General features: G+C 33.9%; 2 protein-coding genes and 1 non-coding gene across 4 annotated transcripts; 1 reads left to right on the top strand and 2 right to left on the bottom strand.

Annotated features, from left to right (window-relative positions):
* Positions 1-88,548: 88,548 nt before the first annotated feature.
* Positions 88,549-163,550, bottom strand: LOC118195507 (presequence protease, mitochondrial). 2 transcript variants are annotated; one of them, XM_035366834.2, is made up of 27 exons: positions 163,414-163,550; positions 159,958-160,060; positions 158,673-158,779; positions 154,384-154,535; positions 152,061-152,175; positions 149,128-149,224; positions 144,594-144,754; positions 141,407-141,533; positions 137,643-137,731; positions 135,092-135,220; positions 132,653-132,766; positions 130,298-130,394; positions 122,794-122,928; positions 120,074-120,212; positions 117,554-117,679; positions 115,855-115,984; positions 113,349-113,469; positions 109,020-109,096; positions 107,880-108,045; positions 105,291-105,391; positions 102,650-102,755; positions 95,083-95,198; positions 93,874-93,927; positions 93,677-93,748; positions 92,591-92,705; positions 89,830-89,963; positions 88,549-89,107 (listed from the first exon to the last, which is right to left on the bottom strand). In XM_035366834.2, exons 1-27 carry the CDS (start codon positions 163,461-163,463, stop codon positions 89,008-89,010), a joined length of 3,033 nt encoding a protein of 1,010 aa, XP_035222725.1. In that variant the 5' UTR covers positions 163,464-163,550; the 3' UTR covers positions 88,549-89,007. The 2 variants fall into 2 exon arrangements, with proteins under 2 accessions (XP_035222725.1, XP_035222726.1); XM_035366835.2 differs by having other exon boundaries at positions 117,566-117,679.
* A 12,846-nt stretch (positions 163,551-176,396) lies between these two features.
* LOC118195508 (soluble guanylate cyclase 88E-like) lies at positions 176,397-416,622 on the bottom strand. The gene is made up of 12 exons (XM_085826934.1): positions 413,558-416,622; positions 303,975-304,253; positions 290,437-290,775; positions 278,188-278,311; positions 218,387-218,471; positions 216,041-216,170; positions 214,537-214,683; positions 211,199-211,345; positions 206,024-206,180; positions 186,587-186,696; positions 183,785-183,874; positions 176,397-180,867 (listed from the first exon to the last, which is right to left on the bottom strand). The coding sequence occupies exons 1-12, from the start codon at positions 413,723-413,725 to the stop codon at positions 180,295-180,297; spliced, it is 2,349 nt and encodes a 782-aa protein (XP_085683060.1). The 5' UTR covers positions 413,726-416,622; the 3' UTR covers positions 176,397-180,294.
* A 59,231-nt stretch (positions 416,623-475,853) lies between these two features.
* Positions 475,854-475,925, top strand: TRNAC-GCA (transfer RNA cysteine (anticodon GCA)). The gene has a single exon. It is a non-coding gene; the product is annotated as a tRNA-Cys (tRNA).
* The last annotated feature ends 31,948 nt before the right edge of the window (positions 475,926-507,873 follow it).

The following is a 507,873-nucleotide window of genomic DNA, read 5'->3' as shown; positions in this document are numbered from 1 at the left end:
TAATAAAGCACCTAATTATATATTAAAATTTCAAAAGATTTACACAATTGATATTCAACTAAGTCCTGCATATCTATTATTTGGCTTCATAAAGTAATATGTTGTCTAAAATGAAGTAGTCATATAAAAACATATTAAAAACAATATATTTTTCTTAATGATGGTTATATAAAATTTCTTAATAGAATGGTTTTTCTGAGTAAATGAATTAGAGTTTAAAACAATAAATATAATAGTGCTATAATAAAGCTTCGTAGGACTAAGGCTGGATTTCCTGCTAATTTGTACTTAGATTTTTTTTCTGCTTTGTGGAACTTTTCTCTTCTTCGTAACATCATGCTTTTAATGTACCTTTAAAAGCTAATTAATTAATTTTGACAAGTATTTTTCTTGAGAGATGCTCTCATGGAAGCTACTAAATGATATTTGTCTCATACCTGCTTTTCCGATTAGAAAATACATGAAAGACCAAGCCAGCCATGACCTGCCTGAGATCAGCGTACAAATGTTTTGATTCTTTAAATATGAAGCTAGGTTAAGTGATGTATGTTTAGTAAAACTCTTAATCTTTATAATAAAATATATCATAAATATATTATACCTACATAAATATGTATCACAGAACATTTGCTTAGATCCATCTAGGATAACTTCTCTTGTTAATGTTATTTTGCACAGATTTTTTAATCAAAATTGTCTCTAAAGTAATGTGCTATAGATTTGTTTTGAGATTTAGAATGATGTCAGACAAAACTGGACAAACTTTATATTTTCCTAGATCCAAATTTTCCAACTTAATGGAAATAATGCTTATTCATTACATGAAGTAAAATTCTGAGAAGGAAAAAAAAAACTTATGAAAGCATTTTAATGAAAAATTAATAACAAACAGCAATACCAGTTTCTAGGAAATGATGATTTAAGTGAAAGAAATATTAATTAGAAAATATGTAAACTGACGTTTAACATGTATGTTACAAAAGTGCAAAAAAGATAAGTTAAGTAAAATGTGTTTCATCAAAGAGTAAAATCTTCTATTAATGATTTACTATGAATAAATTATTAGTAGTTATGTGTACATTTGAGAAAGAGTATGAAAATCATCAGTACAGCGAATATGTTCTACTGATATTATGACTTAACGCAGTTACCATTTGACTGTTAATAGACAAAAATATAAAAATTTTCTAATTTATTTGCAGAATGAGTGTGGATGAATCTAAACAACATAGGAACATTTCTTTAGATCAGGGGTTCTCAACCGGTGGTATACAAAGAAGCAAAGTATTTTTAACTATTAAATTAAAAAATTAAAACCCAACATCCTGATTGAGTTTTTTTCTAACACTCGTAAAGTTATGTGATTTGAGCTTTGTTCAAGAGTGGTGGTGGTATTAAAGGTTTTCAATTTTTGTTTAGATGGTACGCGTTTGTCAAAATGTTGAGAACCGTTGCTTTAGATTAAATATTAGAAGAAAATGATAATTGCAGTTTGTCTAATTTGTAGATTTCCACAATGATTTAATATTTTGGGAGGTTAACATTAATATAAATAACTGTTGTAATCATAAAACACTGATGGCCATTAAAAGCATAACATTATTGAAGACAGGAGATAAAGCCATATTTATTATACAAATAAATTTTAATACATAGTTTAACTGTACATGTGTAAGCAAATCAGTTAGACTTAAAGTACATGGTTTAAAAAACAGTTAAAGTATACCACCTCGTACAGCCATTGCATGTAGATAAACAGATAACGGATGTGCACCTAGAATATGTGAGAAAAGTAGATTTCAGTTATTACCAGTGTTCAGCTGATGTAGCCATGGGTAGACTGTGGTACGTTAGTTTTTTTTATAATCATAGGCCTGATATATTCAGTGGATAACAGATCTGATGAAATCATAGATCAAGGGATTAATAGATCAATAAAAAAAATGGTGGGAACTTAGGAGTTGCTCTCTGTTATGTGCCAGCCATTCCTTGTTGATCACTAGTTCTAGACAACCTCTAAAGATAGACAGCAGTGAGCTTCAAAAACCTCAGAGTAATAATAAATGATTCATCAGATTTTAAAAACACTGCCTTTTCATAAATAGTATACATACAATAATCAATTTATGGAAATGAACTAGAAACTAAAAAATTACCTCGCATGCTACATACATTTTATGAACATTGATCACATAGCACACTTCCAAATGGCTATTGATTTCACATTTTTTGTACGAGTTTCCATACTGCATCATCTATCACATTTGAAGTCTTCCATTCGGAAAACATTAAGGAGTGCATTTTTGTACATAATGTACTGTTAATACATTATGTACAAAATGCACCTGGTGCTCACATGGTATTTTTGTACATAATGTAGCTGGTGCTCACATAACATACACAGCAAAACATTTGTTGTACGTAAAGAAAATTTGGATAATTTCTCATTCTTTACTTAAATTCAGTCATTATAATATGCATAATATTTTCGATATTAGAATTTTTAAATCTGATAAATCATTTACAGTAGCCCTAAACAATGGCGCCTGTTCAACTGCACATTAAACATGGAGGCTGTTTTTTTTGGGGGGGGGTGTTTAATTTATTCGGAAATTGGTTTGAGGGAAGCACAGCTTATTAATTTTTGTTCATCATAGTTCACAAAGTGTATAACTTACTCAAAATAATTCTAAAATGATGAATTTTGGTACTTTCTAATTTTCTGAACCTCACCAGAATGCTGTGAAAAAGTATTGATGGTCTAAACCATGATGCGAAGAAAAATTTATGTGGCTACACATGTCACTAAAAATTATTTATATGGCAACCCAAGTATACACATAGCATTCTCCCAGACAGCACTTCCCCAGATATTTTCACCAGTCTGGTTGCAGATTATGATCCCTCCTATGGGAATTTCAGTACTTCAGCATAAGGGTGGACCACATACTGCAGTTTCTGTTGTCTCTGGTAAAATCTTTGGCGATGTTGCTTTCTGCATGCATACAACATAAAAGGCATCACATGCCTCTCTTTCCTTTCTCATTTTAGGATTCTGGTGCCAACATTTTGCAATTTTCTGATTTTTTTTTTATTAAAAAGATTTATAGGGAAAACAACGCTGAAAAAAAGCCTAGCATTGTGCGTGTCTTGTTTTGAAGAAGAAGTATGTAAAACAATAGGTGGTGGTGGATGCATCATTGAAATAAATTTAAAGATATGCAAACAAACATCCCTCTCCTAACTCACCAACAAGTTTGCAAATACTCTTCAAAGTTGCCAATGAGTTCATGACTTTTCAGTGCCAATGAGTTCATGACTTACCACATCTGTAGTAAGAATGTAAATTCCATATATTTTATGGCTCTTGTTAAAGATGGAATTAAACACAGGAATTTTAATTTAAATATAGGAATTTTAATTTAAATATAGGAATTTTAATTTAATAACTTATATTATTATATTTGTTTCCCTTAATGGTAGAGCAAACAAATATTGGTACAAAATGTAGTTTAAAACATTAATGGTACATTTAAAATACATTCAAAATGCAATTTGTCACACAAGATCATCCCCATCTTAAAAAAAAAAAAAAAAAAAAAAAAAAAGGTAATGAAGTAGAAATAGATAATGGAAATGACACTGTGTATTTAAAAATATAAATGAAAATTTAGGATAATCCAAGCAATGTTTATGTATCTAAAAAGTATATTCCTTACTACCTAATGCATACTAAAGGTTACTGATAGAATTAACTGACAATAGTAGTTACTTTTAAAACAAGAATAATATTAAGAGCGATTCAAAGGTTACATTTAATTTAATGGACATTAGGCAATGTAGGCATATATATTTTGCTGTAAATTGACTGGCAAATGTTATTCAGTAAAGGAAAAGATCCCACGTGTGCTTTCTCTATATAACTACTTTGATCTAGTCCATCATTAACAATATTTTTCCTGGGATTCCATCTCAGAGTGAAAACTGAGATAAATTTAGGTGTATAATTGTAAACTTTGTAATATTGTTCTTAAAAATGTGGTTGTATCACGATAAAAGATAATAAACTATGTTATAGATAAATATATACTATAGATAAATAAACTATGTTACATATTGTTTTTCCAACATTCCATTAGCAAAATGCAATATGGATATAACCCTCTCAAGCAAATAACCCATTTTCCTTCCTTTGTAATGATCCGGTATTTCTCAAGTGTGTATTGCATAAAGTGAAAATATATATTAACATATGAATTAATTCAGTTGTACATAAAATCACCTCTGACTTCTTAACTGATTTTTGTAAAGGATTAAAACATAACCGCTGTATGCGATCCGATCCGAACAAGTATGGCTGGAGTACGAGAAGCTTTACCACGTGACAAAACAAATGACGTCGAAAGCTCTATGTTACGTCTAAATTCTTCTAACCAATAGCAGCGAAGCAGCTCTCACAGCAGGAGGTACAGCGAGTACGTTTTAGGAACATGCGATCGGGTGGGAGGAAAAAGAGAAGGGTGAAAGGAGTGTGGGAGGCGGATGAAAGTGAGGTCCGCACTAGCGGGGGGTGTCAAGTTCAGTGTCGTTAAAAGATGTAGCCGCGGGTGGTAAAACCGCAGAGTCAGTTTGGCGTGAATGAGTCGATTAAGGTTGTAATTCTTATGTGGGAAGGACGTCACAAAGGTAACGATGTTTTTCTCTGGGACGCGGGGAGTGTCTGAGAGTGCTAATAAGGCTATTACTGTGGGTTTGTACTGAATAAAAGAAGTTGACCGCTAATCGTTTAATATACTCTTGAATAAGTTCGATTCGAAGGTCTCTGTGAATATAGATGTTGGGAATATACCAAGGAGCATTGATAATTTCTCGTAGAATTTTATTTTGTAGAATTTGTAATTGTTTAATATTGGTTTTAGCTGCATGTCCCCAGATCGGTGCTGCATAATAAGAGCTGGGCGCAGTTGTTTGTAGTAGATAAGTTGCTTTTTCTACCAAGAAGAGGTCGCATAGTAGCTGTGGTGATTTTAAATTTTTGTACTACGGACCGGAAATGGGTTCTGAAGGTAAGTTTTTGGTCAAGGGTGACTTCAAGGTATTTGGTTTCATTAATCCAGTCTATTTCTTCGTCAAATATTTCAGGGGGTGGAGGATAGTATTTCATGTTTCCTTTATGGAAAATTATTGCCTTAGTTTTATCAGTGTTAATTTTAATCCTCCAAAGGGTAAGCCATTTTTCCAGTTTTATCAGATAGCTTTGGAGTTGGTTTCTTGCGGAGATAACAGTGCGGGCTTTAGTAAGTATGGCGGTGTCATCGGCAAAGAGTGCAAGATGAACAGAAGGGTCTTTAGGGATGTCTTGTGTATAAATATTAAAATGGCACGGCGAAAGTGCCGACCCCTGTGGGACACCAGCATTGATTACTCTGGTGGTAGAGTAAGCAGTACCAATTTTGATTCTGAATGTTCTGTTGCTGAGAAAAGAGGCTATTAAGCGAATAAAATGATCTGGGAAATTGAGAGTGATTAGTTTCTGGGAGAAAATTCATGGAAGGGTGAATTTTTTGGATATGGAAAAGTAGGATTTTCTCAGTAACTTTAGACAGGTGGTTAAGTAAACTGATAGGGCGATAGTTCTGTGGGAGAGTTGGATTTTGTTGCGGTTTAGCAAAAACAATAATTATAGCTTGCTTCCATGAGTTAGGAAAATGAGCGAATTTGATAATGTTGATTATCTTAGTTAGGCAGGTAAGAGCGTTGATCGGAAGATGCTTCAGTGCTTTGGTCGAGATGCCATCATGCCCTGGTGCTTTCTTCGTTTGTAAGGCGCTGATGGTGTTGGCAACGATTGTCGGGGTAGTCAGGAAAGTGAAGTTGTACGAAGCGGGGGTATTAAGGAAGTTATTGACCACCTGGTTGACCCGTTCAATATGGTTATTGTCGTACAGTCGGTCACAAAAGTATTCGAACACCGGTACCCATTCAGAAAATTTACTTTTCCGTTGAGAAACAAAATTGTCTCCAGAGTCCATCTTGGTTCGATAGGAAAAAAAAACAAAAGGATGGCTCATGTCCAAAATTGGCTAGGTGCATGAAACAAAATACAACATGACCTATCTGGGTGAGATGGGAAAAAAATGGCTGCTCACGTGATCCATTATTGCGCTCATAGAAAACGCAAAGTGTGGCTGCGGCTCGTCTTGGTTCGCGAAGAGTGAAAACCCAAAACGGTCTGTAGTGTCTATCTTTGTTGGATGAGAAAACAAAAGGATGGCTCATGTCCAATTTATTTAGGTGTGGGAAAAAATATAACGTGACCTATCTGGATGAGATGTCTCCAGCGATCCAGTATAGACTTTTTCCCCATCTGCAATAGGTGACATCTATAAACAATTTTATTGAAATCTCCTCGAAATATAAGAAACAGCTAGCTCGTGAAATTGTAAGGTATTCCCAAAAAATTCCACTTCTTGAAGAAGAAAAAACATCCTAGATGCAGATGAGGCAGAGAGAGAAAAGGTATGTTGCACTATGGAGAGCCCGCACGGTTCTGAACAGAAAACGTGGAATACTTTTATAGAAAAGAGTTGAAAGTGAAAGTAAAAGCCGATTGCAAATTTTTCACTTGGTTGCCGACTGGGAAAAAATTTTCAGAGCTCAGAAAAAAAATTCTGAGATGTTAAAAAAAAAAAAAAAAAAAAAAACCTTTTCGTTAATTTTTATCATGTCTTCTAGACATGATAAAATTTAACCCTACCCCCTTTTGTGTGGGAATGTTGTCTCACTGTTTCTAAAAATAGACCATAACTCATTCTAGGAATTATATGTTTTAGAAAGGATGAGTCATAGTCTTTGGGTTTTTCCATTCCAAAGTAAACAAAGTGAAGACATCAAATTAAAAGAAAAAAAGGAAGAGTTTTTTTTTTTTTTTTTTTCAGCTCTGGAAATATTTTTCCCATTCGACAGCCAAGAAATATTTCCAGCCAATACAATTTCATTTTTACTTTCACTTTCAGTTCATTTCTTATATCTATAAAAACATTTCATATTTCTGTTCAGATCAGTGTGGGTTGTTCAAGATGCAGCAACTCTACTCCATCCCACAACCAGGAAAAAACAAGATGTTCTTTCATGAGGAATTCTTTTGGCTTTCGAAAACAACGATGACATGATGATTGTAATATATTTCTGTTCTCATGTCCGATGCTTGAACTCAGAATTATTTCCAGAGATCTGAGAATTTTTTCTAGTCACTCGATGACCCAAATTTCGTATATTTATTTAAGCCACGCGAGTTTCGACTTCCCATCTGTGTGTGCTGTGCATTCAACCTGCAGACACATTCCCTGAGCTCTAAGAAAATTTTCCGAGCCCACTCAATCGCTGAAATGGATTAAAAATAAATTGTTTCATACATTTTTAAAGCTCAAGCGTGTTAGGTGTCATGGAAAGAGCCTTTTTCCCCTGAGCTCTAAGAAAATGTTTCCCAGCCCACTCAATCGCTGAAATGGATTAAAAATAAATTCGTTCCTATATTTTTAAAGCTCAAGAGTGTTAGGTGTAATGGAAAGAGCTTTTTCTTTTCACAGCCCACTCAATCACTGAAATCGATTAAAAACAAATTCTTTCATACATTTTTAAAGCTCAAGAGTGTTAGGTGTAATGGAAAGAGCTTTTTCTTTTCACAGCCCACTCAATCGCTGAAATCGATTAAAAACAAATTCTTTCGTACATTTTTAAAGCTCAAGCGTGTTAACTGTTATGGAAAGAGCCTTTTTTTTCCCCAGCCCACTCAATCGTGTTAGCTGTTATGGAAAGAGCCTTTTTTTTTCCCCCAGCCCACTCAATCGCTGAAATGGATTAAGAAAAATTCTTTCATACATATTTAAAGCTCAAGCGTGTTAGCTGTCATGGAAAGAGCCTTTTTTTCCCAGCCCACTCAATCGCTGAAACGGATCAAAAATAAATTCTTTCATACATTTGTTTAAACCTCAAGACTCTTAGCTCTCATGGAAACTGAAATTTATGTCACGGTTTGTGTGTCACACGTCGTCAACGGTATGATTTGAGGTGAAAATTGAAAACCCGGTATGAAAAATCTCTTTAACTTCACTTTAGAAGAAGGTGTGGAATAGAGAGATTTCGTCATGGGAAAATATCTTTCATGTCCGTCGATGAAATCCAAACGAGGGGTCCTAGCTTTTCAAATGGGAAACATTTTCCCCTAAACGGAGGAATGATTTCTATTTTGTGAGACGTCAAAAATTGGAAAAAAGCTTGTGTTCACAGAAGCTCTTTCTAGAAGAGTGGTCCTGGGTCCAGATGAGGTACAGAGAGAAAAAGCATGCTGCACCTTGGACAGCCCGCAGAGTTCTGAACAGAAAACGTAGAATACTTTTATAGAAAAGTGTTGAAAGTGAAAGTAAAAGGCCAATCGTCTGGGCTGGAGAATTTTCACTTGGTTGCCGGCTGGGAAAAATTTTTCAGAGCTCAGAAAAAAAAATTTGAGATGTAAAAAAAAAAAAAAAAACAAAAAAAAAAAAAAAACTTTTTGTTAATTTTTATCATGTCTACTAGACATGATAAAAATTAACCCTACCCCCTTTTGTGTGGGAATGTTGTCTCACTGTTTCTAAAAATAGACCATGACTCATTCTAGGAATTATATGTGTAAGAAAGGATGAGTCATGGTCTTTGGGTTTCTCCATTCCAAAGTAAACAAAGTGAAGTCATCAAATTAATAGAAAAAAAGGAAGAGTTTTTTTTTTTTTTTTTTTTTTTCAGCTCTAGAAAATTTTTTCCCATTCGACAGCCAAGAAATATTTCCAGCCAATATGATTTCATTTTTACTTTCACTTTCAGTTAATTTCTTATATCTATAAAAACATTCCACATTTCTGTTCAGATCAGTGTGGGTTGTTGACGATGCAACATCTCTACCTCATCTCACAACCAGGAAGAAAAGATGTTGTTTCATGAGGAATTGTTTTGTCTTTCGAAAACCACGATGGCGTGATGATTGTAATATATTTCTGTTCTAATCCGTGGGGTTTGTGGAAAATACATTCTCGGTACGCAATCCCCCACCCAGGAAGAACAGAAAATGTTTTAAAAGGAATACTTTGGCCTGACTTTTGAAAAAAACAATGATCACAGGGCTGTTGGGATAAGATTGAGAACCCATGATGATGTTGTGCGATGGGGCTAATCTTTTTTACTTAAACGGATCTTCTTCTAAACATCCAAGGTATGATTGTTTCCCTAGATGAAAGAAAACAATACTTTTTTTTCTTTTTTAGAAGAAAAGTATCCTCAATAATGTTACTGAAAAGATTAAAGCGATATTTTGTCATAGAACTATTGGACCGCTCGTCTATAGTCATGTTGCACCTTGGACAGCCCGCACGGTTCTGAACAGAAAACGTGGAATACTTATATAGAAAAGAGTTGAAAGTGAAAGTAAATCGCGTTGGCTGGAAACATTTCTGTTGGCTGTCGACTGGGAAAAAAATTCTCAGATCTCAGAAAAAAATTCTGAGATGAAAAAAAAAAAAAAAATCTTTTTGTTAATTTTTATCATGTCTTCTAGACATACATGATAAAAATTAACTCTACCCCCTTTCGTCTGGGAATGTTGTCTCACCCTTTCTAAAAATAGACCATGTATACCAATATACTACAAACGGACTTGAACACGTGTTCTCAGTATGTAGCTATACAAATTTGAAGGTAAAATTAAAAAAAAAAGACATCTTTTTGGGGAAAAGGGAGTAAATTTGTATAGGAATATACTACAAACGGAATTTAAGGCCTGTTTTCAGTATATAGCTATACAAATTGGAAGGTAAAAAAAATAAAAAAAAGACATCTTTTTTTTTCGGAGGAGGGAAGGCAGTGAATTTGTATAGGAATATACTACAAACGGACTTTAAAGCCTGTTTTCAGCATATAGCTATACAAATTGGAAGGTAAAAAAAAATAAAAAAAAGACATCTTTTTTTTTCGGGGGGGGGGAAGGCAGTGAATTTGTATAGGAATATACTACAAACGGACTTTAAAGCCTGTTTTCAGCATATAGCTATACAAATTGGAAGGTAAAAAAAATTAAAAAAAAGACATCTTTTTTTTTCAGGAAATTAAGTGAATTTGTATAGGAATATACTACAAACTGACTTTAATGCCTGTTTTCAGTATATAGCTATACAAATTGGAAGGTAAAAAAAATAAAAAAAAGATATCTTTTTTGGGGAAAAGGAGTGAATTTGTATAGAAATATACTACAAGAACATCAATAAAAGAACATCATCGGTCCAAGAATTGAAACTGAAAGTCCAAAAACGAAAGGTTAACGACTGGGAAGAAAATTTTCAAAGCTGAAAAAAGATTTAAAAAAAAAATACTTCCTTTTTCTTTCTTAATTTGATGTCTTCATTCTTTTGACCTTGTAGAAATAAAAAAAGTGAAGACATCAAATTAAGAAAGAAAAAAAGAAAGTTTTTTTTTTTTTTTTTTTTTTTTTTTTTTTTTTTTAATGTGTTAAAATTTTTCCAGAGCTCTGAGAATTTTTCACAGTCGGTTTCTAGAAGCAACTCGTTAATGTATTTAAACCACTTGCGTTTCAGTTTCAGATCAGTCTGTGCTGTGCACTCAACGTGGATACACGCTTCTCACTCTCCTGGGAAGAGCTTCTGTGAAGGTATGTGAACATTTTTTTCTTACTCTTTTGTATTTCATAGACTACAAATATTTATTCAGTCACCCATTTTATAGAAATGTATTCTTATTTCCTTTCAATACTTTGAGGTAGGGTAATATTTTTCCCCGTGCTACTGTTTTTGCTTTTCAAGGCTAGAAATGTTTTACTCAATAGCTGTTTTTATAGAAAACATGCTATTATTTCGTATACTGATATATTTTGTGAAACTTTAACAAATCCTTTTCAACAAAGCAAGATCATGTGATCCACAGCTGGCTAGATACGTCAGTGTAATCGGATCACGATTGTTCCATCCTATACTGATATATTTTGTGAAACTTTAACAAATTCCTTTCAAGAAGCCAAGATCTCGTAATCCACAGCTGGCTAGACCCGTCAGTGTAATCGGATCACGATTGTTCCATCCTATACTGATATATTTTGTGAAACTTTAACAAATTCCTTTCACGAAGCCAAGATCTCGTGATCCACAGCTGGCTAGACTCGTCAGTGTAATTGGATCACGATTGTTCCATCCTATACTGATATATTTTGTGAAACTTTAACAAATTTCTTTCAAGAAGCCAAGATCTCGTGATCCAAAGCTGACTCCATTAGTCAGGAAAAACGGATCACGATTTTATCAATCGTATACTGATATATTTTGTGAAACTTTAACAAATCCCTTTCAACAGGCCAAGATCTCGTGATCCATAGCTGGCTAGAGCAGTCAGGATCAACGGATCACGATAGTTCCCTCGTATACTGATATATTTTGTGAAACTTTAACAAGGCAAGATCTCGTGATCCACAGCTGGCTAGACTAGTCAGGATTAACGGATCACGATTTTATCAATCGTATACTGATATATTTTGTGAAATGTTAACAAATGACTTTCAAGAAGGCAAGATCTCGTGATCCAGAACTGACTCAATCAGTCAGGATTAACGGATCACGATTGTTCCATTCTATACTGATATATTTTGTGAAACTTCTTTAACAAATGACTTTCAAGAAGGCAAGATCTCGTGATCCAGAGCTGACTCAATTAGTCAGGATTAACGGATCACGATTGTTCCATTGTATACTGCTATATTTTGTGAAACTTCTTTAAAAAATGACTTTCAAGAAGGCAAGATCTCGTGATCCAGAGCTGACTCAATCAGTCAGGATTAACGGATCACGATTGTTCCATTGTATACTGCTATATTTTGTGAAATTTCTTTAACAAATGACTTTCAAGAAGGCATAATTTCGTGATCCACAGCTGACTAGACTTGTCAGAATTAACGGATCACGATAGTTCCATTGTATACTGATATATTTTGTGGAACTTTAACAAATTGTTTTCAACAAGGCAAGATCCTGTGATCCACAGCTGACTCCATCAGTCAGAATAACGGATCATGATGGTTCCATCGTATACTGATATATATTTTTGTGAAACGTTAAAAATGACTTTCAAGAAGGCAAGATCATGTGATCCAATAGAATTGTTCAATCGTATACCTGGCATATTCTGATAAAACAACAGAATGATCCAATTTTGAATACGATCCGAATATGTTTTTATAAAATCCATTTCATATTTTGTTAAACGTGAACGTCTGACTTTCAAGCTGGCTGCATGGGTGTTTTTTCTCGTGGTTTTTACCCATGTGTAACGTGAATAGGAGCCAGTTTCCCTTCCAAAGTCCTCCACGAAGGCATTTCTTAAGGCAAATAGCCCTCAAATGCTTTACCGTCCTCCGAATCGACTTGACCTCTCTCCAACTTCCACGGTGTCATTTGAACGATCGACTCGGCTGTTGGAAAAAAATGTCTGACAGCTGAAAACAATATCTCCACACACCTTCACAAAACCTATTTCCAGGAGGAAGAAGCGTGTATTCAGCTCCAGTGCACAGCACAGACTGATTTAAAGCTGAAACGCGAGTGGTTTAAATAGATGAGAACACTCTATAGAAATAATTTGAATATATCTGGTTTTGTGAATCAAGCCGACTGGGAAAAAAATTCTCAGAGCTCAGAAAAAAATTCTGAGATGTAAAAAAAAAAAAAAAAATCTTTTTGTTAATTTTTATCATGTCTTCTAGACATGATAAAAATTAACTCCCTTCTCTTTTTGTCTGGGAATGTTGTCTCACTCTTTCTAAAAATAGACTATGACTCATTCTTGTGGAATTCTGTTGGGATTTTACTTTCGATTGGCTTTTGACTTTGTTTCAATCCCCAGTTATCTATAAAAGCATTCCGCGTTTCACTTCAGATCCGTGTGGGCTGTGGAAGAGGCAACACTTCTCTCTCTTTACCCAATCTCATGATATTCTTTAAGAATTTCTTAGCCATTTGTCAAAGAAGGGGACTATAATTGAAGAATTTATGAATTTGGGAACATGTCACCCATGGCAAATCTAAAATCTTGGAAGTGGATACTGGAAAGCCCCGCTCTGATTATAATTCTGAGTTCTAGCATGGGACATTTTTTAAATCAATAAGCTAAACTATTTTTCTAGTCTCATATTCTCTCGTGACTAGGGTTCCAGATTTGGGTAGAGAGAGACATGTTGCCTCATCAACAGCCCGCACTGTTCTGAACAGAAACGTGGAATGCTTTTATAGAAAAGTGAAGAGTTGAAAGTGAAAGTCGAAAAACGAAATGGGATCGGCTAGGAAAAATTTCTCAGAGCTCAGAAAAAAATTCTAAAAAAAAAAAAAAAAACAATCTTTTTGTTAATTTTTATCATGTCTTCTAGACATGATTCAGAATTTTTTTCTAAGCTCTGAAAATATTTTCCCAGCCGATCTCATTTCGTTTTTCGACTTTCACTTTCAAATCTTCTCTTTTCTATAAAAGTATTTCGAATTTCTGTTCAAAACATTGTGGGCTGTTGAAAAGGTAACACGTCTCCCTCTCTACATTAATGGGGAATCCAAGATGTTCTAAAGAAGAATTGTTTGAGAATCACTTAACCTTTCTGAACTTTAGAAGAGCTAGCTGGATATTTCTTCATTTCTTTTTCAAGTATGGTTTCAAAGGATTCTTTTAAATAGTTGCAAGTAAGACGTTGTATCATTTTCTGTTGATCATGAATCTATTAAAAAAATTTCAATGCCTAGTGTTAGGGCTACCTATACCCAACATGATTCATATGTTTTACTCTACGTTTTAGATGAGACCCTCTCTTAAAAACATGATTTTCCTATTCAAAGTTGAAATGATTTTCCAAAAGCTTGATCCTTTTAAAAAAACATGTGTGTTTGTGTAGGTGTGGTGGGACGGTTAGCTTTCTTTCTTACGAGATAGTCATCTTCACGAGATGTGTTTTGGATATCTTCTCCACCCTCTCGTGGTCACTGAAATCTCGTGATGGCTCAAGTGAAAAGGGTTCGTTTATTTTGACTCACAACCACGTTATATTTTTTCTGGATATCTCCTCCAACGACTCGTGGAACTCTTTTCCCTGAAATGAGGTATGTTTAGCAGCGCACGCCCTCTGAAGTGAAGCTCGGAATACTTTGACAAATCCTGTCGAGTGGATTCTGAAACCATTTTTAAAGGATCTCAGAGAAACACCCATGAAGACGATACCAAAGTGTCGTTTTTCAGAAAGCATGAAGGTGGCTCATGGTGAGAGATGAGGTGGTAAAATAGTTTTTTTTTCTTAGAAAGTTGAAAAAAATGGAGAGTAGTAAGACACTGTCTCTTTTTTCGAAACTGAGTAGGAGGGTCATTTTGAGATGAGCTGGAAAATATTTTCTGAGAGATTTGAAAAAAAAATTAAAAATAAAAAAATATATATATTATATAATATATATATAATATAATATATATTATAAATACTTTTTGTTCATTTTTATCATGTCTTCAGACATGATAAAAATGAACGACATCTCTCTTTTTTTCTTTGAAACCTCTCTCAACCTATCTCGTCCTGTTTCTCAAGTAACATTCCTTTCCTAAAAAGCTAATTTCTTTAGAAACCTAAGACAACTCCTTTCCTGAAAAGCTAATTTCTTTAGACACCTAAGACAAAAGCTAGAGACATACTTCGAACCAAAAAGAGAGTAGAGATCCTTTTGAATAATGTCGAATAGACAAAACACGAGTAGCCATTTCAGTTCTATGCTTTTTCCTAGGGACGATCCACGAAAGGGTCTTCTTTTGTTCACGAAGCGTGGTTCACCCATGAATTAAACACGTAGGCTCGAAACTTTCTAACATCTCTACCTCCACGGTGCAGTTTGAAAGGAAGGTGACCCACCCATCACCCCAGCTATGAAATGAAATGTCAAAACAGTGCACACGTTCTAGAATGAGAACTCTTGTAGAAATTTGGGGGCTCTACAGCACAGACTCAACAGAAACAAAACGATAAAAACTTTCATAGATCCCAGAGAGTGGATGCTTAAAAATAAGGTGATGTCTCGTCGATCAAATCAGCTGTAAATAAATGTCTAAGAGCTGTGAAGAATGGATGGCCTACTTTCACAAAAGCTCTTTCTAGGAGGGAAAAGTATGTATCCAAGCAGAATACACAGCACAGACTGATGTTAAGTCGAAACTGGAGTGATTTCAATACACAAGTATGAATTCGTTCTAATAACACTTTAGATAAGTCTCGTTTGACTCATCGAGTCGAGGGGGAAAACATTGACGTGTTGCCTTTCCAACAGCCCACACTGTTCTGAACAGAAACGTAGAATGCTTTTATAGATAAGGGAAGAATTGAAAATGAAAGTAAAAAAACGAAATCAGATCGGCTGGGAAAATTTCTGAGCCGAGAAAAAATTCTGAGATTGAAAAAAAAATAATAAAAATAATAACCCTTCCTTTTTTCTTTTTTAATTTGATGTCTTCACTTTTTGACATTCTACAAGGTCAAAAGAGTGAAGACATCAAATTAATAAAGAAAAAGGAAGAGGGTTTTTTTTTTTTTTCAATCTCAGAATTTTTCCTGAGCTCTGAAAAATTCTTTCCCAGCCGATCCCATTTCGTTTTTTGACTTTCACTTTCAATTCTTCTCTTTTCTATAAAAGTATTCCACGTTTTTGTTCAGAACACTGTGGGCTGTTGAAAAGGTAACATGTCTCCCTCTCTACCCAAATCTGGAACCCATGATGATCTTAAGAAGAATTCTTTAAGAATCTCTTACGATTCCTGAATCTTAGACAAGCTGAATGTTTCTTTTTCGTATTTCGAAGCTATTGATGGATCAAAGAAGAAGATTTCAATGGACTAACTTCATCGTTCTAGGATAGAATATTTTTTCGAAATCTCTTCCTACTTTCGTCTACACAGAAATGCTTTCAACGAAAGTTAGGTCCTCTTTTACATTTCCTTTTTAAATAGTTGTTCAAAGGGATTTTCGTTCTGCTGATTCAGGTTTCCCGCGCTTCACGCTACCCATCCTCACCCATTCCTAAAGGATCTAAGAGAAAATTGAAAGGGAGATCGCGAAAAAGAAATACCCTCTAGTGAACACAGTTCCAACGACAGTGGATAGATTTTTTCGGTCCTTCTAGAGATATCCTCGGTGACCGATAGGTTGTTCAGCCACATGGGTGTCACGAAAAGGCACACCATGTCTATTTCCCTCCCTAAAATGTTTCTTCGGAAAAGGGAAAGTTTTTTCCCACCCCTTTGGAGATTCCTTTTCCGAATCGATACCCAAACCCATCGGCCAGAAAAATAAATTTTTTTTAAGAACTTGCCGTTTCTGAAATATATTACAAATATACGTATTCATTCTAATATTGTTAACAAATTGGATGAACTAGTCTGTAAACTCTAAATTTCTTAACTGATTCCAACAACATGAGACTTTAGTGTTATTTCATCAATCTTTTAAATACTATTTGTGTCTTGTCAAATCCTTTTTATTTGAGATGGATCATTGCTAAACAAAATGGTTGAAATAGCATGATAAGAAGGAAACGAAACACGTGTTAGCAAATATTTACGTGACATAAATATTATCTAATTATTTCCACGGATCCAGCTAACTCAAACTGCCTATATATTAATTGTTTTGGGGAGTTAAACTCATCTTGTCATAGGCTTTAGCTAAATACACAATGTATTAGAAATTCCTTAGAAACTTTAAACAATATAGTTGTAAGAGGTTAGAAGAAAGAAATAATAATACGGTTCTTCCAAGCTACTTTACGTAACATTCACGAAGCATTGTAAGAAGCAATAAATAACCTCTTAAAATACATGTATGCATAATTTATTAAAAATATTACAATGAATACGTATCTTATATTGGGTTTCAAGAGTAGAAAGGTTCTCAAAAATATTTATTTTTCTGGCCGATGGGTTTGGGTATCGATTCGGAAAAGGAATCTCCAAAGGGGTGGGGAAAAAACTTTCCCTTTTCCGAAGAAACATTTTAGGGAGGGAAACAGGCATGGTGTGCCTTTTCGTGACACCCATGTGGCTGAACAACTTATCGGTCACCAAGGATATCTCTGGAAGGACCGAAAAAATCTATCCACTGTCGTTGGAACTGTGTTCACTGGAGGGTATTTCTTTTTCGCGATCTCCCTTTCAATTTTCTCTTAGATCCTTTAGGAATGGGTGAGGATGGGTAGCGTGAAGCGCGGGAAACCTGAATCAGCAGAACGAAAATCCCTTTGAACAACTATTTAAAAAGGAAATGTAAAAGAGGACCTAACTTTCGTTGAAAGCATTTCTGTGTAGACGAAAGTAGGAAGAGATTTCGAAAAAATATTCTATCCTAGAACGATGAAGTTAGTCCATTGAAATCTTCTTCTTTGATCCATCAATAGCTTCGAAATACGAAAAAGAAACATTCAGCTTGTCTAAGATTCAGGAATCGTAAGAGATTCTTAAAGAATTCTTCTTAAGATCATCATGGGTTCCAGATTTGGGTAAAGAGAGAGGGAGACATGTTACCTTTTCAACAGCCCACACTGTTCTGAACAAAAACGTGGAATACTTTTATAGAAAAGAGAAGAATTGAAAGTGAAACTCAAAAAACGAAATGGGATCAGCTGGGAAAAAATTTTTCAGAGCTCAGGAAAAATTCTGAGATTGGAAAAAAAAAAAAAAAAAAAACCTCTTCCTTTTTCTTTATTAATTTGATGTCTTCACTCTTTTGACCTTGTAGAATGTCAAAAAGTGAAGACATCAAATTAAAAAAGAAAAAAGGAAGGGTTATTATTATTATTATTTTTTTTTTCAATCTCAGAATTTTTTCTCGGCTCAGAAATTTTCCCAGCCGATCTGATTTCGTTTTTTTACTTTCATTTTCAATTCTTCCCTTATCTATAAAAGCATTCTACGTTTCTGTTCAGAACAGTGTGGGCTGTTGGAAAGGCAACACGTCAATGTTTTCCCTCTCGACTCGATGAGTCAAACGAGACCTATCTAAAGTGTTATTAGAACGAATTCATACTTGTGTATTGAAACCACTCCAGTTTCGACTTAACATCAGTCTGTGCTGTGTATTCTGCTTGGATACACACTTTTCCCTCCTAGAAAGAGCTTTTGTGAAGGTAGGCCATCCATTCTTCACAGCTCTTAGACATTTATTTACAGCTGATTTGATCGACGAGACATCACCTTATTTTTAAGCATCCACTCTCTGTGATCTATGAAAGTTTTTATCGTTTTGTTTCTGTTGAGTCTGTGCTGTAGAGCCCCCAAATGTCTACACGGGTTCTCATTCTAGAACGTGTGCACTGTTTTGACATTTCATTTCATAGCTGGGGTGATGGGTGGGTCACCTTCCTTTCAAACTGCACCGTGGAGGTAGAGATGTTAGAAAGTTTCGAGCCTACGTGTTTAATTCATGGGTGAACCACGCTTCGTGAACAAAAGAGGACCCTTTCGTGGATCGTCCCTAGGAAAAAGCATAGAACTGAAATGGCTACTCGTGTTTTGTCTATTCGACATTATTCAAAAGGATCTCTACTCTCTTTTTGGTTCGAAGTATGTCTCTACCTGTTGTCTTAGGTGTCTAAAGAAATTAGCTTTTCAGGAAAGGAGTTGTCTTAGGTTTCTAAAGAAATTAGCTTTTTAGGAAAGGAATGTTACTTGAGAAACAGGACGAGATAGGTTGAGAGAGGTTTCAAAGAAAAAAAGAGAGATGTCGTTCATTTTTATCATGTCTGAAGACATGATAAAAATGAACAAAAAGTATTTATAATATATATTATATAATATATATATTATATAATATATATATATTTTATTTTGAAAATTTTTTTTTCAGATCTCTCAGAAAATATTTTCCAGCTCATCTCAAAATGACCCTCCTACTCAGTTTCCAAAAAAGAGACAGTGTCTTACTACTCTCCATTTTTTTCAACTTTCTAAGAAAAAAAAACTATTTTACCACCTCATCTCTCACCATGAGCCACCTTCATGCTTTCTGAAAAACGACACGTTGGTATCGTCTTCATGGGTGTTTCTCTGAGATCCTTTAAAAATGGTTTCAGAATCCACTCGACAGGATTTGTCAAAGTATTCCGAGCTTCACTTCAGAGGGCGTGCGCTGCTAAACATACCTCATTTCAGGGAAAAGAGTTCCACGAGTCGTTGGAGGAGATATCCAAAAAAAATATAACGTGGTTGTGAGTCAAAATAAACGAACCCTTTTCATTTGAGCCATCACGAGATTTCAGTGACCACGAGAGGGTGGAGAAGATATCCAAAACACATCTCGTGGAGATGACTATCTCGTAAGAAAGAAAGCTAACCGTCCCACCACACCTACAAAAACACACATGTTTTTTTAAAAGGATCAAGCTTTTGGAAAATCATTTCAACTTTGAATAGGAAAATCATGTTTTTAAGAGAGGGTCTCATCTAAAACGTACAGTAAAACATATGAATCATGTTGGGTATAGGTAGCCCTAAAACTAGGCATTGAAATTTTTTTAATAGTTTCATGATCAACAGAAAATGATACAACGTCTTACTTGCAACTATTTAAAAGAATCCTTTGAACCCATACTTGAAAAAGAAATGAAGAAATATCCAGCTAGCTCTTCTAAAGTTCAGAAAGGTTAAGAGATTCTCAAACAATTCTTCTTTAGAACATCTTGGATTCCCCATTAATGTAGAGAGGGAGACGTGTTACCTTTTCAACAGCCCACAGTGTTTTGAAGAGAAACTCGAAATACTTTTATAGAAAAGAGAAGATTTGAAAGTGAAAGTCGAAAAACGAAATGAGATCGGCTGGGAAAATATTTTCAGAGCTCAGAAAAAAATTCTGAGATGTAAAAAAAAAAAAAAAACTTTTTGTTAATTTTTATCATGTCTTCTAAACATGATAAAAATTAACTCATCCCCCTTTTATCTGGGAATGTTCTCTCCCACTTTCTAAAAATAGACCATGACTCATCCAATCTTTTCTTGGAATTCTATTCTTTAGAAAGAATGAGTCATGGTCTATTTTTAGAAAGAGTGAGACAACATTCCCAGACAAAAAGAGAAGGGAGTTAATTTTTATCATGTCCAGAAGACATGATAAAAATTAACAAAAAGATTGTTTTTTTTTTTTTTTTTTTTTTTTTTTTTTTTTTTTTTTTTTTTTTACATTTCAGAATTTTTTTCTGAGCTCTGAGAAAATTTTCCTAGCCGATCCCATTTCGTTTTTCGACTTTCACTTTCAACTCTTCACTTTTCTATAAAAGCATTCCACGTTTCTGTTCAGAACAGTGCGGGCTGTTGATGAGGCAACATGTCTCTCTCTACCCAAATCTGGAACCCTAGTCACGAGAGAATATGAGACTAGAAAAATAGTTTAGCTTATTGATTTAAAAAATGTCCCATGCTAGAACTCAGAATTATAATCAGAGCGGGGCTTTCCAGTATCCACTTCCAAGATTTTAGATTTGCCATGGGTGACATGTTCCCAAATTCATAAATTCTTCAATTATAGTCCCCTTCTTTGACAAATGGCTAAGAAATTCTCAAAGAATATCATGAGATTGGGTAAAGAGAGAGACGTGTTGCCTCATCCACAGCCCACACGGATCTGAAGTGAAACGCGGAATGCTTTTATAGATAACTGGGGATTGAAACAAAGTCAAAAGCCAATCGAAAGTAAAATCTCAACAGAATTCCACAAGAATGAGTCATAGTCTATTTTTAGAAAGAGTGAGACAACATTCCCAGACAAAAAGAGAAGGGAGTTAATTTTTATCATGTCTAGAAGACATGATAAAAATTAAGAAAAAGATTTTTTTTTTTTTTTTTTTTTTTTTTTTTTACATCTCAGAATTTTTTTCTCAGATCTGAGAATTTTTTTCCCAGTCGGCTTGATTCACAAAACCAGATATATTCAAATTATTTCTATAGAGTGTTCTCATCTATTTAAACCACTCGCGTTTCAGCTTTAAATCAGTCTGTGCTGTGCACTGGAGCTGAATACACGCTTCTTCCTCCTGGAAATAGGTTTTGTGAAGGTGTGTGGAGATATTGTTTTCAGCTGTCAGACATTTTTTTCCAACAGCCGACTCGATCGTTCAAATGACACCGTGGAAGTTGGAGAGAGGTCAAGTCGATTCGGAGGACGGTAAAGCATTTGAGGGCTATTTGCCTTAAGAAATGCCTTCGTGGAGGACTTTGGAAGGGAAACTGGCTCGTATTCACGTTACACATGGGGAAAAACCACGAAAAAAAACACCCATGCAGCCAGCTTGAAAGTCAGTCGTTCACGTTTAACAAAATATGAAATGGATTTTATAAAAACATATTCGGATCGTATTCAAAATTGGATCATTCTGTTGTTTTATCAGAATATGCCAGGTATACGATTGAACAATTCTATTGGATCACATGATCTTGCCTTCTTGAAAGTCATTTTTAACGTTTCACAAAAATATATATCAGTATACGATGGAACCATCATGATCCGTTATTCTGACTGATGGAGTCAGCTGTGGATCATGGGATCTTTTGCCTTGTTGAAAAGGATTTGTTAAAGTTTCACAAAATATACAAAATATATATCAGTATACGATTGAAAAAAATCATGACCCGTTATCCTGACTGATGGAGTCAGCTGTGGATCACAGGATCTTGCCTTGTTGAAAACAATTTGTTAAAGTTCCACAAAATATATCAGTATACAATGGAACTATCGTGATCCGTTAATTCTGACAAGACTAGTCAGCTGTGGATCACGAAATCTTGCCTTCTTGAAAGTCATTTGTTAAAGAAATTTCACAAAATATAGCAGTATACAATGAAACAATCGTGATCCGTTAATCCTGACTGATTGAGTCAGCTCTGGATCACGAGATCTTGCCTTCTTGAAAGTCATTTGTTAAAGAAGTTTCACAAAATATAGCAGTATACAATGGAACAATCGTGATCCGTTAATCCTGACTGATTGAGTCAGCTCTGGACCACGAGATCTTCCCTTCTTGAAAGTCATTTGTTAAAGAAGTTTCACAAAATATATCAGTATAGAATGGAACAATCGTGATCCGTTAATCCTGACTGATTGAGTCAGTTCTGGATCACGAGATCTTGCCTTCTTGAAAGTCATTTGTTAAAATTTCACAAAATATATCAGTATACGATTGATAAAATCGTGATCCGTTAATCCTGACTACTCTAGCCAGCTGTGGATCACGAGATCTTGCCTTGTTAAAGTTTCACAAAATATATCAGTATACGAGGGAACCATAGTGATCCGTTGATCCTGACTGCTCTAGCCAGCTATGGATCACGAGATCTTGCCCTGTTGAAAGGGATTTGTTAAAGTTTCACAAAATATATCAGTATACGATTGATAAAATCGTGATCCGTTTTTCCTGACTAATGGAGTCAGCTTTGGATCACGAGATCTTGGCTTCTTGAAAGAAATTTGTTAAAGTTTCACAAAATATATCAGTATACGATTGATAAAATAGTGATCCGTTTTTTCTGACTAATGGAGTCAGCTGTGGATCACGAGAGCTTGGCTTCTTGAAAGAAATTTGTAAAGGTTCACAAAATATATCAGTATAGGATGGAACAATCGTGATCCGATTACACTGACGGGTCTAGCCAGCTGTGGATCACGAGATCTTGGCTTCTAGAAAGGAATTTGTTAAAGTTTCACAAAATATATCAGTATAGGATGGAACAATCGTGATCCGATTACACTGACGTATCTAGCCAGCTGTGGATCACATGATCTTGCTTTGTTGAAAAGGATTTGTTAAAGTTTCACAAAATATATCAGTATACGAAATAATAGCATGTTTTCTATAAAAACAGCTATTGAGTAAAACATTTCTAGCCTTGAAAAGCAAAACAGTAGCACGGGGAAAAATATTACCCTACCTCAAAGTATTGAAAGGAAATAAGAATACATTTCTATAAAATGGGTGACTCAATAAATATTTGCAGTCTACGAAATACAAAAGAGTAAGAAAAAATGTTCACATACCTTCACAGAAGCTCTTCCCAGGAGAGTGAGAAGCGTGTATCCACGTTGAGTGCACAGCACAGACTGATCTGAAACTAAAACGCAAGTGGTTTAAATACATTAACGAGTTGCTTCTAGAAACCGACTGGGAAAAATTCTCAGAGCTCTGGAAAAATTTTAACACATTTTAAAAAAAAAAAAAAAAAAAAAAAAAAAAAACCTTTCTTTTTTTTCTTTCTTAATTTGATGTCTTCACTTTTTTTATTTCTACAAGGTCAAAAGAATGAAGACATCAAATTAAGAAAGAAAAAGGAAGTATTTTTTTTTTAAATCTTTTTTCAGCTTTGTTTTCAAACAAATTCACTTAATTTCCTGAAAAAAAAAATGTCTTTTTTTTATTTTTTTTTACCTTCCAATTTGTATAGCTATATGCTGAAAACAGGCTTTAAAGTCCGTTTGTAGTATATTCCTATACAAATTCACTGCCTTCCCCCCCGAAAAAAAAAGATGTCTTTTTTTTTTTTTACCTTCCAATTTGTATAGCTATATGCTGAAAACAGGCTTTAAAGTCCGTTTGTAGTATATTCCTATACAAATTCACTGCCTTCCCCCCCGAAAAAAAAAGATGTCTTTTTTTTTATTTTTTTTTTACCTTCCAATTTGTATAGCTACATGCTGAAAACAGGCTTTAAAGTCCGTTTGTAGTATATTCCTATACAAATTCACTGCCTTCCCTCCTCCTTTTTTTTTACCTTCCAATTTGTATAGCTATATACTGAAAACAGGCCTTAAATTCCGTTTGTAGTATATTCCTATACAAATTTACTCCCTTTTCCCCAAAAAGATGTCTTTTTTTTTATTTTACCTTCAAATTTGTATAGCTACATACTGAGAACACGCGTTCAAGTCCGTTTGTAGTATATTGGTATACATGGTCTATTTTTAGAAAGGGTGAGACAACATTCCCAGACAAAAGGGGGGTAGAGTTAATTTTTATCATGTCTAGAAGACATGATAAAAATTAACAAAAAGATTTTTTTTTTTTTTCCATCTCAGAATTTTTTTCTGAGCTCTGAGAATTTTTTTCCCAGTCGACAGCCAACAGAAATGTTTCCAGCCAACGCGATTTACTTTCACTTTCAACTCTTTTCTATATAAGTATTCCACGTTTTCTGTTCAGAACCGTGCGGGCTGTCCAAGGTGCAACATTACTATAGACGAGCGGTCCAATAGTTCTATGACAAAATATCGCTTTAATCTTTTCAGTAACATTATTGAGGATACTTTTCTTGTAAAAAAGAAAAAAAGTATTGTTTTCTTTCATCTAGGGAAACAATCATACCTTGGATATTTAGAAGAAGATCCGTTTAAGTAAAAAAGATTATCCCCATCGCACAACATCATCATGGGTTCTCAATCTTATCCCAACAGCCCTGTGATCATTGTTTTTTTCAAAAGTCAGGCCAAAGTATTCCTTTTAAAACATTTTCTGTTCTTCCTGTGTGGGGGATTGCGTACCGAGAATGTATTTTCCACAAACCCCACGGATTAGAACAGAAATATATTACAATCATCACGCCATCGTGGTTTTCGAAAGAAAAAACAATTCCTCATGAAACAACATCTTTTCTTCCTGGTTGTGACATGAGGTAGAGATGTTGCATCGTCAACAACCCACACTGATCTGAACAGAAATGTGGAATGTTTTTATAGATATAAGAAATTAACTGAAAGTGAAAGTAAAAATGAAATTATATTGGCTGGAAATATTCCTTGGCTGTCGAATGGGAAAAAATTTTCCAGAGCTGGAAAAAAAAAACTCTTCCTTTTTTTCTATTAATTTGATGTCTTCACTTTGTTTACTTTGGAATGGAGAAACCCAAAGACCATGACTCATCCTTTCTTACACATATAATTCCTAGAATGAGTCATGGTCTATTTTTAGAAACAGTGAGACAACATTCCCACACAAAAGGGGGTAGGGTTAATTTTTATCAGGTCTAGAAAACATGATAAAAATTAACAAAAAGTTTTTTTTTTTTTTTTTTTTTTTTTACATCTCAAATTTTTTTTTCTGAGCTCTGAAAAATTTTTCCCAGCCGGCAACCAAGTGAAAATTCTCCAGCCAAGACGATTGGCCTTTTACTTTCACTTTCAACACTTTTCTATAAAAGTATTCTACGTTTTCTGTTCAGAACTGTGCGGGCTGTCCAAGGTGCAGCATGCTTTTTCTCTCTCTACCTCACCTGGACCCAGGACCACTCTTCTAGAAAGAGCTTCTGTGAACACAAGCTTTTTTCCAATTTTTGACGTCTCACAGTATAGAAATCATTCCTCCGTTTAGGGAAAATGTTTCCCATTTGAAAAGCTAGGACCCCTCGTTTGGATTTCATCGACGGACATGAAAGATATTTTCCCATGACGAAATCTCTCTATCCCACACCTTCTTCTAAAGTGAAGTTAAAGAGATTTTTCATACCGGGTTTTCAATTTTCACCTCAAATCATACCGTTGACGACGTGTGACACACAAACCGTGACATAAATTTCAGTTTCCATGACAGCTAAGAGTCTCGAGGTTTAAACAAATGTATGAAAGAATTTATTTTTGATCCGTTTCAGCGATTGAGTGGGCTGGGAAAAAAAGGCTCTTTCCATGACAGCTAACACGCTTGAGCTTTAAACATGTATGAAAGAATTTATTTTTAATCTATTTCAGCGATTGAGTGGGCTGGGGGAAAAAAAGGCTCTTTCCATAACAGCTAACACGCTTGAGCTTTAAAAATGTATGAAAGAATTTGTTTTTAATCGATTTCAGCGATTGAGTGGGCTGTGAAAAGAAAAAGCTCTTTCCATTACACCTAACACTCTTGAGCTTTAAAAATGTATGAAAGAATTTGTTTTTAATCGATTTCAGTGATTGAGTGGGCTGTGAAAAGAAAAAGCTCTTTCCATTACACCTAACACTCTTGAGCTTTAAAAATATAGGAACGAATTTATTTTTAATCCATTTCAGCGATTGAGTGGGCTGGGAAACATTTTCTTAGAGCTCAGGGGAAAAAAGGCTCTTTCCATGACACCTAACACGCTTGAGCTATAAAAATGTATGAAACAATTTATTTTTAATCCATTTCAGCGATTGAGTGGGCTGTGAAAAGAAAAAGCTCTTTCCATGATACCTAACACTCTTGAGCTTTACAAATGTATGAACGAATTTATTTTTAATCCATTTCAGCGATTGAGGGGGCTGGGAAACATTTTCTTAGAGCTCAGGGGAAAGAAAGGCTCTTTCCATGACAGCTAACACGCTTAAGCTTTAAAAATGTATGAAAGAATTTATTTTTAATCCATTTCAGCGATTGAGTCTGCTGGGAAACATTTTCTTAGAGCTCAGGGAAAAAAAAGGCTCTTTCCATGACAGCTAACACTCTTGAGGTTTAAAAATGTATGAAAGAATTTATTTTTCATCCATTTCAGCGATTGAGTCTGCTGGGAAACATTTTCTTAGAGCTCAGGGGAAAAAAAGGCTCTTTCCATGACAGCTAACACTCTTGAGGTTTAAAAATGTATGAAAGAATTTATTTTTAATCCATTTCAGCGATTGAGTGGGCTGTTTTTTTCCTGGTTGTGGGATGGAGTAGATTTGCTGCGTCTTGAACAACCCACACTGATCTGAACAGAAACATGAAATGTTCTTATAGATATAAGAAATGAATTGAAAGTGAAAGTAAAAATGAAATTGTATTGGCTGGAAATATTTCTTGGCTGTTGAATTGGAAAAATATTTCCCGAACTGGAAAAAAAAAAAAAAAAAACTTCTTTTTTTATTAATTTGATGTCTTCACTTTGTTTACTTTGGAATGGAGAAACCCAAAGACCATGACTCATCTTTTCTAAAACATATAATTCTTAGAATGAGTCATGGTCTATTTTTAGAAACAGTGAGACAACATTCCCACACAAAAAGGGGGTAGGGTTAATTTTTATCATGTCTAGAAGACATGATAAAAATTAACAAAAAGTTTTTTTTTTTTTTTTTCATCTCAGAATTTTTTTTCTGAGCTCTGAAAATTTTTTCCCAGTCGGCAACCAAGTGAAAAATTTGCAATCGGCTTTTACTTTCACTTTCAACTCTTTTCTATAAAAGCATTCCACGTTTTCTGTTCAGAATCGTGCGGGCTCTCCATAGTGCAACATGCTTTTTCTCTCTCTACCTCATCTGCATCTAGGTTGTTTTTCCTTCTTCAAGAAGTGGAATTTTTTGGGAATACCTTACAATTTCACGAGCTAGCTGTTTCTTATATTTCGAGGAGATTTCAATAAAATTTTTTATAGATGTCACCTATTGCAGATGGGGAAAAAGTCTATACTGGATCGCTGGAGACATCTCATCCAGATAGGTCACGTTATATTTTTTCCCACACCTAAATAAATTGGACATGAGCCATCCTTTTGTTTCCTCATCCAACAAAGATAGACACTACAGACCGTTTTGGGTTTTCACTCTTCGCGAACCAAGACGAGCCGCAGCCACACTTTGCGTTTTCTATGAGCGCAATAATGGATCACGTGAGCAGCCATTTTGTTTCCCATCTCACCCAGATAGGTCATGTTGTATTTTGTTTCATGCACCTAGCCAATTTTGGACATGAGCCATCCTTTTGTTTTTTTTTCTATCGAACCAAGATGGACTCTGGAGACAATTTTGTTTCTCAACGGAAAAGTAAATTTTCTGAATGGGTACCGGTGTTCGAATACTTTTGTGACCGACTGTCTGATTATACTGTTACAACCACGAAATCTCGAAATGTATGGGTTTTACAGTTGACTACGGTAAGACGCAGGGAGACCTGTCATCCCTAGCTCCTCCTAGGAATTCTGAAGATACTATTACAACCCCAAAATCTCAAAAATGATAGGATTTACAATTGACATCGAGTCCCGAAACCAATCCAGCTGACCCTAGAGAGATTGGAAAATAAGATGGATTCGATGGGAGGGAGATTATTCTTCTTTCGGGATGGAAACAATATTTGTACTGCTTTTCCTTCAAGAGGGAAAGGTGCATCCAATCCCACAACCTGTCGAGCGGACCCTAGAGAGGTTGAAAAGGCAGACAGATTCGACTAGGGTCGGTTTCGGGTTAAAAAAGAAGAGCTGTTCCGCTTTTCTTCCAACATGGAAAAGGGTATCTAGTCTCACAACCTACAAACGCATGTTCTTTCAAAAAGTTAGAAAGGATTTTAAAATAGGTTGGAAACTATTTTCTTCTTCAAAATTCGGGAAAACAACAACATACGCTTGGGTTCCAAAAAACAGTTAAAGAAGGCTAAATGAACAGCCCGTCTAAAGTGAAATTCCGAAGAGAATAAATGGGTAAGGACTCATCCATCGAGTCGGCTGGGCAATCGGTTTCTTAGAAATTGAAACGGTCCACAAATAAACAACGTGGTAAACAATATCAACAAAATGGTAAAGCAAATCTATTGAGCTGGTCTCTCAAACCTCACCCCGCAAAATATTTTTAAACGTAAACAAGTCAACAACATAGTAAATACCATCAATAGAATAGGATAATAACATCGGCTAGAAGGGGAAAAACCTGTCAGAGAAGCAAAAACACAAAAGAGTGGAAGAAAAAATGTTAACATACCTTCACAGAAGCTTTTTCCAGGAGAGATAGAAGCGTGTATCCACGTTGAGTGCCCCGCACAGACTGATTGGAAGCTGAAACACGAGTGGTTTAAATAGCTAAGTGAGAGTTCTTTCTAGAAACAATTTGGAAGTCTTATTTTGATCATCGAGTCGACTGGGAAAAAATTCTCAGAGCTCAAAAAAAAAATTTTAAGATTAAAAAAAAAAAAAAAAAACTTTTTGTTAATTTTTATCATGTCTTCTAGACATGATAAAAATTAACTCCCTTCTCTTTTTGTCTGGGAATGTTGTCTCCCACTTTCTAAAAATAGACCATGACTCATCCTTTCTTAAGAATACAATTCCAAGAAAAGAATGGGTTGGGATCTATTTTTAGAAACGGTGAGACAACATTCCCAGACAAAAAAGGGGGGTAGTTAATTTTTATCATGTCTAGAAGACATTATAAGAATTAACAAAAAGTTTTTTTTTTTTTTTACATCTCAGAATTTTTTTTCTGAGCTCTGAGAATTTTTTCCCAGTCCACTCGATGATCAAAACAAGACTTCCAAATTGTTTCTAGAAAGAACTCTCACTTAGCTATTTAAACCACTCCAGTTTCAGCTTCAGATCAGTCTGTGCTGGGCAGTTCACCTGGATATAGGCTTTTGGATACAAGAATGGTTTTTCTCAACTCGCAGAAATTTGTTTCCAGCCGACTCGTTTTCACTTTCCCATTCAACTCGTCTCTTATCTATAAAAACATTCCGAGTTTCAGTTCAGTTCGGAACGGGCTGTTGGACACGCAATACAACAAGATGCTTCTCCTCCAGACCTGGAAAATACTTCCCTATTAGGAAGATAGAGATACGTAAAAGAATAAGCTGTTACGTTATTATTGATTCCATCTCCTTTTTAGCTTCTTCTCGTATGTGTTTACGATACTTTGTAATTTTCATAGAACGTTTAATGATGGTATAAGAAGGATTAAAAGATCGATACGGGAAATACTTTCGAAAGAATCGTTTTAACCTTCTCGAGCAACTATCTAATCTTCGAGGGAAAAGGGGGCCGGCAATAACCGAAGCAAGAAATTCATACAAAAATCGATTACGTTGATCCCATATATTGGACGAAGCCAATTTCTTTTCTGCATAATGTCGTCGAAGATCTGTTTCGTTCAGAAGTTTTAAAATTTCAGTTGCTTTTAAGTCAGTTTCAAGAATGACAAGAATAAATAAAGCCATCTCTTCATATTCATAGCAATCTATAACTATTTTTCTAAGTTTTTTGAGGTCATCTAATGTAAGCAGAGGACCTTGACATCTTTTAATATTGGATTGTTTTGGATGTTCCCATTTCTCACTTAACAAGCGATACAAAAACCAGAGTTTATTCTTCACTTGATTGCGCGATTTCTTCTTTACTTCAGTCAGATACTTTTCATATTCCTCTAATGCTCTCTTATAATGATATTTAATGCCATCACCATGTTTTCGATACCAGTCATAGAATTCATTAAAATAAAATTCATAGTTAGTTCTTGTTGCTTCCGAAATATTCATACGTTTAATAATAATTTGACATTCCTCCATTGTCGGATTTGGTATGAATACTGTACTGTCATGCTTGTGTCTATGTTTAGGAAGAGAGTTTTCCCAACATTTCCACCGTCTCATTCGTTGGTATTCCCTCTCTTTGAATCGAACATTTGGATCTCTTCTCCTTTCTCGTAATCTCCATCGATTTGCTTCTTTTACTCTTTCCAATGACCAATAATGTTTCATGTAGGCCTTCTTTTTCCTTTTCCTTTCAGATAAAATTGTGGATTCCTCATTATTCATCTTGATTCGAACCCTTCATTATTCATTATTATCTATGTTATTTTTGATTCCGTCTTATATTTTTTTTAATCTAGTTCTTTTTTGGTACCTAAAAATTAAATTGATTAAAAAAATATAGGGTTTCTATAAACCTTTTGAATATCCTTTAACCGTAAAATAGAAAAGAGAATAAAAACCTAACCCCTTTCATATTACCCCATTTCTCGCTCAAGGCACCTTGATCAAGTAATGGGATAATGATAGAAGGGTTAGGACTTTAGGATCCTTTTTATTTCACTATAAATTGATAAAAAAGATTTATACTAAAGGATTTCAAAATTTTATTAATGATATTAAATTATTATTAATGATTTTTTGAATGGGTGTCAGGATCTGACGATATTGAAAAAGAAATAACTTTATCAATAATATATATGTTTGAAAAATAAATATCATGAAGGGAGGAAAAAAAACATAATTTTTCCTAATATCTAGCTTGTTGTGTTTGATAAATCATGTAAATGGTCAAACAAATCACTAATGTAATGACAAATAAACAGTAAAGCTGGACAGTATGAATGAAAGACATAAACTTACCCCTTTTCAATTTGAAGATTTGAAAAGGATAGAATATGTTATCTTCTTTAAGTGGAAGAGATTCCGGCTATTATATTTCACCTTGAACTGTAGATTGGAAATCTAAATACTTCTATCGATAACAATGAATCCACTGTTTTTTTTTTTTTTTTTTTTTTTTTTTTTTGAAAAAAAACTAGTAGTGACACACGTCGGCTGGAAACATTTAGCCTTCTCCATATAAACTCCTTGCATGTTTAGAAGTGATTTTTCTTTCTCCCATTTCAAAAGCAAAACAAAATTGTTGATGATAACGTTCTCCTTTTTCCAATGTCACTTTAAAGAATATCTTTTGAGATCTTTTATGCATCTCTATCTTCCTAATAGGGAAGTATTTTCCAGGTCTGGAGGAGAAGCATCTTGTTGTATTGCGTGTCCAACAGCCCGTTCCGAACTGAACTGAAACTCGGAATGTTTTTATAGATCAGAGACGAGTTGAATGGGAAAGTGAAAACGAGTCGGCTGGAAACAAATTTCTGCGAGTTGAGAAAAACCATTCTTGTATCCAAAAGCCTATATCCAGGTGAACTGCCCAGCACAGACTGATCTGAAGCTGAAACTGGAGTGGTTTAAATAGCTAAGTGAGAGTTCTTTCTAGAAACAATTTGGAAGTCTTGTTTTGATCATCGAGTGGACTGGGAAAAAATTCTCAGAGCTCAGAAAAAAAATTCTGAGATGTAAAAAAAAAAAAAAAACTTTTTGTTAATTCTTATAATGTCTTCTAGACATGATAAAAATTAACTACCCCCCTTTTTTGTCTGGGAATGTTGTCTCACCGTTTCTAAAAATAGATCCCAACCCATTCTTTTCTTGGAATTGTATTCTTAAGAAAGGATGAGTCATGGTCTATTTTTAGAAAGTGGGAGACAACATTCCCAGACAAAAAGAGAAGGGAGTTAATTTTTATCATGTCTAGAAGACATGATAAAAATTAACAAAAAGTTTTTTTTTTTTTTTTTTTTAATCTTAAAATTTTTTTTTTGAGCTCTGAGAATTTTTTCCCAGTCGACTCGATGATCAAAATAAGACTTCCAAATTGTTTCTAGAAAGAACTCTCACTTAGCTATTTAAACCACTCGTGTTTCAGCTTCCAATCAGTCTGTGCGGGGCACTCAACGTGGATACACGCTTCTATCTCTCCTGGAAAAAGCTTCTGTGAAGGTATGTTAACATTTTTTCTTCCACTCTTTTGTGTTTTTGCTTCTCTGACAGGTTTTTCCCCTTCTAGCCGATGTTATTATCCTATTCTATTGATGGTATTTACTATGTTGTTGACTTGTTTACGTTTAAAAATATTTTGCGGGGTGAGATTTGAGAGACCAGCTCAATAGATTTGCTTTACCATTTTGTTGATATTGTTTACCACGTTGTTTATTTGTGGACCGTTTCAATTTCTAAGAAACCCATTGCCCAGCCGACTCGATGGATGAGTCCTTACCCATTTATTCTCTTCGGAATTTCACTTTAGACGGGCTGTTCATTTAGCCTTCTTTAACTGTTTTTTGGAACCCAAGCGTATGTTGTTGTTTTCCCGAATTTTGAAGAAGAAAATAGTTTCCAACCTATTTTAAAATCCTTTCTAACTTTTTGAAAGAACATGCGTTTGTAGGTTGTGAGACTAGATACCCTTTTCCATGTTGGAAGAAAAGCGGAACAGCTCTTCTTTTTTAACCCGAAACCGACCCTAGTCGAATCTGTCTGCCTTTTCAACCTCTCTAGGGTCCGCTCGACAGGTTGTGGGATTGGATGCACCTTTCCCTCTTGAAGGAAAAGCAGTACAAATATTGTTTCCATCCCGAAAGAAGAATAATCTCCCTCCCATCGAATCCATCTTATTTTCCAATCTCTCTAGGGTCAGCTGGATTGGTTTCGGGACTCGATGTCAATTGTAAATCCTATCATTTTTGAGATTTTGGGGTTGTAATAGTATCTTCAGAATTCCTAGGAGGAGCTAGGGATGACAGGTCTCCCTGTGTCTTACCGTAGGCAACTGTAAAACCCATACATTTCGAGATTTCGTGGTTGTAACAGTATAATCAGACAGTCGGTCACAAAAGTATTCGAACACCGGTACCCATTCAGAAAATTTACTTTCCGTTGAGAAACAAAATTGTCTCCAGAGTCCATCTTGGTTCGATAGAAAAAAAAACAAAAGGATGGCTCATGTCCAAAATTGGCTAGGTGCATGAAACAAAATACAACATGACCTATCTGGGTGAGATGGGAAACAAAATGGCTGCTCACGTGATCCATTATTGCGCTCATAGAAAACGCAAAGTGTGGCTGCGGCTCGTCTTGGTTCGCGAAGAGTGAAAACCCAAAACGGTCTGTAGTGTCTATCTTTGTTGGATGAGAAAACAAAAGGATGGCTCATGTCCAATTTATTTAGGTGTGGGAAAAAATATAACGTGACCTATCAGGATGAGATGTCTCCAGCGATCCAGTATAGACTTTTTCCCCATCTGCAATAGGTGACATCTATAAACAATTTTATTGAAATCTCCTCGAAATATAAGAAACAGCTAGCTCGTGAAATTGTAAGGTATTCCCAAAAAATTCCACTTCTTGAAGAAGGAAAAACATCCTAGATGCAGATGAGGTAGAGAGAGAAAAAGCATGTTGCACTATGGAGAGCCCGCACGGTTCTGAACAGAAAACGTGGAATGCTTTTATAGAAAAGAGTTGAAAGTGAAAGTAAAAGCCGATTGCAAATTTTTCACTTGGTTGCCGACTGGGAAAAAATTTTCAGAGCTCAGAAAAAAAATTCTGAGATGAAAAAAAAAAACTTTTTGTTAATTTTTATCATGTCTTCTAGACATGATAAAAATTAACCCTACCCCCTTTTTGTGTGGGAATGTTGTCTCACTGTTTCTAAAAATAGACCATGACTCATTCTAAGAATTATATGTTTTAGAAAAGATGAGTCATGGTCTTTGGGTTTCTCCATTCCAAAGTAAACAAAGTGAAGACATCAAATTAATAAAAAAAGAAGTTTTTTTTTTTTTTTTTTTTTTTTTTTTTCCAGTTCGGGAAATATTTTTCCCATTCAACAGCCAAGAAATATTTCCAGCCAATACAATTTCATTTTTACTTTCACTTTCAATTCATTTCTTATATCTATAAGAACATTTCATGTTTCTGTTCAGATCAGTGTGGGTTGTTCAAGACGCAGGAAATCTACTCCATCCCACAACCAGGAAAAAAACAGCCCACTCAATCGCTGAAGTGGATTAAAAATAAATTCTTTCATACATTTTTAAACCTCAAGAGTGTTAGCTGTCATGGAAAGAGCCTTTTTTTCCCCTGAGCTCTAAGAAAATGTTTCCCAGCAGACTCAATCGCTGAAATGGATGAAAAATAAATTCTTTCATACATTTTTAAAGCTTAAGCGTGTTAGCTGTCATGGAAAGAGCCTTTTTTTCCCCTGAGCTCTAAGAAAATGTTTCCCAGCAGGCTCAATCGCTGAAATGGATTAAAAATAAATTCTTTCATACATTTTTAAAGCTTAAGCGTGTTAGCTGTCATGGAAAGAGCCTTTTTTTCCCCTGAGCTCTAAGAAAATGTTTCCCAGCAGACTCAATCGCTGAAATGGATTAAAAATAAATTCTTTCATACATTTTTAAAGCTTAAGCGTGTTAGCTGTCATGGAAAGAGCCTTTTTTCCCCTGAGCTCTGAGAAAATGTTTCCCAGCAGACTCAATCGCTGAAATGGATTAAAAATAAATTCTTTCATACATTTTTAAAGCTTAAGCGTGTTAGCTGTCATGGAAAGAGCCTTTTTTCCCCTGAGATCTGAGAAAATGTTTCCCAGTCCACTCAATCGCTGAAATGGATTAAAAATAAATTCTTTCATACATTTTTAAAGCTTAAGCGTGTTAGCTGTCATGGAAAGAGCCTTTTTTCCCCTGAGCTCTGAGAAAATGTTTCCCAGCAGACTCAATCGCTGAAGGGGTCTCACGACCTTTAAATCTTCAAAAATATCGATTTTTTGAAAAACATATATGTTTTAGTTTGTACATTTCTGCGCACTTTAAAAAAACCGTGTTAAAATATTCCGTGTGGTTTAGGAGATATCATTAAAAACGTAAAGGTCACTGACACGAGAATCCTTCATCACGTATGTAAATAAACATTTAAAGAGACACGTCATTTGCTCACAGCTGTGCTAGCCTTATATAACTGAGTGTTGCTACATTCTAGCCTACAAGTCTTATTTTTATTTCGTCAGCAATCAGTAGCAATGATTCTACTCAACTTAATACTTATTCTGAATGTTTACATCGTGTTTCCGTAAGGTATTACTACGTTGTTTGATTCTGCAAAGTTGTATTGACGTTTGCAGCATTTATTTGGTGTATATTGAATTTTTGATGCGTTAGTCTTTTTGCTGCAATAATAAGTATATTTATATATTATATTTGTGATGGCAAATAATAAAAGAGCTTCTGGGAAGCGAGCTAAAAAACGTCGCTTCCACGGCAACCGCTACACGAATATCAGATCTGAACTTTCTGATAAAAGCTTGGTTTCATCAGGTGATGACCATAATACTCAAATTGAACATGTAGAAAGTGCATCCGAGAAAAAGGTTAACAATGCATTATTTAATGAAAGTGATACTGACATTATGAATCGTTTTTATGGCTATATAATTATGGATAAAGACATATTGTTTGCATTTTTGAAAGAGAATGTAATGTGCAAATTGTGCTATAATTCTGTCAATATTTCTGAGAGAAAACCCTTTGGATTATTTTCAACAATTTCTGTGAAATGTGAAAAGTGTAGTTTTAAAACAGAATTCAATAATTCAAAGTTGATTGGTGAACACAAAAATGTTCCTGAATTAAACAGACGAATTGTTTATGCTATGCGATGCATTGGTCAAGGTCTGGAACCTCTGGAAACATTTTGTGGTGTAATGGATCTAGGTAAACCTGTGACACAGAATGCTTATGACAAAATCTGCAAACATATAAATGCAGCTTCAAAAACTGTCGCCATTCAAAGTATGAAAATTGCTGCAGAAGAAGAGGCATGCAAAACTGCATCAAATTATGTCACCGTAAGTGGTGATGGAACATGGAAAACGAGAGGACATACTTCCCATATTGGAGTATGTTCTGTAATAGGTGCTGAAACAGGGAAGGTTTTAGATGTTGAAGTTCTCTCGTCCACTTGTAAAGGATGTGATCTATGGAAAGCAAAAAAATCTGGGAAAGCTTTCGAAGAGTGGCAAATGAAACATTTGCCAAATTGTCAGAAAAATCATATCGGTTCTTCAGGAAAAATGGAAGTCGATGGTATGATAAAAATTTTTCACAGAACAGAAGCTGAAAGAGGTCTCAAATATATTAATTATATTGGTGATGGTGATTCTAGAACATTCCCTGCTATACGTGACAGCAAACCATATGATGATGAAACTGTTTCAAAACTTGAATGTGTTGGTCACGTACAAAAAAGAATGGGAACTCGACTGAAAAAGCTAAAACAAGACTATAGATGTAAAAAGCTGGAGGACGGTAAACCTTTATCAGGCAAAGGACGACTGACAGACACCATGATAAATAGGCTGACTCAGTATTATGGAAATGCAATTCGCTCAAATGCTTTGTCAGTTGATGAAATGCGTAAGGGTATTTGGGCAGTTTATTTTCATACGAGATCAACTGATGCTGAACCGTTACATACATTTTGTCCTGCTGGTGCAGACTCATGGTGTAAATATCAACAAGCAGTTTCAAATGGCTCAGTGGGTAAATTTCATCATAAAGTGACTTTGCCATCTTCAGTCATGGATGTTATAAAACCTGTTTTTAAAGCTTTATCAAGTCCAGATCTTTTGAAACGATGCCTTGGTAGCTTCACTCAGAATCCAAATGAATCTTTTAATTCCCTCATATGGCAGATGTGTCCGAAAACTTCTGGATCTGGGAAACGAATTGCAGAAATTGCTGTATATGAAGCAGCAATTTTATTTAACATGGGCAAAAAGGGTAGGCTATCTGTCATGAGGCAAATGGGTATCCATCCAGGTATAAATGCAATAAAATCTCAACTTCGCAGTGATATGAAACGTGTAAATACTGCTAAGAAGAGAGCAATGCAAAACACTGTAGAAGCACGAAAAGCAAGGAAAAGATGCAAAACAAGTTTAGAACATCAGCAAATTGATCAAGAAGGAATAATGTATGAACCTGGAGGTTTTTAATTAGTGTATATAAATATTATGAATAGTAACAGTATTTTGTGATAAGTTATGTGTGTCGAGAAAAATTTAAACATCTTGTTCAAGAAACTGATTATTAATTATATTTTTATTCTCAGAAATATTTATAGGTTTATAACACAGTTTGCACATTGCATTCTCTTTCATGTATATGAAAAATATATCTTTAACTGCAATAATGTATCCTTGATAACGGTTGACTGTGTCATCACTTTCATTAAAGAATGCATTGTTAATTGTTTTTCAGATGCAGTTTCCTTATTATAAATATATATTCTGTCATTAACTTTATTCAAAACACAAACAAAAAGCATTAAATACAAATTAGGTACCAAATACTACGAGTTAAGTCACAATGTTACTCATTTTTATAGCGATGCAAACTTTACAGGTCTTTATCTCAAAACGTGTTTTTTTAATGCGTCGCGCATGATATTTCAAAAACTTTTTAATGTATCTTTATGAAATTTGTACCATAGTATTATCATGTTACACTAAATTAATTAAACTAAAATTTTGGTATTTTAATGAAATGTTTCAATTTTATAAGGTATGTAAAAATCAAAATATAGCAAAAAAATTATATTTAATATATATATCATAAAAAAATTAAAAATGCAAGAATTGTGTAATATTTTTAGTTCAGTTATATTCTCAAACATTCTTCTGCATAAAAAAAGAAAAATTAAACATTTTGGTACAAAACATTTCTTGTACATGTGCGTGCAGTGTGCGTACAGATTAATTAGATGTGAAAAATGTCTTATAATTTAACATTTGTTTTTACCATTTTTATTATAATTTTCAAATTTCAAGTACATTTAATTAAAGAATAGACATTAAATTAATAATGAACAAAATATTGAGTATTTTTGATAAGAATTAAAAAAGTTGCACGAGATTGAAAAAAGGTAAAAAAATTCATCTTTCGACTCATTCAAGGGTCCTGTGACCCCTGAAGTGGATTAAAAATAAATTCTTTCATACATTTCTAAACCTTAAGAGTGTTAGTTCTCATGGAAAGAGCCTTTTTTTCCCCTTAGCTCTAAGAAAATGTTTCCCAGTCCACTCAATCGCTGAAATGGATTAAAAACAAATTCTTTCATATATTTTTAAAGCTCAAGCGTGTTAGCTGTCATGGAAAGGGCCTTTTTTTTCCCAGCCCACTCAATCGCTGAAATGGATTAAAAATAACTTCTTTCATACATTTTTAAAGCTCAAGCGTGTTAGCTGTCATAGAGCTGCAGATGAGGTAGAGAGAGAAAAAGCATGTTGCACCATGGAGAGCCCGCACGGTTCTGAACAGAAAACGTGGAATGCTTTTATAGAAAAGAGTTGAAAGTGAAAGTAAAAGCCGATTGGAAATTTTTCACTTGGTTGCCGACTGGGAAAAACTTTTCAGAGCTCAGAAAAAAAATTCTGAGATGTAAATTCCAAAGTAAACAAAGTGAAGACATCAAATTAATAGAAAAAAAAAGAAAAGGGTTTTTTTTTTTTTTTTTTCCCAGCTCTGGAAATATTTTTCCCATTCGACAGCCAAGAAATATTTCCAGCCAATACAATTTCATATTTACTTTCACTATCAGTTCATTTCTTATATCTATAAAAACATTTCATATTTCTGTTCAGATCAGTGTGGGTTGTTCAAGATGCAGGAACTCTACTCCATCCCACAACCAGGAAAAAAAAAAAGATGTTCTTTCATGAGGAATTCTTTTGGCTTTCGAAAACAACGATGACATGATGATTGTAATATATTTCTGTTCTCATGTCCGATGCTTGAACTCAGAATTATTTCCAGAGATCTGAGAATTTTTTCTAGTCACTCGATGACCCAAATTTCGTATATTTATTTAAGCCACTCGAGTTTCGACTTCCCATCTGTGTGTGCTGTGCATTCAACCTGCAGACACATTCCCTGAGCTCTAAGAAAATTTTCCGAGCCCACTCAATCGCTGAAATGGATTAAAAATAAATTCGTTCCTATATTTTTAAAGCTCAAGAGTGTTAGGTGTAATGGAAAGAGCTTTTTCTTTTCAGCCCACTCAATCACTGAAATCGATTAAAAACAAATTCTTTCATACATTTTTAAAGCTCAAGAGTGTTAGGTGTAATGGAAAGAGCTTTTTCTTTTCACAGCCTACTCAATCGATTAAAAACAAATTCTTTCATACATTTTTAAAGCTCAAGCGTGTTAGCTGTTATGGAAAGAGTCTTTTTTTTCCCCAGCCCACTCAATCGTGTTAGCTGTTATGGAAAGAGCCTTTTTTTCCCCCAGCCCACACAATCGCTGAAATGGATTAAAAATAAATTCTTTCATACATGTTTAAAGCTCAAGCGTGTTAGCTGTCATGGAAAGAGCCTTTTTTTCCCAGCCCACTCAATCGCTGAAACGGATCAAAAATAAATTCTTTCATACATTTGTTTAAACCTCAAGACTCTTAGCTGTCATGGAAACTGAAATTTATGTCACGGTTTGTGTGTCACACGTCGTCAACGGTATGATTTGAGGTGAAAATTGAAAACCCGGTATGAAAAATCTCTTTAACTTCACTCTAGAAGAAGGTGTGGGATAGAGAGATTTCGTCATGGGAAAATATCTTTCATGTCCGTCGATGAAATCCAAACGAGGGGTCCTAGCTTTTCAAATGGGAAACATTTTCCCCTAAACGGAGGAATGATTTCTATTCTGTGAGACGTCAAAAATTGGAAAAAAGCTTGTGTTCACAGAAGCTCTTTCTAGAAGAGTGGTCCTGGGTCCAGGTGAGGTAGAGAGAGAAAGAGCATGCTGCACCTTGGACAGCCCGCACAGTTCTGAACAGAAAACGTAGAATACTTTTATAGAAAAGTGTTGAAAGTGAAAGTAAAAGGCCAATCGTCTTGGCTGGAGAATTTTCACTTGGTTGCCGGCTGGGAAAAATTTTTCAGAGCTCAGAAAAAAAAATTTGAGATGTAAAAAAAAAAAAAAAAAAAAAAAAAAAAACCTTTTGGTTAATTTTTATTATGTCTTCTAGTCATGATAAAAATTAACCCTACCCCCTTTTGTGTGGGAATGTTGTCTCACTGTTTCTAAAAATAGACCATGACTCATTCTAGGAATTATATGTGTAAGAAAGGATGAGTCATGGTCTTTGGGTTTCTCCATTCCAAAGTAAACAAAGTGAAGACATCAAATTAATAGAAAAAAAGGAAGAGTTTTTTTTTTTTCTTTTTTTTTTCTTTTTTTTTTTTCAGCTCTGGAAAATTTTTTCCCATTCGACAGCCAAGAAATATTTCCAGCCAATATGATTTCATTTTTGCTTTCACTTTCAGTTAATTTCTTATATGTATAAAAACATTCCACATTTCTGCTCAGATCAGTGTGGGTTGTTGACGATGCAACATCTCTACCTCATCTCACAACCAGGAAGAAAAGATGTTGTTTCATGAGAAATTGTTTTGTCTTTCGAAAACCACGATCGCGTGATGATTGTAATATATTTCTGTTCTAATCCATGGGGTTTGTGGAAAATACATTCTCGGTACGCAATCCCCCACCCAGGAAGAACAGAAAATGTTTTAAAAGGAATACTTTGGCCTGACTTTTGAAAAAAAGAATGATCACAGGGCTGTTGGGATAAGATTGAGAACCCATGATGATGTTGTGCGATGGGGATAATCTTTTTTACTTAAACGGATCTTCTTCTAAACATCCAAGGTATGATTGTTTCCCTAGATGAAAGAAAACAATACTTTTTTTCTTTTTTACAAGAAAAGTATCCTCAATAATGTTACTGAAAAGATTAAAGCGATATTTTGTCATAGAACTATTGGACCGCTCGTCTATAGTAATGTTGCACCTTGGACAGCCCGCACGGTTCTGAACAGAAAACGTGGAATACTTATATAGAAAAGAGTTGAAAGTGAAAGTAAATCGCGTTGGCTGGAAACATTTCTGTTGGCTGTCGACTGGGAAAAAAATTCTCAGAGCTCAGAAAAAAATTCTGAGATGAAAAAAAAAAAAAAAATCTTTTTGTTAATTTTTATCATGTCTTCTAGACATGATAAAAATTAACTCTACCCCCTTTTGTCTGGGAATGTTGTCTCACCCTTTCTAAAAATAGACCATGTATACCAATATACTACAAACGGACTTGAACGCGTGTTCTCAGTATGTAGCTATACAAATTTGAAGGTAAAATTAAAAAAAAAAGACATCTTTTTGGGGAAAAGGGAGTAAATTTGTATAGGAATATACTACAAACGGAATTTAAGGCCTATTTTCAGTATATAGCTATACAAATTGGAAGGTAAAAAAAATTAAAAAAAAAAGACATCTTTTTTTTTTGGAGGAGGGAAGGCAGTGAATTTGTATAGGAATATACTACAAACGGACTTTAAAGCCTGTTTTCAGCATATAGCTATACAAATTGGAAGGTAAAAAAAAATAAAAAAAAGACATCTTTTTTTTTTCGGGGGGGAAGGCAGTGAATTTGTATAGGAATATACTACAAACGGACTTTAAAGCCTGTTTTCAGCATATAGCTATACAAATTGGAAGGTAAAAAAAATAAAAAAAAGACATCTTTTTTTTTTCGGGGGGGATGGCAGTGAATTTGTATAGGAATATACTACAAACGGACTTTAAAGCCTGTTTTCTGCATATAGCTATACAAATTGGAAGGTAAAAAAAAAATAAAAAAAGACATCTTTTTTTTTTTCGGGAAATTAAGTGAATTTGTATAGGAATATACTACAAACTGACTTTAATGCCTGTTTTCAGTATATAGCTATACAAATTTGAAGGTAAAAAAAATAAAAAAAAGATATCTTTTTTGGGGAAAAGGAGTGAATTTGTATAGAAATATACTACAAGAACATCAAAGAAGAACATCATGGGTCGAAGAATTGAAACTGAAAGTCCAAAAACGAAATGTTAACGACTGGAAAGAAAATTTTCAAAGCTGAAAAAAGATTTAAAAAAAAAAATACCTCCTTTTTCTTTCTTAATTTGATGTCTTCATTCTTTTGACCTTGTAGAAATAAAAAAAGTGAAGACATCAAATTAAGAAAGAAAAAAGGAAGTTTTTTTTTTTTTTTTTTTTTTTTTTTTTTTAATGTGTTAAAATTTTTGCAGAGCTCTGAGAATTTTTCCCAGTCGGTTTCTAGAAGCAACTCGTTAATGTATTTAAACCACTTGCGTTTCAGTTTCAGATCAGTCTGTGCTGTGCACTCAACGTGGATACACGCTTCTCACTCTCCTGGGAAGAGCTTCTGTGAAGGTATGTGAACATTTTTTTCTTACTCTTTTGTATTTCATAGACTACAAATATTTATTCAGTCACCCATTTTATAGAAATGTATTCTTATTTCCTTTCAATACTTTGAGGTAGGGTAATATTTTTCCCCGTGCTACTGTTTTTGCTTTTCAAGGCTAGAAATGTTTTACTCAATAGCTGTTTTTATAGAAAACATGCTATTATTTCGTATACTGATATATTTTGTGAAACTTTAACAAATCCTTTTCAACAAAGCAAGATCATGTGATCCACAGCTGGCTAGATACGTCAGTGTAATCGGATCACGATTGTTCCATCCTATACTGATATATTTTGTGAAACTTTAACAAATTTCTTTCAAGAAGCCAAGATCTCGTGATCCACAGCTGACTCCATTAGTCAGGAAAAACGGATCACGATTTTATCAATCGTATACTGATATATTTTGTGAAACTTTAACAAATCCCTTTCAACAGGGCAAGATCTCGTGGTCCATAGCTGGCTAGAGCAGTCAGGATCAACGGATCACGATGGTTCCCTCGTATACTGATATATTTTGTGAAACTTTAACAAGGCAAGATCTCGTGATCCACAGCTGGCTAGACTAGTCAGGATTAACGGATCACGATTTTATCAATCGTATACTGATATATTTTGTGAAACTTCTTTAACAAATGACTTTCAAGAAGGCAAGATCTCGTGATCCAGAGCTGACTCAATCAGTCAGGATTAACGGATCACGATTGTTCCATTCTATACTGCTATATTTTGTGAAACTTCTTTAACAAATGACTTTCAAGAAGGCAAGATCTTGTGATCCAGAGCTGACTCAATCAGTCAGGATTAACGGATCACGATTGTTCCATTGTATACTGCTATATTTTGTGAAATTTCTTTAACAAATAACTTTCAAGAAGGCAAGATTTCGTGATCCACAGCTGACTAGACTTGTCAGAATTAACGGATCACGATAGTTCCATTGTATACTGATATATTTTGTGGAACTTCAACAAATTGTTTTCAACAAGGCAAGATCCTGTGATCCACAGCTGACTCCATCAGTCAGGATAACGGATCATGATTTTTTTCAATCGTATACTGATATATATTTTGTATATTTTGTGAAACTTTAACAAATCCTTTTCAACAAGGCAAAAGATCCCATGATCCACAGCTGACTCCATCAGTCAGAATAACGGATCATGATGGTTCCATCGTATACTGATATATATTTTTGTGAAACGTTAAAAATGACTTTCAAGAAGGCAAGATCATGTAATTCAATAGAATTGTTCAATCGTATACCTGTCATATTCTGATAAAACAACAGAATGATCCAATTTTGAATACGATCCGAATATGTTTTTATAAAATCCATTTCATATTTTGTTAAACGTGAACGACTGACTTTCAAGCTGGCTGCATGGGTGTTTTTTTTCCTGATTTTTCCCCATGTGTAACGTGAATACGAGCCAGTTTCCGTTCCAAAGTCCTCCACGAAGGCATTTCTTAAGGCAAATAGCCCTCAAATGCTTTACCGTCCTCCGAATCGACTTAACCTCTCTCCAACTTCCACGGTGTCATTTGAACGATCGAGTCGGCTGTTGGAAAAAAATGTCTGACAGCTGAAAACAATATCTCCACACACATTCACAAAACCTATTTCCAGGAGGAAGAAGCGTGTATTCAGCTCCAGTGCACAGCACAGACTGATTTAAAGCTGAAACGCGAGTGGTTTAAATAGATGAGAACACTCTATAGAAATAATTTGAATATATCTGGTTTTGTGAATCAAGCCGACTGGGAAAAAAATTCTCAGAGCTCAGAAAAAAATTCTGAGATGTAAAAAAAAAAAAAAAAAAAAATCTTTTTGTTAATTTTTATCATGTCTTCTAGACATGATAAAAATTAACTCCCTTCTCTTTTTGTCTGGGAATGTTGTCTCACTCTTTCTAAAAATAGACTATGACTCATTCTTGTGGAATTCTGTTGGGATTTTACTTTCGATTGGCTTTTGACTTTGTTTCAATCCCCAGTTATCTATAAAAGCATTCCGCGTTTCACTTCAGATCCGTGTGGGCTGTGGAAGAGGCAACACGTCTCTCTCTTTACCCAATCTCATGATATTCTTTAAGAATTTCTTAGCCATTTGTCAAAGAAGGGGACTATAATTGAAGAATTTATGAATTTGGGAACATGTCACCCATGGCAAATCTAAAATCTTGGAAGTGGATACTGGAAAGCCCCGCTCTGATTATAATTCTGAGTTCTAGCATGGGACATTTTTTAAATCAATAAGCTAAACTATTTTTCTAGTCTCATATTCTCTCGTGACTAGGGTTCCAGATTTGGGTAGAGAGAGACATGTTGCCTCATCAACAGCCCGCCCTGTTCTGAACAGAAACGTGGAATGCTTTTATAGAAAAGTGAAGAGTTGAAAGTGAAAGTCGAAAAACGAAATGGGATCGGCTAGGAAAAATTTCTCAGAGCTCAGAAAAAAAAATTTTTGAGATCTAAAAAAAAAAAAAAAAAACTTTTTGTTAATTTTTATCATGTCTAGAAGACATGATAAAAATTAACTCCCTTCTCTTTTTGTCTGGGAATGTTGTCTCACTCTTTCTAAAAATAGACAATGACTCATTCTTTCTAAAGAATAAAATTCCAAGAAAAGATTGGATGAGTCATGGTCTATTTTTAGAAAGTGGGAGACAACATTCCCATACAAAAGGGGGGTGAGTTAATTTTTTATCATGTCTAGAAAACATGATAAAAATTAACAAAAAGTTTTTTTTTTTTTTTTTACATCTCAGAATTTTTTTTCTGAGCTCTGAAAATATTTTCCCAGCCGATCTCATTTCGTTTTTCGACTTTCACTTTCAACTCTTCTCTTTTCTATAAAAGTATTTCGAGTTTCTGTTCAGAACACTGTGGGCTGTTGAAAAGGCAACACGTCTCCCTCTCTACATTAATTGGGAATCCAAGATGTTCTAAAGAAGAATTCTTTGAGAATCTCTTAACCTTTCTGAACTTTAGAAGAGCTAGCTGGATATTTCTTCATTTCTTTTTCAAGTATGGGTTCAAAGGATTCTTTTAAATAGTTGCAAGTAAGACGTTGTATTATTTTCTGTTGATCATGAATCTATTAAAAAATTTCAATGCCTAATTTTAGGGCTACCTATACCCGGCATGATTCATATGTTTTACTCTACGTTTTAGATAGGACCCTCTCTTAAAAACACGATTTCCCTATTAAAAGTTGAAATGAGTTTCCAAAAGCATGATCCTTTTAAAAAAAACATGTGTGTTTGTGTAGGTGTGGTGGGACGGTTAGCTTTCTTTCTTACGAGATAGTCATCTCCACGAGATGTGTTTTGGATATCTTCTTCAGTCTCTCTCTTTACCCAATCTCATGATATTCTTTAAGAATTTCTTAGCCATTTGTCATATAAGGGGACTATAATTGAAGAATTTATGAATTTGGGAACATGTCACCATGGCAAATCTAAAATCTTGGCACTGGATACTGGAAAGCCCCGCTCTGATTATAATTCTGAGTTCTAGCATGGGACATTTTTTAAATCAATAAGCTAAACTATTTTTCTAGTCTCATATTCTCTCGTGACTAGGGTTCCAGATTTGGGTAGAGAGAGACATGTTGCCTCATCAACAGCCCGCACTGTTCTGAACAGAAACGTGGAATGCTTTTATAGAAAAGTGAAGAGTTGAAAGTGAAAGTCGAAAAACGAAATGGGATCGGCTAGGAAAAATTTCTCAGAGCTCAGAAAAAAATTCTGAAACGTAAAAAAAAAAAAAAAAATCTTTTTGTTAATTTTTATCATGTCTTCTAGACATAAAAATTTATTTTTCTGGCCGATGGGTTTGGGTATCGATTCGGAAAAGGAATCTCCAAAGGGGTGGGAAAAAACTTTCCCTTTTCCGAAGAAACATTTTAGGGAGGGAAACAGGCATGGTGTGCCTTTTTCGTGACACCCATGTGGCTGAACAACCTATCGGTCACCGAGGATATCTCTGGAAGGACCGAAAAAATCTATCCACTGTCGTTGGAACTGTGTTCACTGGAGGGTATTTCTTTTTCGCGATCTCCCTTTCAATTTTCTCTTAGATCCTTTAGGAATGGGTGAGGATGGGTAGCGTGAAGCGCGGGAAACCTGAATCAGCAGAACGAAAATCCCTTTGAACAACTATTTAAAAAGGAAATGTAAAAGAGGACCTAACTTTCGTTGAAAGTATTTCTGTGTAGACGAAAGTAGGAAGAGATTTCGAAAAAATATTCTATCCTAGAACGATGAAGTTAGTCCATTGAAATCTTCTTCTTTGATTCATCAATAGCTTCGAAATACGAAAAAGAAACATTCAGCTTGTCTAAGATTCAGGAATCGTAAGAGATTCTTAAAGAATTCTTCTTAAGATCATCATGGGTTCCAGATTTGGGTAAAGAGAGAGGGAGACATGTTACCTTTTCAACAGCCCACACTGTTCTGAACAAAAACGTGGAATTCTTTTATAGAAAAGAGAAGAATTGAAAGTGAAAATCAAAAAACGAAATGGGATCGGCTGGGAAAAAATTTTTCAGAGCTCAGGAAAAATTCTGAGATTTAAAATAAAAAAAAAAATAAAAATAAAAATAAAAATAAAAAAAAAAATTCTTCCCTTTTTCTTTATTAATTTGATGTCTTCACTCTTTTGACCTTGTAGAATGTCAAAAAGTGAAGACATCAAATTAAAAAAGAAAAAAGGAAGGGTTATTATTATTATTATTATTATTATTATTATTTTCAATCTCAGAATTTTTTCTCGGCTCAGAAATTTTCCCAGTCGATCTGATTTCGTTTTTTTACTTTCATTTTCAATTCTTCTCTTATCTATAAAAGCATTCTCTGTTTCTGTTCAGAACAGTGTGTGCTGTTGGAAAGGCAACACGTCAATGTTTTCCCCCTCGACTCGATGAGTCAAACGAGACCTATCTAAAGTGTTATTAGAACGAATTCATACTTGTGTATTGAAATCACTCCAGTTTCGACTTAACATCAGTCTGTGCTGTGTATTCTGCTTGGATACACACTTTTCCCTCCTAGAAAGAGCTTTTGTGAAGGTAGGCCATCCATTCTTCACAGCTCTTAGACATTTATTTACAGCTGATTTGATCGACGAGACATCACCTTATTTTTAAGCATCCACTCTCTGGGATCTATGAAAGTTTTTATCGTTTTGTTTCTGTTTAGTCTGTGCTGTAGAGCCCCCAAATGTCTACAAGGGTTTTCATTCTAGAACGTGTGCACTGTTTTGACATTTCATTTCATAGCTGGGGTGATGGGTGGGTCACCTTCCTTTCAAACTGCACCGTGGAGGTAGAGATGTTAGAAAGTTTCGAGCCTACGTGTTTAATTCATGGGTGAACCACGCTTCGTGAACAAAAGAGGACCCTTTCGTGGATCGTCCCTAGGAAAAAGCATAGAACTGAAATGGCTACTCGTGTTTTGTCTATTCGACATTATTCAAAAGGATCTCTACTCTCTTTTTGGTTCGAAGTATGTCTCTACCTGTTGTCTTAGGTGTCTAAAGAAATTAGCTTTTCAGGAAATGAGTTGTCTTAGGTTTCTAAAGAAATTAGCTTTTTAGGAAATGAATGTTACTTGAGAAACAGGACGAGATAGGTTGAGAGAGGTTTCAAAGAAAAAAAGAGAGATGTCGTTCATTTTTATCATGTCTGAAGACATGATAAAAATGAACAAAAAGTATTTATAATATATATTATATAATATATATATTATATAATATATATATTATATAATATATATATTATATAATATATATATTATATAATATATATATTTTTTATTTTTAAAATTCTTTTTTCAAATCTCTCAGAAAATATTTTCCAGCTCATCTCAAAATGACCCTCCTACTCAGTTTCCAAAAAAGAGACAGTGTCTTACTACTCTCCATTTTTTTCAACTTTCTAAGACAAAAAAACTATTTTACCACCTCATCTCTCACCATGAGCCACCTTCATGCTTTCTGAAAAACGACACGTTGGTATCGTCTTCATGGGTGTTTCTCTGAGATCCTTTAAAAATGGTTTCAGAATCCACTCGACAGGATTTGTCAAAGTATTCCGAGCTTCACTTCAGAGGGCGTGCGCTGCTAAACATACCTCATTTCAGGGAAAAGTGTTCCACGAGTCGTTGGAGGAGATATCCAAAAAAAATATAACGTGGTTGTGAGTCAAAATAAACGAACCCTTTTCACTTGAGCCATCACGAGATTTCAGTGACCACGAGAGGGTGGAGAAGATATCCAAAACACATCTCGTGGAGATGACTATCTCGTAAGAAAGAAAGCTAACCGTCCCACCACACCTACACAAACACACATGTTTTTTTAAAAGGATCAAGCTTTTGGAAAATCATTTCAACTTTGAATAGGAAAATCATGTTTTTAAGAGAGGGTCTCATCTAAAACGTAGAGTAAAACATATGAATCATGTTGGGTATAGGTAGCCCTAAAACTAGGTATTGAAATTTTTTTAATAGATTCATGATCAACAGAAAATTATACAACGTCTTACTTGCAACTATTTAAAAGAATCCTTTGAACCCATACTTGAAAAAGAAATGAAGAAATATCCAGCTAGCTCTTCTAAAGTTCAGAAAGATTAAGAGATTCTCAAACAATTCTTCTTTAGAACATCTTGGATTCCCCATTAATGTAGAGAGGGAGACGTGTTACCTTTTCAACAGCCCACAGTGTTTTGAACAGAAACTCGAAATACTTTTATAGAAAGGAGAAGATTTGAAAGTGAAAGTCGAAAAACGAAATGAGATCGGCTGGGAAAATATTTTCAGAGCTCAGAAAAAAATTCTGAGATGTAAAAAAAAAAAAAAAAAAAAAAAAAAAAAAAAAAAAAAAAAAAACAACTTTTTGTTAATTTTTATCATGTCTTCTAGACATGATAAAAATTAACTCATCGCCCTTTTATCTGGGAATGTTGTCTCCCACTTTCTAAAAATAGACCATGACTCATCCAATCTTTTCTTGGAATTCTATTCTTTAGAAAGAATGAGTCATGGTCTATTTTTAGAAAGAGTGAGACAACATTCCCAGACAAAAAGAGAAGGGAGTTAATTTTATCATGTCTAGAAGACATGATAAAAATTAACAAAAAGATTTTTTTTTTTTTTTTTTTTACATTTCAGAATTTTTTTCTGAGCTCTGAGAAATTTTTCCTAGCCGATCCCATTTCGTTTTTCGACTTTCACTTTTAACTCTTCACTTTTCTATAAAAGCATTCCACGTTTCTGTTCAGAACAGTGCGGGCTGTTGATGAGGCAACATGTCTCTCTCTACCCAAATCTGGAACCCTAGTCACGAGAGAATATGAGACTAGAAAAATAGTTTAGCTTATTGATTTAAAAAATGTCCCATGCTAGAACTCAGAATTATAATCAGAGCGGGGCTTTCCAGTATCCAGTGCCAAAATTTTAGATTTGCCATGGTGACATGTTCCCAAATTCATAAATTCTTCAATTATAGTCCCCTTCTATGACATATGGCTAAGAAATTCTTAAAGAATATCATGAGATTGGGTAAAGAGAGAGACTGGAGAAGATATCCAAAAAACATCTCGTGGAGATGACTATCTCGTAAGAAAGAAAGCTAACCGTCCCACCACACCTACACAAACACACATGTTTTTTTAAAAGGATCATGCTTTTGGAAACTCATTTCAACTTTTAATAGGAAAATCGTGTTTTTAAGAGAGGGTCTTATCTAAAACGTAGAGTAAAACATATGAATCATGCCGGGTATAGGTAGCCCTAAAATTAGGCATTGAAATTTTTTAATAGATTCATGATCAACAGAAAATAATACAACGTCTTACTTGCAACTATTTAAAAGAATCCTTTGAACCCATACTTGAAAAAGAAATGAAGAAATATCCAGCTAGCTCGTCTAAAGTTCAGAAAGGTTAAGAGATTCTCAAAGAATTCTTCTTTAGAACATCTTGGATTCCCAATTAATGTAGAGAGGGAGACGTGTTGCCTTTTCAACAGCCCACAGTGTTCTGAACAGAAACTCGAAATACTTTTATAGAAAAGAGAAGAGTTGAAAGTGAAAGTCGAAAAACGAAATGAGATCGGCTGGGAAAATATTTTCAGAGCTCAGAAAAAAAATTCTGAGATGTAAAAAAAAAAAAAAAAAAACTTTTTGTTAATTTTTATCATGTCTTCTAAACATGATAAAAATTAACTCATCCCCCTTTTATCTGGGAATGTTGTCTCCCACTTTCTAAAAATAGACCATGACTCATCCAATCTTTTCTTGGAATTCTATTCTTTAGAAAGAATGAGTCATTGTCTATTTTTAGAAAGAGTGAGACAACATTCCCAGACAAAAAGAGAAGGGAGTTAATTTTTATCATGTCCAGAAGACATGATAAAAATTAACAAAAAGATTGTTTTTTTTTTTTTTTTTTTTTTTTTTTTTTTTTTTTTTTTTTACATTTCAGAATTTTTTTCTGAGCTCTGAGAAAATTTTCCTAGCCGATCCCATTTCGTTTTTCGACTTTCACTTTCAACTCTTCACTTTTCTATAAAAGCATTCCACGTTTCTGTTCAGAACAGTGCGGGCTGTTGATGAGGCAACATGTCTCTCTCTACCCAAATCTGGAACCCTAGTCACGAGAGAATATGAGACTAGAAAAATAGTTTAGCTTATTGATTTAAAAAATGTCCCATGCTAGAACTCAGAATTATAATCAGAGCGGGGCTTTCCAGTATCCACTTCCAAGATTTTAGATTTGCCATGGGTGACATGTTCCCAAATTCATAAATTCTTCAATTATAGTCCCCTTCTTTGACAAATGGCTAAGAAATTCTTAAAGAATATCATGAGATTGGGTAAAGAAAGAGACGTGTTGCCTCTTCCACAGCCCACACGGATCTGAAGTGAAACGCGGAATGCTTTTATAGATAACTGGGGATTGAAACAAAGTCAAAAGCCAATCGAAAGTAAAATCCCAACAGAATTCCACAAGAATGAGTCATAGTCTATTTTTAGAAAGAGTGAGACAACATTCCCAGACAAAAAGAGAAGGGAGTTAATTTTTATCATGTCTAGAAGACATGATAAACATAAATCTTTTTGTTAATTTTTATAATTTTTGTTAATTTTTGTTAATTTGTTATTTAAAAAAAAAATCTTTTTGTTAATTTTTATCATGTCTAGAAGACATGATAAAAATTAACAAAAAGATTTTTTTTTTTTTTTTTTTTTACATCTCAGAATTTTTTTCTGAGCTCTGAGAATTTTTTTCCCAGTCGGCTTGATTCACAAAACCAGATATATTCAAATTATTTCTATAGAGTGTTCTCATCTATTTAAACCACTCGCGTTTCAGCTTTAAATCAGTCTGTGCTGTGCACTGGAGCTGAATACACGCTTCTTCCTCCTGGAAATAGGTTTTGTGAAGGTGTGTGGAGATATTGTTTTCAGCTGTCAGACATTTTTTTCCAACAGCCGACTCGATCGTTCAAATGACACCGTGGAAGTTGGAGAGAGGTCAAGTCGATTTGGAGGACGGTAAAGCATTTGAGGGCCATTTGCCTTAAGAAATGTCTTCGTGGAGGACTTTGGAACGGAAACTGGCTCGTATTCACGTTACACATGGGGAAAAACCACGAAAAAAAACACCCATGCAGCCAGCTTGAAAGTCAGTCGTTCACGTTTAACAAAATATGAAATGGATTTTATAAAAACATATTCGGATCGTATTCAAAATTGGATCATTCTGTTGTTTTATCAGAATATGCCAGGTATACGATTGAACAATTCTATTGAATCACATGATCTTGCCTTCTTGAAAGTCATTTTTAACGTTTCACAAAAATATATATCAGTATACGATGGAACCATCATGATCCGTTATTCTGACTGATGGAGTCAGCTGTGGATCATGGGATCTTTTGCCTTGTTGAAAAGGATTTGTTAAAGTTTCACAAAATATACAAAATATATATCAGTATACGATTGAAAAAAATCATGATCCGTTATCCTGACTGATGGAGTCAGCTGTGGATCACAGGATCTTGCCTTGTTGAAAACAATTTGTTAAAGTTCCACAAAATATATCAGTATACAATGGAACTATCGTGATCCGTTAATTCTGACAAGTCTAGTCAGCTGTGGATCACGAAATCTTGCCTTCTTGAAAGTCATTTGTTAAAGAAATTTCACAAAATATAGCAGTATACAATGGAACAATCGTGATCCGTTAATCCTGACTGATTGAGTCAGCTCTGGATCACGAGATCTTGCCTTCTTGAAAGTCATTTGTTAAAGAAGTTTCACAAAATATAGTAGTATACAATTCATAAAATCGTGATCCGTTAATCCTGACTGATTGAGTCAGCTCTGGATCACGAGATCTTGCCTTCTTGAAAGTCATTTGTTAAAGAAGTTTCACAAAATATATCAGTATAGAATGGAACAATCGTGATCCGTTAATCCTGACTGATTGAGTCAGTTCTGGATCACGAGATCTTGCCTTCTTCAAAGTCATTTGTTAAAATTTCACAAAATATATCAGTATACGATTGATAAAATCGTGATCCGTTAATCCTGACTAGTCTAGCCAGCTGTGGATCACGAGATCTTGCCTTGTTAAAGTTTCACAAAATATATCAGTGTACGAGGGAACCATCGTGATCCGTTGATCCTGACTGCTCTAGCCAGCTACGGATAACGAGATCTTGCCCTGTTGAAAGGGATTTGTTAAAGTTTCACAAAATATATCAGTATACGATTGATAAAATCGTGATCCGTTTTACCTGACTAATGGAGTCAGCTGTGGATCACGAGATCTTGGCTTCTTGAAAGGAATTTGTTAAAGTTTCACAAAATATATCAGTATAGGATGGAACAATCGTGATCCGATTACACTGACGGGTCTAGCCAGCTGTGGATCACGAGATCTTGGCTTCTTGAAAGGAATTTGTTAAAGTTTCACAAAATATATCAGTATAGGATGGAACAATCGTGATCCGATTACACTGACGTATCTAACCAGCTGTGGATCACATGATCTTGCTTTGTTGAAAAGGATTTGTTAAAGTTTCACAAAATATATCAGTATACGAAATAATAGCATGTTTTCTATAAAAACAGCTATTGAGTAAAACATTTCTAGCCTTGAAAAGCAAAAACAGTAGCACGGGGGAAAATATTACCCTACCTCAAAGTATATGAAAGGAAATAAGAATACATTTCTATAAAATGGGTGACTGAATAAATATTTGTAGTCTATGAAATACAAAAGAGTAAGAAAAAAATGTTCACATACCTTCACAGAAGCTCTTCCCAGGACAGTGAGAAGCGTGTATCCACGTTGAGTGCACAGCACAGACTGATCTGAAACTGAAACGCAAGTGGTTTAAATACATTAACGAGTTGCTTCTAGAAACCGACTGGGAAAAATTCTCAGAGCTCTGGAAAAATTTTAACACATTAAAAAAAAAAAAAAAAAAAAAAAAAAAAAATCCCAATCTTTACCCAATCTCATGATATTCTTTAAGAATTTCTTAGCCATTTGTCAAAGAAGGGGACTTTCTTTTTTTCTTTCTTAATTTGATGTCTTCACTTTTTTTATTTCTACAAGGTCAAAAGAATGAAGACATCAAATTAAGAAAGAAAAAGGAAGTGTTTTTTTTTTTTTTTTTTTAAATCTTTTTTCAGCTTTGAAAATTTTCTTCCCAGTCGTTAACATTTCGTTTTTGGACTTTCAGTTTCAATTCTTGGACCCATGATGTTCTTTTAGTATATTTCTATACAAATTCACTCCTTTTCCCCAAAAAAGATATCTTTTTTTTATTTTTTTTACCTTCCAATTTGTATAGCTATATACTGAAAACAGGCATTAAAGTCAGTTTGTAGTATATTCCTATACAAATTCACTTAATTTCCCGAAAAAAAAAAAAGATGTCTTTTTTTTTATTTCTTTTTACCTTCCAATTTGTATAGCTATACGCTGAAAACAGGCTTTAAAGTCCGTTTGTAGTATATTCCTATACAAATTCAATGCCTTCCCTCCTCCGAAAAAAAAGATGTCTTTTTTTTATTTTTTTTTTACCTTCCAATTTGTATAGCTATATACTGAAAATAGGCCTTAAATTCCGTTTGTAGTATATTCCTATACAAATTTACTCCCTTTTCCCCAAAAAGATGTCTTTTTTTTTAATTTTACCTTCAAATTTGTATAGCTACATACTGAGAACACGCGTTCAAATCCGTTTGTAGTATATTGGTATACATGGTCTATTTTTAGAAAGGGTGAGACAACATTCCCAGACAAAAGGGGGTAGAGTTAATTTTTATCATGTCTAGAAGACATGATAAAAATTAACAAAAAGATTTTTTTTTTTTTTTTCATCTCAGAATTTTTTTCTGAGATCTGAGGATTTTTTTCCCAGTCGACAGCCAACAGAAATGTTTCCAGCCAACGCGATTTACTTTCACTTTCAACTCTTTTCTATATAAGTATTCCACGTTTTCTGTTCAGAACCGTGCGGGCTGTCCAAGGTGCAACATTACTATAGACGAGCGGTCCAATAGTTCTATGACAAAATATCGCTTTAATCTTTTCAGTAACATTATTGAGGATACTTTTCTTGTAAAAAAGAAAAAAAGTATTGTTTTCTTTCATCTAGGGAAACAATCATACCTTGGATGTTTAGAAGAAGATCCGTTTAAGTAAAAAAGATTATCCCCATCGCACAACATCATCATGGGTTCTCAATCTTATCCCAACAGCCCTGTGATCATTGTTTTTTTCAAAAGTCGGGCGAAAGTATTCCTTTTAAAACATTTTCTGTTCTTCCTGGGTGGGGGATTGCGTACCGAGAATGTATTTTCCACAAACCCCATGGATTAGAACAGAAATATATTACAATCATCACGCCATCGTGGTTTCCGAAAGTCAAAACAATTCCTCATGAAACAACATCTTTTCTTCCTGGTTGTGAGATGAGGTAGAGATGTTGCATCGTCAACAACCCACACTGATCTGAGCAGAAATGTGGAATGTTTTTATAGATATAAGAAATTAACTGAAAGTGAAAGTAAAAATGAAATCATATTGGCTGGAAATATTTCTTGGCTGTCGAATGGGAAAAAATTTTCCAGAGCTGAAAAAAAAAAAAAAAAAATCTTCCTTTTTTCTATTTCTTCACTTTGTTTACTTTGGAATGGAGAAACCCAAAGACCATGACTCATCCTTTCTTACACATATAATTCTTAGAATGAGTCATGGTCTATTTTTAGAAACAGTGAGACAACATTCCCACACAAAAGGGGGTAGGGTTAATTTTTATCATGTCTAGAAGACATGATAAAAATTAACAAAAAGTTTTTTTTTTTTTTTTTTTTTTTTTTTTACATCTCAATTTTTTTTTTCTGAGCTCTGAAAAATTTTTCCCAGCCGGCAACCAAGTGAAAATTCTCCAGCCAAGACGATTGGCCTTTTACTTTCACTTTCAACACTTTTCTATAAAAGTATTCTACGTTTTCTGTTCAGAACTCTGCGGGCTGTCCAAGGTGCAGCATGCTTTTTCTCTCTCTACCTCACCTGGACCCAGGACCACTCTTCTAGAAAGAGCTTCTGTGAACACAAGCTTTTTTCCAATTTTTGACGTCTCACAGTATAGAAATCATTCCTCCGTTTAGGGAAAATGTTTCCCATTTGAAAAGCTAGGACCCCTCGTTTGGATTTCATCGACGGACATGAAAGATATTTTCCCATGACGAAATCTCTCTATCCCACACCTTCTTCTAAAGTGAAGTTAAAGAGATTTTTCATACCGGGTTTTCAATTTTCACCTCAAATCATACCGTTGACGACGTGTGACACACAAACCGTGACATAAATTTCAGTTTCCATGACAGCTAAGAGTCTTGAGGTTTAAACAAATGTATGAAAGAATTTATTTTTGATCCGTTTCAGCGATTGAGTGGGCTGGGAAAAAAAGGCTCTTTCCATGACAGCTAACACGCTTGAGATTTAAACATGTATGAAAGAATTTATTTTTAATCCATTTCAGCGATTGAGTGGGCTGGGGGAAAAAAGGCCCTTTCCATAACAGCTAACACGATTGAGTGGGCTGGGGAAAAAAAAGGCTCTTTCCATAACAGCTAACACGCTTGAGTTTTAAAAATGTATGAAAGAATTTGTTTTTAATCGATTTCAGCGATTGAGTGGGCTGTGAAAAGAAAAAGCTCTTTCCATTACACCTAACACTCTTGAGCTTTAAAAATGTATGAAAGAATTTGTTTTTAATCGATTTCAGTGATTGAGTGAGCTGTGAAAAGAAAAAGCTCTTTCCATTACACCTAACACTCTTGAGCTTTAAAAATATAGGAACGAATTTATTTTTAATCCATTTCAGCGATTGAGTGGGCTGGGAAACATTTTCTTAGAGCTCAGGGGAAAAAAGGCTCTTTCCATGACACCTAACACGCTTGAGATTTAAAAATGTATGAAACAATTTATTTTTAATCCATTTCAGCGATTGAGTGGGCTCGGAAATTTTTCTTAGAGCTCAGGGAATGTGTCTGCAGGTTGAATGCACAGCACACACAGATGGGAAGTCGAAACTCGAGTGGCTTAAATAAATATACGAAATTTGGGTCATCGAGTGGCTAGAAAAAATTCTCAGATCTCTGGAAATAATTCTGAGTTCAACCATCGGACATGAGAACAGAAATATATTACAATCATCATGTCATCGTTGTTTTCGAAAGCCAAAAGAATTCCTCATGAAAGAACATCTTTTTTTTTTCCTGGTTGTGGGATGGAGTAGAGTTCCTGCATCTTGAACAACCCACACTGATCTGATGATCTGAACAGAAATATGAAATGTTTTCATAGATATAAGAAATGAACTGAAAGTGAAAGTAAAAATGAAATTGTATTGGCTGGAAATATTTCTTGGCTGTCGAATGGGAAAAATATTTCCAGAGCTGAAAAAAAAAACTCTTCCTTTTTTTTCTATTAATTTGATGTCTTCACTTTGTTTACTTTGGAATGGAGAAACCCAAAGACTATGACTCATCCTTTCTAAAACATATAATTTCTAGAATGAGTTATGGTCTATTTTTAGAAACAGTGAGACAACATTCCCACACAAAAGGGGGTAGGGTTAATTTTTATCATGTCTAGAACACATGATAAAAATTAACAAAAAGTGTTTTTTTTTTTTTTTTTTTTTTTTTTTTTTTTTTTTTTTACATCTCAGAATTATTTTTCTGAGCTCTGAAAATTTTTCCCCAGTCGGCAACCAAGTGAAAAATTTCCAATCGGCTTTTACTTTCACTTTCAACTCTTTTCTATAAAAGCATTCCACGTTTTCTGTTCAGAACCGTGCGGGCTCTGCATGGTGCAACATGCTTTTTCTCTCTCTACCTCATCTGCAGCTCTATGACAGCTAACACGCTTGAGCTTTAAAAATGTATGAAAGAAGTTATTTTTAATCCATTTCAGCGATTGAGTGGGCTGGGGAAAAAAAAGGCCCTTTCCATGACAGCTAACACGCTTGAGCTTTAAAAATATATCAAAGAATTTGTTTTTAATCCATTTCAGCGATTGAGTAGACTGGGAAACATTTTCTTAGAGCTCAGGGGAAAAAAGGCTCTTTCCATGAGAACTAACACTCTTGAGGTTTAAAAATGTATGAAAGAATTTATTTTTAATCGATTTCAGCGATTGAGTCTGCTGGGAAACATTTTCTCAGAGCTCAGGGGAAAAAAGGCTCTTTCCATGACAGCTAACACGCTTAAGCTTTAAAAATGTATGAAAGAATTTATTTTTAATCCATTTCAGCGATTGAGTGGACTGGGAAACACTTTCTTAGAGCTCAGGGGAAAAAAGGCTCTTTCCATGACAGCTAACACGCTTAAGCTTTAAAAATGTATGAAAGAATTTATTTTTAATCCATTTCAGCGATTGAGTCTACTGGGAAACATTTTCTCAGAGCTCGGGGGAAAAAAGGCTCTTTCCATGACAGCTAACACGCTTAAGCTTTAAAAATGTATGAAAGAATTTATTTTGAATCCATTTCAGCGATTGAGTCTGCTGGGGAACATTTTCTTAGAGCTCAGGGGAAAAAAAGCCTCTTTCCATGACAGCTAACACGCTTAAGCTTTAAAAATGTATGAAAGAATTTATTTTTAATCCATTTCAGCGATTGAGTCTGCTGGGAAACATTTTCTTAGAGCTCAGGGGAAAAAAAGGCTCTTTCCATGACAGCTAACACGCTTAAGCTTTAAAAATGTATGAAAGAATTTATTTTTAATCCATTTCAGCGATTGAATCTGCTGGGAAACATTTTCTTAGAGCTCAGGGGAAAAAAAGGCTCTTTCCATGACAGCTAACACTCTTGAGGTTTAAAAATGTATGAAAGAATTTATTTTTAATCCATTTCAGCGATTGAGTCTGCTGGGAAACATTTTCTTAGAGCTCAGGGGAAAAAAAGGCTCTTTCCATGACAGCTAACACTCTTGAGGTTTAAAAATGTATGAAAGAATTTATTTTTAATCCATTTCAGCGATTGAGTGGGCTGTTTTTTTCCTGGTTGTGGGATGGAGTAGAGTTGCTGCGTCTTGAACAACCCACACTGATCTGAACAGAAACATGAAATGTTCTTATAGATATAAGAAATGAATTGAAAGTGAAAGTAAAAATGAAATTGTATTGGCTGGAAATATTTCTTGGCTGTTGAATGGGAAAAATATTTCCTGAACTGGAAAAAAAAAAAAAAAAAAAAAAGACTCTTCCTTTTTTTTATTAATTTGATGTCTTCACTTTGTTTACTTTGGAATGGAGAAACCCAAAGACCATGACTCATCCTTTCTAAAACATATAATTCCTAGAATGAGTCATGGTCTATTTTTAGAAACAGTGAGAACATTCCCACACAAAAAGGGGGTAGGGTTAATTTTTATCATGTCTAGAAAACATGATAAAAATTAACAAATTTTTTTTTTTTTTTTTTTTTTTTTTTTTACATCTCAGAATTATTTTTCTGAGCTCTGAAAATTTTTTCCCAGTCGGCAACCAAGTGAAAAATTTGCAATCGGCTTTTACTTTCACTTTCAACTCTTTTCTATAAAAGCATTCCACGTTTTCTGTTCAGAACCGTGCGGGCTCTCCATAGTGCAACATGCTTTTTCTCTCTCTACCTCATCTGCATCTAGGATGTTTTTCCTTCTTCAAGAAGTGGAATTTTTTGGGAATACCTTACAATTTCACGAGCTAGCTGTTTCTTATATTTCAAGGAGATTTCAATAAAATTGTTTATAGATGTCACCTATTGCAGATGGGGAAAAAGTCTATACTGGATCGCTGGAGACATCTCATCCAGATAGGTCACGTTATATTTTTTCCCACACCTAAATAAATTGGACATGAGCCATCCTTTTGTTTTCTCATCCAACAAAGATAGACACTACAGACCGTTTTGGGTTTTCACTCTTCGCGAACCAAGACGAGCCGCAGCCACACTTTGCGTTTTCTATGAGCGCAATAATGGATCACGTGAGCAGCCATTTTGTTTCCCATCTCACCCAGATAGGTCATGTTGTATTTTGTTTCATGCACCTAGCCAATTTTTGACATGAGCCATCCTTTTGTTTTTTTTTTCTATCGAACCAAGATGGACTCTGGAGACAATTTTGTTTCTCAACGGAAAAGTAAATTTTCTGAATGGGTACCGGTGTTCGAATACTTTTGTGACCGACTGTGCGGAGTGGGATTAAGAGTGAATGTATCTTCCATTTAGCTTATCTTCATATCTTATCAGATTTAGCTTTATCTTCTTCTGTATATGAAGTTCCACTAGGTCCATGGATAGGTGGAATAGGTTTATAAGGTTTCTTGAATTTGCGGGAAATGTCAATTAGGGAATTGTCCTCTATAGCTAGGCTATTTAGGAAATTGGTCCATTTTTGTTTTTGAAGTTCTTGATTCTTCTGTTGATTTCTTTTCGAATAGAGTTTAGTTCGTGTATGAGTTGTGGATCCCTCGTGGTTTGCCATCTTTTACGGATCCGGTTTTTCTCTTTAATCCTATTTCTTATATCGGAAGGCAGGGGAAGGAAAGGCTTGTTCACATAAAAAGTATTGGTGGCTTCTTTTAAAGCAGAATTGATGCTGTTGGTAAATTTTGAGACTTCGTGTTCTAAATCTTCTGTATTGTTGATGCATGGGTTACCTTGTATGGAGTTATTCAGAATTTCAGAGTATTTGATCCAATTTGTAACTCCTATACTTCTGTCAAGTGAGGGGAGGTATTTATTAATGGGGATTTCAAATACAATGGAGTTGTGGTCGGAAGACAGGGCTGAAATTACAGAGATATTGCATCTGTTAGTAATGTTATTTGAGATGAAGAAGTCAATTGCGGTGGCGCTATTGTACCCGTAATGGGTGGGCTCGTCTGGAGCATGAATGTTATAATTATTTGATTGAATGAGTTTAAATATGTCATTTCCTTTTTTGTTAGCAGGGCCTCGGTTCCAGCAGGGGTGTTTGGCGTTGAAGTCCCCTCCGACAATGGTAGAAGTATTAGAATTAAGGAGGTGAATCAATTCCTGTGCGCTGGGATTATTATTTGGTGGGATGTATATATTCGAAATTTTGAATTTTTTATGTTCTATTACAATTTCTATTGTGTTACTTTCGAAAGTGGTGCTGGGATTAGGAATTTGAGCGTGTTTTATGCTCCTTTTAACAAATGTGATGATGCCACCGCCTCTTCCTGTCTCACGATCCGTACGGTAGGTGTTATAATTAGCATAAAGTACTTTGAGTGCTGGTTTAAGGTGAGTCTCTTGTATGAGTATTACTACGCCAGGTTCAATTTCAATAATGAGGTTGGATAATTCATCTTTTTTACGGTAAAGACCATTAGCGTTCCAAGAGAGGATTTTTATGTTGCATCTGTTCTTGAATTTATTAGCATTAAAGATGATTTCCTATTTTTTCAATGAGTTCGACTACTGCGATTATTTTATCAAGAGGTGATTTCTTGGTTTTAATGTTTTTGAGTCCTTGTATCACTATTGTCCAGATTGTTTTTAGCGAAGAGAAGTCAAAGAGGTCTGACAGGGAGGATTCTGCGGTGCTGGTAGTTTCTTCTCTTAGAATTTCGTTTTGAATGGAGGTTTGAGAGATATTTTCGTTACTGTTTGATGTCAGCGGAAGTCTTGTTTTCTCTTAGTCCAAGGATTGGTTGCTGGTGGAGGACTGGGTTGGAACTGAACTTGTTTGTTTTTTTTTTTTTTTTTGGTCTGGCCGGGCAATTTGAGAAGTTGGCTGGGTGAGGACCTTTGCAGTGATAGCATATAGTTGGCTGGTGGTGGCTACGGGTGCATTCTATAGGTTTGTGATTGCCTCCGCAACGGACGCATACCCAGTCTCTGGTGCAGAGCAGGGAACTGTGAAAAAATCCCTGGCATCTATAGCGTTGTGGAGGGCCAGGTTTCTTGCGTAATGATTCTATTGTTACGTTCATATAACTTATGCGTTTGATTTTGAATATTTCCTTATTTTCTTCTGATTTTGGTATATGTACTAAGAAAAGCGGAATTGGTTTATTTTCTTTTCTGTTTCTTAATAGTGTAATAAAGTTAACCTTAAATCCTTTGTCAAGAAGTTCTTGAGTGATGGTTTGGGGATCTGTGGTGATGGGTAAGCCTCTTATTATGACTTTTAAAACTTTATCTTCGGGCAATAAGTAGGTGTGGACTTTAAGCTTTATTTCTTCGACTATTTTGCGAATGAATCGATGTGAATCCGAGTCTGCAGGCTGTATTTCAAGGCGGCGTCCTTTTAAGGTGCCAGTTAACTCTTTTTCGGTTTGCTTATTTAAGTTTTTTAAGAATTCATCCGCTTTTGGTACGTCATCTATGACAATAATTGGCACTTTATCAATTCTGCTTGTTTTGGGGCTGGAGTTTTGTTTTCTAATTGCGGGAATGGTGTCACTTTTGTTTGGCTGGTCTTTTGGGGTGGCAGTGAGCTGAGTGGCTGATTCATCTTCGTTGTCCAAATGCATGTCGTCTATTTGGTTCTCTAATTGTTTATATCGATTGCTGGTTTTGAGGGAAGGCTCCTCATCGGAGTCAGAATCCGTTTGTCTATGGCGCAATTTTCTTTTTCTTTGTTCTTTGAAATCACTAGTGGATTGAAGTATGTCGCAGAAGTTTTTGATCTCTTCAAATTGTTTAGCGAACTTTTCGTTAGAGGTTTGTAATTCGTTAATTTTTGCATTGGCCATCTCGTTTTTCTGCATACGCAGTTGATCGATGGCTTTTACAAGGAGAAAGTTTAGTTCTTTTTGATCACTAGCGGACATAATCACATTTGGGTTGTTACGGATATCTTGGATATCTTCCACCAAGGATCTGGTAGTTTCGACGTCATTGGATAAAGTAATTTTGTGACTTAATATTTGGAGAACGTTGGGTTCATTATTGAGATGTCTCATGTGAGGCAAAAAAGTTGGAAAAAGGCCTTACTAAAGGCCGTACCCGAAGGTACCTTTATCAACACGGTGAATAAAGAAAATCAGAAGAAAGAATAAAATACGACCTGTTTTATCCAGCGAAGAGTGCAGCAGTGCAGTTAAGGTGACGCTTTTGCGAGGCGAAAGCCAAAGAAGAAACAACCCAGAGCCCGTGAGGCGAGGTCGATGAACTTGGTACAGTAGCGGGGGTGGTAGCAACGCAAGGAAACGGAGAGCAAAGCGATAAGACATCTATCTCGAACGCTGTCCCACCTCGGAATGTGTTTCTACTTAATCGGAGATCGGAGATCATGCTTTGTTAAGCAATGTTCAACCCGAAGAAATAAGCAATGTTCAACCCGAAGGCCTTTACTACTACATGTTTATCACTCCCCTAAGGACCCGTAAAAGTTCGGACTTGAAGAGAAGCAAACACTAAAATTACACTTGAGACAAACCTTATGCAATTTTGTGTAATTTTTACATTTATCTAATTTTCATTCGTTATTCGTTCAAGGATTACAGTTTATCTCCATATTTTTCATTCCTCTTTTTCACTCTATTTTGTGTAACATGGTGGTATGATTAAATAAACTTTCAATTATTAAATTCCATCCACTGCGGAGCGTACAGAATGAAAATAACGTAGGATTTGAACTCTGAAATCCTTTTCCACTTTTATATACTCCCTTTATTATCGAATTGCAACCAGCGATTGCTGTTGGAGGCCCTCGAGTGTGCTTTGTAGTACTTGCAGTGTTCTGGATCTGCCACTGTGGACCACTTTGGACTTTTGAGCTGATATGATTGTCTTAGTACCTATTTATTTCAATTTTAACTGAATAATTCTCCTGAATAAGTGATGTATGACTTCAGAAAAGGCGTGAATGATCCTTATCTGGGCGAGTGTTATGCACTAAATAATTTTTATTGCATTGTTAAAAGTACTGGGGAGCTCATCGCCTAATGGCCTGATGGTCAATGGCCTGGCATTTATTTAATAATTAAAACAATTCTCAAGACCCGTTCGCGGCCAAATGTTAAAATAGCTGAAAATTGCTAGATCGACCATTGTTCAAATCTCCAAAGAAGTTCCTGCATGGGAATTTTCGTGATTTTTCCTACGCGTAATGTGGATACGAGTAAGTTCCACTTAGAAAGCTTCTCATTAAGACATTCCTTTCTTTAGGCAAACTGCTTTCGAATGCTTTGCCATAACCAAAATAATCCAGTCCAAAGCAATGTGCAATGTTTAAAAGCTACAAACAGAACAAGAAAGAGTTTCAATTAAAAATGCCAGGGTTTTAATTGGAATAACATTAATGGAGTTTAAAGAATTATTCTAAAACTATTACAAATTGCTCCTTTTAGCTTTTTGTTATTATGCAACCATATATTGTACATATGTTTTTCATCATTCATCACGTGATCATCAATTACTCCAAATATACGAAGCCGTAAAACGCAACAATATCTTAAAAAATTCATGATAACGTATGAAAATCCTGTTCACATCTATTTACATCTAATACGTACAGCGAGAAGCCGAAATGATCATTGAAATTTAGGTAAGCATGCCTACGTAGGTAAAGATTTTTCATCTGCTTTACCATTAATTGTTATTTGATGATTTACAATCAAAGAGCTGACAAAGCCGACAAAATACCTGCAAAGTAAAGTTGTTATCCATCGTTTGAATTCTTCCGCAAGACCCACTTTTTTACGTAGCGAATTTCCACAAATTTTACGTATTTTTAGTAATTTTGACACATAATAAATTTAAAAAATCACAAATTTTTCTGATTTATATTGAAGTTTCGAGATGGTTTCCAATGTTTAAATGCTTTTAATATTTGCCGGCATCCTTGAACAATCCATTTTCGAATACAAACCACGTTACATGATAGCAGATTAGGTCACCGACGTCCGAGCGGTGTTCGAAAAGTAGCGAATGGTCTAGTTGCATGTGTGATTTCGTGATTATTCCCATGTATAGCATGTTACAAGCCAGTTTCACTTAGAAAAGTCCTCAACGAAGGCATTCATCCATTTGTGCAGATAGCCTTTGTGTGCTTTGGCGTAATGAAATACTAAATAACCAAACCAATGATGATAACAGATACTACTCGTAAATAAAAAAAATTGTGGGGTGTATAACTTATTGCATTATACTATCAGCTTAAATCAAGATCTTGATCTCTTGTAATGATTCTATTAACACTGGCAAAGCTTGATTGTTTGAAAATAAATATAACCTAATGCGTCGTTATGTAACGGAGTCTTTGAAAGAAAGTGTAAGTGAAAATCCTCGGCTGCGAAATATTCGCCGAATTTCACGATTTATTTCTCGAGATGTTCCTTAATTTCCAATTATGCCACCTTCCGGCAATGAAATAACTTATACTACATGATGCAAGAAAAAATATTGAAATATTGAAGCGGCAAAATTTACTTTAACTAATCTTTATATAAAATAACACACTATACCTAATACTTGAAGACTATTTTAAATCTGTTTTAGTTATACTTAATTTCAATGTATTCAATGAAGTGCTGACCTAATATGTAATGAGATTATTAAAAAAATATGAGTGTAATTTGAACGCATTCTTTTTCTATGATTAAGTTGTATAAATTACTCCATGTAAATATCAGTTCAGCATTCAAGATTTTACGTATAAAGGTTCAAAATTGGTAACTGAGGCAGTTTAAAAATATCCCTAATGCTCTATGAAAAAATATCGAATGATCTTTCCACGTTCTCGTATAACCCTTAGCTGAATATTTATTAATAGTATTAGTCAAATCACTAATCATTTGAATTAAATTTCGCATAGAGCCAAACATTACTGTTGAGAAATTTTTCGTTGAATGCACTGACTCGTTATGATTTCAAACTCTGCAGATGCCTATTGAAAGCGTTCAACGTTTTGTTATCTTGATTAGCTAATGAAAGCTTTCAAAGTTTCATCCTCCTAAATTGCTTTTTGCAGGGGAGTATATACGTCCGAAACCTGTTCAACTCTGCAGACGATCTACAACACAGGCGTGGAAAAATTTTCCTACTTGGCGAAAGATGCAATGACGTTCTCGAAACCTCTAGGTTTGCAAAGTATTTGAATTTAATCTATGTGTACACATTTTGTGCTGTAGAAATAACATTTTGATTAATGAAACGTGTCATGGTGACTCTGTAAATGTTACTTCGTTTCCTAAGATAAAAATATTAACCATTTTAATGCAGAAAAATTAAATATTACCCCAAAATGGAAATTGACTATCCACCGAAAAGGAATTGTGGCGCCCTCTATTTTTCAATATTGATACTAATCGAAAAAACGCTAAAGAAATAAAAGTGATATTCGGCAAATATTTATTTATAACATGATAAAGTATGCTATTTTTTAATTCAGCAGAATTTCGATGATGTATTCTATGCAGCAGCAGACTTTTTCAGTACGGCACTGCATTTTTTATGAGATAATACAGGGCTAAATTTGCTTATGTTGAACGAATAGGCAGACATTTGTCAACAAACCTCCTTAAATTCCATAAAAATGGAAAAAATCCTGTGCACAGAAGTGCAGTCTTCAGTAGTGAAATTGATCAGGCGTGGTGCCATCCATCGGCCTCGGATGAAGTCTTCTTTGGATAAGCAATAATAGCAATTAGATATCGTCACCACATAAGAATTATAATCTTAATTGACTCGTTCCCGCTTAACTGACTCTGCGGTCTGTCACCTGCTGCTATATCTTGTAACGACACTGAACTTACCCCTCCTTTTCGCCGCCGCTAGTGCGGACCTGACAAAGAAAGTACATATTCTTTGGACCTGACTCTCTTTTTCCGCCTCCCACATCTCCTGCTACACTACTCCTTTTATTCCTCCTTCCAGATTATTATCAGAAGTCGAGTAAAAAGATGTTTCTACATCTTGACACTCGAGAATAAAAGACTATCTATGTGTGTGTGTTAGATATCGTCAGGCATAAGCAAGGATGTTAGAATAGGCCCAAGGAGTTAGTTATGCGCAAGGAGGCTATTCTCCAAGGAGTTTATGCCAAAATTATGCCCCAGGAGGCTATTTAAACCTCCTTGGACATATCGTTTCGCAATGGCATATCTTTAACACATTATCGTAGATTTGACACAGTATAGTAAAGTAAAATTCTACTTAGTTTGGCATAAAACCCTGTATATAAATAAATTTCTGGTATAAAATCTGTTAACTATTTTTGACAGAAATATTTCATGTTTAATCTTTTCTGTTACTGCCATAGTCAAAACTGAATTTTTCTAATTTTAAATTATTTCAGGAAAGGAATTCTATTATAATCAGTTCGCCTATCTCTTTCGTGGCTGAAATAATTTGTATATTTCATTATTAAAACGGATTACATTTTAGTTATGCAGATAAATAATGGTTTTATATTTGCTCAAAAATATGAATGTGTATTGACGTTTGCACATTTTAATATAGTATCAACCTGGGAATAAATAGTCCAAGCCTATTTAGAACTCCAAAGAAGAGCAACATTTATATTATGCCTGATCACAAATAAACGAATTTATCTAACATGTCAGAACGCCTGGATTGTTAGTAAATTAAACAGGATATTTACTGTATGCTTATAAAAAAATAGTATGTTGGAAATTAATTAAATATTAGGTATAACTTGTGGGAATTTAATGTGTATGAATGCAGGCAATCTTTAAATCCTTATATACAAAATATCCTTATATATATATCATATGTAATATCTAAAACTCTTACATTTATCATTTGATACAAAATTCTTGCATAAAGTTAATTAGTTCTTATAAGCTTTCTTAGACAGCAAGAGTGATTAATAAAATGCATGCTGCCATAATGGCCCGAGCACAAAGTCGATTTTTAATATTTCTATACATACATCTTTATTAATGTAATTTAATTCTTGCCGATTCGGGGAATGATGAATTATTCAAAATGATTTATTTCATTAATGTTTCCTTTTGAATCTTCTAATTGTAACGCTGATTAAAAACAATAAGCTGGAGAGTACCAAATTAAATTTTAAAAAAATTGTATAGAAGTTTGATTGCAACTTCCGATTTTTTTCTCAACATTACGCTTCAGAACAAATTTCAATCAAGTGATTTTTTACATAATTTTCAGGAGATCCATGTGAGTTTGAACTATTAATAATACAAGCATGTATATATTTAGCAGCATCATTTTCTAGGTACAAGCAAAAAGAACAAGGGGTTTGGTTTATTTGAATACGGTAAAGCACTCTAGCGCTTTCTACCTGAGGGGAAGGATACATTTATAGAGGACTTTCAAGGGAAATTGAATTGTATACACTTTACACAAGGGGAAAACGAAGAAAATGCCCATGCAGCCAGCCCGCTGTCTGGGATACGAAACCCAGACTAAACTACCAGTGTTCAGCAACTTTTACTGCTAGGTCACTAGTGGGCCAAATACCAAGGGGCTTGCAAATTGAACACAAGTTTAACAAAGGGGTAACTTCAGCAGACTGGTATAACAGTAGCTCACCACAGTAGCTAGATTATACACAATTATTGTCAGATTTTTTATTAAATTTTTGCAAAAAAAATAAAATTTTTGTTGTTTAATTGAACTTGTTCCTTTCATTGCAAGTCTTTAAAGTTGAAAAAGAGATATTAAACTGAAAATAAAAAAGTAAATAATTACTGCAAGAAAAAAAAATGGACTTAGTTTTACGTAGGTAATAATATTTTTTAAATAAAGCAACAAGCATGTATTAGGTATGCTGAAATTAAGCTGGCAGTTTCGCAACAAATGTAATTAGCCTATCAGTAAATAATCAGTTCAATAAATGAAAATAAAAAATACAAGATCTTTTTCAGTAAAAGATAATACATACAAAACATTTTTTATTTTTTTGAAAAACATGCGCGTCTCAGTTTAAAACTTAACAGCGAGAAAATATCAACTCATTATATGTGTGATAAATTTTTCTAAACATACGGAATACATCTTTTAGATTATTGAATGAAATACACTGCCCTCCAAAAGTTCAGGAAAACATGTTTTTGGTGTCTAAGTTTAGAATGAAGCAACATAGAAACAAGAAATTTAGCAGATATGTTCACAAAACAGTTTTTTCATTAATGTGACATAGAATGCTTCTTAAGATCAACACAAACTTTAATTACAACAAAAAATTGCACTCTTGGCACAGAAATCCAGTCTTGGAGAAACAGCTATAAGGTATTTCTCCCGCCTTCTTAGCGAGTCTTCGTGATGTAGTGGTCTGCACAATCCGAGCGTAATTGGGAGGTCCGCGGCTCGATTCCCGGCGAAGGCGTTGCTAATTTTTCATCTTGCCTGCTTCTTCTTATTACCTAATGATTCTACACGGTATATCACAGTTTTTCGAGGAAAAGTGTGGTTGTAACATTACAAAAATGGGTTCTAATAAGGAATGAGTTCACCCCTAGCTGCAATAGATTGGAGGCAGCGACATTCCCTGCTGTCAATTAAGTTTGTCAGTCAGTGAAATGGGAAGCAAAGACCAGACACGGAGTAATCCTTGTTCAAGCGCATCTAACACCTTGAAGGAGGATTTAAAGCAGCAACCTGTCTCTCAAAGATAGTCCCAAAGACGCTGTACTGGATTTAATAGTCTGGGGAATAAGTCTGGGAATTGAGCCAGTCATTCCACTCGCTCCATACCGTGACCCTCAAGATATTCTTCAACAACCCGAGCTCGATACGGTCGCGCATTACTGTCCATATCAGAAGAATGCCAAGAACAATAGAAGCGGATATATTGATCAAGGATTTCGTTTCGATATCTTACGCCGGTCAAAGTTCCTTCACGGAACACATGTAGGTCAGTGTGACCACCGAGAGAGATCCCATCTCAAACCATTATTCCACCAGCTCTGTAACTGTGTCATTTCACAATGTGGAATTGGTTGTATCTGGTGTGTTGTTCCCTCCAGATCAGCTGACGACTTGAATTACTCTCTCATGTGAACCAGGAGAAGTGTTCTTCTGCCCAACATAAACGAGCAGTTCTGTATCCTCGGGGCAAAGGGACGCAAACAACTGCTCGTCTAAGATACAGGCCTCTATTGTGTAGGCGTTTGTGCACTGTAGTAGCTAAGATTCTTTTTCTTGTGACCGCTAAATGATCTGCCATGAGCTCAGGCACAGTAATGTCGCTCCTCATGCGGGCGGAAAGAGCTAAATAACGGTCTCCCGCAGGTTTGTAACTCTTGGTCTGCCTAGAACATGTCTTCTAGACACAGATTCCTTGGATTCAAACTGATTCCATCATCGCTGGACTACACTGCGAGAGACATTGAGACATCTAGGAGTATCAGCTTGTGACATCTCATTTCCATCCATCCGATCGCCCGCTACCTCAGCAAATAGGGAAAATGACTTCTCTTGGACACTGATACACTCTCCAGGATATTGTCAACGAAATTACTAATAAGAATTAAATATCAACACTCGTTAAAAAAACTTACAATTTTTCATTTTTTCTCCAAATCTTACATAAGTATTCATTTCTATAAAATAAAAGTGACCCTCAAGACAAATTATCTTTTTATATATTTTCTTAAACTTGTTACTATAATGCAAATAAATTGTGAATTTAAATGTTACTTACATTTTTGTTTGATGAGATTTGAAAAACATGCTGTTTCTTAACTTTTGGAGAGCAATGTAGAATGATTTACTTTGAAAATTTATTAACTACACTTAATTTGGGGGAGGGGGAGAGCATTGTTGTAAGTAATACGAGTAATATACAGGGTGTTCGGTAAATTTTGCGACAAACTTCTGGAAGAGGTTAAGCACATAAGGATTAAGAATTGCATTGAAACCCATGTCCAGAAATGTCAAGGGTAAGTGGTAGCAGAGGTAGAAGATAGGAATTGGAAACAAGAGAGTGATTAATTTGAAACATTTATTGGATATGAATACAAATAGTTTGAGCCACTGAGCTGGCTTCCGTCCCGGGTATAACGGGTATACCCATGCGGAATTGGATGCCAACCCCACGGATATTTATTGTACTATATAAAAGATGTACATGGGCACGGTTACAGGGCCTTTCATGACTTGGTTACATTTTATTGTCAACAGAGAATAAGGGATTATTAATATAAGAGACAGATTATACAATGATTTAAAGCTATTAAGACTGTACATGAGGGTACATGGAAGCTATTTTTGCATGAAGATGTTTGAGTGCGAATATAAATTTGTCCGTCGCATGACAATACCCATGCGTACATTGTATCATTGGTACTTTTAATGCTGTACATGTGACTTACATTATGCTATTAGATGAGACTTTAGGAGCAATACATGGGGGAGCATGGATAAACAGACACTATAGTACCATACAGGATACTAGGATAAACAGACACTATTAGTATCATACGTGAGACATACATTGAACGCTAGAATTGTACTTAAAATACTACATATAACAAGCATTATGCTAAGCATTGAAACAATGAAGACTGTACATGGTGCTGGTAATGCATAAGGATACCGATGCGAGCCAATTGGTGCTGATTAACATTGTTAATGCCGAACAGGATACATACATTATGCTGTAGGAATGCACAATAATACTTATAACATACCTTAACCTGAATATTAGTACATATGAAACCATACAAGAGAATGCGTGATAAACATGAGTGCTGAGAGAACATGATGGCACATGAGAACGGGAAAGAAAAAAAAAAAAAAACACATACATTATGCTGAAAAATTTAACAATCATACAAGTAATATACATTAAACTGATTAATAGTACTTTAGAAGCCATACAGGAGAATGTGTGAATGTACATAAATGCTAACGATAATGACCAAACTTGTTACATACATTATGCTGTAGAATTGTACATAAATACATATAACTTACATTGAGCTGAATATAAGCACTTATGAAACTATATAAGAGGATGCGTGAATGTACATGAATGCTGAAAGAAAAATAAAGGCACAAGTGTACGAAAAAAAAAAAAACATGTGACAGTTATATGACCAGGCATGATACATACATTATGCTGTAGATTTTACAATAATACATATAACGTGCATTATACTGAACTTAGAGGCTATACAGGAGAATGTGTGAGTATACATGAGTGCTGAAGAAACTGACCAAACTTGAAACATACATTATGCTGTAGAAGATATTACATACATTAAGCTGAATTCATGATATAACATACATTAAGCTGAAGCTGAGTGCAAGATATACAAATATACTGAAAGAAACATGGAGGCACATGAGTACGGTCCAAATATGATACATACGTACATACATTATGTTGGAGAAGTTATGCTATAGAATTTACAATAGTACACATAGCATACTTCAAACTGAATATTAGTACTTTAGAAGCTATGCAGGAGAATGCTTGAATATACTTGAATGCTGAAGATACTGACCAAGCTTGATACATACATTATGCTGTAGAAGTGTACAAGAATAAATATAACATGCATCAAACTGAATATAAAAAAAGAACAATGTGACAGCCATTTGACCAAATTTGATACATATATTATGTTGTAGAGATTTACAATAATACATTTACAATAATACATACACATTAAAATGAATGTACAGGAGAATGTGTGAATATACATGAATGCTGAGGATACTGACTTAACTTGAAACATACATTATGCTGTAGAAGTGTACAAGAGTACATATAACATACATTAAACTGAATATTAGTACTTATGAAACTATACAGGAGAATGCGTGAGTATACATCAAGACTAAAAGAAACATGAAAACACATGAGTACGGAAAAAGAACAGCGTGGCAGCCATTTGGCCAAACGTGATATATACATTATGCTGTAGAGATGTACAGTATAACATTTAACATACATTAGGCTGAATATTAGTACTTTTGAAAATATACTAGACATGTAGCGGCGCTAAGTGTGGCTACCGACGGTGTGCACCCTTCTGTTGGCGTGCCCCTCCTATACATTATGAGACACTCGTCTATTACAGCCTTGATCTTTAGCTGATCCTGCTTGAGTTTTTTAGTGGTCTTTAGTCAGTGAGACTAGTAGCTGTCATCATTCGGCTTTTTAGCTGCATTGTTCTCTGAGGCTGCTTGAGAATAAGAGGTGGTCTGGGTAGCCAACCTCACCACATTCGCAGGTGTCATTGTGTACGAAGCTGAAGCGATATTTGTAAGCGAGGAATGGACCATGTCCCGTAAGAAATTGTGTCATAGATTAAGAGGCAGACTGGGCATCTGTCCTCACTTTCGGTATGAACTTGTAAGCTCGACGACCCTTGGTGCCCTGGTCCCATCTTCTTTTGCCACTCTGTTTATTAACAGCTCTAGAGAGTGCCGCTTCATAAAGGTGATCGGCTTTAACGTGGCATGAGACGTGGGGCTTTTTCTTGGCTAAGATGGAAAATTTGCCTCCTTATGTCTTGGACTATGGGGCTTCGCGCTCTTTCATTAGCTATGGCAGCTAGGCTTGAAGCTGAGTCGGTGTAAATTTCTATGGGAGCATGCAGGGCATCCGCATTTTATTTCAGGGCTGCGTTGATTGCCAGTAACTCAGCCTGAATACAAATGGTAACCATCAAGTTCGTAACAAGACTCGCCTGCGCAGCTGCTACAATCATTGATTGCCAGACATGTTCAAACACACGGGGAGTTTCTTCGATTGTAGCAGCTGCGCAGGCGAGTCTTGCCACGAGATCCACTTCAGAAACAACAGGATCGTAAGACACGACATTTTTGAAGGCTCCCCACAAAAAGAAATCAAGGCTTGATAAATCCGGTGAGAGCGGGGCCAGAGAACCGGTCCACCAAGCCCAATCCATCAATCCGGGAATGATCTGATCAAATGGCTATGAACATCTAGTTCAAAATGAACAGGCGCCCCATCATGTTGGACCCACGTGTTCACAAGCTCTCCGTTCGTATGGCGTCCCATGCTCTTCGTATGGTGCCTACCTCTCGAACGAGGCAATCATCGTTTTCCACTAGCACTCTTCTGTGCAGCACCCTCTGACGGCATACGAAGACGTTTCTGGGCAGGGGTTCCTATGCAATTCTTAATCTTTATGATGTGCTCTACCTCTGCCAGAAGTTTGTCGCTACATTTACGGAACACTCTGTATAATTTAACCGTGTGCCTACATATCTTTTGGAAGAAAAAAAGTGTGGCACATGTAGTTTAAAACACAAAAGATCGACAGTATTTTTTTAGTTAAAATGTTATTTATTCGTTAGAAGTTAGTTCAAAGCAAAAGCAGGAAAATAATTAAAGAGATATTGAATTAGTTCGAACATGTTTTTTTACTGCCTCTGTTCGTTATACTTAATTATGAACGATATAAAGAGACTTCAGAGTAACCAAGTATTCAGAATGCTAAATTGAAATCTGAAATACTATTTAATAACCTTGTCATAGCAAATTGAATCATAATTCAGTGTTTCTAAAATAACAAAGATGTGGAAATTTTTAATGGAAAACAATAAAACTATCAAAATCAAACTTGACATTTGATTCATAATAAGAATAACTCATTACGACAGAAAAGAAAATTAGCTGACTGAAACACAAAATTCTATAATGTTAATTAAACTTCGCCGCAGTTTATACCGAGCTATGTTAAGATATAAGCGTTTTACAGAATGAGAGAAGGTGGGGGGAACCTAATTAAATTTAACATATTGTTACGAATTTGGTATTTAAAAAGCTAATGTTAGTTCAATTATAAATTAAATGGTTTTATTTCTCGCGCAGTGCAGCGCGTGACGAATATTAAAAGAAAGCTAAGCCGGAAAAAATTAAAAATACAAGAGCGCGTGCGTTAAATAAATAAATATCTCTTTTTGATTTCGAGAAAGTGCTGGAAAATTCTAGGGCGTGATTTTAAAATCTTATAAAAGGAGGAAAACATCTCAGTTTGTAGCAGTTGTTTAGTTTGTTGTTTAGAAAACTACTGTTGTTGATTGTAGCGAATTCGCGGATTAGCGTTCTTGAGCTGTTTTGAATTACGTTCTATTGGACATTTGAGTAGTTAAAAGATAACTACTGTGAGATATTGTAATACTGCATGATAATTTGAGAAAATTTAAGCATTTTTGTTGTGATAATAATAAATTTTTGTTCATTTTTCATTGGACTTGTGCATTCATTTCATAACGAACCCGTACGCACGCAACAATTTTTGGTGTCAGAAGTGGGGTTTGAATGCCAATAACAAGAGCAATGGAAGAACAATTCAGGCAAATGATGACTGCATTTGCTGCTTTCCAAGAAAAGATGGAAGGAGCCGTCAACTCCGTTAAGGAAGATATAAAAGCTGTACAAGAGAAAATGGATGCTGGTCAAATATCCGTTAAGGAAGAAATGAAATTGGGCCAGGAATGCGTTAAGGAAGAGATGAAATCCTTTAAAGACGAGATGAAAGCAGGTCAGGACGAAATGAAAAGAGAAATTACCTGCGTAATAGAAAATAAATTTGAGGCTATGGAAGGCAGAATAGACGCGGTTGAAACTAAAGTTGGAGAAATAGAAGAAAGAGTTTCTTCGGTAAAAGAACAAGTAGAAGAAAGAATTTCTTCTGTAAAAGAACATATAGAAGAGAGAGTTTCTGCCGTCGAACAACAAATTGATGATAGGGTTTCTGCTGCCGTCGCCAAAGAAGTTGACAGCCTAAAGAAGTGCATAGCGACGGTAGGAAACAATTCTGAAGGTTTTAAATTTTTATCGATGCCTGCTCGTTCCGTTCTGAAGCTATCTACATATGATGGGAAGACCTCCTGGCAGGTGTATAGGACACAATTTTCTATCGTTGCGGATGCGAATGGATGGGATTCCCAAGCTAAGGCCTGTCATCTCGCCGCTTCTCTGAGAGCAGACGCAGCGGATATCCTGCAGACGCTTCCCGAAAATCAAAGGCTAGATTTCGAAGCTCTATCCGGCGCTTTGGAGCTGCGCTTCGGCGAGAAATGTTTAAAAGACTACAGCAAGCTCCAATTAAAATCTCGTCAACAGAAGCTCACCGAAACGCTTCAGGAGCTCGCCACGGATGTTGAAAGGCTGTCACATCACGCCTTTTCGGAGTGCCCGACAGAAACAAGGGAAATCCTGTCCCTGCAATATTTCATCGATGGCATCCGGGACCCTGAAATACAGAAAGCACTGCGAATGGCGGATGTTAAAGATCTGAAAAACGCTTTAGTGTATGCCATGAAATTTGAGGCAGACCAGCAAGCCACCCGTCGAGACCGCCATCCAGTCAGAGCTGCTCAAGTCCAGGAGCCAGGGGATCAAGTCACTGCTCGTCTAGACGATTTAACTAGACAACTGAACGCCTTGAGACAGAATATTGGTGACAAGAAACCGACCGTAAAGTGCTGGAACTGCGGTGCTGAAGGACACATCCGACGAAACTGCAGAACACCCCAGGGCACGGATGCTAAGACCGCTCCTAACAAACAGCAGGGAAACTAATTAGTGGCCATCTCGCGGGGCGGAGGTTGCCAGATCATGAAAAGCCCCAGTTTAAAGCGCTTCAGATTTCTGCAGTGAGAGGCGGCAGTAAGGGACTTTTCATAATAGGACATATTAATGGAGTTCCCTGCAATATGACGATAGATACAGGAGCCAACGTTACCATCATCCGAAAAGATTTGGCTCAACAACTGGGAAGCAAACTTATCTGGACGCCGCCCTGCGTTACCCTACAGACTGTGTCCGGTGAGAAGATCAACATCGATGGAAAAGTAAATGCTAACATTACGTTTGGAAGTGCCGCTTACCATCACACGGCATATGTAGCAGAGATCACTGATTCTTGCATACTCGGATTGGACTTTCTAAGGAAATACAATTTTTCCTTGGATTTTAAAAATAACGAATTGCATTCTACATCTGAGGACATAGCGTTATTTGGAGTCAATGATGAAGTTAAATCTGTCCATAAAATCATAGCACAAGACAATATCACAATACCGGCAAGAACAGAAATTTTACTTCCTGGATCCATAGCCGAAAACAGAAATTTCCGCTACGGCATCATAGAATATCCCAATAACTGTAATAGCCCAAAAGGAGTACTAGTAGCCTCAACACTCGTCGACCTATCCAGAACGGTTATCCCGGTGAGAGTCGCCAATGTAACTGAGAAGGGGAGAATTATTAAGAAAGGTGAAGTGGTTGCAGCATGTACTCCAGTAACCACTGTTGAAAGAAAGAGTAACATCCAAGAATCCGTGTCCTCAGAGAGAATTACATCGGAGTTATTGCAGAATGCGCAATTAAACGATAAAGAGAGGAATGCTGCCGATCGCGTCATTAAAGATCTTCAAGTTGTTTTCTCCCGCTCATCTTCTGACGTGGGTCGAACTAGTTTGACACAACATAGAATAGATACCGGCGATCATCCCCCGATCAAGCAACATCCAAGACGTCTACCGTTTGCTAAACAGGAAGAGGTGAGAACACTGTTAAAAGATATGGAAGAAAGCGATGTCATCGAGCCTTCAGTAAGTCCATGGGCATCTCCCATCGTCCTAGTCAGAAAGAAAGACGGCTCAACAAGATTTTGCGTCGACTATCGCCGGTTGAATGAGGTTACGAAGAAAGACAGTTACCCTCTTCCTAGAATTGACGACATTCTAGACACTCTTTCTGGCAGCAAGTGGTTCTCAACACTTGATTTAAAGAGTGGGTATTGGCAGGTAGAAATACAGCCTGAAGACCGAGAAAAGACGGCATTTACTACGGGACAAGGGCTTTGGCAATTCAAGGTGATGCCGTTTGGACTATGTAATGCGCCGGCAACATTCGAACGTCTTATGGAAACTGTTTTGAAAGGCCTTTCCTACGAAGCCTGCCTCATATACCTGGACGACATCATCATCGTCGGAAAGAGTTTTGAAGAACATTTAAAAAATCTTAGGAAGGTGCTTCAGAAACTGAAAGAAGCCAATCTGAAGCTGAGTCCCACTAAATGCAAATTGTTCCGAAAGGAAGTGACTTACCTGGGACATGTCATTTCTGCAGAAGGTGTGCGCACGGATCCTGAAAAGGTATCAGCCGTTAAATCCTGGAAACGTCCCGAAAATGTCCATCAGATGAGAAGCTTCCTAGGGCTTTGCACCTACTATAGGAAATTCGTGAAGGACTTTTCTTTCATCGCAAGACCCCTACACAAGCTGACAGAGAGCAACCAAAAGTTCTTGGGGACAAAAGAATGCGAGGATGCATTTAACAACTTAAAGGAGGCTTTAACATCTGCTCCAATCCTGACGTATCCTCAGCTTGACCGACCATTTATTCTGGACACCGATGCGAGTAATGAAAGTGTTGGTGCTGTTTTGTCCCAAGAAATAGACGGCCAAGAACGTGTAGTGGCGTACTGGAGCAAGTGCCTGTCTAAACCGGAGAGGAATTATTGTGTCACCAGGAAAGAGTTGCTCGCCATAGTCAAAGCTGTAGAACAGTTCCATCACTATCTATACGGCAGAAAATTCCTGCTCCGCACCGATCATGCATCATTGACCTGGCTTTTAAATTTCAAGAATCCTAAGGGTCAAATAGCCAGGTGGATACAGAGACTCCAAGAATATGACATCACTATCCGTCATCGTAAGGGATCATCACACGGAAACGCCGACGCCCTGTCTAGAAGACCTTGCCAAGAAAACTGTCGATATTGTTCCAGGGTGGAAGCGAAATACGAGCTGCTGACTCCGGTCGCAAGACAAATTACAACATCAACATCTGCTGATCGAGAACCGTGGAGTGATGATGAAGTCAGGAAAGACCAGCTGGAAGACCGCGACATTAAACCCATAATTGATCTAATGGAGTCGTCAAACAGAAAACCTACTTGGCAGGACATTTCTATCTGTAGTCCTACAACCAAACAATATTGGGCACTCTGGGATTCACTTCACATTCGAAACGGCGTCTTATACCGGAAATTCGAATCGGATGATGGGAAGACGTTCCGATGGCAGCTGATATTTCCAAGATCCCGCATTCCTGATGTCCTTAAAGAACTACATAACAGCCCTACGGGAGGTCACTTTGGAATAATGAAGACCTTACAGAGAGTTCGTGAGCGCTTTTACTGGAATAATGCAAAGGATGACGTGCAAAAGTGGTGCCGATCTTGCGATGCCTGTGCAGGTAGGAAAGGACCTAAGAGACGCAGCCGAGGCAAGCTGCAACGTTACAACGTAGAGGCGCCTTTTGAACGAATCGCCTTTGACATCCTGGGACCTCTGCCACGAACTGCTGATGGCAACAAATACATACTCGTTGTCGTTGATTACTTCACCAAGTGGCCTGAAGCTTATCCTATTCCTGATCAAGAGGCTGTCACTGTAGCTGAGGTAATGATACAGCACTGGATTTCCAGGTTCGGAGTGCCTCTTCAGTTACATTCCGATCAGGGAAGGAATTTTACCTCGGTAGTAATCAAAGAACTATGCAAACTACTCGGCATTGACAAGACCCAAACGACGCCATTACATCCCCAGTCGGACGGCATGGTAGAGAGGTTCAATCGAACCATCCTTAATAACCTCTCATTAATGGTTTCCAGAAACCAGCAGGACTGGGACAAGAAATTATCGCTGTTTTTACTGGCTTACCGCAGTGCTGTCCACGAGACTACCGGCTATTCTCCATCACAGATGCTATTCGGTCGTGACCTTCGTCTGCCTTGTGATCTATTGTTTGGCCGCCCTCCAGATGCTCCTTCATCGTCTGAGGAATATATTCAAGATCTCCAGGCCCGGTTTGAAGTGATGCACAACTTTGCACGAGAGCGAGTCAACTTGGCGACGGAGAAGATGAAGACCCGCTACGACACAAGAGCTACTGAACATCAGGAGACAAGGTGTGGTTGTGGAATCCGACTCGACGGAAAGGACTTTGTCCGAAATTACAGTCACCTTGGGATGGCCCGTATACAGTCCTAAAAAGGCTGAATGACGTCGTGGTTCGGATTCGTAAGTCTTCGAACTCTAAACCTAAAGTCGTTCATTATGACAGGTTAGCTCATTACTATGGCCATAGTACGTAATGTAAATAATTGTAAATAGTATCAGACCATGGTCCTTTTTGTTTATAAATGTGTATTTGATTTGTATTTAGTATTTGATTTGCATTCAGTATTTGATTTGTATTTAGTATTTGATTTGTATTTAGTATTTGTTTTGTATTTAGTATTTGATAGCATTTGATTTGTTTAAGTTAGTTATTGCATTTATTGTTTATATTGTTTGATATTGTAATGTAATGTTTATGCCACAGTTGTAAGTTTAGCTTCCTGTCCAGGGATTGTACTGCCCGGGACGTGCACTCCTTGGGAAGGGGGCAGTGTTACGAATTTGGTATTTAAAAAGCTAATGTTAGTTCAATTATAAATTAAATGGTTTTATTTCTCGCGCAGTGCAGCGCGTGACGAATATTAAAAGAAAGCTAAGCCGGAAAAAATTAAAAATAGAAGAGCGCGTGCGTTAAATAAATAAATATCTCTTTTTGATTTCGAGAAAGTGCTGGAAAATTCTAGCGCGTGATTTTAAAATCTTATAAAAGGAGGAAAACATCTCAGTTTGTAGCAGTTGTTTAGTTTGTTGTTTAGAAAACTACTGTTGTTGATTGTAGCGAATTCGCGGATTAGCGTTCTTTAGCTGTTTTGAATTACGTTCTATTGGACATTTGAGTAGTTAAAAGATAACTACTGTGAGATATTGTAATACTGCATGATAATTTGAGAAAATTTAAGCATTTTTGTTGTGATAATAATAAATTTTTGTTCATTTTTCATCGGACTTGTGCATTCATTTCATAACGAACCCGTACGCACGCAACAATATATACATTAAGTATTATTAGGAGTAAAATGATTATTTTTTCCAAGGGGAAACGAAAAAGATCTTCAAATTAATCATTCATAAAATGTACTACAATCCTTTAGCCATGAAAACCGTAAGTTATACTTTATAGTCTGAAGAATAAGATATAATCATTAATGAACAGAATTCAAACTGTTGTTAATAGAATATTATCCCAAACTTAAAAATTTATGCATGGAGTTATAAACGTAAAAGCATAAACATTTCCTCTTCTGTTACGAATCTTAGCCTCCTGAAAATGCATATAAATGTTTACATTTGGAATAGCCAGTGCCATCTAAAGATCGCGACATTTTTGGGCCCCGGTTTTTTCTATGCAGTTTCACCTCCTTCTTTATATTACGTGAGCTAGGTTCAAGAGACACCACTGTGGCTATCAGTCATGCCCTGAAACCGGGCTTCTCGTATCGCATCAGAAATGTTCTGAAAGGAAATGCGTAGCGATCTTGAGAGCCCCTCAATGCTCACAAATTTGAAATAGTCGGAATTCATGAACGTAACACACGGGAGCTCTTTTCGCTAGTTGTAAAGAATTCCACTTCCGTGAAACAGATCTAGGATAGAATCTCAAGGTCATTATCATTTTCAAAGGCAAGCGAAACTCGTGAGCTGCTGCACTTCCCATTGATTGTAAAAGACGACGACACAAGCGAGCATACCCCCACGTGATACAACACTGACTTTTCTCATTTCATTTCTTAAATAATCTGTTTTCTTATTGATATGGCTAGAAAACATTTTTTGTCTTTGTAGTACCAATATTTTGTGTGTTTAGTAATTAGATATAATGATCTTGGCGTTTACGCCATATAAAATTGGATCCAACAGCAAAATCACAAAATATCGGGTTTTAACGAAAGTTTCCCGTCACCACAAATATCGTGTGCGCAAACAGTTCCCGTTGGCGTGTTAAATCTTATTTTGTCAAACGATTTTCGGCATTTGGAAGAAAAACACTTGCTTTGGAACACTGTGTTATGAAATGTGTAAAAAATATCGTTATCATTAAGTGCAAAGTGTCTGAAATGGAACTACCACGCTACCAGATTAAAACCATCATTTACTTTCCACATCTGTTGCGAAGAGTCAGCTACAGAATGTCACCAAATCATGTATACAGCTTTAGGTTCTAATATCATATCATAACAGTTCCCGTTGGCGTGTTTAATCCTATTTTGTCAAACGATTTTTGGCATTTGAAAGAAAAAGACTTGCTTTGGAACACTGTGTTATGAAATGTGTAAAAAATATCTTTATCATTAAGTGCAAAGTGTCTGAAATGGAACTACCACGCTACCAGATTAAAACCATCATTTACTTTCCACATCTGTTGCGAAGAGTCAGCTACACAATGTCACCAAATCATGTATACAGCTTTAGGTTCTAATATCATATCATATGACACTGAAAATTTAGTACCGAAAGTTCAATAACAAGACTATCATATTCAGGAAGCGGAGCGCTCTGGCGGGCCTACTGATGTTGATGAGGCCTGCCTGCGAGAACTTGTGGAAGATCAGTATGCAAACACTCCAGAGCTTCCTAAGAAGTTAAAAGTTAGTGCCATGTCCATTAGTCGCGCAGTGCATCGCATAAACTTGACGCACAAGTTCAATCGCTGAGTGTCGACTGAAGCATATAAGGACAGACTTGTTCGGGCGGGCACTAATCTGTTCGAATATGAATGCAAGGACAAAATTCTGGACCGGATCTTCACTTGTGATGAAAAGTGAATTTACTTCAACTACAAAGGCCGAAAATAGCGTTGGTCTGCGCCCGGTGTGCCCGTCGGCAGCATCGCAAAGCACAATTTGACTAACAAAAAGATCATGCTTTGTATCTGGTGGGATTTCCGTGGTATTATTCCCAAAGAGTATCTGGAAATAGGTTAAACCCTCGACAGTAAGGTGTAGAGTGAGATGCTACTCCGTGCTGACGGAAGGAAAAAACGTCGAACTGAGTTCAGACGCAAAAAGGTAATATTCCATTAAGATAATGGAGGACCACACGTGTTTACTCTGTACAGACTCGGATGGGATCTTTTTTCACACTCACCATATGGCCTCGACAACGCTCCTTCGGACTTCTACATTCTTCAACACCTGCAGTTACATCTTGCTGGTGCTATCTCTCATTTTGCACAGGACGTCCGAAAAGAATTTGATCTGTTTTTGGAGATTAAGTTTCTGAGCCGAAGACTTTGAAAAACTACCAGAACAGGAAATCACAGATTTGGGTGGTGACTGCTACCCGTAGTAAAGATACTGCTTTTCATATTTTTTTTTCTAACTTTATTACGAACGTTTTTTCGTGGAAAACTTTCGTTACAACCAGATATTTTAAAACAGGGTATCTTTAGAATTTCCGATAGACACATTTCGCGCTGGAGATAAATGGATAATAATGTTTTATTCCGCATAGTGTTGCACTGCTCGGTTTGAAATCGTCATAAGAAATTCGTTAAAGGTTTACAAAGTATAAAATAGATAAAATTCGAAATTCAAAATTAAGGCTTGCAATTTCCGACAGTTTGTTTCGGTTTATGTGATAATGGCAAAGCCGTGGGACCTATCTGCCTATGAGGGGGTACGCCTTCGTGTAAGACTTTCTAGGTAAAACTGGCTCATATATACGTTACACATGGGGAAAACGACGAAAACGCCTAGGTAGCCAGCCCGTTTGCGGGATTTGAACATCGGACCGAATTATTAACGTTCAGCGATTTTACCGCTCGGCCGCTGGTGGGCCCCCATGTTACGGTGCAGGACTACGTTATTCAAAATTTCATGGCCCTAGGTACAGTCGTTTTTTCCCAGGGCGAGAAACAAACATACATACATTCATGCAGCTTCTTCATTATTCAATTTCTTTAAAAATAATACACAGCGATAATATTTGGTGGCAACAGTTTAAAAAGCGATACAGCTTTTTATAGTGATTCAACGCAAAATCCAGCTTCTAGACTAATATCCCGTTTGGACTAAAAACGTTTAAAGAGTAAATAAAGCATAAAAATGAAAAAAAGAAAAAAGAATTTGAATAGCTAATCATATTTCGATAAGATAAAAAGCAGACGAAGTTTAATCATGGTATGAAAAAAGGGGACAAAAAATACTAGATATAAATCAAGGCCAACTAGATCTCGATATTTAGTTGACTTTTGATAAAAATACGTTAATCTTAGCATTCATTTACAGTAACAGAATCCATATAAAAATTTAGATATGCTTCGAAAATTAACTATTTTTCGCCCCGATTGTGTTATGAATATTGAATGAAGGAATTTATCTTTTCTAGTGATAGATATAGTAATACTAATATTCGGTAATATTCCGAGAAAAGCCTTGGTAGCGCCCATTTGTCCCCTCGCGATCTAAAGATCTGGCGGTTATAGATGTTTGTCGACATTTTATTCTGTTAATATCGTGTAAGGAATAGCAGCTAGGGAGAAGAGGAAATTCTTTGGTCACCAAAATTAAAGGACAATGTCAGAAATAAAACGTAGCTGATACTTAATGAAAAATTATTCACAGAAATTTGTACAAAAACACTCGTTAACATAAATTAAAATTCTTGGGAGTCGTGTAAGGTTTATCTTAAGTTTTAAACAGTTGTTTTTAAGTTAAAGCTCTTTTCCTATCCATCCTGATTTCAGCTTATAATTTTCTACCAGAACGTGTTTTTAGAATCGCGTTTAATGTAAATGAATAGGAATATTATGTAAGTCGACGTTCCACCGACTTTGAGAGAGAATCAGAGTTTCTGACTAGAGAGTGGCCTTTTGACCACATCTCTCTAAGCTGTTACTACGCTCGGCCGTATTACGGGAAGTTGATAGCTAATCCGATATTTAGGTGAGCAGTTAGTTAGATTTATGTTAGCTTCGGCTATATCTCCTTAGTTAAGTTCTCATTTCTTTCACGCTTGAGTTTTAGCCTAAGTGAAGGCTTTGTTGTACCCCGGAGAAAGGGGCCGACTGTTATTCTTTATTTTGAGCAATGAAGAGTAATTAACCCTCCTTGAGCTTTATGTTTCTGTTACTGAACTTAAGCGATTATTCGCTTAGCTGTTCACTAGGTTCCCCCATGTTTAAGTTTTCGATAGAAGGAAGGAACCCCATAGCTGATTATTCGCAAAATATTGAAATTAAAACCAAATTCATGGAAATTGAGAAATGATGAAAAAACTAAGTCTCCTCTTGTGGAAAATTTTTCATTAGCATGATGTTTGGTGAACTCGGAGAGGCATGCATACCTCACATTTTGATTTCAGACTTCACCAGTGTTGATCAAGTCTTGTGGAATTGCATGCCACTCTACTGAAAGTGCACTTTTCAGCTCCTAAAGGGTTCCGGGAGAAATTTGGTGCCCTAAGGCATCCCACACATGCTCAATCGGATGAGTAAGATGGCCAGTCTATTCAAGTGATATCTAGTATTTGCAAGTATTCTGACACCACATATGATCGATGAGGCCGAGCACTGTCATCCACTAGCAAAAACTCTGGGCAACAGTATCCCTAAACAGTCTAACTCGAGGTTCCAGAATTTGCTTTAAATATACGGAGCTCGGAGCGGCGATTTGTCATGATTCCACCAAAACCATTAAACTGCGGTCGCAGAAGCAGGATATTTCATAGACAAGAGAAGGCAAGTTGCATGTTTCTTCATCTCTCTCCATTACAAAACATGTCTAGAATCACTGTTCAGACTACATCTGGACTTGTCAGTAAACAATAATCGGGCCCAGTCCTCTTGGCTCTATTGAACATGATGAAGGCAGCAGTTTAAACAGGCCCCCTCTGGAAGCTGGAGTGAATGGGACACAAACCATTGTTTTCTCGCATACAGTCCAACCTCGATAAGCCTTCATGCAGCAGTAGAACAGCTAATTCGAGTTCCTGTAGCAGACTGAAGGTCTAAAACCAAACCTCTTGTAGTCGCTTTCCGGTTTCTTCGAGCCAACGCTGACAGAGAAAGGTTTTCTAATGCAGTTGTTGCTCTTGCTCGCCCTTAATCAGGCTGTCTATCAACTGATCGAGTGCTTAAAAAGCGAATGCAGACTGTATGACACTTTGAGGGATATTCAAATCTTGAGCGACCTCAATTTGTGTTTGACCTCCCTCGATTGTACCAATTATTCGCCACTTTTGAACTTCTTAAATAATGCCCTTGAGTCATAACTACTGAATACTGATCACTCACAGAAATCACACTCACTTTAAACAACATGTGTCCATTGGGCACCACATAGTCAATGACCGAATTTATATATTTCCGTCGGTAACATCTGCGTTGAAGTGCAATTTTGTATTCAGTTGTATTTAATTAACATAAATAATTATATTAATTTTTTAATAATTACATTAATTCAAGAAGCAAAATTGTTCAAAATACATATCCAAAGAAAAAATAGAATGTTTCAAATGCTGCAAAAGTAAGAACTTTAAAAGAAACTCCACCAAGTCAAAAGACAGTAGCAAAACCATTCAAATGCTCAGTGTCAACTCTATAGAAAGTGATTAACAACGATATGAACCTCAAAAAGGCGAAAAAACATAATGTGCATCGTTTTTCTCCACGACATATCGCCAAACTTGGAATGCAGAATTCCATATGACAAGCATTTATCCAGATAAAAACGGGAACATGTTGTCACAATAGATGAATCCTGAATATATTTAAATTACTGCAATAAAAGAGACATATTTATTACTATCAAAGAAAAGGAAAAAAATCTTAGAACATGGTTTAAAGCATGTGAAGAAAGTTTTTCATAAGGATTTATTACTGTTGCTGGCTTTTGATATAACGATAAATAAAAATTAAAGAGAATACAAAAAACTATTAAGGTCAACTTCACATATTACCAGGAAAATATTTTATACCCAATTTTCAAATATGAAATCCTTTTCTTTACCCACAGCGCAATCAATCAGTAGAACTGCATTAAGACAAAGTGTTAATTTCCAGGGAAAACAAAACAAGAAATGACTATCAATGCCATACACTTCATTCATATCTCTACTAAATTTCCTGGCTTACCATCCACGGATGTTTGAGCTTCTGGACTTTTAAAAAGCAAATTGCATAAACACATCAACTCTCCTTGGAAAGCTGTTCAAGAAGAATGGGATAAAATATCTCTTTCGATACTAAAAAAGGCTTTGTCTTGGAAATTACAGTGTAGAAAGATAGTGAAGATTAAGGATTACCAAATGGAATATTTAAAGCACAAAATGTGCTTTAAATATTCCATTTGGTAATCCTTAATAATCCTTAAAATATTTCTGTAAATACAATGAAAATCATCTAAATGTGCAAACAGCATCTGTATGGCTGGAACTGTGCACATTTCCAGAACACAGAGTACACTGAATTTAGAATTCGCATGATGTATTGATTTTGTGGGGCTTTGTAAAAACGTTTCACGAATTTTTTAAACCACTTTGGTTTTGGCTGCTGTTTGTCCTGGGCTGGTTTTACATAAGTAGCGCATGTCCTGAAGCTGCAACCCACGGTTTGATGTTATGATGATGTAAAGGTCTTTACCAAATTTCATGGAAAAACATCTTTGGCTGATGACAAACCACAATGTTTTGGCTAATTCCAAAACACAGTATACTTTCTCCTGCAAGGATGGCACCATTTTGATTAACAGTGCGTCTATCAGTGATTTCATAACTGGAAGATTTTTTTGCTGTTGCCAGATAAAACTTGTATAATTGTAGTTTGAGAATTAATTTATTTTGGCTTAAGAATTAATAAATCAGTTACAGAATTTGTACTATGCTATTCGTTTTGTTCCATGCAATATGAAACACCTGTATATATATACATATATATATGGCAGAACAAAAAACCTAATTTAAGAGCAAAGTTCATTCAATAATTTTTTTTTTTTTTTTTTTTTTTTTTTTTTTAGAGTTAGAAAAACAGCGAGCTCAGTTCCTCAAGTTATTCTTTAATGTATTTTGGGATTAAATCTCCCAGTGGTATTCATGCCTGCTTTGATTTTTACAGTACCCAGGCTGCTTCAAAGTTTCATTTTCTCCGAGATATACTTTTCAATTTAGTCTTCCTCAGTTGGCCTCATTTCAGTTCCTTTGGGTTGGATCCTTCAGACAATGTTTCCTACTTGTTTTTCCCATTTTATTACAGTGGAAGGTTTTTAAAATTTCTTTCTTTTCCCTGAAATACTGCTTGGTGAATCTGAAACCTTGATAACTTTTGTTTAGACTGTATTATTGCATTTCAACATTCAGTTCATTTAGTTATACATTGTTTTTTATACAGAAATTAAAAGCATAGATATTATTTCTCACCAGTTAAAACAACGTAAAATGTGAACATATTAAAAAGGGAAGAATTTTTATTCCATAAAATATGATCATACAAACTCAGATTCTCTACATATATAAAATATCATGGATACACTTTTTTTTTCCCATGAAGTCTTGATTTAGTTCAATTATATTGCATCATTACAAGTTCTTATATATATATATATATAAAAGGGATGCTATAAAATTATGTCATTAAATTCTTATTTATTCCAGAAAGTCCAACAAATGTAGCATAATTGATGATATATTTACTCATGAAAACATGCAAAAACTTATACTTCATAAGATTTAAACTGATTACTAGTAATAAATTAAATACATTTACAATTCTTTTTATATGAGAAGGGTTGACAATGAAAAAAACTTCAAATGGCTTGATTCTATGATTATATACAACTTAATTAGTATCTACAATATAGGTACACTTGAAGATGGAAGTTAAAAAAAATTCTCAATAACATTGCAGTTCACTCAGCTAATACTTTCCAGTCAGAGGTTTCTGATTTTGTTATGTGATTTTCTGGTCCAATTAGTGCTGTTCCTGTTAGCGTTGGATTCTGCAAGTACCTGAAATATCAAAAAAGAAAGATAACAAAAACTGCACAATACTGAAAACATTAGTTTTATGTGAATTTTATGTTCACAAACATTTTAACGAAATTTATACTGTCAACTAAATTTACAGTTTGCTAATTCAAAAAAAAAAAAAAAAAAAAAAAAAAACATAATTTAGAATCTTCTATTCAGCCTTTTATATTTTTAAGCACTTTTGTAAAAAATTCGAAAAACTGTATCTTTCCTAAAAACAAAATGATAATTTGAGCAACTGTGCTGAACTGAATTAAATGCAAGTTCTAACTGTGTTTTAAATTGTAGTTTGGCAAGTTTCTATTTAAAATTGTTTACAGTAATGGGGGAAAAATTGCATTTGACATTGTGTTTTATGCATATCAACAATCAAAATAAAAGAAGGATACGTGCAAAATTTTTGTAAGCAAAGTCCTTTGAAATGTTGCATGTGACAAAGTGATTAGAAAAGTCGAATGCATTTTCAAAAGTATAAGACATTATAAATCTTATCACAGGCAATATGTGCTTTTGGTAATTGTGATATAAAACCGCAGAAGAATAGTGTAAAGAGAATTATTTAATCCATTGTTCTTAAACTATATGATAAATGATTTTTCTCTATCTAGTCCATTAGTTATTTTATGAACTTTAAATAAAAGCTTATTTTATAAACACTAATTTTTATCAATTTTTTAAAAATTAAAATAAAAAGTTCATACTTTTGTGCAGCTTCTACTAAATCTCCTTTAGTACAGCTGAAAACACGATCTCTGAGTTCTTGTTTCATTTCATGAGATATTCCTTCTTTGAAAAACAAGGAACCTTTAGATCCAGGAGGCACAGGTGCATCTACCTAATATTTAAATACACTTTGAGTTAATATGAGTTTCACTAACCAAAGGATAATCAAACAGAAGAAAATTTAATTTCATAAATACTTGGAGCTTTCTGTATTATGCTTTGCATGCATATAAATTATAAGTTCCTACATGAAAACTTTAAATAATAGTTTAACATCTAAAAGAAAAGTTTGTTGTTACAGAGTTTAAAAATTAAAAATATGAAAACATTGCTTACCTCTTTATAAAAAAATAAAATAACATTTATTGCTGCCAATTCATAAAACTAAATTTTAATTCATTAAACTATAAAAAGAATTTCGATTTTAAAAGCTCCACTAACCTTTTTAATTTCTTTTTATGAGTATACAATGGTATGGTATAAATAGAAAAATATCAAAACATTAAAAAAGTTCACTTATTAAAAACAAAAATATTTAGAGAAAAGTCTGCAATCTATATTTTACTAAAAAAATTTCATTACAGCTTTTAGAGTCTATTCTCAATACAGATGATAGCACATAGAAGAAGCAGAAAATTCGCAACTGGCTCATAATTAGAGGGTTAAACAGATTTTATTTGTGATACGATATAATAACATATAGCTCAAAATACTGATATTAAATCCAGGCGAAATGACTTTTTATATGATGAACATATGCTGCATTATACAGTGCAGTTTTTATAGCAAGAAAACAGACAAAATGATTTATGAATTTTAAAAATTACACAAAGTAATTTTTAAATATTATATCTGTGGATTTCTCATCAAATTAGATTTTATGCATCATTTGATTCACAACAGCATCTATTTACTGCTGATGTAGTTTTATTAACTGAAAACAATGAACATCTTAACAGGATTTTTAGGAGGTTATTAATAATTGATCATATTATTTTATTTATCTGCAATACAATTAAAAAAAAAATCTACAAACTTCACTGTAGGAGACAGATATATTTTGAAACGTCTGCAGTGTTAAAAATAAAAACTTATATAAGGAATATACTTCTGTCCTTTATTTATGCTGAAATGACCATCTAGGACATAAAGTTTTTACAGTATGCAATACTTTTGAAGAACTTATTTGTACTACTGAGAAACACTTGAAAATTTGATTTTGTGCAAGTGGCTATGATGAAGGGCAATTAGTAAGACGTGCTAAAATGAGAGCTATTATAAGCACGTAACCTGCAGTATATCTTGGTTGAATAACTGGTCAAGTACCCTGTCTATTTTAACAACATGAAAGCAATATATAGTTAATATACAAATACAAAAATTTCTTCATTATCATAAACACAGCTTAATTTAATACACAACATATAAATATCCTTTATAAGATTTTTACAACAGAAGAATTATGAAAGATTTCATAAAATTTTCCTACAAAGTAAATGCTTGCAATCTGAATGCTCCATCATAAGTATATATGCTTAGTATTTAGTCTGTTTGATTATGAGAAAGCACGTAAGGTCTATCTATTAAAGGCATGAATGCACTCATGAAGGTCTTTCTAAGGAAGACTGGCCCATATCCAGGTTACAAATGAATCATGATTAACCATAAAAAAATCCATGCAGCCAATCTGTCTTCGAGGATTTGAATCAGGGTTGAACTACCAGCGTACATTGACTTTAGGCCACTGGCCAACCATAAACATGTTTATTACTTTATTATACATGTTTATTATAAAAAGCACTTTTTATTTTTACTTTAAAAAGCAAAGGAACTGGATGGAATGGGCTATATCTTTTAACAGGTTCATGTGCACAGAAAGGCATAACTTTGATTATTGCAAAATATAAGAGGATTCGCTTTAGAATAGTTGTTGATATGAATAAATGAGTAGCAGCTCATATCTCATATGTTTAAACTATGAAAACAATATAGCTGACCACTTGCTTTCATAGAAATTAAACTAAGATGAAAATAGTAACATTCAGATGCTTTATTCATTCAGCTACTATTGCAATACTCATATGCAATGTTAATATAAATCAGGTTGTTTTGAGAAAAATTCTCATTAAAAAGACCCTTCTGTCAAAAATAATACATAGTTTTATGTTTCATGATATTAATGTTCATAACATTATTCAAATAAATATTTGTCCTTCCACTGAAACACTGAATTAGGCATTTTTCTAATAACAGTCAAATTTACTTTGTAATTTTGATATAAAAATATAGAGGTGTTAAGAACAATTATGATGAAAGAATATATATAGAATCAGTCTTTCCATGAATTTTGGAAAAATAATGCTCCTTAGTTTCTTTAGAAAATTTCACCAATAATATTCTTATAAAAATATTTTGAATTTATTTGAGCCAATTAAGATAGAATTGGATTATTCATTAAGGCAATGCATAAGAGAATATTCCATTCAATTCTGATCAAAAGAACTTTTTTCAACTTTTTTTTTTTTTTTCAATCAGAAGAACCAAGAGTTTTGTATTCTTTTTTCTTACAACCACTCTCATAAAAGCAGTTTTAGATCAACAGTTTTATATACTCTCATTCTGCACACACACTATATACATGAGTGCTACACTTTGTAAAGAATTCAAACCCAATCTTAGATGCTAAAAACTTTGAATGACAGCTTGAAACTAAGAACTGACTGCCAATTTTTCACTTACTTCCCGAAAAACTCCAAGTTTAGCCTCATTTATATCTTGATCAGAGTGATTAGTTTGTATCAACCATTCTATTCCAGCAACAAAAGAATCTAGTGTCTTTGAAACATTAGGATCTCTAAAATAAGCATGGTAATAACATTAGGATATATATAATACAATTTATTTAGAGTTTTTATGTAATGATTAACTTTGAGAAACAGAAAAAAATTATAATTTAAAACTTTAACATGACATTTGGATTATCAAAACACACACATTTATTTATTACAACTGAAAGTAAGTATTGATGCAACAATTCTGAATTGTTAACAGTTTAAAAAATGCCTAATTGCCTGATTAAATTGGAGGATCAACAGTTAATTTTTATTTATAGCAACATTGAACCATCTTCAGAGACAGACTCATTAATTTGAAAAGTGTTGTCAGCAACTTTGAATGATAGTATTTATACATTTATTTATTAGTACATATGAGGAGTCTATTAATTCTATTCTATGTAATAGATGTAATATGGAGTCTATTTTATGTAATATGGAGTCTATTCTATGTAAACACCTGACAATAAGTCACTGTTCATAGCAGTAACAGATAATATAAAATACATTGCTTGTTGATTAATTTTCAGCTGAAATTTCTATACTGGCAATTAGTTCAAGCATCTAAAATGATTTTTAAACAGTAATAAAGCTAACAAAGACATTTATATAAAAAATAAACACATATAAATAATTTTCCAATATGCAACTTGAATTGAGTTCATAATACAATTCTTTCCAATAAATATGTTGGAGAAAATAGAAAACTCTCTAAAAGTTCTGACACTTTCTAATTTTCTAATTGCAACATTTCTACTGTAACAATTTCAGTCACATTTTTGCCATCTGATAATCAATAATAATACTAAAAAGATACATAAGTCAATAAATAAGTTAAAAAGGTAAAAACGTATTCAAATTTTTAATTTATAATCAAGTTCAATATGATGAATTTCACAATTTTAGCTAATAACTTATTAACTTAGCACTTTTAAGCAAATGTTCAAAATAAAACAAATAATAAACACTGCATAAACAAAATCAATCATACCTATATGAATAGAACATAAATTGACCTCCTTTTCCTAATTTTGCTCCTCCACCATATGCACCTCCTTTCTCTCTGTAATACAGAATGGAAAAAAAAAAAAAAATTCAGATTTAATTATAAATTAATAACTTGAATCAATTTAAAATTACTAAACAGCCACCAGAATCAGGTAGGAAATAAAAATGTCAAAGTCTTACCGTATCTGGTGATGAAGATATTTACGTGACAGCAGTTCAGAGGCCACTTTTAAGCTGAAATGAAATATAAATATATTATACTCAACAAGACAATTTGATTTAATCAAAATATGCTTAAAACATAATAATTATTCCAAGGTTAATGATAAGAGTATCATAGCTAGATAGGGCAAGATAGTATTGGCGAAATCTAAGATTTTTAATGTGCAGAGAGATTTGAGAATAAACAAAAAATAAATCAATGAATTCCAAAAAAAATTTAAGAAATTGAATTTGAGTCAATACACAGAATAGAATACACAGATACTTTTAGATAAAATATATTATTTTTTTTAATTATTCATCTCGAACCTTTTGAATACTTTTATATTACATATAAAAAAAAAAAAAAAAAAAAAAGGCTTATTCTCAAATATATAAGAAGAAATATAATAAGAATTTCGTATATTTCTTCTTATATATATAAGAAGAAATATATATAAGAAGAAATATACGAAATTCTTATATATTACTAATATATAAGAAGAAAGGCTTATTCTCAAATCTTTTTCACATTCATACAAATCAACAGTAATTTATCTCACATCAATACAAATCAAATTAATTGTGGCAAAAAAATGTGTTATGCAAAAAATATATGAGGCTACCTGCTTCTGAAAGAACTGGCTTATATTTATATTATGCACGGGGATGAAATGAAAATCTAAGCCACCCCATTTAGTCATGTGCAAACAAATTCAAATGAATATCTAGATTTCTCTTACTTAATATACTTGACCACTGGACGACTATCTTAAAAGAAAAAATAACACTCCCCCCCTCAAAAAAAGGAAACATTTTGGAAAGTAAAATTATTTCAGATCTTGCTTTAAAATTATTATTAATGAAAGAAATTTGAAAAAAAATTTATCATATCAAAATATCCAAATATCAAAAAGATCTTAGAACAGATTCTAAAGAAGCTACAAGGAAATTTTTAATTTAAAAGACCTTATGATATATTTAACTTTTGCAATCGTTCACTGCATCTAAAGAGATTTTCGTAATATTTAGAGCAAAACTTACATAATTATGTAATGCATTAAAAATATGATGATCAAAAACTGAAAATCCAGCTGTCAACATATATTGCAAAGGACAGGATGAAAAGAAAAGAATAAGGTACATTAACAACAAAGATAAAAATAAGTCAAAACAATGAATATATACCTGGCAAAATCCCTATGGCAATAAGGAATGGTTAAAATGCTTTGACCAACATAATTAACAGAAAAGGGCAAGACAAAATGAATTTTCTTATCAGTCAGCTGGCAGGAGGATTCGATCTAAAAAAAGAAGAAACACAATTTCTATCTACATTCACACAATGGAAAGTTTCAAATAACTCTGAAATATCAAAAGTGCATATTTCCAAAATAATTATCATATGAAAAAAATTCTTTAATTAGTATAAAGGTATATACCACATTTTAGCTGCATGTCATCCCTGTCCTGAACATACTTAGTACATAAACCCTATGGGTGCCATGACTGCCTTTATCTGGTCATGACATTTTTTGTCACTTGGTATATATTAGCTTATAATTTAAAATATTTTGCTTTCTTTTTATAATAATATAAATGTCATCTCAATAAATGTTAGTTTATGAAAATAGGAACATACAAAGTAAGCATACAAATTTAGCTAATAAAGGCTCTTTATATACAGGTCTTCATTAAGGAAGCAAAAACCTGTGTGGCTCAGAGCATTAATTAGAGGCTTTTTTTAGTATATTAATTAGAAGCTTAAAATTAACTTTTTTTTTGGTAATTTTCACTTTAAATGCTCAATTAAAGAAGTGAATTATCTACAACAAAGTCTAACTTTTGGAATTTTTTAGAGTGCTATTCTTTTGCACATGCATTTCAAGGTCATTCAATCAACTCTTTAAACTAAAAACCTAACTAAAAGCATTTTTCGTTTTCTTTCATGAAGATAAATGGGAGAATTACAGTGAAAATTATACTGAAAAGATATAAAACACATTGGTCTTTAAGACCTGTTGACAAAGAACTTCTAAGACAATATACCTCAGAAAATATCAAACAGTGTGACTGAAAAAGCTATTAGAAATTATTTGATGTTAAAAAAGATTGAAGTATCAGGCATATTTCTTTCTCAAAACAGCAAAAAATTTTTGTAACAGTCCAGTATCACTATCCTACAGTAAACATCGACCAATTAGTTGCAATAAGAGAATATGTCAACTGAAGATCTGTAATAGTCTTTTGTTTCCTAATTCCTTTAAATATTTACTATTATCCTACTGTTCCGGATCCATGGGTAATTTGTTCCACGACTTATCACAGATACACAAACGAAATGAAAAAGCAAATACTACATAAAACAGCATGTTTGTGCATCATATGTAGGACTGACAAGTTTCTTCAGCAGTGGGAAAAAAAAACATGAAAAAATTGCAGAAAAATAGGTTTTGTCCACTAATTTTAGAACTTATTTCATATTTATATTATTTTCATTTTTAAATATAATTTAACAGACTTCATTTCTTATACCTCCAGTAACCTTTTAGTTTATGGTAATTAACATATACGTATGTACGTATGCATGTATTTTCTATGGTATTTCTTGCATATCTGTGAATTTAGACCGATTCTAAAATTGAATTTCTATTCATAGCAATAATAAAAAAAAAAGCAAAATTATTATTTAGGAAGAATAGGAAACAAAACTGAAATAGAAAATTGAATTAAATTAAACCATCATAAAACAATGTAACAACACAGTTTTTTTCCTTTGTTCATTATATGCAATAACCTATTTCAATGGATAAATTTAAAAAAGAAATATTTTGCTCTTTAATCTCAACTATAGTACACATTTAATGTGAAATTTCAAAAATGACATGTTCCTTTCTCTTTTATAAGATTTTATGTGTTGCAAATAGTATCAGGGTACAGTGAATTTTTAGAAACTGTATACTCTCAGCTCATCTGATCTTTTTACTCACTTAATATATTTACATTTTTTCATATATAATGCTACAATATTACCCATTAATTTATAAATATTTTCACATGTGTAAATTCAGTTGTACTTGTATGCCTGCAATAACTTTCATTGGTAATATATATATGCATATATGTAGTTACGTTTTTGTACTACTATGAGATTTTTTTCATATCCGTCAATTTTTGATGGTTTTTAAACTGAATTTCGGTTTATATTAGCAGAAAAATAGAAAATCAACATATTTATTCAGAAAGAACAGAAGAAAACACAATTGAATTAATTATTAAAAATTGAATTCAGAAAGAACCGAAAACACAAATGAATTTATTATTAAAAATTAAATCTATTGCACCATCAATATAGTGTAACATATTATAAATGAATAAGAATTCTACTGTATTTTTCACTAGATTTTTTAAAGAAAGTTATTTAATAACTTTACATTTTATTGCAGAAATAATAAAACAGTTATTTTTAAATAAGTCAACTGTTATTAAAGAAATAAGTTAACTGTTATTAATGAAAATCCTTTGGCAGTTTTGTAGATGCATCTTTGTTAATTTCTTCTAGTAATTTTTTTTTTTCTTCTGTTTCTTCCACTGTACTGAAAGAAATGTTTTTTCCAGAAGAATCCCAACTTGGATCACATGTAAATACAGTTTATTCTAATTGACAAATTATGCATTGAAACACATTACCAAAATTAACAATGTATACTACATTGCATATTGTTTTTATTATAATAGTATTATATAAAGCTATGCAATATTTACTGCACCCTTTAGTATATATTCTCTGTTGTATATGTAACAGAAAGAGATTTTGAGATTTTACCCTTATCTGTAAAAGAGAGTGAAAAATAAAATATAATTTCTAAGCTGTATACTATTACTGTATACATACTACACTGTACTGTTTAAAAGAATGGTAGACATCACAAAAATCTCTTCCTCTCACAACAAAGTAAGAAGAAAAATAATAGGTTAATGCAGTATTCATTAGAATATGGGACACACAAAAGGCAAAGTATAGGTAAATTTTAATACAAAAGTGTGGGTACAAAAATGTAGATTAAGTACTCAATTTTACCTTCCAGTCACAGAGAGCAGCAATATTCAGCCAACAAATTTATAACCAATAAAGAGGATTTGATGGAAGGAAATTATACAAATGTAAGGAATGACTTGTATGCTGAGAACACACATAAGGGTTCACACTGTCTACTTTCATCCTCCAAAATTTGGTTCCATGGTCTGACAGTAGAATGCTGCTGTTCATTATCATAATTACTGAACAATGAACAATGGACTGATAATATTAGATGTGTCTGAACTTCAATATTTTATTATGTCAAGGACTTATATGTCTCATTTGACATACATCTAAGGAAAAAAAAAAAATATTTTTTCATCCTACAGTAAACTGTGGATACAAAATCAGTGGATCAGAAGTATGATAGTAAAAATCTTTACCACTACTAAGAATATTCAAATTCTAACTGCATGACTTAATATAAAATTCTGCTTTTGCCTGTAGCTCAAGGATGAGTTGCAATTAAAAACAGTATTGAAGATAATAACTATAATTTTTCATATCTTATTCATATATGGCTCTCATTGCTCCATTTCTTCCTCAATACTTTTTCCAAAAATGATTAACACCATAATGTCACATCTTGATCTTCAGATGCAGAAAATTTAAACTGAAGTGACAAAAGTCATGGGATAGCAATATGCAAACATACAGATGGCAGTAGTATCGCGTAGAAAATGTATAAATGCAAAGTGCTTTGGCAGGGCTTTCATTTGTGTTCAAGTTATTCATGTGAAGAGGCTTTGACATGATTATGGCCGCACGACGAGAATTAACAGAGTTTGAACGCGGAATGGTAGTTGGAGCTAGACGCATGGGTCATTCCATTTCGGATATCGTTAGAGAATTCAACATTCCGAGATCCACAGTGTCAAGAGTGTGCCGAGAATATCTAATTTCAGGCATAACATCCCACCATGGACAGCGCAGTGGCCGACCAACTGCACTTAATGACCGAGACCAGCGACGACTGCGTAGAGTTGTCAACGTTCACAGACAAGCAACACTGCGTCAAATAACCACAGAAATCAATGTGGAATGTACGAGGGACATGTCCGATAGAACAGTGCGGTGAAATTTGTCTTCCTTGGGCTATGCCAGCAGAATGCCGACTCGAGTGCCTTTACTGAAAACATGACATCGCCTGCAGCTACTCTTGTGGGCTCGTGAGCATATCGGTTGGTCCCTAAACGAAAGGAAAACTGTGGCTTGGTGAGATGAGTCACGATTTCAGTTGGTAAGAGCTGATGGTAGAGTTCGAGTGTGGCGCAGACCCCTTGAAGCCATGGACCCAAGTTGTCAACAAGGCACTGTTCAAGCTGGTGGTGGTTCCATAATGGTCTAGGCTGTTTTTACATGGCATGGACTTGGTCCTCTGGTGCAACTGAACCGATCATTGACTGGAAATGGATACCTTCAGCTACTTGGAGATCACTTACAGCCATTCATGAACTTCACATACTCAAACAACGATGGGGTTTTTATGGATGACAATGCGCCATGTCAACGGACCACAACTGTTCGCGATTGGTTAGAACATTCTGGACAATTCCAGCGAATGATCTGGCCACCTAGATCGCCCAACATGAATCCCATCGAACATTTATGGGACATCATCGAGAGGTCAGTTCGTGCCCCAAACCCTGCATTGTCAACACTTTCACAATTATGGACGTCTATAGAGGCAGCGTGGCTCAATATTCCTGCAGGGGACTTCCAACGACTTGTTGAGTCCATACCACGTCGAGTTGCTGCACTTCGCCGGGCAAAAGGAGGACCGACAAAATATTAGGAGGTATCCCATGACTTTTGTCCCTTCAGTGTAAAAAAATAAATAAGAGTATGGCTAATTATTATAATTATTTGAATTCCTTCTTATACATTAAAATCTTTTGAATTAAATAAACGATTCAAACAATAATCTATTTTTGATTATTATAAATACAAGTTATAAACTACTTTTGCTGAGTAATAATTTAACATTCCTAATTTCATTATTCAAAATGCTTACATATTCCGTAGCAAAATAATCTACACACTCTGAAAATGAAACCGAATGTAATGATGCTTTAGAAAAAAGTGCCCCAAACCCACCTATCTACATCATTAAATCATTAGAGACCAAATTACATTTTTTTCTGGAAACAGATAAAAATCTTGATTTTGAGATATTTTACCTTCATTGAAATTTATGCAAACTTCCAATAGCTAAAAAAAAATTAACGTAATAAAAATGGATTGCTGGGCATTTGCCAGATATTTTTTAACATATAGCAGACCAAGTAGCACTTAAAAAAATATTTAAAGAGGGAAAAACAGATAAAAGCCAAAAAAATTTACATTTTTAAAACATACATATATTTCAAAACACTTAGAAATGTGTAAAAAATAATTTGCAAAATAATAATAAAATACAATATACTAAGCACTTTAAATATGACGTTCAATTTCTAAAGCTTTAAAAAAAATAAAATTGGAGAAAACACAAATAAAGTACTCAAATATATGTACATTATGAAAACTGAAAAATACAATATTAATAAAAAGTAGTTTTTACAATTTTATGTGAAATTTTGTAAAACAATTTTACAAAAAGACACTTTATACAAACTTTATGCACTAATGTGAGGGGTCTTGATCGATAACCTGCAAAGTGGCAAAGTCTTTGTACATTTTGCCAACCTATATTATAATCTATCTTGTAATAATAGATATCATCACTGACGTTGCTTGAAGAAAGGCTTTTTAAAATTTCTCCTTCTGATCCCCAACTTCAAATATTTTACATCTACAATTCTTCAGAAATCTTTTATTGTCAATGAATTAGTTCCATGGATATTTCTGTAACTGCTTGCATTCATTAATGTCATGTCAATAATTTGTGTGAACACACACTAAAACCATTTTAACCACTAATCTTGATGGTCTACCCATCCCATATACACTGCTGGCCAATAAAATTGCAACACCAGGAAAGAATGATCTGATGAATGCCAAAATCTCATGAAAGGAAAAAGAGGTTGGGATATGCAAATGATTAGTATTTCAGCACATTTAGATGATGCAGGAGACAGAAAGGACATCTGAAATGCTGCATAAAGGAAAAGTTGCATAGTGGATTTCTCATTCGGAAAGCACTTTGTGAAAAAAGGGGCTAAAAACACATTACGAAAACTTTGAACCAACTTTCTTTTCTCACTACTAGATAACACCTGCAGCATTTGAGGGAAACATGTGATATTTGAACGCATAATTCCCTTAACCTAAGTGCAGTTTCATCACTCTGGAATGCACAGAAGATCATTTAAAAGTGCTTTACTGCCACTTAATCTAGCCATCTAAAACTGTAGAGAGACATACAGAGCCCCTAAATATGTAAGTCTGCCATACCAAAATGAAGCAAACTGGCAGAAACAAAAGGCCCAGTGCTCTTCGTTGATGTGAATTTAAAGTGATTTCTATAGAAGTGTAGTTGGTCACAGCCAAATAGAATGCCTCAGAGTTATACCTGACAAAGTTACATGTAATTAAGCCAGTTTCAAAAAGAATGAATTGTTGTTTTTCAAGAAGCACAGAAAAATCACCAGACACAAGGGTCACAGAAATGAAATAGTAAGAAGATGATGTTATTAGCATTGATTCCACAGGCTGCAGAAGATGGCTCACGGTGCTTCAGATTACCAGTTACATTTTCAACCACTCAGCAGAACCTACCCACATCCCTGGAAAGTTTAGTGTCATGTAGAATCAGTAGAGAATTACTGAATGGTTGGTCTAACAAAGTCAAATATTTATACAACACATACAGTTTATCAGTAATATTTTCTGTGATTTGTGGCCATGCTCAGTGAAATATAGAAGACTGGAGTTTCATTTCACTAGTGAAACCATATTCTTGTTTGACCCAGATGACCATAACATATATGTGTGGAGGTGACTAAGCAAACACTGCTTACTTCATATCACTGTAGATGGCACACTTCCATCATTTCTGCCAATATGATGCACTGGCACACCGACAGTCCAGTGTTATGCCAATCACATCATGTGGACTGACGTAGCATGCAAAGTTACTTTTCAAACACTTATTCACATACAGAACATAGGAACAGACTTTTACTGAAACATGGTAATCCCCTTATGGTCGTCATGACAATGTCTTCTCAATTGAATATGTTTGGGACATGGTTGACTGCTAGCTCAAGTTATACAAAACATGTTTAATGTGGCTGTGCGTTACACTGCATCTGGTGTTTTCAGAACAGCATTAGACATTTGTTAGTAGACAATGCAAAGCACATCTTTGCATGCATTCAAACCAAAGTGGTCCTATGGCATATTAATCTGTAATGGTTCTGGACCACTCTTGCTGCAATATATGAAGTTTTAAATTCTCCAGTTGTTCTATACTTTCCTCCTTCTCTCCCCGTGTCCTTGATCAGTTTCATTATGGTTCACCATTCTTTTATGTGCATGATTTTTTTTTTTTTTTTTTTTTTTTTTTTTTTTTTTTTTTTTTTTTTTTAACAACAGAGTATAAATATACTCATAAAAAATGGGATCAGAAACATAACTTTATCATTAGGTTTTATAATTTCCTAATTTCTATGATATATTTTTTCAAATTACAAACATTTCATTAATAGACTAGTTCTAAGAAAGAATATTTACCTGTTTTGCACTACTGACAACTGGATACTGAGGGACATCATTTACAAATGAGTCAAGGTTTACAAAAGCAGGAGATAATGCACCAGGTGTAGCATTTATTGCACATCTAAAATGAAAAATGAAGAACTATGTATAAGAAATTGAAAAAACACCAGCAAATGCAGAAACTGAAATAGATAAGTTAAACATGAAGTGTAACCTTTAAATTTGCTATCAATCAATTTGTGGTAGTGCAATCCTCAATGTAATCCCCTGTGCCTCTATAATGACTCGAGAACCCTAGTGATATTTTCTGACATTTTATTCCTTTTTAAACAAGACACATGCATTCAGATTATGGTTCTGCTGGCAGATATAGAAGCTAATTCTTACTTATGCATCAGTCAGAACCTGTTGCAGAAGTTCTGATTGCATGATAAAGGATTTCTTCCCTTCCAAAAACTATAAACAAGCAAATTTAAATGTAATTATTATCATGCAGTTTTTTACATATTTACCCATATGAAATAATTTAAATGATTTTGGTATGGAAGTAAAATTTAGAATTCCTGGAAATAAAAATAACTGAAAAACTTAGAATTTGAATTTTGTCTCCTCTTGAGCAAAAAAACAAATATGTATGTATTTAAATTTTGGTTTTATTTGCACAAAAATTGTATACAAAGATGAGAAATTTCTGTGAGTAGTGGCTTAATTACAGCTGTGTTTTGATGCTATTATTTCCCTCATTTCAAAACTTCTTTCTTCAAATTTCATGTAAATAAATTATTTTGAGTTTAAAAAAAATCACAAGAATAATTCTTATAAGTTTTTTCCTAACATTTATTTTGAAGAATTTTGAGTTTCAATGCAGCTTTACAATCAGTTAAATTGGGTAATAAATATTCTCAACTTTTTTTAACAACAACAACAAAATCATAGAATTTTTTAATGCAGTTGGCGGCTGGGTGCTTTATAGTTTTTATTAACTCCTAACTTTTTTCAGCAGTATGATACTCTTCCTAATGCAAAAATTGCTTAAGTTCTAACAAAGGAAATATACAGCATATAGAATTGTTGGCAGAAATTCAACTTTTATGCAAAGAATTGATTTCACAATAGCAGCAGATGAGTTATTGTTGCTGCTTCAAAATAATGCTTATTAAATACCAGAAAAAAGAGTTTGATATGCCACCAGAAATGACAGTTGATTGGTGTAATACCTACACAAAACTGTTTACATTCTACTGGATAAGAAAAAAAAAAAAAAATACAATTGCAGAAATCAATGAGAATTTATTTACTAGCAAAGAAATATGCTGTAAGATTGTTACTAGTGTAATGTTTGAGACTGTATTCATTCTGAAACAAATGACTCTTTCTTAAAGATTGTTAAAAACTGAATAATAAAAACTTTATTGTGAGTGAAAATTATACTCTATAGTGACAGTACAGATAATATAGCAAACAGCTCAATAATATTTATGAACTACTGAAAGGTTACTGAATGAAGTAGAAGCACTCATCAGACAATTTAGTTTTGTTGATCACACTTACAAAGATAAACATCCAAAAGAGTGAATGATTATACAACAAAATGTTTATATAATGACAAAATGTTTAAAAAACAAAACAGCAACAACACCCCCCCCCCCAATAAAAAAAGTCTGGAAGGTTTCAGATTTCAAATTACATCCAAAGGGGCATTTTTTTAGCATTTTGTGAGTTACCTTCATTTATTAAATAGCATGTTATTCACATTTAAATTACAAAATTCAGTTCAAGAGCAATATCGCAAAATAATTTTAAGATGAGCATATCTTTAATAAAATTTCCGATACACAGTCTTGCACGCTGTAGAAAAAAATGTTTTTTCTGTACAACGTTGCCTTTGCTCGTTTTGAAATTCTTGACTTTGTTAATCAAAAATTGTTAAAGTTTTACAAAATTTGAAATCAATAATAAAATTAATTTCAGATTTGGGCTTCCAGATGCCTATATTCACAGCAGGATTACGTTATTCAAAATTAGATGGCTCTAGGTACAGTTGTTTTATCACAATGCAAGAAACATATATACATTCATGCAGATTCTTCATTATTTAATTTCTTTAAATATAATACAGGGCAATAATATTTGGTGGCAACAATTTGAAAAATAAAACAACGCTTGTCGTGATGTTTGCAAAATACCAAAACAAAATTAATAGTCCTTCTCGGCAAATTGCCCCTTTGAACTAGAAAAACTACATGACATTACTAGACACCACTTCAATACAATTGGGTAACTGGAAAATAAATTTCCCAGGAAATCCTTTTGATGCAGTTATGATCATAACAGGATTGTATTTCTCATTGGAAACAATTGTATCATTTTTTTTTTTTTTTTAATTTAGCCTCCTCTTTTTTATTACTTATTTACAACATTGAAAAAGTGTGGAAAACAGAAATAAGCACAAACAATTATAAGCATGATTCCTTCATCACCAAAAATATGACTGGAAATAACTAAATGCTACTAATATGTTTTAAGTAAGTAATTAAAAAAGTACATGAAAATTATAAAAAAAGAACTATCTCACACTAGAACATTTTGCATAAAAAAAGCTTTTATAAAAAATTATATTTAAAAAATTCAAAAATTGCACATTAAAGTGTCATACCTCATGGTACTTCGTTGCAAGAGCATACTGGACAATTGTTTCAGTTTTTCCAACACCTCATCATAGTTTTCCAACTCAGCTAGTTTTTTCATGTATAATATCTTTAAAAGAAAACAGTTTTAAATGAACTAAACATTAAAATCTTACAAAATAAATACTGGATTGTCAGAAATACTATGAAACATTTTTACAACAGATGGCACTAGCTCATTTTCAGAAGCACTAGAGTCACCTGCATTTATGTTACTACTATGTCATTTGACAACTGACTGTTTTAGCTTCATAAAAAACGTGGCTTGGAAGATGTGACAACGGACTTTAGGTGGAAGACCAAACTTCATTTTATCAGTATTTCACTCTTTTACTTTTGTAAAGGGAAGAACTTGCACGTTTATGTTAACAGCTTTCTGCAAAAATGTCAGTGCCAATGATAATTCCTGAAATTCCATGCTGGTTGTTTTGATCTCAACTATGTTCCTCATTCACAGAACCAACTGAGAATGTTGATAATAAAATAAAGGCATTAAGTTAGTTACGCCCATATTACACAAGATGAGAAATTGCAAAAACGTCATTCCAGACCACATGAAGAAGTTAGGACACATACAAAAAACTCAATGTTTCTACTCCTCACAAACTCAGAATTTTATTTGATGATGCGTACAAGCATGAGAGTGGCTGATAACTGGTAGTAAAAATCATATTGTTTACACTCACGTGGTGCACAAAATGATGTTAGTACAAATTTAATGATTCACCGCAAATAAAAGCATTCATCAGAAAAAGGTCTTAGTGTGGTGGGATTTTACAGGTATGCTTTTTAGCCCTTTCAAGGAATCAAATAATCGATTCAAAAGTGTACTGTCGGTAGCTGGACAGTCTGAACAAATCCATCATTGAGAACTGTCCAGAGTTCACTAAGCACAAAAGAGTAGTGTTCCATTATGACATTGTGGGACCACACATAAGTATGATCACCCATAAAAAAATATTACAGCCTGGATGGGATGCATTGCCAAACTTGCTTTGCTTTCTTCAGAACATCTCATGTGGTATAACATTCAATTCAGATTATGCTATAAAGAGTATTTTGTTTAGTTTTTCACTGACAAAGACAAGTCGAATGAATATGGAATTATGTAGCCGACTGATAGATGACAAAATGTGATCGAACAAAATGGGCAACATATCAATTTATCTTTAATCTTTATATACCTCTGAATATCTGAATATACCTGTTTATATACCTCTGAATCTCTGAAAAATACAGAAAAAATAGTTTATGATTCCTCTGGCAACCCAGGTTAAAAATTTCAAGAATTAAGCCCATTTTATATGAAAAAAAGGCTTAAAAAATTCAGACATTGGAATGAAAGGTACAAGGATGCCTTGCACAAAATTATTTAAAAATGACTGATTTTATTTAAGAACATGACAACATACAATTTATAAAAAATAAAAGTGCAATGTTTGTGACAGTTTTAACAATATAACGTATGGAAAAAGTGGACTAGTTACATAACATGTCATTAGAAATAGCTTTTAATTAAAATACAGTTGCATATTTTCGTAAAAATTATCAGTTAGACATAATATAAATTAAATGAATTTTAATTTATATTAATAAGATGCATTATAAAAAGTAAAATAAAAATTTTAATTATTAATTGGGTTAATTTGTTGATCAATAGCAGATTTATTAAATTAGGGGAGGATACCTGAAGCATTGTTGAATAGAAACAACTTTAGAATCAGCACATATCACAGCAGGACGAAAATAAAGATCTTAATTTCTTGCAGTAGCAACACTTGCTCAAGTTGCTAAATCATTTATTCCTAGGGTTCTTTTGATTTGAAAACTTTACAATAATGGGATTTTTCATGTTAAAAGAAAACAATACACATCCTTGGGAAAGTTTACATATAAGAAGAGAGGGAAAAATTTAAAAAAAAAAAAAAAAAAAAAAAAAAAAAAAAAACTCATAACAGCTTATATCGTACAATAAAATATAACTGAGCTAAAATACTATTTGAAAAAATACAGTATTATATTATCAGATAAAACTATACACAAAGAAATTTTTCATTAAAACTTGAGAGTGCAAATTTAATAATTATAACACATCAGATGTTTATGAACACTTATATTACAAGTTGTTAAACTTTATGTACCAACATATGAAAATTCACCATAAAATTATATCAGTGTATCAAATAAAACTGAATTAAAGTGGTACAAATAAGTTAGGTTAGAGATATTTGATGCTTATGATGGCCTAATTCTTCAGATTTATTTTATATATTATATTTTTAAGTATTTAATAGAAAGCAAGCTAAACTGTAGCACAAGAACTATTTTCAATTCAAATTTTTATTTCTGTTCTTTATTTTGCTCTTGTTTTATAATATGATACAAAAAACAGATCTTTATTATACTCACATATCTGATGTGGAAAGATTTGCACAGTTTATCTCTTTTAAGACTAGCAAATAATCAAAATTCTACTGCTTTTAACAAAAAATAAAATGGATTTATTTATGTAGATTGGGATAAAGGGAATAAAAAATAGAAATTAAAAAAAATTATACCTGTGATAAACCAGATGCTTTTTCCTTTATATTAGATGCAATATTTAAAGAACTATTAGCTTTTGTCATTGAGTAGATATGACCTCGATAAGCAATACCTTGTGCCAGTTCTGCTGCTGTCATTTTAATCAACTGAGACAGCCTTTCCTTATCCTTCAATTGAACACTTAAAAAAATAACAATAATAAGATTGAATTGCATATTAATAGATGGAAAAAGAAAGTCCATAAGAAACAAAGTCAGAAATATTTCACAGTTTAAGATTTAAATTTATAATTATTTCTAGAGTTACTCAGATTTAAAAGGGAAAAAATTAAGAGCATAATATGATACAAAAGGTATGATATTACAAGCAGAAAAAGATTACATATTTTACCACAATATAATACATTAGATCAAACAGTATATAATACAAAGAAAATTCAAATACCAATAGCTTTTAAAATGAAAATTTATAAACATAATTGCAGATAAATAGCAAGAATAACATAACTAGAAAACCTATGTTTGAATACAGAAATTTAATACTTTCCACAGGTTTTCACAGTTGTTTTTTTTTTTTTTTTTTTTTTTTTTTTTAAATCTTTGTTGCATTTTATATTGTTTAAAGTTGTGCTTTTTCATATTATTTGTTTTTGTTAAAAACCATTTTTTTTTTTTTTTACCTACAGTTAGCTATAAAAACAAGTTTTTGAATTGTGTTGGGTTGAAAACTGTACTTTATATACAATTATGAATTAAATATGAAAAAAATTTACAGCATTAAATAAAAAAGTATTTATTTTGTGTTCTTGCTATAACTAATATTTGAGGAAACTGTCAGAAAAATATGCAGCTGTTCAATTATTTCTCATTATTAAATATTAAACTTTCTAAAACATGATGCCATCAAATGCGACTTGAATTTTGAATAATATACACAGGAAAAGGAGCTAAAACTTAACTTTTTAAAAACAGATGGTATGCATTTTATTTGGATCAAAATATAAATTCAAGCAATTTATAAAACATATTTCGTTTAAGTGGTTCAAACTTCCTATTGCTTTAACTATTACAATAACCCAAACAAAGGGTATTGTAAATCTAATGCTTTAGTTAATTATTTTAGGCAAATTGATTCCAAAAATGTGTCGTACTTACTCGCAGAAAACATCCTTCCACAAAGAAAACATGTCACTTACATTCTTCTCGAGGCAGTAAGATGAAAAAAGTATTCCCTAATGGAAAGAGGAAAAAAAATTAAAAAACAGAAGACAAAATTATAATTTCCATTAACTTTAGGTTTTTAAGAAATATATGTTTAACTGATTGGCACAGTTCTAGCATTGTTACTTATGTCTTAGAAACAGCATTGATCATAACCTAAAGACAAAAATAAATAAAAAGAAGGAAATAAGGAAATTTACTTTCTAAATTAAATACAAAACATTGGATGCAATAAGACTAAAAATAAATAAGCAGAAACTTTAAAATAGAGTAATAAACAATAATGCTAAAGAATGTATTTTGCATAAGATTATAATATATATATACATATACATATGCATACATACAGGGTCCATCAGAAAAATGGATACACCTTTTAAAGACAAAGTACTTTTATTTTGACTTAATGATAGCAATGAACTTAATAATTGGTTAATATAAGCATATATAATATGTTAGATTAGGTTTAATAAAATCTTCCTGCACCTGTAGTTGTACAGTAACTTAAAGTGGTGGTCATTAATTGCCAGCAACATAGCACAAGCAGTTGCTTGAACAATGTTGGTCAATACGTCCACAAGGACTGCTGGACATGCTGCTGTAATTTCTTGACAAAAGACTTCCTGCTCTACATGACATCATTCAAGGACCCTTAAGGCCATTTTGATTCACTATCATACATCATATGCCACATACTACACTCTTGAGAGTATCAATATGTGTTGAGCAAACACAATACTACATATATATTGTAAAGATAATTCAATTCACCTTCAAAACTAATACATAGATAATATTTGTTTTTAAGTGTGTAAATGTGGAACCTGTATGTGTGTTTGTATATATGAGGCATATTCGGAAACTAAGTACCGTTTTGAAAAAAAAAATAGTAAAACAATTTTTTCGAATCCAATTTTATTTTTACATGAAAATACATGTCTTAAACTGTTTTTTAACATAGTTTCCACCAATGATCAAACACTTGTCATAGCGGGTGACCAGTTTTTGTATACCATCGTCAAAGAAACTTCCCGCCAGTTTCGATAACCACGACTCCACAGCATTGTGTCATCGTCAGATCCAAAGCGCTTGCCACCAAGTTTGCGCTTCATGTGCAGGAACAAGTGATAGTCGGATGGCACCAAGTCCGGGCTGTACGGCGGGTGATTGAACTGCTCCCAATGAAACTGTCGAATTAACAATTGAGTGACACCAGCAGTATGGGGCCGAGCATTGTCATGGAGCAACACAATTCCTTTACTGAGCATTCCTCTTCGTTTGCTTTGAATGACACACCTTAGTTTTGTTAAAGTCTCACAAGATCGTGCCGCATTAATGGTTTCACCTCTGGGAAGAAATTCAGTAAGCAAAACGCCTTTCCTATCCCAGAAGATAGTGCAGATGATTTTTTGTGATGACATTGTCACTTGAACTTTTGTTTTTTCGGAGAATGAGTGTGTCTCCACTCCATCGATTGTTGTTTCGATTCTGGTGTGAAATGACACACCCAAGTTTCATCACCTGTCACAATTTGGTTTAAAAAGTTTCCTCCCTCATCACTGTACCGCGTGAGAAATGTCAAGGCACTACCAAGTCGCTTTGTTTTGTGAACATCAGTGAGCATTTTTGGAACCCATCGGGAACACAGTTTGCGATAATTCAAGCGGTCAGACACAATTTCGAACAAAACGGTACGTGAAATTTGTGGAAATGCCTCTGAAAGAGTTGTCATTGTGAAGCGTCTATTCTCATGAATTGCTTCATCAACTTTCCTTACCAAATCATCGGTGACAACAGAAGGCCGATCACTCCGAGCCTCGGCGTGGACATTTGTTCGACCTGCATTAAACATTCTTACCCACTTTCTCACCATTTCATCACTTATCGCGTATTCACCATAAACTTCTGTCACCTGACGATAAATTTCGGCCGGTTTAACATTCCTCGCGTTCAAAAATATTAATCACGGCACGAATCTCACAGTAAGCGGGAGAACTAATTGTCTTAAACATTTTGAATGTGCACAGCAAAACACAGCAAACTGAAAACACAACATAGAGCAACAAAAATGGCGACAATTGAAAGTCAGTGAACTAGAAAGACTAGTGCGCATGCACGGGATGCCTACCACAGCACTGCGACGGCGCTAGAACGAAACGGTACTTAGTTTCCGAATACGCTACGTATATACATATTTATTTAAAAAGCAAAATAAAATATAGATTATCATAGAGTTTACAATGAGTATACAATGATGGCAACTACTCTTATTTATAATACAGGAAGTAAATATATAAAAATTTTACAGCATCATACATAAATACTTATTTTATTTCTCACAAGAATTAATATTTCAGATAAATATGTAGCTACTCAAGATGTTAATTACAACTTCTTCAAAGTTATATTTTCCATTTATTATTTAAAAACTGCGTCAATGTTTTAGAGGATGTGAGATCAAAGAACTAAAAGTATTCTTTTCAAAATGTTCTTTTATACTCAAATAAAAATTATTATTCTGTTCTTAAGCAATTTTTAGAAACAATGCTGAACTATCTTACACACAGAAGATGAGTAATACATGTTTCCAGGAATTTAATGTACCCCTAAATCATACAGAAAAGGGACAGCATAATAGGGCTAGTAATGGAAAGAAAAACATCTAAAAGTTCTTATAGAAGTTCAATAAAAAATTCTTGCTGCATTCTTCTATCATTCATGACACATCAAATGCCTATTCAAGTCAGATTTAAGTTCAACTCAGATTGACTAGTTCAAGTCAGATTTGCTCCAGCTTTGTCTATTTACTTATGTTGTTCAGTTTCATTAAATTTTGAAACAGTAGGAACACAAATACCTCCTTGCAGCTTTAAAGAAAAAGAATCAGACAACATTAAGTTTGGTGTTTAAGATGACTAGGAAGCCCACGGAAAATCCATCTGTTAGGCTGATCTGAACAAGTGTGGGTTAAACTGGATTACAAGACAGATATCTGACACACTAAAATGTGTGAGCACATAGGAAATCAGTTCTTCATGTTTATAAAACTTAAACTAGTCCTCCTTTAATCATCATACACTGAATTATCTTGTCACTTTTGTTTATGAAGACATGGCACATTAAAATTCCAGACACCATTATGATACACACTGTACTTTAAAATAATAAAATTTTTGGTATAAATAAAAACATGCTAGTTTAACATTTATCAAAATGAACAATGGTGTTTCGATACCTTCTTAAAACTATGCTAGCAATGATGATGGCCAGTTATTTGAAACCATTTTTACTTCTCCATGCCATTTGTTCAAATCTCTTCTTTGTGTGAATTTGGATTTCAACTGCCTGTACAAAATTGTCAGATTACAGACAGATGATCAGTGTAAGATTTGTTACAAACATTCTTGAACAATCTCACCCACTTCTGCATTTTATTGTCTGTATACATTTCATACACCTGGCTATGAATATCCACAGTTTTCACACTTATTACCATTAATCATTATTTGACAGTCAAAAGGGCATTCGATTTTCTGAAGCACTTTAATCTCACACTATGAAGTCTCCAGATGAACTTGTGAATGCAAGGGACATCTGATTATGTGCAAGAAATGCAGTGCCGGATTTAGACTTGATAAGGCCCTAAGCTATTTGCGATATGGGGCCTTTTATACTATATTTTAACACTATATTTATACTCTATTTAAATTTTTTAGGGCCCCCTAACAAAGTGGGGTCCCTAAGTTATAGCTTGTGTAGTTTATATGAAATAGCTGCACTGAAGAAATGCCAGGAATTTGTACATGCATTTATTCTTGTGCACATGTGAAATTTCGAATGGTATTTACAAATGGACCTACCTTACTTAAAAAATTCCCTCAGGTGTTCTCAATCAATTTTATCAGTTACATCAGATATTACAAGTCTCTGTTTTGGGCAATTCTGAACACTTAAAATGCAATTTTCGAATTATATATTTTATTATGCTAAAACTCATAAAAGTAATTTCAAAAATATATCAATCAGAAAAGATTTTTTTTTTTTTTTTTTTTTTTTTTTTTTTTTTTTTTTGTGCAGAATTAGCATTTTATTATCTAGTAAAAACTAAATTTAAGAATTATGGTAATATAATCATATATATACTGCACACACATATTTCAGTGGTTAAATGATAATATTTATAATAATATTTGAATTAAATATCATGAAATTAACTACAATTAAATTTTAAAAAAACTCTTTGTAGAAATACAAAATTTATACCATGTCGAACTTATCTTGAACTGATGGATTATCAGACACATGAAAAGATACATCGAGTCCACCAGTTTTTAAATTAACTTCTTGATCAAATTCTTTATAATTCCTTTTACCAGCACCCATCCTAAGAAGAAACACAAAAATACACAATGCAGACTTAGGCACAGAAACTTCTAATTATTAATCCAATAACTATTTGCATATAAAAGGCATGGTCATAAAGTAAGAATACTCTATACTAGCTGTTAGAGGAGACTGCCATGCACAGAATGATTATACTGTCAGTGATCTTAAACTTGCCTTTCCTATTATATTGATTAGCAACATTGTTTCGACTCTTATCTGAATATCAAACACGAGGTACAGACCATCAAATCATACTAACTGGCATAATAGTTAGTGATGCTGGTTGCCATAGCATTGGGACCAGGATTGATTTCTGGGGAGAGGGTTCGGATATTTCTATGTGTATAGTCTCTATGTAGCAAAGGGACAACTGGTGAACCTCTCAAGTGGTTTGTTGGTAGGAGACCTTTAGATCTATCACCTGGGATTTTCTCCATCAAAATTCAGACAGAAATTGAAAATAACAAAACTATATTTATAAAACAGGTGAAGGTCAAGTTCTGGTGTCTTATCCACTTCTTCCTGTTTTGTTACTCAATGCAAGAAGTGATCGAAATTCTGAAACCAGTCTGGATTAACTGCATAGAGTCTCCATCATTTAATAAAATCAGTGGTTAACCCCTTTGCGTCGGGTAGCGCAAACGCACGCGTATCGCGGAGGCCGGCAGTGTCTTATGTGAGCATCAGGATAGGGCCAGGGGCTTTTTTGCTATTAAGCTTAAATCCATGAAATTTCCGAAGTATCAACGCATTGTTTAATAATGCTCTACAGAGTATTTAAACGGCTTATGCTTTATAGATATTTTCATATATACTTTAATTACCTTAGTTTAAATGTTACACATTTTACTTTCATTACTCACCATTTTACGACTTTTAACATTATACATCTGAAAACTAAATATATTACTTAAAATTCTCTTTTCGTATGAAAAATTTGAAAACAGGGATCTATAAACTGTTGTACACACAGTCCTATGTTACACTCCTTGCACTCGTAATAACTCATTTGTCGTTTTGGAGGATTTTTCCGGGAATGTGAACAAACGAAGCATCGTCGTATCACTATCACTACTATCAGAATCTGTTTCAGAATCAATATCTGAAATATTTGCATCATTTCTGCTATTTCATGCTCTGTTAAACATTTTTGACGCTTTGACATTGCAACAGTAAAAACAGAAAGAATTCACGTCTAACAAGATCTAATTATTTTCTAAATACTGAACTGCAAACTGAAATACCCAAAGCTTTAGCGAAAATAAAACTTCTCTACTTACAATAAACAACTACCACGTGCGAATTTAAAGAGACATCATAAAGTACGCCATTCGGAAAGATTTATTTCCCCTTTTGTTTACATGTGAGTGTATGTGACACGTGTATGTGAGTCATGCTTCTCTCATTTCGAGTAGAAGGTCTAATGTACATGTATCTGAAACCATATGGACATACAGTGCCATCTTGTGGCAGAAATTATAGTTTTTAAAACATTCCATGACACTGGCACAAATACGTGACAGTCGGGGCTGAACGGGAAAATGCTCTGGCATGCCTGCGTGTCGGCTGGGAAGTGAGTGTGTTTGTTGCTGGCACGTAGACGTGACAGTCAGCGCGAAGGGGTTAATGCAACCAGTCTGATAAATATTTAACTTTGTGAGAAAATATTTTTATAAAGGAGTTATCAAATAAATAGTTAATGAAATGTTCTACTTAAAAATATGCTTAACAGCTGATTAATTACCAATTACTCAAGTATAAAACTGGAATCAAAAACTAAATGGACCAAAGTTTGCTAGTAATAAAATGTAATACTGTTAAACTATGCAAATTAAAAAAAAAAGAGAGAGCTAGAGAGGGAAATAATGTACCGTTATTTCACAGCAAATGCCCAATTTTTGATTAAAAAGAAAAGGATGGAGACTTATTTGCACTCCTGATACATTAATTGTTTAGTTTAAAATAATATTATGTTTTAGTTTCTTTAAGATGTCAAATATATTGTCCCACATTAGCTTTTGAACACAGACAGAAGAAATTACTCGAAGAAAATCTAACAGATTTGTAGACAGTACCAGCTGTCTAATTACACAATGGAAGCAGAAATAAACAACATTGTATTATAAACAATATATGAGCTATAAAACTTAAAATAAGTAAGGAAGGAAGATGTAATAAATTACAGGTTTTTTAAAAAGTGAAAAAACATAAGTGTAACACAAAATACCAATAACTAATGTAATGTAAATAACAAAAAAAAAAAAAAAAAAAAAAAAGAAGAAGAAGAAGAAGAAAAGAAAGGAAAAAAGATGACTAATTTACTTGAATGCACAATGAAAACAGATTCAAAATTTCAAAATAAGAAATAATTAGCAACACTCACTGAGTTATTATAGAGCAAAACAGAGGTAACAACATGATATCTTCCTCTGCTATAGAAGCAATATCCACTAAAGCTTTAAAATACACAACTTCATTTGTAGGTTGTTCACATAACTGGACTTTCACACTATCTGTTTAAAAAATAAAAAAATAAAAATTCTTAATCAGAAAAAGGATAAAAACTGGCTTTCACTGTAAAACATTTCCAGCCAAATTCTACAAAATTTATATCAATTTATTTGAAGAATTTTCCTAATTTTAACCAATCCTTTTTTTTTTTTTTTTTCCTTTTTCTTTAAAGCAATAGCACATTTAGTGCAAAATCTGCTTTCAATCACTAGCATGAAGATGTACTCCTCCCTCAAAAAATCTCTTTCCAAACAAATATGCAACCAAAGACTAAAATTTCAGTTAACATTCAACATTCAGATTGTACTTAATTTTCTATTTCAGGGTTTTAATTTCACATATGATTTTAAGCGAAACGCACTACAAATCTGAAATAACAAAATAAGCCATTTGAAGGATTCATGTAAAAGAAATATGTTTAGTCTCCAAATTTTGAAGTAACAGGAAAATCAATGAAAAGTAAATATAAAACTACGATTAACTCCCAATTAACTGGATAACATAAAGGGTGAAGCCTATTGTTACTCAAAATCATGATATGATGACGCTAAAAAAATCTGATGGTTAATCTGATGATGCTAAAAAAACACAGGCAAGAGGAATAACTCGTTTTATAATTAACAGAAAAATTCTATTAAAAATGTATATGTATTTTCAGAATTTTAATCTGGAGAATAAGTTCATTTAGTTACATAAATCAAATCGGTAGTCAAAACAAAAAGAAAGCATAACTAAGTTACAAAAGGCATTTAAAGAACAATATTTACAAAAGAGTTCGAATGACAGTGAATTCAAATTTGCATAAAAAGAGAAAGCCTTTTGCTTTTTCCAGAAGAATTCATCTGGTACATAACATCTGCTATTATTGGTGCTTTAAATTTATTTTTTTTTTCCCTTTTGTATTTTCCATAGAAAACTTTGTTTTATGTAGACAGTTAGTGACAGTAATTTTTTCATCATTTTGCAATAGCAAACAACTTTTTTTTCAGAACAGGGTTCGGCTAATTAGAAGTTGACTACAGATCCTATGGTGAATGGAAAATATAAACGGGTTAATAATAAGTCACTTAAAACCTGTAGTAAAACGGTAATGTTTTCGGAGTAACCGATTTATTATTGAACAAAGCAAGTCTCCAGTTCTGATACTAAACAGACTTCTGAAGATAAGACTAATTTTGAAGATGAGAATAAGAATTAAAATCATTATTATGATCTTATATTATTTAATTAATACACAACTGTTTCGGATAAAAACCCTTTGGGCCTTGGGCCCTTAAGGCAAAAATTAAACGCTTTTAATATTCTTTTGAAGAATTTTTTCCCTTTAAATCTAAAATCTAATGATTTTATATTTAAGGTCCGAACTCTAAATTCCACACAATTTCAAGTCCCAAGCTGTGCACATTTGAGGCTTTCTTAGTAGAAGGGATAGAATTATGAATGGAACTAAAATTGGAAACACAATTTCAACACTGTTATATTTTAATATCCTGATTTTCTCAGTATAAACAACATCTGATATTTTAATTTATAACAAAGTAATAAAATTTAAAAATAAGATAAGCATATACTCATGTAATGACCAAGTGAGGTAAATTTTAATGGAGTCTCTTCAGCAATCTTTACAACATCATCTATCTGAAGACTTGGAAGGCATGATGCATCATTGCTTTCTTGATGTTTTGCTAGCTCTAAACCTACAACAAAATCAAAATCATTCAAATTAATCAGATTAAATCATCAAAGAATTATATTACCATTATTTCAAAAGAGCTAATGAAATACCACGAAATTGTATACAAGTTAAATTTTAACCACTATAAGCAATTCAATAAAATATGATATAATTGCTGAAATTATTTCCAAAAAATTAGTAGTACAAGATTCACAGCCGAATTTTAAATTGTGTACCTTAAAAGACAATACAATTTAATACAGCAGACTTAAGAAACTGTCTTATGTACTAACCCATCAGCATAAAGTGCATCAGCATAAAGATGTGCTGGCCTCAGAGTATTGTTTGTTTCAGCTGATCCCTCTTTGCACATCCAGATCGCATGAATACACAAACATTCCTTCTTTTCCTTTTTTACAGAATTTTTTTATGGGAAATCAAAATAATATAAATAGTAAACAGTAGATTTTTTCTGCTTATAAGCATACATTTCCTGCTTCAATAAACTTCTTAATATACAGTGCATCAGCATAAAGATTTGGCTTCAGAGAATTGTTTGTTTCAGTTGATCCTTTTTTGTGCATCCAGATCGCATGAATACACAGAGTTCTTTTTTTTTTTTTTTTTTCTTTTTTTTTAAACAGAATTTTTCTCTCTGCTTTTAAAACCCAAATACAGACATTTTAGTTCATTCCAGGGTAAAAAAAAAGGCCACCTCTGAATGCCCAGTATTTACTGTTGCTAGTACACCAGCAAAACAAATAAATAAATAAACTCTCCCTCAGAGATACTATTTTTTTACTTTAAAGATCTTCTCGTCCATCTTTCCAAGTATGTAAAACAGACATTAGAGGAATTACATGGTATTTATTGCCTTTTATCCTCTTGCCACTTAAAAAAATGTACAGCTTAAAAAAAAAAGCCCCCCGCCCCCCCCCAAAAAAAATGCCTATCACCGATAGCCTATTAATTGCTTTTTTCTCAGGGCTACCTAAAAATAGCCTATCAATCGGTAGCCATGGCGATAAACAATTGCCATTTGCTTTATCATCTACATTTTATTATTAGGGAGAATCTGCAGCTGGTCGGTCATGCATATTCTGTTGAACCACTAGCAGTTGGTAAAGTGTTAAGTATATAACATCATACTTTTGAGTTCTTTTATTTGCCTTATGATCCCATTATAAATTTTTGTGACCAGAAACGGAGTTTTGAATAGTTTGAATACCACTGTCAGTAAATTTCAGACGATGAGTGGTGTCTCCAGTTACAAATACTCAAGTTGGCAACAATTGATTTTTCAAGGTGATTTGAGACAACCTGTGGCAAAAAATTAACATTCAGAAACATCTGGAAACTTATTAATACTGTCCATTATTCCTTAATTCTTCTCACTGACAAAGCATGACAGCAAATGAATCATCTGACCCTTAATTTGGATTGCAAGAAACTATAGTCAGACTGTTTTGCAAGAAATGATTTTCAGCACTTTGACATAAGAACTTTCTTGTTGCGTATGACTCTGCATCTCTAGGCAAAATCAAGGGTTTTGAAAATAACAATGAAGAATAAAAAGCAGTTACTAGAGGGGGGAAAATGAGCTTATCATGAACTATGTTTTAAAAAAAAAGCCTGCAACAAAAGAAGAAATGTCGTCAGACTTCAGTCTTGTGGAAGAAATGTCTTCAGAAGAACATGAAAGATGCTGTTAGTTCTGTGATCCACAAAATTCATGAAAAATACGATAAGATGAAAAGATTTAATCCAACAATATCACACTGATATAGTAAGAAGCTATGCCATAATTCTAACAATGCTATGTCTCATTTTAGAAAGATTTAAAAAGTAAATAACAACAACTCTTAGTGGATAAATTTTGAATAAAATGGATGCTGAGTCTCAACCAGAGTTGCAAGGTGCTAAAAAACGATACAACACATTCCAGAAAGTGCATTGCCTAATGTTTTTACAGAACAGGACACCAACCAGATAATAATGCCTCATCTTTCTCTTGCTCATATTTTTTCACTTATGTTGACCACAGTCTTTTGGACAATGTAGTAAAATTAAATCAAGTTTTTAACTTATTTCATGTTTTATGTGTTTGTGTTTTTATGCCTTAGATTTAATTATTCCATTGGTTTTGTGTTATGAATGTGTGCACAAAACATCACTAGAAGTTTAAATAAACAATTATCCATAGTTCGGAAATGGATCGATTAATTTTGTATTAATTGTTATGGGGAAAATATTTTTTGTTTATGAACATTTTGGATGCCAAACAACCTTCAGGAATAAATTACATTCAAGAACTAAGATTTCTTTTTGCATTCAAATTTTGAATTTTAGGAAGTACTGAATATGCATCAAAGTTTTCAATTTACTTATTAAGTATATATTGTGGAAAGAACATTACCATCATTATATATCTTGACCTTTTCATCATCACTTAAATTTGCTATAGTTGATTCTAATAATTGCTTTTCTTTTGCTTGTTGCTCAGCCTCAAAATTATCAACAGGTGACATTATAAGAGTGAGTTTATGATTATTGTTCTGCAAAACAAAATAACAAAATTATGAAATTTCATCTATTCACTGATACATTAAAACTTAAATACACTGATGAGCCAAATCATTACAACCATCCCCACATTTTTCAATGAACGTGTCTGGACGATATGGAGGTCACATGATTAAGTAGGAATGGTATTTAATTGCTGCTGAAGAAGGTAAGGAATCACCCCAGACTCTCGTCACTGTCCCACGGACACAATACCCTTAACGTAGATTACAATCTCAATTGCTGCTCTCACGGCATTATTTCAGCTGAGCTGGTAACGTCGTTCATTATTGGTATTGGTAAGGAATCACTTCTGTGAGTGATGGGAAAGCGTGCTGATTTAAGCGAAGTTGATAAAGGGCAGATTGTAATTGCCCGAAAACTCAGAACAAATATCTCCAAAACTGCACGACTGGTAGGCTGTTCACAATCTATTAGTATTTATGCAAAGTGGATAAATGACAGTGAAATCAGCAGTAGACACCAAGGTATTGGATGTTCACACATCATCAAAGAAAAAAAAAAGATGTCTGAGACTATCCTGCTTGGTACAAGAAAATTAGCACTAGACAAAGCCTCAGCTGACAGTCCAATACAATGCAGGTCTAAGTGCAAGTGTTTCAGAACATACAGTTCAGCAGACACTGTTGGATATCAGACTGCACAACAGACGTCCCATTTGTGTGCCTCTGTTGACCAAGCATCATTGTCAACTACACCTACAGGGGCCTGGGAACATCGAGACTAGATTATAAATAAGTGGAAGACAGTTGCCTGGTAGGATTAATCACAATTTCTCATTCACCACATCGGTGGTTGTGTCAGGGCATGCCACCTTCGAGGCAAACAGTTGCCCTCCCCCATAGAGCAGATGATACACAGGCTGGTGGTGGCGGTAGTATTATGATTTGGGGGATTTTTTCATAGGTGACTATGGGAGCCTTAGTTGTGAGCTGCAGATTATTTGAACATAATTGCAGAGCAGTTGCATGCTTACATGATGTCAGTTTTCCCAACTGCAAATAGAATCTTCCAGCAGGACAACGTCCCATGCCACAGGCTCAAATTTTGTTGAAGTGGTTCGAGGAGCATAAGGATGAATTTCATTTAAAGTCAGAACACTTAATGGATCTTGCTCCAATAGAGCACATTTGGAATGTCATGGTGTGGCAGCTTACAGCTCAAATGCCACCAAGTTGGAATATCTTGAATTTGCATGACTGCTGCTTAGTTAATCGGTATAAACTGTCTCCAGTTACCTACCCAAAAACTTGTGGCATCCATGTCAAGGCGAGTTGCAACTGTTTGCAGGCCAAAGTTCGTGCAACACATTATTGAGTAGGTGGTTATAATGTTTTGGCTCTTCAGTGTATATCTGAATTATTTTGATGTCATAACTTCTAAAAACTGAGAATAAAAAGAAAGAAATTCATTAATAGGACTTACTGTTTATTAAAGATAATAATAGGACTCCTCCTTTTCAAAATTGGTTTAGCTTTTTTAACACCAGTTTTAATGTTAATATGTTTATTTTACAACTATTTTTTTCTAGTGTTTATTCTAATGTTAACATAATCTGATAATTCTGATACTGATTTATATCATATAAAGGCTGGTGAAAAATTAAATCCACAGTCCAAATTGTACTGAAATAACACAAGGCAAATAAATAGTTTAGATTAAAAAAACACTAAAATAGATCAAATTAAAAAAGATATGTAAATCAAACTTGTTCAATAATTACTTCATGTGGTATAAATGTAATCAAAATGTGAGTTCAATTTCTGCTCTTCTATAATACTATAACCTAAGTAAAAGCGATTTCTAAACCACACTTATATTAACTAGGAATGTAATTTAGATTACATGCATTATGTATGTAATATGATGACTTGCAGTAAGTTGCAATGGACTGATGATGGTTCTCTGCATTATAACTTAAAGAAACTTTACTGTGCATTTAGAAAGGTGACACTCGAAGAAGAGATCTGCAGACAGACATGGCCGAATTGAATGCAATTTTTGTTGCTGAACATGAACTAATTATTGAAAATATATTTTTCATCACACATCATGGGTACAATACATATGCCACAATTTTACACAGAGTACCACATTTTAGATAATGACACAGTTAACAGCATAACAAAGCAATGGGAGTGAAGCACCATCTTGACTGCAAGAGACCCAAAGTCAAAGGTGTACAATTGTCCAATATGGAGAGTTACCAATCGAAGGTTTTGGTTTAGGTTAGTAAAGCTTCAGTTCCTGAAATTTTTATTTCAGATTCTGAATTGGCTATGTCATCAGCATAATGCAAGCCTTACAAGATGGATTGATCTAGAAATGATGCAGTCCAGAAAAGTTATTATGATTTTTCGATTTTTAGAATAGAGAGGATGAATTAAGGAACAATTGCTAATTTATAATTTTGATTTAAATATTTTTATCTTACACAAACATACACACATATGTATACAGAAAGTACATATTCAAGTATGATTCAACTTATTTTCATACGTTATATTTCCCATAGCATTTAATTCAATTCAACTCTTCTTAACAAATACTTACTTTAAAATATTGCACAACTTTATCTTGTAGAAAAAGAGGATTTTCTTCCAGTTGCTTAAGAAACCAATTCACATGATCATTGACCTTAAAAGCAACTACAGGATTACCTTTGTGATTCCACATCGAATCAACAGCCTATTATTTACAAAATAACAGTTGTTAGTGTTTTCATAGGGTAAAGAAAAATTAATATATTAAATAAACATAAGATTTCAAAAATTTATGGCATAATTTTTCAAATGTTATATAAAGAATAGAATAAGAACTGGATATAAATAAAACCTTAAAAATTCCTTTACCTATTATTACAGAAATTGGTATTATATCCAAAGGATTAAATGGATAATAAAAAAAGGTTGCAACTTCCTTTCTCTTAAACATTAAAAAAATTACTTTATCTTTTGATGAAATGATTGGCTTGCAATGTATTTATCAAAACAACAACATTTAAAAAATAATACTTTTAAATTGCATTCACCAGAAGCCTCTAATGAACATTTAATCATCAGAAGCATAGGTTTTTACATCGTGTGTTATGCTCATGATCCCATGCAACATTACTCAATTCATTATGGCTAAACAAAGTTTGAAAGCCAGGGAATATACCAGAAATATATGTTTGGTAAGTAATATATTCCTCAAGTATATATTAATAAAAAAAACTTTAGTAAAAAAAATGAATTTACAGACTAGGTTAGATGAATAACTAAGTCCTCTGCAGCTTTCATGAGCAACCTGCCAAATTCAACTGAATGTTCAGCATTAAGGAAGTGAATATCCATTTGAAGAATTAATGGAATCTTGTAGTAATAAACTTTTCACTTTCTGTTTACTCTCTCAAATGAAACTAACACAGTTGTTAATTTTATGGAATTTCTTTTTAATCCAAAAGGGCATCAGCACAGAAGGGTCATTAGTCTCGAAACGGCATTTTGAATTGTATCACTAAAAGCGTTGCATCACTTTCCAAATTGCTGCTATCAAATATTACCACCCTGTATTATATTTAAAGAAATTAAATAATGAAGAATCTGCATGAATATATGTAAGTTTCTCGCATTGCAAAAAAACAATGTTACCTAGAGCCATTAAATTTAAAAACATAATTTTCCACCCGAATACACGCACCTGGAAGCCTGAATTTAGAATTTGTTTTATTGTCTATCTCCTATTTTGTAAAACTTTAATGACTTTTGATTAGCAAACTCAATGATTTCAAAATGAGCAATGGCAACACAGTATGGGGAGAAAAGTATTTTTATCTCCAGTGTGCAAGATTGTCTATTGGAAATTCTAAAGATATGCTGTTTTTAAACATCTTTAGCCCAAAGGATTGTCTGCTGAAATGCTCTTGAATGTGTATATATGAAAAAAAGCCCCTTTGGACGTAATATAAAATTTGAAAGTTTTCAGATATTTCTTCTTTTTGGGGGGTGGGGGGTGTTGATCAAAATGCATACATACAGAAATGAAACAAAATCAAGGCAGGTACTAGATAATATTAATTCACCTTAAAGTACACAGATAAAATATATTACTTCTCATCATAGAACTAAAAGTATAGATGAATGCCCAAAGTTATTCATATATATATATATATATATATATATATATATATATATATATATATATATATATCAAAATATTCAAATATCACATACTTTTAGTTTAAAAAAAACTGCAGTGGTTAGTTACTTTTAACTCTAGTACAATTATCAACATTATTCTACATCACCATATTTAACTCTTTCATTGCTACAAATGAAATATCATCTTCCAAGAATAATCGCTGAGTGCTGATGAGATACCTCCTCCTATAAACAAGGTTTTTCTCTATTAACGCAGCACATTCAGTGACTTATTTATTAACTTTTCAGTGCATCTCAGTTTATATTTTGTAAAGTTTATATTTGTATTATTTTGTTTTCATAGAATTTCTACAAGATTGCATCAATAGCATAAATTTTACAGCTTTGGTCAAATTTTCGTACTTGTGCAATTGGCTTTTTTACAAATAATACAAATTTTTAACTTTTTTTAAAACAAAAATGATAAACAGAAAGCTTTCTTTGATTGATGAGACAAAATTATTTGACAGAGAGTTTGCTGATGACATCGACTCATCAGAAAAGCAGTTGTGAAATTAGCGATCATGTTTCCGATTCAATCACCAAAGATGAAAGTCATGACACTGAACTGAAGAAAGTGCAGAAGGAGATGAGAGCATATATGAATTCACTTCTGTGTGCTTCAGGCTTGAATAACAAAGTAATAAAAAAAATTCAGAAAGTAGTAAAACTGATTATTCTCATGTGGCTTTAACATTATATTATGAAAGGCGTAAAACTGATAGGAATTACATGTCGACAAATGATATTTTTCATTAGTGGCATAATGCATCCTAGATGTGCAGATCCAGAACATTTTTTCATTCATTTGTCACTAAAGAAATTATGCAAATTATTGTATCAGAAACCAACAAGTATGCAGAGCAAAGTATACATGAATCAACAGCCAAACCAAAAAGCTGCATATGTTTTTGGAAACCCACTGAAGCTGTAGATACTGAAAAATATTTAACTTTTTTTAAAAAAAATGATAAACAGAAAGCTTTCTTTGATTGATGAGACAATATTATTTGACAGAGAGTTTGCTGATGACATCGACTCATCAGAAAAGCAGTTGTGAAATTAGCGATCATGTTTCCGATTCAATCACCAAAGATGAAAGTCATGACACTGAACTGAAGAAAGTGCAGAAGGAGATGAGAGCATATATGAATTCACTTCTGTGTGCTTCAGGCTTGAATAACAAAGTAATAAAAAAAATTCAGAAAGTAATAAAACCGATTATTCTCATGTGGCTTTAACATTATATTATGAAAGGCGTAAAACTGATAGGAATTACATGCTGACTAATGATATTTTTCATTAGTGGCATAATGCATCCTAGATGTGCAGACCCATAACAATTTTTCATTCATTTGTCACTAAAGAAATTATGCAAATTATTGTGTCAGAAACCAACAAGTATGCAGAGCAATGTATACATGAATCAACAGCCAAACCAAAAAGCTGCATATGTTTTTGGAAACCCACTGAAGCTGTAGATACTGAAAAAATATTGGGACTTATTTTTGCAGCAGAAATTTATCAAGAAATTTCATCCTGAAGACTACTGGTCAAGTAATTCAATATTAGAAACACACAATGGCAGAAGACTGATTCAAACTATTATTAAGGTTTTGGCACTTCAGCAATGATCAATAAACCAATGGTTATAGGATGTACAAGTTGTAAAAGATTTGTACTTTCTCCTGGATAATTTTAAAAATATTTATAAACAAAGTAAAGAATTTTCAGTAGATGAGATGATAATTTTGTGGCAAGGATGTCTTCTTTTTCATTACTATATTCTGGACAAACAGCACAAGTGCAGTGTAAAATTTTACATGCTTTGTGATCCAAGTGGTTACATATAGAATGCATTTGTACTTGTGTATTGTGGTATGATGGATCCTATGTTTGGATTAGGTGATGCAGAAAGTTTAAGTATAGTAAATCCTTTCCAAACATGGAGATTATGTCAAAACTGCATTCCACAAAGTTAACTTTCTATGAAGAAAATGAACTGGTATAATTCAAATTAAGAAAGTATAGATAATTGAATATTATTGCAATTAAAAGGGGAAAATGAAACAAATGCAATTTAAAGGAATTTCTATTGCTGCTTAATACGTAGATACACGATAGAATTATTTTCTTAAATAGCTAGGTGATTTTTGCTTGGGATAATATCTGATGCAACTCACTAAACATTTCACAACAAGCAGCACAAAGCTTTTCAATACCTCTCATAAAGTAATTCCTTCTTTCTTCATTTGGATAAAATTCCATTACAAAATCAGACAGTTTCTATGCTTTTTTTAGCAGGTCATTTAACTTGCTATGTTATATGTTAAAGGCTCTTCATCGTCTTCACTATTGCTGCTTTCTTAGTTAGCTCTTGTTATAAGATCATCCAGTTCTTCAGTTGTCATTTCATGATTGTCAATCTCTAACTAAAGCTTTAATCTCTCCTTCTCCCATATCTGAAAATCTTTTGCCATCTGTTGCTTTTGCAATTTGCATGATTTCCCAAGCTTTATTTTCTGCTGATGAAAATCTTTTAAAATTGTTGACAACTTTGGGCCAGCAAGCATTCACTGTTCATGAATTCACATGCAAGTATAATCATTTTAATGGTGTCTTATGTTGAAATGCTATCAAAACACCATTAGTGCGTCTTGCTTTCCTTTATTTAGTGTGAGGGGTTCTCAGTCATGGGGGAATTCCTCTCTGGAGAGGAATTTCATAGCTTCAGGAAGGGGGGGGAATATAGTCAACCTTTTATTTAACTGCTCAGTATTTAGTTTTAGTTTGTGAATACATAACAACAACAAAAAAAAAGCTACTTTTATTCAAGTTTGGGTATTTATCAACATTTTCCATACTTTCTGCAATTTAATTAATAAAATACATTAAAAAATTATCTAAATAATAGTATGCTTCAAGTTTTGGAAGGGAAGGCATGAATTTCTAGCAGAGGGGGGGGAGAGGTGCATGGGTGATAAAAGGTAGACAACCCCTGTATATAACAGGCTATAAATGCTTTTATGATTCCTTGATCTATTTGTTGGATTAAAGAAGTGGACTTTGGTGAAAGGAATAAAACCTCTACATTTGGATGCAATGTTGTGAGGGCTTAAGCACAGTAAGTAACCATACTAGAGCATTCTAAAGAATTCAGATAACTTTTTAAAGCTCATGTTTTGCTGTTGTATGTAATATATGACTTCTTTAATGAATGAATTTTCAAACCAGTCATTAAAAAGGGCTAACTCAATGCTGCTGACGCTCTGCGGAGTGCGGCATATAATCAAAATTCTTGTATTTGACAAATTAAATGGCAACAATTAAGAAAATGTGCATGCAAAATAATGTTCCACAAGTCCATTTCATGTTTGCCAAGGATTTGTATTTCTGTAATGGCTTTGATGGACAAAATTCTAATCAAAAGACACATGCCTTACACAGAGTTACTACACTAGTATTCCTATGGCAAATAAGCTCCTTGAAAACAAGACAATGTTATGTGAAATACTGGAAACAAAACAAAAACAAAAACAAAAAAACACCTCCCTAAAGAAGATGTAAACGAAAAGCTAAAACAAGGTGAAACAACAGACAGCATCATATGGTTACAATGAAATAGAAAGACAAATGAGATGTCCTTATACTTAAACTGAACATTCTGGTAAAATGAAGATCTCAGGTGATAAGAATTGAAAAGTGGAAACTGTCACCAAACCAGACTCTGGTCTAGATTACAACAAACACATACGCAGGATTGATAGAATTGGTTAGCTACTTTTCTATTACTCAATGTTGCAGAAATCATCAAAACGACACAGAAAAATTGTGCTTCAACATTAGGACATGATAGTTTTTAAACTCTTATGTTTTGTACATTAAAAGCAGCAGAAGGCAAATTCAGAAGTGATTCTAGTGAATGCAGGTGTACATCATTTTGTTAGAAATTATTTCATGCACCATAAGCCTTCAGATATGCTGCAAATGGAAGACCAATATTATGACACAATATCCCCCACATCAATTAAAGCTCAACCAACATGGAAGCATGCCATGTGTATTCCCACTAAATTCAATGAGAAACATAACATCTATGCAAACCATGCACATCAAAGCATGTATTATGTGTAGTGCCTTGCTTTGAAAAATGTCATAGTTTAGACTAATTCTAACTTTATGCAAAATTAACGATTATTATTATTTTATGTCCATATACAAAAATAAGTTTTGATATAATTATAGATATTCTTACTGATTACAACTGATTATTATTTTTTAGAGTAAAATAAAAAAAATTAAAAGGAATTTAGGACTACAGGGGGACTCTCAGCACATGGAGGACGAAGGTGTACCACTGCCATGATGAATGTGTTAATAAACTCAAATGTCTAATGTGCTAAAGACAATTTTTTTAATAATCTTTCTTAAAGTATTCAATAAATTATATATACACAAATCCAAACGTTATATATTGCAAGTGCAGAAAATATTTGTTTTATTTTTGTGTGCTTACTGGAGATTTCATCATCAAGTGCTATCAAACTGTGATCAGTGTTGTGGAATTAAATATAGCGCATAGAAAAACAATTGATGTGGCCCTCTAAAAATACACGATAAGGACATTCTGCCCCATCTAACCGCTTTTTCAGCTAAAAAAAAATTACTTCCTCTTCCTCCCCTCCAAAACATACTCAAAATTGGTAATGATTTTGTAGCACATTCAACGATATATATATATTTTCAATATATATATGAAGTATTACAACATTTATAAAAATTTCCAGGTGATTTCTTTTGGGAATATGTGCATCATAATACTCTTCATCTCATAACAACAACATTTAAGAAAAACAATGCAGTCAAAAGTCTTTAATCCGGACTCGTTGGGACTTCACAGATTCTGGATTATCGATTTTTCCGGATTATAGATCATCAGTTTGGTAAGATGGCATACAGAAATTATAAATTAAAAATATGAAACCGTAATTTATGAAATAAAGAGCAATTATGATCTAAAGGGTAACAAAATTTACAAAAAAAAAGCTTTACATTTATTTGTTTACTTTATTAAACATTTCTTTCAACGCGCGCATGCGTAAAGCATACATTACGCATAGTCGAAATTAGAAAATTGCAACTAGAACACTATTTGATGCGTATTCGTGATATTTATAATGGCGAGAAATTTGATTTAAATCATATCAAAGACGAAGTACATCGTGATGAAATACTACATTTAGTAAGGAATTATAGGCTGAATAAAATAAAAACATCTGCCCTGAAGATAAGGATAGTGCTGACAGATCAACTTCTAGTTCATTGCGGTCGTCGTTTCCATCCCCCCCCCCAGAGCAGCGTGAAATTGATAAACATATTTCGGAATGATTAGAGAATCAAAGGATATGCCTTTATCTATTTTTTGCAGCAATTCCATTTTTGTTCGATGGACATCGGAACATGCTTTCACTTTGTAGATCCTTTGGTAGCTCCAGAATCAGAAATTCTTTTTGACATAATCGAAAGTTCAAGCTTACTTTTATAAAATTGCTCTAACAGTCTGCAAAAAATAATAAGCCGGATCCAATTAGAAGATTAAGGGACAACGCAATCTGCAACATTAGCCGAAATAGATAATTAGATAATTTTAGCTTAGCATATACCGTTCGCATGCGTAGACACATATGTGCATGCGTAAAGGTATTATGCACATGCGTTAACGCATTATGTGTTGATGCATGCGCAGAAAGTTTGTAGATTTGAGGTTCGAATTATAGATCATTCCGGATTAAAGACTTTTGACTGTATTAAACAAATAAATATATGCATTTTATAATAGATAAAAAAATAAACTGGAATAAAATATAATCACTCACCATAGCACAATGTATGCCAAAATTTGATGTGCGATGTTTCGTAGATAGTTCAACATTATGTAATACACTTTTTATTCTCTCTTCAGGAAAGCCATTTCTGAAAGTATACATTACAGGTACAATGATACACCTTGTTTACAACACAGTAAAAATATTTTAGTTGTCATTCATAAATAAATACTGAATTTTAAAATAGACCAGTGATTTTTTACTTCTATAACAAAAAACATACAAAAAATCAAAGACATATTAATTTCTAATTTTAACCTTCTGAGAAACATGATATTTTTAGTGGGTCATGGTGTTTGTTGTCACTTGATGCATATTTATTATTTAAAATACTGTGTTATCCTATTTTCTTTAATGATCTTGAAATATTATGAAAGCAAAAGATAAAAATAAGTAATTAACCAAATTTCGTGAGAGATACTGTCTAATCACAGATTTTTAGTGAGCAAATTCAAAAATCCACTCAAAGAGGTTAATCAAAATTATATATACTGGATCACATTAAAATCAAGTTGATATTCCTAATAATAATAAAAACAAGCAACATCTTAAATAAAAGTTATTCATTTTAACTCAAATAGATGATGTAAACTAAAATATACAAATAGATGATGTAAACTAAAATATAAGAAAACAAAATCTCAGCAGAATACCTGCTATCAATAGCAGGCAGTTTCTTTATCAATAATTTAATGTTTATATTGTGAATTTATGTATAGATTAATTTTTAAATAATTACAAATATAAGTTTAGCTTCTAAATGACTGCTTTAATAGATTCGATTTTTATTAGCTTTCCTAATATTTTTTAAAAGTTTAAGGAAAGAATGTTAATGTACAATTAATATATCCTCTTTTAAAATATTCTTTTGAAGCCATTATAAAAATTAAATTCTTTTTCAGTCTGATGCATCTGATAAATGTTAAACTACAAATGACTAAAAATTAAAAAAAAAAAAAAAAATCAAACATAACACAAAACTTTATTCATAGAAATAAATCTATACTAAGTAGTCAAATGATTTTTGTGGTACATTAGCTTTTAAAAATTTGGCTAAATATGCATTCTCACAAAATCTTCTCAGACTGATACTTTAAGACTCCCAGCAAGTCTTAAAATAAATAAAGGGGCTATGGAATTTAAGACATTAAGATTTAAATAAATCAGGAGCTATTTTCTTCTTTCTCTTTCCATTTGTAACAAATTCAGAAAATAAAAAAAAGTTTAAAATCTTCAGCTAAAAGATAGAAATAGTAAAACAATTTTTATTTTAAGCGTAACAATTATGACTTACTAATGTCCAATAATATGACATAATCAATTCTAATGGCCTTTACAACTTTGTACAATTTTTTGTTTTATTGCATAAACTTAAAAAGAATTACTTATATTAAACACAAAAACTTACAAATGTTCAAAAGTCAAAAGGACAGAAATAAAATTTACTTTTATGATCATTACATGCATAAAGAATTACCTATCAAATATTAAAATCACATCAACATAAATGACAGAGAAAAAAGATGTTATAATGAGAGGTTACAGTAGCAAAAACAGATTTTAAATATTCTCGTCAATCCAGGATTTTCTGTACCAGTTGTTTTAATGGAATAGTAGCTGTAGCTAGTGATTATCAGGACAAATATCAACAGTATTAATATTATTATGATGAATATGAGTAATCAATTGAGTATCGCTGTGGCTTATCTCACTTGCCCGACCAAATTAGAATAAGTCCACAAATTTTATCATGACAAGAAGCACAAGACTGCGACTGTTGTTGGTATGAGTTTTGGGTATCACATAGCTGACAAAACTTTGTCCAGCTCGGCCTCAATTTTTTTGAACAGCATCCCTGGGGACAGTCCAAAAATCTCCCAACCTCTTTCCTACCACCAAACCACTTCTGAGAAATTTCGGTTTCCTTTGTATTTTGAGTGCCCCATGCTGCACACATACAATACACTTACAAATATCCATACCTTCTCCAGAATTTTAACCCAAGTCCAGTGACCCAGAAGCACTAACCACTATACTAATCAGGGTAGCCAATATCAAAATGTATCCTTTTTTAAAAATTTAACAATGTACCAGGCATTTAAGAACAGAAATTCCAATTCCTATAAAATTTAATCATATTCTTCAAGTGTATTCTTTACTTTCAATTTAAAAGCAATAAGATTTCGTATTAGATATCATAAATGCAGAACTTCTTTCCAAAACTTTAAAAAAAAAAAAAAAAAAAAAAAAAAAAAACCACTTCGGATTTTATAAAGAAGACACACATACTACTGATGCAATGTTTCATTTTTACCTAGAACATTTGAACTAAGTAAAAATACTTACTTTATAACATTATCAAATGTTGATTCAATCACTTCCTTTACTAATCCAATATCTTTCTCAGCAATTTCTCTCAAGCCAACAGAAAATATACTCTGCTTCAGAGATCCATCATAACTATTTGGGTATTAAAACAGAAAACATACTAAATAATGAAACATCATTACACACAATATACTAAGGAATTATTTAAAGTTGAATTCATGCTTTCAGTTAGGGTACTGGCTAGAATAAAAATGCACTCATTTAGATTTAAATGTATACACATACATGAAATTTTATAATTATTCCCTATATGATAATAAGTATATAATTTTATTATTAAAGAATGGGAAGTTAATAATTATTAAAATGAAGATAACTGTTTTAGTACTAATATATAATTAATATTAGCTAATTAATAATAGAAGGATATTTAATTTCAAATTATATTCTTACATGGACAACGGATATAGGATATTTTTGTAGTTTCAAATCAAAGAACACAAAGGGAGGATTTATAGCACAAATATTTTTAATATTGCACTTTTTTATTTAACTAAAAACCACAATAAGTTACTGTTTCTATTATTTTATTTATTTTGAAATGTTTTCACTTTGCCTTACACTGGTTGACAATATTCATCTTAGTTACACCTCTTGCTGATCGTAAAGCATGCTACTTAATTTTCCATAGAGCTACATGTTGAAGCAACAAAATTTGAAAATTAAGTGTCAATAGTAGATATCTTCAGATCAATTACACAATAAAACAAAAGAGGAGGAAAATCTTTATGTATAATTTGCACTATAAATACAGCAAAATATTTTTAAAAAGGATTTTTAGGGTGTATATAAAAAACAGATAAGTATATAATGATGAGTTTTAAAAAATTAAAGTACCTATAGAGGCTATTCGCATATTTTTTAGATGACTTTCATTGTATTTACAGAAATATTTTTTGTTTTAAATGTCCCATTTGATACCTCTTATCCTTCATTATTTTTCTACACTGTAATTTCCAAGAAAATAAAGCCTTTCTTAGTACCAAAAGAGGTATTTTAATCCATTCCTCTTGAACAGCTTTCCAGAGTCTAAGGAGGACTGTAAGTCGACGTTTGGACAATTCACTTTTTAAGAGCACAAAAGTACAGAAATCCGTAGGTTATACGTCAGGAGATTTAGTAGGAATATGAGTAAAGGCTATGGCCTTGATACTCGATTGTTGTTCCATTTTTTCCAGGAAATTAACAGTGGAATTTGAAGTGTGGCTGCTTGCTTTGTCTTGATAGAGTTCTATTGATTGATGTCACTGTAGGTAAAAAGAAAATATTTTATATTTGAAAATTGGGTATAAAATATGTTCTTTTTAATATATGGATTTGATCTTAACAGTTTTCTGCACTTTGTTTAATTTTTATATCAAAAATTTTTTATATCATTGTATCAAAAATCAGCAACAACCATAAATCATTTTTAAAAACTTCCTTAGATTCTTTAAATTATGGTCTAAGATTTTTTTCCCTTCTTTTTGATGATAATAAATGGATCTCTTTCTATTGTAGTCATTTGAATATACCCAAGATTCAATTACTGTGACAACATTTTCCCATTTTTGTCTGAATAATTGTTTCTCATAGAGAATTCTGCAGTGTGTTCTGCTTTCGGTTGTATGTTGGGGAGAAAGACAATGCACATTATATTTCTTTTTCCTTTTAAGATTGAAATCAGTATTAATCCCTTTATTTACAGTTGACACTAAGCATTTTAATGATTATGCAACTTTACTTTGATTTCACAGATTCTCTTTTAACATTAAAGTTCTTAACTTTGCAACATTCGAAACATTCTGTTTTTCCCTTCAAATATGCAATTTGTACAATTTATCTCTTTGAACCAAAAGACATTCTGTTTTTTCTTATTGATAGTATCATGCATCGCTACTTTAGATATAGAAAATGATGGCTTTCACAACATTTTTGATTAACTAAATATGAATAATTTTCTTTGGAAAGAGCAAATATAGTTGTCCCATCCATGGCTTCTTTAAAAGTGATATTTCGCATGAAAACAAAATTGTCAAGTAGCAGATGATAATTTACACTTCCAAAAATTTAGTTGCAGTTAAAAAATGAGCAAACAGCCTCTGTACATGCAATTCATTAGCTTCATATTAGCAATAAAAAACTGGGATAGCAATTTATATAAACTATTTTAGTAAATCAAAATACCTTATAGTACAATCATGTATTATTACTCTTGTACTTCAGAAACCATAAAGATTTAGACTGTAGAATATTTTGGCTTCAAAATTTTATTATCGGTAACATTTTAATATATTTATATTATTGCATCATATCATATATGGTATTGCTTTCTTAAATACAAACATCTATAGTATTTAAACCTTTTTAAAATATTTTTTAATTTAAGTTAAGAGTGTGAGAAAAACTATCATTTACCCAGTACCAGGGCTATAGTCTGGCCCAATCCCAGACTCCAATAAGCTTTGATAAAATGGTGAATTAGGACCATCAGTGAGCAAATTTCCAAGTATACTTAGAGCAAAATTTTCACGTGTGTTGGTCACTCTGTAATTAAAATATAAGAAAACTCATACATTAAAATATTTGCAAATACTGAATTTTTAAATAGTATAAAAACAAATAGTTTAAGATACAAAAATTGAATATATAATAAGTTTTATGCAAAAATAATTGATAGAAAATTAAGAATTACATATGAATGCTAAAGGATACTGTTCTCATTAAATGATGTTGCAATAAAATATTAAGTTCTCCCCCCCTTCCAAAGAAGTTTAGTCAAAAGAAGTCTAAAGAAATTTAATTTTTTCAAATGGCTCTCACCACAATCATATGGAAATAATAGCTTTTCAGAACTATCAACTGTTTTCCATTTCCAGATTTTTTAAATTGGCATTCTAACGTGAAAATTTATAAGAAATCTGAAGTACTAGATAAACTGTTAGCAAATGTTACAAGACAGTTAAATTGAACAACTTGTGCAAAAGTAATTACAGCAATAAACAACGTTTTAGCATGTAAATTTAATTAAAAAACGCTTAAGAACATAGTTTACTTAAAGAAAAAAAAATTAATGTTGATGATAACGAAAAAATAATACATAATAAAAATCAGAATATAGTATGTTTTATTTAAGGTTAGTTACATGCTATTTAAAAGTCAAAACTATACAACACTTTGCTTTATAAAATGCACGATATTCAAATCTATCTTATAATTTAATATATAATATTAAAACTTAAAAAAATTATTTATACATATATTATAACTTACAGACATTCTTTTATAGGGTGCACATAAAAGTTTTTGAAAGTTTTTATTGGTAAAATTTGACTTTATGAACATTTTGTTCATATTCATTAGTTGACCGAGTAGCATATGGCTGCAGAGAACTCTTTAGTAAAAGGTTGTGATATGTGTGCTGCATTCTAAGCAAGAGAGGGAGAAAAAATGAAGATCCAAAGGAAGCAAATTAGGCAATCAATACATTGGCTTTCATACAAGTACAATGTAGTGTACTTGTATGAAATCTTTTATCTACAGTGTGATAAAAGCTTGTTAAATAATATATAGACACTTAAATGTGAAATAATGCTATATTTGAATGCATGAGTGAACATCAAATATAGATCTTTAATCATGGTGAAAGGCAGCTGGAAAATTTTAAAAAAAAGTAAGATCTCAGGAATTGAAAGATGAGGATCTACTGGATGCCAATGATAGTTATTAGATTACTATAGCAGAACTGATACAAAAGTTTCAGGCTCATAGGATGACAATAGAAAAGGAGATTCATATCCAGTAAGTCGGGGTGTGAACTGATATGTTTCAAACTTTGTTCAACAAAATGCATCTGGATTTTGGCATCAGATGCTAGCCGATGACAAGAAAAAAAAAAAAAAAAAAAACCACCTCTCTACTGAAATGTCAAAAGCACCAAACGGTTTTAAAAACTAGGCAAATCTCCAAGACTCACATAAAAACAAAGAATAACCCACAAAAGATTCTGTGAAGTATTTGGTGAGTTTTGATGCATGATTTATTATGATCAATCATCAAACCAAATATTAAATGGAAATATGGGAAGGTTTCACATTTACATTAGCTAATAGACAAGTTTAATTTTCTTAAAACACAGATTTAAAATAGGAAGATGTTGATAGTTTTGAGATAACCAATAAAAGACACAGAATATCAACAAAAAAAGAAGGGTACTTTTAATTAATTTCTTAATGCTAAGTTCATTAAAAAATAAAATACAAAATCATACCTTCATGGAAGAAGATGACTTAACACCTGGCTAGCAATGTTTTTAAATAAAGCTAATTATCGTCAAATAATAGTTGCTTAGTTTCTTTACAAATTTTGTTATCCAAAAAAATATAAAATATGGCATAGTGTCATACTGTTTGACAATGAAAGAAATCAGCAGGAGAAAAAAGAAATAAAAAGGGAAAAAAAGAGAGATTAAGCAAAAATTGAAACTGTAAAAGAAAAGACAAGGAGAGGGGCTTACTGAAAGTTGAAAACTAATAGACAATTGTATGTTTGAGACTAATTATATGACAATAATGTAAATAAATTATTACAAAACCATTTGGTTCTCTTTAATTCATGAATTAAAATTTCAATTCATAATACATCTATAAATTACATTTTTCACCTTTCAACTAATATGATTTTGTTAGCCAACAATTATTATGTATGATACTTAGAGAACTGGAATTATATTTCATAATACCTTGTTTATATTGTCAGTCGATATACATATTGTTTAATAGTAAAAAATAACAGCCAATATGCTACAAAATGATCACTTTCAATATCTTAAGACAAGTAATGTGTTTAAACTGAATTAAATACAGTAATTTCATATAAAAGCAATCTTTACTTATTGCATAATCTCAAATATTTCAGCAAAAGCTGCTATTAAATTATGAATTCATTATAAAGATTAACAAAATCTAACCTTTCAAGAAGATAACTATTACTAATCAGGGTTTGTTTCTCAGGTACAGCTGCCATAGGATCAAACCTGTTGTGAACAACAATTTCCTTCTACAAAAGCAACAAACATGTTTATTATTTTATAATTCCAAAAATAAAATTATGATACACATACAATCAACTCCTGCATAACTGAAGTAATACTGGGGATGATGTTTACCAAACTCAAAAATCAGTTAAGATGACAGCAATTAAAAAATAAATAAATAAAAAAAAAAAAAAAAAAAAGGAGGAGAATACTCCATATTATAATTAACAGAAAACTACTGTACTTTACCAATTTACCTGTATGTTCAAGCAGTTTAATATGGAGAATAAATTGATGTCATTAAGTAAATTAAAGCACTGTCTAAAACAAAAGGAACAAATTGTAAATAGAGGATGAATAAAATTCATTAGAAATGAAGAAATTAAATATTAAATGACCATGAAATTATCTATTATTGCAGCTACCCCATACAACTTATATATTGTTGTATTTTGCATAACAACAGTTAACAAAAAATTTTCCATCACTTTATAATAAATAAACATTTGTTTTTCAGACAGGGCCTGGTTAATTGGAAATTGACTGTACAATTATAATGAATAAATAATACAAAAAATTGAATAAAATCTGCAACAATATAAAGGATCATGCTTATGAATAATGGGAAAAAAACTTTTAAAAATAGCCAACTTGAAAGAGAGCTATACATTATTTTACTTAAAAGTTGAATAATAAAGTCTAGCTTCCATGCAGAAATGAAAGAAAAATAACTGAAAGGACAAAAATGGTTTAAAAATTTAGAATAAAATTTTTTTATATATGCAGTAGAAAGAAAAGCAAAATATATATAATAATAATTATAATTTTTTATATAAGCAGTACAAAGAAGCAAAAAAAGAAAGATAAGGAATATTGTCTGATTAAACTTCTTTCAGCATATTAAACTATCAAACAATTCAAGATCGAGAGAAAGATTCCTTATTGAATGGTAAGTTCCCAAGCACATTTACATAATTTCACATAAAATATTGTTGGTAATATTATTAGTGACTTATTATTAGCAAGGAACCCTCTCACTGGTCCTACATTTCTTCTGTGTTTAGTTGTTCATTTTTCAATTTTGTTTAAAAGCATAAGATTCATAAGTACAAATTTCAAGACAGATGAATGCACCAGCATTATATTAAAAATAAAATTTTGTATTGAACTTAGGAAACAGAAATGGGTATTCACGTATCATCCCATTTTTTGGAATAATAAGTGAATACCCATTACTGTTTCCTAAGTTCAATGCAAAATTTTATCCTTATTGATTACTGGCTTTTATTAACCATGAAAGTTGGCTATTTTCAAACCAGGTGAAGATCCTGCCAAAGTTGCACTATTGTTCCTATGGAATTCTGAATGAAGCCTGTTTATTAATAAACAACAATAATTAATTACTTAAAAAACAATCAGTATTCAACTTGCTTTGTTTTTTTTTTGCACTTTGTAAAAAGCCTTCTTCAATTTCTACTATTTTGTTGGACCCCCCGATTTTACTAAAAGTTCTGTTTAGAACATTATGAGTACAAATTTTCTGCAATTAGCTGTTCTAAGCTTTCACTGATTTGATGGCTTTATTCAGCTGACCATATCATATCCATTAATAAACACTTTTTTTGTGGTAGGGTGCAATAACCTTAAATATAATCCACTGCTTGCTGTTTGGTAGAAGGCAAGTCTCAAATTTTATTCATGTTTTCAAAATGCACAAAAAAACTCAGCAACAATAGGTAATTTAAATCCTTGCTCACAAAAACAAGAAGTGGCTTATGAAGAACCAATTGGCTTCATATGTATTATTACATCATGCTTATTTATAACTGATCCTAAACCAGGCTGCTTGGCAATGGTTTCATGGTCAACAAAATAATATCTAAGCACCCAGAAATGATTAAATAAGTTTATGATAATCAGGTTTATGCACAGTTATAAGAAGTTTACATGATTCAAAGATGGTCAACAATAAACCAGAGATGATGTCTATTCTGCCTTTTGTATCAACTACCTACCACTAATGTCATCTAATTTGGTAAAATCATTTATTTAAATCGCTGATAAACTGAAGCTGAGAAACACAAAAACACAGCTTAAGTACAATCTGTCAGAAACTTTTGGATTACTCGAATCCATGACAATGAAAATTAAGAATTAACATTATGGACACGGAAATAAAATTTTCATAGTAAATTTGAAGATATTTCTAATCATCTCGCCTAACCTTTTTTTTCTTTTGCCATGAATAGACATTAAAGACTTTTAACTGCAGGGGCATGTATTAAATTAGTTGAATCAGCTTGAAGTAAGAAGAAAATATCCTGCTGCCATGACTTATTATATCTAAGCCAATACTGAACCTTCAGAAAATACTACTACTTGAGGAGAAATATATCTCAATTTCTCAAACATCATGATGCTCTTATATATCATTGTTTATTTCTGACTTTTATGTTAAAACAGGAAAATATAGCTGAAGACAAATCTTCTTCTCCAGCCTCCTTATTTCCCTGATATGGTCCTTATATAAGCTTTGGAAATTTATGAAGATAACTATATATTTCAAAACTACTGAATTTTTCAAAGCTATTAAATTAATTATTACTACTTCTCAAAAACTACATTCACAGATTCAAGATTGATACTAATCATTGCATGTTTCTCTGGTACAGTTAGGTATCAGATATTCACTGATTTTTCTTGATATTATTCATTATGTTGAATTTGCATCCTTTAAAAATTGGATCAAGCTAAAATTCGCTTTGAAAGAGCAAAAGTTAGAAACCTTAGTCAATGGTAATGAGTGAACAGCTAAACTTCCAAAATCCATATTTGCAATCAAGGGAAAAAACAGTTGTAGCTATGTCAATAACTGGAAATTTTGTTAGGAATGGTTCATCAACGAATATGACAACTGAATTGTCTCAAAACATCATAACATCCCCTTTTAAAATTATCACAAATTAAAAAGTTTAGCATTTTTTTTTAATTATAGGATTAGGATAATTATGATCTAGTATAATCTAGTATAGAATTTTAGAAATAAGATAATTATGATAAAGTGTTTCCAGATTATTTAGTTCCTTACCATATCCAAGCCAATTCTTACAAACAATGAAACACAATATACAGTTTTATTATTTATTATTCATTATTTAAGACAATAAATTAAAACTTTTGCAAATAAGAAATTGAAATAATAAAGTAAATAAGAGGTAAAAAAACAGGTATTGTGAAGTAAATAATAAAATTGAAGTAAAACAAATTGAGATGATATTCATTGCCTTAATTTATATAAAGTATAACAATAACAGCAGTACATAAAGAAAAAAACAAAAAAATCCGAAATTTAATTCATATCTTTTAGATGCTTATTATTCCTCCTTCAAAAAATATAAAATTAGACTAAAAATTTTTTTTACATATTAAATACTAAACAATTTTGATATTGTCTTGGCTTTTTAATTTACTGTTAAGTAAATGTTATGCACTAAAAGTCCATTCAATACCATTTGCAACAATAAATATTTTTTAATAGAAGGAATAATTTATGAATTAGCTATTTAACATTACTTGCAAATTCCATACCTTTAGAGTGAATATTTAATAGTCAAAATATTTTAATTTAAATTGTGTTCTACTTTTATTTTAAATTACAAGATTATTAATATATTTTAATAAAAAGCACGAGGACATACAGGCTTATCCCACACTTTTTCATCAGGAACTTCATTTTCAACATTTAGTTTCTCATATTTTTGCAAAACATTAATTATGATGTTTTCAAGATGAGATTCAAGTGGCAAATTTCCATATGTGATAAATCTGAAAAGAAAAATGGTTGAATTTATAAGCCACATCTTCTATAATTCAAAATCTTTAATCATTAAAATATTTCATACTTGTATCTCATATTTACAACTGGGAAGTTCAGGTAATGCCAAAGCAACACTGGCAAGAATCTGGATATAGATTTCAATTCCTTATTTTAGTAATGCAAATGGCTAGAAGATAACTGTTTCACTCTGCACAGTTTTATCAACCTGTTTCTGTAAGGTACTGTTGTGTTCTGTACAGGTTTGTGGATTTGGAGAGATTTACGACAACACTTGATGAAGAATGAAAACACAATTATTAGGAAGTATTACTCAGGACAGCTCCAAAAACACGTTTACAGTCATTGGAAAACTACGGCAAGTATACTGAAACAATCAGCAACACAACCATTAAGCTATAAAGGTGCAGACAGCTTTACGGCAAAGCGCTAGAGTACAGCTCCAGATTCGGTTCACTTGCTCTCGTAACTCAATGTACTCTTGAGACACTCCACGCTATGATTCACAATGAACTCGATAGCCTCAATGATGCACACTTTTGATGCACCAACTCGCAATACTACGAGACACTCGATATCAATTAAAAGACTCTGACGAGACACACGATAGACTGCTACTCCTTGCTTCAGCCTGCGTTTGAGAACATTCTGGGCCAAACCAGTAAGAATTCATTCTAGAAGATTCTCCATCAGTCTATGGCATATCACAAATTTTGTCGCCAAATGGGCAGGGCAATTTCGTTCCAAATCTGGCAACCCTGCCTTCCTTTGCCATTTTCTGGTAACCTTAAACCTGCTTTGCGGGAAAGTTATCTTACTGCAACTGGACATTTTGTAACAGTATGATTGACATTAATGATTGGCAACAACAGTAAAGAAACTGTATATTCTGTAAACTATATATTCTATAAACTGTACTGGTTGTGCAATCCCACTGTCTTCAAATGGTTTGGTTTGGTTTATTTAATAACACACTAGGCTATCTGCCTACGGGGAGGGATGCCTTTGTGGAGAACTTTCTAAGGGAAACTGGCTCGGATGCACGTTACACATGGGAAAAACCACGAAAACTCCCATGCAGCCAGCCCTTTCGCAGGATTTGAACCTCGGACTGAACTACCAGTGTTCAGCGACTTTACCGCTCGGCCGCTGGTGCGCCACTGTCTTCAAATGAATTTCCAAATTGTCTATCTGCACTTTCCAACGTCACTTTTATACTATATGGGTTTTTAGTGATATACAGTTTTAATGTAAGGGAATTAGAACAGTCCAGATTTTATGGCAATATTCAGCAATTCCACTGAATATTAACTGCTTCTGTTTCATTTCTCAAAGCTCAGAGGTACATGAAGAAAACAGCAAATGCAAAACATATTGAAGCTAGTATTAAAAAAAAAAGTCACTATGTACTTTACAAAAGGACACAGCTATAACAAGTTAGAAGATAAGTTATTGCATATTAGTGTACAATAACTTTCTCAGTGGGATACAAGACCAAATATCCATGCAATTCTTTATTACTTTCACTTACCAAGCATGAAACATAAATGAAATTCACATAAAAATAACAAATGAAATTTATATAATTTTTATAAGAGATACAAATTAATTCATCTTTTGACTTTTTGAAAAATGTGTCATCAAAATGTGATAGATAATCTTTACCATAGATAGCATAAAGATTAATGTTTACTTGATTCATGTGTTCATAGCATTCTTTTCAGAATGAAGACTATGTATGTAGATGATAAATAACAATGTTAAGAACCATGATGCCTTCCACAGCCTACACAGTGGAAAAATAAATGTTGTGTTGTGTAAATGTTTATAAGACGGTAAAGAAAAAAATGAGACAGGAAATAAAAGGTACAAATATATTAAAAAAATTCTAAGAACTTAAAAGCATTTAATCTTAACATCATCATTTATTTGCAAAAATATAATAACAAAATAAAACAAAGAGATATTTTATATTAAAAATTATATTTATAAATATTTTGATATATATATGAACTGCATTTATTTTAACTAAAAATTTGAATAGTAAATGAAAATATTAAATCAAATTTAGATTTTTTATATTCAAATTAATTTCAAATAAAACTATTTCAATAAATACTTAATTTGGTATGAATTATTTGATAATTTGCATTTAGTTAAAAAAATCATATGGCTACAAAGCAATGCATAATTCCATAAGAATTATTTATACATTGCTCAACTGCAGTATAAATGAGATTTTTACAAAGAACATAACATACAACGATGGATGTTTCAGGTAATGTAGTTATAGTAACAGGAATAACTAAGTCCTTACTACCTAACTTGGTTCTGTGTATAATTTAAAACAAGGGTTCCGAACCGTAACATAATGAACTCAACTACAATACATCCAGTTTCTTAATACTCTACTAAGAACTTTTCTTAGAAGCTTTTTCTTATGTGTTTTTTCCCATAATAACAACTAAATGTGATTATATTTTAATTTATTACTAAACAATCAAAATGAGTATGAGGCTCAACACTTGAAGAATCAAAAGTCTTATCATACATGATATATACCATTAGCAAGCAAGCAAATTGAACAAAAATATGCAAATTGGACGATAACCATGCAACTAATAGGATTATGGTAACCTTTTAGTTTAAAACTATTTCAGGTGCTAAGCTGAAATTTGACTATGAAATTTTGATTCTAATATACCCCCTCCCCCAAAAAAAGTACTTTTAAAATTTGTAACACTAAATTCCTTAGGCTATTAAGACTGTAATTTGAAGTTTTCAGATTGTTTAAAAAAATAATGACCTACATAAAGTCCTAAAACAATACATTACAGCCATAAAACAACATGGATGAAATATAAATATTTAGGTTTGTATCTGATATTGCCAATAACCATAACAATCATTATCAAAGTAACAGATATTTATATGTAATAAATATAAAGAGAATATCACTAATTACATAACACTGAAGCAAATGCTGAACTATTTCTTCTGAAAACTGATATTGCATTTAAAAAGCATTCTACATCATAATTTCTACTCACCTGCTATTGCTAGGATGATAATGCTTTGCATAAAACTGCTTAAGTTCTTTCCATGTAAGGGAAGGAATAGCTAACGGATCACCTCCAGATACATAAGAATAAGTGTTACTAGGAAATAGTGAGTTTTGCAGCTTAGAGACATAGTACTGATTTGGGTCAGACTGAAATTAAAACATATATACAATAAGTTAATGAAACAGTATCTACAGTATAGCGGGATAAAAACATCCCGCTATACTGTAGATAATAAGTGCATGAACTTTTACAAGGTGATAAACAGATATCAGATGCTGTATGCTAAAAAATACATGGTTATTCAGAGACACTCATCCTCTTTAAAATTTTTGCAATAGTAATAATAAAGTTAATATGCACCAAGATAAAGAAAAAATGCCCGAGTTTTATTTACACACATTTAATCAGATTTCATTTAATTATACATATGATATCTAAATAATATAAGAAAATTCCTACTGAACATGTTCCAGCTCCTCAATGGTAATTGTTTCTAAAGCAGCAAAAATTCATTTTTTAAGTTATCTTAGACCCATGGGCATAAGTGGCAAACATTTGATCACTTGCACATCTTCAAAGGAAGAAGTCACATGAAATAATATCCGAAGACCTAAAAGGCCAGCTGTTTAAAATCACAGCTTCCTAGACAGGGTGTCGCTAACTGCCAGACTGGAGGGCCTGGATTCGAATCACAGAGAAGGCATGGATATTTGTAAGCATATAGTGTCTGTGTGGCAAGAGGCACTCAGAATACACATTAAGATGAAATCATCTCAAGATATTAGTGAGTAGCAGAAAGGGTGAGAGACACTTGGACCACCTTCCCCTGGAGTATTCTTTCTTGAATTTCATCCAAAGCAGAAGCTTAACCAGTTGCCAAAGCCTGGCAGTACCTAATATGTGTAGATGCGTTATCATACATGCATAGATGTCAGCCTTGCTTCAACCTGTATCTGATTAAAAATAATATAATTTATTCCTCTAAGTCCATTTGACATTGTGTAAACAATATGCAAAAAGCTTTTTGTTGTTTAAATGTCATTTTAACTTTTTACCATTACAGAACTTTTTAAAATAAAATCTAGCAATTTCTGTTCTTTGTATACAAAAGCCTAGACATTTTCTTTTTACACATTCATGTAATACACATCATTCTATTTTGTTAATTTGAAAAACTGTAGAAATTTAAACTACATGATTTTTTTCCTGCACCTTGCACAGTTAATATTTTCACCAAGATCTTTTAACGTAAGTTTTTCTTCATGTTCATAACTGGTCACAGACACTTACTTAGCCAACAGAGCATTAAACTAACAATGCAGTTTAAATTTAGACAAAAAGATGCAATTCATGGCAGTATTTCACTCAAACTTCTCTAGGATTATCTGATTAAAGGCTGTTTCTAAAATACACTATAAGAAGGTTTATCAACAAGATCCACACTTTTGTCTTTATTTTTAATGTGAGATAATTATAGAGTATTGATTTTAAAATTAGATGAAGGCAACCTTAGGTTGGCATGGATTTTGAAATCAATTTCAAGAGCCACCAGACATATGTCCCTATATTTCAGGAGGGAGGAAGAAAATTTTTTCAGAGGAAGCACTGAAATGATTTTATATGAAAAGCAATGGGAGAGCAAAATGAAATGAATGTAGCATAATCCCTCTAGGAAAATAGTAATGCTACAAATTAAAAAACAAAAATGCTAAGAAATTAGAATTTTAAAAGCATTAGGGAAATTAACGTACTGAAGAAGAAACATTTTTACTAGAGTGAAAGATTTAAAAAAAATCCAATTTACTAACTAAAGAAGCTTTATGGAAATTAGAATTTTAAAAGCATTAGGGAAATTAACGTACTGAAGAAGAAACATTTTTACTAGAGTGAAAGATTTAAAAAAAATCCAATTTACTAACTAAAGAAGCTTTATGGAAATCTTTGCAGATCCAAAGTCAAAAATTATGATCAAGTGTTAAAATGCTGATTAATTGTGAAAAAGCTTCTCCTTTTCAACCATATGACTCATGTTCTCTGATGAGAAATTCCAATGCTCTTTCAATTTGTCCTATCAGTATCAAACCACATTTACATGCGTTAAAATTCAAAAAAAAATAAAATCAGAGATGATATCTTTAAGAATCTAATGATGAATTTCATAAATATAGGAAAAAATGATTTGAAAATTGAACTTATGAAGAATTACAGCAATTTTGTAATTGATAGAAAAATTAACAATTAAATACAGATAAGTTTCATTAAAACATTTTAAAATGTTTTTGTCTAAAATGCACTGTCAGCGAAAGATTTCGTTATCTAACTAGACATGCAGACTAAATGGACATGTTGCCTAAATGCCCTGTCTGCTAACAGCTGTCAATTAAGTGCCATGGACACATTTATAATAGCTACTGATGAAGGTATTAGAGAAACTTGCTAACATAGTCTTGCTTAGGTATATAGCTACAATGTTGCTTCAAAGCATGTAATTTAAAATGCTTTCAAACATAACTGCTGTGAGTATATTCTAATTATATTATTTTCAAATACCTAAGATTTCAATTTAGAAAAATGAAACAATCATATAAGAAAGATGAAATACTTTTAGCTTTGGAGTGCTTATCATAATTGGAATAATTTAAAAGCAAAATTCCCAATGAAACTGTAAATTTTAACCTGTTTACAAAAGAAGGCAATAAATGAAAATCTGACTCTCAGAAGTAGCACTGATTAAAATCAACAATTAAAAATAATGGAATATCACTGCACATTTTAGGTCTAAATTTAACAGTTAATTTTAAGAAACATTTAAAAAAAAAAGATTTTTATTTGGATATAAATTTTTCTCTTCTCCCCGATTTTGCAGAAATTTTTTTAGATGATATGAATTGTAAGTCTCACGCATAATACTCTTGATATATATATTACTGCATGTATATTGCTTCATATCACTAATGCTTTTTCAAAATTAATTTCTTATTTATATTTTACTTACATTGGGTAGTCTATATTTTAGGGTACCTCTTGGATTATTGCTAAGTTGTTGTTTCATTTATCGCCAATATATGGAAACCCTATTATGACATGATTGGTTGTAACGTCTGATTGTGATAATTTTGATTGTTGGGAAAATACTTCAGGGCTTATTTATGTGTTGGATGTTGGTTAGGAAATACCTTGCTTATTTTGTGCTTTATACCATAAAATGCCTGCTGGTGGTACTTTTAACCTGAAGTTTCTGTATGCTTTGGAACAAATGGAAAAGAAAACATTGATTGACTGGTGTGTAAATGACGATTTAAATGGCTTCATTCATCTCTCTGTTAAATTACGCAATGAGATTTTTATTGATTTGGTAACTGGAGCTCATGGAAGGTATGTGGGGTGTAATAAAAAGGAAATTTCAAAAGAAATGCCACAGACAGTCCAGCAGTATGGAGGAGATTTTTTTGTGAATTTATGTGGCGATGGCAGTATATATATTCGATTTATATAATTTTAAATAGTTTTTGAATTCTGTGTGCTACACACCAAAGACACAGAAATTTCTAAATAAGGTAAGTCAATATTTCGTTTTGTATTGTGTAGATTAGGTAACATGCATTTCCACTTTTATGTTACTCCCTAGTTTTTTTTTTTTTTTTTTTTTACTTAAAGTGCAGTTTATCGAGATTATAATTTTTTATGTATTAATTATGTTTTATTGCATTATACTTTGGATGTTATTTTACTTGGGAGGGTATTGCACGTAAACAAGAATGCCGTGAAACAAATCGCCAAGGGATACCATGAAATGTATCTTCCACCTTATATTTAATAGCTGTGAATTTATCAAAATGAGAAATTATATGCTGCAAATGGGCATCATATTAGTATACTTTCATACATGTATAACTACAAATTTTTTATTTTCACTTCATAAAAATATTTCAAAACTATATACAATCAATGCTAAAATACTGTTAATTTCAGCTTAGCACAGCTATAAAACATGCAATATGAGTGCAAAACCTATTTTGTCGATGAAGAATTCATGAATATTACTTTATAACATAATCTTGAAATTAAAAATTTTAATGTAAAGATTTTTCAAAATTTTATTGGACTTGAATGATCCAAATTCATATGTACTTAGATACTTTGCTGCCAAACATTACCACATTCTCACTCTCCTGTATCATGTTAAATGAAATAAGTAATGCTGAAAGCATAGCACCAAAGTTAAGATTTCAACTTATTACTTTCAATTTGTTAAACAGAAACATTCTCAAGCTTCATAAGTATAAACTAGAACAGACAGCAAGATACATTTTTAAACATCTGATAAAAACTATTACAGACTAAAATATTTTTAAACAGAAAAGGATTACATTTTGAAACAACAATTAAATAAAACAGAGAAGGATTAAATTTTAAGAATGCAAAAATATACCAATGCAATTTCTTTTCAGAGTTAAAAAATTTTGTATGCAAATAAATGTTTTAAAGTGAAAGATAAATAACTGATTTTTTTACTCACAAAGACTCCTTTCATTTCATTGAAGACAACACCTTTAAAGATAATAGGAGAATTTTTATCATTAATGTCTTCATGTTCTAATCTCCAACCTTCTTGTCTAGAAAAACAGAAAAGGCCTAGATAATTAAATTAAACATAAATCTCTTTAAATAAGGTATTAAGAATTCAAATTTCTTTATTTCACTGACATGACACGTAAATGAACGTATATATTTCTTATTTTTGAAATTTAAAAAACAGCATCAGTTTACCATTTCCAAAGAAGGCTTCAAAGGAAGAACTTAATATGAATAGGTACTAGAATATTACCAAAAAAAAAAAAAAAAAAGTAAATATATTTGAAAAAAATCAGTTAATAATTATTTTTTACAATTTTTACTTTCACATGTTATGCGACAACTCATATGTTTGACTAAATGAAACATCTTGTTCTATATAATTTAAATATAGAGATTATTACTGTAAGAGAGTATAAAAATAAATTTTGAGTGGATCTACAGAAGATGAAAGAATGAATCTGTTTTAAGAATTCATAAAGGAAGCTGTAAATTATGTGAGTACGACATAGTTTCCTGAATTATGTTAAAAAACCAAGGAAAAGATGGGAAAGGACTATGCAAACAAATATGGTACAGTCAAAAGTCGTTAATTTGGACACCCATAATCCGGAATGATCTATAATCCGGACCTCAAAGCTACAAACTTTCTGCGCATGCATCGCACGGCTGTGAATTTGCGTGTGCGCATGCACATAATACGTTTACGCATGCGCGTTTAATGTATAACGGACAGTATAAGCTAAGCTAAAATTATCTAATTCAGTTAATGTTGCAGATTGCGTTGTTCCTTAATCTTCGAATTGGATCCAGCTTATTATTTTTTGCAGACTGTTACAGCAATTTTATAAAAGTAAGTTTGAACTTTCGATTATGTCAAATAGAATTTCTGATATATATTTACTAATATGTAAAGGATCTACAAAGCGAAAGTATGTTTCGAAGTCCATTAAACAAAAAGTGGAATTGCTGCAAAAAATGGATAAAGGCATAATCCTTTGTTTATCTAACCATTCCGAAATCTGTTTATCAATTTCACGCTCCTCTGCGGATCGGAGGGGTGGGGGAACGCTGCGGTGTGCAATCAATTGAAAGTTGATCTGTCAGCACTATCCTTATCTTCAGGGCAGATGTTTTTATTTTATTTGGCTTATAATTCCTTACTAAATGTAGTACTTCATCTCGATGTACTCAGTCTTTGATATGATTTAAATCAAATTCCTCGTCATTAAAATTTGCTTCCGATAGTGAAGAAAGTGACACGGAGGTTATCGAAAATGAAAAAATTGCGATTAACAAATTAGTCGGTATTCTCAACAGAGCAATTATAGGACATCAACAGCAGAACTTTGTAACTGAAGAAATATGTGTGTGTTTATGGCAAAGCCTCAAGGGCTATCTGCCTAAGAGGAGGGATGCCTTCGTGGAGGACTTTCTAAGGGAAACTGAGTCGTATACATGTTACACATGGGGAAAACCACGAAAACGCCCATGCAGCCAGTCCGTTCATGGGATTCGAACCTTGGACTGAACTACCAGTGTTCAGCGACTTTACCGCTCGGCCGCTGGTGGGCCCTGTAACTGAAGAAGAAATTATGTCTGTTTATAGAATTAAAGAGAAAGTATCACATAAAACGAAGCAACTTAAACAACTTACATTGAAAGAAATGTTTAATAAAGTAAACAAATAAATATTAAGCTTTTTTTTTGTAAATTTTGATACCCTTTAGATCATAATTGTTCTTTATTTCATAAATTATGATTTCATATTTTTAATTTTATAATTTCTGCATGCCATCTTACCAGATTTAAAATGATGATCTATAAGCCGGAAAAATCAATAATACAGAATCGCTGAAGTCTCGACGAGTCCGGATTAACGACTTTTGACAGTATTAATATTCCCAAGATAAAAGTCAAACAGTTGTCTTTAAAAAATTGATTGTTTCCGTAAGACTTTTTTTTATCAAATTTTGAATAGTAATTAAGTGCTGTTGACAGCAAAAACGAATCAAAGAAGTAGAAATATGTTGTATTCCCTCATGCATTCCCCCCCCCCATTAACGGACAGTATAACGGACTAGCATTCCAGTGTCTAGTCTAGTGTAAAATATTTACTTAATTTCCCCTATCTCAATGCATTCCCAGAACAAGTTCCCCTAAACTTAAAATGGATTTGCCCATGCATTGATTGCTTTCATGTGTTTAACAAAGACGAACCCGGGCAAAGAGTTCAGAGTACAGTACCAAGATCACCCAACCTTGAACCTTCTCCTTCTAACTGTTTATCACTACCTTTATGACAACCTACCTAATACAAGAACTGACCAATCACAGCAACACAAATCCAAACTGACATTCAATCTATTTCAAAGAATCAGCATCATATTCACCTTCTCTAATTATTAATGGACAATTTGAGGCCTAAAGAACAGCAGAAACACCATGAATGGACTAAATTCAAATTACAGGAAAGCAGAAATGAAGATATCATAATATATATTATAATGTTAATATTACTATGCATTTTTATTTGGAATGTAGGTTTCTTTTAAATAAATTATATTGTGATAGTTACCTGTAGTTTATCCATGACTACTTCATTTGCTATGTTTTTACTGTAGTCACATCCTTCGAAATTTAATTATTCATATAATTTTCCCCTCTCAATTTTCAGAAGATAAAAAATAATAAAAAAGGTTAAAAATATGCAAAAGAAATATGGTAACTGCTTTCTATGCAATTACATATTTTAGTTCATATGCATAAATTGCCAACACACACAACTAACATCACTACTTACTTCTACTACTCATACACTTTTTTTTTTTTTTTTTTTCTCTTCAGTATTCAGTTAGCTTTAAAACAAAAACTTACCTAAAGTCTCTTTCTCTCAAGCATGGGAAAAAAACAGCATCTAAATACACTGAAAGAAGATTTTGAAAATCTTTCCCATTCTGGGATGAGAATACATACATTGTGCTATCACTACCTAAAAAGATAGGAAAAAGATAAGCTCAAAATTACAGAAAATAAAATGTCCGTTAAAGTCAGGTACATTTTGATGAATTCTTTGCACTAAATTCAAACAGGATACATTTATATAGCATGTTCATTTTATTTATTGCTCATTATTCTGAATATTTTTTAAAATTTTAAATTAGGAACACTATTTTAAATTTCACACAGCTGTGTTTCTTTTTCAATTTGATTTTCTTGAATCTTTTTTACGTTTCCATATTTGTAACTTACAAACTTTTTAATTACGACATGTTTTTGTTTATTAGCTCAACAATTTTAAACACTTTTTTTTTTTCCAATTCTCAGATGTTGCTTTTATTTTAATACTATTAACAGATAAAATTATTTTGATTTTAGGTATAAATTACAATACACAAAAAAAAAAATGCTGCTATATATTTAGAAAATAGTTTTGAAATAACTTACTTTAGTTTATTTAACAAAGAGTATAGCTAATTTAGAAGTCAAATAACAAAAATCAGCATTATATTTACAAATACAATGCTGACATTTCTTGTTTGACTTCTAAATTAATATTTGTTCAGCATGTTATTTTAACCTAAATTTAAGAGTATAGTTATTTAAATTAATAGTTAGAAAAATTTATTATTTTGGAATAATTAGTAATTCAGAAAAATCTGCACTTTTAAAATGCACCATATTTTTTGCACAAAATTTATATGAATAGAAAGGTGGGTCTAAAAATCAAAGAAATTTAGTAAATATTTGAAAATTAGAATAAATAGAGTTTTAACCTATAAATACAGTGTACAGAACTTTAAAAATTGATCAACTCCTTAAAAATAACTTTTTTATAAAAAACCGAAATAAGTGCAACTGATTAATTTACAATAAATACCAACTTTGTAAAAACATAATTTAGCAAAGAGATATTGTTTTTTGGAAATTATTTCATAAAGAAGTAGCAATAAAAATGGTAAAATTCCTTCTTCTTTTCCAAATTATTTCAATAATACAAAAATTCAGTGTGAAAGGAAAAACAAAAGAATGGATACCTCTTCCCGTGAAATGCACTCCCCCCCCCAAAAAAAAATGTAATGAAAATCAAGGACCTCTGTTATCAGAGATATGCCCTCTTTTGAAATCCATAAGTCACAGTTATTTAAATGAATTGCACAGAAACTATGATACCTTCTGATTATTTTCATCCCCCATTTCATTGTCTGGTAGAACTGCTGTATTTTTTAATATACATATGTCAGTAAACAACACATGTATGTGTTTAATACACACATATTTGAGTACTGTGGATTTATATGTTTATATTCCACCATTTGTGTAAACAGTGTTCGTCCCTCAAATGCATATTTAAAGTATCCTGCAGTTGTAAAAAATGTAAATATCAGCCATACAGATTTCCTTTTTCCTTAAAAAATTTCTTGTTTCTAATACTGTGCTTCTTTTTATTATTATTTATTACCACAGCAGTACCTAAGAACGATAAAGTTGCCAAGCAAATGCTTTTTCTACCAATTCACAAAATCGTTAAGAAGTTAGCAACATTACTGTGTTGGGAATTTACATTTTCTCCCTTGCGGCTGCACTGAGCAGAAGAAGAAAAGTATATAATCTCGGAGTTGAAAGCTTTCAATGTTAGTGAGCGTGTTCTTCCGACGGTGGTGAAGACTGTGTGTCCTCCCGATGTGTCTTATTGATGTGGCCAACAGCTACGAATGATTCTGGTATTTCAAGGCATGGAAACTTGCTGCAGAAGACTAGATTGGAAAAGGAATCTAGCATCATATCCTGGATAATTTACTAAGCCATCAAGTACCTGACTAAATGATCTGTCAAGGAGACTTAACTCATGTTGTATTAGTCGAGTATATTTCATCCGTTATCCATCCTATGGTTTTACTAACATGTCATAGCCTGACATGATATGTTCATCAATTTTTTTAAGCTCTAAGAAAGCACTCATTCAAATCTTATGTTTTCAACTTATGACAATTGTATACCTTTGATAGAGAACTACATTTTTATACTATTGCATATTACTCTCGTGAACCTTCATGAATTTAAAACAACAACTTGGAGGAGTGGATAATCAAAAAATATTATTTTTCTTTGGCCTATGGCTAATGAAAGACAACATAAAAAAATTTCAAAGATAGAAATATAAGAATTTATAGCTATTTTTAATAAATTTTTTACTAACCTGTGAAAGCATTCATGAAAGTAGCCAAAGATCTATTTAACATGTTCATGAAAGGATCTCTGCATGGATATTTCTGAGATCCACAGAGGGCAAGATGCTCCAATATATGAGGAACTCCAGTACTGTTTTCGGGAATGGTTTTAAGCGCAACACTAAAAGAAAAAATTATTTACATACTATCATTCCACAGAAAAAAAACACATTAGAAAATCTGTTCATTGCAACTTCTTCAAAAAATTCTTTACGCTTAATAAAATGTACAAGTAATGAAACATATCAAATAATAACTGTGTATCTCTAAGAACAACAAAAATTTTATGAATTATTGTTAATACCACTAACCACAACTGCAATTGTTAAAAGGCCACACTGTTAGCAATTTTCAAAATATGCCTTATTTAAATTAATACATAAAAGTGCTATTAAAGAATAAGCCAGCAGACATGCATTTAAAATGAAGTAAAAAATGAAAAAATACTCTAGGTCGACAGGCTGGAATCAGATTTAAATATAAATAAAAGCAGAATAGCTTTAACTGACAATCCATCTGCTACATCAGTTGGAGGTGGAATGGATGGTTTGATAATGTTCATCATCTTTTATTGATTTCCGCAGGGTTGCAGTAGTCAGAATTGACATCCAGATGTATAGAAGTTTGAAGTGAAGGTATCTTTGCAACATGGTTTACTGGTGATTTCAGGCATTTCTCTAATATTTAAGCTGATTTTATGCCCGGCTTTGGCAATGATTTTAGCCTTGTCCCATTCAATTACTGAGTGTGAATCACCAAAGAAGTGTTTAACTAAAAATGTGCTACTTTCACTGATGAACTGGTTGGCAGAGTGTTATAGAAAACTTTTTTATGCTTCACAATTCTTACTTATAATTTTCTAGACGTTGAATTAATGTACGTCTAGTAAGCAAAGTTTCTGTGCTTATATCTTCATTGCGGATCAAGACAGTATATACATATATCTTAAATACTTGTGGGTGACATACGATTTAAGCGATCTTAACAATTTCCAGATGGATGGGCTGGAGTAATGGCAAATTTATAACTTAATTTTTTCAATATGCAGAAGATGTGTGTGGTGATCAAATAGTAAGAGAATCTCATCTATTGATTTTCTAGGTAAGTTTGTTCACGAAAACAAAAAGGTATATTTGTTGTTTTCTGCAATTTGTAGCACATAATTATATTCATAAAAAAGACAACCTTGATCAAACCATCCATTCCTACAAATGACTAAGCAGATGAGTTGTCAGTAAGTTCTTTTTACTTTCCCTTACCTAATTTTAAAAATGGTTTGATTTATACCTCATTTTAAATCAGTTTCCTAAGATGAAACTCAATAATGAAAATTGAAGAAATAAAACTGAAAATTTTCCGAAAACGAATATTTTGCAGAACCAGAAGCAAGAAAATTTTTTTTCACGACTGTGAGGCTTTGAATCATCTTTAGTGTTATACAAAATATATGCTTTCTCCTCTCTTTCTCTTTTATACATACAGTATAAAGTCTCTAATCCGGATGTGCATTAACCGGAATGATCTATAATCCGGACCTCAAAGCCACAAACTTACGTATGCGCATTTGATGCGCGCTTCCACTACGCATGCGCATAAAGCCAGTAAAGCGTTTACTCATGCGCACTTTCAATAGTGAAGAAAGTAACAGAGAACGTTATTGAAAATGAAAAAATTTCTATTGACAAGTTAGTCGGTATTCTCGACACAGCAATTAAAGGACTTGAACAGTAGAACTTTGTAACTGAACAAGAAATTATGTCTGCTTATAGAATTAAAGAGAAAGTAGTCAAAAGTCTTTAATTCGGACTCGTCGGGACTTCGGCGATTCCGGATTATCAGTTTTTCTGGATTATAGATCATCAGATAAATCTGGTAAGATGACATGCAGAAATTATAAAATTAAAACTATGAAACCGTAATTTATGAAATAAAGAGCAATTATGATCTAAAGGGTATCAAAATTTACAAAAAAAAGCTTAATATTTATTTGTTTACTTTATTAAACATTTCTTTCAACGCGCGCATGCATAAAGCGTACATTACGCATAGTCGAAATTAGAAAATTGCAACCAGAAAACTATTTGATGCGTATTCATGATATTTATAATGACGAGGAATTTGATTTAAATCATATCAAAGACGGAGTACATCGAGATGAAATACCACATTTAGTAAGGAATTATAAGCCGAATAAAATAAAAACATCTGCCCTGAAAATAAGGATAGTGCTGACAGATCAACTCTCAGTTCATTGTGCGCCGCGACATTCCCTCCCCCGCAGAGTAGCGTGAAATTGATAAACAGATTTCGGAATGGTTAGAGAAACAAAGGATATGCCTTTATCCATTTTTTGTTTGATGAACATCGAAACATGCTTTCGCTCTGTAGATCCTTTGGCAGCTCCAGAATCGGAAATTCTTTCTGATCTTTTCATAACCGAAAGTTCAAGCTTACTTTTATAAAATTGCTCTAACAGTCTGCAAAAAATAATAAGGCGGATCCAATTAGCAGATTAAGGAACAATGCAATATGCAACATTAACTGAAATAGATAATTAGATAATTTTAGCTAAGCTTATACCGTCCGTTATACATTAAACACGCATGCGTAAATGTATTATGTGGATGCGTAAACACATAATGCATTTACGCTCGAACAGTCTGCAAAAAATAATAAGGCGGATCCAATTAGCAGATTAAGGAACAACACAATATGCAACATTAACTGAAATAGATAATTAGATAATTTTAGCTTAGCTTATACTGTCCGTTATACATTAAACGCGCATGCGTAAATGTATTATGTGGATGCGTAAACGCATAATGCATTTACGCATGCGCAGAAAGTTTGCAGCTTTGAGGTCTGGATTATTCCAATGGACGTCCATTAACCCCTTTGCGCCAACTGTCACGTCTACGTGCCAGCAACAAACACACTCACCTACCGGCCGACACGCAGGCGTGCCAGGGCATTTTCCCGTTTACTGCCGATTGTAATGTATTTGTGCCAGTACCCTGGAACGTTTTTCAAACTATAATTTCTGCCACAAGATGGCACTGTATGTCCATATGGTTTCAGATACATATACATTAGACCTTCTACTCGAAATGAGAGAAGCATGACTCACATATACGTGTTTTTGATTATATAAACAAATGGGGAAGAACTAATGTTTCCGAATGGCGTGATTTATGACGTCTCTTTAAATCGCACTTTATTCGCACGTGGTAGTTGTTTATCGTAAGTAGAAGATTTATATGCACTAAAGCGTTGAGTATTTCGGTTTGCAGTTCAGTTTTTAGAAAATAATTAGATCTTGTTAGACATGAATTCTTTCTGTTTTTACCGTTGCAATGTCGAAGCGTCGAAAATGTTTAACAGAGCATGAAATAGAAATGATGCAAAATATTTCAGATATTGATTCTGAAAGATTAACTGAAAGACGTTTTCCAAAACTTTGTTCAGAAGAGACTGATAAGAAAATGAGACGATGATGCTTCGTTTGTTGACATTCCCGGAAAAATCCTCCAAAATGGCAAATCAGTTATTACGAGTGAAAGGAATGTAATGTAGGACTGTGTGTAGATCCCTGTTTTCAAATTTTTCATACGAAAAGAGAATTTTAAGTAATATATTTAGTTTTCAGATGTATAATGTTAAAAGTCATAAAATGGTGAGTATTTAAATAAAATGTGTAAAATATGCATTTAAACAAGAAATAAGGTAATTAAAGTATATATATATAAATATCTATAAAGCATAAGCCGTTTAAATACTCTATACAGCATTATTAAACAATGCGTTGATACTTCGGAATTTCATGGATTTAGGCTTAGTAGCAAAGAAGCCCCCGGCCCTGGAGAGACGCTCGCGTAAGACACTGCCGGCCTCCGCGATAAATGCGCGTTTTCGCTACCCGGCTCGAAGGAGTTAAAGACTTTTGACTGTATTAGCACAAGAAATGAAGCAACTTAAACAACTTACACTGATAGAAATGTTTACTAAAACAAATATTAAGCTTTTTTTTTTTTTTTTTTTTTTGTAAATTTTGATTTAGATCATGATTGCTCTTTATTTCATAAATTACGGTTTCATATTTTTAATTGTATTATTTCTGCATGCCATCTTACCAGATTTATTTTGATGATCTATAATCCGGAATCGCCGATGTCCCTACGAATCCGGATTACGGACTTTGTACTGTACTATCATGTACATCAAAATTATTTGATTCTATACAATAATTCAGTAAAATTACCTAAACAGATTATTTGTATCATCACAAGCAAGATGTAAATGATCTGCTCCAGTTTCATCGTGCTCCAAACGAATAGCAGTAAGATTGAGTTCTGATATTTTTTCTACCTGTAAGTAAAACATAATTAATAAATTTATACTTTCATTCAAAGTAATAATTTGGGTAGTCTGTATTTTGGGGTACCCCTTGGATTATCACCTTGTATTTAAGTTTCATTTATGGTCACCTGAGTATTTTATGGTGTATGTTTTGGAAACTCTATGATGATGTGATTGATTGCAATGCATGATTGCGCTGATTTAGCTTGTTGGGAGAACACTTATCTCGGCTTATTTCTGCACTGGATGTCGATTAGGAAATACGATGCTTATTTTGTGCTTTACATCACCAAATGGTTGTTGGTGGTAAACTGGGAGTTTAGCAGTATAGAATGAGGGAGCAGAAGAGATATTTTTAAAGTGGTTGAGGACAGAAGAAAAACTTTGTTGGATGTAATTTAACGGAATATCTTACCTAGAACAATGATCATATCCAATTAATGGAAAATTTACTGTTGCCTTTCTGATAATGGCCTTGCTCACCTCTCAGTAAATCATACACTGACATTTAAGGATTTTGACTGGAAACAGAGCTCATATCAACACTATCGAAGATATGTCGGGGTGTAATAAAAAGGGATTTTCTAAAGAAATGCCACCGACAGTCCAGCACTATGGAGTATATTTTTGATTCTTACTTTTGTGAATTTATGTGGTGACATCATTATACAGATTCTAGTTCAGATAATTTTAAATAGTTTTTGGATGCTGCTTAAAAATTCTGTGTGCCTCACATCAAAGTCACAGAAATTTCTAATAAGGTAGGTCAGTATGGTTTAATCGTTGTACATTGGCGACATTATGATGAGTAGTAAACACAGTATTTATGATGAGCCATTTTGGTGTTGGGGATAATTTTGAAATGTGTGCCAAGTCGATACCATATACTAGGATTTTACTGTCAAAATTTCCTTTTTGTGCTGTGCAGATTAGATAACAAGTATTTCCATTTTTATGTTATTTCCTGGTTTTATTTTCATTTAAAATGCAGTTTATTGAGATTATAATTTTGTTACATTTTAATTATGTTTTATTGCATTATATTTCAGACGCCATTTAACTTGGGAGGGTATTGCACGTAAATAGGAATGGCGCCAAAAAAGTTTTTGCCAAGGGGGACACTGAAATATATTATTCCCAATAATTTTTATGTCAGAATCAAACTAACTGAAAAATGAAAAGATTACCTCTTTCACAGAGTAACCTAAAATTTTACTGCCTACAGCATACTTTGCATCATGACTTGGGGAAGTGCTTGAATAATATCGACATCTTTGAAAGTGGTTCCACCTGATGGAAGGAAAAAAAGTTTATGTATTAACCAAAGATATTTACATAATAACAAACACTTTAGTTTTATATTTCTGCAATTCACATTTGTACATAAACTACTACAAGTTAAATATGGGAGTAAAAAATCAGAACAGAGGTTTTTTTCAGGCTTGTTAAGGAAAATGTTTGATGTGAGTCATTTCTTATCAAGAATTTTGTTTCAGATCTCAGTTTCTTTCAGTAATCTGTTTCAGTTTCTCCTTAGTTTCAGATCTATTTTACACAGGAGCAGAAAATTTATTCCTAGTGAAAAAAAGTTGCTTTAAAAATTGTTATAAAAATACAGGCAAGCAGCTTAAGGAAAGGAATATCTTTTGAACTAAAATGTATTTAACTTACATGTGTTAAACAAATGACTAGGAAAATCGATACTTGCGTATTAATGCAACCACTCTGGCACAATTCATGATTTTTTACAGATGAAAAGCAAAAATTAATTATCAGTTGCAAGCTAAAGATTTTTTAGACTTTTTAAAAAAATATTTTCATACAACTGATATTTACTGTAAGTCAACAAATTTTATCAACATGTCAAAAGAAAATACACTTTAAAAATTCTAAATACAAATTTGAATTATTAAATAAGAATAAAAGGAAGCATTAAAAAATAATAAAACATGTTTTTTGAAAAATCTTTCTATAATTTTTTACTGGTGTTCTCGCCATGTACACAACAATCAAGTTTTGCTTAAAAAACACAAAATTTTCTTAAATTCAATATTGGCTTTTAGCTGTTTACCGAATGCATTTGATCATTGTTCCCTTTAGCAATTTTACGGCAAAAAAGCTCTTCCAGCAGAAATTTTACCATAGATTCCCGACAAATTCCATAAACAACAGTTTATAATTGACTTAAAGGGGGAAAAAACTTTGCAGTTTGTCTTAAAAAGTGATAGAACTTGGAGTACAACAAAAAGAATGCATACAAAAATTGTGACATTGTCTGACTGAAGGATTTTACAAGCATGGTTGCTAGAAGAATTTTTATGTGTAGGGTTACCAGAGTTTGGCCCATTCTGAAAATTCAACAACTTCTACCACGATGGTTGCAATAATATATAAGTAATAGAAAATCCTTGTTATGATACACGAAAATCATATCATCATGTTAAATATGAAAACTTGTATGCAACCAGTAAAGTTCACGGAATCTGTAATGAATGACCAGTGTTTCATAGCACTAGACAGCTGGTGAGATCCACAAATGACCGACTGAAAGCTACTTTCATTTTCTAAAAAGAAGTTCATAATCTACAAATCTCTTTGAACCAGAGTAGAACATTTGCTCAGGATAAAGAATTGTTTCTTAAAATAAATCCACCTTCTTGTTTGATATCAAACTCAAGGCTGAATTTTGCAATTTTTTTTAATTGCTGTCTTCCTCTTGTAAATAAAGAGATACTAATTTTAACAAAATGTGGTAATTCTTATATTATGGTATATTTTTATTAAATGTTGCCAGATCAATTATAAATGATAAAATAGGTACTTCACTCGATTTTCTTCATCTCTTTTCAGCATATTCCCCTTTTTTATTAGTGAAAAAAGGGGGGTGAAAGTAGGGGCCTTAGTGGAAGAAAGGAATTGCTGCATTTCTCTTTTAATGAGACAAAAATCACTACTAATTAGATTGTGCACATGATTTACTTTTCTTCAGCAGGTGAAAATTGTCTTTTAAAATACATACTTTTCATTGTTAAATATTTAATATGTACATTTCCACTTTAGTGAGAAACAAATGGTTACCAATTGGTGTGCATGCACATAATTTGTTTCTTTAGCTTTCTCTTTTAAATATTGTCTCTTTTAAAATATAACAGTTTTTCATTATTAAACACTTAATATGCTTACTATTTTCAATCTTTCCACCTTTGACAGAACTAGATGCTTTACCCAAAAAGTAGAACCTTATGAAGACCAGTGAAAGACCAGGGATACAGTGTTATGTTTTGTCAGTCATCACCTACAGCCATAACTAGCAGAATTCATATTCAGGCATGATAATATGTTTGATATATTAAAAATAACAATACCTGAACTGTTACCACCAAAATTTTCCATTAAAAATTACTTTTTGAATGTTTGTTTTAAATAAATTGCAAACTAAATTCTGATGAAAATCTTCCGTTTCGTTTGTCTCTTTGGATTGCCTTGTGAGTTATGTTGCCATGTGTTAAAACAGAGCTTTTGATAAAAGTAAAGTTAAGGTACAGTACAACTCCAATTATCAAAACTCCCGACTATCCGAATCACTTTCAGAATTACCTGAAGAAGGCAAAGGAGAAAAAGAAAAAAGTAGCTCAAGAAAAGGAAAGGGAAGATACATGAGAAGATGAGGATGACATGTCACTTGAGGAATAAAGAAACATTCTCCTGAAAATTACTGGATGTTCAGAAGTTACTGCTGAAGATACAGCAGAATGGTTTGTGTGTGATTCCTCAGACCCTGGGTTTCAAATTCTAAATTATAATGAATTTATTGGAAGTATGGGAAAAGAAAGTTGTTGAGGAAGATGATCTTAATGTCGAAGTTGAACCAGACATGAAAACATCAGCTAGTGAAGGGTTTGCTGACATTGAAACTACAGTGAAGTGGATGGAGCGTCAGCCCAAGTGTAACCATATGCAGCTTCTGATTCTCAAGTGGATAAGCAATTTGGCTGCCTGAAAATGGATGAAGACAGTGAAGCAGCTTACTTTGGCCGAGATCTTCAACAAGCAATGACATTCAGAACTTGTAAGTACTTCACAGTACACTATATAACATGTACGTAAAAGTGTTGCATTTTCATTTAAGTTAATTGAAACATCTTTTTCTTTAAAAATAGTTTTTTCTCCTATTTTCAACATACAGTAATTAATTAGTGTCCCCTTTCTTCAGAAAAAAATCCAATTACTGAACTTTTTATTATTCGAATGGGGTCCGGTCCCAACTGATTCGGATAATTGGAGATCTCCTGTATTTTGCAAAAGAATTTGGGACAGACACATTTACATCTGATGGATCAGTGCTTTGTAAAGTTTTCATAAGATTAAATTTTCGTAAAGTTGGCGAAAAACTTATTTGTACTCAAAAGCATTGTTATGTAGCAAAGTGTACCATAAATGTGCAAATTTCTTTTATTTAAAATCTGTACGCAAAAAGAAATTTCTGTTTCATTCAGTCATATGCAATTTTGCATCACGTGTAAAACCATAACTTCTTGCATCATAAAACATTTTTTATAGTATATCAAAAGACATAAGAATGTACGGAAAATAATATTTAAATATTATTTAGATTACAAGTAATTCACAAAATATGCCATTACCTTCGATAATTACGTTGAAAATTTTTGAGAAATGTAAAACGCAATGCCATCGTCTCCGTTCGCTGTCTGCTACAATGTTGACCGGTGCAACGAGCAGTGTTGCCAGACCGTTAAAACTGAACAAAACAGGAAAATAAATTAAATTAGGAGTTGAATGACGGATAATAGTTACATCATCGAGGCTTGATCATTGCACACAGTTCCTTCAAAAATATCAAAGAAACGCCGTAATAGGCAATATAAAAAAGTTCTGGTTACAACTCTGAAATACAGTCCAGTGACTTCAGAGATTACGTGACGTATGCTCTTCACTACTGAAGACTACATTTTTATTACAAGTGCACAGAACTGTTCCATTTTTATGGAATTTTTCGAACTTTTACAGCTCCTTAGGGGATTGATAAACATGGAGTGGTAAAGACCTTCGGGTCGAACACCACTTCATGAATGGTGATCTCCGATCTCCGAGAGTATAAAGATATCCTTCTTATTAAGCGACGAAGTCACGCATTCGGGTTCCTAGGCCTCGCCTTACCCTGTGTGTATCAAATCGATGTTTTACATATCTTTTAATAAGCATAGCATAAAAATTGGGGAAAAGATTTACAGCAATATAGGTATGAAGATGTTACGAACATAGTTCTGATAGCAATTAAAAATTTTGAGACGAAATTGGAGAAAATACTTAGCTGCAAATAGTTGCTGAGATGAAAATTTCAATTGGCATTTACGAGAGTTAGTTAACTCTTTCACTAACCATAACGGCCGAGACGGCCTTTCATTCAAACGACCACAACAGCCCCAAACGGACAAAATTCCAATGTTGTTTTCTTCCCTCCCATAAGGTATGCAGTAGCAGTAGCAGGTTCCCCAAATACATTGTATCAGTTTATTGCAGACAGCTTTCCCTAAAAGGATTTATCTTTGGTTTCTTATCTTTACTTGTTTGAAGTAGAAAGGATGTCATTTGAAATCTTCACTCTTCTTTGTGCGTTAAAGGATGGGGAGGGGAGGAAATTGCTGTGTCTCTCGAAAATCATTTCGGGCGGTTAGGTATTTTAACATACAAGTTAGAGAAGGCTTAGGTTTTCAAAGAGCTAAAAGCAGCAGCAGTGGAACTATCACATCCATCAGTTAGGGAGGCAACTCATTTACTACAAAATAAAACTGTGGAGAATAGCAGGAGGAGGAGAGAAAGTGTAGCATAAAAGCTGACAGGCATATTCGAGGAGGAGGGTTTTTAGAGCCATACGATTTAGGATTGGCGAGCCGAAAAAGGTGGAGGGAGGACTAACTTTGCGTTAAACATTAACTACGGAGTATGATCTAATTAAGTGGATATTATTTAAATTTTTACAAGTAATTGCAGCCCAGCTGTGAAACAACGTGTCTAGTGATAGGAAAAATTTACATACAAGCATGCCAAAACGTATCATAAATTAACATTATTAGTACAGGTGTTAACTGTTGCCGAATAAAACTGGGATACTTCCTAGGTTTAGCATGACATGAGAAAATTAATATATTTAAAATTTTTTATTTTAAAATATACTTATTTAAAAACGTATCTGGGACTATTTTAGCTGAAGCTCGCTTAAGAAGGACTATTTCTACCCATTTTGAAAAATGGTCTACAATCGTTAACAAATATCTATTTTTGTTTATTTTTGTTCTCAGGTAGTGTACGAGCAAATCGATGCCAGCCATTTCATCTGGGAAAGTGATCTTTATGTTTTTTAAATACCCGGCGGGCTGTAATTAACATCATTTATTAATTGGCACAAATGGCACGACTTAACATACGCCGTAACTGCGGAAAATAAACCGCTTCGCATACTCTCTGTACGGTCTTTCGAATTTCGAAATGACCAGCCGTCAGCAAATCATGCAATTCTTTTAATTCTTTAAATGTAGACTCGCTGGGATCACTGGCCGGTATTACTGATTATCATTTGTTACTTTCGTGTAGAATAGCAGTTTGTCGATTATTTCGTAATGCTCCGCCCTATTGCGAATAGCTGTTAAATCTATATGTTCAAACTTTTCGGGGTCTTGAAGATATGCGTAAATATCTTTAAATTCCGGATCCTTTCTTAATTCTTCAACTATGGATTCACGGGACTCAATAACTTTTGAAGTGAGCATAGCACTATTAACTGCATTCCCCTCCTCGTCGATTTTTATTCTTGAAAGGGCATCGGCAACTAAATTTTCTTTTCCGGGCATGTGTTTTATAATTGAATTAAATTCTTGCAGTTTTATGCCCACCGTATCAGGCGAGGCGATAAATTTTCCCCCGAATATAAGCGACTGACTGCCGCATGGTCCGAGTATATTCTTATCGGAGAACTTCCGAAGTACACGCGAAATTTCTGAATCGTTAATAAAACAGCTAGCGTTTCTCGCTCTGTTGCCGAATAGTTCCTTTGGGTTGAATTCAGCGTTTTCGAAAAGAAAGCTATCGGTTGTCCTTTCTAGGAAAGCACAGCTCCAATTGCATAATCGGACGCAACGCATCTGCGGAAATCTCTACATCTTGTTCGCCTTCTGGGAATTCGAGGACTGGGGCATTAATTAGGGCATCTTTTAGTAGTTCAAAAGTGGTGTTCGCCTCGGCAGTCCAAGAAAATCTAGTTTTCTTTCTTTTCAGCACTGGAAGAGGTTCAACAATTTTGGCAAAGTCTTTAATAAACATTCCGTAATAGGAATATAAACCCCAAAACGAAGATAATAGCTTCACAGTGTTTCGGGGTGGGTAACTTTTAATCGCTAATATTTTAGAATTATCGGGCTCCATGCCCTTATTCGAAATCTTGTACCCAAGATACCTTGGTAGCGAACTTGTTGCGCGAAGATACTTGGCGCAACTCCTTGGCAGCGAACTTGCACTTTCTTGCACTTATTTTGAAACCAGCCTCGTTAAGCAATGCAAAAACTTTCACATATTCTTCTATTGTTTCGCTGGTGACTAATATATCATCGAGATAAATGATTGTACTTTTACCCAAAATTGGCCAAAAAAAATATAGTTTTAACTATATCCATTGCTTTTTAAAACAAACGGCATTCTTAAGAAGACATAGACGGGTGACTTTGTAATGAACGCAGTCTTTTCAACATCTTCAAGTTCTACGGCGATTTTAAAATAACCAGACGTTAAGTCTAAGGTTGTCATAAACTTAGTAGAACGAATTTTTCTGATGCTTTGATCAATTTTTGGTAAGGGATACGTGAGATGCTTCGTTACACTGCTATGTTTGCGATAATCAACTGCAAACTTGTAGGCGTCCGCGTGCTCGGGTGGTAGCTTATTTTTCTTTCTGCAAAGGACCATCGGACTTGCGTATGGGCTAGTGCTTGGCACAATGATTTTATTTTCTAACATTGTTTTTATATGATGTTCCAGAATCTGTTCTTTGATTCTATCATATCGATAAGGTTTCGACCAGACTGGAGGGGTGTTGCCTGTATCAATAGCATGATTCACTATCTGGCAGAAGCAAATAATTAACTTTCAAATTCTTCCTTTCAAAAACTTCATTGAACAAATAATTAACTTTTCAATCTTTCCTTTTTCTTCAGGTTGTCTAAGCCCATCTCCGGCATAGACTCTTCCTCTTCTTCCACGAAGTCCATGTCGACCTGAAACGTTGAATTCTGGAAATTAAGATTCGCGCTAGCTGCGTGTAAGTAATTGACCCCTAATATTACGGATATGAGTAAATTTTTTACGTTTAAAAAGTTAACTTTTAACACCTCATTTTTAATTTGTACATACAGTGCGGTTTTCTCCAAACATACGCTCTTTTTGGCTTGGGTGGCAGTTACCTTTTGTCCGGTGGTTTTAAATAATCTATAACGACGAAAATGTTTCTTAAAGAAATCTTCTGAGAGAAATGAACACTGAGCCCCTATGTCCAGGAGCGCAGTGGTTGGTACATTATTTACAAGAATATGCATCTCCGGCATGGCTAGACCTTGCACCACTACTGTATTTAGAAGAATTTCTAAGGGGACTTTTCTTCCCACTCGGTGACCGTGCCCCATTCTCGATCACCGGTTTTCGTTTAAATTTTGGTTCCCTGCCTCCTCTTTTCGCTAATTTTTGTATCCGCCACCCTTAGATTTATCCGCGCTTTTCTTATCGGACTTTCCACCTTTTCCTGTCTGCCGATACGCACTCTGCTGAACTTGCGGTTTCTTCTGCGGAGTAGACCTTGAATGTTGGCCAAACTGGTTCCTGCTTTCTTAGAATCCCGCTTTCTCCGAGTTCCTTCTGCTTTGGAACTTCACCGCGAGCTGGAATAGATTTTCTAATGTCTTCGGGTTATGGACTTGAGCTGACGGTAAAGCTTGACTTGAGCTGACGGGAGGAAATCGGTAGTAGGACGCGGTAGGATTACCTCGATAAGTTCACTATCGGGCCTCTTCCCGTATAATAAACTGAAGATTTGAATTTTTTCGTAGAATAAACTCCTTCAACACATCGAAATTGCATGGATATTTACTAAATAATTCTGATTCTAACTTTGGCCCACCAGCGGCCGAGCGGTAAAGTCGCTGAACACTGGTAGTTCGGTCCGAGGTTCGAATCCCGCGAACGGGCTGGCTGCATGGGCGTTTTCGTGGTTTTCCCCATGTGTAACGTGTATACGAGCCAGTTTCCCTTAGAAAGTCCTCCACGAAGGCATCCCTCCCCTTAGGCAGATAGCCCTCGAGGCTTTGCCATAATCACACAAACACAAACTGATTTTAACTTCAGCAATGCAGACTTAAAATTTTCCCAGCTGTACTATTCCGAACCTGGGTCCTCCCAACAAAAACTTTACAATTCCTGCAGCTGTTCACTGGTATAAAGTAAAATGCTGGTACAGTTGCTCCAGGAAGGTTATGACTGAACCTTTGCCATCAAACGTTGCAGCTGGCTTCATAGCTGCATGCATCGTTTTCACGATGAATCCGAATCCTTCCATTGGATTCGCGGCCGTCTGAGGGACCAGAAAGGTCGGAGGGGTCAACGTAAACTTCCCGGTCTCTAACGACATGGTCCATTGAAAACTTTTCGGGCGCCAATTGTAGGATTTTCCACTGTGTAATTCTAAGTTACAGTTGAATATGAAGAATTTTAAGAACTAGTAAGTGAATAATCGCTTGAGTTCGTGAGACAGTAAATAAATTTGGAAAGGGTTAAAAGACCCTTTATTATTCAAATAAGATTTAACAGAACTCTGTTTTGGAGAAGTACAATGAAGCCGACACTCGGGCTTGAACTTAAGAGACTAAGAATTAAAACTTAACTAAACTTAACTAAAGACATATAGCCGAAGCTATCAAATTTCTAACAGAGTTCACCCCTTATCGCTAATTGACTGCGAAGCTATCAAGGGCCTAAAGTACGGCCGAGCGTAACAATAGCTTACGAGAGAGTAGCCTAAAAAGGCGGACGCGTGTTATCCAGAATATCTGGTATCTCTCTCGCTATGACAGTAGAACTTCGCGGTTAAATACCGCTCTTCCTCGTTAGCTTTCAGACGTGATTCTAAAACTACGTTCTGGCCGGAAGGGGTAAGTTAAAATAAAGAAGCGTTAGGAAAGGAAGTTTAACTCAAAATTTAATTGTTAATAAAATTATCAGAATCCTTACAAAGTAAAGAAGAATCTGCATGAATGTATGAATGTTTCTCTCACTGTGAGAAAACAACGCTAAAATTTGCTGGTGCTTTAAGTCCCACCCTTTTATAGCATGTTCGAATATATGAAAGATGTTGGATTTTTTTTTACCTTAAAAACTGTTATTATTGAATAATAAAGCTATTTAATTTTCAATTTAATGGAATTAATAATTTAGTAGGCGATCAAATTAATTAATGGAATAATTTCCTATTACATTGTAAGATTCCTAAGTGTTTTAATCTATAGCTTAAGTTCGTGAGACAGAGAACACAAGCAACACGTAAGAAGGGTGAAATTACACTTTATTATTCCAACAAAGTTTTAAAAAACAACTCCATCCTTGGAGTTAAAAAAAGACTCCACTCGGGCTTGAACTTAGGAAACTAAGAACTAAACTTAACTAAAAAGATATAGCCGAAGTTATCAAGATTCTAACAGAGTTGGTCCCTTAACGCTAATTAATGGCGAAGCTATCAAGAGCCTAAGTTACGGCCGAGAGTAGTAATAGCTTAAGAGAGAGAGAGAGTAGCCTGAAAAGCCGAACGCGTGCTAGTCAGAATCACTGGCTCTCTAACGAAGTCAGTAGAACTTCCCAGTTAAATACTTCTTCTCATTTGCATTCAAACGCGGTTCTAAAAATACGTTATGGTCGGAAATTGTAAGCTTGAAATTAAGAAGAGATAGGAAAGTAACTTAACTCAAAATTTAACTGTTAGATAAATTAACATAATCCTTACAACATATTAATTATTTGTATTTATTTCCAAGGGCAATAAATACAAATCGATACAAATAAATACAGATAATAATAAAAACGGCCCTTTTAAGGCCTACTCCTTCTTCTATTTTGAAAAGTTACAAAAGACGTGAAATTTGATGGAATTAAAAATTTAATTTAAAATCAATTATCGGAAACATTTTCATTTATATCATCATAATTATTAGGCCAAATGCGCTATTAGCTTCAAAGCACAATTTTAAGGCGAATCACTTTTAAAATTGTTGCCACCAAATTTTAGCGTTCCGTATTATATTTAAAGAAATTAAATTATAGATGACATGCATGAATATAGGCATGTTTCTCGCATTGCGGAAAAACAGCAGCGCTTAGAGCCATCAAATTTTGAATACGATAGTCTTCCACCCGAAGACAGGCACCTAGAATCCCGTATTTCATATTTTGTAAAACTTGAACGAATTTTCGATTGAAAAACTGAACGATTTCAAAGCAAGCAATGGCAACACTGTACTGGAAAAAATAGTTTTTCCCCAGCGCACACTAGTCTCTATCGGAGACTAAAGATATGATTCATTTAAAAATATTTTTAACCTAAAGGAACATTAGCCCAAACGTATGTATGCATGTAAATGAATGTATTTTATAAGGAGCCATATCACGAAAATTTTCGGGTACCATATTTGAACGAAATACCGTATTTGACGGCATATAAAACGCACTGGCATATAAGACGCACCCTTATTTAGAAGGCCACGCACAAGGGAAAAAAGTTTCAATAGTCCGCGCCACAGCGCGGTACCACAATAACTTAAAATGTGGTTTCTTTTAGTTCTCCCGTTTCGTAAAAGCCAAATAAACAATCATTGAATGCAATTACCAAACATATTTTTATTAAGGAAAATTAACCAACGGCGAGCTATTTTGAACATGATATCTAAATTTCAATAATGAATAAATGAATGAACGGCAAGCAATCAAACATAATACAAAATAAAGCAGAAACAACAAAAAACACAGATTCAAGGAAAACGTTGCCTATCATGAAATTAGTCTTTAATCACTTTCAAAACCATAAAAATCCTTTTCACTTTAACGAGAATATCGTCATCACTACTGTTTCCGTCATCGCTAGTATCACCTTCGAATAATGCGTCGTCTTCTGTTCCGTCAAGAGCATTACTGATTCCGCACTTTTTAAAGGATTTAACAATGACTTCAGCCTTTACGTCCTTCCAAGATCTTTTTACTCACTCTCACACTTGTGAAATAGAGGGCCGCTTCATTCTACCTGAGGGTGTGTGGGCGTGATGTGGCTCTCCTATCCACTTGTTCTATCGTTCTCGCACTTTCTCCTTCAATGGCTTATTCACTGATACATCTGAGGGCTGCAATTGGCTAGTCAGTCCACCAGAAATGACAACTATCTGGGTTTTTAATTCTCCCGCCTTATTCTTTATGGTTTCAGTTCTATGGTCGCTAAACTGATCCAAAACCAAAAGAGAGGGTTTCTTAAGAGTCCACAAGGTCGCCTCGCCCATACGTTTTGTAACCACAGTTTCATTACAGCTTCGTCCGTCCAGCCTTTTGGATGAACATGAACAATTACACCCGTTGGAAGTTTTTCTTTTGGATGAGTTTTTCTTTTGAATATGAAAAACGGCGGTAGTTTTGTGCCATCAGCACAACATGTTAGAACTACCGTATATCGGGTTTTTCCATGACCTGTGTATGGTTATTGATTTAGACCCTTTAATACTCACAGTCTTGTTGGATGGTACATCAAATGTGAGTGGAATTTCATCCATATTTTCTACTTGACCAAGCTCAAAAGAAGTTTTCTTTGTATTTATAACAAACTTATGAAATGCTAGTATTTTTTTTTTTCATAATCTGCTGGCATTTTCTGTTCAATAGTTGTTTTTGTGCGCATTGATAAGCCTTCCCTTTTCATGAACCTGTAGCGCCAGCCCTCAGACCCTGAAAAGTTCTGATTCCCACGTTTTTCTGCAAATCCTTTGGCCTCATTGATTATCATTTTAGTTGAAACACTTATCGCGGATTTCCTCTTATCTATCACCCACATTTTTACGGCATTTTCAAGTTCAGCCCAAGATTTAGCTGGGCATCGAAGGTTATGTTTTTGTTTTTTAGCAGTCTTCAGTTGATCTTCCTGCGGTCGCCAAGTACGTATCATTTTTTTCCGTAGGTGCTGCACCGAAATGCCTTGCTGCTGCTCTGTTTCCATGCACTTTGGTGTAGTTTAACACTTTTAGTTTATACTGAATTGCATAACTTAATCTCTTGTTATAATTTACAGGGTATTTTTTTTAAACAAATAGTTTTAAGCACTGATACCGACACGTGTGTCGGCTGAGTCAAAGAAAGTCTATGTAAACAAGGAAAGGCTCCATAGACGTAATGTGACCGACGAACCTGTTCGAACTTCGACATCAGCTTCGAGCTTTGGCGCTTTTTGGCGACAGATAGTTCATGCATGCGAAAAATAATTATGGCAAATGTAGAAAAAGTTATGTGTGTCTAGACCTTTATCCGGGCTAAAAATAGCACTCAGTATTGAAAGTTAACCTGTGTCCTTCCCGTATAAGACGCAAATAACTTTTTTCAGACCAAATTTAGGAAAAAAAAGTGCGTCTTATATGCCATCAAATACGGTAAATATCCATTTTGACCGCTATAGAATGCAATTTAACGCTGTTTTTGCTTGACATTTGTACGTAAGGACAGAATAAAGAACGCTTTTCCCCTGAAATTAAAAAAAAAACTGATTTAAAATGGATTCAGGAGAGATTTTCGGAATTGCGTCGGAATTTTGTATATAGGACTGCTATAATGCATATGTAGTTGTTCACCTCCCTTTTTGGTTGCAATCGGTAGCACCAAACGTGGATCTGCATGAATGTATGAATGCTTTTCGCAATGTGGAAAAACAACCGTAAAGCATTCAAATTTTGAATACCGTAGTCCTCTACCCGAACATGTACACCTAGAAGGCCGAAATTTTGAATTCCTAATTTTCTTTATCTATTTCATATTTTCTAAAACATTAATGAATTTTTGATTAACAAATTCAAATATTTAAAAGCGATCACATTACGGAATAAAACATTTTTATCTCCAGTGCGCATGGATTTTCTATCGAAAATTCTAAAGATATGCTGTTTTTAAATATTTGGTGATTTTTAGTTTTGAACTGAATTTTTGCAGCTTAAACGCGAAGATCGTGATACACAATAAATAATAATGTTAACACACAAAACGTTAATAATAAAAAGACAAAAGCATTTTTTCTTGCGATCTTGCTAAGAAAATTGAACATATGACGTAAGCGTGAAGAAAATGCTGATTAATAAGGAAGTTTAAAAGGCGAAATAATTGGGTTAGCAGGTGTGAGTGAAACAGAAGATTAGGTTCAACGAGGGCGTAAAAAAACTTTAACGAACTCCTTTGGGCGATAGTTAAATCATTCAGATTTTTTTAATTATTTATTAGCCGAAAGAAGCGTTAGCTCAGAAGGGCTTTTAGTCTCAAATCACTACAAAAGTCTGAATAACTTTTCAAATTGTTGCCACCAAATATAATCGCCCTGTATTATATTTAAAGAAATTAAATAATGGATGATAATCATGAATATAGGCGCCCACCAGCGGCCGAGCGGTAAAGACGCTGAACACTGGTAGTTCGGTCTGAGGTTCGAATCCCGCGAACGGGCTGGCTGCATGGGCGTTTTCGTGGTTTTCCCCATGTGTAACGTGTATACGAGCCAGTTTCCCTTAGAAAGTCCTCCACGAAATGCATCCCTCCCTTTAGGCAGATAGCCCTCGTGTGCTTTGCCATAATTAAATACACCAACACCAACATGAATATAGGCATGTTTTTCGCATTGAGGAAAAACAACGGTACTTAGAGCCATTAAATTTTGAATAACATAGTCTTCCACCAAAAGATAGACATCTAGAAGCCCGAATTTTGAATTTGTTTTATTGTGTATTTCATATTTTGTAAAATTTAAATGAATTTTAGATTATAAAGCTAAACGATTTCAAAGCGAGCAATGGCAACATTGTACGGGAAAAAATATTTTTTCTTCAGCGCACAATAGTGTCTATCGAAAATTCTAAAGCTAGGCCGTTTTTAAATATTTTTAACCCAAAGGAACATTAGCCCAAATGCTCTCGAAGCATGTATGTGTATGTAAATGAAAACAACGCCCCTTTGAGGATAACATAAAATCTGAACATTTTCGGTTTTTTTTTTTAAATTTAAAAGCAGAATTTCTGTTGCAGCATTTAGAAAATAAATAATTAACGAAAGTGTACGTGGGGGGAGACACTTCTGTATCTCCCGTTCTACTGGGTCGATTGACGAAATTAAAATTGCGTTTTTCATGTCTCGAAAGCGCGAGGTAGTATATATATTAGATTTATATATATAGCGTTGTTCTAATATAGGTATTTTGACAGAAAATCGGACTTTTTTTAGAAATGACATGCCAAGTTTATTTTGATTCTACGACTGAAATTATGCCTAAATATTATATTTTATAAAATTTGGTGCGAAATTTACGAAGAAATTCAAAAATTTATCTTGGCGCATTTTTTTGAGTTTGCGTCAAAAATAATTCGCTCTGCGAACTTCTTAACATATGGCACCAATTTCCTTTCCCTTTTTACATTGTGCATGAGAGGGAAAATAGTCACATCGTTCCTACTTCCAAATAATTTTAACAAAGTGCCTAAACCACATTTGATGTTGTTATCGCTTTCAACAAATATGCCAATTTTCAAAACGCGCCTGTATATAAGTTCACGTACATCTTCGGAAATTTCGAATAAAAAACTCTGATTTTTTGCAGGTGTACTTAGAAATACATCTACTTTAAGAGTATGGTAAGAATGTTATGGATTATAATTCAAAAAGTTTTTCGAAAAATTTATAAAAATTATTTAAAAAAAATCATAAAAAATGGGCGATTTTTATTTGGAATGAACCTAAATTTCGAAATGTGAAAGGAAGAATGCAATAAATTTAATAAAAAAAGAGATATTAATAAATACATACCAAATTGAATTCACATGGAGGAGCTAAAATTTTGAGAGCTAATTGTTTAAAAACTACTCGTGCTATTTTAACAAAATTTGGCAGTTTGGCATAATGTGAGCCGTAGAATCGAAATACGGGAAAATTGTGTTGCGTAATTTTTCTCTCCTCTTCACGTTCGTTACGGGTTAGTGCGGATTTGGAGTGAATAATGACAAAACTACTTGCTGACGTATCGAAACACACTTTATTGGCTAGTATTAATTAGGACAGCTCCAAAGTCACGTTTTACAGTTGTCGAAGATCTACTATACACTCGCTGGAACAATCAGCGACACATCCTTCAGGTTATCAGGCTGTAACGGTGGAGACAGCTTCACTGCAAAGTACCAAAGTACAGCTCCCGACTCTGCTTGGTCATTCTCGGAACTCCCCGTACTCTCGAGCATCTGCACGCTACAACTCGCGATGCACTCGACGACACACAGAGCACAGCTCCAGACTCTTCAGTTCAGTCGTTCCCGGAGCTTAACACACTCTCTCGACGACCCACTCGGCACTCGCTGACCAGCTGTCAACTCGATCGTCTCCGCACGTACTAACTAGATGAGACATACTAACTAGCACTCTACGAGGCACTCTGTCAATGACTGTCTATCAGCTCCCTAAACGAGGCACACACTCGATACTAACTAACTCTACGCGTACCAGCAGAGTTTATATAGCTTTTGGCTGGGATTCGAGAACATTCTGGGCTAAACTGGTAAGAATTCGTTCCAGAAGGTTCTCCATCCGTCCATGGCATATCGCCAATTTTGTCGCCAAATGTTGCAACTCTGCCTTCCTTGCAATTTTATGTTAACCCTAAAATTGCTTTGCGGGGAAACCATCTTACCACGCCTGTACATTTCGTAACAATTGGTATGTTTCAGAAAAAGTTCGATTTTCTGTCAAAATTCCTACCTTAGAACAATGCTATATATATATGTAACACATATCCAAAGTCGCGCTTTCGAGACATGGAACACGCAAGTTGAATTTCGTCAATCGGCCCAGTAGAACGAGAGATAACAGCTTTAAATAATATTAAAATCTTGTAGATTAAATAATTTAAATAGATGAACATTAAGGTATTTATGAATGGCAATATTTGAAACCAGACTCGAGTGCCTCGTGCGACTCTCGCACGAAGAATGTAATTTATTTTTAATTGATAGAATATGTTTTCTCTTCTTGTTTGTATGTCGCCATTTTTTTGAGTGTTAAATAAAAGTTATTGCTGTGTTCCCTCATTGGAGTTGCTTCATATTGCCAAAGAAGCATCACAGAGGCTTTGTTCCTGAGGGACTATTCCACCCTCCCCCACCGCAGTGTTCATAATACAACATTAGACGTATTTTTTGTGACCCCAGTCTTAGTTAAAACTAAAAAAAAACGGACTAAGAATAATTACAAACAATTTTCAAAAATGCATTTAGTAAGGAGCCACATTCAAAAGAAATCTCACTCTCAATAAACATAAATATATTTTATTTTTTAGCCCTCAGGTTCGTCAACAACAGAATAAGAAAATCTGCTGCATTTATCAGAAAGAGAAATTTACATACTTAAAATGCCAGGCGTCACACAAATATTCTGTACATGAAAATAATGACAAATTATGAATATAAACAAATCATGACTTGGGAAACGTATGTATAAAAAACAGTAAAGTAACATTTTCATTGACGGAAGAAATGACAATTCAACATTTTTCTCTTAATTATTGAATACGGTAGCTTTATCCAGAAAGTTCAGTTTAATCATAAAAGACGATATATTAAAATGAGAATTGAAGTATAAAAATATATATTTTCCTATCACATAAAATGAGCTTTTAAAAATTTGCCTCCAAAATTTTTCTTCTTTCGAAATACTGAAATTACTTCCTGTGTGAATAAAAATATTTGATTATAAGTTTAAATACAGTAATCTAAACCAGATAAAATTTGATTATCAAATATGCGTTACGTTAGCATAATGTTAGCGTGGTTGTCAAGAACACACTCTGCGATTTTAGTGAAATATCCTTTTATAAAAATTAACCGTAATCATATAGTGTAACCGCTGTGGACTGTGCATCAGAAATTCTAAAGATATGGTCTTTTAAAATTATTTTGTGATATTTCTGTTGAATTGAATGTTATGGTTTAAGTGCGAAGAACGCGATAATTAATAAATAAAATTAACACACAAAATGTTATAAAACGCTCCTTTGGGTGTAATATAAAATCTGAAAGCTTTCAGATTTTTTTTTTTTTAAATTTTATATTTCGTAAAACATTAACGAATTTTTGATTTAAAACTCAACAAATTCTAAGCGAGTAGTGGCAACGCTGTAAGCAATAGAACATATTTATCGCCAGCACGCGAGACTATCTATCGCAAATTTCGTGTTGTTTTTTTAATATGTTTCGCCCAATGTGGCCTTAATCCAAATGTTCTAGAAACGTGTTTCATATAAAATTTGAAAGCCTTCAGGTTTTTTTATTGTATTTTTTAAAGAATCGTTTGGAAGGAATAGTCCGCTTTGAAACTCGTGCTTGGTTTTTCTTTGTTTCCAGCATTCTTTTATGTGTAACTATGTATATGAAGTATCGAAATTAAATTTATTGAGATAGCTTATTGTCGACTGCTTCCGGGAATGCTTAAAAATATAAAAAGTGTAAACATATAAAACGAACTGGTAAGTTCTCTTGCTACTTTTAGATGTGAATTTTTATACGTTTAATTTAAATTTAAGACGACATTCCTTGCCGGAATTAGCAATCGATAATTAATGAGCTCTGAATAATTAGAACATATTTTGGATATAAGAAAACATATTTATTGAAAAATTAGAAAAAATAAAAAATAAAACGAGCATTGGTCGCAGAGCGAACGATTACTTCCAAATGATTCTATAAAAATATACAATATAAGCCAGAGTGAAAAGTTCCACTACATGGTTACAGTTAATTTATATAAAACGATATTTCACAGAAGTCACTGAATATATTCTTGACAGCCTTCATATCTTTTCTTTCAATGAAGATAAATTTATATGTTACATTACATTTCGTGAAACAAGGATGGTTTAAGAAAATCAATTTTATCATAAGCTTTCTCTAAAACAATAAATTTACCGTATTCAAAAGTCTATATACAAACATCAGAGAGGTTTTTTTGAATTATTAAATATAAATATGCTATAAATATTAAACACATAGCGGTTAAATTTTTTTTTCTAAAAACGAACATTGAAAGATCAAGGAGAATACTGAAGACTTATTAATTAATTACATCTTCAGTAATTTTTTAAAAGAACATTGTCAGCAAGAACTGCTTGAATTAAAAAAAATATAATACTTTAATTGAGCCTCTAATGTATTTTAAAATATAATTCTGAAAAACTAAATCATTAAAGACACTTTTTCCAATGTCTTACATATTAAATTATCAACAGCAATAACATAATTATTAACTGTAGTGGGAAAATTTTCAATTTCAAATTCGATTTGTAAAGAAAACTTGGTGCATTCAATAAATATACGTATGTAAATAAGTTAATAATTTAAAAAAAAAATTTGAAAATTTCAGCAATTTATAGCAAAGACTCAGATAAAACTAAGAAATATTTTACACTGTTTTAAAACCAAATGTAAAAATTATTAGCACACGTGAAATTAAATACAGTTATTTGAATATACAACTGTGTATTTTTCTACCAAACTCAAATCGAATTTATAATGCATTGAGAGTTTCATGCTAATTCCTTAAAAATGAATACAATTATTATTAAAAAGTTTAAAAAATTATCTGTGAAGTGCCAAACTGGACTTCATTCATTTCGTTTTGGGCACTTTCAGAACAAAAATTTAAAAAAATTCTTTTCCGAATTCTGAAATATTTTTAGTTTTTAAAATAAAATTAATGCTAATACGATAACATGTATATTTAATAATTTATTTTTGCATTTAGAGTAAACAGTTTAGAGTAAATATTAACATTTGCTTTACTCTAATATCATTTTTTAGATAAATTGTTTTACAAATTTCTCTAATTTCGCAAAATAAGATGCTATCTCAGAATTCGAGAGTGTTTTCGTAGTTTATAAATCATCATCAACACAGAATAGCACTGTCACTTGAAAAGAAAGTAGTTACATCATCATAATTTTTTCTAATATTAAGCAAAATGTGCAACTAATCTAATAGTTGTATCGTCCTTATGTGGATTCATGATAATTGTTTTTATCACAAAACATACAAATCTGAAGCTATACATAATTAAAATTAAATAAATGATAAGAGTTCAATGACATGGAATACTCTGTAGCCAATAATTCATAAACAGAAAGTCTTACTTCATACTGTTCTCACGCTTTAAAAATACTTATACATCTACTCAACAAAAACAGAAGTACTTAATAAAAGAAGCTGTATCTCACAATCAAAGTATTCATCTCAAATGATTTCAAAAGTAGCATCTGGATTTAAATACATGAAATAACTTATCTTAGTTCTCGTACGATTAGTTTTAATTGTATTCTCTCCGTGTCCCACCATATAAAGCCAAACATGCTTCTGTGAATTCACTTTTGTGTACGTATTGCAGTTTTAATAAGTCATTTATTGGCATTGGTCTTAGCGGTGATATAATTTTAATGCCCATGCAATACAATGGAAACATTATCTGCATTGGCATACATTACCAGATAATGAACGGTTCTTGTGCTAATTCAGATGCACAACAAAAGTCACTTGAAAACTGCCCTTACGAAAACATAGAGACAAGCAAAAGTCACTTGAATGGAACAATATTAGCGTAATTTAATGTACTAATTATAAAGCAGTGACAGAATATATTTAATAATCTTAATAGCCTCAATGTCTAAGGTGATATTGTGTATTGATCTAAAGATGTCCAGCATCTTGATTTACCAATCTTTTTGGAAACCTTTAAAGATAATATACCAAATTTCCATTGGATTTACTAATTGAATTTTAACTCGAGGCTTAACGGAAACTGCTCAGCAAAATCATGCATCAATTCTCCTTAACCTCATAAGTGATAACATGTAACATGCACAAATCAGTAACATCTATATTCTGAACAGTAGGTATACGATTTCGAAAGACATAAGCGAAAGCAGGCGCATTTCATATTCACCGCATTTTATCCCGTTTAGCTGTGGGTCTTCAACAAGTTTCATTTTTCTCGGCTAACTTCGGAACAGTCTGTAACATGGCAATGCACTGAATGCGACATTGGATGCTTTTGGAACTTACGTGCGTGAATGTTCTAAAAAAAGCACAGAAAGCGATTTAATTCGGCTTTCGCTGTGGTGCAGTTGGCAAAAATAAATCACAAACCACATTTCATAAATTACTTTACAGAATGCTACAGGAATATGTCTTAGGTGCTGCTACCACTTGATTGCTGGCAGGTCTTTCCTCATTATTCTTTGGAATGACAAGTATTTTTTTAACCGCATTCTTTAAGGAACGCCTCGTTTTAACAATTTTCAATGGCTTCAGTGGTACTCTTGCGTGGCATTGATGCTGACAGCAAGAGCATTGATAACTGTTCGAAATCTGTCCATTGTCATCCCATGCTGTGGAAGGTTGTACGGATACGTTCTGCGTAGAGAACCAGGACGCGCTGCTGGCAAACCGAACCCTGCTAGCTTTTGTTTCGTGCCCAGTTTGTATCCCCACATTTTGGGAGGTGCTTGTGGAAGGATTGACTGTACCACCACCACTAGAAGATCCATAAAGTAGAGAAGGGGCTACTGAAAATGCCCTGGCCCTGTTGGCACCCAAAGTGACTGGAGAATAATATTGATGAGAGTCTCCAAAAGGATGAGATGGCTCAGGAATGGCTGGAACAATATCCAAAGAGGCCTTTTTACGTGGTGTTCCTTTGTATCCGTTCAGCCAGTAGGTTTTCATCAGTCCTTTGCCCTTAAAGATTAAATAAATTTACTCTATATACATAATAAGCTACACTAAATCTACATTACATAGACTAAATCTACATTACTTACACTAAATCTAAATTCAATGAACACTATTCAATTCAATTATTAAGTACTATTCACACTATTAAATTAAATGAACACTATTGCCCTACACTGAATCTAAATTCAATGAACACTTCATTGAATTTAGATTCAATGAACACTTCATTGAATTTAGATTTAGAGTATGTAGCGATACACTACACTACATACACTAAATCTAAATTCAATGAAGCTAATTTCTAAAGAAGTAAAAGTTTTGATATATTAATTTGGAACATTTGTAATTGCTGGAAGGTGAATCTCAGGGAACAGTGAACGCTAAATGATTCTTGTGACGACGTTTGAATATTAATCCAAAAAGACATTACAGGACATAGATTTAAAGGACACATTGATCTCTTATAAACATTGATCTCTTATAGTAATATCATCACTGCGAATGAAACGTACTAATTTTATTTTAGACAATAAAACTGTCACATAAATTAATATAATGTGTTGAAATAGGATAGTTTTGTTAAGTTATTTGAATTCTAAAGTCAGACTAAAAGGGCGATTGATCCGATTTTTTCATCATTATTACTCTTAATATCATTCAGTATTCATTACGATTCATCAATATTACTATTACTATTAATATCTTTGTCATTATACTAATATATAAATGTTAGATAAGTAAAAATGAGACAAATAGCAAGCTTTTTTACATTTTTCTGTGGATATTCTTTTCCCAATTTTGAAAACACATTTTAATATCCCAACCCATAAACAGTTAAAAAAAAAGAGCATGTTGGACATGTTGGAAAAGAATGTCTAATGGGCGGTATTGCGCACAACTTTAGCTGTGAAATGATAGTTTTCGTGTTTAAAGAATCTCAGTGTGATGGCAAGACCGCACGTTTTTCTCACTCCGAATTCCATTTCGACAATGGAAACGGAAGTTGGCTAAAGAGAATATAAAGAGACCAGTTTGAAGTTCACTCCATCCTTTTACCCCTTGCTTTACCTTGAGGTTTATTCTACGGAAGCGAGTGCGAAGGCTGCAAAATACGTCGGGTAATTTTTTCACCAAGGCTTTTCGTCACCGCCATGTCCGCTGACAAGTCCTCGTACTTCTTCTTGTGATTATTTATACTTCATACCTGTGAACAGCAATGGCAGTTCTGAAAAAGTAGCTGGACATTTTTCATTCTTATAATGTCCTATAGCTTTCTGTAAGCAGGGCGCTGAATTTTTACGCGATTTTTGCGATATTGCGAAATTGTCTTCCGATCAAAATTATTCTTTCAAGGTCATTCAGCACCGCCATGTTCGCTGACAATTCCTCGTCTTCTTCATGCGATTTTTATCTTTCATATCTGTGAACGAAAATGGCAATTATGCAAAAAATAGGCAGACTTTTTTATTCTTATCATGTTTTATAGTTTCTTGCTAGGGAAGCTTCGAAATTTATCAAGATTTCCCTTTTTCCTTTTTGTGAAAGTCTATGATGAATTCGCGAAAGTGATTGTAACTGGAGTTATCAATATTTCTGCTACGGTTTTAGGATTGAAATAAACAGATTTTACAGGTTAAATATGTGTTGAGTGTATTTTGGTACAATACATGGGTAGGTCAATGTCATTATTCTTAATCTTAGGTTATCAGGCATAACAGAACACTATCGTAGTTTCCTCTCATTCGGGTTATTGCGGCAGCAGCGCAGGTAATTAATTGGATTATCTATCCTTAAATATTTCACGAGAAGTTTGATACCATGGCACTCATCTTTTAAGCATTTTTGATAATCTCTGCGTTTTGGCTGATTAAAAGCTTAAAATCTTAGCATTTACTATACTACATACGAGGTGTGACACACACACACACACAGACACACACACCAAAAAAAAAAAAAAAAAAAAGACTAAGCTTGAAAACAGAGCGGAATTGGCAACAACTGTTTTGGTGACGTCATGTCACACATCTTCTCCATCCATGCGGCCAGTTTCGACTTAACCGACCACGCCAGTGGGGAGAACTGCGTCATTGAATGAGCATGTGCAACTGCATTCTGCCAGAAAAATGTCTAATGTAAACACTGAACAGCGAATCAACATCATATTTCTTGTGAAACTTAAGAAATCAGCCACGGAGGAAACTTTTCAAATGTTAACCGAGGCTTAATGGAGATGAAACTTTGTCTCATGCACGTGTGTGAATGGTATAAGCGGTTTTCACGAGGAATGAACAGTGTGGAAGATGATGCCCACTGGTCAGACTGTTAATCAACACTACTACATTGAAGTAATAAAGATACTTAAATAATTAGGAAAAAAAGGCCACAGTTGTGGAGTGATGGATGACTGTTGCACCAGGGCAATGCAACCGCTCACACTACCCTGTCTGTCAAGCAGTTTCTAACCAGCAAAAATATTACTGTGATGGGGCATCCTCCTTATTCACCTGATTTGGCTCCCTACGACTTTTTTTTTATTTCCTAAAGTTAAATCTTACTTAAAGGGAACCTATTGTACCTCTGCTGAAGAGGTTCAAGCAAAAACGGAGAATTTCCATTAGGGCCTTCCAAAAACCTTGCTCCAGAACTATTACCAGCAATGGCAGCACCGAATGCTGAAGGGAACTACTTTGAAGGTGATAATGTCACAGAGAACTGTTTCTTGTAAGTATAATGATTTATTGGACCAGTTCCTTTTTTTTTTTTTTTTTTTTTTGTGTGTGTGTGTGTGTGTGTGTGTGTTACACCTTGCATCATCCCTAAACTCAGCGATAAAACAGATTAATTTAATGTTCTCTATTATAAGTTTCTTTTATACTATTATACTTTATTTTGTTCTGCTTTATGAAAAGAGTTTACTCACTTTTACGCTGATCGTTCCTCTTTCTGAAATATCCCACTGATCAGGTGAAAGTCTTTGCGCTGTTTCTTCACTAATATGAATCTTCAAAGCCTAAAAAATACAAATATTATTGCAAATTTGAAACTTAAAAGCAGGTACAAAAGGGACAGAGAATTAACATGTTTATGGATATCACCATTTGCTTAATTCTTATCATTTGACTGCACACGCCGAAATTATGTAATATATTTTGCCAGAGATTTCTTTTCTTTTGTTTCATAGAGCAGTTTCATGTTCATAGCATCCGTGTTTGGAAGGTCAAGCTAAAACTATGAAGAGTACCATATTCGACATTGCTTATTATTCGAGTTTCGAAAAGGAGTTGATGCAACATGAATTACTAGAATGTTTGGGGTGTTTAGACAGCCTTATTAGATGTCCCCATAGACGATTTGTGTAATTTTTTTCTGGCAGACTCATCTCATTCAGGATGACCAGTATATTTTAACAATGATGTTTTACAGGAAAGGAAACAAATCTTTGTCAAACGTTCGACGTATTATCGAATAACGTTAACAAACATTTAATAATAAGCTGTTGTTTACGAAAATTCCAGCACCATGAAGATGAACATAATGTCTTACACATACGACCTACAGTGATGCAAAGAAACGAATAAAATTACAAAGCAGTATAAGACTATTAAACATCAAACATCAGTTATTTGGCTGAACCACCATGTAGTACAGTAAGAGCTTGTACTTTTCGTGGCATTGAATCAAACAAATTTTGAAAGTGTACCTCAGAAATAACATTCCATATTGCTTCTATCTGAAATTTTGTATATCTTGTACTTAAAAAATCAACGTGTAATTGTGTATTCAATGTGAAAATGTTTAAAATTGATGCAAAGACTATTTGTTAATCTCTTCTTGGCCGGTTCTGGCGCGGGCCGTCTGTGCATCCAGTAGACATAATAGTGAAACGTAGCAATACCTGTAAAATCACCGATGAAGTTTTAGTGCACCGTCCACGTTTTCCTGTTCCTGCTTCTATCCGAATCCACTACCCGTAATGGTTGCGGCTTACCAACAAGTTGCCTGACCACAAAATCTCCAGACCTGCTCAACAGACGACATGTGAATAGAGAGGCGAAAAAAGAAGCGTTATCTAACATGTTGGACATTTCTAGTAAGCTGTGGGAAAACATTGTGCTGTTGAGATCCATCTCAAGAAATGTACTGAACGAAGAATTTTACTCAAGACCCCACAATCTCTCTGATGTAGCATTTGCTGGTGAAAATAATTTTAATTTTTAGCAGACAGAATCTTCATCATATTCAATGGCGTCCTAGATCATCATTCTTAAAGATCGTCAAGAATGCGCTGGTTAACGATGGAAGATGGTTAGTTCTCTATAGTATTTAACTCTTTGAGGAGCAGGAAAAGGCAATTAACTTTTTCAGCAAAACTCTTGTTTTATTTACTATATCAGGTGTTACAATGAAATTATTTGCGACAATTACACATTTTTGTCCAAGACATGTGAAAAAAAATGACCACGTTTAGTGGCTAGTGTCAGTGACCACCGCCTACAGAACACATCCCTACAAATCAGTCTCTATGGTACTCGTGGAAACAGCTTTTCTTTTTCAAGAAGAGTGCAACTTTGCATGTGCTGCATTCCCACTCTGTTCTTACAGGCTTTTCTTGGTACTGCAGAGTGCACATCATCGTGATGTTGTCTTTGATGGCTGATGCATTTTTTTTTTTTTTTTTTTTTTTTTTGAAGACGAATTACTGTACCAGCTACTGGCTTATGTTTCTTGATTGCAATCTAGTGAGCTACAAGGGAACTTCAGAAACGGCCAGTCTTGAAAATCATTCACACGAATGAGTAAGACGTTCAATAGAAAAGGTGGTTACTGTAGGTAACCACCGCCTTTCAAAGAGTTAACGTATATTAGATAAGCGCTGCTCTCCAACTTGAATGTAACGGAAAAGTTACCAATTGTCCACGCCAGCGGCTGTGTCGATGAGCCCATTGTAGCCGCATGTGCCGATGGGTTTGCGTCTGGGAATCCTGTGTGAAGGAATCTATGCATGCAATCCTCAACACAGCAATCATCGGCGAACTGCTGAAGCACTTGTAGCAGCAGTCCAACATTGCGCTGACTGTCGAGACGAAGTTGCATGGTCCATCACTATAATTAGATATCTGTCATCTCGTTCTGACGTAACATTTCGTGATCCACTGTCAGGTTTATGATTCGTCCGGTTTTTTACGCACAGGCTTCCCTAACGAGGCATTATGTCGCATAAGAGCGGAGATTCCACGACTGGGAAATCCTTACTCTCGCAGATCGATCATTCAGCCTCGTTCAAACAGCGTAATTTGCTTGTGCAGTGCTTTTTTGTCATCGAAAAGGAATAGTGACTTCTCATGAAACATTTACAACTGGCTGATAATGAAGTATTGCCTTTACAGATGTTTATTGTCATAGCTAACATAACAGATCAGAGAAAGTTGCTCAACCCATGTATGCGCTACGACACTAAAATTCTAAAGGATTTGCGTACTATTTAATAGACACATCAGATTGCAATGTTGTCTTTTATTCTGTTTGGAAAAGAACTCCTTGTTAGTGTCTCCTACATATGTGAGCCTGTCATTGTGAAGCGGTGGTGCATGTACTTCTAAACCCAACCTTCCCATCAAGTTCTTTCGGAAAGAAACCAGTATAATGTGTTTTTCATCTCCTGTAAGTTTCAACTATATTTTGTTATCTAAATATTAAGGGTGATAAAGAGTTTTGAACTTACCTCACTAGTACTTTCCATTCGGGAAGCTGTATTCACCGTGTCGCCGAATAAGCAGTACCTGGGCATCTTGAGGCCCACAACACCGGCCACTACTGCGCCAGAATGAATACCTGAAAAAGTAAAAGAAGTTCAGCTACTGAAAAAGACGAAATAATAAATATTTAATTAATAGTTATAGGAACCTTTTCTTCATATACAGGCATGAGCACTTAATTCATATTAGTAAATCACTTAACGTTCTCTCTTACGTAAATATTATCTATATTTTAAAAATTGCATCCAATGTTTGAAATCAAATATAACTTCTGTTATATCAGAAGTTTAACCCCAGTTCTCTTTGATGCTGACAAAATTCTCCAACTGACTGTGTGTAATTTCTTGGTATCTTGTAAATAACTATATATGGTGCAAACAACCTTTATTAAGTATACAAAATGTAAACAGAATTATTAAACTAAATAAATTTAATACGAGTATAATACGGCAAGATATAATACAGTCATATATAGAAAAATATGTCTTGACGGGGAAACTTCCCGACGGCGAAAATTCCTAGACACTATGGTAGGCGGTTTTATGTAGGAACTGAGTAGCTGTGATAGTCTGAATACATACACGTTTTCTGAAGAAAATATCCCGTATATAGTCCTCTACCAATGCAATTTCTCTAGGAAATATCTGATGTGGATAACACATTACTTCTTTGTACAGTCTACTGAATTATACACATTTTTTGCTGCATTTCATTTAAACGTATTTCGTCGAATTTCATTGGAGGTGTATTTCTCATTCAATTAATTCAGTTTTCACTTTGCGACAAGGCAAAAATACATAAAAACTCAAAATATCTTCATTAAAAATTGAAAAATATGGAAAAACATAACAACCACTAAATACAGTTAAATTTAAAAAAAGTTTTTAAATTAAAAATAGAGTTTCCATGCACAAACAAGCTATTCGGCCAACGGGCAAGAAGGCCAATTTTTCGACGCACCAAACTGAAAGATTACGTTTGGTCCCGCTCCGCAAAAAGACACTGAAGGTGCAGAAACTGATTTAATTCACTATTCTACTAAGTTTCAAATATAAACAAATATGGTCGCTATGGTAAAGAATAAGGCTTAGCCGCACTTAAATAACACTTAATTGTTGATAATTCTACAACTATTGGCAGCATAAAAAACCTTGCCCGAACGTAAGAATAACATAATTCAATCATTTTTATAGCTTGCCACCAAGATCATCGGATCTCTCCTGTGTGGGCTTTTTTCTGTGGGACACATAAAAAGCATAATCTTCGAGTGCCCCATTGAAACCAACATGGATCTAGTGACCAGGATCGCGGTTGCTAACGGCAATATTCGGGAAATGCCTGGTGTCTTCGCAAATGTGCGTCAGTTCCTATTCCGCAGGTGCGAAACCCGCATTACAGTTGGCGGAAGGTCTTTTGAGCCTTTTCTATGAGCATGTTCCCTTAATAAAATGTTTTCTGAAGTATCTCCTCTCATTCTTGTGTTGAATCTTTAAATGTGAAAGAGAGCGAGACCACGCAGTTATTAGCTATTTATACAAGATAGGTGCACAAAGTTACATCTAATCTGTGATTGGTTAATTTTGGGTTTTAGTTCCATTTTTCAAGGAGTGTTATGTAATTTGGAATGATCTTGAATTTGGGAGAAAGGATAACAGGGGAGAGTACCAAATCTAGAATGTTAATTTTTGAGGTCGCTAATTATTCTTAGAGAGCTATCGTATTTTTGTTATATCTTACACACACACACACACATATATATATATTCACACTGTGCTCAGGTTTTTTTATTGTTATATATTGGTAAATAGTGAATTTTTTGTTTAAAAAGTGATTGAATTATGTTGTCCTTATGTTCCGGCTAAGGGTTTTATGCCTTGAGTTAATCTGCATGCAATTGTTGTAAAATTATCAACAATTTAAAAGTTGTTTAAGTGCGACTAAGCTTAACATACCAGTCATTTGTTTACATTAGAAACTTAGCAGAACAGTGAATTAAGCCAGTTTCTGCACCTTCAGAGTGTTTCTTGCCGAGTGGAACCAAGCGTTAGCTTTAAAAATTTTTTCCGCACCGAAAATTTTGTCTTTCTGCCCGTTGGCCAAACTACTTGTTTTTGCCTCGAAACTCTAATTTTAATTGTTTTCAGCTGTATTTGGCGTTTTACATTTTGCTGTATTTTACAATTTTTAATGAAGATCTTTTTGAGTTTTTAGTTTTTATGTATTTTTGCCTTGGCTCGAAAGGAGAAACAAATTATTTGAATGAGAAATATATCTCTGATGAAATTGTAGGATATAAGTTTAAATGAAATACAGCAAAAACGTGTATAATTGAATATGCCGTACAAGGAAATCACGTGGTGTCCTCCTCAGATATTTTAATTTTACATAAAGCTAAGATTATTAATAAATAACTGTGCGATTTCAGAAGGATTATATTGATTGCTCTACTTATGTCAATCGCACAAGATTTCAAACTACCGCGTGTAAAGTCTGACACGTAAAACCTGACTTTACCGAACTTTGATTGATTATTCCCCATTAGATCTTTATATTCCGATTTTTGACTTTGCTTTGAAAACACGACATGAATACTTTTTCCGAACGTCTGCAGATATATAAAATACAGCCAGACATTTTTTCTCATGTTACATACAAGGTTAAGTCTCATAAGAAAAAGAATGATGTATGAAGCAAATCAGAAAAAAATTTAAAAATGAAAAAAGAATGCGACAAATGGTAGAATCTGAAAAAACTTACAAAACTGGATTCAAGAAAGTAGAATGCACCTTTTTGTTTTCAATCGCAAAAACGATAATTACCAGTCACTAATTGAAAAACTGATGCCAAGCTAAAGAATGAAGTTCAGACGAAATGTTGCTGCTGTTTTTATCAGACTTGCAAAAACTGATGGAATAATTTCCGAAAGAATTGGTTAAGTTAACGAATTTTTTTTCTTATGTTGATGAGTTCAGTAATTATTTTTCGTGACTTTATCTTAATTAAGAAGGAGATATTTGATTTAAAAGATAAAAACATGACACTTCTTCTTTCAAAACAAAAGGTATTTGGAAGTTCCTGGAAGTAAATACTTCTATTTCGTTGTAGGTAATGAGAATCAAAACATGAACCAAATAAAATACCTTTATAGATTGAAAATTTAGAAGTATGCTAAACTGCTTCTGTAGTCTGAAGCTAAATATTTCAAGCAGAATCATATTTGAATAAGAGAAAATAACAGAAATGCAATTAAAGATAATTTATTAGCTTTAGAGATAAATAAGAAGTGCGAAGAATATTGTATTCTACATACTACCTGAAAAGCTAGAATTATGCATGTTGCCACAAGGTCCGAAATAAAAGTTCGTGAAATAAAAATAGATATAAATGAGATTGCCAGATGTAAAAGTAAAATTACTTTTATCAGAAAATATTAATGCCAGTAGAAAAGCTTACTGCAGTCTAATCAGCAATGTAAGAGCTAACTGCTATAAATTTAATGTTTTTATATTAGTCCAAAAGGGATATTAGCGAAACGACATTTTGCGTTGAATCGGTATAAAACGCTGTATCACTTTTGAAACTCTTGCCCCCAATATTATCGCCCTGTATTACATTTAAAGAAATTAAATAATAAAGAATCTTCACAAATGTATGCACGTTTCTCGCACTGTGAAAAAACAACTATACGAGAGTAATAAAATTTTGAATAACGCAGTGTTGGCACCCAAATATGAGCACCTGGAAGCTCGAATCTTAAATTTTGAATATGTTTTATTATTTACTTCATATTTTTTAAACTTTCACGAATTTTAGATTAAGGAACTCAATGATTTCAAAAGAGCAACGGTAAAACACTGTGCGATATAAAATATTTTGGTGTCTAACGCGCAAGACTGTCTATCAATTTCTGAAGATATGCTGTTTTTAAATATTTTGAGCCTAAAGGGACGTCTGCATAAATGCTCTCGAAACGTGTATGCCTGTGGGTGAAAAAAACCCGCCCCTTTGGGCGTAATATAAAATCTGAAACTTGTTGTTTGTTGTTTCTCATCCCCGTGACCAGCAGAGCTAGATCAGGTCCATAAGCCCATTCACCCTGAAAAAGGGAGTCATGAGCCAGATCCTGTCTGGTAAAACCCAGATATGATAAGATGTGATCAGGAGAGGCCTTTGCGGTAGAACACTTAGTACATATTTTAAAGTCTTTATTACCACCGGCAAAAGTCATTGATAAGAGATGGCCATTAAGAAATCTAGTAAGTGCAGTTTGATCTCGTCTATTGCTGCTCTGAACCAAGGAACCACCAGGGCACTTAATCTGATACCATGGGTGCACTGAAGGGACCATCCAAACGGCCTTATTCCTTGCCTTACATTTAAAAGTAGTTCCATATAAGTAAGAGGAGCGGCAGACGCTGTGGTCTCGCTAGCACCAGCTCTAGCCAAGCTGTCAGCAGTTTCATTTCTAGCAACGTCGACACGGGACAGAATCCACTGAAAGTGGATCCAACGAGAAAGGGAAAGTCGTTTTAGTTTCCTAAGGATATCTGTACTTGTATTATCCCTCACATTATGCCAATCAGCCAAGTGCTGGACGGCACTTCTACTATCGAAGAGATCCAGATATCTTTTAACTGAGGAAGCCACATGATGGAGATCAGACCCTCCAGAATTGCAATAAGCTCGTCTCGAATCTTCTTTGAATTCTTTTTTCTTGATCCCGAAATCTAATATAAATGCCACTGCCAGAACTGTCATTAGCAAGTTTATTGCCGTCCGTATACATGTGGACAGCGTCCATAGGGACATTATTAATTATTTCAAGAGCTAACTGTGTCAAGTAACACGGCAATTCTATCTGTTTGCTAACTTGGATAGAATGAAAGTAAACCCCATTGAGACCTTCAGAGGGGTCGATAATCTGAGATAAAGTGTGATGTTCTATAAAACCGGCGATAAGGTGGTCAGAAATAACCTGCCCAAAGGGACTACTAAGTTTGAGCCTCTGGTTATTGCTCTATGATCCTAGAAATTTCGAGGTACGATTCTGGAGGCCAAGACTGGAGAGCTTATTGTAGTACTTCACTAAACATGCATTTCTCCTAAGACTTAAAAGGCTTCAGATTGGCTTCATAAAGTACAATATCTTTCGGGCATGAATTGCGAAGGCAGGTTATAATCCTTGCAGCACTAAGCTGTACACATTCAAGTTTCTGTAGGTTTGAATCAGAGGCACAGCAGAAGATGGGGAGGCCGTACTCCAAAATGCGTCGAATAAGGGAAACATAGATGTTTGTGAGGGTACTAAGCATGGGCACCCCAATCACGGCCCGAGTTGTACTTAAGGATATTAATGCGTTTCCTAGCTCTCAAAGCAAGATATTTCAAGTAACTATTACCCCAAATCTCAGGATCCAATAAATGGAGCCTAAATACTTTGGGTGTTTCTCTACATCCAAAGGCTGACTGTTCAACAGGATTCTTGGTCAAAAATTATATAATTTTCTATTGGTTGTTAAAAAACTCACAGTAGACTTTAAAGGGTTAAAAACTGAGATTGTGGTCTACAGCAAAGCTCCACATGTCAGTTAGAGCCAGATTCATACTCTCCTCCATCTTTCCAATATCAGAGCCGGAACTCCAAAGAACAATGTCATCTGCAAATAGTCTAATTTCATAGTTCCCAGGCATGACTCTTTCAATTCCTGCAATAAAAAGCGTAAACAAGGCAGGGCTAAAAACCGAGCCTTGAGGAAATCGTTGGCGTATTTTAAAACCATTTGAGGTCGAACTATTGAACCTCACCCTAATTTGTCTATTTCTCAAAAAATCCTAAATCCAAGACAGTGCTTTACCACGCATGCCGATCTTATTATATAATTTGGCAATCAGCCTCTGCGTCCAAACTCTCTCGAAGGCCTTAGAAAGGTCCAGGAATACAGCTATAGTGTGATGTGTAGGTTTCTTGTTAAGATCATCTCTGACTCTTTGGCTAAAATAAAGCACCTGATTGAATAGCTCATCCATGAATAATTCATGAATAGTTCTGAAAACTTTCATATTTGTATTTATTTATTAATTTATTATTTACACTTATTTATTATTTTTTTTTGTTTTAAACTGAAACTGCTTTTAACAGTATACTTTTTACTTTTAACTGTAACAGTTTTCAGATGGATTTAATTTGTTCGGTTTTCAAGGGACTTAAAGACCGTATTTGCTCCTTAGAAATGGTAATGTCACCTTTCTATGATCAGCTAATAAAGGGAAAACTGGAAAATTTTACCATAAGTATACAAGCTATAAATAGGAAAAAAGTGGCAGAGAGGCGGAATAGCTATTGACAGGCTACAGGCATACCAGGTCAGATTTTATAAAAATATCTTTTAAAATTAACTATTAAAAATGTCACAGAAGTCTGAAAGGTTTCAGATTTTAAATTACGTCCAAAGGGGAGTTTTTTTAACGTTTTGTGTGCTACTTTTATTTATTAAATATTGTGTTTTACGTACTCAAACCGTAAAATTCAGTTCAACAGCAGTATCGCAAAATAATTTTAAAATGAGCATATCTTTAGAATATCCGATACACTCTCGCGCGCTGGAGATAAAAAGGTTTTTTCTCCCCGTATAGTGTTGCCATTGTTCGGTTTGAAATCGTTTAGTTTGTTAATCAAAAATTCGTTGAAGTGTTACTAAAAATGAAATCTGTAATGAAACAAATTTCAAATTCAAATTAGGACTTCCACATGCTCATATTCTATGGAATATTACGTTGTTCAAATTTTGATGGCTCTAAGTATCGTTGTTTCTTCACAAGCGAGAAACATACCTACATTCATGCAGATTCTTCATTATTTAATTTCTTTAAATATAATATAGGGCTCTAATATTTGGTGGCAACAATTTGAAAAGTGATTCGCCGTTTATAGTTTTCAACGCAAAATGCCAAGACGAAATTAATAGTCCTTCAGGGCAAATTGCCCCTTTGGACTAATAAAAGCTAATAAATAAAAGACTTAAAGCAAAACTACTGGTCATTTTCAATTACTAAACAACTTTCCTGGACATTTCATATTGTAATTGTGTTTCTAGTGCAATAAACCCATTGTTACTCTTAATAACATTTTGATACATATAAATGGCAACAAGAACATTAAAAAATATCACCATTTGAAAACGCTCCCTTGCATTAGTTTTACAAGGGACTGCCTTTTACAACTTCAAAATATTTTTACAAATTTTGAATATACGTAAATAATTTTATAGAAATTATATGTAAATTGTAGTATCTCTTGTATAATATAACAATGAAAGGTCTCAAAAGTGCGAATCCTTGTCGCCAGAAAAACACGGTTACAGGGCTAAGTCCACTTAACACTGAGGTGAATGGCTATCTCGCCAAATTGGCGAAATATTGTCAAAGCTGGCGATGGTTTTAACTAAAAATTTTTGTCACGAATTTGTGGAGAAATCGCTGAAAATCTATAAACCTGGCAACCATTTGGCGATATTTTGGTCCGATATCTGCGTAAGTGGTCCGATCCTTATGTAAAAAACTGCAATTGTATCCGGCTTGTAGAGTACCTCACTTTGGAATTCTAAGTTAATGTTGGAAGTGAGGAATCTAAGAACTGATAAGCGAATAATCGCTTGCGTTCGGTCACAAGAAACAACAAGATAGAAGGGTAACTAACCCTTTATTATTCTAATAAGATTTAACAAACTCCGCCTGGGAGTGTACAAGCAAAGCCCGCATTTGGACTTGAACTAAAAAGACTAAGAATTAAACTAAAACTAAGATTAACTAAAGAAGTATAGCCGAAGCTATCAAGGTTCAATTTGAGTTGGCCCCTTGACTTATTTTACTACGAAGCTTAGCAAGGGCCTGAGTACGGCCGAGCGAAATAACAGCTTTGAGAGAGAGAGTGGCCAAAAAGGCAGACGCGCGTAAATCAAATACTCTGATTCTCTCTCTAACTCAGTAAGTAACTTCGTGGTTTAAACACCGCTCCTCCTCATTAAATATTCAGCAAATTCCAAAAAGTACGTTCTGGCCGGAAGTAGTAAGTTGAAGTTAAGAATTTGACAGGAAAGGAACTTTAACTTAAAATTTAACTGTTAATAAAATTAACATAATTCTTACAGGCTCTATGTAACTGCGTATGCCTTCTACCACTTTCGAGAAATCGGGCATACTCGGAATTTCTCAGCGGCAAGAAGAAAAGTATATAAGATTGGAAACAGCACCAATTTTCAGTTTAGTTGAGAGTATTGAAAAGTAAAGAGAGATAGATGATTGTGCGTGCTTACGCCTTTGAGGCATTTTGTATTGTGTTCAACAGACTTAGTAGTTTGTGTTCAATAGACTTAGCGAAAACTACTGTATGTGCTACGTCACACTGAGAAGATCTGTAAGAATACTTTTACATGAAAAGTTGCAGAATTGTAAATTGTTTTTGGAAAAATAAAATTCACCAAGCTATCACCGTTCTGTGTGCCTTCAAGCCAGCACGAAACCATACGCAAGTTACAATACCATATATTTCTGCACGTGGATTGCTTTCATTCTTATTTATAAATGGTGATGCGTGCGTACGCTTTCGTAATAGACTGAATGCACAAAGTTTATTTTTACCAAAAACAAACACTTAACAGTTCTGGAACTTTCCACCAAAATACTCGTACAGCTTTTCTCAGAGCCCAATGACTAACTACACTTCAAATTGCTGAGAACGTTAAACATAACGCCATGCAAAGCGCATATAAAGAGCGAAGATCACACGGAAATATCTCAGTTCTCCGAACCCATGCTGAACTAAACAACTACTGAGAAACGAATGCTCTCTCGGGTGTTATATAGTTTTGCCCCGTAGCTCAGAAATCTCTAGTACCTTCTACTTCTCGAAATTATTGGAAAATATATAAGGGCCGGATGTGGTTAGAGTTACACATAGGGATCAATGTCATTTATTCATTCACAATACCAATTACAGTTATACAGAGGCTGGATCAAAATGTCGCCTAATTTGGCGGCGTTTTCACAAAATTTGGCGACACAAATTAGTGGCCCAAACCGTCGCCAGCTAAGCGATATCTCGCCAATTTAGCAAGACAGCCATTTACTTCAACGTTAAATAGACTTGCCTATGTAATCACATTTTTCCGGCGGAGCATCATCTATTCCAAGAATTTCATTATACAAAAATACTAGAGTTTCACATATAATTTCACTAAACTTATAAATATACAAAATCCGTAAACAAAAGCAACACTGTAGGCAATTATATTCCTTAGATGATTTCGCATAAAAATTTACGGGTGGGGGGGAGAGGGAAAAAAGAGTGAGAGTGAGGTTATTAGCACAAAACCAAAGATGATTATAATGCGCCAAACACAAGGTAGAATGATCTAATTTGATAAAATCAAAAGAATTTATTAGTAAATAAAAAATGTGGACAAATGTACCAAATCCAGAGGATGAAGTCATATAAAAACAAGGTAAAAGCACACATTAAAATACAATACACGATCTTCAAAACCAATTACATTAGGTAATAAGAGCCAGTCTCTTTTAATTACGAGTACAATTGACCTCTCTTCCTTTACATTTCTCAACTTGTTATGAAGTTGAACGTCCCAAAGTTGCTGCCATTTTTTTCGGGTCTTCTCTTTGACGGCACAATAGATGTCCATAAATGGGAAGAGGCGACTGGACATTTCGCTGCGATATGTGCCACCTCATTTCCCTTTATTCTCGTATTCTCGGGAACCCAGCAGTACAGGATTTCATATCCACGACTCGTTAAGTTTACATGAATTTTGAGAACATCCACTGTTACAGGATTTTGAGTATTGGGAAAAGCTTCTAACGATTTAAGCGCACTATACGTGTCTGTATAAACTATGTACATTTTGTGGCAGAGCTTTGAGATGCACAAAAGAGTATAATATATTGCAGTTAGTTCAATGTTAAGACTGATGGTGAAAGCGTCTGCCCTGTATGTGATCTTCAATTACAAATGCCATCTCGACATGATCATCGGACTTGGATCCATCTGTACATATCGGATGATAACTGCTATATTTGTGCCTGTGCTCAGCAAAGATTTGTCAGTAAACTATCTCATTAGTGCTTCCCTTCACGTGATGGTTGAAGACATCAAGAAGCTGGATTCGTGCACTTTCCCAAGGTGGAATTTCAAAATTCTGCATTGCTTGGGGACACATATCAGAGAGGGAGAGATCCTCAATGACAGGTCGAACTCTTAAAGGAAAAAATCTGATGTGTACACCACATGACTTCCTTGTACATAATATTAAATTATACGCATTTTTTCTTGCATTTTATTTAAACTTATTGGATTGAATTAAACCTACTTCGCCGACAGTGCATAAACCACAATAGAATAAATGCATTCTTTAAAATTCACTTTGTTTACCATAGCGACACTCTGGCGCTAGGTTTACTTAACAGTATTATATTTCATTCATATTATAATTCAGAATGCACAAAATATATATCATTTAAAGAATATCTAATCGTTGCCACATGTTCCATTCAAATACTATAATAAAGCTAGAACTATGTATAAAAGAAATGAAGCAAACAAAGCAAAAAAGAAACAGTTTTTCACAGACGATTGAGTATTTCTCATTGAATTAATTCAGTTCTCACTTCGCGAGAAGGCAAAAATACATAAAAACTCAAAATATCTGTATTAAAAATTACGAAGTAAATCTCAAACGCTTATTTCAACGAAAAAATTCCAGAAAGAATTAAGCATGATTTAATTGGCAATAATAAATGAATGCGTTATCTTTGTTGTTGCGAAGCTAAGTTTCTCTAGATTGGCAACAAATCCGCTACTCAGCTGTTTCAAATGTAAACATCAATGGCCGCCATTAAAAACAGGCTTAGCGGCAATTAAACAACTTTGAAATTGCTGATAATTCTAAAAATATTGCACACAGATTTACTAAAGGCATAAAATCCTTAACCGGAAGATAAAAACTTGTACAGAATATTAAATTATATTAAATTATACATAATTCAATCATTTTTAAAGCAAAAAATGTACAAATTACAAAGATATAAGAGTAAAGAAACTGAGATCACTAAGCCGGGTAACAGAGTGGATATATTTATAAATATATTTATATACGTTTGGTGCGGCCGATTGCAACCAAAATACGAGGTGCACATCTACATGTGATAGCAGTCCTACATACAAAATTTCAACGTTCTGAGGCTACTATTTTTTTTAGTTATGCGAGATACGTACGTACGTACGTTCGTACAGACGCCATGAAAAATTCTCTTCAGAATTAATTTTAAAGCAGTTTTATAATTTTTTTTGAGGAAAAGAGTCTTTTATTCTGTCCTTACGTACAGATATCACGCAAAAACATCGTTAAATTTCATTCGAAAGCGGTCAAAATGGATATTTTCGTTGAAATATGTTGCCTGAAACTTTTCGCGATTACAATACTTCCTTTTTACTTCGTACAAGGAAGTAAAAAAGGCACGCAGGATGGACGTGCTTCAAAATAAAGTGTTATACACATTATCAAGTAAGCAAAGCTTATTGGGATGCTCAGGTTGCGACAAAATATTAAAATACGGGAAATTACAAACATCCGTGCCTTCTCCGCGACTCGAACCCGGGATCTTCGGCACAGCAGTCAGCGACGCTAACCATTTTACAGGTTGAGCGACAAGGGAAGCCCCCCCCCCCCGAAGAAAAAAAAAAAATATTTATTTACGACAATGACAAAACTACCGCAGAAAAACGCCCGTCTTGTATTTTACATGTATAATATTATATTTTGCCTTAAAATTATGTATTCAAACTTCTTACGGCAATAAAGAACATAATTCATTAACTTTACATCAACAGCCATGTTGTTTGAAACGACCACTTTTCCAAATAATCATTTGGAACCGTGATCGGTTGTTTTAGGTTTCCGTATAAAGATTTGTATTTTGCATCATTAATCAGGCATTAACATTATTATGAAACATGATTATGAAGCCTGGATTATGAAGCCTGGATTATGAAACATGACTGATATAAAAACTGTGGCACAAAGCGCTTCTTTCTTAGAGAAGAATTAGTTTACAATACTGAAGCTTCTTAACGTTATGCTCATAATAAACGACTTTCTACCGACTCAGCTGGAATTATACTGATCGTATGAAAGGAAATAAAAGGAATGAATACGGATACTCCTTTAATAAAAGACAGCGTAGGAAGAAGCTGAAGTGGCGCCGGTGAGCCTCAGATAAAATCCTGTTACAGAAAAGTCTGCATCGTGCTAGCCTTTTTGGGCCATCAAACACGATTTATGTCTTACTCTAATTCTCCGGAAATGACGTTCGTAAATACCCACCTTTATAAGGAAAATGACAGCACAGGAAGAATTTAATATACGTCGGTATCTAAATATAATGTACCTGAGATAAAATTTGTTTAAATATCCAGCCAGTTATGTGATTCCAAACAAAAGGATTTTAATGTAAATACTCATTAATAATATTTTTTAAGAATTTAAACAAATCTACGGGATTTTAGTATTCTTTCCTTTTATTTAAACATTTAAATAATATCACCAAGAATTTATACTTCACCGTTTCGAGAAGAACAGCAATATACTATTTTTCAAAAATAAAAAATCGTTTTCTTTTTCTTTTTACAAACAATGTTGCTATTATTAAATATCCAGCCAGTTATGTGATTGCAAACAAAAGGATTTTAATGTAAATACTCATTAATAATATTTTTTAAGAATTTAAACAAATCTACGGGATTTTAGTATTCTTTCCTTTTATTTAAACATTTAAATAATATCACCAAGAATTTATACTTCACCGTTTCGAGAAGAACAGCAATATACTATTTTTCAAAAATAAAAAATCGTTTTCTTTTTCTTTTTACAAACAATGTTGCTATTAAAAATTATACAAATCATAACTTGAAACATAAAATCTAAATAGTATCCGTGGAGTTGTAAATATACATATATCGATTTCCGACAATAAAAACATTTCCAAAATGCAAAAAGAAACTCTCAAAGGTTTCAGGTTATAATTACGTCCAAAGGGGTGTTCTTTAACATTTTGTGTGTTACCTTTATTTATTAAATATCCTGTCCTTCGCACTTCAAACATAAAATTCAGTTCAACAGCAATATCGCAAAATAATTTTAAATTGACCATATCTTTAGAATTTCCGATACACAGTCTCACGCGCTGGTGATAAAAATGTTTTTTCTGTACCACGTTCCCATTGCTAGCTTTGAAATCCTTGAATTTGTTAATCAAAAATTCGTCAAAGTTTTACAAAATATGAAATCGATCATAAAACAAATTCCAAATTTGAAATTGGGTCTTCCACATGCCCATATTCGTAGGAGGATGACGTCATTCAAAATTCGATAGCTCTATGTACCGTTGTTTTATCACAATGCGAGATATAGACATATATTTATGCAGATTTTTCATTATTTAATTTCTTCAAATATAATGCATGACTCTAACATTCGGTGGCAACAGTTTGAAAAGTGAAACGGAGATTTATAGTAATTCAAGGCAAAAAAGACAATAGTCCTTCAGGGACAAAGTCCCTTTGCACTAATAAGAATAAAGAACTGCCTTTATTATTTTTTTAATAGCTCAGATTTAATGAATAACAGACGGATTAAATTCAAGCGAAAAATAAAATTTCACTCATTGGCATTTACTTTGTAGAAACATTAAGTATCTTTTTTTTGGGGGGGGAGGGGAAGCAGGAAAGATGAAGAATTAACAACGCCTTCGCCGGGAATCGAAACGCAGACCTCTAGAATACGCGCCCAGCGTGCAGACCACCACACCACGAAGACATGCCAAAAAGGCGGGAGAAATACTTTATATAACCCCCCTTTTAAAGGGCGATTGGGGGTTTTAGAGGACCAATCGCCGAATCCTGGGTGTGGAGAGTCATCATCCAACACCCTTTTAGTTCGGGCGTCACTTGTAGAGACATTAGGTATTTTTTTTTTTTTTTTTTTTTTTGGAAACAGGAAAGATGAAAAATTAGCAACGTCTTCGCCGGGAATCGAACCGCGGATCTCTGGAATACGCGCCCAGCGTGCAGAGCACCACACCACGAAGGCATGTCAAGTAGGCGGGATAAATACCTTGTAACTTCTACAAGGAAGTAAAAAGGACAAGCTAATATTATCATGTCAATTTTTTAATAAGCAACTTGAATGCATTAATAGAATTAAGAGAAAAAAAGATAAATAATGTAATATATATATATATATATATATATATATAAACTTCATCTTCTATAACAGCTGTTCTCAACCTTTTGACTAACGCGTACCATCTAAATAAACACTGAAGAATTTTACTACCACCACCACATTTTTTACAATGATTATTTTTCAAGCAACTTGAATGCGTTAGCAGAATTAAGAGGAAACAAAAGAATAAAATAAATATATATATAAAAAACGTCATCTTCTATAGCAGCGGTTCTCAACCTTTTGACTAGCGCGTACCATCTAAATAAACATTGAAAAACTTTAGTACCACCACCACATTTTACAATGATTATTTTTTAGTTTCTCAATAGAAATATTTAAAAAAAATATTTTGCCATTTGTACAACCTGTTGGCTATTTGCATTAAATATGCAAACATAAAAAATATTAGATTAAAAATTGGTTACTTTTTTAATTATCAAAATTTAATTTATAATATTTTAATTTGAAATTTCGGTTGTTTAAGATAGATCAATTTCTTTAGGTCTGGTCTTATTTTACTTAACTTTAACCGTAAATTAGGATCCAGTTTTAATTTTGTTCTGTATTTATATTTCAAATAAAGCGTGGAATTAAAATCCTTGTTCATACAAATAGGTTGTGCAAAAACGCAATAAACATTTAAGAGCTTTATTTGAAAAGCCTTTAAGTTCCTTTTTTTTTTTTTTTTTTTTTTTTTTTTTTTTTTTTTTTAATTCAGCCAAAAGCGTTTGTTATTTTTGAAATCTTCTGTTAGAGTTACAGAAATTTTTACCAATTGTTCTTTTTCTTCACTAGATTTTTGAATTTAATAGTTAAAAATACTTTGTTTCTTTGCGTATCACCTATTTTTCTCTTGCGTACCACCGGTTGAGAATCGCTGTTGTATAGCACTTATTTACAAAGCTCTATAAAGCTAGTTCTATAAATTCTCTGTTTGTTAGACTTTCGCGACACTATTAATAGCATTGTTCTGAACCACACCCTAAACTGGAAAAGAAATGATAAAAGATGGTAAGAGATTACTATATTTATGATCCACCCTATCTTAGGAAAATAAATGACTACACGTGCTGTCTGAGTTAAAATAGTGCATTAGATGATATAATGTTTACATCTAAGCAGGGCGTTTCAAAAATACCAACTGCGACTAACTTTCTAGCCAATCGAGCTAGACCCATATTTCCAACGGCAAAGAACTGTATACAAAATGCTGGAATAGGTCATGATAGACAATTCTGGTGAATTATATGATGCAAAACGGGACATTTAAATTGTTATAGAATCATTTGGAATAAAATTTATCTAATAATCTATAAAAAGGTCTATAAAACTAATGGTATCAATAAAACAATGACGTAAATGAAGAGATTTCCCGATTTCGTTGCAAAAGCTCATTCAATGATTTTCTTTTTGGCAATTTGGTTTCGAGAAAGTGGAAGCGTTGATTATAAGAAACGAAACGGCCTTGCATCTCGGACAAAATAAGGCATAAAATACGATCACTAACATAAGGTGTGGGAAAGAGGGTAACGCAGTCAAATTTCATAGCTGCGAATTAATTTTCAGTTGTAAAAATACTCATCTACATTTTGCATCAAACAAACGGTTTTTAAAGCTAACAGCATAAACTGAAACTTAAACTTCAAGTGCCATATTTTTATAACAGTATAGGGGTGTCAACATTAAGCTTATTTCTAAGCAGAAGACTTAAAAAAATGAGCAACCCTTTCGCCGGGACTCAAACCACGGATCTCTCGAATACGCGTCGAGCGTGCTGACCACTGCAAAACGAAGGCATGCTAAGAAGGTGGGAGAAATACCTTATTACTCACCCTTTTAAAAGGCGACTGGGGATTAGAGGAAACAATCGCCAAATCCTGGGGGTGGAGAATCATCATCCAACTTCCTTTTAGTTCGGACGCCACTGGAGAGATATTAGGTTATTTCGAAGCAAAAGAGATGAAAAAGGAACAATGCCTTCGCCGGGAATCGGATCACGAACCTCTCGAATATGCGTTGAGCGTGCAGACCACTACACTACGAAGGCAGGAGAAATACCTTATAGACTCTATTACGGGTTTGGTATTTAAATGGGTAAAATTAGTTGAATTATAAATTAAATTGTTTTAAATCCCCATGCAGTGTAGCACGTGACGAATACTAAAGGAAAGCTAAGCCGGAAAATTAAAAAAATACAAGAGCACGTGCATTTAACATTTAATAAATAAATAAATATTTCTTTTTGATTTCGAGAAAGTTCTAGAAAGTTCTCGCGCGTGGTTTAAAAATCTTATAAAAAGGAGGAAAACCTCTCAATTCGATGATTTTAGTTAGTTTGTTGTTGTTTTAAGAGTTTGCTTAGAAAACTGCTCTTGTTGACTGTAGCGAATTCGCGGATTAGCTTTCTTTAGCTGTTTTAGTAATTAAGTTCTCTTGAACGTTTGCGTAGTTAAAAGGTAACTACTGTGAGATATTGTAATACTGCACGAATATCTGAGGAGATTTAAGCACTTTTGTTGTGATAATAATAAATTTTGTTCATTTTTCATCGGACTTGTGCATTCATTTCGTAACGAACCCGTACGCACGCAACAACACATTAGGTTATTTTGAAGCAGAAGACATGAAAATAAGCAATGCCTTTGCCGGGACTCGAACCTTGGATCTTTCAAATACGCGTCGGGTGTAGTTTCAGTTACGCCAGAAAGGTATGTGGAATGGAGAAAGATAATACCCTATATACTTGCCCTTTTGACGACAGGGGATGAGGGGACACAATCGCCAAATCCTGGTGCTGACGAATTATCGTCTACCACTTTTTAGTTCGGGCGCCACTCGTAGAGTCGTTAGGTTTGTTTGATGCTGGAGACGTGAAATATGTGAAATGCCCTCGCCGAGACTCGAACTCTGGACTTCGGAACACGTGTCAAATGTGCTTCCAGTTACACCACGAAGGCATGCGAAAAGAAGGGAGAAAATAAAGTGTAAGACCTTAATTTTTTTTTTTTTTTTTTGGAATACCTTATACATCAGATACAAGACGATGAAAAATGTAAGCTATGTGGTTTGGTTGGTGATGCCAATAGCACTTCCTCGAGGTCTGTCCCTACTTTAATAGCTTAAAAAACAATATAAAAATTTGATTTTGAAAATCCCTTTTTATGCTGTAAAGTTTTCTCACAATCATGCAAAGAAAATTATCAGTGGAGAGCGTCCAGCAGTGGGAATGAGTGGATGATTTTGGCTTTTTATCGCCATCACTATTTGGTGTATTTCTTTTCACTAATTTTGATTATAACCATTGTTTGTGTTTGTTTTTCGCGTTTTTTTGTCTTTAATGTTTATTTTTGTTGAAACGTTTGTATTTGTTCTTTTCTTTCACTTTTACGTCTTTAATTAGTATTAACACACGACTATTTAGTTATTTTATGTTTTACTTACTTTCTTTTGTTGAAATGGGTGTGGCCATTTCATAAGGGCATAATTTCATTCATAATTCATTTCATAAGGGCGTGGCCATTTCATAATTGTTGAAATGGGCGTGGCCATTTCCATAAGACCGACCAACATGTGTGGTCAGATGGGTCGGGCTCCGCCCATTTCTAATACCTTATAACCCACTAAAACCAATTGTCATGAATATCTCATTAGTCCAAAGGGGCAATTTGCCCTGAAGGATTATTAATTTCGTTTTGGCACTTTGAGTTGGTTCACTATAAATGTCCGATTCACTTTTCAAATTGTTGCCACCAAATATTAGAGCCCTGTATTATATTTAAAGAAATTAAATCATGAAGAATCTGCATGAGTGTAGGTATGGTTCTCGCTTGTGAAAAAACAACGATACTTAGAGCGATCAAAATTTGAACAGCGTAATATTCCATAGAATATGAGCATGTGGAAGCCCTAATTTGAATTCGAAATTTGTTTCATTACAGATTTCATTTTTAGTAACATTTCAACGAATTTTTGATTAACAAACTAAACAATTTCAAACCGAACAATGGCAACACTATACGGGGAGAAAAAAACCTTTTTATCTCCAGCGCGCGAGACAGTCTATCTGATATTCTAAAGATATGCTCATTTTAAAATTATTTTGCGATATTGTTATTGAACTGAATTTTATGGTTTAAGTGCAAATAACATGATATTTAATAAATAAAGGCAATACACAAAATGCTAAAAAAACGCTCCTTTAGACGTAATTTAAAATTTAAAACGTTTCAGATTTTTTTTTTTTTTTTTTTTCCAGTTTACTTTTTTTCTTTCCTTTTCTGTTTAGTCCAAAGGTGCTTTGTTCCTGAAAGACTATTGTTTCCGTTTCGCGATTTTACGTCGAATCACTATAAACGGCGTATCACTTTCCAAATTGTTGCCACCCAATGTTAGAGTCCTGCATTATATTTGAAGAAATTAAATAATGAAGAATCTGCATAAATGTATGTATGTTTCCCGCATGGTGATAAAACAACGGTATCTAGAGCCATCCAATTTTGAATGACGTAATCGGACTGCGAATATGGGCATCTGAAAGCCCAAATTTGAAATTTGGAATTCGTTTTATGATAGATTTCATATTTGTAAAACTCCAACGAATTTTTGATTAACAAACTAAATGATTTCATAGCGAGTGATGGCAACACTGTACGAGAAAAAAAATCTTTTCATCACCAGAAAGTGAGACTCTGTATTGGAACTTCTAAAGATATACTCATTTTAAAATTATTTGGCAATATTGCTGTTGAACGTTTTGGGTACGCAGGACCCGATATTTAATAAATAAAGGCAGCACATAAAATGCTAAAAAAACGCCCCTTTGGATGTAATTGATTTTTTCCTTTTCTTTTCTTTCTTTCTTTCTTTCTTTCTTTCTTTTTTTTTTTTTTTAAATTGGATCACTCGCTACTTTCCATGCAAAAAATACTCGAACATCTTTTGTCCCTTGCCTAAAAAATATTTCATATCAAAGTGACAGTGAACAAAAATATGCCGAAATCGACGAAGTTGAAATTTTTTAATAAATTTTAAATTCAGAAATCATCAATTTCGTCAATTTTCCCCAAGCATTTACCTTTGGTTAAGTGATATCAAGGAAATTACACCTACCAACTCGGATTCTAAGACTTTCACCGTTAGACGGATCCTTAAGACCTCCGATGACATCCACCATGTCCAGTGCCATGTGGCACACCTTCTCCGCATGACAAGGTTCCTGATCCGGTGCTCCAGAAACCACCATATAAGCGTCGCCAATTGTTTCCACCTACAAAACAAGAAGATCACATATTCAAGTACCATTATAATCACACATTCAAGTACCATTATAATCACACAGAACTTGGCAATAATATTACTTAATAACTAAGTTACTGCACGTGAAACCTATCTCCGGAAGTTGAAAAAGATGGCCTAGTGTTCAGCAAGTATATTAACCTTCCCTTCTTCCATTCACAAAATGAGTTTTAGCGTAGGCGGTGTTATCTTTCTCCCAGTCTAATTAAAATTAAAACGTACAGTCGTTCCGGTCGTTTAAGAAGAAAAGCGAAGTAGTGTCTCTTCTAATACAACCACGACAACTTTGAAATCAAATACAGCATCTACCTCCCAAGATTAATTGCCAAAATCAACAAGACAGTTATATTTATGATTAGCTGGCTTGTTTGTATAATGCTATCGATACCTCTTTTCCCAAAATGTTTTTGACGGACTTGCTTCTTTTCAGATGTGGTTTGGCTCTTAAATCTTCTTTTACCTGCTTTAGATAAATGAGAGTTGTAGAAAAATTTGGAGGCGTTCGTAAAGAAGCCATATTTAACCTTTTCTGATAAAAATGCAAACACTTAAAGGGATACAAAATTTTATAAATTACATTCTTACGAATGTTTTACATACGTAAAGAGTTTTGGTAAAATTATATGTGAAAGGTGACGTAAATTGCGTCATTGTTTTATATATCAATTATATGTAAACAGTAACGTAAATGACGTTTTCAGATTCCATACTGCGCAGTATATTTTATGGTAATAAACCTATTATCTTATGATTTGGAGTTATACTGTCATTTCACCTTTTCATTAATTCTCACCAGGATATAAATCGTATACGAGTATAAATCATGAGTTCATGAAAGTTTAGACAAAGAGCTTTGGGCAGCGGCGCTCGCTGTACTACATTTCTCTCACCAGCTCTGCGAATTAACTCTACGGCATTAGCCATTCTACTAGTCGAAGTAAATCGTATAGGTAGTATTTTGAGTTTATGTTCCCCATTTCTCGAAGGTGCTAGCAAGGGCGTTAAATTTTCCGTATTCAAGGTAGAATAATTTAGGTATCCAAGTACCTTCCTTCAGTCAAGTTACCTAGAAACATCGCGATTATTTAATTCATCGCAATTTCTTAAGCCTAACGTCGGGATAATGTAAGACTTGTTACAATTTTAGGTTCTAGAAACTACAGAAGCAGGATTGAAAAGTGGCAACGCATCACTAGCCTTGAAACGACTTTATTACCATAGGTACACCTTGGAAAAAAAAAAAAAAAGTGACAGTTCTATATCTCCATTTCTACTGTACCGATTGTCAAAATTTAACTTGCGTTTTCCATGCCTCGAAAGCACGACTTGGGATATATATTAGATTAATATATAGTATTGTTCTAACATAAGTACTTTGACACAAAATCGGACTTTTTCTGAAAAAACATATTCAACGTTTTTCCATATTTCGATTCTACGTCTCAAATTATGCTAGAGGGCCAAGTTTTGTAAAAATCGCACCAGTAGTTTTTAAAAAGTTAGCTCTCAAAATTTTAGCTCCTACATTTTATTGACTTTAATATGTATTTATTAATATCTATTTTTTATTAAACTTATTTGATTCTTCCTTTCATATTTCGAAATTTATATTCATTCCAAATAAAATTCGTCCATTTTCATGATTTATTTTTTAAATTTGTGTTTTTAAATAATTTTTATAAATATTTCAAAAAATAATCTATAAAATGTGTACCATCCTCTTAAAGTATATGTATTTCTAAGCATACCTGCAAAAAACTACATTTTTTTTATTCAAAATTTCCCAAGATATATGTGAATTTACATTTTGACACGTTTTGAAATTTGGCGTATTTATTATAAGCGATAACAACAAAAATGTGATTTACGCACTGTTATTTTAAAATTATTCGAAAATATGAACGATGACATAATGATTCCTCTCGTGTATTGTGAAAAAAGGGAAATGAAGAAAAGTTGCTATAAATTAAGAAGTTCGCCAAGGGAATTAATCTTACTTTAAGATGATGAAAAAAATGCGCCAAGATAATATTTTCAATTTCTCCATCAATTTCTTACCAAATATTATAACATTCAATTATCTAGGCATAATTTAAGTCAGAATCGAAATACGGCAAAAAATGGTATGTTATTTTAGAAAAAAGTCCCATTTTGTGTCAAAATATCTATATTAAAACAATGCTATATATAAATCTAATATATATCCTAAATCGCGCTTTCGAAACATGGAAACCGCAAGTTAAATTTCAACAGTCGGTCCAGTAGAAAAGGAGATATAGAACTTTCCGCCTTTTTTGTGTGCAAGGTGTATAATCCCTTTTAATAGAATCGTTTGTCATGTCTCCCACCTTCTGCCAAATTACTGGAAAACTGGTACGTCATCAGCCCATGGGGGTAGGAAAGGGAGGAGGGGCCATTCCGCGCTAGAAGTGAAGCACTGCTTTGAAGCTTGGGTCACCAGACGGGGTGTATTTTTGTTTACATTCAGAAGCTCGCTTGACAAAATTCTGATAGTATTTCGACACGCGACAGTTCCATAGAAATCGAAAAAGGGACACTCTCACATGAAAGAAACATTCATAGTGTGATGGATAATAGCAATTTGTATAGTTTACTGACATTTACGCAAAAATCACATCTTGGTTATTTTTCGATAACTAACAACAGCGATTTTGATTATGAATTTGTTTTATAAAATTCTAAGCTGTTGCACTACAAAAATATAGATTTTAAGAAAATTGCTAAAAGAGATCTGCCAAAATTTATTTTCTAGAAGATTTGAAAAGTTTGAAACTTGATGGCTAAATGTAAATATAAAATTATGTATGTTAAAATATTTGTAATTAGGCACATAGGTCAGATTAAGTTTTTATTAAATAGAGTAACGCATGCAAGGGCTATCTGCCTAAAGAGAGAGATGCCATCGCGGGGGAATTTTGAAGAAAAACTGACCTTTGAGTGGGTATTAAAAATAATACTTATAATTTTCATTCAAATTATATTCATATATATTTTTATGTAAAACTTTCGGATGTACGCTAAATTAGTGTAAATTACTTTACACGAAAAATATAGTGAATGCACAGAAATTAAAGATTTGCACATGCCGGAAATGATAAATAGGAAATATGTATGGGTATTTATGCATGTGCTTGAAAAAAGCATGTATCTGCCTTTGACAAAATACTTAAATATTCATTAAATTATTTATAAATGTATTTGAAATGAAGAATTTATTCACTTATAAACAACTGTGAAAGTACTGTGAAGAAATCTAATGATTAAATGTATCTAATTTATAATGATTATAAATGTTATCTAAATATATAATAACCTTAATATTAAATTGTAAACATAAATTGAAATCCTGTTGACAAATACGTTATAAAACTATTTAAGCAAGAATTGTTCGTATTGGAAAGCAATCTGTTAAAAGGTATTGTAAAGCAAATGCTATGAGATGCGCACTTAAGAACGTAATTCTTTTTTTTGGAATATGTATTGGAGTTTTGGAATATGTATTGTTGAAATGAAGGGTAAAAAAAAATCTGATAAGTATAATTAAAAGAATTATTCCCTTTACATTTTATAATAACTCAGTTACAAGTTTTAAATAATACTTTAAAAAAAAAAAAAAAAAAAAAAAAAAAAACTTATTTTATTCTCTTTCAGAAATGTTCAGAGAAAGTCAAATACTATTTTCCTAATAATTCTCTAATTTAAAATGAACCGAATAGAGCATTAATTATAAATTGACTTATATTTTTCGATTTAAAAGAAGCCAAAAAATCATGTCATATTTAAGGAAGTATTTTAGGAAGAAGCTCTATAAATAGAAAAGAAATAATGCATAATTTTAATATTAATAATACAATAAACTTTGATCTTAATTTTTGTACCTTAACCGAATAAAATCGAATTACCTTAATTTTTTTTTCTAATGTAATTAACGAAAACTTGTGAAAATATTTCATTCAAATTAAACCATTCTGAGAAAACTGTCCTGTGAAAAGTATAGCATTTAATTCCGTTCAGAATGAAATGTTGTTTAAAAATATGTTGTTTTCACATACTTAGGACTCTGACGTGTTGTAGAAAAAGAAAATATATACATTTATATGTATATTTGCGACGTAATTACAAAATATTTACACCCGAGCGCGTCAAATCCCATAGAACTCAATGGTAAATGACCCAATGTTTTGGTCACCACGTAGGGATCGCCGGTGCTTCAGAGCAGGGTACGGAGAAACTTGTTTAGGGCGACTCCTTCTTACTTCCTACCTCCATGCATCAGCCAGTCTACCAGCTGATGCACCCAGCCACCGCTCTTAAACAGAGGTAACCTCCTCTAACCGTAGTAATGGATCCCTCATACGGATTTTTCGCTTTGGCGAAGAGATCACAGTGACACAGATTTATATCGAATAAATATAGCGATAGTTTCAGACCTTCTATTCTTACGTTCATAAGAAATCCGCATTAGCATTATAGTGCCCGCATTATGACATATTATTATTATTTACAAAACTTGTCGCTTTGGCGTAATATGAATCGTAGAAACGAAAGGTGGAAAAAAACAGGTATGTCGTTTCAGAGAAAGTCCGATTTTGTGTCATAATACCTACGGAAAAACAATGCTATATATAAATCTAATATATATCCTAAGTCGCACTTTCCAGACATGAAAAACGCAAATCAAATTTCGCCAAATGGGTCAGTAGAACGGGAGATATAGAACAGTCCTTTTTTTTAATGCAAGATATACATGCTTTGTGTATGACAAACTGTTCTTAATAAATCTTCTTTATATTGGCAGTTTGCATAAAAACTGTTTTGTTACAAAATTTAACTGATAAAAGAGACAAGATAAAATACAATATAAACTTTTAATAGCTTTCTTATTTAACTTCTCAACTTTATGACTATATTTACATAGTTTTATCTTATCTTTTTTAATGGTTTCAACAAATATCACCTTTCACTCACCTTGTAAACGTCGTGTTTTTCTGTAAGTTGGTCAAATAGGCTGTACATGCAGTTAAGCATGGATACGACTTCCATGGGGGCGATGCGGCTACAGATTTCCGTGAAGGTCACAACATCACTGAATAAAACCGTTACGCAGTCGAAATACTGAAAATAAAGAAAGACTGAAACATAAGCTTATATGAGCAGCCTTTGCAGTATCAACATTTTAAATACGGATGCCTATCTTCTAACATTCATCCTACTGAGGTACGTATACTATGCGATTTTTGTTTGCTGTACACGCGCGCACACACACATACCAATATAATATGAAATTTAGACAATAAAATATGAAACATGCAATCTTTTACAAAATTGTACATAAACTTAAGAGTGAAGTAAACTGGCTATTAATTCGCTATTAATTCAGATTAAGTGAATATGTTGTATCTCTGGCCAAGAATATAATCACTGCTCTTCAAGCGGCTGGTAGTCTTAGTAAGCTAAGTGAATACGTGGAATCACTGGCCAAGAATATAGTTGCTGCTCTTCAAGCAGCTGGTAGTCTTAGTAAGCTAAGTGAATCCGTCGAATCACTGGCCAAGAAAATAGTTGCTGCTCTTCATGCGGCTGGTAGTCTTAATATGCTAAGTGAGTAAATCGAATCACTGTCCAAGAATATAGTTACTGCTCTTCAAGCGGCTAGTAGTCTTAGTAAGCTAAGTGAATACGTGGAATCACTGGCCAAGAATATAGTTGCTGTTCTTCGAGCGGCTGGTAGTCTTAGTAAGCTAAGTGAATCCGTCTAATCACTGGCTAAGAATATACTTGTTGCTCTTCAAGCGGCTGGTAGTCTTAATAAGCTAATTGAATACGTGGAATTACTTGCCAAGAATATAGTTGCTGCTCTTCAAGCGGTTGGTAGTCTTATTAAGCTAAGTGAATACGTCGAACCAGGTAGTCTTAATAAGCTAAGTGAATACGTCCAGTCACTGGCCAAGAATATAGTTGCTACTTTTCAAGCGGCTTGTAGACTTAGTAAGCCACTAAGTTTTATTCTTCAATGAGTATCATTATTAACTAAGTTTTACATAATAAATTGTTCATTGAGTATACAATGGTCCTTAGGTACTACTGCGAATACTACTGCTTTAAAATAAGTGCAGCCTTGATGTAAAAGTCTTACTTGAGAGCGAAAATTTTGTTTTGTACATGATATTTGGAATATGACTCGAGTTTCGTGAGTCACAACTCCGTGCATTACCTTTGTTTACTTCTTCCCAAAAAATGCTACAGCTGTCCATGAGATTAAGCATTTCTTTTGCTACGATTCAGTAAACAATGAGATCTATGACTCTGAATTTTCCTGTGATTTCTTTTCACACAGAACGTTTGAAAATTCATTGATAATAAGTTTTAAGACGGTTAACCTGAAGAACCAAGCAGCAAAGAAACAAGGATTAATATCATCATGGAGGTGTAAAAACAGACTGTTAAAAGTATGAAGATAGCTATTGCATTCCGAATGTCATTAACAACTGTATGAATTATTGTATTACTAACAATGACGAAAGAATAAAAACAAAAAGAGAAAAATAAATTTGGTAAATTTCGGTTATGCACAGTACATACACTGGTATGCAAAATTAAGAGAAAATGCAAATTATGGCAATTTTTTACGAAAAGAATTGGAACAAAAGTACTAATTATGCCGCAGAAGAATTATGCAAATAGTCAGAGTCGAATGCAAAATCCAATACGTGCGTGTCTGCGGAGCTGGGTGATTGTGGAGGGGATATAAGCGCAACATGGGTTTTCGGCGGTTTGTGTGCTCGTACTCAAACATTCGCAGTATTCTCGCAATAACTAGGTAAATTTTACGAGGTATCAGGTAAATGAGCAGCCACGAACATATCGATGATGGGATGAGATATGGATAATTGCCAGTAGGGAGGCAAATCAGTCACAAACTCAGGTGACTGCATAGTTCAGTCTGTAATTTGTGGAAAAAGTTTCAGGATGCTGGATCCATATCGAGAAGACCTAAACTAGTTCCATCAAGATCCACACGAACGAGGATTGTTATCTGGAATTTGCAGCGCAGTGACACAGAACTGCTACATATTCACAGCTCTCGCGGACCTGTATGCTGACACTGGAACACGAGTTTTAAGGACTAGAGTTGCCCGAAGGCTTCGTGAGATAGAGCTGTATGCAAGAAGACCAGCTGTTTACCTTCCGCTTAGTACAGCATTCAAAACAGCGTATTTAGCATGATGGAAACAACATGCGACTTGGATCAAACTTTAGTCGAGGCCCGTGCTTACCGGTATCTGGACAGAACCTGGAACACGATACCATCTCTCCCTCATCAAGGGAAAGGATTATAACGGCGGTGGAAGTATAATATTTGGCTAAGAAATTACATCGGACGTCCACACACACCTGCATATTCTGACTGCTTTAGACAGCCTTTGTCAAAAACATGCCGGGTACAGAGAGGTACAGAAAGGGTATCTTATAGCTCTATATTAGGCTTTTACGGTGCAATTGGTCCTGGGTTCCTGTTAATGGACAACAACCATCGTCCACATAGGACTCAGCTACCTACGATTACCTGATAGGTGAGAATATTCGGCGCATGGAAAGGACACCAGATGTCCTGATTATAACCGTATACAGCATGTAAGGGACACTACTGGGAGGGCAGTTTCATCTCGCTATTCCCCTCCGAGAATCATTCCTGAGCTGAAAACTGCTTTGCTGCAGGAGTGAGATTGACTGCCAAAGGGACTCCTTAACTGCCTCCTTTAGAGTATGCCGTCATACTGCACGATCTGTCTTGGTGTGAGAGTTGGCCATATTCAATATTAGACTCGTTTTCAAGTCACTATCACAACGTGGATTTTAGATGTCCCTGCAATATACGTTTTGCTGATAATCATGAGTATCTAAACGAATTCTTAATGGTACATCTCTTTATCTGTTATAAATGTATATTCATACCAAATTTCATTAAAATCTGCCCGTTAGGTTTTCAGAAATTCGACATAATAGGCAAATTCTCTTAATTTTTCACAAGAGTTTATTATTTCCGCAGCCCTCAATTCTCTCATATATTTCACCCACCACATTTGTATTTTAATATTAAACAGTGTCATAATAATAAAAATAAGATTTTTTTATAAGAACGGATTAATTAATTTCACTTTTTTGTTGGAATTAGACGTATTGATTGCTATATGTCCACTTTGGTATAAATCTAAGGATCTGAAAAGGATTAATGACGTATATTGGTATGAAGTGTCACAGCATTCTAAAAAGACATAGTTAATAATAATTAATAATTCATTTACCTGACACGTGTCTACCGCCGCTTCGCCCCTCCTCAACCTATCTGCCACTTGTTTTGGAATCATCTGGTAGAGTAGTTCGTCTGTTCTTTTCATCTCGATGTCTAATTTTCGCATGGATTCTTCTAGCTGCCGACTTTTTTGGAGTTCCTAGATGAAGGGAAGAAACATTTCCTTATAATTTCACACTCCCTGATCAAATATTATGAAGTGTTAGATAAGATGGTATAAGACTCTATCAGCATCCTAGACCATGTGATTAAGATAATGATGTTATGAGGTTTGAGATATTAGATTCTCTCAACATCCTAGATCAGTGATGGCGAACCTACGGCACGCGTGCCACAGTCGGCACGCAGAGCCTCATTAGCCGGTACGCGACTAAAATATTACTTCCTTAATAAATAATCACAATAAAATGATACTATGTAATTTAAATGTTTTAGTGTGTTCCTGAACGTTTCACTTTCATACTTATCGCATAATGCGACTGGCATAGAGCTTAAGCCTAGATATCAGATTTTCATATATCACCATAAAAATGATATGCATATTTATTGATTCAATTTATGACGTTTCAATGGTTTGGGTCAATCATATGACTTGTTACATGGCAAAGAATACAAAGTTGAAGCAGCTAATGTTTCCTAAACGAATTCAAATTTATTTCAGACTGCCGGTGAGTTTTAATATTTTCATTGTGAAATAAATTCCAGTTTTCAGATCTAAGCATTTTGAGGTAATTTATGAATAATTCTAATTTAATATCTTAAACGGAATGGCACGCGGCCCCAAAAACGTTCGCCTAGACCGTCCTCGTCCTAGACCATGTGATTAAGATAATGATATTATGTGGTCTGAGATATTAGATTCTCCCAAAATTCTAGACCCTGTGATTAAGATAACGATGTTATGAAGATTGAGGTATTAGATTCTTTCAGTATCCTAGATTAGTGGTCTCCGAAGTGGGGGGGGTACGCGTACTCCAGCGGAATGTCAGAGAAGTAGGTTCACGATCACTTGAGAGTGTATGATCGTGATCTGATGCATAATAGAAGTCCCAGGTTTTCTCATAGCATTCTTAAGCACATACCACATTAAAATATCGGGTAAAATTTATTATTATTTCCGTCTTAGGGGTACACAACTGAAAAAGTCTGGAGATAACTGTCCTAGACTACTTGATGAAGATCATTACTTCCAAGGCCAGTGGACTAACAAGGTTATGCACTTCTTAACACACGTCAGTTTCTTATAGGAAGGAGCAGAAACGAAGACACAACTACATTTGCTTACCCGAGGAAGCAATGACGTCACGCGCTCGAAAATTTATTGTCGAGAAGAGCAAATCTTTTAGTACAGTAACCTTGATTTTTAATGCATTAGAAGTTATTCAAATCATGTGATGCTCTTGATCCTTGGCATTCAGAATTCAATTAATTGAGTCTCTTGACAGTCTATCATTGAGTCTCTAGTTCAGACATTTTATTTACTAATGCAAACTTACTTGATCTAAGGCGAGTTTCAATTCTGCAGATTGTTGCTGGCCTGCCAAAACCATATCTCTGCTAAAGTCATGCATGCTCAGATCGTTGATATATAAACCAGTATGTAGCATGGCATCTAGATCCCTCATGCTGAAATATAACGTAGTAAACATAAGGAAAAAATAATGTAAAATTTTTAAATCAACTAGGAGCATATTTTAGTTGTAATAGATGATGGTTTACAAATAAATTTCGAAAACACAACTGTACAAAAACAGATTAGAGCTCCTAGGAATTCTTTTTCTGACTTCTTTTTTATATCATCCCCTTTTAATAATGGAATTGCTCCTAGAGGTGGAGTACCTTCATCATTCAGAAGCATTGACTTGAACTTGTTACTTAATTTTGATTACCCTACACGCTAACTTAAGCATAGAACTGTAATTAGAAATCTTAGACATTAATTTAACATTTTGAAAATAATTTTTTTTTGCCCACAGAATTAGTTATAATAGTTATCTCATTAATAGTTAGATAATTCTTCTTTTGCAAATAAATGATGATGCACGAATTTTCACAATAATAATACATTATTTATTTGATTTATTTGCGTTAAAGAGTCTTCGCTCTATGTACAACAAGATATTCAAAACTTTGGAGTTTACAGACATCGCAAAGAAAATATTATGCAAATTTTTTTATTAAAAGAATTCGAGATGCTTGAAATCGTTTGGGACAAAATTTGGACTGGCTCTAAATAATTTTATAGACTAAGTGCATCATAAATTACACGCATTGCCACATATTTACATAATAACACGTAACAGCCTAATAATAGATTCTTTGTTATCCATAATGAACTACACTGTAAGTTACTGTACATTAGAATTTTATATTTTAAATTATATACTAATTTACCTTTGTGTTTTGTTGCAAATGAAAGTCAAATTCAAATCAACGTATCTGAAAGTTCAGTTTAATAATCTTTTATAATTTATTGTATTTAAAAAGATTTTCGTTATTAATGAATGACATTCTGTTGCTGAATTTGCTATCAAATTCTGAATACTTTGTTATTCTTAGTTTATAGCAGAACTTTTATAAGCATTGTACAGGGTGTTCGGGATAAATTTGACATATTTATAATTGATTATATTTTTCCGTAGGTTGGAGGTATTGACACGCACTACTCGTCATTTAAAAGTTTGGACCCTTCTTCATTCATATACAAGATATCAGAAAGGATGGATGACTGAACCTCACCTGAATCATGGAAGAGAATAACTTGCATCATGATGTTTCGTGCCAGTCATCAAAATAAGGATATTATGACTGCTGCCGAATGCTCCCTGAACACAGTAAAAACAATCAGGCATGAACTAGAGACTTGCAATGGTGACTACTAGGATGTAGCAAGAAGAAAGATCCCTAGCAGACGATCTGATAGCGTTCGTACAGCAGAATTCCTCTCAAATCTGCAGGAACAGGTGTTGAAGAACCCTGGCATTGGAATTCGGGCTTTGTCATTTGAAATGAATGTTGCAGCCTCTATTATGAAGCTTGCACTCAATGAAGACCTTCGCTACTACTGTATGTCTATGATAAGTACTCATACAAGTATTGTTTTTTAGTACTCATACAAGCGGATTTTCTTTTTCCTTACGAAACTGTCAAATTTATGCCGAACACCCTCTAAGTGTTTTCTTTTTAAAAACTAATTTACTAGATAATTTTATATTCTCGGTTGGCAACAGATGAAGTTGTTGTTAGAAGAAGGTATGTACGAATCGGACGACCAAAATTACAGTTTTATGTAGTAAATACAGCTTTTATTAAACACTAACGGGAAAGCTCGCTAGATGAGAGGGCTTTTCAAGCAAAAAAAATAATTCATCAATAAATTTTTTGCTGTTGTTAAAATTAGAGTTTTAAGAGTTTTAATTAATATCTCGCAATAATCAATATTAATATCTTGTGCAACCCGCAGCCGCATATTCGAAAATAAGTTTTTTGTTACCAGTGTAGCGTTTTCAGAGTTTTTGATTAATGCCTTGGCTGATTAAAGCCGTACGAAGAAGAGAATTGGCGAAATGGTTTCTCAGGAATCCGGGATGTGTCTCTGCCGTTACGGAGGCGATAATGTCACAAACAGACAGACAGACAAACGCGGACAGATTTTTAATAGTTTAGATTCTTTTTCTTAAGTTCTTATCGATTTATTTTTTGAAGTATTACTTGATTTAAGAGGACTGAAGTAAGAGAACACAGATTTAAACTTAAGCATTTTCCCAGAAATATTAAAATAATTAGATACCTATACATCATAATGATGCATGAAAATTAGAATAAAAGAAAACGAAACTTACACGGGTGTTCCTAAATAAGCCATGCTTTTCCATTCTTCCATGTACAACATTTGTCCCTTCAAATGAAGTAGCCTATCTTCTAAATCTGCAATTAAAATAAAACAGTTAACATATAAAAATTTATATTGGCATTCGGCTGTAAAATCACACATTCACACAGTTATAAGCAGCCCCAAAGTACAGTTTTTGTCGTTGGTTAATCTGCGAAATGCGGTTAATATATATGCTGTAAAAATAATATGCTACATTTATGCAGTGAATTATAGTGATTTAGACACTGATATCAACAAATGAGACTTTGTAAAGTCTTGTGAACTCCTGTGCATCCATTTACACCGCGTAAAGACATCAGGCACGATTTGAATGCAAGAGTTTCTTGCTTTGCTTAAGGCCCGCTGATGTAGTCACAAAGATGATCTGCCAACCTTGAAATCTTAATATTTTAGAATAATATGAATATATCTACAGGGTGATTCTAAATTGTTTTTACAAATTAAGAGGGATGATAGCACTCAACCAGATGAGCAATAATTACCATAGGTCGCATTCCACTCTGAGAGGAAGAAAAGAAGAATATTAGAATTCCAACCTGAACCTACAGCAGTGTTGGGAAAGCGAATGAACGAGACTAAAAGTTGCACAATCAGTTTAGTAAGAAAAGACTTTGATGGAAAACACTCAAATGCACATCTTTGGTTGGCAAGGTCTCAACCTTGCAAAAGATTGCAACAAGTTAATTATCTAATCAAGGGCTGAATATTATCAACTAACTCCAATTTCCGCTGTATGCCGCTATTAGCATGAAAAGTTCATGCTGCATTCTGGCTGTCAGAACATCGTCTCCCATACAAGGGCGTTTCAAGTAGAATAAGCGCAGCACAGTAAGTCCAGGAGAACAGGATAGAAGATGGAGAAGGGGAAAAAGTCAGATACATTGGTAACTTGATATCAAGGTAGCAGTTTTTCACCCTAATAGATAATTTTTCCCTAAAAATTTAGATAATTGTTGCAATCGTTTGCGAAGCTGCGAACCAAAGATGTGCATTTAAGTGTTTGCCATCAAAGTCTGAGCTCGAATTAACACTCGAAAGCCAGGTTTTCGGCTTTATCCGTTTCGTGCACTCTCTGTCAGTTTTTCATTAAACTGATCGTGCAACTTTTGGTTTCCTTCATTCGCTCTCCCAACACTGTTTAAGTCAGTGAAATTATAATATCCCTCTGTGAGTACTATCACCCCTCTTAACTTGTAAAAGCAATTTATCTGTATATATGTATGAGTTAGCTAATTTAGATGTAGATAGTGATAAAAAATTGGCTACTAAAATGCTGTAGATCAGCAAACAAACATCTGTGAAGTATGTTGATATTTATGTGCACTGGTATTTCTTGATTATCCAGAAACTTGAAAGCTATTTCGAGTTCCCCTTTTGTTAAATAACGATAAACCTGTATGTATGCATGCACGTATGGACTTACGTATGTATGCACGTATGGATATTTATGTGCACTGGTATTTCTTGATTATCCAGAAACTCAAAAGCTATTACGAGTTCCCCTTTTGTTAAATAACAATAAACCTGTCTGTATGCATGCACGTATGGACTTCATATTTTAGGAAAACGATGGGACTTGAGGCCACTAAATTTTGAAAACTTTCAAAATCTTATAACATTTTCTCCTTCCTTTCTGCATGTCTGCGTGTTGTAACTGGAAGCACACTCGACGCGGATTCGGGAAGTCCCGAATTCGAATCCCGGTGAGGGTAATTTGGATGTCTTCGATTTCGTTGCTCTAAAACATTCTAAAAGACTCACCAAGTGGCGCCCAAACTAAAAAGTGGGCTGAGTCCACTGATTCCCAGTTGCCCTTTAAAAGGGAAGTACCTAAAGTATTTTCTCTTTCATTTCCGCAAACCTTCGTGGTGTAACTAGAAGCATGTTCTATGCGAATTCGGAAGGGTCTGGCGTTCGGTGAGGGCAAAGCAGATTTCTTCAGTTTCCTGACTTCGAAAAATTCTAAAATTTTAACAATTGGCGCCCGAACTAAAAGGTGGTGGATGATAATTCGTCACCAACAGGATTCGGCGACTGGGTTCTCTTTTCTCTTCTGGAAGCACATTCGACGTGTATTCGGAAGGGCCGCTGTTCGAATCCCGAGTTCGAACTACGCATTTTTTACTTTTCCTACTTTAAATCCTAATGATTCTACAGTCTCTCAGCTGAAGTCCAAATTTTGAATTTCGAATGTTTTTTATTTACTTCTTACTTCGTAAGAATTTAATTTTGATTAAAAAATTCAGCCAGTAAAAAGAGTGTTGCCACTCGCCAAGAGCGTAAGAGAGTTTTTCAAATTTAATCAGAAAACTCAACGATTCAAAAGAAACGTATTGCTTGCTACTTGAGAATGCGTAAAATATTTTTTTTCCGTTATAATCATTATATATATATATATATATATATGTTTTTTTGTAACAAGTATTTTAAATGGCTGACTGCGCTAGGGCTAGCATAATAAAAGAGTGAAAATGTGCAAATTTTATTTCACATGCATTGATTTAAATGCGAGTTTCATTCATTTATACTTCATTTGCTAATCAAGGTTAGAAACATACTATATGTTTCAAAATCTAAGTTTTGACACCCCCTTCATCTCCAACATAAAGAAAAAAATAGGTTCGAAGAATATACGGCCGGATATTAAAAGTAATGAAAGGAAAAGTAATAAAAGATTTTCGACGTCGGATGTGAAAAGTAATCATGACTTCTATCTACATTTACAAAACACGTTAATGGTTATATTGATTAAATATGCACTTATCTCCAACTAAAACCTGAAGTAAAAGCAAGTATTATTTAATTATAAAATAAAATAATTATTCCATGGAAATTTTATAAAAGGAAAAAAGTAATGTTGGTGACCTATGTGCTGCCAAAATATGTTAAAAAATAAACTCATTCAAATAAAATAAAATCTCCAACATAAAGAAAAAAATAGGTTCGAAGAATATACGGCCGGATATTAAAAGTAATGAAAGGAAAAGTAATAAAAGTAATTCGACGTCGGATGTGAAAAGTAATCATGACTTCTATCTACATTTACAAAACACGTTAATGGTTATATTGATTAAATATGCACTTATCTCCAACTAAAACCTGAAGTAAAAGCAAGTATTATTTAATTATAAAATAAAATAATTATTCCATGGAAATTTTATAAAAGGAAAAAAGTAATGTTGGTGACCTATGTGCTGCCAAAATATGTTAAAAAATAAACTCATTCAAATAAAATAAAATCTCCAACATAAAGAAAAAAATAGGTTCGAAGAATATACGGCCGGATATTAAAAGTAATGAAAGGAAAAGTAATAAAAGATTTTCGACGTCGGATGTGAAAAGTAATCATGACTTCTATCTACATTTACAAAACACGTTAATGGTTATATTGATTAAATATGCACTTATCTCCAACTAAAACCTGAAGTAAAAGCAAGTATTATTTAATTATAAAATAAAATAATTATTCCATGGAAATTTTATAAAAGGAAAAAAGTAATGTTGGTGACCTATGTGCTGCCAAAATATGTTAAAAAATAAACTCATTCAAATAAAATCGTGTTTGTTTTAATTGCCTTATTTTTAAGGCTCCAAAAAATCTTCATTTCTCGTATTGTACAATAAAATGATTTATTCATTTAATATCTGTCTTCTACTTCTGGTATTGTATCATTGTTTCAATCTCAGTTATTACCTGAATTATTGGATGAGTCATTTTCGGAAATAATTATCATCTCTCCCAAATAATTATCATCTTCTGTATTTAAAGAATTGGACATGGCACACATTTTGACTAATTTTATAGTAGTGGCTTTCCAGGCCAAGATGTATTGCTACAAATAAATGAAAAATCAACATACACGACGAAAATACTTCAAATTATTGATAATTTCAATAGAACACCAGAGTCGATTTATTTGTATTTATTTTCAAGTCACTGTTTACTCAGAGTTTTACAACTGTTTCTGCAGGAAGGTAGATATATGTTCTTTTGCCAGTACGAAATAATTTATAATAAAATTAAAAGAAGTCATCTACTGGTTACAAAATCTGATTTGGACACCAAATTACTTACGGCCCATTGAATTACACACATTTTTTTTTTGCTGCACTTCATTTAAACTTATTTTCCAGAATTTCATTCATGATATATTTCTCGCTCAATCAATTTAGTTCTGACTTCGCGCCAAGGCTAAAATATTTAAGAACTCATCACATCTTCATTAAAAACTGTAAATTAAACATTCAGCTAAAATATCTTGTAACATTTCCTCTTTTGTAATCCTTATTAAACGAAAGTTTGCGTAGTTTACAATCGATATTTACACTATATGTAATGAAGCAACTTACAACCTAACAAATTTTAAAACCCCGAACTGTTTACACCCAGAAAACACAATATCAAAAATATATCGTATTTATCTTCTTTTAAAATGCGCCAAAGTTGTAATTGCGCTAAATTCTATTCTGGGCATGCGCAGTAAGCAAAATTCGTTTAACATTGATGAACTCAATGTGCGGTTTGCCATTACGCGTCCGATACCGCAGCTGTCCAGAAAAACAATATTACCAAACAGGGGCTGATGTTGGAAGACAGCCGTATTGCGGATTCTTACAATACTAGTGCTTATTGAACAATATAAAGATATTTTACATCAAGAAGTACGGTCCAGTTGGGCAAAAACACACTGAAGTTGATGCACCATCTGACTTAATTCACTATACTAGAGATTCAAATGTAAACAAACAGCTAAAACATTAGGCCTAGGGCCACTTACACATTTATATTGTTGATATTTCTACAACTATTGCATCAAATTAAATAAAAGCATAAAAACTTTAACTGGAACATAAGAACAACAAAAATTAGAGTTTATAAGCAAACACAAGCAATTTGGCCTGAGGGAAGGAAGACAAAATTTTCCGTGCACGGAATTGAAAGCTAACTTTTGGTCACACTGGGCAAATGGACTTTGAAACTGGTGCACCAACTGACTTAATTCACTCTTCTACTAAGAGTGCTAAATGTACACAAACGGCGGCGTTGTTATGCTTAGCAGAACTTAAACATTTAAGTTGTTGATAATCTAAACTATTGCATGCAGATTAACCATATGTCTTCTTATGTTGCGGTTAAGGCATAAAAGCCTTAACCGCAACATAAGAAGAACATAATTCAATCACTTTGTAGAAACATAAGTATTTTGAAGCAGGAGTCGTTAAAAATGAGCAATGCCCTCGCCGGAACTCGAACCACGGACCTCTCGAATACGCGCCGAGCGTGTTGGCCATTACACAACGAAGGCATGCTAAGAAGACGTGAGAAATACCTTATAACTTTTAAAGTAAAAAAAAGCACAATTTACCAGCATATAAGAATAAAAAAGAAGACCTCACTTAGCCGGGTAACAGAGTGGCAATATATATTTATATATATAATTTATTATTAGAAAATGTTTTTAAATATCATCATCTCCAAGGAGTAGAAGTTTAATAAAAACTATGAATTATTAGAAAAAAATTAGTAAATAGTTTAAGCAGTATATACGTTTGGTGCGGCCGATTGCAAAAAACAAAGGGAGATGCACAACTGCATGTTATAGCAGTCCCGTATTCAAAATTTCAAAGTTCTACGGCTACTCGTTTTTGAGTTTATGCGAACGTATGTAACGTCACGAAAAAAATCTCTTCTGAATCCATTTTACCGTCCGTTTTAGGAAAAGAGCGTTTTATTTTGTCCGTACGTAGAGATGTAACATCTTTCAAACTGAACAACATCGTTCAATTGGATCTCGAGGTATTTTAGTTAAGGGGAGTTAGAACCCCAAAATCTTCAAAAAATTGTGATTTCGGATTTTTGCATTTTCAAATTCTCTAAAAATACCATTCTTTAATCTCAATGAAAATTAGAACTGTAAAAAAATCTAGTTTTAATTTGTCATCTACTGCTTTGATCAATGAGGATTTTTACATAAAAACGCGTTCTCCTCCAAACGTGATTTTTTTATACTCGATGTACCTTTTCTCAGGAACTACTCCTCAGAAGTATCTAAACTTTTTATGGTTTATTTATTAGGTTTCCTAATATTTACTGAAATGAGCTTTTTGTAATAAACTTAGAAAAAAAAATTTAATTTTTTTGTGTGAGAAAAGTGCTAAATTTTACTATGCCTAACAAAATATCTTGTAATTTACTCTAAAATTGAAAATGTTTCAAAAGCTCATTTCAGTATAATCAGATAGGTATACTTTAATTACAGAAAAAATTTCAAGCTTGTATCTACAGCAGATGTTGAGAAAAGGTACATTGAAAATGTCTAATTTAACATTGTCGGTATTTCTGATACCCCTTAAAATAGGGTCACCGAAATTTTTCGCGATTGCAATACTTTCTTTATGTTCTACAAGGAAGTAATAAATAAATAAATGCATCTGTGCATAAATAAGGCGAAAACCAGAAGATACTGAAGAGTTGATATATTTATTAATCATATATTACAACTGAAGATTTTCAAACTCTCCTTAAGCAGAAACAAAACAAAAAAAAAAAAAAAAAAAAAGGATTTCTTTTAAGGAGCAGGAAAACAAAAAAGTAAACAAACAAAACAAAACTGTGGAAGAAGTGGGGGAAAAGTGCAAGCCACATCCATACGGTGGCATCAAAATCATACTAAGGAGAAGAGAGTGCAGGATCTGTTCCGTAACAACGCCATGTTCTACTTGAGAATTCTGAAGAAGAGATAAAGCATCCTGAAGGGGAGGGGGAACAAGCTACTTTCATCCACTTCTTAGAAATCTTCCTTTGCACCTGAGAAAACGGAAAGAAGTTCGAGAAGGTCAAGAACAGTTGAGGCTTGCCTTTCCGGTGGAAGGCTCTAAGACTCAGGCTGAATTGAATTGAAATTTATAAAACTATTACACACATTGTGCATTTACATACACTACGTTTATAAATGTTTTACAAGCATAATTTTATACTGTGTATGTAGAATGTTCATATGCATAATGTATGCAAATATTTTGTATATGAAATAAATTAGCGAGTCCTTTAAAAGATTTAAAAACTGGAGATTGCTTCAATATCCGGAGAATTTTTTACGATGTTTTTGATAGGGTTCAGGAACTGATTAAAATGATTCCTGCGACTTATGGGGAACACCATCTTGCATGATGAACGTTCTACTGGAATGGACTGCATTCCTTATGCAAAGCAATTGTTAAACATTTATTGCATGGTTATATTCGCCTATCTGTATTCTAGAATCTTATACTATATATATATAAGAATAAATTGAATTTAATTAAAAAAATTAAATTTAAATTTAAATACATATTTAATTAAATATTCTTTGCGCAAAGTATGTTCTTTAATATATAATAATTCTTTGCGCAATGTATGTGTCTTTAATATTCTACCAAATGACTTACTTGTAAAGTTAGCAATATGCCTTTTAATATCACAGCCACTAAACAACTCCCCTTTTGAAAAACTTATAATTGCATTTATCTCATCACTTGTAACACATGAAATCTTAAATATGTTGGACAAACCAAAAATAGTCTTAATATTAGAATTAACAACCACAGAGCACACATTAAAAAATTTGCAACTACTAAATTTAGCACACTTAATACAGCTGAATTAGAACATTTTCAAATACATGATTTCAAAAAAATTAATATATATATATATACACTTTATGATAATAACAAAGTTCTTCATGAACCCATGAATATATTTTGTGTGACAAACAGGGAGCCTGAAATTCTTAAAAAAATATCTGACTTAATAGATGGACGATTTTGATTTTACCTTAAAAAATCTAATGTAGGTATCACATGACTTCCTTGTGTGGCCTATTAAATTATACACATTTTTTGTTGCATTTCATTTAAACTTATATCTTAGATTTTCATAAGAGATATATTTCTCATTCAATTAATTCAGTTCTCACTTCGAGGCAATACACAAAACTCAAAATATCTTCATTAAATATTGTAAAATGCAGAAAAACTTTAAACATCAAATACAGTTAAAAACAGTTACAATTTTTTTTACAGTTAAAATTAGAGTTTCTGGGCAAAAAGAAGCAATTCGGTCAACGGCTAGGAACATGTATCTTTCGATGCATAAAAACTAAAAGTTTACTTTTGGTCTTTCTTGACAGAAAGACACTGAAGTTGGTGCACAAACTGACTAAATTCACAATTCTACTAATTTTCAAATGTAAACAAATAGTGGTTTCGTTAGGCTTTTAATGGCACCACTTTTAAATGTTGATAATTCTACATCCATTGCATGCAGAATGACTAATAACCGTAATAAAAACCTTAAACGGAACATAAGATCAACCTAATTCAATGACTTTTAAAACAAAAACGCGGAATTTGCCAATACGTTAGAATAAAATAAAACTGTAAAATACAGAAAAATATAAAACAAGAAATACACTAAGCAGTTAAAAAACAATTTTTACAGCTAAAATTAAGAGTTTGCACGCAAAAAACAAGCAATTCAACCCAGTAGGCGAAATTCGGTCCACGAAATTGAAAGTTTACTTTTCGTCCCACTACCCAAAAAAGACACTAAAGTTGGCGCAGAAACTGACATAATTCGTTCTCCTACTTAGAGCAATAATCCAGATGTAAACAAACGGCGGCTTCGTTAAGCTTAGAAAAAAACAACTTTTAAATTGTTGATAATTCTGCAAATATTACATGCACATTAACTAAAGCCGTAAAAATCTTAATCGGAGCATAAGAACAACATAATTTAATCGCTTTTAAAGCAAAAAATGCCCAATTTAGCAATATATAAGAATAAAAAAACTAAAGTAGGAATATATATAAATTTGAATTTAACAAACATTTTCTATTCGTAAAAAGCAAATTTAAAGTTAATTTAAATGAAATTTAATGCAAACAAATAAATGTTTAATTATTGTTGCGAACTAATCTACAATATCATTTAAATTCTGAGAGTGCAAGTATCAAAATTCATGAATAAATATAAAATTCCAAAAATGATTTAATCTTAAAAAATTTATTTAGAAAAATGCATAAGTGAATGATTGTTGAGCAGGCAGGAGACAGATTTATCAAGGGGAAGATGTCCCCAAACCTAACTCTTCAATCATTCAATTCGAGTTTCGTCATCCATGTAGACAAGGATAAAAGTCAAAACCAAAAGTAATACCAAATGTGGTGAATTACTAAAATATATGTAAGATGAAAAATATGAAAGCAAACTTCTAAATTTAACTGGCTATAACCTCTTCTAAATTTTATTTAATTCGGGGACTTCATATATCTGTCCTAAAAATAGCGCTGAGTCATTCAAATTACTCATGCGATTTTACGTAACACTTAATGTAGATGCCTCTTAACCAATCACTAAATTGTTAACCAAAACTTAAAACTGAAACTGTTTGATTCCTTCCCTTCTTCCTCTCCATTACTACTGCGACACACGCTCTCTTCTCGCTGATGCTCTCGTTCTCTTAAGACGCTTTTGCTATCATCTATGCTCGCTTCCATTGCCCTACTATTAAAAATGTTCTCGAAATAGGCACAATTGGAGTACCAAGTGAATTGTGGCTACATAGTATGTGAATTCAAATAGATATGGAATTTCATCCGGCTCGACTGCTGCTTCTTCAAAACGGATGGACGTTCTAAACATCAAGTATCTTCGAAATCAGCATTTCTGCGCATCTAGATCTCACTGTTCTTACATCAGTGCCTCCAAATTTGTGTTTTTATTACATTTTTAGTCGGACAGGATTGGACTACGTGCTACTAACCTCAATGGAACATTTATCCCTCAGTTGAATTTCTGTGAAATACAGGGGTTGGACAAAAATATGGAAACACCTTTAAAAAAACATGTTTCTTTGCTTTATATGGTGTAGGAAACCCGTTGGCATCCAAAACAGCTTGCAGTCTTCTCGGAATGGATAAATACAGTTCCTGTATGTTTGTTTGCCAAGGGAATATTATACCATTCTTCCTGCAAAACGGTGCTAAGTTCAAATAACGATGTTGGCGGTGGATAACGAGAACGCAATTTCCGTTCCAATGTAGACCACAAAGGTTCGATAATATTCAGGTCTGGTGACTGTGGTGGCCAGAGAAGATGGGACAACTCATCCTCGTGCTCAGAAAACCAGTCCTGGGCAATGTGAGCTGTGTGAACAAGGCCTTTGTCGTCTTGGAAGACACCATCACCATCGGGAACAAAGTTTGTACCATGGGATGAACTTGATCGGCCAAAATGTTCACATAAGTCTTGGCAGTCATGTGCCCTGACACAGTTATCATGGGGCTAGCAGAGAACCACGATATGGCTGCCCAAACCATAACAGAACCCCCGCCATGTTTCACTCTTGGCAACAAGCAGTCTGTATTATAGGCTTGAGATGGCGTTCTCCAGACGTAAACTCGGCCAGAAGTGGGAAACAATGTGAAAGAAGACTCGTCAGACCATATTACTCGCTTCCACTGCTCTATAGTCCAGGCTTTATGACTTAAACACCAACTTTTCCTGTTACGGGCATTAGCATCACTGATGAGTGGCTTCTCAATTTCAGCACGGCCAGCAATTCCCTGTTTATGAAGCTCCCTTCTAATTGTTTTGGTACTCACAGGGTTCGGTAATACAACATTCATTTCAGCAGTAACTTTTGCAGCTGTGGTCTTCTTATTTTTCGTCACAATTGCCCTTAATGATCGTCTGTCACGATCACTCAGGACACACTTTCGTCCGCGCTGTGATTTAGCAGATGATGTTTTTCCGCTTTTCAAATATGCGGAATAAATCTTCGATACAGTACCTTTTGAAACACTAACCTCGGCTACCTTGCTTACGGAAGCACCTATCATACGTGCTCCAACAATTTGCCCACGTTCGAAGTCTGTTAACTCTGACATAATGCAATGACAACCTCACATAACAGTACTCCGACAACATCTGAACTGTTTAGCACATTTACGAAGTTGTATAGGTGGCGTCAGTAGTCAAAAACGCCAGCGCCACCTACATATTTCGTTAAAATCAATCTTTCTTTTCAAACATGTATTTCACAAGGTGTTTCCATATTTTTGTCCATCCACTGTATTATCTTAAAAGTTAGTTATCATAGAGTATTCAACTATGGTGTGCTATCTTTGCGTATATTATATATTTAAATTTAACAAATATTCTCTATTTGTATAAAACTAATTTAAATTTAAAATTATGAAAATTTAATTGTATACAAATAAAAGAGGATTATTGCTGCGAACTAATTTACAATATCATTTAAATTCAGAGAGCATATGTAAGTTAAATGCAAGTATCTAAAAACATGAAAAAATATTTAATAATTAATTTATTAAAGTATCTAAAACCATGAAAAATATTTAATAATTAATTTATTAAAAGTATTTAAAATAATTTTCATGTTTTTAGATACTTGCAAATATGCTCTCTGAATTTAAATGATATTGTAAATTAGTTCGCAGCAATAATCCTCTTTTATTTGTATACAATTAAATTTTCATAATTTTAAATTTAAATTAGCTTTATGCAAATAGAGAATATTTGTTAAATTCAAATTTCCTTCCTTGCAGCAATGACGCAAGAGAATTATTTAAATTTAACTTTACTATTTATTCTTATGAAACAATATATATATATGTGATGTACCAGCTTTTGTCCGGAATAAATAGATTGGTGAAGAAATATAGCTTAAATATATATAGCTTAAATATATAGTCGTAGCTTAAATTATCAGACGATAAGTTTAAAAAACAGGATCCATTTATTATTGGTCAGGAGAAATAGCAGTTACTAAAATCGTATTTCCGGAGTAAATAATAAAAAAGAATTACTAATAACTTTTTGTATGAAGTTTACAACTTTTTGTATGAAGTTTACTGCATCTTTACATTAAAGAAAAAGACTCCGATATTCCTTTGCGAGACCTTTTATTGCCTCTGGAAAGGCGGAGCTTCCAACAAATGACGTCAGCCAATTCAATTCGCTTTAAATATCTCCAGAACATTCTATAACTATACGTGGATTACAGCGATGGCTGCTAACAGTGACGGACGTACGAGCTCTGAGCTCCGTAATGTCAATGCGAATGGTATCCTGAATACGGCGCCGCCAGCGGGCAATCAACCTTCTTCTCCTCCACCTTTACTGATACAAACCGAAATGGAAATAACTGCAACTACTCCACCTGCCTCTCCTTCAGCGCTAGAGCTATCCAAGAGCGCAATCCAGATATACTCACTCAAGAATCGGCACACAGACCTCCTTTTCGATATCCAGCGTCTCCAACGAACAGAGACTCCGAATAAGGAACAGATGATCAAACAGTTACAGGATGAGGGTGAGAAAGTTTTATTTTCCTTACATACCCTCTGCTCTAAACTCGGCATAAATTTATTTACCCTCCCTGCCACTGAAGAGGAATTCTTCAAAGAATGCAAAAAGACTTCTAAAACCCCTGATTCGGACTCCAAAACTCAAAATTCTAACGCTAAAACTCAAAATACAAATCCACCCTCATCCTCTGCCAATCAAAATCCTCCAAAAGAAAATCCCAAAAATGATTCTAAAAAACGAACCAGACCCACAGACAATGAAGGATTTGTAGTTCCTCCAAAACATTTAATTGCCAAAAAACCACTTCCCAACACTAATAATAATGAAAACATTACAACATCCAATTCTTTCACAAACATACAAAACTCTGATAACACTGAACACTCGACGCAGCAGCCGGCTGTCACTCAAACACCAAAAATTCAAGCACTACCTCCAATTTTCATAAAACCGCGAGCTGATTGGTTCTTTCTCTTCAATCAGCTACGCCGACATGCACCAACTGTTCTTTCCAAACAAAACATAGATTTTCTTAAACTCACAACCACTAATGAAACCGACTATAGAACAGTTGTTAGATTCCTCACAGACAATAATATTGAATTCAAGTCTCACACACTCAAATCAGATAGACCACTTAAAGTGGTCATTAGGGGATTACCCTCAAATACACCTCTCAACGTTGTGCAGACTGCGGTTGAAGTGCTTGGCTTCAAAATTCACAAAATCTCTCAACTAAAGAAATGGAAGACCAAAATGCCAATGCCTCTCTTTTATTTACAAATCTTCAATAGCCTCAAAGCCGAAGAAATCTATTCTATAACTGAACTCATTGGAACTGAAGTATCCATGGAACACTTCAAAGGACAGAAGGGTCCCTCCCAATGCTGGCGTTGTCAGGGATTTTTTCATTCATCTGAAGTTTGCACCTTACCAAGACGATGCGTCAGATGCGCTGGGCCGCATCAAGCCAAGGAATGCACTAAACCCTTTGAAGAGCCGAACAAATGTGCAAATTGTTCGGAAACCATGCTGCTAACTGGCGTTCCTGCCCGAAGTTCCCAGGCTCCAAAAACAGACAACCTCCAAAGCCAAGTACCAAACCCAGTCAGACCGTTGACAACACAAACAAATTTAACTTACAACATAATACATTTCCAGTTCTGCCGGCTGCACACACTCCCAGTGCAAATAATACTCGCCCTGGAGTATCATACTCTGCTGCCCTTACGGGTATGCAACAGACTGCACCCCAAATTCTTCCAAATTTATCGGTCCCCTTAGGAGCAAATTCGACTCTAAATTGTACCGAGATCCTTTTGGCTATAATCCAAATTTCAAATCAGCCTGGCATTGACCAGAGCAAATTACTTCGGCTCAGGCAAACTCGATGAGTTTATCGCAAAGTGGGTGCCCGCGTAACAACGCTATCCCGGGATAATATGTGCGATTTTCGATTCCGTTAAGCTTCGAACAGTTGGCAATTAGATCCGAATACAATGTTCATAAACGAACCGATGAGAGAGTCCCGAAGAAACGCCCAGTGGTAGGCCTTTTGACGAAGGTAAGTGGCAATGTCATGAAAAGAAATTCCCTTTAGTCCGAACAAGCGTCCGTGTGACCACTCATAATATATAATACAACATAAATACAAAGATACTTAAGTATTACATGGAAAACATATATCAAATATAAAATGGGAGATATGTACATTATTTACAAAGATAAAGTGCCAGGCGGCAGTACAAAACTATTCATAGGATCAAAGAGAAAACAAAAACAAAACTGAAGTAGGGGAGGGTGTTTACATAAATAGGTTATAAAAATGAATTAATTTAGATGTCTTAGAATCGCAAGCGGCCGCTTGCTATTAATATCCAGTGAGTAGTCATAATGGGGTACTATAATTGAGCTATTATTAACATTAGGAATGTTTTGGTAAAATTTTTCTGCAAGGAGTGCAAAGTAATTTGAAATAGTTGGTATTTCCAACTCCTCGTGAATGGCCGTATTTCTAATAAACCAACGGCTTCTAGATAATTGTCTAAGCGTAACATTCTGCAAGACTTGCAGTTTATTAATATTGGTTTGGCTGGTATATCCCCAAACAGGGCAGGCATAAGAAAGTATGGGACGCAAAAGGGTCTTGTAAATGAGCAACTTGTTATCAATAGAGAGAACGGAGGCAAATTACTTCTGGCATTCAAAAACGCCTTACCGCAGCTCAGAGTGGCTCCATCTGGTGCTGACGCGGCCTACTACATCTTTGAGAGTTATATTACTCTCCAATTCTCTGATTCCCACATTCATTAAAATTCAATACTTTGAAAGGGTTGAAAAATCTTAAACTATGCACCTGGAATGCAAATGGCATTCTTTCCAAATTCCATGAGTTTAGAGACTATGTAGAAGAAAAGGATTTTGATATCATTTTTGTCCAAGAGACCAAACTCCAGCCAGGGAGAGCTCCCAAGCTTGTAGATTATGCACTATATAAAAATGACAGACAAGCTTCCAATACACGTGATGTTTATCATGGTGGCACTTGTATTTACATAAAAAATTCCATCCCGCATCGTAGAATTGACACACCTAATATGAGCAAACTTGAAGCAACAATCATCGAAATTTTTATTCAAAATTCACCATCCCTAGTTATGATCTCTGCCTATCTCCCACCAGGTGGAAATTTTCCTGTGGTAGATTTCAATAAACTGCTCAATTTTTCAAATAATCTTATCATAGCTGGTGATTTAAATTGTCACCATCAGCATTGGCGTTGTCATAGATCAAACCATGCTGGTCGTGGCCTTCTAAAATGGGCTCAGTGCGCCCAAATTAAAATTATTGCGCCGGATTCCCCTACTAGATATGGTTCACGGGGTGCCCCTTCATTCATTGATTTGGCACTCTTTCGAAACATCCCTTTTGGATATCACGTGACTGTTGAAAACTGTTTATCTTCAGATCACAACCCCGTAATCATAGACCTTAATTGTACTACTTTTAATCAAAATTCTCCGGCACTCGTCTCTACAAACTGGGACAATTTTGGTTTCAAACTTAAAAGTAAAAATTTGCCCTCCCTTGAAATTAAATCCAGCCATGATATAGACTCGGCAGTTGATCACTTAACGACCATCCTAACAGATACTTATAAGGAAGTATCAAAACCCACCCTTAGACCCAATTTTCGTAAATTACCTCAAGAAATTAAACTCAAAATTAAAGAAAAGAATAAAGTACGGAGACTTTGGCAAAGAAATAGAAATCCAGGTTTAAAAATTCAACTCCGTGCTCTCCAAAATGAGATCAAGGCATCATGTGATCAGTTCTTCCAATCACAATACACGAATTACATTCAGTCCCTAACGACCAATGATAACAGTCTTTGGCGCGCATCAGCCCGCCTACGCAAACACAAATCTAACATTCCGTCCTTAGCTACGGACGCAGTGGTGGCTCACACAGACGCTGAGAAATCCGAACTAATTGCGGATTCTCTTCAAACCCAATTTACACCACATAATGAAGGAATTTTTGCGAACAGCGCAAGTTCTTTCCCACATGATGTTGAACGTTTCCTCTCCTCGCCTTTTGCGAGAGATATACACTATACATCCATGAGCGAGGTAAGTGAATACATTACCAAGCTCAAACCCAAAAAAGCCCCTGGTATGGACTCTATTTCTAATCGTATGATTAAAAATTTACCCACCAACTATCTATTTTTCTTAGTAATGCTTATAAATTTTATGATACAGCATTGCTATTTTCCTCAAAGCTGGAAACAAGCACTTATTGTGCCTATTCCAAAACCAGGCCAAAGCCTTTCTAATCCTCAAAATTATAGACCTATCAGCCTCCTATCCTTGTTATCTAAGATATACGAGTTTGTGTTACTTAAACGCCTGAATGATTTTCTCCGAAATCACAACGTTCTGATTGATGAACAATTTGGATTTCGAGCAAAACACTGCACCACGCACCAGCTGCTGAGGACAGTGGAGTTCATTCACGAAGGGTTTCGTAACAAAATGCTTACTGGCGCTTTATTTCTTGACATAGCCAAAGCATTTGATAGGACTTGGCATATAGGAATTATTATCAAGCTCATACGACTTGACGTTTCGGCCCATTTAATTCATATAATTAATTCGTACCTCACTAATAGATCTTTTTCTGTACGAGTTAATTCTTTCATTTCGGCACCCCGTCCTATACTCAGCGGCGTCCCCCAAGGGTCACTTTTAGGCCCAATTTTGTTCAACATTTTTATAAATGACATACCAAAATCACCTAGTATCACTCTTGCACTTTATGCAGATGATACGGCCATCCTAGCTCAACACAAACTCCTTGAAAACTTGGTCCAAACCATTCAGAGTTATCTCTCTAGCCTTGAGCACTGGCTCATCACTTGGAAAATCAAAATTAATGTTGCTAAATGTGCTGCAATGATATTCAAACGTAGCCCCCTCCCGTACCCTTCCATTAATATTAAATTCTTTGATGACTATGTTCCCTGGTCAAATTCTTACAAGTACCTAGGAGTTGTACTTGATTCAAAATTAACCTGGCGCCTTCACATTGAAAATGTTCTCAACAAAGCGAAAGGTGCTAGGGCCCAACTTTACCCATTTTTAGCTCGAAAGAGCAATCTGTCAATTAAAAACAAAATCCTTCTCTATACATCCATTATAAGACCTGTCTTTATGTATGCATGTACAATCTGGAGTACTGCTGCAAAAACTCATGTGAAAAAACTTCAATCTTTTCAAAGTAAAACCTTACGTATGGCCCTGAATGCAGCCTGGTACGTCCGTACAGATGTGATTCATTCGGACCTAAATATTAAACCTGTAGATTATCATATTAAAAAGCTTAGTCAAAATTTATTCCTCAAAATTGAACAGATTGATAACCGAGCACTTCAGCAGATTCCAGCATACGATCCTGCTATTCGCAGCTCACAGAAGAGACCGAGAGCCGTGATTGGCCGAGAGTTCGGCATCTACCCTCCATCCAAAAGGGCAAGACACGCCCTCTCAACATCAGGATTTCGAGTTTTGACTATCGTACATGTAAGACGTGCATCTGCTCGCTCCTGATTTTGTGATATTAGAACTCTTCTTTTATTATACCTGATCAGAGTGCATGCCGCTGTAACAGTAGGCCGGCATTGCAATAGACTCTGATTGCTTTCTCCGTTGCTATATTCTCTGCCATCCGCTCCACCATGGATCGAATGATTGATTTTATTGCCGCTGAGATTACCAACTTAGAATGCGTTGAAGAAGCTGATGGATCTCTCTCATCTAAAGATGCACGAGACCTTAAATTCCTTCGTCGTCTCAAACTTTTCATCGACAGAGAATTGAATGCTGACCGTTCTTCTACTTCTCTTCCCAAACCAAACATAGCTCCTAAGGTTAATGACAACGATTCTTCAATAACTGGAATCAAGAAAACTAATGCCAGACGAGCCAGCAGCCCTGCGCGCTCAGATGAAGAGCAATCGAAAAAATATAAAGCATTGGATGAAGACAGCTCCGATACGGACTCAGGTCCTAAAGGAGATATTACTAGAAGACCAAGAAAACCCTCTTGAAAGCCTACCCTGACGAATTCCTCTGATTCGACAGCTGAGCCGACCACGGAAACAACTTCTGATAATATGGATACAGCCCCAGAAGTACAGGTCGCAGATCCGGCTACTGAAACACCAAAAAATAACGTCATGGACACTTCTCCCAGTCCGCAACCAATGCTGACGCTACCATCGACCAATCCTAACACGAGCTCAAGAAAACCACCGCCTATCATGGTTAAAGATGAAAGATTCAAATTTTCAGAAGTTAAAGCACTCCTCATAGGTTATAATCTGCAGGCTGAAAAGGATTACTTTGGTCAATTAATTCAGAGTGGATTTAAAATCCAATCCAAATCCCCTGCGCTTTATAAACAAATCGTACAGGTCTTCAAAGACAAAGGTATTTGATATCACTGCTTCGAATTGCCTGAAAACAAATATGTTAAGGCTGTTATTAGACATCTCCCCAATGACACGGACGAAAGCGAAATTGCTGAGTATTTAACTCAAAAAGGTTATAGCATCATCAGAGTGAATCAACTCAAACGAAGACGAGACGGAAAAGTCATAAATATGCCTCTCTTCTTGATCACCCTGGATCGTAAGGAAAAAAGTAAAAATATCTTCGACGAAGAATTCATCCTAGGAATGAGGATTAAAGTAGAAAGATACCGAGGTAGAGCTGGACCCCTGCAGTGTTTTCGCTGCCAGGGATTTCACCATGCTCAGACACATTGCCACCATGAACCTCGGTGCGTTAAGTGTGGAGACGCTCATCAATCGTTTTTATGTAAAAAAGACAAGAATACTCCCCCTACGTGTGCGAATTGTAAGATGACTGGACACACTGCGAACTTTCGTGGTTGTGAAAAGTTTCCAAAGCCTAAAGCTCAGGTTCAGCCATCATTTTATGCAGATCGGGTAATTAGTAACAAATCCTACTCGCAAGCCTTAGCCAGTGGACTTGCCCCTGAAGCGGTAAGCGAAGCTAAAACCATTCTACATGAACTTAAAAGCTTTGTCGCAATTATTCAAAATTCTGGACTTCCCCTGCTCTTCAAGCAACTAACCCAAGAAAAAAACGCTCTACCTCAAGAAAATGTGATCTCAGATAATGGGCCAACACACTAATAAGGCAAATTTAATCCGCTTCATGGTGTGGAATTCAAATAGTCTCCGCAATAAAATCTCAGAACTGCAAGAATTTCTGTACGAGCACGATATTGACTTCGCGCTCATTACTGAGACACATGCTCAAAGATGTTACAGTCTGAATATCTCCAACTACAGAATCTATCGCTGTGATAGAACTAGCCATCGAGGCGGAGGTGTCGCCATCTATGTGAAGAGAAATTTACCATCTTGCCTAGTTAAAGAGTGTAAAGACTTTGGTTGCGAGCTGATTACAGTGTGCATTACCCTTCCGGTGTAAAAAAATATTTATTTCAGTGCTTTTTATAATCCACCGCATAATGTGTTAACTTATAACCTACTAGACTCAATCCTTCCTCCTGATACTCCTACGATCCTGGCAGGAGACCTAAATGCCAAGAGCATCGCATGGAATTGCCGTAAAGGAAATACAAACGGTAAAACTCTACAAAATTACATTTTAAGCCCTCCTGTTGTTATTTACACACCGGACGAATACACTTATCGCCCGGACAGAATAGAATATTCCGACATTCTGGATATTGTTTTGTCCACCACAACTATCCCTATCACGCTTGAAGTATTGCAGGAACTATCCTCGGATGACTTACCGATCATTGCTACTTTAGGAGTGAACAAAAGTAATACTGCTTCCACTAGGAAAATTACTGACTGGCAGCGCTATGAACTCTTCATGAAAGACAGTGTTCTTGATGTCAGAAATCTGATCTGTGTTGATAACATCGACTCTGCAGTATCCTCATTTACCTCAAAAATTCAAAGGGCTATTGAAAATGCTAGTGATACAGTTGTAAATACAAACACGCTCTTCCGACTGCCGCCTAAAATACGTCAAATGATGAGGCATAGAAATCGCCTCAGAAAAATTTACAACCTTACCTGGGATCCTGTCGCCAAAAGGGCGATAAATCGCCTAAACCGGGACATCAAAACTGCTGTGAAGCAACACAAGGACGAACTCTGGTGTGAAAAAATGTGCAACTTAGATTTCCGTGACGGATCTCTTTGGACTTTAATAAAAAACCTCAAAGCAAATTTTGTTACCAATCGTCCCATCTTCCATAACGGAGTTGTTGCCCTTTCAAATGAAGATAAAGCAAATGTTTTCGCCTCGCATTTGGAACTACAATTTACGCCAAATGATTGGCCTGTGGACAGAAACTTTGAACTTTTCACCCTTACTCATGTGAAAGATTGGCTAAATGCCCCCACAGCACGAAATATTCCCAAATTTGCTACCCCTGTAGAAGTGTCTCAAATTATTAAAAAACTCAAATCACGCAAAGCTCCCGGAAATGATGGCATTTCAAATACTGCAGTTAAAATGTTACCTCCCTGTGCAGTAGCGAATTTCACTAGCATTTTAAATGCGTGTTTATTTAACTCCTACTTTCCACAGCAGTGGAAAAGTGCAAAAATTATTTTAATTCCTAAACCTGGAAAGGACCACACGAAACCAGATGGCTATCGACCTATTAGTCTCCTGCCTGTGCTCGGAAAAATTTATGAGCGCATTATTCTCTCACGTATGCAATCCTATCTAAACATGTTGCCTCCGGAACAATTTGGTTTCCGCCAGCACCTTTCTACTACGAAGCAGTTGTTACGCATTACTGACTTTTGTGGCTCTGCTTTGCATAACAAACAAAGTGTTGCTCTCCTCATGTTGGACGTGGCGAAAGCCTTCGACCGCGTCTGGCATGAGGGGCTCATATCCAAATTAGTTACTGCTAACGTGGACCGAGAAATGATCTTGACAATTCACTCCTTCATTACAAACCGGACTTTTTGTGTTTGTGTGAACGGTGCTATCTCCTCGTCTAGAAATATCCATAGCGGTATTCCGCAAGGGTCAGTTCTAGGACCTTATATGTATCTATTTTATGCTGCTGACTTTCCTCAAGCATCTCAAAATAACGCTATTTTGGCCTGTTATGCAGACGACACTGCCCTGGCAGTAAAGTCTGTTAATATGAATCACGCCATCAAAAAACTACAAGATGTCATTCCTAGCATCGAACGATGGTGCGCGCAATGGAAAGTCCAAATAAACGCAGCCAAATCTCAACTTCTCCTCATACGCAGAAATAAAAGGAACACACCTGTCAAAAGAGGACTTTATCTATTTAACGAAATTGTTCCAATTGTTCCCCATGCCAAGTACCTCGGAGTGATTATAAATGATCGCTTAACGTGGACTAACCATATAAATTACGTCAGGGATAAGGCCTTACAAATTATCAAATGTCTCTTCCCAATTATTGGTAAATACTCCACTCTCGACCTGGGAAAAAAGCGGCTCATCTACATGTCTGCGATCAGACCGATCATGACTTACGCCTCCCCAGCGTGGGCCGCCCTGACCAAAACTGACCTCAATAAATTATGTGTTGTGCAGAACCGCTATCTCAGGATTATTACGAATGCTCATTATTTCGTGACAAATAAGTGTCTACAAGATGACCTCAAGATCGACCCCTTAGATAAGTTCATCGCAAAGCAAAATCGGAATTTCTTCAGAGAAGCCCAGGACTGCAATCATATGCGTCAATTTAACCTCTTTGAATATGAAATATTGCACGAAGACAGGCACCTTAGACCATTTACTGCATTTATCCTCAATGAAAATCAGAACTTTCCAACCTAAGTTTTTACCCTGTGTTTACTTGGAAAACTGAAATGCTTAAAGTTAAGCAGCCACTATCGGGGTCAAGGCACGGGAGGGTGACCTCCCACGGGACTACGAACTAAAGTCTTCTACTGCTTACTGTAGATCTCTCACTGCTCCTATTGGTTTCAAATTTCTTTTATTTTATTTAATTTAACTTTTAGTTTACTGGAAAGTATGTTTTTATGTCTCTGCAATTGAATATTTTGTAAATAGCAAATTCTCATGATTTTCGCATACACGTCTCAACAGCCAATCAAAAGACCTCTACTAAGAGATATCTTTGACTGCTTCTGCTGGACTCCCTGCGGAATTTTACTTTTGTATATAGTCTTTCTAGTTGTGAGAAAAATGCACTTTGATGAGTTTATGCACTGAATATTTGTAAAAATGCACACTGTACCTGAAACTCGGACCAGCATCTCTCCAGCCTACCAGACACCGCTATAGCCTCACGTGACAAAGTAGTCACACCTTCTTTCATTTTGCATCCTGTCCTCCGGACACACTCAAGCATTTGCTATACCTGCAATGTACTTTTTAATTCATGACAGCCGGTATACAGCTTGCTATCAGCAAGCTACACACGGCAATAGTGGGAAAAGGAAATCTCAACATCAGTTCCAGCTCCCGCGCCATGAAGGAAGGACGTCTCTTCAGCGAGCTGCCATATAATTGCTTATTTCATCCTCTGCTACTACTCTCAAGATCTTCAAGCAAAGTTATCAATCTGTTTACTTAAGAATCACATCTCCCGCAGATTTCAAATCTGCCTAAGAATATTTTCATCGCGATCTCAATAATTATTTGCACTCCCCAACACAAGCCACATGCCAATGAGCCTACTAATCGTAAAATCTTTCCTATCCACTTTTTGCTTTAGTGTTTGTACTGTGTATAAAAAATTATAAAAAACCAAAAAAAGTATAAAATATAAAATACAAAAAAAATTTTAAAAACCTAAAAACTTATAAAAAAATTATGAAACTTAAGTTTTTATTTCTCATCTCTATCCCTAAACTTTCTCGAGCCTGTGGCTCCCTCTAGTGTGCATCAAGTAAATCACTTATGCCAAATTTTTCTTATTTCTGCTCGCTTTTAGTAATTCTGATGTGGAGGTAGATGGTTTTGAACCATAGGAACTCCGAAATTTTTAAATCATTGGCATTGGCATAACTATACGTGTAGAAAAGGCGGGAAAAACAACTTGACTACGGCGCTGTGGATTTAATTCCACGTACTTTCAAATAAGAGACCGTCGCCATTAAAAATGAAAAGAACATATAGTTAGAATTTTAAGTGTATTCTTGACTATGGAATTTTATTATTACATATATATATATATATATATATATATACAGCAGTTCTATGAGAAACAAGAAATACTTTGTATAAAGTCACTCTAAATACGGTACTATTATGGAATATAAACGACACATAATACCATCTATAGAAGAAAAAAAGTATGAGTAAAATTCGTGAGATAAGATTTGTGAAAAGAATAAGGTAGTTCGAGTAAGATTTATTAAAGAAAACCCGCTCCTTTGTAATTATTCTTCTTCCAGTAACTTATTTAATTGTGCCCCTTATATGTATTTAATTGGCATTTAAGGAATTTCACGTTTTTGGATAGCTCAGCGTTACTTTGACAGCCATAATATAATTTGACACACAACAGACAGAACTCATTATTCCGAAAGAATAGGCATTAATAATATCGTTTGCTAAAGTAAAGAGGATTAAGAGCTTAAGGCTATGACAAACTTTCTTTTTTAATACTTTCAGAGGAACTTAATGCGTAATGAAAAGGAAGAAGATTAAAAAGAAAAGAAAGAAGTAATTAGATCGCGAAGAAAGTAAATAATAATTACAAAGTTAAAAAAAAAAAAAAAAAAATAGAGTAGTGTGTGTGAAATTGGAGTAGAGCAAGAAGATGGTTTGAGCCGACTTTTCCGCAGGGGGAAATTCCCAGAAATTCATGAGCTCTCTATTGACAGTTATCACCGCTAGATGTCGCTCTCCTGCAGAATTTATCGACGATTACATTGTCTCGCAGCAATTTTTCTTATCTATGGGTTTACTTTTACATTCTTTGAGTTCTGTTTTCTTAAGAGGACTTTTTTAAACAGTTGCCCATTTATGTGAGATTTCTTTTCACTTCATATCAATATATTTTTTGAATGTCGATAAGAAGAATGAAAAGAATATTAATTTGCCTAAAGCAATGACGGCCAAACTTGACGAGAGAATGAGCATATAAGCTAGAAACTTTAACTGAAACAACTAGAAATTTTAAGAAAAGTAACTAAATGGTTAAAACGTTTAAAAAATAGAGAAGCATTTTTAATTTTTGAAAGAAAGAAATTTTTCATCAATATTAAAAACAATTTTGCATTTTTTATTAATTGGTTCATTCATAAATTTCTATAGTATTAAAATATGTGCGCCACTGTCTGTTTTGTATATTTGTGGCATTATGCCCTTGGAAACGACGGGGAGTTGAGTTTCAAGACAGGTGACCCCGTCCCGGATTTCAAAAATTTGAGGATGCCTTTTCGACCATTCTCATCTTTAACCAGCCCAGATATTATTTAAAAACACTAAGACGATAATTTTCTGAATGGCAACAGTATCGCACGCTAAAGATGAAAATTTGCTTTACTTCGAAAAAGTTGCACGTAAAACATTTGTACGTTTAGGAGAATTTTCGCTACATAATGGAACATTACATCCGATTCTATAAAACTACAATTCTATAATTCCATTCACTTTAAAAATCCTTTGAACTTTGTCTTATTGTTGCCACTTATTTTTGTTAAATATTTAAATCCCATTTATCACAGTCATGTACTGTTATTAGTCCAAAGGGATTTGAATCCCGAAGGACTATTAGTTTCGTTTTGGCATTTTGCGTCGGACTCATAAATGTCGGTTCACTTTTCAAACTGTTGCCACAAAATGTTAGAGTCCTGCATTATATTTGAAGAAATTAAATAATGAAAAATCTGCATAAATGTATGTATATTTCTCGTATTGTGATAAAACAACGGTACATAGAGTCATCGAATTTTGAATAACGTAATCCTCCAACGAATATGAGCATGTGGAAGACCAAATTTGAAATTTGAAATTTGTTTTATGATCGATTTCCTATTTTTTAAAACTTTGACGAATTTTTGATTAACAAACTCAAGGATTTCAAAGCGAGCAATGGCAACGTTGTGCAGAAAAAACATTTTTATCTCCAGCGCGAGTCTCTGTATCGGAAATTCTAAAGATATGCTCGTTTTAAAACTATTTTGCGATATTGCTGTTGCACTGGATCTTATGGTTTAAGTGCGAGGAACATGATATTTAATAAAGAAAGGTAACACACAAAATGTTAAAAAACGCCCTTTTGGACGTTTTAAATTAATTTAAAATAAATTAATTTAAAAATAAATTAATTAATTTAAAAATAAATTAATTTAAAATCTGAAACATTTCAGATTTTGTTTTTTTTTATAAGTTGTTATAAAATTAATTTTTACAGGAAGTGAGAATTCCTAATGAACGGTTATTATTTGAAAGTCTAAATATGTGAAATATTAAATTTTAATTATCTTTAATATGTGAAAAAACTGTATTAACCTCAAGTGTTAGCCACTACAAGTTTAAAAAAATGTATTTGAACTTGATTGAATGAATAAGAAGTATTTTATTAAAGATTGAAAATTTGAACAAGAAATAGGGAGAGTGTGAGCTAATAGTAGCAATTTAATAATAAAAATAGTATTACCAAACATTAAATATGGTTAATGTCAGCATTTTAAATAAATAACTGCTGTTGGTAACTTTTTTGTTTGAGGTTAGGATAATTGACAGGGTATATTATTTCCACATTTATTCTTTTATTGATATTGATACATAAAATTTAAATTATGATGTCGAACTTATACGTATTAACCTTAAGCGTTATAAGTTTTTGCTACCTGGTTTGGCAACAAAAAATTATTTACGAATTTGTTGTTGCTTGGAAAGAATGAACTGATTTCATTCATATTAGAATGTTTTAATGCATTTTATTTTCAGGTGTAAACAGAACTTAAAATATTGCTTTGTCCTCAGCGAGCTAGTAAGCAAATAATTCTTGTTGTTTGTATTCTTATTCAGGGAAGTATAGTCCCTACCGTACACAAATTTTAATCTTTCCTATGCTGATCAGAATTTTTTCCGAGAAATGAGAAAACAATATTTCTTCTGATCATAACTGTTGACTAGCATAAATTAAAATGAGTAACTACAAATGGAAAGAAAACGCAATGTTGTCTATAACAAAACAAAAAGATTTTTCATTTGAAGAAAAAATAAAGCTGTAATTTAAAAAACAAATTCAACAGTTTTTGTATAAGCTTTTATTAGTTCATTTATGGTGTTTGTTTTTAATGGTCAAAAGTTTGTTATCTATTTTTCACACCTACTTCTACTTCTACTAAATTCGGCATCCATTATTTGTAGATGACAATGAATTGTGACGAAGTGAGTTTCAAAATTCGATTTTTTTTTTTTTATTTTTTTATTTATTTATTTATTTATTTATTTTTTTTGAATTTAAAGTTTAAAAGATTTTTCGCACATATCTTCGTTTAACAAACAATCTAAAAATCTCAGAATTTTACTGTTTACACCAACGAGAAGGGAAAATCTTTTAAATAAAGTTTATATGATATTTTAATTGAAAAATCTAATATTCTGGCAAAACTGCTGGATGCTTTTCGATCTTTTGACGCAGTAAAAGAGGAATGTTTCCTTATTCAAAAATGATTTTTTTTTTACTTAAATAATTTGATTCATAACGTATTATTGAGTTTTTATTAAATAGATGAAAATATAAAAAAGGCCTTATAAAATAAGCTGTTATAAAAATATTTAATGAACTACTGAAAGAAGAAATGTAATTTATCATAAAATTTAACGCAGACAAGAGATTATCTTTACAAAATGCATCTGAAAATTTATATTACGAATAAAAAAAGCGTGGGATCTTAAATAACGAAACCGAATAAAAGTATAAGCCATTACTTTTATAAATTTCTCAAGGGTGCCCCACGCTTTTATTATTCTTGATAAAAATTATAGATGAATTTTGTAAAGAGAATTATGTATTCTCTGGTTCTCATTATATTATACGATAAATTATTTTTCATTATTATTTTTCGTTTTTCGTTCATTAATGATTTTGTAAGTTTTAAATAAAAGCTTATTTTATAAAACCCTTTTTTTACTTCTTAACTCATGCACATTCCTTTGAAGAGGATATGCGTGACGGAAATTATCTGATAATAAACTGTCAACTTGCTGGAATTTGGCATATAAATTATAGTTAATAAATTCACTACTATTCCAATTTATGCCCCCCATATGCAAACTTACGTCGCGTTACCCAGACTACAGCAAAAGTAGTTTTATGTAGTGAAATTTTCACGCGAAAATAAAAACGGTTAAAAATGAATTCTCCGATTCATTTTTTTTTCCCGATTTTTTTTTTAATTTTGAAACCAAAGCAGTTTGAAGGAATCTTGAAGGAACTCAAGATGTTAACCTTAAAATAAAAATAATGGTTAATAACAAGAACACAATAAAAAAATCTGATGTGTACACCACTGACTCGTTTTAGCTTACACGGAATATTAAATTATACGCATTTTCCCCCCTGCATTTCATTTAAACTTATTGAATTGAATTACACCTACTTCGTCCATAGTGCATAAGCCACAATAAAATAAATGCACTCATTAAAATTCACTATATTTATTTACCATAGCGACACTCAGGCGCTAGGTTCACTTAACAGCGTTACATCTCTTTCATTTTATAAATTAGAATGCGCAAAAATTATATCATCTGAAGAATTAGCTAATCGTTGCCACATGTTCTATTCAAATACTATAATAAAGCTAAAACGATGTATAAAAGAAATTAAACTAATAAGAAAGAAACAGTTGTTGCGAAGCTTAGTTTCTTAAGATTGGCAACAAATCCACTATTCTGCTAAGTTTCGAATATAAACAAATATGGCTGCTATCGTACAAAAATTAGTCTTAGCGGCACTTAAATAACTTTTAAATTGTTGATAATTTTACAAATATTGCATGCAGATTAACTAAAGCATAAAAACCTTAACCGGAAGATAAGAACAAGTTACAGAGTTGGTACATATATTTATATATTTTTGGTGAGGCCGATTGCCACCAAAAAGGGAGATGAACAACTACATCTTATAGCTGTCCTATGTACAAAATTTTAACTTTCTGAGGCTACTCATTTTCGAGTTATACGACATATATACATACGCACGCACGTACGTACGTACGTACAGACGTCATCAGAAAAAATCTCTTCTGGATCCATTTTAATTCAGTTTTATAATTTTTTTGGGGGAAAAAGAGTCCTTTATTCTGTCCGTATGTACAGATGTCACGAAAAAATATCGTTAAATTGCATTCGATAGCCGTGAAAATGGATATTTTCGTTGAAACACGATACCTGGAATTTTTCGTGATTACAATACTTCCTTTACTTCGTACAAGGAAGTAAAAATGTATAAAAAAACTGAAAGTTTTCAGATTTTATATTCTGGTGAAAACGGCGTTTTTTTTCTTTCATTTATACACACATACACCTTTCCAGACAGAGCATTTGAACTAATGTCCCTTTGGGCTAAATATATTTACAAGCAGCATATCTTTAAAATTTCAGACAGTTTCGCGTCGAAATACACCTTTCTGGGGGTAATAAGAGAAATTGTACCAGATATATGGCTTTTTATTGATTACAATAATGCTGCAACTATTCAGAAAATTTATAAGTTGGGTATATTATATATTAAATCTATATTGATTTGTACTATTATATGAATTTTGAACATATGTATTTGTTTAGCAAAACTGTATTTTTCCCTATTTTATGTAATGTAACATGAAAAGTTAAAGAAGCGAAGCTTTGCCGGGAAAGCAAGAATGCAAGGGCAAATCTATTTATCATTAAATAAATGGCTATTTCGCTAAATTGGCGAGAAATCGCCCAAAGTCGCCAAACATGGCGACCATTTGGCAACATTTTTATCAGGTCCATGTATAACTGCAATTGGTATTGTGATTAAATAACTATAATTAATCTAAATATGTAACTGTAACCATATCTTGTCCTCATATGTCTTCCAGTAATTTCGAGAAGTGGAAGATACTCGAAGATAGAGATTTCTCGGCGGCCGGGGAAAAATTATATAAGACAGGAGATATCATCGGTTTTCGGAGTTGTTTAATTCAGTGTGAACTCGGACTATTAACACATCTCCGCGTGAGCTACGCTCTTTAGATGCGCTTTGCACTGCGTTGTGTTTAACGTTCTTAGTAGTTTGAAGTGTAGCTGCTGATTGTGCTCTGTGACACTGTAAAGAGCTGTACGAGTATTTTTGTGGAAAGTTCCAGAACTGTAACGTGTTCCTTTCTTTAAAATAGATTTTATCAAGATATCATCAATTCCGTGTGCATTCCATCTACTACGCTCTCGCACGCATGCAACAGTATATATGTGTAAGTTTATAGATGCCGTAAGTTCACTTTTTAAATCTTAAAAATATGATTCGAAAAGTTTTCTATTTTCATTCTAAAGATCAAGCAAAATCTTCGTTATTTTAATTAGAAGCGTCGATCTAACTAGTTCTAATCACGCTACTTCGCTCACCGTAGTTGCCAGAGGATTGTGATTTGGGCAGTCTTAATCGAATGGGAAGAAATAATTGTTTATGATCTCGGACAGAAATTCATTAACACACGAATAGTAAAGAGTTTATTAGCATTTCACAATTTTTCCCCAACATATTATTTTTTAAAACAATATGATAAAGAGTAATTCCATAATATTGTTGCATTTTTTTTTTTATTCTTGGACACCAGTTGTTACGTTATATCATTCCTTCATGTTCGTACGGGGTTCGTAGATTTGGAGTGAATAACGGCGACACTTGATGAAGTATCGAAACACACTTTATTAGTCAGTATTGTCAGGACAGCTCCAAAACACGTTTTACAGTCGTCGATGAACTATTATAAACACGCTGACACGATCAGCGACACAGCCTTCAGGTTATCAGGCTATCACAGTGGAGACAGCTTCACTGCAAAGCACCAGAGTACAGCTTCCGACTCGGAACTCCACATACTCTCGAGACTCTCCGCGCTACAACTCGCGATACACTCGATGAGACACAGAGCACAGCTCCCGACTTTTCGGTTCAGTCATTCCCAGAGCTCAACACGCTCTCTCGACGATGCACTAACCGCGATACACTACGAGACTCTTTCGGTGCACTCGACGACCCACTCGGCTCTCGCTTCCCGGCTGTCAACTCGATCGACTTCGCAGGGATTGACTCGCTAGACGAGACACCAACTCGATACTAACTAACTCGCACTCTAGACGAGGCACACACATTAACTGACTGCGGACCAGCAGGGTTTATATAGCTTTCGGCTTCTGTTCGAGAACATTCTGGTCTAAACCGGTAAGAATTCGTTCCAGAAGGTTCTCCATCCGTCCATGGTATATCGCAAATTTTGTCCCCAAGTGTCGCCATACGAGCGATTTCTCGCCAAATGAGGCAACCCTGCTTTCTTTTGCCATTTTATGGTAACCCTAAAACTGCTTTGTGGGGAAGCCATCTTACCGCGCCTGTACATTTCGTAACAATATGATAAAATAACTCAATTTTAGCTATTTGCTACTCAAAAATAAGCAAACATTAGAATTGCATTGTTTAACCATATTGTTACTGAAATAATTTATAATTAATTCTGGAAATACGCTTGAGGGTACTAGACTGCCTAAAAAAATTGAACAAAGTCAACCGCATATTAAAAATCTACATAAATTGAGTCCAATTTTCGCCATTCTTTTAAACACTATATTTTTCTTCATTTGTGGTCTGGAATATTCACAGGAAGTCTGTTAAATGAAGTATGTCTACAAAAAGCTTTCTGCAATTTGACTTAAATATGTCTGAAATCGGTACTTTAGTTTGATTCATAAATACGATTTTGAGACGCAACAATTTCAAAAGGCTTCAAAAGACCCTTAAGATTGAAGACGGCAAGGCCAAAAGGTAAAACAAAGCAAGCATCTATAATGATTTTGGACATCAAGGGGGAACTGTTCTCCAAGAATTTATTTCTTCAGATTAGATAACCACTGACACATTTTCATTGGGATATTCTGGGTTTGAGGCCCGGTCGCGCAGTGGCTAGCGCATCGCGCAGCAGCACGACAGGGACGGGGTTCGATTCTTGAGGCTGGGCAAGGTCGATTCAGCCTTTCATTCCTTGTTTTGCATCACTTGGTCGATAAAATGAGTACCAAGTTCGTTTAGGGACTAAACACTGGGGGTTCAGCGACAAGATGATCACTTGTTCAGGGCATATGCTTACGCACCCCGGGGCCCACGGTTAAGAAAGCAGATTTCGGGCACAGCAGGCCTTGGCCCATTAGGGCTGTTACGCCACTGAGTTATTCTGGGGTTATTGAGTAGCTTACCTGAAACGATTTCACTTGTGCAATGACGTGCTTGCTTTCTTACGACAAGGTACAAAGCCACTGTACTCCGAATAAGTAATAATATTTACTGAAAACGGAACTTGCTATTGTTCTTCTTCACTCCGCTCATCAGAATTGCCATTCCGAGGCATTTTATTTATTTCCAAAGTGAATATGTTGTCAATTTGATTTCCAAGGCTGAGATCCGAAGTGAAAATGTTGTCAATTTGATTTCCAAGGCTGGAATCCAAAGTGTATCGCACTCATTTCTATTTCCAAGACTGGAATCTAAAGTGAAGCGTTATCATTTTGAATTCCAAGACTGGAATCTATTAATGAAGCGTTATCATTTTGATTTCCAAGACTGAAATCTATAAATGAAGCGTTATCATTTTGAATTCCAAGACTGGCATCTATAGTGAAGCGTTATCATTTTGAATTACAAGACTGGAATCTATAGTGAAGCGTTATCATTTTGAATTCCAAGACAGGAATCTATAAATGAAGCGTTATCATTTTGATTTCCAAGACTGGAATCTATACTGAATCGTTATCATTTTGAATTCCAAGACTGGAATCTATAGTGCAGCGTTATCATTTTGAATTCCAAGACTGGAATCTATAAATAAAGCGTTATCATTTTGAATTCCAAGACTGGAATCTGTAGTGAAGTATTATCATTTTGATTTACAAGGCTGGAATCTATAGAGAAGCGTTATCATTTTGAATTCCAAGGCCGGAATCTATAGTAAAGCATTATCATTTTGAATTTCAAGGCAGGAATTTAAAGGTAACAATTTTAATTTCAGAAAAGGTATTTTCAAGTGGAACAGCAGAGGATTCAGCCTTACTTCTGTTAAAGACCTTACTTCTGTTAAAGTTTAAGGGGGAAGCCAGATTTAAGTGACACAAGTTTTCAAAATTTGACTCTGTTAGGATAGTTTCATTTTGATTAGCTTGGTATATAGTTAAAATTTAAGAGCCAGCACAGCTACGTGTTTCTTACTCATAGCAAAGAAAGTAAAGAGTATTTATTAACAATTTTTGGTATTTCGTTTCCCGAGATATATATCATATTTCTAGTAGAAGTCATGAATAGAGTGTTTTGCTTTTAATATTTTACATAGATTTTTAACTTTAGCATTTTTGCTTAATACTAGTCTCTACATATTGTTGCGTGCGTACGGGTTCGTTACGAAATGAATGCTCAACTTCGATGAAAAATGAACAAAAATTTATTATTATCTCAACAAAAATGTTTAAATTTCCTCAAATTATCATGCAGAATTACAAAATCTCACAGTAGTTATCTTTAAACTACTCAAATGTCCAATAGAACGTAATTCAAAACAGCTAAAGAAAGCTAATCCGCGAATTCGCTACAATCAACAAGAGCAGTTTTCTAAACAACAACAAACTAAGCAACTAACTACGAACTGAAATCGAAATCGAAATCGAGTGAATGGTTAGGCGGCATTTAGTAGCCTCTGCTACTTTAACCGTCTCTGTTGGAGATATGCCCTAAGGCGTTGGGAAGAATTAAAAATTAAGGTGATTTACACCGCACCGACAAAGGTGAAGCAGGGACATGTGCTAATGCACGTGAGTTGGTCAAGTAGACTTTGGAGAAGGAGCATCTGGCCGCCGTTACAAGCTGTGATGTATCTTCACTAGTAGAAGAAAGATGATACGTCGAGGCCAGTCACATGGGTGGTCACCCACCCAAGTATTGACCCCGAGCTCTGCTGCTGTAAACAGGGGAACCTGTGTGTTGAAAAAGTGAAAGAAATCGTAAACATAGTGAAATTCCCTCAAATGCTTCTAAGCTGGTGATTACTCTTCACTTTCAGCAAATCTCATCAGTGTCATGGCTGCTTTGAACCCGGCAGTAAACTTCTCAGCCGTGGTTTTTGCAGCGCGGATCTTCTCAACGTGCTCAACCATACTGTTCAGAAATTTTTTTGATTTTAGGATCTTGGATCCAGTTTATGATATCCTTGTACTCTGTGGGTGGGTTTTCCAATTTTTTCTTTACTCTATCACTGTAGAGAGGTTTCATCTGGGTTTTAGTGCTGTCTTCCTCTGTTTCGATGAATTTCGGAAAATCTGCCGGCGTAGGGATCTTAGCTGCTGGCTTCGCCTGCTGCTTCTTTGCTTCATATCGCTTCTTGTACACGGGGCAACCTCTGTATGAACTTACATGCGGTAGTGAGCAGAAGATGCACTTAGGTTTTTCTTCTGGCTTTAGAGGGCATTCTTTACTTCTATGGTGCTGTCCACGCTTGCAGCATCGCTCAGGATTTGAGCAAAGATGTTGCGAATGTCCATATTCTTGACATCTATAGCATTGAATTACGCGTTTTTTCGGGGCAAACTTCTCGATCTTGACATTAACACTTAATAAATTGTTGAGTCCATGAATTGCACGTCCTTCCTTCGTTTTCTTCAGTTCCAACAGGAAAATCGGAAGTTTCTCGATAGCGTCTCCTCTTCGTCTGGAAAACTGCTCGACTTTACTTATCGGGAATTTCCTTCTCTCCAGATCTGCCTGGATTATTTCTTCCTTCATCGTCGATGGGAGGCCCTTAAGAACAACCATAATAGGTTTTTCGCTGAGTAACTGGAAAGTATGAAATGGTATATTTCTTTTCTGCAAAACCAGAGTTGCTTTACTGTAATTGTCTACTGACTTTAAATTAACATATAGTAGTTTCATTTTCATATCGGCTTCGAATTGTCCACTGCAGGTATTGATAAGGATTTCAGGAATTTTAAGCCAATCCACTTCGCTTTGTTGGAAAACTATTGGGGGTGGAGTTTCCTCTTTTTCGGCTCCTCCTTCTTCTTCCATACCTTCTACTTCACTTAGCTGCTCAAATCGATTTTCCATCGTAACTTCCACTGGAGCTTCGTTTTCTGATACTTTCACGGTTTTCTTAGGAGAAATCCATTCTTGTTCCCTGCTGTCTGTTCCTCTTTCAGTTATCTGCCCTGGATAAAATTTTTTCGTGAATGTCTCTACATCCATCTCACCCTTAGTTCTTTTATGAAAATAATTGTAAATTACGTCAAATCCAAATTTCGCAATCTGGTCCCGGATTTCTTCTTCAGAACATGACTTGAATTTTGGGATGTCCTCATCATTTCCCATTGATAAATCTTCTGGTGTCTGTTCATCAGTAGCTTCTCCATTCGGTGTTTGAATGTCTCTTTTTAACATCTTTCTTCTTACTTGGTTGTTCGCTTTCCGTATCTGACATAGTTTTCGCCTTTTTTGCTTTACTTTTCTTTACTTTGGCCATAAGTATGAAATCCTCTTTCTTCAATGGATAGGTCTTGTTGGATTTGGACGAACGCTCGCTTCGGTAGTCCTCTTCATCAGAACTATCGAGTGGTGTCCTATAAAAGGACATTTTCTACCCGAAGGTAATTAATCAGTCAAATAAACGTTTTCAAAAATCAAATTCTGATTATTCTTGATCAAATTCTTCAGAAAAAATCGTAACAACGAACTGAAAAGAACAACCTCAAAACGTAAATATCTCATCGAATTCTGATATTAACTATTTAAAAACTACGAACTGAGATGTTTTCCTCCTTTTATAAGATTTTAAAATCACGCGCTAGAATTCTCTAGTACTTTCTCGAAATCAAAAAGTGATATTTATTTATTTATTTAATGTACGCGCTCTTGTATTTTCAATTTTCCGGCTTAGCTTTCTTTTAATATTCGTCACGCGCTTCACTGCGCGAGAAATAAAACCATAATTGAACTAACATTAGCTTTTTAAATGCCAAATTCGTAACAATATAATAAAAGAAAGAGTCTGTGTGTGTGTGTGTGTCTTTCGTTCGCGCTGCGCGTAAGCTAATAGACCCACGGCTACGAAATTTGGTGCATAGGTGCACCTAGACAAGAGCCAGTGCACCTCAAAGCGATTTTTTCGAAATTATAATTATAATTTTTTTTTTTATTTTATGTTTTGTGACGAAATCCCGTCAATTTGAGACATAATGGGCTATAGGAACGAGAGATTTTACTCTGCACACTCCATTTTCACATCGTCATGAAATGTAGGCACTTAGCTATTTTACAAACTTAAAATAAATTTCGTGTTTCAATAAATCGATTAAATACGAATTTATTTAACAAAGGGAGCTTAACACCTTTTCAAGGGAATTTTTTCTAAAAACGTTTATTTTTAAAAATGTACAATTTATTTTTCTTTCATTTTTGGACACGTTAAACTTTCATTCTTGCGACTGCTTTTACAAAAAGAATTTTGGAAAAATGATAATATTTTGTATTTAAAAAAATTTTTTAAATGAAGCTTCCGGGTACACTTCTCACATCTCCCATCTTTAAAAATGTGATTTTGGCAACAATTTTTCTGTCTTATTGTTGTTGATAGATTTTTGATGAAATCGCATCATTTTGAATAGTTTCATTCTTTTAGAAATATGGGTTTGGCAACAATTTTTCATGGCATTTCTTATGTCACTGTTTTTAAGAGATTGGCATATTTCATTGTCATTTAAATATATATATAATACACTTTTATTGATTTTTTTTTCGGTAAAGTTGTTCTGCAGAGTAAAATTCTGCGCGGAATTTTTTTGTTTTTGAGTTTTTTTTCATGTTATTTTTTGCTTATTTCACTGTTTGTAAGATATTGAAAAGTTTTGCATGATTTTTTTTATTCAACGGAAAGTTGGCTAATTTTTTTATTAGGATAATTAATATTTGTATTAAGGGATATAGTTTATTTCATTGTAATTTTTGTCTCTTGAAAACGCAAGATAAAATATCATTAATTATACTTTGCTTTTCAGAATTTTTTGTTTTTTGTACTCTTTTATGTTATTTATTGCTCATTTCACTGTTTTAAAGATATAGAAAAGTTTTGAGTGATTTCTTTTAGGAAACAAAGTTTTTAACTCCCTTTGTACCATTTGAGTTCTAAAGAGTTTCCAAAGGGAAGTTGGTTAATTTATTGAGTAGGATAATTAATATTTGTATTAAGGGATATTGCTTATTTCATTGTAATTTTGTTATACGTAATAACTTTTTTAATGAAGTTGTTCTGCAGAGTAAAATTCTACGCATTTTTTAAATTTAACTTTTCGTGTTCCCTTCAGCCATTTTCCCGGTACGTTTAAAAGCCAGACGAAGGCTGGCAGAGAAGCTGCCAGTGGGTTTATAATTAGCGTCAACGAAGAGCCATCTGCTTTAAATCAACGGTACTTCAAAGGAATTGGCGCTTCTAATTAAAATAATGATGATTCTTCTTAGAATGAAACTGGAAAATTTTCTAATCGAAAATCTCCAAGAATTAAAAAGTGAACTTACACGTATATACAGGCATATAAACATTTATACATCATCTTCTTTACTGGCTCGACAGACCACGGTGGGCTCTGGTCTTCTTCAGGCATCTCTGCTTTTGGCAACGGTTTTCCAGTTTTTGACCTTTAGAATGTTTTGTGCTGCTTTGCTGTGGCTTATCTCACTTGTCTGATAGTAACATCAGAACAAGCCCACGAAATTCTTCGTAGCAAAAAATGCAAGATTACGCTTGTCGTTGGCAACCTTTGAGCACTTTGAACCATTCAGGTGAGAGTACGACTTTGCTCAGTTCCGCCCCCAATCTGGAAGGTGAACAATCCGGGGGAGACGAGTCCGAGAGTCTCCCGGTCCACTTCTCCTACCACCAAACTCTCGAGAGGACTTTCGGCTTACCGCATATTTAGAGTGCCTCCAGACTGCATAGACACGATACATTTACAAAGATCAATGTCTTCTTCGTGATTCGTACCCGGGTCCTTCGGTACGGCAGTTAAGAGTGACTAACCACTGTCCCAGTAGGGCTGCCTTATAGGTCATTTTCAGCACAATCAATCCAAATCACCGGGCATCTACCCCGAGGTCTGGTTCCCATGAGCTTTGCCAGAAACGGTATTCTTACGGTTACAGCCGAAAACATCGCGGCAAAAACATCGCAGACGAAAACGTCCGGAGAAAACAACGTAAAGGGAAAAGGTCGGGGTACAAAACATCGCGGGAGAAAAGAAAGCAAAGAGAAAATATCGCAGTTCTAAAACATCGCGGTACAAAAAATCGTGGTTGAAAATAAAGTGGTTCAAAAGCTTCTCAGTTCAAAAACATCGTAGTCAAAAATATCGTGGCAAAAAACAAAGTACCTACAAATCATCGCATGAAGATAACACCGCACACATGCGTTTATCAAAGCCCATAACTGACTTTCGTCATAACTAAGAAATCGACATTGGAAAAAACTGATTGCACGTTATTAATGTTAACGACACTTTAAGAATTAATGGAAACAAAACAAAATATAATTTTCACTAAAACAATATCAAATTTACAAATGTGAAAGAATGTAATTTGATAATTAACTAAGCAATTTTTATGAAGGTAACCAACCTCATGCAGTTACTTATCTTCCTTCTTCTAGGCACTTTTAGACTGTATTTTTCATGAAAAATTATCAGTAAAACTTTATAAAAAAAGGTTAATTTATGAATGATGTTTGTTAATTAACTATGAAAATTTTAAATTCTTATAGAGTTCTATAAGTTCCATTAACTTTCTACTCATTTTCAATTTTTAAGTGCTTAAGTTTCCTTCTTAATTTTTTCAGCAAAAATGTGTAGTGAGTGTACTATTAAGTGTCTGTAGTTTCGAGAATTTTACTACCTCAGGTTGTCTTTAGATCTTGTATACCTTTAAATTAGATCTTCTCCAGGATCCATTCACACGGACCTCACGAAGTATGCAACGCAATACACGTACATACATATTACTTATTATTTTATAATACAGTGTAACTTCAGTTCACGAATGCATTTCTTTCCTGAAATCCGAAATGTCCATAAACCAAAACTGGTTTTCTCATAGGAATTAATATAAAATATATTAATCCCTTCCTGGTCCATAGATGATCGTTTATTTAAACTTTACAACAGTGCTTTGCGCCATATTCGTAACACAAACCTAGGACAAAAAATCTAGGACAAAAAACATAGAGCAAGATAAAATAAGACAAAAACGTTACCGTACTGTGAAAAAGAGAATGGATGAACTAAATGGAAAGTTATGAGAGGAGAAAAGAAAAAGACTATTTTTTAGTTACGGAATCCCCTTCCATAGAAACATTAGGTAACTAACTGCCTGTCTGGGGAATTTTCTTTTATCTTTTCGCTTAGCACCTTTAGACTCTGTTTGAGGCTGGCTCACCAGGCGTCCGTTTCACTCAAAACTTATCCAGCAAGATTAGTTGTTATCTAAGTTTCAAAATGTTTCTAAAAATGAGACACGACTTTGCTACTGAAAAGGCGTATGCTGTAGCTTTTTATTGCTTTAACAGATTGGTGTTATTACATCGAAACTTATTGAAATTATAAATAACTGCTTAATATTAATAATAACTTTATACAGTATAGACTCTCGTTCTCTTTGGTAACATAAACTACAAGAACTGTACCTAAGACTTAAGTCACTTAATGCTATGTCTTAAAAATTACCACACAGACAGTGAAGGGCGTAAATGACCCTTTTGCTTAACTCAGACAAAGTTTAACAGAAGGCACGTGCTTGTGCTTACAAAACCACGCAGCGTAAATCAAAAAGTAAGAGAAATGGAATTAAAACTAAGTTTATCGTAAGTCATTGGAAAAGGCTACACAGACAGGAAGCGTGCAAATTTAAAATCGGAGTGTCCAGCGTAATGGCCAGAATAACATAACGCCGCAGATAAACTACTCTCAAGAAAATCAAATAACAAACGTTAGCCTTCAGCAGATGGAACACGCTCTAATTCTACCATCTAAAACCTTCCTTTAAATACTATCTTTTTCCACCTAATCTGAATACGCGCGAACTAGAAATTAATATTCTGGCTGAGAAATGGAAAACGAGAAAGACAGGAAAGTTTAATTGACATCAAATAACTGGTTAATCAAGCTAATGCATGCTCTACAACAGTAACAGTAGATAACTAGAACAGTTACACGCTTAACTCCTCGAAATTTACTCGTATTACTAACTTAAAATGCAATTATTGCATATATTCATGTCTTGAAATCCATCTGATGTTATTATTAATCCAAAGTGGCAATTTGTCCAGAAGGACTATTAATTTCGTTTGCGTCGATTCACTTTCTGCGTTGTTTCACTTTTCCGATTGTTGCCACCACCGACCTGTATTATATATTTAAAGAAATTAAATAATGAAGAATCTGCATCAATGTATGTATGTTTCTCGCATTGTGATAAAACAACGGTACCTAGAGCCATCCAATTTTGAATAATGTAATCTTGCACCGAATATGGGCATCTAGTAGCCCTAATATGGAATTTGGAACTTGTTTCATTATCGATTTCATATTTTGTAAAACTTTAACGAATTTTTTATTAAGGGGTGTTGGAAACCCCAAAATCTTCAAAAAATTGTGATTTCAGATTTTTACATTTTCAAATTCTCTACACTTGTATCTTTTTAAAAATACCATTCTTTAATCTCAATGAAAATTAGAACTGTAAAAAATCCAGTTTTAATTTGTCATCGACTGCTTTGATCAATGAGGATTTTTACATAAAAACGCGTGTTCTCCAAAAGTAATTTTTTTTATACTTGATATACCTTTTCTCAGGAACTACAGCTCACAGGTATCTAAATTTTATGGCTTATTTATTAGGTTTTCTAATATTTACTAAAATGAGCTTTTTGTAATAAACTTAGGAAAAAAAAATTTTTAATTTTTGTGTGAGAAAACTGCTAAATTTTACTATGCCTAACAAAATATACTGTAAATTACTCTAAAATTCAAAATGTTTCAAAAGCTCATTGTAGTATAATTGAATAGGTATACTTTAATTACACAAAAAAATTTCAAGCGTGTTATCTACAGTAGATTTTGAGAAAAGGTGCATCGAAAATGGCCAATTTAACATTGTTGGTATAGGTGTTTCTGATACTCCTTAACAAAGTCAACGATTGAACTATGGCAACGTTGTACAGAAAAAGCATTTTTATCTCCAGCGCGTGAGACTGTGTATCGGAAATTCTAAAGCTATGCCCAATTTAAAATTATTTTGCGGTATTACCGTTGAATTGAATTTTATGGTTTAAATGCGAAGAACATATTTTACAGATAAAGGTAACACACAAAACGTTAAAAAAAAAAAAAAAAAAAAAAAAAAAAAAAAAAACCGCCTCTTTGGACGTAATTGAAAATCTGAAACATTTCAGATTTTTGTTCAAGTGATTTGAAATTTAAAATACATTTCAATTAAAAATACATTTCAATGAAAAAGCTTAATTACAAACCGAAGATTTAATCTTTACGCTCTTATTAAGGGTCTTTGACGAAATACGTTAAACCAGATAATAAAACTGGAAGAAAAGCCTAAATTGTTGAGAAATACTTAGCTTAGCCGGAAAAAATATGAAAGGCTTTTATAAATCACTGAAATTAACTAAGAAGACATAGATACGGGCGTTCTTGTTGATATAACTCAAGGCTATGTAGGCTAAGAAATACATGGACTGTGCGACGTATGAATCAGCAAATTGGATATTAAAATTCATTACGAGTAAACGAGCAATCAGTGTAGACAGTAAGGTAATAAATAAAACAGCCATGTGATTTGTATATAATTATGGAAATATTTTTGAAGGCTTAATGAATGATATGCACTCTGAAAAAGAAAAGTGATGGTGATGAAGATATAAAAGGATGTTTTCAAAATGATATACCGTGTACCTAAGATTGCGGCAATTAAAAATTTGTTAAGTTTTTCCGAATTAGCTTTCATGTAAGAAAGATTTACACAAGAAAAAAGGCAACTCGCATATTACCTTTTAATATTTTTTTGCGCATAAGTAATTTTCGAAATTATCAATGGTAATTTCTGATAATAATTCTTTTTCAGTGTTAAAGATGCTGTTAATAAAAGTATGAATTAGAATTCATTAGAGTGAGATTTTTAGTTTTTGAATATTTCTTAGTATAAATAAGTTATAGTCCTAGAAAATGTGACTGTTGGCCTTGTAATTTATATTTAAATTGAAAAGGAAAAAAAAAAAAAAAAATGACAGTTACAGGCGGGACATAATTTGTTCCCGAAAACGTGTGCGTATGTTGAATGTTCAGAAGTGGAAGTATTAAAAATAATCTGAAAGATAGATTTCGACGATCGCCCGGAAGGGTTTGCTTAGGTTTTTACGCTCTCGTTAAGCTCGCAGTCTACCAGTCTGCTGTTACATTCACTCCTGCTAACCCCGCTTTTTTTTGTATTTTTAGCTTTATTAGTAAGCATTATTTCCTTCGCATTGCATCATCTTCATTTCTTACCCCACATACAATTCAAAAGTAAAATTGCAAAAAATTTTAAAATCAGCGTAGAAGTATTTGTTTAGAATTCTTGATGCAGCGATAAACGTTGCCATGCATTTTTCTGTTTCTTTTCCCAGTCTTTTCTCTGTTCATCAATCATATCAGCGTTCAGTTTTCCTACTAAGATGGCTTTATAAGGTATTTCTTCCTCCTTCTTAGCATGCCTTCGTGGTGTAGAGCTCTGCACGCTCGGCGCGAATTCGAGAGGTCCGTGGTTCCGAGTCTAGGCGAGGGCATTCCTCATTTTTCATCTCTCCTGCTTCGAAATAACCTAATGTTTATACAGTTTTACAAAACTATTTTTTTTGTCTTTTTATTATTACCGTTTTGTGTGCTTACGTTATTTATTATATATCACTTTCTTGGAGATTACGCGACATAAAATTCGATTCAAGAGCAAAATCACAAAATATTTAAAAACAGCATATCTTTAGAATGTCTGACAGACAGTCTGATGCGCTGTAGATTTATCCCCCATCCCCTTACAGTGTTGTCATTGCTCGCTTTGAGATCGTTGAGTTTTTTAATCAAAAATTCGCTAATGTTTTACAAATAACCCAAGTTCGGTCATTTGTTTATTTTATGTTTGAGTGAAGGGACTTATATACCTTTCTTCTGATTTCTGTTGAATTTGTTTTGTTATCTTGTAAGGATTATGTTAATTTTATTAACAGTTAAATTTTAAGTTCCTTTTCTGTCAGATTCTTAATTTTAACTTACTACTTCCGGCCAGAACGTAGTTTGGGAATCTTTCTGAATATTTAATGAGGAGGAGCGGTATTTAAACCGCGAAGTCTACTTGCAGAGTTAGAGAGAATCAGAGTTTCTGATTTGTGCGCGTCTGCCTTTTGGCTACACTCTCTCTCAAAGCTGTTATTACGCTCGGCCGTACTCAGGCCGTTGATAAGCTTCGTAGTGAAATAGATTTAAGGGGCCAACTCGTTTAGAATCTTGATAGCTTCGGCTATATCTCTTTAGTTAATCTGAGTTTTAGTTTATTTCTTAGTCTCTTAAGTTCAAGCCCAAGTGTCAGCTTTTATTGTACACTCCAAGACGGAGTTTTGTTAAATCTTATTGGAATAATAAAAGGTTAGTTACCCTTTCATCGTGTTGTTTCCTGTCACACGAACTTAAGCGAATATTCGCTAACTAGTTCTTAAACTTCGTCACTTTCTACAGTAACTGAGAATTACACTAGTGAAAATCTTACAATCTGTTTCAAATTTTTTAAATTTTAACACAAACTCAACGATTTCAAAAGGAGCAAAATTTCAAGACAAATAATTCCCATTTCCGGTTTTCCTATGGAATGACATAAGTATGTAAGGATCCTAAGTTTTACTAACGTTTATTTTATTTTAAATCTTTACTGTCACTTCTTATTTTCTACTTCCGGCCAGAATTAAACGCTTTAACTTATTTATGCAAATTGTCTTGCTAACGCCAAGTACTTAAGGTGTGGCTTTTTGCCAAGCAAGAGAGAGGAAGGAATTATTGGAAGCAAGCCGCTTGCCAATGTAGTTTTACGAGTTTTCGCTCTGTTGCTGGTTGCCTTCAAGGCCAGAGGTTTAGCCCTCTTAATAATTGCAGACGTATCGTAGTTTTAGCAGCTCGGCGTACTACATACGTACTTTTGTTAAATAAAGGCCAATCTTAATGCTAGGCACTTGTATACTAATTCAAAGTTAGTTTTAGTTAGTAGTTTTTATATTCTTATGTTCAGACCACAAGTGGTTGGTCTCTGTATCCCGAAGTTCGGGAATACCTGTAAAGATAGAAAATAAAGGGTTTCGTATACCCTTCCTGCTTGTGTTGTCTATTTCACACCTTCCTGAATATAGCTTGAGTAAGCTCCCTGTTCTTATTCAGGACCATTCATGTTTCCAAAGCAAATCAAGAGGAATACAAGTCCTGATAAGTATGAAACAGATAAGAAAAGTAATTCGAAATTCTAAATTTGGGCTTCCAGGTACGCATGTTCGGGTGACGGACTACCTTATTCAAAATTCGATGGCTGTAGGTACCGTTGTTTTTCCACAATGCGAGAAACATGCATACATTCAGGCATATTCTTCATTATTTAATTTCTTTAAATAAAATACAGGACGATAATGTTTGGTGGCAACAGTTTGGAAAGTGATACTCAATTAGAAGCGATTCAAAGGAAAATGCTGTTTTGAGACTAATATCCCATTCGAGACTGACATCCAATTTGGAGTAATTAGAAACTAAAGATTTATTCCATAAACGTAGAATCTTTTATCAAAACGTTACCAAACGAATTCTTCTCTAACTTCAGATTGAAATTCTGTTTTGGTTTAATATTGTACGAGAGACAATGTTCCACTATAATTTAGTCTTTAAAATATTCGAAGATTCAATTACAAAGGCGTCTTCTTCAAACGAATAAACACGGGATGTATTTATACCGCTCCACGGAAAAGAAATTAAGATCTAGTTGTCGGCATTTCTATTGCTATATCTGAAGGTCATCTGTGTAATGTGAACTCACTATGAGACAGTCGCTGTGAGATGGGAAACGCTGTGAGTAATTTTGAAAGAAGGAGGTGGTCGAGGAGGAAATAGCGAAACGCGTAACGCCGTGAGATTGAGGTTCATTCAAAAAAGATTGGCATTCTTCAAATACTCTTTTTATGCTTTTGATGGACTGGCGTACCAGCGAATTAATATGTAATGTAATCGTAATAGCGTCATATGTATTATAATATAGTATAATATAATCGTAATATTGTCATATATATCAGAATATATAATGTAATATGTAATGTAATCGTAATAGTGTCATATGTATCATAATATATAATGTAATCGTAATAGTGTCATATTTATCATAATATATAATGTGATATGTAATGTAATCGTAATATTGTCATATGTATCATAATATATAATGTATGTAATATGCAATGCAATCGTAATAGTGTCATATGTATCATAATATGTAATGTAGTATGTACTGATTAATAAGCAACATAACACACAATGCAAAGCCCAACTGAAACAATGTGAATACAAACTGTATAATAGTATTATGCATAACGATGTAGGCAGTGTATCGAGTCACGGGTACAATTGGCATGGTCCAGATGACAATTCAATATGCATCCAGTGTATAAAGCCTATCATGTGTACAATGTATCCTGTTTAATGCAATGCCTGTGTATAACTAATTTTCTGTGAATAATTTAACCCGTATCGTGCTTATAACCCACTACTGCGTATAATGTTCCTATGTATCATTAATTTCCCCGTATATAATGTAATGCGTACCCAGTGTATAATGATAATATAACGCGAATCCTGTGTCTAATGCGAATCCTGTGCAAAATAACCCTTTTATAATGTACCAATATAGGGTTTATTAGGAAAGAATTTTATTGTAATAAGGTGATGTGAAGTTAATGTAATGTTAGGGTAAGGTATTAATTTGATATGTAGTATATAATGCAATGTGTAAATCATGTATCGTAATATATAATGTAATATAAAATGTAAGATAAAGGTGGACGTGGTGCTGTACTGATTAACCCAAATGGTAAAGGGACAGTGCCCACGTCCTCCGTCGCTTATCGCTTATCACTTATCTGTTGTAAAGAAACTATGAAATAGGTGATTTCTTTGACATTAATGCTTTGAGGAATATTATATTTTTGGCACCCATCTCAAATTTTATTATTATTTAAGCGGTTGTAACGTTCCAACTTAGAATGTACAGCTTAATGTATGGAAGAATGTACAGCTTAATGTATGGAACCTTAAGAACTGGCAAGCGAATAATCCCTTAGTTCAGAAGCATAGAAACGTAAACGTACGAAGGGTTAATTACCCTTTATTATTCAAAATAAATTTAAAAGTTGACTCCTTCTCGGAGTTTACAGTGAAGCCTTCACTGGGGCTTGAACTCATGAATGCTAAGAATAAAACTTAACTAAAGAGATATAGCTGAAGTTATCAAGATTCCACAAGAGTTGGCCCCTTAACGTTAACTAAACGGCAAAGCTATCAAGGGCCTAAAGTACGGCCGAGCGTAATGATAGCTTAAGAGAACGCGGCTGCTCAGAATCTCCGGCTGTCTAACGAAGTCAGTTGAACTTCAACTTTAAATACTTCCACTTCCTTCATTTGCATTTAACCGCGATTTGTTGCGTAGAGAATTTGTCTGATAGCGTTATAAAAACTAGGTGAATGATTTTCTGATTTATGGAAATCTTAATTTTATTTGATTCTGAATTATTTATTTTGATGCTTTAATTTTGGGGAAAAACAGATGCTTCTGGGAATATTATTTAGTTTAAAAGAATATTATTTATTTTTCTTTTATTTGCAATTTTTGTACAAGCTTTGATTCATTGTGAAAAGAAGCAGGGAAAGGGAAGCAATTTTGCTAAGTCATGATTTCGCGCGCTTTGTCCTTTAGAATGTTCTAGAAGGAATTTCATTGTGCAGTTGACCTTAGGACAGGAAGTACGTGACAGAAGGGCCAGAGGTTGCCACTTGACTTTCGATGTAAGTCATTCAGGTTTTGGCGAGTGAGGGTCCGGTTGTTGGCTAAGTGAAGAAGGGCGCGCATGCGCGATCACCCTTATTTCCGCATTCAGGGGTTGAAAACGCAAATTTTGCCAAAATTAAGGGGGCGATAATTGAAGCCATAGTGGGAGCCTGCGTTTGTGAAGGAGACGAAGAAAATTCGAGTTTGAATCACTTTTTCGTGCGAGACTTGGCGAGACTTGCTTGCGGAGCTTACTTTCTAGGGTTGAGCTTTCTAAACGATGTAATTTACGAAGAGATATGCTCCCCGGCCGCGTTTTGACTAAGAGGCGAGAGACTTTACTCACTTACTCTTCTTACTCTTGGAATCACTTACTGGGTGGACTTGCTTACTTTTGGCCTAAGACTGTAACTTCGAGCTTGCTCTTGGGATGAGCAAGAAAGGCGAGCCGTAATTGCCTAGAGAGACGTTTCCGGCCGGGAGCTGCAAACATGCTCCCCTGCCGCGTTCTGGTTAAAAGGCGAAATTGAACCGGGCGAGTGACTTAAGACTTTCAAGACCAGGCGGAAAGCCGTGCTCCTGTTTCTGTTTTCCAGAGTGAAAATAGCTTCGTCGTTTATGAAAACCAGTTACCTGCGTGTGTGTTTCACCAATAGTGCCAGGACAGGACGATGTCCTCTGAAACTTCCATTTGTGACCGTAAAAATCAGCCCCGCCGACGTCAACGCTTATTAGGATACGAGTCCTCCACTTCAAAACGTCGTTACAAGATAAGTATTATTTTTTTGTGTTTGAACTTTAAGTAAGATTTCAACAACTTCCTTGGAATGTAAAAACAACGTCGAATCTTAAATTAATTCTCAGGCTTTCAATTGTTTCCTTTTCCCCTTCTTAATTGACCGAGACAAACCTTAAGGTCTTTATATGAATTAGGATGTAATAATTTAAGTTGTTTGTGTAATCTTCCTTAGAACAGATGTGAATTGCAAATAATATGTTTTCTTTAACCTCTTAGAAATTATAGAACGGATACCCGTTAAATTAAAAGAGTCATGTAATAGATTTGCAAATATGAATTTAAATGTAACAAAAAAAAAATGATAATTTGAAGAATTCACCTGTGTCTAAAATAAGTAAATTGAAACTAACAAAAATAAGAAGTTTGACTCCCTGATTAGGATAAGATTAATTTTTAATTGTGAGGAATTTGAATAAACTGGTATTTAATCTGGAAACCTATTACTTATGTTTTCTTTATATCCTTTATGTGTTTTTCTTATATATATATATTGATTCTACATGTTATTTATTCGATCCTCTCACGGCGCGGTCCCGGATGCATTTTCACAACGTAATGCATTAAAAATTCACTTATACGATCACTAAAAGTTTGGTAATTAGCAAACTCTTAAGAGTTTAGTTTCTCAGTTGATATTTAGTTAGTTGCGGTTTCACCTGTCTGTTTCTGCATTAGTTTCCTCCCTAAGAGGAAGTTGTAACACAGCATTAGTGCCCATGATTTTTAGGCAAAGTATGGTAACAAAACATAGGTTTTCTCTCTCAGAAACAGAACATTGGTGTAGTAGCTATTTAACAGATTCTGAAAACACGTTCTGGCAGGATATTGTAAACTGAAATTAAGAAAAGACAGGAAAGTAAACTAAAATTTAGTTAGAACAGGAAAGTAAACTGTTATAAACTTAGGATAAACTTTACGCGGTTTTTAGCCCAAAGTAGCGTTAACCCACAAGGGCTATTAATCTCCAAAGGGCACTTTGCGCTGAATCACTACAAACGGCACTATCACTTTGCAGATTTCCCCACTTTGTAAATGCTAAGTTACTGTCGAACGTGAAGAATCTTAAGAACTGATAAGCGAATAATCGCTTGAGTTAATGTGACAAGAAACAACAATATGGAAGGGTAAATAACCCTTTATTATTCAGATAAGATTTAACAGAACTCCGTCTTGGAGTGTACAATAAAAGCCGACAATTGGGCTTGAACTTAAGAGGCTAAGAAGTAAACTAAATCTAAACTAAAGAGATATAGCCGAAGCTATGAAGATTCTAACCCAGTTGGCCCCTTAACGCTAACTGAATGCGAAGCTATCAAGAGCCTAAGTACGGCCGACCGTAATAATAGCTTACGAGAGAGTAGCCTAAAAAGGCGGAGGCGAGCAGACAGAGTACCTGGTATCGCTAAGACCGAAGAACTTCGCCGTTTAAATACCGCTCCTCCTCATTATGTATTCACACGTGATTCGAAAACTACGTTCTGGCCAGAAGTAGTAAGTTAAAGTTAAGAATTTGACAGGAAAGAAGTTTAACTCAAAATTTAACTGTTAATAAAATTAACATAATCATTACAACTTTGTGAGCTTTACCTATTTATTTCTAATTAATAGATCATTTTAAGTTAGCTCTTTCCTATTACTCACTTTTCACCCATGCTTTTTATGCCAGAATGTGAATGAGATAGCGAAAGGTTATTCAGATTAAGGTCCAATGAAGTGCTATTTAAGCAAGCGTTTCCGAAGTTAGTTTTTAGAGCATGTCTGCCTATTCTGCCACGTTGTGCTGTGATTATTAACGACTTGCGTTAGCGGCGTTGAATGTTCTAGCCATTAGGCTTTGTTTCGCCGGTTTTCTACAAACCAGAGCCTTTCCTGAGCGTTAAAATATTCTGTGAGTTATTAGGATAATCTACCTCATTATGAAATTACCAGTTATCAGGTTATTTTGTTAAAAAGTCAGAAATGCTTCGCTTCTTGTAACCCAAGTTGGGTCATTTGTTGATTTTATGTTTGAATAAAAGTGTCTTATACACACTTCTTCTGATTTCTGTTTTGTTTCACAACATAATTCTTCTACAGCTCTTTTTAAAGACTAGTTTGTATGTTCCTAAATAGACACAGATTTTACAACTTTTCAAATTGTTGCCACCAAATATTATCGCTCTGTATTATATTTAAAGAAATTAACCAATAAAAAATCTGCATGAATGTGTGCATGTTTCTCTCATTGTGGAAAAACAATGGTACCTAGTGCTATCAAATTTTGAATAACGTAATCCTCCACCCAAATGTGGGCACCTGGAAGCCCGAATCTTAATTTTGAATTTGTTTTGTTATTTGTTTCAAATTTTTTAAACTTTAACACAAACTCAATGATCTCAAAACGAGCAAAATTTCAAGACAAATAATTTCCATTTCCGGTTTTCCTACGGAATGACGTAATTCAACCAAGACTAACAAAGAAAGGGGGAAAAAATTGATGAAAACAGGAGTATTTGTTATGTGAGGGCATCAAAATCTTTTAAATGCTTACAGCCTCTAGAATTCTTAATATGTCCCTGCGCCGCCGAATTAATCAAATCTCACAAGATTTGATGGATGGTATAACCTCCACCGATGTGTAAATTTTTTCAATTGAATTTTCTTTGGATAATGACTCAAATGAATAGCAGAGCTTGGTATAGCAATGGCTCTGCTGACAGGAAAAAGATTTATTATGCTATTGTTTGAAGATAATTGTCCTTATTACTTGTTTTATCTGAAATCTTTTGTTCCGACATGAGCGCGAATCTTTTACTTGAATACATTATTAGCGGCATCAGTGAACGTCTGAAGCATAAAGCATTATTTCACGTACCGACAGGTGACCTGAAGTTTCGGAACTGCGCACACAAAGTTCACATGTTATAGAGTGTCTGGGAGGAGAAATAAATGAACGTCTTATGCATTTAACGCGCAGATATACATTCACCGCCACGCATATCGCCACTTGGCGATGTATACTGTTCACTTCAAATAGTGGCACATTAATCCATGGACGAGTGAATCATTAGGACAAACTCCCTTACTATAAGGCCCACCACCGGCCGAATGCTAAGTTGATGAGCACTGGTATTTCGGTTCGAGGTTCGAATCCCACGAATGGTTGCATGAACATTTTCGTAGTTTTCCCCATGTATAGCGTGTATACGAGCAAGCTTCCCTTGAAACGTCCTTCACGAAGGCATCTCTACCTTTAGGCAGTTTGGCTTCAATTGGAAAAGTGTTCAAAATACATATGCAAGGAAAAAACGAAATGTTGCGAAAGTAAGATTTTTAACGTTAAAAGAAAATCCTCCGAGTATGTAGAGACATTAGGTATTTTTTTGGAAGCAGAAATGAGGAAAAATGAGCAACGCCCTCGCCGGGAATCGAACCACGGACCTCTAGAATACACGCCCAGCGTGCAGACTACTACACTACGAAGACATGCTAAGAAATACCTTATATACTCCAACCTTTTTAATTGGCGACTGGGGTTTTAGGGGACCCAATACCCAAATCCTGAGTGTAGAGAATTATTATCCACCACCCTTTTAGTTCGGGCGCCACTGTAAAGACATTAGATTATTTCGAGCCGGAGAGATGAAAAATAAGCAACGCCTTCTCCGGGAATCCAACCGCGGACCTCTGGAACACGCTCCCAGCGTGTAGACCATCACACCACGAAAGCATGCCAAGAAGGCGGGAGAAATACTTTATATACTCCCCCTTTTATAGGGCGACTGGGGTTTTTTAGGCGACCGAATCCTGGGTGTGGAGAATCATCATCCACCACCGTTATAGTTTGGGTAGCAGTGTAAAGACATTAGGTTATTTCGAGCCGGAGAGATGAAAAATGAGCAAGGCCTTCGCCAGAAATCGAACCACGGACCTCTGGATACGCGCGCCCAGCCTGCAGACCACCACACCACGAAGACATGCTAAGAAGGTGGGAGAAATACGTAAAGTTGCAATATCATTAAAATGCTCGGTGTGAACTGTGAACAAAGTTATTAATGCTGATTTAAAATTAAAAAGACGAAAAACTATAATGTGCATCGTCTTTCTCCATGACATATTGCCGAAAGCAAGAATTCCTCGTGAGAAACATTTATGCGAACAAAAATGGAAAAATGTTGTCACAGTATATGAATATTCAGTGTATTTAAATGGATTAAATAAAAAGAAATATATTTATTACCATCAAAGAGGAGGAAAAAAAATCTTAATGGTTCAAAGAATCTAAGTTTTTCAAAGGGATTTAGGATTGTTGCTGGTTTTTCATATGACGGCACATTAAAAATAAAAAGATTGGAGGAAAATGTTAAAACCAGCTCCACATATTATTAGGAGAGTATTTTATTTCCAGTTTTCAAATATGAAATACCTTCTCTTTACCCACAGTATCATCAGCCCGTAGAACTGAATCAAGACTAAGCAAGCAGCCAGACTTCAAAATCCACTGTTAATTTCCTGGAAAAAATGGAACAAAAAACGGATAACCTAGACGATACCTTTCACTGCATCCATATCCCTGCTAAATTTCCTGATGTATCAGCAATGGATTTTTGCGCTTTTGGACTTACAAAAAGCGGATTATGCAAACGTTGACCTACAACCCTCCAGACTTTGGAAAGCTGTTCCAGATAAATGGGATAAAATACCTCTTTCGATACTATAAAATGCTTTACTGTCTTTTAAATTACGGTGTAGAAGATAGCGAAGCGTAAGGGTTATCAAATAGAAAATTTAAAACAAACAAACAAAAAAAAGGTAGGTAAAATATTTCTTTAAAAATAATGAAAATTGTCTGAAAAATGTGCGGACAGCTTCAGGCTTATTAATTTCTTAGTTCAAGTATTGAATTTTTATAACCAAAGAGCCCTAATGTTAAGCGTTGTTTGCCTTCACTACTACTTTTCTCACACTTCACTATTCTACTTTTCTCTTTCAAGACTAAAATAACACTGAATGTTGCTATAATAGTAGTAATTTTTATTGCTAAAACGCATTCACATTTTATTATTCACACCATAAACAGAAAGAAATACGAGTGATGTAAAAAAAAAAAGGCTGAAGTCAGAAGATAAAATGTCCACAAACTCATTTCCAATCGTTAACACTTATCCTTCATTATCTGTCTTCTTCAACTTCTTTTAAAAAGTTGTTTATCCTTCCATATTTTGTCAGTTACTGTAATTCTAAAAATCATTTCCTTTTTTAAACTTTTATTTACTGTTGCTATTTTCTGAACCCTCTCTTACAGTGACGATGAGTTTAATATCTATTGGATTACATTTTAAGTAATTCTGATTTGTTTAATTTTCTCTCTGTGGTAGGCTCAGAAACAAAATAAAAAAATCTGAAAACTTTCAGATTTTACATTACGCCTAAAGAAGCGTTTTATTTTGATTTACATACATGTTTCGAGAGCATGTGGGCTAAAAAACATTTAAAACCAGCATACCTTTAGAACTTCCGATAGTCTTGCGCGTTGGAAATAAAAGTATTTTATTCCGTACAGTGTTGCCATTGCTTGCTTTGAAATCATCGAGTGTTTAAATCAAAATTTCGTTAAAGTTTTACAAAATATGAAATAGATATTATAAAAAATCCGAAAGCTTTCAGGATTTATATTAGTTTTCATGATATATTCAGTTTTTTTTTATTTACACATATGTACATTTCGAGACATTTGGGCTAATTTCCTTTTGCGCTAAAAATATTTAAAAACAGCATATCTTTATAATTTATGATAGACAGTCCCACGCTCTGGGGATAAAAATGTTTTTTCCCGTACAGTGTTGCCACTAATCGCTTTGAAATAGTTGAGTTTGTTAATCGAAAATTCGTTAAAATTGTAAAAATATGAAATAGACAACAAAACAGATTTGGAATTCCGAAGTAGGGCCTAAAGGTGCGCATATTTGGGTAGAGAACTACGTTATTCAAAATTGAATGGCTCTAGGTACCACTGATTTATCAGAGAGCGAGAAATATACATATATTAAAGCAAATTCTTCATTATTTAATTTCTTTAAATATAATACAGAACGATAATATTTGGTGGCTAGAATTTCAAAAGTGATACAACACTTTTGGCGATTCAACGCAAAATGCCGCTTCGAGACTAATAATTAATAAATTTTAATGATTAAATATTAAAATTCCAGAATTATTACTTGGAAATTGGTTAATGATATTCTATTAAATGAGATTAATGAATGTACAAGTGATTTTTAGTGATGCAAGCATCTGGGATTTAGCTTTGGGTGCTTCACAAATGACGCATGGGAGAAAAAAGAATCTTTTTGTAACAGTTATATTTTCTTCTATTACGAAATCTTAGCGAATAGTAAACTTTCACTGACTGTACGTGTTTAAAGAATGAAAATTGGCAAAAATCACAGTTTAAAAATTTCGAAAAAAATCTTGACGAGTTCATAGTTAAAACTAGTTCCAAATTAAATATTCTAAATTCTACCTTTATGGCTTGGAAACATGAAGCGTTAGAATAATTAAAGCAAAGAATTCGAAAGATTGAATTTAACAGCAGTTTACCATGGGATTTTCCCAATCCTCTATTGCAAGATTTGAAAAAAAAAATTCGTAACAACCAAAATTGACAAAGAGAGTAATAATTTCAGCATTATTTGAAAATTTTTTTATGTCTCACTAATTAGTACTGAACTGAATAATGCCATTTCTTACAAACTTACCAATACACAAGAATATGACATGGCAAAAAAGCTAAAAACAATTCATAAGAAACTACAAATTTCACAACCATCTAACTACAATAGATTAGCAAATCTATATGCTCTTCCTAAATTCCATAAATCACCACTCAAATTTAGATGGCAAATGGTACAAATAATTATAAAAAGAATATAGATTACATATTTGTAATTAAACTTTAAAAAATCTATTTTAATTCATCAACATTATTTATAATAATGCTCCAGTTTTCAATAAATTCAAAAGTTTAGAAATCAAGAACATTAACTGCTATGACTTTGAAAACCTTTTTACTTCTGTACCATAAAAAAATGTTTTACTAGTTTAATGCAACTCCCACAACTTTTTCCTGACATGCTTAACATCCTTTGAATTGAAAGATGGAAAACTTACCTGAATTGTGCATTATTTAATAACTACATCAAATTCAATAAAAAGATCTTTCAGCAGGTGAGAGGAATACCAATGGGAGCAAACAGTTCTACACAAATATGCAACCTATTTCTTTTTGCTTATGAATATAAATTTCAACTAAGTTTGAATAAGAATGAATTAAAGTTATTTGCATATACATTTAGAGACATTAATTATATTATAATTTTCAATAATAATTTTGCTTTTGAACATTTCAAAATTTACCCAAAGAGTTTAACACTTAATAAAACTAATACTAATCACGATACTATTGAATACCTACACCTACTCATAATTAAACACAGCAAAATTAAATTATATGTTAAAAGGAGGAATTTCCAATTTAATACTATTAAACTAATTAAATGGAATAACATCTCTAGACAAGTAGTAGGTAAAACTTTTTATAGCCAAATAATCAGAATAAAAAATGTATGTAGTGAAATAGAAGATTTAAAGGAAGAAATAATAAAGCTAACTAATGTTCAAGTTAATAACCAAGTCCCAACACAATTTATTAATTTCTATATTAAAAAGGCAGGCATTAACTTTTCTTTATATTTTTTTGACTCTTTATGGTATGATAACATTATCTTAAATCTTAACTGGAGGGTAATGGAGGTTTTTAAAGAGATAAGGGATTATCTTGTATATATTTATTCTAAATATTTGTAAAAATGTATATAATCACTACTGGATTCTTTCCTTTTACTAATGAAGGGCCAACTCTTTTCAAAAGTCTCAATTATAGCCCGAATTGAGTGAAGATTTTTTTCTAATTTTCCTTACTTTTTGGCCAGTATTTAGTAAGTTTTGATTAAACCGTTGAAATTCAGTTTTAATAAATTAAGATTATTACAATAAATGTCTTACTTTAATTAAAAACATTAAAAATATTTTCAAAATAAAAATTAATTCTACTTCAAAAAAACTTTTTTCGTACTTTATTTCAAACACATTTTCGATATTTTACAGTCCTTAATATTTTACAATCCTTAATAATTTGCAACCATTTTTCCACATTACGTTACAGTTAGAATTTTTACAATTTTTTACACATTTTTAGAATACTTCACAGTTAGCAAAACATTTTTGCAACAGAACACACATTTTACATTAAGTTTACAGAATAGGTTTTTAAAATAGATCTAACAGATAGCAGCTTAACACTCAACTTAACCTTATATTAGCGCCCTCTATTTATAAAGTTAGAACAAACAGACTACTTTACATCACTTAGTTTGGCATGCTGCTCCACTCTTCAAATACAGATATACTTGGTAAGTTAAATTAAGACTTACTATTTACTTTTTAGTATTATTTATGTATTTTTTATAAATACTATCTAATTTCGTTTTGATTTATATGCATAATTCATGTCGGGGAAGTTTTTTGTAGGCAAGAGTTCCTAAATTACTTTGGTTTTCTAAAAAATTTGATTTTCTACTTTATTGACTTTTATTTTAATTCTAGTCTTTACTTGCTAATTTCTCAAAATTCCACTTGTTTAAATTTCTTTTTAGTAATTCACAACATTGGGTTTTACTTTTGGTTTTGATTTTTCCATTTATCCTTGCCTACATAGATGACGAAACACGAATTGAATAATTGAAGAGTTAGGTTTGTAGGCAACTTTCCCTTGGTAAGTCTGTCTCCTGCCTGCTCAACAATTATCCACTTATGCATTTTTATAAATTTTTAGGATTAAAAAATTTACTGGAATTATATATTCATAGATTTCGATACTTGCACTTGATTTACATATGCTCTCATAATTTAAATGATATGTTCACATCAATAATTAATCTTTTATTTGTAATTCAATTTCATTTGAAATTCAAAAATTTGCTTTTTACGAATAGAGAATATTTGTTAAATTCAAATAGCTATAGCATATATTATTCAAATGCAGTTCCTTTCGAACAGCAAGCGAAAGACAGTTGATACTTCACAGAAGCTAATATTTCCGTCGCCATTTTTTACTGCTGTCTTCAGAGCGTCATAATTGTGAAACACTGATGTGACGAGGGATATGATATATCTGACTTCGTCCCATCTGAATATGTAAATAAACGTCAGCTGAGGAATCTTCATTGCTAGAAATTCACGCTAAATGAGCAGTAATATTTCAGCTGAGAAGACAGCAAATGTATCCAAAATGTAATACCATCTTCTGTTGCCATTCATAAGAAAGAAGTATCACTTTTTTCTTTTGAGAAAAATATCGGTTTATTGCTTTATCTTTCTCATGCACCAAAGGATATATACTTATTGGAATACTGGTTTATTATTAGCTAAAAGTTTGTAAACAAGTTTACATAGCGTAAAAGTTGCAGTGTTTTTACTTAATTGTTTAAATTAAATAAAAACACTGCAACTGTTACGCTATGTAACACCAAAGTAAAGAAAGTACTGCTGTAGAGACATTAGGTTATTTTGCAAGCAGGAGTATTGAAAAATGAGCAACGTCTTCGCCGGAAATCGAACCACGGACCTCTAGAATACGCCCCCAGCGTGCTGACTACTACACTACGAAGGCATGCTAAGAAGGCGGAAGAAATACCTTATATACTCCCCCTTTTAAAGGGCGACTGGGCTATTTAAGGGCCCAATCTCCAAATCCTGGGTGTGGAGAATCATAATCCATCACCCTTTTAGCGTACAGACATCAGAATTTTTTTTTTAAGCAGGGGACTTGAAAAATGAGCAACGCCTTCGCCAGGAATCGAGCCACGGACCTCTGGAATACGTGCTCAGCATGCTGGCCACCACTACACTACGAAGGCGGGAAAAATGCCTTAAATTTTAATCGGAAAATTTTCGGGTATCATATTTCAACGAAAACATCCATTTGACCACTCTCGAATCCCTTTAAACGATATTTTATTTGCGTGATATCTGTACATAAGGACAGAGTAAAGGAATATTTTTCCAAAACGAATTGTAAAATGGATTCAGAAAGGACTTTTTCGTGACGTCTGTACGTACGTACGTACGTATGTAACTCGCATAACTCAACGATTAGCCCTAGAACAGTGACATTTTGTATATGGGACTACTACAACACTTAGTTGTGCACCTCCCTTTTTTGCTGCAATCGGCTGCACTAAATGTATCTACTCTCTTATCCGGCTTGGTGAGCTCTGATTTTTATCCTTATATGTTTTTTGCTTTAAAAAGGGTTTAATTTTATTGTTTTACGTTTTGGTTAAGGCTTTTATGCCATTAGTTAATCTGCATGCAATAGTTGTAGAATTAGCTGAAATAAAAACGAAAAAAATCGGAAAAAAATTTTTAATCTCTAGCGCGCAAGACTGTGTATCGGAAATTTTGAAGACTTGCTTTTTAAAATTATTTTGTGATACTGCTGTTCAACTGAATTTTATGGTTTAAATGCGAAAGAACATGATATTTAATAAATAAAGAAATTATACACAAACCGTTAAAAAAAACGCCCCACTGGGCGTAATATAAAATCGAAAGATTTCAGATTTTTTTTTAATTTATTTTTTCAAAATCTTTAAATTCCCGCCCCCTCTTGAAAAAAGCATTGCATATGAAATGTATTAACGGCAAGTACACCAATGCGCATGCTCAAATTAATTTGTATATAAAGGAATTCTTTGTCGCTAAAAATGCATAAAAGCTTTCGATCGAGTGTGGCATGCTGGCTTACTTCATAAGCTATCTAACTTCCTTTTACCAAACAGCTTTATTAAGCTTATGCATTCTTATTTTAAACATCGTACTTTTCAAGTGCGCTGTGGTGAAGCAATCTCTTCAAAAAAAGTGATTTACAGTGGAGTAGCTCAAGGCAGTGTTTTAGGACCGAAGCTTTTTACAATATTCATAAATATGCCTCTACCTTTTCATTCTAATATACTCAAATATGCCGACGACACAGTCATCCTCACCAGTTCACGAAGTCCAAATAATGCTTTAGAGAAACTTCAGCTCCAAGTCAACATTATTAACAAATTTTGTCAAGACTGGAAAATCAAACTAAATACTGATAAATGCTGCGTAGTTCTCTTTCGCAGATACAGAAAAAATATCCCAGTGAATATAAATATCCGACTCAATAACCAAGATATTCCTGTTGCCAACTCCTATAAATATTTAGGTGTCTATATTGACAAAACCCTAAATTTCAAAGATCATATTCAATATGTTACAAATAAGGCTAACGCTGCTTTCATTGCTCTCTACTCATTAATTGGAAGAAACTCTAAGTTAAGCCTCCGTACCAAGAAAAATATCTACATCTCACTTATTCGACCAATAATCCTCTATGCAGTTCCAGCCTGGGCTACTGCCCGAAAAATAGACAGACAAAAATTAAATGTACTCCAAAACAAAATCTTACGTAGCATAGTGAACGCACCCTGGTTCGTGCGAAATTCTCAAATTCACAAAGACCTGGATATCAATCCAATTCACGACCAAATCCTAATTTCTGCACACAACTTCTTTGAAGATATGAGAAATTCTCCCTATGAAGCTATTAAATCGCTTACAGACTATGACCCTACTATTGAGAACGTAGTGAAAAGACCTCGAACGATCCACCACAATTCTAAGTGGTGGTAGTGTATATAATGTATATAAAAAAAAAAATTACTATTCCTTTGCAGTTACTATTCAAGAAAGATGAACTTTGCAAAATTAGGACTTTATTTTTCATCGATGAATTCTTCGTTTTACTACTTATTTAACCACGATGTTTACTTTTTATTTTTAATATTTCGCATCGTGTGTTTTAAAATCAAAGTTCGTGGTAACACCAAGTGCTTACTCTCACTCATTAGCCCTAGTGAGCTACATGAGCTCATTTTCACCTTTTACAGTTTCCTATTCATTTAATGATTATATCGCAAGTTTAGAAGATTTTCAAGTGTTTCAAAAGACATAAGACTCTTAAATTCACAAATAGATGTTGCTTTTACTATGTTCGAACTTTATTTATTGCCAAAAACTACAAAAACTTCATTTTTCGAACTCTGACTCCTCGACCAATCTAAATGCCGGACGCTGATCACGTGCTCCTGCTCTTCTTGACTCACGCAGAAGCTTAGAATTTCATTTCGCTTCTCGCCACCATTTACGTATATAATCACCAAGGCTATGCCATGATATGCAACTTAGCAAAACTTATTTTATGAGTTCTCTCATTTATTGATCTCGCCTTCGGGCGCGGTGTATTTTAAATACACCTCTTAAATTTTTAACTTTATGGCCTATGGTAAAATGATAATATACTGGTAAGAGCTCCTAGTAGCTAAAGCCAGCAGTAAAGATATGATCCAAGATCCAAGATAAAAATGCATGAATGCATTTCAGTTCAGACCAACACCAAAGGTTGAAAGTCATTAGTTATTAAGATAAGTTTATTTATTTATTTAACTATTTTTTTTGACTGAAATTGGTCACTTGAGCCAAGAAGGAAATTCCACCAATCTAGAGACGTACTCACTGACGTCATCGTTGTCGTCTTCTTCGGAATCGTCAGGTCCCGGTAGCTGATTACCATTGCTGTCATGATTTCTTATTGGTTGCACCGAACTTAGTTCAAAAATGTTGTTCGAATGGACTAGAATCTGGAAAAAAATTAAGTATTTTAAAATGCGAAAATTCATAATATTATATTTGAGCATTTTTACATGTAAACCTCTAATCTCAAATATTGAATGCTTTTCATGCAAGTACCAGAATTTTAGATCTATGACATATAAGAATATATTAAACAATAATTAACAAGTAAAAATGTAATTGCAATGAATATTACATTATTTTCCAATAAAGAAGAAAAAAAGATAAAAAACTGAAATCAGAAAAGGTTTTCAGATTTTTAATAACGTCCAAAGGGGCTTTTTTAACGTTTTATATGTTGCCATTATTTACTAAATATCATGCTGTACGTACTCAAACCATAAAATTCAGGTCAACAGCAATAGCGCAAAATAATTTTAAAATGAGCACATCTTTAGAATTTCCGATACACAGTCTCCCGCGCTGGGGATAATTTTTTTTTTCGTAGTGTTGTCATTGCTCGCTTTGAAATCGTTTAGTTTGTTAATCAAAAATTCTTTGAAGTGTTACAAATATGCAATCGATAATAAAGCAAATTTCAAATTCAAATTAGGATTTCCGCATGTCCATATTCCATGGAAGATTACGTTATTCAAATTTTGATGACTCTAGGTACCGTTGTTTTATCAGAATACGAGAAACATACATACATTCATGCAGATTATTCATTATTTAATTATTTTAAATATAATACAGAGCGATAATGTTTGGTGGCAACAATTTGAAAAGTGATTTGTCGTTTATATTTTTCAACGCAAAATTTCAAAACGAAATTAATAGTCCTTCAGGGCAAATTCCCCTTTTGGACTAATAATAATTTTATTACACATTAGGAATCTGTAGATTAGTTTTTGAAGATAATTAGTTTAGATTTTTGCGAAATGTGTACAGAAAACGAACAAACAAAAAGAGGCGCAATCCTATTTTTTAAATTACTCAACCTTAATTAAAATCTCATTAAACAAGTTTAACTTTTCTTTAAGTAACCATGTTGCAAAAAATTTGGCTCAGAATATTTAAGAAATTTGTTGCAAATATCAGTACCCTAACTTAACAATAAAGGAAGTTTTACTTTCTACAGTTCAAGCGAATAGCACCATTAAAAAAAGATGAAAATTTGGAGGGGGGGAAAAAAACTTTTTTGATTTTTAGAGGTAATGAATGTATTTTCTCCATCCTTCCAGGATGCCTTCGTGATGTACTTGTAGCACACTCGGCGGGTATTCGAAAGGTCCGGGCGAGAGCACTGCACAAGTTTCATGTCTTTTATTTCAAAATAAACTTAATGCAGTGCAGCCCGAACTAAAAGTGCAACCCGAACTAAAAGATGGTGGACAGTAGTTCGTCTCTACCAGGATTCGGCGATTGAGTATACTGTTAACTGCCATAGTATATTGTTAACGTGAATATACTGCCATAGTATACTGTTAACGTGTCTTTAGAACTGCCTTGTGTAATACTAGCAAATAACTTGTGTTTTGATTCTTTGTCAACTATAGTCATCAATTGCTTCAAATCCACGAACCAGTAGAACGCAATGATATATGTTGCCCTAAGTATATGCGGATTATATATATATTATATACGGATTATATATATATTATATACGGATTATATATATATTATATACGGATATATATATATATATATATATATATACCAAAGATTATCAGCTTACAGCTATTCTTGAACATTATAATTTACATAATTTTGATAACATAGAAATAAACGTGCTTGATATTGTTCCAAACACCAAACTTAGACTGTTTAAAGAATCGATTTACATACTTCAAAAAAAGTCACTTTATCCTTACGGACTGAATGCATATCTTAGTAATACCACCAATAGACAGCACGAGATCTCTATATATGGACAATTCAGATTTTTTAGCACTACTACTACTACCAGAGGAACTAGAGGAGGTGATTCCAAGAACAAAAAATTTTTTTCGTCACAAGATCTGAAATTAATTATTCACAATCTTAATTCCTACCTTGAACATAAAGAATTCGCAAAAAATGCCATAAAACTTTTTCATACCTTTAAGAATACTACCTTATGGAATCTGATAAAAACAGTAAATCAACCTTCTCAATGCTTCAAAATAGTCAAGGATCTGATTATAGACTTCTGCAATTTTAAACTAAAGAACAGTAATTTTTTTCACAAAAAACTTTTTTGTACTATTCACTTCAAACACCCTTCTTACGATAAGTTAAAAATACCTAGGATTTTTAAAAAATTTCAGCACTTGCTTCCTGACCAACCACTCCAAATTAAAACCTGTTTAAAATTTAAAAAAACCTTAGGTCAACTAGTTATCAACCACCACGTTATACAAGATAATAGCAAATGTAATTGCCAATTGACTGTCTACAAAAAATATGTCGATCCTTTCCACCAACATATTATTACTGGAGATCTTAATATCATTGAAGATGTTGAATTACGTACCCTTTTGCAACTTGGCACCAAATTTCGTCCTACTTTCGGTATTAATAGACACGTCTGCCTCAAACAATTCAATAATGATCTTGATAAATTTATTATTTTAGCTAGTAATAGATCCAATTTACCCACTACAACTTTTCTTGAATGGAAAGCTGCACTTGTTAAAGAATTTCAACGTTTGCTGTTCAAGTCACCTTGTTTCAACTCTTTACACAATAGAAAACGTCTGGAGGATCTAATTCAAAAATTTCAAGATCACTTTATCATCACGAAGATTGACAAAGCAAGCAACAATTTTAGTGTTATTTGACAACAATTCTACTACAACCTTCTGCATAAAGAGTTAAATAACACCTGCACTTACCAAAAAATCACTACCAGTGCTCAGATTCTTCTCAATAAATTTAAAGCACTCCATAAAAGACTAAAAATACAACCCCAGAAATATAACAACAAGTTTGCCAGTCTCTATACCTTACCTAAATTTCATAAGTCTCCAATAAAATTCAGGTTTATAGCTAATAGTACCAAAAGTTATCTCAAAGAAATAGATTATCTCTTTGCACAAAAACTTCGTATGATACGTGACCTAATTAATAACTATGATTTTGAGGGTCTGCATTGCAACTGGATGATCTCTAGTAACGAACTAGTTCTTAAAACTATGAATTCACTTAAAATAGACCATATCCATTGCTACGACTTTGAAAACCTCTATACATCTCTACCGCTTGAAGAAATTTTTACAAGTTTACTAGCTCTTCCAGATTTATTTCCGCAAATTTCTACCATTCTCAGCAACGAAAAATTGCAACTATTCCTCACCAGCGTGCTTTTCAATAATTTTATTCAATTTGACAAGTACAGGGAATCCCTATGGGCGGTAATTTTTCAAGCTCTGTCTGTGAATTATTCCTGTTTACAAAAGAATTGACCTATGTCCGTTCACTCAGTACAGAAGAACGTATCTTTTACCAACACATCTATAGATATATTGATGATGTCATTGCATTTAATAACTACAACAAAATAGAAGTAGCTAATATCTACCCTGCATGCTTAAAACTAAATAAAACAAATACAGAACAGCATAATGTAGTCTACCTTGATTTATATATTATAGATTACAATTTTATTAAAGTTTACGACAAAAGAAGAGAATTTATTTTTTCCACACTTAAATTAACTAACTGGAATTCAAATATTTCCAAAAGAGTCATACTCAACACAATTTATTCACAGCTACTTAGAATAAAAAGAATCTGCAATACTGCGAAACACTTACAAAAAGAAATACTATACTTCGTAACTATTTTGAAAAGTAACCTCATTCCTCATAAAATAATTAAAAATACCCTAACAAAAGCTGGCATTGGCCTTACCTATTTTTAGATTTTTTGAATTAGATAATGATATTTTATGCCTAAAGACCAAAGGACAGTTTAAGATGGATGACTGATTCAGAGAATCTAATGTAAAAATGTACAGTTAATTCTTGTTTATTCATTCTCTTTCCTCCAAAATTTTGGCACTTTACTTTTAAATACTATTGTGTAAATAGTTTTAAATTTCTATAATGGCCAATTTTACTGCTTTTATTAACAAATCGGGCCTTTCCGTTTTTCATAGCAGCTTGATCGCCCGCTAGCTTGAAGAATTACCACTTTTTTAACAAATGACTGTTTTTTCCTTTTACTCTTGCTTTTGTGGCCAAATTTTTGTAGTTTTAGCTGAATTAGCCATTTTCACTTACAGTCACAATTTTTGTCCTTCCAACTACATGTCAGGCGCCATTTTTGAAATCTTTTCACGTTTTACCGAGTTTTCCGACCCCCTTCGATAATAGGAGACAAGTTGCAGATAACGGACAATCTCTTCGTATTGGCTAATGCCCACAGAACTTCGCTCCCCCCTACATACGTCATACGACTGAAATACACAGAAGGGAATTACAACCACTTTTCAACTAGTTTTAAGAGGGAGAGCTCTGCATCGCCACAGGTCAGTTTTTTGTTTCTTTTGTTACAACTTTTTCTTGATCTTAGCAAGACCCACTTTGTTGGTTATCATCTTAATTTTCTTTTATTTTAATTACAGATTTCTAAAATATATAAAATTGTTAATCTTTAAGCTTGCAGGCCCAGCCCGTATGTTTTTTGTATATTTAGGACTAATAGCAGACCGCTATTTATTTTTGTTTTTATTTTTATTTTTATTTTGATTTTAGTCTAGATTTAAGATGTTTCGGTATAGTTTAACATATTTTAACATCTTAATGTGTCATTTTGTGCGGACGCGTCGGGAAATTGGAACAAAGAACTGAGACTATTAAAATTTTCCAAGACACTTTGTCTAAATTTAAAAAAATTTTGTAGCGCAAAAGTTTCAATTGTCTGTTTCGGCGAAACGCGTAATGGGGTTGGCTTGATTCGACGTTCAAACAAATTAAATTTCCCTTGAAAAGCCAGTTTGGAAGTCGAGTTAGGCTAATTTACCATTTTCCGCTTACTTTTTTTTATCTGATTCTGTTTTTTTAATATTTTACATGTTTAATGGTTTGATTTTCATATGTATTAATTTTTTAAAACGTTTTGAACTTTTTGGAGCAACAGCTCCTGGTAACTTTTAGGCGAGCTTACTACAATATTTTACTTATTTTGCAGCATATTGCGCAAAATGTTTTCTAGACCAAATTGGTTTTCCTAAATTGTAATTACTACCTTGCTTGATATATTATTTCTTTTTCGCAGCTATAAGCGCAAAAAGTGTCAGTAAGTTCTGATGTATTTAGTTTTTTAGGTTTTTAAGCTTTAGCTTATAAGTTGCCGGAAACTGTTTACAGTTCCACTTTCATGATAGGTTAGTCTTCCTCCCAAAAAACACTGTAAAGCAGGCTAGCTCCCTCTTTACTTTCAATCACTGGCTCAGATAAATAACATAGAAATAATTAAGTGAAGCAACCAGCTTTGAAAAACCTGTAAGGCTAATGCTACTCCACCTCCTTCTACTTCAAGTAAAACACAATCACTTTGAAAGACTTACAATTGCATCTACCAAATTACCTGTAAAGAATGTTCTCTCACGTATATAGGTCAAACAAAAAACCCTCTCAACCTCAAAATTAACAACCATAGATCTCATATCAAAAAATTTAAAAATAAAAACAATAATAGCACCAAAGATTATCAGCTTACAGCTATTCTTGAACATTATAATTTACATAATTTTGATAACATAGAAATAAACGTGCTTGATATTGTTCCAAACACCAAACTTAGACTGTGTAAAGAATCGATTTACATACTTAAAAAAAAAGTCACTTTATCCTTACGGACTGAATGCATATCTTAGTAATACCACCAATAGACAACACGAGATCTCTATATATGGACAATTCAGATTTTTTAGCACTACTACTACCAGAGGAACTAGAGGAGGTGATACCAAGAACAAAAAATTTTTTTCGTCACAAGATCTGAAATTAATTATTCACAATCTTAATTCCTACCTTGAACATAAAGAATTCGCAAAAAATGCCATAAAACTTCTTCATACCTTTAAGGATACTACCTTATGGAATCTGATAAAAACAGTAAATCAACCTTCTCAATGCTTCAAAATAGTCAAGGATCTGATTATAGACTTCTGCAATTTTAAACTAAAGAACAGTAATTTTTTTCACAAAAAACTTTTTTGTACTATTCAGTTCAAACACCCTTCTTACAATAAGTTAAAAATACCTAGCATTTTCAAAAAATTTCAGCACTTGCTTCCTGACCAACCACTCCAAATTAAACCCTGTTTTAAATTTGAAAAAACCTTAATGTTTAATGGTTTGATTTTCATGTGTATTAATTTTTTAAAACGTGTTGAACTTTTTGGAGCAACAGCTCCTGGTAACTTTTAGGCGAGCTTACTACAATTTTTATATTTTACTTATTTTGCAGCATATTGCGCAAAATGTTTTCTAGACCAAATTAGTTTTTCTAAATTGTAATTACTACCTTGCTTGATATATTACACACACACACACACACACACACACACACACATATATATATATATATATATATATATATATATATATATATATATATATACGGCCTTGGCGATGCACAACGCAAGCGAAGCTAACACTGAGATTTCTCAGTACTCCGAACTCATGTTGAACTAAACAGCTACTGAGAAACTGAGGCTCCTCCTTCCCGGTCTTGTATAGTTTTCTTCCGGCTAGCAAGAAATCTCGAAATTACTGGAAACCATATGAGGGCCGGATAGGGTTACAGTTATATATAGGATCAATTATAGTTATTCAATTTCAATATTCGTTACAGTTATACAAGGACAGGACACAAAGTCGTCAAGTCTGGCAACTATTGGCGATTTCTCGCCAAACTGGTCGACTAATATATATTAGTCGCGAAAATCATCGCCATCTTGGCGATATCTCCCAATTTAGCGAAACAGCCATACAAGGGAGAAGCTATTTAACATTGCTCAATGTTAAACAGACTTGCCCCTGTATTGTTATTTTGTTTTGCAGAACATCATCTCTTTCAAGCATTTCATGCTATATTATACAAAAAAATACTATAATTTCACTAAGATTTACATGCGTACAAAATTCGTAACAATATTTATTAGTTTCGAGTGCACTATTCTTCAAGCATCAATAAAGATCTGTAAACATCAATTCTAGCTCGATCATATTCTAGCTCCGAGGCGCTGTGCGACAAAGAGCGAACATGAATTTTTCAGTTTATTTTTTTCCCGGCTACACAGTTGGAGCTCTGCCAGACACTCTGTCACATGTGATTGTTTCCTTAGAATGATTTCATATTCTCGTCTTCGGTAAATGCTCGTAAAGTGCTGAAAGATTTTGAATTTTAGTGTAGGCTTTTGTCTCAAAATAGCCTGTGTTATTTATTTATGATAAAGCAAATTAGGCTATCTGCTTATTAAAGAAATCAATAAAATATATTCACTTGATAAAATTTTCAAATATTAAATAAATAGAAATTAAGATAATTTGCATTAAAATTTTTCTTCTAATATCACAAATAGACATAGTGTGTTTTGACACTCATAGATATTACTTAACCCTTTAAACGTCTTTTTTTTTATAATCTTTTGATCGGTAGACAATTTTATCTGATACCACTAGCGACAACTGCAAATGTAATCCTTCTTAAACATTCTCATTTTCCGTCATTACATTATCATTCATCACAGGATCTGACACTGGCACCAGCAGGATTGTTCTACGTGATATATATGTCATCTTTGTTCTAAACGTACTGACATCGGAAGATAAAAATAAAGCTGGGCCTGTGGAATATAAAAGCTTATTAGTCATTTGAGGGGACTCATACACCTTAAAACCCATAAGATCTTCGAATATGTGACTGTGGCATGAATTGGGATAACTTATTTTAAAAGCAACTGATCCCAACTTTTTACAGCTGACTGCATAATATAGCTGCTTTCTAAAATAGTCATCAGAAATTTTGTGTTGCCAAAAATATTTTTATAATTTAATCCGCTTTGTGACAAAATGTTTCGTCATGTTTCCACCTTGCGCGCACAGTTTAAAACATTTTTTTGCATAATTTAATTCCGTATTCAATATATAGCTTTTATAACATTTGGAAACTACTGTGAATCAAAAATTCTAAGAATTTCGTGCTAAATGTTTACTTTATTTGGAGTTGAGTTTATAAAATGTATTTTATTAAAAAAATCTGTAATGTTTTCATGCATAAAGTTTTTTAATATTAAAATATTCATCAGATTTTTAGTTAGAAAATAGTGCCCATATAAAGAATTCCATCAAATTTCAAGTATGTACCATTAGCCATTTTTAAAATATCATGCGCGCAAGGTAGAAACATGACGAAAAATTTTGTCACAAAGCGGATGAAATAGAAAAAATATTTGTGGCAACACAAACTTTCTGGTTACTAGTTCCCAAAGCAACTATATTATGTAGTCAGCTGTAAAATGTTGGAAGTAATTGCTTTTAAAGTAAATAAAATATCTCAATTCGAAGATCATAAGGGGTTTAATGTGTATGAGCCCTCTTAAAGCGTTAGCCTTCATTAAGTAAAGCGCTTAAGAAGTGCCCAAGAAATGATACATTTTTCAAGGACTTTCTTTGGATAGTCGAAAAAAATCGCTAATTTAAAACAAATGATTTGTATCAAACCAGTTGTCTGGTTAACACGGCAAAGCATGCAAGGGCGATTTGCCTAAGGGAAGGGATGGCTATGTGAAGAACTTTTTAAGGAAAACTGTCGTATTCACGTTATACGTGGTAAAAACCAACTATGCAGCCAATCCTTTTGCCTGGAATCGAATCCGGGTGGAATTCGCAGTGTTCAGCGGTCTTAACACGTTGAGCGCCACGTCAGCCATCTGTGGCTGACACTAGATTTTCCGTTTAGGCCGCGTGAGGCATCTGTGGCTGACACTAGAATTTCCGTTTAGGCCGCGTCCGACATCTGTGGCTGACACTAGATTTTCCGTTTAGGCCGCGTGAGGCATTTGTGGCTGACACTAGAATTTCCGTTTAGGCCGCGTCCGACATCTGTGGCTGACACTAGATTTTCCGTTTAGGCCGCGTAAGCCATCTGTGGCTGACACTAGAATTTCCGTTTAGGCCACGTCAGCCATCTGTGGCTGCAGTAAACTTTCCGTTTAGGTCGCGTCAGCCATTTGTGACTGACACTAGACCTTTTCGTTTAGGCTGCGTCGACCGCTGCTGGCTGGCAACGTGTAACATGATATATAACGATAAAATTTACACTGTGTTATGAAATTACACAAAGTTTATTTAAAATTTACTTAATTTTGATTCATTGGATTTCATTGAAACACGGTAAACATAAAAACGGTTCTCCATTACAGCTATTACAAAATGTGACAACACTCTTTTAGTCTTTTTTCTGGCACTCTACCAGCTTCTGTTGCATTTTTATCATAACATAATTTACAATATTCTCGTACTTCAGAGGCTTTTCCCGGTTTTCTTCGGAGTTTATGTTGTCGTTTTCTAGATATTCTTGCATTTTTGTTCGACGGAATGTCTTCTTTTTCACAACTTGTTGCTATCTTCTACCGCGATACGAATCACTGGCCCTACAACACCAGCGCTTTTAAGCGAAGCGCGTGGCCTGAACGGGATTGCCTAAAACACACACGTGGCGCTCAACATGTTAACCACTAAGACATTACTCCTTTTGGTTTTCGGTTATTTGATTGTAGAGTCATTAGCCTTTTTTTGAAGCAGGATATATGAGAAATGTGCTATGCCCTCACTAGGACTCGAACCCGGACCTTTCGAACACGCGCCGAGTGTGCTACCGTTACACCACGAAGGCATGCTAGTAGGAGGAGAAAAATACCTTATATGATTATAGCAAAGTGAAAAAGTAATATTTGTGTAAGGAGAGGGATCTCTCCGTGGAGGTCTTTAAGGAAAACCGGTTGGTATGCACGTTACACATGGGGTAAAGTATTAAATCCTCAATGTAACCAGCCATTCATCGGGATCGGGATCCGGATTAAACTATCAGTGTTCAGAGATTTTACGGCTCTGCCGCTGATGAACTTCTAGCTGTTTGAACTGAATATGATATTTGATTTTTATGATTCAACAGATCAGCTATTTGAGTGCTTCTATTATTTTTCTCACGTATAATATGAAAACAGATAACATTATCACTCTTAATGTTTTATATGACATCTGGCCTCTTACAGAAGGCATTCGTGATCTGTCATAAATATTTACATATTTATGTTTCAAAAGCCTGGAGGGATCCTCCTTTTTGTCTATTAACTAAGTGTGGAGGTACCTAGTGAACTACTAACCGAACAGTCGCTTATTTCCAGAAACAGAAACGTAAAACTCAAGAAGAGTTAATTTACCTATATTGCTCAAAATAAAGATTCACAGATGGTCCCTTTCTCAGGGCGTACAATAAAGCCTCCACCTGGATTTAAACTTAAAAATGTAAGAAATAAGAACTGAACTAATGACTAACTAAAGAGATTTAGCCGAAGCTAACACAAAACTAAACTAGCCGGGCCCTAAATATCGAATTAGCTAGCGAAGCTCTCAAGGGCACGTAGCGTAGTAACAGCTTAGAGAAACATAGCCAAAAGGCAAACACGCGCTATCCAGAAAATCTTAATTCTTTCTGTCGAAGTCAGTGAACTTTGACTCAAATGTTCTCTACTTCTCATTTGCCTTTAACGCGATTCGAAAATCTTCTTCTGGTAAGGAATTGTAAGCTGAAACTAGAAGAGATAGGAAAGGAGTTTAAAAATAACTTTTATAAAATTAGGATATACCTTAATCCCCAAACAACCATTCACACACTAAATTTAACTTAATCTCTAATTATAGTTATATAGGTATAGTAGTTAGTTATATTAGTAGTAATAGTAGTTAATATGTAGTATAGCAGCGGTGCCCAACCTTGTGCCCGCGAGCATAAGTCGTTTTTACAAGTCGTCCCGATCGTTTTGTATGTGCTCGCCAGCCCGATTAGGTACTACGAACAAAAATTATTTTTAAAATAACCATTTATTTACTTTTCATAATTGTTAAAATATGGTAAGCATTTACCACAATAAGAGATATCTTGCAAAACGTTATGAAATAATTGATTGCTAACTGATGAACTCGATAGCGAACATGAAATCTTATTGCTCCATTCTGATGTTTAGGTGGGTCAGGATGAGAAAAGTACTTCAAAGGTTTGTAGAATTTCTTTCGTCAATAAAGCAGTTTTGGGAATCCGGAAACGAAAGTTATAAAGAATTGGACGATAATAATTGGTTATCTGATCTGTATTTTGTCACGGATATAACAGCTAAACTAAACAAACTAAAACAAAGATCTCCAGGGGAAAGAAAAACCGTTTTTCAATTGACTGGGACTGTAACTGCTTTTCAGATAAAGTTAAATTTGTGGACAAATCAGAAGAAAGAAAAAAAAATTCACCCATTTTTCAGAATTTATCAAGCCATATTAATAACCACGAGGCAATTGAAACAGAGAAATACTCGGAAAACCTAAATGCACTGAAAAATAATTTTGAACTCCGCTTCTCTGATTTCCATAAAGGTTCAACCAATATTATTATTCATCTCAAACCCATTTGCCGAAATTAATATTTCAGGTGTATCACATAAGACAGGAAATATGTTTAACAAAAATGTTGATGTTTTGGAAATGTGCTCGCGAGAGACCAAAGGTTGGGCACCACTGTAGTATAGTAATGGTAGTTAATATATAATATAGTTACATAGGTAAGTAGTTAATATAGTTATAGTGGTTAGTATAGTTATATAGGTATAGTAGTTAATTATGTAGGTTTAGTAGTTAGTTATATATGTGTAGTAGTTAACATAGTATAGTTATATAGGTAAGTAGTTAATATAGTTATGAAGTTATAGTGGTTAGTATAGTTATATAGGTACAGTAGGTAGTTATATAGGTATAGGATTTAATATCCAATATAGAAATAGTAGTTAATATCTAGTACAGTTATATAGGTATAGTGGTTATTATAGTTATATAGGTATAGTAGTTATAGTAATTAGTAAAGTTATACAGCTACAGTAGTTAGTATAGTTAGGTATAGTAAAAAAGAGCAATAAACTTTTATCACTTACTGCTTCCCAGGTACATTCAATAAGCGGCCTGGTAAGATCGAAGACTTCTGGCAACTTCCGGCCGGCGATATCCGGCATGATGGCTCGCAGACTCTTGCCGATAGTCTTGATGTAAAGACCAGAGTCAAAGACGAGGCAGAATGGGAAGATTTCAAGGAAGAGAAAAGCCTTGATGGGTAACATGATGCGGTCGATGCGCTGCGTGTTTCGGTTCTCTTCCAGCTGAAAAGCTCTGTTGTCGAAAGACAGCTGCATTATGACATGAATAGCACCCACAGAGCTCTCGTGGCTCAATACGTGTACATCCACAGCGGTGTTGTAAAAATGCCGTCCCACTTCCTACAGTGAATAAAAGTGTATTGAATTAGTATACATTACTAAACGTAAGATTCAGTATTCAGGTAAATTCCACTTTATATATATATATCAGGAAAGCTTGTTTCAAATTTCCAAAATTTTATGGAGTAAAATCGAAAAGCCATGATGGTACGTACGCCTTTGATAACTTTGCCTTAACATGAAACACTCAAGTTAATATATAGGATGCGGACACCACATGACTTCCTCGTACGTCAAATTACACACATTTTTTGCTGTACTTCACTTAAAATTATTTCCTTTTGAAATGTCATTAGAAATATACCTCTCATTCAATCAATTTTGTTCTTACCTCAAAACATCCTTACCAAGGAAAAAATACATAAAAACTCAAAACATCTATTAAAATCTGTGGGCAACTGTTTGTGACATTATCTTCTCCGTTGCGGTAGGGAGTTTTGAGAGATGTACCCAAAATTCGCAGGTAACCCTTTCGACTATTTTCATCTTCGTACGGATTTAATCAGCCAAGATATTCATTAAAAACTCTGAAAAAGGCAATTTTCGCACTCATTTTTTCCGAGTGGCAACAGCCGCGCACGCTGGAGATAAAAATCTACTTTATTTCGAAATGCTGCCAGTCATCGCTTTCAAATCGTAGAGTTTCTTGCTAAAAGTTTTCATGTTTTACAAAATATGAAATAAAATTAGCATTACCAAACATTAAATACTTTATTAATCCAAAATCGAAATTTACCCAGAAGGACTATTAATTTCGTTTTGGCATTTTGCGTTGATTTACTATAAGCGTTGTTTCACTTTTCAAATTGTTGCTACCAAATATTATCGCCTTGTATAATATTTAAAGAAATTAAAAAATGAAGAATCCGCATAAATGAATATATGTTTCTTGTGATAAAACAAGTTCAAGTTCTATCCAATATTTCACCTATATTCAATTTTCGTCGATTAAATGTGGCAAAACAGTTATCATAACTGATCAGAAATGAACAACGCGAACAAACAAACCCACAAACAGACATATATGGATCTTTTAAAACTTACAAATTTTTTATTAACAAACTCTGCCATTTGAAAACGAGCAGTAGCAACACTTTTCAAAATAAAACATTTTTATTGCCAACGCGCGAGACTGCTGCCACTCAGAACACTAAGTGCGAAAATTAGTGTTTTCAGAGATTTTAATTAATATCTTGGGTGATTAAAGTCGTAGGAAGATGGGAACAGTCGAAGTGGCTTCCCACTAATTTTTGGAATCGGGAATAATGTATTTAATATTTGGCAATGCTATTTTTATTTCGTTTTAAAACTTAGAAAATTTTTATTAACAAACTCTACGATTTGAAAGCGAGCAGTGGCAACGCTTCTCGAAATAAGGCAGATTTTCATCTCAGTGAGCGGGACTGTTGCCACTCGGAAAAAATAAGGACAAAAATTAGAGTTTTCAGAAATTTTAATTAATATCCCCGATTTTACCTATTTTTGTTTGGAGAAAAGTGAACGTCGACCTTTTCCAGTACCCAGAAAAGAATCGTAGAAAGTTTGATGACAATAGCTATGGTAGTAACTGCGTTAATCGCGAACAAACAAACAGACATTCTCTTTATATATCTGGATTAAATGCTTCGAGTAATTCATTTTTACACATGGTCTAACTGACTGAATCTTTAAATTCGAGCTTTTTTTATTTATTATATTATTTTTAAAATCTTCTCTACTCAGAGTTAGATTAAATAAATGTGCTGTTTGCATAAAAATCCCATAATCAGCCTATAAATAACATTTTCCTGTCTTTTAGTTTTTAATATGCTGGAAAAGTATGAATTGGCACGCATATTTTTTTCCCAGATACTGGCTCTCTAAAAAAGGTTGGCCATCCCTGATTTAAACCCTCAGCTTAAAGACACCAAATAATTTCCAATCTGGTGGACCTATCTACGTAAATCTAAGAAAAAAAGAACTTATAGTAAAGGTTTAAATCATAGTAATTCGTTAATTAACATAAAATCTACGGAATCCGTAGGTTAATATAAGGCACGGAAATATAATAATAATTATAATACAATCTACCGAATTTAACTAATAATCTACGAAATATTACTAGAGTAAGACCCCGCTTAACGCTTTTTCGTTTAGCGCTGTTTCGGTTTAGCGCTCTTGTATTTCAACCCGGGGATTCCCCGAAATTGTGCGCAGCGCTAGGTTTCCAAATAACATAGCTGAAACAGTGTAGTTGTGTTTCTTGTTTGGTGCGGTGCTGTACGGACGCAATTTTATCATTTGAAACATTTGTGAACATTATTGTAAGTATAAATGTATGTAATACTTTAACGATTAATAATGAAAAACAAGAAAAGAAAGCAACCAGAAAAAGCATTTCACTAGAAACTAAAATGCAAGTGATTAGAAGATTAGATTCTGGTGAACGTTAGTCTTAAATTAGTGCTGCATTGAATTTGGCAACTTCAACAATAAGGACAATTCTTAAGAATAAAGGGCGGCCGAGCGGTAACGTCGCTGAACACTGGTAGTTCGGTCCGACGTTCGAATCCCGCGAACGGGCTGGCTGCATGGGTGCTTTCGTGGTTTTCTCATGTGTAACATGTATACGAGTCAGTTACCTAAGAAAGTCCTCCACGCAGGCATCCCTCCCTTAAGGCAGATAGCCCTCGAGTGCTTTGCCGTAATCTAATAAACCAAACCTTAAGAATAAAGAAAAAATACTGTCATCGGCAAATGCAACTACGTCAAGCTCTGCAACTAGAATACCCGTTTTAGAAATAACATTATAGAGGAAATGTAAAAACGACTGTCTATATGGATTGACGACGAAATTGAATGCAATATGCCAATCTATCATAATGCCTTCTTGACAAAAAAGGCAGAAAATTGGAAACACAGAATAGACTGAATGATCTGACTGAGAATTTTATTTGTTTTTATAAGTATATTCGTTTGTATTGTTTTTATTTTTGTAAGAAATAAATGTTTGGTTTTATTTTTATTTAAAAACATTATTAAATTTAATACCTAACCAATTTTCTATCCATCTTCCCTTAACCCCATTATTTACATGTTAAGATAGCCTCGTTTAGCGCTGTTTCGCATTACGCTCTACTTTGATGGAACGTATCCCCGGCGTTAAGCGGGGTCTTACTGAAATAATATAATCTACGTAAAGGAGAAGTTATAGTAAAGGTTTAAATCACAATAATTCGTTAATTAACATAAAATCTACGGAATCCGTAGATTAATATATGTACGGAAATATAATAATACTAATACTATATATAAGGTATTTCTCCCGCCATCTTAGCATGCCTTCGTAGTGTAGCGGACAGCACGCTGGGCACGTAATCGGAGGTCCGTGGTTCGATTCCCGGCGAAGGCTTTGCTCATTTTTCACTTCTCCTGCTTCCAGAAAAAAAACCTAATGTCTCTACATAACTAATAATCTGTGAAATATCATTAATAATACAATCTACGGGAAGAAATTATAGTAAAGGTTTAAATCATATTAAGTCGTTAATTAACATAAAATAACTTATAGCCTTTTATATTTAGTGTCAAGTCCGATTTCGAAAATATTTTACGATTAAAATAACCCTTTAGAATATCAAAAGACTGTTTTCACTTCTTTCCCGCGAACAATTCCTTGAAGAATGAATAAAATATCTAAACTTCTTTCTTACCAACCGTTAAAAATTTAAGCTACAGAAATTTCTTACAACTGAGCGTCATATTTACTTTTTTTCAGAGAAATAAATAGCTGTGTGACAAACGTGGGCTGTCTTTTCAATAGATTCAGTGACATTCAAAGCAGGGCAATAACGCCAAAACCAATATTCGAAATATTTTCAGGCGCGTGTATCTTGATGTCTTCATAAACTATTCAGAAAGATTTCCAATTTATAGTTACATAAATGGCAGAAAACTGTGCTTCTTCCCAATTCTTTTTATTACGCCATTATATTCACTCAATTTCCCATGGGATGGAATTTATTTCTCATTGATAAAATTCATGGAAGTGATGTTAAAATAATTCAGCAAAATGTAACTCTGGTAAGATTTTAATGTTTCGTAAGAAGTTTATATCTAAATTTTTGAAAACCTAAATATTATTTATTGCAGACGATATCATACGTTCATAAATACGTGCTTGAGAAATTTTCTGGAAATTAAATTTAACACTTCCGGATAATTTAATACAACACTTCCGGATAGTTAAATTTAACACTTATTCGGATAGATGAATGTTTTTTTTTAAGGGAAGAATTAGAATGGTCTGGCAAAATATCATAAAAATTGATTGTTGGATTATAAAGCTTGAAGAGACATTAGGTATTTTTTTAAAGCAAGAAAGATGAAAAATGAGCAATGCCGTCGCCGGGACGCGTAATGGCAGACCGCACATTGAGTTGAACAGTGTTAAACGAATGTCGCATACTGCGCATGCCCAGAAAACAATTTGGCGTAATTACTATGTTGGCGCGATTTGAAAAGAAGATAAATACGGTATATGGTAGATGTATCGCCATCTAATTGTAAACAAATCTGGCGTTTAAATCTTCGTAGAGAATAATGTAAATGTAAATTAATTACTGTGTCAAAATACTATTTTTTGCTGTACTGCTCAAACAACTAGAAAGCTGAAATTATTGCGAAGTAATGTGAAGCAGTATTTACATTCAAAATGTAAAATATGATACTTATGAAATTCTGCACATTTCTTTGGAACTGTACAAATTTTCGTTCAGAAAAAGACTGAAATTTAGGATATATTAGTTGAAAATTTATTCATTATACTTTTAAGCAATAAAACCAATTCAGGATTTACCATACGTTCCATTCGTACACACATAAAGAAACACAGAGGAATATAACAAGTGCCTACAAATTACACTGAAGAAATTTTACAATTCTTTAATGCTAGTTATTAAATTCTTTGAAATGAGAAAATAAAAGCGCGAATATACGCTAACAAACTAAGCGAGATACTCCAGTTTACAATTACTGAATTATAACATGTAAACAAATTGCATTTAAATAACGAATTATTACGAACATATGTTAACAAATATTAAATGCACTGTTATTGACAAATTAAAATGAAACATATATTAGAAAAATAAGCAAGTGCAATCGGTATGGACGTTAAAATAACTAATAAGCAAAGTTCCACAACATTGCAATTTTAAACATCACTCGAACACACTCGAGAGCCATGGAGATCACGAATATGCTAACGTAGGCTTGCTTAGTCGCCAATATTTCTCCCTTCGCCAAAGGTACACCATCAAGCATGCGCAGTAAGCGAAATTCGCTTAACACTGTTCAACTCAATGTGCGGTCTGCCATTACGCCGCCGGGACGCATATAAGCATTCTGTACCGCGCTATGCGCATAGGAAAAACTCCGTGCTTGTGATTGGACATAATTTCCGATGACATCAATTTCTCTTGGCGTATTGACGTTTAGGAGGGATTCTTACGGTTTTGGTTTCATTGAATGACGAGCATGAGTGACACGGAAACGTTAAAATAATCGTTTGTTTCCTTTTAAGAATTATGCCAGACGAAAAGATTTACTTGCAACGCTCTGCAGATGGCTTCCTGTTTTATGAAATAATAAAATTATAAAATCCTTTAAAGATGCTGTTAATACCAAACTCAAACTTAAGCGCTTAGATTATATAAATTGCCAGTTCTAGAATTTACTACAAAAACCAAAACACATTGGATTAACCGACGATTTCGAACCAACTGTAAAGGTACTGTGTGCTCGTAAGTGAATTATTTTCGTAATTTTGTTGAATTCGTTTCCTTTCACATTTCAGAAAATATTTCCTTTGCAACTAAGTTATTTCTATGTTAGTGTCCATGTCTTTCCCATTTCTAATATTCTGTTGCCTTAAATGAAACAAAAAAGAGCATTGAGTATTGCCGCTGAATTTAATATACGTGTATAAGGAAAGGAACTTCCTTTGCTGATCAACGATATTTTTCACAAAGGTACGAAAGATATTACACATTAAAAATGGGCAATATTCATAAAGTAATATTATTCAATTTAAACATACGTGTCTTTATTTCTCTAATCCAAATCTATGGTAGTCCAGTTTCAAAAATAAATTTTAATTTTCCTAACTGACTCCAAATATAGTGAATTTACTGTGTATTATGTTAACATACAACCATTTTTGCTATCTGAGAAAACTGACTTGTCTCATATTTTTGCAGATTACATCTGCAGAGAATGGATATATAATGAACGTGAAATAATGAATTAATAATTAACACACCTTTACTATGAACGGTTTTAAGTTAAGAATACATTTATGAAAAATCTCTGCGCCTAATATTAATACACATTTATGGATTTAGGACACTAGAAGAAATAATACTTTTTCTCTCTGAGGGAAAACGCTACAATTTTTTAGTTCACCACACTACAGTGTTACAGGAAGTTACAGGAAGTGTAATCTCATGGCACCAAAAATACAGCGCACGTCATTAAAGTAATAATCTTTTCGATATTTCTATCAAAATGTAAACAAATGGTATGAAGGTGTACTCTCGATCTTAAGCAAAGGCTTCCTAAGCGTAGAGGAAATGATGTCATCGGAAGCCATACCCAGTCCCGAGGATGTATTTTTCCCCCACGCGCCTGGTGCGGTACAGAATGCTTATATGCCGCCAGGACTCGAACCACGGAACTCTCGAATATGCGCTGAGCGTGCTGACCACTACACCAAGAAGACATGCTAAGAAGGCGGGAGAAATATCTAATATACTCCCCCTTTTAAAGTGCAAAAGGGACCCACTCGCCAAATCCTGGTGGAGAATCATCATCCACCAACCTTTTAGTTAGGGCGCTACTGTAAAGACATTAGGTTATTTTTTTAAAGGAGCAGCTTGAAGAAATTAGCAACGCTTTCGCCGGGAATCGAACCACGGACCTCTCAATTACGCGCCGAGCGTGCTGACCATTACACCACGAAGACATGCTAAGAAGGCTGGAGAAATACCTTATAAGCTTACTAAAACTGTCACACTTCCTGTAAGATCTGAATATCCATATTATGGAAATGCTGTTGACAACAGTCGTAAATAAGATCATCACGTATACGACTGCCATCTGAGCTCTGCCAATGACAGCCAGGAAAGTTCGCATTCTTAATGCCATTCAGCGTCCATTCATAATTAACATCGCCCGTGTATTTAAAACAACCTCCATCAACGCTCTACAAGTTCTGGCAGGTGTGACTCTTTGCCACTTGAAGCTGAAATTGAAGCACTGTCCTCCAAAATTCTTCAGCTGAAGAAATCTGCAAGCTACGATGATATCATCTTCAATCCACAAGACTACGAGGATACACCAGGAAAATACATTAGACACCCGAGTAACTTTCTTCATAACCTGCACTGCAACCTCAACAACCTTCCACCATCTACTAAATTCACAGCATATACTGATGGATCGAAGATAGAGGACAAAGTAGGCTGCGGAGTCACTATAAATTCGGGACAAGTACCTACACTGAATGGCAAGATGTCCTCAGACACGAAAACAGCGTATTCCAAGCTGAGCTTACAGCCATTCTGAATGCTATCAAGCTACTTCTACCAACACATACGGACACCATCCATGTGATTACTGATAGCCAGTCAGCTATCTGTGCTATCAAACAACAGTTCTCAAACTCACCAATTGCATATCTAATTCAGGATTTAATACTCAACATCAGCAACAAATTTATAATATAATAAAGGTCACAGAGCTTGTGCAGGAAATGAACGCGTTGACCTCTTACCAAAAGACGCAGCTATCCACCAAATAGGCACTCATCCCGTGGCCAAAGTCAGCATTAAAATGTAAGCTGAAACAACTTGCAACCACACAACGGCAACATCAGTGGGACCACGGACAACAAGGAAGACGAACGTATGAATTCCTCGCTAAAGTAGATGAAAACGTCACTTTTTCACCCTAGTTCCTTTCCCAGTACATCTCGGGCCGTGGCCCATTTCCACTCCACTTCTTCAACAGACGCAAAGCCTTCTCTAACAGATGTATTTGCGGAAGCAGCGGGGACCCATAGCACTACATCTTTCAACTGTCCAATGACGTCTGTTCACCATATCCGTCATCCAAGCAATCCAGGTCTAGAATTCAGGCGATTTCTAATTAAGCACGGAAAAACATTCAGTCAAAGAACATCATCGACTACTGCCAAACGTAATCTTCAATCCTCTCATTCTGCAATAATTTCAGAGTGCCATTGTTATCTCCACCAAACACACACTTCTAACGTTCCTTCAGTCTTCTTTCATATCTTTGTCTTTCCTCCATACCATGTAACAGAGCTGATTCCAATTGAGTGCGATGCACTGAACTGATATGAACTATCTGGACTTATAGTTCAGTTAATCATACTAACATCAATAGCATCTGCATGATTGCATGTCACCTTGTTTAATTCTCAATAAATACGGAAAGGTAGTACACCGGGGCAATACCATTTTTGCTCATAGCAATGATATGATGCCCCCTGTACTCGTTCTTGTCCTGTAGGATCTGAATAATAATTCTTATATAAAGAAACTTTTAAAAGTTAATTACATTTATAATTACTATTATTATGCGCTATTGCTTTATATTATTTACGTGCAGTCTTTTTACTTCCTTCTATGAAGTAAAGGAAGCATTATAATTGCGAAAAATTTCAGGTATCATATTTCAACGAAAATATCAGAGTTTACAGATGCGCTTTGCATTGAATTGTGTTTAACGTTGTAAGGATTGTGTTAATTTTATTAACAGTTAAATTTTAAGTTCTTTTCCTGTCAAATTCTTGACTTCAACTTACTACTTTCGGCCAGAAAGTAGTCTTAGAATCACGTCTGAATACATAATGAGGAAGGGCGGTATTTAACCGCGAAGTTCTTTGAGAGAATCAGAGTTTCTGATTTAGGCGCGTCTGCCCTTTGGCCTCTCTCTCAAAGCAGTTATTACGCTCGGCCGTACTCAGGCCCTTCATAAGCTTCGCAGTCATTTGGTGTTTAAGGGGCCAACTGCATTAGAAACTTGATAGCTTCGGTTATATTTCTTTAGTTAATCTTAGTTTTAGTTTAATTCTTAGTCTCTTAAGTTCAAGCCCAAGTGTCGGCTTTGATTGTACACCCCAAGGCGGAGTTTTGTTAAATCTTATTGGAATAATAAAGGGTTATTTACACTTCCATCTTGTTGTTTCTTGTCACACGAACTTAAGCGATTATTCGCTATCTAGTACTTAAGCTTCGTCACTTTCTACAGTAACTGAGATTTACACAGTGAAAGTCTTACAACATTACTAGCAGTATGGAGTGTAACTACTGGTTGCGCTTAGTAATACTGAGATGAACTGTACGAGTATTTTTTGGGAAGTTCCAGAACTAAGTGCTTTTGTCGGTAAAATAATTTCTATCAAGTTATCATGGATTGTGTGTGCATTCAATCCATTACGAACCCGTATGCTCGAAACAGCATTTTTATTTTCGATGCGCCAATGAACTGCTCTTCGGAATAATGCAAGGTATTTAATTTTACTTTCCAATGTAACAGACGTATCCATTTTTGGTTAATAAGCTAAACGATTTAACAACAATAAACGCAGCTCGTCATCTTTATTATTATTAATTAATTATTACTTTGTCGAACTCGTAAAATTATGCTATCTAGACTCGTTAAAATCATTTCATTTCTTTTCTTTTTATAGCAATTACTTCAGGTGGCTGGCCGTGCAAACAGCTATTTAATTATAAAAGAACGTAAAAGCTTTAGTTAAATTCCACAACTAATGAATAATAATATTCTTTTTGAATCGATATGCCTTTCTATTGGCAACAACTATTTAGTTTAATTATTTTTAATTAATCCATTGAACAATTTTTTCACTCAAGTGTTTACTGCATTGCCAGATACGCAGGATTAGTTCTGGCTACATCATTTTCACTAAACTAAAACAACAACCTTTCTGCTTAATTTATAAGTCAAACAACAAAAATCAGCGTTATATTTTCAAATTTTCACAGGACTAGTTTCGATGGATTTGCCGAACCATCATCCTCAGCTCAAAATCATCGAAATTAGTCCTGTAAAAATTTGAAAATATAACGATATATAAATAACGAAAATATAAATAAAATATCAATTAACAAAAATCGGTGTTATATTTTCAAATTTTTACAGGACTAATTTCGATGGTTTTGAGCTGAGGATGATGGTTCGGCAAAACCATCGAAACTAGTCCTGTGAAAATTTGAAAATATAACGCTGATTTTTGCTGTTTGACTTCTAAATTAATACTTGTTCGGCGTGTTATCGTATCTTAACTTCTTTTTGAGTTTCTTGTAACCTATTGTTTGTGCCCATGACGGTTAACATCTTCACTGAGGATGTAGCTTCTCTGTTAATTACCTGTTCCGATATCTTACGGGGACAGGAAAGATATAGAGAAACCTCATAGATTGGAATTTAGTATGACGTGCATAATTGATAGAACAGCTGTTCAGCCGATAAAAGAAAGTAACACTAAACATGGAGTTGTTAAAAACATGATTTTATGAAGAATACATATTTTCATTTGTCTGGAATCTTTTCTTTCCCTTGGTTATATACCTTTAAATCAGTGTTTTTAATATGAATGGATCTTTAGAAATACTTTTCTTTTTTTATAATCATGAGAAAAGTAACACAAATCAACATTCTATAGTGAATTGCTATTACACTCATGTCCATAAATTAAGGTAATTCAGAATCGGAAATTGAACTCTAAAGTAAAAATTTCATCTGTAAAATTATCGCACACATCTTCAAGAATAATATTAAATTACATGAAAAATTAGATTGGAGAGACGTTAGGTTATTTCGAAGCCGGTGAGTGAGCAATGCCTTCGCCGAGAATCGAACTACGAACCTCTGGAATACGTGCCCAGCATGCTAACCACTACACTACAAAGGTATGCTAAGAAGGCGGGAGAAATATCTTATATACTCCCCCTTTTAAAGGGCAACTGAGGTTTAGGGGACCCATTCGCCAAATCCTGGGCGTGGAGAATCATCATCCACCACCCTTTTAGTTCGGGCGCCACTTTAGAGACATTAGGTATTTTTTTGGAAGCAGAAAAGATGAAAAATGAGCAATGACCTCGCCGGGAATCGAACCACGGACCTATGGAACACGAGCCCAGTGTGCTGACCACTACACTACGAAGAAGGAGAAATACCTTATAAGACGACTCCGGTAGTACGTCACAATGATGGGAATGTAAGAGAAGTGTCTATCAAGAACGGTAGCAGAGAAGTAAAATTCTTCACAAGTGTTCTGTATGCTGCTCAGTGCCACAACCGAATAGTTGTGACACAAAGGACGATTGTGGATGACTTTTACATGGTACAATTATTGGCCGCTTGGAATCTGTGTATACTCAGATGGAACTATTCAAGGATTTGGAATAGCCCAAAGCGTCATCTCTAGGCTTGGGCAACGATTCCAAAATGATGTAAATGCCAATAGACGTTACGATACATGTCGCCCTTGAGTTACAACGCCAAACGACGACAGGTAATTGACATTAACTGCCAAAAGAAGCAGACGGAACACAGCATCCAAACCTATATCGTCAGCTATCTTCAGCCACGGGTACTGGTAACTGGTTTTCGTACCTGGCTAGCCAACTTAACGGCATTACAGGGACTGGTGCCGAAACACCAATCAAAAGCCACCCGAAGATGGTCATACACTCCTGCTGAGCCCCAGGGTCCCACATCCCCGGAGACATCAATTTTAGGCTCCCTCTAAGCACCCACCGCTGAACCAGCCAGCCAAGACCACCGTCCCAATGGTTAGAGATTACGATGGGTGGGTTTTGAGAACTTGAAGCGATGACTGGCCGTTCTTTCTGGCAACCTACCAGTACTACGCGTGGTACCCCTCCCCTTAGTCTTTACATGGAATACCAAAGACAGCAGTGACTGGACGCTCGATGGCACAGGTGCTATTTGGCTACCAATACCCTGGTAGATTGGGGACAGCCACGGGTACGACAGTCTCACAGCAAACCGTGTACAGACGTTTGGGACAGATTGGTCTATATACTCGCAGGCCTGTCAAATAGATGTGTTCCGCTCACGGCAACTCACTGTCGCCAGCGGTTAGCCTGGAGTAAATATGCAATGCAGACATCGTCACAGTGGGCTTGTGTGATATTTTTCGACGAGGCCAAGTTTAGCTTGTAGTCTGATTCACATCAGACTTTCATATGGAGAACTTCAGGTACCCTATAAAACCAAGACAACATCACTGAACGACACCGTTGCGGTGGTGCAGGATTGCTCGTTTCGGGTGGAATTACACTGGCCTCCAGAACAGATGTGCATGTTCAGATCGGAAACATGACAGGCCAGTTTTATTCATTCTGGAACAACATGTACGTTTGTTTAGGGAAGACACGGGCGCAGAATTTGTGATTATGGGTGACAACGCCTGTCCTCACCGTGCAAACATTGTAAAGGATTGCCTGCAATCTGAGGGTATTACCCGTATGGAATGGCTAGCATTCTCGCCTGACTTTAATCCCATACAGCATGTGTGGGACATGCTTGGCCGACGAATTGTAGCCCGTCTAGCATCTCCTTACATGTGTACCGGAACTTTGAAGAGCACTGCTTACTGAGTGGAGTAATCTTCTCCAAGATCAGCTGGATAAATTGATACTCGGCATGTCTAGGCGTTGTACGGACTGAATTTCATCATCTAGGAGACATACGATGTATTAACCAACATACCAACCATGTAATGTAAAAGTTTTGTAAAGGATATATTTTTTGCAGTTGCTCCCCGGGAGCAAAATTCGTAGATTTTATGAATGATATTACACATACACCACCATTTTTGTTCTTTATATTTTGTTTAATAAATGGGCTTTATGGATAAATCACTTTTTCTTTGTTCCTCAACCTTTATTTGCCTCAGCTGGCATTATCCTTAATTTATGGACATGAGTGTACTTACTTCAATGATTTTTTATAAAACATGTCAAAACGTGCTCGAGAACTTGTGAAAACTACTATAGCTTAATCTTTCTTTTTGAAATTCTTTTTAAGTATCCAAAGAAATGAGAAAATAAAATAGAAATAACAAATAAATTCAAATTTACCTTGATCTGTCCAATGGTATACCATAAGAAACCCCTTCTGGTGCTTCTATAATGGAGTGTTAGACCTGAGGAGGTTTCCCTCTCGCAGAAGAAAGATGGCGCTTTCATTCGGGGGTAGCTGAATTTCAGATACTCGTGTAGGTTGTCCAAGCCATTCAGAAAGTCCCTCATATGCCGACCGAGAACGGAGAGAACTCTATCATAGCCGTAGTGACCGACGAAGGAGACGAAGTAGACCCCCATACCTTCTAGGAACTCCTTTTCTGTCACACCCAGAACCTACAAAAGAAGGTTTTAGTTTAATTTAACAATTTTTAATGGAAAATCCTGGTAACATCAGTTAAATGAAATACTTTATACAACAGTTTATAAAAGTACTAGCGGAAATATCCAATGCCAGTTAAGTTAGATTGAGAGTAAGGTATCTAACAACAGAAAGAATGATACAGCTGTAAGCCTTCTCTAATAACGATGGAAAAACTAGGATTCCATAGTCATACATTTTTCAGTCTGGTGCGATATGGAACCCACATAAAAAATTTAGATACAAAAATTAATTAATTCTCTCTCATTATGTCAGCAACAATCGCACGCAGTTTTTAATGACTTTCGTCTTTCTAATTAATTGGTCGTAAAAGCTCAAGTTACATTCAATATTTCACCTATATTCAAATTTAGTCGATTAACTGTGGCACAAAATTGATCAGAAATCTATAGCGCAAACACACAAACAGGCATTTTTCTTTATATAAAGAAATTTTATAAAACCTATAAATACGATTTGAAAGCGAGCAGTAGCAACGCTTTTCGAAATAAAGCATTTTTATCTCCAACGTTCAGACTGTTGCCACTCGGAAAAATGAGTGCGGAAATTAGCGCTTTAATTAATATTTCGGCTGATTAAAGTCGTACGAAGATGGGAAGAATCGAAATGGCTTCCCACGAATTTTTGAAATCCGGAATAATGGATTTAATATTCGGCAGTGCTATTTTTATTTATCGTAAAACTTAGAAACATTTTATTAACACATTCTACGATTTTAAAGTGAGCAGTGGCAACAATTCTCGAAATAAAGCAGATTTTTATTTCCAGCATGCGAGACTGTTGCCACTCGGAAAAATTAGGGCGAAAATTAACAATTTAAGTGTTTTTAATTAATATCTCTGATTTTAGCTTTTTTTTTTTTTTTCCCCGAAAATAGTGAACGGCGACCTTTTTCAGGATCCAGAAAAGAATTGTAGAAAGTTTGGTGACGATAGCTATAGCAGTGATTGAGTTAATCGCGAACAAACAAACACAAAAACATTCTTCTTTATTTATACATATTACGTAAGTTATCCTTAACTGCTAGGAACTCAAATCCACGCGTCCGTCCACCACGAGAGAAGAGACCTCACCTGTTAGGAAGGCAACATCATTTACTGCGTTGATAATCGCGGATAATTCATCGAAAGTTATAAATGAATCCAAATTCCGTTACGATAACAGCATTGTTTATTAATCCCCGTTTGCATATTTCACAACTGCACATCAGCGTAGCCACTGAGGGAGGGGTTTCGAAAATGGACCAATGAGCTTCTATTGCTCTTGTGACGCTAAATCTTCCAAGTCTGTGAGCGTATGTTGTTTACGTTTTAATTTGTATTTGTTTCGCAGTTATAAATGTATGACGTAACAGTAGAAAATCTCGTGGTACTTTCGTTTTATGAGTTTAATCAATCGCTGACTTTCGCGATTTTTATCACGCATTAATATTTGGATTGGCGTTCACGGCATATTATCGCTCTTTACATTGAGAAAATGACTCAAGCTACAATTAGCCACGAATATTATGCATTGACTAACACCTGTGGATTAAGAGAATTCAAGTGTACATTTTTTTTAAATTCTGCTGAGAAGGACTGGAAATGTTACAATGAATCTAGTGTTTCTTATTTCAGTACTTGCATTCTTTTGCTTTTGAAAGTGTAAGATTCAGAGTAATATTGCGTTATGATCTGATTATATCAATTGTTAACATTAAAAGTTAATACGTGAGTAAACTGAATATATTCGTTGTGGATAAGATAAATTCGTTCAGTTTGATGAGTACTTCTTGAGTAAGTATATATAAGAGTGATAGTTATTAAATGTGAAATTTAACACACTAAATATATACGAATCCAAATTAGTACAGTTCACTTTGAATAAAATTCAGCATTGGTTATTATAACATCTTTTTCATATAGACTGCAATAAAAATTACTGACTTCTATTTACATATATAATTGGTATAAACATTTTTCTCACATGCATATGTAGATATCATTTGGGCTCGGATGTTATCATATATTTCTTTTTTTATCTTATTAACCACTTATTAAGTCATTTTTCACATGGATATTTTTGTGGAGTATCCAGCATTTGTTTGTATTTATTTCAAATTCCTTCAACCAGGCAGTGAAATCTTCACAATTGCTTGTATTTGATCCAATTTCACAAAGAAAAGTTCCAGAAGAAATTGACGATGCTGTAATTATTTTGTACAGAAAACTGCGTGGCAGAATATTTTCAACCATCTTGCTTAAATCTTAAACCACGCGAAAGGTCATGTGACATGACAGAAATATTACTGGATGCCCATTGGTCTATCCTAGAAACCACTCCCTCGGTGGCTATACAGATGTGCAATTGTGAAATATGCTTCCCGTTTACATAAAGTAAAATGCTGGGAATGTCTGACATCACATGATTTAGGTGCGGACAATTCTCTACTCATGCTGGACCGACTATAACTATCAACGATTCTAAATTTAGCAATTTAAAATAATGCGCATTTTGGCACAGCCTCGAGGGCTACCTGCCTAACAGGAGTGATATTTTCGTGGAGGACTTTTTGATGTGCGTTTTGTAATTTAAATTCAGTAAATTTCAAACGTAAATGACAATCAGTCCGCTTTTCAAGTGCCTTAAATTTGCAGAGTGTAATGTAAAATGAAAGTGGTTACAAGTGGAGGCGGTTACTTAGGTTCATACAGAAAGTAAAACATTTTACTTACTGTATGAAATATGAACGAATAACCATTTAAAATTATTTTATACTTGTAAATTTATTTAGTAAGATTCAGAGTTAAATCGCATTGTCGCCTGTAAGGTGCTCGATGTTGTTGCCAACGACAGGCGTAAACTTGCTCTCCTTGCCACGAGGAATTTCGTGGGCTTGGGCTAACTATAGGTCAGACTGATGGGCATTAGCACCAATAACGACAACGTTGAAAAATTTCAGAAATGGGGCTAACTCTAGGTCAGACAGATGGGCATTAGCACTTATAACGACAACGTTGAAAAATTTCAGAAATGTGGTAACTATAGGTCAGACAGATGGGCATTAGCACCAATAACGACAACGTTGAAAAATTTCAGAAATGTGGCTAACTATAGGTCAGACAGATGGGCATTAACACCAATAACGACAACGTTGAAAAATTTCAGAAATGGGGCTAACTCTAGGTCAGACTGATGGGCATTAGCACCAATAACGACAACGTTGAAAAATTTCAGAAATGGGGCTAACTCTAGGTCAGACTGATGGGCATTAGCACCAATAACGACAACGTTGAAAAATTTCAGAAATGTGGTAACTATAGGTCAGACAGATGGGCATTAGCACTTATAACGACAACGTTGAAAAATTTCAGAAATGTGGTAACTATAGGTCAGACAGATGGGCATTAGCACCAATAACGACAACGTTGAAAAATTTCAGAAATGTGGCTAACTATAGGTCAGACAGATGGGCATTAGCACCAATAACGACAACGTTGAAAAATTTCAGAAATGTGGCTAACTATAGGTCAGACAGATGGGCATTAGCACCAATAACGACAACGTTGAAAAATTTCAGAAATGTGGCTAACTATAGGTCAGACAGATGGGCATTAGCACCAATAACGACAACGTTGAAAAATTTCAGAAATGTGGCTAACTATAGGTCAGACAGATGGGCATTAGCACCAATAACGACAACGTTTAACAAATTCAGAAATGTGGTAAATTAACCTAACGGCTCACAGGACAATTTAAGGCGCAGGAAAGGCTCTGGTTTATAGAAAACAGGCGGGACAAAGCTGAATGGCTAGAAGCACTCTACGCCACTAAATCAAATCGCTAATAATCACGGTACAACGTGGACTGGAAAAGACAGACACGCTCTAAAACTAACTTCCGAAACTTTCGCTTAAATACCACTCTTAACTCTGTCTACCTTAATCTGAATAAAAGCTGGCTGTCTCTTTTACATTCTCGCACGAAAAGCGAGGGTGAAAAGAGAGTGATAGGAAAGTGAAATAAATATCTATACGTCGCATCTTAATGCCGCAACATTTCCTCAAACCTCCTAAAAGTGGAGATATGCCGCTTTGACTCTGAACCCTTATTTAAGTTACACCCTCCATCATATTCACTTTTTGGTATATTAACCTACCTAACCTATCCTTGAAAAGGACTTTAAGATATGTACGCCCATGGCATTAACTTTCCCTTATTTTGGCTAATTTAAACACCAATCTAATTAACCTCGAATATTTTACTAAGCTTTTATAATTTTGTTGCAAAAATTGAAATTACTAATCATCTGTAGGCCAATAAATAGATATTGAAAAAACTTCTGAAAGCCCGAAGAGAGATAGAACTCCCCCTTTTTCCCTGAAAACTAAAAGTAAGGATTTTTCAGATCGAAATTTGTTAGGAAACTTTGGAATGCAGTTCATTCACTGATGGTCGAACTCTTGTTGGAAGCCTGCCAGGAAAATTCAATTTCACATTTTAGGGAAGGATTTATCCTCTCATTTTAAACACTAACGTCCTTCCTTTATGTTTTCCCTTAAAACTTTTTTATTTAGCTCCAAATAGTCCAGAATAGGATATTAGTCTCCAAACGCAATATTGCACCGAAATATTTAAATGCTTTGTTTTACTTTTCAGATTGCTGCCACCAAATATTATCGACATATATTATATTTAATAAAATAATGAAATAATGAATAATGAATAATGTTAAATAATGAAGAATCTGCATGAATGTATGTATGTTTTAGGAATGTGAAAAACAACAGTACCCATAGGCTTCAAATTTTGAATAATGTAGTCCTCCACCCGAAAGATCGAATTTTGAATTTCGATATTTTTTATTATTTATTTCCTATTTTGTAAAACGTTGACGGATTTGTGATTAACAAACACCAGAATTTCAAAGCGAACATTGGCAACACTGTAAGGATTAAAAATACTTTTATCTCCAGGCTCCGAGATTGTCTATGGAAAATTCTAAAGATATGTCGTTTTTAAATGTTTTATGATTTTGCCGTTGAAACGAATTTCATGTGACGTAAGCAGCAAGAACGTGATATTTAATAAGTGAAGTAAAGACACAAAACGTTAATAACAAAAAGACAAACAAAAGTTTTGTAAAACCATCTTAGTCAGAAAACTGAACACTGATATGATGGAAAAGACTTTAAAAAAAACAGAAAAATGTATTCCGACGTTTAACGCTGCATCAGGAATCCTAAATGTATACCGTTATGCTGCTTTTAAAATTGTCGCAGTTTTGCTGTTAAATTGTATATGGCGTCAGTGTGAAGAAAATGATGCTTAATAATAAAGTTAAAAAGACGAAAACAATGAGTAAGGAGGAGTCAGTGTAACAATAAACTAAGTAGACTGCAAACTCAGCGAGAGCATAAAAAACCTTAAAAATCCCTTTTGGGCGATTGTTAAAATCTGAAATCTTTCCGATGCTTTTGGGTGGGTCTGTGTGTGTGCTTTTGACTGTGTATTTGCATGAATGTTTAAAATATGAGAAACTGCACCAAGATTTAAAAAATATATATGAAATAGACAATAAAATATTCCAAATCTGGGCTTCCAGATTCCCATATTCGGGTGGAGACGTTAATAGGTTAATAAAATTTATAATAGGTTAATAAAATTTATTCCTATCAAAAGAAATATATCAGAACGCTGGAGTTTTACTCAGAGATATTCGTACAAATGTTCACAGTATCCCAGACTATAATCAGTAGTTATACTTCAAACTACTAAAAACCTTAACATACAACGCACTGCAAAGCGCATCTAAAGAGAAAGCTAAATCGGATACCTCAGTTCATGCAGAACTAAACAACTCGCAATAACAGTAACTAAGCAACGCACACGCTCTCTCTCCGGTCTTTTATAATTTTCAACTAGTCGCGAGATATTTCTAGTACTTTCTGCTTGTCGAGATTTCTGGAAAGCAATAAGAGTGTGGTATTACAGTTGCGCAGCGAACATAGTGGTCAATTACATTTATTCAATTTCAATAGAAATTACCGAGATAACCATTTACTCAGTTTTAAATGCACGTGCCCCTGTATTCATACTTTTCCGGCATAGCTTTCTCTTAAAAATTTGTCTGGCGCCGCATTGCTTGGGAAAACACAACAATTTTAATTACAATACTACTAAAATTAACTATCTAAATACAAAATTCGCAACATTATATCATTGTTAAGTAAGCATGTTGCGAGTTCTGTACGTGATATTTGTAATTGGATAGATTATATAGGATGATTCAAAATGAATATAGCCATTACATTAAATGGCTGTAACTATTTAACTGAAAAGAGTTTATCAATCAGAATTAGATAGGATGTAAGAGGAAGCTCTTAATTTTGTTTACATACTTTATAAATGTTTTGTGTAACTCCTGTTGGTAACACGGACAACATCCAAGTCCAACATCTAGTCCATTACATTCTGAAGCATTAACGCAAAGAGTCATCAACGCAAGCGCATTAGAAATGCGCATTTTGAGTTCTGGAATTGTTTTCGGCAAAGGAAACACATTGTTCTTTTATCAGCCTTTTTTTTTCTTCATTGAGCGAAATGTTACAGAAAATATTTACCTTGACACGCTTCAGCAATGGTTGATGAGATAGCTGGATACGGATTCCCCGGATAGCATCATTGAGCAAGATGGTGTTTAGTTCAGCAAGGTGGTGTTCAGTTTCTTTCTATGGGGTTATACGTATGATAACCCTGTATAGGTGCTTCTTTTGTCGAAAACAAGCCCAGAACTCAAAATGCGCATGCTTTGGTGACTCCAGATACGCTTCAGAATGTTTGGCGTAAAATGGACTGCCACTCAGATGTTGTCCATGTTACCAAGAGCCCTCTCTGAGGGGTCGACGCCGGAAAACCGGCGAAGCTACTAGCTAGGATCTGTACCTAGGTAGTCCCGGCAACGGGTATAAAATCAGGAGCCCTGCCGTTTCACGTTTCCGGCTGGGAGACACCTTGAGGCGAAACTTTACTGGCCCACTCGGATGAGTTGACGTATGTTCTGTTCCGTAGAACGAGACATTTCGCGTAGTGCTGTAGAGACATTAGGAATTTTTGATTGCTGGAGACGCGAAAACTGAGCAATGCCTTCGACGGTACTCGTATCTGGACCTCTGGAATACGCGTCGAGTATGCTACCGTTACAGCACGAAGGCATGCTGGAAGGAGGGTCAAAATACCTTATATAGTTCTCCTTTTAAAGGTCGACTGGGGATTAGGCGACCCATGAACAATCATCATCCACCCCCCCCCCTTTAGTTCGGGCGCCACTGTAGAGTCATTAGGTTATTTATGAAGCAGGAGAGCTGAAAAATATGCAGTGCCCTCACCAGGACTCTAACCTGCACCTCTCTATATTCGCAGAATGTGATAATCGTTACACCACATAGGCATACAGAAAGGAGGGAGAAAATACTTTATGGTACTGGTAGGAACAATTTTGATGCCCAGTCAGATCGCCAGGCGTGCATGTTCCCAACCGCTTTGAAACCTGGGAACTGGAAGTGATGACCCCGCGTGCCCAGGTTATAGAGAAAGAATAGTAGTTTTTGGAAATGACAGCCAGAAGAAACAACAAGAATATAATTCCTGTATAAACAAAAACTATGCAAAAAATGAGGAAAGGTCCCGAATAACAAAGGATAAAATACAGGCATATTTTGCCTTATGCAAAATTAACTAGTAAAAAAATATAACACTGATACATAGTAGTTGAAAAGAACTCAAGACATACTTTTTAAAGCTATGTCATTTATGTTGTGTAAACACTTTTTGGTTACATTTCATTTTCTTCACTTTGTCAATAAATGAAGATGGTGGATCATGAGAAGTGCAAAATCTAGATGATTATTTGAAAATAAATTTAAACAAATAGTATACATGCTAGGTAAAATTGTATTCATTAAGGAATATGGAATGAAATTTTAAGGGTATTACATCATGTACAGTTTATTGCTGTCAAATGAGTACACTAATTTTAGAATAAAATATCGTAAGTTATGAAAAATACTATCTGGATGTTTTCATGGTTCAAAATTCATACAGGAAAAAAAAATTCAAGACAGTAATACAACTGTGTCATTAAGCATTAACATGTAGCCAGCCAAGTCAGTTTTAGGAAAAAGGTTCCTTATATTATAGAGAAACTTTTACGTCTGCCCCCCCCCCCCTGCTCAGGGTGGTAGCATGATTAGCGTACATTTTACCTCTTGGGGAACTATGGCTGGCGACCCACCCCCTGTCTGATATGGAGGCCTCTCAGTTGGGACTAGCACGGTTAACAATTATTATTTCCAACGGGATCACATAGAACATTTAAAAAGGATGTAAGCAAAAGTTTGAACTTCCTTTTACAATCTGTGCAATTCTTATCGATAAATTCTTTTCAATTAAATCGTTATAGCCGTTTATAATCGCTATATTCATTTTGAATCACCCTGTATATTACTGATAATGATACATGGAATTGATTAAATATAGCTTGACTCATGATATCACACTAGCCTCGCCATAAGCATTGTATATTTTCTCTTTTATATTAGTAATTTAGTACAATAAGGAATGACGAAAAATCTTGGGTTAAAATTATATTTCATTTACTGACCGCTTTCGTCTGACTTTTAAATGTACCGTAAAAATCCCTAAAGGGAACACCAAACATTAAATTAAAAAACTGCACAGAATTTTACTCTGTAGAACAAAGATGTCAAACTCGCGGCCCGCGGGACGCATGCGGCCCACAACAAATATTTTTGCGGCCCGGCCAATATATCGGCAAATAATAATATATAATAATAAAATAACATATCGAAGAAGGAAAAAATGAATGTACAAAACTAATATTATTCCTGTAATCTTATTTCTTTGAACAATGAAATTTCTTTTTTTCACGTCTCCAGCAATCAAAAAATCTTATTTCTTTGAACAATGTAATCTTATTTCTTTGGCAATGAACGGGTAATTTAAATTGTTTTGCCAACTTGCTACTGTTGAAGCAAGTTAATGCGTATTGAGAAGTAAGATCGAATTTCCATTTCTCGTTACGTACGATGAAGACATAAACGGTTTTCCGAACTATTTATAAACTTGCGCCCTCTTATCATAATGACATCTAGGCTGTTTAAGCTTCATGCGCATTTTTACAGATATAAAATGACGTTTTTGCAACGTCAGTCATAAATGATGGAGACCTAAACGTCGAATACTTCTACGACGTTTCCTTGATTAATGATTGATCTGCTTTCGTCAAGGAGTTGCAATTTCCATTTCATTCTTGCAACGAGAATGGAACATGTAGCCCTTCCCATCTTTTTCAGAAACAATTTAGCGTAATGAAATATAAGAAGTAATTAAGATTTTATCGCGGTTGGGATAATTTTATTCACTCACAGCTTTCCTAGCGTAACAGGCTGCTAGAAAGGAAATCATTTACAGAGTTAAATTACTCGACAACAGTTGCAGGGCGGGGGAAATTATACTTTTGCTTTCTGGCGCCAGCATTCTAAACAAAGAGCGGAACTGGATAGGCAATTGTTATTTAAAAAAAGTACAGTTATTGACTTTTTATTTGAAAAACTTGGAGTCTTTTACTGAAGCATTAATTATGAATTGATAACTCGAGTTCAGAAATTTCAAACTGCGACGCTTTAAATTTGATTCCGTTAAATGTCCACGGCGCAAAAATAAATGATACAGTTTATATCTCCCGTTCTACACAAAATCGGACTTTTTCTGAAATAACGTACCTTTTTTTCCCTATTTCAATTCTACGACTCAAATTATGCCTAGATATTAAATTTTGTAATTTTTGGTGAGAAATTTAAAATTTTATCTTGGCACAGTTTTTTTCAGTTTGCGCCAAGAATTATTCGCTTGGTGAACTTCTTAATTTATAGCAACCTATTTTCCTTTCCTTTTTTTTTCATTGTCAATGAGCGGAAAAAAGTCATCGTTCATACTTTTAAATAATTTTAATAAAGTGCTTAAACTACATTTTCGTTATTATCGCTTATAATAAATACGCCAAATTTCAAAACCCACCAAAATGTAATTTCACGTATATCTCGGGGAATTTTGAACAAGAAAAATCTGATTTTTTGCAGGTATGCTTAGAAATACATCTACTTTAGGACGATGGTAAAACTTTTATAGGTTATAATTCAAAATTTTTTTCGAATAATATATAAGAATTATTTTGAAATACAAATTTTATAAATAAATCATAAAAAATGGACGAATTTGATTTGGAATGACCCTAAATTTCGAAATATGAAAGGAAGAATTAAATAAGTTTTATTACAAAAAGAGATACTAATAAATATATATCAAATTCAATTAAAATTGAGGAGCTAAAGTTTTGAGAGCTAATTTATATATCTAGAAAAGTAATAGGTAATAATTTTTATAGCAAAATAATTAGAATAAAAAATATATGCATTGAAATAAAAGATTTAAAGAAAGAAATAAAAAAGCTAATTAATGTTCAAGTTAATAACCAGGTTCCAACACAATTTATTAATTTCTATATTAAAAAGGCAGTCATTAACTTTTCTTTTTCATTTTTTAACTCTTTATGGTATGATAACATTACCTTAAACCTTAACTGGAGGGTAATGGAGGATTTTGAAGAATTGATGGATTATACTTGTAAATATTTATTAATTATTAATTAATTAATTTGTAAAAATGTATATTGAGTCAATATGGATTCTTTTCTTTTATTAATAAAGGGCCAACTCTTTTCAAAGACTCAATTATAGCCTGAATTGAGTGAAGATTTTTACCTTTTTCTAGTTTTCCTTACTTTTGGCCAGTATTTAGTAAAGTTTTTATAAAACTTGTAGAAATTCAGTTTTAATAAATTCAGACTATTAAAAAAAATTTCTTACTTTAACTAAAAAAAAAATTTTTTTTTGAACTTAAATTAAATTAATTTTACGTCAAAAAATATTTTTTGAACTTTATTTCAAAAACATTTTTTCGATTTTTTACTTAGTAGTTTGCAGCATCTATTTTCACAAACCGTAACAGTTAGTAATTTTTTCAAATTTTTACACATTTTTACAATGCTTCACAGTTTTAAAAATTTTTTGCACACAAAACACACATTTTACATTACTTAAGAGTTTTCAAAATAGGTGTATACAATAGATCTTCCAGGTAGTAGCTTAACACTAAACTTTACCTTAAAAGCACCCTCTATTTATACAGTTAGCAGAAACATACTATTCAGCCTCATTTAGTTTAGTAAATGCTACTCCACTCTCCGAAATACAAATGTATAGAGTATTATTTATATATTTTTTATAGATTGTATATAGTTTAGTTTTAATTTATATGCATAATTCGCGTCGGGGAAGTTTTCAAATAGTCAAAGGTTTCTAAATTACTTTGGTTTTCTAGAACACTAGAGAAAAAGAGTAGAAAACCAAAGTTTCTAGAAAGTTTGGTTTTCTACTCTTTTTACATTGGCTATTTACATTTAATTATTATTTTGATTCTTAGTCAATTTGCTTTCTAAATTTCTCAAAATTCCTTTTGTTTAACTTTTTTAGTAATTCACTACATTTGATTTCCTTTTGGTTTTGAATATTACTATACCCATGCCTATATATGTGACGAAATACGAATTGAGTAATTGAAGAGTTAGGTTTGGAGGCAACTTCCCTTTGATAAGATCTGTCTCCTGCCTGCTCAACAATTACTCACTAATGCAGATTATTTTAGTCTTTGAAAATTAAAAAAAAAATTTTGGGAATATTTTTTGGAATATTATATATTCATGGTTTTAAATACTTGCACTTAATTTACATATGCTCTCAGAATTTAAATGATATTTTAAATTAGTTCGCAGCAATAATTAATCATTTATTTGTATGCAATTAAAATTTCATAATTAAAAATTTAAATTTTAATTATCTTTAAATTTGCTTTATAAGAATGGAGAATGCTTTTAAATTCAAATTTCATTCCTTGCAGCAATGGCAAGAATTATTTAAATTTAATTTAATTTTACTATTTATTCTTATATTAAATAATGATATATATATATAAATCTAATACATATTTTAAATCGCGCATTCGAAAATCGGCTCAGTAGAACGGTGATATAGAATTCTCCATTCCCTCCCCCTGCAGTGCACATCAGATAAAGATTGCATTTTGCTCCTTTAAAATGACAAACAGTTTTCCCAAAATAAAGGTTTAGAAATTTACTTCGGTCTCAAATACATATAGCATATACTATATAAATATATAGCATATTTCACCTAAAAAAGGAATATTTTATTGTCAATAATAAATTTCGCATAATAAAGACAACAAGTTTGTATCTCGCAGTTAAGAATATCAGCTGATAACCAGCAAATTAACTATTTAAGGGAAATGTCCGTAACCGTCCGGAATTGAGAAACTAAAATATACATTCCCTCTGCAGAGACTTTCCATCTCGCTCAGGGTCGCCTGCTGTTGTACTATTTACGATGGAGCTTCGATTCCCCCCCCCCCGAAAAAAAACCACCCCATCCTATTTTTCTTCGCTTGAAAGTGGTATGCTGCAGGTAGCCTGTACTCTCTATATCGTAAAACTCTGTAGGAGACCAACGACAAGAGCAAAAGAAATGTAACCCTCTTTTAATAATCAGGAAGTTGTCACACCAATGCATTATGGGGCGATTTCAGCAAAATATGGAGGTTGCTAGTGTAATAACCCATCGTTATCACTGGAGGGGGTATCGCCGTTTGCAGGGGTTTAGGTACTTCAAGAGTACGCAATTACTTTGAATGGAAGGACAATAACGTCGTCGGAGTAACGTTGTGAGGGCGTTCACATTTTATGTAAGTTCTACAAGAAGAAAGGACAGTATAATACCCATAATAATTTATGAAATAGCATTTAAGTTCGTATCTTTCTGCATTTCTGATTCTGATCTGACGTTTATGGGTTCGTTTTAAATCTGGATTATTGACTAACAAAGAATCTGTACCTATGTATGCATGCATGTTCTTCACACTGTGGAAAAACGGTGGAACCTAAGAGTTTCAACACGCAGAGTCCTCCATCCAAACATGTACCCCTCCGAGCCCGAATTGGTAACACACAAAATGTTTAAAATACGCCCCTTTGGATGTAATTTAAAATCTGAAACCCTTTCAAATTTTTTTATTATATTATTTTAAGAGTTTTTCATTTTTTCCCTCGTACATAGTTGTCATTGCTCCCTTTGAAATCTTTTGAGTTTCTTAATTAAAAACTCATAAATGCTTTACAAAATATGAAATAGATAATAAAACAAATTCCAGATTTGGGCTTCCAGATGCCCATATCCGGGTGGAGAGGTACGTTATTCAAAATTGGATAGCCTTAGGAACCGTTGTTTTTTCACAATGCTAGAAAAATACATGCATTTATCTATGAATATTATTCACGAATTAATTTCTTTTAACCCTTTGCGGCACAGTGTGTCCGGTCTGGACACACCTAAAAATTTCCTTCTGTACGCACAGAAAAATTGAACGAAAAAGGATTTATAGGTTACTATAGGTTACTCTGAACCATCTGTATTTATAGTAGATGGCAGCTGAACACAAACCAGTCCATATATTTTAGCCATGTTTAGTTTTTTAAGACCCTCATTTTTCAAAGAAATCTTCCAGATTTTTTTAGGGTATAAAAGGATTTGTTTGAAAAGAAATATTTATGTTATTTTTTGGCTGTGCGCTAATCTCCTTATTCGATATTAGTTTCAAATTTTTACCTTGAAATCTTGCCTAAAATCAAACGGCGCACCCTAGGTGTGTCCAGACCAGGCTCATTAATAATCTAGGACAACTGAGAGTGTGTATTCTTTGTTTCTCCACATCTCATCGGCCAGTTTATTCACAACAATGCTCGTTTCAGCACTCTTTTCGAAGCTCTATTCAATCAATGTGCCACTTTGGGCACACCCACAGAATTAAAACGATAAGTGCTATCTTCACAAAATTTGACTTTTGTACTTCTCTAGGCCTAATTAGATAGCCTACATTTTTTTTAAATCAAAACTCCGACTTTAAAATGTAGCGTGCTGGAAAGGGTTAAACATAACACAGGGCGATAATAATATTTGGTGGCACTATTTTAAAAGTAATTCGCCATTTCTAGTGGATCAACGCAAAATACCAAAACGAAAGTAATAGCTCCACTGGAAAATTCCACCACTGGGCTAAAAAGGGTGGAATCAAAGAGTAAGCATTCATACTGTCAGATATGAAATAATATTTAGAATATTAAGAGGAGCTATTTCAGATTCCACAGGTGTAATAGAACACAGTAGAGATGAAGAGAAGCCACTGTTGCACTGAATTAGGAAAAATGGCGGGCAATCATAAAGACTGAGATTTATGCGGCGGGCAATCATAAAGACGAAGATTGAAAGTCTAATGAACTAAAAAAATTATAAGGAAGGTGACGAAAAACATCTGGATATCTGGATATCTGGATTAAAATAACGAATATAGGATAATGGGAGAAGGTAGGCGTCATGACACGAAGAGGTAGGCGTCATGACACGAAGGAGGCCACATATACGCAGAAATTATACGTTGATGAAAATGATGATAGATATGACGTAGCGGAGCAAATGCAAGGAAATTTAGCTTGTCATTACAAGAAATAAAACCGAATGACGGTCGAATGTATAGCATAAACAAAAAGCATTTAAATGCTGATTTCTATCCATTAAACAATCATTAAGGCTATCAAAGGTTATCTTCAAGGTTATCAAAACCATTCCGAACCTATAAATCTCGCAGTTTGAGAAACCCGACAAGTAAGTATTGCTTCCATTTCTGGAAATATTGTTTGTACATTTATCCTTCAACAGTCAAGTGATCATTAACCGCCAGATATTATGTGTGTCATAACCCCTTTAACATTTTTATTGTAAATGTTTGTTTCATTTTCAGTATTTCAACCTCTTTTACCTTAAATTAATGCTATTAATGATTTCGGTGTGGAAAAAAAAACATTACGTCACAGGTGGCTAAGAGATATACAGATCACGCTCTCTATATTTATTCCATAGGTTCGATACTCGACTGGGATCTGGCGAGCGAGGTCAGGGCTTGGGCAACCTATGATCCGCGGGTTACCGAGTGACCTACTTCATAATTACAAGTGACAATCCTGATTTGCGGAAATAAAATATAAAAATAAATTTTAAGACAGTTATTTATTTTATCTAACTAGTTATTTTATGTCAAGTATCTTTACTGTCATTTCCTCTTTCCGTTTTCCGGCCAGAATGCTAATTTCAGTTCGCGCGTATACAAATGAGGCAGAAAGAGATAGTAATTAAAAGAAGGTTTTAGATTGCTTAGACGGAGCGTGTTCCGCCTGCTGAAGACCACGTTACTAGTTGAAATTCTACGATAGCTGTCTGTCTTCTTCGTTGCGTTATTCTTGCCAGTAGTACTTGTCACGTCGGTATAGGTCTCAGCCAATGCGCGTTAATCATTTCTGCGTAGCTTTTGGCTAATTTACGTTTTAATTTGTCGTTTGGGTTATGCCATAAATGCTGGCTGGTTGTGTAAGCAAAAGAAGTGCCTTCTCTTAACTATGAGTTCTTAATAAAAGGGTTTTTAACACCCTTCTTACGTTCTTTGTTTGATTAACAAGACATAGAAAAAGTTCGGTTTCATCTTCCAAAGTTTTAACTTAGTGTATGCTCCCAAGAAGGTGAGTCTCTATGGTAGCTCCCGAACTAAAAAAAAAAAAAAAAAAAAAAAGTGGTTAGTTCTTAATAAAAGGGTTTTTAACATCCTTCTTACGTTATCTGTTTGATTAACGAGATATAGACATAATTGGCTTTAGTCTTCCAGAGATCCGACTTACTATATGCTTCCCAAGAAGGTGAGATTCTACAGTGCGGCCAGAACTAAAAATAATAGGTGGTAGACGATAATTCGTCACCACCAAGATTCGGCGATAGGGTTCCCTAACTCTCTGTCTCCCTCTGAAGGGGGAGTATGTAATGAATATTCTACCCCTTTTCCGCATGCTTTTGAAGTGTAACTGGAAGCACACACGATGTGTATCCGGAAAGTCCGGAATTCGAACCCAGGGGAGGGCATTGCACATTTTTCACGTTCTTGCATCGATGTAACCTAATTACGCTGTAAATAGTAAATTATAAATATGAAATGAACACTTCAAAAATACATAAAAATATAAACTGAAAATAGATAATAACAACATTTTTGTTTGATTAGAAATTTGCAGTAACGAACATGCATTATTATTTTTAAAAAAATAAAAACGGTAGCATAATTTCAAGGAAAGTTCTATCACTTCGGCAACGCCGATTCATAATTCCTGAGCAGACATCTGGCAACACTGGTGTCATCCTCTCAATAGTCTCAGCTCAATCTCAGTTCCAGCAGATGTTTAGTAGCGCAAGAATAGTGACTCAATAATAACTGCTCGATGAAATAATTTTCATTGTTTAAAACAAATTATTGCCATGGAGAAACAGAAAGCAAAAAGAAATTACTGCAACGAAATGTATGAATGTATCCAAAATGGTGACAAACTAATATGCACACCTTGTACCAGATAAATGGAACAGTTCTTTATCTTTCGTTATACTGCGCCGATTGACGAAATTTAACCAGAAAAATGGAACAGTTCTTTATCTTTCGTTATACTGGGCCGATTGAGGAAATTTAACTAGAAAAATGGAACAGTTCTTTATCTTTCGTTATACTGGGCCGATTGACGAAATTTAACCAGAAAATGAAACAGTTCTTTATCTTTCGTTATACTGCGCCGATTGACGAAATTTAACCAGAAAAATGGAACGGTTCTTTATCTTTCGTTATACTGGCCGATTGACGAAATTTAACTCGAGTTTTTCATTCTCGAAAGCGCTGATTCGGATATATGTTAGATTTATATATAACATTGTTTTATTATGGGTATTTTGACACAAAGCTGGAATATTTCGAAATGACATACTGATTTTTTTTCCATACTTCGACTCTAAGACTCAAATAATGCCTAAATATTAAATTTTGTAAAATTGGTGAGAAATTTAAAAATTTATCTTGGCTCACTTTTTCAGTCTGCGTGAAGAATGGCCAGATTCTTAATTTATGGTAACCTGTTTTCCTCTTTTTCATTGTGCAAAAACGGAAAAAAGTTGCATCGCTCATTCTTTCAAATAATTTTAACAAAGTGCGTAAATCACATTTGTCGTTATCGTTTATCACCCGCAGCAAATATACCAAATTTCGAATTCACGTACACCTTGGAAATTTTGAATAAAAAAAAATAATTTTTTGTAGATATGCCTAGAAATACATTTTAGTTAAAGTGATAACAAAACTTTTGTAGCTTATAATTAAAAAAAAAGAATTCGAAAAATTACAAAAATTACTAAAAAATGCAAGTTTTAAAAGTAAATCAGAAAATATCTTGGAATTTAATTTGGATTGAACCTAAATCTCGAACTGTGAAAGAGGCAATCATGTAAGTTTAATAAAAAAAGAGATATTAATGAACATATGCCAAATTTAATTGACACTGAGGAGTTAAAATTTTAAGAGATCGTTTTTTAAAAACTGCACTTGCGATTTTTACAAGACTTGGTACTTTGGCATAACTTATCGTAGGATCGAAATACTGAAAAAAAAATCGGTATGTCTTTCAGAAAAATAAAATTTTTTGTCAAAATACTTATGTTAGAACAATGCTATATATAAATGTAATATATATCCAAAGTCGGGTTTTCGAGACATGAAAAATGCAAATTAAATTTCGTTAACTGGGCAGGTAGAAAGGAGGATATAGAAATGCCCTCCTATTTTTCTCCCTGTGCGCTCACTGTATATGTGCAGTGTAAAAGAACTGTTTCTCTGTACGTAAACATTAATTTCTAGAATCATACTGTTTTTACCATTGGTGCAGAACAACGAGTCACCACGAATGATTCTCACAGTTTGAAAACTGTGCGATCCATTTTGCAGTCTGATTTCATTCCTAAATCTGAAGCCAAAAGGATTAAGTCCAACGTAGGTTATAATCTGCATGAGCAGGGAACGGTATTTTTTAAATCTTATCCTAATATAGACTGCTTTTTGGAACTACTGAAAATATGTGAACTTTATTTTTTGATTCTTGTCCCAATATTGATCGTTTTTCGGAATTACTGAAAGTTTGTGAATTTTATTTTTGTGTTTCTGTTCATAACGCAAAAGATGAGAAGACTTTTTTCTTTTACTAATAAAGATTCAGTGGACCAAGAAACCGAATAGACTGAACATGAGTCTGTGAAGCCGATAATACTCGCATAGAGTAGAGTAAGGCAAGCTCGAGGTTTTATAGTCATTTATTAAGAAATGGAAAACTTTTCACAGACAACGGTAGTTCTGAAAAATATGTTTAAATGTCTAAGTGGTATGAGCACTATGTTCAAAAAATTCTTTAAATTTTTTCCTCACAATATAAGTTTATATATCTTAAAATAAATTTTATTTTGAAATGTCTCTCGTTCAAAAATAAAAGTCCTTCTTTTTCACTTTTGCATATGGTAATACTAATTATTACTCATTAAAAAATGTCACACCCTGTGAACTGACTATTACTTATTTAATAGTCAGTTCGTATTCACTAAAAATGTCATACTCTGTGAAGTGACTATTAGTTTTAATAATCAGTTCGTATTAATGTCATATTCTGTGAACTGATAATATTAATGACTAATAGTCAGTTCACAGAATATGACAGTTTTTAACGAGTTTCCAGTATCCTTTTAGTCTTCAGTATCCTTTGTGAAGTAACTGACTATAACTTATTAAAAAATGTCATATTGTGTGAAGTGAATGTTACTCATTATACTCTATGAATTGACTGTAACTCATTAAAAATGTCATGCTCTGTGAACTATTTATTCCTCATTAAAAATGCCGTACTCTGTGAACTGACTATTACTTATTAGTGATCTGACTATTTCCACTTAAAAATGATATACTCCCTGAAGTAACCATTACTTATATAAAAATGTCATATTCTGAGTATTACTCACTAAAAATGGTCATACTCAGTGACGAATACTCATTAAAAATGACATATTCTGTGAATTGATTATTGCTCTTTAAAAAATGTCGTACTCTGTGAACTGACTAGAACTCATTAAAAATATCATACTCTGTCATCTGCCTATCACACATTAAAAATGCCATACTTTGTAAACTGATTATTACTTATTAAAAATTTCATACTTTGTGAATTATTACTCATTAAAAAACATCATACTCTGCGAATTGACTATTACTCCTTAAAAACTGGCATACTTTCTGAACTAAGCATTACTTATTAAAAAATGTCCTATTCTGTTAACTGAGCATTACTCATTAAAAATGTCATATTATTATGTGAACTGACTATTATTCTTTAAACTAATTGTTACTCATTAAAAATGTTTATACTCTGTTAACTGAATATGAATTGTTACTACTTAAAAATGTCATACTCTGTAAACAGACAATTAATCATTAAAAAATGCCAATTTAAAAACGCAATGATGAGTAATAGTCAATTCACAGAATATGACATTTTTAATGAGTAATAGTCTTCAGTATACTCTATGAACTGACTATTACAAAATGTCTTATTGTGAGATCTGACTATTACTTATTAAAAATGGCATACCCTGTGAATTAAATATTATTGTTAAAAAAATGTCATATTCTGGGAACTGACTATTAATCATTAAAAAATGCCACATTCTGTGAAGAAGAGATAAACCAATGACTGTTGAAATTTTGTTAAAGTGTTGATTGCAACAGAGAAAATATTAAAAACTGTGAAAGGGAACAAGCGCCATCCTGCAGTTTTTGCACAACGATAAGTTTCCGGAAATTTATGTATTATTAACAAATCATTAACAATTTTCCTTTCCTTGCTTAGTATTATTAACAACATTATCGTCTGTCGTAAACAGTTAGTATTATTAACAAACTGTTTACGATAGACGATAGCGACAACCACTTATTTCGCAACAGCATCATGGGGGACCACAAATAAAACCATCATAACAATCTCGATGCTCTAACACAGGTGGATGTAACGAAAGGGAAAGAAAAAAAAAAAAAGAGTCAGAAACTGTTTCACATCTCTGTGGCTCGGCAAAAGTGACGCAATCCCCTGAGAAAGTGAGAAAATTCCCCAGCAGTTTGGGCTCTCCCATCTTCTGCTGTTCCTCGTTAGGCAAGGACGAAGGTCATCGGACATGTCAAGAGAATTGGAATCCGATCCACGACTCGTACCCGGCCAGCTGTCGCTTGGTTACAGGCCGGGAAAAAAATAAAAATCGTAAAGGGATGCTGTCAAGAGCAGGCTGGATGGAACAGAAGCACTGTGCGAGGTGAATTTGTAAACAGTGAAGTTTCATAAGTGAAGTACTTGTTGCCTTAGTAAAATGTCCCTCGGCATTTAAAAATTAATTTTAAGGGTCCTTTTAGAGACAACACCATAATATCATAAAACGATAATCCTGTATTTATATTAGAAAGGAAATTGCACATAAATGTGCTTTCTTTCTTTAAGAAGGCAAAATACTTTAATGAAAAACGTATAGATTCAAAAGAAACTTCGCACAGCTATAACTTGTTTATGAAACAGAAGACGCGAAAACTTAATTACGTCCTTGCCGGGATTCAAATTACGAATCCTCGGATTGCTGGCCGGAAATGCTACCTATACCGGAGGAGGACGCATGTGAGAAGGCGATAATTCCTCACAACTTTATTTATTACTAGCGGAAGAACCCGATGGCAGTTAAGTTAGAGTGAGAGTAATGTAGTATTTAACAACACAGCGAACGATATCGCTGTAATCCTTCCCTAATAACGATGAAAAAAAAAAGACACATAGTCATACATTCTTCAGTCTGATGTGATATGGAATCCACATAAAAATTGCCATAAAAAATAAGCTAATTATGTCTTATTATATCACTAACAATGACACGCAGTTTTGAATGATTTCCGTCTTTCTAATTAAATGGTCGTAAAAGCTCAAGTTCCATCTAATATTTCACCTATATTCAATTTCAGTCGATTAAATGTGGCAAAAACATTCATCATAATTGATCAGAAATCAATAACGAGAGCAAACAAATAAAACACAAACAAACATTCTTCCTTATATGTATAGGTTTTGTAAAACTTACAAATTTTTGATTAATAGACTCTACGATTTGAAAGCGACCAGTAGCAGCACTTTTCGAACTAAAGCATTTTTATCTCCGACGCGAAAAACTGTTGCCATTCGGAAAAAAAGTGCGAAAATTAATGTTTTCGAAGTTTTCAATTAATGTCTCTGCTGATTAAAGTTGTACGAGGATGGCAATAGTCGAAATGGCTTCGCACGAATTTTTGAAATCCGGAATAATGTATTTAATGTTTGGCAATGCTATTTTTATTAGTCCAAAGGGATTTGAATCCCGAAGGACTATTAGTTTCGTTTTGGCATTTTGCGTCGGACGGATAAATGTCGGTTCACTTTTCAAACTGTTGCCATAAAACGTTAGAGTCCTGCATTATATTTGAAGAAATTAAATAATGAAAATCTGCGTAAATGTATGTATATTTCTCACATTGTCATAAAATAACGGTACATAGAGTCTTCGAATTTTGAATAACGTAATCCTCCAACGAATATGAGCATGTGGAAGACCAAATTTGAAATTTGAAATTTGTTTTATGATCGATTTCCTATTTTTTAAAACTTTGACGAATTTTTGATTAACAAACTCGAGGATTTCAAAGCGAGCAATGGCAACGTTGTGCAGAAAAATCATTTTTATCTCCAGCGCGTGAGTCTCTGTATCGGAAATTCTAAAGATATGCTCGTTTTAAAACTATTTTACGATATTGCTGTTGCACTGGATCTTATGGTTTAAGTGCGAGGAACATGATATTTAATAAAGAAAGGTAACACACAAAATGTTAAAAAACGTCCCTTTGGACGTAATTTAAAATCTGAAACATTTCAGATTTTTTTTTTTTTTTTTTTTTTTTTCCATCGTAAAACTTAGAAATTTTTTTATTAACAAACTCTAGGATTTGAAAGCAAGGGGAGGCAACAACTTTCGAAATAAAGCAGATTTTCATCTGCAGCTTGAGAGACTGTTGCCACTCGGAAAAATGAGGGCGCAAATTATCATTTTTCCGAATTTTTAGTCCAAATGGGCTTTGTCCCTGAAGGACTATTGTTTTCGTTTTGCGATTTTGCGTTGGCTCACTATAAATGACTGTTTCACTTTTCAAACTGTTGCCACCAAATGTTAGAGTCCTGGATTATGTTTGAAGAAATTAAATGATGGAAAATTTGCATAAATGTATCTATATTTCTCGCTTGTGATAAAACAACGGTACATAAAGCCATCGAATTTTGAATGACGTCATCCTCCTACGAATATGGGCATGTGGAAAATCAAATTTGAAATTTTGAATTTGTTTTATGATCGATTTCAAATTTTGTAAAACTTCAAAGAATTTTTGAGTAACAAACTCAACGATTTAAAAGCGAGCAATCGCAGCACTCTACGGGGGGGGGGGGAGAAGAACCTTTTTATCTCCAGCGTGCGGAACCGTATGTCTGAAATTCTAAAGATAGGCTCATTTAAAAATTATTTTGCGACATTTGCGACTGAATTTTGTGATTTAAGTGCAAACAATGTGATATTTAATAAATAAAGGTAACACACAAAACGTTAAAAAAACGCCCCTTTGGACGTAATGTAAAATCTGAAACCTTTCAGATTTTGTATTAATAATTATCTGTTATTAATTAATATCTCTGATTTTAGCTTTTTTTTTTTTTTTTTTTTTTTTTTTGAAAAATGTGAACATCGACTTTTTCCAGGACCCAAAAAAGAATCGTAGAAAGTTTGGTGACGATAGTTATAGTAGTGACTGAGTTATTAGAGGGTAAACAAACCAAACAAACATACTTTCTTCTTTATATATATAGACAGATTAAAGGTTTTACTTCAAAAAACATTTGAAATTTTCATTTAAAAAAAACAACAAATTAGAGAAAACAATGTTTTTTAGAAATATAGCTAGGTATATTTATTAAAATACAAATAAAATTTACACAACAGAACATGAAACACATGTTTCATAGTTTAAATTTACATGTATATAATTAAAATACAATTATGAGTCTTAACCCTTTAAGGCATGTTGTTGCCATTTGCCAATATACTTACGTATATTTAGTCATGTAAATCAAATAAAAACACAAGCTTTAGCTTACCGCATAGTATAACTAATTGGATACATATTGTTTACGTATATAGTTTTGAAAGTTTCAGTGTGTAACGGTCATTAGAGTGAGTTCATGTGTAGGAAATGGACATCATTTGTATTCAGGAATTTTTGATTTTGTGCTTGTTGTTATTTTGATGCATTCAAAGATTTAAAATTGTTTGAACAAGTTTATAAGGTACGTTTTATTACATAAAATTGTTATTACACATTGACCTAACATATTTATTTTGTAAAAGTTAAAAATGTTTTTTCAAAAATTGGAGTAAAAACTTCGTTTAAATTTTTTAGTTTTTTCCCTATGTTATTTAATATCAATTCTAATGTATTTTTGACTTTCAAAATAAAAATTCATGCATTTAATGGTTAAAATTTTATTTTCTGAACATAATTTGAGTAAATTATTTCAGTAATTTCAGTTTTTTACAATTTTTAGATTCACTTTAACTCAAAGTAAGTACAGACAGAGCAGCATTACTTTAAGAGTTAACATAGCACGCAGACACTGAACATAGAAGATGTTCTCTCCAGAACAATTGACAGTATCTGATATGAACACTATATAACTTTCTTATACGGCCTATTAAATTATACACATTTTTTGCTGCACTTTAAACTTATTTCCTCGAATGTTTACAAATATACTTCTCATGCAATCAATTCAGCTCTCACTTTGCGGCAAAGCAAAAATACATAAAAATTTAAAACATTTTCATTAAAAAATGTAAAATACAGGAAAGCCTAAAACACCAAATACAGTAAGACCCCGCTTAACGCGGGGGATACGTTCCATCAAAGTAGAGCGTAATGCGAAACAGCGCTAAACGAGGCTATCTTTACATGTAAATATTGGGGTTAGAAGAAGATGGCTAGGAAATTGATTAGGTATTAAATTTAAAAAGTATGTTTTTTTAATAAAAATAAAACCAAACATTTATTTCTTAAAGCCCAAATTAATACCACATTATCATTTCTTGCAAAAATAAAAACAAAATATAAATAACAAAACAAATATTCTTAAAAAAAAAAAAAATAAAATAAAATTCTAAATCAGTCATATTTAGTTAGCCTTCCGCGTTTTCAGTGTTCTGCCTTTTTGCGACAAAAGCATCTAATGTTGTTTGCTTTTTTCTTTTGCGTTGTTCTCTTAAAAGTTCTTCATAAAGGGATAGAGCATCTCTAACACCACGCCTTACTTTTGAGCTCCTGTCAAAATTCGGATCATTTTCAATGAATTGATCCATTATTTCAGTTATGGTAGACAAACTCCTTTTTACAAACGCCATCGAAAGTTCTTTTTGCTCTTCTTCTGAATCACTGCTGTCAACATTTTTGTTTTCTTCTTGTTCAGTTAATTCCTTGAGTTCATCATTAGAAAGACTAGCCGCTGCTTCTTGAATTATTTCTTCGACATCTTCCACATTTACCCCTTCAAAATATGTTTGTACAATACCGAACCAAACAAGAAATACAAGTACACTCTTTCGGATATGTATTTGAAACCTATCGCTGCATAATATTTCGGGGAATCCCTGTATGCTGCGAGCGATTTCGTGGAATCCCCGGGTTGAAATAAAAGAGCGCTAAACCGAAACAGCGCTAAACGAAACAGCGTTAAGCGGGGTCTTACTGTACAGTTAAAAATAGCTTAAAAATTTTTTTTTACTGTTAAAGTGAGAGTTTCTACGTCGAAAGAAGCAATTCGGCCTACGGGCAGAAGATAAAATTCTCGGTGCACAAAAGTGAAACATTTTTTGATCACACAGGGCAAAAAGACACTGAAGTTGGTGCGCCAACTAACTTAATTCACTATTCTACTAAGAGTTTCTATGCCGAAGCAAGCCATTTGGCCAACGGGCAGAGGACAAAATTTTCGGTGCACAAAATTGAAACATCTTTTAATCGCATAAGGCAAAACGACATGACAAGGTGGTGCACCAAATTCCAAACACTAACTGACGTGATTCACTATTATACTAAGAGTTTCAAATATAAACAAATGGCCATAAAACGTTCGTTACGAGGCCGCCATTTGTTTATATTTGAAACTCTTAGTATAATAGTGAATTACGTCAGTTGGTGCACCAAATTCAGTGTCTTTTGGATCAGTGTGACCAAAAGTTAAATTTCAATATTGCTCACCGAAAATTTTGTCTTCCTGCCCGGTGGAGGAATTGCTTGTTTCGGCGTAGAAACTCTAATTTTAATTGTAAAATATTTTAAAAACTATTTTAACTGTATTTCCTGTTTTAGTTTTTTCTCTATTTTACAATTTTTAATGAAGCTTGAGATTTTATGTATTTTTGTCTTGTCACGAAGTGAGAACTGAACTGATTGAATCAGAAATATACGTGTAACGAAATTCGAGGAAATAAGTTTAAACAGCTCTTAATTTCTAAAAGCAGAAATGCCAGAGCCCTATGGCAGACCGTCAGGAAAGAGGAACAAGAGTTCAATAAATAAATAAAACGACTATTAAAAATCATTAATAATTTTAAAATTATATCGTTAATGAGTATCAAATTAATTAATAATTATTTAATTAATTTATAATTAATTAGTTATTATTTATTAAAATAATTTAATATTATACTCATGATTAAAATACAATAAATGTAAAGAGATAAGTTAAAATTTAATAAGCGATTTTTAATATAATTTTATTGCTAAAAATAAGATTTTAAAGATCAAAATTTTACTGAAATAATTGTTTAGTTACATAAAAGAAGTGCCGGAGCCTTCTTATTTAGGACTACGCTGCGCTCCGACTAGAATTAGAATATGTCTCAGAAACTAGGAAGTACCGGAACCGAGCTCCGGCGCAATTTAAGCTCTGGGTTTAAAATTGCAGCAAAAAGTGAGTACAGTTTAATATACTGTACAAGGAAGTCATGGGGTCCACATCAGATATTTTGCTACTGTGTAGAGACATTAGGATTTTTTTGGAAGCAGAAGAGAGGAAAAATTAGTAACGCCTTCGCCGGGAATCGAACCACAGACCTCTGAAGTACCGGCTCAGTGTACTGACCACTACACCATGAAGGCACGCTAGGAAGGCGGGAGAAATACCTTACATACTCCCTCTTTTAAAGGGTGACTGGGGTTTTAGGTGACCCAATTGCCAAATCCTGGATGTGGAGTGTCATCATCCACAACCCTTTTAGTTCGGGCGCCACTGTAGAGACATTAGGATTTTTTGGAAGCAGAAGAGATGAAAAATTAGCAAATCCTTCGTCGGGAATCGAACCACAGACCTCTGAAATACCGGTTCAGTATACTGACCACTACACCACAAAGGCACTCTAAGAAGGCGGGATGAATACCTTATAACTGCCATATCTCAGAGTGCAGAGAACGTTTGGAAAAACTAAATGTTCGATCAAGAATTCGACTTGTAGCTGAACCTCATAATTGCATATTTATAATTTTTGTTTATGAGGGAACGGGTTAGGTAGTATCTCTGAAAAGCTCACGAGAAGTTAAAGTTATGATCTCCAGATTAACTATATCATGCTTTTCCATGCGGGGTTTCAGTGGACAAGCGAACAGATAAAATTAATAATTACTGTCATTTATTTTACAAGAGATAATTTCCTGACAGATCGGGCAAGCTATTTCCAAAAATTTTATACGCTTGCCATAGATAACACTGCACGGTTATCCACTATATATTTTGCCTCTAATCTTTACTTATCTACTTGTGTTTCCCTTGCATGGATGAACTGCTCACTAAGCTGAACATAGTATCATTAATCATTTCAAAGGATGGTAATGCTTGTACAATACATCTTAATTGCATCCACAATATTTCGAGAATACTAACGATCTAATCAGTGATACAAAGGCTAATTGCAAATTTTTAGACGATTTTCATTGTAATTACAGAAATATTTTACTAAATTTTTATCCTTTGAATGCTCTATTTGATAATCATTATTCTCTATTATCTTTGTGTACCTTAATTTCCAAGACAAAATGCCTTTTGTAGAATCGGAAGAGGTATTATCGCATTGCTCTTGAGCTGGTTTCTAAAGTCTAAGGAGGTTGCAGGTTGACGTTTTCACAACCCGCTTTTTTAACAGTCCCAAAGTGTAAAAATACACTAAAGATAGATCGGGGGATTTAGTAAGGATATGAGTCAAGATTATCGCCTTAAAATGCGCGTTTCTTGTTCCATATTTTCCAGGAAATTAACAGTAGATTTCGACGCGTCGTTGCTTGCATTGTCTTGAGGCAGTTCTACTGACTGATCACACTGTGCCTAAAGAGAAGGTTATTTCCTATTTGGAAATTGGGTATAAAAAATGTTCATGAAAATAAATAAATAAATGAATGAAATATTTTTAAAAAAATCTGAAAGGTTTCAGACTTTAAATTACGTCCAAAAGGGCGTTTTTTTGACATTTTGTGTGTTACCTTTATTTAGTTAATATCATGTTCTTCACACTTAAGCCATAAAATTCACTTCAAGAGCAATATCGCAAAATAGTTTTAAATTAAGCATATCTTTAGAAGTTCCGATACTCAGTCTCACGCGCTGGAGATAAAAAATGTTTTTCTGCACGACGTTGCCATTGCTCGCTTTGAACTCGTTGAGTTTGTTAATCAAAAACTGGTTAACGTTTTACAAAATATGAAATCGATAATAAAACAATTCCAAACTTCAAATTTTGGCTTCCAGATGACCATACTTGCAGGAGGATTACGTCATTCAAAATTGGATGCCTCCAGGTACCACTGTTTTACCACAGTTCGAGAAACATACATACATTTATGCAGATTCTTCATTATTTAAATTCTTCAAATATAATACAGGGCTATAATATTTCGTGGCAACAGTTTGAAAAGTGAAACGGACATTTAAAGTGATTTGATGCGAAATCGCAAAACGAAAACAATAGTCCGTCATGGACACTAATAATATGTGGAGTTGATATGAACACTGTTTTCCAGTCTCTTTATTTTTTAATTTGCCACTATATGAAAAATCAGCAACAATCATAAAAGTCCATTAAAAAAATTTCTTTAGATTCCTTAAACCATGTTTTAAGATTTTTTCTCCTCTTTGTTTATAAAAATGGATTTTTTTTATTTTAACCATTTAAGTACACCCAAGATTCATCTATCGGACAGTATTTTTTCACTTTTGTCCGGATAAATGTTTCTCTCAAATGATTTTGCAACGCTTTGATATTGCGTGGGGAAAGACGATGCACAGTATGTTTTTTCACCTTTTTAAGATTCATACCAACAATTAATCACTTTCAGTTGACACTGATGATATTGAAACTGTCTTTTAACCCGGATATTCTTTTAACATTAAAGATCTCACCTTTGCAACCATTCGAAACATTTCGTTTTTACTTTAGATATGTATAACGTTTCCACTTAAAGCCAAAAAACTTGGACTTTTTTTTTTTTAATTTTCTTATTGACAATAATACATATCGCAGCTTTAGATATCGAAAAACCATGGCTTTCACAACGTTTTCTAATAACTAGAATTCAATAATTTTCTTTGGAAAAAGCATAAATATAACCTCCAATGTTTCTTTAAAAGCGCCATTTTGTATGAAAACAAAATTGCCAAGTAGCAGACGAGAGTTTATTCTTTCAAAAATATAACTGCAATTGAAAAAAGAAATTTTCCAACAGACGATTTTTTTAATAGGAAAACAAAATCGTCTAAAAATTATGCGAGCAGTCTCCGTACTATAAATTAGAGCAAGCTCTGTGTGCTGTCTAAGTATACAAAAAAATTTTTATTTACAGAACTGACTCAGATCGAATATCTTGCAAATAAAAATCCCTGCTTAATTTTAGTCAAGAAGAGAATGGATTTACCACGTAGTAGATAATAAACTGATTTCAAGATCGAATGGCTAAGCGATCAGACAGCAAGGATTGCATGAAAATCCCGCATTATAGTGTATATACCACTTTCAGATAGACTCCGGTGATGTCTTGCATTCTATAAACATTCCCGTATTTTATAAGGATATATGAACACAATTCACAGGAAATTTATTTTTGCGACACTGCACGGTCTGGAAGTTGTTTTTGCGGGATATAAACATATTATTCAACAAATAAATATCTGTTCTTCCTGGATATTATGCGCTTTAGAAAAATTTCTAGGTTCCCAAAATGACTGGTTTGTGAAAGAACATCTGGATTTCTCACCAGTTGCGTTTCGCATTTGGGAAACGAAGAAGGATATTAAATCCTCTGAATAAACCTGAATGGATCACTTTTGGAAAATATTTTAGAATAAACGCGAAGAGGAAAGCTTTAATTTCGGAAGAAAATATTTCCAGCAAAGGTAATTTTCGGTAACCAATTATTCATAGAAATATTGCATTAAGGAAAACATGGAAGTACCGAAAAATTACACAATAAAAAACTGAAACAGATCAAGTTTTTTTTACATAATTAAAAATATTGTTACGAATTTAGTTCTAAAAATGCTAAAAAAATGGAGAGAATTCAAATATGCCTTTGGATAAGGCTTGGAATAGCTTATATAAAGACATGGATTTCTCGCTTATTTTATTTATAAAATAAAAAAATCCAAATTCGTCTAAAATGTGCTACATGAAGATATATTTCACCACACATAGCTTTCGAAATGCAATAATTAACTAACCACTTAGGGTTTGTAAAGAATAAAATAGGATGAAAAACATCGATTTATTTGTTATCAAATCAAAATTTTTTATAAACTTACTTTATAAATTTATCGAAGAAAATTTCTTAAAAAATTAGAATTCAGCAGTAAAGTTATACTAACAGAAGCATTCGTTTTTCAGAAGTATAATTTTCATAAATTATTAAATTTCAACATTTGCAGTTATTAATTAATCATGCATATAGTATTCATATTAAAATAAAGATCTTACATAATATAAATATTTGATAACAGAATTACTATGTAATCAAAATAAAGTAATTAAAGAAACAATTATTCATCTGTAGATAATAAAGTATGTAAATTTAACTTTTGTTTATTTATTGTATTTTTAGATAGGTAATTTTATAGAATTATAATTAAAATTGTTGTATTTATCCGTGCAATGCAGCGCGAGACAAATATTAAGAGAAAGCTATGCCGGAAAATTAAAATTACAATGACACCTAAATATTTAACTTTTAGTGAATGGTTCTGCCGGTAATTTGTATTGAAATTGAATAAATGTAATTGAATAGCCTTGTACGGGCCGCAAGAATAAGATACCCATTTGAGATTCTCCAGTGGTCGAGCGGTAAAGTCGCTGAAGAGTGGCACGCAACAATAAGATACACATCTGAGATTCTCCAGTGGCCGAGCGGTAAAGTCGCTGAAGAGTGGCACGCAACAATATATTTCATTCAAAATCTGTAATACTGGATAACTGAACTCCACTTACGGAAACAATTATTGTATAACCAACTTATTTTCTTAAGTAGAAAATTCTTGATAAAAACTTCGAGATATAAAAAAATTACTACCTAATCATCTTTAAAGACATAACCATCGGGGACGTCTTCTTTGGATTACCTCCCCCAGTCTTTTCAAAACTCTCACCTCACAAAGGGCCGTCGAAAGTTTGTCCAGCTGGTACAAATAACACACCTTTGCTGTCGATAAACGCAAATGAGCATCACTTTTGTTTTTATCTGACATGGCGTGATTTCTTTGGTCGAGGATAGGACGTTGTGTGTCCTTCTCATGACTACATCTTTGTCTTCAGGTCGTAAGCTTCCACCCAGGTCTCGTCACCAGTAACAATTGTCTCAAGAAATGCTGGGTCCGCTATACTTTTTTCTAAACTTTCTGCTGCATTCAACTGCCGAGTTAACATTTGATTCGGGCTCAGCATCTTCGTGGGACAAACTTTGTACTGACACTTTTCATCTTCAAATCATCTGACAGGATTGTTTGAATGGATCCATGAAGAGATCTCCCCTTCCTGTGCCAATTCGTCGATGGTTAATTCTTCGGTCTGATCTGATTAACTGTTTCACTTGCTCCACCATTCCTTGGTTTCTGGAGGTTGAAGGTCTCCCACTGCGGCTCTCGTCTTTCAAACGATTCCTGCCCACGCCCAAATCTTGAAAACCAGTCGTAAGCGGCTGTTTTCGTTAAAGAATCGTCACCGTAAACTGTTTGCAAGACTTAACAAAATTTCTCAAATAGGTTTCCTCAATCTTCATGTGAACTTGACGTTCGCCTTTTGCTCAAACTTCGACATCGCGCCAACGGATCACCACACGCTCCTACATTCAGCTCTGCCTGTTGTGAATTTCGGTCGTAAATAAATATAGTGGAAGTAAAAATATAAATCAATTATCTGTAGTGATGTAAAGTTACAACGAAATTCCAGGAGCTTTTTGACTGCCCATATATATAGCCCATAGCTTTTTGACTGCCCATTTCTTATCAGACTTACGCTTAAGCAAATCAGTCAAGGGAGCTGGCAGTTCGACAGAACCGATACTTCCGATCCCACCGCTCGTTCGATTCTTTCCATTCTTCGCTACATCGTCCCTCTTCGCTTTTTTGATTCTCTACAAATTCCCGATAGTATTCCGTATTAAAGGTTATGGTTAGTGAATGGTACATCGGGGAGGGGGGGGGAATTCGACTTAATGAACGGTTCTACTCTGATCCAATAAAACAGCGGTTGTGCGCAGCCCTAGCCCGAATCACCGAGAAAGCACAGATGCTGGTACGTGTATAGTGTCTGCGCGGCATCAGGTGTATTCAAAATTACACGACAAACCGAACGTTCTGTAATGTGCTTTAGAGATAGAGAAAGAGAGAAGGGAGACACTCGAACCGTCCCCTGGGGGTGTTCTTTATCAAAACTGGGGAAAAGCTAAACGACTAGTGCGACGGAATTACACATGTAACGACAAATAGTAAAATTCTGATATTCCGCCCCACTTATACCTGTGCATTTAGAGACCATGATGCTTTCTAACAGCCCTACTTGATTAACGTCACATAACTATACGATCTCTATTTCATTTTCCCTTTTATGCCATTTTACGCCCTTGATCAATATTTGATTTTCCCTTTTACGCACTTGCTTGCAAAGGGAAAAAAATGTTTTGTAAAGCCATCTTAGCAAGAAAATTGAACACTGATATGATAAACTGAGAAAAGACTTAAAAAAAAAAAAAAAAAAAAAATGTGGCGATGCTAACGATGCATGCATCGAGAATTCTAAACGTATACTGCTATGTTGATTTTAAAACGTTTTGTAATTTTACTGTTGAATTGAATATGGCGTAAGTGCGAAAACAAATTATGGTTAATAATAAAGCTATGTAAATAAATAAATAAATAAAATAAAATCTGAAAGCTTTCATATTTGATATTACGCCCAATTGGCGTTTCATTCCTTTGCAGGCACATACTTGTTTTGAGAGCGTTGGACTAACGTCACTTTGTCTAAAAGAATTTAACAAAAGCATATTTTTAGAATTTCCGAAAAACAGTCTATCGCGCTGAAGATAAAAATATTTTATTCCTTAGTGTTCCCACTATTTGCTTTGAAACTATTGGGTTTCTTAACCAAAAATTCGTTAAAGTTTTACAAAGTACCAAATAGACCAATAAAACAAATTCCATATTCGGGCTTCCAGGTGCCCATGTTCGGATGGAGGACTATGCTATTCAAAATTTATGACTAGAGGTACCTTGTTTTTTTTTCACAATGCAAGAAACACACATGCATTCTTGCAGATTTTCTATTATTTAGTTTCTTCAAATATGCCTTAAATTAATACAGGGAGATAATATTTGGTGGCAAAAAATTTGAAAAGTCATACATAGCATTTAAGTGATTCAACGCAAAATGCAGTTTCGAGACTGACTGCCCTTCTTCCCCTTGGGCTGGGTTAGCAGTTGGGAGTGTAATAGCAGCCTGGAAGACTGAAAGTTCAGCGAGATCGTAAAAGACCTTAAGAATCCCCTTTGGGCACAGGTTAAAATCTGAATCCTTTCAGATTTTTTTAATTAAATATGATTTATGATCATATATTTTAATTTTTTTAATTAAATATACTTTACCTTTTTTTGTGATTAAGGCTTTAAATTTATTAAACACACTTATTAACATTATTTTGTAGAGATATTAGGTGATTTTTTTTCAAAACCAGAGAGATGAAATTTTAGCAGTCGCCTTCGCCGAGAATCGAACCACGGACCTCTGGAATACCGGCCCGCTGTGCAGAACTACAACACCACGAAGGCACGCTAGGAAAGCGGGAGAAATACCTTATAATTTATTAAATATATTATTCTTCGCTCTTTCGCCACACAAATTCGATTCAATAGCAAAATCGCAATACGAGGTAAAAAAGTTTATCTCGTATAGTGTTGCCATCGCTCGCTTTCAAATCGCCGAATTTGTTGATCAAAAACTCGTTAGAGGTTTACGAAATTTAAAATAGATAATAAAACGCAAAAGTTTCCAAATGCCCATATTTGAGTGGAGAACCACGTTATTCAAAATCCGATGACTCTATGTACCGTTCGTTGTTCTTTCACAATGCGAGAAACACAGATTCTTTATTATTTAATTTCTTTAAATATAAATGCAGAGCTCTAAGATTTTGTGGCAACAATTTGAAAAGTGAAACGCCGTTTACAGTGAACCAACGCAAAATGCCAAAACGAAATAAACAGCCCTTATAGACAAATTGCCTGTTTGCTCTAATAAGAAGTTTTCGGATTAAGTTTCCTTTGAACGTTCGTGACTTGGGTCCCTGATTATTAATAGGATGTATTAGAATCGGAAAGCAGAATGCGATAATTTGTTAACTAGTTGATTTCAAGATAACATGCAATAAATTTACCTTCTGGGACTTAAAAAATAATAATTTGTTAACAAGTTGATTTGAAGATAACATGCAATAAATTTACCTTCTGGGACTTAAAAAGTAATAATTTATCTCGAAATATATTACCTAGTCTTAAAATCATCTAGAAATAATTACCTAGTTCTCGAAATAATTACAGAGAATTAAAATCAGCAGCTAAACAATAATTCTGATAATCTTACGCTGATAATAACACAGATTTACATAAAATAAAGTATAATTTTCTTCCAGCGGTAGTTAACAAAAAGCAAATATAAAGCAGGTAGTAGAAAGATAACAGAGAAAGGAAGCAACTCAACTGAGCAAAAGGGGGGGTCTGATTAGGATGATTTTCACGTTTCACACTCGTTAACTATCTGATTTAAAGTCATTCATTCGTTTAATTTAGGATTTTCCAGGAACTTCCATGTCCTCCGGAAACATTTCCTTGAAGGAAGGCTACTAAACACGGCGCAATAAACTGCTAGTTCAGTGACGGTTAGTACAAAAAAAATGGAAGCGGTTTTCCTATTCAACTTTTCCCTTCTTTCTCTCGTTGCCATCATAAACTCGTTCAATTTTGCTTGATTTAAAACTAAATCGTTTTTCTTCTAAGCAGCGAGTGCTGAACTAGATATAGAGAAGAAAGACTATTTTAAAGCTTTAAAATAAGCATTTCATTTCCTCTTAAATTTCTATGACAAAAATTGGGTTAAAATATTAGGTCTTTTATTTATTTATTACCCCAAATAACATTATCACAGAAGTCTCACAAAGACTACGTTGAATCACTTTCCAAAGTGTTGCCACCAAATATTATTGCTCTGTATTATATTTTAAAAACTAAATATTGAGGAAACTGCATGAATGTGTTTATTTTTCTCGCATTGTGAAAAAAACAGCGGTACCATCAAATGTTGAATAACGTAATCCTCCAGCGACTATGGGCATCTGGAATCCCTAATTTGGAATCTGGAATATGTTTTATTATCTATTTCTTATTTTTGTCACACATTAAAGAATTTTTGATTAAAAAACTCGACGATTTCAAAGCGAGCAATGGCAACACTGTACGAAAAAAAAAATTATCTCCAATGCACAATACTGTGTATAAAAAATGCTACAGATATGTTGTTTTTAAATATTTTGCGCTACTGCTTTTGAATTGAATTTTATAGTTTAAGTGCGAAGGACATGATATTTGATAAATAAAGATATAAGGTATTTCTCCCACCTTCTTGGCATGCCTTCACGGTGTGGTGGTCTGCACGCTGTAAGCGTATTCCAGAGGTCCGTGGTTCGATTCCTGGCGAGGGCGTTGCTGATTTTTCATCACTCCTGCTTCCAGATAAACTAATGTCTCTACAGTGGTGCCTTAACTAAAAGGGTAGTGGATGATGATTCTCCACACCCAGGATTGGGCGAATGGGTCCCTTAAAAAAATCCCAGTGGCCCTTTAAAAGGGGAAGTATATAAGGTATTTCTCCCGTCTTCTTAGCATGCCTTCGTGGTGTGGTGGCCTGCACGTTGGGCGCGTATTCCAGGCGAGGGCGTTGCTCTATTTTCATCTCTCCTGCTTCCAATGAACCTAATGTCTGTGCAAAGGTAACACACAAAACGCTAAAAAAAACACCCCTTTGGGCGGAATGTAAAATCTGAAATCTTTCAGATTTTTTCTTTTCTTTGAAGTTTTTTTTCTTCAAAGATAGCTTTCGTAAACTTTTCGATAACATTACGTAATACATTTCCTGAATTAGATGTCATTCGTATGATTAAAATGGCGAAAAAGTAATTTAAGTTTTGACAGCGCAGTGTTAGGATGAGTACACGGAATTTTGTGAATTCTTCTTTTACAATACTTCATTATAATGGCAACGCATAGCTCAGCCTGAAGATGAGTCTACAAGATTAAAGAAAATCTCAACGCTAATTACTTCTTGATGAGCTTAGCTGATGACGTTCTAACCTAACTAACAACTAACAACCTAACTAACAATGGCTTTGTCTGAGGTGTTAATCCCATGAAATTTAGCGCCAAGATTTTTGCATTTAGGCTCAAGTAGTGAAACTTTTAGGAAGAAAAATTATATGTTTCTTTCACAGGAAAAGTCAGCAAGAATGTTTTAGTGTATCTTTGCTCAATAAGTTGGATCTTCAGCACACTTATGTTAATCCGGCCTTTTACATAAAGGTGCGTGCACCTTTATGACCTTATTTTCATGAAGGTGCAATGCCGAGGCTTTTTCCAATCAGAGCAGATATTCTGGTTGTGTGCTTCAGGGAAGAGGGTTTTATTTTCACCGAAATCATAAACTGGCTATTTTTTTAACCTAAACCTTTTTCTTTCTAATCTTGAATGCATACAGACCACAAATTTAATAAAAGTCACTTGCATTAAATCTTTAATGTTCTGTCAAAAATTCAATTTTTCCTACGTTCTGTTTACCAGTTTAAATATCCTATGAGATTTTCTTTCGGCTATCCAATCATATGTCGAATTCCATTAAAAAAAGTATTTTGTACTGTTCGTAATGGAATGTTTTGAGTTCCACCCCATTTTAATATTTTCTTTTTTCTGGCATTTCCAAATTTTTTAGCATCGCAACTTACAAGCTCTCTTAAAAAAGGTTGCTTTCTAGAAATTCTCTGGAAAAAATAGCTCTGTATGAAACAGAAAGAAAAAATCCAGAAGAAAAATAATAAATAAATATAAATAACTTTAAAGAAGCAATTAAATGAACGAAGTAATAAAATCTTAAAGGTTTCAGATTTTAACGGTTGCCAAAAGGGTTTGTTAAGGTTTTTTACGCTCTCGGTGAGCTTTAAGTCAACCAGTCTACTAGTTGTTACACTAACTCTTTTTTTTTTTTTTTTTTTGGTGTCTTTTTAGTTTTATTATTAAACATAATTTTCTTCGCAATTACGCCATATACAATTCAACACCAGAATCACAAATTTGTTATTTAAATTGAACTGTAACAACCACCTTTGTGAACCCTGCCAGAAAAAACAAAAAGGTATTAAAAAGGGCACTGATGGGAAACTTCTGATTGTTTCTGAATTTAACTTCCGTTGTCGGGTAGATCTTACCGATTCCCAGTCTCAGCCAGATAGAAAATACAAATTTATTATTCAGTATAGAAAATACAAATTCATTATTCAGTATCAGGATCACCTATCTACCTTTTTTTATATTATATGTTACTGTGAAAGACCGAGATTGGAGAATGTCGACTTTCACCAGAGAATGTCAACATTCACCTAATACGTGGGTGAAATATCGAATATTGCATTACATTCTTGTACATTCAAACCCTCACCAGTGTACGTCGGCGATCACAGATACGCTCTGGTGTAGGTCGAAAAGAGAGGAGTTTATGTACACGCTGTCGTTGCAAAAGGAAGTGTTCCACAAATAAATGCACTTGTAAAAGCAAGGGCCTCTTGTGCAATTCAAAGTCTCCTAATAGTTTAAGTTGTTGCAATAAATAAGATTTGAATCACATAATTTAGTAAGTTTTTAACTTCTATTATTTTCCTTTCTCATTTTGAATGTACTGTGTGTTTTAAGTTCCTTATGTCCTTAAGTTCTTATTTTAAGTCTCAAGTGCGTTTTTTCGCGACTGAATGACGGAGAAGAAAATATAATATTCTTATATGTTCAACATTAACCATTAGTACATGGTGAATGTCGACATTTACCGGTGTAAGTCAGAAATAAGAGTATTTGGAAAATATTTCGGAGATACACCAAGCGACTATGTGAATGTTGACATTCACCGGTGAAAGTCGACATTCTCCAGATTTCGGTGTTTCACCGTAACATGTCTTTCGAAGGACAGTTTTTTAATGGCACATTTTATTAATTTTTCAAAATAACATTTGTATTTTAGAGGAATGAACGTCTTTTAAATAATAGCCTTATCATAACCTTTTTTTTTTCATACTTTGCCTAAAGAGCATTTGCAATCCTATAGAATGACTAGGTTTTATATGCAATGCCTAGGTAAAGTATGTAATAATTCTCTTATTTCATACTTTGCCTAAAGAGCATTTGTCATTCTATAGAATGCCTAGCTATTATATAGAATGCCTAGGTAAAGTATGTAGTAATTCTCTTATTTCATACTTCGCCAAACGAGCATTTGTCATTCTATAGAATGCTTAGCTATTATATAGAATGCCTAGCTATTATATAGAAAAGTAAAGTATGTAATAATTCTCAGAATGCCTAGCTATTATATAGCATGCCTAGGTAAAGTTATCAGGTTCAATATTCCTTCTAACCTTCTTCGGGAACATACAAGGACCTGACTCGGAACAGAGAGCTTGCTAAAGCTATGTTCACTAATTGTGGTAAGTAGACAGGATACAGACGAAGGGTATACAAAACCCTTTATTTTTCTCTATATACAATAACTTCCGTACTTCGGAATACAATGACCCGCCACTCGGGGTCTAACGTAAAAGTATAAAAATAAAACTAAACTCTAATTTAACTTTAGAATAATACACGTGGAAGATTGGCCTTATAATAACAGGAAGCGTATGTAGCACAGAGACTGTGAACACTACAATACGTTTTAATTTATCAAGAGGATTAAAACCTCTGGCCTGGAAGGCAAACAGCAACTGCGTAACTTCTAAGGTAAGCGGCCTGCGTTGACTCACTGCTTCCTCTCCTTCGCTTGGCAAAAAGGCCACACTTAAATACTTGGCGTTCGCCAAACAAACTTTGCATAAAATCCTTAACGCTTATAATTCTGGCCGGAAGTAGAAAATAAGAAGTGATAGTAAAGATTTAAAATAAAATAAACGTTAGTAAAACTTAAGATCCTTACAAAGTATGTAGTAATTCTCTTATTTCATACTTTGCCTAAGGAGCATTTGTCATTCTATAGAATGCCTAGGTAAAGTATGTAATAATTCTCTTATTTCATACTTTACCTAAAGAGCATTTGTCATTCTATAGAATGCCTAAGTATGTAATAATTCTCTTATTTCCTACTTTGCCTAAAGAGCATTTGTCATTCTATAGAATGCCTAGCTATTATATAGAATGCCTAGGTAAAGTATGTAGTAATTCTCTTATTTCATACTTTGTCTAAAGAGCATTTGTCATTCTACAGAATGCCTAAGTAAAGTATGTAATAATTCTCTTATTTCATACTTTACCTAAAGAGCATTTGTCATTCTATAGAATGCCTAAGTATGTAATAATTCACTTATTTCATACTTTACCTAAAGAGCATTTGTCATTCTATAGATTGCCTAGCCATTCTATAGAATGCCGGCGTTTCATACTTTGTCAGTAACATATAGATTTTTAATATTTGGAAAGTCAAGTGTACGAAAATCATATCTGCTGACAAGGCAGTTTTCCTTTCTTCTCATAAAATTGATGTTTTTTGCCAGTTTTTATTTACGATTAATAATTATTGTAGTGAACAGAATGGTACACACAATTATACCTTACATTGGTTTACGAATAGAGACAAATGCAGCAGACACATCATATTTCTCGGTACCACTCCTTCATCTTTTTCTACTCTTTCGCCGATCTGCAGGAGCGAGCAATCAAATCTTGACTGCAGGCATCCATCAGCTGAAGCAACAAGTGGTGTGAGTGGCTTTTATGTCTGGCTAATAGACTTCAGATGCACGCTTCATTAAGCTCGTTGTGTGGGTCTCGAGTTTCACAAACGCCTGGATGTAAGGAAACCGCCAGCAGCTGCAAAGAGGGATTTTAGTTTTGTTTCAACGCCTTTCCACCATTCATCCGAGCTCTGGCCTCCTATACTATAACTGGATTGTCAAAACTGCGCTCTAGGACGGCAACATTTCTGCAAAATATTAATTCACGAATGAGGCAACGCTCAGCGAGATTTCGAGATTTGATAGTTAACTAGATAAATATACGCACGCGTTGACATATTGAAATTTACACTTCGCAATTTTTTTTTTTTTTTTTTTTTTTTTTTTTTTTTTTTTTTAAGTTTTAAATAAAAGAAGGAAGTGTTTCTCTTTATTAAATTCCAGCTCACCCTTTTCTTATATCTTGTTCAAATTTTCAATCGTTAATAAAATACTTTTCATTCATCCACTCAAGTTCAAATACATTTTTTTAAAACTCGCAGTAGATGACACTTGATGTTAATTCAGATTTATTCACATATTAAAGTCCATACCTACTTATTCATTCCTGTTTATCGGAACTAAATATATGCTGTTTTTATTAAATATACCAGCCTTCGTCTGGCTTTTAAATCTGCCTAAAAGTGAACGAACACCAAACATTAAATTTAAAAACTGCACAGAATTTTACTCAGCACAACAACTTTATCAAAAAAAAAAAAAAAAAAAAAGTAATTAAATATAAATAAAAATCTGAAAAGTTTCAGATTTTAAATTACGTCCGAAGCGGCGTTTTTTTTTTTTTTTTTTTTAACATTTTGCCTGTTACCTTTATTTATTAAATATCACGTTCTTCGCAATTAAACCTAAAATTCAGTTCAAGAACAAAATCGCAAAATAGTTTTAAGTCTTACGAATTTCCGATACGTAGTCTCACGCGCTGGGGATGAAAATGTTTTTTTTTTTTTTTTCTGTACAACATTGCCATCGCTCGCTTTCAAACCGTTGAGTTTGTTAATCAAAAATTCGTTAAAGATTTACAAAACATGAAATCGATCATAAAACAAATTCCAAATTTCAAATTTGAGCTTCCACAGGCTCATATTCGCAGTAGGATGACGTCATTAAAAATTCGATGGCTGTATGTACCGTTGTTTTATCAAAATGCGAGAAATACACATACATTTACGCAGATTTTTCATTATTTAATTTCTTCAAATATAATGCAGGACTCTGACATTTGGTGGCAACAGTTTGAAAAGTCAAGCGAGCATTTATAGTGAACAAACGCAAAATCGCAAAACGAACGAAAAAAATACTCCTTCCGTGATAAAGTTCCTTTGGACTAAGGGAGGAAAAAAAAAAAAAGAAAAAAAAAAGACACAAATTTCAATAAAAATGTATTACATATAAAAAAAATTACAATGAAATAAGCGATGTCCCTTAATACAAATATTAATTATCCTAATATATAAATTAACCAGCTTCCTGCTGCCTTCTTTCAACAAACTTCCAGTATCCGTGAGAAACATTAAATTTAAAAACTGCATAGAATAATCGCTCTCATTTTTCCAAATGGCAACAATACTGATTTTCAACAGTCAGCAGTCCAGTAAGTCCAGTATGCAAAGCATTGAATGAAAAACTGTTGCCCAAACCACATTTCTAAAAGAATGCATCTCTTCAAAATGATGCATTTCATCAAAAAAGAAAAAAAATCTGATTCGAATTTTGAAAAAATCGCTTCGAAGTGCACTGGCTCGAAGTTCTTGTCTAAATGTACCTATGTACCAAATTTTGCAGCCCTGGGTCTATTAGCTTACGCGCAGTACGAACGAAAGACCATACGCACAGACAGACTCTTTCTTTTATTATACACTGCTCGACATTGAAAATGCAACATCAAGAAGGAGTGGTCAGAAATTTACGCAAATTTTAGAGTAGACGCTCGTCACTGAGTTATGCGAATGATGTGAAATGAGCAGCTCTCCGATGCACGTGAAGTAAAGTATAAGGGAAGGAACGTGCAGAATGGGCAATATTCGTGTCGTTATTTCTGCCATACGAATAATCGAAGAAAGTTGGTTTTTGTCTCGGAGGATATGTGTAATAGGAGAGAATGCCAGGCCGCCGTCAACGAAGGCACTTCCAGCAGACAGACGATTTTGCGAGGGGTATGGTGATCGGACTGCGAATGGCGGGTTGGTCCTTACGTCAAATCTGAACGAATCTGAATTCTTTTTCTGAACTTACATACCTCACGTTAAATTACAATTTATGAAAATAATTTCCCTAATATTAAATTTATTTAACTCTAAATTTTAACCAAGATCTTAATAGAAAATTCCAATCCATAAATTAGGGTTTTATTTAATCTAATCTTATGTACTTATACTTACTATAAGTGCGATTTAAAAATTAACCGTAGAATAGAATATCACTTATATTTTAAAACTACTATCATACAATTATTTATCGTAACTTACTTATAATAACTGATACGTTGTCGCGCTGAAAAGCACGTTTTTATTAAGTATATTGTTATTTTTCTCGCTAGAGAGCTCCGATAATAAACGCGTCTGATCGCTGCTAAATTCAAAGTGCTATAGGGAGAACCGCGGCCTCCGACGCGCTATTTATAGGCACGCTCCCGCCGCCCCGGCCGGCCGGTACCGCCGCAAACGCTACGTCCCGCAATTTTTAAATCTGTATACCTTTTCAATGTGTACAATACTTAGTACATTATTTTGATAAATCTCGTAGGGTTCAGCCTGCGTTTGCAATGTAAGCGGACAAATGTAATTATTTACGACATCATATTAGAAACCTAAAAAATAACAGTATTTCTCCACTATTTAATGGATGTTATTATACATATAAACCTTCCTCTTCAATCACTCTATCTATTAAAAAAAAATCGCATCAAAATCCGTTGCGTAGTTTTAAAGATTTAAGCATACATAGGGATATAGGGACAGAGAAAGCGACTTTGTTTTATACTATGTAGTGATGATAATGGAAGTTTATATATAAATAATAATTCCATTATAATAATGGAATAATAATTAATTTATATATAAATAATAATAAGTTTAAATAAATAATAGATACAAAATATTTGTGTAATGAACATCGAAGTTTATATATATATATAAATAACTGAATGAATCGCAATCAGGATAGCAATCACTAAAATAGTAAACGAGTCATATCATGTAAATTAGAAAAAAGGAAGATAAGAAAATTTTACCCTAATCGTACACATTATTTCGGTAGTTCAAAAGCCTTTGTTCTAGTTATGTACGCAGTTGAAACAATAAAACTGTGCCCGCTGAAAGATAGTTTTTATCGAATATTGACAAACATTAATTATATTTCATAAAATTTATATTATTGTTTAATACCGAAGGCTTGAAAATTAAATATGGCAACAGGTAAGAAAATCATTCAAGACGATCTAGTTTAATTGTCATACAACACGTAACACTGCAGTTGTTCGTTATTTGAAGCTGCTAAGACTGCTGGTCATTATGGATCAGCATCTACGCAATGTATGTGTCTACATGATTACGTATACGTATCGAGTATACTTTTAACTACACTATTAGTTTATTTTTGCTATTAGAAGTTCTACTAAGGTCTTCATTTTTTAGTTATATAACTTTTGCGTCCGTACCTTTTTTCAAATAAAATGATGTTGCCACCAAATATTATCGACATGTATTATTTTTAAACAAATATTACAGTGAATAAATATTAAAAAATGTTTGGCGACACAGATAAAAGGACGCTGCTGCCAAATGTTTTCACCTTGTATTAATTTTAAAAAATATAGCAAACATAAAAACGTATACCAAAACTTAACACTCTGTCAAGAATGCTAAAGATGTGATGTTTTTAAATATTTTGTGATTCCGCTGTTGAGTGAGGTAATTGCGATGAAAGCGATGTTTAATAGTAAAGTTAAAAAGACAACAAAAACTGTGTTAACAGGCGCGAGTGCAACAGCAAACTGGTAAACTCCGAGCTCAGGGAAAGCATAAAAAAATTTTCGCAAATCATCTTAGTGCGTGGTTAATAGTTGAATCCTTTTACATTTTCTTTTGTAATATTTTTAATATATTTATTCATAATGTATTTAATTAATGTAAGTTAGAATACAGTCACCTGGTAAAGGTTTTCGACGAGAACATCTCGGCGAAACCATTGCGGACGAAAACGTCGTGGAGAAACCAACGCAAGGCGAAACCGTCGTGGTACAAAACATCGTGGGAGAAAAGAAAGCAAAGAAAAAACACAGCAGTTCTAAAACATCGTGGTACAAAATATCGTCATCGAAAATAAAGCGGTTCAAAAACTTCGCAGTTTAAAAATATCCTGGAAAAAAATAAATCAAAATATCCTGGAAAAAAATAAAGTACCTGTAAATCATCGCATGACGAAAACATCTCATATATGCATTTTTCAGGTTTTAAAAGCTTAAGTGCATTTTCGCATAATGATTTGGGAGCGCAAGAAGGAAAGAGGGATATTTTTACTTCTGTATTTCATATTTCTGAATGAACTACTAAATTGTTACTGAAAAGTAAGAACGAAACGTAAGCATTTAAAAATTGATAATGAGTAGAAAATTAATGCAACTTACAGGATTTAATAGAATTTTAAATTTACATAGCTAATTTACAAAGGTCATTAATAAATTAATCTTTTTTATAAAGTTTTAGTCTAAATTTTTCATGTAAAATACAGTCTAAAATGCTTAGAAAAAGGAAGATAAATAACTGCATGAGATTACCTCTATAAAAATTGCTTAGTTATTTATGAAATTACTTCACGTTTGTTAATCTGATATTGTTTTGGTGAAAATTACATCTTGTTTTGTTTCCGTTCATTCTTAATCTGTCGCTATCATTTCATGCGCTTTCAAATCTTTATGCGAATATGCACTTGCAACTTTTAAAACCTGAAAAACGCATTGTGCGATGTTATCGTCATGCAATGATTTTGTAGGTGCTTTATTTTTTACCACAATATTTTCGACGACGATATTTTGTACGAAAATGTTTTAGAACTGCGATGTTTTCTCTTTGCTTTCTTTTCTCTCACGATGTTTTGTACCCCGGTATTTTCCCCTTGCGTTGTCTCCTCCTCTCTACGTTTCGTCCGCGATGTTTTCGACTGTAACCCCTGGTACATTACGGACAAGTCCACAGTTTGCTCATAACGACGATCAAATCGAAGTTACAAAAATACAGTCCGCCCCCCCCCAAAAGGAGAATAGTGCAACTTGCAGCCAATAAAAAATACTGTTAACGTTTTTCTTAGATTATCAAGCAATTTATTATGAAGATATACATGCATATGACATTACATAACGCCTTTGAATTCAAATTCACATGCAGCAAGAGTGGGTTAGAATATTCTGTTTTTCAATGTAGAGTTTATATCTTTCTGTTACGTATGATGACACCATATAACATTACGGATAAAATAATGTTTTAACGAATATTAGTATTTGGAAGTTGTTTTTACCCGCAATGTTATATAGGGTCATCCTACGTAACAGAAAGATATAAACCCTACATTGAAAAACAGAATGTTCTAACCCACTTTTGCTGCATGTGAGTTCCTGTATAGTGGTCTGTAGAAAGAAAAATTTATGACGCTTTTGTGAGTTACGGAAACGCTTATTTCTCCTCAATTACAAAACATAGAGAGTTGTTTTTTTGTTTGATAAAACAAAGGTGTACGCTACAAAGTGCAAAAAGATTTTTGGAATTTGGAGTTACGTTTCATCAGAGCTGAGGAATGAAGGGAATTTCCATCGCTTCGTTCGTTGTGCGCATGCGCAGTGAGTGGCCAAGCATCCCCACTCCCGGGCGCATAATGGCAAACTGCACATTGCGTTGATCAATGTTAAACGAATTTCGCGAACTGCGCATGCCCAGAATAGAATTTGGCGCAATTACAACTTTGGCGCAATTTTAAAAGACGATAAACATGGTATATGGTTGATATTGTGTTTTCTACGCGCAAACAGTTCGGGGTTTTAAAATTTGTTAGGTTGTAAATTGAGGGTTATCTCATAAGGCATTTCTCACGTCTTCTTAGCATGCCCTCATGGTGTAGTGGAATGATGATGCCTCATCACCAGGATTTGGCGATTGAGTCCCTTAAAACCAAACTTGCCCTTTAAAAGCAGGAGAATATAAGGTATTTCTCCTACTTTTTTAGCATGCCTTCGTGGTGTAATGGTCAACACGAACGACACGTTTTCGAGAGTCCCGTGGTTCGAGTTCCGGCGAAGGAGTTGCATATTTTTCATCTCTAATGCTTCGAAATAAACTAATGTCTCTACATCCTTTATTTATTAAATATCATGATCTTAAACCCCAAAATTGAATTCAACAGCAATACCGCAAAATATTTTTAAAACGAGCATATCTTAATTTCCAATACACAGTCTCGCGCGCTGGAGACAAAACAAAATTTTGTTTTCTCTCCCCGTACAGTGTTGCCATTGCTCGCTTTGAAATCGTTGAGTTTGCTAATCAAAAATTCGTTAAAGTTTTACAAAATAGGAACTCGATAATAAAACAGATTCCGAATTCCAAATTTGGGCTTCCAGAAGCCCATATTCTGGGAATATTACGTTATGCAAAATTGGATGGCTGTAGGGACGGTTGTTTTATCGCAGTGCGAGAAATATACATACATATATGTAGTTTTTTCATTATTTAATTTCTTCAAATATTATATAGGGCTCTAATATTCTAATATAATATAAATTGTTGCCACAATTTCAAAAGTGATTCGCCGTTTAAAGTGAATCAATGCAAAATTCCAAAATAAAATTTATAGTCCTTCTCGGCAAATTGCCCCTTTAGACTGGCGGGGGAAGAAAAAGAGAGAGAGAGAGAGAGAGATAAAGGGGGAAACAGATTGAGGAGGAAACGGAAAAAAAAATCTGTAAGCTTTCAGATTTTACATTAAGCGCAACGTTTTTAACGTTTTTTGTGTTACCTTTATTCATTAGATATCATGTTCTTTGCACTTAAACTACATAAGATTCACTTCAACAGCAATATGACAAAATATTTAAGAACAGCAAAATAGCATATCTTTACAATTTCCGATACACAGTCTCGCGCGTTGGAGATAAAAATGTGTTTTTTTTTCCCATACAATGTTGCCATTGCTAGCTTTGAAATCGTTGAGTTTGTAAGTCCAAAATTCGTTAAAATTTTACAAAATTTGAAATAAGTAATAGAGCAAATTGGAAATTCAAATTTAGGGCTTCTAAGTGCCGATGTTCGGTAGGAGGACTACGTTATTCAAAATTTGATTTCTCTAGATACCGTTGTTTATTCACAATGAGAGAAGCATTCATGCATTCATGTATATTCTCCATTATTTAGTTTCTTTAAATATAATGCATGGCGATAATATTTGGTGGCAACAGTTCGAAAAATTAATCAACGAAGAAAGTGAAACGATGCAAGATGCCATTTTGACACTAATAGCCTTCTGGGTCTAACGCCTTTTTGGGCTAATAATTTTGACATAACAGACTATTTTCAAATTCACACGAAATATTACTACACAGTCATTGAGTTATGTTTGCTATCATTGTCCTATATTGCATAAAATAGGTACACGAAATATTACTACACAGTCATTGAGTTATGTTTGCTATCATTGTCCTATATTGCATAAAATAGGTACGAATTGTATACAAATATAAATAAGTATTATTTACAATTTACTTTTTTTTTTTCTCTCTCCCTACTTTCCATAAGCAGATTTGTTTCACGTGAAGGTTTGCAAGAGTAAGTTTTTTATTATTTCGCAATAAATAAACATAACTTTTATCTCGCAAGATCTAGGTTAATCCACACTACGTGAGCACGGGGTTGAGTATATATCTAATTAATGATTTTTATGAACATCTGTATCTCTATCATAATTAAGGAAAGATGCTGCCAATGCCATGTATTATGTATTTCGACACAGGGTAATCCTCCGCTCGCGGTTTATCAAGTTTATAATCTTCCGAACTCGACAGATAAACTTCATTTGCCTATTTTACATAGTCGCAACTAATGTGGCCGCACTTGATTTAAACTTATTTCCTCGAATTTCATGAGAGATACATTTCTGTATCAATTAATTGAGTTCTCACTTCGCGGCATGGAAAAAATACGTAAAAACTCAAAACATCTTCATTAAAAATTGTAAAATACCGAAATACATAAAACACAAAATACAGTTAAAAACAGTTAAAAAAACAATTTTTACAATTAAAACTAGAGTTAAGCAAAAATAAACAATTCAGCCAACGGGCAGGAAGACTAAATTTTCGGTGGAGAAAATTGAAAGTTAACTTTTGGTCCCACTTGACAGAAAAACGCAAAGGCTGGTGCATTAACTAACTCCATTCACTATTCCGCTAAGAGTTTCAAATGTGAACATATGATTGCCTCGTCAGGAATAGCGCCACTTTAAAATTGTTGATCATTTTACAACTATTGCATGCATCCAATGCACCTATACAATTAAAATACTCAATATAATTAAAAAAATTAAAGAAACAATTTTTACAATTAAAATTAGAGTTTCTATACAAAAGTAAACGATTTGGCCAGCGGGCGCGAAGACAGGTTTTTTGGTGCGCAAAATTGAACGCTCAATTTTGATCCCACTGTACAAAAGGACACTGAAGTTGATACACTAATTGACTTAAATAACTATTTTACTAAGAATTTCAAATGTAAACTAATGGCGGTTTCGTCAGTCTTAGCGCAACTGATAATTCTACAACTATCGCATGCGTATCAACTGAAGGCATAAAAATCTTAACCGAAACGTAAGAACAACATAATTCAACCACTTTTAAAGCAAAAAATATACAATTTGTCAACATATGAAAACAAAAATACCGATCTCACGCAGCTGGGTTGGATCGATTGCAACAAAAAAGAGAGGTGCACAACGACATGTTATAGCAGTCTTATATACAAATTTCAACGTCCTGCGGGTACTTGTTTTTGAGTTAATCGAGATACATACATACTTCAGGGGTGAAAAAAAACTCTTCTGCACCTATTTTAAAGCCATATTAGAATCCGTTTTGATAAAAGCAGCCCTTTAGTCTTCCCGTACGTACAGATGTCACACGGCAACATCGTTGAAATGGGTTAGGCAGCTGTCGAAATGGATATTTTCGTTGAAATGTGATAACCGAAATTATTCGCGATTAAAATACTTCTACATGCGAGAAAGTAAAAAGTAAAACGCAAGAAACCACAAAAATAAATAAATAAATATAAAGAAAAAAAGAAAAATACGAAGAACACAAAATTTCTTTACATATATTGTTATATAGAAGCCACTGGGCTATATTGAAACGATTTTTAATATTCGCTTCCAAGTTGGAATGGGCCATAGAACCCTTGAACTGCGATATACTATTTAATCATGGTATTATTTTACAAATACTAGCGGAAGTGCCCGATGCCAGTTAAGTTAGACTGACAGTAATGAATCTAACGACAGAGAGAACGATACCGCTGTAATCCTTCTCTAATAACGATGAAAAAAATAAGATTCATACTCATATAATATTCAGTATGATGCGATATGGAACCCACATAAAAAATTTCGGTAGAAAAATAAGCTTTATATCAGCAACAAAGGCAAGTTCCATCCAATATTTCACCTATATACAATTTTAGTCGATTAAATGCAGCAAAAAATTGATCAGAAATTATAACGCGAACAAACACATAAACAGACATTCTTCTTCATATAGATTTTGTTAAACTTAAAAATATTTGATTAACAAACTGTACGATTTGAAAGCGAGCAGTAACAACACTTATGAAGCATTTTATCTCCAACGCCCGAAACTGTTGCCACTCGGAAAAATGAGTGCGGAAATTACCGCTTTCAGAGATTTTAATTAATATTTCGGCCGATTAAAGTCGTACGAAGATGGGAATAGTCGAAATGGCTTCTCACGAATTTTTGGAATTGGGAATATTGTATTTAATGTTTGGCAATGCTATTTTTATTTAATTGTAAAGCTTAGAAATTTTCTTATTAACAAACTAGGATTTGAAAGCGAGCAGTGGCAACATCTTTCTAAATAAAGCAGATTTTCGTCTCCAGCTTGCGAGACTGTTGCCACTCGAAGAAAATGAGAGCGAAAATTATCGATTTTCGGAGTGTTTAATTAATATCTCCGATTTTAGCTCTTTTTTTTTTCTTTCCCCTGAAAAAAGTGGACATCGACCTTTTCCAAGACCCACAAAAGAATCGTAGAAAATTTGGCGACGATAACTATAGTAGTGACTGAGTTATTAGAGGACAAACACACAGACTTCCTTCTTTATATATATATACATAACTGATTATATCGAAGAAGAATATTCAGGCACAAACCTTATTCAAACACATGCGTATGCTTTAAGTATCGGAACTTAAATGCCATGCAGAGAAATATTTAAAAAAAAAAAAAAAAAAAAAATTATCGAAAAACATTATATGTAATCTTCTTATTTAGTAGAAACAGATTTCAGTCAAGTTAATAATTTATGATGGAAAAGAGGAAACAGGTTGTATGTTTTTGAAAGAGACGATTTAAAGATTAAGTTAAGCAATTTTATGCCAAATGTTAAAAAAGAATTACATCAATACGTCAAGCTGAGCCATCACATTGATTAAAATTGAACTTCCGTGCAGTTAGAATATGTTATTTTGCTTCTAAAAACTTTTTTTTTTTTTTTTTTTTTTTAAACTGTAAAAAAAATTAGCACAAAAATAAATAAATAAATATGAAAGGTTTCAGATTTTATATTATCCCTAAAGGGCAGTCTTTTTAACGTTTTGTGTGTTATCTTTATTTATTAAATATCATGTTCTTCGCAATTAAACCATAAAATTCAGTTCAACAGTAATATCGCAAAATATTTTTAAAATGAGCATAGCTTTAGAATTTCCGATACACAGTCTCGCGCTCTGGAAGATAAAATTTTTTTTACTGTATAGTGTTGCCAATGCTCGCTTTGAAATCGTTGAGTTTGTTAATCAAAAATTCGTTAAGTATTACAAAATATGAAATAGATAATAAAACAAACCCGAAATTCCAAATTAGGACTTCCAGATGCCCATATTCGGGCGGAAACGTTCAATATTTAAAACTGGATGGCTCTAGGCACCGTTGTTTTATCACAGTGCGAGAAACATACATACATTTATGCAAATTCTTCATTATTTAATTTCCTTAAATGTAATACAGGGCGATAATATTGCAACGATTTGAAATGTGAACCGACATTTATAGTGAACCCACGCCAAATGCCAAAACGAAATTAACAGTCCTTCTGGACAAATTGCCCCTTTGGACAATTAAATAAATTTATTTATTTATTTTGTGTACAAAGTATACACCTATTTTTTAAATTATTGGTAAAACTTTTAAAGGTTATAATTTAAAACATTTTCGTAAAATTCATAAAAAGTTTCTAAAAAATACAAATTAAAAAAATAAATCAGAAAATACCCACGAGTTTTATTCTGATTGTACCTAAATTTCGAATTCTTAAAGAAGGAATCATGTAAGTTTAAGAAAAAAAAATACATATTGATGAATGTATACCAAATTCTATAATTAAGATTGAGGAGTTGAAATTTTCAGGGCTAATTTTTTAAAAAACTACTTGTGAGAGTTTTACGAAACATAGAGTTACGAAATGTACAGGCGCGGTAAGATAGCTTCCCCGCAAAGCAGTTTTAGGGTTACCATAAAATGGCAAGGGAAGGCAGGGTTGCCATGTTTGGCGAGAAATCGCCCATTTGGTGACAAAATTGGCGATATGCCATGGACGGATGGAGAACCTTTTGGAACGAATTCTTACCGGTTTAGCCGAGAACACAAGCCGAAAGCTATATAAATCCTGCTGGTCCGCAGTCAGTTAGTATCGAGAGTGTGACTCATCTAGTTAGTCCGTGCGGAGACGATCGAGTTGAGAGCCCGGCAGCGAGGGCCGAGTGGGTCGTCGAGTGCACCGAAGGAGTCTGTTAGTGTATCGCGTTTAGTGCATCGTCGAGAGAGCGTGTTGAGCTCCGGGAACGACTGAACCGAAAAGTCGGGAGCTGTGCTCTGTGTGTCGTCGAGTGCATCGCGAGTTGTAGCGTGGAGAGTCTCAAGAGTACGTGGAGTTCCGAGAACGACCGAGCTGAGTCGGGAGCTGTACTCTGGTGCTTTGTAGTGAAGCTGTCTCCACCGTGATAGCCTGATAACCTGAGGGCTGTGTCGCTGATCGTGTCAGCGTGTTTATAGTAGATCTTCGACGACTGTAAAACGTGACTTTGGGATCTGTCCTGATCAGTATTGGCTAATAAAGTGTGTTTCGATACTTCATCAAGTGTCGCCGTTATTCACTGCAAATCTACAAACCCCGTACGAACGTGAAGGAAGAAAATAACGTAATAACTGGTGTCAGAACAGAAAAGGAAAAACGCTACAATAACACTTTGGCGTAAGTTGAGTCGTACAATCAGAACGTGAAAAAAAATCGGAAAGTTATAAAGAATTTCTGTATGCCTTCGTGGTGAAACGGTAGCACATTCAGCGCGTATTCGAGAGGTCTAGGTTCGAGTCCTGGCAAGAGCACTGCAGATTTTTCTCGTCTCCTGTTTCAAAAAAAAAAAAAAAAAAGACTTATTTCAGAAAAAGTTCGATTTTGCGTGAAAACACCTATGTTTAAACAATGTTGTCTATATAAATCTAATACATATCCTAAGTCGCGCTTTCCAGATATGAGAAAGGCAAGCTAAACTTCGTCAATGGGCACAGCAGAACGGGAGATAGAGAACTGTTCCCTGTTTTTGTTTATTTTTTAGGGTGGGGGAGAGTTAACCTTTCCATTTACTGCATTTTACGAATAGCTCGGGACTTCGCAAGATTGTGATGAAAATATTAATGGCGAATGGCACAGCAACTACTGAGCAATAATAATGTCTTAGAATGTTTTTATTCAAATTTTATTTAAAAACGTAATTCCATATTCAATTAAAATGTATTTTAGAGTTAGAATCGTAACTATAATTAAACAAAAAAATATATAATGTTTGCATTTTATCCGTGAAATTAACTAATTTTTATTTTGTAAATCTAAAAAGGCTTTCAAAAATTCGATTACTTTAAGCTTCAGGAACATTATTAAACATACAACGCTTTATCTATATTCTATATAAAGAAGAATGTTTGTGTGTTTGTTCGCGATTAACTCAGCCGCTACTATAGCCATCGTCACCAAACGTTCTACAGTTCTTTTTTGGGTTTTGGAAAACATCGACGTCCACTCCCACGCCAAATTAGCTAAAATCAGAGATATTAATTAAAAACTTCGAAAACGCTAATTTTCGCCGTCATTTTTCCGAGTGGCAACAGTTTCGCTCGTTGGATATAAAAATGTTTATTTCGAAAAGTGTTGCCACTGCTCGCTTTCAAATCGTAGAGTTTGTTAATAAAAAATATCTAAGTTTTACAATGAAATAAAAATAGCGTTACCAAACTTTAAATATATTATTCCCGATTCCAAAAATTCGTGGGAAGGCATTTCGACTGTTCCCATTTTCGCACGACTTTAATCAGCTGACATATTAAGTAAAAACTCTAAAAACACTAATTTAATTAATATTGTAACAGACCTATTTAAGTGTAACTGAACTATTTTATTCACGCCATGAACTCATGAACTGTAACCGAACTATTTTATTTAAACGCCATCTCGTGGCGATATGAAAAAAACGTCAGTCGACCTCCAGCCGCCATGATCATAGCTTACTATATTATGTTATTCTCAATGTTTGATGTTCCATTTGGTATATGTTTCATTTTTATGTATATTTCTTTTGTTTGTAACCGTTCCTGTGTGCTCTGTTAATAAATCCTTTTAAAGCTAGCCGGCATTAGTGTCTATTGAGGAACGGCTACATCACATTGGCGCCCAATTAAATTTGAATCCAAAATGGCGCAACAAAATGTTTAGAATTTCTGTTTGGCTTTAACAAGCTCTTACTCCCGAACTTAACTTTTAGTTGCTGGAGATCGGCTCAGTTTCTTTTCAGGTGTGGACTACTGGTCAAATATTCTGGAAACCAATTCTGGAATTAAAATTGTCATACCGTGCTGCTAGCAAATCGAATCATCAACTGGACAATTTCAACGGAAAAGATAAGTTTCGTTTACATTATCGTTTAATCTGAGTTTAAAGTTCTTTTAAACTGATTATTTATTATAAGCTGCTTCTTAAAGCAAATGTAAATTCTTTACTGAAATCTCATTTATTGATACTACATAAGAGTATTAAACGAAAGCAAACAGCTTTCTGTTAACCAAACGTTATTTCTTGAATTGTAATTTGTTATTTTAACCCATCAACGAGCCCGCCTCTCGGAACGAAATGCTTCGAAAACGGTCGCGTTGTCAGACAACAAACCCCTCCAAAAAAAATCGCTTTCGTTTTCTGAAATCTCTCTAAGATGGCCCGGCCTAAGGCAGTATGTTTGCTTCCCCTTAGTGTGATGGATAAGCCATAAAATTGCCTCCCCGCTATTGAATGGCTTGCGTTTCGTTTCGTCTCCCTCCTCTTTCTTTGTACTAGTAGCCTGTAGACTTGTTTCTTTTAACATGTGACGGCCGAATTTTCCGAAATCTTTTTAGAATTTTAGCTTCCAAGCTTGTGAACATTCAATTATTCGACATGTTTTATTGGGCAGTATTTTAAGAAAGATCATTATTTATTTCGTTACACAATTTTTTTACTATTTACTTATCTATTTTATTTAGTTTTAGTAAACCAATTTATTTTGGGAAATTAAATTTTAATCCATTCTTTTACCGATTCAGTTTTCATCACATTATAAGTCCATACATATTTACGATGAGAGTACAATATTTATCAGAAATTTTTGGAAAATTTCGCATATGCATTTATATTTTAGCGTTGAATTTTTTCCACAAGTTGTTCGTTTACTGTCGAGCTCATCTTCGTCTTTTCAGCGTGGAATTGGCAAGCATAATCTTCCTAATATTTTTCGGGATTTTATAGCAATTTCTAGAATTTTGGCGATTTTCTACAAATATTTTGGTAAGTTTAGCTATTATACAGTTGCTACTAATGTAGAATTTAAAGCCAAAAATGTATTCCTTCGTTGATTTGAGAGATCGCATTTCCAATTTAAACGGAAGTTTAAATGAATTTGATACAATCTTACCACAGACTAGAAAGAATTATTTCTCTGTTGGATGGATTTTTCTCACTTTTCTGCATTTGATACATTAAATGCATAAAGCAGACACTCACAAATAGAATTTAAATAAATTTCTCTTTTCATTTAAAATTTGTCATTATTAGCACCTCCCGCAGTTTTATGCAATCATAGGATTTTCCGAATTCTATTAGGTCGTTAACATAATTTCAAGGCCTAATAGAAAAGTGATAATATGGAAAGACTATGTCTTGAGTACCAATAGCCAAGTATTTGTAATTAAATAAAATAATATTGAATACCAGCCGCTTTTTTATTTATTTTAGTCATATAACAAAAGATAAACAAGAATACTATTACATCTAAGAATTATTTAGTAAATTATTTTGCTAATGTTTTATGAATGAGGAAACACGGTAAAAATGCTTTAATGATTGAATTCACCGTTAAAAATCAAACAAACCCCAAAATTCATTTTTCCCATAACTTCGTAAAATGTTTTGATTAAATATGATTTGAATAAGTTTTCCAATTCTGTTTTGAGTGATATAAATATTATTAAATTAGGATATAAATATTAGGATATAAATTATTATTAGTAATAATTTTTGTATTATAACTTAGCAGAATATCGTTTATCGTTAAAAATTATATCTAAAAGAATTAAATTTTGAAAAAGAATAAAAAATATAATTAACTTTTCCATTTTCTCCTCTATGCATCTATTTATATAAAAAAGGAATCTGGCTAGGGAATTTACGACTTGTATATGAACTAAAAATTGGTATCTTGACAAAACTTGTCAGAGCATAAAAAGCTTACATTCTGTGATATTAGTGTATTAATCATACTTCTGTATCCGTAAATGCAGTTTATAATTACCAGCATAAGTACCATAATGGATTTTATTAAAACGACAAAACTGAATGCATGATCCTAGCATTATCAAAGTACGGCTTTTTATCCCGTTAAGAATTGCTTGGTTCGTAACCAACACGAGTTTTATTTTTGAAATGTTATTCCAAATAAAACAGGAAGCGTTAAACTATATGCATTTTAAACAGTTTTACTTTTTTTTGGAAGGGAACCTGACTTCCGCAGGCTTACTGACACTAAGGTCTCGAAAGACTATTTCTAGTCAATAGAGTTTTTTCATTCATTTTTTTCATTCATTTTCATTCTTATCTAGAGCTATCTTTTTTTCTAACCATTGTAAACTACAAATATAGTGGGAAAAAATTCTCATTTTACATAATTTTCGGATAATTACATTTTACGTTAAATAATTTTAGATTTTGATTAACGCAATCGATGAATATGGCAGAATAATAGTTTGTTGTAAACATTGTAAATTTCAACGTTTTTTAAGTAAAGTTTTCAAGTAAACCAAACCAAAGATTATTAAATTAGTCTTATAATGTTTACTGTTTGGTTTTCAGTGTTCTGAATTTGCATTTAAAAAAACATAATTTAAATAATCTTTCTTTACGCTAGTCGCTTTTGAAATGTTTACCTATGTAAACACTTACTAATGTTTAATGTAGCAACTTTGTATGTACTTAACGAAAGACTTAGAGGAATTTATAAAGAAAACTAGTTCACACGGAAAAAATCACGAAATCTTCCCTACAGCCAACGTATTGACCAGAAACCAAAACCAGGTCAAAAAATACTTATGATCATCTCTTTTATCCACATAGCCATTGGTAAACTTTTCAAACTTATACTTGTTCTTATTGCAGTTATAAACAGAAATGTGAACACTCAGATACTGCGCTTGTTAAAGTTAGTACAGTCTGCGGCTGATTCTATAGCTGCCGAGGTGTTTTCGAAAAAAACTTGAAAGATTAGGTTACCTGCTGAGTCATCGAAATATTATATATTTGTTTATTGAAACTGAAAATTTTATAATTTTCTATAAAACTGCAATGGAATTATTGCATTGAGTAATCTTCAGTGTGATGTAATTAGTGTCCTAAATATAAAAGTATGCAAAAATCAAATTGGAAATTACAGCAAATCAGTCCCTAGAAATATGCTATGCCTGTATTAATCTAGTAGCAATCAATTATTCATGAACATTATAGTATGCATGCCATATAACAATTTGTCAGCAGTACAGGAAACAATTTCGATATGCGTGCCTTTTCTTTTAATAGTTTTTCTCTCGTTACTTTTAAGATAAACATATAACTTGAAATAGTTTTTCTTCCTCCAGCTTTCACTTATTTATTTCTTAAAATATCTCCACTAAAATCAGAGTGATATTATTAACGATTTTTCTTTATTATATAAATATAAAATTTATCCTTTATTATATAAATAATTGAAATGCTTAAATTTGACATTCTAATAAATATTTTATAGTAACTCTCTGAAAAATTTAACTTCTTTTAAAATGTATGAAAATGAATTAAATCGTGTATTTTTTCCAGTCTTAATGATAATAGAATTTTAGAATCATCAGTTATATATCCGTATTGATTATGAGAAATTATCTCATTCTTCTTTGAGCTGGAAATTGCTCAATGGAGCTTCTTCCAGCTAGAATTTGAACTCGGGGTGTAAGTGATAGTAGATCGGACTATCAGTCGGAAGAATGCCTGTGGTTCGTATTCCGCTGATAGGATAACGGATTTTTCGTGGTTTTTTTTTTTTTTTTTTTTTTTTTTTTTTTTTTTTTTTTTTCTCATAAAAACGTTATGTCTCTTCAATGGCACCCCAACGAAAACATGTCAGACGATAATTCGTTAACACATGAATTATTCCGACAGTGCCTCGTGCTTCTTCTCTCTCGCCCTTTAAATGAAAACAAATAATAAGGAATTATGCCATTCTCACTATCTTGTTATAAATGGAAGTCCTTCCAGCTAGAATTTGGAAGACCTCCTTATTAGAAGCACAAAGAGGGCACTGCTGAATTTTCGCATTTCTTGCTTCGAAAAAAATCCAATGTATCTGCATGGTATCTTTCTATTTGTGCAGCATTCGAAATTATTCCGCTTTCGCAAATTTTTCAAATTTACTTTTTCTTGTATCGTTATTCCATTTGTCGTATATTGATAGGTGAAACAATGCAGATTTCTGTCTATTTTCTTAAGTTTTCGTATCGGCAGGAAAATATACTGTCACACTTAAAATTGGTTTTAATGCTGAAAATGATTTGATTGTTTGGTTCTATTTTTCCTTTTTCTTCCTTTAAAGATTTATTTTTCTTCCATATACTTATTTATTTATTACATTTTAATCTAATAGTCTCCCAAAAACTAAAGCGATAAAAAAGTTCTTTGATTCCAAGATAAAAGAAACTTTCATTATGCTTTGAATTTCTTCAGCAATCTTTCACCAGTAGGATTTATTTTCTTCTTTCACCTACTGATACTATGTGATTCTATATATGTAATATATCTGATTATGTATGTGTGTGAGTGTATCTAAAGGTTTAATTGATATATATATATGTCATCAATGATATATATATATATATATATATATAATCAATGATATATAAATATGCATTCATATTTTAGCATATGTATATATTATAATGCATATATATATATATTGCATTTTATAATTTCATTACACAAAAATTTTATACCTTAGGGAGTATATCTTTTATAGTAGATTTTGGGAATGCTTGAATTTTGAGTGAAAAGGAAAGTCAAGATTTCTACTACTTTACCCCGTTCAGTGCTCTCTCTTTTACTGAAGAATTAACATCATAGGAGGGCTGTTTTTGCCCAAAGGTTCGGCCTTTGTGGGAACGGTTAGGGGAAACCGGAAAAGCAAGAAATAATTTTTCATTCATGAATTGACATCTTCAAGAAGCATTGACTCTCAGTGAGTAAAAGACAAACATCTGGAAAGATGTATTTAAGCATAAAATGGTTTTCGATTCCAAATAACATTAATTTAGAGAAATTTTTGTGGATGCAATATATAATATTGAGATAAAAGTATAAAAGTAAGTAAAAGAGGGCGATGTAGGGTGATTTCATTGTTCGACTGTTCGATACACTATTCGACTATGTTAGAGAAAGGCCTCAAACATAGTACTGTCGGCCCTGTGTTTAGATTTGCTAAATTTACTAAAGCACACGATATCTATCTACCAAGATAAAGGTATTCTACTTCCGACGAGCTTTCTAAGAAACACTTACACGCATTTAGTTTACATGTTGAGAAAAATCATAAAAATTCCATGCAGTTGATCTATTTCGTCGCTGAAAATAGAAGCCAAGAAGAATCGATAGTGTTCTCTGGCTTCAGGCACCTAGATTTCTCACTTTGAATTTGGAACTAGAAATATAATTACAAATGTCTCTACTAGGGAAGATCAAAATTCATTATTTTTTCACACGTAAAATCTGGATAAATACGTTTTCTCGTTTATAAATTACAGAAGATTTTTCAATAATTCCTGATATTTTAAAGGAAACTTTTGATGTATTTGTTTCCTGTAACAGGTCTAAATAATCATTCATTAAAGCCACACTAATTTTAACCATCTGAAAATTAACAAATGAGTTGAACTCTTTCATAATTATAATAAAAAACTTAATTTGGGTTTAAGATTACCTCAGAAGTGATTTTTTTTTTTATTTCTTAATTTAGATGCCTTACAATCCAACAGTTATTTACCCTATTCAACTACGGCCATATTAGTGGCCGGTAAATACTGGTAGTTCGATTTACACCCTGACGAACGAATACGATGGCTGAATGGTATTTTTCCATGTTTTTCCCTATATATAACATGAATATGAGACTTTTCTCGTTAAAAAGTCCTCTACGAAGGCATCTCTTTCCTTAAAAGCAGATAGTCCTCGTGTGTTTTGCTGTATTCAAGTAATCCTTACCTTCAAACTACGGCACCTGTCACACTAAATCAAGATTAAAGGTTTCTAAACAAGATTTTTAATCGGCCTGCGGTGCCCAAGCGCTAAAACCGCTGAGTACTGGTAATCCTACATAAGTTCAAATCCTGGTGAGCACGCTTGTTCGGTGAAAGTTTTCTACGTTCAATGTGAAGGAAATCTAGTTTTCCTCAGAAAGTCCTCCCTGATAGTTCCCGTCCTCTTGCGCAGATGCCAATTCCATTAAATTTTCTGCATTAAACACAATTGTAATTCTTTCTTTTTAAAGAAATCTCAGGGGAAATAATTGTAAACATCAGATTCAGTGCGATTATGAATTATTATTTTAAAGTAGTTAAAATTTTGAGTGGGAAAAGCATTTTTAATACGCTCATAAACAACCCCTCCTCTAAACTGGCATCAAACTGTGTCGATTTCTAAAACAATCTATATAAATACGTTTCCAAAAAATTCTGCTAAAATATTAAAAGTTGTATTTGTAGAGCATTTATTAGTTAGATTTGTGACTACCTACTGAACTTTTGGTTTTTGTAATTTGTAACCTATAAGGTATTTTCTCCCACCTTCTTCGTGGTGTAATGGTCAGCACGCACGGCGTGTATTCGAGAGGTTGGTGGTTCGAGTGCCGGCGAAGGCATTGCTCCTATTTCACATGTCCTGCTTCGAAATAACCTAATGTTTCTATAGTGGCACCCAAACCAAAAATAGGTGGTGGATGATGATTCTCCGCCGCAAGGATTTGGCGATTCGGTCCCCTAATCCCCAGTCGCCCTTTAAAAGGGGGAGTATATACGGTATTTTCTCCCGCCCGTTTTAGCATGCATTCGTGGTCTCAGTACGCTCGGCGCGCATTCGAGAAGTCCGTGGTTCGCGTCCCGGGTAAGGCATTGCTCATTTTTCATGTCTCTTGCTGTTAAAAAAAAATGTAATGTCTCTAAAAACCTTCCATTCATAAGAATAGTAATAAAGTCATGAAGCATAGGGGGTAGGGGGGAAAAAGGAATTTTAAAGAAAAGATTATTTTTACAAAATGACTCAAAATTTCTTGAGACAGTATAAGTAGTTATATAACTCAAATAATTAAATATTTGACCTCTTAATTTTACCAGTATTTCTGTATAGAAATAAAACATTATTAAATATCTTTAATGAGTATCATAGATAGTGGAGCACATCGAGTGAGCTTCACAATATTTTCAAAAGCAGCCACTTTGACAAATGAACAGAACTGTCGGGAATCGCTTATGAATGTCACTTACACGTTTCATAATGCCAAGAATGTTATAAAAATAACGGTTATGCTATATCAACAACTTGCCGATCTTTCCAAAGTGCTTAAAAATAGAGCTGTTCCAAAAATTGTATTCAGTTCATTCACGGTGTTTAATCAAAAGCTCGTCGTCGATTTTTTAACTGCTTATCGATAAGCTATTGAATTCAGATTTTGTACAATTACGTTTACGGATGATAATAATTCGATTTAGAGTTTTTAAAATTTAATGTCGAAGAAATTTTTTGCGCATATTTCCATATATGAATAAACTAAAAATCTTAAATTTTTAAGTTTGCATCATTTTACAGAGCGTAAAATAGCTTTTGAAATAAAATTTGCATGAAATTTGTAACCTAATTTCTGATTTGGGGGCGAATTTTGTTTTAAATTTATATATTTTTTCGATTATTTGAGGTAAAAGGATACTTGGAAGTAAAAGACTGAACCAAAAGTAATAATAATAATAATAATAATTTATCGCATAGATTAATGGTAATAAGAGATTACTTAATAGCTTCTTTGCTAAATTCCTGTACAGTTTTATAAGAAGAATCATAGGCTCTTAAATTACGAAATCAAATAATTGAATCGCATTGTCAGATGTATAATATTTATAAATTTATCAAGACAGCCTCACGTTTTTATTATTCGTGATATAAATTTGTAGAAGAATTTTTTAAAGAGAATTATTTAATCTCGTATTCCCATTAAATTACACGATACATTATTTTTTAAACAAAGGGCGTTAGCCGAGAAGGTCTATTAACTTCATTTTTTCATTTTCCGTTGAAAACTATGTCAGTTCACTTTTCAAACTGTTGCTACCGGTTGTAGGAAAAAATGTCACCCGGAAAAAAGGGAAACGGAAAGAATATCCCCGGAAAATAAGGAACGGAAAAAATGTCCCCCTTCGTTTGCAATGGGAAATATAAGGCATGTTTAGAAAGATCGCCAATCTGGGTGATAAAAGTTTTATCTCAACAACCGTAACTTCGGATGACCGGAAACATGTGCGAATAGAAGCAAGAAGATGTGTTGGCTGCTTGTTTCTTCCATGGAGCCTACCTCCATAGTTTCTTCTCTAAGGTTAAAAATAGAGGGTTGTTTAGAGAGGGAAGCTTTCGCCATGGACGGCAGGGGGGAAAGGCGGGTTGTCCAGCGTCGGTCATTGTCAGGTCTTCAGTAATTACTCTCCTCGCACTGCATGTAGTTATAGCCTTAAGCTGCGGTTTAGTGAAACATTTATTGACGCACAACAGAAAACTAATTCATCCTGAGCTTTGGTATAAGAAACAGTTGTAGATGCAATTTCAAGTTACGGTTTGCGATAAGAATAGGACTAAATTTTTTACCTAATTAATTTTCGCATAATTTTTTTTTTCTCATTTGATTTTAATTAAAAGTAACGCATCTGCACAGGAAACATTCGTTTAAATTTGCACTTAAGTTTGAAAACAAGAATACCACAGTTATTAAAATTAAGAGGTTTATTTCAAAATTATTAGTCTCTGAGGGACTAATGTTTTCATTTTGCGTCGAATCACTCTGAATGTCCGTTTCACTTTTCAAACTGTTGCCACCAAATATTGTGATAAAACAACGGTACCTACAACCATCGAGTTTCGAATGACGTAATCCTACTGCGAATATGGGCAACTGGAAGCCCAAATTTGAAATTTGGAATTCGTTTTATTATCGATTTTATATTTTGTAACGAATTTTTGATTAACAAACTCAAGAATATCAAAGCGAGCCATGGCAATGTTGTACAGAAAAAACATTTTTATCTCCAGCGCGTGAGACTGTGAATCGGAAATTCTAAAAATGTGCTCAATTTAAAATTATTTTGCGATACTGCTCTTGAACTGAATTTTATGGTTTAAGTGCGAAGAATATGATATTTAATAAATAAAGGTAACACACAAAATGTTAAAAAAAGGCCCCTTTGGACGTAATTTAAAATCTGAAACCTTTCAGATTTTTTATTTTACTAAAATTTTAAAATCTAATTAAAATGGATCCCATAACCACGCGATCTGGATTTAAACATTTAATATGCAATGAACCCTCTTATGGCGACCTCTTCCAAAATAATTTCTCAGAGTAGAAATTAACACTTGTACCGAGCATTATCTCTTTAAGATGACCACTTCCACCAAAGACCAAATTAATTTGAAACGTAGATGATCGTATTAGAAAGGATTTAATGCATTTTACAATGCACCAATGCGTAACCTACTCAGAGCCGGACCATCTAGTAGCCCATAAACGATTGGCGACCATCTCCTTAAGACGATCACTTCCAAAAGTGACCGGCATTTTCAAAAATATAAACAAACACTTGCACTGAATATCATCTTTCTAGGGTGGTGATCTTCACAGATATCAAAAATCAACTAGAAACATGGATGGATTAGGATTATTCAATTATAGCAAAGCGCACAAGGGCTATCTGCCTAAGGGGAGGGAAGCTTTCGTGGAGAGCTTTCTAAGGGAAACTGGCTCGTATACATATTACACATGGGAAAAAAACAAAAGTGCCCATGCAGCCAGCCCGTTCGCAGGATTGGAATCTCGGACCGAACTACCAGTGTTCAGCGTCTTTACCGCTCGACCGCTGATAGGCTGAAATCTGATGGATGGCTGATGGATATCTTAGAAAGGATTTTTACTTATAGTAGTTATATTAATTACAATTACGTGTAGAGCTTATGGAAACTTAAAAGCGGCCGAGCGGTTAAGTTGCTGAATACCCTGGTTATTATATCTGGGTACGATTCCTATCAAAGCAGCTTTTCATGGTTTTTTCCCTATATAACGTGGTTACGAGCTAGTTTTCCTTAGGAAGCCCTCCACGAAGGCAACCATTCTCTTAGGCAGATACCTTTCGTGCGCTTTGTTATAGTCAAGTAAACCAAACCAAATTAAAGAAGCTTATTTATTCTACTCTCCAAATTGAGATCCAAATAAGTCATACGTGGGAGCTTTTCGTATTCATAACGTAAAACGTATCAAAATGGGGAAATTAAATAAATTTAATTATTTAACTTGGTTATCTAGAATTCCAGTTTTTAATTTATCTCTTGTTTCCAAATATCTGAGCATGAATAAATGTGTAATAAAGCATAGACAGATAACTTTGAAATTCAGAGAATAACTTAAATGACCTTTGACCACTAGCAGCCGAGAGGTAAAAATAGTTGAATATTGGTAGTTCGACTGGCACGCCACGATAATTTCCTGGTAAGCAGCACATCCGCCATGGCGTTCAAACCATGGCGGATGTGCTGCTTACCAGGAAATTTTCGAGTTTTTCTCCATGTGTAACATAAATACGAGGCAGTTTCTATCAGACGTATGAAATAATTTTTGTCAACTACTCGCTATAAACAGTCCTCCATGAAGGCATCCATATTCACTTCGGCAGATAATCTTATGGTACTTTGTCATAACCTAAATAATCTGATTTGATGATCATGCTAATTTTTTCTCATACTGATGATGCTTTAATTAATGTTTTATTTATCATAAACTGTGTTAACTGCTTTAAATTAACCAAATCAGGATTTTTTTTTTTTTTTCTGTTACATTTCCTTTTTGAAATTTTTGACATCATTTTAGAAGCCTAAATATGTCAGATCGTTTTATCAAGACGTATTATTTGTAACTGTTTTACATATAAGTACAGAGAATCTCATGACGGTAAACTCTAAAAGTGTTTCCTACAACATAAACAAACAGGCTTTTATACATTTGCCTCTCGTATGCAACCATCTATAGAGGTGGCCTAAAAATCGCTTGAAGCGGCCGTTAGTGGTCGCATTAGAAAAGTCTCATTATATTTGCATTTTTGTGGCATTTAATCAGTTACATGTCTGCCTTATTGATTTTTCAAGGGTGTGTAACAACTTTCAATATAAATTAGAATAGTAATAATCTTTTACATTCCATTCGGATTATTGTATTCGTATGAAAGCCTTGAATCAATTGTTGATCATTATTTTGTACGTATGCTATTGCAAAAATTTAAAAATTCTTAATTATGATATTTTCCGATATTCGGGCTTTAAATGCCCAAGTTATTTAATTTTATGCCAAGATTTAAACTTTGTGCATTTACAATAAGAAGATCTTAATTCTGGAACTTTTTAACATCTGAAGCTGGTTAAAACTGGTTGAAATGTGTTGCAGTCGCAGTTCGTATGCAAAACCATTCTCGCACTGATTTGTTTTATGCTTAATTTATAGCAATTTCCCTAAGTAACCAAATTTTAGATTTATATAATTTTTTTAAATTGTGAAAACAAACAAAAAGAAAGGAGAAAATTTTTCTTTCTTACATTATAATTATTTTCAGTTCATCTTTTATGATAATTAGTGTATTTCTCAATTTTCCTCAACTGTCAAATCTTGTATTTCTAAATATTAGATTATTTACAGTCCCTGCAATTTTAGAGTTTTTATATTAAACTCTATAATAGTTATTAGAAGAATTATTAGAAGCATTTGATGTAATTAACGACGCACGTCGCCCATAGATTTGCCCATAGATTCGCAAATTTTGAATTTTCAATATTGTTGGAAGCACTTGAGCAGAAAATTCGTCTTTTCTGGCAAATTGCAAATTTTAAAATTCAAAAAATTCAACTCCATCAATCCAATTTTCAGACTCAATTAAAGGCACTGAAGTTATTTAACATTTAAGAACTCTCGGTGATTTAGAACTCCCCGGAATTGGTACTCAAGAAATGATTTCAAAAATGCTCTTCTACATCTATTAATAATTGTTCTATCCCTTGAATAGCTAGTATCTACTGCATTTTCTTCTCATTTCTTCTTTGGTGGTTATTTGAATCATGGCAAAGCACGGGAACTGTCTGTCTAAGAGAAGGGATGAATTCGTGGAGGACTTAACGAAGTATGAGAAAGGGAAACTTGATTGTATTTACCTTACACATGAAGAAATAACTAAATTATCTTGCAACCAGCTTGTTTGCTGGGATTTGAGCCCCTGTCGAACTATCAGTGCTAAGCGACCGCCAGAGTCGTAGCTAGGGTTTTCAGCGCCCAGGGACAACTGAAGATTTCGTGCCCCTTACTGCTTGCCAAGGATGGAAAACATTTAATTCTACAATGTCTAAATTCAATTTCGCCAGATAAATTTTCCATAAAATGAAAAAACAATTTTCAGTACACATAAATAATTAATTGAATGAATGTAAATTTTTACTGCAGAATACATAAACTTATTTTCAGCTCAATGTAAAACTGTTCCCACGCAAAATTTATATTATAAGAAAAAGTTAAATGTCTGTTACGTCGAATATTTCTTCACTTAGATTGCAGAGACATTCGATATTTTATGGAAGCAGGAGACTTGAAAAATGAGCAACCCCCTCTCCGGGAATCGAACCGCGGATCTCTGGAATACGCGCCCAGCGTGCAAACCACTACACCACGAAAGCACGTCAAGAAGGCTGAAGTCTAAAATTTATGCATATTTAGTATTAATTCTATATTTTGCATATTAACATTTTAAAAATACCCGGCTAAATTACTCCTGGACGGTTGTGTATAAACCTATGGTTTGTTTGATCAAGTGCGACTCATTTGTAAAGTATTGAATGGTGTGCTCGCTTGCAAAACCTTGTGAATTTTGTTTTTCTTGAAAAATCGGCAATACTAAGTATGATTGCTAAATATTACATTCTTTTTAAGGGAACATTATAGTATAATAATAAGAATATTTTCTCCTGGGATATACTTTTATCAATGATATGTTATTGTAGCGCAGTTTTGCTAAATTCCTATAAATCAGTTCTAATTATTCTAAGCTGATTTACTAAGACTTGGAATGATGCTCAAGGCCGGCGCTAGACGTTTTGCCGCACGGTGCCTGCTTTACAACTTCAAAATTCTGCCGCCCAGCTCTTTCCAAAGTTCTAAAAATTTTGCGTTCTCTCAATTCTGCCGGCCGGTGCGGCCGCACCGATTGCATATGCTCTGGCACCGGCCCTGATGATACTAGGAATGACTAGGAAACGATAATTCAGATAATACTTATTATCAATTCAGATAATACTTATTATCTGAATTGTCATTTCCTCATAAACATGATGCTTATTAAAAATTACAGATGTTTTAATTAATAACAACCTTAAAAACTGGTTGTTAGTAGCTTTAATTTTGACTCCATACACTTCAACAATTAAAAAAGCCAAAAGATAGGAAGTTTCCTTGTCAGCTCTTTTTGAGTCCTTTTCTAATACTGCTAAAACTCTGCATGGTATTTGTTTTAGAACTACTAACAAACTGCTAACAAAATTTTAAATACAAAAGTTATACTGCAATTTTAAGTCTGAAAAGTAATTAATTCAGACTTGAAAGCTCTTGAAACATAGAACTTGAGCTCAAAACAATAAGAATAGAATTTTGCATTCATTTTTTTAATTATACGATTGTTGCTTCATTGATAACAATGTTATAAATAGTTCATTTAGAATTAATTACACTACAATTGATGCATTAGAATCCATATTTCTTACTAATTATTTAAACATGAAAAATGAGAACTATAATATTTATATGTACTTTTTAATCTCCAAAGTCATAATAAAGTTTTCTCATAAATAGGAAATTGACTGTTTTCAACAGTTTTCACCTCTTCGTCAAGATGCATTTCTTTTACGGTCCTAATTAAAAATTACAGAACAGCAGAACATAATCTTCTATCTCACGAAATTTGATAAAACAAATTCTTTCGCATTAATTTTGAATTTTATTTAACTCTAACTTATTCAATATTTCGAGTTCTGGATAATCAAATTAGCGGTATCATTCTAAAGCTGCAAAATGTAATTAAGAAGCTCAGCTTCGTTTTTAATGATTCATTTTACCACGCCACTGGGAAAAAAAAAATATCTGAGTTTTCAGATTTTCAATTACGTCCAAAGGGCGTTTTTTTAACATTTTGTGTGTTACCTTTATTTATTAAATATCATGTTCTTTGCACTTAAACCATAAAATTCAATTCAATAGCAATGCCGCAGCATATCTTTAGAATTTCCCATACACACTTCCGCGCGCTGGAGACAAAAAGGTTTTTCCCAGCCGTAGAGTGTTGCCTTTGCTCCCTTTTAAATCGCTGAGTTTGTTACTCAAAAATTCGTTAAAGTTTTGCAAAATATAAAATCGATAATAAATCAAATTCCAAATTTCAAATTTGGTCTTCCACATGCCCATATTCGTAGGAGGATTATGTCATTCAAAATTCGATGGCTCTATGTACCGTTGTTTTATCACAATGCGAGAAATATACATACATTTATGCAGATTTTTCATTATTTAAAGGAAAATCTGAAAGCTTTCATATTTCATATTGCGCCCAAAAGGATTTTTTTAACGTTTTGTGTGGTACCTTTATTTATTAAATATAATGTTCTTCGCACTTTACCATAAAATTCAGTTCCACAACAATATCACAAAATATTTAAAAAGCGCAAAATTTAAGAATTTCCAATACACAGTTTCGGGCGCTGGAGATACATTTCTTTTTTCGTACAGTGTTCCCGTTGCACGCTTTTAAATTGATGAGTTTATTAATTAAAAAATTCGTTAATGTGTTGCAAAATTGGGAATAGCTAATAAAACAAATTCCAAATTCGGAATTTCAAGTGCTCATGTTTGGTTGGAGTACTGCGTTATTCAAAATTGGATGGCTCTAGGTACTGTTGTTTTTTGAAAACGCGGAAACATTCATGCATTCATGCAGAATCTTCATTATTTAGTTTCTTTAAATATAATGCATGGCAATAATATTTTGTAGCAACAGTTTGAAAAGTGAATCAACGCAGAAAGTGAAACCACGCAAAATGTCGTTTTGAGACTAATAGCCCTTTGGGTCTAACACCCCTTTGGGCTTAAAAAAAATAAATAAATGTTAGATTAGCAAGTTAAAAGTCAGAAATAGCAACATTTAACCGATAAGAAAGTCAGAACTCTTTACTACCTCGCTCGAAAAATGCAATTTTGAATAAAATGATAATTTAGCTTCTTTATTAAATTATTCTTATAACAGGGCTTGCATGAATGGATTATATTCTACTATAAGAAATTTTTTCATACCAATAAATTGCCACAGTTAGAGACAGAAAGTAGTACAGTAAACCCTTTCGAAGATGACCACAGGTTCATAAGATTTTGGGCTTTTGCGAATTAGAGAAATAGCTCTCAGCACCGATGTCCAAGTTCTCAGACATACTGATCATCATAGGAAGATAATCACCAGAAGAAAGTTCACTGTTCACATTCGGAAGTGCATTATTCTATAAATGAAAGTACATTAAGCCGATTCGATTGCGTGTATGGCCGTATCTATTTATATATAGAAAAAATTTTGATATAAAATAAATATAGTGTAAAATATATGTTACCGTTAAAGCGTATAATTAAGTTATTTCCTCGAATAAGTAAGTATTTGCAGGGGGGGGGGGAACTAGCCAAGCTGGTTTAGCTAATTATTTTAAAATAACTATATTAATTAGTATAGAATATAATATTCTATAAACTAACCAATGATAAATGCCGCTCAGACGGTGTAGTGGTTAGGGGAGCCAACTTCGATACCTAACGGCTTGGGTTCGAATCCAGGGGAATGCATAGTTCTAATGGTCCGTCTCTTCATAGGAGGCAAAGGTGGCCCACCTATTAGGTGACTGCATAATAAAGTGACAACTGCTTCTGGTCAAGTCGAAGTCGGCTGAGGGACCATCATTCATATTTAAAAAAAAAAAAAAAAAACTTAATAACAAACAAAAATCTCAAAGGTTTCAGGTTTTAAACTACGTCCAAAGAGGGCGTTTTTTTTAACTTTTTGTGTGCTACCTTTATTTATTAAATATCATATTCTTTACACTTGAACCATAAAATTCATTTAAATAGCAATGTCGCAAAAGAATTTTAAAAAAGCATATCTTTAGAAGAATTTCCGATACACAGTTCCGCGCGCTGGAGATAATTTTTTTTTTTTTTCGTATAGTGTTGCCATTCCTCGCTTTTAAATCGTTGAGTTTGTTAATCAAAAATTCGTTAAAGTTTTACAAAATATGAAATAGATAATAAAACAAATTTCAAATTTGGGCTTCCAGATGCCCATATTCGCAGGAGGATTACGTCATTCAAAATTCTATGGCTCTATGTACTGTTGTTTTATCACAATGCGAGAAATATGCATATATTTATGCACATTTTTCATTATTTAATTTCTTTGAATATAATGCAGGACTCTAACATTTGGTGGCAACAGTTTGAAAAGTGATTCGCCGTTTATAGTGATTCAACGCAAAATCGCAAAACGAAAAGAATGGTCCTCCAGGATCAAAGTCTCTTACACCTAATGATAAACCGTTAAAGTGGGGAAAAAAAATGACACTATAAAATATCTGTCGTTTTATAAATTAACTCATGATAAACCATTAGTGTTTAGAAAATTATATTTCATATTACGGATAGATTAAATAATAACGGAATGCATAATATAATATTATTGCTAGATTCGTTAAACCGTAATAAAAAATAACAAACTATACTACGCCAATAGTTCTGTTTAGCAGCTTTCGTGTGCCGTCTTTACTGAAAATTCGTCATTTATCAACACTTTAATGTGAACAAGCTGTTAGCTTCCAGTTAGGGATGGATGAAATTTAGTTTAAAGACCGGCAATCATTATTTAACAGAGGAGAAACATTTGCTCCCCGTGAATTCTTTCCTTCCGGGTGAGGTGGGTCGGTTTCTTTAAGGAAACGGGTGAAGCAAACCACAGGGGAGAACATACGATTTTCCCGCAGGCAAGTTGGAAAAACCTGCTATCGAAATGACCTTGCTCAGCTGCAGCCAGCTCAACGTCTTACCCTTAAAACCTCCCTCAAGAGAGCCCGCTATAACCCTGCCCGTTTGGCAGGTTTCCCCATCTCCAATCGGCGACATTATTTGGCGAGATTTTAGAGTTCCTTTTTTTCCGTTCCTTATTTTCCGAGTGACATTTTTTCCGTTCCTTATTTTCCAGGGACATTCTTTCCGTTTCCCTTTTTTCCGGGTGACATTTTTTCCGCACACCGTTGCTACCACATATTACAGCCCTGTATTATATTTAAAGAAATTAAATAATGGTTTTGGTTTATTAGATTACGGCAAAGCACTCGAGGGCTATCTGCCTTGAAATTAAATAATGAATAATCTGCATAAATATATGTATGTTTCTCGCATTGTGATAAAACAACGGCACCTAGACCCATCCAATTTTAAATAACGTACATTTCCACCCGAATATGGGCATCTCGAAGCCGAGATTTGGAATTTGTTTTATTATATGTTTCCTATTTCGTAAAACTTCAATGAATTTTTTATTAAGAAACTCAACGATTTTAAAGCGAGCAAAGACAACACTGTATGAAAATAATAATATAAAAAATTATCTTCAACGGGCGAGACTGTGTATCGTAAATTCTAAAGATATGCTCATTTAAAATTTATTTTGCGGTATTGATGTTTAACTGAAGTTTTATGGTTTAAGTGCGAAGAACATGATATTTAAAAATAAAGGTAACCCACAAACCGTTAAAAAACGCCCTTTGGGCGTAATGTAAAATCTGAAAGATTTGCATTCTCAGATTTTTATGTTTGCATTTATTACTTTTATTTTTCTCGTTTTAATTCATTAATGCTCTTATAGGTAAACGTTCATTTTGTAAAAAATTCTATTTTTTATTCAATAACTGCTCTAAAACAGAAATTCTTAAATCCCTTTATATATGCATCCACTTCTGGTAATAAATTTGTTTCTTTAGAGTCAGTGTAAGGCCTTTATCCGAAAACATCAAGGAGATTTCTCCCCACGCTAATGACAGCCATTACCCATTGTCGTCAGGCTTGCATGAACCCTTGTCCCCTTAGGCATTGGGGGTTGGAAGACATACAAAAATACGGGCTAGTCCTTTTTGGCGTGTTTTTTCGATAATACAAAAACACGGGACTGTCCGTTTTCGAGGGTACATTTAAACTAACAATAATCCGTAACGAACCGTTAAGAGACCTGCATAAAGGAACGAGAAAATCCGGGTGAAACCGTTAATGGGTTAAAATGTTAATTCGCATAGTAAATTAATTTGTGAATAATATTGTTTCACTGAATACATGTTTTGATGTTAAAGTTTGAATATATTCATGGACGTTGTTCATGAGAATTTATTAGTTTCGATTCTGACATACAGCAGCAGATGTTTCCCCCCCCCGCGGAAATGTTTAGACTAGCGATGATTTATGATGTGTTTACGTCAAATCTTTTATTATTTTATTTCCTTTGAGTGCTGTTGTTCCTTATTAAATGTTTTATTCTACGTAAAATAAAATATTGTACTTGTTGATTTATCTTTCGACGAACATTTTGAGAAGATGATTATAGTATAATACTTTAAGAAAATACGATTGTTTTCCTTTAATAAATGCATGTCTTAAAAAATATTTCTTGAAGCGAAAGAAATAATTATGAATAAAATCGAATGACTATTTAAATAAAGTAAAAGAGTTACTAAGTGTGTGTTGCTTAATCAGCTTAATATTTTGTTAAGATTAAGATTTCGAAGAATTCAGCTTAAATATAAAAGCTTATGGTAAGACATTTATGTATGTTTTGTATGTTTTGCTAACTACTAGTAAACAATTTTTGAGCAATTTATTATATGTTATTTTCTTGATACAAGTTGAATTTATGAGGGCATTTTATGATATTTTTACGACTTCGAAATAATAAACTTTGTGAGTATTATTGTTTACATTTATAAATACTGTTTAATAGTGGTATATAAATGTACGAGTAACATTGTTTACATTCATACATGCTGTTTAATAGGGGTATATACATTTTACTTAAAGGTATAATTATTAATTCTAAAATACTATATTGTGAATAAAATCGAAATAACAACAAATTCAACTTCATCTTTTCCCTCCCCCCTGACCTCTCATATAATTATGGCTTACCTTGCCAAAGCACGAAAAGAGGATTTAAAAACTCTCGCTGCAGAACTGGGTTTCACTGTAAACGACACTATGCGAGTAATAGATCTTAAAGATCTTATTGTCAATTCTGACACTTATGATGAGGCTTTTACCAGGAATCTTCTGGAAACTTTAATCGAAACTAGACAACAAAAACAACGTGAAAGCAACGATCTGGAGACACGTCAAAGAAAAGAACAAGAACTTTTATTAGAATTGGAACGTTTAAAATTAAACCTGGCAGCTGCTAGCTCAAACCCTAACTATGCCGCCTTTGCTTCAAATGCAGCTATTGGAACAAATATTCAACACCTAATCCCTAAATTTACAGGAACTTCTGACATTGCAACCTACCTGCAAATTTTTGAAAGACAATGTGAGAAAGTTAATATAAAACAAATAGATTACATCACTCATCTCCTACCTCTTCTGCCTTAAGAGAACCAAAAGACAAATTAGAAGATTATTCTTACATCAAGAAGATTCTGCTACAAAGATTCAAATTAAATGCTGAATCATTTCGAATTAAATTTACTACACACCAAAAACACCCTGGGTCTTTATGGAAAGATTTTACTTACGAATTAAACAATTATCTCGAAGAGTGGCTGCATAGTCTCGATGTTACAGACTTTGAATCACTCAAAGACTTGGTCCTGACGGATCAGCTTAAAAGAAGAGTCAGTAGTGACGTTAAGGAGCATTTTATTGATACTTGGAGAAAAATAAAGAGTTCATCTGAATTAGTACAGAAATTGGATGATTATGATGCTGTACGTGTTAAAAATACGAACTATAAAACTGAACTTCCTGGCAGGCGGAACTATTCTTACAAACCGACTAATCCATCCAAACACAAAGTGGAAAATCGAACAAGTGACATACAGGGAACTCATAAAACCTTTTCAAATCGCGTTCAGCAACAAACAGAGGAAAAGCGACCTCCTTTAACATGCTATGGGTGCGGAAAAACTGGTTTTATCAAGTCTAAATGTTCAGACTGTAACCCCCCAAAGACTTCAAATTCATCAAATTTTGGCACTATCCAAATCCGATCCTGTTTATCTTCCACTCGGACTGCTGTATTTCCAATTAGTATTGGTGGTGTTTCCGGTACAGCTTTCGCCGACACTGGTGCTAGTCACTCAATTGCAAGTGAATCCCTCTATCATATTCTGCAAAAACAAGATGCAGTATTTGAAAAGACAACACTACAGGTGTCTTTCGCTGATAGTTTGGTATCTGAAAAAGAGGTACTTCGCACCGAACAAATCATTCTTCTCGAAGGCAGAGAGTTCAAAACTCCGCTCCTTGTGTTGCCTGATGCCAAAAATAACTCGACTCTGTTAGGAACTGACTTTCTTCAAAAAGCTAAAATTGTTTTAAATCTTGCTGAAAATAAGTGAAACTTTTCTGATGAACCTCGAAGAAAATATAGCTTCGTGAAACCTCATCAATCCCAAGTACTGGAAGAAACCCCAGTTGTTGTAAACAACTGCCGACTACGAGAAAATGAAGGACAGCAATTAACTACAGCCCAACGGCTTGCAACTGATGCATTGCTTAACAAATATCACACTGTCTTCAAAGTAGGGGGAGAAACCACTAATCAAAAGCCATCTGGCTTACTTCAAATTCCAGTCTATGCTCAACGTTTTGAAACCTTGTCAATTGATCTTTTCGGTCCCCTTCCTGAAACACCGTCTGGTGAAAAATGGATTTTTATTGTGCAGGACTGTGCTACGAAGTGGACAGAACTATTTGCTTTAAAGGAAGCCACGGCCAGAGAATGTGCCACTATTCTTTTGGAGGAAGTCGCCCTTCGATTTTACCCAGGAAAATAATAAGTGATAATGGTACCCAGTTTACTAGTGCTGTTATGCAACAACTATGCTATATCTTGAACATTGATCAAAGTCTTACTCCTGTCTATCACCCACCATCTAACCCAGTTGAAAGGAAGAATAGAGATCTGAAACCACGTTTAGCAATACTTGTTGGTAACGACCATCAGTCATGGAAGGATAAACTGCCAGTAATAAGGTTTGCTTTGAATACAGCCAAATGTGATTCAACTGGACATTCTGCTTCTTTTCTTCAATTTGCACGAGAGTTACGAACCTTAGATGATGTAAAGCATGATATAAAAGCCGTAATTGAGAACGATAATTTTGTTCCCGAAATTACTCCATATTTGAAACGTTTTGCAAGAAATGTACAACAGGTACGAGAAAGAGTCGAAATGCATCAAGATAAGCAGAAACGATATGCTGACAAAAAACGAAGAGAAACACCGAAATTCGTTCCTGGAGATAAAGTTTGGGTCACCCTCCACCCAATCAGCAAAGGTCCACTGAAGAAAACTGCTAAATTCATGCCCAAGAGAGATGGTCCTTATGTGATAGTGACTACAAGATCTCCAACCACTTATGATATTGCCGATCCTCATGAACCAGCCAAAATTCTCGGCAAGTATTATGTTTCAGCCTTGAAACCATATCAAGATCGAAATAAGCAAAACTCAGCTCGTGTAATTCCAGTGGTTCCCTTAAAGAAAAGAGGACGCCCGAAACGTGTAATACCATCCGAATCTGCACCTGTTGCACAAGGTGCTGGTGACGCAAAATCTACTCCTCGTCAAACTGGAGCCCGTCCATCTGATTCTCCGCCCGCTGCACAAAGTAGACAAATGTCAGTTCCTGACTTCTTGCCGAGACGTCTACGAAGTCAGAGGGGGAGGATGTAACAGACCTATTTAAGTGTAATTGAACTATTTTATTCACGCCATGAACTCATGAACTGTAACCGAACTATTTTATTTAAACGCCATCTCATGGCGATATGAAAAAAACGTCAGTCGACCTCCAGCCGCCATGCTCATAGCTTACTATATTATGTTATTCTCAATGTTTGATGTTCCATTTGGTATATGTTTCATTTTTATGTATATTTCTTTTGTTTGTAACCGTTCCTGTGTGCTCTGTTAATAAATCCTTTTAAAGCTAGCCGGCATTAGTGTCTATTGAGGAACGGCTACATCACAATATTTCATTTTTCCGAGTGGCAGCTGTCTTGCGCGTTGTATATAAAAGTGTTTATTTTGAAAAGTGTTTCTACTGCTCGCCTTCAAATCGAAGAATTTGTTAATCAAAAATTTGTAAATTTTACAAAATCTGTATGTGTCTGCTTGTGTGTTCGTTTGTTTGTTCGCGTTATTCATTTCTGTTTAATTATGATAATTGTTTTGCCACATTGAATCGACTAAAACTGAATATAGGTGAAATATTGGATAGAACTTGAGGTTTTATGACCATTTGATTAGAAAGAGGAGAATCATTAAAAACTGCGCACAATTGTTACCGATATAATGAGAGAGAATTAGTTTATTTTTCTGTGGAAATTTTTTATGTGGGTTCTAAATCTCATCAAACTGAAAAATGTATGACTATGAATCTTATTTTTTGCATCATTATTAGAGAAGGATTACAGAGGTATCATTGTCTTTATTGTTAGATATATTACTCTCAACTGGCATCGGGTACTTCTGCTAGTATATATCTAAATCTATTCATTTAATTGAAAACACATTAATTATTATTTTCACATGCTGTACCCCGATACAATTTGTATGAGTCATCACTATTTATATAAACAGAAACACTTGAATTTTCTCCGAAAAACTGAATAAACTGAGCAATTCTCAGAACGATAATACTTTTCTTTTAAGGACATTCTGAGACTAAAATTATCCTAAAAATGTGTCACTTGAGTAAATTTGCTAATGTTTAACTTGAGGGTGCGCCCAAAATTATTTTGTTTGGAAACTTGTCGTAAAGATCTTTTTTGATGTATCAAAGCTCTCAGGATAAAACTATTTCTCTTGGATGGAATTTTTTCTCCCATGAGTCCCTGAATTTCTTACAGAGATCTTAAGAGTTTTATTTCCCATAAACCTTTCTTGATATTGATCAGACCTGAAGGGTAAGTTCGTCATAAACAAAAGAAGAAGTGAAAAGAAATAAAGTGGAAAGGTTTTATTTTTCGAATTTTATGTTCTGGAGAACTTAACAAATCAGGATTCTGTATTCTTATGTTTGGGGAAAAAATAATATATCTGCAAAGTAATTATAATAAATCTAGAACGCAGTTATAAAATATCTGATGTAGACATCACAATAATAATTATTCACTCTGTTAAACTGTACCATTTTTTGCTGAACTTCATTTCAAGTTACTTCAATAGAGATATATTTTCTCATTCAATCAATTCACTTCTCACTTCGCAGTAAGGCAAAACTCAAAACATCTTCATTGAAAATTGTAAAATACAGAAAAACATAAAACACTCAAATATAGTTAAAAACAGTAAAAGATAAAAAATTGCAATTAAAATTTAAGTTTCTAGGCGGAAACAAGTCATTCGGGCAACAGACAGGAAGACAAAATTTTCGCTGCTCAAAATTGAAAATTAACTTTAGCCCCACTGAGAAAAAGACACTGAATTTAGTTCACCAATTGACGTGATTCGCGGCTGTACTAAGAGTTTCAGGTGTAAACAATGGCGGCCTCATTAGGCCTAGCGCCACTGAAACTTAAATTATTGATAATTTTATAACTGTTTCAAGCACATTAGTTTGGCTTAGTTGATTATTACGAAGCACACTAGGGCTATCTGCCTAAGGGGAGGAATGCCTTTGTGGAGGACGTTTTAAGGGAAACTGGGTCGTATACACATTACACATGGGGAAAAACACGAAAATGCCCATGCAGCCAGTTCATTGCCTCGAATCGAACCCAGGTTGGAACTACCGTATGTGTATCTAAAAATACGCAAGGGTTATTTGCCTAAGATACAGTATGTAAAAAAGTATATTTTGTTCCATAAGCAAAGAATACTTCCTAGATAGAATACGGGTTATACTTAACGCATCGTATTTTCTTTTCATTAAGAATCTTTTGCTTGCATTTGATCTGTAAGATTTTGGATTGGTCTTCACTTCTACGTTTTTTAATTTATTAGCCCAAAAGAGACGTCAGTCCCGATGTTTATTTAGTTGTTGGGATGTTAGTTTTGAAATGGCATTTTGCGTCGAAACTTAAATACATTGTATCACTTTACAGATTGTTGCCACTAAATATGATCGCCCAGAATCATATTTAAAGAAATTAAACAATGAGGAATGTTCACGAATGAATGTATGTTTCTCGCACTCGAAGAAAACAACAGTACGCTGAGCCATCGAATTTTGAATAAAGTAGTCCTCCACCCGAACATGGACATCAGGAAGCGCAAATTTTGAATTTCGAATTTGTTTTATTATCTGTTTCGTATATTGTAAAACTTTAACGAATTTTTGATTAACAAACTCAATGATTTCAGAGCCAACAGTGGCAACACGGTACGAAATAAAACATTTTTATCTGCAGCGTGCCAGACTGTCTGTCGGAAATTCTAAAGGAATGCTGTTTTTAAATATTTGGGAATTTTGTTGTTGAATCGAATTTTACGTGGCATAAGCTCCAAGAACGCGGTATTTAATAAATAAAAGACTAAACGTTAATAATACAAAGACAAAAAAAAAAAAAAAAAAAAAAAAAGAGTTGTGAAGCTATCTTGGTAAAAAGAAAAAAAACTGGATATTGGTATTAAGAACTGAGAAAAGACTGAAAAAATAATAAAAATAAAAATAAAAAATTTTAGATTTTAAATTACGTCCAAAGGTGTTTTCTGTTACCTTTATTTATTAAATATCTCGTTCTTCGTACTTAAACCATAAAATTCAGTTCAACAACAATATCGCAAAATAATTTTATATTGAGCCTATCTTTCGAATTTCCGATACACAGTCTCACGCCGCTAGGGATAGAAATGTTTTTTACTGTACAACGTTGCCATGGCTCGCTTTGAAATCGTTGATTTTGTTAATCAATTCGTTAAAGTTTTATAAAATATGAAATCGGTAATAAAACACATTCCAAATTCCAAATTCGGGCTTCCATATTCTCAGGATTACGTCATTCAAAACTGGATGGCTGTAGGTACCGTTATTTTATCACAGTGCAAGAAACATGCATACATTTATGCAGATTCTTCATTATTTAATTTCTTCAAATATAATACAGGGCGATAATATTTGGTGGCAACAGTTTAAAAAGTGAAACGTACATTCAGACTGATTCGACGCAAAATTGCAAAACGAAAACAATAGTCCCTCAGGGACAACGCCCTTTTGGACTAAAAAGAAAGAAAGAAACAGAAAACTGGTAAACTGCGAGTTCAGCGAGAGCATGAAAAAACCTTAATAAAACCTATTGCGCGACCGTTAAAATCTGGAACCTTTGACGCTTTTTTTCCTCTTTTCCTTTCGGTACATTTTAAAATAAATATTTTACTAAAACAGCACGCTATATGTCTCGTCTTCAAAAATATAATTGGTGCTGGTGCTACGATCTGAAACATTATTTCGCAAACATATACTAGAGCACTCCCAACGCTAAAAGCGGAGAGTAGCAAAATGTTAATGAAGTAAAAGTATTGCGTCACAAATTGGGGAAGTGGAATCTCATTGGCAAACGTTTTATTCCTTCTTCTATGCAGATTTCGGGCAGCAAACATGAGTGCCAGTCTGATACTAATGCCTGATTTCTTTTCTTCGCATCCGCTTTCTGCTTACGCGGTGCAGATACGAAATAATATTTCCGACCTACTTGCATAGTTTCATTTGGCAAAACCTTGACCCTCTTGCAATTAGCGTAGTAACTTATCGAAATTTTCTAGCCTATAAAGTAGACTAATTTCCCTAGGAATGTAATAGATCACGAGAAAAATGACTAGTGTGTAATAGGCGGCTTAAGAAGCAACTTTTATTAAGTATTAACCGCTACGCGGCCAGCCTTCGTCTGGCTTCTAAATGTATCAGAAAAATGCCTAAAGGTAACCAAACATTAAATTTAGAAGAATTTTACTTTGCAAAACAAATTTATCAACAATTATAAAATTTAATATCTAGGCATAATTTGAGTAGTAGAATCGAAATAGGGAAAAAATTAGTACGTGTTTTCAGAAAAAGTCGATTTTGTGTCAAAATACCTATGTTAGAGCAATGCTGTATGTAAATCTAATATATATATCCTAAGTGTCGCTTTAGAGACATGGGAAAATGCAAGTTAAATTTCGACAATCGGTCCAGTAGAACGGGAGATATAGAACTCTCCCATTTTTTTTTACTTCCTTGTATGAAGTAAAAAGGAAGTATTGTGATCGCGAAAAGCTTCAGGCAGCATATTTCAACGAAAATATCCATTTTGACCGCTATCGAATGCAATTTAACGATGTTTTTGCGTGATATCTGTACGTAAGAAGAGAATAAAAGACTCGTTTCCTCCAAAAAAGTTATAAAACTGCTTTAAAATTAATTCTGAAGAGAATTTTTCGTGGCGTCTGTACGAACGTATGCACGTACGTGCGTACGTATCTCGCATAACTCAAAAACGAGTAACCTCAGAACGTTGAAAATTTGTATATAGGACTGCTATAACATGTAAATGTGCACCTCGTATTTTGCTTGCAATCGGCAGCACCAAACGTATATAAATATATTTATATATATATTCACTCTGTTACCCGGCTCAGTGATCTCAGTTTCTTTACTCTTAAATGTTTGTAATTTGTACATTTTTTGCCTTAAAAATGATTGAATTATGTTGTTCTTATCTTCCGGTTAAGGTTTTTATGCCTTTAATAAATCTGTATGCCATATTTTTAGAATTATCAACAATATTAAAGTTGTCTAAGTGCCGCTAAGCCTTTATTTTCATGGCGGCCATTGATGTTTACATTTGAAACAGCAAAGTAGTGGATTTGTTGCCAATCTAGAGAAACTTAGCTTCGCAACAACAAAGATAACGCCTTCATTTATTATTGCCAATTAAATCATGCTTAATCCTTTCTGGAATTTTTTCGAGGAAAGAAGTGTTTAAGATTTACTTCGTAATTTTTAATATAGATATTTTGAGTTTTTATGTATTTTTGCCTTCTCGCGAAGTGAGAGCTGAATTAATTGAATGAGAAATACTCAGTCGTCTGTGAAAAACTGTTTCTTTTTTGTTTTGTTTTCTTAATTTCTTTTATACATCATTCTAGCTTTATTATAGTATTTGTATAGAACATGTGGCAACGATTAGATAATTCTATTCTTTAAATGATATAAATTTTGTGCATTCTGAGTTATAATATGAACGAAATATAATACTGTTAAGTGAATCTAGCGTCAGAGTGTTGCTAGGGTAAACAAATACTAGAGTAAATTTTAAAGAATGCATCTATTCTATTGTGGTTTATGTGCTGTCGGCGAAGTAGATTTAATTCAATACAATAAGTTTAAATGAAACGCAAGAAAAAATGCGTATAATTTAATATTCCGTACAAGGAAGACATGTGGTGTACACATCAGATTTTCTTTTTGTGTGTGTGCAAGGGGACATGGATTGTATGCGATGTCATTCATTATTTGCGATGTAATTTCTATAAATTTATCTTTATTTATCATTGCTTTTTAATTCTTACGTTTAAAAGCTGGTCTCATATTTATAAACTGTTTTTGTATGTACTGATCAGCGTAACATGACTGCTATCTTATTGGTAAAAAGTTGAGAAATTCTAGGCTACTGCGCATGTTCAAAGTTTCGCAGCTTAGAATACTGAACGAAAAGATGATCCCTGTACATCAATCAACGTCAGACAATTATTTTCAAAACACAATAACGTATAACTACAGAAAGTCCTTTGTTTTTTATTTATGAAGCTTTATATCAAAACAACTTTCCATTCACAGATGAATCGAAGCAGCAATCTACATTCCTATGTGATGACCGGCGTTTTAAAATACGTGCTTCCAATGCTAAAATACCTCTTGGAGCGTGTTACGGCTAATGTTATATTAATGAGGTCTGTAGACTTATATTCACATAATGGACAGATTCTCAAATTATAGGTCATTAGTTTCAGCTATTTTTAGCCCACTCGTTGCCATTTATAGACGGAAGGATGTAATTTTTAACCCTGTGGGTCTTAGAAGTTAATTATCTACTTTTAATGGTAGAAAGAAATTCTGAGAATTAACAGGCTCTATTTATTGTATCTTTAGCTTCTCCTATGAGTGCGTACGTGTCCTGCGAAAAGGTATTCCCTCGAAGTGAAAAGGGGAAATTACCGAAGAGTGCATTCCTCTGTAGCTGGTACAAACAGTTAGCAATATTTCCCGATAGATGAAGTTGTAAAATGAAAATAAAGCAATTAAAAATGTTTGGAAAAAAATCAAAGGTTTCGGATTTTCAACGGTAGCTCTGAAGGTTTGTTAAGGTTCTAAGGTATGTGCTAGTTTTATAACAGTTATTAGCCCAAAGGGTTTAGCCTAGATGGGCTATTAATTTGGTTTTGGCATTTTTCGTCGATTCACTGCGTGGATTAACTTTTCAAACTGTTGCCACCAACTATTACAGCCCTGTATTATATTTGAAGAAATTAAATAATGAAGAATCTGCATAAATATTTGTATGTTTCTCGCACTGCGAAAAAACAACGGTACCTAAAGACATCAAATATTGAATAACGGAGTCCTCCATTCGAATATGGGCGTGTGGAAGTTAGAATTTGTTTTATAATCTATATTATATTTTGTAAAACTTTAACAAATTTTTAATTAACAAACTCAACGATTTCAAAGCAAGCAATGGCAACACTGTACGAGGGAAAAACATAAAAATAAAAATCTGATGTGTACACCACATGACTTCCTTGTACGGAATATTAAATTATACGCATTTTTTCTTACATTTTATTTAAACTTATTAGATTGAATTAAACCTACTTCGCCGACAGCGCATAAACCACAATAGAATAAATGCATTCTTTAAAATTCACTTTGTTTACCATAGCGACACTCTGGCGCTAGGTTTACTTAACAGTATTATATTTCATTCATATTATAACTCAGAATGCACAAAATGTATACCATTTAAAGAATTATCTAATCGTTGCCACATGTTCTATTCAAATACTATAATAAAGCTAGAACGATGTATAAAATAAATTAAGCAAATAAAACAAAAAAGAAACAGTTTTTCACAGACGATTGAGTATTAATCATTTAATTAATTCAGTTCTCACTTCGCGAGAAGACAAAAATACATAAAAACTCAAAATATCTCTATTAAAAATTACGAAGTAAATCTCAAACGCTTATTTCCTCGAAAAAATTCCAGAAAGAATTAAGCATGATTTAATTGGCAATAATAAATGAATGCGTTATCTTTGTTGTTGCGAAGCTTAGTTTCTCTAGATTGGGAACAAATCCACTAGTCTCCTGTTTCAAATGTAAACATCAATGGCCGCCATTAAAAACAGACTTAGCGGCAATTAAACAACTTTAAAATTGCTGATAATTCTAAAAATACTGCACACAGATTTACTAAAGGCACAAAATCCTTAATCGGAAGATAAAAACAACATAATTCAATCATTTTTAAAGCAAAAAATGTACAATTTACAAACATATAAGAGTAAAGAAACTGAGATCACTGAGCCGGGTAATAGAGTGCATATATATATAAATATATTTATATACGTTTGGTGCTGCCGATGGCAACCAAAATACGAGGTGCACATCTACATGTTATAGCAGTCCTATATACAAAATTTCAACGTTCTGAGGCTACTCGTTTTTGAGTTATGCGAGATACGTATGTACGTACGTACGTGTACGCACGTACGTACATACGTTCGTACAGACGCCACGAAAAATTCTCTTCAGAATTAATTTTAAAGCAGTTTTATAATTTTTTTGAAGGAAAAGAGTATTTAATTCTGTCCTTACGTACAGATATCACGCAAAAACATCGTTGAATTGCATTCGATAGCGGTGAAAATGGATATTTTCGTTGAAATATGCTGCTGAAACTTTTCGCGATTACAATACTTCCTTTTTATTTCGTACAAGGAAGTAAAAAACATTTTTATCTGCAGCGCGTGCGACTGTGTGTCGGAAATTCTTTCAAGATATGCTCTTTTTAAATTATTTTGTGATACTGCTGTTGAATTGAATTTTATGGCTTAAGTGCGTAGAACTTGATATTTAATAAATAAAGGTAATAGTCAAAACGTTGTGTGCTTATTTTATTTATTAAAAATCAAGTTCTTGGCGCTTATGCCGCATAGAATTCGTTTCAACAGCAAAATATTTAAAAATTGAATTTCCAACAAAGAGTCCTGAATATAAAGTTATTTCATTTGCACAGTGTTGCTGCTGCTCGCTTTGAAATAGTTGAGTTTTATTAATCAAAACCTCGTTAAATATTTACAAAATATGAAATAGATAATAAACAAATTCGGGTTTACAGGTGCCCATGTTCTGGTGGAGGAGTATGTTTTTCAAATTTGATGGCTGTAGGTACCGTTGTTTTTTCATAATACGAGAAACATACATGCATTCATGTAGATTCTTCGTTATTCAATTTCTTTAAATATAATACAGGGCGATAATATTTTATGGCAACACTTTGAAAATTGATGCAATGCATTTCAGAGTTTCGACGCAAAATGCCGTTTCGAATCTAATATCCCATTCCAGACTAATGTCCCTGAGATATTTAGTAACAAAATTTGCTCTTTTTGACGTCAGTTATTCACTTTGCATTGAGAGGTCGATTCACATATAAATTACAAAAAATCGAGCTTGATTTTTTTCACCTTAAATGTCATACAATTATATTGTTTCATAATTTACTAGTATAATTATTTCATAATTTTGCTACATTTGGTACGCCGAAAGAATTTTCATACAAATAATTTATAAATTTTCAAAATCTAATAATGCTCTAAGAAGTCTGTGTTAGATTATTAAAATTCTCATGAAATGTATTACTCTAGAATCATAATCTGGTAGTTGTGCAAAAAAATATTGTAATATAAATGTTCTCCATTTTTATTTAATGCACATTACATTACGAGTTGGCTGCGTGCCAATTTTGAAGGCTGCCAATGTGGTAGTTGTACAAAAAATTCATTGTAATGCAAATATTTTTCATTTTTGATTAATTCACATTATATTACGAGTTGGCTGCTGGCCAGTATTGAAGCTTGCCAATGTGGTAGTTGTACAAAAAATTCATTGTGATACAAATGTTTTTCATTTTTTATTAATGCTCATTATATAACAAGATGGCTACGAGCCAATATTGAAGCCTGCCAGTATGGTAGTTGTACAAATAAAAGTCATTGTAGTACAAATGTTTTTAATTTTTAATTAATGCACGAGTTGGCTACGTGCCAATGTTGAAGCCTTCCAATGTTTCCTAGAACATGAATTCTATAATATTCTGCAAACAAGTTCTTCATTTTGAATAAAATTATATTGATGAATACTTTTCACAATAATCTGCATAAAAATACTCGTCACTCAATCTTCTACCAGCAGGAAACTTTTTCTAAACTCATAATTTATTTTTAGTTATCTACACAGGTATACACTTCTCTCTCCAATTTGTACATGACCCCTGAATCAGATGTTCGTCTTTAACCCTTTGTTGCATCATGTCCACTCTAGTAGACAAAAGTTTCTGTAAATGCCTTAACAGATTCCATTCCTGTGTTTATTCATACTATAATATTAGAACTTTCAACTGTCGATCATAGATGGCTGTATAGCATCACTAAATAAAGCATTGCTATTTGGAAAATGGGCTGATACTTCTGTTTCCAAGCTAGTACAATTTCTCATAGTAAACATTATATAATATTGCTTACATTTTCTTATACTGCCATTTTTTATTCATAGTTAGTAATTTCAGACATTTTATTTTAATTGTCAGTTTGAGAAAATTGTGGAGTGCATAGATAAAGATCTACCGGAAAGAGTGAATTGAAACCCAAATGTGCTGCTTATCAAGCCAAAACACCACTGGAAATGTTTATGCTTGACAAGGAATTTCTAGAACATTTGACATTTGAAGCCAATAGGTACAGGTTACAAAATCGTAGCAAAATGAAGGTATTTTGGGGGATCTGTAAGTACATGTCAGTTGCAGATTTACCATTTAGAAGATGGTAATGATTTCAAATGCAATGACCGTAAATCTTTGGGAAGAGATTTGTATGCATGCTGTCCACTGTAGTGAACAAACTGTAGCAATTATTTAAAACGGAATTTGAATAATTTTTTTTATTATCATTACTAATGTTATTTTAAGTGGAAAAAATACAAACATTTTCGTTTAACTTCTCTACATTATTTGCATGCAACAAAGGATTAATAACAAATATGTCGAGCAATTTTTGAGACAGTGTTTTATGTGTTATGACGAGTGCAAATTTTTTCTAAATATAAATATTAACACTGAAGGCAAGTATAAAAAATTGAATTTTGCGATCTTTACAAAATTGATTTTTTTAAATCTAAAAATTCCAAAACATGAATACCTGCATCCTTTAAAATATTTTTGTAATTTGCAAGAACAGTACTTCTTCAACCAACGATAACAGTTAACGGTAACAAACGATAACTACGCTGTGTAAGAAGGATCTGGTAAGATCTTTTATGGATATGGTGTACAGGTATGTGAATGTTTTCTTTAGCCGAAAGGGGAAGTTATTCCAGAATGGAATATTAATCTGGAAATTGCATTTTGCATTCAAACACTTAAATGCGTTCTATCACATTTCAGTTTGTTGCCACCAAATACTATATTGGCATACATATTCCCGTTTATATTTAAAGCCCTGTATTATAGTGGTTAAAGAAATAAAAAAAAATGAAGAATCTGCGTAAAGGTATGTATGTTTCTTGTCCTATGAGAAAACAACGGTACTAAAAACGGCAATCAAATTCTGAATAATGCAGTCCTCCACCTGAACATGGGTACATAGAAGTCCAAATTTTGAATTTCCAATTCTGTTTTTTATTTATTTATTTCACATTTTGTGAACCTTTAACGAATTCTCCATTAACAAACTCAACGATTTCAAAGCCCACAGTGGGAACACTTTGCGGAATAAAGTATTTTTATCTCCAGCGTGCAAGACTGTGTATCGGAAATTCTAAAGATATGTTGTTTTAAAATATATTTTGTGATTTAGCTGTTGAATAGAATTTTATGGTTTAAGCGCGAAGAACATGATACTTAATAAATTAAGGTACCACACAAAACATTTAAAAAATGCCTCTTTGGGCTTCATATAAAATTTGGAAGCTTTCAGATTTCTTTTAAAGTATTTATTTGCTAACGTTTGTATTGAATTCTAATATTTTCACTCGTGTCGTTTATTTCGCGGGAACAGGATTTGTGTACCAACTGCATGATGGCAAACTTTATAATTGATATATAACTGGTATTGTCCACGTCTCTTCGCCTTTCTCTTCATTGATGACGCGCATAAGAGCAAACGCAGAAGAATATTTGTTTTGCGTATTTGGCAATTAAATCCTGGATTATCTAGTCACAAAGAAGGACGCTTCCGGGTGAAATTTAATTCACACGGAACCGCCTTCGCTTTACATGGGTTGAGTTCAACCGAGGGCAAGGAACACGGGCATTCGTTTAACGATAATTGACAAATTGTCCAACGAAATGTCAACTGTCCCTGCAGGAAGCCGACTTCGAATTTCAGTGGATGATGCACTACTCAGTTGTAGGTCTCAGTAGGAGTTTTGGGGGCAATCGTAAAAAGAATCTATCGCACACTGTCTGAACACTGTTATTCAAATTCGGGTCATTAAAAGAGCGTTTGAAATATTATACCTCGCAACCCGCTAATTTATTTTAAAGACACTTTGTTGCTGGTTGAGCTAATGATGTAGGACATTGCCTCTAAGAACTTTTCCTTGGAATTTACCATTTAAATGTTGCCGGCGAGCTGCTTATTGCGATAATATTGGCAATACTTGGAAGATCGTGCACTATCATGCGTTCATATAAGTTTACAAATTAAAAGCAAAATCTGATAGGTTTCAGATTTTAACAGTCACCCACAAGGGTTTCTTAAAGCATTTTACACTCTCGCTGAGTTCGCACTCTACCAATCTGCACTCACTCCTGCAAATCCTTTTTTAGCCCAAAGGTTCAATTTGCCCATATGGGCTATCAATTTATGGCATTCTGCGTTGGTTCACTATAAACAAGGTTTCACTTTTCAAATTGTTGCCACCAAATATTATCGTCCTGCAATATATTTAACAAAAAATAAATAAGAAATAATCTGCTTGAATGTATGTATTGTTGCGTGCGTACGGATTGACAACACAAGTCGATAAAAAAAAGAGTTAATAAAATTTATTCTTATTCCAAGAAATGAAACAAAATGCTGAAATTTCCTCAGCGATATTCGTACAATATCGCAATTATATTTTAAACTACTAAAAGGTTTAATAGAACTCAATTCAAAAATAGAGAGAAAGCTAATCTGATTTCACCGCGTGTGTGATTATGGCAAAGCCTCGAGGCCTATCTGCCTAAGGGGAGGGATGCCTTCGTGGAAGACTTTTTAAGGGAAACTGGCTCGTATACACGTTACACATAGGGAAAACCACGAAAACGCCCATGCAGCCAGCCCGTTCGCGGGATTCGAACCTCGGACCGAACTACCAGTGTTCAACGTCTTTGCCGCTGGTGGGCCCCGATTTCACCGCGAATTCGCTACAATCAATATCAGTACTAAGTAAACAACTGAATTGAGATGTTTTAATCCGGCTTCTATAAGCTTTTTAATCATACACGAGCACATTCTGGTATTTTCTCGATTTTTCTGCATAGCAAAAGAGTACAATTACGAGATATCTATTTAATTAAATGTTAAATACGGAAAAATGTTATGCCGATACTTAACGCTGCTTTGGGAATTCTAAACTTTCCTGCTTTGGGAATTCGTGCTCCTGTACTTTTACTTTTTCCGGCACAGCTTTCTGTTGAAACTTGTCGTGTGCAGCACTGCACAGGGAAAATGAAACAACTTGTTAGCAATTAATTAGTTCCTTTATTAAGAACACATTCCGTCAAACATTACCGTTGAAACATTAATTGTTAGATACTTGCTTTATTCAGAAACATTACCGTCAACATTACTGCTCAAAAACACTACAGTTCAAATTATTATCGTTCTGAAAAGAACTGTTGTTGCCAATCGGGAAAATACATTTTAAATAAAATTAATACGTTGCGTTTACATTCGGGCATCCTGACTTAGTTACGACCTCGGAACATTAAGAACTTATATTTAAAAAATTAAATCTGTAATATTAATGTTTATAGTTCGAAAGTCTTTAGCTGTCATATAGATTCACCGTCTATTCTTTCGTCGTTTTCTATTCTTTTTCCGTGTCCTAGTTTAAGTAATATACGGCGTGTTGTTATCGTTATCCCCAATAACACTAATGTCATCACCATCATCATCGTCTTCTTCTGATTCAGCTTGACATTGCCATGACTTTAATTGGCTCACATGAGCTGTCGTACTAAAGAAATGTCCTTTCACCTTCTCTTCTAATTGAGTCACTCTATAGGTACCACTTGGTAAAACTTCTGTAACTACCAAAGGTCCTCGATACTTTTGTTGTGTTTTGGTTGATTCTCCGGTTGATTTAGGTACTCTTCTCATAACTACTATTTCTCCTCTTTCGAATGTTAAAGAATTGCTTTTCTCCTTGTCATAATTTGCTTTCATTTTCATCTCCATATCTTTAGTTCTCTTTCTAGCTTCATTCTGTAAGATTACTGGATTCTCCCATTCATTTGCGTCTTCATCTGTAATCATCCTCATCAATCCGTCGTTAAATTTTGGTGAATAACCGTGAAGCATTTCGAAAGGAGTTTTATTTCTAGTCTTATTTATCATATTGTTTATATTTCTTTCGCATTCCTTAATCTTTTTGTCCCAGTCTCTCTGATTCGGATTTTCCATACTCGTTTTAATCGTAGCCAAAATTGTTCGATTCGCTCTTTCCACCATTCCATTACCACTTGGATGTTGAGTTGAATTGCGTGTATGACTGATTCCATTATTTTGACAGTACTCTCGAAATTCCTTCGCTGTGAAACATGTTCCTCTATCGCTGATAATTTTTTCTGGTAACCCAAAATCATCTACAAAACTCTTCAATGCAACTAACACATACTTGGTTGCAGTACTTTTCATAGGATATAAGCGTGTAAATCTCGTAAAATTATCAATTATTACAAATAATTCTGTATTTCCTCTTGAACTGTTTACGAATGGTCCTAAATGTATAATTGCAAAAGGTCTTCTACCAGGTCTAATTGGATGCAGTACTCCTTGTTTCTTACCACTAGGCATTTTATTTACTAGGCATTCGAAACACATCGAAATGTGACGCATAACATATCGTTTCATTCCTTTAAACCAGTATGATTCCTTGATTTTGGCAACAGTTATGTCTGCTGAAAAATGTCCCAAAAGATCGTGAAATTTTACTACAATACCTTTTCTCATCGATTTAGGTATGACATATAACAATTTCTCCTTTTTCTGATCTTTTACTTTACGAAACAATCGATTATTCTTCAAGACGTAATTTTCAGTTCCATATTTCTCTGCATTCGTTCTATCATTTATCTTTTTCTTTAAAATGTCTATTAATTTGCGTAATTCTGGATCTGAATGCTGAATCATAAGAATTTGTTCATCTATCGTTAGCGTTAAACAAACTTCCAAGTTGTTTTCAATTATAGAGTCTAAAGTTTCTTCTGGCTGATCAACTGGCGATCGGTTCAATGCATCTATGTGACTCATTTTCTTACCTTGTCTGTGCTTTATTTCAAGATTGTATTCCTGGATCAGATTACTCCACCTTGCTATCTGAGGATTTGAAGTTTTCTTCGCGTTTAAATAAACTAAAGCTTGGCAATCTGTAATTACCGTAAATCGGATTCCAATTAAAAATTGTCGAAGTCTTGTCAAAGTCCAAACTATAGCCATTAATTCTAATTTGCTTGAATGATAATTCTTTTCTGTTTCTGTTGTTCCTTTACTCACACAATAAACTAAATGCCACTTTCTATCTTCACCTTTTTGCAACAGCATTCCTGCCAGCCCTTTGTTGCTCGCGTCTGTGTGCACTTCAGTCTCTGCTTCCGGATTATATAATGCTAGTATTGGTTCATTAGTTAAATGATCCATTAAAGTACTGAATGCTTCTTGCTGATCTTCGTTCCAAAGAAATGTTTCATCCTTCCTCGTCAGTCTCGTTAGCGGCTCAGCTTTCTCTGCGTATTTCGGTACAAACCTTCTAAAGAAACTTGTAAGACCTAAAAATTGTTTAACTTCATGTTCATTGGTTGGCTTAGGAAAGTTTAATATGGGTCGTACTTTTCTTCGTCCAGGTTGCATACCATTTGATTTTATTAGAAATCCCAAATACTCAACTTCATCTTTTCCAAATTCGCATTTTGTCAGTTTCAATGTCAGCATTGCTTCTCTCAATCTATCAAACACTTTCCTAAGTTTTTCCATCATTTCTTCCCAAGATTTAGCCGGAATTAATATGTTGTCCAAATAGCATAATACTTCTTTATTAAGCAATGGACCTAAAACTTGATTCATAAGTCTCTGAAATTCTGCAGGTGCTAACCCAAAGATCATACGTTCAAATTGACCAGTATCATCTGGAGTGATGAAAGCTGTTTTCAGTTTCGCTTCTTCAGTTAAAGGAATCTGCAAATATCCATGAGCTAAGTCCAATGTAGTGAAAACTTTACACTCACTAAGACATTCAAGAAGATCATCTATCCTAGGGAGTGGAAATTTATCTTTAACAGTTTGCGAATTCAACTTTCTATAATCTATCACTAATCGTAATTCACCTGTTTTTTTCTTTACGAGTAAAACTGGACTAGCATACGGAGATCTTGTTTCAGTAACAATTCCATATTTCTTCCATCCATTTATTATCTTCTTTATAGAAGCACGCTCTTATTGGTTTTATACGACTTCATGCAAATAGGCTTACTCCCTTTAATTTCTTTAATATCCATTTTTGTTAAGTTTGTACACCCTAATTCCTCCATATTTAATGCAAAACAACCGCGATACTCATTTATCAAATGTAAAACTTCCTGTTTTCTCTCTGGCGTAATATTGTTATTAACGTTAATTTCTTCTAACGTAATCGGTCTCTTAAACTTCTTAATTTCATTTATTATCAGTATTTCCTTTTGACTTGAATTTTCAGTTTTCTGATCTGAACTTGGTTCAACTAATTCTGCTACTTCCGCTCTACCGATACATTGATTCTCTTTCAAAATTAGCTTTCGATCGCTGTAGTTAGTGACTGGTATCACTGTTTCTCCCTGTATTACTTCCAATAATGAGCCCAACTCATCTTCCGATCCACTTATTAAAACATAACCGTTATTTATTTCATCAGTTTTAACTTTCACGAAATTAACCGTATTACTTTCGATTTGAGTTTCTTGGGAAGCCTTCAGTTTAATTCGCGGAGTGTTGCTATCATTTTGCAACTGTGAAAATGAGTCGCATGGTTGCGTTTCATCTCCTACAATTAGAACTGTAATGTCCTTTCCTTCCACATTATCAATCTCTAAGTTAACAGTTACTTTACCCAATGTTCTAGCGGCTGGTTTATTGTGGTTCCCAAAGCCAAACAATTCCTCCACATCAGGTTTTACAATAAGATTCAGTCTCTTAGCCGCAGACTGTTTCAATAAACACGAACTAGAACCCGTATCTATGATTGCAGTAATTTCCTCTCCATTATTGATGCGAGCATACTTTAAATATACAGCTGGTGAAACACCTGAATTCTGGTCCACGGATAAATTATTTTTAACATTTGTCAAGTCTGGATTCTTAGACGTACACCTTTTGAAAGTATGACCCTTTTCATTACATTTCCTGCAAATAATTTCTTTTTTAGGCTGAGGACAATCCGTCGCTATATGTCCATAATCATTACAATTGAAGCATTTCGGCTCACCCTTTTCATTGCGGATGCCAGAATTATATTCCCTTTTCCTTTCGTCTGTTTTATAAAATTTATCTCTCAGATTGTATTTATTATCAAAACTTTTTTTAAAACCCACTTTGAAATTACCATCTGTCTGCATGGAATCGTTAACATTTCTATGTCTTGAATACTGATTATAGGATCCTTCATAAAATTTAGAACCAGATTTGGGCTTAGAATTATGCCTAAAAGTTTTATTTTCTACTTGAAGTACTTTTATCCCTGCCCGAATATTTTCATATTCATCTAGTTTTTCAGCCAACTCTTCAGGATTAATTAATTTAGACCAATCATCAATGAAATGGTCTCGGATAGCAACGGGGACCCTTTTCTTTAATTGATCAGTAATAATAAGTTGTTTTAAAGAGTCAAAATCTGTTACATTTAATCCAGCAAGCCACTCTTCAAAATAATTTTTTAATTCAAACGTCCTTCCACGTATTACGCAACGTTTTAATATGATCAACGAACTTTTGCCGAAACTGTTCAGGGCTTAACTTAAATTTTCTCAGTAGCAGTTGTTTAACGTGCTTATAGTCGTTAGCTTTCTCTTCTGATTCACGGCCAATTAATTGAGTTATTTCATAAGGCAATAGACCCAACAGCTGAGAAACCCAGTTTTGTTCTTCTAACCCAATACGTCGTGCCTGTCTCTCAAATAAAACTAAATAAAAACTTATATCACCTTCATTCAAATCATACTTATGCATTAATTTACTCATATCACAAATATTACTTCTACTAACATTAGAAGGAACAGAATCATTTACATCACTACTTCTGATTTCCGCTTCTATTTTCAATTTTTCAAGTTCAAAAGTTCTTTGCTTATCTCTTTCTATAATTTTCATTTCAAATGCTCTTTGCTTATATTTTTCTTTTTCTAAAATTTCTAACTTTTCCCTGTCTAAACGATCATTTATAATTCTATCTAGCATTTGTTTAGTAAAGTCTTCATTATAATTCTTACTATTCAAAATCATATCTCTTAAGCCTACAATTTTAATATCAGAACATCTACATCAAGTTCCAAAGCAAGTTCTTTTAAGTCACATTTCTTGCATCTTGCCAAATAAGCCATCTTAGACTTCAATTTTTAAATAATAATACAATAATTATATTTAAGTTCTTTCCGTTTAATACTTAGACATAACATAAACAGTTTATAAATTCACGTACCTTTCTACTTTCAGTTTTGGCGAGCTTTCGCATTCAGTTTAGGCTTAGCGTACGTTAAGGCAATACGTTGTTAAATCTAGACAATAATTATAGTTTATCCCACTTCTGAAATGTTAGCAATTAATTAGTTCCTTTATTAAAAACACATTCCGTCAAACATTACAGTTGAAACATTAATTGTTAGATACTTGCTTTATTCAGAAACATTACCGTCAACATTACTGCTCAAAAACACTACAGTTCAAATTATTATCGTTCTAAAAAAACTGTTGTTGCCAATCGGGAAAATACATTTTAAATAAAATTAATACGTTGCGTTTACAAACTTAATAACAATTCTACTAAAAATAGCAAATTAAATACAAAAACCGTAACAGTATGGTTCTTGCACTGTAAAAAAGGTACCGAAAGACATTCAATTTTGAACAACGTAAGTTCTTTACTCGAATGCGGGCATGCTGAAGCCCAAATTTGGAATTTGTTTTATTAATTGTTTCATATTTTGTAAAACATTAATTTTTCGTTAACAAATTCAACAATTTCAATGCAAGCAACAGCGACACCGTATGGAAGAAAATTTTTTTTTCCTCTAGCGCACGAGACTGAGTATGGGAAATTCTAAAGATATGCTCTTTTTAAATTATTTTGTGATATTGGTATTGAACTGCATTTTATGGTTTAAAAACGAAGAACATGATACTTAATAAATAAATTTAACACACAAAACGTTAAAAAAAAGTCCCTTTGCGCGCAGTGTAAATCTAAACGCTATTAATTTTTTTTAATATAAAAATGTTTTATAATTACGTACCCAATAAAATTTTAAACTTTTACGATGAGCTGCTCTCTCTATTCGTATTTTTTTTTTTAACTTTATTATTAAGCATCATTGTCTTCGCAATTACGCCACATACAATTCAACAGCAAAATTGTAAATATTTTAAAAACAGCATAGCACTGTACGTTTAGAATTCCCGATGCAACGGTAAGTATTACGTATATATATTTTTAGCCCAAAAAAGCGCTATCCCAGAGGGGCTATTAGTCTCGAAAGGGCATTTTGCGTTAAATCCCGTAAATACGATGTATCACTTTTCATATTGTTGCCACCAAATATTATCGCCCTGCATTATATTTAAAGAAATTAAATAATGAAAAATCTGCATGAATGTATACATGTTTCTCGCATTATGAAAAAACAACAGCACACAGAGTCATAAAATTTTGAATAGCATAGTCCAACACTCGAGCATGCGCACTTGGAAGCCTGAATTTGGAATTTGTAATTTGTTTTATTGTCTGTGTCATAATTGTAAAATTGTAACGAATTTTTGATTAAAAACTCAGCTATTTCAAACGAAGCAGTAGCAAAATTATAAGGACTAAAACATTTTTATTTTCTGCTTGCAAAAGCGTTCACAGGAATGCTTTCATTTTGCCCCATTCAATATGAAACATATATAGTGTACTGCTCGTTTAATTCATGCTAGTTATTAATATTACTAGCCTCTGGCGTAGTCAGCTGCTAAAAATATAGTAAATTAATGTATACTAATTTCATTCTTACAAGTACCATAAAAAGATATGTAATGCCCTTGAAGTTAAGTCTAGTTTGTGTAATTTTAAGGGTTCAGCTAATAATAAATAATGATAGCGATAGAGAACTTCGTTCGTTGCTAATTAATATTTTTAATCAGTAATAGACAGATTAAATCTGAAAAAAAATATCTTATACTCGCAGAATGGCAATAAAGTAGCGCGTGGAAAAGCAAAATGTTTTATACCTGGAAGAAGCAACACATTTTTTTTCAAATCGCTGAGTTGTTTTATTAAATTTAAAAGAAAAATATTTTCGCATTGCCGAGTGGCAAAACACTTTTTTTTCCCTTGAATAGCTGAGTTTTCTGATAAAATTTGAAACATAAATATCTTACATTCCATAGAGTGGCAGCATTGTTTTTAAATCGCTCAGACGATTTTGTTTTGCTGTAAAAAAATTCTGCTTTTTTTAATTGCAGCTGTATTTTTGAAAGTCTTCATTATTGTCTACTACTTGACAGTTTCGTTTCAATGCAAAATGGCGCTTTTAAAGTCGCAATAGATAGAAGACTATGTTTGGGCTCTTTCCAAAGAAAATTAATATCTACTTATTAAAAAAAGTTGTGAAAGGCCATCTTTTTTCAATCTAAAGCTACGATAGATAATGCTATAAACAACAAAAGAAAAAAAGTCAAAACTTAGCTTCAAATGAAAACTTTTTCCAATTACGTTTCCAAGAATAAAACGAAATGTTTCGAATGTTACAAAAGTAAGAACTTTGTTGTTAAAAGAAAATTCCGCTATGTCTGAGGACAGTAGCAAAGTCATTAAAATGCTCAGTGCCAACTGTGAACAAAGTGATTAATGCTGATTGGAGTCTTAAAAGTGTGAGAAAACATAATGTGCATCGTCTTTTTCCAAAACATATCGCTGAACGCAAAATTCTTTATGAGAAACATAAAATTGGAAATGGAATGGATAAAAATGGAAAAATGTTGTCATAATAGACGAATCTTGGGTGTACTTAAATGACTTCAGTAATATGAGATCCACTTATTACCAACAAAGAGGAGAAAACAATCTTAAAACATGATTCAAGGAATCTAAAGAAAGTTTTTCTATGGGATTTATGATTGTTGCTGGTTTTTCGTATAACGGCATATTCAAAATAAAGAGAGTGGAAAAAAATGCCAAGATCAAATCCACATATTATCAAAAACATATTTTATACCAATTTTCAAATATGAAATACCTTCTCTTCACACACAATGTGATCTGATCACTGACTAGAACTGCAACAAGACAAAGCAAGCAGCGACTCGTCAAAATCTGCTGTTAATTTCCTGCGGAAAATGGAACAAGAAACGGGTTTCAAGGCCGTACCCTTCACTCATATACCTAGTTAATCTCTTGATCCCTCACTAATGTGTTTTAGCCCTCTTAAACTGCTAAAAAGGTGGTTGTCCAAACGTTGATCGACAACCTCCTTAGACTTTGGAAAGCTGTTTGAGAGTAATGGTATAAACTACTTCTTCCGATATTACAATAGGCAATAGTCTTGGAAATTACAGTGTATAAAGAAAGTGCAATTACAGTGTATAATTACAGCGTATAAAGATAGTGATCCTATGAAGGATAGGAACACTAGGCTCAAAATCCGCCCAACCGGTATAGTGGTTAGCGTCATTGACTGCCGTGCTGAAGGGCCCGGGTTCGAATCCCAGAGAAGTGATGGATGTTTGTAAATGTATAGTGTTGGTGCGGCATGGCAGCTCTCTAAATACGCGGTGAGCCGAAAAGTCCTCTCGTGTGGTTTGGTGAAAGAGGAGAGGAATGGGAAACCTTCAGACCCGTCCCCCCCCGGGGTGCTCTCCAACAAAATTGGGGGCGGAACTGAGTTAAACGCACTGTTACCTGAATGGTGCTCAAGACTGTTAGGCCGTATTCTAGCGTTCCTTGCCACAAGAATTTTGTGGGCTTAAGCTGATTACGTTAGACAAGTTAGCATGAATAAGAACAGCAACACAACAACACAACACAAAGATAGTGAAGAAATTACAGTGTGTAATTACAGTGTATAAAGACAGTGAAGAAATTACAGTGTACAGTTAACAACGTATATTACGGCGTAAAAAGATAGTGTAATTTACAGCGTATAAAGACAGTGAAGAAATTATAGTGTGTAATTAAGTGTGTAAAGATAGTGAAGAAATTACAGTGTATAAAGATAAAAAAGTGTAATTACAGTGTATAAAGATAGTGTAATTACAATGTATAAAGATAGTGAAAAAATTACAGTGCATAAAGATAGTGTGTATAAAGATAGTGAAGAAATTACAGTGTATAATTACAAAGTGTATAAAGATAGTGTAATTTACAGCGTATAAAGACAGTGAAGAAATTACAGTGTGTAATTAGCAGTGTATAAAGATAGTGAAGAAATTACAGTGTATAAAGATAAAAAAGTGTATTTACAGTGTATAAAGATAGTGAAAAAGTACAGTGCATAAAGATAAGTGAAGAAATTAAAGTGTATAAAGAGATAGAGTAATTACAGTGTCTAAAGATAGCGAAGAAATTACACTGTATAAAGCTAGTGAAGAATAAATGTTATCAAATAGAACGTCTGAAACATAAAAATTTTAGGTAAAATATTTCTGTAATTACAATAAAATCGTCTACAAAATGTACGATCAGCCTTAGTAAATCCAAAACAAAAATTCAAAATTCGGTGGATCAAGGGGCCGCCGTTTCTACACAATCTGAGGAACATACAAACATACATACAGATTCTTCATTACTTAATAATAAGGATTGCTTCAATTTTATCACACATTTTTCACAGGGAAACCTCAATTACGAAACTGTTTGGAAATTTCGTAACTTATCTTGCGACCGTCTCTCAAATGTTGTTCCTTTTCTCTTGCTATAAAAAAAATGACTACCTTACCTATAATTGTAGACTATCGTGAATTTATTAGCTTTACGACAAGATAAAAAGTCCCGCATTCTAAGCATTGACGGTGAGCCTAAAAATATAATTTCACGCTTATGATGGCTTCTAAGATTAAACAAATTTGACTATAATAAATCATGTCTGATATACGGTCATTTATCACAGCAAGCAACTGAAAAGCATCCATAGCTTAGGCTTAATGAGAGGTAGCTATTAGTATGCCCTGCCTTTAACAAGGATGTCCTACAAACGTTTTGCAGTTTTATTTCTGATTTTTTCTTTTTTTTTTTTCTTTTTCTTTTTTTTTTTTTTTTTTTTGCTAGCTACTGAATTTGACAACTTATCATTTTTTAGTTCTTCCCAATAACATGGTGAGCACAGTGAAAATTAGCATAAAAACATGAAACCTCAAATCACCACTTTCCTTAACTCGCGTATAAATTTCGAAAATATTTTCATGATCCTTCTGAAATATTAACGATCTTTAAAAAACTATACATGGGAATCAAGAATATGGTTGATTTCATTGCAATGTGGGATAATAGTATTGTGGCTGCGGAATGGCAGAACAAGTCTGCTGGAAGGTGAGTTTCTTCAAACCGTACAATGCACAGCATTACAAACTAAAGTCACTCTATTCCTTTCCTCTTTTCCATGGTTTTTATCGAATTAATAGCGCTTATCACGTTGATTTTACGCGATTGTTTCCAAAAGATTTAATAGATTAAACAATTAATTTCGTTTCTGCAATTTGTGGCATTTCACTATAAACGGCGTTTCACTTTCAAAATTGTTGCCATCAAATAATACCTCCTTGCATTATATGTAAAGAAATTAAATAAACAAGAATTATGTTAAGTAAAAGTATGTATGTTTCTCGCATTGTGATAAAACAACGGTACCTAGAGCCATCCAATTTTGAATAACGTACGTCTCCAAACGAATATCGGCATCTGCAAGCTCAAATTTGGAGTTTTTTTATTATGTATTTCATATTTTGTAACCCATTTATGAGTTTTTGATTAAGAAACTCAATGATTTCACAGCAGGCAACGGTAACACTACACGAAAAAGAAAAACATTTTTATCATCAGCGCGCGAGACTGTGCATTGGAAATTCTAAGCATAACATATGATCTTTTAAAATTATTTTGTGTTATTATTAGTCCAAAAGTGCAATTTTCCCAGAAGCCTAGAATGATTATTAATTTCGTTTTGGCATTTTACGTCGATTCACGATAAGCGCCATTTCACCTTTGAAATTGTTACTACCAAATATTATCGCGATATTTTAAAGAAATTAAATAAAGAAGAATATGCATAAATGTATGTATTTTTCTCGCATTGTGATAAAACTACGGTACCTAGAACCATCCAATTTTGAATAACGTAATCTTCCATAGAATATGGGCATGTGGAAGACCTAATTTGAATTTGAAATTTGTTTTATTATCAATTTCATACTTTGTAACACTTCAACGAATTTTTGGCTAACAAACTAAACGATTTCAAAGCGAGCATTGGCAAAACTGTACGGGGGGGGGGAACTTTTTTATCTCCAGCGCGCGGAAATGTGTATCGGAAATTCTAAAGATAGGCTCATTTTAAAATTATTTTGCGATATTACTGTTGAAGTAAATTTTGTGTTTTAAATGCGAAGAACATGCTATTTAATAAATAAAGGTAACACACAAAATGTTAAAAAAACGTCCCTTTCGACGTAATTTAAAATCTGAAATCTTTTAGATTTACTTTATTTTATTTATTTATTTTTTGTTGAGTTGAATTTTGTGGTTTAAGTGCCAAGAACATGTTATTTAATAAATAAAGGTAATACACAAAACGTTAAAAAAAAAAAAAAAAAAAAAGACCCCATTGGGCGTAATGTAAAATTTGAAAACTTTCAAATCTTTTTTTTTTCTTTTAAAATTTTTCTTTTTAAGAGTAATCGATTCAATACAGCCTACCACAACAACGCTACATTAAAATGACTCTGTTTGATCTGTCTAGTCTGCAACTGTCCACACTCTAACAATAATTTATTGATGTAAATTCAGAACCGTTATCGTCAATGACTTAAGATGGAACACATAAATCATATTTTAAATTAAACAATGATGCTTCAAGTTTAATATACAGTTCAGCATCTTCATCTACAAAGTACTACATTAGCATGCTACCAGCGGCCGAGCGGTAGAGTCCCTGAACACTAGTAGTTTGGACCGCGTTCGTGTCTCGCCGAACGGGCTGGCTGGCTGGGCGTTTCCGTGGGTTTCCTCTTGTGTAACGTGTATAAGATGCCAATTTCCATTAGAAAGTCGTCCACGAACGCACCCGTCATTAGATAGCTAGCCCTCACTTGCTTTGCCATAATTAAAACGAAATCAAACACGCTGCCTTTATTTCAAAAGTTTAGTCATATATCTGATTCACCCTATATACTGCTGTTAAAAGAACGCCATGCTGTAAGTAAACATTACATTCACTATAAATAGACTTCTTTAACGTTTAAGATTTAGTATTAAACTCCTTTGGTTCTCCACTTAAAGTAAAAGATGGTTATAAACTCAATGGGACTTATTAAAGAGCAGAATAAAAGTTCTTTGATGACAGCGAGAAGATTCCTATTAACGGCACAAGTTTCAATAACACTTCGCTACTTCAAGATCAATGAAATATAATCTTCTGCACTTCCTGCCGGTTTTGAGTCCGTTTAAGTTACGATTTCTGAAAACACTTCTATTCTAATTGCTTTTCCTTGCACTTCGAAACAGGAAAGTTAGAAAAGTCATCAGAATACTTCCACTTCGTTATTAATGGCCTTATTTCAATACTGATTATTGAATTTTTTATCCGAAAGTAGGTAGCACAGAAACAGTCTTCTAGCGCAGTGCTTCTTAAACAACTTTGACCCGCGGAACAGTAAAATTTAAGCAAACATTTTGTGTGGCGTACCGATGTCTCCGCGCTCAGAATAAAAATCTTTACAAGTTATTCATCATTTACTACGTAAGTAAATTGTAATGCTTTTATTATATACCAAACCAAACCAACTGATGTTACGAAACTGTAGTTATGTAATTGATGTTTAAGCAAGGAAATATATGAAGCATCCATAAAAAAACTTTTGAAATAAATTTAAAGCTATCGAAACAGAATTTAAAAAAGGAAAATTTTAAAAGGCTTCACATTTTAACGGTCGCCCAAAAGGTTTTCTTATGCTCTCGCTGAGCCAGCAGTTTACCAGTCTGCTGAAACACACACTCCTACTAACCTCCCCCTTTTTGGCCAAAAAAGGGCTTTTTCCTTGAAGTGTTGTTTTCGCTTTGCGATTTTGCGTTGCTTCACTATAAATGTCCGTTTCACTTTTCAAACTGTTGCCACCAAATGTTAGTGTCCTGCATTATATTTGAAGAAATTAAATAATGAAAAATCTGCATAAATGTATGTATATTTCTTGCATTGTGATAAAACAACGGTACAAAGAGCCATCCAATTTTGAAAGACGTCATCCTTCTGCGAATATGAGCATGTGGAAGCCCAAATTTGAAATTTGGAATTTGTTTTATGATCGATTTCATATTGTGTAAAACTTCAACGAATTTTTGATTAACAAACTCAAGAATTTCAAAGCGAGCAATGGCAACGTTGTACAGAAAAAACATTTTTATCTCCAACGCGCCATACTCTGTATCGGAAATTCTAAAGATATGCTCAATTTAAAACTATTTTGCGATATTGCTCTTGAACTAAATTATTTTATGGTTTAATTGCGAAGAAGATGATATTTAATAAATAAAGGTAATAGACAAAATGTTAAAACAGCGCCGCTTTGGACGTAATTTAAAACCTGAAACGTTTCAGATTTTCTTTTCCTTTTTAGTCCAAAGAGACTTTGTCCCCGAAGGACTATTGTTTTCGTTTTGCGATTTTGCGTTGAATCACTATAAATGTCCGTTTCACTTTTCAAACAGTTGCCACCAAATGTTAGAGTCCTGCATTATATTTGAAGAAATTAAATAATGAAAAATCTGCATAAATGTATATGTATTTCTGGAATTGTGATAAAACAACGGTACATACAGCCATCGAATTTTGAATGAGTGTTGACTCCTACGAATATGGGCATGTGGAAGACCAAATTTGAAATTCGGAATTTGTTTTATGATCGATTTCATATTTTGTAAAACTTTACCGAATTTTTGATCAACAAACTCAAGGATTTCAAAGCGAGCAATGGCAACACTCTATGGGGGGGGAGGAAGAACATGATATTTAATAAATTAACACACAAAACGTTAAAAAAACGCCTCTTTGGATGTAATTTAAACTCTAAAACCTTACTGATTTTTTTTTTTTGGGGGGGGGGTCTTTTTTGTTTCACTACTAAGCAACATTTCTTCGCACTCGGGCCATATACATTTCAACAGCAAAATTACAAACATTCTAAAAGCCGCGCAGCAGTATGCATTTAGAATTCCTGATGGAGCGTTAAGAGTTGGCATAAATTTTTTTCTACTAATTCATTCTTTTTTCAGTTCATCGCATCAATGCTCAGTTTCCTTACTAACATAACTCTTTTTTGGTATTTTATTATTAACGTTTTTTGTGTTTACTTTGTTTATTAAGTAATACGTTGTTGATGCTTAAGTCATATAAAATTCGATTCAACATTAAAATTCCGCTTTAGAATTTCCGCTGGACAGTCTCGCGTGACAGAGATAAAAATCTTTTATTCCGTACAGTGTTGCCACTGCTCGCTTTGAAATCATTGAGTTTGTTAATCTAAAATTAATTAAATATTTACAAAGTATGAAGTAGATAATAAAATTAATTCGAAATTCAAAATTTGGGCTTCTAGATGCCCATATTCGAGTGGAGGACTACGTTATTCAGAATCTGATGTCTCTCGGTGCCGTTGTTTTCCCACAGTGCGAGAAACACACATACATTCATGCAGATTCTTCCTTATTTAATTTCTTCAAATATAATACAAGGGCGATAATATTTTGTGGCAACAATTTGAAACGTGATAACGCCGTTCACTGTGATTCAGCGCAAAATGCCGTTTCAAGATTAATTTCTTTGATTATTATTATTAGAATAAAATATTTCTAGTTTTTCTTTAATAGTCCATTGGTGTTAATCTTCTCAACAAATACCGGCATTTTGATTTTAATGCAATTATCCAACGGAATCGTTGTTCTCAAGCTCGAAGAACGTTGATTGCATATTACCGCATGCACTCTAAAGCTACTATATAATTTTGCAACTTCCTTTGCGAGATATTTATTCTCTACAAGGGTGGGGTGGGAAGAAGAAGATATTTCGACAGACGCGACGCAGACTTCTAAAGGATTTTCCGTGATGTTATGGTGTTTCCCAAGTTGTTATGTTATCGCCTTGGCGGAATTCAGGATCAAGGGCAAGCCATTCAAAGTGTATCTAGTTCCTCATCGCATCATTAGGTTTTAATGATATAAAGCCTTACTTGAAATAAAAGTAAAAATATATCAAAAATTGAAATCAAATGCAAAACGTTGACCAGCAAGGTACTAGCTAACAGAAATGTTGATCATTATAACAAATAGTTTAGCAGAATTAAATTTCTCGGATTTATATCTTGAATATCATTTATTTTTATAGTGTACTAGGCAATTTAAAATTTAACTGAGTTAAAAAAGCGATTTCGGATTTTATACTTAAATTAATAGAATTAATACAGCCATTCCGTATTTTATCTTAAATTTGTGTACGATTTCAGATTTTATACTTAAAGTAATAGAATTAATAAAGCAATTCCGTATATTATCTTAAATTTGTGTACGATTTCGGATTTTATACTTAAATTCCGTATTTTATCTTAAATTTGTGTACGATTTCGTATTTTATACTTAAATTAATAGAATTAATAAATCAATTCCGTGTTTTATCTTAAATTTGTGTACGATTTCGAATTTTACACTTAAATTAATATAATTAATAAAGCAATTCCGTATTTTATCTTAAATTTGTGTACTATTAAAATCTGTGTGCGTCTGTATGTCTGTTTATTTATTTGTTCGTAGTATCATCTCCTCCAGAATGGTGGGGAGTTGAGTTTATAAGGTATTCGCTTTCTTGGCATGCCTTCGTGGTGTGGTAATCTGCACGCTCAGTGCGTAATTGAGAGGCCCGTGGTTCATTTCTCGGAGAAGGAGTTGCTAATTTTTCATCTTTCCTGCTCCAAAATAAATCCTAATGACTCTACAGTGGCGCCCGAACTAAAAGGGTACTGGATGATGATTCTCCTCACCCAGGATTTGTCGATTTGGTCCCCTAAAACCCCAGTGGCCCTTTTAAAGGGGGAGTATATAAAATATTTCTCTCGCCTTCTTGGTGTGGTGGTATGCACGCTCAGCGCATAATTCAGAGGTCCGTGGTTCCAAAAAATATCCTAATGTCTCTACATGTTTCGAGAACAGTATCCCCGGATTCCAAAAATTCCTGGAGAGCCACTTCGACCATTCTCATCTTCGTATGACTTTAATCAGCCCAGATATTAATTAAAAACTCTGAAAACGCTTATTTTCGCACTCATTTTTCCGAGTGGCAACAGCCTCGCACGTTGAATACAAAAATCTGTTTCATTTCGAAAAGTGTTGCCACTGCTCCTTTTCAAATCGTGGAGTTTGTTAATAAAAAATTTATAAGTTTTACAAAAGATGAAATAAAATTAGCATTGCCAAATATTAAACATATTATTATTATATACGATCATATTCTGACGTTGAAGAAAGTAGGCAATTTCATGTGACGCCATTGTATGTCGAAAATGTTTCGTTAACGTCAGCATTTTAAATTAATATCTACTGTTTGTTCAGGCTAGGATAACTGACACGATATATTATTGCTACGTTTATTCTTTTATTAGTATTGAGAAAATGTTGTTATATTACATTAAATTTAAATCATGACGTCATACGTATTAAACTGAAGTATCAAAAGTTTTTGTTTCCTAGTTTTGCAACAAAAAAACTATTTATGGATTGATTGTTGCTTGGAAAGAATGAACTGATTTTATTCATAATGAAATATTTTTATGCAGTTTCTTTTCAGGTACACACAGAACTTATAAACTTTGTTCTGACCGTAGCTCGAGGGTTTCTGATAATAACTTGTCTTTATAGTGTCTTTCCCGGCAGTGGTAAACATGGTTACAAAATTTTGCGTTAGTGAATTAGTAAAAAGCTTTCCTGGGTTTGAGACTATCTTGTCCTAAAATTTATTTAAATTTTTAACATTGCGATAGAATTGAGTTCTGGGTTTACTGCATGATATACGAAATGAAATCCGCTGCATATATTAGAGAATTCTTTCAATTTCCTGCTTTTAGAAAACGAGGAATTGTAAATAGAATTGTATTAAATGTTAAAAAGTTTTCAGAATGGTAATTTTATTTTGTCGTAATTGACTACACATTCCATGCCGGAGCCCATTGCAGTCAGGTATTAAAGAAATAATATCTAGCAATAAGAATATTTTGAGAATTTTGCTCGCGACACTCTTATTTGTAAGGTTGTATACCATACATAAAAAACTGAGCTGGTGAAACTCTCTGAAGAAGAGTTGCAGTGTTCCTGAAAAGGATTAAGATATCGTCAGAAACAATCAAGAACCAGCACAGAATTTTTGCCAAAATTAAGTAAAATAAATGGAATATTTGCCGAAGTAGTTGAAGACTTCGCACGAAAAGAAAAATGAAGCGAATGAGGGCTAAAGCGTTTTGCTGTCTAAAAGAATATTTAAATGATAGGGCAAATAACTTGAATCATTTATTTTGTGAATATTGTCAATATTAGAGCAAAAAACTTCATGTTGTGAAATATCATCTTCACATTTTACACAGTAGAAGAACGTCGTTTCAAAATGTTTTAAAAAATGTTTCAAGATGTTTTAAAATTTGTAGCTAAACATATTGCAGTGTCGACTGATAAGGCACAAATAATTTTTTTCACTGTGCTTACCATATACCTAGATATTTTTTTATGCAAGATTTGTAGCACAGAAAATATACATTTTATACCATAGAAATTTTTTATACAAATTAAATAACATGATATGATTTGTTTTGGTTTTGTTTTTACTTAAATGATAACAAATTAAAATCTAAAATTTAGATCTGAAAAATAAAGTTCGATTTTAAATTTTAATTCATTCCTACACTTATTAGGACTACAAACATGGAAAATGACTTTCAAAATTTATGCTTGGCCCATGAAAATTTCCTTTTTATTTTCCAAATTTCATTGTTACCAAGGGGCAGAATTTCGAATACAAAGCAAATAAGCAATATAAAAAATAAACTAACAAAATTAATTCTGTGAAACAGACAAAGTTGTTTGATAATCAAAATATGTTAAATTTTATATATATCAAAATATGTTAAAAAAAGTCATTGATTTCTCACAATTTCTGTTACTGACTAAACCTTAAGTAAAAGTTTTCAAATTTATTTTCCAAATGAGCACAAAAAGTAGTTTTCTTATATTCTGCCTTAAATTATTAATTTAATCCTTATTTAAATGCCTTTAGATAAAATTAAATTATATGACGTAAATCTTATTTAAAAAGAATCCGGACTGTACATCTTTAAAAATTTTTTGAATTCAAAGAATTCAGTTCCATATAAACTGTAAATGTAAATAAAACGTATTAGAGACATAAAATGGAACGGCTGCCAAAATCCTTTTTTCCCATTAAAAATTTCCCATTCACCAACGAGAATATAATTTATTTCCTTTTACTTTTTAGAATAATTATTTGACCAAGATAAATTATCAGTGGATTCAGAGGTAATTAAAAACGTTCCCCCCCCAAAAAAAAAAAGTGTCTGAAAATTTTCAGATTTTACATTGCGCCCAAAGGTGCTTTTTAACGTTTTGTGTGTTACCTTTATTTATTAAATATACTTTTGCACTTAAACCATAAAATTCAATTCAACAGCAATATCGCAAAATAACCTAAAAAGAACATATCTTTATAATTTTCGATACACAGTCTCGCGCGCTGGAAATAATTTCTTTTTTCCCTCCCCGTACAGTGTTCCCATTATTCGCTTTGAAATCGTTGGGTTTCTTAATCAAAAACACATAAATGCTTTACAAAATAGGAAACAGATAATAAAACAAATTTCAAATTTGGGCTTCCAGATGCCAATATTCTGGTGTAGACGAACGTTATTCAAAATTTGATGGCTCTAGATACCGACGTTTTATCACAATGCGAGAAATACATACATTCATGCAGCTTCTTCTTTATTTAATTTCTTTAAATGCAATACAAGGCACTAATATTTGGTGGCAACAATTTGAGAAGTGAACCGACATTTATAGTGAACAGACGCGAAATACCAAAACGAAATTAACAGCCCTTTTTAGGAAATTGCCCTTTTGAACTAAAATTTCATTTATAAAGTTATTCTTTTAAATAATTTATTTGTTTATTAGCCCAGAAGGGCTATTAATTTTGTTTTGGCTTTTTGCGTCGAAAACGTTAAATGTCGGTTCACTTTCCAAACTGTTGCCACCAAATATTACAGCCCTGTATTATATTTAAAGAAATTAAATAATGAAGAATCTGCATAAATGTATCTATGTTTCTCTCACTGTGATAAAAGACGGTACCTAGAGCTATTAAAGTTTGAATAACTTTCGTTTCCACCAGAATGTGGGCTTCTGGGAGCCCAAATTAGGAATTTGGAATTTGTTTTATATTAATTTCATGTTTTGTAAAACTTTAATGAATTTTTGCTTAACAAATGCAACGGTTTCAAAGCGAGCAATTGCACCAATGTACGGAAAAAAAAAAAAAAAAAAAAATATCTCCAGCGCGCGAGACTGCTTATCGAAAATTCTAAAGATATGCTCATGTTAAAATTATTTTGCGATGCTGCTGTTGATTGAATTTTATAAAAGTGCGAAGTACATTTATTGTAATAAATAAAGGGAACCCACAAAACGTTAAAAAAAGTCCCTTTGGGCGTAATGTAAAATCTGAAAACTTTCAGATTTTTTAATTTTATGTCATGCGAACTGATTTAAAGTTCCGAAACAATGTTCAAGATTGATGAAATATATCATATTCCCATATTTCCCATAAATATTTTAGGTCCCAGAAAATTTCATTGGCTATCATAACATTGAGCAATTTAATTATTGAAAAGAAACTGAACCAAACCAAAAACTTTTCTTACCTGGCATGCAGTTGCAGTGAGACGAGGAATCATCGAATCATTATACACATGATGAGTGCTGAAGGCGCCATGTCGAACATTAGCAAGCTTTCGAATTTCTTCCCACTTGTCATCTCCATAGACACTAACAACGTATTGACTCAAGTTTTCTAGGATAAGTCCATACATTTTGCTTTCCCTTTTGATTAGCCGGGCAAACAGGCGGGTCCGAAAATGTCCTCTTTGTGCGTTCAAAGTATTCTCTTTTGTTCACAAATTCTCGTTCGTAAATATTGTTCTCTTCTTTCTAATCCCTATCTTTTTTATCCAGAAACAGGCTAATGAGTTTCTTGACTTCCTAATTAATTAGTCTAGAACCTTTTCATCTTTGTTAAAAATATATGCTTCTATACAATTAAAACAGAGACATGCTTAATTGAATTATTCATTGCGTACGTGTGCATTCAGCATTTATAAAACTAGATCAAAAGAACGAGAAATTATTTGCCTAGAACTGGTAGATGTATTTCTATATTTGACTTTTTTCTTTGTTATGTAAAACATAACTTTAATTACTTTCAATTTGCTTTTAAGAGTCTAATAAAATTCAATCACTGTGGAAACCTAGTATTCTATTAAGAACTTTCTTTGCCTAAATAGACAATTTTCGTATATTATAAGTTCAGTTTTTTTATATAAGCGTATTTCAAAACAATGCAAATTATTTTTCACAAAACAATAATAGTATTTTCTAAAGCAAAAATGGCGTAACCATAATCTTGCTATAACATAAACAGAAACAAATGCCTATCGTATATCAGACAGTTCTAAAGCAGACGATAATGCAAACACACAGGAATATTATGTTCGAAATCAAAACCAAAAACGTTAAATCACATTACACAGTGATCGTCTGTTCCAAATGAATAGCTAATTTCCGAAGAATGATTCTTAACAGATAAAAACTCACATTCTAAAAAAGAAGTTCTCTTATCTGGACTGAATTTTGGCATCTAAATAACTCGTTAAGAGTTTAAATACCTGCAAATTCTAGCTCCGGCAGCGGCAACAGGTTCGCGTTTGCAAACACGTTGTGAATTCGATGGAGAGATTCTTTTGCCGGCGCAAAGAAGTCATCTTCCGCATTGTGATTGGATGGATGCTATCCTCTGTCCGTGACGTCTACTTCTCGCCACCCAATGTCAGGCAATGGCTGAGTGACGTAGCCCGATGGAAATCATAACAATATAAAAACGACCCAAATAAAAAAAAAAGTAAATAAACGAAACATCAGAAATAAAAACTCTTTTTTGAGACAGGAAATTCCGTCGTGTTTCCGCTCGCCGTTATCTGGTAGAACAAATCCGAAAAGGGATCCATCGGATAAGCAAAAAAAAAAAAAAAATATATTTAAAATAAAAAAAAAGGAGAAAGGGTAAAAAAAAAATCATTAGTGATACAACTTTCAGATTTCTTTCCGTACGATGAGAAGGAGACAGATTGTCGGAAACTCTGTGTTTCTCTTCCTAGAAAATAACCCTCTGTCTGCCTCTCGTTGGGGTTATTCCACCTCACTTCGCTTGGTGGTTGACCTTTCTTAGATCAACCCTTAAAAATCTAATTCTTGGAATTGAATTTCCCACTGGGGAGCCATGGATATAGTTTCATACTCTCTCCCACTTCCTTTCAAAACGAACTCAATTTCTACGTATATGCAAATGTGAGACCTTTACTTCGAAACTGCTTTTCTGAATAATATGGCTGACGTTTAATTCTTCCAGAGCAGAATGAAAATATAAACGTCTGTTCTCCGAAGAATATTCTGCTGGCAAAAGGAAGCAATTTCGAATGCAGTTCCAAAGGCAATATAATTGTACTTGAAGTGCTTGAAGCTTTGAAATGTTTAAAGTGCTGGCATAACAGAAATATTTGACTCTTAGATAAACCAGTTGCAGTTACAAGTAAACATAAACTGATATTATTAAATGACACAAAAATGAGTTCCTTATGATTGTTTACATTTTTCATATTTAATTAATAGAAGCAATAGATTGTAATTCAGCTCAAAATACGAATGTTAATAATGCATTTTCATTCAAAGTTCACATTAAAATGGCCTTGAATAATCTCAAAGTACTACTCCATATGAAGTTAAAATAAAAATTGAAAGGTTAGTTTATTGTAATATTATGGTAAGATAAATTCTTTTGCAGGAGACATCTTTGACCCATTTTTAAATATTCAGATATTATGTAAGAATTCTGCTTTATGCTTTCTGTTTTATAATATAAATAAACAACATAAAAATTTAGATATTTTGAAATGCAGGTTCTAAAACTTATTGAATTGTTAAAGCAACATAATTCTAAAATATATTTTTAAAGCAAAACATTTGTTAAATCAATATAATTAAAATATTACATTAATATTAAATTTCTCTTAACTGATATTAATTCTCTTTTATTTAAAATATTTCAAGATATGCTTAAAGCCTATTTTATCTTTAAAGTCTGGTTTGGTTTGTTACCATTATGGCAAAAGCACTGGAGGGCATGGTAAAAAGATAATTCTAAAATATATTTTTAAAGCAAAAGATTTCTTAAATGAATATAATATTACATTAATATTAAATTATTCTTAAACTGATATTAATTCTCTTTTATTTAAAATATTTCAAGATATGCTTAAACAATAGTTTATTTTTAAAGGCTGGTATAATTTATTTGATTATGACAAAGCACTAGAGGTCTAGCTGCCTAAGGAAAGGGGTGCCTTCCTGGAGGACTTTCTAAGAGAAACTGGCTCTTATCTCCAAAAGAATAAAAGAAAATAAACATTTTTGTTGTGATATCAGTTTAAAGTCTATGCGATATGAATATTTCAATGCCGTGAAAAGTAATTTGGAATTGCCACTAATAGAAATAATTTATTTGAAATATAAAAATGTAAATTATACATTTTATTTTAATTATCATAAATAAAATCTATGCCACCCAGTTCATTAATGCAATAACATAAAACTTTAAATAAATGACTACAATTATAGTTTTAAATACATAAATGAAATTCAGTTCTGCTAATTATCGAACTATTTAATTGATTTATTTCAAAATAATTTCATTGGAAACTGTTGCTATACTAAGAATAAATTCTCGCTATTTACTTTAAAATGGTCAATTTTCCTAAATGTTTTAAGCTAATAAATGTTTTTTTTTTTTTTTAACCTCAATGAATATGCAGTGTTATAATTCGAATTTATATTTCGAATATATAGTCTTTATCTTTCAAATTTAGTTTTCATATAATATTTACTTAATAGTAAAATCTATCGAGTTTCTCCTTCACAAGTAAATATTAATGTTTAAAATCAATACAACACTAATTTAATTAAATTAAAAATATACTAATAAATATCGTTGCTAATATACTTTAATTAATGATAAGTTTTTTCTATACTAATCTGCACAACAAATATAGAAGTCATATATTATATTATAAAGACGATTTTGCAGGAAAAGGGACGAGATGCCTTCACGGGTAAATGAAGAATTTAAAAAGAAAAAAGTGGTAAACAAGTGTTTTCCTGCATTAAAAATTTTATTTATTTTTTTTAGAAAGAGCCAGATTAAATTATGGTTGACAGAAGATTGAAATCTTATTTGATAAGATTAAGCAGATAATTTTGTCTTGCTTCAAATAATTTCAGAATTAATTAGTAAAACTGAAAATTATGCATTTTAAAAATACCAAATACAAATTTTTAGAGAATAAAATTCAATCACAATTTATTAATGCAAGAATAACTTTGAATACATAATGAAGCAAATGCCTTAAAGTAAAGTTTTAATTTAAATGTTAAGACACATAAAATACCTTACGGAAATTGTCACCTTAAGTACTTTTAATCGAAATATAAACAATGTCATGCATTTGTTTAAATATATTTACAAATTGAGTATACAAGAAAAATATACTTATATTTGCATACTAAATATTATATTTACATAATAAATTCAGTTTCTAAAACTAACTACAAGTGCTCAAACGACATTTTAGGGAAATTTTTTTGTGTAAGTCGAATTTATTAAAAAAGTGTAAATGATAATAAGAAAATAAATTTAAAAAATGCTGTACCTTTTTCATATAACTTCTCTTCTTAGATGATTTCAGTAAAATTAACACTATTTTCTCACTTTAAAACATAATCCTAACGTAAAAAAAAAGGAAAAGAATTCTATTTATAGAGCCCTATCAATTAAATACATGTTTTAGATCACAAAAACACACGTCACTTCTTTTCGAATTAGATGAATTTTTGTCAGCTGATCTGAGAAAACATGAAAACAATCCACAGTAATCCAAAGCAAAGAAGCAATGAAGAAAAATACACAAATGATTTTAAAATGCAAATTCCGTCGCAGAGTGTTGATGCGGAATGTAATTTTTCTTGGTGGATGAAAGAAGCACAAGTTTTCTCCACGAAACGTTTCTGAAGAAACTCAAGATTAAAATGCTCTGAATTCTTCATCCTGATTTCTTATGATGCAACTCAAACTAATATAGAAGTTTTGATTCAAAAACGCAGCTCGGTGAAAAATATACAGTGTTACGAGCTTTTCGCAACATCATTTCAATGTCTTCAGTTACCGTGAATATCAAATATAAATAAGATAGTTGAAGTTCCAACGAAATTTCACGTCCGTAAATAAAATATTATTAATATTTTGTCGAAATATTGTAAATCTTCCATTCCAAGATCATATTTTATCTACAAATAAAAAAATAATCTAACAGTTTTTTTATATATCACCAGCGTTTCGCTATTTTTCAGTTGATTAATTTTCACATATTCAGCAGACGATAAGTTTTAGAAGCAGCAGAATGATATTTTCTTCAACAAGAGCGTTAAAAACAAAACAATTCTAACTTCACTAAAACATCAAATGCGAAATATTTATAAATGCTGTCTGCTTTTCCCGCCGTTAAAGGACAGACAGCGGAAATTACAGCACATTTCCACAACGCGTTGCTTTTCTATCGTTCTTTTTAGATATCTTAAAACAGTGGAACGGCCAGATCCATGTAGAACACTTAAAGAAATCAATCATTCATTCACAATTGAAAACTTCGACTAAATTCTTGCTTTTGTGCCCAGTGAAAGGAAAATGACGATGAAATAATTTCCATCGGCCGTTTTATGAACCGTTTTCAGTAGGAAAGAGCAATCCATCTGATATAAAAAGGAACACTTCGACCAGATGTCTGCTTTCACTGATAGCGAATATCCGGAGTTTTGAAGTAGTACCCTTACCATCGGCCACTAACCAGTAGCAACACGTCGCTGTAGAATGGACATCCCGAATGGAACGAGGTGTCTTACACTTGCAGCTGGCTTTGTTCCAGTTTTCCTGTTCTTTTTTTAGAGCTGTAAATAGGAGAAAATCATTTTTAGCCTTCAGAACGTGTTGCCAACTTCATAAATGTGATTGAATGTAAAATAATTGCACTTTTATTAGGCTGGAAAATATTGACAATTTGTTATAGTGTATTATAGATATATCTCAATGTATCATGTCTATTATTCAATGTGTCAAGCCACCAGTTAAGAATTGCGGTATTTTACTGCAGTAAATTCAATTCAACTGGCATAGAAATATAATTTTTCTAAATGGGAATTTTCTTAGTGTAATCTGGAATTTTAAAACAAATTTTACTTTGAGTTAAACTTTGAGCTTTACCTTGAGTTCAATAAAAATAAATTTAAAAAAAATCTTAACGCTTTCAGATTTTATATTACGCTCAAAGGGACTTTTTTTTTATGTTTTGTGAGTTATCTTTATTTATTAAATTTCATTTTCTTCGCATTTAAACCATAAAATTTAATTCATCAGCAATATCACAAAATATTTAAAAGAGCAGATGTTTAGAATTTCCGATACAGAATCTCGCGCGTTGGAGACAAAAATGTTTTAAGTCCAAAAGGCCTTTGTCCCTGACGGTTTATTGTTTTCGTTTTGCGATTTTGCATTGGTTTATATAAATGTCAGTTTAATTTCTTAACGAGCAGTCGCACAGTCTAGGGAATGATCATAATAGAATAATCATACCCTACACTGCGGCTTAGAACACTCACCTTTAATACAAAAAATTAGATCGAAATTTACGGGTGTTCATTATACGCCGGGTATAAAAATGATAGATTTAAGAATAAGGAAAACATGAGCTTACAAAAATTAGATTTCTGCATGTAACGCTCAGTACAAGAAGAAATGAGACAGTTCTGTATCCCCCCTCGTTCTACTAGGCTGATACAGGTAACTTTGTAGCTTGCGTTTTTCACGTCTCGAAAGATGGATTCGAGATTTACATATACCATTCTTCTAACGTAGGTATTTTGACACAATATCGGACTTTCTCTGTAATGATATACTGATGTTTTTCCATATTTTAGGACTCAAATTATGCCCAAATACACTCTTTTGCAACAAAATCGAAGCACCAAGAAGGACTTTTGTGATCGTGACGAAATTTGATATGCAAAAACAACTTGGTCGAATATGCAAATGATCAAAGTTTCAAGGCGAATGAACAGGAATCGCAATTCATTAGTGCATAATTCGCAAGTTATAAAACCAGTAACAGAGGCAGAAAATTTATCTTTTTTTGTTGCTGCCATTGTAATTCCGTAAAGAAGCAACTGAAGATGCCATTACGACGATATCGAAGACCTTACAGACAATTAAACGACTTCGAATGTGGTCGCATTGTAGGGTTGCGTGAAGCTGGGTGGTCATACGGAGCAATAGGCAGCCACTTGCAGCGCTACAGACACTGCTGTGCAAAGATGTTGGCAGCAATGGTTGCTACAGGGAAATTGACGACGAAATGAAGGCTCTGGAAGACCAAGGAGCACAAATGCGAGGCAAGCTAGGATGTCTGTTCGCCAGGCCCGAACCGCCCCAACGGTATCATTGTCGACTATTCAGCGCACCGTGGTTCCGTCCATCATCTCACGGCGCCTGTCTGAGGCGGGGTTACGCTCACAGAGGCCTTTAAGACATTCGCCTTTGACCCCACAACTTCGGCAGAGTCGTCTGGAGTGGTGTCGCAGCCGATTATAATTCCTGCCATTCACTCTTGAAGCAGATGACCACTGTGTTCGTGTCTGTAGAGGACGGAGCTATAGCGGTCTCAATCAGCCTTTGTTTCACAAAGGCATACAGCCATAACCCCTTGTGGGATGGTATGGGGCACTATTTCTTTTGACAGCAGGTCATAAGTCATCTTTAATCTTTAACAGCTCAACGATATGTTGATACCCTCCTGAGGCCGGTTGCGTTACCTTTCATGGCAGCCGCCAGATTCGGGCACCGCCAAATATTGCAGATCTGGAGCGACAACTGATGAATGTCTAATAGAATGTGTCGCAGGATGACATTAGGAACCTCTACCACTCTTTGCCTCGACAAATTCAAGCATGCATTGCCGCCAGGGACGGTTCGACCAACTACTAATTTGAGTACTCAGTGGGTGATTGTGAGCCGTGAACAGGTACTATGACCTTGATTTTTTAATCATTTTATTATTTGTGTATGAGCTATACGCATATTCAATTTCATCAAAAACAACCACTTCCTTCATTGTGCTTCGACATTTTTGCAAAAGAATGAGTAAAATTCTCACCAAATTTTGTAAAATTTGGTGAGAAACTTGCGAAGAAATTTAAAATTTTGTCTCGGCTCACTTCTGGCGGAAATTTCATTTATATAACCTATTTTCACTATCCTTTTCTTGCTGTGCACGAGCGGAAAAAAATACACTTTTAAAAAGTGAAAAAGTTTTAAAAAGGCAAAATTTATTCTTACAAATAATTTTAACGAAGTGAGCAAGCACATTTGGAGTTATTATCGCTTATAATAAAAATGTAATATTTCATAATGTGCCAATATATAAGTTTGCGTAAATCTTTGCAAATTTTGAACACAAATTTTAATTTTTCGCAGGCGTGCCTAAAAATACATCTACTTTAAGTACATGGTAAAAATGCTTTAGGATAAAATTCGAAATGTCTTTGAATGAGAAATTTATAAATTTGAGAGCTAAGTTTTTAAAAACTACTCTAATAGTGAAAAAAATCGTTATGGTTCAACAATGCTGTATATAAATCTAATATTTATCCTAATTTTCGCTTTCGAGACAGGAAAACGCAAGTTATTTATTTATTTATTTATTTATTTTTTTTTTTAATGCAGAGGGTGCTAAGTTATTCAAATTTCTTGCAACTTCCGATATTCGATATAGTAAACTTCGTCATTATACCCTTGTATAATTAAAAACATTTTATTATATCTAAAAAGTATACTTATAAAATACTAGAAAGCCCGGCGGTCATACGAAATGACCGCTGTTCTGGATATTATAAATTGTAATTAAAATGATTTGTCCAAAGGTATCTGCTAATTCAAACTGAATTACACAGGGCAGGCGGCGAGGACGCCCCTTTGCTTACTGCCCCACGGGGTTTCCCCCTTGCTTAATTGCTTAAAGTAGAGTGCAATGAAGAAAACTACTGGCGGTACATTTCTTAAAAGCCGTTGCTAGCTCAATAAATAAAGGTGATTTAAATAATAAAATGTTAATTCACATGTCAAAGATCTCTTTGCACACAACATTTCTTGTGTAGATCTTTCCATCATTTTTAAGCTCGCCTTGCAGAGGACCATCCATTATTTTTAATTTTACGTCCGTTCTTTCACGAACTCTTGAACAGGCAACATAAAGTTGACCGTGTCCAAATTCAGGCTCAGGTAATAAAATGCCAACAAGCTTAAGCGTTAGGCACTGAGACTTATGGATGGTCATAGCAATGGCAAGTTTTACAGGAAATTTTCTACGTCTCAATTGAAACGGCAACTCTGTGCCGTGGCAACTTCATTCCATTGGCTTGTATAGTAACGCAAGCAATAAACTATGGGCGACAAACAGACACTTAAGCCGCATATAATAAAGATATTTATTTATTGCATTTTATTTGTTTTTTTTAATAGTTGCCGCTTTTTGCCGGTTGCATATTTCCGAATTCTATTATATATAGACGGTAAATTTATTTATTAAATGTTAAATGCACGTGTTCTTGTATTTTTAATTTTTCCGGCTTAGCTTTCTCATAATATTCGTCACGCGCTGCACTGCACGGGAAATAAAACAATTTACAGTTACGCAAGCAACCAATAAACTATCGGAGACAAACACTTAAGCCGCATATATATAAGAATATGACATCTTAATTTCACCAGAAGGTGCATTGAAGCTGTAAATTCGCAACATACATCTGAAAACCGATATTATATGAATACCAGTGGGCTAGCCCACAGACGAGTGGATTACAGCGAAACAAAATTTATAAAATCTATATAGACCTGAAAAGTAAATGCATTTCAGTACGAATGAAATCAGTTCATTCATCTTTCCAAGTAACAACCAATTCGTAAACAATTATTTCGTTGCCAAATCAGGAAACAAAAACTTTTGACACTTCAGGTTAATACGTGTACGTATGACGTCATGATTTAAATTTAATGTAATATAACGACTTTTACTCAATATCGATAAAAGAATAAACATGGCAATAGCATACAGTGTCAATTATCCTAAAGTGAAACAAAAAGGTTGCCACCAGCAGTTATTTATTTAAAATGTTGACATTAACGAAACATTTTCGACATACAATGATGTCAATGCCGTCACGCGCTTTCGTCAACGTCAGAATGTGACCTTATACAATACCCGCCGCTTTGCTGGGCACACTATCTATTTGAATGTAAACCTAGACTTCTTATATGGACGAAATGTCTAATTTCGAATTGATAATTAATGCAAATTTTTTTTAATTTAAAGTCGGGAAATATAATGCCGGTCAGTGAATCTGTCATACACAGATTTCCACATCACCCAGGTTCTGTATATTGGGATTCGTCCCCATTATTTAACGTAGTGGGATTCCCAGTAGGCCTACACGACGAAAAATTGCCAATATGAAACTAAGGTATATATATGGTTAACTGTTATCATAAGTTTCATGAAAATAAATGTTAGTATCTTCGTTATCAAAATTTTTAATCAATTATAATTATTTGCCCTTGATTTTTTAGTATGGCAGTTTTTATAAATAACAACAACATTTTTATTTTTCATCGCAATAACCTATTTCTCTTAATAATAACATTTATTTTCATGAAACTCGTGATAACAGTTAAATATAAATGTTATTATTAACCTTATCATTTCAATGTTGCTTGTATTCATTGGATAGATGACAGTTACTTGCCAATTTAATAATTTTAAAGGAAAATGCATTCATTGGCAACATTGTATTCCCTATATAGTTTTGGCAAATATAAAAGAAAATTCTGAACTTGGATTTGAAATCCAAATGTATGAGAAACTTCTACTGTGTAACAAAAATCGATTTTGGACAGGATTTGCGTAAAATCCGTTCTTAATGCGCATCTACATCGTGGAATGAGTAATGCAAAATTTCAAGTCAATCGGGTGTATAGTTTCGGAGATTTAGTGATGAGTCAGTGGCATTTCGCTTACATATATATAGATAATATGTTTAATGTTTAGCAGTGCTATTTTTATTTCATGTTTTCTGAAACCAATAAATTTTTGATTAACAAACTCTGAGATTTGAAAGCGAACAGTGGCAACACATTTCGAAATAAAGCATTTTTTATCCCCACCTCGCGAGATTGTTGCCACTCGGAAAAATGAGTGAGAAAATTAGCGTTTCCAGAGATTATTTTATTAATATCTACGGCTGATTAAAGTCGTGCGAAGATGAGAATGATCTAAATGGCTTCCAACGAATTTTTGGAATCCGGGAAGTAACTTTCTCGAAACTCGACTCCCGCCGTTCCGGAGGAGATGATATTGTTACGAAATGTAAAGGCGCGGTGAGATGGCTTCCCCGCAAAGCAGTTTTAGGGTTGCTATAAAATGGCAAGGGAAGACAGGATTGCCAGATTTGGCGAGAAATCGCCCATTTTGCGATAAAATTGGCGATATACCATGGACGGTTGGAGAACCTTCTGGAACGAATTCTTACCGGTTTAGTCCAGAATGTTCCCGAACACAAGCCGAAGGCTATATAAACTGTGCTGGTCCGCAGTCAGGAAGTGTGCTTCATCGAGAGGAAGAGTGCGCCTCGTCTAGCTAGCAGTGCGGAGTCGATCGAGTTGACAGCCGGGCAGCGAGTGCCGAGTGGGTCGTCGAGCGCACCGAAGGAGTCTCTTAGTGTATCGCGGTTAGTGCATCGTCGAAAGAGCGTGGTGAGCTCCGGAAACGACTGAAGTGGTGAGTCAGGAACTGTGCTCTGTGTGTCGTCGAGTGCATCGCGAGTTGTAGAGTGGAGAATCTCGAGAGTACGTGGAGTTCCGAGAACGACCAAGCAGAGTTGGCTGCTTTGCAGGAAGCTGTCTCCACCGTGATAGCCTGATAACCTGTGTCGCTGATCGAGTTCCAGCGTGTTTATAGTAGATCTTCGACGACTGTAAAACGTGAATTTGGAGCTGTCCTGATTAATATTGGCTGAATAAAGTGTGTTTCGATACTTCATAAAGTGTCGTCGTTATTCACTCCAAATCTACGAACCCTGTACGAACGTGAAGGAAGAAAATAACTAACAACTGGTGTCAGAAGAATAGGTAAAAGGAAAAACGTAACAATATTACAAACAAACAGTCGCGCATAGATTCTAACAGTACAGATGTTACGGTGAAACACCGAAATCTGGAAAATGTCGACTTTCACCGATGAATGTCAACATTCACATAGTCACTTGGTGTATGTCCGAGATGCTTTCCAAACACTCTTAGTTCTGACTTACACCGGTCAATGTCGACATTCAACCATGTACAAATGGTGAATGTTGAACATATAAGGATATTGTATTTTCTTCTCCGTAATTCAGTCACGAATAAACGCACTTGAGACTTAAAATAAGAATTTAAGAACATAACAACTTAAAACACACAGTACATTAAAATGAGAAAGGAAAATAATAGAAGTTAAAAACTTACTTAATTATACAGTACGTAAAATAATAGTACTAAAAAACTTACTAAATTAGGTGATTCAAATATTATTTATTGCAACATTTTAAACTATTTTGACACTTTATGACCTCTCTTTTCGAACCTACACCAGAGCATATCTGTGATTGTCGACATACACCGGTATAAAGAACGCTCCTTGACTCTCTACTAGAAAGACCTAAGATGCTATCGACTAGAGAGAACTTCGTTAGCAGACTCCTCACACTACGAGGACTATAATTCATTTTTAATACCTAAAGAACTGTGAATGCCAACGACGTAACTGAGTAATGCGCATGCGTAAAGAGATGAGACTTCTGGTCGGACGCTTGTCGGAGGGAGAGTTGGGAAGTTCCGCCAGCGAGTTGAGGTGTGAGGACTCTATTCGTCCAGTGATGACGAGTTCCATTTTCGTTAACGTCTCTGATCGTGTCACCACCTCGGATATCTACTTAAGTTTTCTAAATGTATTAATTAAATGTTGTATCTGCGAATCGCCAATACCTGTGTTAATTCCCTTACAACTAAAGCATCCACGACGTCACACCGGTGAGGGTCCGGTATGTACAAGAATGTAATGCAATATTCGATCGTTCACCGACGTATTTGGTGAATGTTGACATTTTCCGGTGAAGTCGACATTCTCCAATTTCGGTCTTTCACGGTAACATAGATACTTGAATTATATTTCTTTTAATAAGTCGGCAATATTTTTAGTTATATTTACTCCGATGTTATGCATTGCAATATAGCTTTAGCGTGTAGGGTTTATATTTATTTTAACTAACATTTATTTTAAGTTTAAACTATCTTTCCTGTCAAGCCTTACTTTCCCCTGGAACTGCCAATGCCAGAGTATGTAAATTTGAGTAGAACGCGCAAGGATTCAAATTATCAGCGGAAGTATTCTGAGTTAAATAGAAAGGAAACGAGTTCGAGGTGTGCTGTTCTTACTTCACGAGCGCGGAGGTAGTTAGTCAAAAATTGAAGAACCCCGCGTTTCGGCCTGTGTGCTTGCCTCGGAGAATGGTTATTCGTTCAACGTGATATTCAAAGTTTGCTGAATTAGCAGCGGTATTGTAAAACGCGGTGAGGTTAGTTACTTTTAGAGAGCCTCGTAGTTAGAGTCTTGTTATTATTTCTTTTCAGGTTCTTATTTTTATTTTACCGCCGGGTCGGCGTAGTTTGTGAGCGTCAAGAGCACGCGATTGTTGAATAAAAAGGGACTTAAACCCTTAGCAAGACTCTGTGTATTTTCCAGTTTCAACAGTCACCTCTTGGTTGCGTGCAGGTTGGAGGCGCGCAACTCTACAAGCGTAAGGTACTTATAGAAAGCGAATATCTCTCTGTCACATTCAAGTAAAAAACAAAAAATAAACCTATTTACATCCTTCTTAATGCAGTCTTTACAAGCTGGATCAGGTTCTATTTTTGCTGTCTATTTATTTATGGTATTTATTCCCTCCATTGTCCGTCTGGTCATACGCTGGGCGTTGATAATCTTATAGCTGATATACCGCAACAAATATAGCAAACACTGTAAATCAATAAAGATCGGCGCCTTCTTTATGGTAATAAATGCTAATATTGCTTCCCTTTCTTTATGGTAATAAATGCTATATTGCTTCCCCTTCTTTATGGTATTGCTTCCCCTTTATGGTATTGCTAATATTGCTTCCCCTTCTTTATGGTAATAAATGCTAATAATGCTAAAAAACTTTTTGGCAGTCATCTTCTTTCGTTAATTGCTCATTCGTTTGAGGCAGGGGAATATTTATTCTCGTGCCTGGATATGATTTCTGACATAGTATCTCTGAGATTTTTATTCATCCCACTATAATCATATATTTTGTAAATCATATTTTTCTGTATCTGTAGCGGAAGAAAAAATAATGCTTTCTCTATATTCACGGCTAAATTGTACGACAAATAACTTCTGTGTTAGCCTCTCTCTTTTGTAAATCTTTCTTATAAACTTAGGATTTAATAATAAATAAGTTTATTATTTTGATTTTAGCCTTTGGTGCCCCCCAGCGGCTTAGCGGTAAAGTTGCTGAACACTGGTGGTTCGGCCGAGGCTCGAACCCCACGAACGGGCTAGCTGAATGGCAGCCTTCTTGGTTCTCCCAATGTGTAACATGTATACGAGCCAGTTCCTTTTAGAAAGCCCTCCACGAAGGCATCCCTCGCCTTAGGCAGATAGCCGTCGCGGACAAACCAAAACCGTTTTCGATGCAAATTTATGCCTTTTTAGCCGAAAACGGCGTTGGCCCGAATGACCTATTATTCTCGGAATGGGACTTTGAATACTCCGCTATAAACCGCAAACCACTATTTAAATTGTTGCCACCGAATATTATCGCCCTGTTTTATTTTTAAAGAAATTAAATCTGCATCGATGTATGTAAAGAATCTGCATCGATGTATGTATGTATCTCGCATTATGAAAAAACGACGCTGCCTAAAGCCCTCAAATTTTAGATAATATTTTCCACTAGAACTTGTCCTCCCGGTAGGCCGAATTTTGAATTTCGAAATTTGCATTTTATATTTAAAAAACTTTAATGAATTTTTTATTAAGAAACTCAACGATTTGAAAGCGAAAAATGGCAACACTATACGGAATAAAACACTTTTTATCTGCAGCGCGTGAGAATATTCTATTGAAAATTCATAAGATATACAGTTTTTAAGTATTTCGTGATTTTTTGGTTAAATAGAATTTTATGTGGTGTAAGTGTGAACATGATATTTAATAGACAAAGTTAACACACGAAATGTTAATAAAAAAAGCATACAAAAAAGTTTTGTAAGCCATCTACTGAACATCGAAATGATAAACTGAGAAAAAGAATGAAAAAAAAAAAAAAAACCAACACTTAACACTGCATCGGGACTTTAAAATATATGCTGCTTTTTAATTTTTGTAATTTTGCTATTGAATTCGATATGGCGCTTAAGTGCGAAGAAAATGATGCTTAATAGTAAAGCTAAAAAAGACAAAATAGATTGGTGCATGTTCAACGAGAGCGAAAAAAAAAAAAAAAAAAAAAAAAAAGCGATTGCCCTTTTTGAGCAATCGTTAATATATGAGCCCATTCAAATTTTTAACCCAAACGGCATTTTGCGTCAAATCACTAAAAGCGTCGAATTACCTTCCAGATTGTTGCCGCCAAATATTATCGCCCTTTACTATATTCATTGAAATTAATATCTGCATGAATGTATGCATGTTTCTAGCATCTTGAAAAAACAACGGTACCTAGAGCCATCGAATTTTGAATAATGTTATCCTCCACCCGAATATGGGCACCTGGAAGTCCGAATTTTGAATTTCGAGTTTGTTTTATTCTGTATTTTATATTTTGGAAAACGTTAACGAATTTTTAGTTAAAAAACTCAATGATTTCAAAGCTACTAGTGAAAACAAATTCAAAGCTACTAGTGATTTCAAAGCTACTAGTGTACGGAATAAAACATTTTAAGTCCAGCATGTGAGACTGTCTATCGCAAGTTCTAAGGATATGCTGTTTTTAAACATTTTTAATCCAAATGCTCTCGAAACGTTATATGTGTGTAAATGAAAAATATGCCCCTTTGGGCGTAATATAAAATCTGAAAGCTTTCAGAATTTTTATTGTTTTTTTAATCGTTTTCTTTGCATAAATTCATAAATTGCACCAGTATATGAATTCCCGTATGATTTGGAAAATTTTGAAAAAAAATAAAATATTAATTCTTTTGCAAGTATGCCTAAAAATACATTTACTTTAAGGTGAGTGCAAAAATTTTATAGGTTATAATTAAAAAATGTTACAAGTACTAAAAAAATACAAAATTTAAAAATAAATTAGAAAATATCTGCGAGTTTTATTTGGATTGAATTTAAATTTCGAATTATGAAAGAAGCAGTCAAGTAAATTTAATAAAAAAGAGATATTAATAAATATATATACCCAATTTAATTAACATTGAAGAGTTAAAATTTTGATAGGTAAATTTTAAAAAACTTATAAGGTATTTCTTCCGCCTTCTTGGCATGCCTTCGGGGTGTCCAGAGGTCCATGGTTCGATTCCCGGCGAAGGCGTTGCTCATTTTTCATCTCCTCTGCTTCTAAAATACCTAATATCTTTACAGTGGCGCCCGAACTAAAAGGAAGGTGGATGATGATGATTCTCCATACCAAGGATTTGGCGATTGGGTTTCCTAAAAACCTTAGTCGCCCTTTAGAAGGGGGAGTATATAAAGTATTTCTCCCGCCTTCTTGTCCTGCCTTCGTGGTGTGGTTGTCTGCACGCTGAGCGCGTACTCCAAGGGTCCGTGGTTCGATTCCAGGTGAAGGCATTGCTCATTTTTCATCTCTCTGGCCTCGAAATAACCTAATGTCTTTACAAACTAGCCGTACAATTTTTACAAAGCTTGGTACTTTTTACAAAGCTTGCACAATTTGAGTCGCAAAACTGAAATATGAAAAAAAAAATCGCAATGTCCTCTCAGAAAAAGTCAGAATATCTATGTTAGAACAATACTACACTGGTGTGCAAAAATTAAGGACGAGACGGTTTTTTCAATATAACTTTGTACAAAAGCTTTCCAAATCAACACATTTAATACCGTAAGATCCCCAATACGTAAGGACATGAGTAATGTAAGCAACACTTACTAAAAGAGAAATCAGAGGGATAAAAAGAAGCTTTATTGAAAAAGTAGCATGGAGCGCAATGCGACTGAAGGCCGAAACATCCCTGTGATGGGTGTCCAGCATGAAACATCCGGTCTTTAATAGGGGATATGATCTTCCCTGACTGCTAGGCAGGTTTCACAGCGTCTGCCCATGCTGAGAATGAGGGTGTCAATGAGTTGTTGAGGCACTGCTGCCCGTTCGTCTTGCAGCGCCAATCGAAGCTCCGGAATCGTTACTGGTGGTAAGGTACGAGCTGCCTAGAAAATCCCATACAGGCTCGATGGGATTGAGATCCGGAGATCGTGCCGGCCAATCCATACGTTCAATATCCTCACTCTCTAAGAGCTGTTCGGCAGCTACTGTGCGATGACATGGTGCATTGTCGTCCATGAAAAGGAACTGCGGACCCATAGCGCCTCTAAAAAGACGCACATATGGAAGAAGAATCACGTTACTGAACCTGCCGTTGACTGAACCTGCGTCGAAGATGTGAAGCTCTGTACGACTACCAAGCATGATGCCTCCCCAAACGAGAACATCGCCACCTCCATACCTGTCCCTTTCAATGATGTTCGAGGGATGATTGCGGCTTCCCCGCTCTCTCCAGATGAGTATGCGATGAGAATCGCTATTCAGACTGAATCTGCTCTTATCTGTAAAGAGTACTTGTCCCCATTCATTGTCTCTCCAATTCCGGTGTTCCTGGCACCACAAAGAACGCCTTCTCCGATGGGCAGGCGTTAGAGGTATACACCCTACAGGTCGTCGTGCAAACAGACCACCACCGTGCAGTCTTCTGGCCACGGTAAAACGCGATATCGGTCGTCCAGTCGCCTGTGTCATGTGTCTAGTGATTTCTCCCGCTGTCTGCCGCCTGTTTCTTCTGGCCTGTAAGGCAATATACCGGTCATCTGCGGGTGTGGTTCCTCGTGGACGACCACTACTAAACCCCCGGATAGCTGTTCCTGTAGTTTGAAATTGTCTCCAAAGTCGTGAAACGATGCTGTGAGCAATTCCGAACTCTGCAGCCACACTTGTCACACTGCGGCCTTCCTCCAACTTCCCAATGATTCGACCTCGGATAAAAGCATCCAGATGTCGTCTAACAGATTGATTATTCGCCATTTCTCGCTGAGACAGCAACTCGGTGTGATTTTAACGGCTATACGGCGTGAAATCTCTTTGCCAGAAATACTGATCTTACACCGACAACATGCTTTATACTACTCAGACACTCCCCCATTACGTCTACCTGCATATCTGCGCATGTGCTACCGTACAACACCTTACTTAATCTCCTGATTGGTCTTTCTGTCCGCTCTGCTTCTTCGTTCAGCTGATATGCTAATTTTTCGACTTCGTCCTTAATTTTTGCACACCAGTGTATATCTAAATTTGATGTATATCCTAAGTCGTGCTTTCGATATACGAAAATCGCCAAGTTAAAATTTTCAATCGGCAATCCGCACAATAGAACGGGAGATATATAACTGTCGCCCTTTTGTTTGTGTGTGTGTACAAATATATGTACGTACATGCACTCCGAGAAACGGCGGCAAGCAGAGAAACTAAATTTTGAACACGTAGTGGCTCCTCCACCCGAACAAGTGCTCCCCGAGGTTCGAATTTTGAATTTCAAATTTGACTCTTTTATTTGCTTGAGATTTTGCGCGAACATAAAAAAAAAAAAAAAAAAAAAAAAAAAAAAAAAAAAATTATTTAAGAACTCAGGAATATAAAAGCTTTGCGTTGCCATTTGGCGAAACGTAAAAGATAAAAATGCCTCATATTTACGTTTCAAGTTTAATAGAAAACCTTGACGATTTAAAATGAATGTGTTGCCACTTGGCGAAGCATAAGGATTCGTGTTTCGAATTTAATTAATAAACTCAGCGATTTAAAAGAAATATCTTGCATTGCTCAAAATAAGGATTTTTTTTTTATTTTACACTCCAACGTGTTACCATTTGGCAATGAGTGAAATTTTATTTTTCGCTTGGATTTAATCCGTTTGTTATTTATTAAATCTGAGCGATTTAAAAAAATAAAGGCAGTACTTTATTGTTATTAGTGCAAAGGGGCTTTGTCCCTGAAGGACTATTGTTTCCGTTTTGCGATTTTGCATTGAATCACTATAAATATCCGTTTCACTTTTTAAACTGTTCCCATCAAATGTCAGAGTCCTGCTTTATATTTGAAGAAATTAAATAACGAAAAATCTGCATAAATATATGTCTGTTTCTTGCATTGTGATAAAACAACGGTACATATAGCTATCGAATTTTGAATGACGTCATCCTCCTACGAATATGGGCACATGTGGAAGACTAAATTTGAAATTTGGAATTTGTTTTGTTATCGATTTCATATTTTGTAAATGTTTAACGAATTTTTGATTAACAAACTCAAGGATTTCAAAGCGAGCAATGGCAACATTCTACGAAAAAAAAAAATCTTTTTTATCTCCAGCGCGCGGAACTGTGTATCGGAAATTCTAAAAATAGTCTCATTTTAAAATTATTTTGTGACATTGCTATCGAACTTAATTTTATGGTTTAAGTGCAAAGAACATGATATGTAATAAATAAAGTTAACTCACAAAACGTCAAAAAACCGCCCGTTTAGACGTAATATGAAATTTTATATTTGTATTTTCAAGGAGGAGTTAAAAAATTTAGTCCAAAAAGGATGTTAATCCCGAATGGGATTATGGTATCAAAACGGCGTTTTGTGTCGAACACTTAAATGTGTTGTATCACTTTACAGATTGTTGCCACTAAATATTATCGTTCTGTATTATATTTAAAGAAATTACATGATGAAGAACTGCATGAATGCATGTAAGTTTCTAGCACTGTGAAAAAACAATGGTACCTACAGACATCAAATTTTCAATTTAAATATTTAATGATTTTCAATTTAAATCGCACAATATCACTCAGTGGTTATATTTCAAGTCCTCGACTCAAATATGGGCGTAATGTAAAATTTGTAATCTTTCAGATTTTTTTCATTATTTATTGTTTTCTTTCAAATTTAATCTGTCTGTTACAGATTGACAAACTAAAAATAAACACCGTTTTTTCCTCTCGTTTATTATTGATTACTAGCTGAACTATTGAAATTACTCAACCTGGAGTCATTAAAAAGCTTTACATATTTATTTTTTATAGTATTTATGTTAAACGGCTGACCGCACCAAAGGATAATACTTAAAACAGATTCCGAGGAATATAAAATCTAAATTTTGCTATAGAAGTAATGCAATAATAGTCATTTATACCGTTTTATACGAAGAGAATGTTCTTTATGCCCTCAGAGAAGAGCATTTCTTTGAAAGCACTTGGTGACGTCACATAATCGTTGATTTTATAATTTAATATAATGTACCTTTATTCCTTTATCTAATATCTCCTCACGTTTATGACTATGCCATCAGAAATCTAAACATAGTGTTGCGTGCGTACGAGTTCGTAAGAGATTGAATGCACAAGTTCGATAAAAAGTTAATAAAAGTTATTCTTATCACAAGAAATATAACAAAACGCTGGATTTTTCCTCAAAGATGCAATAAAACAAAGATACAAAGGTACAATATCACAATATCGCACAATATCACTCAGTGGTTATATTTTAAACTACTAAAACGTTAAATAGAAAGCGCAGAGAAAGCTAATTCGATCTCACCGCGAATTAACTACAATCAACAAACAACAGTTATATAAACAACTGAGCTGAGATGCTCTCTGTCTGTCTTTTTATAGCTTTTTAAATCGACCGCTCGAGACAGTTCTAGCAATTTCTGGAAAGCAAAAAGAGTAGAATTACGGTTACAGCTAACATACCGTCTTTTTCCGAAAATAAGACACTGTCTTACTTTCTTTTTGGGTCCAAAATACGCGCTAGGGCTTATTTTCGGGGGAGGACAAAAATAAAAGTATATTTATATATTTTTATTTAATATTTATTTTACACAGAATACAGAAATTTAAATTTATTCAATTACAGTCATGTCATCTTCTTCTGGAACATCGTCATAAATAAAATTCTGAATTATATTCCGATTTTCTTCCAAATCCATTTCCTGTTGAATCATTGGTCCGAATCTCTCACATCTCTGCGATATAGCTATCATTAAATGAATACTTCTTGTCTAAGTAGCCTGTTCGTAGTGCATTGGAAACATCACTATCAGTTATTTTGTCCCATGAAGTTTTTACCCAATTCACAACTTCTTGTAAGCCTGGTTTTACAAAATTACCTCGATGATTTCTCACCATTCTGTTTTCAATATATTCATTGATTTCCATCCACAAATGATCCTTGAATAGCTTGTTTATTGCAATGTCAAGTGTCTGGAGGTAACCAGTCATTCCTGCCAGAATCATTATTTGATCAATCTTCCTCTCAGTAAGGAAGTTCATCATGTCTTTAGCGCGGTGACTACTGGCTGAATCCAAACTGGTAAACCTCTATTCTGACCCTTCAACAGTGGTGGCAGCGTAAAATCAACCCACTTCCTTTAACGAATTCTTTTTGTCACATTATTTTAACTAGGGATTATTTTCGATAATGTCTTATTTTACAAAAAGTTCCGAAAATCACGATAGGGCTTATTTTCGCAGGATGTCTTATTTTCAGAAAAAAGACGGTAGTTGTCAATTACATTTATTCAAATTAAATATCGGTTACCGAGATAAACTTTTATTCAATGTTAAAGGCACGTACATTTGTATTTTTACTTTTCCGGAGTAGATTTCTCTTAAAACTCGTCACGCGTTGTATTGCACGGGGGAATAAAACAATTTTAATTATAATTCTACTAAAAATATCTAACTAAATACAAAATTCGTAATAATACCTTTGACGAAAGCAATTACTTTTATTTAAAATATTAATTTCGCCTCTCTGTTCAACAAAGAATAACAAAATTGCTTCTTCAGCCGTGCAAGTGTTGCCACTTCCTCGTTTCAGAATGCCTGTAAATCTTTTTAATAGCCTCACATTATTGCAAACGTAAACCCGAAGTCGAACCACCGCGAGAAGAATTAAAATTTATCGTACAAAGTGTTGATTTCTAAGAGGTTCCATAAATTTCGAGCGGAAATGGAGAATTCTAAAGCTCGCTTGTTGTGACGGCGTTAGAATTTTGGGTGTAAAATAATTCCCTGACATGTTTATTGCAAAAGCAGATATGGTCCTGGAATGTTTATAGTAAAGCTCGACCACTTCATGTGAAGTAGAAGCAAAACTAAAATTGTCTTTCTTCTTCAAAGCCATCCATGGCTATTTTTAGACTGACTGACTGTGCTGTTCTTTCAGAAGATGTGACAAGTCTATTGCCCTTTTCCCGCCTGTTTTTGTCAAGTTTAAAACCTCTGCTATTATCTTTATTAGCTGCAGAATTGATTATCGAGAAAAATCAACACTTCTTTGGCATTTATTTCTTTGAAAAGGGTGAACTTTCATTTGAAGTCAACGCTAAAACAAAAAGTATTGAATTTTACCATTTGCTTAAGCTCAGATCTGTTCACCATATATTTTCCACGCCTATGAACAAAAATTTCAATAATGAATCGTAATGCGCATAATTCAATGACTGAAAATATGATTTACATATGTTACACATGTTAATACGTAATAACAAGGTTGATGGCAAAGTATTATATATGTTTGAGAATTATATATTCGATGATTTAAATGAAACCTAAAATACTTATGTGCAAAATGAAACAAACATTCTTTTTAAATAAATGTTTATAATTTATAATAATGTTTAATGTTTTAATGCTAAATAATTATGTAAGACGTTATCAGGTATTTCTCCCGCCTTCTTAGCATGCCTTCAGGGTGTAGTGGTCAGTACACTCGGCGTGTATTCGAGAGGGTCCGAGGTTCGAATCCCGGCGAGGGCATTGCTTATTTTTCACGTCTCTCAGCATCAAAAATCCTAATATCTCTAGAGCGGCGCCCGAACTAAAAAAAAGAAAAGTTGGTGGATGATGATTCTCCACCATCAGGATTTGGTGATTGGGTCTCATAATCCCCAATCGCCCTTTAAAAAAGGGAGTATATATTTCTCCCGCCTTCTTAGCATGCCTTCGTGGTGTAATGGTCAGTACACTCGGAGCGTATTTGAGAGGTCCGAGGTTCGAATCCCACGAGAGCATTGCTCATTTTTCATCTCTTCTGCTTAAAAAATAACCTAATGTTTGTACAAAGTTATTAAAACTCTATTTCATGCAGTTTGTACCTAGTAATTAAAATCTATTTTAATACCGTTACGAATTTTGTGCATATATAAGTAATTTTAGTGGAATTATATGTAAAACTCTAATATTTTTTGTATAATGTAAAATAAAATGCTTGAAAGCGAGGATACTCTGCCAGAAAAATAAGAATACAGGGACAATTCTATTTAACATTGAGTAAACGACTGTGTCGCTAAATTGGAAAGAATAGTTAAGCTGGTGAGGGTTTTGGAAACTAATTTTTGTTGCCAAATTTGGCGAGAAATCGCCAAAAGTCGGCAAGCTTAGCGAACATTTCGAGACATTTACGTCCGGTCCCTGCATAACTGTAATTGGTATTGTGACTGAATAAATGTAATTGATCCAATGCAACTGTAACCGTATCCGGTCCTCATATGCTTTAAAGTAATTTCCAAAAGTGGAAAGTACTAGAAATTTCTAGGCAACCGGAGGGGGACTATTTAAGACCGGACAGTATATCAGTTTCTCAGTTGTCAGTGCAGAGCGGCTTCGGTGTATTGAGATAACCGTGAGAGCTTCTCCTTTTAGATGCGCTTGGCATTGCGTTGTGTTTAATGTTTTCAGTACTTTGGTGTGTAAATACTGATTGTGCTGTGTTATATTGAGAAGAACTCTACGAAGACTGCTGTTGTGAAAAATTCCAGGACTGTCAATTGTTTCTTTTGATAAAAATGAATTTTATCAAGCTATTATCCGTTTTGTTTGCGTATTCAATCTACTACGAAGCCATACGCACGCGACAATACATTTTCAATTTTCCTATCCATTAGCATAGGGATTCTCAAAATTGCTAAGTATTTTGCAGCATAAAAAAAGTATATTTACTATTATGCGCAAATGTTATAAGCAGGACTTAATTTCACGTTCATTCTGACCATTCATCTAAATTTGTTATATAAATATTGTACCATGAAAAATAATGTAAGGTACCATATGGGATTTGAGAAACTGTGACTTTAACTGTGACTGGGATTGTATGGGGATGGAGCGGGTTCAAATTTCGGTGAAGGGGTAGCTGCATGCATGCTCTCGTTATTTTTTCATTATGTAACGAGCCCACCAGCGGCCGAGCGGTAAAGTCGCTGAACACTGGTAGTTCGGTCCGAGGTTCGAATCCCGCGAACGGGCTGGCTGCATGGGTGTTTTCGTGGTTTTCCCCATGTGTAACGTGTATACGAGCCAGTTTCCCTTAGAAAGTCCTCCACGAAGGCATCCCTCCCCTTAGGCAGATAGCCCTAGTGTGCTTTGCCATAATTAAATACACCACACCATTATGTAACGTAAATACGAGCCAGTTTCTCTTAAAACGTCCTTCACGAAAGCACCCCTCCCCTCAGGCTAATAGCCTTTTTGTGCTTTCCATATTTAAATAGCCCCTCAATTACTTAGTTTTTTTACTTTATAATAGGAACTTTAAGATTATTTTCCGATCTGACTCGTAACCATGGGAACAACAAATGCTTAAAAAAGGTCGAGTTACTTAATTTTTTATCCACTTCATTTCCGTTTAGCATGTTTCTACACTTCTCTAAACCATCTGTAGAAATAGGAATTTATATGTTTTGTTTTCGCCAAGTAGGTGTCTATACATTATATACGCGTTTAATTAATACCGGGAGGACTGATATTGTTAGTTATTTAAATATAGCTTTAAACAAGATTTTGTTTTTAAACAATATTAAATCAAAAAGAATATTATTTCCTGAATTCTGGGAAGTTAAATTTGAAACATGGGGTCCTTTGATCTATATTTGCTATCAACTGCAAGCGAAGAAATCTGACAAACAGCATAAATGGAGCCTGATATGAACTACAAGCCTTAAGTAGGGGGAAGCCTTAAGTGGGGGAAATAAAGCGGTGATGATGAGTAAAGTTACAATTGCAAATGGAAGTGGAGCTTGCAATGGCCTTGAAATGTGTATTTTAAAGTACCAGATTATGATAGTAGTGGCCAAACGGAAGCTCTCGACCTGCTTGCAACATGTGAGCTATTTCGTGCTGCCACCTGAGAAATCACCAAAAAGTAGTTCATATTACTCTCACTAAATTTCTAACTTGAATATGCTGTAGAGACAGCCTGAACTCCAACCTGGACCTCTCGAATACGCGCCGAGTGTGCTAACCGTTACACCACGAAGGCATGCCGAAAGGAGGAAGAAAATACCTTATTAATGCTTCTGATAGTGTATTATTATTTGCGGATCCCATCTACCTCTTTCTTTAGCACCGATGCTCCTGCCGTCGAGCGACCGCAAGTGGCACACATCTGAGCTTCGGTAATACGATATAAATTCTTTCCGTTTGTGGCACATTTTTACGAAAGAAAACTCTTTCTTAATGGCAACTGCATACAGGAGGAAGAGGGGGTTCTAACTGTTATATTTTCAATGGCTGTACACCGCAGGTAATTTCCAGCGGCGGATTTGCCACTTTTGAAATATCTAGTGAAGATTATAAAGTACAAGATAATTAAATGCTGATTCTTCTCCAGTCCTGTGGTACTGAAGGCATCATACATAGACATTATCCAAACAGCTCTTCCTTCTTCAGAATTGTAACGCAGAAATTAAATATTATAATTCTTAGCATCTTAACAACAATTCTATAGAATGAACAGTAAGTATAATATATATACAATGGCATTTCGAAAAGTAAAGATACACCGTACGCCAGAGGAAAAGAAAAGCTTTGGTGAGCAAGTTGGAAAGACAGGTGTTAACTTTAATCGTTAGCTTTCTCCTCGTGGTCGTTCGACATTTCAACGTTGATTCTGGTTGGAGTAGGTCGTGTTTAAAATGGCTGCGCCGATTCAGAATCCCGCCAAATGCGAAGTGCGCTCCGTCATACGTTTTCTTCATGCAAAAGGTCAGCGACCAGCGGATATTCACAAAGAAATTGTTTCTGTTTATGGGAACATTATGAATCGATAAAATGTAACGAAATGGTGTCGTCATTTCTCTGACGGTAGGACCGATGTTCATGACGAACAAAGAACAGGTTGGCTATCTGTGATCTCTGATGCCCTTCTTCAGAGAAACAGCGGAAGCAATTCGTGCGAATAGACGTCTCAAATTGAAAGAATTGCATCAAATCATACCAGAAGTGTCAATGACAACTCTTTATGAAGTTGTGACTGTCAAGTTAGGGTACAAGAAATTGTGTGCGCGCTGGGTTCCAACAGACGGCAACCTTCTATGACTGTGGGATACAAAAGCTTGTGCACCGACTTAACAAATGTTTGGATAACGGGGGTGATTATGTCGAAAAATAATAAATAATCCAGTTAATAAGATGTAACTGACGTCTTCTAAATAAATGTTTTTTAAGGTATGTATTGTATCTTTACTTTTCCAAATGCCCTCGTATATATATATAATTTTTTTAAGTAAAAAATAAAATAAAATTGAAAGCCTTCAGATTATACATTACGCCCAAAGGGGTGTTTTTTTTTAACGTTTTGTGTGTTACATTTAGTTATTAAATATCATGTTCTTCGCACTTAGCCATAAAATCCAATCCAACAGCAATATCGCAAAATAATTTTAAAATGAGCCTATCTTTAAAATTTCTGATACACAGTCTCGCTCGCTGGAGAGGAAAATGTTCCCCCCCCCGTACAGCGTTGCCATTCCTCGCTTTGAAATCGTTGAGTTTGTTAATCCAAAATTCGTTAAAGATTTACAAAGTATGAAATAGATAATAAAACAAATTCCAAATTTGGGCTTCCAGATGCCCATATTTGGATGGGAATGTTCGTTATTCAAAATTGGATGGCTCTAGGTACCGCCGTTTTATCACAATGCGAGAAGCATACATGCATTTACGCAGATTCGTCATTATTTAATTTCTTTAAATATAATACAGGGCTCTAATATTCGGTCGCAACAATCTGAAAAGTGAATCAACCTTTATAGTGAATCAACGCAAAATGCCAAAACGAAATTAATGGCGCTTCTGAGCAAATTGCCTCTTTGACTAATAATACAGCAGAGTTCCGCAAACTCGATTCCCGATATCTCGACTTTCCGTATAATTCGATAACTTTTTAAGAACTTTTTTAAGATATGTCTAGACCAACGGTTCTCAACTGTTTAACTAACTCGTACCACCTAAACAAAAACTGAAAACCTTTAGTACCATTACTGTATTTTACAATGATTATGTTTCAGTTTCTGCATAGGAACATTAAAAAACTATTTTGGCATTTGCATAACCTATTGGCTATTTGCATTAAATATCCACACGTAAAAATATTAGTTTAAAGTTTGGTTACCATTTTAATTATCAAAATTTAAGTTATAATACTTTAATTCTAAAATTAGATGTGAAGTCTGGGCCTGTTTAAAGAGATATCAGTTTCCTTATGTCTGGTCTTATCTCACTTAGTTTCAACAGTAAATTAGGATCCACTTTATATTTTGTTCTGTATTTATTTTTCAAATATAACATGGAAGAATATACTTGTTCACACAAATACGTTGTGGAAAGATGTCAATAAACATTTAGTAGCTTTATTTGAAATGCCTTTAAATTATTTTTTACGGTTCTGGCAAAAGTTATCAAGTATATTACTCGTATTTTTGAAATTTTCAATCAAATCAAGTTCGATCACAGGAAATTTCTATCAATCGTTCTTTTTCTTCACGAGGTTTTTGAATTTAATAATTAAAAATACTTTTGTTTCTTTGCGTGCCATCTAATATGTACTTCCTTGTACGAAGTAAAAAGAAAGTATTGTAATCGCGAAAAGTTTCAGGCATCATATTTCAACGCAAATATCCAATTTCATAGCTATCGAATGCAATTTAATGATGTTTTTGCGTGACATCTGTACGTAAAGACAGGATAAAGCACTCTTTCCCCCAAAAAAATTGTAAAACTAATTTAAAATGAATTCTAAAAAGAATTTTTTGTGGCGTCTGTGCGTACGTAGGTATGTATCTCACACAACTCAAAAACGAGTAGCCTCAGAACGTTGAAATTTTGTATATAGCACTGCTATAACATGTTTAGATGTGCACCTCGTATTTTGGTTGCAATCGGCCTCACCACACGTATATAAATATATTTATATATCCACTTTGTTACTCGGCTCAGTGATCTCAGTTTCTTTTTTCTTATATGTTTGTAAATTGTACATTTTTTGCGTTAAAAATGATTGAATTATGTTGTTCTTATCTTCCGGTGAAGGTTTTTATGCCACTCTGTTACTCGGCTCAGTGATCTCAGTTTCTTTTTTCTTATATGTTTGTAAATTGTACATTTTTTGCGTTAAAAATGATTGAATTATGTTGTTCTTATCTTCCGGTGAAGGTTTTTATGCCTTTAGTAAATCTGTGTACAATATTTTTAGAATTATCAACAATTTTAAAGTTGTTTAGGTGCCGCTAAGTCTAATAATTTTTTTCCATGGCGACCATTGCTTGTTTACCTTTGAAGCAGCAGAATAGTAGATTTGTTGCCAATCTAGAGAAAGTAAGCTTCCCAATAACGCCTTCTTTTATTACTGCGAATTAAATCATGCTTAATCCATTCTGGAATTTATTCCAGGAAATAAGTGTTTAAGATTTACTTCATAATTTTCAATACAGACATCTTGAGTTTTAATGTATTTGCGCCTTGTCGCGAAGTGAGAACTGAATTAATTGAATGAGAAATACTGAATCGTCTGTAATAAACTGTATCTTTTTTGTTGTTGTTGTTCTTTGCTTAATTTCTTTTATACATCGTTTTAGATTTATTATGGTATTTGAACAGAACATGTGGCAACGATTAGATAATTCTTAAGATGATATAAATTTTGTGCATTCTGAGTTAAATGAACGAAATATAACGCTGTTAGTGAACCTATGGCCAGAGTGTCGCTATAGTAAGCAAATATAGTGAATTTTAAAGAGTGCATTTATTCTATTGTAGTTTATGCGCTATCGACGAAGTAGATTTAAATGAAATCTACTTTGTCGTTTAAATGAAATGTTTAAATGAAATAAGTTTAAATGAAATTGAAGAAAGAATGCGTATAATTTAATATTCTGTACAAGGAAGTCAGGTGGTGCACACATTAGATTTTTTTTTCTCGTGCGCGCCACCGGTTGAGAATCCCTGGTCTAGACCAAACAGAGCAAATGTTACATACAGTACATATAGTTATTATTCATGCGTATATCTTCTGGTCCAAGATTTGAGTGCTCTTTTTCTGCAGTTTTTTGCCGTTTTCGCATTGTGCCACTAATTCTTGGAAGTGCTTAACAAATTTCAAGATATATTGTCATACAAACGCTATTTGGTACATGGCAACGCTATTTGCTTCATTCGAGGATACGAAGAAAGTCAGGTAGCGGCTGGCCGCTAGCTCCCACTCCTTTCTAATGTAGCGAAACGTTAGGAGACCTGTCTGAAATTTTGTGACTGCATCTTATTGCAAACTAAACTCACACCAGTTCACTGTGGGTATCGGTTCTCGGTTCACATCCAGGCGTATAAGTGTTAAAATATCTTTAGGAACTTTTGATATTCTGTGAAGTGAGAATGTCGTTCGAAAAGAAAACAAACTGACTTGACAATGGAAATGAAGCTAGATGCCTTAAAGAGAGTGGACAAAGGGGATCGTGTAAACAAATTTACCATGTATTTATGTGTTGAATGGACTACTTTGATAGGAAGAAGAAGAGGTTCGAAATGGAATCTTGGCGTGTGAAAAGTGCATGTGCGGATAGTTTTAATGAAAGAAAAAGTATGAAAGTTGGTGAATACGAAAAAGTCAGCGAGGCGCTTTATTTGTGGTTCACGCAGCAAAAGGGAACAGGGAACACCCATTTCAGGGCGAATTTTATAAAGAAAAGCCAATTTTATGATGAATTTCAGAAAGGGGGACCTTATATTTACTCCTAGTGCTGGCTGGCTCGACAGATGGAAAAAGTGGTTCGACATCAAGCAGTTAAATATTTGTGGAGAAAAGCTAACTTGGTGTGTGAAAAGAGTATGTGCGAATAACTTGGATAAGCGAACTTGGAAAATGCTACAATATCATAATCATATATTATTCGTCTCTAGGATAAACTTTCAAATTCGACCCAAAATCTAGCTATTGTATAAAAGGCTTAAGATATCCACATTTCCAGGGCAATCCAGAACTCCAATGGCCTCTTATCATTCTCTGATTCTAAATCTGCGCTCCAAGCCATCCCAAGAGGCAACTCTCAACTTACCCAGGACATTATCATGCTCATGAACAAAACTACTGCAGCCCAAAGGACCTTCACACTACAGTGGATACCAGTGCATGTTGATATTTACAGAAATGAGCAGACTGATGGCCTCGCCGAAAACGTCCGAAATAGTTCTCAACTTTGCAACAGCTTAACCCTTACCGATATTGACGCAATAGCCAGCCGAAGACTTACCTCCCATTCAATCAAGAAGAATTCCATTCCTGCTCTAAATTGTAACCGTATCATTTCCACTACCATAGCCAAATTGAGGGCAAAACACTTTAAAGGAATGAAGATATCCCCTGATGGCCAGCGAAATTATAATAGCTGTCCTCACTGTGCTGATATCCAACTTTCTCCAGACCACCTCTTTGACTGTCCTGCTATTTTGGCCAAGCTCTTCAGTGTAAATATAGATCCCTCGCACCAACTCTCTATTCTTCGAAGATTATTGATGTTGCTGTGGCTGTTCTGGATACTTTCGGTCCAGTTTGACTCCTCGGACAAGACAACAACAATGTTAGTACCACTTATTTGCAGATATTTAGTTGACATATTTACACACATATTAGTTGCCTTTAACTAAAAGGCATCAGCTTTGTATACAAACTTTATCGATATTCTAAAACATGAAATTCTTTAACAGAAAGATTGCCCGCAGCACAGTGCGGCTAAGAAAGCTATTCTATTGAAACATAAACATGAACAACTGTTGCCATTCACACAAACTCAATAGTAAAACAAAGCATGTTGCCAGTAACAAGATTATTGTAAAAATCATAGCATAAAATTAAATACAGAGAAAATAAATAAGGCAAAAGAAAAAAAAAAAGAAATGCAAATATTAAATATACATCCAACACATATCTTATCAGGAAGTGTTTCGCTAATTTTTAGCCCAAAGGAGCGTTAGCCCACAAGGGCTGTTATTCTCGAGACCTAATTTTGCGTCAGTTCACTATAAAAGCGCGTAACACTTATTATTACCCCAAAGAAGCGTTAGCCCAGAAAGGCTATTAGTCTCGAAACGGAATTTTACGTCGCTATAAATAGCGTATTACTTTTTAAATTGTTGCCACCAAATATTATCGCCTTGTATTATATTTGAAGATATTAAATTGTAGGGCTCCTCCCTTTTAGATACTGAATAAGTGTGAAGGAACCTAGTGAACTACTAAGCGAATAATCGCTTAAGTCCAGTCTCACGAAAGGTTAATTACCCTTTATTGCTCACAATAAAGATGTACGGACGATCCCTTTCTCAGGACGTACAGCAAATCCTCCACTTCGGCTAAAACCGAAAATGTGTAGGAAATAAGAACTTAACTAATGATTAACTAAAGAGATTTAGCCGAAACTAACACAATTATAGTTGGCTCCTAATATTAAATTAGCTAGCGAAGCTATCAAGGGCACGTAGCGTAGTAACAGCTTAGAGAGATGAAAGGTAAACGTGGGCTATTCTATTCCAGGAAATCTAAATCTCTCTACCGAAGTCAGTGCAACATCGACTTAAAAACTACTCCTTCTCAATTGCATTTAACGCGATTGTAAAAACTCATTCTGGTAAGGAATTGTAAGCTGAAATTAGAAGAGATAGGAAAGTGTGACAAACTTAAAATAACTGTTATAAACTTAAGATAAACCTTACATCATGATAAAGAATCTGCATGAATGTATGCATGTATCTCGGATTGTTAAAAAACGATGGTACCTAGAGTTATCGAATTATGAATTATTCATCAAATATTAGTCATCGAATTATTATTATTAATCCTCCGCCCGACTATGAAAGCTCGAATTTTCAATTTTGAATTTGTTTTATTATCTATATCATATTTTGTAAATCTTGAACGAGTTTTTAATTAACAAACTCAACGATTTCAAAGGGAGCAATGGCAACACTCATTTTTATTTTCATTTACATTTTATTACCATTTACATTTTTATTTTCAGCGCTCGAGACTCTCTAATGGAAATTCTAAAAGACATGCTGTTTTTAAATATTTTTCGCCATTGCTGTTGAATTGAAATTTGTATAGTTTAAGTGGGAAGAACATGGTATTCAATAAATAAAGGTAACACACAAAGCGTTAAAAATGCTCCTTTAGGCGTAATATGAAATCTGAGAGATTTCAGATTTTTTTTAATATATATATATAAAGTAGCCGAATAATTATTAGCTCAGATTAAACTTAGATATCGCAGACGATAATTCACCGGTATTTTCTTTCTTGTTTTCGAAACGCAGGCTGCGTGAACAAGTTTATCTATCACTAATATCCTGCTCCTATCAATCGCTACTATTGCAAATTTTTTATCCCTATCATTTCAGCGTATTTTGGTATTTCTTGATCCTATCATTTCCTGCAGATAGTTTTCCTAAAATCTTCAACTTGACGTGAAGCACCTGATTTGATTCCTATGTCTCAAAAGAACATCAAATTCTTTATAAAACGATAGAGCTTCTTAGAGATAACAATTCTTTTTAAGCCGGTGAAGATCAAATGGAATTCTTTGCCCAACCTGAATGGCAACAGCAAAGCACTATTTTCTAAGAGCTTTATACAGGATATTGTTAAAACTTCCAAGAATAGAAGTGACTTAAGACTTGAAATGCTCCTGTTTAAAGCTTTCAGTTAAATTAAATGAAGTCAAACATGATTTTAAACTTCTGCATTCCAGTTTTAAATGAACGTAATAATAGTGAAGCCGCTATTTATCTAGAAAGGTTCACGAGAAATATATTCAGATAAAGTTTTGCAAACAGTATTATGTAGTGATATATAAAATATAAATAGTGCAGATTTCATATAAAAGAAATATCTTCATTTAAAAACTAGATTATATCCGAAATAAAATTACGTTTATTTAAAGATTCTAATGAAATTTTTAATTTGATTTATGCTAAAAATAAATACCCATAATTTAAGAAGAAATGACTGAAAAATTTTATCTAATCTTGCAAGCATAACTAATAGTAGTGCATATTCATTTTCGAGTTACAAATACAAATTAACAAGAAGGCTAGAATAAATGAAGTAAGCTTCCTCCGTATGTCCCGTGCAATGACAGTGGAGCCATCAAACGCCACGGTATGATATATATATATATATATATATGTAAAATACGACTGGGATTCATTGGGATTTTCCCGCGTAGGTTCGTATCCTACAGAGTCCTTGTGATGTACCAGCTTGAATAAATATTTCAAATAATTCACTATGCTTTAAATGTTGTTCTTTGGAAGAAGAGTAAACAATTATGTCATCAAAATAACTACAAGCAAATTGGATTTTATTTTTAATGAGGATGCGTTTAATACTAAAGTTACCTGGGGATGAATAAGGACTACTACTTTCTTTAATAATTCCATTTTTTAATAATTGATCAATTTGTCGTCTAATTTCTTCTTCTTCCTTAGGGGAAGTTCGATAAGGTCTTAAAGTGACAGGCAAATCAGAAGTCAAGTTAATTCGTTGTAGTTCAATGTTAATTTTACCTACATCATATTTATTTTTGGAAAACACATTCTTATATTTATTTAACAATTTAATTAATTCAGGGTTTTCTTCCTCCATACTCTCTGAATCTGTTGTTATTTCACTACTTTTTTTTTTCATATCACTTTTAAAAAAATAAATAAAATATAAAAACTCTTCAGAGTTTTATCAGCACTTCATAGAATAATAGACTTAAATAAAAATTTTGTATTCTCAAATTTTATGATTATCACTACACATTTCAGGATAATATCAAATCTTACTTAGAATACTATTAATTAGAATAAGACTTGAAATTTAAATAAACTCGTAATTACTTCAACATAATATATTTAAAACAAACTATTTTTGTAGCCACTTAGTTCACACACTGAGAAAAAATATTTTTTTAAAATATGTCTTTACTTGGCTGTTGAGTACACTATTTAATCCTGCTCGTAGCTTAAATTATCAGACAATAAGTTTAAAAAAAAAACAGGATCCATTTATTATTATTCAGGAGAAATAGCAGTTACAAAATCAGATATCCGGAGTAAATAAAAAGAATTACTAATAACTTTTTGTATGAAGTTTACTGGATCCTGACATTTAAGAAAAAAGCCCCCGATATTCCTTTGCGAGTCCTTTTAGAGCCTCTGGAAAGGCGGAGCTTCCAAGAAATGACGTCAGCCTCGTCAGCCAATCCAGTTCGCTTTAAATATTTCCAGAACATTCTATAACTGTACGTGTAGAAAAGGCGGGAAAAACAACTTGACTACGGGGCTGTGGATTTATTTCCACGTACTTTCAAATAAGAGACCGTACTTTCAAATAACCTACGCGGGAAAATCCCAATGAATTTCCAATCCATTGGGATTTTCCGCGTAGGTTCGTATCCTACCGACTCCTTGTGATGTACTAGCTTTAGTCGTATTTTACAAATCTTTCATTTCCAGTTCGCCGTGGCTTTAATATTAAAATTTTTTATTTGAGGTGAGGTATTCCTCTATTATTTCTTCATATCATTGACAAATGAAATACTTGACTAATTTCTTAACATTTCCTTTTGACTTTTAGTTTTACATTACTTTCATTATTTACATTAACTCTTGTTACCTTAGACATCTTATCATCATTAAACTTCATAATATTAGACTTATTACCTTCATTAACTATTATACCTTTAGACACATTATTTTCATTAGATATATTATTTTCATCAACACTTATTACCTCAGAGATATTACTTCTAGGTTTCGTCTTAACGGATGGCGTTACATTACTGTTTTCTTCAAGTACTTGATCAAGTTGTGCATGCCAAAAAACTCTGTTATTTACATTCACATAATTTGAAATATTTTCATTTCTTTGAGTTACCATTAAATTACTACAATCAATTTTTAATTCAAATAATTTACATTCATTTAAACCTAAAAGAACATACAGTTAGAATTTTAAGTGTATTTTTGACTATGGAATTTTATTATTACAAATATATATATATATATAAAGAAGAAAGTGTGGTTGTTCGCTAATAACTCAATCACTACTATAGCTATCGCCACCAAACTTTCTACAATACTTTTCTAGGTCCTGGAAAAGGTCGACGTCCACAAATAAATAAATAAATAAATAAAATAAATATAAAAAATAAAAAATAAAAAAAAGGGAGAGAGAGAGCTAAAACCAGAGATATTATTTAAAAACGCTTAAAACGCTAATTTTCGCCCTCATTTTTCCGAGTGGCAACAGTCTTGCACTCTGGAGATAAAAATATGCTTTATTTCGAGAAGTGTTGCCACTGCTGGCTTTCAAATCGTAGAGTTGTTAATAAATATATTAATAAAAGGTTTTACGATGAAATAAAAATAGCATTCCCAAACATTAAATACATTAGTCCCGATTCCAAAAATGCGTGGGAAACCATTTCGACTATTCCCATTTTCGTTCGACTTTAATCAGCCGAGATGTTAATTAAAAACTCTGAAAATACTAATTTTCTCACTCATTTTTCCGAGTGGCAACAGTTTCGCGCGTTGGAAATAAATACGCTTTTTATTTCGAAAAGTGTTGCTATTGCTCGCTTTCAAATCGTTTGTTATTCACAAATTTGTATGTTTTACAAAATTTATTTATATAAAGAAAAATGCCTGTTTGTGTGTTTGCGTTATAGATTTCTGATCAGTTATTATCAATTTTGTGCCATATTTAACCTACTAAATTTGAATATAGGTGAAATATTGAATGGTACTTGAGCTTTTAAGACCAATTGATTAGAAAGTCGAAAATCATTAAAAACCGAGTGCCATTGTTACTGATATAATGAGAGAGAATTAGTTTATTTTTCTATCGAAATGTTTTATGTGGCTTCCATATTGCATCATGTATGACTATGAATGTATAAAATGTATGACTATGAATCGTATTTTTTGCATCGTTATTAGAGAAGGATTACAGTCGTATGGTCCTCTCTGTTGTTAGATCTCATCTAACTTAACTGGCATCGGGTGCTTCTGCTAGTAAAAAAATATGTAAGAAAGTCATGTGTTTCCCACATCAGTTTTTTTTAATTTCATGTTCATTTAAATTCAAATTAATTCAATTAAAAGAGAAGAACATACGTATATTGTTCCAAGATTCGGAATTAATTTCCTACAGACATCTCATATTAAGAAATAAGACACTTAACAAAAATTTAAAAGCTGTCAATAATTTTTTTTACAAGAAAGAAAAGAAACTGCTTTCCTTTTCATGGCTGCATTCTAATATAAATGTGAATTATGAACTTCAGAAACATCAAGATAAAACTAGAATGTGTCAAACAGTAAACTGGCGTCTGACTTTCGATATAAATTACTTTGAGGAGGGGGAGAAAGGAGTAATGCAGCAGAAAATTAAACATTCTTTCTTGAAATTCTTCTATTCGAGAATAACAATAGAAATATGCATTAAGCGAAGATTTCATTAAGGCATTTGTAAAATTATATCGATGAGAACTCTATTATTTATTCCGAAACTCAGGAGACTAATGGAAAACGAGGACTTGGAACAAAATGATTAAATATTTAAAACGATGCAGAGAAAAATTATTCTTTTGAATTTAAGTTTGTCGTCTAAATTAAATTGCAACAAACATTTCAACTAAAAATCTGGGATTTGAAAAAATTAATAGAGATGTTATTTTGTCGCAAGGATGTCCAGCAAAGATATGAAAATACAGAGGAAGGCCTAAAATGACACATATTTTTTATTTCGAAATGCAGATAGTACCTACGGTTATTTATATTTCTTATGGGCAAGGTTATTTATATTTCTTATGGGCAAGGTTGTTTATATTTCTTATGGGCAGGTTTATTAATATTTCTTATGGGCAAGATTGTTTATATTTCTTAGGGTAAGGTTGTTTATATTTCTTATGGGCAAGGTTATTTATATTCCTTATGGACAAAATTGTTTATATTCTTATGGGCTAGGTTATTTATATTTCTTATGGGCAAGGTTATTAATATTTCTTATGGGCAAGGTTGTTTATATTTCTTATGGGCAGGTTTATTAATATTTCTTATAGGCAAAGTTGTTTATATTTCTTATGGGCAAAGTTATTTATATTTCTTAAGGGCAAGAAGCATGGGACCAGAAAATCAGAAGAATACATTGGCTATAATTTAAACCTATGACGTCGTCATAAAGACGCAGCAAATTTATTGCAAAATTGTCATATTTTGTTGTCTTAAGACGTTCAGATAATCGCAATGTTCCAGAATTTTATGACTGCAAAGACGCCGATTTCATATCTTTAGAAGCATATTTTTGTTGGAAAACGACAGAACAGTACGTTGTAACAAAGTCATACTTCGACATCTTCATGACGTTCTGAGTGTCTGTTGTAATTTACGCTTTCGCAGTAGTTTGCAAGGGCTTGTTATAACGCAATTTTTGTAAATATAGCCCTTTTATCGGATTATTGTACTTCCTAAAAAATCTTAAGATTTAATTTTTAAATCTCTTTATTTGTTTAGAACTTTCACATACATCTACTTAAGATAAAATAACACGCGAACAAATATTAATTTAGAAGTCAAACAACAAAAATCAGCCATATATTTGCGAATTTTCACAGGACTAGTTTCGATGGTTTAACAGAAACATCATTCTCAGCTGCCAAAACGCAAATGAACGAGATAAGATATAACGATTGGATAAGAATTACTGGACAGGAGTTAAGCTACAGGCGCCATCTATTGGATCAAAGTACTGCTTTTTAGCCCAAAGAGGCAGTTTGCCCAGAAGGGCTATTAATTACGTTTTGGCATTTTGCTTCGTCCACTATAAAACGGCGATTCACTTTTCAGATTGTTGCCACCAAATATTAGAGCTCTGCATTATATTTAAATAAATTAAATAATGAAGAATCTGCATGAATGTATGATTGTTTCTCGTACTGTGCAAAAACAGCGGCACCTAGAGACGTCAAATTTTGAATAACGAAACTCCACTCGAATATGGGCATCTGGAAGCCCAAATTTGGAATTCGTTTTATTACCTATTCCATATTTTGTAAAGCTTTTAGGAGTTTTTGATTACGAAACTCAACGATTTCAAAGCGAGTGTGCTGGCTATTACACCACGAAGGTATGCTAAGAAGGTATCCAATTATATGATACCTTACAAAGTATCATGTATTTGGATACCTGTTGAAAACTTCAGATAGTGAGTATTTTTTGCAACAGGTATCCAATTACACTGAAGTGACAAAAGTCATGGGATACCTCCTAATATTTTGTCGGTCGTCCTTTTGCCCGGCGAAGTGCAGCAACTCGACGTGGCATGGACTCAACAAATCGTTGGAAGTCCCCTGTAGGAATATTGAGCCATGCTGCCTCTATAGACGTCCATAATTGTGAAACTGTTGATAGTGCAGCGTTTTGGGCACGAACTGACCTCTCGATGATGTCCCATAAATGTTCGATGGGATTCATGTTGGGCGATCTATGTGGCCAGATCATTCGCTGGAATTGTCCAGAATGTTCTTCTAATCAATAGCGAACAATTGTGGCCCGGTGACATGGCGCATTGTCATCCATAAAAATCCCACCATTGTTTGAGTACGTGAAGTCCGTGAATGGCTGTAAGTGATCTCCAAGTAGCTGAAGTTATCCATTTCCAGCCAATGATCGGTTCAGTTGCACCAGAAGACCGAGTCCATGCCATATAAAATTAGCCCAGACCATTATGGAACTACCACCAGCTTGAACACAGCATTATGGAATCACCAGCTTGAGCCTTGTTGACAATTTGGGTCCATGGCTTCGTGGGGTCTGCGCCACACTCGAACCCTACCATCAATCAGCTCTTACCAACTGAAATCGTAACTCATCTGACCAAGCCACGGTTTTCCATTCGTTTAGGGACCAACCGATATGCTCACGAGCCCACGAGAATCGCTGCAGGCGATATTGTGCTGTCAGTAAAGGCACTCGAGTCGGTCTTCTGCTGGCATAGCCCAAGGAAGACAAATTTCACCGCACTGTCCTATCGGACATGTCCCTCGTACATCCCACATTGATTTCTGTGGTTATTTGACGCAGTGTTGCTTGTCTGTGAACATTGACAACTCTACGCAGTCGTCGCTGGTCTCGGTCATTAAGTGCAGTTGGTCGGCCATTGCGCTGTCCATGGTGGGATGTTATGCCTGAAATTAGATATTCTCGGCACACTCTTGACACTGTGGATCTCGGAATGTTGAATTCCCTAACGATATCCGAAATGGAATGACCCATGCGTCTAGCTCCAACTACCATTCCGCGTTCAAAGTCTGTTAATTCTCGTCGTGCGGCCATAATCACGTCAAAGCCTCCTCACATGAATAACTTGAACACAAATGAAAGCCCTGCCAAAGCACTTCGCATTTATACATTTTCTACGCGATACTACTGCCATCTGTATGTTTGCATATTGCTATCCCATGACTTTTGTCACTTGTATATGAGACAGTGAATATGAAACAAGTATCCAATTATATGATGCCTTACAAAGTATCATATAATTGGATGGATACCTGTTGAAAACTTCAGACAGTGAGTATTTCTTGCAACAAGTGTCCAATTATATGAGACAGTGAGTATGCAACAGGTATCCAATTATATGATGCCTTACAAAGTATCATATAATTGGATACCTGTTGAAAACTTCAGACAGTGAGTATTTTTTGCAGATTATCCCTTAGTATTTTAATGTAATGTATATTAAACTGTGTTAAACTCATCACTATTTGTTCATTTTAACTCATTCAAAATTCTTCATTTAATGCACAGTCAATAACAGAACATCTTTAACAACCAGGAAGCTAGCTGTAGAAAAGCAACTGTATCAGTTAAACGGAAACAGCAATCACGTTATGTCTGGTTTCCTTTTGAAACAAAAAAGGGACGTCAGACCCGAATGAGTTATTAATCTCGAAACGCTTTTCAAAGTGCTGCCACCAAATATTATGGCTCTATGTTATATTTAAAGAAATTAAATAATGAAGAATCTGTATGAATCTATGTATGTTTCTCGCATTGCGAAAAACCAACGGTACTTAGAACAATCAAATTTTGAATAACATAGTCCTCTACCCGAACATAGGTACCTGGAAGCCTGCATTCTGAATTTCGAATATTTTTTATTAAATATTTCACATTTTGTAAAATTTTAACCGATTTTTGATTAACAGACTCAACGATTTCAAGGAGAGCAGTAGCAACACTGTGCAGAATAAAACATTTTCATTTCCAGCGAGCGATTGTCTGCCTGAAATTCTAAAGATATGCTGTTTTTAAATATTTTGTTGTTTTGCAGTTGAATCGAATTTAATGTGGCTGAGAGCGTGATATTTAATAAATAAAATATACACACAAAACATTAATAATAAAAAGGCAAAAAAAGTTTTGTAAAGTCATCTTAAGAAAACTAAACATAGATATCATGAACTGAGAAAAGACAAAAAATATATTACGACATATATCGTTGCATCGGGAATTTTGAACGCATACTGCTATCCTGCTTTTAATTCTGCTGTTGAATTGTATATGGCGTAAATGCGGAAAAATTAATGTTTTAATAATAAAGCTAAAAAGGCAAAGAAAATTAGGTTAGTAGGAGCCGATGTAACAGCTGAATAATAGTTTGTGAGCTCACCGAGAGCATAAAAAACCTTAACAACTCTTTTGGGTGACCGTTAAAATATGAATCTTTTCAGATTTTCTTTTTTAATGAAATTATTAACTTTTTATGTATCAACTTTATCTCTTATTTTAAGCTCATTTGCGCCTTCTTAGAAGAATGAACGTTTTTTTTCGGGGGGGGGTGATGTAGGAATCATAAAAGAGTATCTATCCTCTTTAAGTTGTAACGTTGCGCGCTTCCAACCTGCACGCAACAATAGTGGTGACTGCTAAGAACTGGAAAATAGACCAAAGTCTTGAGAAGGGTTTAAATCCCTTTTTATTCAACTTTAGAAATTACAAATGCGTGCTCTTGACGCTCACAAACTACGCCGACCCGGCGGTAAAACAAAAATAAGAAACTGAAAAGAGATAATAACAAGTGACTAACTACGAGGCTCTCTAAACGTAACTAACCTCACCGCGTTCTAAGATACCGCTGATAATTCAGCAAGCTTCTGAATATTACGTTGAAAGATTAACAAACTGCCGAGGCAAGCACACAGGCCGAAACGCGTGGTTCTTCAATTTCTAACTAGCCACCTCCACGCTCATGAAGTAAGAAAGCACACTTTCGAACTCGTTGCCCTTCTATTTAACTCAGCTTACTTCCGCTGACAATTTGAATCCTTGCGCGTTCTACTAAAATTTACATACTCTGGCATTGGCAATTCCAGGGAAAAGTAAGGCTTGACAGGAAAGATAATTTAAACTTAAAATAAATGTTAGTTAAAATAAATATAAACCCTACAAAGTGATAAACTGCAACTTGTATTTGAACCTTGGTCAAATTAAAATATGGCGCTAATTAAAGATGTTTTGATTCGGAAATATGAATTCTGTATTAATTATACATATAGATAAAGATACGAAGCTATTCAAATAATGCCATCAATGCTATTGTTATAATTTGAACCGATGTAAACAAAACCTCTCAAATCATTTCGAGTTTTTTCAAGTATTTCGAGAGTATTTCAAGTATTCTTAACACTTATGATGAAAGTATTACTTCTTATACTTATGATTCTTAATACTTACGTTAGAAATAGTTTTTATTATAAGCCTTTAAACGGCTTTTAAAAATACTGCATTTTAAACATTTCAAAAATAGTAATTTAAAGAAGAAAAAAAAAAAAAAAAAAGATTTAAGTAAAATCAACACATTTTCAATTTTTACAGAACTTAAATTTTTAAAATAATACTTCTGAGGGAATTTATTAAGGGATTTTCAGTCCCAACGTGGCTCCAAACATTTCTCAAATAGCAAAAGTGAAAACACATCTTTCGTGAGATTATTTTAAATATCTGGGTAAAAAAATTAAGGAAAAAATAAATTAAGCATATTCCAGTTCAGTGAGCATGTCACATATAAGTAAGTTGTTAGAAAAAACTCCTTGCTTTAATTAGCGCAATATCATGAACGTAAACGATGTGGAATAAGTGATTATGCTATTCACAAATACCAGCTTCTCCGAAAAAAAATTTTTTTTTCATTTTGAACGCTGACGTCACTGTGACTGCTCTTTTTGCAAACATCTAAGAATCTTTGCTCGGTAGGAAATTTTATTATCAAGTCGCAATTTCAGAAGAGCAATTACTTGTCATCCATTTTTTTCCACTGGGGAATTAAATCAAAGACGCCAAAGAAGGCAAAAAACAAATGCGAGTAAACAAGTCTCGGTAGATAGAAATAAATTTAATTACATTTTGTTTCCGTGGCAACAATAGAGCGAAAAGATTTCTTTTTGCTGTAATTTGAAAGTTGTTTAGCTACAAATGTGGTTATTTGCCTGGGATCGTCTGTAGGAATAAATGACAGTGGATATTTAATTCTTTTTGTGGCTTTCGTCATTAATTTTTTAGTTTAATCCTTACTAATATTATAAATGTGAATGTGAGTTTGTTTGTGTGTTTGTTTGTTACAATTTCACGCCTTAATTATTTAACCGATCATCATGAAATTTTCAAGAAATATTTTTGATATATTAGAAAAGGTTATAGGCTATAAAATGTCTTCGTACGACTTAGGCCGAAATATTAATTAAAAACTACTTTTTCCCTACATTTTTCACTTACTTTGTTGGGTTTTTCCCTATTACAGGGATTTGTCTACGCGCCAATTTATATTTTCGCAAATATCTATGGAACGGCGGTTAGTTGAATTTCGAGACACATATCCGGTGATTCCAAAAATTCGTCGGAATCCATCGATACCATTCTCATCTTCGTATGACTTTAATCAGCTGAGATATTAATTAAAAACTCTGAAAACGCTAATTTGAATGCGACTCAGTAGCAACATTAGGGATTTTTTTTCGACATTAGGGACATTAGGGAGTCTTCCCGTACGGGTATAATAAATTGGTAATAAAAACTTTGATTTAATTATCCAAATTTCTTTGGATTGGAACTTTTGATCTAATTATCCAAATTTCTCGAAATTTAGAAACTTGTGTCGCTCTCTGAATGATAAGAACAATGATGGTGTAACTGTTTTTGTCGCTTAATTATTTCCAGCTTCAATCACAGATAAAACAACACTCCGCTTGCTATTGTTAACTCTTTGTTGACATTAGTCCAGTTAGAAGGTGGCGACAAAAATTTTAAGGCACTCTAATGTTCTTTATTTTGAAATTTTACGGAGTGTAATTTTTAAATTCACGCGGAGTTGAAACTTATTTAAGGACACCAACGCGAGCGAAGCCGCGAGTAAAGTTAGTATTCTATAAATAAACTAAATATCCAACAGCACAGTTTTCTCACTACGAGCTTTATTATCAGCTTGTAAGGTTTATCCTAAGTTTTTAATAGTTAATTTTTATTTAAAGCCCCTTTCCCCATCATTCTTAATTTCAGCTTACAATTTTCTGCCAGAACGTGCTTTCAGAATCGAGGTTATATGCAAATGAAGAAAGAGCAAGTATTTAAAGTTGAAGTTCGACTGATTTCGTTAGAGAGCCAGAGATTCTGACCAGCTCGTGTTTGCCTTTTAGGCTACACTCTCTCTCTAAGCTATTTCTACTCTCGGTCGTATTTCAGCCTTTGATAACTCGCCGTTTAGTTAGCATTAAGAGGCCAACTCCTGTAGATAGCTTCGGCTATATCTTTTTAGTTAAGTTTTATTTCTTAGTAATTTTGAGCTCAAGCCCAAGCAGAGGCTTTTCTGTACTCCCTGAGAGAGAACCGTCTGTTAATTTTATTTTGAGCAATAAAGGGTAATTAACTCTTCTTGAGTAGCTGTCTTCTGTCTATTGAACTAAAGCGATAATTCGCATACCAGCTAGCAAGTTTCCACGCTCTTAGCTGTAAATTCTAGGTTGGAACATTACAAGCTAATAAAAAGGAAATTGAAAAAATGATACATTCGCTAAAAATATTATGAAGAGGTGTCCCAAAATTAGCGCAAGATTTGAATTTTGCATCTTTTGTGCAATAAAGTGTTACCAAAGAAACAACAAGAGAGCTGAATGTGTATGGTTATTAAAAGTAGAATGATACACGAAAGAAAAACGTGTTTTTATTGTTGAGCAATATTTTTAAAAATAATGAAGGTCTGGCAGCTACAATTCGCAGTTTTCTTACAAAATCTAGTCAGAATAGGGATTTATCTTCATCAGTTATGAAGGGATTAATTAAAAAATTTTAGGAAACTGGATCAATTAGTCATCTTAAAGAAGTCCTTCAGCAAGGTCGTCCTTTAACAACTCGTTCAACACAAAACATCGAAGCAGTCCTTGAGAGTGTTGCAGAGAGTCCAAAGACACCGTAGTACTGGACATTTTGACAGTGTATCCTCACGAAAGATTTACTTCTTCATGCTTAGAAACTTTAGTTTACTCAAGAACTGAAGCCTACCGACTAACAAAGCGAAGAGAGTTCGTTGAGAGGATTATGGAACAACGACAAGTGGATGCTGAATTTTCGAATAAAATCATCTTCAGCGATGAGGCTCATTTGCAACGGCTTGGTTAACTGACAATATTACCGCATTTGGGTTTCAAAAAAATCTTCGAGTGCCTGTTGAGAAACAAATGCGTTTACAACATATCACTGTTTGGAGGCACCATTGAATCATTCTTCTTAAAAAAAGTAGCTTTTCAGACAATGACAGCTAAAGGCGTTCGCTATCGCCACATGAAAATTCAGTTTTTTTGTGCTTAAATTGCAGTATATATATGTGGAGGATATGTGGTTTCAACAAGAGGGTGCCACATGCCACACAGCCCAATAAACAATTCAATTACAGCATAAGTCATTCCCTGGTTGTGTAATTTCTCGCTGGTCGCCCAGATCATGCGATTTAACGTCGTTGGACACTTTTTTTGGTTTTTTTAAGTCTAAAATTTATGCCAATGAGTCCCCACTACCACCTATGCCTTGAAGGAGGAAGTTAAGTGCTGTATGAACGAAATTCAACCACATTTATGCAAAATGGTCATGGAAGACTTCAACAAAAGGGTGAGTATGTCCGAGAAAAGCAGATAAGGACATTTACCTAGTATGCTATTCCATACATAACCTTATATACTTTATAAATCAATAACAATTTTACAATTTTTAATTATAAGGGGAACCCCTTATTTATTATTAATTATGCGTAATAAAACAGAACTTTTAACGTAAATATTTACGTTTTCTTAATATTGTAGAGTCATTAGGAGTTTTTTTTTAAAGCAGGAGACATAAAGAATGAGCAATGGCCTCGCCGGGACTTGAACCATGCACCTCTCGAATACGCGTCGAGCGTGCTGACCGCTACACCACGAACGCATGCTAAAAAGGCGGGAGAAATATGTTATATTCTCCCCTTTTAAAGGGCGACTGTGGATTAGGAGACCCAAATGACAAATCCTGGTGGTGGAGAATCATCATTCACCACCGTTTTAGTTCGGACGCCGCTGTAGAATCATTAAGATTTTTTTTTTTTTGAAAGAAGGACACATGAAGAATGAGCAATGCCCTTACCGGGACTCGAACCACGGACCTCACGAAAACGCGCCGAGCGTGTTGACCACTATACCACGAAGGCATGCTAAGAAGTAGGGAGAAATACCTTATAACATCAGTTATAAAAACGTTCAACCAAAATAGGAAATTAATATTTTCATCCAATTTTTCAACCGTTAATACTGTTATACCCATTTTATTTTACTTGCTATTTTTCTCTTAAAATGAGGAATTTCTCTTAAAAGAGCATTTTATTGAAAGAAACGTTTTAATTGTACATAATTTTGCACTATATTAAACTACGTAAATATCATGTATCAAAAAAACTTCTGATATTCTTGAAAATATGTTTTTATTTTTAAATACCCAATGAAGTGGAAAATCTTCTTTTGGCATACTGTCTATCTGCAGGTTTTCGCATCGATGAACATGACGACTATATCTGAAATTGAGCAAGAGAACTCAAAATTTGTTTATATTGGTGCTTTAATTTATTCGACGGAGGTTTGGGTGTTGTATTTTACAAAACACTTTTTCTCATAAATGACTGATATTGTAAAAATAAAAACGCTTAAGTGTATTTTTAGCCCAGAAGAGCTATTTATTTATTTTAGCATTTTAGGGTGTTTCACTATAAACGACGTTTCACTTTTCAAATTATTTCCACCAAATAATATCGCCCCATATTATATTTAAAGAAATTAAAGAATGAAGAATCTGCATAAATGTATGCAAGTTTCCCGCATTGTGATGAAACAACGGTACCTAGAGCCATCACATTTTGAATAACCTACTCCTCCACCCGAATATGGGCATCTGGAAGCCCAAATTTAGAATTTGGAATTTGTTTTATTATCTATTTCGTATTTTGTAACGCATTTGTGAGTTTTTGATTAAGGGACTTGACGATTTCAAAGCGAGCCGTGGCAACACTGTACGGGAAAAGAAAAATTATCTCCAGCGCGCGAGACTATTCCGGAAATTCTAAAAATTCCCTCTTTTTAAATTATTTTGCAATATTGCTGTTGAATTGAATTTTATAGTTTAATTGCAAAGAGCATAATATTTGCTAAAGAAAAGTAATGCACAAAACGTTAAAACAGAGCGCCTCTTTAGGCATGATAGAAAAACCTGAAAACTTTGATTTTTTTAAAAATTTTTTCTTTCTTTTTCTGTTTAATTAGAAATTTATGAAATGAATATAATTCTTGAAATTAATTGCTTTTCAGATTGTGGCTTTAGCTTTTTATAATATAATATCTTCGGTATTATATTAAACAGTTTGGTCGATTGGAAATTAAGTATTTAAGTTAAAATTAATTACCTTGAGATATTTAAAACTTGCAAAACGTTTGCTCCCTTTTTATTGTTAATTTCGCAAAACTGAGTTTTGTAACATATTTCTAAAATAAGAAAGTATACATTTCTAAATAGAACACGTTGGTTCTAAATAAGTGCGAGTGAGGTTAAAAATGTGTTAATGTAAAATTCCTGCGATAATCCTGCAAAAGATTGAATTTAAGAGAATGAGTTCAAAGGGATTAGAAATTTTGATTATACTGCCTGAGTTAACGGCATCGTAATATTAAAAATTAAAATTTAAAGAAGTCAAGGTGGAGATGTAACCGCTTTTGGAACTGTAAGTTAAAACTTGTTAAAACAGTGGTGTAATCATTATAAATTTAAGAAGCAATGAAAGAATAATAAATTAGTAGTCACCCTTATTTAATGTTTCAAACAGACCTTATCAGTAAGTAATTTTTTGAAACATGAAACTGGGTCGATTAATGAGTGCTGAACAACATGTTTCGTTCTTCTCACCACTAAAGGCTCTAAACACTTGTAAATTAATTTCCCTTTTTAAATACTACTTCTGTGGTAGTCCGCACATTGTCAAAGATCTATCCCGACGCGTTATTCCCACCCTTTCAGTTAAAATCACAGTAAATATTAAAAACCCACCTTATTAAAGTAAAAATGTGTAAAATAAAAAAGGGTAAAACATATAAATTATAAATAAAGTGAAAGAAAAATTAGTAGAACTGAACATAAAATTAAATTCGTTTTACCATTACATTAAACATCCATAGCCGTTTACTTTTCTGAAATAGTAGTAGCTTGCGCTGTCAGAAGCTTATAATGGCTGTTATAAAAAAAATAAAAATAAAAAAAACCTGATGTGGAACAGCAAACGACTTCCTTGTACGGCTTTTTAACTATACACATTTTTTGCTGCACTTCATTTAAACATATTTCCTCAAATTCCAATACAGATATAGTTCTCATTCAATCAATTCAGTTCTCACTTCGCGGCAAAACAAAAATGCATAAAAACTTAAAATATCTTCCTTAAAAAATGTTAACTACAGAAAGTCATTAACACCAAATACAGTAAAAAAAAAAAAAAAAAAAAAAAAAAAAAAATTACGATTAAAATTAGAATTGCTACGCAGAAACCGGCAATTCCCCCAGCCAGCCAGGAAAGGAAATGTTTCGGTGCATAAAATTTAAAGTTTATTAATGGTCCTACTCCGCAAAAAGACATTGAGGTTAGAGCGCAAACTGATTTAATTCACTATTCTCCTACAAGCTTCAAATGTAAACAAATAACGGCCTCGTTAGCACTACTTAAACGTTTAATTTATTTGATAAGTCAACAACTCTTGCATCCAGACAAACTAAAGGCATAAAAACCTTAACCGGAACATAAGAGCAACATAATTCAATCACTTTTAAGGCAAAAAACGTATAATTTACCAAAATATAACAACAAAAACAACTGAGTTTACCGAGCTGAGTAAGAAAGCGAGAATATTTATGTGTGATAAAAACAAACTCAGAAGTGAATGACTAGCAGAAATTTTGATAGCGTAGAAGTGTTCATCTATAATGGATAGGAAATTGGAGGCGAAGGCAGATTAAATCATCATTTTTTACTTCAGCAACATGTTGCGGCCACAAGCAAATTGCCACATTAATTGTGCCTATTCCAAAAAGGTTATATTTTAGATAAATTTGCAGTAAGGTAGAAGGAGCAGACAGAAGGCAGTCGAGTTAGATAAAAGCGTAGAAAACAACTGCGTTATGTTCAGGGTGAAATCTTAATTCAGACTTAGCTAGTTTTGGTTCTATTCAGACTTAGCATTTTGATAATTTGTAGAGTCCTTCCAATCTTCAAATCTGGGCTATTCAGGCTTAGCATTTTGATTGGATAGTTAATATTATTGTAAAATTGTTATTGGCTGTTTCAGTTTTAGTTCCATTTACATCATCAGAATTATGTAAGAGTCATATGACATGGATTAATCTTGAAATGACGCAGTACAAAAAGAGGTTACTATTTTTAGAATAGAGGAGGAAAATTAATTTACGCTGCTAATTTAATCTTTTACATATTCTTTATTTTTCTTACATATATATAGATATAGATATAGATATATATGTAGGAACTGACAAAATATTAATTGGCTTAGCAATAAATCAGAGCAATATCCAGTTTTATCATATTTAGACTTATTAGGAATGCTTTCTTAGAGTTGGCAACAAGAATTAAAATTCAAAACTAGACATAAGACGTCAGCCGTTTTCTATTAGTATCTTGCATTTTGTATTTTGTGTGTCGTACGTGTATTTGCTGTGTGTTCAGTTCCATTAAATTGTGTTTGTAATCAAGAAGCCCCTTAGATTTAACTTCTGCCGCCCACATGGACTCTACAAATTATCAGAAGTGGGATACACAAGTCTACATATATATATATATATATATATATATATATATATACATGTGTGTGTGTGATGTAACAGCTTTTGTCCGGAATAAATAGAATTGGTGAAGAATCACAGATGTAGTCGTAGCTTAAATTATCAGACGATAAGTTTAAAAAACAGGATCCATTTTTTATATTTCAGGGGAAATAGCAATTACAAAAATCTGATCTCCGGAGTAAATAAAATAGAATTACTAATAACTTTTTGTATGAAGTTTACTGCATCGTTACATTTAAGAAAAGCCACCGACATTCCTTTGCGAGTTTTTTTATAGCCTCTGGAAAGGCGGAGCTTCCAAGAAATGACGTCAGCCTCGTCAGCCATTCCAGTTCGCTTTAAATATCTCCAGAACATTCTATGACTGTACGTGTAGAAAAAGCGGGAAAAACAACTTGACTACGGGGCTGTGGATTTAATTCCACGTACTTTCAAATAAAAGACCGTCGCCATTAAAAATGAAAAGAACATACAGTTAGAATTTTAAATGTATTCTTGACTATGGAATTTTATTATTATTATTATTATTATTATTATTATTATTTTATATATATATATATATATAATTAACAAGCAAGGTAGTTAGTACAATACTGTAAGACCAATTTGGTCTAAATAAATTTTTTTGCGCAATATGCTGCAAAATTAAGGATATGAGAAATTGTAGAAAGCTCGCCAAAAAGTTACCAGGAGCTGTGGCTCCAAGAAAAGTTCAAGACATTTTTTAAAAAACAATGTCATTGAAGGGTGAAAAATTATGTTACACGTGAAATTAAACACAGTAAAATACTAATCTTTGGAAACTAGTAACGGCAAAAAATACAGTAAATACCTATCGATGTGACAAGTGAAAAGTTGAAACATAGAAAAAACCAATCGATGGAACAAGTTAAAACATAAAACAAACATAAACATATAAAAATGTAAAGCGGAAAATGGTAAATTAGCTGAATTCGAAGTCCAACCTGGCTTTTCAAGGGAAATTTCTAGTTGAACGTCGAATTAAGCTAACTCCATTACGCGTTTCGCCGAAACAGACAGTTGAATCTTTTGCGTTACAAAATTTTAATTAAATAGACGAACTGTCTTAGAAAATTTATTAGTCTCAATTCTCTGTTCCAATTTCCCGACGCGTCCGCACAAAATGACACATTAAGGTGTTAAAAGATGTAAAAACAATTCCGATGTACAACAATAATTAAGATAAAAATTAAAATAAATAACAGTCTGCTATTAGTCAAAAAATACAATAACTTACGGGCTGGACCTGCAAGCTTAAAGAATTATACCTTTATAAATTTTAGAAATCTGAAACTAAATTGAAATGAAAACGAACACAGTGGGTCTTGCTAAGACCAAGAAAAATTTTTTAGTAAAAGAAACAGAAAAAACAGACCTGTGGTTATACAGAGTTCTCCATCCTGTAACTAAGTTGAAAAGGGGTTTCAATTCCCCTCTGTGTCCTTCAACGCCATCCCACTCGTCGTTTGACGTAAGTAGGGGGAACAATGTCACTGGGCAACAGCCAATGCGATTAGACTGTCCGTTGGCTGTAACTCGTCCCTAATTTTCAAAGGGGGGGGGTCGGAAGACTCGGAAAGACGTGGAAAGATTTCAAAATGGCGTCAATCAAGTTGTTTGAAGAAAAAAATTCTTCTAAAAGTGAAAATGGCTAATTCAGCTAAAATTACTCAACATGGTCACAAAAGTAAGAGTAAAAAAAACAGAAAACAGTCATTTGTTAATAAAAGTCGTAATTCTTAAAGCTAGAGGGCGATCAAGCTACAATGGAAAACAAAAAAGCCCGATTTGTTAATAAAAGTAGTAAAACTGGCCATCAAAGTAATTTAAAACTATTTAAACAATAGTATTAAAAGTATTGTGCCAAAATTTTTTGGAGGAAAGGAAATGTAGTGACAAGAATTATCTGTACATTTTTACATTAGATTCTCTGAATCAGCCATCCACTTTATACCGTCCCATTGGGCTTTAAGCATAAAATATCACTATCTAACTCAAAAAATCTAAAAATTGGTAAGGCTAATGCCAGCTTTTTTTAATGTATTTTTAATTATTTTATGAGGAATTAGGTTATTTTTCAAGATAGTTACGATGTATAGTATTTCTTCTTGAAGGCGTTTTGTAGTATTGCAGATTCTTTTTATTCTGAGTAGCTGTGAATAAATTGTGTTAAGGATGACTCTTTTGGAAATATTTGAATTCCAGTTGGTTAATTTTAGTGTTGAAAAATTAAATTCTCTTCCTTTGTCGTAAACTTTTATAAAATTGTGATCAATAATATGTATATATATATATATGTTTCATGCGCCTGATTGCAACCAAAAAGTGAGGTGCACAACCATACGTTATAGCAGTCCCATATAGAAAATTTCAAAGTTCTAAGCTTAATCTTTTTTAACTTATGCGAGATACATATATATGTACGTACGTACATAGCGGGGGGAAAAATCTCTTCTGAATGCATTTTAAATCCATTTCGGAAAAACGATTCCTTCATTCTCTCCGTACGTAAAGACGTCACGAAAACGCATCGTTCAAATGGATTCAAAAGCGGTCAGAATGGATATTTTTGTTGAAATATGATGCCCGAAGTTTCTCGTGATTACAGTACTTCCTTTACTTCGTACAAGGAAGTAAAAATGAATAACAGTGAAGGTATTATGTATATACCTTTTCAATATATTCTAAGTGTTCTACACTTCACCTATGGACTATCCTCCCTCTGTTTTCTTAAAACGTGCTCTTTCTAAGCGCTAACACGCCACGGTTAATAGACTGTGGAAATTAATGGAAGAGAAACAGAAATCAATAACCCTGGAAATACTATGTAAAACCCTTCTGTCATGAAAATCAAAATTCACACTCACAATCCAGAAAAAAGGCTTTCGTTAAACATTTAAAAGAAAATGCTCTTTACATATTAAACATTAGATAAACGACATGGAAATCGTTCAGTTTAAACTCCTTCTATGTGAGCCACAAAAGAAATTATTCAATCTGCCTTACTAATACTATCTTTAATCTTTGAACTATGCTTTTAGTTTTAGTTAGTATGCGTTCAGTAAAATTACCTAAAACATATCTTCAACTAATTAGTTAAAATTTTCTTGAGTGATTCTAAAATCTGTTATTCAATTAATGAACATGATTTCAATCGTTTCTCTTTCATAGGAAAAAAAAGCATCTCGTTTCGAAGATCCTCTTTCTCTTGCTTTTGTTTTGCTATAAATCTTTTTATTTTAAAGAAGCAAACACGTTCTTTGAATAATTCAATCCTGAAAAAGTCTAAATCACAACTCATTAGATAAAACCTGACATATCTTTGGCGTCGTCTAAACATAAGACATAAACACTAAGAGACAGTTAATAAGAAAACTTAAGCTGTTCTTTTTTTGTCTGTAACCTTTCCGTCCCTTTTGGTCTTAGAGATTTGTTCTTTTTATGGCAATACATTTTACTCTGAAGCCCTATAAGAATAATTAATTCAATACACACTTGAAAGAAACAAATAATTCTATTAGATCAATACACGCACACTTGATCTAATAGAATTATTTGTCAAAGTTTAGTTCGTTTTATTTGGCGTCAGTTAAAAATGCGCCAACAACAACGCCAAAGATCGTGACTCGAGAATTTTAACGTCTGAAATTACGTTGCTAGAGATTTCTAGTTTTCGTTTGAAATATCGCCACTTAATATTTTGTGTATTTTTAATTTACGTTTGAAATATCGTGGCTGGAGATTTCCAGTCTCCGTTTGAAATATTGTCACTGGTTATTGTTTTTGTCATATTTATCCAGTTTTTTTAATACAATGGATTACACAATTTGGCAATTACCTAATGAAGAAGTAGCTGCTATAAGATTCTTCCAGGACAAATTAATAATTAATAAGAACAGACTTTCTTCTCAAAATCATCCAATGAATTTAATTTTTGACTCAAACAAAGCTCATATGACGTTGTTACGTATGTTCTTGCTGTGAAAAAAAAAGGCTTGAGAACTGTTGAATGCTCGCGTCGTTCCTTCCTCAATGCCGTTCGTTTTATTTATCTGTGGTGACTGGAACTGACGTCGATTGAATTTTACCAAGCTAGAAATCAGCTATAATACCACAGTAGATTGGAATAACTACTTGAGGGAGGTATGTGCAAATAGTTTGATGTCTCGTAAAAGAAATAAAATCGGTGGAGCTAACAAAATCGTAGAAATAGACGAAAGTCTTTTCACAAGAAGAAACACAACGCTGGACATGTTCTTCCAGACAATGGATATTCAGAGGTTTATGCCGGGAAAGCAAAGAATGTTTTCTGATCGTCGTTCCCGATCGTTGTGCTACAACATTGCTGATTGCCATTCAAGTAAACATCGCAGATGGCAGCATTATATTTTCAGACTGCTACAAAGGATGTAAAAAAGAGGAATTAAGAAATGCTGGATATGAATGTTTCAATAATTTTGTAGAAACTGGATGCCATACCCAAAATGTAGATTAAAAATTTAAAAAAAAATTACTTTCTTTAAGGAACTTACAAATTTAAAAACGTTTACTTTTCACCGAAGTATATTTTTTAGTCTTCTGAACTCTATTATTATTTCATAATTTTATGCCTGACAACGACTGATGGAAAAAAAATCGGCGCATTTTTAACTGACGCCGCTCTAACGGAATAGTACCAAATTTACTTTTTCAGAACTAATATTTTTTAGTTTTTTGAAATCTATTATCATTTTATAATTTTATACTTGGCGAAAATTGAAGACAAAAAATAGGGGGTCGCATTTTTAGCTGAGGCGCTGTCTCGGAATAGTGCCAATACATATAATCTGTGATTTCGTTATCAATCATTTTCTTTTTTATTGTTCAAAAAATAAGCCCATTCTTTCCACACTTTTTATATATGTACTACCGGGCTGCGGTAAAAGTAATATGTATAAGTTCTATGTATTGAAAAGCTGAAAATAAAATGAACTGTTAATTTAATGTACTGCATACAAAGTTGCTAGCTAGGACCAAAACTAGTAACTTTGGTCAAACACAAATTTATGAGTTCTATGTACAGTATATAAGTAAAAAAAGTACATAAAAACATTTTATCATGAATGAAATATGTTCATTCTTTCCAAGCAACAACCAATTCGTAAATAATTTTTGTTGCCAAACCTGGAAAAAAATTCTTTGGACATTTCAGGCTAATCAAAAAAAGTTGCTGTTTATTTGAAATGCTGACATGAACAAAAAATTTTGGTCATTCACTGACGTCCTATGCTATCGCGTGCTTTCTTCAACGTCAAAATATGACCTTATATAATAATAGTATGTTTAATATTTGGTAATTCTATTTTTATTTCATATTTTGTGAATCTTGCAATTTTTTATTATCAGACTGTACGATTTGAAAGCGAGCAGTGTCGAAATAAACAAGATTTTTACTTCCAGCATGCGAGATCGTTGCCACTGAGAAAAATGACTGCGAAAGTTAGGATTTTCAGAGTTTTTAATTAATATCTCGTCTGATTAAAGTATTATGAAAATAAGAATTGTCGAAATGGCTTTCCACGAATTTTATGCAATACGGAAGTACTTTTCTCGAAATTCAACTCCCCTTCATTTCGGAGGAGATGATTGGTAAACAAACAAACAAACAAACAATCGCGCAAAGATTTTTATAGTGTAGATATTTTACGCTAATTTAACGAACCTTTGATTAAAAACTCAGCGATTTAAAAGCTTTGCGTTGCCACTCTGCAAATCCTAAGATATATTTGAAACTTAATCAGAAAACACGGCGATATATAAAAATTGTGTTGCCACTCGGGAAAACGCAATAACATTAATTTGTCTCGAATTTAATAAACAAACTGGACTATTTAAGAGATATGTGTTGCCACTGCCTAAATTAAAATATTTTAAAGTGTGTTATCATTCAGCAAAGCGGCAAATATTTAATTTTTCATGCCTTAACAAGCGTGTTACTGCATCACATGCGTTTTCTTCGCTTTTTAGATCACAAAGAAAAACGAAAAATTTTGTGTATTGAAAAGCACTTCAGAATTCAAACGCAAACACTTTCTTTTCTTTAAGTAGCATTGCAACGCATCTCGAGAAACAGCTAAATCCTTTATTGTATTTATTATGTTGAGAATTTTTCTACGACTATGCTATGATGGTCGTTCAAAACCAAAGCTAATTTTCTTAGGCATGTCAACCATTCAGTACAGTATTTAAACCCAGAATTTTAGGTATAATTATGTTGTAATCTGAACTCACGTCTTGTTTACCACCTTATAACGAAAAGAAAATGTCGTACCGTGAGAAACCAAACTAATGACTTCCGAATCGGTGCCTTGTACCTAGAATTGCCAACGTCATCAAGATCTCGCAATTTCTATGAAGACATTAGTTGTCCAAAAATTCTCCAACTAAGAAATAGTACGAACGAAGAACATCATGAAGCCTATGACCTGCCAATGGAAAATGACGGGGAAATTTGGTAATTCGATCTTCGTTCTAAATGTTCCTTGAAAAGACTGTTTTCCAACTGTCCCATTTCGCTTGAAATCGTAATTCTCTGAATTTCAGGTTTTACACGTTCAAAAAAAAAAAAAAAAAATTGTCGGGTTATAGCAGTTAGGAGATTTTTCCTGTTCTAGTGATACTTTACCTTTCATTTAATACTGATAAATTAGCAACAAATTTTGCTATTTATAAAAAAGTAAAATTTAAACTTTTACTATATTATAAATCGAAAATAAAATATGAAAGCTTTCAGACTTTACATTACGCCCAAAGGAAGGTTTTTTTTAACATTTTGTGTGTTACCTTTATTTATTAAGTATCATGTTCTTCGCACTTAAACCATAAAATTCAGTTCAACAGCAATATCGCAAAATAATTTTAAAATGAGCATATCTTTAGAATTACACTGTCTCCCGAGCTGGAGATAAAAAGATTTTTTTTCCGTACAGTGTTGCCATTGCTCGCTTTGAAATCGTTGCGTTTGTTAAACAAAAATTAGTTCAAGTGTTACAAAATATGAAATCGATAATAAAACAAATTCCAAATTTCAAATTTGAGCCCATATTTTCATGAGGATTTTGGATACATTTGGATTCAAAATTGGATACATTTAAAAGCCAGACGAAGGCTGGCCGCGTAAAGGCTAGTCGATAATGAAGCAAATTCAAATTCAAATTAGGGCTTCCACATGCCCATATTCTATGGAATATTTCGTTATTCAAATTTTGACGGCTCTAGGTACCATTGTTTTATCACAATGCGAGAAACATATATACATTTATGCAGATTCCTCATTATTTAATTTCTTTAAATATAACACAGGGCGATAATGTTTGGTGGCAACAATCTGAAAAGTGAACCGATATTTAAAGTTTTCAACGCAAAATGCCAAAACGAAATTAATAGCTCTTCTGGGCTAACGCCGTTTGGGCTAAAAAAATTAAGTTCTAATTAGATTTAAAGACGATTATTGTGAAAATATTTGTAAGTATTTTCGAAGAACTTGCGTAGGTGTTATTATTTGCCGTTACAGGCGAGTTTTTTCTTTATATAGGAAAAAAAACCTGCAAAGAATGCTCATAAACATACACATAAAGAAGAAAGTCTGTTTGTTGTCCTCTAATAACTCACTCACTACTATAGCTATTGTCACCAAACTTTCTACAATTCTTTTCAGCGTTCTGGAAAAAGGCGACATCGACGTTTTTCCAAGAAATAATAGTTAAAGTCAGAGATATTAATTAAAAACGTCAATTTTCGCCCTCATTTTTCCGAGTGGCAACAGTCTCCTCACGTTGGAGACCAGAGATGAAAATCTGCTTTATTTCGAAAGTTGTTGCACTGCGCACTTTCAAATCGTAGTTTGCTATTAAAAATTTTGAAGTTTTACAATTAAATAAAAATAGCATTGCCAAGCATTAAATACATTATTTCCGATTCTAAAAATTCGTGGGAAGCCATTTCGGCTCTTCCTATCTTCGTACGACTTCAATCAGCCGAGATATTAATTAAAAACTCCGAAAACCATAATTTACGCTTTCATTTTTCAGAGTGGCAACAGTCTCACGTGTAAAGCTTATTTCGAAAAGTGTTGCTGCCGCTCGCTTTCAAATCGCAGTTTGTTAATCAAAAATTTGTAAGTTTTACAAAATCTATATATATATATAAGGAAAAATATCTATTTGTATGTTTGTTTACTTGTTCGGCGTTATTGATTTCTGATCAAGGCCACATTTAATAGACTAAAATGGAATATAGGTAAAATATTGGATGGAACTTGAGCTTTTACGACCATTTGATTAGAAAGAGGAAAATCATTAAAAACTGTGCGCCATTATTGCTGGTATAATGAGAGAGAACGAGCTTATTTTTCCATGGAAATTTTTTGGCTGTAGGGTAGAATTGGGTGCCCCTTCGATTGGCGACAATTTTTTTTTTAAATTTTGGCGATGAAAGCTCACTTCTGGTTACCACGATAATTTTAACTTTGTTTTAGCTTCTTGATTTTATTTAAATGAAAATAGATTGATGTGTACATGGACATATTTAAGGCAATGCGCAATGCCTAGTTTGTGCAATTCTAGGGTGTTTTTTGAAGTAAAAATAGATCGATGTGTACATGGACACAGATCTTGTGCAATTCTTTGGCTTCTTATTTTGGTTTTGTGTAGCGTCCATCTTGAAATTGTGCCTTTCTGGCGCCGATCTTGGCGTCAAAAAAGAATCGCCAATAAACAAGGGGCACCCAATTGTAAACTTTTACCAATTTTTTATGTGGGTTCCATATTGAAATTCGTTTAAGTTTTACAAAATAATAATAAAACAAATTTCAGATTTCAAATTTGGGCTTCCAGACGCCCATATTCGCAGGAGGATTATGACTCTAGGCACCGTTGTTTTATCACAACGCGAGAAACATGCATACAAATATGCAGATTCTTCATTATTTAATTTCTTTAAATATAATATGGCCGATAACATTTGGTAAATTTGGTAAAACATTTTGAAAAGGGAAATAACGCTTGTAGTGAATCAACGCAAAATGCCAAAACGAAATTAATAATCCTTCTGAGCAAATTGCTCCTTTGGACTAAGAAAAAAAGAAAAAAAAAGATTAGGAAGTAGATCTGAAACCGAAATGGAAGTAAAATTTGTTGCAAGCTATTTGTCTGGAAACAGCATTTTGCGTTGAATCACTAAAAGAGTTATGCCACGTTTCAGATTGTTGCCACCAAATATTATCGCCCTATATTATAATTAAAGAAATGAACTACTCAAGAACCTGCAAGTCTATTTCATTGCTGTTGATTTGAATTTTATCGTTTAAGTGATGATATTTAATAAATAAAGGTAACACAGAAATAGTTTTAAAAAACGCTCCTTTGGGCATAATGTAAAATTTGCAAGCTTTCAGGGCTTTTTTTTTTTATATAAATTTTTATTTTTAATCCAAAGGAGCTTTGTACCTGAAAGACTATTGTTCTCATTTTGCTATTTTGCGTCGAATGACTATAAACGGCGTATCACTTTTTAAATTGTTGAAACTGAATGTTAGAGTCCTGCATTATATTTGAAGAAATTAAATAATAAAGAATCTGCATAAATGAATGTTTGTTTCTCGCATTGTGATAAAACAACGGTACCTAGAGCCATCCAGATTTGAATGACGCAATCCTACTGCGAATATGGGCGTCTGAAAGCCCAAATTTGGAATTTGCAATTTGTTTCATTGTCCATTTCATATTTTGAAACACTTTAATGAATTTTCGAGTAAGAAACTTCTCAACAATTTCAAAGCGAGCAATGGCAACGCTACGAATCAAAAAACATTTTTATCTCCAACGCGCGAGACTGTCTGTCGGAATTTCTAAAGATATACTGCTTTTAAATATTTTTAGCCCAAAGATATATTAGCCCAAATGCTCTTGAAACGTGTAGCTAATTTTACTATTTTGTTTCAAGATTTTACAATTAATTCAGCAGCGAAGGTTTAGCTTTTCATACAATGAAAATAACGGCAGTTCTGTTTCTTATATATTAGGAAACGCCTTTTATTAAAAGTTTTATGTAAAAGAGTAATTTATTCGAAAACTATACCGTAAACCTTCTAAATTTTGAAGAAGAAATGTAGAAAACCAGGAAATAATATTTCTTTTTATTTATTTAAATATATATATGATTGTTAAATACAAAGTAATGGAAAGTACGATGAAAAAAAAAATGGAATTATTTGGGTTACAATAACGAATGCAAGGTCTTCCTTCTAAGAAGACTTTCCATGCAAGGATGCCTTCTTGGAGGGTATTTTAAAGACAAAATTAGCTCGTAGCAATTCTAAATGCGAGGAAACCTTCGAAACTGATATAAATTATGTCAATTATCCTGAACAGAACCCTGGTCGAACTACCAGTGTTCAGTGATTTGAGTTCTGGTGATTTAGAAATCGAAAAACGAATAATCTCCCTAGCCGGCACAAGCCAACCGTATGATCAAGAAATGGGACTGACCAGAAAAAATAAAATAAACCAGAATAAGAAAAACATATAAAGTCCAAAATCTGAGTCTCGGTGCTGAATTTCGTATTTATATTTAATCTTCCTTATTGTGTCTTCAATATCTTTCAAATTTGAATAGTTCTTTTTAAAAGTTTTCCTTAAAATTCTTTCTATATTTCTCTCTTGCACTCTGGGTAAGCGCACATTCATCGACGAAGTGCCTGGCGTCCCCAAACTTATCACATATAATGCGTTTATCATCATTTTGTAGGTGGAACCGATTAAAATAAGCAGGGAAACGCGCATGATTAGTCAGTACCTGATTTATGTCAATATTATTTATAATATTCATCTTCTTGTTTAACTTTATATTATTAACTCTTTTTTTTCTTATTAGACGACTCCCAGCAAATATTCCATTCTATAAATCTAGTTTTCCATTTCAGCAGTGGTCTTTTTTTTTTTTTTTTTTTTTTTTTTTAAATCTTGGATATCAAAATTATCGGTTCCATCCGCAAGTGCCGCCATTTTAGCAAGGGTGTCCGCCGTTTCATTTCCGAAAATTCCGCTGCGGGCTATCTATCACCCATGGTAATTTAACAATATGTTTTCTTTCAGCCTTTTTAAACTCCTCTTTTATTTCATTAATCCGTCGATTTTTATGAATTGGTTGGGAGAGTGCCGGAGATAGGGCATGAGTATAAATATTTATAAAAAATATCGAACTGTTAATTTTTTATTAATCTATTTTGAAGCCTCTGTCAATGAGCTTGATAAACCTGCTGATAAATGTCTGCTTGATAAACCCCATTCATTGGTTTAAGTTTTATTCCCAAATTGTCTATCTCCACTTCCATGAAAATAAATTATCACAGCGCTATCCACTCCCCCATTAATTCCAGGACCATCTGTAATATCATCTATTTGGCCAGCAGAAGGAAAGCCAAGGTCATAACATAATCCAAATCGTGTCCTCATTCCTCTTGTTGAAAGGCCTTACTCGTGAGATACTTGTACTTTGGTGTTTTTCCTGGCATTCAGCAGGATGGTTCCTTCCTGCTCTTGCCAGTATTCTCAGAGAATCCCTACTGGCCCTGACATATGATGAAGTCCGAAGATGGAAGTTCTTCATACGAGGTAGAATTGAAGAGGTAATACAAGATGAAGCCCTTTGCTTCGATGTTTTTGAAAGCAACGCATGAGACTGGTAACGTGGGATGTGGTGGCGAGTCCGAAACTCCTAACTTGCCAACTATTGTACAAAGTGAAACATAACAGGATACACTCGAGAGTACCTTTTATCCAAGTTCAGTATCTACAGGGTGTATCAGTACAGCTGTGACAAACTTTCAGGAGAGAACGATGGGAAAAGAAGAAGAGAACGATGGGATGGATCCCATCTAAACGATGGGAAATTACACAGGAATGCATGGTCGGAAACGCTTTCCTGGCGAGGTGTTGACGACACAAAAGTAAAGAACACACGAACAGGTTGAGAAAACATGTTTATTATTCGGAGTACAACAAAAGCAAAGAAAAACCAACATAGAGAGACAAAGGTCATTCTCAAAGGTGTTCGAAATTACGACCCGAGACCTGATGCAGGAACAGTGCGTCATGCATCTTTCCATGCGATCTTCCATTCTTGATGTATATCTTTTATGCGCCAGAGAAGTGAAGCCTGCATCACAGTCCGTGGTCGTAATTTCGAACACCCTCTTTAATGATCATCGTTCCTGGTTTTTGTTCTTATATGTAGGTTTCTGTTGTACTAAACGCGATAAGCATGTTTTGTCTCACTGTTTGTGTCCTTCCTTTTGTGTCGTCACTACCACACCAGGAAAGTTTTTCCAACCATGCAATTCTGTGTGATTTCCCATCGTGTCGGTGTACTCTATCTCTCCTGAACGTTCGTCAACGCTGTACTGATACAGCCTTGTATAGCTAATGGCAACTTTCTGTAGTCTTCTTTACTAACACAAACACAAAGAAATATCGCAGTTCGCACCATTTAAATTTCCTTACTGTCATAAATGGGAGAAGAAACATTCTATGACTTTTTAGAAGCATGGAAAATATTTCTATATGATAATGCAAAGAGAAGTTTTAGCGAGAGTGGGGGTATAGCTCAGTGGTAGAGCATTCGACTGCAGATCGAGAGGTCCCTGGCTCGAATCCGGGTGCCCCCTTTATTTTTTTTGCTAATGAACTCAAGCATGACGATGTTGTATACTTTAAATAGGGGGGGGGGTAATTAACAATATTTTGCACTAAACTATTCTGAAATGCTTTTTTTTAATATCTTGAAAAGAAAAATCTCTTCAAAGTGGTATTGTTTATATTTTTGATGGAGGTTTGTACAGTTTAGCGGTAAATAATTTCTTAGCTTTCTCTTTATTATTCTAAAAGTTTGTTTTTCAGTGCTACTTGGGAAAATCGCTTACAGTTTCATTTTCTATGGACTTCGTAACAAAAATGGGCAGCAAATGTTTAATTTTCTATCATAAGCTGGAAAATAGGAGTTCCATGTAACAACTTAATAAAAGGCTGATTGGAAACTTTCTATCACTATCGTCTGCATTTGAAGTAAAATACAACTTTCTAGTAACATAAAGTGTGCAAAACTTTCTGTATATTCATTTTTAAAAATATGCAGCAAGTGTTTATTTTTATATAAGCTGGAAAGCAGCAAAAATGTGCAGCTAGTGTTTGATTTGTATCATAAGCCGGAAAACAGGAGTTCCATCTAACAACCTAATAAAAGGCTGATTGGAAAATTTCTATCACTATCGTCTGTATCTGAAATAAAATACAATTTTCTACTAACATAAAGTGTGCAGTACTTTCTGTATATTTATTTTAAAAATTTGTAATAGTTTGATAATATTCTGTTTAGGCATCTTTTCAAAACGAAATGAAAAGGGTCAAAGGTAGCTGCTTTTGAAATCAAAACTTGATTGAGTTGAATTTTATTTTTTTTTCATGTAAATTGCTGAAATATTTTTATTTGAGAAAACAGATATTTATATAATTTATTACATTTAAATTTTTGACACAAGAAATGTCTTAAGCGGAGTACCTTTAAAATTTTTAGGTCATTAAGTATTTATCATTCACAGTTTTACTACAAAGTGCATATTATTGATAGCTTTGGCAATTGTTGCTGCTGCTCTATACTGGTAACTGAAAGCTCATAAGTCACCAATGATCGGTGGTCTTGACTGTGACTAACGAGTACAAGTTTGATAGTCATCAGTGCCCTTCGGTTACGGTCAACGGCAAACTTCGATTCCGTTTAATTGTAATAATATTTCTAAACTTCCTGCACTGTTCCATATCAATGATATTACAGAGTTACCACTAGTGACCATAATTAACCGGAGAACCAATTTCGGAGAATATTGTGCAGGTCACATGGATCAACAGCTTTGATGGGTCCCGTTATTCTTCATTGATCAGTATCAACAATCAATTTTATTTCTCAAATGTGATCAAATTTATTTTCCTGCCTAGAATTGGTAACTACAAGTTGATCCTCAGTGAGTGATAACCTGTCGGTCACTAGTGACCTAGTTAAATATTGTAAGTCGCTAGTGAACTACGACCTTGATAGGCAATGGTACGCTTCATAGTTGACAACTATAAATTGATCCTCAGTGTGCGATAACTTGTAGGTCACTAGTGAACTAGTGAAAAATTTTAGGTTGCTAGTGAAGTAAAATCTTGGTGAGCAATGGTATGTTTCATAATTGTTAACTATAAGTTGATCTTCAGTGAGCGATAACCTGTAGATCACGAATGACCTAGTGAACAATTGTAGGTCGCTAGAGAACTACAACCGTGAAGACAATGGTATGCTTCATAGTTGGTAACTATGAGTTTAGTTTTTGGATTACATGTTCCACCTAGACAAGTTGCTGGCACTACATGTCCAATATAACCTTAGAACTGTTCCGAGGTTCAACCCCCTTCGTCTATTTGCTACCTGCCACTCTTTCGAGCTGCCCGTCGCAGAGGAATATAACCCAGCGAACCCGGAATGCTACGTCCGGGCTACTAGAGCCACCCTGCTCTAGGACACACCAGACCCACGGACTGACCAATAGGGGACCTTTTGGGGTCTCCAGATTAGATTCAAAAGTTTTATACCCCCGTGGCCGAGACTACTTAGGTACGGATTCTAGCCAGTAACTTAGCAGAGTTTTCTACGTCGACCCCCGGGGCGGTACTAGTAACAATAAGTTGATCCTCAGTGAGCGATAACCTGTAGGTTACTAGTGATCTAGTGAACAATTGTACAACACAAGTGAAGTACAACTTTTTTGGGCATTGGTATGCTTCATTTAAATTTTAATTTAAATTTATAACTATATTTCTTGCATAATGGTGACCCATTGCTTGATGGTGTACTTAACGTCAAACTCTAGACCACTATATAGTTACCTGTAGATGTATATCCGTCATGTACGTTAACTTGTAGATGACCGATAGCTGTAAAAGTTCACCACTAACACTGTGATTATATTGTTGCGTTTTTTACTGTTTTTTGACCAGGTTTATTTTATAAAGCCTTGTCGGAAATTTGAAGTAACTATTCTTCGAAATAGAAACTGAAATTTAATGAATTTTTGAATAAAATCCCAGAGCATAAAAATTTATTTATAATTATTTCCAGTTAATTCAGAAGTCAAACAACAAAAATCAGCGTTATACCTACAAAATTTTCACAGGACTAGTTTCGATGGTTTTACCGAACCATCATCTTCAGCTGCAAAACTGCAAATGAACAAGATAGGAAATAATGATTAGATAAGATAAGAAAGCCTGGACAAGAATAAGCAAGTGGCGCCATCTGTTGGCGAAACCAGAACTAAAACATAATTTCTCTAAAAGCCGAAGGCAAATTTGGATTGGAATTAGGATCGTTAACTAGAACAGAAAGATTTTTATGAATGTGAAATGCCTCTAGAAAATCCAGTTCTCCAATGGAAGATGTTTTTTGAATAATTTTGGCAGCAGAAAAATTGAAAGTGTGATTTTCGGACCAACAATGTTGAGCAACAGAAGACTTCTGTGTTTCCTTTTTTCTAACATATGCCTCATGTTCTTTGACGCGAAATTTTAAGGCTCTCCTAGTTTGGCCAATGTAAATTAAACCACACTGACAAGGAATCCTATAAATACCCCAGGAATTCATATCCGGAATGGGGTCCTTGAGTATAGAAGTTGGAATTTTATTGATGGGAGAATAAACAACCCGAAAGTTAAACTTCTGCAAAATATGTGCAACTTTATAGCTAATTGATGGAAAGAAGGGAATGACAACAGAATTTTTATAATCTCCTAAAATAAGAGTGTGGCTTTTAGTGTGTTGAGATGAGAATTTTTTAACTGTTTGATTAATAATGTTGGGTGAAAAGCCCCTGTCAATAGCTATTGCTTTTAAATAATTTAGCTCTTCATCAAGGGCTAGTTTGGAGGAGCAAACTTGAAGAGCACGGAAAACATAGGAATAAAATGAAGCTAACTTTTGTTTAGTCGGATGACATGATTTAAAGTGTGGTGGAAGGCAAACCGATGAAGGTTTACGGTAAACTGTAGTACTGAAGTTGGATGTGTTACGTGTGACCAGAATGTCGAGAAACGGAAGAGAATTGCAAGTCTCGTTCAAAAGTGAACTGAATAGCAGGATCAATAGAATTCATTGTTGAAAGAACTTTATTTAAATCATCTTTATTACCTTCAAACAGGGTAAAAGTATCGTCTACATAGCGGAACCATGCCGGGAAGTTTAAAGTTTCAAACAATTTTGATTCATAATAATGCATGTAGATATCAGCCAGGATGGGACTGAGGGGGCTTCCCATGGCTAATCCCTCAGTTTGCTTGTAATATTTATTTTGGAAAACAAAATGTGTTTGTTTCAAACAGAGTTGAGTGAGAGAAATTAGCTCCTCAATTTCGATGCAAGAGAAATGAAATTCGCGAAGTCTGGTTTCTAGATATCTTAATGCACCCTCCACTGGGACATTGGTGAATAATGATTTTACATCAAAAGAAACCATGAGTAAATTACTAGGAGAAATGTTTTTAACCTTTTTTACAAACTCTATTGAATTTTTTATGGTGTAAATGTTATTGTCTAAGAGAGTGGAAAATCTAGAAACTAAATATTTAGCTAAAGGATACGAGGCACTACCTAAATTTGATACAATAGGGCGGAAAGGAATACCACTTTTATGAATTTTGGGAAGAGCATATAATCTGGCACAATTCGCAACAGATGGGATAAGCGAATGTTTTAAGTTGCTTGAAATGATTTGCGAAGATTTGATCGCAGTTTTTATTTTGGATAAGTCCAAAGGTGAAGGATCTTTAGGGATCGGATTATATGGTCCTTCGTTTAAGAGTTTAGTGACACCATCGATGTAAGTGTTCTTATCCATGATGACTATCTGGCCACCTTTGTCAGCCTTTGAAATGATAATATCCGGGTTAGAATGAATTTCGCGCATTGTAGCTCTTTCTCTCGCAGTTAGATTTGGTTTCAAAGGTTTATTATTGAATTTCACATTATGAGCGATAAGATGCCTTATCATTTCTTTCTGTGAATCTGAAACTTTACTGAACTTGAAAGCTTTTTCGATAGGAGCCAAAATCTTTGGAATCGAGGGTTTACAGGTTTGTGAGAAGTTAAAATTATATTTTAGAATTCTCTCTTGTTCTTCTGAAAGACTAACATTAGAAATATTAACTATTGGCTTGATGTTTACAATGGGAAGATTTTTTGAACTACTTGAACTGGAAGACCGTAAAAGAAGTTTTTCGAATTTAACTGCAAGGGTGTTTTTATGAAGGTTAACTGCATTCTCCGTTCTAGACCAAGACTTTTGTTCAAGGGCAGTGAATTTTGGATATGATTTAGCGAGTTCCAGATGAAGCTTATAGAGTTCACGTTCAATTTTGGACAATTGTTGACGTGTATCCCTTATCACGAACCGAAGTAAGGCAAGCTTGCAATTTAACAGAATTCTTGAAACGCGACTCGAAGGTTTTTGATTAGATTTGATTTGAATAAAATTAGGGATCAATTTTTTACATTTACATTTAAGTAAAAAGTCAAGATGATTCAGGAATTTTTGCCGTTTCAGGCGTAATTTAGTGAAACGATTAACGGATGAAGGCATGATAAACAATGCAGAAAATCAAACCAAATTAACTGAGCAATAATAAAGTACACACAAAACAGCAGAAAAATCCCTCACTGAAATGAATAGAAAACAAAACGTTTGTAAGCAAAATGCATGAAATCAGACAAGCAAAGCACAATATCCAAATGTACAAATCATAAACACTTGAAAATTGCAAAAATGTACTCACCGAAACTCCTACAATCACAAAATGGCGGCCACACCACGTGCAAAAAAGAAAGCAAAATGTAAGCCTGTTTGGGGCTTATATAATTAAAACACAATAACACGCCGAATAAATACTAATTCAGAAGTCAAACAACAAAAATCAGCGTTATACCTACAAAATTTTCACAGGACTAGTTTCGATGGTTTTACCGAACCATCATCTTCAGCTGCAAAACCGCAAATGAACAAGATAGGAAATAATGATTAGATAAGATAAGAAAGCCTGGACAAGAATAAGAAAGTGGCGCCATCTGTTGGCGAAACCAGAACTAAAACATAATTTCTCTAAAAGCCGAAGGCTTTTAGAGATTGGAATTAGGATTGGATTGGAATTAGGATCGTTAACTAGAACAGAAAGATTTTTATGAATGTGAAATGCCTCTAGAAAATCCAGTTCTCCAATGGAAGATGTTTTTTGAATAATTTTGGCAGCAGAAAAATTGAAAGTGTGATTTTCGGACCAACAATGTTGAGCAACAGAAGACTTCTGTGTTTCCTTTTTTCTAACATATGCCTCATGTTCTTTGACGCGAAATTTTAAGGCTCTCCTAGTTTCCAGTTCCAAATATTATATGAAAGATGAGATTTTATTCAAAAATTCATTAAATTTCAGTTTCTATTTCTATTCGGAACGAATTCTTACCGTTTTACCCCAGAATGTTCTCCAGCCGTCCATGGTATATCGCCAATTTTGTCGCCAAATGGACGATTTCTCTCCAAATGTGGCAACCCTGCCTTCTTTGCTATTTTACGGCAACCCCAAAACTGCTTTGCGGAGAAGCCATCTCACCGCGCCTTTATATTTCGTAACAATATGTAAATTTAATTTAAAATCTATTGAAATTTAGTAAAGTGGCCCATACTGGTGGTGGCTAAACTTTAAATATCTACTGGATAAACTTATTTACCGCCTTACATTACTTATTAGTGGACTCCAAGTGAGTGTTTATTTAATTTTAATATTATTAATTATTAAAAATGCATTTTGTAATGTTAAGGATTACATTAACTTTTAAATATACATTTTATGCGGTGGCTCTCACGGGCATTGATGGTCACTGGTGACCAACAGCTTTTATGGATACCAATGTCCCTACATTTAATTTTAATTGAAATATATGTCTGTAACCGTATTCTATAAACAAAAACGTCGGCTAGTTCGGAAAGTATTTATTAGCAGAGCACGAAAACAGTTTTAAAGAAAATATACATGAAAACAGAACGTATACCAAAACAGAACACCTAACGAGGAGTGGACTGTGGATTCTCTAATTACAGAGCTTCATTTAGCAACACGCGAATTAAAAATGGTGGGAAACGCTGATTTAGAATAATTTTGTCGTCACGAGTGATTAATTTTAAAATTTAAATTATATGACTCTTCTTCTTTATTTATATATGTAAATTACATGTTTAAGAAATTTAAAATTTATGATTCTTTACATGGTTAGGTTCATTTAATATTCACAATTATATTGTCAGTTCCTGTTTTCTTGCTTAAATCATGGTATCATTATAGCGTTGAATCCACAATATTAGTCGCGACCGAAGAACTGAAAAAGAATTTTTAATGCGCTTTTATTTAACACTCTAAAGGTAGTAAATTAGCTAAACGATTAAAGATAATTTATCATACATTTTAATGGGAACAAGAAATTACATAAATCTTTTTATAAAATCAACCTATAATTTTACACCGGGAATAATAAAACTGAACCTTGAACAAATTTATAAAGAAAAAAAAAAGTAAAAAAAAATGTATAAAATTCTGAAAGATTTCAGATTTTAAATTACATCCACAGTGGCGTTGTTTTTCAACGTTTTGTGTGTTACCTTTATTTATTAAATATCATGTTCTTCGCACTTAAACCGTAAAATTCGATTTAACAGCAATATCACTGTATTTTTGGAAGCAGGCGAGATGAAAAATCAGCACACTAGGAAGGCGGGAGGAATACCTTATATACTCTTCCTTTTAAAGGCCGGTTGGGATTTTTAGGGTACCCAGTCGCCAAATCCTGGGTGGGGAGAATCATCATCCACCACACTCTTTTAGTTCGGGCGCCACTGTAAAGACATTAGAATTTTTTAAAGCAGGTAAGATGAAAAATAAGCAATCGCCTTCGCCGGGAAACAAACCACGGACCTCTGAAATACCGCTTCAGATTGCTGACCACTACACCACGAAGGCACGCTAGAAGGCGGGAGAAATACCTTATATCACAAAATATTTAAAAGAGCATTTCCTTAGAATTTTCTATGCACAGCGTCGCGTGCTGGACATAAAAATGTTATTAATTCGTACAGTGTTGCCATTGTTCGCTTTGAAATCATTGAGATTATTCATCAAAAATTCTTTAATGTTTGACAAAGTATGAAATAGATAGTAAAACAAATTCCAAATTTGGTCTTTCAGATGCTCATATTCCCATAATGGAGAACTACGTCATTCAAAATTAGTTGTCTCTAGGTACCGTTGTTTTTTCACAGTGCGAGAAACATACATACATTCATGCAGATTCTTCTTTAAGGACTATTAATTTCCTTTTAGCATTTTGCTTCGATTTACTACAAGCGTTGTTTCACTTTTCAAATTGTTACCACCAAATATTATCGCCCTGCATTACATTTAAAGAAATTAAATAATGAACAATCAGCATAAATGTATGTATGTTTTTCTCACTGTGGTTAAGTAACGGTACCTGGAGCCATTGAATTTTGAATAACGTAAACCTCCTGCGAATATGGGTATCTGGAAGCCTAAATTTGATATCTGGAATTCGTTTTATTATCGATTTCATATTTTGTAAAACTTTAACGTATTTTTGATTAACAAACTCAAGAATTTCGAAGTGAGCAATGGCAACGTTGTACAGAAAAATTATTTTTATTTCCAACGCGCGAGACTGTGTATCGGAAATTCCAAAGATATTCTCATTTTAAAATTATTTTGCGACATTCCTGAATAGAATTTTATGGTTTAAGTGCCGAAGAACATGATATTTAATAAATAAAGTTAACAGACAAAATGTTAAAAAAATGCCCCTTTGGACGTAATTTAAAATCCGAAACCTTTCAGATTTTTTGTTAATTTTTTTTAAAAATTTGTTTTAAGTATAATGCAGGTTTCTAATATTTGGTGGCAGCAATTTCGAAAGTGAAGCGAAGCAAAATACCAAAACGAAATTAATAGCCCTTTGGGGCAAATTTGATCTAGGCCTTTGGGCTAGTAATCTATTTTTGTAATGTTGGGATGGGGTCCCCGGAAAAAAATTATAGTTCTAAGGGTTCCGTGAGTCGACATAGTCTTAAGACCACTGGTTTAATGCATTGATTTAGGTAAGTAACACTAACTGTTATATAAATGCAGATTTCATTTATTTACCTAATTATGTAATAATGAAATTACCGCAAAATCTTTACAGAAAACGAGACAGAATCGAATACGCAGTGTAATCAAATGTGGGAACCGGATGCTGAATTCCCTGATTCTCCTTAATACAGCAAAACGTCACTAATTATACCAACATGGCGATCATATCTTCCATTTTAATGACTCCGCTGCCGCTAATTAGAGACGGCGAAATACTCTAATTAACGTACTCCTGGTGTAGTGTACTCCTTTTCTTTCTTTTCGATTCTTCAGAACTTTCATTAAGAACTTCCGACAGAGAAGCGGCTTCTAGAAAAGTGAAGAAGAACATTTCGCCGGAAGCGGATCGCTTTAGTGATGGTTCTTCGTTTCGGTTTCCTTCTTGTTGTTGCCAATTATCTAAACTTAAACATCTTTGATTGTTCCAATTCGTTCTGAGCAGTTACGGGTGCGGCTAATAGTTAAGACTTCCGAGTGTGCGGTTTCAAAGAAGCAGAGCTGTTGAGACATTAAATGTGGGTCAAGAACGTAAAGAGTGACCTATAAAAGATGAAATAAAATATGACACTTTTTTAATATAGTATTCTAAGATAAATTGAATAATATATATGGCTTATATGTAATAAGAGCGTAATTATAATTTGCAACAAATATTATATATTTAAGCAATACGTAATATTATATTTTTGTGTAAATGTTTACCCTGAATAGTCTTCAGAACACATACTAAATACGCCAAGTTCATCGAAATTATGCCACTGAATATTCTTATGTTTTCCCAAATTATTTTCTCTAAAATCAACAAAATCTGACGCGGGCACAACATGACTTCCTTGTATGGAATATTAAATTGTGAGCATTTTTGGCTCCATTTCATTTATACTTATTTCCTTGAATTTCATTAGACATAGATTTCTCATTCAATTAATGCAGTTTTCACTTCGCGGCAAGGCAAAAATACATAAAAACTCAAATATCTTCATTAAAAATTGAAAGATATAGAAAAACATAAAACACCAGTTACAGTTAAAACAATTAAAAAATAACATTTACAATTAAAATTAGAGTTTCTACACGAAAACAAGCAATTCGACCAGCGTGCAAGAAGACAGGTTTTTTCGGTCTAAAAGTTTCCTTGTAGTCCCACTCGGCGAAAAGACACTGAAGGTGCAGAAACTGACTTAATTAACTATTCTGCTAAGTTTCAAATGTAGATTTATTTCTAATAATACAATAATAAACATATATATATATATATATATATATATATATAGAAAAGAACAAGAAAAATTTAATGTTTAAGTCCTGATACTTGACATCTCTTCTCTGCTATTATCTTTCCTATTTCGGGAGAAATTTTGTTTGCAGTGATAACTTTCAACGCTGACCCAAGGTGAGCATCATTAATACGGTTTCTAATAGAAGACTTATTACCTTTCATGACTGAAAATAACTGCTCGCACCGATAAGTGCTACCAAACATGGAAATAATTTCATATGCGAATTTTCGAGTATTTTCAAACCTGGCTGGTAAATATTTGTAAAATTCAGGCACGCCCACTTCAATGAATTTTGCTTTCAAATTTGAGTTGCATTGAATTTTGATCACCTCCATTTGCATATGGCTGGGTACTGAGTCAATACTTATTGAGAAAATCGAAGAAAACAAAAAAATTGTCTTCGAGGGAACTAAAATCAATAAACATCGTTTCAAATTCAGTTGTTACATTTGCAATTTTTTCTGCGTATTTTTGATACGAACAAGTATCATCTAAACTTGATTTATTCATGCTGCACGTCGGGAAGTGCGTCAAATCTTCATTTTTAAGTTGTTTTTCCCAAAGAACTAGTTGACATTTGAATGCTTTAATTATGTCAAACATGTTCATAATAATATGATCTTTTCCTTGTAACGATAAATTTAAATCGGTTAAGTGTTTGGTTATATCAACCAAGAAAGACAAATCTTGTATCCATATTGGACCGTAAAACAAACTTACGTCTTGATTTTTCATTTTTAAAAACTGACATATTTCTTCTTTCAAATCCCAAAATTGTTTGAGAATCTTGGAGCAAGATAACCAACATACCTCAGTATAGTAGGACAAACCCAAATATTTACTATCTAACTCACTTAAGAAAGCAGTGAATTGACGCTGATTTAAACCTCGAGATCTTATAAAGTTTATAACTTTTTTTATATATGACAAAACATTCTCCATATTTATTACTTTCGTGCATAGAACTTCTTGATGTATAATACAATGCATATGATGAATGCTTGAACCGTGAATTTCACAAAGTTTTTTTCTTAGTAATGCTACGAAGCCTTTGTTTTTCCCGGTCATTGATGGAGCGCCATCTGTAGCTAGAGAATTTAATTTTGCCAAAGGTAGATTGTATTTCTGCAGAAGTCCAAAAACACAAGTAACTATATCTTCTCCTGTGGTAGTACCAGGCATCGGTATTAGTTCCAGTAATTCCTCAAAAATGTTAAAATTCTTGTCACAAGAACGAATAAACACTGCTAATTGAGCTTTGCCACTAATGTCCGTGCTCTCGTCACAGGCAATGGAGAAACTTTCGAAACTAGATGATTTTGCTTTGATCTGATCACTTAAATTCGCGGCTAAATCAGTAACACTTTCCGCAACTGTATTTCGAGACAATGAAATTGATTGAAAAGCCTTCACATTTAAAGGACAAACAATTTCTCCAGCTTTCATTAGGCATTCCTTGATGAAATCACCGTCAGTAAAAGGCTTCGAATGTTTAGCTATCAACTCGGACAAGACGTAGCTTGCATGTATCGCTGCTTCACTTTCTTGCAATACTTTACTAAACATGGACTGATGCTTTTTCACTCCTAACTTGAGCTCTTTCAACTTTTCTTCTCTCATTAATCCTTCGTAATTGTTATATTTCGATTTGTGTTGTTCGTAATGACGTTTAATATTATATAACTTTGGTACATTAATAGTATTATTACATATCAAGCAGATTATTTTATCTTTTATTTCACAGCAAAAATATTCCCCTTTTACTTGGAATATTCTATGTTCGTCAGCGATTTTTCGTTTAATTTTACTACCACTTGGTTTTGATATAGACATACTGAATACAAAGGGCTGGAATAAACACGGTTAACGTTAAAAAGTTAACAAAAATTTATTCTTTCCACAAGAGATAAATCAAAATGCTGAAATATTTCTACAAAAATATTCTAAAATTATCACAAAATGTCAAACGTTTAGCAAAAATCAATTCAAAACAGAGAAACTAATTCTATCTCACAGCGAAATCGCTACAAATCAATCAAAGCATTAAGTAAACAAACAGTTCGCTAGAACTACAGCTACTACTGAGATGAGTTGTTTGTTCTCGGCTTTTATAAGCTTTATAATTAATTTCTCGAATAGACTGGAAACATCTATAAATATATGAATTTTTGTGGATGGCAACAGCAATTACGAGATATTTATTTATTAGGTATTAAATGCACGCGCTGTTCTATTTTTAACCTTCCAACGCAGCTGTCTTTTCAAAAATCGTCTGCGTTGCTAAAGCAACATGAAGCAAATCTAATTACAATTCTAAATAAAAAAAAAACTAAATAAATAAATAACTATGAAATCCGTAACAATATGAATTAAGTAATAATTAATAATAAAGCAAAGTACATGCACATGCATGCACCAATATATCGTACAAAACTATGATTGGAAAACTGAGACCATGAGTTCGGCCACATTCGGCTATCGGGGGATGCGTACAAGTTCTGAGTGCACGTGTCCCCCAAAAGCCGAAGGTAGCTGAACGCAAGCTACTCACACGCATTTGTAATTTAAGTAGTGTGTGTGTCAGCTCGCTGTGAGTAATCTAACAACACTGAATAAATTATCGTTAATTACTTAGCAGTAAACATTTCATTTTTTTCTTCGTCGATATGTTATTTTATTATTATATATTATTATTTGCCGATATATTGGCCGGGCCGCAAAAATATTTGTTGAGGGCTGCATGCGGCCCGCGGGCCGCAAGTTTTGACCTCTTTGCTGTACATAGAGCCATCGAATTTTGAATGACGTGTCCTACTGCGAATATGGGCATGTGGAAGTGCAAATTTAAAATTTGGAATTTGTTTTATTATCGATTTCATATTTTGTAAATCTTTAATGAATTTTTCAAAGTGAACAATGGCAACGTTGTGCAGAAAAAAATTTTTTATCTCCAGCGCGCGAGACTGTGTTTCCAGAATTCTAAAGATACGCTGAATTTAAAATTATTTTTCGATATTGCTATTGAACTGAATTTTATGGTTTAAGTGCGAAGAACGTGATATTTAATAAATAAAGGTGACAAACAAAATGTTAAAAAACGCCCCTTTCTACGAAATTTAAAATCTGAAACTGTAAACATAATTACTTCTTTTAAGGTTTTTATCTTTTTAAAAATTATAAGATTATTAAGGTACTTTAAGGTTTTTATCTTTTTTTATTTATTTATAAGGTTATTAAGGTACTTTAAGGTTTTTATCTTTTTTTATTTATTTATTGTTTTATTTTATTATTTATTTATATTAAATTATGATTCTCTGTGCATTCAATATGTCACGAAACCGTACGAACGCAATTGTGACTCACTTTTATATTTTTTAATTGCCGGGAGTCATTTACAGTTAAAGTTCATAAAACTGTACACTGTACCTCAGGGCAAGATGCAATTCAAAAATTCATCGAAATTTCTGCTATTAAACTATTAAACTTGGCTCCACCCCCGAGGCTCCACAAAGGCTTTTTAAAGAAGCATTACACATCCAAATTCACAAACAGTTTTTCTTTCTTTTCCCAGCATATAGTTCTACCAAGTACGTCCAGAGAATCTCGGATTCTAAAAACAGCTGTTTTTTAGAATAACAATAACTTGAAATTAAATATTATTTCCCCTGAGAAATTAATAAAATATTCTTTGTATTAAGGTAAAGCAAACGCGTTTTTATTAAAATTAATAAATTCTTAAAAAGCATAATCATTAACAGTCAGGTCATTAATTCTGAAACCATGGTCCTGAACCTCTGAAATACATTCCAGAACGGGCATAATTTTGGGGTAAAAATATTTAAAAAAATCTAAAAGCTTTCAGATTTTTTAAAATATGAAATCTGTATATAATCTGAAAGCTTTCAGATTTTATGTTACGCTCAAAGGGGCGTTTTTTTCATTTACATGCACATTCACGTTTCGAGATAATTTCAGATAACGTTTTCTTGGGCTAAAAATATTTAAAAACAGTCTATCTTTAGAATTTTTGATGGCCAGTCTCGTGCTCTGGAGATAAAAACGTTTTTTGTTTCGTACAGTGTTGCCATTACTCGCTTCGAAATAGTTGACCTTGTTAATCAAAAATTGATTAGAGTTTTACAAAATATGAAATACACAATAAAACAAATTCGAAATTCAATTATTCGGGTGGAGGACTACGTTATTCAAAATTTGATGGCTCTATGTACTATTGTTTTTTCGCAATGGATTCCCATGCGGGATGGAAGAGTGCATTTAATATCGCAATCTGAATGCTCATATCGTTGCAGTCATTTATTCTAACTGTTGCAGTCATTTATTCTAACTGTTGCAGTCATTTATTCTAACTGTTGCAGTCATTTATTCTAACTGTTGCAGTCATTTATTCTAACTGTTGCAGTCATTTATTCTAAGTCAGGCATAGACGCGCTTTTAAAAGAGTCAAATCCCATACCTTACATGTCAACTACTGACTTGACATCAGGTTATCATCAGTGTTACTTCTGTTGGGGAAAAGTAAAATATTTAGGCCATTTCTTTATTAAGGATGGTATATGTGTTGATTCACAGAAGACTGTTGCCATTGCGACATGCCGTCACCAAAAACTGTCAAGCATGTACACTCTTTGTATAATCGCTGCTTCTGGTATCGTGGATGTTTTCCAAATTTCTCTCAAAAACCAAAACTCTGACTGCTTTAACACTTTGAAGACCACAACGGCCCAGACGGCCTTTCATTCAAACGACCACAATCGCCCTAAACGGCCGAAATTCCAATGTTGTTTTTTTCCCTAAGGTATGCAGTAGCAGGTGCAGTTTCCCCAAATGCATTGCATTAGTTTATTGGAGACAGCTTGCCTTAAAAGGATTTATTTGTGGTTTCTTATCTTTATTTGTTGGAAGAAAAAAGTATGTCAATTGAAATCTTCAGGTTTTTTATGCGTTAATGGAGGGGAGAGGAGGAAATTGTTATGACTCTCGAAAACCATTTCGTGCGGTTCTGTATTTTAACGTACAGGTTACGGAAAGCTTCGGTTTTCAAAGAGTTAACGAAAAAGAACGCAATGAGGAAGTGGGAACTACAACCAAAAAAATGTTTTCCAAAAGCTGAAATCTAAATTTATTACGCCACCAATTCATAAGCAACCTGATGGAATTAAACCTTTTGTCATTCAAACAGATTTAGCAGTATAGCCATTCCAGTAATATTATCAGGGCTACTATTCCTCCTAATCTGCTTGGCGAACATGACGTGTCCTGATTATACAGTGAGAGTAGAAGAGCCGACAGGATAAGAATGGTTTTAATTACCCTTTGTTTTCCACGATATTATAGGCGCTCCCGCACTTCGGGATACAAAGACCAACCACCTGTGGTCTGAACGTAAAAATATAAAAACTACTAACTAGCTTAATTTAAAATAAGAGTTAACTTTGAATCCTTTACACAAATGACTAACACTAAGACTGACCTTTTAAGTTATTACGTATGTAGTACGCAAACTGAGGAAAACTACAATACGTCTTTAGCTTTCAAGAGGGCTAAAAACCTCTGGCCTTAAAGGCGGACAGCAACTGATTGCAAGCTCACGTAAAGTATAGTAGCAAAAAGGCTCATTCTCTCCCCATCTAACTCTTCTCTTGGCAAAAAGCCACAACTTAAATACTTAAGCGTTAGCAAGTACATTTTGCATAAACATATTTACGCGTTTATTCTGGCCGGAAGTGGAAAATAAGAGACAATAGTAAAGTTTAAAAATAAAATAAACGTTAGTAAAATTTAAGATCGTTACAGTATTGCTTCTGGATCAGGAAAATGAAGAATACGGTGTAGAATATGCCAGCAGCTTGCTCTCCTTCTCAAAACGAAATTACTCTGCTATATAAAAACAAAATTCCCACAGCAATAGTATTATGGACACTCGACAAATTTAGAGGATATGTCAAAAAACAGTCTAACACAATCACGTTTGACCACCAGCAACTGAAGTGACTGATGTCTTTAAAATCGCAAGGCTGGTAGGTTGGCAAGATGAGCCTTATAAATCCAATCCTACGATTTGACTATCACTTACATCCCAGAAAGATTGAACTTTATTTAACTGTTTGTATTTATTTAACTGTTTGTAAACACTCAAATATAGATTCTTGTCAAGTCTATGTTGTCACCATCGAAATCCCTGCTACTAGCCTTGCAATATTGCACCAATCACAGTTGGAAGATGATGATCTTCGAAAGATCTGTGTGGATGATCAGTGTGTCACAGTGTGTCGGTGTGTCAGATCAGTGTATCAGTGTGGATGAGGTGTGGATGATCAGTATGGATGAGTGTGGACTCAAAAGCTTTTGAGAGTCCAGAAAAAGAAATAGATTGTGCAACTGGGACTGCAAGAGGATACATTATGAACAGAGGAGTGTTGTACCAATATTCTCCTAATTTGCAAGAAAAAACACAACTAGTTATACCTCAATAACGAAAAGGAGAACCTTGAAGAAATGTCATGATTCTCGCCCATAGCAGGTCACTATGGATCTGATGTGGAATTTCATCGAATAGCAAAAAGCTGCTACTGTGTTGGAATGAGAAGAGTTATAAGGTATTTATCCCGTCTCCTTAGCATGCCTTCGTGGTGTGGTGGTCAGCACGCTCGACGTGTATTCGAGAGGTCCGTGGTTGGAGTTCCAGCGAGGGCATTGCTCATTTTTCATATCTCCTGCTTCGAAATAAATCTAATGTCTCTACAGAGTTCAAAAAACCATTGTGTTAAATAGTTCAATTTCTTAACTGCAGCCGCTGATGATGCTGAATCACAGGCAGTTGCTAGGTCTTCACTTAAAGAAAGAGCTGATAAAACAATTACAGCCAGTAGTCGTGAAATCTCAGGGAATCCACGAATTATAAACTCCTTTTAGGAGAAAAGTAAAACTCTACCATCTTCAGAGGAAGGGTTAACAGCTTTAAATATTATTAAAATCTTGTAGTTTAAATAATTTAAATAGATGAACATTAAGGTATTTGTGAATGGCAATATTTGAAACCAGACTCGAGTGCCACGTGTGACTCTCGCACGAAGAATGTAATTTATTTTTAAATGTTAGTATTCTTTCTTCTTCTTGTTTTCTATGTCGCCATTTGAGTGCTAAATAAAGTTTTTTCTGTGTTCCAACATTGGAGTTGCTTCATTTGCCAAAGAAGTATCACAAAGGGCAAGTCTTAAAAATAAATCAATGTTGAGCACTTTTAATAGAGAAATTGAAACAAAAATCTATATTAGCCCAAAGGGGCGTTAACCCAGAAAGGCTATTATTCCTTACCTTTCATTTATTATTCCTTACATTACGACATTTCGCCTTGAATCATTTAAATGCGTTGTATCGCTTTTCAGATTGTTTCAGACTGTCAAATATTATCTTCCTGTAATCTACTTAAAGAAATTAAGTAAGGAAAAATCTGCATGAATATATATGTATGTTCCTCGCATTGTAAAAAGCAACGATGCGTAGAGCTACCTAATTTTGAATAATGTAGTCCTCCACCCGAATCTTGAATTTCGAATATATTTCATTAATATTTCATATTTTTGTAAACGTTAACAAATGTTTGATTAGGAAACGCAATGATTTCAAAGAGAGTAGTGGCACCACAATGCGCAGAATAAAATGGTTTTATCTCCAGTTCGGCGAGACTGTCTATCGGAAATTCTAAAGCTATGCTCATTTTAAAATTATTTTGGGACATTGCTGTTGAATTCAATTTTATGGCTTTTAAGTGCGAAGACCATGATATTTAATAAATAAAGGTAACACACGAAACATTAAAAAAAAAAAAAAAAAAAAAAAAAAAAACGCTCTTTTGGACGCAATTTAAAATCTGAAACCTTTCAGATTTATTTTTTTTTCCCATTTACACGCCCACGTACGTCTTTATAGAATTTCAGCTAACGCCCCTTTGGACTAAAAATATCTAAAAACAACATAACTATAGAATTTACCATAGAAAGTCTCGCGTCCTGAAGATAAAAATGTTTTATTCCGTACAGTGTTACCACTGCTCCCTTTGAAATCGTTGAGTTTTTTTAATTCATTAAGTTCTATAAAATATGAAATATATAATAAAACAGATTCAAAATTCGGGATTCCATGTACCCAAGATAGGATGGAGGACTACGTTATTCAAAATTTGATGGCTCTACGTACCATTATTTTTTCACTACGCGAGAAACATACATACATGCATGCAGATTTTCATTATTTAATTTCGAAACTAATTTACTAATAGTTTCGAGACTAATAACCCTTCTGGGCTAACCCCTTTTGGGTTATAAAAAGTCTGGCTCGTCTGCTCTTTTTTTAACGTGCATTCAACTCACCTGCAATTTGAGTCTGAGAGTACAGACTTACGGAACATGGCATTTACTTTAGCCATCTCATAAAAAGAACAGATCTAAAATTCTATTGAAGTAAATGAACCATACAAAATAAGTTCGCAGTAATTTGTCGTTTCTTTGTATTCGAATTAATAAATTTACAGATTATCCACCTGCCAAAAACGTTAATATAAAGATAAGAATTTACAGATGAGGGTTATTGGTCGAGAAACATAATACAAATAATTAGTCTGATGGTTAGCCGCATATTAGAATATAGACAGTTATAGTTATCTTGTTATTATTAACGTTCCTTAACGGTTTTTGAATATAATGCACAATTGCAAATAAGAAATTTTCAGTGATGTTAAAAGAATAATTATCTGCTTGTTATAGTTGTAGAATAGAAATCATGTGTGGAACGTATTGCATTAACAATACAGCTTACTCGCAAACGCTTTGTGTCCCATGATAAATAAATTACAATTAATATACTTTTAGCACGCGTCTCTTTGTCTTATGTTATAAATAAGTTACAATTAATATACTTTTAGCACGCGTCTCTGGAAGAATAATACATCTTTGAATTATTCTGCGTTTTCAATCATACTTGCAAGCCCAGAAACAGAAAACATGCATGCCAAAGTCTCATGTCACAGTTTTCGGAATGACACGCCAGCGTTCGGTAACACCCGATGGTAATTATCTTCTTCGTTTTAGTTTAGGCTAAACATTTGCAGTCATTTAAATAAAAAACTCTACTGAATATTTTTATTTTGTCATAACTTTTCGTCGGTTCAAAAGCATAATAGAACGAAGTAAATGTTACTCGTTAAGATTATCAGAGCTCAATAGGAGTCGAACATTTCGTGTTTTGTAAAAAGGAAGTATTGTAATCGCGAAAACTTTCGGGTATAATACAGAGGCTGTTCGCCCATTTTTTAGACGATTTTGGTAAGCGGTAATAAAACCTCGTTTGCCGCAAAAGAAGTAATTGCAATTGTACTATATTTCTAAAAGTCAAAATTATCGTCTGTGGCTTGAAATTTTTGTTTTTATTCAAAATGGCGAATTTAACAAAGCAGTGGTTCGAAGGCTACATTTACGCTCTTTCCGAAGAGAAATATGCATACCCCGTTATCCAAAAACGATGTGAGAGTCATGGTTTTGTGATATCTAAAGCGTCGATAGGTAATATCATCAACAAGAAAGGAAACAAACGTCAAATTGGAGCCTCAAGTGGGACAAAAATTCCAAACAAATATCCAAGGAAAAATCGGACATCTTCGACTATTGCAAAAGTACGTTGTTTAATGTTAAAAGAAAATCCCTCTAGTCAAAGTACAGTTGCAAAATCATTAAAGTGCTCGGTGTCCACTGTAAACAAAATGATAAACGTGGATTTAAATCTTAAGAAAGCGAAAAAACGCAATGTGCATCGTCTTCTTCCAAAGCATATCGCTCAACGCAGGACACGCTGCAGAATTCTATATGAGAAACGCTTATCCAAAGAAAAATGGAAAACAATTGTCACAATAGATGAAGCATGGGTGCATTTAAATGACTGTAACAAAAAAGAGCCATTTATTATCATAAAAGGGGAGAAAAAATTTTAAGTACATGGTTCAAAGAATCGAAAGAAAGTTTTTCTAAGGGATTCATGATTGTTGCTGGTTTTTCTTATAATGGCAAGTTAAAAATAAAGAGAGTGAAAAAAATGTCAACATTAATTCCAGATACTATCAGGAACATATTTTATCGCCAATTTTTCTGAATGAAATACCATCGCTTTACCCACAGTGCAATCAATGTGTGAGACTCCATCAGAACAAAGCTAGCAGTCACACATCAAAATCCACTTAAAATTTCCTAAACGAAATGGAACAAAAATCTGGTATCAAGACCTTCACTGATATCCCTTCACTGATATCCCTAATAAAACTCCCGATGTGTCACCTATGGATTTTTGTGCTTTTGAACTTTTAAAAACTACATTATCCAAACGTTGTCCCAAAACCCTAACAGTACTCTGGAAAGCTGTTCGGGAGGAATGGGATAGAATACCTCTTCTGCCACTTCAAAAGGCATTATTATCCTGGAAATTGCGGTGTCGATATATAGTTCAGAATAAGGGATGTCAAATAGAACATTTAAAACACAAGAATTTTATGTAAATTAGTTTTGTGAATACAATATACATCGTCTAAAAAATGTGTGAACAGCCTCTGTATTACAACGAAAATATCCATTTTGATCGCTATCGAATGCAATTTAACGATGTTTTTGCGTGATATCTGTACATAAGGACACCTTTTCCTTAAACGAATTATAAAACTGATTTAAAATGGATTTAAAGAGATTTTTTTTTCGTGGCGTCTGTACCGTACGTATGTACGTATATATGTCTCTCGCATAACTCAAAAACGAGTAGCCTCAGAACGTTAAAATTTTGTATATAGGTCTGCTATAACATGCAAAAGTGCACCTCCCTTTCTGGTTGCAAATATATATATGTTGTATGATCTTAAATTCACTTAGTTCGAAAACAAGTTATTCTAATACTTGCGCAATAGCTGCAAACAGTAAGATAATAATACCGTATTTACGCGAATCTAATGCGCATCGTTTTTGGCCAAATGTAGTATTCAAAATTGGGGTGCGCATTAGATTCGATGGCGCATTAGATTCGAGTGCAAAGTTCGCCGATGACCGTGAATTGACCCCGACAGGTAAAATTAAGCGTGCTGCACCGCACATTGTTGCACCGAGTTTCTGCTGCCTGGAAAAGCATCGAAGCACCAAAGATTGTGAAATCTTTCAAGAAATGCTGCATTTCAAATTCATTGAATGGCAGTGAATATGACGAGCTCTAGAACGCCGAGGATGACGATGCTGATGATGATGATGAGGAAAGAAGAAATGAATCTGCGTCTGACGAAAAGAGCTGCGAGGATTCCAGTGATGAAAACAGTGAATAAAGACGTTTACTATTAATCACTAATTGTAGAAACTGTTAGCTAGATAGAAATGTTACGATTTATTTCATGTTCATATTTTACGATAGATACCGTATATACGGTAGTGGTAATTAACAGTGATTGTTTCACATAACAATTGCCCACTAATAGGTTAATTCTATGTTCTACTACTTTATGTATAAATCCATTGTTGTATAAAATATGGTATCTAAATTTAAATAAAATTATCATACCATTAATTGATAGTTTATATACAAATCCATTGTTGTATAAAATAAGATTCAATAAATTCCTCATATCATTGATGCGCATTACATTCGCCGACAAACAATTTTTTTATTATTTAAAGTTTTAAAATGGGGATGCGCATTAGATTCGCATAAATACGGTAATTTATTTGCTAAAGAAAATATTAATTATATTATCTCATATTAATTTTAGTAGAAGTATCTAAAAAGAGTGAACCCATAGTTAGGAAACACAGTTTTTAACAAATTACATTCAGTTACTTTAAAACAATTTTCGGAATTAAAGTTCCTAACTATGGGTTCACTCTTTTTTGATACTTCTACTAAAATTAATATTAGGAGATAATATAATCAATATTTCTTTAGTAAATAAATTATTATATATATATGTGTGTGTGTATATGCGCACTCTGTTACTCGGCTCGTTGAGCTGTTTCTTTATTCTTAATATGTTTAAAAATCATGCATTTTTTTTTTTTTTTTGCTTCTAAAGGCATAAAAATTAACTAAAGGCATAAAAATCTTAACTGGAAGATAAGAATAACATAATTCAAATGATTGAATCTAAGGAAATCTAAGGAAACTAAGCTTCGCAACAACAAATTATTGCGAATTAAATCATGCTTAATCCCTTCTCGAATTATTATTTACGTTATTAAATTATATTGACTTAATATAGCGCCCACAACAAATTCAGTCAGTTTCTGGGGACTAAAAAGAAACTTTTAGTTTTGTGCACCAACAAATCTGCCTTATTGCCCACTGGCCGCCGAATTGGTTGTTTTTGCGCAGAAACTCTAATTTTTTTAATTGTTTTAACTGTATTTGGTGTTTTAAGATTATCTCTCATATTTTCTATAGTCAGTTTTTAATGAAGATATCGATATTTTGAGTTTTTATGTATTTTTCCTTGCCGCAAAGTGAGAACTGAATTAATTCAATGAGAAATATATCTATAACAAAATTCGAGGAAATAAGTGTTTCATGTTAGCAGGCAATATTGTTGGCAGTCTGACTCGGACAGAAGAGAATGTTTAGTAATAGGTCATAAGTAAGCGGCGCTGAATCGTCTGCTAAAAACTGTTCTTTTTTATTTGTTTAATTTCCTTTATACGTCCTTTTAGATTTATTATAGTATTTGAATAGAACATGTGGCAACGATTAGATGATTCTTCAGATGATACAATTTTTGTGCATTCTGAGTTATTTAATGAATGAAATGTAACGTTGTTAAATTATCCAGAGTGTCGCTAGGGTAAATAAATATAGTGAATTTTAAAGAGTGCTTTTATTCTTTTGTGGATTATGCGCTATCGACGAAGTAGAATTCAATAAGTTTAAATGAACTGCAAGAAAAAATGCGTCTAATTTAATATTCCGTACAAGAAAGTCATGTGGTGTACGCATCAGATTTTCTTCTTACGTATTTGCACAGCAACAGAAAGCCCCTTCAACATCTGTTTTGGATTATTTTATCGTTCCAGATCGTACTTATTGATGCGGGCGAGGCCTAAAGAGGCCGTGTGTCGAGAAGGGCAGATAGTACACTGATGCCACTCCTTGGATCTACAAGCTTGCAGTCACGTCCCCAATCCATTAACTCTCGAAGATGCACGCACTAACCTGCAACATATACTTAAAACTCTTGCCTACACTTTTTTCTTCTTTTTTTGAATTTTTTTCCCCTTTGAACGATTCCGGTGGCAACATGAAAGCGAATCTCACAGAGGAAGCTCTTAGAGCTCGGTAAGAGAATTTTTCAAGCGCATCTGCCTGTTTCATCGCAATCGTATCTGGTGACGTTTTAAGTATCGAGTATCGTTTTTATTTTAGAACGTATTCTGAAGGTATTTTTATACCAATATCTAATAAATAACTTATAAGGCTGAAGTGGAATTAAATATATTTACGTCGTAAGTGTAAATGAGGATAATTTAAGCCAAGTTTAAAGATTTATTTATTAGAAATTACAGAGAAATATTACTTTTACAATGACATCGAATTTATTACTTTATGTGAATACTTAATCTTATTACTTATTTTTAAATGCATAGATAATTTTAGTTTTATTTAAATATTTATTTTTTTTTTTACTTTTGAATGAATAAATAATTAAAATTTTTTATGATTTATCGTTCTATTTTCCTCAACGTATCGTGTTATTTCTTATTTTTTTATTTCCTTTTCTTCCAAAATGTGTTCATTTTGGATATCGAAGTGATGAAATTTTGATAACATGTATAAAATAAATTTCGTTTTGATAATAAAAGAAATGGAATGAAAAAGAAGACTCGTACCAAATTCTTTCCTAAATAATAGTGTTTCTCAAACTGAAATACGGCTGAATTCTGTTAAGTTTCATAACCATGTTATATACGTAAATGGTTAAAATTCTGTGAGAATTCCATAATTTTACATGAATTATTAAGTCTGTGCGATTTTGTTAGATTTATATCATGTATACTTATATCATGTTAGATACATTATCATGTTTTATACGTACGAAACTTCTTTCTGAAATATAAACAATTTAACATTTTCAACAGTAATGAATTCAACAGTAATGAATTACAACTAATAGGCTGAATTTTTTAATCAAAGTGTTAACGTTCGCAATTTTTATCCCTATTCCAAGAACAATTTTCTTTATTGGCAGCATTTTGTTATATAGTTGACTAACTCTGTTTACATTACATATTTATAATATAATTTTGATTACTCTTAAGTTTTTATAATTTTGACTAAATCTTAAGTTTACATGACATATTTGACTAAATATTAAGAAAAAATGGGACACGAAACATTCCAAATAGAAAGTTAATTTAAATATTCTTTAATTCTTCGTGTGTGTAATTATGGCAAAGCCTCGAGGGCTATCTGCCTAAGAGGAGGGATGCCTTCGTGGAGGACTTTCTAAGGAAAACTGGCTCGTATACACGTTACACATAAGGAAAACCACGAAAACGCCCATGCAGCCAGCCCGTTTGCGGGATTCGAACCTCGGACCGAACTACCAGTGTTCAGCGACTTTACCGCTCGGCCGCTGGTGAGCCCTTTAATTCTTCGTAATTCCTCATTAGCCCAAAAAGGACATCGGTCTCGAAACGATGTTTTCCGTTGAATCACAATATATGGCATACCATTTTTCAAACTGTTGCCACCAAATATTATCATCCTGTATTATATTTAAAGAAATTAGAAAATGAAGAATCTGCATTAACGTATGCACATTTCTCGCAATGTGAAAAAACAGCGGTACCTAGAGCTATGAAATTCTAAATAACGTAGTCCTCCGCCGGAACAGTAGCACCTGGAACCCAGTAACGATTTCAAAGCGAGCAGTGGCAACACTGCATGAAATAGAGCCTTTTTATGTCCAGCGCACGGGACTGTCTATTGGTAATTACAAAGGCATGCTGTTTATAAATATCTTGTGGTTTTGCCGTTGAATCGAATTTTACATAGGTAAGTGCCAAGAACGTGATATAGGTGAGATAGGTAAAGTAACACACGAAATTTTAATAAGAAGAAAACAAAAAAAGTTTTGTAAAACCATCTTAGTAAGAAACAGAATATTGATGCGGTGAACTTATCAGGTTCAGTGTTCCTCCTTACTTGCTTTGGGAACATTAAATGACCTGACTCGGAACAGGAAGCTTACTAAAGCTATGTTCAATAAATGTGGGAAGTAGACAAGATACACAGGAAGGGTATACAAAACCCTTTATTTTTCTCTCTTTACAATGATTTACGGACTTCGGAATACAGAGACCAACCACTTGTGGTCTGAACGTAAGAATATAAAAAATATTAACTAAACTCTAACTTAACTTTGGAATAATAAACAAGGGCCTACGTGGAAGATAGGCCGTATATTAACAGGAAGCCGTATGTAGTACAGAGAACTGTTAACACTACAATACGTTTAAAATTATCAAGAGGATTAAACCTCTGGCCTTGAAGGCAACCAGCAACCGAGTAAAACTGCTAAGGCAAGAGGCCTGCTTCTACTAACTCCTTCCTCTCTCTCTCTTGCTTGGCAAAAAGCCACAACTTAAGTACTTGGCGTTCGCCAGACAAATTTGCATAAATAAGTTAAAGCTTTTAATTCTGGCCGGAAGTAGAAAATAAGAAGTGATAGTAAAGATTTAAAATAAAATAAACGTTAGTAAAACTTAAGATCCTTACATACTTCCCGCCAGAGTTAATTAGTTTGAAACTGAGGTCTAAAACCTCTGGCCTGGAAGGCAACCAGCAACCGAGTAAAACTGCTAAGGCAAGCGGCCTGCTTCTACTAACTCCTTCCTCTCTTTTTCGCTTGGCAAAAAGCCACAACTTAAGTACTTGGCGTTCGCCAGACAAATTTGCATAAATAAGTTAAAGCTTTTAATTCTGGCCGGAAGTAAAAAATAAGAAGTGATAGTAAAGATTTAAAATAAAATAAACGTTAGTAAAACTTAAGATCCTTACATACTTCCCGCCAGAGTTAATTAGTTTGAAACTGAGGTCTAAAACGACCTTGTTGAAAACTTTTAGCTCTAGAATCTAACGCGAGGCCAATCTTTCACAAACATTTCTCACTAGAAGCTAGAAATTTTAAAAAAAAATCGTTTTTTACATTATCAACTTCATGGACAATTACTTTTCATCTGTACTGCATCTAAACAGGAGCTCTTAGTTGAAATCTGGTTCCTTCCAGAGATCTGGAAGGAAAACTAGTTTAATGAAATGTTACACAATTAAATGGCAAGTAACATGAATACTTATATTTCTCTTAACATTCTTATTTCATTCATAACTTTATTTAATTCTCTCCCCGTGCTCTCTGACAAGTGTTGTAAAAGAAAACACCAAACACGAACGTGTTTATGTACAAGTGTTCAACACTACCGCCTGCTATCAAAACACTAACGTGTTAAAATTCAACATAACAAGACCTCATAACACACTTTATATCCATCTTTAAACTCTGAGGCACTATTCTGAAAGTGGCTAACTCTGAAGTGTAGCGTCAGAGAGCCTAACTACATTCATTCAACCTTTAACACATATTCACAATAATTTGGCTCTTTTTTAGTCACACGAATAAGTTGATTTTTTTTTTTTTTTTGCATTACTTTCACTTTTAACATATCACAGTATTTCTTAACGTTTAACATAACAGTTCACATTGTATATAAGGACATATTAACATGCCGTTAATTTTACGCATTTTAAAACATACATTAGTAGTACATTGTTAACTTCTATTCTTTTCCAAGCAAGTGCCAATTCTTCTACATTGAAATACTACATTTCAAAAGTCTTTCAGACTAAAACTTCTTTCTTGCCAGAATCTTTTAAATAAAATTTTATACAATAACTTTTACAATATTCAAGTATTTACACATTCCTATTATATATTAATTTTAGTTTTACTCGCGAGTAATTGAAAAACATAATACCAAAATAGGTAACAACTCATTTCTCGCCTTTTTGGCGATAAAGGTAGACCTCACATGAGGTAAAACGTCTTGAATTCTGCCACTTGCAGTAAGAATGAAAGATTAACTTAAGGTTGCAAAGTAACATAAAGTTTTACTTATCTTTGTGATATTCGGACATTCTTTTTTCTGCCCAGTCCTGGAAGGTAGCAAAGACTAGCGTTTGGTTTATCTTCCTTCTTGTGCGGGTTCGCCCTTCAGTTCCTTCCTCTATGAGCTTTCTTTTCCTTCCACTTCGGTCACCCTTGAAGACCTTCTTTTTAGCCTCTGCCTGTGGTCTTGGCCGTTTGATCGCAGCTGGTCTTGGCGGAACCGGGACACTTCTCTCTCGTTCCTGCTTGGATCTCGTTGCTGGCCGTTCAAATTTTCCTTGTTTCTTTGCCTCCGCAGCTGGTGTTCCTTCAGCCATTCGTCGACATTTGCTGCGTAGACTCCTGTCCGATGGGTAGATCTTCCGTTTGGGAGCCGGGTTATAGTTGCCGTTATTTCTCCTGGCTCTCTTTGCATTCGTCGTACTTCTCCCTTCTTCAATCTGGGGGTGGTCGTGCGCTCTCTTTTCTGGTCGGCGGAACGGCTTCTTTTTCTTGTTACCTTCAATTTTCCAACGGGGAAACTTTCTTTTCAATTGCTCCTGCCTCCTAATGGCTTGCCCTTGTGATTGTCGTTGTTCCACCTCTGGAGCGTGTGCCTGCAGTGCCTGCCGTGCCGGATCCTGCAAAATATCTTTAAATATTTGCATTTTATTACGGTCATAGAATGGTTTTATCGGGTCAATGTTTGCGGAGCATGTTTCACCATTCCTGACTTTTAACACCACTACAGCCTGAGTTATTTTTTCTATGACATATGGTCCTTCAAATCGTGGAAAAAATTTGGCGGTTTTATCTTCTGGTGCTGAAGAAAGTGAATGCTTAATTTTTAATACTTCATCGCCTACTTTATAAGTTACTCCCCGTCGTTTCATATCGTAATAAAGTTTTTGTTTTCTCTGTGCTACTTCAGTGTTCTTTTTTGCTTCTTTAATTAATTTTTCTATATCACCCATTTTAAATTCTGGGTCTCTTTGTTGAACTTAAAATAATTTATCTAACGGCGTTATAATCTTTCTGCCTAAAAATAACTCAGCAGGAGTTTTGCCCGTTGTATCATGTTTTGCGGTCCTAAGGGCGAAAGCTAATTCATTGACATAGTTATCCCAGCTTTTATGAAAATTTTTAACATAACTACGGATAATTTTCACTATATTTCTATTCACCCGTTCCGTTATGTTTGATTGCGGCCGATACGGGACCATTTTTAAATAACGTATGCCCAGTTTTTGGCACATGTCTTCAAATATATTACTTACAAATTGAGGACCATTATCCGATATGACTTTTAGGGGCGGCCCGTATTTTAAAATATATTTATTTAAAATAGAATCAGTAACTAATTTCGCGGAGGCTCGTTTTAAGGGAACAATTTCGGTCCACATACTAAAATGATCAACCATAACAAGGAGATACCGACTTTTATTTAACTGACTTTTTGGGAAAGGGCCCAATAAATCGATGCCAATTATTTCATTTGGAAATTCGGATTTAATACTATTTAGAAACCCGGCCGGGCGGAAATTAATATAATTAACTGCTTGACATGTTGGGCAGAACTGGACATACGCCCTTGTTAACTTTTGCAGTTCAGGAAAATAGACTGCCTCGCGTACGCGTTGGATAGTTTTTCGAATACCAGCATGAGAAGCTAAAGGGCAGTCGTGTAACTCCTGCAGTATATTTAATCTAAGACTAGCTGGGATAACAGGTCGAAATTCATTGTTGGAATTTGTAGTTTTTGTATAAAATAATAGACCATCTATTAGTTCGTAATGGGCCGCCCTATTTCTTATCGCCATAATATCTTGATGGCTACAATTTTCCGGATCCTTTAAATACTCATAAATGTTTCTAAATTAAGGATCCTTACCCAGTTCGGTTATTACAGTTTCTCGGGAATTTATTGTACATGCTGTGAGCATTGCCACCTTTACAGTATTACCTTCTTCATCTATTTTTATTCTGAATAGGGCATCTGCTACGATATTTTCCTTTCCGGGAATGTGCTTGATTACCAGATTATACTCTTGTAACTTGAGTGCCCATCTTATTAACCTTGGGGATAAGTTTTTCCCTGAGTACAATCTAGTTACCGCCGCATGATCAGAGTACACTGTTATTGGCGCCCTTCCAAAATAGACTCGGAACTTTTCCACTCCTAACAGAACTGCAAGTGCCTCTCTCTCGGTCGCGGAATAATTTCTTTGTGTTTGATTTAAAGTTCGACTAAAAAATGCCACGGGCTGCTGATTTTGCGAAAGTACCGCTCCTACCGCATAATCCGAAGCATCCGCTGAAATTTCTAAGTTCTCATCCTTTTCAGGAAATTTCAAAACAGGGGCTTGCGTTAATGCTTGCTTTAATTTTTCGAAAGCACTATTGGCTTCGGCCGTCCACGAGAATCTTGCCTTTTTCCTTTTTAATTTTAACAATGGTTCAGCAATAGCTGCAAAATCTTTTATAAAGGACCTATAATATGAACAAAGTCCTAGAAAAGAAGAGAGCTTCTTCGCCGTATTTGGTTGCGGATACTTTTGCACAGCGATTATTTTTTATTCGTCTGTCTCGATTCCTTTCTGAGATATTTTGTAACCTAAGTATTTTAATTCAGGGGCTGCAAATTTGAACTTTTCGACATTAACTTTTAGACCGGACTCATTTAATAATGAAAACACCTGTCTTAAATCCTGTACATGTTGGTCCAGATTATCACTAGTAATAATGATATCATCTAAATAGATAAATGTGGACTTTCCAAGAACAGGCCTTAGCACAATGTCCATACATCGCTGAAATGTTGCCGGTGCCCCTGAAAGGCCAAACAGCATACGCAGGAATGCATAAGTGCCAGACTTGGTTATAAAAGCAGTCTTAGGCACATCTTCCGGTCTAACCCTATTTGAAAATAACCAGTCGTTAAGTCTAAAGTCGTCATGTATTTGGTAGAAGTTATGTTCCTTAGAATTTCTTCAATAATAGGTAATGGATATACCGGATATTTAGTCATGGAGTTTAATTTACAATAGTCAATCGCAAAACGTCACCTTTTTGGATGTGTTACTGGATAGTCATTGTTTTTCTTACATAAAACAACCGGGCTAGCATAACTACTTGAGATGGGCGTTATGATCTTTTTACGTAACATGTCTCTAATGTGCCACTCTATAATTTTTTCTTTATTCTTATCATATCGGTATGGTTTGTGGCGAACTAGCAGTGAATCTCCGGTGTCGATACTATGGTTAGTAACTTGAGTAAATCCTGAAATATCACTAAATAACGAAGCAAACTCACTTACCACTTGTCGGATTTTTTGTTGCTCTTCCTTAGGCAGGTGATCAAGGTTTAACATTGGTGGTTCTGTTTTTTCTTCTCGAACTGGTTTCATCGTCAGCTTAATGGACGCTTCGTTAAAATCCAGCGTTGCTTCTGCCTCTGAAAGAAAATCTATCCCTAAGATGATATGTGCTTGCAAATTCTTTACTATAAAAAAGATAATCTTTACTTGTTCGTCCTTGATACGAACGTATAACGGTAATTTACCTATGCACTTGCATCTTTCTCCCTGCGCAGCTAACACTGTCGTATTATCCGAATTCTATATGCGGTATTTACGAAAATACTTCTTAAAAAAATCCTTTGCCACACAGGAACACTGCGCGCCTGTATCCAGGAGTGCGGTGGCTGGGATGTTATTCACCAACACTTCAATCTTTGGAAGAGTCAAATTTTTCACCATCACTATATTTAACTTGAAGGAAGAGAGGTTTTCTTGGCCTTCGGATTTCCGCACCCTCCTGTCAGCAGAAATACGTTTTAGTTTAAATCTTGTTTTTTTCTTTCCATGCTTTCCTTCTTTTTCCACTGGCGTTCAGACTTTTTCCCTGGATTACTATTGAACTGTCGACGTTCGCCGGTTGTTTTTGGATGCTCGGGTTTCCTTGCCCACTGATTCGCTTTGCTTCCGTAGCCGTGTTCTTGACTTTGCTGTGGTCTTGGCTCACCAAATTGGTTTCGTTGTTGATATTGGTGTCTTTTTTCAATGTCCGCCGTTCTTCTACTTTCAAACTGGATTGCTAGCTCAAATAACTTTCCCAGTGTAGTCGGATTCCTTAATTCAATAAAGTCTTGTACTTGGGGAAGTAACCTCGGCAAAATCACTTGAATTATCTCAGGATCCGGACGGTTTCCATACAAGAGTTTGAAGACGTGAATTTTTCTTAAAATAAAGCTTGAGAGATTTTTGATTCGTTGCTGATATATGCTGAAAAGTTCCGTTTCTAATTTTGCACGATCCCTTACGACAGGGAAGGAAGGCTTTTACTAAGGCAGTCTTGAAATTTTCGTAAGTATAGGTGGGACTTCCCGCTTGACCCAAGAGGCTTCTGCCTATACATTTGAACCAATTAAGCGCTTGGCCCGTCAAAGCGCTGGTAGCTAAGGTGACTTTCTGGAACTCGTGCACGGGATACATCATGAAGTGGTCCTCCAATTTTTCCAAAAAACTGGTTACCGGTGAGTTTCCATTCAATGTTGCTTCTGGTTTCATCGATGCGCGCATGGTCTGGACGATGTAACCAAATCCTTCCAGGGCGGCAGCTGGCATTTCTGGATTCTGAGCCGCTTCTGCAGGCAGCACAGGTTCTTCTTGAAACTCGGCCATGGTCATTCTTCTTCGTCGGGCGCCACTATCAGGTTCAGTGTTCCTCCTTACTTGCTTTGGGAACATTAAATGACCTGACTCGGAACAGGGAGCTTACTAAAGCTATGTTCAATAAATGTGGGAAGTAGACAAGATACACAGGAAGGGTATACGAAACCCTTTATTTTTCTCTCTTTACAATGATTTCTGGACTTCGGAATACAGAGACCAACCAC

The sequence above is a fragment of the Stegodyphus dumicola genome, chromosome 11 (genome assembly GCF_044657685.1).
Source record: "Stegodyphus dumicola isolate Sdum_Otavi_A_Nest chromosome 11, ASM4465768v1".
Lineage (NCBI taxonomy): Eukaryota > Metazoa > Arthropoda > Arachnida > Araneae > Eresidae > Stegodyphus > Stegodyphus dumicola.
Note: the sequence above shows the minus strand (reverse complement) of the source record. Positions and strands in the feature narration are given on the sequence as shown.

Coding starts and splice junctions, on each gene's coding strand:
- LOC118195507 (XM_035366834.2), bottom strand. CDS start 163,463: ATGGCATTGCGTTTTACATTTCTCAAAAATTTTCAACGTAATTATCGA. Junction 154,536..158,672: donor GATACAAATAATCTGTTTAG/GTAATTTTACTG, acceptor TTTTTCTTTTAG/TGTTGCGCTTAAAACCATTC. Junction 122,929..130,297: donor TTGGCATACATTGTGCTATG/GTGAGTGATTAT, acceptor TGTAAATAATAG/GCTGTTGATTCGATGTGGAA.
- LOC118195508 (XM_085826934.1), bottom strand. CDS start 413,725: ATGTATGGACTTATCCTAGAAAACTTGAGTCAATACGTTGTTAGTGTC. Junction 290,776..303,974: donor ATACCATTGGACAGATCAAG/GTAAATTTGAAT, acceptor TATTCACTGTAG/GAAGTGGGACGGCATTTTTA. Junction 206,181..211,198: donor AAAAACACGACGTTTACAAG/GTGAGTGAAAGG, acceptor CTTGTTTTGTAG/GTGGAAACAATTGGCGACGC.